This window comes from Crotalus tigris, unplaced genomic scaffold, assembly GCF_016545835.1.
Source record: "Crotalus tigris isolate CLP2741 ecotype Arizona unplaced genomic scaffold, ASM1654583v1 scf7180000018436.2726382, whole genome shotgun sequence".
Classification (NCBI taxonomy): Eukaryota; Metazoa; Chordata; class Lepidosauria; order Squamata; family Viperidae; genus Crotalus; species Crotalus tigris.
The window spans coordinates 1,901,555-2,478,270 of NW_024097002.1; the positions used below are offsets into that span (position 1 = coordinate 1,901,555).

Below are 576,716 nucleotides of genomic sequence, written 5' to 3' on the forward strand. Positions count from 1 at the left end.
ACTTGGAACAGCTTACATCCTGCAATGATACTTCTAACACTAACATCAACATCATCCCAGGAAGGACTGGATAGATGGGAAAAAAAGTACTAAATCCAATCTGAACATCTGGCTGATTGAACCATAATTTATTAAACTTGTATGCTGTTGTGTCATAGTGTTTCCCTGCCTCCTCTTAACATTTTGAGGTCAGTAGGAGCGAAGATGAGTACCTGGCCAATTCAAAACATTGTTAAAGATTGAAAATGAAAGCCCATGTAATAAGGAAAATATGCTTTTAAAAATAAAATGTTATAAACACAGCCCAGACTGAATTTTGCTCATAAGGTTTGTGTCTTTTTCCCTTCAACCAAGTCACCTCATCTTATTATAACTCAAAATCAAAGCATCTGATTATCAAAGAATTAAGAAAAAAATCATTGTACCCTGTATCGGCAAAGCCAAAAATGTTTCAAGGTTTAAAATGGCAAAATGTGAAAACATGTCACCTTTTAGATGCACTATACAGCATTAATGGTGTCAGGCTTATTTTTACAACTCATTCACTGCTGATTATTTTTTTTTTCACTGTTAATTCTTGCACCTCAGAGGGAGACCAATATCTCAATGTATGATAGCTCTTTCTTATAAGCTGTTACTGCCATTTGATAGTACCTGCAGGATTATTCAATTAAAGCTAATGAAATCTGGGTCAAAATCTCTCTCTTCCAAGTTCATTTTTATTTTTGCATTTGATTGTCCTCTTCTTATCTATTATGAATGTCATTGTTAAACCCTTTCAGAGAAAATAATGCTCTCAGGGAAATCCTTTTTCCACAAATGTTGTATTATTTTCTTAAGCCTCTCTGTTTTGAGTCTCAGTCAATGTCACTTGCTACCCAAGTCTGCATAAAGGGACTCAGAATGGCCAATATTAATCTCCATATTGCAGGAACAGTGAGCCCTCCAAGTCTTGGTAAACACATCTCTTTGTCTTGTGTCAAATCAATTATGTGAGAAAGTGGGCATGTAGTTTGAATACAGGAATATGTCTGTTTTGGTTTTCCATTTTGATAAATCTTTTAACTAAACCCCTTTAGCAAAAAAAAAAAAAATCCATATTAATATTTTTGCTAATTTTGTTCTGCAGTTTTCTAAACGCAAACACTTTATTGTTCATTGTGGCTAAAGCACAGGTTTTGTAAATAAGATTCCCCCAATTTGTATATGTTATTTTAATGAATGTGGCATAGATTTTCCTATATATTATTTATACAGATATAAATTTGGTGGTGGTGAGGTTGAGTTGGGGAAAATCCATTGCACTTGGATCTGTACCTTTACACACTTCAGATGATTATACTATATTTTAAATGATTTGTAGGTGTGACATTAGATACATTTCTATTAAAAATAAACCTAATTAATTTTGCCCTATCTCTAATTCATAGTGAATTGTAAGCAGAGTCACCATGTGTATTTCAGGAACACACTGAATAAGACATACTTTCAAAGGGATCCAAACAAAAGTTTCAGAAGCATTGAAGCTATGGAGAAAAGATCTCAGTATGTTTAGAAGCTGAAGTGGAATTAGAACAGGGGTGGGCAACTATGGCAACTTTATGACCTTTGGACTTCAGCTTCCAGGATTCCTGAGCCAGCATGGTTCTGAATTAGAGGTTTCTTTTGAATTTCCTCATCTCAGAGCTTTGAATTGTGATTGAAAATGAATCGAGAATTAATACTTCTTCAATCTTTGTCAGATATATTCCTGATAGCTTATTTCAGTCATCACCAATTACACCTTAGACCAGTGATGGCGAATCTTTTAGAGACCCAAACTGCAACCCAAAACCCACTTATGTATTGTCGGGTGCAGGGTGGGTGTGGCCTATTGGGTGGGCATGGCCTATTGGGTGGCCGTGGCCCATTGGGTGGGTGCGGCCCATTGGGTGGGCATGGCTGCAATGGTAATGGCAGACTGGGTGGGACTAAAAAGTTCAATCAATCAATTCCAACTTTGCGAGATCTTTTTTTTTTCCCGCGAGAAGTTGAAATTGATTGATTGATTGAACCGGGGGTTTTTTTGCACACGGCGGAGGCCTAAAGTGAAAAGGTTTTATAAAACCCAGCTGAAGACCTAGGACTGGGGCAACGACACGCGTGCCCACAGAGAGGGCTCTGCGTGCCACCTGTGGCATGCATGCCATAGGTTCGCCAACACAGCCTTAGACTAATCGCAAACCTATATAAGATATTGTAGATATTGTAGCATTGCAGCATACTTGCTATAGAATGCAAACAGCGATGACTTGGTTTGCTTAGAGATTTAGATGCACATAGAGAGTTACTGGTAAGCCAGCTTGATGTAATGGTGAAGGGACCAGTCTAGAAACTTGGAAGACTGTAAGTTCTAGTCATGCACAATGGCAGCTGGATGACCTTGAGCAGGTCATTCTCAATTCTAAGAGGGAAGCAATGACAAATAACTTCTGAAATCTTTCCCAAAAAATTTTCTCAGGGAGTTGACTGTAGTCAACAGAAAGAAAAAGAAAGAAGGTAGGAAGGACATTATATTTAATTATTTATAATATAATTAAATACTATAAATGATATAACAATTTAAATATTACAATATAATATTTACTGGTATTTTATATTTCCCAAAAGTAGCCTATTTCTTTTTTTATCCTTCTAGGACTATGTGATAGCAATGTTTGCTTTCCAGTGATAATGAGTAGCAGCTGGCATCACAACTGAAAATCAGGTTTTGCCTTTAGATAATTGGGTAATAGTTCATTGAGACAGTGTGAAATATTGTATGATTTACACATTCTAGTCCAGGGGTCTTCAAACTTGGCCCTTTTATGACTTGTGGACTTCAACTCCCAGAATTCCTCAGCCAGGCACGCTGGCTGAGGAATTCTGGGAGTTGAAGTCCACAAGTCATAAAAGGGCCAAGTTTGAAGATCCCTGTTCTAGTCAAACCACAGCCGACATGATGTTTGTCTTTGAAATCTAGATACAGCTAGTCCTCGACTTATAGCAGTTCATTTAGTGACCGTTCAAAGTTACAACAGCACTGAAAAAAGTGACTTATGACCATTTTTCACATTTACCTCAGCATCCCCATGGTCATGTGACTGAAATTCAGATGCTTGGCAGCTGACTCATGTTTATGACAGTTGCCGTGTTCTGGGGTTCATGTGATCCCCTTTTGTGAACTTCTAACAAGCAAAGTCAATGGGGGAAGTCAGATTCACTTAACAGCCACGTTACTAATTTAACAACTGCAGTGATTCACTTAACAGCTGTGGCAAGAAAGGTTGTAAAATGGGGTAAAACTCACTTAACAAATGTTTCACTTAGTGACAGAAATTCTGGGCTCAGTTGTGGCTGTAAGTCGAGGATTACCTGTAGTTTAAATACTCAACACTTTCTCCTTCCTATTACAGTCCATTTTTTCCTTCTGTCATTACTGATACACTCTCAAAAGCATCGTCACGTGCATTTGAAAAAGATACTCACATGCTTAGCCCAAGCCTTGATGTAGTCTAGAGACATTTTTTTCCTTGTTTAAATTAGCTCTTAGCAACTTTTGTTTTGAATGTTTAACTATGCTACTTGCAATTGTATTTATACTGCAGTTGTAATTTCTCTCTCTGTGTGGCACCTGGGGTCTTTGAAGTAAAAGAATTAAACCATTAAAGAACAATGTGAGAAATGCCAAGCACATATAAACAGAATTAATTGTTTGTGTATTGAAATGAAGCAGCCTGAAAATGATTAATGAGGCTGGAATATGCCTATAAGTAAAATAAGTATAAATATAAAATATAAGAAAAATATTCAAAGCACAGAATGAGAAAAGTAATTTGTGACAACCTACATATCTAGCATTGGGATAACCAATGTTGCCTTTATTGGTCTTTAATCAAGCATTTAATCAGATGTATGGAGCTCAACTTAAACAAGGCAGCAAAGGTCATGCATGCTGGCCTCCCTATCACAGTACCTGCCAGCCCTACCTATTCGGATTCCCAACTTTATTATATTAGATTGACAGGCTTGGGGGTCCTTCGGAGCTTCCAGGACCCCCAAGCCTGTCAAAAGGGCATTTCTGAGAAGACCAGAGATGATACTTATGGAAATGGAGAGAACATTAACATGTTCTCTCCATTTCTATATGTACGTATGTAATCTGTGCCTCATGCTGAGCACTTGTATGTTCGTGCAAATGGAAATAGATATCATTAATTTACAGTTGAACACATGTGTACACATCCCATTAAAAGTTTACAAGGTCTTCATGCAAGAATTGAGCTTATGCTGGCTGCAAGATATACAATTCCCAAACATTGGAAATTAAAGTAAGTCTTTCTTTGCATCAATAATATTGTGGGAAATAGCACTGAAGATCTGATTCAGTTAAGGATTGCTGTATTAAAATTTGGTCTCAATTGTTAATCCATAATAACACAGGGTTTCCTTTCCTTTCCTTTCCCCTCCCTCCCTCCCTCCCTTCTTCTGCATGTTCCATTCAAAATATTGTTCAAATGTTTGGGCAAAGTTGATCAATTTCATAAAGCAAATGATACCAACCAATAACCCCAAAGCATTATTTGGATGGATATATAAATATTGCTATCAGTGATATCTGAAGGATTTCCCACTGTTTGACCATAGCTGTGACTCCTAAATGAATCTTACTTAAATGGAATTAATCCAGATATACTGATTGATGTAATCACATTTGCAATATATACTCGAGAGCTGATAAAACTTTTGATGTGAGAATTTCTCTAAAGATCATAATAGAACAAATATAATTGGTGTATAAAAGTACTATGATTAGAGATACAAAACGTATAAAATTACAGAATCTGGTATGAGAAGAAGCACCAACTTCAGACTATCACTGGGTTACTGGCATTCTGGTTGTTTGAAAAATGTCATTAGGGAAACTAAATGGGTATGTTTGGTTTCTCATCTTTACTAATAATGGCCATCCCTGCCATGCAGCAGAATGAAATGAGCTGCTTCAGGTGGGCCCATGAAAAGAGAGGAAAGACAAAGGCAATAATTTGCATCTGAATGGTGCAACAGGAGTTTTCATGCTGTTAAACCAAAAGAGGATGCTGGTCAGGGCAGCCACTGAATGGGTTTGGTATGGCTCAGCTGTGCCAGGCATTATGTGGGTTGGAAGGAAATCTATCTGAAAGTTGGCAATCACAATTGAACTAGACAGGGGGAGAAAACCTAGCATCAATGTATTTATATTACAATGGGCACATTGTTTTTCAACACTGGAATGTATCTCTTGCAAAGGATCAATGGCTTGGTGATCCCAATTGTTACCTATTGGTTTGCAAGGCATTGCTTTGCCTATGTATCCATTCCAGGGCCCTTTGTGCAATTGGGCATTCTGAATGGGCACACAATAATTCCTCAAGTCTTTTTATCTTTCAGATGGTGGCAGGGGTGAAAGGCAAATTATCCTCTTTTACCACAGGGATCTATATAGTGGAAGACATTGCATGTCCCTTACAACACTGTAATTGGATGATTTTATTGTTCTGTTGTTTTGTTTTTCAGAAGTAAAGTCATTAAGTGCATCTATGAGCACCAGTCACCATGGCAAACTGGCAGCACCAATGCGTTCAAAATGGAAACAACCTGACCAGCTTTGAAAACATCAAAAATTACCTTCATTATTTCATTGATGTTTTTTCTTTTTTTGAAAAAAAGACTGATCTTTTTTAGAAGGGGCAAAACATTAGAAACAGTCTTATGAAATTAGCTGAGCAATTTTGCACTTCTATGCATTTAGGACCTCTGAGAGGAAAATGCAAGTGACTTGTTTTTTTTCCCTGAAGAATAATCCCAAAGGTGCTTTTTCAGGAGGCAACTGGACTTTCTTGTTTTTCTTTAAAGATGTTTCACTTCTCGTCCAAGAAGCTTCTTCAGCTCTGATTAGATGGTGAGGAATGGAAGGATTTATATCCCTTGCAGACAGCTGGTCATTTGCATTCTTTTAGAGAATGTTGAAGCCATTTGTAGGTTTACCTATGTCCTCAGGGTCCCCTGAGGAGTGCAAATGTGTCTGTACTTGTCTTCAACAGTGAAGGGACATAGGGCAGAAAACATCCTGCAACCAAGAAGGCTCCACACACATTTGCACTATTCATGTGGCCCTCACCATCTAGTCAGAGCTGAAGAAGCTTCTTGGATGAGAAGCAAAATGTCTTTAAAGAAAAACAAGAAAGTCCAATTGCCTCCCGAAAAAGCACTTTTGGGACAACCATGACCTGGATGACTGAGAATCTCCATAGACACTTGAAGAATAATCTTTCCAGTTACACTCAGGCTCCCCAGCTTCCCATGTTTCAGAAAAACCTTAAGAGAAGATAGCACAAGTGCTTTTGTGTAGGAGGAGGAGAGGCAGAACCTAGGGATGGAGTTAAAAGAGGGATCAGCCTGGAATTCCTACGTAGCCACAAGTAGTCTAAGTTCACACAGCCCCTTGAATTCTGTTGACCCTTAATCTTAACTCAAAGCTGGTGCCAACTGTTAGTTAGAAGATTCCTGTACATAGGCTTTTTACCAATAAATCAGTTTAACAGACCTTCACTTGTGTACCTAGTCATTTGCACCTGACATTTTATGATTATTTTTCAAATCAGGAAGTAGCAAGTAACAAGATATGTAAGTAACATCACACTTCAGTTAGGAAGTAAACTATACACACACATACAAACCAAAATTTTTCCATTGAAATTCTGAGGCATTGGAAGAATAACTTAGAATCTTTTTTTAAAAATCAGGAAAGGAATTGGAACACAGTGTTATAATATTTGTTTCAGATATCCATGGATATCTGGAATAAATTTAATGAAGAACTACTCTGCATTCATTAAATGTAGTGTTAATAATTAGTTTCTGCTTATTTAATCATTCTCCATTCCCAATATATTAAAATTTTAGACTCAGGAAACAAGTTCTAGAGAATTGCAGAAGTCAGTAATTGAGGCTGACAGTGTTGCAGATTTTAGTGGTCAGTGCTTCAGTGTTTTTTGATGAGTATAATGGATCTGCAGAACAGAAGATTATGTTGGTGATGATCAACAATCAAATAGTGGTTAAATAAACTGTGGGGGGAAGCGGGAGGGGGGAAATCCTATCTGGTGAGCCTTAAGAGAATCTTTGTGCCTCAAGGTGACATTCACTTGACCAAACACAGGTGAAAGCCACTATTAAGGTCTACCTTCTGGCATAAGATTCGGACAGCCTATTACTCTTTAGCAGTGAGTCTGAATTTATGAAAAGGAACCAAACTCATCCTAAAATGTCCTGTGAATTCCTATGAATAGAAGGAAAGAAGAAGCCTTCAGAAAAGTGACAAACCTGTTCACCTTCATTTAAAATAAATGGGTTTCATTTTGATTTTTCACAAGCAGACAGTTTCTCTAAAAATGGCGCAAACATGTATAGCTTCATATTCCTTTCAGCAAACATGATGAGCGTCCTTGGTTAGTAGCTAATATAAGAATGGTCCAAAAGAAAAAGGATTGACACATAGTGCCAGGATATACTTTTAATTATGGTTGCATGTTTCAGGCCTTGTTTTAAATAAGTGTAGTAATTGTGTTTGGTTTGTCTTAGTTAATATTTGTTTACTATTTTTCTGTTGTTATTGTTAAGCTGCGAACTAATTTTATTGGATGGAATTGCATAATTAATGTGTTTTCTGATTTGTAAAGATGAGTAATAAACCAGAATAATATAACATTGTGCTACTGATGTGCACTAAACGTATGATTTACTACATGTGGGTAATCGTCCATGTTACATAAAATGAATAAAACAGCTCTTAAATAAATGATTCACTTCTCTGAGTTTTAATAATCATTACTAGAAAATGCACTGACAATTTAAAATGTTTTTTCCGTCTCATATAATATATTCAGTTTTTACTTAATTTCTCCTTCCTTCTCTACTGCCAAAATTCTATACCACATCTGTAAAGCACAAGAATGCATTTTCAGGATCAGTCAATCTTTATAATATGTTTTTCCTATTATCAACATTATAAAGGCATGAGGGATCTAACCATAATCATTAACCTGATTTAGTCAAATTATAGTTAATTTGCTCTTGACTTGCTTCCTGTACAAATGAATTCATCAATCATATTAATGTGTTTATAGCAACCTGAGATTACAGGCAATTCTCTTCTACAGTGTGAATATTTGTTAATGCAATCAGCCATCATGGTATCTATGGTATATGTGTGCCTATACAGAAATAAGAGGTTATGTTATTTTTACAACATCACAGTGTGTTATGAAAATTATACCCCAAACTGATACATTATAAAATTTGGCTACTAATTCATATGATTTAAAAAAGAAAAAAAAATAGATAAACCTTGCCTGGACTGAAATTTGTAGAATTCTCCGGTAGGGATTTCCATGAGCTTCATTAGTTTGGTGTAGTCTTCATAACTCTAGACACCTGTTTTCCTAACAGATTGTTTCCTTGTGTTTCAGAACTCAGTCAAAGCTGATGCTTTCAGGGAGACCCCAGCTCCTCCCTCCCTATCTTCCCCCCTCTGTTCCATAATAATAATAATAATAATAATAATAATAATAATAATAATACCCCCAGTGAGGCACTACCTTGACGTGGTTGTGGGGCTTGTGTACTCTGAGGAAGACGAGAGCTATGCCAGAGGTTCAACCATACTGGACAGGTCTCATCAGAGGAGTCAGACAAAGAGTGTCTCTCCCATAAAAAATATGGTGAGACGTAAATTTCAGAATGCCATACCGGCTCGGATGTCGCCCGGGTTAACAAGGTCCGCGCTAGATATTGGAGTTCCTGGATATCTGGTGAAAAATGGGTTACGGGACTCAGGACTGTTGGCTAAGCAACCAGGGCCAGCAGTTGCAGAACTACTGGAAGAAAAGGTGTTTACTCGTCGCAGATACACAGTGATTGAAAACAAAGAAATAATGATCTGTTACTACAGATCAAGTCCAACAAGAAGAGGATATCTAAAACAAATGCACCAGTTCTGGAAGAACAACATCCAGAATCAGAAATAACAGAACAGAGACTAGCAGATCAATGCCGATTTATAATACGAAATAAAGTATTCACATAAACAGAATTGGACGAACTGCAAAGGTTTACCCAGGGCAAGGAAATCAAAGCCTTACCAGAAGTAATTCAGAATGTAGAGGCAAACCAGGGGGAGTTGGCAGTGAAGGAATCCAGTAGAGATATACAACTGTTCTCATTTGGAAACCAGGCACCTCTTCCTCAGGAAGAACAAAATCCTCTAACTAAAGAAATAAAAGAATTGAAACAAAGAATAACTGAGCATCTAGAACAGCACAAAAACAACAGAATAAGGCTGCCTGCATTGAAGCTTGTTCCAAAGAAACAGCTAGCACAAGCATTAAAAGATGCAAATACTGCAATATCAAGTATAAGCACCAATTCACTGCAAGAAACAAACCAACTAATGTACAGCACAGCTGCAGTTATAACTAAATACCTGGGATGCAAAATCAACAAAGAAGAAAAACAAACAAACAGTGCACCACAAAAATGGAAGATTAGACTAGAAAATAAGATCAGCAAGTTAAGATCACATGCAAGCAAGCTAGAACAGATGAAAGAAAAGAAGCTGAAGAACAAGAAGACCAAAGAATACCTAATCAAGAAATACCACTTAGAAACAAGGAAGATCAAGGAAGCACTGGAAATAATAAAGCAACAAATAACAGCTATAGCCGGGAAAATCAGTAGATATGAAGCTCGAATTGCAAACTATAGGCAGAACCTCCAATTTCAATCCAACCAGAAACGTTTCTAACAATCCATCAATGGAGAAACTGCAGGGAATCAGTCAGTACCTGACAAGGAAGAAACAGTGCAGTTCTGGAAGCAATATGGGATAGCCCAAAGAAATACAGCAAGGATGTGGCTTGGTTAAAAGAGGTGGATGCAAATAAAACAGAAGTTGAAATGAAAGAACTAATAATAACAGCAAAAATGGTAGAAAAAAGAGCAAGGAAAATCAAAAATTGGTCAGCACCAGGTGAAGATGAACTGCATGGGTTTTGGTTGAAACATCTAACTGTTATACACCCACTCATTGCCAAGCAATTCAACAATATACTACAAGGAGGAGAAATTGAAAAGTGGCTAACAACTGGGAAAACCTACCTAATAATGAAAAATCCAGCAAAAGGGGCACCACCAGGCAACTACAGGCCAATTACCTGCTTACCAACAACTTTCAAATTACTAACTGGTGTGGTAGCTGATGCAATACAACAGCATCTAGTTGAAAACAATCTCTTTCCACCTGAGCAGAAAGGCAACCGCCCCAATAGCAGAGGAACAAAAGATCAACTCCTAACAGACAAAATGATCTTGGAAAACTGCAAGAAAAGGAAGACCAACCTGAATATGGCATGGATTGACTACAAAAAGGCATTTGACTCTCTGCCAGATGACTGGATAATCAAGTGCCTAGAAATAACAGGAGTCAGTAGAAACATCAGAAAATTTGTGCAAAGATCGATGGCACAATGGAAGACACAGTTGCAGATCAATGGTGAGAGACTGGGAGAGGTAAATATCAAGAGAAGAATATTTCAAGGAGATTCATTGTCACCATTACTATTTGTTATTGCACTGTTTCCTCTGTCAACAATACTGAATAACTCAGGACATGGCTATCAAACATCAAAAACATCTACCAGACTATCCCATTTCCTTTACATGGATGATCTGAAGCTGTATGGAAAAACATCATCTAAATAGAATCGCTGCTCAACACTGTCTGTATATATAGCCAAGATATTGTTATGGAGTTTGGCTTGGACAAATGTACCACGCTTACTATCAAACAAGGAAAAATAGTGAAAACTGAAGGAATCAAGATGCCCCACGAAAATAACATTAAGAGTCTGGATGAGGAAGATTACTACAAATACTTGGGTATCCTTCAAGCTGACAACATCAAGCACAATGAAGTCAAAAAAAAAAGATTAGAGGTGAATACATCAAGAGAGTGAAGAAGATCTTAAAGTCCAAACTCAGTGGAGGAAATACCATAAAGGCAATCAACACCTGGGCAATCCCAGTCATTAGGTACACAGCTGGAATAGTGGACTGGACTCAAGCAGAAATAAAAGCAATGGATAGGCAGACCAGAAAAATAATGACAATGAATCATGCCCTTCATCCACGCAGTGACATTGATAGACTTTATCTACCAAGGCAAATAGTGGGCGTGGAATGCTACAAGTACATCAGATGGTTGAAGAAGAAAAAATGGCTTTGGAAGAATATATGAAGAACAATGATGAAGATGCACTGAAATTAGTATATCAGGAAGGCTTACTGACTACTGGAGAGACCAAACTGGCCTACAAGAAAGACCAAATGAAGAACAGAATAGAGGCATGGGAAGACAAAGCACTACATGGCCATTACATTAAAAAAATAGCTGGGAAAGCAGATAATAATAAAACCTGGCAATGGCTAAGAGCAGGAAAATTGAAGAAAGAGACCGAGGGACTAATTCTGGCTGCACAAGACCAAGCCTTAAGGACAAATGCATATAAAGTCAAAATTGAGAAGACAGCAACAGATAGTAAGTGCCGCCTATGCAAAGAAGCTGAAGAAACAGTGGACCACCTGGTAAGCTGTTGCAAGAAGATTGCACAGGCTGACTACAAGCAGCAGCATGACAAAGTAGCAACAATGGTGCATTGGAAGATCTGCAAAAAATATCATTTGCCTGTAAGCAAAAACTGGTGGGATCATAAAATAGAGAAAGTCATAGAAAATGATAAAATTAAACTGCTCTGGGACTTCAGAATTCAAACAGACAAGCACCTGCAACATAACACCCCAGACTTAACAATTGTCGATAAGAAAGACAAAAAAGTCTGGATAGTGGAGGTGGCAGTGCTGGAGACAGCAGAATAGAAGAGAAAGAACTGGAGAAGATAACAAAATACAAAGATCTACAAATAGAAATAGAAAGACTGTGGCAAAAGCAAGCAAGGGTAGTACCAATAGTAATAGGCTCCTTGGGTGCAATCCCAAAACAACTGGAGCACCACTTGAACACAATTGGCATTGACAAATTTGCTATTGGATAAGTGATTGGCTTAATTTAACAAATAAGGATATTCTTGTTCTTGAAGGGTGAGATTTAATGTATGGTTGGCATGCATATTTAATTTTTAATAAGAAAGTGGACCGGGCTTTCAAATCACATATTTGAGGAGTGCCTTACTTCGAGTTTGGAAAAAGTAATATTATAGGTTAAACTATAAAATACCCATCTGGGGGATTCCTAGACATGCAATTGAGGGGATTGTTAAGGGGATGAACTTTGATAAAATTTCGTATAAAGAATTATTAACTTGGTCAGGTTCGGATTGGCATTTAAAATCTCTAGATGTATTAAGACAAGAAAATATTCTACAGTCCTGGTTTCAATATTTACAAATAGTGGACAGGTGAACTGTAGATAAGAAAGAAGGAATAACACTAGAAGATGGAAATCTGGTTATTCAGATTAAAATCAGAGTCAGGCCCATATAAAAAAAATTTACAATGCTTTAATAGAATTAGACTCTGAAACAGAATTGGTTAAAGACTGTATGATTAAATGGGCTCAGAATATCCAGGATACGATCCCATTGGACTTATGGGAGACAATTTGGATTAGAAATGTTAAATTTACACAAGCTCAAAATTTGAGGGAAAATTTTTATAAAATGTTTTACAGATGGCATTTAGATCATAAAAAATTATCTTGTATGTATCCAAATTTACAACCCAAATGTTGGAGATGTGGTAATATGGATGCGACATATTTTCATGTTTGGTGGAATTGTAAAAAGGTAAAGGCTTTTTGGATTATGATTGGGTGGAACATTCAAAAGATTTTTAAAAGGAAGATAAAGTTCACCCCTCAATTATTCTTATTGGGTATCTTTGTGGATTTAAATGACAAAGAAACTACTGTAATGTTGAATTTATTAACTGCAGCAAGGTTATTAGTAGGCTCGTATTGGAAGAAGGACTCGTTGCCTACTTTAGAAGAATGGATATTTAAAGTTTCTAACTTTGCAAAAATGGCAAAAATTTCTGCTTATTTGAAGGATCATACACAAGAAAGATATATTATTGTATGGAGAAGATGGATAGATTATATTCAGAAAAAATATGGGACTATAAAGTTTCATTTATTTTATGAGTAAATTTTATAGTAACTGTTGTAGAGATTTATTTATATGACTTAATTTAAGGGAAGTTAAAGTTTAAGTATGATGTTTTGTTTTTCTTTGTTTTTCTTTTTTCTTTCTTTCTTTCTTTCTTTCTTTCTTTCTTTCTTTCTTTCTTTCTTTCTTTCTTTCTTTTTTTTATTATTGTTAACTTTCTTATTAAAAACCCTGTACTCTGCTCTGGGAAGCGAGGGGGGGAGGGTTGAGGGTGGGTGGGTGGGTGAGTGGGTAGGTAATAATAATATAGTCATTGTAAATGCTTGGGCATTTCCCCTATGCTGCGTTCATGTGTGTGAGAGGGATGAGATGGGAGGAAGGAGTAGGGAGGAAGTAGGATGGTTAGAGGAGAAGGGGAGGGGAAGAAAGTAGGAGGGGAGGAGAGAAAGAGGAGGGAAGTAGGGAAGGTTTAGAGAGGGTGGACGCAGCCTGGGGGGAATGGGCAGGCGGTACCAATGGTTAGGAATTTATTTTAATTGAATTGTATTTTGTGTGAATAAATGGAAAATAAAAACTTTTTAATAATAAAAGTTTGGATAAAGTAAATATGTAAATTATTAATAGGAATCAAGGAATTTTATATGCTATCAACAGGATATTTTGTATGTTTCTTTGGCCTAGGGTACACACAGAAAAAGGTTTTGTATTCAAGTTGATTAACACTAAGTTGTCTATGTACCATAATTCTGAGATCCACAATCATTGGTTCACATTTTAATGTTGCTTTTTAAGATATAATCTTGATAAACTGGTTAAGAAAAGCACCTTCTCTAGAATTATTTTTGGCAGACACATCTTTACCGTCCCAAGGAGATGAACAGTACTGTTACATATAAGCTCCTATTTTTTCACTGAAAAATGTAAGCATCTTCACAAGCATTCCGGCAATGTGAAATTATGGTTTGTTTGTTTGTTTTTGTTTGGCTCATAGCTATTCCCCCCAGAATTGGCTTTAATGGAAACCAAATGTAGCACTGTCTCTTTTGAGTATATTGAAATGTCTCTTTAGTGACAAATAATAGGAATTCTTAATCTACCTCTCTAACTCTAGTAGAGCTGTTATAAATTGAATAATGTAACAATCATTTTTCGCCATCGGTAACAGCATGAGTAAAAATCGCTCACAGTTTGCATAAGATTTCTATTTTTTAACAGACCTAATAATTAAAAGGAATTTGGAAGTTTGGACCAAATATAGTTCCTACCTGAATTGCACCCACCAAAAGAAAATGTTACTTGTAATGTGTTGCAGAAAAAGACAATCAGAGATTGCCTTCTTGGCGGGCTATGACAGGCAGTGGACGACATGCATTCCTACCGTGAGAAATAGCAATAGCATTTATATACCGCTTCACAGTGTTTTACAGTCCTCTTTAAGTGGTTTACAGAGTCATCATATTGCCCCCAACAATCTGGGTCCTCATTTTACTGACCTCAGAAGGATGGAAGCCTGAGTCAACCTTGAGCCAGTGAGAATCAAACTGCTGAACTGCTGGTAGCCGGAAGTCAGCAGAAGTAGCCTGCAGTATTGCATTCTAACCACTGCGCCACCACAGCTCATATTGATTGTTCAATGGTCTCTATCATAGAAGAATTTAGTTCTGGCCTTGAAAGGAAGGTGGGAGGAGTGAAAATGATTACTCAGCCTTGGGAAAGTAGAGAGTTTGAGAAAGAGACTCAGAATAGCCCTACCTCGGCCTTTTTGTCCTTAAGAAGAGGCAGTGAAGGTTAGGGCAGGCTTTCAAGCTTCTATAACTATATCCTACAACAAGGGTTTTCAAACTTGGCCCTTTTATGACTTGCGGACTTCACCTCCCAGAATTCCTCAGCTAGCGTGCCTGGCTGAGGAATTTTGGAAGTTGAAGTCCACAAGTCATAAAAGGGCCAAGTTTGAAGACCCCTGTCCTACAACAACAAAGTAGCATTCCTTTGTCGTACCTGTTTCTTGATTTGGCATGCCCTGAAGATCTGACAGATATTCATGTGTAGGCAAGCTGGTTCTGCAGATCATCTCAAAGAAGACATTGTAAGCTGGACTCTCATCCCCTTTGGATGAAAACAAGGGAAAAAGTGAGAAACAGAGTTTGTGCAGAGGATTATAAGAATCTTCTGAACATAAACAAAAGGGAAAGAGAACAGAAAGAGGGGTGGTTGCTCAGTTCTCTTGCTGACCAGTTGAGGGACATTTTTATATGTCCCTAGGAATTTAGCAAATAAAGAAAAAGAAAACCTCACCACATGATTTGGAGTACATATTAATAACTTGTAAACAGAAAATTTAAAACGGAAGAATCTGCTCTTCCTTTTCTTTTTGGGGGGCAAGGGAATAATGAGATTGTTTAGCATAATGAGCATTAGAGATTTGATATGTTCATTGTAATTCTAAACTTTGAACACTAGAATTATAGATGATTCCAATTCTCCAGACTATTTCTTTCACATTAAAAAAAACCCTCCTTTTTTTCAAGTTGAAAAAATAATTAGGAAAAATATGAAAGTTGGACATTCACTTATGTACTGTTCTTCTGTTTTACCTTAAATAAGAAGGTACAAATCAACATAAATTTGGCTTGTTAATTATTTTTGTGGCTGTGCCCTTAAGCAATATCTGAAATTTTACAAGTGTTAACAGATAAGAAGTATTAATATTGTACTCTAAGGGCTGCTTACAGAAGCTCTAAATACTGTCTGGGATATGCCTGAGCTTTAGAAGAGGCCTTTATATCCTAAGAAGTCACTATGGGCACCATCGATTCTAAAAAATCCATTCATTGTGTGAATCATGTTGAGCTGTGGAATGTACTCAAAAAATTGGGAATCTAAGAACATCTCATTATCCTCATGAAAAACTTATATACAGATCTGGAAACCACAGTACAGACAGAACATGGTGAAAAAAGTGCTCCAGGTTGGCAAAAGAGAACAATAAGGTTGCATACTCTCCCCTTATATATTCAACCTACCGTATATGTTGAATATTTGCTAAGGTAAGCTAGATTGGAAGACGATGAGCATGATTTTAAAACTGAAGGAAGGAACAGTAACCTGTGCTACCCTGATGATTCTACTCTAATAGCTGAAAATGCAAAGGATCTGCAAGGTCTAGTAATTAAAGTCAAGGGGCATAGTGAAATAATGAGACTAAAATTAAAATTAATGAAGACTAAACCAATGATAACAGGTGCAACAACCTGTCTTATGATTGATAATGGAGATATTGATGTGATAGATAACTTCTGCCTTGTAGAATCAACTATCAACAGTAAATGAACAAGTAGTTGCTGCAGATTAATGCTCAGTAGATCAGCCATGAAGACCTAGGAAAATATATTCAAATGGTGTAAAATATCTATACCTATATACACTAGACTTGTGTAAGCTATGGCATTCCCTATGACACTCTATGGGTCCTCTATTAAACATCAAAGAGGCAGAGTAGGAAAAGTATTGACACTGTTGAATTTTCATATTGGAAAAGAGTCCTGAGAGTACTGTGGACATCCGAAAAAACAAACTGATGGATCATTGAACAAATCAACTTAAATTCTCAGTAAAAATACACATAGTAGGGTTCAAATTGTCCTATTTGGGACACATTATGTGAACATCTAATTCCCTGGAAAAGGCTCTAAAGGCTCTAAAGCTGAGAAAGGTAGAAGGTGACCAGAGAAGAGAGTGACCAGCACTAAAGGACCAGGTTGAGGACAGATCATCATGGGGAAAATCTATATGGTCACCAGGAACTGAAAACACCTTGATGCCACATAATTAACAATTCTTTAATTTTATAACCTGTGAAGAAATGAGATATGGGTCTACCTTTGTGGCACCTTCATGATAGGAAGGTGAAAAGAATAATAAAAGTAGAAATTGTGATGCCACAGTGGAAATCCCACCTTTTGCAGCTTGTATCATGTCAATAAAAGGGTAGAGCCTGAGGCTTAATGCAGTGATGCTGTTTTAGTCTTTTGACAGGAACAAATGCAGCAAACTCCTTTAGATGTTCATGTTAGTGACCATTAAGGATTAGACTGTGTGTAATTGTCTCTAGTGCAGTGGTGGGATTTAAATACGTGAACAATCGGTTCTTTTATTGGATATAGGCCTGGGCCTCTGAGGCCCAGAACAGATTTCCAGATGTGGCATCCATGCACTTCTGGCAGGCTGTTCTAGGCTTGGAAGGCCTCCTCCAGGCCTCTGAGGCCTAGAACGGACTTCTGGAAGTAGCATCCACACACTTCTGATGGGTCATTCTAGGCCTGGGAGGCCTCCTCCAGACCTCCGAGGCCTAGACTGCACTTCCAAAAGCACTGTGCATTAAGCCGGTTCTCCGAACTCAGCAAAATTTAGCTACCAGTTCTACCGAACTGGAGTGAACCGGTTGAATCCCATCACTGCTCTAGTGTATATCTGTAGGCTTGTTAGCTACAATAAACTGGGTTAAAACCTTCTAACATCTGATACATGCATTTTTGCCCTGCTACTTAAAATGGTAGTTTCTTTTACTTTTTAATCTTGTTATAACTCATTTTATTTTTCCTCTCAAGTTGACCTATCACTACATTTATAGCTCATTATTTCCAATAGCTAAAATATTATTTAAGGACTAAAGTGATATAATCTTGGAAGCTCACTTGGAAGCTACTTTAGAGCAATAGATTAAAAATGAAATATAATTTACCATAGCAATTTCAATACTAACTGAATAAATGTTTTTGTTAGACCATAAACCATTAAGATCTTTTGAGATTATTGTAATCATGACTCATTCTGCAAAGGCACATACATGTTTTAGAAATTAAGTTAAGAATATCAAATGTGAAGGCCATCCACAACATTATTGTAATTCCCAATTACTTCATAGCCAGGATGTCCTCAAAGTGGGGTCCAAAAGTCAATATGGTGTAATTAAGAGTCTGTTGTTTTTTCATGTATGTTGCAGTTATTTTAACTTTTTTTTAACCATGCCTTGCGGACCTCCTGCTCATGGTCAAATCATATGTCAACCTATCTTACTTTCACAGAACATTGGAAGAGGGGTAATAACTTCTAAACAATAATAAGCAAGATGTGCATTAAACACAGATCCTTTGATTCAGGTCAGCCAGTCTCTAATTCACTGCCCAACCTAGATAGGTGAATATGAGAGTTATCATTTGAACTGCCCTATTCATTAAAGATATGAGAAGAAACTATTCTCTGACCCAAATGAGTATCAACAAGGATCTCATTTTCACTCTTCATCTCACTGAATAAGCAAATAGAGAATAAAAACAGAGGAATTGAGGGCTTCTTCTCTTCTCTTCTCTTCTCTTCTCTTCTCTTCTCTTCTCTTCTCTTCTCTTCTCTTCTCTTCTCTTCTCTTCTCTTCTCTTCTCTTCTCTCCAGGCTAGCTCTCACTCAAAGAGGCAAGTTCCAAGAGCTTGGGACCAGAGCAAGAATATAGACTTTGGGAACTATGTACAGGAGTTATTCAATAGGTGTGAGAATAGTTGGAAGCCATGGGAAGGAAATGTTTCCAAGAAACATCACTTTAATAGGCTTGCTGTATGTCTGCCTGTGAACTTACTGTTTACAGTTTTCAAGGTGATGTTTTCATTTGACTAGTATTAAATATGCTTTTTGAACACCTTGTGATTCCCACTTCTTGAGTTTGCCAGCTATGTGGGACTTGACTGTCCAAACATCCTAGTCTGAGAAAATCCACTGGGATATATTTCCTTATGATGGCTCCTCTACATATTTATTAAATGCATGGATATTAAAAAGGATAGCATCAAAAGACAGGAAAAAGCTCCCTTTGTCCAAAGAGAATGTGTGGAAGCATGTTGCTTAAAGGAACAAGGAAATCAGAGCTATTAATAAGGTGGAGCTCAACAACTAGTACTAGACTCAGACTCTAGAACATGTTTGACAGCCATGTGAAGAAACTGTGTGATGGGACATAGAAGAAACTGGGGGTCCTATGGATCAAAAAGGGAAAGAACAGGCATGTCACAGTGGTCACTGATTTTCTGCTCAAACGACACTAAGTGATTGTATCCAGATTCTATATAAGGTTGTAGAAGATGTGTGGTCTTCCAGATGCCCATACCTAGGATGTGAAGGAGAGGTTGACCAACCTACTAAAACTATCCTTTTCTCTTAATCCATGTGGGAAGAGTGACATGGCCAGAAGAGACTTTCAATGAATGTTGTTGAGACTCTGAGACTTTGTGCAGGAAGGTGAAATAACTGGAAGAAGTGTAGGGTTTTTTCATCCTTCCAGTTGAGCGTCATACACAAGAACAGAAAACAAGATACTAACAGTAAACAAGAGACTACAGTGAAAGTGGTAACAATGGTTTGGATTCTATGGCATAACGGGGATATAAAAATTGGGAAGGAAGTATTTGACAGGTGCTCACCTGTACCATATAGAGGCCAATAAAAGCCAGAACCAAACATACAGGTAAGTATTCAAACCAAGAAAACAAAATACAAAGAGAGAAACAGGAAGCCAGGAAGGGGACACTACAACAGACATCTGTTAAATTGGTACTCAAAACCTCCTATTTTTCTACATCTATGTACCACATGAGAAATTAATAGAACTAGATTTCCTAACTCTGAAATACAAATGTGATGTGAAAGACATCACCGGAATGTGTGCAATGATACTCATGATTGGCACACAGCCCCGAAAGATTGCAATTTATTTAAAAGGAGTAGACTCTAGATAGTGCATGTTACACTATAAGTAAAAGAAAAATATAATTACACAGAAATTCAGAATGAAAGCATAAAAACTTGCTGAAAACATTTAAATAAGAATAAAAGAAGAAACAGAAGTAATTTCACTGTAGATTTCTTTTATAAACCACTTGGGCAGGCAGAAGATACTGATGCCTTTCTATATCAGATGATCAGTCTTTCAAATAGAAATACAATAGTGTTAATGAGGATTTTCAGTTATTCTGACATCTGCTGGGAACCTACCTCTGCCAGTGGCTAGAATTCCAACACATTCTTGTTCTCTCTGGCTGGCAACATCATTTGTAAAAGATCTGAAGAATTTTTTTTGCTAACTTGGACCTAATTCTCACCAACAGGGAAGAATTGATTGAATTCATGAAGTTGACTGGTGGCTTGGATGGAAGTGATCATGTTATCCTTGAATTGATGATATCAAGAGGAAAAGCAATTGAGAAAAGTCAGGCTTTGGAAAAGCAAACTGATAAACTCAGAAGAAAGGTAGATCAAATTTAATAACTTGAACTTTTAAGAATAAATGTGTTCAGGAAAGGTGGGAAATGCTAGAAAATAAAAGGGCTGAAAACACAGCCACAAGGTATTCCCACAAGAAGGAAAAATTGGTAGCCATGGTGGTTGCAAGTATAACTTCCACAATGTTGAAGAGGGGAAAAAAAGGACATGTACAGGAAATGACAGGACAGGAATATAAGCAAAGAAGAAATCACTGTAGTCTCCAGAATTATCGGAATTATATCAGACAGGCTAAATCTTAGCATGAGCTGAGCTTTGCAAGCTACAGCACAAACAGTTAAAAAGGGTTTTTTGTATATTCAGGTAGTCATCAGTGATTATGGAATATGAAGCAAGTGGAATACTGCATGGAATATGGCATCCAGTTTTGATCATCACGATGTAAAAAAGATGTTGAGACTCTAGAAATAATGCAGAGAAGAGCAAGAAAGATGATTAGGGGACTGGAGGCTAAAAGATATAAAGAACGGTTGCTGGAATTGGGTATGTCTAGTTTAAAGCAAATCAGCTTTAGCCCTCTCTTCTTTCTCTTTCAGTTCAGAATTAAGATTTAAGTTTTCCCTTTTCCACCTAAGATCAACTTAAAGTTTACCTGCAATTTATTGAACTTTTGCATTCAGAAAAATGCCTATACACGAGCTGCTGAAGAAATACTACTTTGGCTGTGTAATTTTAAGATACCACTTTTATGAGCCTGTTGTGCAGTGGTTAGAATGCAGTATTGCAGGCCAACTCTGCCAATTGTCAGCAGTTCAATCATGATCGGTTCAAGATTGACTCAGCCTTCCATCCTTCCAAGACTGGTAAAATGAGGACCCAGATTGTTGAGGGTAATATGCTTAGTTTATAAACTGCTCACTGACTTTGTAAAGCACTATGGAGCAGTATATAAGTCTAAGTGCTATTGCTATTGCTATATTCCCACAATCCTATGATATCAGTAAAACATATGGTAAATATCAGATCTAAATGAAGAAAGACAGGGAATGTTTATGTAGATCAAAAATTATAAATTGGATATGTAGTGTAACTTGCAGAAGTACTAAATACAAATGCCTGGATGCATTTAAGCTAATTTAACCTTGTAGATACAGCTATATCATCTTGACTTAAGAAAAACAACTATTAATACTGAAAAAGTGACTGCTCCACCTGAACCCACTACTGTGACTTAAAATTGGAAACAGATTTTCTACAGAACTCCTTTACTTTTTGCTCAGCAAGCAGCTAGAAACAAAATTCCGTTTGGCAGACTTTGCATACAACCCTTACTGAAGTACAAATGACCTCCTAGCAAAGTGTTGAACTGCCTCACGGTTTATGTAGCTTTCAGCATTGTGATTTGATTTTGACGTACTTCTTAGGGGAGGCATATGCAGGCCAGTGGTATCCATGGAAACTAAAATGATAAAGATGCTTCTGGCTCTATCTGTTGCCTGTAGTCTGCTATAAACAATTTTATATATCCCCACAGATTTCTAGCCAGAGACCAATTGAGGCATTAACCATGTGTAATGATTTTCTGTCCTCTGCTGAAGTAAAGACACCTACTCTAGGAGGATAATAATGCTCAAGCTAATTGAGAAACCTTGACATTCTATCCTGTTACAGTCTGGGTGGATATAATTAGAATCTAAACTCAGCAAAGTATTTCTTTTTTACCTTAGAAGATAAAAAAGCAAAGAACTCCCGGACTAAAAGACCCTTCCTTGCATTCCAAAGGGCCATCAGTTTAAAGTACTTGAAACCTTGGTTCCCAAACACTTAAAAGAAGTGTAAAGAATACGTTCAAGATGAGTGGGGATGAATATACTTAATTGCACCTCCTTTTGCTAGTGTCCACTTGACAGCTACCTGCAATGGAAAACCTAATCTGTTCAAGAGGACTGTCCTCCCATCATGTGTGGAGTTCTCAATAGTTCTCCTGCTTAAAAAAATCAGGAATTATAGCCCCAAAATATCTAAAGGGCACCCATATATAAGATTGGCAGCTTACGTACCTGAAACATCTGCAGCCTCTTTAATGAATAAGGCTGGGGATGAAATATGGACTCTCTAGTTTAGAAATTCGCAATCTATAAGGCTTGTCCAAAGGCTAGAATAAGCATTCACTCACTCGCTCGCTCACTCACTCACTCACTCTCCATTTTGAATTGCAGATAAATTTGTCAGAATTTAGGCTAAGCTCATAAAGACCTTCACCATTATTAGTAGCTATCTTTCTGCTACTTCCACATCTTTCCTAGGCAAACTTTTAAATGCAGATAAATTATGGTGGCAAGGGTACAGGAAAGACTTGGCAGCCTCTTTTTTAATATTCTAGGTACATCAGTGGCTAGTGACCTTCATAGCAGTGTGTCTGTCTCTGTAGATCACCTCTGGGAAGAAGTGGCTGATTGACCCTATGGCCTTCCTGTGCAGTATAGATGCTGTGTGGTTTCTTGCCAAAAGTGGGCAACTTTTTGGGAGTGGCCACAATTCTTGGATTGTGAGAGTTGTGGTCAGTTCCAAAATGGCACCCACTTCTGGGATGGCCCACACAAACTCTGTGTAGGAAGAGCACATGGCATTGCTGAGCTGTAATGGGGGAGGATGTGGGACTAGTGGGTGAGATGAGGGGAAAATAGGTGGGAGAGAGCCTGCTGCAACTGAGATAGGTTGTAAGGGTGGGCAGATTGCCAAGCACCCAAATTTAGTTCATGTTATTATGGGGATGCTACAGCATCTGTAACTTTGGATACAGGTTGCAAGTCCCTTTGTTCAGCACTGTCATAATTGCAGACGGTCAACAAATGAACAATCATAGGTCAAGGACTACTTTTAGTCGCAATCATTCATAGGAAGTAAATACTTTACGATGCTGAAATAGTTTCATTTATGCCAGACCTACACCTGATTAAAAGACAAATGCATAAGAGTGAGCTAAGTTCTGTGACTGCTGACTTTATTCATAAAAACAGGATGGCAATGAGATACCCACTTATAGTGGACAAATAATGAAAACTGAACATTTTGACAAGACCCAAATGGCCTTTTCAATATCTTCTTGTGTGATATATTCATGCCCACTACATTAACTGTGAACTATTCTATTTAATAAGATGCCATATTTTTACTAAATGCTTTTCTGCATAAATAAGCTTAGGTATGGAAGCTATTAGAAATCTTACTTTTTCTCATATATCTTTTTGGTTTACATCTGATATTTTTTAAAACAAGCCTTTAAAAATGTGGCATGAAATACATATTTTAAAACCATCATATTGCAAGCTTTTAAAAAAAATCCAATTGAAAGTCAGGCAAATATTACATACTTCCCTCTTTTATCCCTTCATTATTATCTGACCAAATCTTTACAGTAAAATTATCAGATGAATTTAGTTAAAGTAGCTGGTAATATGAATTAATTGTTGCAAGGGACCTCTACATTTTAATTTTTTAAAAAAATTGTCTTATTGTCCTAGAATAATTAGGGGAAACAATTAAGAAGTTACATGCTTTCTTATGTCTTCATGGAACCAGGTTGATCCCTCAATTTTGGGGACTGTGCATATCATCCTGCCAATGAATTTCAACCAATCAAAGAACCCCTTTGAAGAGCTTTCCTGAACTGAAGTATTTTCCTTCATTCCTGTTGAGTCCTCAGCTTAATGGCGAATGAGCACAGAACATCTCGTGGTTCCAACAGGTCTTTTATTGCAGTCTTTTCCACTCCATCACAGCTCTGAGACTCACAGGCCTCTCTGCTCCTTTTAACAATGTTCCCCGGGCAGAATGGCAACAATTAGGGGCGCTCTGGGCCTCGTGCATGTGTGTGACGCTGGCGCCAGCCAGTCTGGTCCCGGGCAGCTTGCAACTGCCCGGGACCATTGCAACGTCCCAAGCCTGCCTTTGCAGGCTCCGGACACAACACCCCTTCCCCCCCCGGCTGAGACTTATAAACTATATTGGTAGTTATACGCGACCTCAACACGAGCGTGGTGTGCCAACCGACACCACAAATGGTACCAGGCTATTGTTCTATGATTAATACCCAATGCCGGTATTTCCAATTTCCACAACAACAGGCACCCTCTCACTGTTTCTGCTTTGCCAGTAGAGTTACAAAGTCCTCAAGATACTTGGGAGATCTTTTTATTCTCTGTGACCTCCTTAGATTCTGAGAATCCCCTATTTCCTCTTGTACAGAGGATGACATGGAGTTGCCCCCTCTTTCAAACCCTGGTGGTCCCCGTGAATTGTGCCCCATTGCCTGGTTTGCTTGCTTGCCCACCGGGCTCATCAGACCAGGACTTTGCTCCCCCAAGAACCTGATTGACCTGCCTAATTGTAGGCTCTCTGGCCCCTCTATAAGCCTGCCACTGTTTGGCATTTCTGCAGATCCTTCCAAGCCCACAATGGACCTATCAAGGGAATGCATCCCTTCACTCCCAAGCCCCGTAACGGGATTGTCTGGGGCTTCTGCAGTGCCCCAAAACTCAGTTGCCCCCCAATCTGTGCCGGAGGTGTCAGAATTGGGATTTGCCTCTCCCACCACCTCCCTGTGTGAAGGCTTCCTTCTGGAAACAGTAGCAGTACTGGGCCAACTTGACTGTTTGTGTGCCAGCTCTCTTGCAATGTTTGGGTTATTAGGATGCTCCCGGTTATTCTCCCTGACTGGAGTGCTGAATGGTAGTTGTGAATGATGAGTATGCCCCTTGGGTGACTCCCTGGCTGGAGTAGGCACTGATGCCTGTGTGATTTCTTGTTTCCTTGGATGCCTGTTTGGAACACTTGCGGAACCTTGGAATAGGCCGTCTGTGGCCTCTCTGTTTGGCCCCGGCTGCTGCCAATACCCTTCCCTTTGCCCATAGTGGTCCCCCTCCCCCCTGGAGAAAGCCCAGGAGTTCCAGAGGGTAAGTCCAGTCTCGTACCCAGCTGGTCGATATGCCACCGAAGGACACGACCGTCATCCAAAGAGACCTCGTATGACAAAGGGCCAGTAACCTTGCATACTACAGCAGGAACCCACAAGTGACTAGGCCCGTAGTTACGGGTCCATACCGGGGCACCCACTTGCAGATACCACGATGCCCTGGGTTGGGTGGCCTTAGGAGGCAGTCTGACCGGGTGCAACCTGTCAAGTTTGGTGATCAGTTTGCGCCCCCAGCAGAGTTCAGCTGGGCTCTTCCCAGTGGAAGTTGAAGGTGTGGTGCGGTAAGCAAGAAGAAAGTCTGCCAACTTGTGGTGCCAGTCCCCGTAGGTCAGTTTCTTTAAAGCATCCTTGGTGATGCGGACCATCCATTCAGCCATACTGTTGGTGGAGAGGTGGAATGGTGCAGAGGTGGCATGATGAATCATGTTGGCCTGTAAGAAAGCTTGAAACTTGAAAGAAGTGAATTGAGGGCCATTGTTGAGGACATCAGGAAGCTCATGTGCAGCAAAAATCCCCCTCAGTACTTGAATGGTCTTGGCAGCAGTGATTGAAGAGACAGATACAACCTCAAGTCACTTTGAATAGCTGTCAACAAGGACCATGAAGAATTGACCCTGAAAGGGCCCAGCATAATCAATGTGCACCCTAGACCAAGGTGACTGTGTTTCCTCCCATCTATGTACAGGAGCCTGGGGCATTTCTGGGCATGAGTGCTGACACAGGTGGCATCCGTGCACCTTAGCCTCTATTTCCCTGTCTAACCCTGGCCACCACAAATGGCTGTGCGCAAGCACCTTCATTCTGACAATGCCAGGATAGCCCTCATGAAGGGAAGCCAAGACCCTAGGCCTCATTGAGGTAGGAATAACAACTCTGCTGCTCCACAGCAGACAACCCTGAAAAGTGGATAACTCATGTTTCTTAAGCCAGAAACTCAGAAACTCAGTACCTGGACAACTCTCTGGCCATCCAGACAAAACCCAGGACAATACACGAGTGAGTGTGAGGTCCATGGCTGATTCAGCAGCCACATCCCTGGCATTTAAAGGCGACTCAGGTAACCCCTGAATAGAAAGGATGTTGATGGCAGGGGCAGAGTCAGCTTCTACCATTTATAAAGTTAATCTGCTAAGGGCATCAGCATGGCCTGTTTCCTTGCCAGGTTTGTGAACCAAAGAAAAGTCATAGGCTGACAGAAAGATGGACTATCTCAGCATTCTGGAGGAGATGATATGGGGGGTTTGTTTGTTTGTAGTAAACAACCCCAACAAAGGTTTATGGTCAGTGTAGACCGTGAAATGTCTGCCATATAGAAAATCATGGAATTTTTTAATCCCAGCAACAATGGCCAAGGCTTCTCTGTCTATCTGAGCGTAGTTTCGCTCAGCAGAAGACAAGGTTCTGGAGTTCCATCAGGTCTTAGATGGCTAAGTACTGCTCCTACCCCATAAGGGGAAGCATCACAAGCGATGCACACAGGAAGAGTTTCATTAAAATGTGCAAGCACATCATTGGATGTAAGTAAGGCCTTAACCTCATTGAAGCTTGCTTCATGTGCTTGTGACCACTGCCACACTGCCTGTTTGTCCAAGAGCCGATGAAGTGGCTTGTGTGTGCCTGTCCTATAAATGCTTCTACGTGATGCACAGAAACCCACCCTGTTTTGGCTGGGGACCCTGGTACCTTTCAGGCGCAATTCTTCTTGGGGTTGTACCTTCTGATGGCCCAGACACACAGCTGCTATGTGGCCTTGCTTTCCACATGCTCTACAGATTGCAGAAGGGAACCTGCAGTCAGTCCTCTTGTGGTGACCTCCACACCCGAAGCACTTGGGTACAGCTGAAGACTTTTCTTTGCCTTCCTTCTGCTTTCTTTCTTTGGCTGGGTAGAGATGATCCACCTCATCTTCAGGATTTTCTTTTGAGCTCTCCTGGACTCCCTCATGGTGCACGGAAACAGTTTCTGGGTTGTTCCTGATAGGCCTCATGTTCTTGACTGCCCCACCTGCTGCCTCTTCTGCAGTGACCTCTCTCAAGGCATCTTGGAATGATATGTCCTCCTTTGCAAAAAGCCTCTGCTGCAAGTCTCTGTTCCTAAGCCCACATACAAATCGGTCTCTCAACCTTTCTTCTAAGCCTTTAAAATCACAAGGCTTAGCTGCTCTTCTCAAGGCTGCAATGTATTCTTTAGCTGATTCACCAGCTCTTTGATCCCTCTGTTTAAAAGTGTATCTCCATAACAGACAACTTGGGCTGAAAATGTTCCTTCAATAATTTTTTTTAAATCTGTGTAAGTGACAGATTCAAGAGGAGCAGGGGCTGCTAAATTTTCAGCAATTTCAAATGCATCTTGACCACAGACACACAGCAAAGTAGCGGCCTTTAAGCCATCTTCTCTAACTTGATTTACTCTAAAATAATTTTCTACCCTGGCCACATAAGACTCCCATCTTTCTGGGTGCGTGACATCGAATTCAGACAGACTCCCTATCTTCGCCATTTTTCTTCTTTGTAAGGAAGGGGTCTATCAGCTAGCTTACCTCCAACGACGCTGTACTGGCAGGCCAGGTGCTGAGTTTAACACCGCCTTCCTCTCTTCAGGACTTCTGGATAAGCTTACACTTCTTCTTTATTTGTTGTAAGCCATCCCACCTTCGTCGTCAGTGTTAAGTCCTCGGCTTAATGGGGAATGAGCACAGAACATCTCGTGGTTCCAGCAGGTCTTTTATTGCAGTCTTTTCCACTCCGTCACAGCTCTGAGGCTCGCAAGCCTCTCTGCTCCTTTTAACAACGTTCCTCGGGCAGAATGGAAACAATTAGGCGTGCTCCGCGCCTCGCGCATGTGCGTGACGCCGGTGTCAGCCAGTCTGGTCCCAGGCAGCTTGCAACTGCCCAGGACCATTGCAACATCCCGAGCCTGCCTTTGCAGGCTCAGGACACAACAATTCCAGATGCTCAAACGAGATTCTATCCAGGCATGTTGTAGAATGTATGTTATTTTCAGTAGAATGAGAAATCTGTCCACATACATTTGATGCATACCTCTTAGTGATATTATATGCTGCTATAAATCAATGTGTATATAGATACTTATTAAGGTATCTATATAGAGAGTCATGAATTTCAGCTAAATATTACTGCCCCTTTTCCACTTCCAAGTTTTGGAGAGAAAAATAAAATTAGCTTAGAAAGCAGAGTGGAAGAGTAAGCAAATCCCAGTGCCAGGCCCAAAGAACTAAGAGCAACACAAGGAGTTACTTCTGAGTAGTGTCTTTATTGTTGTTCACCTACAAACAGAATCTTATCAGACTAAAACAATTATCTGCATAACTATCAATATACTCTGAATAGCTTGGACAGGTCCCTCCTTGCCCTCTTCCTACCCACCAGACATTCCAAGTTCCACTGTCTCTTTGCCCTCTGGGGAAGCACCCTTCCCTCCTGTGATTCCCGACTACATTCCATCACAACGTTTACTAATTGGGTCCATATTTGCAATAAATTTGAAAGTGAACATTCTTAGGGCGTTGATTGTATCACTGATTATATGCTTTTAGGTTGATGTCAGCTCTTAACAATCACAAGCTTCTCAGGATAATCTGACACCAACCTAGCTCTTTAAGTCCCCTAATGTTATACCCATTGCCACTGTAATTGAGTTCATTAACTTTGTTGATGGTCATCATCTTCTCTCCTTTCATTCTACCTTTATCTCTTTATGGATTTCTTTATGAATTTCTTAACAGAGCTATTTCATATACAGTAATATTGTCCAGAATATAATGATACAATTAAGCCTCGTCATTTGAACTCTAGTTTAATTTGTTTACCAACCACATATTTATTTGCTGGGCTATCCATGGTTTTCTCAAGAGCAGGGATCTTCAAACTTGGCCCTTTTATGACTTGTGGACCTCACTCCCAGAATTCCTCAGCCAGGCACGCTGGCTGAGGAATTCTGGGAGTTGAGGTCCACAAGTCATAAAAGGGCCATGTTTGAAGACCCCTCCTCAAGAGTCTTCACCAACATCAAAGCTCTAAAACATCAATTCACTTTCTATCCTGCTTATTCAACTTTCACTTCTTTTATTATTATTTTTAGTTTAACAAAATATAAAATACAAAAGTACAAAGAAAAAAGAAAATAAGGGGAAAATAAGGGAGGAAAAGGGGTAGGGAGAAAAGTGTAGAGTAAAGTGAGTGGGGGAGGGAGAGAAACATTCCAATTCCTTTTGGTACAGTAGAATAAGTTAGTAACATAAAACCTTCATCCAGGAGAGACTCTAAATACCGTGTTTTCCCAAAAATAAGACCCGGTCTTATTTGTTTTTTTTCTGCCTCCAAGCAGGCCCCAGGTCTTATTTTTTGGGTGTGTTTTTTCCACTCACCTTGCAGAGGTGGCACCGATAGCCCCACTCAGCTGGCCCACTTTTCTGAAGCCAAAGGAGCAGCCTTATTCTGCAGCTGAGAATGGACCCCAGCCTGCATTTTGCAATCAGAGGCCTTTCCGGAAGGCATCTGCAGCTGAGAACCAAGCTATGAATTCAATCTGTAGCTTGGTTCTTGGCTACACAAGCTTTCTGGAAAGGCCTCTGAGGGAGAAATGCAGGCCAAGCTCCATTTTCAGCTGCAGAATGAAGCTGCTCCTTCCATCAAGGCAAGTGTTGATCTATGGGAGGCCTTATAAATAAGGACTTATTTTGGGGTAGAGCTTATATTAGCCCCCCCCCAAAAAAAATCAAGCTAGGACTTATTTTGGGGGCAAGTCTTACTTTTGGGGGGAAATGGTAAATCCTTCTAACTTTTAGACATGCTCCTATCTCCACAACTTGTTCAAAATGAATCCTTTTTTGAGCAAGTCTGAGTTTTTCCCACTATGTGGGTTTCACACAAAGAGAGTTAGTCCATTAATAACTCATCTTGGCAATAAGAGTGCTTCCACTTTAAAGTTTAATTGTAGCAACATAAAAGTAGGCAGCTCCAAGGACATTCTATCACCACTGTCCTTGAGAAGAAATAGCCTGAGTAAACAATCTGTACCTCCCACAGGAAGTCAGGTTTTTTTTGAAGAATCCTTAAGACCCTCAAATTAACTTGATTAACTCTTTCAGTGCCTTGCCAGTTATTGAATACATGAGTATTATAAAAAGGCTAGATGATCTGAGAGAATTATTATCAATAACCTGGCCACCTTCAATGCCCAAGAAAATATTACTCATCTTGAGAAAGTAATATTTAGCTATGCACTTTGGGATCAACACTTAATATGGAAGTTAAGCAGTCCAAGGACTTAGATACTGCTGACCAAACAGTCATGGATTTATTGGCAAAAAAAAAAATACATCTTTAAATTGGTTGGTTAAGGACAAAACCATTTTCCAATTTGAAAAATATCTGCCAACGAGTTTGACACAATTCTTATGGGCACTTCCATCATCTGACATATCATGAGAGAAAGTGTTTATGTGATTTCCCAGCTGTCAAAGATATTGCTTATCTTATGCTTTTGTTTGATCCTTTTAGGGTTAGGTATTTAACACCCCTACTTGAAACAACAGTCTACTGGGACCTGTACTGCAGACAGTCCTTTTTCCTCCTAGGCTCTAACATATACATTGTGAGAAGAACTGCTAAGTTTATAGACAAGATAGTTCAGATAAGAACCTGTTATACTGAACAAATTGGGGTATCAAGTAAAGGTGATGTATTCGTCTGAATTCTGATTTTTTTGTATTTAACACATATGTATTTTACTGTTGTATTTTCTTTTTATTTGTTTTACCTTGGAATTAGATCCTCTATGCTACCTTTATTTTATTTTATTTGATATGTTTTTAAGACTAATCAATTAAGAAACAACTACTACTGCCATCCTATCAATGACTAATCTATGCTGTATTTCTTGACTCCTGGTTCTTTTGCTGTTGATTGTTGATTCTAAAAGGCAGACATTATTTACCAGTTTGCTATCTTTATTCTCAGGCTGATTGCTGTATCTATTGTCATTTATTTGGTCTTCTTTATATTTAAACTTTTTTCTTTGTACTCTTTTTCATTGTTCATTACTATAGCTTCCAGATCATTTGCATTTTTAAACCATCAGAGTAGTATCATTAGCACAGTGAAGATTAATGTGTATTCCTGCAGTTTTCAAACAACACTCAAATATTCATCATAGAGGGTAAACAACTGAGGTTATAATGCTATTATTCTGTATCATCATCACCATTATTATCATCTTTGCTTTTGATATTTCTATTGCCTTTTAAACTTATATTTGCTACCAAGAACCACAAGATGGGGGTTTGTATAATCAATATAAAAAATGAATGTATTCATGCCTAAATGTGTGTCCTGGGATTCCTATTTTCCAAAAAACAGTTTGATATGGTTGAGACAACTGAAAAATTTTGTATAGTCAAATGAAACATATACTGATTTATTTTTGGAATTCTTTGGCTGTCTGCCTCCACAGAAGCAGATTGGGTTTTAGAAAAAATGAGCTACAAAATTCATTGTGAGTTGAAATACACAGGAGAAGTGACAGAGGAAAGACTTGGCTATAGGAAGCATTGGGGAAAAGACTGCCTGTAAGGACCTACCTCATGTAGGCCTTCCAAGAAAGCAGAACTCTTGAAACAGGCATTGTCTCAAAAAGAACTTTTATTAAGGGCTAGTGACAGCAGGAAAACAAGGCGAGGTCAGAGGAAAAACCTGCACAAGCAGTATATTAAAAGCAGCATTCAATACTCCTTCTCCCAGGGTCCCAGTGTTCGTTTGAATCTCAGCCAATTCACAAGTGGCATCGTGTTTTGGTAACAGGCTCCGTTGGGGGCTCTTCAAGGTCTCTCTGTTTTCTTTTCTCTCTGGCTCCAAGCACAAACCGTTTCCTAGATAAGGGCGATGCATTCCTTCTCCCAGGGGAAGGGCATAGTGGCAAGACAGCGCAAAGCATCCCCAAAGCATCCCCCCTGCCAACAGAATGGCAGGCCCCAAAAAATGGTTACAAAAGCAAGCATACAATAAGGAGAGAAACAATACATTTCTTTGGGGATCTGACACTGACAAAGTTTCTTCACTTAAGGACAACTATAGACAGACCTGGTGCCTATCACAACAACAGATGTATTCAGCTTCACTTTAAAAAGACTAATTATTTAAGTGCACTTTCTAAATGCTTTTAAAATTATCCCTCTCTCTTTTAATTTAATTTTTTTTCTGACAAACATACATAAACTAAAAATGAAGAATCTCTCTCAAAAAGAAAAGATTACACAAAAAACGCATTAAGAAAAAATAAGCACAAAACTCTATAATTATTACTAAATCCCAAGTTCACCTGATTTTGTAAATCTTTAAAAGGGAAAACTAAACTTTCAAAATTCAATAAGAGTTGGGGTTTTTTTCCTCAAAGGGAGAGATTACTTTTTCTGAGCGCTAACATATAACAAAAAATTTCCAAGTAATTTTTTTTTAGATTCTGTGCTAGATCTAGAATTGTTGCTGTGAAAAGTCTATACAGCTTTCAGACTCTTAGAAAAGCAAGTTGAGAGATGCTTGAATACTTCTGACAAGAGTTAAGACATAAAACCTTGTGATCCTGCAAACTACATTGTACACCATCAAACTATATGATATTATTGACATAAAACTGACAGTTTTGGTTGTTAGGGAACTGAACAGGATAACTTGGAAAGTTTTCGCATCCACTGAATAAGCATGATTATCCTGCTTCTAAGTATTTTGTTTATTTTTTTTCCTTAGAAAGTAAAATGTCATTTTTCAAAAAGCTCAGATGTAATATCTTCATTTAACAGCTGATTAATTCTGCCTTCCAGCCTTCCAGCAATTGAAAATACCTTGAGAAATAAGGGTTGAGTGAGGCTCCTTTCTTCGTTTACTCATTCATTCTCTTTTTACTCAAACACAAACTGTGATGCCTATTAATGAAGCTGCAGTGATGTAATATTCTTGTCAATAGTAGACTTTGCTCTGTTAATTCTGTAGAAGAATTTCTTTCTGCATGACTTGGGATCTTATTTTACAACTATCCTCCAGAACTTGCTGCTCATGAAAGTATGCATTATATAATCTGAAGTAGCTTCCCTTAATCTGGCTAAAACCCAGATGTGTCAATCAACTTCAGCATTCTCACCTATGGCCATGATCACAGAGAATTCTGGAGGAGAACTCCATTTATTTGGAGTTGAGGAAATCTGCCTGAGATATATGACATGAAAGGAAAAAAGCTTGGGGGGAAAAACACAACAGGTTCTTAAGAAAGATTCCAGATTAAATTGTAATTTATAATTCTGTGTTACATAGCTGTTCTCTGTTCTTTTCTTCACTCTTCTCCTAAACAATTTTTTCCTCCTTCTATCTATTATAATGTATTTTGAGACGTTTAATACCACTGTCAAGTTTTCAAGAATCTGTTACTATATTCTATAATCTAAAGCAGAGTTCAAGTTGTTCACATGGCTTCTGTTTCCTGATCTGGTGTGCTTCAAAGAGCTGACAATATACTATGTTTATAATAGCCAACCTGAATGAAAACAGATGAGAGAAATGAGGGGGTTGAGCTCTGCCAGTGCAAGCCCCAAATACATTTCATCCTGGCAATCTTAGCATTCTTTCAATGGTGCAGGTGTTAATGAGAGAAATTCAGATGTGTTAATAATAATAATCTTTATTGTCATTGTATGTGTATACACAGTATACACATACGACGAAATTTACGTGACACTCAAAGACCAGGTCCCACACACATAATCCCCAAACACACTCCCACCCACCACAATTCCCCACCCCTAAAACCGCCCAAACATCCTCCCAACAGACCAAGTAATACTGTCCAACAGTTCACTGATGGTGGCCCTTTAGTTCATTATTAAATGCAATTATAACTCTGGGATAAAAACTATTCAGAAAACGTGTGGTCCGAGTTTTAAATGTTCTATATCTTCTGCCAGAAGGCAACAGTCCAAAGAGATTGTAAGCAGGATGGGAAGAGTCTCTGAGAATGTTACGCAACTTGCTCAAACAGCGAGATTCGAAGATGTTATCCAGGGCTGGTAGCTGGAGTCCGATAATATTCTGGACAGTTTTAATAATTCTCTGTAGAGCTTTTTTGTCCACTACAGAGCTGCTCCTATACCATGCAAGAATGCCGTGTGTTAGGACACTCTCAATGGTGCTGTGATAGTAGGACAGAAGTAGATGCTGAGATAGATTTATCTTCCTGAGCATTCTCAGGAAGTACAGCCTCTTCTGTGCCTTCTTCACAAGCATGTTAACATTCATAGTCCATGAGAGGTCCTCCGAGATATAAGTGCCCAGAAATTTAAAACTACCCATCCTCTCCACCTCCTCACCATTTATGTACAATGGTAGACGTACATCTCTCTTCCTCCTGAAGTCAATTATAAGTACTTTAGTTTTTGTGGTGTTAAGTGTGAGATTATTTTCATTACACCACAATGTCAGCCCTTATACCTCCTTCCTGTAAGCAGACTCATTGTTCTTATTAATGAGCCCTACCACTGTTGTGTCATCTGCAAATTTAATAATTGCATTGGTGTTATACAGTGGGATGTAGTCATGCATATACAAGGAATAAAGGAAAGGGCTTAGCACACAACCCTGGGGGGCTCCTGAGCTTAATATCAGAGTAGAGGAATGATGAGATCTCATCCTTACTGACTGTGGCCTACCTGTCAGAAAGTCCCTTATCCACAAGCAAATCCTCTGATTTATACCCAAATTGGACATTTTAAAAAACAACCTGTTGGGTAAAATGGTGTTAAAGGCAGAGCTATAATCCACAAATAACAGCCTTGCATATGTCCCCTGTTGTTCCAAATGATTCAATACAATATGGACAACAAGAGACATAGCATCATCAGTTGATCTATTACCCCTATATGCAAATTGGTATGGGTCCAAAGTAGATGGAAGACTAGCCTTAATATAGTTCAACACCAGCCTCTCAAAACATTTCATGACAACAGATGTTAAAGCTACTGGTCTATAATCATTAAGAGACACCACTACTGTCTGCTTAGGAACTGGCACTATAATAGATATCTTCCAGGAGGTAGGGATAGAGCACTGCAACAGAGATAGATTGAAAATATCCGTGAACACTTCAGCTAGCTCTGCAGCGCAGTCCCTGACAACTCGTCCCAGAATTCCATCTGGCCCAGCTGCCTTCTGGATATTAACATTCTGGAAAGTGCGTCTCACATCAGAGATCTGCAGTAGAAGTGATTGTCTATCGAAGGTAGATGTTAATGATGCACCATCGGTGGTAAATGCTGGAATGATGGTTGTTCCTGTGTCCACCTCAAAATGGCTGAAGAATTGATTTAGCTGCTCAGCCAAAGAGTCACTACTCCCAGGCAAACTATTTTTATTGCTTTGTCCTGTGATTTGTCGCAGACCTTGCCATATACGACCAGAGTCTGAGTTCTCAAAAAGATGTTCAATCCTCTGTCTATATGTAGCTTTAGCGTCCTTGATACCCCTTTTCAATTTAGCTCTTGCCTCGCTATACTGTAGCGCATCACCAGAATGAAAAGCAGCATTTCTTGCTCTTAATAAAAGACACACTTTTCTATTTATCCAGGGCTTGTTGTTAGAAAACACCCGTACTTGTCTGGTAGTAGTGACAAGTTAGTCAACTTTTCCAAATGGGAATTCTGCTTATGAATATTGCTTCTTTCCAATTTTAAAATGTCTCCCTCCTGAGTTCCTTACATCATTCATTGTCCATATCACTTAGAAAAGTGGCTGGACTTTTGGAGGCATTGGGGAACAACTGAAGTGGCTGAGGAGGTAGGGAAGGCAGCTATCACCAACCACATTATAGGCTCGAGATAAAGGCTGCCTGGAAACTTTTCTCAAAATAGTGCTTCCATTGTCAATAATTATACAGTCAAAGGGAACAAGTAGTTTAAAAGAGAAATGATAGTTGAAGGAGGATAAATGGATATTTCCATCATATTTAAGCAGCTGTCATATTTTGCAATTTCTAATGAATAATTGGGCACAAGTGGTACTTTCAATAAAATTGCATGTTAGAGAGCGGGTATCCAACATCTATCTTTCTGTTTATCCTCCATCTCTTCAGGCTAGTTCCATGGATGAGGCAGCACTTATATAAAACCAGAAAACTCATCTTGGTAGCAAGGCTGACATGCTTTTCTGGTTATGATCAGGATGGTGGTGACAATCAATGTGATGGTAAGGTTTATGGTTTCAGGCTTGGAACAGGAAAATCTGGCTGTAAATCTGAATATTTACCATGCTACTCTCATTAGCATGGTAAATTATAAGATATCGTTAACTCTTCAATAAGCATTGCATGACTCATTTAACCACTGTTCTGTGTAGCAATGGAGATTCTGGTCCCAATTGGCTTTATAAGTTGAGGACTATTTGTATTTAGAATTCTCTTCTGGATGTACGGTTCTTTAAAAATTGTTGTAAATAACATGATAGAAGATGTGATCATCACGTTTACAGGCAAGACAAAGTTGAGGTGGTGGTGGGGAAAATTGCTAATACCTCTGTAGACAAGCTCAGGATTGAAGGAATTCTTCAAACTGAGTAAATATATTTTTTATGGGACTATTGCTATCTCAGACTTTAGCTATTCACTTGTGGGATCTGAGTTGGCAGTGACTGACCAGAAAGAGATTTATGATGGACAGGTTGATAAAAATATCAGCACAGTGTATATGTAGCTGTTATTAAAAAGGACAAATTTGACATTTGGTTTTATTAAGAAAGAAATTGAAAAAGGAATTGTTGACAAAATAAAGCCCTTATAGGAATCTATAATCAGATTGTATTTGCTTCTGATAGTCACACCTTTAGAATGATATTTTAGAACAGACATGCAAAACTCATAACGCCATGTGATGTCGTGCAATGTATCAGGACAGTTTTGCCTTTGCCGGGGTGGGTGCGGCTTCCATGTGATGCATCCAACCTGTGGGCCAGCAGTTTGATATCCTTGTTTTAGAAATAAAAAAAAATCTATAAAAATAGGCAACTCCCTTATGAAGAAAGATTACAGCTTTCTGGATTCTTTAACACTGAATGAAGCAGAATAAAGGGAAGCACTTCATTTATTTATTTGTTTGTTTGTTTATTTGTTTGTCCAATTTATATGCTGCCCATCTCACTGTATAAGTGTCTCTGAGCAGCTCCCAAGTAAAAAAGAAAACCATAAACATTCTTACTAAAATATACAAAGTTAAAAAGATGGAAAGAGCACTCAAACCACTGACCACCCCCAGGGATGCGTTCCACTGTTGGATCCCCATACTAGTTGGCAGAACCAGGTCATTAATGTTTTCTGGAAGGCCAGAAGAGTGGGGGCAAACCTCAACTTCAAGGGCAAGATGTTCCATAAGGCAGGAGCAATGACAGAAAAGACTCCAAGAGTTAAAATTCTTTAACCAATGGGGACCATAAGAAGCTCTTTTTCCTGGACCGGTGGGAGAGGTCACTTTTAGGTAACGAACAAAGATTTAACTTTACGCAGCTGCTTGCTTCTTTCATCCCAATTCAGAAATAAACCTGATAAGAAACAAAATTCTAACACAATACTGTGGGACACACAGGGACTTTCTTACGATGAGTTCCTTTTATTTTTCACTGCTGCTTTTGTAACCTATTAAAACAGAGATTAACATTTTTCACAGACTTTATTTCTAATGATCCCCCCCCCATGGATTACTCTGCAAGCTAAGTAAGATGCAGACTTGTGGCAGAATTGAATGAAGGCATCTAATTGGAGCTGTGTGACAGTTACCATATTGCATACATATCACATAGGTATAGAATAAATGGTACCTGGCTCAACAGTTGTAACTATGAGAGAGATCTAGGTGTCCTAGTGGACCCCCACTTAAGTATGAGTTATCAGTATGCTGCAGCTGCGAAAAAAGGTCAATGAAGTCTTAGGTTGCATCAACAGAGAGATAACATCAAGACCATAAGAAGTGATAGTACCACTTTACACTGTGCCGATGAGACCATACTTAGAATACTGGTCACCATGATATAAAACACTATATTGAGACCTTGGAAAATGTGCAGAGAAGAGCAACAAAGATGATAAAGGGTCTAGAAGATAAATGGTATGACAAATGGTTGCAGGAACTAGGTATGTCTAGCCAATTGAAGATTAAGGGGGACATGATAGCTGTCTTCCAATACTTGATGGGCTGTCACAAAGAAGGGGGTTGACTTATTCTCTAGGGCACCAGAGAGCAGGAGAGGAAGAAATGGGTGGAAGCTTGTCAAAGAGAGAAGTAAGGAAAAAGTGAGAGCAATTAATCAATGGAATAGCTTGCTTCTTGGGATTGCAGATGCTCCATCACTGGTGGTTTTCAAGAATAGACTGGACAACCATTTGACTGGGATGGTATAAGACTCCTGCCTTGAGCAGGGGATTGGAGTATGATGTTATATTAGTATAGTTGTTGAAAGAAAAAAGGAAAATAAACCTTTCCTGGGCAGAGAAACTGATTGGATTGCAATTTGACATGTTTTGTAGTTAATCCCTATACTTAAAATGTATATTCACATATCTTTGTTTACATGACACAGTCTGTTGTCATATTCTTTTATTGCCATGTGCCAACTCTTCTTTGTCCTAGGAATGCTCTATTACTGTGATCCTTTCTGTATGTGGATAATCACACAAGGATCTAAGACTTCAGACATATCCTGTACCAGAGAAAATATTCAATCAGAAAATGCAGAAATCAAAAATAAAATTTCCACATCACTTTGATTTTACTATGTCTCACTATAATCATGCCATAAGCTCTTAAAATATTTATGATGGGAATTTGAATAAATAAAAATGTGTGGGTGATGAGTGTGATGTTTGGTGAATAAAAAATATGTTAGTAGCGGTTGCTGTGAACATACGTGTTCCAAACTATTTAAGCTGTGAATTGGAACAAGAAAGGTTTCATGAATGAAAACCTTAAAAATTCTTTCAAATGACATTTATGGTTGCATAGTATTATACTTGAAGATGTGTTACTATGGAAACAATTTTAAAAACTCAGAGGTCATTCTTTTGATTTGCTGTATAATATTCAGGTTTTTTTTTTTTTAAAAAAAAATACAATTGGTACTTCTCAATTTCCCAGAGAGTTTTATAGCAAATTTTGGGACTATCTTCTTAATTTCTGGGGAGAAGTTAGATCTTTTCTTATATGACTTCATGCAATCTTCTAGCATAAATATACATCACATGGTAAGATCTCCAAAAATCTGATGTCAACAATGCTAACATCGGATGTTTTTGCATTGACAACAGATAGAAATGTAACCATTTTTCCCCTTTTGCTCTTAGAGTTAGATGATGTTGGGTGGGAGGATGTGAATGAGAGTCCAGCTAGACATAACAACAGTAAACAAGTATGAGAATCAAGGTTATTGAACTCAGAGCTGATAAAGAATTGGCAGGCTGGAGAGAAAGCTGGTGCTTCAAGCTAATTGGGGAATGTGATTTATGACAGTTAATTGGAGGAGGGAATTGTGCTTTGATACTATGTGCGGGGGTGGTGGTTCAGTTTTTGGCTTTGATTATGTAAGTGCCGATGCTATGCTACTCGAATAAAAAATCCTTTAAGGTAAACAATGCCTCGAAGTTCTTTTGAAGAGTTTCATCTATTGGAACCATGACATTTGAAGCATCTCTCATTCATTCTGTTGGGAAACAAATGAAAATGCATGTATAACACAACACTATTTCGGTATGATTGCACTAGAGAGATCTTTTCCTTAAACATTGACACAGCTTTAAGCATGTGAAGTATTCTGAAGCATCTTATATAAACTTTTTAGCTCAGCAAGAGAGGTTGCTTTCCTTTCCATGGGTGACAGCACTGCAGTGCAGATAATAAAAAGTAACAATTGTAAGAATGGGTAGACTTGGTTTTGAAAAAAATGAAAAGTCAATTCTGAATGAATTAAATCAGTAGCCCCCAACTTTTTGTGTGCCAGGAACTGCTACTATAGACAGTGTTTTTTGCCTGGAGAAAATGGGATGTGGTTTCATGCATTGCCTGATCTTGTACATGGCCCAGGGAAACCCTGAAATAAACAACAACAGAATATATAGTAGCTGGCTGCTCTAGATAAAAACTTGCGATTTATTTCATTTTAATCAATTGTTAGTAAGTTTCATGAGTCAAGCTATTTTATCCCTTCTAGGTAATGATGCTGATTAGGATTTCATTGCTGATTTGGTCATGGAAAACATTGCTAACAAGATGCAAAATTTCCCATAATAATGTTTTTTTTGTACATATACAATATAAAACAGTATCTTCAAATGGGAAATTTGAATTTGAAAGCAATTAGGTAAGAATCATTATTTCAGTTTGCAGTTGAAAGGAACAAGTAGTGTACACTCTCATGAATACACCTGCTTGTGTGTAAAAGTACTAAATTAAAAAAAATGAAACATTGCTATAAATATGTCTCATGTAAGAAATTTACAACAGAACAAGCTAAATATTAGCAGTTGAGGTTTCTGAACTCCCAGAAAGCCATTCTGGGTCCAACCTTCTACTTGTTAGGTTCCATAGGAGTAGTACTATCAACTTCCTCTTCCTTGGGATAACATGATGACTTATTCAGTTCAGCACTACAGTCTTTTGCTAGGGACTTTGGAACAATGCAATGCTCAATAAAAATAGCCCAGTTACCAGCTCATTGATTACACTACCACAATTAATTATTGTAAGGCAAGCTGCCACCACAGAGTACTGCAGTTTGGATCAATCAATTGTAGGGGAAAGAAGCAATGATGTTGGAAATAATAAAGGAGATGTGGCATGGGGGTCAATTAGAGTTGAGTTATTGCAGCAATATGCCTATACAAGCCTGAAAACATACTTAATATAGAGCTAAATCCCTATCTGTATTTAAATTATGGAATCCTGGTTTTAAATTTTGGGAAACAATGAATGAAATTCTCATTGATTACAACAGATTCTCATTCTTACATTAATAAACATTTTGAGATGGGCTTTGTATACAGCTATGTAAGTAGTCCTTAACTTTAGAGCAACATTCTAGCTCTTCCTTTTCTAATATGTTATGCACAACTAAGCACTGATTGGTTAGTGTTCTGTTTCTAGCCATTACTCCTCTATAACCTCCTCCATTTCCTCACTCCCTCAAGCCCAGCTTCTAGTAGCTTTCCCTTTTTTATTCTCTAAATATGACAGTCATTGTCATTAGATGGGAGTGATATTTTTTTCTTACTAATAGGTAGGTCTGTGCTAACTTGGGAGTAAAGATTAGTAGATCAAAGTAAACCTACTCCTTTTAACAGTTTCTTTTGGATATAATTTCATAATCCTGCAGTTTCTAAAATCAGTAAATTTAAAATCCATAGAAAAATGTGCCAGAGTAGACCACAATGGAAATCAAAATGACTTTTTAAACTTTGTAAGGTTGCAAAGAGATCTCATTTATTTTTCCTTGATTCTAACACAGTGATGGCAAACCTTTTAGAGACCAAGTGCCCAAACTGCAACCCAAAACCACTTATGTATCGCTGGGTGCTGGGTGGATGTGGCCCATTTGGCGGGCGCAGCTACAGTGGGCTTGGCAGACTGGGTGGGCGTGGCCACTGGATGGGTGTGGCTGCAATAGTCATGGCAGAATGGGTGGGCATGGCCACCTTGATGTTGCTTATGGGGAGAGACACCTGTGGGAGCCAGGCAGGGTTGGGGGAGATCCAGGGGGTCTCTGGCAGGTGGGATGGTGAGCTCTCCAATGGTGGCTCCAGGCTGGCTGGCCTTTGGCCAGTGATGGCAAACTTTTAGAGACCATGTTTACTGGGGCGATGGCGCGTGCCTACAGAGGGGGCCCCATGTGCTGCCTCTGGCATACCATAGGTTCGCCATCACTGTCCTAACACATTTCTCCTTCTTAAAACAATGTAAAAAGGGGCGTTGTCTTACCTGAACGCCTTTTCTCAGCATGATGATGGAGAATCCACGGATGGGTTGTCTTAATCTATCTGCTCCAATTAGACTAAGTCTGAAATTTAGTACCGCCCCCTCTGTGCCAACTGCACCCCAGTTTTAGGCTAAGGTGATAGACTTTAGTCCGACACGTCTGAACAATATGGGAACCAGGCCAACTGACCTAATGGGAGGGAGTGGATTCTCCATCATCATGCTGAGAAAAGGCGTTCAGGTAAGACAACGCCCCTTTCTCCAGCATGATTGGATGGAGAACCCACGGATGGGACATACCAAAGCCCTGTGTCCCTAGGGTGGGGAATTAGATTGGGCCTGGGTCCCATCCAACGTTAATGCGTGTTCTAGAACCTTGCAGCCAAATGAAGCCGTAGAAGATGCATATATATCCCTCTTGTAGTGACAGACAAAGGAAGAGGGCGATGCCCATGTTGCTGCTCTACAAATTCCCTCTACAGAGGCCTGAGTAGACCAGGCAGCTGTAGTAGCTGCGCCCCAGTGGAATGGGCTGTGATATGCCTGGGATCTCGCAGTGACTGAGACTGGTATGCCAGAGAAATACAAACTCTAATCCACCTGCCTATTGTGGTTGAAGAAACCTTCTGACCTAGTGATGAAAGTGATAGGACACAAACAGAGCCTCTGTTCTGTGGAAAGATGAGGTTCTCTGTATATAACAATATAAGCCCTGCGCACATCCAATTTGTTCCACTGAACCTCTATGTCATTAGATGGGTTAGGACAGAAGTCCAGCAAAACTATTTCCTGAGATCTAGGATACAAGGACTTGACCTTAGGCACGAAGGAGGGGCCTAGCCTAAGGGTTACCCTGTCCTTATGGAACGTACACAAGTCCTTCCTCACTGAATAGTAGCCAGTTCAGATATCCTTCTCGCTGAAGTTACAGCAACAAGAAATTCCACCTTCATCGATAACTGTTTAAACAAACCAGTGTCAATAGTTCAAAGGGTGCGAAACAAGAGCCTATAAACCTGATGAAGATCCCACGAGGGGTATCTATGTACAGTTGATGGTCTGACGTTGTTAGCTCCTTTTAGGAAGGAGCGTATCATAGGGTAATGTGTTAAGGATTCATTGCCACAGGAAATAACTGTGGCAAGTGCTGCTACCTGCCTGCGGATGGTGCTTGTGGAAAGCCTTTGTCTAGACCATCCCTCAGGAACTCCAAGATAACTGGCATTGAAACCGCCAAAAGGTCAATTTTTTTGAATTGAACACCAATTACAGGAGTCTCTCCATGTGGCATCGTATATTCTATTTGTCCAGGGTCGCCTGGATTGCTGAATCATAGCTATGACCCTTGACGAATATGAGTCTCAGCTAAGGCCTGCCTCTCAAGTGCCAGATGGTTAACTGGAGTCATTGAGGGTCTGGATGGTGTAGTTCCCCCTGAATGTGGGAGATGCAATTTGCTGGGATCCTCCATGGAGATGATGCGGAGAGCTCCATCAGGTCGGCGACCAAGAGCGTCTCGGCCAATGCGGCGCAACCAGGAGGACCTCTGCTCATTCGGCAGAGGAGGGAAGGCATAGAGCAGTTCCCTGGGCCAGGGACTGTGGAGCGCATCTGTTCCCTCCGCTGATGGAGGTGGGAACCTGGAAACGAATCTGGGAAGTTGTGAGTTGGTGGGGGAGGCAAAAGGTCTAAGGTTGGGGAACCAAACCTGTCCGCGATCTCTCTGAACACCTTCGTATCCAGCTGCCATTCGGAATGGTCCATGGTTGCTCTGCTCAGTGAGTCCACCTGCTGGTTGGTCACTCCGGATATGTGCTCCGCCCTGATGGAGGCAAGATTCAGTTCCGCCCAGGACCCCAGCAATTTGGCCTCCTGCATGAGAGGCCTGGACCTTGTCCTCCCTTGTCTGTTGACGTGGGACTTGGCTGTAATGTTGTTGGTTAAAATCAGGACATGTTGGCCCTGTACTATATCGGTGAATCCCTTTAGGGCCATATGTATGGCTCTGAGTTCCAGCCAGTTTATATTGTTCTTTAGGTCCTGTTTGGACCACCGACCTTGAGCCCAGTGCGTGTGGAGGTGTGCCCCCCACCCAAACAGGCTTGCATCTGTGGTAATGGTAATCCTGTCTGGTTCTAATACTGCTCCCCGTGACAGCGCCGGGGAGTCCCACCATTGAAGGGAGTTCAAGTCTCTGAAATGGAAGGAGAAGCCATGTAATTCTCTGGCATGGAGGCATGCCCATGGCACAATTTGCACGCAGGACACCGTCTTCCCCAGTAGCTGTGATAGGGAGGCCAATGTGACTACTCTGGCCCTTTGGATCCGACGTACAAGAGTCTGAATAGAATTCCTTCGGTCCTGAAATAGGTAGACCATACAATTGTCCGTGTCTATAACAGCGCCCAAATGGAGGAGCCGGGTTGTTGTATGACTTTTCTGGAAATTAACAGAAAACCCGTGCTCCTGAAAGACCTTGATGGCTAGAGCGAGGTCTGACTGAGCGTTTCGGAATGATGATGACTGAATTAGTATGTCATCTAAATAGCATTGAATTCTGATTGGAATTTGTCTAAGGTGGGCTGCGAGCACTGCCAGTACTTTGTAAATACCCTCGGTGTCGATGAGAGGCCAAATGGTAGGGCTCTGTACTGGTAGTGGGCATAGCTGAATCTGAGGAATTTGCGGTGGTTAGGAAACATGTCTCAGTTAGGTCTACTGAGGTAAGAAAGTCACCTTGCCAGATGCTGGCCAGGATTGATTGAAGTGGTTGCATCTTAAACTTCTTATACCTCCAGTAAGGTTTAGACCTTTCAAGTCTAAGATTGCCCTCCAGCCCTCCAAGTCTTAGGGATGACGAAGAGGTTTGAGTAAAACCTTCGTCCTTCTTGGTCTTGTGTACTGGTTCAATTGCTCGTATTTGTAATAAATGAGCTATGGCCTCTGACATAAAGTCAGCCCTGGACCTGCTCGTTGGGATAGGGCAAGAGCGGAATTTGTCAGGTGGTTGAGAACAAAATTCTAGTCTCAAACCTTGTGTGACAGTGTCTAACACCCATGCATCTGTAGTGATGGCTGTCCAAGTACTGGAATAAGGGGCCAGACGGCATCTGTAGTGGTGACTGCCCAAGTGCTGGAATAAGGGGCCAGCTGGCTTCCTATGGGAAGTGAGACTGTGAGATCACTTGCCTTGTTTAGAGGAACGGCCTCTCGGCCTTGAAGGGGCCACTTGGCCTGGATCTGTAGTCTGCTTCTGCATGCTGAACGATCCTGCTGTCGTTCTTGTCTCTGAAAGAAATAGAGGGATGCCTGGGCCCAGTCCCAGGATGGAGCTGGTCGAAAGGCAGCCTCCTGTAACTGCTCTGTGACATGAGTTAACCAGAGTTTTACGTTTGTCCTTACCTTCAGTTAAGTATGGTTCTAGTGCCTTACCAAAGAGATGTCCACCTGTGTAAGGTTTAGAGGCCAGACGCCACTTGGTCTTGGTGTCTGCTCGCCAATTCCTGGGCCAAAGGAGCCTTCGTGCTGAGATGTCTGCAGCGATGGTCTGGCAGTGTATCTAGCCATGTGCAGAGAAGCGTCGGCTAGGTACTGGGATGTAGCCACTAACTTACCCAGATTTTGGTGAGCTCTGAGCTGGTCCGGAGGGATCCTGTCCTGGAGCTCACGTAACCCAAGGGCTGAAGCCCTGGTGAAGAAGGCCATGGACGTTGCCGCCTTTGTTGCCCAGGCTGATGCCAGATGGGAACTACGCAATGCGGAGTCAATCTTTTTATCCTCCGCCCTAAGTGCCTCATTTATGTCCCCAGGGATGTTAGCATTGGGAAACAATGAGTTCAAGGCTCATCAATCTCAGGAATCTCCAATAGGGAGGCCAGAGAACGGGCAACATTGAATAATGTTCCCTCTACTGCACCGGGGCTTAAGAAGGATCCTAAGTTCTCCCATTGTTCTTGAACTATATTCAGAAAAAGGGGAGGGCAGGGAATATTGTTCTGCGAGACTGAGGGCTCGGTGTATATGGCTTGGGGACCCTTGGATGTTGTAGGTGGGGTCTCTTGTTCTTGGGGGAGGTTTGCAGTAGTGCAGGCCCTGAGTAGCAGGGAATTAAAGAATGAATGGTCAAAGAGACCGACAGGAGGGGTGGGGTCAGAGGGAGTGATGCCCTTGTCCTCAAACAAAATCAGGCCAGATTGTTCAGCCCCTGTAGATTCCAAATCCGATGAGGGATCCTCCATCAAATCTGGAGATTGTGGATGATATGTGGCCTGGGGGGGTGGCTGTGGGGTGTTGGAGGCCATAAACTGAGCCACAGCCTGGGCTATCATGGACTGAAGGAGGTCCGGGTTCAAGGCCTGGTTCTCAGGAGGGCGAAGCCCTGCTGCAGTGGGGGTGAACGTGGCCTGGGGTCCTGGGGTGTCCTGGTTGGTTATGCCCCTCCCTGGGTCCACTCTTGTGGTTAAATCTAATTGGGGAATTCCCCTGGGGGGAGACCAGGCCCCTGGGGCTGAGGCACAATGTGAGGAAAGGGGTTCAAAAATGGACCTTCCCATCATGCCTGCCAGATCCGGGGAGGCTGCTCTCAGTCTTTGGGACTCCTCCTCCCTCTGTGGCTCCCTGCTTGGCCGGGCTCGCTTGGTGGTGTTCTTTCCACTTGCCTCTGTTTGGCGTTTCCTCTTGGCCGGCTCGCTGATTTTCTCTGCCATGATGAGTTGCTCTGGGCTCAACCTTGGCAAAACGCCCCCCCTCGGCGCTGTAACTCACCAAGGGAGCCTGCAGAGATGATTCAGCCCGTGAGGGGGGTGGGCGGGGAATTAATGGGCACCGCGTCCCTTGGGAGCGAACAGGCCCTCCCCGGTTCAACGCTGTAGTCTCGAAGCCTCTGCCACCGGTGATGAACACTGCCTTCAGGAGAAATTCCAGGCAGTCTGGGCCTCAGTCACACACAAAATGGCCGCCGTGAGTCAATTCAAAATGGCGGCCACAGAATTCACGCCAAAAAAAGGGCAGTTAGAAGAAGGCCTTGAGGCCTGAGGCCTAAGCTGCGATGAGCCCTCGTTCCGAGGAATCGCTTGGGCTCCTAACACAGCGAATGGATTCAAAAAAAAAGGCCATTAGAAGGAGAAGGCCTTGAGGCTTGTGGCCTAAGCTGCAATGAGCCCTCGTTCCGAGGAATCGCTTGGGCTCCTAACGCAGCGAATGGATTACAATTAGGTGAGGCTGAGGCAGGCCGAGGCCTAGTAAGGCCTCCAGGCTCTGAAAATTGGATCGGTGCCAAAAACCTTCTCCTGCTGCTGGGGTGGTCTGCTGAGGCCGAGGGACCTAGAAAAGGCTCCCTCCAGGCCTGATGAGCCTCGTCGTCCCTTGCGGAGCCCCCCAGTCAATTGGCAAGCTTACCCCTGCCTCTAAGGCCTCCAGGCTCTGGTTAGAAGAATGGAGCCTCTGATGCAGAGGAACGGCCCCTGGTAGGAGATTTCTCTTGCTTCTGGGAATCCAATTTTCAAGCTGATTGTGAAGCTGAAAGGCTCTCAAAGGGAGAAAGGGAAAGTTCCCCCCCCCCCAAAGGGAGGTTTTGTCAGCCTGTCAGCCTGCTAGGCTACAGGTTGGGATGAAATAAAATAGGAATACAGAATCTTCTGCTCCAGGAGCGAAGAAAAAACACATCTTAGAGCAAAGAGACTAAGTCTAAAACTGGGGTGCAGTTGGCACAGAGGGGGCGGTACTAAATTTTAGACTTAGTCTAATTGGAGCAGATAGATTAAGACAACCCATCCATGGGTTCTCCATCCAATCATGCTGGAGAATAAAGTTACCTTTCCTGTCAATTCTTCGGATAGGATGCAACCCTGCTATTTTTTCAAATATTTGAGAAGCCTCTCCTCTCCAAAGAGCCTAACAGAACTAAAGTATCCCTGACTTTTAATTTTTTAAAAATATATATATATAGAGAGAGACCTCTTACCTACTTTATAAAGTCTATGAAGAAAGTGTAATCCCCATCTATTCTCTGGGTTCCCTAGCCGACCCTTCCGAGGAAAAATAAATTCTATCCACATTATGTTCCAGCTAACACTTGCCTTGTCCTGGATCCATCAACAATGAAATACCAAATTCACTCTCTACAGGATCCATAGTGGAATAGTTTTTAATCCCTACTGGGAAATCAATCTCACTTAAATCAATGAGATTTACTTCTGGGAACACATACCGAGACTGCACCATGCAATCCAATTTATGCATGACAAATTGTACTTCTATAACTCCCTTTTTGTAACCATGAAACAGCCAAGCACTTATTATCCTTATTTCTTATATAAGAACACTGCTTTGGTGCTCTTTTTTCCAGCAAGAGAGAAAAACAACACTTAGTACTCTTCTATTCAAGGAGCTTATCCTCTTTGCCTCCTAAACTGTACAATACTCACACCACTGTCTTTGAATATGAATAGATTGCAATATAATTCTGGCACTATCAGTTAGAATTGAGGCCACTGTTTCTGAAAACATTTTCTTAAACATGATCATACATTAACACTGTTGTGAACAATGAAGGGCATAAATGAATTTATGTAAAGAATTATATAGGATTTCTGAAATAATATTATCCTCCTATTGTGCAGCAACATGAACAATTTGAAAGTGAATTTCTTTAGACAAATTGCAAAAAAATTCGAAACAAAGTTTGCAACCACAAAGCACAATATGGCAGCTGATGAAAGTAATTAAAGCTTTTGTCCATCTTTCGAAATACTAAGTCAATGAAAATAAAACTAATAACAAGGTATTTAACTTCCAGAGGTTTAAAAAAAGTGCTTTGTAAAAAGCAGACTGGTTGGGAGATGACAAAAGATTCAGTGAACCCACCAGAACTCTTATCTGAGAGCGTGCAATAGTGATATATTTCAAAACAATTATAATAAATTAGAGGAAAAAATAAATAAAAGAAGACTTTTATTGGAAGGGGGAAAAATTGAAAAAAATGAGCTAGGGTTCATTACAACAATAAAAATGAAATGAAGAAAAATGTTTCATTCCAAAGGGCACCAATTTTTCAAACAAAAATTTTATCACTGGCAAAGAACAATTAGACTTACAAGATTCAAAAGAAAGGGACAGAGGCAAGCTAAGACCTTTAGAATATGGTTTTTAAAGAAAAAAGAAAATGATTAAAAACAATAGACAAAATAAATAGATATGAACAAAACTGGAAAGTTTTGGGCAAAATATTAATTAGTGGTTGGAGAAAACAAAATGAAGAAGAGGAATGCTTCTTTTTTCAGTGTATTTTATTTACAATCCCACCACCACCCTGCACAGATCAGTTCCATAGCCAAGACCCTCATCTCCAGAACCGACAAAGACCACCTGAAAACTGAATTACACACTCTCACAAACGTATTAATCTCCAACGGATTCCAAAGAAATACTATTACCAACCTAATCCAAAGGGAAACACCCCCCAAGGACCAAGACATAGAACAGTACAATGATATCGTCCTCCTCCCCTACATCAAAGGCACCACAGATAAAATCAGCAAAATTCTCCATAAACACAATATCAAGACAGCCTTCGGCACCGACCAAAAAATAGCCAACATCTTAAGAAACCCCAAAGACACGATCCAGCTAGAAAACCAAGGAGTCTATGAAATACCATGCAAAATCTGCCCAGCCACATACATTGGACAAACTAATAGGAGAATAAATGCACGCATCGCAGAACATAAGAATGCAGTCAGAAAAGAAGAAAAAACTTCCTCCTTCTTCCAGCACCTTAAAGCTACAGGACATGAAATTGATTTTGAAGGAACCAAACTAATCTCCAAAACTGAACACCACAACAAGAGAATAATTATGGAAGCCATTGAAATAGAAAAACACCCCCACAACATGAATAAACGTGACAATACCTCCCACCTACCAGACATCTGGAAACTAGCCCTAATAAACAAACAAATCCTAGCCACGAAAACTGACACCGGACCCAGAACAACACGGTATGCCACCACCCTCATCAAACCCAAACCCAAGCCCAAACCCATCCCTCAGATGAAATGCAACCACCATCCAGAAGCCAAACCACGATGACATCACCAGCTGCTGCACCTCCCTCCGACTCCCACACAAAGCAAATGGACACACACCATGAACACAGAGCTAGACCGCAAATTCAGAGCCAAACCAAAGCCTGGTATGTTACTTCACAGCCGTCAGCCCTGGACATCACATCACAGAACTCAGGAGGCTACAACACCAAAGCTCAGGATGTTACAACACAGGCAACCACACAGGATGGTGCAACACAGAATTCAGGATATCACTACACTAGATCTCAGGATGTCATCACACAACCCATTACCCAGGTCGTTACAACACAAAAGACTAATGGGCACACAGCCAGCACCTCATCTGCTCAGGAAGTTACGAAACAGCCAAACAATCCACAAACAATAGTTCTTACACAGCCAACCAATCCACCTACAGCAACTAAGCCAGCACTCTACACACCCCCACCAATATATATAGAGAGATCACACTTTGCTCGCACAAGCACGAAGCTGAAGACCCCAGCCTGAAGACGACTAGTGGGACCTCGTTGAAACGTCGCCAAGATACTCTCAATCTTACACGGGAAGATACATACATCGGACAAACCAACAGAAGAATAAGTGCATGCATTGAAGAACATAAGAACTCAGTCAAAAAAGAGGAACCAACTTCTTCCCTGGTCCAACACCTTAAAATCACAGGACATGAAATTGACTTTAAAAAGACCAGAACTATCGCCAAAACTGAACACTTTAATAACAGAATAATCAGAGAAGCCATCGAGATAGAAAAACGCCCACACAGCATGAACAAACGAGATGATACCTCCCGCCTACCAGCCATTTGGAAACCCGCCCTTATTGACAAACGAGTCCCTAACACAAAGAATGACACCAGACCCACACTCACAAAAGCCACACAGGATGTCACCACCACACGTCCACGCAAAAAGCAAACCCAAAGCCACACCCATGATGAGGCACGACCACAAACCAGAAGCCAGACCACAGCTGCATCATTAGCCACTTTAAATCCCTCCAATCCATACATGAAGCAAACCCACCATGAAGATGAGGCACAACCACGAACATGAAGCCAAACAATAGCAATGCAGCTCACCATCTCACAACCCCATGCAACTCAGACTAACCTGAGCACAACAAAGCCCCCACCCAAAGAGAACACTCCCCCAACCAATCAGAGCACAGCCAACCCCCCATCCAATCAGAGCACAGCCAACCCCCCATCCAATCAGAGCACAGCCAAACCCCTAACCAATCAGAACACACCTCCAGCCAAGCTCCCACCCAATCAGTTCATACCCCCACTGGCAGTTAAAAGGAAGAAACAGCTAAGACCACACATTGCTCCTCGAAGCACGAAGCTGAAAACACCAGCCTGAAGATGATGAATGGGACTTCGTCGAAATGTCGCCAAGACACTTCCAATTTGACGTGGGAGAAAACCCGAATAACCAAAGACCTACATATATCACTGAATACTTTTGTTTGGGTTTTGAAAAAGAAATGTAGAAATGCAATGTAGCTAAAATAGCTACCTCAGATTGTGCTACGCCTCCTGGTATCTAGCTAACATATTTGCTGAACATTTGGATAAAATGTTCCCCAGTGTTTGAAATGCTGGAGTTGAAATATTTCAGGTGTGACTGGGGAAAAGGATAAATTTGGGAACTTATACTGTTCCAAAATATATTTCATGGTTTGCTCTGCTGAGTCGGCAGTAGTGGTGGTAACCATTTAGATTCAGCTAAAAAATAAAAACCACAAAATGTCTTCAGGTAAGTGGTTCTATGGAGCTAAACTGTCCAACATTTATTTTCCTACATTTTTATTTTAGGGAGAAAATGCTATTTTTTTTTAAAAGGAGATACTGTCTTTGAAGCCTATCTTGATACACAAGACAAAATGTAATCAGTAATTTCAAAATTTGCTGTATATTTGACTTCTGAGCTCTAAAAGAAACTGACAGATGGCCACACACATCAGGAGAATAAATTGGCATTAAATGTGACTAAAAATAAGCTTCAATACCTTGAGATTCATCTCCAACTTACAAACTGAACTGTAATTTTACATTGTGAAGATCTTTCTTAGTACATATTAATTTTCAGTTCCAGACTTGACAACAGACTAAATATCCTCTAAATAATAAAAATATTGTAATACTAATTTTATTACTAATTAGACGAATCCTGTGTCACCCTCAGGAGGAATCCACTGTAATCTGTATTTCTTAATAACTCTAACCCAACAGAGGTTTAATTTAGGTTTAGCTGTCTTAAATGGAAATAAACTATTCATTTAAAATGTATTGTGTTATAAAAATACACCATAGCTGCAATTCAAGGTAATCAACTTGCTTTGAGGATAGGAAACTAGGGGCAATGTATTAACTTGAATTGCACATACTCAAGGTTAGCTATAATGCAGGAGGCCTTCCTACAGTCATGAAAGCAATCTTATAAGCTTTCAGAAGAGGCTATCAAATACTCCTACCTCCTAAACAGATCTGTTGAAATAATACTATCATTTCTATGTATGCCTGTTTGTAACAGACCACATCCAACCAGAGAGCAAGAGAAACGTTAACTCAATATTCCTATGCTCTCTAACATACTTTAACACAATTTATTTTCTGGGTGATAAAATTATCATTATTCACAAGCAAAATCACTGATGCCAAAAGTTGAAAAGTTGGGCTTTGGCTCTCAGTTTCACATGAAAGGGCCAAGAAAGCAGGAGTACCAGGACAGGTAGAGTATTAGAAAAGCTAGGTTTGTTTAGCTGATTTCTGAGCAATCCAAAGGAAGGTTTGTAAGATAGGAAATCCACGACAGAAATGAGTGACTGACTTGTCCTTGAAGGAAGCATGATGCAGCAGTTGGGGGTTGCAAGCTGGATACAATAGCAATAATCATGAGACCTGGGCTTTCCTTCCAATTTTCTTTCAACTCTCCCTTTTCAATTTTTCTGTAATAAACATACACATACACACACACACAGAGAGAGAGAGAGAGAGACAGAGAGAGAGAGAGAGAGAGACAGAGACAGACAGAAAGACAGACAGAGAGGAGAGAGAGAGAGAAAGAGAGAGAGAGAGAGAGAGAGAGATATTCTCCCATTCACTTTTACACACTTTCCAACAAACAATTATTCTCACTCCCACACAGTCATTTGCTTTTCTTTTACATGCTTACAAAAACATGGCCTTCCATTCTCTGTCTTTTAATGTTTATGGAGGAAATAGGAAAGAATATTTCCCACTTTCTCACATGCACATACACATGTACATGCACATGCACATGGACACATACAGATTCAGGATCTTCCCCTCCACTGCTGTTTGCAGAATAAAGGTAAAGTGTCTGACTGTAGTGGATGGTGCTCATCTGCTTCTTAGCCAAGGGAGCCAGTGTTGTCCGAAGACACTGCCATAGTCACATGGAATGCCATTACCATCCTCCCAAAGTGGTACCTATTTATCTACTCACATTTGCATGCTTTCGAAATGCTAGTTGGGCAGGAGCTGGGGCAGCTGACAAGCTCAGTGTCTTTAAGCACTGAGCCATCGTATTCTCTGAATGCTGAATAAGAAAACTTAAATCTTGTTACTGGCGCTTTGAGAAAGAGTCCACTTTCTGTCCTAGTGTATTCTGTTTCCAGTGCTAATCAGCTAGTTTCTGCTCCTCAAGCTATTTCTTCTCATTCAGTCACATTTTGGAAGAGATGAATGTTCTGTAGTGGATTTATGTTCTGAGAACCAGTCTCACCACAGTGTACCATAGCTGCTTTAGCTTGTTGCTCCTTGTTACAAGATTGTGACTCTCTAGCCCAGGGGTGTCAAACTGCCAACCTGTTTCATCATACCAAAGCGGCGCCCATTGCCGGCAATGCAAAAAGAGTCACAATACGTCGTGACACGTCATGTGACATGGCGAGTTTGACACCTGTGCTCTAGCCAATTGGAATGACATAAATTTAAACCTGGGTTCTCTCAGCTGTGTCATATCTTCACTGTATTTTATTCAAACTAGCTTTAGTTTTGAATAATGGGAATGTTGGGGTGGTTGTTGATTATGTTGATATATCAATTATTCTCTTGCTACCCTTCAGCTATCAAATTAGTTGCCCTTGCCAAAACCCAAAACCTAAGTACGTAGGCACAATTGTCAACCAACAGGTTTTGGTTAAACATAGCAGGTTAGCACCTTCATTCATGCTAAGACCATGAACAAAAGCAGCACACTAAGCTATCATTCAATAGCTACTGGAACCCAGAATCACCCACACGATAGCCAGATATTGAAACTGAGAGCCAGACAATAGTACTTTTTCAAACAGCAGACCTCAGCACTACCAACAACCAGAGAAATGTTGTGAAATGGATGGATGGTCCTATAATGCTATTAATACGAGTTTCTGAAGAAATGTTGCGGGATTTTTTCATGCTAAGACATGGGAGGAAACTAGACCACAATAGAGAGATTTCCTATGTGGTGTAGACATTATCTATATAATCAGGAGATAGGACACTGGTAAAATATTTGTGTATAAATTATCATGGTATTTCATGTGCTGCCTAGTTAGGTTCATTTTCTAGTTCCCAGGAGACTTATTAGAGGATAACAATTTATCACCGATTTAGCTTTCTGTCTAAAGAGGGCATCTAATTTTAGTTGGATCACACAGTGTTACAGCTTATTACTTCATCTTTCTATACTTAGTATGGTCTGTTGTCTTTAATAACAGTATTTTTCTACACTTTGGTGCATGCTGTTATATTGAGCTTGTGTATTTAGGCTTGCTAAGAATAAATCACATTTTAATAAGGCACAAACCAATTAGGAATAGAGGCAAAAGGAAATTTAATGCTGCAAATTGGATGGTATTCTACTAAACGAGGAAGATGCCAAAACTGTTTTTTTTATCCTTCGTTTCTTATGTCACAAATAACCTGATACTATGTTATACAGAGCTAGAGCCCAGTAGATTTGTTCAAGGAGATCACACTTGAACTTATGGAAATACTTTCTGCTTTGCACAGCTATTTGGCATCTCCCTCATTATGTATGGTTCTAATCTATGTTAGATGATCCTAAACATGTTCCTGCTAACTCATGAATTAAGTATATTGTATGAGTTTGCATACTCTGCTGAGCCTCCTTTCCTTGATATTGGTATGTAAATTGACGTCTTCCACTCTGTTAATCTGTACATAAATGTACAGAGAATTTGAGAGAGGCTCTTGGAAATAACTTCTGGCAGGAAATTTGCACTCAGACATACATTTATAATAGTGAATCAAATGATTAAATGTAATTCCAATGTTCATGATTTGGGTTTGTCATGGTAGAAATCTATCATAGTCCATGATTTGCTGTGTTTTTGTGACCCTCTCTGTTTAACGCTAACTTTAAGATCAGCAGATTTACCTCCCTAAAATAATAAGTATGAAGTGTTGTATGAAGTGATATGAGACCCTTCTATCAAACTGAGGGTTTATGTTATGCATGTTAATTTGACTGCTCATCTGACTCACTGAACAGCATATAACATTAAAACAATGTTTAACCATCTAGATCACAATGCCCAAGGTCAAAACAGTAAAGCCAATTCACAAAAACAGCATTATCACCAGAACTTGCCTAATCTCCTGGCCCAAACACTTGGGGCAACAGCCAGGTCAACTGCAGTCAATCAAAGCCTATCAAGATTGGGGCCATTTGGATTTCCAAATGGATGCCATTTTACAGGACAGGCACTGCCATAAGAAAAGGAGGATTCTGCATCCAACAAGATGACACTCTTTGATGAAAGGGACCTGAAGCATTACCATTCTTTCTTCCACTGGTGGGATTCAGCTGGTTTGCACCTGTTCAGCAGAACCGGTAGGTAATTTTTTGTTGACTTTGGCAAACCAGCTGAAGCCTAGCCCTTTTTCACAAGGCCCAGAATGGTCCTTTGGAAGTGCATAATGCTGCTTCCAAAAGTCTGTTCTGGGCCTCAGAGGCCCAGAAGAATCCTCCCAGGCCCAGAACGGACTGCCAAAATTGTGTGGACACCACTTCTGGAAGTCCGTTCTAGGTCTGGGAGGCCCAAAGGAGGGCTTCTAGACCCAGAATGGCTCACTGGAAGTGCATGGACACCACTTCTGGAAATCCGTTCTGGGCCTCGGAGGCCCAGGCCCAGAACAGACTTCCGGAAGCAGCGTCCACACAAAGAACCGGTTGTTCACATATTTGAATCCCACCACTGCTTTCTACCAAGCAAAAACAACAAGTGATCCCACAAATAGCTTGGCTCTATGCCACGTAGGGCTTTATTGGTGCTAAACAACAAATCATACCAAGAGGCTTACTGGAAGTTAGTACAATTCACTGACAGTGATATTATATGGGTATAATGGGAAATGCCAAAAACTGCCTATGCAATGATTTCTGGATGACCTGCCACTTCAGAATGTTCTTCACAGCCGTGTGTCAAGTGTGTTGCTATAAGATGAACAAGACATGACTCACTGATGGCAAAGCATCCTTTTCCTGGAATGGGTGAAATTGGAACACAGGATAGAACATAGAATAATAAGGTTGGAAGGGACCTTGGAGATCTTGCCAAAATATTATTGTTTTCCTGCTTTTTTTTTTAACTTCAGCTGATTCTTTCTTACTGGAAAAAAAAGACATTGATTTAAAGTGTTTTACTTTGACTGGATCTTACTTAGATTATACGGATGGTTGGTGTTGTGTCCTGAGCCTGCAAGAGCTGAAACCAGGCTCAGAATTGTTGCAAATGGTCCCGGGCAATCCAAAAGCTGCCCGGGACCAGACAGAGTGGCGCCAGCCTTGTGCGCATGCGCAAGGCACAAAAATGGTCAATTCCTATTGGTTCACACTGTCTGGGTTTCAGGCACTATAAAAGGCCTGTGTTACTTTTGCTGTTTGCTTAATTGTAGGAGAGAGAAATAAAGAGCTTGTTGTTTTCACCATGTGTCTTTGTCAATTGCCAACGAACCAAAAACACAACAGTTGGTAATGTGAGAAGTCTTAAAAAAGCAATATCTTTCTTGAAGAGAGGAGTTCTGCTGTATAGGTATAATGTCAAAAGGTCACAATAGAATGAGAGCAATCAATAATGCATAAGTTATCTATTGGAGGTGAGCATCTCTGAGGATAAGAATCTGACTTGAACAATGATTAGTAAAACAGATTTTATCAATATAATGATAATGAAAATAACTTTTACTTACAGGAAATTCATTACAGGACTAGGCAAACCTAGCACTAGCTAGCTACATCATTTCAGGAAAAGAGTTCAAGTAGTTGAGTTCTCTCTTTTCTTCTCTTCTCTCTCTGTATGAATACCTTGAAATGGAGGCAGAAACAAAATGACCTCATAATGACCTCTTGTCTCTTCGACAGAGAGAACCACATTGATAGAGTAAGATAGACATAGCATAAATTCTTTACTCTCTCCACTATACTCTACTGCTTCCTTTGTGGTTAGTAAGTTAGTAAGTCATGCAACACTGAGGAGTCATTGGATATGGACTTCCAACATTGCCCACATCTCCTTCCTAAAAAACAACCATGTTTTTATCCTGTATTTGCTAATAAATTATAAGTAACATTTCACGGGAGAAACCAAATCTCACAGCATCATCCCCAACCTGTTATTGCTTTGATTGATATTACCTTTAAAAATACAGTACCAAAACAAAGGCATAAAACATCTGTCCCCTTTCATGTTCTCTTTGTTTGCCACTCAAAAGTAGAGCATATGAGTGAGTGTTATGGATGGTTATATTTAGCACATTAGCAATTTGACTGCTGTAATGAGTGGGAAAATGTATGCCTCGCTCTGACAAGTGGGAGGAAGGAAAAAGGTAAGCTGGAGTGGCAGGGAGCATCCTGGGAGAAAGAGGATTCAAGGAGCCTCTGGTACTCTAAAAGGAATACGAGTGGCCACATCCTGCAAGGTAGCTTTTAGTAAATAGTCTGAAGGTTTGCTTATCTTTCTTCCAAAAAAATTTGCTCTTTGTGCTATGTGAGGGCCAACTGCTCCTCTGCCACTCCAATCCAGTTTTTAAATCTTTCAGCATCTTGTTTTGCCTTCTTTTTCTTACCTTGAACATTTTTAAAAAAAACAACCAGTCTGTCCTTTTCCTGCTGCAGACTCCTTTAAGTCATTGAATACCAAAGAGAATTTCCTTCATGACTGCTGCTTTAAAGATGAGCCAATTAATTCCACTAGATGCTTATTAACCTATGCCTTAATTTTCCAGTCTGTGCAGAACATTCCCATTCAGGCTTGTGCTCTTTTCCTAAGTAGGACAGGCACCTCTTATTTCTGTTGTTCCATTTTCCTCCCAGCTGCACTTCTTTGTCTCCATGGCAGCAACTTCTTACACATTGGGCTTCGCTTAAAGAGTGTGATCTCAAAGACAGGTAGTGAGTCAGGCAGGTGATGGACAGAGGGGGACAGCAGTTTCTGAAACCAATAGTATTACCATTTTTGTTGTCCCAGGAAGAATGAATGTTTAGTGTATTTTGTAATGAGGAGAAATGGGCCAGGAAGTAGACACTTGATAGAGAGATAATTAATGCCCAGTGAAAAATAAAACAAATGTAAAAAAGAAAGAAGGTAAATGAATAATTCAGGTCTTACCAGAAGCCTGGGTGTTTGAGGATTCTACACAATATCTTAGCTTTTCTTAGCACCACACTTTTCTGAAGAGAGAACTCTGATGTTTTTCCTGGAATTTGTTGAGGCTAATCTCCCAGCTTAGAAATCACTGCATGCTCCTACCCTCATTGGCCTTTACTTTCCACATCCTATCTTGTTCCTCCTTCAGGCCCTGGTACTTCTGCATTATGAAGAAGTAACTTCTTTCTTCCTGATGTTACTATCACTACATCTATCACCTCTGCTCTCTTCTGTTTCTTTAATACTACCATGATGTCTGATTGATTGGCTAGTACCTGCCTTTCTGGATGTGGAGGTTGCACAAGATCTTAGCTCTGTTGTAGTCCATGACCTTCTGTGGGATCTCTGATCTAGACTTGGGAAGCTGTAGCCCATATGCTGCACAGATGTTCCTGTCCACAATGCCAGTTACTTGGTTGTGCCATTCAGTGTATGCTGCTCATTTAACCTTTAAAGGATATGAATAAGAGGCAATTATCCTGACATTCATTTGCTATGCACCTGGTTAGGAGGGACACAGAACAACTTCCATGGCTACTTCAGGAAAATGTGACTTTTATTTAATCATTTGCACATAGGGAAAGAGAAGGAACACAGAGTCCTTGAAGCAGGAATGTGATACCAAGATCTTAGACCAATGTTTCTCAACCTGAACAACTTCCAGATGTATGGACTTCAGCTCCCACATTGGCTGGTGAATTCTGGGAGTTGAAGTCCACATGCTTGAAAGTTGCTCAGGTTCAGAAACATTGTCTTATACATATGAGAAATGTAATGCATATACACATTATTCAGATTCTAGCAAGGCATCTGTTGTTGAAATGCAGAAATGGATAACATCTCTCTCCTTTAAGTATTCAACTCCCACCCTGAGAAACCTCAGGGTTATTTCTCCAATTCCCATCCAAATTCCATTTTTGCTTGTTGGTTGCCTCCAGGCTTTTGGTTACTTTTGGTTGGAGCGCTTCAGTTTGTCGCAGACTAATCTTAGCAGTCCATTGGCTGTTTTGCACAGAAAAGCTCACCTTTTTCCATGAGTCCATGCCTGTCATGAATTCTAGAACTTTTCAGACTTTTGCTTTACCTTGGAATACCAGTTAGTGTAAGTCTTATACGGCAAATGTTACTGCTTCAAAACATGACAGAATGATAATAATTCTAATTTACAAGCTCCCGGGTTCTCTCTGTATTTTATCTTACTTCTTAAAATTCAGTTGCAATATTTCACCAATTGTTCAATCTCCCAAAATTGAAGGTTTCAGTCCTAGCTCCTAAATAGTCCATCTGGTGTAATTTCAAATTATTAGGTAAATAATGAAACTGCACTTATTTAAAAAAGGGGGAAAAAAGGAAAAAGAGAAGTTGCTGGTTTTGAAAGAATAATAATAGGGTCTTTTGCACTCCTTCAAAAGCCACTTCACATCATTGTTCTCATGACATCAAATCATTTCCAGCTGAACTGTAGCATCAACCATACTGTGGAGGAAAAGTAAAGGGTTTTTTTTTTTTGTTCGTTTGCAAGATTTAGTTGCAAAATGGTTGACATCATGGCAGCTTGCAAAGGTTTTTTAAAAAATAAAAAGATGGTATGATTCATGATATCGTGTTTTTTTTTCTTGTAACAGCTATTCAGATCTCTTTTTATAAACAGCAAAAAAAGTACATAATACATATTGGAAATATGGTAGGGGGAGGGGAAAAGACAGTGATTTTGCTTTTTCCTATTTTGTATGAAATTGGAGTAAGGTAAGTTTATTGTTCAGAGGTTGGGTTAGGCACTGAGGAACTGACTTTTTTTTTTTTTTTACACATCCCTATTGGAAAGCTGGAAGGAGAATGCCAAGTGGCTGATGAGGCAGACCACTGCAAATTGGTTTGTGAGGGATTTGGGAATGGAAACAGTACTGTGAAGAAGTGCCTTTAGTTATGCTTTTTAACTTCATTATTAATTTTATCTGCTGTCACATTCAACAACATGGCAGCTTTCAATAAAATATATTGATCGCAACAGGATATAGCAATGCATATTAAAGTTCCTTATTACCTGAACCCAAATTACTGACTGCAAAAATAAGCTAAAGTTGCAAAGGACACAACCTGTATAATATACAGGCAGAGAGGCTTTAAACAAGCTGACATAACTAAACTCAGGGAACACATTATTGCAGATAGAGTGCTACTAATACAACTTTTACTGCTATGGACTTTTTTGTTCGTCCCTGGAATTATTCATTATCACAGAGTAAGGGGTATGTCATTCCGGACTTACAGTTCTCAGGACTTCCACCAAGGCAGAAAGGTTACCTGCTGAAACCTGACTGACAGATGTGAGACTTGCTATCTTTCAAGAAGGGTGCAACAGTTGATCTGATAGAGGTTTCCTTCTCCAGTGCAAGGCAATGAAATTATTGCTTAATTCACTTGTTCCTAAGTGCATGACGGTTGATCCAAGAAAAAGAGCACTGCCCAAAATGAATGTCAAGCTAACTTCAGTTAGATTTATTGAGGAATAAATAGAAGCGTTCCTCTTGATGGAACATAAAACTTGAAAAGTGGCTTCTTAATTGGCTTCCAAAATGCCAGTTCAAAAGATCTAGTTCAAAGGACTGAATTCAAACGATGAAATGGCTAGGATATTGAAAAAAACTGCCTCTTTCTGTGCAAAAAAATAACAGTCCCCTGCTTGTTTACATCCACAGAAGTCATTCAGGAACTCAATCACTCAGATACAGATGATTCTGGGGGGGCGGGGGGGATGGGAGATGTCATTTGCTATTCAATATAAACTGCTGCATTTGGGATTGGCTTGGGAGGATGGTTGATTTGTCTGCTGGGTTTTTTTTAGTCATTCTGTTTGTTTTTGTTTTCTTCTACTTTGGTAAATATTTTTATTTTATTGCAATCCTCTTGGTTTTTGTATGTTCGCTTTCTTTCCTATTAGCTTCCTCAGATGTTACTTTGAGAAGAAAAGGTTCTTTTAATTGGATGTATTTTTTAAAAAAAAATAGTTTCTGAAAACAGGTGTTTGAAAGTAAGTTAATTATATTTTCTTCCAGAAATGTCACCAATCATTTATCTTCAGTAAGAATTATGTAAGAGAGGCAGTTAAGCTTAACTGCTCATTGCTTCACTGCTTTTCTTTCCTCACAAACAGAAATATATCAGCCCATGTAACTTTGGGCTTGGGGAGTAGAACGGAGACATGAACTTACAGAAGAGATACTTTCTAGAACAGGGGGTGTCAAACTGCCAGCCCATGAGCTGGATGCGTCATGCCGAAACCACGCCCACTTCAGCTCCGGCAATGAGGAAAAAGTCATGATACGTTGCAACATGTCACGTGACATTGCGACTTTGACACCACTGTTCTAGAACATTTTTAAAGCATGCATAACTATTAATGTATGTTTCGATATGTAAAATTCAGCTGTATAGATCAGGGCTTATAATATTCAGATACAAAATGAGACATTGTCAGCCGCACAAGGCAGACCAACTTAGAATTTAATGCCAAATAGGTCTAAAACTACTTTTATTGGAATACCTCTAGTAACAGTATTGTGCATGTCTTAAATGTACTCCCCCCTCTCCCTTTATCTTCATATTAACCAGAAAGGGACTTTTCTGAAATATCTTCTTAGTTTTATGGAATGGGGTCAAGCCCTATTTTTCTGATCTTTATTTATAAAATTTATATTTGCCTTGGTAGTGGATCCTTCTCCTTTTCCTTGGCAGCAGATTCTCCTCCTTTCCCACGGGGGAGGAGGCATGTCCCACATGCTTATACTTAATTTAAGGGAGAATATTACAAACAATAGTCAACTATTAATAAGGCAGAGACTTTTATAATATTCAGATCCACTAGAAAGTAATTCTTGAGCAGTTGTACCTTATGATCATCTTGGTTCATATTACATGTTTATCCAAGATAAAAGTAATCATACATTATTGTTTAAACTACTTGAACTCACACGATACACATACATTCTGGTTGATATGCCACAATTCTGGAGACTACCCAACACACTAATTGGAAGTAAAAGGCAGGCCTTTTCTGACATAGCACCTGAACTCTGGAACACTCCAGAGTTCAGGTGGTATGTCAAAAAGGTCCTGACCCTGCTGGCTTTTTGCAAAGCATTCAAAACCTGGATGTGCTCCTGAGCATGGTAATTGGGATGTTAGATTTCCCATAAATTGTTCATTGTCCTGTTGATTGCTTTGGGTTTATCCTTAGCATTCATGGAAGATTCTTTATGTTCTATAGTTTTTTTAAAATTGGTTTTAATGTGTTGTGAGCTAAGTTGAATCTGGACAGCCATAAACATTGATTAAATAAGTGAATAAACAAATAAGATTAAGTCAAAACTAGCACATTATAGATTGGTATGTTGAATGAACCAGGTTTATCAAGTAAGGAAATATTCTGATTGGTTCACATTTGTGGATTTTTTTTTTTTTTGGCTATGAAAATAGTTCTTCTAATATGCTCCTAAACTCAGGAGTATAATCCAAATTTTAGAGTCATTGTTCTGAGATGGGTGGCATATGAATTAGTTAAATGAATAAATCAATATTTTCTGTTTTGAGTAGCCATGGACTTATTTTTGCAGGAAAGCAAAGTTCCTGTTTAAGGAACTTTGGGAACTTTTTAGGCAAAATAGTACTTGAGAGAATTTTCAGTACTTTTACCAAGACAATTTCAACAGTTTACAGGCATAATGGTTTGCCAGATTGTATTTTCCATTTGTCAAATTTGTCTTTTATTCTATCAAGAATGAAAGAAAATTCTTGGCAAGGCAACCAATATTCAGGACTTTCATCAATAATGGAAATTATTATTTTTATTGTTTTGTTTCATTATTCACAATAATTACTGGCTGCTATTCTGTCAAGATCTGGACAATCAAGCTATTTTATGATCCACTGAGTTTTAGGCACACTTTCTGAGAATTGATTTCCACCAGAGTCAAGGGTTTTTTTTCTGTGTAGAAATGTATGCAATTTAGTTAATACTAAAACTCGTGTCTTTCTGTCTGCTTGTTACCTTCAATTAGGTGAAATGGTGCATCAGAGGACAACATATTTTTAGCCAAATTACCTCAAATGGGCTAACTTACAGAATACAATCAAAATCCATGACCCATTGTTCCTGTGGGATTGAAATTTTGAAAAGTTACAGCTGTTTCAATACTGCTATGGTCAGTTATGGTCACATGATTATAATTTCCAACACTTCCTTCAGCTTCCCATAAATCAGTGGTGAAGCCAGCAAAAGCCTAAACTCAATTGTGGCTTCCATTGCTTCCTGCTAGCAAAGGGTGGGCCCAAAGGATGTGGCAAGGGTTGGGGAAGGTGCAGAAGGGTGCAACACAGGTCAGGAGATGCACAAGGATGCAGCACAGGTGAAGGAGAGTTCACAAGGATATAGTGTGGATCAGGGAGGGGGAACAAGGATCTGTAATTGGCTGGCACAATATGAGTACAGAGGAATGGGAGAGGATGGAAATTTCCAATTGATTTTCTCTCTGCAAGCTTCCCACAAGCAAAGTCAGTAGGGAAACCAGCAGGAAGTCTGCAAGTCCAAAGCCAGCAGTCAGGAAAGTGGCTGCTGCTGCCAAGTGAGGGAAGGGAGTAAAGGCATGTGTGTGTGGCAAGAGGTGGTGAGGTTGCACGCAGGTGTGGGAGAAGTGCAAGCAAGTCATGGAGGGTGTGCAGGGCAGTGTAAGAGGCACAGCACGAGTTAGGGAGGATGCACAATGGTGCAATGCAGGGTTCATGGGGATGTGCTTGCATGACAAACTTGCAAGGCAAGACTACCGAGGGACAGAGGGAGAATACCCAATATTGATACAACTGAAATGATGACCTGAGACATGACAGGTTATGTAGGCCAACCTTTTCAATAGAATGATGGAAGATTCTATTCTTTGAATAGCAAAATCTGAACAATTGGAGAGTGGCAGAGATGGTAATATCAGTGCCTTTTGTCTCCAAAAGAAGTCCTCTGTTAGGGGACAACTTATTTTAGGACTAATAAATCATCCTTTTGGTACTTGTCATTTCGTCCCACCGTGATTATAGTAACTGGCAAATGGATGACAACAGTATGAATAGCGGGCAGGACAAAGGTTTATACAGTTGTCTGGGTTCTGTAATTGGTTAGCTGAAAAAAGTACTGGGAGGGATCGTGGCAGTTAAAGATCAACTAAGATGAGAACAAATATGGGTCACCTTCAAACCTTCTTTGTGGTTTTCGGATCTTCAAAATTTTTGTAGATTTAAGGGTAATTATAGTAATGTCAGTGTAAAAATGCTCCAAAAATCGCATTAGTAATAAAAAGAAAGAAAGAAAAATATTTTGCACTAGTTTGAAGGTTATGTATACGAGAGAAGCTCAACCAGCTTGTACAACATGGAATATATTGAAAAAACCAAAAATATTTCTTAAATGCTGATAGTATGTCTGTTTCCATTTTGGTTCATTTAAAATCTAATATATACTAATCTCTGTCTCTCTGTCTCTCTCTGTCTGTCTGTCTCTCTCCCTCTCTCTCTATCTGTCTCTGTCTCTCTCTGTGTGTGTCTGTCTGTCTCTGTCTCTCTCTCTGTCTCCATCTATCTATCTATCTATCTATCTATCTATCTATCTATCTATCTATCTATCATGCTACCTACATACTAAGATATATATAGTTACAACAATCTGCTTACTTCCCTTCTGTTTTCTATAGTCTTTTTTGCCTGCTGTTTTTTCTAGAAAATGAAATAAACAAAATATTTTTAGAACAACAACATAGTATAACAAACATAGATGTTATACCTTTCTGTTAGATTCTGTACTATTTATCTATCATTATGCAATTAATGGAGCAGAACATATTTGTTCATATTTGATAACTGTGACAGTGAAGCTTGGGGAAGTAGAGGAAAAAACAAACTTCTAAGCAGATGATCTAATGTTCGATCATCAGTCAACATAAGCATTACTTGAAAGAAATGATCCCAGTGAATGCAGAACTGTATGTAAAATTCTTTGATATTTATATAAAATCAACTCATAAATATTACTTATTTAGAAATGCACTGTCCATTAGTAACAGAATATTTGCTAAGTTTGACATTTTAAGAGTTTGAGTAATAGTGACATTACTATTTATTTACACTTTTTTATTTATACTTATCTTGACATGTAACTATTTTACAAACTTAATAAATCTGCATCACCCATAGAGAATACCAGGCTAGTAACATACCCATGTGAGGAATTGAATGAATGGTAGTGTATAACAGAGATCCCCAACCTTTTGGGCACCAGGGAGCAGTTCCATGGAGAGAAGTTTTTCCATAGACCAGAGGGGGTGGGGCTTTGCTTGTTTGTATGGACTAGTTGCTGGCATGCCGCTGCCCGGTACTGATCCACGAACCGGGGGTTGGGGACCCCTGAAGTATAACATTGCAGTATGAGGCAAGTAATGCCAGTCTTTCAAAAGAGATGGTTTGGAATGTGTAAGGTAGCAAAACCTCATCTCTGAATCAGCAGAAAGGCTGACTCGCAAAGCTTGTTTGTAAGTCATCATCAACTTCCTCCATATGTATATGTATGCATAGCCACTCCATAGGTTTTGTTGCTTATGTTTATCATTTCAAGGCAGAAGAACTGGAGACAATCCCAAATTGCCTTTTAACTGTGTCTGGGATAGATTGGGTTTTGAGTGCTGTTCCCACACTGATGTCTCATCCTGTTAAATCTCTTAAAAACAATCTCTTCTCACATAAGCAGAAATGAAGACAATAAATTTCTGAAGCTAAGTTCTCCTAGGTTTCAAATTATGAAATGACTATTGGATGACAGCATGTCACAGTTCATGAAACATATTATTATTAACATTTTAAAATAATTCCAGTATTACAAATGGCACTTTTTAAAAAGGTCCTGTTGCAAAGATCTCATTTGTCCATTTATTGTATTAGCCATTCCTAATATGACCCCATAACAGAACTAAAATGACAATTCACTAAACTCGTGGAACAATATTAAAATATTCTTTATTCTGCATATGTACTCTTTTCTGAATTATCATATTAAGGGAGAACAGATAGAGAACTGTAGAAAGCAATCCATAGAGGAAATTAATTCAGCACAGGCAGCACCACAAGGATGATTTATTAGGACTGAAATGAGTTGTCCCCTAAAACAGGAGTCCCCACCTCCAGTCCATGGACTGGCACCAGGCTGCGGCATGCCAGAACCCAGGTCACACAAACAAGCAAAGTCCCATCTGAGGGACGCAGGCAGCACACAAAACCACACCCCCTCCAGTCCACGGAAAAACTTTTTCTATGGAACCAGTCCCTGGTGTGCAAACATTTGGGGGCTGCTGCCCTAACAGAGGGCTTTTCTGCAGACAAAGGGCACTGACAATGCCTTCTCTGCCATTCTCCAATCCTTTAGTTTTTGCTATGAAAAGGAAAAATTGGGGTTTTGATATATGTGAGTTCTGCTTAATCTTTGGCTTATTTATTCTCCGTAGAAACTAGAGAGACATTGCTGGCAGATGATGGTAGATAACACAGCAGATTCTCACGAGGAATAAGAAATAATGCAACTAAGAGGGGAACCAAACCCTGAGACAAACACAGATGTCTACTTTGCCCCCACAAAGTGTGCTCTGCAGGCACTGATGTGCATAGGTTTTAAACATATTTTTAATAAGGTTAAAAACTAGAAAGCATATTTCTCATGGCCTTCAAAAATATGGAGAATATTAAGCTCAGTTGGCAACACCAGTTTCTGCTTGGTTAATTCCACTGGAATGATGGATTCCAGCAAGGCCTTTATCCTCCTGAGGCTGATGGCAACCCTGTCCAAGTCTCTCAGCTGAAAGGAAACAGAAAGCCAGGAGCAGCAGCTCTGCTCAATCAGTGTCCTTTGAAGCCAGATTTAAGAAGAGCAGCAGGAAGCATCCTGTCTGAACTCCTTTGGAGCTGACAGGCTCCAAGCATCATGCTGTGTGCTCTACATTTTTTTCCCATGTTTCTGGGACAAAGATGCAGCTACGAAATGGCTATGAAGGACCAATAGAACATCAGGCTGGTTGCAAATCTTGATGTAATCATGGCAGACCTGTGTGGTCCTTTCTAGATTTCTGTTTCAGGTTTATGTGTTTTGTTTTGTTTTTTCTCTTTCTGAAGTAGGCCATCACTGCTAGTCTGTTTCCCTCTCTGTCCCAGAGAGTTGCCATATTAGAGGAAAAAACTGGGAAATTGCCACAATTTGGTGAATTGGAGTTGTTAAGAAATAGGAGGTTATTGGACTCAGAAGGTCATAATCTGAGATTTAGGTAGCATAGATATCTATGGTATGACAAAGGTAAGGTGAATATGGATTTTAAATATCATTATGTCAGACAGGCTATTCTTAGAATATGGAATAACTATAAATTTAGGTTTTGCCTGACAATACCTTTGCGGCTTTTAGTTAAAAAAATGATAAATAAACATAAATGGTTTACTGAAATTTTCTCAAGGGAAAAAATAGAATTTAGCAAAAATTTAACAAAGATTTTCTTATATACAATTGTCAGACAGATTTAAAGTGGATAAAAAATTGTATGGTTTTGAACAATGCAAGGCTGAATTTGAAACAGAATTATGTACTGATGATGAAGAACAAGTGAATGTTAAAATGGGCTAAAGCTTTGGTTATACTATAAAACTGGATCAATGGGAAAATAAGTGTCTGAAATTTTATTTGTTCTAATTTAAAGAGAATTTTTATAAAATGATGTTATCACTGGAATTTGTCACCAGAGAAATTGCCTAGAATGTATAAAAGTACTTTGAATATTTGCTGGAAATGTGAGCAAAATGATAAGGGACACTTTATCAAAACAAAGAAAGAGGGGGTCAATTTATTTTCCAAAGCACCAGAAGGCAAGACAAGAAACAACGGATGGAAACTAATCAAGGAGAGAAGCAACCTAGAACAATGTTTCTCAACCTTGACAATTTTAAGGTATGTGGACTTCAGCTCCCAGAATTCCACAGCCAGCAATGCTGACTGTGGAATTCTGGGAGCTGAAGTCCACATGCCTTAAAATTGTCAAGGTTGAGAAACACTGACCTAGAATTAAGGAGAAACTTTCTAACAGCGAGAACAATTAACCAGTGGAACAGCTTGCCTTCAGAAGTTGTAAGTGCTTCTTCATCACTGGAGGTTTTTAAGAAAAGCCTGAGCAGCCACCTGTTTTTTTTTTTTTTAAAAAAAACCAACAAAGTTGAAAAAAAAATCTATGAACTATGAAGGAAACTGGATGAACCTAATGAGAAAAATGAATACAAATACAATAAACTTCTAATTCCCAGTGCATGAGCTCAGTTTTCATTAAGTGCTAATTGTTATTCTTACTATATTGGCACTAATTATTCTATTGAGGGGGAAAGGAACTTCTGTGTGTTTTATTCTCATTAATTTTCCCTTTCTTTTCTACTTTGTGTAGAAAAAAAATTGTCAGTGCAATCCAAAAGCAACACTAAAACAAATTCTGAAATCCCAATCCACCTGCCAATGAAGCAGTACATTTGTATGTTGTGCAATATTTTGCTAAACAAAAGCATCAGTATATATTAAAAATAATCACAATGTTCCACTACAGGCAGACCTGGCTGAGGAATTCTGGGAGTTGAAGTCCACAAGTCATAAAAGGGCCATGTTTGAAGACCCCTGAGTGAGACTGATAACCCCTAACTAATTTCAGAGAAATTGAATCTAATAAGAGCTTGAAAAATATGCATGCCATTCTGGGATGAAAAGATTAATTCAGCCTCACAGGTAATTAGGATTTGGCTGAAATTCTACCATTAGGTTTTTGTGAAAACTGTTTTGTATTTATGTTGCTTTTAGCCAGTGCTTTTTTTTTTTTGTTAAAAAAAAAAGGTGCTGGAACTCACACACATCATACAACCCGCCTTGCTTACTCTACAAGGTTCCATCCAAAAAAGGTGCCGGAACTCCGTTCTGGGCATTCTATGACAAAACAAAAACAAAAAAACCCCCCTGCTTTTAGCATTGCTTTCTTCAATATTCACACGTAAAGATGATTCTTGCAATACTTTGAACAGGTGTAAGTTCATTACTTACATTGTGCCCATTAAATTAATGACATCATGCTTTCTTTTAATCCAAGCAGGACATCTATTTCCTGAGCTAAATAAAAACTGTGAATTGTTTTTCTCCTATGTAGGCTATTCTGAAGATCCAAGTCATCTCCCTACTTCTACTGAGGAACAACATTATGACCTTGGACAAATTATTTTACTTCTTTGCATACTGAAATGAGTTCTAAAATGAGAATAATGGAATATTACCTCATCATTGCTTAGTAAAGTGCTCCAAGTGGATGAAAATCAATATATAAGGGCAATTTATTCTTCTTTATAACTTAGAACTGTCTTCAAATGACTATATGCATTTTTTTTCAGGCTAAAATCCTTCTTCAGAGGATTTTGGTTGCTTGAAAAATGTAGTGTAAAGAACCCACTGGATGCAAAACCAGCAGATGGGCTGTATTTATAGATTTGGCATAAGCCCATACTTAGTGGTGCTACCTTGAAAAGGGAGTTTTGTGTTTCTGAGACCAATAGCATCTAGAAGGTGTGTGTGTGTGTGTGTGTGTGTGTGTGTGTGTGTGTGTGTGAACATCTGCAAGATAGCAGATTTGGTTGATGATAAAAGCCCCACATGGATGATATGCACATAGGACAAGTATGAAAGGAGCACCGTTTTGATCATGATGATGCACCTGTCATCCTGCATATTCGCATTGATCCTTCTGGATGCCCTTGTATAGGATTGTTTCAGAACTGTCATAGGACAGTACACAGTCAATATGAAGGTGAAGGTTCGTTCTCCAAGCTTGTGGGTTGGTTTCCGAAATTTCATTACCAAGCTAGATATTATCAGGCTAGATAACATCTTCAGTGGAGTTTACGAGATGTCAATGTCAGTGCCCTTCTGTTTATAAAGGGCTTCAGGTGTGGGTGTGTAAAGTTAGGGTCATGTGATGGGTCGGTGTGAGTCATCAGAGAGAGGCTTGTGATGGGTTTTATGATAGGGAGGTTACTGCAGGTCAGGGTCCTTGGAGAGTGTGAAATATCAGTGGGTCAGGCGTGAGTCATCAATGAGAGGCTAGTGATGGGTCTTATGATGGGGAGATTACATTAGGTCAGGGTCATTGCAAGGTGAACTGCTGAGGGGGGGGAAGAGTGGGCTTGCTTGGGTTTGTGGTGGGTTGGTGCTGTTTCCTGTTGGCTGTGTGATTGATTTGGATTCTGAGGGGTTGTACACAGTTTATATTTTGGTAGGAAAAGTCACGTTTACTGACCAATTTCTCACCAAACTGTAATTTAAGATCTAGGCCTTTCAGATTCTGCTCCCCCCCCCCTTCCAGCCATCACAGTATCTTCCTTAACTAAATTCTGGTAAATTGAACCACATGGCTATTGGGCTCATTGTTGATGGTTTCCTCTCCCATTCACCTTGAGTGCTCTCTCTTTTAGTAGGCAGGTGGCCCTAAAGCAGTGTTTCTCAACCTTGACAATTTTAAGGCATGTGGACTTCAACTCCCAGAATTCCACAGCCAGCATTGCTGGCTGTGGAATTCTGGGAGTTGAAGTCCACATGCCTTAAAATTGTCAAGGTTGAGAAACACTGCCCTAAAGGCTCCGACAGATAATACTGATCCAGTTTAAAGTTGCTCACAATGTTCTTCATTGAAAAATTAGACAAAAGGATTCTCTTCTATATCTGCCTTCATGATAATTTTCATCTTTTCATTATTTAATTGTAAAAACCCACTTTATGTTTTTTTATATTTTCCTCTGTATTTCCTTTATATTTCCTAATCTTATTCAAGACTCACTCTTTATAACTGAATTTTCTAAAAGAAATAGCCAGAGTAGAAATAAATATATCTTTTCTTGCAACCATTTAAGTTACTTGTAAAAATGGGCACTGGCTATATTTGGATGAAATGTAAAACCAAAATCTTCTTTATTTGTTCCTTCAAATTCACAGTGAGATAATAATAGTGTACATGTCTTTGAATCTCCAGGCAAGGTGTAATTTATGAATATTTCTAATTTACAGTGTCATCTTCACACCTTAATCCTTTAATTTTCCATAACAAACATTACTAAGGGTTTTAATCACTGTTTCAGTACTAGTTTACCCTATTTTTCCATTTGGCTTCTATTTTTATTATAGATGTCATCACCTCTCGCTGAGATCTGTCAACTGCTTCTCATTTGAACAAAATATAGTAAAACCCTCCACTACATTAAAAATCTGTTTATCCATAAACAAATCAATCAAATACAAAATCTGCCACCACCTAATATATCCATCTTTTTTTAAACCAAATTTTCTATGCATTTTAAAGTAGATTAATAGAGGCTCAAAGTCTGTCTGTCTGTCTGTCTGTCTCCATCCATCCATCCATCCATTTATCCATCTACCTACCCACTGTCATTGGCAATGGCAATACATGTGAGATATAAAAAGTTGTTGTGAGTCACGACTTTCTTAAGTTCTAGTCATTTCTCAGTAATGCAAGAAACAAATCCTGTGGAATAATGTAGGAGACAATTAGCTTCTACCTTAATTTATACCATAGTTGTTAATTTTTGTACAAGTACTGGGAAGTGTTAATAGGTGTGCAGAATCAATCTAGTCTTTTCTTTCATTAAAAGTCCTGCTGCTAAACAGTCTTGTTGCAGTGTATCACACAATAATATTTTTTTTCTAAAAGCAATGATAAGCATGGGTGACTTACAATGCTGCTTGATAAATTTAGTTGAAACAAAGTTTTCAGTCCAGGTTCCAGAATGCTGCTATTTCACAGGAGCCATGACATGAATTTAGCTCTGCTGAGGAGCAGGAACTGGGATCTGGAACCAGAAATGTTACTTTTCAATTCTCTGAATACTGGAGTTCTGTCAAAACATAGAACGATACAGAACATTGCCCTGATTTCAGCTCTTCTAACTAAGATTGATTTTCCACAAAGTGATTTGTTGGATCATGCATATTTAATTTTATTACAGTTATTTTGTGCCTTGTTCTGTGGCAATAAATAATATATACCAGGTGTATTTACAATGCAAATTGTAATTCGGTCAGTGAACTATTCATATAGTATCAATCAGAAATCATGCACAAGACTGATCTTCTAATAAGCAAAGTTACTCTTAAGTGTTGGGAGAAAGGGTGAATCAATTTTGACTAGCAGTTTTGTTTTAAATTAAGCAAATGCTAAACAGATGTAGAAACAGATGTAGGAGCCATAGCGGCGCAGTGGTTAAAATGCAGTATTGCAGGCTAACTTTGCCTTCCACTGCCAGGAGTTTGATTCTGACCAGCTCAAGGTTGACTTGGCCTTCCATCCATCCAAGATTGGTAAAATGAGGACCCAGATTGTTGTGGGCTATATGCTGCCTCTGTAAACTGCTTAGAGAGTGCTGTAAGGCACTATTAAATGGTATGCAAGTCTAAGTGCTATTGCTAGTGCTAATTGTGGGTTATACTATAAAATCTTGCAATGAGTAGAGAGATCAAAATAGCAGGTATTGGGTAGTGGTCATTTCTTCTTTCCTGTTGACTATTTTACTGATCATGAAATCAGTAGCTACTGTCACCATTTTTGACACAAAAGCTCTCTTCTTTCATGTTAAGGACAAGCAAGCAACTGTTGTTCCTGCAGCCATCATCCCTAAGAAACAATAGACATTTCCTTGTTCTAGGTCAGACCATCTAGGTCAATATTACTTGCTTTGAATGGCAATGGGAAGTTTCAGGAATGTTCACACTGGATCTGTTTCAGGGGCTTCCATCTCAGTTCACCGATCTATTCCAAACAGATAAATCAAGTAAATTTGTTTATTTATTCAATTTGTATATTATCTAATTAATTAACACACCTTACTAAGCAACAATTGGAAGGCCTAATAGCACTTTCATTTGGAATGGATGAATATGTATATACAGGAAATTCCACTTTATTATCTCACATCCAACCTGCCACTATGCTAATTTTGAAGATTTTTTTTTTTTTGTTATTCCAATTGTATATCTAAGAACACCAGTTTGATGCAGAGGGTAAGGCACCAGGTTTCAGCCTGGCAGTTCTGAATTCACCTTGGACATAAAGCTAGCTGGGTGACCTTAGGCCAGTCCCTTTCTCTTAGCCTCAGGAAAGAGGCAATGGCAAACCACTTGTGAAAAACCTTGCCAAGAAAACTGCAAGGACAAGTCCATTCACTAGGAGTTAAAAACTGACTTGAAGGCAAAAAAAAAAAAAAAAGGCTAACGATTGCTTCTTAAGTATTATTCTGCCTGTGTTAAATTTTTCTAAAACAAATTACGATAGCACAGTTTTTAGAAAGCAAGCATTCTCAGTCGCAGACAGGTTTTAATACCTGTAACTTAGTTCTGCAATTATCATAAGAAATTACTTGAACGTGAAATCGTAGTAGGAGTACTGTGCTAAAAGAGAAGGAAATATTTTTTTCTTGTATGCATATAATATTACGTATGTACTTTGTATTGTGCAATAGACTTTCTTTCTAGTAGCTTTCAGTTTTCCTTTCTCACCACATTCCTCATACATTTGCCTTCGAGGTTTGACTACTACAAGCTTGTTTGACTCTACTGAATATAAACAAAATCTGCTAGGTAATTTAGATCAATATTTTAACAGCTCCCTGCTTGGTTTGATTGCTTATTTATCTTATTCTCATAAGTTATTCACAATATGTAATATTTTAATTTCCGCAGCTGTTTCTCTATTACAGTTGCCAACTCTTTCATCAAACCCTCCATATTTGAGTGGGGTTGGAAGTGGAGTCTGATTGTATCTTATGGCTCTTTGGACAGAGTTTCATAGGTATCTTAAAATCTTAAAAAAGAAACCAGTAGAATTAGAACTAACTTTGTCTCTTATATTCCTGATGGCTGGCCTGAAGATTCATTTGTATTGGCTCTCATTGAGTGGCAAATTTGTCCTTCACAGGTGTGTTTTGAACAGAGTGAAAAACTTTCTGCCTATACTTTTGATTTATGATTGGGGAACCATACACTAAAATTCTCAGTGTAGTTCAGCAGTTCTCAATCTTTGTGTGACGGCGACCCCCGTCACATGGACGCGCCGCGCATGTGCGCCGCTGCCCCATGCACGCTGCGCATGTGCGCCGCCACCCCCATTCATGGCGCGCATGCGCGCCGCCGTCCCCATGCGTGGCGCGCATGCGCGCTGGTGCCCCCTGAGGGGGAAAAATGGCAGATTGCGTTGTTTCGCGACCCCCGTAAAATGGTTGTTCGACCCCAAATGGGGTCGCGACCCATAGGTTGAGAACCGCTGGTGTAGTTGGATATCAGAAGACAAGCTTTAGAATAACTTCTGGGAACCAGTTTCAGATTTATAAAAGCCCTAGTTCAGGGGTAGACAACCTTGGCTCTTTTATGACTCATGGACTTCAACTCCCAGAATTCCTGAGCCGGCCTGGTTCAGGAATTCTGGGAGTTGAAGTCCACGAGTCATAAAAGAGCCAAGGTTGCCTACTCCTGCCCTAGTTCATCATAAAGTAGGAGAAAGAAACATCCAATTTGTTCGGTATTGTAACTCTCAGAAACTCAGCCCAGATAACGTATCTTACCATTTCAAAATTGTCATGGGCAGTGTTTGAGGTTTATTAATATCTTCTTTCTCCATTATCTTGGCAATCAAACTTTCTTTACATTTTCTTATCTTATCTAGTATGTTCAGTACTCTGTAACTTCTCTTTAGGATTTTGTGTTCCCTTTTAGATATTTCTTCTTCTTGTAAGTGCAGTTATACCCCCCTTAACGATACATTTAATTTTCCGCCTCCCTCCAGTTAATTCTGGTCAAGTCTTATTTATTTCATTTATTTATTAAATTTATACATTGCCCACTTCCCCGATAAGATTACTCTAAATGGCTTACAAAGAGCAAAAAGATAAATATGAAAACAATTAAATTTTTAAAAGCTATTTAAAAACTAGAACCAAGGAAATGGATGGGACGGAATGAGATCTTCTTAGCCCATCAGTGAAGATACCTCCACTGCTGAGTGCTCCCCTCAGGGGCCCAGGCCAAAAGGGTGAGACAACAGTTCTCAACTCCAGTGGTAGAGTATTCCACAGGACAAAGGCCACAGCAGAAAAGGCTCTTCTCCTTAACCCTACCCACCAGAATTCCTTAGCAGATGGGATCCATAGCAGACCCCCTCCCACTGGAGTGGGATGGGCTAGTCCCATTGAGATAAGATGGCTCCTCAAATACCCAGATACCCTTAAAAAAAGGTCCCCAACCTTTTGGGCACCAGGGATAGGTTTCCATTGAGAGAGGTTTTCTGTGGACCGGAGGCTGCATGGTTTTGTGTGTTACTTGTATCCTGCAGATGGGGCTTTGCTTGTTTGTGCAGCCTGGTTGCTGGCATGCCGCAGACTTGTACTGGTCTATGGACTGGGGGTTGGGGACCCCTGCCATAAGAGCCTTCAATAGAAAACCAACAGACATTAAACTCTCTTTTAGATTTATGTCAATTAGAATAGGAGTTTGTATTCCTTTTAGTGCTCATGCAGTAACATTACGTGTGGTGATATAAAGCAACAACATCTAGAAAACAACTAATGCAATAAAAAAGAGATAAATTTCTCAGATAAAACAAGAACTCTGGATATAAGATTATCTGTCTGATTTAAAAAATTGCTTTTATTTGTTTATTTGGATAGAACTTCAAAAACTGGAAATAATAATAATATATTTTAAAATCCCAGAATACTTTAGTTTCTTCAGTTCAGTTTGCATTGATCAGATTCTTCCCTCTCCTCTATGGAAGATAGAGAAGTATGGTATGTTTGTGTGTGAATTGAATGAGCTGCATCCACAAAGAATTTCTGGGCTGCAGTATAGGCTTTGAATCATTTGACCTCTGAAGTCTCCTTTCTTATCTACTGTAAATTACACTATGATCAAGATATGTCTGACCAGCACCTCTTTTTCCCAATTTTTTATAATAATGATTAGAAATTATACCTTTTCATGGATGGATAACATCTTCATCTCCTTTTCATGTATGTCATGTACCTCTTGTAATGATATTACTGTTCCTACAATCATCTTGTCCTTCTGTTATATAAAAACAGTCTTCCATTTTCAAAAAAACAAAATCAAAACCAAGTGGACTACTTTTAATCAAGCCTAATATCAAACCCATCCATTTGCTAATTATGTCATCAAGAATATTTATTCCAGCACACCTTGATTAAAATAATGAAATTCCAAAAAGATGAACTCATAATATCATTATGTTGCCTAAATGTGCAGCCCACATTATCCTATCATTCTGGAAAAGGAACTCTCATTTATTTTTAATGTGATCCTATCAGGAAGGTTGCATTCATTGAGATGAATGTATTATCAGTGCTTTAATTACTATCTTAATTCTACTTATAGCTGTGCCCAAAGAGGATGCACCATTACTGATGAACTATTCAGGAGTCTCTCTGGATATTTGCACACTAGCAGCCAGGTTTGCAATTGAGGCTGGCTTATGAAGAATAGAATTTTTCCTCTTGTTTTTAGGTCCTTCAGGACAGGGAAACTATTAACAACATCCAAGAATAGGAATTTAGATAGGGCATTGTAAACAAGTGACTTCAAGACTGACCAATCTTGCAGTTGTCTATCCTTAAATAAGGTAAATTTGGGGAGCAGCACTAGGTTAACTCAACCCTTCCCTTGTTGTCATGAGACCTCAGTATGCCTCAATCAAGCAGAATTTCTAAGTCACATTTGAACCAAAGGTGAATACTGAACCGATCAGTTTTGAGTTCATATTCAGAGAGCTGAGATTAATTCCCATTTGTGTTGTAATGACCAGCAGAAAAGTGCAATATAGTTCATTAACATAAAACAGATAAAGCAAACTGAGAAAATGAAGGAAGTTCAAGACAAGGTGTTAACTCTTTAAGATGGACCAAATGAGAAGCCCAATCATGAGAATATTTATTGTATTTTATTATATTTATTGCAAGGTTGCATTAAATAGAATCTTGCAAAATTGATAGTATTTCTCCCGTCCTCTCTTTTTAGTCTCTGGAAAACTATGAAATGTTCCTTCTGAAATGCTTGTTATCCCCCACCTGCAGATTGAGCTGCCTCTTATCAGACTGATGCCTAGGCTGCAGGTCTTGGTCCTGACATTGCCACATACCATCAGATAATGTTAAGCTTGCCATATCAAGAGAAGTTGTAAGTATTATTAACCACTTTTTGAAGAATCTTGTCAAGGATTTCATCAGTGATTTAGTGTGTTCAATAGCGCTAGGCAAAACAGATTCTTTTCCAGACATTTCCAATTAATATGCTTTCCCCCAAGCTTTGCCTGTGAGGGAAAGGATGAAAAGAAGAGAAAGGAAAAGGAAGATGCTATTTATTACTGACAACTCTTCTATTTATAATGTATAATTTTGCAATAGATCACAAGAATATTTTAGGCTTCAGTGTTGTTTGCTTAGATTTTGTTTCCCTCTGAAGGAAAGGCAGCCAAAATATTTTGGTATCTTAGATCTATTTGGGATCTAAGGTAGTGTAACAGTGACAGTTTCTGTGGGAAGCAAAGATTCAAAATCTCTGTCATTGGTTGCTACAACCCTATTATCCAGTCCTATTCTTTGGCACATTTTGGTTCTAAGAGCTGTGGTGATGCAGTGGTTAGAATGTAGTATTGCAGGCTAATTCAGTTCACTGCCAGGAGTTCGATCTTGACCAGCTCAAAACTGACTTTGCCTTCCATCCTTCCAAGGTCGGTAAAATGAAGATCCAGATTGTTGGAGGCAATATGCTGACTCGGTAAAATGTTTAGAGAGTGTTCTAAAGCACTATGGAGCAGTATATAAGTCTAAGTCCTATTACTGTTGCTCTCTTGGGGAAGTAGCGTTTTATTACAGTGATCAAATTTTAGGGGTCATTTGGCAAGATTATGTGATCACGCTGGCTTAATGGATTGTGCTGAATAAGAAAGGTAACATGATTACAAAATTGTTTAATGGTAGTGACATACATCAGCATTTTGGGGATAAAAGTCTGGCCAAGCATGAGATGAAAGTTTTTTGTATCTCTTTGCTGTCATCTAGTGTTTCCCTATCTTGACAACATTAAGATGCTGGCTAGTGAATTCTGTGAATTGAAGTCTCCATATTTAAAGTGGTCAAGGTTGGAAACACTGGTCTAGATTAAACGAGAAAAATCATTATCTTCCCCATTTATTCCAAATGCCAGCAATTTTTTTTTAGTTTGAAAGCCAAATTTATTCTGAATGTGATCTTTTATGAACAACACTATAAGGCAGATGTGTAAATAATTTGCACAGCTATGCCAATATAAAAAGATTTGATAAGGAAAAAAATAGCATACCAAGTATTATAGTTAGTTATGCAACAAAAACCAAAACAAAATGCAATTTAAAATGGATGCTGTTTTTTCAATATTTGCTTTATGTCAGAAATATTGGAGAAATAGCAGCTGAATAAAAGGTAATGCAGATCTCTCTCTCCATTTATGCAAAATGATAAATATCTAGCATTTGGATGGGAAAAGCTAACATAGATTAAAACTGTGCTTGGAGGGAAAAAAAGATGTCACTGACTCTTTTTTTATGATTTTCAGATATACAGTATGTATATATATTCTTTCAACTTCTCTAAATAATCTCTCATAAATGCCCAAACATTTTAACTCTTTTTCCAATTACTGAGACTAAAATCTGAAACAAACTTGCTTGCAGAAGGAACAGCAGGAACTGAATATTTTCAGTTTTTTTCATTTCCACATCATTTCATCATTTTATGAAAACACAAAATACTTTTAGACCCAGTTTATTGACATTCAGATTTGTATATATCTATTAGATAACATTATTTTTTTAAAATCCCTTCTGGCTCTAGACATATCAAATACACACACACATATAAACACACACACACACACACACACACACACACACACATATATATATACACACACACACACACACACACACACACACACACACACACACATATATCGTATATAAAATAGGTTATTTGTCTCAACTGGAAATCCAAAATATCAATTCATGGCACAGTTTAATAGACAAAGGTCAATTGGCTCTACAGGATTTGGCATCAGAAACCAATATAAGCAGAAAAGAGGTGCTTATACTGTAATTATTCTTAATCAAAAGGATACAGGAATGAGATCACCCACAGTGAAAAGATTTGGTTGGTAAAGATGATGGAACTTGCAAAGATAGCTAAACTTATTTATTTGATTAGAGAAAAGACAACATCTACATTTTTCTGCTAACTTGAAACTCCTTATAGACTTCTTGCATGAAATTGAAAATATGAAATTTTGATTTATGTTTTAATGATCAATAAACATTAATAAAAAAGAGCCTTTTTGTAACCATAGAGCAAGAGATAATTTTGTAATCATTCTTGCATTAGCTACAAAGGAAAATTGAAAGCATTTTCTTTCTATTTCTTTTTTTTACTTTTGTTTTTTTCTTCCTCCCGTTTTTTTTCTTCCTTTTTTTTACTTCATATTGATTTTTGTTAGTTTTTCCTTTTTTAAAAAAGTTTTATACAAAAAAAAAGGAATGAGGTCACCCATCAATTAGAAGATAATTTACCTTATGGAATCAATCCAGAAAAACCCATTAAACACATCAAAGCACAGAATACAGGAATTAAGGAGTTTGTGGGGCCCGTCCTTCTTTCCTGCAGGTTCTCAGTAGTATACAATCTTCAGGGAATTAAATCAAAGGAATAAAATTGCTATAAAATTGCTACTATAAAATTGCTTGCCTTTTAAAGAAGTATTTTTACTTAAGATTCATTAAAATGTTGATTCCTCCATCTGATCAGCTTGCTGTTTCAGGAAATAATTGTTTTGGATCCTTTATCCTAGTATGTCACAAACACAAGGAGCTGAAGTTTTTAGAAATTTACATTGCATCAGACTTGTTCAGAATACTGTACTGTGATGCAAACTAAGAAGGGTGGGTGAGGGAATGCTCAGTAAGAAACAAAGTGGAGACAAGGATTCCACCAATTCTTCACACTCCATGGGAATTAGACAATTGAATCTGGGCATATCTTTTACCTTCACTATCAAGGTATCTCTGATACATGTTAATATCTGCAGTATTTCTACTCATCTGCATAGATTGGTCATTGCTGGTAAAACTCAAGTCTCCATTGTTCTTTTAATACCTTTAGTTTTATATTCAACATTAGCAGTGTTGAGCATCTACTTCTCTTTGATCTTCCAATTTTGTACGTGTGAAGATTTTACTAGATAGAGGGGATAATACTTGCCAAGTTAAAAAAAAAATGTAATGGGCTGTTTGTACAAGTGGGGCCTCCAGTTATAAGACTCTCTCTTTTCTTTTTTTCTTTTTAGCTAAGAAAAGCTTTTCTGGGTTGAGAAATTGGCCTTGGCTCATTATGACTCATTATAGTATCAGTCTTTTTTTCTCCTGCTATTCATGATCATTAGGATGATTGTTAATTTACTTAAATAAGGATCTGAATTCAGATCAAGATTTTGATTTCCAAATGGTGATTATATTCATCATGGAGAACAGGACCACCTAAAATGATGAAACAATTCACTGTTTTTAATAAAGGAAAATGCTGCCAGAAGACAATACCTGCTTTCAGAAAACTTTGGATTTAATCCTTTCACCTAACTTTGGATTTAGCTTTGCTCAGATAATAATTTCTCAGCAATACAGGTAGTCCTCCACCTATAACCGTTTGTTTAGTGACCGTTCAAAGTTACAACAGCACTGAAAAATGTGACTTATGACTATTTTTCACAGTTACGACCTTTGCAGCATCCCCATGATCATGTGATCAAAATTCAGATGCTTGGCAACTGGTTTATATTTATGACCATTGCTGTGTCCCAGGGTCATGTGATCCCCTTTTCCAACCTTCTGACAAGCAAGAACTAAGATGGTGTTTAATATATAATAAATCAATCGATAGTAATGTATTTATTTTAGTAATGTATTTATTTTTTATTTATCTGTTTGTTTGTTTGTTTGTTTAGATGCATTCCTTATTCCAAATTCTGAACAGCTCCCAGTCAAGAATTAAAACAATATCAGTAATAAAAGAACATGAAAAATATATTAAGGTATTTAAACCATTTTTTTTTAAAAAAAACCCAAAGTTAAACATCTGACATGCTGCCACTGTCAAGCTACGAAACCTACTGGCTTTAGGACCACTGCATGCTTCTAGTTTGCCAACAGGACGGGAAGGGGAGGGGGAGAGGTTTGAATCCACAGGTGCCCTTATCAACGTGAGAGCCAAAGCAATTGAAGACTTGTTTTGGCAACTGGAGTTTCTTCTCATAATAATTGCTGGAAGATGTATTGGACAATGTGACCTGAACTGTCAGAGAGGGAGAGTTTTGTTCTTTTAATTAACTGCTTCCCACCATTTCTTCAGAGCTAGCTTCACTTTCATCCTACCGGTTTATTATTGTTCAATATGTTATACATTAGAGAATGCTATGGTTCTGGTGTTTTGCTTGGTTGGGCTTTTCAGCTGGAGGTTGACAGTCAACTTACCCTGTCCCAGCACTTGAAGAAAAGCCAGGTCTTTAGTGCTTTTCAGAAGGCCAGGAGAGGAGAATCCTGTCAGACCTCAGGGGGAAGAGTGTTCCATAGGGTAGGGACTGCCATGGAAAAGGCAGGCTTTCGAGCTCCCATAAAGTAGCAATACTTAAGGGAAGGGACTAGGAGCGTGCCAATCCTATTTAATCTGTTAGGATGGGCAGAAAGGTGGTCTCGCATATAGAACTTTAAAGGTAATAACCAGCACCTCGAACTGCACCTAGAAGGAAACTGGAAGCCAGTGCAGCTTGTGCATCAGAAGTGTTACATGGGTAAACCAAGCAGTGCTGTATGCACTGCTACATTCTGAACAAGTTGTATCTTCTGAGTGGTCTTCAAGGGCATCGGGATATAGTGCATTTACTGTCCTGTAACTGGGAGGTAACCAAGACATGAATGATGTGACATCCTGGTCCAGGAAAGAGAATAATTGACATACTAGACAAATCTGTGCAAAGCTCCACCCACCAGCCACAGCTGACACCTGCTCCTTGAATAGGAACTATGAGTCTAGGAGGATCCCCCAAATTGCACACCAGCTCAAACTGGGGTGTGTGCCACCCCATCCAGAATCAAGTGGGGTCACTTCTTGGTACAGTTGAGTAGAAGTTGATTCCTCCTCATCTAGATCCTTACTTGTGATGTCTTTAAATGTAGGGCCATAAATCACGCACCCTTTTCCTTGTAGGCTTAATTTAATATTTTGTACCAGGAAATACCTTAATCATACAACATGCCTTTTTTTTTGGTAAGGCAATCAGATTTATCGTTATCACCAATCAGGAGGCATTATTCTAGCTGCCTTCCTCTGAAAGAGTGAAAGAAACCGTGTGAAATAATAATGTAATATAATATATAATAAAATAGATGGCTGTTGACTTAAAACAAGAGTATGACTGTTGCTATGTGTAAGTAAACCGCAAGAGTTACCATCCCCAGGAAGAGATATTGGCAAACAGAAGCTATGCATTATATTCAATGAGCCTGAGATGATTCTGATTAGAGTAAATTCTCAAGCAGATAGAAACAGAAAGGGTGAAAAGCTGCTCAAAGATTACCTCCAGAAAGAGAAGTTAATCAAAAATCAAATAACTGCATATTCAAGAAGAAATTTAAAGGAAAGAAATGCAGTCATCCTTACAACTTTTTTTTTTTTTTGGCCTGGAGCCCAAAGAATTTGTCATTACAAGTAGCTGCTCACATAGTTAAGAACTCTGCATTCAGAATGAATGGATTTTCTTAATGGGAGATGTGCTTAGAGCCTGCTCATTAACCCAGCCAACAAACAGATATGCTGATTTTAAAATGTAATTTACCAGCATTACATCCTGTAAATTATTGAACAAACTTCCAATCAGTAGCATAATTATTAGATACATTTCCCAAAGCAATCTGCATATTGACTCCAGCAAATGCCTTCTGTGAGTTTGGAAAACATGCAATTTTGTTGTAGACTCAGAGGTAAATATTAGTATTTGAACAGTACTCAGAAGACATAATTAAGCTCAACATTTTGATGTTTCTGGGCTTCATTTATAAAAACTCTACAACTGCAATTTAAACTTGATAATGGAAATGAATATGGAGTCCCCCTTCTACCATCCTGTATGCCATCACACTGGGATAGCGCTTGTAGTTTAAAAGTGATTCCAAATAATGGGTTGATGTTTCACTGTTTCAGACGGATAGGCTCTCTCGCTTTTTCATTTATAGCCAAGATCCATTATTTTAAATTATTACATTCTGATGAAAATTTGACAATCCAATTCATCCACTTTAAATCCTGAGAGAGCCCCTCTGTTGAGTCATACATGAGAGTTAATATATCAAAGGAACAAAGCACCAGACATTATCATTATTCAAATCCTAGAATTTGTGGCTTAATCAAGGCTAGTAGTTCTGAGCCTAGTTTCCATGGCAAACTAGTTTGATTGGACTATTACCATATGCGAACTCTTTGGACTTTGCTGATTGAATGAATTAAATAAATAATATTTAATTCATTCAATAATTGTTCAATAAAGTCCAAAGAGTTCGCATATGGTAATAGTCCAATCAAACTTAAATTATTTAATATTATTTAAATATTAAATATGACTTCATCTTATTTTATTGCAGATTTGGACAAGTTACTAAGAGAAGGAAAGAGAGTGAGAGAACTCTGAAAACATAATGTATAGAATTCCTTAAAGAACATTTAACATTATCTCAGGTTGATCATTTGAATTACGGCAAGCTTTGTTTTTCAGAATAGGATTTAGAAAGTGTAAATGGGGAAATGCTTCAGTTGTCTTTGGAGAAGACCTATGGTTAGTTTTGTATCAGTTCAAGGCTACATCAGGCTCTGACGCCATCAACCTCAGAAATTAATTCTTTTCCCAAGCACAAATTACTGTATACAGAATTTTCTTAACAAGATTTACTGAAGAGAAAGGGACCATACACTAAGACCCACAGCAATAATAAGATTAAGAATCTTTAATTATTTGGTAATTGACAGAAAGCCACAGAATTCCTAATCATTTTCTCCACATTTTAAAAACAAGCATGAATTATACAAAAAGTACAAGGTGTCTCAAGCAAACATATCAATTTCATTGCTTTCTTAAACTAGGGAATTTGTGATTTTATGTACAGTTGAAGATGGAGTATTTGCAAAAGGAACCATCACCCAGCGAATCATCTCACTTTGAAGTTACAGGGAAATATTATTTGTAGTCCTGCCCATAATGGTTGATGTATTCCACAAAGCCAGGGCTATTAGTTCACGAAGTGCACTCATTGATTTTTTAAAAAAAAATCTCTCAGGGAGAGAGAGCTGAAATAAATAAAAGAGGAATTTAGCTTCTAAACGAATACATTTCTGAAAACTAATCTGCTTATCAGATTGCTCTTCTAGGACATTAGAAAGTTATTGTTACATTTTTCAGCTCAGTGGGAAAATAATGATCTGTTCCTGAAAACTGCAAGAAGCATTATTCCTTGTTTATGATTACAGCTCCTTACATTGATGCAAAGTGGGGCACTCCATCAAGCACATTTTAAGAGAATAAATGGTGGTATACAATTGCAGGATGCACAATTTGACTGGCATCAACCTTGGTGATTCCCAGTTCAAGCAAATTGGACCATTTGCTTGCTGCTTCTGTTCTTTTTGGTTCTGGGTTTTAATGCTTTACAAACCCCCAGAAATCCATCATTTTAAATAGCCTTGTTTTCTGTTCTTATGAAGAATTTTACAATATACAGTAGTTTTCTCTGAAGCTGCAATGAGAATAAGAACAGGAGGGATCTGTGTTTTGGGTAGGGATGGACAGAAATAGTTTTGACCCAGGATCATCTATGGGGTAAGTATCTATGTGTGTTTATGTGTGCATGAAAAGTTAAAACGATGGTTATAAATGCATAGTGATTTTTTTAAAATGTGTTGCAATGCACAATAAAAAGTCATGTAGGCTTTGGTCATGTAGTCACAGAAGCCATCTTGACTTTGGGGATGCTCTTGGTGGATACCCTTATTTCAAACCATGTCAGTTTCACAACTGAAAAGGATAGATTTTTTTAAAGAACATATTTACTCCATTATTTATGGCACTGTTTTCATTGTTGTAAAAAATCACAAAGCTTATAGTAAAAAAATGAATACAGTTTAAAAACATATAATTCAGAAAATATATCCTTTTAAATATATGTGCCCACAAATATGAACTTCTTAAATGCATATGGTCCCCACCTTCCAATAAACAACTTTATACCTTGAATATAGCATCTCTAAATTTGGAGAACAAGAAAATTGAAGGGATGACTGCATTCTGGTCAACTGGTAGTTTGAGATTTGTGGATTTGGTGACTTCATTTTTGATTCATAAATTGTACATTTCTTGGGCATTCTAAATTAAAAAAAAAGTTAAATGGCCCAGAAGCAATGTTGGGATTGAATGAGTTCAAATATTACATATATATCTCTTATGTCTTGTTTTTGGGTTGAAATGAGATCATTTAGAAATATCCTATCGACAATAAGTACTTAGAAGTTTTTGCTTTTATGACAGGCCTTTACTGTGGGAGAACTTCTATTCTGCATTCTTCCTACCTGAATGTTTCCTGATTATTCATTTAAAAGAAACATGTCCTATTTTTCTTCTAAAGAGCTCAAGTTAACTATCAATAGGTCAAAAATCAGAATAATTTAAGCAGCAAAATAGAGATAAAAAGACAGACATTAAAGCCAACAGATATCCTCCACTGATCTGTAACCTTTTGTGGTTTGAAATTCTCTATTGTAGTAATCTCTAAAATATCCTATTTCATAATAACATCCTTCAGCCCTCAGTGCAAATCAAGAAGTGTAATGTTGCTTTGCGCTGTGTTATTGCAGTGATGGATTTACAAAATTCAGCTGTGTGGTGTGTAAGATCGATTGGTTTCTACAATTCGGCTAATGGAGAAACCCATCACACAGAAAATCAGCTCTGACAAGGTATTACAAGATTGCTGAAAATTACACAGTATACGTTAGATGATAATGCCTCTAACCACACTTTGGACCAGTGGAAGCAATGGAGACCTATTTCTTCCTCTTAAATATGGTTATAGTATCAAAAAAGGTTATAATCTTCTCTACAACTCTTTTTGAAAGGACTCTGATGACTTCACAGTCTTTTCTTATGCCCATAATTTTGATCCCTTATTAGGTGTGGACAAAAATTCAGCAAGAAAGAGAAAGAAAGAGCTAGGCCTCAACATCACAGATGAACTTTAATAAAAATGTCAATTTCTTTGACACATTTCAGAATAATTTTTTTTCAGAAAAAGATATCAAAACATAAAATATAAAAGACAGTTCTTTCATCAGTTACAATAGACTGATTGTAGGAGAAAATACCTTACAAAATAATAAGGTGACCAACTTTTTTACAATGAAAAGGAGGACACAAATAAATTGAAGAAAAAATATCGTAAATAAAAGAAACATTTTATTCATTGCAACAATAATACAGACAACTTGCATGTGCAAAGCTTGCCAGCCGGGTGTTTTGGCGTGCTCAGCAGCAATTCCTATTGGCCTTTGAAAGCCAATAGCAGGAGTAGCACAGCTCATGCAAAAGGTGAAAAAAAACCATCAAAACAAGTGCTGGAATGCCATTCTGAGCGTTCTATGAGAAAAAAAAGCCCTGCAGATTAATCTTCAAATATTGAAAAGGAGGACATGTAGGAGGACACTTTTCGAGGGAGGACAGAACTTACAAAAGGAGGACTATCCTCCCTAAAGGAGGACGGTTGGTCACCTTAAAAATAGGGAACATCATCTGTAATTCAGTTGCACTGTTTTGATGCTACTCTCCAATCCTAATATCATTTTATACTCAAGTTTTAATAGAAAGCAAGCTAGAAATATGGAGCTAAGCAGTATGTGGGGGTTCATTCTGACTAGTGTATGGTTCATAAATTGAACATACCTTCTAATGCAAGGAATCTGCATCTGATATGCAGGGAAAAGTGTAGCTGTGGGGTGGTTAAGCACACTGATTCCTGCTGAATTTTTCACGTTTTCATTAAACATGATCAAAACATCTAAAAATATGCACCTTTTGACTGCTTATTGAGTCCAAATTGGCCAATGAACTAGACATGGGGCATGGGTTTTTTCCCCTTACTGGTTATAATCCATATTCTAAAACATATAAAAGCTATCAAAATTTAGATAAAGAATCCATGTTTTGTATTTTCTTTTCGTAAAAATACCCTACCAGGAACAATTAATGTAAAACAAAGCTTTTCTGTGCAATCTATTTCTATGTATTTCCATGTGGAATAATGGGCTCACAGCAATGCTGCGGGGGGGGGGGACACAGTACTTTATTGTTTTTCAATTTCTTTTTGGAACACAATAGAGTAGATACACCCCTGGAGTGCATTTGCTGAAACTAGAGGGAAAATGTTAAACATGAATTTGGCAAAATAACAACTTCAGCTTCCCATGATACTGAATACATAGCGACAAAGAAATACAATTTTAACCCAGAAAATTAAATCCCAAATAAAGACACTATAGAAGGGGGAGAGGAATAAACCAATTTTAAAGAGGAGAAGATTCAACCACTGTTATAATCAGATTTATGTTAATTTTGCGAAGGCATAATAAATAAACATTAAAGGAGGATCTTCAGAAGAAGTTACTCAGTTCTGAGGAAGAAGAACTTTGAGAAAGAAACTTGAAATCTTCCTGCCTTGATTTTCTTTGATATTAGAAGGGGTAGAGAGAAACTCTGACACGCTTTCTGTTATTCTGAAACACAATGTTCTTTTATTCTATCTACAACAATAAAAACATTCCTGAATTCTTGACTTTCCCTATTACACAAGGCTGAAACAACATGGTTTGCATTCAGTGGTTTTGCTCCATGTCAGTGGACCCTTTCTGCGATTGAAAATGGGAGGTGATTTTTATAGATTCCATTCGTGTATACATGGAAATAAGAGGATGCACAGAAAAAGGTCTCAGCTGTGGCTCTATAGTGGAGTTCTCTCCGAGCTTGAACATTTGCTTGTCAGTATTTCCTTACCTGACTAGGTAACATCATCAGTGCAAGCAAGTGTGGGATTTGCTTCTTGTTTTCATATAGTGGCTTGTCATACCAACATTAGTGGGGGTATGGTTTTTTCCATGGTACTTCCTCAATTAGGGTATTATTTTCACTGTTTGCCTGGTGTTAATCCTTACTTACCTGGGTTCTGAAGAGGATGTGTTCTGGTCTTTTTGTTTCCTTCTTAGCTTTTTTATTGTCTCTTTTGAATAGTATGTAATTGTGGTTTATATGTACATATCTGTTGATGGCTGATTTATCACTCACACTGATGAAGTTACCTAGTTTGTTAATGGAACTTATTTGAAAGTTCTTCCTTTCTTTTGATTTAGATATTTGGTTGTGCCCCTCACTATGGAATATATTTAGGTTTAGTAGGTATAATGATCAATAGATTTGCTCCTATTGAAGAGATGCCCAACATGCTTCTAGAAATTTGCTAGATTTTTGAGCAGCTTTCTGGATACATGAGAGAAAACATTTATAATGGCAGCAGAAATTCTGAGAAAGGTGGAAACTTAATTCACCCAGCTTTAGCTGAGGACATGTTCTCCTATGCCTTTAAACAAAAATACTTTAAAAATGATCTATTTGCTGCCACCTAATGAGAAATAAAGTTTCAACAGCCAGATGTTCCAGGTGTTCCAACCCTGGAGCAATAGTACATGGTGGTACAGGTATGATTGTCACAGACATAACCCAGGAAATGAGCCCAGAAGTGTGTTCATACTTCATTGTTCTTCAAAAATACATTTTTAAATTATACCCTACTCTAGCAACTATTGACTGTCTCATCTTATTCTAATTAAAGTAGATTCAACCTACCTCTTGTAAAATTTGCCTATTGTATCAACTCCCCTGGAGTTTATATATCTGTTCAGATACCTGTCCAGATGCTAGTTCTGAGGAGGGTGAACTGATCCTGAGCACATCAGGAGGGGAGGCAGGTGAGGGCTATGAGAGAGAGAGGGGGGGGAGGGCACATCTATATTCTCAAATATCTTCCCTTTCATATGAGGAAAGTGTTGCCTGTGTAGCTAGAAATCTCCAGTCATTTGAAGAAACACATCCTTCAGTTGAATAGAGAATTCCATTGGGCAGGAGTGAAAGTTGGAAAATACATCTAGTTCAGATAAATACATACTTTTCAAAATAAGATTCTGTTCAGTCTGCTATATTATTATTTTTGTCCCAATATTAATAAATATAATTAATATCTATGTGAGGGTTTTCTCTATTTTTTTAAATAATCACATGGTTTATGGGCCAAGAAAATGAAAATAGAGTTTGCAGTAATAGGGATCATGTCTTGAACATTTCATTAAGAACCCCCTACTTTTATCTAAGGGGCTGCCACAAAGAACAGGCAGGTCAACCTATTCTCCAAAGCACCTGAAGACAGGACAAGAAGCAATGAATGGAAACTAATCAAGGAGATAAGTAACCTAGAATTAAGGAGAAATTTCCTGATAGTTAGAACAATTTATCAGTGGAACGACTTACCTCCAAAAGTTGTGGGTGCCCCAACACTGGTGGCTTTTAAGAAGAAATTGAATGATTTGTCTGAAATGGTATGGGGTCTCCTGCTTGTGCAGGGAGTTGGACTAGAAGACCTCCAACATCTTTTCCAACTCTGTTATTCTCATATTTGGTTACAACAGTTTTGCACATAAAACATCCTGGACAAGTTTCAAAAAATAATGTCTGTAGAAGGCTCAGAAGGGAAATGCCTCAATCTGTTCTTAGTTGACATATAAATTGTCAACTAAGCTCAGAGGGACGCTATAATGTGGAATACAGACGTTTTGATATAACAGACTATCTGTGATTAAAGTGCTAAAATCTTTTTTTGTCCAAATAGATTAGCATGAGTACCACTCTTGATATTTGTCCATTACTATTACTTACTCTTTCTTCTGAGAATAGAGTGGTACTGATGGGATCCTATTTAGCTTTGCTCCTTATCTAACAGTCTTTAAGAATATATAACTTTTTTGTTCTAGACAAGTGTTTAATTCCATATTCATGAAGACAATTAGCAGTTATGATTCACAGGCAAGATGCTAAGAATTACTGTATCTCTGCTTAATCATGGTGGTGAAGATTCTGAAAACCATTACAGATTACAAATTTTCCCCAGTGGCTAAACCATTCTTTATATCTTGTTAATTTCTTCAAAGCACTGTACATGGAATGATCCTTGAAGGGACCATAGAAACTGGAGACGCATACTCTTGATTACTGTTGGGTCATGTCACAACTACTAGTCAGTGTTTAGCTTGATTTCTATGGAGATTCTCAATTTTCCAAAACTGAAGAAGCTTCTTGGATGAGAAGCAAAATATTTTTATGGAATAAAACAAGAAAGTCCAGTAGCCTTTTGGAAAAGCACCTTTGGGTCATGTTTGACTTGATGTTTCTGAGATCCAGATTTTACAACATGGAAGCAGAATCTGAACTTTGGGATTGTAATGGTATGTGAAAATGATCTTGAAGGATAAGGGGAAGAGATGTTGCCTAGGAAACAATCAGGGAAGAGAAGGGAGAACCTGTGGCTTAACAGCCAGAGGAAGAAACCTAGGAAGGGCTCACATTAATTGATCAGGCAGTTAAAAATGGAGATGAGAGATTTGTACTTTCAGTCTTGCAAGAATCTGCTAATGTATCCTTACAGTAAGGTAGAATTAATTCTACTTTATGCTTTCTGTCTGGTTTCCTGTGAGGGCTGGCAGGACTGCATTTATCCCTCTTCTAAAGTCCCTTTAAATTGAAACTAAATGAAAATTAGTTTTGGTTCTGGATTGGATCATTTTTTTTGGCTCTCAGCATGCCTCTCAAAGTCTAACTATCTCTTGCTCTACAAAAGAGTCTAGGAGTATAAAATCTGTAACAAGTTTGAATAATGAAAATAAATCATTGGGGTTGAACTTGTCATTTCCCCTCTGGCATCTGTTATCAGGAAAGAAAAATGCTATTGGTTCTAGATCATGCAATATAAAATGTCTGCCTGCCCCTACAACCTCCTCCCCAATCAACCAGCCTGCCAGAGTACAGAAGGTGAGATACTCAACCATTAATCAAAAAACAGAAGACCTTTGCTTGAGTGCAAAGGGCACGATCTGCCAGTTGGCTTGTTCCAGATTGCTTCATAGAGATAGTGGAAATGATCAAAGAGTTTTGATTTTTGAATTGATCTGACCTGATCTCTGTCTGCCAGGGCTAATTGTTAATTTAACTGTCCTATTACAGGTTGGATGATTTAAAGCATACGCCATTAATAATGGAACTTTATGCACTTTGCCAACTCCCAAGGAAATGCACAATGAGAACTACTGTTTCAGCCTTGCATTTTAAAAAGAACATGATTATGCAAAGCATATATTTATTTAAAATAAAAAAAATCATAATAGTAGAACTAGCATATGGGACATATAGTTGATAGATACTGTAATTTGGCTTCTCATGGGGGTATTTTATTCAGAAACTGGCTACTATTTATGCTGCCCATAAGAACTAAAAAAACAGAGAACATTTATGTATAGGGAAAGGAATGTGGTGAGTTGCGAATTGTGTGAATATATCACAATCAAATGTTCATAAGTTAGTCTTAGTCAGGTTAAACTTACACAACATTTTTTTTCTTTTTAGCCCCCCTTTTTCATGTTGCTGAACCCACAACAAACGTTTGGAGCCCAAGAGCTATGGAGAAAGGAGGGGGAACAGCTTCTCCTTCAGCAGGAGGGGGGGGGGAAGCAAGAAAAAAAAGTAGTTGGATATATTGGACTGTCACAAATAGTCCATGATTATTTTTTTTAATGCACTTACATGTCTTCAGGAAGAATTCAGAAATGTCAGGTGGTCTAGAATGTGAGTACAATGAAGCTTGCTGGAACTACACGTTTTGAGCAAGTCACTTCTACTCTGCACAGAATCCAATTTATGTTCAGGTCATGACATCAAGCTGGGCTTGACTGCAGAACAATTCTTCTTCTTCTTCTTCTTCTTCTTCTTCTTCTTCTTCTTCTTCTTCTTCTTCTTCTTCTTCTTCTTCTTCTTCTTCTCCTCCTCCTCTTCCTCCTCCTCCTCCTCCTCCTCCTCCTCCTCTTTTTCTTCTTCTTCTTCTCCTTCTCCTTCTCCTTCTCCTTCTCCTTCTCCTTCTCCTTCTCCTTCTTCTTCTTCTTCTTCTTCTTCTTCTTCTTCTTCTTCTTCTTCTTCTTCTTCTTCTTCTTCTTCTTCTTTCTCCAGTAAGTCTGTATAGCTCTTTCAAGAGCAATGCTATAATTTCTTTGATTTCCTGACTCATTTGTTGTCTTTATTTCCATCAAATGTGTCAATTATTATTTTTGCAGTCTGTCCTAAGTTCATACTAATGTCTTAAGAAGGAGAGTTTCTGTGCTTGCTGATCGTTACCTCAATGGAGCCATCAGCTTTTATTTGGTCCAGGGTTGATTTATTAGTTATTCCTGTATTCTCTGGAACTTTTAATAACCATGTCCATGTCTATAAAGCAAAAATGTCTGTCTTCTCTTTTTTTCTCTTTCTCAAGTCACATTTTTACAGCCATAGAACATCAGTGTAAAGACCCTGACTATTGTGATCTTTGTTGACATAGAAATCTCCTTACCCTAGATTAATCTCTTTGGTGAAAAACAACATCATCATTTATCAGTTTTGCTTCTTTGCTGGTAACCTTAACTTTACTAAACATGCTGGTTGATACTATTTAGTCTTCTTAATTTTTAACATTAAGTTTTTCACTTTCTGTTTTTTTTATTTCTTATTTTTAGCATTAGTTCTCTTAGATCTTATTTACTATTAGCCAACAGATTGATGTTATCTGCCTGTTCAGACTGCTGGGTTTTCGTCTCTTACTTTGATTCCAGAGATCATTTTTTTGATATGATGGTATTGACCATTAAAGCAAGATTATTTGAAAGATCAATTCCAAATTGGTTTTGGAGATCTTATGTGGGACTCAGCCCTACTCCTATTGAACATGCTTCAGAATGATGTGGACCTTTCCTCTCAGTTTTTACACATGCCTTGAAAATCCTTTTGTTCTTCTCTCCTTTTAGTTAAAAGTATTGTATGAACCTTTTTAACATTGCATAGCCTAACAAACACCCTAAATTAGAAGAATGGTTTCTCCTTCTCCTTTTCCTCCTTACAGGTACAAAGATATTACAGATTCTGCAATAGCTTTATATCATATAGTATCAACTTTGTTAACTCTCAAGACATATATATTGTCAAAATAATGATCACCAAGAGAATATCTATCTAAAAATAGAATTTAATCCACCAAGTTTTCGTCAAATATATTTGACATCATCAGGGTTAAAAGGCAAATGCCGGGGGAAGTCTTATATACAGTTGTTTAATGCCTGTTTCCGGCTCCTGGAGCGTGTCATCGGCCCCAGCTGATCAAATTGAGTCCCAAGTACACCCCCCACATCAGCACCTATCCTCTTTCCATTGCTAATTTGTATTCTGTCATACGTTACTCCGTTAGCTGTTTCAGGGTTGTCAGGTTGGGGGTCAGGATCTTTTCTCCTCCCCTGCTCATAATTCCCCCACCATCCCACACACGACTTCCCTTAGGGAGCGGGGGTGGGCAATTATTTAAATCGCTTCCAATATCCCTGCAAACTCCAAGACCACTTTGATCTTGTTTATCTATCCCTTGGGGTTGTAACGCAGGCTTATAGTCACAGCCCATGCTATTCCTCCTCCCCTCCTCCTTCCCATGAGTTCTCCTGAATGAGCTTAAAAAGGCAGAAAATTATATTTCCCCAAAGGAATAATAGAAAAATCTTAGGCAGAAACCCCACCCCTGTGAGGCTTTCTGCCCCATGCAGAAACCAGCTTTTAGAAATGTAGATTTGATAATTCATTCAGGAAGACTGGGGCCAGGAAGCTTGAAGCTGATGGGATTAGAAAGACAAAGACCCCTAAAATCTATATTCCCCACCCAAAATCTAAAGACATGACCTTTAGAACATAATAGGGTTAACCCACCACCATCAGAATTCCAAAAGGGCATACTCAATGCTCAGGTCAAAGTACATGCCACAGGAACTGGAAGAACCTCAAATACAAAGCCCAAAGAAGGTATAAAAACCCACCACTCCCAGCTCCATTTTGTCAGCCACCCCAGAAACATGCTGTGTCACTGAAGTTTCTGGCAACTAAATAAACAACAACCTCCTTTCCCAAGTAGTCTCCATTTTATTTCCAGCGTCTTACCCTCCATTTTGTTTACTCCCAGCTTGGATTGGACCTGAAGATTTTTCTTTCAACATGGTCATTTTGTATAACTTGGCACTTTAGGCTGCTCTTGGTCTTATTACATTGTTATCCTTGGGATGGTGACATTATTTGCTAAGTGGTGCTTTTTCTTTCAAGAGTGGGCATCAGAATTTCATTTTAATGTATGCCATTGTGAATACAGAAAAAATGGCAATAAAGGTCATCTCTTCTCCTCCTTCTCCTTCTCCTTCTCCTTCTTTCTCCTTCCCTTTCTTTCTCCTTTCCCCCCTGCTCCTTCAGCTGTGTATTTCTAAGACTTCTCATTTTCTTTTTGTGGCCATTTTACCAAGAGGTTGAATTAAAAGAGGACCTACACTTCACAAGACAATATTCAGGTGCACCCTGCTTTGTATTATCACACTTTTGTAGGATCTTCATGTGTCTTTATCACTCCCCTTTGATATAAATTTGCCCAATGAGCTGCAGGATTGAACCCTGTTATTTACCCTATGGTGAATTTGGCTTTGGATAGTGTAAAATAGATTTGGCATGGTAAAACTTAGGATGTTTAGAAACTCCTGCTTTAATTTCAACATCGTTGTTATTTAATTTTGTCTTTACATTTTAATTTTACATGTACCCTCTTTTGAGAGAGATTTGACCTTGAAATATGATTTTGAAACACTGATTATATTATTGTTATTGTTAATAGTATAGTATAATAATATAACATAATATAATGTAATATAATATAAATATAAGCAAATAAATAATACGGTGTCTTTGCCTTCTTTCCATAGTTACCATGGCATAAAGAAAGAAAGAAAGAAAGAAAGAAAGGAAGGAAGGAAGGAAGGAAGGAAGGAAGGAAGAAAGAAAGAAAGAAAGAAAGAAAGAAAGAAAGAAAGAAAGAAAGAAAGAAAGAAAGAAAGAAAGAAAGATGTTATAATTATGTAAACTTATTATAGCTGTGCAGCTCCAGTGGACACTGGGTGGCAGAGCCTCCCAGACTACTAACACAAATCAAACAAAACAAAACAGCCCCCCCCCCCCCGAACTTCCTAAAAAACAACAATATATTAATCACAGGCCTGGAATTAAAACCCAGTTTCAAGAGTTATACTTATTTCTGGAGGGGGAAGGAATGCTGAACCAAAGGTCATATGGGCAGGTCCCTGGATGCCTATTACAGCTTGCATTACTTATTTTGAATCAGAATTATCCTTTGGGTTTCATATGTGTCCATGCAGGTTTTTTTCCACTTATTTGTTAGATTTAGGTCTCAGTTTTCATCCAAAAGCTCAAGGAAGCATATATAACATGACTTCCCCTCCTTTTTTTAAACAGAGCTTTTATGACTGGGCATGAACTGAATTTGAGTCTCCATATACCAGTCCAATATTTCAATGACATAGATCAAAATTATCATTAAAATGTAGATTCAATTTGTCTGGCCTTAATTTATTTTTAAAAAGGATGATACATGTGAAATAGGTCAGTTCATCCATTCTTATTACTCTGTGATGCTCTTAATACAACAATAAAGGTTCCCTTAAAATAAATGCTAGTTCTAAATTAAAATTATAGAGGTGATGAATACAAAAATTGATTGGATGCCACTATGTATGGTAACATAGTTGAATCTTTAAAGGGGAAGTTAAGGACTCAGGATTAAATACAAAATAGCTATTTGGTTCCCTCTAGCAACACAAAGCAAGAATAATGTAACAAAATGTTGGTATTGAATTATGGAAAATTACTTTCCATAATTTTGTCACCCCTGTTCAATTTTTTTTTCTTGGACTTTTACACAAAACAAAGTCTGGGAGCAACCTCATTGTGGAGTGAGGGTTACGGAAACTCTCTTTCCTAAATTCAACTAATTGAAACACTGTTCACTTTTGGACCCTGTTTTATAGGATTTAAAAATCTTAAGAAACGTCTGTATCATGGATGATGTCCAGATCCTGAGGAGCTTTTGACTATGCATGCTAGGACTGCTGAGAAATTTAGTTTTAGAGTATCTAGAGCAGTGGTTCTCAATCTTTTTAGACCGGCGACCCTGGTCATAAGCAGGTGGTGCGCATGCACGGCACCGCCCCGTGCACGGCGCGCATGTGCGGTGGCGCCCCCATGTGCCGGCCCCTGCATGGCGCCGTCCCCTGCACCGGCTGAGAAAAAAATGGGGGATCGTGTTGTTTGGCGACCCCCGTGAAATGGTCGTTCGACCCCAAATGGGGTCGCGACCCACAGGTTGAAAACCGCTGATCTAGAGGGTCATTGGATCATTATCACACACACACGCACACACACACACACACACACACACACACACAGAGAGAGAGAGAGAGAGAGACAGAGACAGAGACAGAGACAGACAGACAGACAGACAGACAGACAGACAGACAGACAGACAGAGAGAAAGAGAGAGACAGAGAGAAAGAGACAGAGACTTTGAAGGACTTTGCTACAATAATTTATGTCTTTATCATTATTAGATAAGACTACTACTACAACACACCTACATAGGACTGTTTCTGAAGGAAGCAATAGCCTCTATGATAAGTGGTATACAACAGTGTGTGAATTCAATGTGCAGCTAAGATCAGCCACATTAGGTAGATCAGATCAGGAAACTGACTCCACACTAGTATTATATTTACTGAGATAAACTATAGTAGCAGGATCTTGCAAACTTGCCTATGTTTTCCTTTCCCTCCTTTTTACATCCCAGTGTGTCAGATGGGTGCCAGTCTGAGTCTCTTTTGAATACTCTCCCACCAATGTGGATTCAACTTTTGACATTTCTTTATTGTTATTTTTCTAACCACCTCTGACTACTTTCTCTAAGGTAATCTCCATGGCTTCCAACAACTAGAGAATTTCAGAACTGCACCGTCCAACCAGAATTGACTGTCCAATACATACTGTAATTTGTCTAGAGAAACTACTGGTAGTACCCTATGTCTGGGGAATGGGAAAACTGAAGTTTGGAGATGCTACATCTTAATAGCAATGCCTGCCCTTTGGGACACCCTCGCTGTTGGGATGCATCGTACTCTTGGTCTTCTTTTCAAAAGCGGCTAAAACCTAAGTTGTTCTGAAGAGCATTTGTTATTGAGAGAATGCCATCCAAATGTGAATGTCATTGGCGGATTTAAAAAATATTTGTTTTGCCAATAATTGGTGTTCATTTAATTTCCATAATTCTTTTCTTAAGTTATGCTTACCATGGATATTTTAATACTGTGTCTCCTTCATTGTTAATTTTTGTGAATCCTAACAGAATAATGTAAAGCACAATTAAAATAATATATGTGTGTGTTTGCGTGTCTCTCTGTGTGTGTGTCTCTGTGTGTCTCTCTGTGTGTCTGTCTGTCTGTGTCTGTGTAAATTTATTGCTCATTTGCCAAAGAACACCTCAGTATTGGTGGAGTTTCACTCTCCCCTGTTGGGACCTATTAAGGACAAGAGGCAGATGATAATATTTGAAGGGAGTAAAATAAGTAAAGAAAAATTATGTTTACTAGCAATGGAGTGCTCAAAATAAAGGTTCCAAACAGAATTGGTATCAACAGGGAATAATTTTTTATACTACTGGAAATTTGAAGAAGAGAAGCACGAGGAACACTGTTAATAAAAACAGGTTATAGGAGGAAGAAGAAATGATTTTGCTAATATTAAACCATTTTTAAAAGTTTGCTTATAATGCCCAGGAGACCTGTGCCTTTTCTCATCACTGGCTGGAGTTATATTATATGTTAGATTGAAAGTAACAGGTGAGCCACCTCCAGACAGAAGTTAAGTTATTAGAATTATTGAATTTCTAGAAAATCAAGACTTGGGATTGGGAGAAAGGAAACCTAGATGAAAGAAATCATTAAGGAGTCATATTTTTCTAAAACAAGATTCTTTTTGAAAGAATTGTTACATTGGACCACTAGGAGGTAGGCATTATGTCACAGTTTCCTCTAAATTAGGATTTGTCAGTCATAAATAGCTAACAACATGTTATTCTATGGGGTTAAAACCTTCTCCCAAGAACTGAACTCATGGACCTTTTAATTTTAGATGAAGCTATATAACGTATTGGTTTGAGGAGCTAGCAATGTTTTCATGCTTAGCAGTTGCAGGAAAAGATATACAGAATCCTCAAAATGTAGTTTTTCTAAGCAGATTTCTAAAAATGTTATTTCTTTTAGAATAGATAACGTTAGAATTGAATAATGTGATAATTTCTCTGGGTGCTTTTTATTATTGCAACATAATAGGCTACATATTATACATAAAAGAGTAAGATGCTCTATTTCTTACTAACAAACATTTTTTATCTTTATTTTTATGTTGTATTGGCTTTATTGTAATGTTTTGCCCAGAGCCATTGGGAAATAGGAAGCATACAGGTTGTGAATTCAGTGTTGCCAGTTCTTTAGCATATGCATCTTCTTTGTAAGAATCTAGGATGTTGTAATGAATTGGTGTAGTATATGTCCCAATCCAAACAGTGTGGCCTTTTGTAATTGACAGATAGAAATAAAGAATGGTAGATTTTCTAAGTGCATTCAAAAATTTTACTATGGACTCAGGGCGTTCATAACTACTGGAACTAATTCTGGCTGGTTCAGGACAAAGTCTTTTAATTTGGATTTTCAGATCTTGGTACTTTGTGATAGTCTCCAATAGTTTGTGTTCTATTCTACTGTTTCTTGGTATTGCTACATCAATTATCCATATTTTCTTCTTTTCAACTACAGTTAAATCTGCTGTGTTATGCCAAAACTTTATCAGTTTCTATTTGAAAATCCCATATTATTTTAATACACTTATTTTGAACTACCTTTTCAAATCTGTGATCCCTTCAATTTTTCAAGTTCCTGGAACTTGTCAAAGCTGAACGGCTTATAGTACTATGACAGTTGCACAAAATATATAATGCTATATTTCTCTGTTAGATATATGTTCTGCCTTTCCTCTAGGAGCTCCAGACAGTGTTCATAGTACAATTGTACAGGTAGCACTTGACTTATGACCAAAATTGAGCCCAAAGTTTTTGTTGCTAAGCGAAACATTTAAGTGAATTTTGTCCCATTTTACAACCTTTTGTGCCACAGTTGGTAAGTGAATCATTGCAGTTGTTAAGTTGGCATCACGGTTGTTAAGTGACATAGGGTCTCCTGTTTGAGCAGAGGGTTGGACTAGAAAACCTCCAAGGTCCCTTCCAGCTTGATTCTGATTTTGATTCTGGCTTGCCGATTGACTTTGCTTGTAAGGTGATGAAAGGGACACACTGCAACCTTCATAAATATGAGTCAGTTGCCAAGCATCCAATTTTTGATCACATGACTACTGCAAGGATCATAAGTGTGAAAAATGGTCATAAGTCACTTTTTTTCAATGCTGTTGTAACTTTGAACATCATTAAATGAACTGTTATAAGTCGAGGACTACCTGTATCCAAATTCCCCCCCCCCCAGTTAGATAGGCTGGGCTGAAAGAGAGTGGCTGACCTTGGCTATGAGTAGATTGGAATTTGAGTCTTTTCACTGCTGGTGCAACACTAACTTATGCTCACCTGATACTAATAGCGGTTAATTCAGAAATAGCTTTATTTTGAAGATGTGAAAGCTTGGGTTTCAGACAGAAAGACAGCTTTTGGGAAAAAAGTAGTTCATTAATAGTTCACTGACACAATTTTTTAACAGATTATATTACTCAGCTTAGTCCACACTCCTAAATTGAAATGTGCATTTTTCTTGTTTTAATAGTCATTTTTTTAAGCTGAGAGAATGCACGAACTGCATAAGTAATTGGTGGGCCTGTGGCTCCATCTAGTGGATGGCAGCTACCATGTCAGCATCCTCATTTATTATGGATAACTTAAGATAATTTTTCCATGCTACCAATACCAACTTTTCCAATATTTCCAGATTTCTTTTTAGATTTCTTTTCCCTGCTCTTTTTAAAATTATTTTTATACACATTTCCCAATAAATCAAATTAATAAGGTAGCTGTGCCATGGTTTAAATATAGAGTTCAGGTGAAGCCAAATTCCTAATGGTAAATCTATTTTTTTTTTAAAGACGTGTGTTCTGAAAATGCGTCCATCCAACTACTGTTCACAGTCAACCCCCACATGTGCATCTCACTGAGTAGACTGCAATGGACAAACATTTAGGTCACAACAAATATTACCAGGTGAGCAGTCTACAAGGTGCTACAGAGCTCCTTTTTTATATAGTAGCAGCTTTTGCAATTGCTGTGTGAAATCAATCATTAAAAGCCCTTATTATTAAAATCCATTACTAAAAGTAATGAAACTACAGGTAGTTCTTGTTTAACAACTGCCTTGGACAGCAAGCAGTTGCAGTTATGATGGTAATGAAAGTAATTTTGGATCGGTGCCTGCATTTATGACCTTCACAGCTTCTCTTTCTTAGTCACACATTCATCATTATAGTCACTTAGCACACATTGTCCTGTGTTTGACCCATTTTTTCCCCACCCATCCCTGCCCCAGGAGAGAAATTGCCCCAACAAGCTATCTCTTATTGAACTGTTTTTCTCCAAGGAGCAGCCTGTCCCTAAAAAGTGCTAACCACAAGTTAAAAGGCCCAGTTCTGTGACCTTAATTAGTTGATCAGAATTCTCCAGCTGGCAGCTGCTGCCTGAAATTAACCAAACCTTAAGCTATTTCACACTAAAGGCTTTTTATTTTTGCTTCCTAAGCAATTGGCTAGGCAGATAGCAGGCCCTAGCTAGCACATTCCTTTTGATGTGTATTTCCCATTGTGTGCCTGCTTATTCTCTTCTAATCCCTTCCTCTCCAATGAAGGTAAATACAATGCAATCCTGAAATACTCATTCTGGGTCAGACCATCTTTTTAATCTTGTCAAGTGAGCTCAAAGAGTGGAGACTCTGAGGAACCCAGAGCCAATAACAAACCAACAGAGTAGAAATGAGAGCAGAGAATATTTGGTCTTTCTTTCTGCACTGATTACCTAGTTTGGGTAATGAAATGTCTGCAAGAAAACAACCAAACTCAAAGAGCATCAAGCACCCCTATTTCAACTCTGAGCTCTAGAATTAGAATAACAGAGTTGGAAGGGTCCTTGTAGGTCATCTAGTCCAACCCCCCCCCAAGCAAGAGACTCTACACCATTTCTGAAAGATGGCAGTCCAGTCTCTTCTTGAAAGCTCCCACTGATGAAGCTCCCACAACATATTCTCTGTTATTGGTATCTTTCTTCTCACCCAGCATTTTAATTTATTTGAAAGATGTTGTATATAATTATTTTGATCAATTTAGGGTCCAAATTAATTTCCACTCAGGATTAGGGGCAGTGTAGAAGCCTGAGTTTCTGGACACCAGACTCTTTTGGCCTGCTTATGATGTGAGGTCTGAGGTTTTATTTAATTGACTGCAATGAGTAAAGGTACTAGAAAGGCTCCAGTACAAAAATTCCCTGTCTAAGATCAGCGTTCATTCTCCAGACTTCGCAGCTGAAATCTGCTCTTACATATGGGTCTTGGAAGAGTGATGTATTTTATTGCTTCTAGGATAACATTTCACTATCTCTCTGTAATGTGTGTCTCTCTGTCAATGTTTATATATTTATAGCACCACCTTTCCTATCCTTGGACCCTCAGATCTATTGGACTTGGCTGGGGGAATTAAGAGAGATGAAGCCTAAGCTAGGTTGAGAAAGATCAATTTGACTAATCTATTTTTCTATGGTAATTGTGTATTAATTACATGGCTTCCCAATGTTTTAGTTTCTACCTGAGTTTGCAGCCTGAGTGAACACCTTTGTATGGAAAGGTGGAGATACAAATTAAGTAAAAATAAATTATTATTATTATTATTATTATTATTATTATTATTATTAATAATAATAATAATAATAATAATAATAATAGTAAAGTTGGAAGGAACCTCATTTAGTCCAACCGCCTGCTCAGGCAGGAAACCCTATACTATTTCAGCCAAATGGCTGTCCAGTCTCTTCTTAAAAACTTCCAGCGTTGGAGCATTCACCACTTCTGGAGGCAGGTTGTTCTACTGGTTAATTGTTCTCACTGTCAGGAAGTTTCTCCTTAGTTCTAGGTTGCTCTCTCCTTGATTAGTTTCCACCTGTTGCTTCTTGTCCTGCCTTCAGGTACTTTGGAGAATAGCTTGACTCCCTCTTCTTTCTGGTAGCCCCTGAGATATTGGAACACTGCTATCATGTCCCCCCTCGTCCTTCTCTTCATTAAACTAGACATACCCAATTCCAGCAGCTTTTCCTTATATGCTTTAGCCTCCAGTCCCCTAGTTTAAGTACTTTGGTTTTCCTAATTAATTCTAACCAAATGAGTGTTGATCTTCTGAAGCATTATTAGTCACCAGGCATGAAAGCTGGCTGGGTGACTTTGGGCCAGTCATTCTCTCTCTCTCAGCCCAAGAGGTCAGGTTTGGGCCATAAGATGGTCCAACACGAGTACTGGCAATGAAAATTGATGCAAGGAGCCTTGCACAGATTAAAGTTTTGTCTTAAACTGTCTGCAAAAAAAAAAAAAAAGAATGCAGCAGAGATGAAAGCAGAGGGGATCCATTAGAAATACAACCCTGGTTAAGGTAATAAGACACGCATGCATAACGGAAGGAAAGGGAGTATTAAATGCCTTATGGATTTTTTTTCCTAGGTATACAGAGACAGAACACCCCAATACTCTCCATGTCCATTCAAAAGGAAATAAAGGTGCCCATGTGAGTTGTACCCAAGTCTGAGAAGGAATAATATTTGTTTCTCAAGGAATCATAAATTTAATAGGGACTATTTAGATCAACAGGTCCAACCTCTGCTTCATGCAGGTATTCAAATTAAAGAGCTGCTAACCAAGATCTGTCCAGCTTCTGCTTGAAGATACACATTCATAGGAATTACAACATCTCCTACCTAGATAATTATTTCCATAGTCAGACTCTTAGGGCATTTCTTTCCTTTAACCAGAATCTGGCTTTGGTTACTTAAGACCTTTCTGGGACAGTGCTGTGCTTGAGGTTGTGAGATTCTGGGGAGGTAACACAGCAAAGTCTTAAAAGTCTGCCATAACATCGCTTAAGCCCTGCTTCACTTCAATGGCATCCTGCTATCAAAGGGGGGAGGGAGGAGTAAGGAGATAGAGGGAGAAGGGAGATGAGAGGAATCAGAGGTGCTAGCCTGGAACAGAACCTGGCAGATCCAAGGACCCAAGCATGAGAATGGAATGTGAATACTCAGCAAAGAGGCACCAAACTTTAGGACTGTTACTAAAACACCTAGTTTGAACACCATTGGACAATTATGAAAGGATCAAGTGGAGAGAGCCCAGGAGATAGGAAAAGCACTGCATTTACCTGGGAATATTCAGATCTGGCTTTGCTATGGTTTTCCCAGTTGCAATGTATGGCTGTGAAAGTTGGACCATAAGAAAGGCTGAGCGCAAAATAATTGAGCCCTTTGAATTATGGTGCTGGAGAAGACTCCTGCGAGTCCCCTGGACTGCAAGGTGATCAAACTGGTCAGTCCTAGAGGAGATCAACCCTGACTGCTCTTTAGAAGGCCAGATCCTAAAGTTGAAACTCAAATACTTTGGCCACCTAATGAGAAGGAAGGACTCACTGGAAAAGAGTCTAATGCTGGGAAAGATTGAGGGCAATAGAAGAAGGGGACGACAGAGAATGAGGTGGCTGGATGGAGTCACTGAAGCAGTAGGCATGAACTTAAACGGACTCCAGAAGATGGCAGAGGACAGGAAGGCCTGGAGGAACATTGTCCATGGGGTCATGATGGGTCGGACGTGACTTCGCAACCAACAACAACAACAATGCAGTAACTACTTCGCTTCAGTGAAAGTTATACCTTTCACTACAAATGGAGTTGCGGGTCTTTCTTTCCTGAACATCCAAGCTGGGACAGGCCTGACAGTTATTGTATCCCCCTCAGCCATATTTTCTGAACATTAAATCTACCTTACTTTGCTCATAGGGCTTAGTTTCCAGTCCCCTGATAATCCTTCCTTGCATTTGTTTCTGGTGTTTTTGAATCTTTATTGGATTCTGGTGCCCAGAATTGGAACAGCATTTAAAAAAGGGGTTTGGTAGAGTGGAACTATTATGTCCCATGAGTTAAAAACAATATATCATTAATGTAATATAAAATTCTGTTGGTTATTTTTGCAGCCATATAATACTATTGGTTCCTAGCCAGATTGTGATATTTACAATTCTAAAATCTGCTTTATTTACTCTATTATTATGCTTTGTGGTGCATATGAAATAAAATTTGCATATTGTATATAATTTTGTGTTTCATTTTTCCAAATACTTCTTTGTATATATAATTTTTCTAGTTAATTTTCTTAGTATTTCATTTGTGCATATGTGTAATTAAATTCTGAAAAATGTGGATTGCAGAATACACACCCTTCTTTGTTTATAGGTTTCAAAAATTTTAAATGGCGAAACTCATATGAAAATGAAAATTAAATGTATCTGCCACCAGTAATAAAAAACATGTTGCACAGCTTTCTTAAAAATAATAATTCAGGGAAAAAATTGCTTTAATTTACAACTCTAAGCCGATTATTTTCCCATGGTTGAAATAATAATAATAATAATAATAATAATAATAATAATAATAATAATAATACATTGACAAATTTGCTATTAGTCAATTGCAAAAGACGGCCTTATTAGGAACTGCTTCCATCCTGCGACGATATCTGTAATACCATCAAACATCCACATCTACCTATCCCAGGTCCTGGGTAAGGACTCAATAGGTAGACAAAATGCCAAATCCAGTCTGAACATCTGGCTGACTGTGCGATGATTGATAGTAATAATAGTAGTAGTAGTAATAGTAATAATAATAATAATAATAATAATAATAATAATAATAATAATAATAATAATAATAACTGCTTCCATCCTGCGCCGATATCTGTAATACCATCAAACATCCACATCTGCCTATCCCAGGTCCTGGGTAAGGACTCGATAGGTAGACAAAATGCCAAATCCAGTCTGAACATCTGGCTGACTGTGCGATGATCCAAAATAATAATAATAATAATAATAATAATAATAGTAATAATAAAGTTGGAAGGGATCTTGGAGGTCATCTAGTCCAACCCCTGCTCAGGCAGGAAACCCTATACCATTTCGGACAAATGGCTGTCCATCTCTTCTTAAAAACTTCCAGTGTTGGAGCATTCACTGCTTCTGGAAGCAGGTTGTTCCACTGGTTAATTGTTCTCACTGTCAGGAAGTTTCTCCTTAGTTCTAGGTTGCTTCTCTTCTTGATTAGTTTCCACTTGTTGCTTCTTGTACTGCCTTCAGGTACTTTGGAGAATAGCTTGACTCCCTCTTCTTTGTGGCAGCCCCTGAGATATTGGAACACTGCTATCATGTCCCCCCTTGTCCTTCTCTTCATTAGACTAGACATACCCAATTCCAGCAACCGTTTCTTATATGTTCTAGCCTCCAGTCCCCTAATTATCTTTGCTCTTCTCTGTACTCTCAACATTTTTTTTACATCATGGTGACCAAAACTGGATGCAGTATTCCAAATGTGGCCTGACCAAGGCATTGTAAAGTGGTATTAACACTTCACGTGATCTTGATTCTATCCCTCTGTTAATGCAGCCTAGCACTGTGTTGGCTTTTTTGCAGCTGCAGCACACTGCTGGCTCATATTTAAGTGATTGTCCACTGGGACTACTATTGAGCAAGATACCACCTATCCTATACCTTTGCATTAGGTTTTTCTTGTCTAAATGTAGAACCTTGCTTTTTTCACCATTGAATTTCATTTTGTTAGAAATGGAGACTATTGTGTTAGTTATAACTGATATGCAACTGGGAATATTCTTGCTAATTTCAGTGTTGCATAAAATGTTTTAATTGGCTCGATTTCCCAAGGAGAATTCTAAATCTCAGTGTTGAAAAAGCCTCATGAGCACTTTCCATGGTGACATTTTGTACTTACTGTGGCTGTTATAATGCATCTCTGCCAGAAACATGTACTTTCTAATATTTGCTGCTACTGAGTGTTTAAATGGTTACCTTGCAGAGTGGACAGTATTAGTTCAGGGAAGTACAATAGTGGCAGTGTGCATGTCTATTATGCAGAAGAAGATCCCATATTCAATCCACAATGTCTACAAAGGTGTCAGGTAGCATATAACACAAAATATCCCCAACTCGAATTCTTGAAAATGGCTACCAATCCAAACAGAAATAATGGGATAGGGCAGTGATGGCAAACCTTTTAGAGATCGGGTGCCCAAAAACCACCCTCCTGCCCCTGCTCCACCTCCTGCCCTGCCTGCTCCACCCCCGCCCATCCCCTGCCCCACCCACCTGCAGGGCCATGCACCGCCTCCATGGCCTGCTGCAGATCACCAGGCAGCCCTGCAGCACCTTGGCAACCATGCCATTTGCCCACACCCCGCAGCATCATCTGCGCACTATGCGGTACAAGGGCGGAGTCTTGTCCCTGTTGCCCAGGGGTGACTCTCCTCCTGGAGGGCTGCTGGTGAGGAGGGGGCTGTGGGTGGAAGTGGGGCTGGGGCAACAGCGTGCGTGCCACAGAGAGGCCTCCGAGTGCCGCCTCTGGCATCCGTGCCATAGGTTCACCACCACTGGGATAGGGAGAAATATTCCTATGGATATCAATTTGTACTAGTTTAATAATCAGAGCATGTACTCAGCAGCACTGTGTCAAAGATTCTTTTTTTTCCCTTGCAGGATCCAATCTGGGTCAGTCACTGGGACCAAAATGTTTTGTCTTCCAAGCTTTTGTACTTACGCTGTAGCCCATCCTCAGGAGTGTACACAATTCACTGAGGATGGGCTCCAGCATGAATCCAAAAGTTGGGAAGACTAAATCTCTGGTCCCAGTGACCAACCCAGATTGGATCCTGCAAGCCGGTTTATTCTTGACAGTAAATCAGTTGTTATGTATCTTCACATAGCGAATGATGGAACTCTGTTATTTCTACAGAAAAGCTTTGGTTTCTGCAACATTATCCTGGACACATATATTTGCCTTCATTTGTGTCCCCCCCCCCAAGGCAACTGAATTGTTCTTTTGCTTGAGGAAGAATAAGAAAACGTTTTGCTTCTTATCCAAGAAGCTTCCTCAGTTCTGAGGGCAGAGGAATGGAAGGATAGAGACTCAGCAGCAGTTTTTAAATGGAAAATTGGGAGTTCCAGGTAAGAAATATGGTGGAGGGCATGTGTGCTGTGGGAAGGAGGGCAATAGGGAGTTTGGGCAGGTTGTTGGGGACCATGGGAAGGCCACCAGAGATTATTAGAGGGTTGGGTGAATGGGAGAGTGATTGCTTTGGAGTGTGGGCACGTGGAAGTTGCTAAGGAGTATGAGATCTCTTAGTTTCAGGCATTGTAGTGGGCTCCTTGGGAGAAGAAGTGGAAGGTGCAACTTACTTGGGGCAACTTCTAACCTTCCCTGCCAGCTTCATGGCCTTTACTTGTTGGAAGCTGGCAGGGAAGGTTGCAAATGTCAATCACTGTAACATTGTAATCAAGAGCTGGGCACCTGAAGGTACATTTGCAATCACAGGGATGCTGTGATGGCTGCAACTCTGAGGACGGGTCATACATATATTTTTTCAGCGCCACTGTAATTTTGAATAATTGCTGAATGAGCAGACACAACTCAAGGACTATCTGTGAGGAGGCACACTGGCACACCTATTTAAGATTCATATGTCAAAGTTGCACAGGGCTAACATATTTCAGGAAGAGTTGGCTGAGGCCTGAAGACCTGCATTTTCAGCGAGTTTTGGCAGTCCCTTCTAATCTGATGCTGTACTATTAAACTAAAGTAATTGCGTGTTTTTTGTTTTCATAGTAAAGATGTCTTTATTCCAAAATAATAATGTGTTAGCCAGACAACGACATACAAAACATCTACACAAGACTTTGGTAGGAAATATATCCATAACAGTTTTCTCAAAAATCCTATTGCGAACCCAAAATAACAAGAAAACTTCAAAGAGGGTCTTTTCTGATTTTTTTTTTTAAAAAACCAAGTAGCTTTTATTAAAACCTATTGTACATATAATCCCCCCAGCATTTCTGTTCATTGCTTGTAAAGTTTCTACAGATTTTTTTTTTTAAAAAAAACAACAACAAAGAGGAACAAGAAGATATACCAATGTTAATAAATGGTCAGTGAGGTGTATAAAATTCTTATAGCTACTATATACCTGTGTTTTGGTTCTGAAGTGTGCAAGAGACATGAATTATTGTAAAAAAAAAAATCATCCATACTTTTTTGTTGGTTGCCGTGAAGCCAACATTATATAAGATTTGTAGCAATTCAGAAATATGCATTTTATATCACACTGGGTTTGTTTCTTAACAAAGAAAGCAATCTTAAAAGCTTCAATACAGTTCAAATTAGATATAATTAAATTCTTTTAAATTCAGTGGTACAAGGTAATCTTAATTAAAGTTCATAATTAAAATAAGGGAGTAACTTTAATTGGATTAGATTTATTCTGTTTTTTTCCTTCATTTTCTTCTGATATTTTTAATGTATTATTTTGTGAAAAGTCACAAGCTTAAAGACACAACCCCCTTTGAAACAAATTAGAATATTCTTTTTTTTCAGTATGAACTGGGACGACTACTGATATAAGATGGAAATTATATTCATCTGCAAGCTTTGTCATGCTTTCTGATAGCAATCCTTTGAAAAGCTAGCCAGCCATTCATAATATTATTAGACATTAAAGAAATTAAAGGCAACTGTGTAACCATTCTGTCAGTCAAATATTGTCCCCAGTGAAATACCAATTTTGAATTCCTCTGAAATCAGGCGCAGTGTTTGTACTTAGTTCACTAGAGCCAACACTCTTCTAAGAGAGTCACCAGTATTTAAGACATCATAGCATAAAAGGAACTGTTTGTTGCAGTTAAATTCATCAGGAGTGTACACATTTCATGCATGTTTTGATTGTATGGATGACTAATTTATCATCATAAAACAACAGAACCTTTAATAGCTGAAGACTGAGGATCCCAACACAGATAGCAACTTGGAAAAGTGTTTGCTGTTTCAAGATATTTCTGCTCTATACTCACCCATATGCTGGATCTATAGAACTCCTGTGTTTATTCTGTGTCTTGGACTCCAGTGCTTTTGGGTGAGTTACACTAAAAATGACTGACTGTTCAGAATGAAAAAGTGCAATAATTGTAATATAATTTATGAGGGTGCATTTTCTAGTTGAGCCATAGCCTTATCTAGTTTTAGATGGAGAAACTTTGGAAACTTCATAAAAAGGAAAATTGTGCGGTAAAATGGAAGTGGTAAATGAAAGTATATGTACCTGTACATATAAATCTTTGGGGGAAAAGAGCATTGCTAATCTTTGGAAATAAAAATCCTTCCCCAAGGCTACCCTTATGTCCCTAAGATGCCAAGAATTTCTGCTATCTAAAAAGGCCAAGCCACTTAATTCTGTAAATAAATTGACCCAATTCCTGCCTAACATAATCGCGCTTCATGCTTTTAAGTTAAAATTCTCTGGTTTTGGATCTAATTTGTACTGGCGTTTGGCATTTATTAATTCAAGTCATCTTGTTTTTCTTTTGCAAGACATTCACGTAGTTATGTGTTAAATTGCAGACAGACAATCTGATTTTTTTGATGGTGGTCTTTTCAACCATCTGTGTTCACTAGGGATTATGGAAGCTGAAATCTAAAAGTTCAAGTTATATGCCTGTAATAATATTTTATAATACAAATATAGGAGCTTTCATCTTCATTCCCAAGATGTCCCTAAGGAACCTGTCAGTGGTACTGGCATTTATCTAATCTTTCAACTTCATGACATTTTTCAAATAGCTATGCTTTTTCCTTTGCTCTTTGTGAGCACGCTTGAAAATTAGTAACACCGTGTTCCTGCAAAGCAGCTATTTTCTGCACATGCTTTGTTCACTATGACCACTGACACTGTATGAGTAGAAGAATAAAGCAAAAAGATGATGGATGCAGTGACATTTATGTAAAAAGAACAGAAGCCAAATTAAGTTGTTGTGCCACACAGAAGCAAAAGCAAATTCGGAAGCAAACAAAACAAAACTCTCCTTAATTCTTTCTAGACTTGGTGGATAGAATAACGTCAGCTATTCTAGAGCTGGGTTGATTCACCTCTTTTGTGAGTATTTATATTGTTTATTTATACTGGTTAACTCTGAAAAGTCTGCAATTTCCTTTCATCTTTCTGAAATATATTTGCCTAGCTATGTTGCACACAAGGAGAATCCTTAAGGGAGAATATTTTACTGTACCTTATCATCTAGCATATGATTTTGTGAGAGAGTGTGGAAGATATTTTTAAATGCAGCTTACTGGCTAATTGACATATGGTTTACAGATGGAAAATGTGTTCCTCCTTACTTTTCATGTCTGGGCAGCTTATGTTTGCTTTCCTTTCTTAATGGAAACAATCATAAGGTGATTTATTTAATAGGGGTCCAAGCAATTGCATGAAGAAAAAAAGGTATATTGTCAAAGGATTGCTATAAATACCATTTTTACATTGCTGATGGTTAAAGATCAATATGCACCTGTAGTATTATTAAAGTAATTCCTTGGCACAGCTGTATAAACACAGAGGCACTGCTTTGATATTTTGAAAACAGTTTTTCAAATATTTAAGTTTGCAGTATCATTTTTGCATGCATCCCACATATTTACAGGGACTATTTTTATGATTATAGTTTGTTCACACAGATATGTCTATAATTTCAGTGTTATAAGATTTCACAATGACTTCACTAGTTTTATGCGTTAAGGGCTAGCTGGAGCATTAAGGAGCTACTCTCAGCAGATATTTGTAAGGAAGTATTTATAAAATAGATTTCTTGCACCAGCAAGACTAATTAAGCAAACACCACTGCAAAAATGAAGACTAATATACACAATTTATATATTTTCTCTTTTTTTAAAAAAAAAAATCAAACCAAGGTTGATTTTTTACATTTAGCTTAGGAGTGCATTATCCAAAAGACTTCGGTTTGCTAACAAGGATGAACATTGCAGGCTCTTAATTCCTTCTTGTCTTTGCAGCTAGTGAACTGACTGCTTTTGAAACGCTTCTTGACAGTCATAAACCTCTCCTGGATTCCACCCCCACACAGTTTGGTGCATTCTGACCAAGCAGTCCATGGCTTCATTTTACAACCTAAAATAAAAATAACAGACAACCAACACAAGAATCAGTTTAGTGCTTGAATCCTTTGAAATGACTCTTCTCTTCACAAGCGGTGGTTCTATTGCTACTCCTATTTCAAAAATGGAAAGATAAGATCTATAAACCATGAGATTCTACAGATTACTCCAGGGGATGAAGTTTGTATTTGCTGAAAAAGTCCTAATTGGTCTGAATCATCTAACATTTTCATATGGTCTGTTTGTGATTATAGTATCTAATATAGTAATATTCTGAGTCATGTAGTGGATTATTTTGGAACTTAACAGCAGCCTACCTAAGGATATCCTTCTTTCCTTTCCTTTCCTTTCCTTTCCTTTCCTTTCCTTTCCTTTCCTTTCCTTTCCTTTCCTTTCCTTTCCTTTCCTTTCCTTTCCTTTCCTTTCCTTTCCTTTCCACCTTTGGGTCAGTCTTGACCCCTAGGAAGGAAGGAAGGAAGGAAGGAAGGAAGGAAGGAAGGAAGGAAGGAAGGAAGGAAGGATTTCCTTGATTTGGTTATCTATAGTTGTTCAGTGATCTAAACCCAAGCACGATGAAAAACATTAAGGATCATTGAAAGAAGCTGTACCAATAAGAATATAAATCAGTAATGTACTTCTATGTTGCACAGCTCACTTTCTTAATTTAAGGATTGCTCTGTGAGGTTCACTACACTTACCTGGGAATTGCCCGCCGTCTACATCTTCTTTCGCTTGTTCACTCCTCCTTTTCTCCCGAGATTCTTTCCAGCGCCTTTTCTCAATATTGGGGTTTCTCAAGCATTTCCTTATTCGACATTTTTTACGCTGTACAGTTTCTGGGCATGGAGCTCCTCCAAACTGAGGTTCCATTTTGATCATTCTTGTCCTGATCATATGGCCTTTCCCACAAGATTTATTGCATTCAGACCACTGAGACCATTCTGTCAGATCACAGTCAATTGCTAAAGAAGAGAGGATGAAAAAAAATAAGACGCTTAGCCTTAACTTACTTAGGCAGAACAATCTGGTTTGGCAGAGCAATAATTTACTTCTTTTTAATCTCACTATGAAAAAAATGAACATTTAGACTGATGATAACACGGAATGAATTTTAAACAAGCTTACACTGAAAATGCATTTGCAAGACCACCTTTTCACTAAGCTCTGACAGCAGTACATTCACACCATCCTATTAAAAATTATCACCCACCAGAAATTAACTCTGGAGCAGATTTATAGAAAGGATATGGAGGGGAAAATGCAGGAGATTGGAGGAAAAAGACTAGAGTCGGGTGGGGGCAAACCTTGATTCCAATGATTGACAGATGGTGCTCTTTATAAAAATTACTGTGAAAATATGTGTGAAATAACATTCAATTATTCATCAGACTTTTTCAATCTGGAATGGCACCAATTTAGTCATTTTGCATTGCTACTTTAAAATGCTACTTTGTCATGTTCCTGAATTTTTCCATAGAAACTTAATTTGAAGGTAAGGAAAAATGTTTATAATATATAACAGAGTTATGCTAATATGGCATGACTCATTTTAGCAATGATTAGGTCCTTTTGCACACTTTCTTGAAAAAGAGGCCATTTTTTTCTATATATGTACTACCTGGGAAAATGTTAGGAATTGGTTTCTGGCGTGCAAATGGTGCTTTACAGCAGTGCTTTTCAATCCATGGTACGTGTACCACTGGTGGTACTTCAGTACCTGGCAGGTAGTACGCATACGATGGGTTGAAAAGCACTGTAAAAAAAGTGTGAAAGTGTAGTGGGGGGATGAGCTAAAGGGGCGGCAGCGCTGCACAGGCCTGTGGGAGAGTCAGCTGAAACTGCGGTGTTGCTGATCAACGCATGGCTCCAGCTGATTGGTACTTCTGGTAGCAGCCAGGGGAAGAGGAATCAGCTGAAGTTGCACCGAAGAGAAAAGGAGGGGGGGAGAGAGGAAAGGATATAAAAGGAGGCAATTTTGGCGGGAAAGGGAGAGAAAAAAAGACGGGGAAAGAGAAGAGATGGAGAAAGAGAGATGGAGAAGCGCACAGCCTGGGAGAGAGGAGTCAGGTGGAGTTGCACCGAACAGAAGAAGAGGAAGAGGGTGGGGAGGAGAGGATATAAAAGGAGGAGGTTTTGGAGGGAAAGGGAAAGATATAAAAGATAACTGGGAAAGAGAAGGGAAGGAGAAAGAGAGACAGAGAAGAGGAGAGGCTTCTTTGAGACAAGCAGAGGGAGAGAAAGGGATAGAACAGTGCAAAGATTAATTTCAGAGAAACAGGCACAAGTTTCCCATTAAAAGTGTGGTAAGTCCCCGTAAGATTAGCTAAAATGTGTTTCAATGTCTCCTCAAAATGTTGGAAATGTAATCTGACAATTGGAACATACTATCATATGTGGTGGGAGTGCACGCGAGCTCGTGATTTTTGGAATAGGATCAAAGAATGGTTGGAAGAAATATTAGAGTGAGCGATAGAGCCAAAACCAGAACTTTTCCTATTAGGTATAACCACACAAAAGTACGACAAAGGCGTACTTTATTTAATGTTACACATTCTAACACAGAGGTTCTCAACCTGTGGGTCGTGACCCCATTTGGGGTCGAACGACCATTTTACGGGGGTCGCCAAACAATGCAATCTGCCATTTTTTTCCCTCAGGGGGCAGCGCCGCGCATGCGCGGCGCGTCCTTATGACTGGGGTCACCATATAAAAAGGTTGAGAACCACTGTTCTAACGGCTTCCAGACTGGTTTTTGCTCAAAATTGGAGGAATAAAGGAATTCCAACGGTAGAAGAGATCCTGTATAAAATCCTTTCATGTGCTGAGATGGACAGGGTTACAATGATTATGAAGGACAAGACAGAACTTGAATATTTCGAAATCTGGGACAAATTTTACCGTTGGTATGAATTAAGAAGAACTGCTCGGATTTCAAGTTAATGATAGGATTGAAATATATATATAACTGTACATATAATTGTATATTTAATTGTATTACATAGAAGGATGAGGCTTCTATGTATTACATAGAAGGATGAGGTTAAGAATGATGTATTAAGTTTTTGTACCATGAGAAACAAACTATTAGGAATACTTACTCTGGAATGTCATGCTTGTCCATTTTTGTTTTAATTGTATTATAAATAAAAAACATTAAAAAAAAGTGTGGTAAGTGCGTGTACAGATAGTCCTCAACCTACAGCCACAATTGAGCCCAAGTGAGAAATTTGTTAAATGGGTTTTGTCCCATTTTACAACTTTTCTTGCCACATTTCTTAAGTGAATCATTCCAGTTGTTAAATTAGTAACCTGGTTGTTAAGTGAATCTGGTTTCCCCATTGACTTTGCTTGTCAGAAGGTTGCAAAAGGGGATCACATGACCCTGGGACACTGCGACCGTCATAAATATGAATCAGTTGCCAAGCATCCGAATGTAAATCACATGACCCTGGGGAATGCTGCAATGGTCATAAGTGTGAAAAAAGTGATTTTTTTCAGTGTTGTTGTAACAGTCACTAAGCAAACTACCTGTACTTTATCACTTTTTTCCTTTTTTTGGGGGGTCAAGTTTTTGACACCTTGCTAGGCGACTGGAACTCGAATATTGCTGTATCCTAAAAGTGGTACAATCTGTGAAAAGGTTGAAAAGCCCTGCTTTACAGTAACAAAACAATGTGTCATGCTTGCCGATACATGGCTATCATATAGGAAGAGTAATGTACATAATACATTTCTGCCTGTCTGTTGTGTGGAATAGAAGGAATAAACCAACCATATACTTACGACACTCTGGCAGCATGCATTTCTCTACTTGTTCTAGTTCTTCATTGCAATCTCCAAGCTCCGCAGCAGATTTTAGCATCCTTTGCCTGGTCCTCATCCCTTTTCCACAAGTGACACTGCAGTCGCTCCATTCAGACCAAGGAGAAAGCAGGCAGGGAATGGTATCTAGTGCAGGTTGGGATGGGAAAGAGGATGAGATCATTCCACTTCAACAGCTAATCTACAAGTGGTGATCAATCTGATGATCAACTGATCCATCCACCCACTCATCACGGGAAAGGATAGCTACTTGATAAAGACTGAAATGAAACTGGATTGAAATGTGTACTGGTCTTCCAGCATCTAATGCAGTGGTTCTCAACCTTTTTAATGCCGCGACCCCCAACCGGTCGTAAGTCGAGGACTACTCAACCAGTTGTAAGTCGAGGACTATTCAACTGGTGCAGCACCATTGGCAGAATGGGACTTTTGGTGGGCTCAACAGGGCAGAGACAGCCTGGACAATTCCTATTGGCTTTTGAAAGCCAATAGAATAAAAGGGAGTAGCACAGCTAAGGAAAAGGGGAAAAAATGGCGGACTGCATTGTTTGGCGACCCCCGTGAAATGGTCGTTCGACCCCAAATGGGGTCCCGACCCGCAGGTTGAGAACCACTGATCTAATGATTCCAGGCTATATTTTGCTGCAGATTGCTGGCAGATCTGCTTTAACAACAAAGTGGGTGCTTTAAGAATTTCTTCAATCTGAGACTGTCACCTCTCATTTCCAATATTCATAATTTATTCCTAAAAGAGACTGGTCTAAGATATTCTTCTTGCAAATCACTCTATCTCATACAATGCTGGATATCTCTGATTAGATTTCCTGATGTATTCTCCTGGGTTGGATCAGTGGTAAAGGGTTGACATTAATAAAGCCTTTTCCCTGGTTTCAATGGCTCCTGTAGGTACTGTTAATTGCTGATTGGAGTGTGGTGGTAATATTTGTCATCCAACAAAGATTAGACATAAAAATATTTGCTCACATGTAACAATCTTCCTTCTCTGTTAATAGAAATGTCACCACTCACTGAAACCCGTCCTGGGGATTATTCCCCCCCCCAGCAAATATGCATACTTATGAACGTGTATAAATATGCATACACATATATTAAAAGGCATACTCCCAGGGGGGGTGGGATGGGGGGTAGAATTAATGGCTATTGATCAAAATTAATTGCCTGTAGAATAAGACTCCCTCTTTCCAAAATTAATTGATGTCCTACCAGGATATATGCAGAGACCATTCTGTCTCTTACAAATTACTTTCTTGCACATATTACCCATTCAACCAGAGAAAGAAACTGCATAAAACTGAGCATAACAATCATAAAGCTAGGCTTCTTATGTAAGTAAGTCCTATTGAATTTGATGGCTCTTGTTTCCAATTAAATGTGCCGCCTATCAGTAAGTTGGTCACAGATCTTTTCAGTTCTGGTTATTCCTTGTAAATAATGATGGAAGCTAGGAAACAGATCCTTGAAGGATTGAGCTGAAGTTTTCCTTTAGTTCTCAACAAGAAAACAGTGAATGGGGGCCTTTGTGCTGCAAATGTTCATTCTGTAGCAAGTCTCACTGCACTGAATGTGTGTCTTCTTATTCAGTTAATTAGAATGCTCACTCCAATTCTTCCATCTGCATATTATGAAGGAGTATTTTTCTCATTCAATTGTAATTGGCTATAAGTGGGAACCCTTTCTATCTAGCTGCTGCACCAAGGATTCTCATTTTCCTGAAACCTCATCCATATGAAAAGCCTTCATGGGTAAAAGAAACTCTCCAGTGCATACATTATGGATGATGAGAGGCAAGCAGGGAATTTCAGCCTTCCTCCTTCACGTGATGGCAGTGGCTTGTTCTCTACTCCAGCCATTTGCTTTCATTATTTGCACCTCACGCACAGATTCCTACTTTCACAATGGCATCTTCCTCCACCACCAAATTTGCAGTGAGTATATAAGCTTTGACCCCTAGATTGTAGGCAATTAATTAGTCAATCTTGAGCCCAGTCAGGATTGAACTGTGGTGGTGCAGTAGTTAGAATGCAGTATTTGCAGGCAAACTCTGCCGGCACTCTGGAGTTCGATCCTGATAGGGCTCCAGTCTTCTGCCCTTCTGAGGCTGGTAAAATGAGGACCCAGATTGTTGGGGGCAATATGTTGATGTTGTAAACCACTTGGAGAGTGCTGTAAAGCACAATGGGGTGGTATATAAGCCTAAATGCTATTGCTATTTCTAAAATTTACTCATTGTCCCTTCAGGTAACATTTTCTTCCTTTTTGTGACTAAATACACACTTTTGGAAAAAAGGTTTGTACTGAAGGACTTCTTGGAATACATAAATTAATCTCCCTCCTTCAGCATGATGATCTTGATGGAGTTCATGGCCCTGATGCTTTTTTTTTTTTTTTAAGAAGAGAAAATGATGGTGAGGGAACTGGCACTTGCCTCTGACATTATATTTTTTCCCCTCAACAACAAGTTATATTTACAATAACATGTATGTATGAAAATGTTATGTTATGATCTTACTCTGCTAAGAAAAGCAAATCGGGAGTGTGTATATGCGACTGCATAATGTGTGGTGTAGGGATGTACATATATGTGGGTTGTGTATGTGTACAAAAAGTAGCATATTTAAATAAAACTGAAAAAAAAACAGGAAAGCACTTCTCACTTCTCGTTGTCTTAAAAGCTACAGGGCTTATGATTTGCTAGAATATTCTGACGTCAACTATTTAGGCTGATTGCTCCCTTGCATCTTGCGGTCAATACAATTGTACACTTTTATATGCTTTTGGTTTGAAATGGCTACTTCGTTATGGAAAATTTTTAGAAGTCTACATTGTGAAGAAACCTATTAGAAAGTATACAAATGATGAACTGTGTTACTTGTTGCATGTATCATTTGCACATAGCATTGTTCATTTTATATAAACACATGATGTGTGCACAAGAACGTTAACATGGTTGCTAAATTGACCAGTTACTTACGGCATTCGGGATTCATGCATTTCTCAGCTTCTGTGGTTTCTGCTTTGCACATGGATCCATCTGCCGGGGTCATCTTGATCATTCTGTGTCTCTTCTTCATTCCCATCCCACAGCTGGCACTGCATTCATCCCATTCTCCCCATTCGGTTACCAGGCAACTGCTAGGAGCTGTCCATAATATATTAGCAAAAGATCAGTCTAGTGGCACTTATTTAACACAGGATTCACATTCTGCTTTTAGGTTGATTAAGTGTGGCAGGATGCATCAAATACTTACAACATTCTTCATTTACAATGCATTTCTCAGTTTCCTCTGTAGGCACTTTGCACATGGAGCCATCCTCCGGGAACTGCTTCACATATCGCTCTCTCGATCGCATTCCCATGCCACAAGATACACTACAAGGGGACCATGTTATCCACTCTGACATCATGCATGTAGAGCCATCTAAAAAGCAACAATAGATAGTTTCCATTTATTCCCAAACCTCACCTACATTTGATCAACAAAATGTTGATTCTCATGTCCAAAGTCTTCTCACCTACCTTCATCACTACAGCCTGGACCCATACAAGGCTGGAAGTCCTGAGTTTCTGGACAAGGCACGCTGAGGTCAAGCTGGGCTTTGAGCATTCTCTGCCTCATCCGTTTGCCCTTTTCACATGTGGAAGAGCTACAGGCTGACCAGGGAGACCAATTCGAATAGATGCAAGTTTCAGGAGTATCATCTGAAAACAATGACAAATATTATATATATATATATATATATGTGTGTGTGTGTGTGTGTGTGTGTGTGTGTGTGTGTGTGTGTGTATATATATATATAAAACAGCTGTTTATTGTTGAAACAACAAAAACAATAAAAACAACTATTTACAAACCTAAAATAACCTTAGCTTTCGCTGGTCCACTGCCAGTGTTATCAGAGTGAGTGTTTGGTGTCATCACTCTGATGACGCTGGCAGTGGACCAGTGAAAGCTAAGGTTATTTTAGATTTGTAAATAGTTGTTTTTATTGTTTTTGTTGTTTCAACAATAAACAGCTGTTTTATATTCATCCCAGAGTTCGAGGATTTGATACTATTGTACAGATATGCCTGGGATTCGTATTTTTATAATTATTAGGTATATATATATATATATATATGTGTGTGTGTGTGTGTGTGTGTGTGTGTGTGTGTGTGTGTGTGTGTATGTGTATATGTATATATATATATATGTTTTCTGAGGTTTTCGCAGGTGTTTGTATGTAGGTCTTTGGTTGTTCGGGTTTTCTCCCGCATAATATATATATGTATGTATGTATGTATGTATGTATGCATGTATATGTATGTATGCATGTTTGTAAATGTATGTATGTATGTATGTGTGAATGATATATGTGTGGTGTAAAGATCACCACACAGTAGAGGTATACATATACGTATATGTATACGGTAAATGCCGGCGTACAAGGCGACCCGGTGTATAAGACGACCCCCGTCTGTATAGCCGGGCTGCATTCCTAGAACGTATTTCCGGTGTATAAGACGACTCGGCGTATAAGACGACCCCCGTCTTTGGCGCCGATTTCAGCACTCGCGGAAGTCGTCTTATACGCTGGCATTTACGGTACAATACGGAGACATAATAGATTTCATAGTTTAATTGTACACTGTGATCACACACACACACACACACACATACATAAATCTGATTACTGTACAATTAAGCTATGAAATCTACTGTCCACATTTAATAGGCTGGACAACAAATTAGGTTTTGACTTATTGTTGACCTTGCATGCCTTGTGCTTACTTTGTTTTTCACAACTCTTTTCTTAATGATGCTATGTTGCTTACCTAAAATCTTTACTTGCACTCTTTTGTATGCATATGAACATTTTCAGTTCAAAAGTATTGACCGTGTTTAAACCCAATTAGAATAATCCTGCCAAACAATTAAACTTAGCTTTTTAAAGATTACTTCTCTACTCAATATAATTTAATGGACACACTAGGTACTGTACCGGAGACTTTCTGCCTGCAGAAGAGGTACTCTACTCTAGCCTTACTTTTGCCCTTCCTAGAGCAGTCTCCAGTTGACTGCTAGATGTATAAATATATTTTTTAACAAACTAAAGTTTGAAAGAAAGATTGGAATGGAAAACTAAAAAGATATGAGGGATGGTGCCTACAGAGGGAGAGCTGGGATGATGGACTACAGTGAAGCAGCAGTTTCCCAGAAAGAAGGGAGCATATTCCAAGAAGGAGGAGTGGGAACAAGAAGCAGCACAGCTTGGAGCTGGGTAGGAGACAGAGGAAGAGGGTTAGGATAGCTAGAATCTCCCAGGGTATATATGTTGGGTTGAAAGCAATAAGGGTTCAATTTGGCAAAATTCTATTTATTGAGGGTGGAGGTTCATTTTCTAAGCTTGTGTGGTCAGTAGGTCTTGTGATGGGTCTTGTGATGGGTCAGGTATGGGTCACATCAAATAAGGGTCATACATGGGCCTTATGATGGGGAATCACATCAGATGAGGGTCATTGGGAGATGAAGTTCTGGTTGGGGGGATTGCCTCACCTGAGGTTGGGGAGGGGGTGACCCTCACCTGACATGACCTCCCCATCACAAAACCTACTGACCATAAGAAGCCCTTATAAGCAGAAGAACACCAACACTGACATCCCCTAAACTCCACTGAAGATGTTACCTAACCTGGTAACAAAATGTTTGGAAACCAACCCAACAAGCACAGAGAATGCACCTCCACCCTCATCCTATATCCGAGTTACAGACATTTGTCACCATTGCGTTCTATCTATTGTGTGTAAGCATATAAAGAACTGAACTTTGGTTGGATTGTTCAATGTCGTTCTTGGGCTAAGCCCAATAATAAGTAAGAAAGAGGAGCAGTTAGATAAGGAAAATAGTACAGCTGGGATGAAGATCAACCCAGTGCGAGATAATAAAGTATGTGAGATTCGTCTTCTGCTAAATTAGCATGGTGCCATTTCCAAACTTTCTGCCTGCTGACACTATCACTGTGGGTGTTTATTAAGTAATGATGCAGACTCCAACCATAAATGGCTAAGCAAGTGATTTTTTTTCCCTTCCTATTTTTAATACTGTCCTAATAATGTGGCAAACAGCATGAAATACAGAGCAGCAGCAGCACTGGAGAGTGAAGTGAAACACAAACTCATAAAGGTAGGACATAATTAAAGAGTACCTTCATCTTCTGGAGTTTCTGCAGCAAGATCTGCAACAATGTCGTCGATGCTATCAGGAACGATATTGCACTGTTCCCCCTGCAAAGAAACATTCGCAAAGGGCTGAATTGGCAGAGGAAAGAATGCAGTGCTGGGCACTGGCCTGGAAAATCAATTGCCAGAAGTTATTCAAATGGCATCTACAAGCATTCATGCTTATAAAGCCTGCAGCTGTCATCAGGCCCATGGAAAACGCAGATCCTAAAGAAAATCCTATGAGGGTATTGCGTTTCTAATTGGCAAGAGAAGGTTTTATTCCCTTGCAAAACAAGCTAAGATGCAAACAGCATTTTGTTGAAAAAAAAAGTGCCGGGGGAGGACTGGGGAGGTGGGGAGAGATAATGTCACATCTAAAAGCTTGTTGTTGCTAGAAAGTAACGTTTAAGGAGAAGTGGCTAGGGGGCCCACTTGTTTTCTATCATGCCTAGGGAGCCCTAAAATTCTGCATATAACTAATGAAGGAATATGCTCCAGATTTCTGCTGCAAGTAAGATCTGTCTGTGACACATAGCATCATTATACCATTAACTTGCTAGAAAATGTTCTTATTAAGTAATGAGCCTTGATCTTGCTTTACAGGGCTTTTTTCTTTCCTTTTTGAATGCTATGCTGCAGAATCTTTTCCAGCCTCAGAGCTGGAGTTAGCTTTTGATGAAGTACAATCAAGGCAGGAACTAAATTTAATTTAATTTCACTTATCCTTAAATTTAATTAAAATGAAATAAAATGAATTTGATTAGTCTTGCTTTTCAGAAGTTCACCTTTGCTATCTTGGTAAAATTCCACTTTGGAAACAACTTCTGCAGCTCTGAGGAACTCTCCTCTTGTGCTTCTGAGGGCCTTAAACTTTTGATTTGTGCTTCTTTGCATTCCTTGGGGTTTGAGTGGAAAGGAAGCGAATTCCTCAGCCAGCACTGAGGAAGAACTGGCTGAGGAATTCTGGAAGTTGAAGTCCACGAGTAGTATGGTTGCCAAGATTGGAGACACCTGCTCTAAGGAATGAGGTCCCTTACATCTCTACTGACCCAGCATGCACAGCCAGTTAACTCCACTCCCATTATGAAAACAAGTTGAACTACATTTGTCATTTTATTACCAGATTTCAGGTTTCTTGCTATTTCATCCCACTCTATGCTCAAATATTCCATATCAGTTGCTAAGTGAACTTTCATACTAATACCTTTCGTGCAATCCTCTCAATGACAACTCTGGCTACTGATTTAATGGAACCTCCTTCAGGGTCATAAAAAGGACTTTGGGGGTGGTCTAGACTTGTGAGCGGTCTTATCTTCTCCTGAGGTACTGTTGGCTTGTTGGAGGACTGCAGTCAAAAAAGAAGCATAGGCAGACATAGAAGAAACACAACAATGAAAAATATAGTATACAAAAAATTTGCAGGTAAACTTTCATGAACGTTGTTTGGACCCAGAGTTTACACACCTCCCCACCCTCACACAGAAAGAGAGGGAGAGGGAGAGAGAGAAGTTGGCAAATGGAAAAAATGGGATAACTTAAATATGCATGACTAACTTAATGCTCAATGATTTCAATGTAATCTAATATATATTACGCTATCATAATTAATGGAATTACATTGATTAACACATTGATATTAACATGCTATAAAGAATAGGCTGAGAAAAGAGAAGCTAGATTTTCATCCTCTCTTATTTTTGATGAGTCAATCCTATGATTTAATTTCTACAGTCAGAGTTTGTGAGAAATTTTTCAGCTCAGAAGAATGGCTGCCGTGATGAGTCTCTCTCAACCACTGCATCTCACTGGCAAGGCATATCCATGTATCCATGCAGACGAGGCAGTTTCTAGTCACTGCCAACAAACAGAGCTTAGAATCTCATAACAAAGTTTTCCTTGGAACTCAGCTGGGGTTAGCAATGAAGTTAAATATCATCAGAGAAGATTTTGGGAAGGAAAAACCTGTAAAGAGAGGTAATGACTGGCAGCTAAGATGGCTGAAATACACAGCAACTGGCTCTGAACCTGATTCCAGTAAAATCCAATATGGATTGGTAAATTTGATTTGGATTATTTTGTGGACAAGTGGGGCCCTACCTGAAGAACTGTGCTGAAATGTGTCGTAGGATCTTTCTATTCATTGCAGAAAGCTATCAATGACCTTGAAAATAACAGAAGTTAATAAGATCAAAGTTATTGAGAACAAAGATCCAAAAAAGTCAGCAAACAATGAGCCTGCCAATCGGATTAATGTAGAAATGCTGGCCAGTGTATAAGGGTTTTTTTTTTTTTTTCACAGAGATCAGTGTATATATAATTTTTATTTTTTTCTATTCAATTGTGTCTGATTCTCAGAAATTGCTTGGACAAGTTCCTGCAGTTTTCTTGGCAAGATTTTTCAGAAGTGATTTGCCATTGCCTCCTTCTTAGGGCTGAGAGAAAGTGATTGGCCTGAGGTCACCCAACTGGCTTAGTACCTGAGCAGGGACTAAAGATCACAGTCTCCTGGTTTCTAGCCTGATGCCTTAACTACTACCCCAGTGTTTGCTGTTTGCATATGTTCAGTGAACAGATATGTTGAACTTACTATAGGTCCATAAGATGCATATATTTATAGGCATAGACTGACTGAATCAGAAAGCTAGACTTTGAAGAGAAAAAAAAAACATTCTTGAAACAATACTCTAAGAGACAGGGTGCTGATGATAGTAATGGTGTGGATTTACCAATTTTGATGGGTGACACATTTAGAGAGGCCCAAAGCCAGAGAAGTAAAACTGCTGATAAAGCTTGGCTGAAATTGCTTCATGCTGTCTTTAACTGAATAAGAGGATTTATAAAAAGGACAGCTCTATGTCCCTATCTTTTAAAATCAGACCCCCCCCCCCTGAACCATATACATATCCCATCACAGCTGTCTGTATTCCTGCTTTGGCAAATATCCAAGCTAAAAAAGAAATCTACCTCAAAACTGAAGATGTTTTTTCAGAAGATAGTTTTTAATCTATTTACCCCTTTTAATCTAGGGGTAAATAGAATTGCATGACTAATCTTGTTAAGCTTGGATGAGAAATTCCCAAGAAATCCTAGAAAAAGGTAATGGCAAACTTCTGTACTATTATTACCTATAAAATTCCATGGATGTGTCTATGAAGTCATTAAAAGATGAACTTAACCCAAGGGAGACTTTACTTTTAACTTAAGGGTAAATAAAAATTCATGCAACATTCCTATGCTGTTATATTATCATACACCTAATAAGTTAAAACAAAACATCTATATTTAAATGTGTCACTTATAATAAAATAATATAAATAAAAAGGAAATGTTTTCATGTCTAGTGCCCATTGCACAGGATGACACATTCATTAGACATGAGTATTCTTCTCCAGATACCAATTACTTACATAAGATGAAAAGACATAGTTAGCCTGTGAATAAATGAAATATATTCATTTTGTTTTCAACTCTGCTAACGCCATCCAGGAGGCAATAAAACACAAAGACATCGTATTACAGAAAACTAACCAACCAACTAGCAAACAAAGGCTCCAATAAAAATAATTCAATAGCACTTATGTCTGATCAATAAGAAAAAAGACTCTTCATATAATAGAAGCTCCTGGAATTAGCTTAATAGGTCTTACTTTAGAATCACAGAAAATTAAGACAAAAACAACCACATTCCCTAAATCAATTGCGTCTTTTTCTCCAATTTTGGGCAATTTTTTTTAATTCCCTATCTATATAGCAAGGAGAAAATCATACAGGGGTATCCAAATATTCATTTCCTCTATTCTTTTCTCATTAACTGTTTTGATACTCACACAGGAAAATAAATATTGATACAAAAACTAAATATCAGAAAAGATGTACTGAAATCATAGCTTCTATGATTTTTGTGTGCAGGTATTCATAAGCAATTTCAAATTTACTGAATAATTTCAAGTTGAATGATTGAAAGACCAAAAAAAGTTCTCATGCTGTGTATATTTATTACCAATTTTGCTTATTCTATCTTTCAGTTTGAAAATAAAGAAGTAAAGTTCAAATGGAATGGCAGTGGCTTTCATTTGCTAAGCCAACTTCAGCTTCTACCTTCTCTTGGGATTTTTATTTTCCTTTGTGGCGATGAAGAACAAGGAAGATGCTATGAATGATACATATTTTCAAGGTGCTACTAAAGACAAAGCACTTTCAGTCCTGTAAAAATGCAGATTTTTCAGATGCATTTTAATGGCTCAGCGTAGTTTAATCTTAACTAAACAGGAGGTACAGGTATCTACTTATTATTTCTAGGCACCATTTACTAGCTTTTTTTCATCAAAGCTATCTTGCCCAAAAGTCTTCTCAGTCTTAATTGGTAGGACTAGTTTATAGATTTTATTGTTTATATAGGCACAACAGTATTTGGGGATGGGTGGGAGAGATCAAAATAGATAAGATGGAGATGAAGTTCCATGAACATGGACATTAACCTCCCACTTAAATTACCGTAATGCACACTGCATGGGGCTGTCCTTGAAGAAAATGTGGAAAATTCAACTGGTACAAAATGTGCTTGTACAAGTAATAAATGGTGCTGGCTATATGCCACATGTAATACCACTACTCTGTGGGCTGCACTGTCTGCGGGTGTGTTTCTGAGTGCAATTTAAGGTGCTGGTTAAACATGGCCTTTAAACATGGCTTAGGACTGGGTTACCTGAGAGACCATCTTTTTCGAAGCGTCTCTACCCATACAATAACCCTGTATGGTAAATTGGGCTGAAAGTCACTAAGTGAGTTGCTGTGACTATAGATGGAATGGAAATTGGCTCACTCTGGTGCCAGTCAAATACATTATCCACCGTACCTTATCCCTTGCCCATTCTGTTTCATTTTTCAACTGTTAAGCAGTCTTATAAAAAAAGTGTTTCTTCAGTATATCTTACATTAGCTATTTCCCCCCTCACTAATGCCATTAAGGCAGCAAACAGATGCGGTGGAAGTGTCACTTGCAATTTGTCCCTATGGCTAAATGAATGACTAGTGTGTTGGTTTGTTGAAGTGTAGGAACTTCACTTTCAAGTCCAGATCATTTGGCTTTGGAGAGTGACTGTCACTGGATCCTGTATTATCAGAATTTAATTTCAGCTGCATATCTGTGATGCAGTGATGAGGCAGGTTCCCAGGAGGGAGGGGGTGCATTCCAGAGGAATAAGAGGCAATTCAGCCCAGATATTATGTATGAGAAACAGAGAGTGAAGACAGTCCCTCCCTAATAGTTCACAAAATATATTGTAGATGAGGACATTAGAGTCTTCAGTCTGACAAGACTTTGTCTATAAGTATGAAACAATAAAGAACTCATCTTGGAATAATTATCATGTGTTATTCTTACTTTTGGGCCTGACCTAGTTGAATGTTTCATGTTCTTCAGTGATTGGTAGCATTTTTATTTATTTCTTCAATTATTTAAAAAAGTGCGTTATTGCAAATGCTTATTTAATTATAAGCCTATTTAAGGCAGTTCAATTCTGTTAGTTCACAGGGGACTGCTAAATGCTAATCAATCATAATTGAAAGAAACTAAGAAATATAATCAGTAAATTTTTAGTTCAATGGGTGCCCTGCTGCAAAGAAACTTATCCCAAAGGATCAGGCCAGGAAACTCAGTCATAGTATCTTCCTTTTAGTGGAAGTTGTCAATGCAAGAAAATACTTTTCCTCTGTTCAGAAAGCTTCAAATGCCACCACGCTTGTATAGTGTACGACACGGTATGGAAAGGAAAGACAGGAAAATGCTTCCGTTTATTAATTTTTAAGTGAATTTTTGAATTTATTCATCCTTATTATTTTTGACCACTTTCAAAGCTTAACAACAAATGTTATTGTAGTTAACAAGCAGTCTTAATCTCAATTTCTACTGAGATTTATTACTGACTGAGAGAGGAAGTAAGTAATACATTATAGCACCTTAAATTGGGAACTGTTGACCTAAAGTAAGACATGACTTAATATTACATAGTAAACCCTGAGATTAAAAAAAAATGAAATGATGAGAGTGGGAAAAATCCTTCAAATAATATCCAGGAGAAAGGCAATAAAGCACTTGAAAACAATAATTTTGCTAAATAGCAGAAAATGATGGTAGTCAGGAAGTTTGATAAGGTCACACAGAGCAATACAATGACAGAAGAGTAAGATATCAACTTTCCTGTTGTGAACCAGGGAAATCTCTGCATTGTTCCAAAGAAACTCTGAGTAGAAAATGGCATATGGCACTGGTTATCTCAGCATGAATGTTCGTAAATGGGGAGAAAGTATTTTCAGTCTATGCTCATCAGATGGCCTTCAAAATCGCTTGCTTTTGCCAACCGAACATTAGAAACGTATTTGTTTGAACATATTCTTCTGCGCTCTAGCAGATGAAAATAGTTCCTAATTTGGCTAGTTAAGAAAGATAAAGAGGGAAGTAATTATTTTATCATGAGTGGGACACTACAAATGTTACATATATAAAATTTCCCATTCAGATCTGAAATATCTGATGTCTGGAGAGAAGAGTATTTTTTGTTTTTAACTATGTTTTTTTTTAATAGATTGTTGTGAGCTGCCTAGAATCATTGCATGGCATTATGTCAGCGATCTCCTTCCCTTCCTCCTTTTGTCCCCCCCCCAAAAAAACCCACTGTTTCCTCTGTCTGGATAATGCAATAGAGGATGAAGTCCAGATATCCTAGCTTGATTTGTTTTTCTATAATACAGATAACTTTTTGTTTTCTGAAATTCTCCTAAACAACCCCAAAGGAGAAAGTACAGTCTTGAGAGTTCAGTTCAGCAAAGTGTAACTCCATTTGCAATACTTTCAAACAAATTCAATACACATATTGTATTGCTTGAATAAGCTACATTTTCAATCTCATTCACCAAACATACCTTTATTAACCAATTATTCTGTACTGTATATAAGTCATGAGTTTATCAATAAAATCAAGTCATTTTATAGTTCAACAAATAGATTTATATCTGAAATACACATTCAATTCTCCCAACATGTGCGTTTTTACTTTCTATATAAAAAAGAATTTTGTATTTCTATTCCTAGATATATTACATCTTGTTCCTTAAGCATACACAGTGACAGCAAGGCATTCTGGATGTTAGAAGTAGTTATTGTCTATTGATCTACAGTCAGCAGAATTTATTGACTTTTCAGAATTCACTGCAGTGTGAAGTTGGACCAAGGAGATGGACCAAATAAAGGTAGTCCTCAATTTACAACAGTTCATTTAGTGACCGTTCAAAGTTAAAAAAAAAACCTATGATCATTGTGGTCAAAATTCAGATGCTTGGCAACTGGTTCTTGGATGAGAAGTGAAACATCTTCAAAGGAAAACAAGAACGTCCAGTTGCCTCATGGAAAAGCATCTTTGGGATATCCCTTACACCTGTTGCAAACATCAACCTGTTTCCTTGATGGAACGATGAAAATACTAGTAGTCAAACTTAAATAAAAAAGTCTCTTCAAGAAAGGTCAGGGTCATACATAAAGCTAATAAGAAATATATACACATGCTGATATCCAAAGAAAGCTCTTAATGAAGGTCAGCAGAATGATTTTGGGTCCTATATGATATCTAATTCTGGGAACTATTTAATAAATCGGAAAAGAAAAAGCTTGACAGGGTTCAGAGGAAAGGCACCAGAATGTTATACAGTTTGGAGGCTAAGCTCTATGTGGAATGGTTAAAAGAGAAGACAGAGATATGATAACTGTATATACTAACAAGGCTGACATGTTTCTGTTGAAAGTAAGAGTAGGACAAGAATCGAATTAAAAGAAAGAAGATTCTGACTGAATATTAAGAGGAATTTCTTCAAGGTGAAGAACTGCTAAGTAGTGGGAAAGTCTGTAGAACTGTAGTGGGATCGCTTCCCCTGGAGGTCTTCAAAGAAGGACCAGAGGGCCATTATTTAGAGATAGCTTCTTGATGCATGCACGGGCAAACACTCCTATTCCATGTTCATGATACAAAGCCCAAAATATATAGAGAGAGGTTCAAAGGCAACAAGAGGAGAGGCAGAATAACAGTAGAGACAAGTGGAAAAAAGTTGCAAATAATAGATGTTATCCTAAGACAACATCACTAAATTTGTGTCAAGGTTTTAGCCTTGGTAAGCATTTGGGATATACTATTATATCCTTTAAGCAGTCCTGATTTAGTCTATTAGCTTTACTGAAGTTTAGACTCAAATGAACATTCAAAATGGAAAAGTCTAAAACTGAAGGGGAAGAGTGGGCAGGAAAGAAAAGGACAGTTGTATTCCCATTCCTCCTACTGAATTTGCAGCCCTCACTAAGTGGGATGAATGCATATTTTTAACCTTAGATGAAATTCAAGGCAGCTTTAATAACAGTTTTCAGTTAATATCATTGCAAAAGCTTATACTTATAACATCATTAATCTCTCATGATAATATCTAATGTCAGCAAGAAGTTGAATAGGTCTTAACCTATAATTTATGCCATTTTTTTAAAAAAAACCTAGCACCTAGGTTATCTTTCTTGAAGTATCATTCCAGTAGTATTAATTTGATTGGTTTAGTGTCCCTGAAACTGCTTCAGGAAAATCCTGCTAATTTGCCTTACAGATCCTTCTAGGCAAAAAGTTGGTCATAACTGCATGCATAAAACTATTATATTCCTTTAATTTTATGCATCAAAGCTACAGATAAAAAGACATTTTTCAACCTTGCCAATAAAATCAATGAGTAAGTAGCATAAGATCAATAAACAAAACTCAGTCTGCAATGTTCAGTGTATCAGCTCTCAAAATTATGTTGATTCCCTCCACTTCTAACTAAATGCTTAGGAACAGAAGACATGACATTTTAGCTGTTTATTAGGGATATATGATTCACCCTTCAAGTATGTTTCCTAGAGAACATCTTCCATGAGTTTTTTTATGATTCAGTCATAAAAGCAGCACAGACTTTAGGAAGAGGTAAGTATTCCTGATACCTCATAGGTGACTCCACTGTCAGTGCCAGCATCCCATGGGATCAGATCCTGAATCACCTTCTGTACCCATCCACAGTCCTTAGTGCACAGATCTTCAGCAGAAAGCCCTACATTCCAGTCAGGGCTGGGGCCTAGCATGGTAAGGAAAGACATAAGGTGGCGTGTTCTGTCCACAGAAAATTCAGCAGAGGGAGCTGCTCTCCTAAAAGTAAAGACAAAAAAAAAAGACTAAAGTAAAGATTGCAATTTGAGAAATCACAAGCGTGCCTACAGAATAAAATGAGGATAGGAAAACTCAGACGCAGCTGTAAACTACTGAAGCACTGCTGTGAGAGAATCAAACCTCAATTAACATAGTGGTTCCTATAGAATGCATTTAGGAACTTGGCTTTATAAAACAGATTTAATGTAAGAAAATGTTTTATAGAGCACTATATTTTTTACATTGATGACTTTGTTCAGGCCTTAACAAGAGTCAGGGAAAGGTGTCTGGGATATACTCTCATATCCCTACCTTTCCATTTTGACAGGCAGCTTTAGAAGAGAAGTAATAATTATATATGGCTTAACATATGAGTTACAACTATGTGGTTACGATACTTCACGCATATTTCTTGTGCCTATTGGTGTAAGGCTCCTGATGACACAAATCATAGTGTGGGACGAGTATTCTTGCAGATCTTGAAGGGAGCTTAGAAATGGAGAGCATGTTCCCTTTCATTCTTCCATAAATAACTTTTGGTTAAAAAAAATGACTAGAATGTGAAGCATTTATGTTTAATGAAATGACTTTTACTCCTTTGCTGGATTTCTTTCACAATTTTATTCTGACTTTACTTGCAGATGAACTATAAGAAATTATTATCTAATGCTTACGGCAAAACACTGTTTTAAAATTCAGGCAATGCTGTTGAAGCATTCTTAAGGCATAGCATCTGGATGAACTTATCTGGGCTTCATCTTAAAACAGTGAAGCTGGCAGAATAGTCAAAACAACTGTTAGTTGGATTTTAATGCTCAAGCATGTGTGAGATTTATAGCGAAAGGCAAAAAATGCAGCCAAGCATTGTGCAAATTTCTGCCAAAATAAATTCACGGTGATAAGCAGTAAGCCCTGATTTTTGGGATCTTGCCAAAGATCTCTTTAATGGAGGATATGTTGCCATATGAAACCAATGATGTTCTTTCAATAAATCTACAAAGGTCTTCAGTGATTGACAGACCATTTATCTGAGGATGAGGCATCCGTGCTGTGAACAAAACTAGCGCATTAGAAATTTGCTGCCTGTGCTAAATTATGCACACACAGAGCTTGATGCTACCGAAGCATCCTATTCTTGGCAACCATGTCAGTGACATCTGGCATCTGTTCTACTTTCCAGGAAGCCCAGATGGGTTGTTCCAATCTGACAACAAAAATGAAGGCCAAAAAGATAGGGTTTAAGAATGACCAGAGCTTTACAAACTGTTGCAGCTTTACCATTATATGATATAGGGAGCTTGATGGGCAATTTTCATTTCTCAGGGTGGAGAACTTACGGAAAATAACAAACTTTCCAGGGCTTCTGATGCTGCAACTTCTGGTAAATAATGAGAAATTTTCCAGGCTGTAGTTTCAAACTGATGCCTGCCGTGTCTGCTTACAGCAGTGTTTCCCAAACTTGACAATTTTAAGGCATGTGGACTTCAACTCCCAGAATTCCATTGCTGGCTGTGGAATTCTGGGAGTTGAAGTCCACATGCCTTAAAATTGTCAAGTTTGGGAAACACTGCTGTAAGCAGACACGGCAGGCATCAGTTTGAAACTACAGCCTGGAAAATTTCTCATTATTTACCAGAAGTTGCAGCATCAGAAGCCCTGGAAAGTTTGTTATTTTCCGTAAGTTCTCCACCCTGAGAAATGAAAATTGCCCATCAAGCTCCCTATATCATTGTATGGGCCTTGTAGGTCATTCTCAGAATGGAAAGGAACTGCAGGGAGCAGAACAGTTACTCTCACATTCTTTACAAACAGTGCAGGTGTGTTTCTTAATGTGAGAAACAGAAGAGTGCACTTGGATCAGAAAAAAACCATGTCAAATCCTCTTTATTTTGCCATTGCAATTCTTGATCTGGGGAAGACACCCTGATAAGATTTCTGGAGAGATGTGTCCTCCTTTTTCAGCTTTTATTGAAATAAACTATTCTTCTTTTAAAGCCTAGACAAACCTTTCAGTGTTCTACCCTAGTTAATGAAGTTAAAGTCATTTTAGATGCCTTCTCCATTTTGTCCCCCATCTCAAGATAACCGTAATATTATCCCTAAGGGAGATAATACTTTCCCACAACTAAAATAGAGCTGGGGCCATCCATAATGATTCTGTGCAGGAGTTTGCTTCACAAGAGATTTCTTTTTCGGATTGTTTCCATGCCTTCTTTTGTATACAAGCTGACTTCATCTTTAATATATCCTTCCTAATCTTCTTACAGCCCCCTTTCTGGAGAGCAACAAAAAAGAGAAAAAGAGGATAGAATGATATGAACTTTTCTGAAGAGCGAAGGTAAATGAATGTGGGTACAAATGTATATCAAATAACTCGGTATACGAAGATCCAGATAGTAAATCCTATTATTATTCTGTATCTGATGGCTTACAATTAAATGCAGCAAAATCTGAAAACTAGTTCGTCCAGCTGTAATGCTGCATTGGCTAGCTTGCGGTTTTATAGATTTATAAATAACACTGATAAGCCATCCTATAGCTGGTCATTCTCAGGGTGATATATGATAAAATACTTATATCAAATAAGCATAGTTCTTTTTCCCTGCTTGTGTGGGTTGGTCAAATACCTGAACAGAAATACTAGAAAGAAATAAAAATCCTGGAACTCGCATTCTGTCTTTGTTAGGCCTACCAATATCAATTTTGTCTTTTGTTTTCATCTGAGACTTCCTAGGTGAGAATTTGTTAACACTGTGAATCCAGGCTTGCAAGATAGATAGGGCATCATAAATGCTGCCGATGGAAAGACTTCTTCTGTCATCTCATATGTCACCTGCCTCCCTGTGATAAGATTGCTCTTTGCTTTGTAGTGGTGCAGCAGTCTAATTCTAATATCTCAAGCCATTAGTGTTCATTTCTGTGCTTTCCTTGAACAAACATCTTGCTCCACGAAGAATATCTTGACAGATTGAAGAGCACCAAGCGAACTAAATGCTAAAGCTTTCAACATTTAGCAGGCTGAGGGTTTCGAAGGCAGAGATCAATTTTAGGAAGGCTGCAAATGAGCAAATGCCAACTGAAATCAATCATGTTTGCTATGGAGTCATCACACCACCACAATATCTGCAATATTTCTGCAATATGTTTCTGAAACTAATGGACAATTTTTCAGGTGCAATGTTGAAGAGAGTACAACTGTTAATGGTTTTGCTTCAGAGTACAATCAACTTTGTCAATCCTTCTCTATATATAGTTTAAATTAGAATGGTCACTTATAGCCTATGTCTTTTTTGTGGCTTTTAGAACCCCTCAATTCTGTACTGCCAAATTCAAGAATTAACAGCAATAACAATAACAAACAGCAATGGTGCACATTTTCACTGATTTGCAGCTCCACTAGTGACTTGATTATAAGTAATAGTAGTAAAGTTGGAAGGGACCTTGGAGGTCATCTAGTCCAACCCCCTGCTCAGGTAGGAAACCCTACACCATTTCAGACAAATGGCTGTCCAGTCTCTTCTTAAAAACTTCCAGTGTTGGAGCATTTACTGCTTCTGGAGGCAGGCTGTTCCACTGATTAATTGTTCTCACTGTCAGGAAGTTTCTCCTTAGTTCTAGGTTGCTTCTCTCCTTGATTAGTTTCCACCCTGCCTTCAGATGCTTTGGAAAACAGCTTGATTCCCTCTTCTTTATGGCAACCCCTGAGATATTGGAATACTGCTATCATGTCCCCCCTTGTCCTTCTCTTTGTTAAACTAGACATACCCAATTCCAGCAGCCTTTCCTTATATGCTTTGGCCTCCAGTCCCCTAATCATCTTTGTTGCTCTTCTCTGTACTCTTTCTAGAGTCTCAACATCTTTTTTACATCTAATTCTATTTTTTATGTTATTGCTCTGCCCATTGCAGGTTTAAAATGTCAAAAAATAAAGTTCAACCCCTTTTATCATAACTTAGAAGGTGCTCAAAAAAATGAAGATAAATTTACAGGAGAAACTGACACCAGCAAATGCTAAGAACCAAGGTCTAATACAGTAGGAAGGAAGGAATAAGAATTGCTCCAGTTGAAAAGGCCTACTTTGAATTCCATGTGCCAAAAAGTTTTGGCTGGCAGAATTCAAGAGAGGAGATTTTTCTGTTGTGGCTTCTTTGTAATATTCTCCTGCCAGAGGTGAGGTTGGCCCCCATACTCCTGGCCTTCCTAAAGGGCCTGAAACTTGGCTCTGCCAGCTAGCCTGGGGCCCTGATAGGGATGCTTTATGCTGGGGGTAACTAACAGGGTAGAAAAAAGATCCCTACCCCATCTCACCTTTCCTCTTTGTATTATCTTTTTAAAAAACTTTTTATTGTTTTGTAAGCCACCTAGAATAGCTGCAACAGTGAAGTGGGCACCATATACATTTAATAAATAAAAAGCCTTTTGTAAGTGTAATGCCTCCAGTTTAAGCTCCTTATTAATCAATCTTTAAGCCCACACGACACCAGCATTGCCAAGTGAATAATGAAGACAGTGAGAGGCATAAAATTTGCACATCTACAACAAAGACATCCTTAGAAATAAACTTCTGTTCAGGAATCAGAATTGCTTCTGAGTAGATATGGCTTCTGAGTAGACCTGAGAACCTTTTAATTGGAAAGTTAATTTGGATCATGGAAGAACGTCTTCACTATAAATTTTTGTACTTGGCTTCTTGAACTCCGACCTAAATCATATCCTCAATCCAAATTCTTGGATATAAGCCAGTTTGGATATTTGGAACTTTATTTTTACTGATTCTCGGGCTCTTTTTTTTAACCTTAGTTCTCTATTCCATCTCTGGCTGCTTTTTGTTTAGTGGAAGGAAATATTTAAGCTTGGGAAATCTCATCTGTTGCTATCATTCAGGTTCCTCTGAATACCCAGTATGTGAAATATTATATAGCCATCTTCCTATTTATTACTTTTCAGTTTGACTGCTTGCGTTTCCACCTGGTTTCTCAGGCACAGATCTTACCAGGAAGCAAAATGAACCAATCATGCCACATAGCAATTGTGGATATGGTGCCATTTTCCTCCCCTGCTCATTCATCTCTGTGCTACTATTAAATTAAGGGACACAAGGTCTAATTTTAAAATTGCAGAAATATAAAAACCACACCTTTTTCTATAATTTGCAACGTGCCTTTGAAAAAAAAAGTTATTTACAAAATTGTTTCTATCAATGTCTACGGGGCTCATAAATAAATCCTACCAAATTTAATGAAGCATAGTCACAGCTATTGCAAATAGGATTGCAAAATTAAACTAAATAAGGCAGAGAAGAGATATTAGCTTTTAGAAAAGAATAAAACCCTCCATATATTATTGTTAAGAAATACCATTCAAAGCAGAAGTGAGTTCCATGGACACAAGATGCAACAAGCGCTTTAAGAAGCCATATTTAATGGTGATATATTAAAAGCAATTAAATAATATAGAAGTAGTGTGTATTTTAGTAAGGATGGGGAAGCCTCTGACACGATTTCTAGTGACATAAGCTAAAAAAATGTTTGAACAGACTTATGGACAACTTAACTTCATCAGCTTCTTCTCCCAGATTGGGACAATGGCTCTTTCACATTGTATTAGGGCCAACAATAAAATCATAACCAGTTGAATACATATTGTCTAGTTCAGAGGTCTTCAAACTTGGCCCTTTTATGACTTTTGGACTTCAACTCCCAGAATTCCTCAGCCAGGCATGCTGGCTAAGGAATTCTGGGAGTTGAAGTCCACAAGTCATAAAAGGGCCAAGTTTGAAGACCCCTGGTCTAGTTCTTTGTCATTAAATTCCATGTGTTATATTTATATATTTACTATTTATTTCTTGGATTTGCTTTTTGTAGGTGGCAAACAAAATCTCTAGGACAAGATCTTATTCTATCCTGTAGTATAATCTAAGTGTATCATTGACAGTAAAAAAATAATCAAGCTTTCATAGATTAACACTTTTTAAAAAACATCCATTAATTATATTGTTCTGAAAGTGGCTGAGGAACCAAAATGTATACCTTGAGAACAAGCAACTAAATTTCATTTTTAATGTGTGCCAATATGCCCACAATAAAATTAATCTAATCTAATCTAATTTAATCTTAAAAAATGGGACCAGAATTATACTTTTCAATTTGATGTGGGTTTTACTCAATAAATATAAATGAATTGTTTCAGGAGAAAGTCTCCCAATTGCTCTAACCCTCTTTATGTATGCCTTTTTTGTTATTGGAGATGTGAGGTGTGAAGAACTCTCCTTATTCTTTTGGTTTTGCTTAACCATTGCTAAACCTCTTAGAAATAGCTTAAGGCTCCATGGTACCGGAAGAGGATAGGATATGGGAAAGATACAGGATAGCATAAACACTTGGTTAAAACACTGGAATAAAGGAACAAATGGACTTGCATTAAACTACTGAAAAGTGAGTTTTAAAACAGTCCTCCTTGTTTCTATAAATTCTAGACTCCACCAATAGTAGCCTATATGGCCCTAAATCACCCTTAACGTTGTCTCCCTTAGAAGCTTGGGTTCTGAGTCTCCCTTAGCCTTGTCCTTCTACATGTTCTTTCTTAGCTCCCTCCTTCTGCTGAAACATAACTTGGGAGGAGATGCCATCATTTGTTTGGTAGTTTCGTCCCCTAATCATCCCAAACCTCGAGTAGGAATTCACTTTCATGAAGTGTATGTATTATACCCACCATTTATACAGCAACTACAGATCTTATTGGAAGAGCCTTGAAATGTGGCAAAGTAACAGGTTAAAAAATTAAATAGCTCTGTTGTTCAAGGACAGAAAGAGAAAAAAAAATAAAAAGATATTCACAGGATCTGAGGATGACACATTTGAACAGTTGACCAACAACTGTGGTTAAGGTTGGTTAATGAGCTTTGGGTGGTGGAGTGGCTAGAATGCAGTACTGCAGGCTAGCTCGCTGCTTACTCCAGGATTCTGATTCTGAACAGCTCAAGGTTGACTCAGCCTCCCATCCTTCTGAAATCAGTAAGAGGAGGACCCAGATTGTTGGGGGTAATAGGCTGACTCTGTAAACCTTTTAGAGAGGGCTGTAAAGCATTGTGAAGTGGTATATAAGTCTAAGTGCTATTGCTATTGCCAGGGGTCTTCAAACTTGGCCCTTTTATGACCTGTGGACTTCAACTCCCAGAATTCCTCAGCCAGACTACCTGGCTGAGGAATTCTGGGAGTTGAAGTACACAAATCATAAAAAGGGCCAAGTTTGAAGACCCCTGCTATTGCTATTAAGTTGAGACCTCAAGGTTCATGTGATTTTAAAATCCCACTTTTGGCCCATTTTTGCCAAAAAATGGTGGCAGTCTCTTTAGCTCGGAAAGATACAAAACTGTATTGTAATTTAGCATTATTATTTTTTTTAAAAAAAACAAATCTCCAAAGACTCAACCTTCTGTCTCTAGCCACTTTACACTCCCATCGTGCCTTAGTATGATCAGCACCTACAAATTGTTAAATGCAACCCACTGGCCAGCTGTTCTTATGTTAGCCGAATAAAAAAAACTTTATATTTTAAAGAATCACTTTGGGCAGCGAGATGGGTGGCACATAAATGTAATAAATAAATATTTTGCTTTAGCATAATAGAGACATAGATACCTAAGAGTTAATCCCAAACAACTCAGCAATTTTAGCTGGCCAACTGGGTGACCATTCTGACTATATGTGGAAGTGCCTAAATGATTGTAGTGGGTTTGTTTCCTGCTTTAATAGCTTAATTATTCACTAAAATATACAGATGTTGTAAAATAGATGGTGAACATTCTGTTCCTTATCATGTTTACTGTGGCAACAAAACTAAGAACAGCCCTCTCCATCTGGTGCACTTCAGATAAATGTGGACTCCAATTTGCAAAAGTTCAAATCAAGAAAGGCACAATATTACATTTGAATCAATACCATCCACTGTCTTATAAATGTAGAGTAGGGGGTCTTCAAACCTGGCCCTTTTATGACTTGTGGATTTCAACTCCCAGAATTCCTCAGCCAGGCATGCTGGCTGAGGAATTCTGGGAGTTGAAGTCCACATGTCATAAAAGGACCAAGTTTGAAGACGCCTGATGTAGAGCCTTTCCATGTCTTTTTTATGAAATGTAGGCAGGTGTTTTTCCCTACGATTTCCCAGTGTTTCCATATAGCCTGAGATAAAAGAAACACCTGCTCCCGAATGATTTCAGATTGTTCTGCTGGGGACAAGAAATAGCAAAGTCTGTGACAGGACAAAGCTTTTCAGGTCAGTGATATGGACAGAGCACTGGTGAGAACAGCAGGAGGAAAATGATCATGTGCTAAAAGAAACATACTGAGTGCAAACAGGGGTGTTGAAAGAAATCCTGCAGGGTGCAGTAGTAAATCTGGGAGCAAAAGGTTTCTCCATGCAGATAGGCACGTATACGCATAGGCACACATACATAAATAGCCATTGTTCAGCTTGCATTTGACAGGAAGGAAGCAAAAGAAAAAAAAAGTAAGCTTAGGGATGATTGAATATGATGAAAAGAGAGGATTTATAATTTGCCTCCAGAGTAATGTTACCGAATGCCAGCAGTATGTTCGGATGCCTTCCATCCTCATACTCATTCCACACAAATTCAGTGCCCTTTAACAGAAGCTCTCTACATAGATAACTTAGGTGTTGAGCTAATCCTTGGGATATTTGGAAAGTCTGTTAGACTTTCTCCTGACCTACTGTGCTTTTTCTGCAGCAGAAATATAAGATCCAGGAACTGTGGTAAGAAATGATTTTGTTCTTCCCTTTTTCTTTTCATTGTGCAAAACAGAGGTCAAGGAAAAAGTTAAAGCGCTGGAATTCTTTTGCCAAGGAGAACAGATTTCACTCTCCACATCATTTATAGCATACAAAAGAAAATACAGTGTTTTCCAATCAGGCTGAGCCAGACTGGCATGGGCAGTAGAGAGGAGGAAAACATTTCACTAAGGCCTATAGAAGTGCTTTGAAATATGGTCAAGGGTAAAGGGCAAAAATAAGAGCCTTTTGTTGTGTTTATTGTAAAAATAGTTTGTAACAGCCCAGGGGAAACAAATGAGAGCTAGTTCTTAGATTGGTTAAAAAAAAAACTTTTAGTTTTTCTAAAAAGATCAACAGGTGCAATCTATGTCTCCTTCACAAAAAAAAAAAAAACCTAGTCCCCTCCTTGCTTAAAAAGAAAGAAAGAAAGGAACCGCAACCTTTATACCCAAATTTGCCCATATATAGGTTGGTTTCTCATTTGAAAGTAGAACTCTTGGCAAATTATGTAGCTACCTCTTAAGAAATCTTGCTGATCAGATCTCTAAGAGACTTGTTTCTTGAATTAATTGCTTCTTGTCCAGGTAACTGGACAAGAGAAGTAACTGTGTTATCTGTGTTCTTTCAGGGATTATATTCTCCCAGGAGTCATCCAGATATCAACTTGAGGATCAAAAATGTTCCCTCTTGCAGGCACAGATCATCCTTTTTTTAAAAAATGTTATTTTGTTGGCAGAACTTTCTGTTATGAAGTCAATGTGCCTAGGCAAAATGTAACAAGGACAAGGGGTAACATGATAGTAGTGTTCTAATATCTCAGGGGCTTCCACAAAGAAGAGGGAGTCAAGTTGTTCTCCAAAGTGCCTGAAGACAGAACAAGAAGCAACAGATGGAAACTAACTAAAGAAAGAAGCAACCTAGAACTAAGGAGAAATTTTCTTACAGTTAGAACAATTAATCAGTGGAACAACCTGCCTCCAGAAGCTGTGAATGCTCCAACACTGGAAGTTTTTAAGAAGAGACTGGACAGCCATTTGTCCGAAATGGTACAGGGTTCCCTGCCTGAGCAGGGGATTGGACTAGATGACCTCCAAAGTCCCTTCCAACTGTGTTGTTGTAGTAATAATAATAATAATAATAATAATAATAATAATAATAATATAATAATTTTAAATCTTAATTAATGAATGTTTGGATAAGCAATTTGCTTTACTTTGATTTTCCTTTACAAGGATATAAAATCTTTAAGGCATAAATAAGAATTGCTTTGGGTGCTATTGTTGATCATCTGTATTATATTGATTTAAGTTTGCATATGGAACAAATACCTAAAGAGGAAATAATGAAACTAAACTGTGTTGCCTCAGACACCAGGACAATGTTGGAGGACAGTTTTACATTGTGATTTTCTGAGTCAGGCTTTTACAAATCTCTGTTGTGAACCTGGAAGTCATTGTGAGTACAGTCCTTGAGACATAAGTCATCTACATGTATCAAAATGACTCTGGTCCAAAATATGGAATGATAATCCCCCATAGCCGCATACTTCTTACCTTCCTTCTGTTTTCTTGTACCCTTTCCTCCAGGGAGTCAGAAAGAGTGCACAAATTGTTTCTCTGGAAACCTTGTGCTATTCTCTAAATGTCCAAGATGCCTTAAAGCAAGAGACAAATCTTTCCAAAGTTCACGAGACATATTTTGCTTCCTTAACCAGCTCGATATTATAGACAATTATTGTGACTTGTTTTAATTTTTAAAAAATGTGAATGGAAAGTCTATGAGTAACACACTATATCTGTGCCCATTTCTACTCTGAAAAATCTTCAATTTCCCATCAAAATGACTAAAAAATTGTGTCACCAAATGGGGCAGAAAGATCTTAGAAGCAAACTATTCAGTCCTGAGTGTGCGCGTGTGAAGAGTGTAATGCCCATGTCAATCTTTATTATTTTTAACAAAACAAAAATCATGCCATCAACTGTTGGCAAGAAAATCTTGGAGCTGCCATTAGAGTGATGATGCTACATGTGGATTGGGATCAAAGCTGCTCCTTCTTTAAAGGGCAAAGCTGTATTATTTTATCATAAGCCTTTTACTTTCAGCAATTATAAACTTTTATATTTATACTCGAGTCTGTTATTCACCCCAGGGAATGACTGCATCTAAGTTACTAAAACAATATAGGCATTTTATCTGAATAATTTTGAGTATCCTAATTTTGTGTACTGTAACATGTAGTGTAATGGAAGCAGAAGTAGCCTTTTCATTGTAGCCTTAATCTGCCTGATTGCATAACAAAGCTGGCACAAAATATCTGAGGAGAAAGAGAGCAAACTGTAGGTCTGTAACTGAGCTCAAAACCCTGCCATAACAAAGTAGAGTTTATTGTTGTAAACTAAACAAAGCAAATTAAGAAAAAGAATTCAGAAAGGCATTAAAAATAAAGGCAACAGAGATAAAAGCACAATATATGATATCCACAAGATTTACATTGTTTATGATTATTACAATAAATCAATTCAGAGAAAAATAATTAGCTCTGGCCACAATCACTAAGTCAATATATAGTATGAAACTTATGAAATATATTTGAAGAAGAAATCAAGAAATAGTGCAATGGTCTTAAGATCTTGAAATATCTCAGTATAATGACTACCTGACTAAACTTTAAAGAGAATGAAGCCTTCATTGTTTCACTCTCTACATGTTGTCACCAAGCTCCACAGCCATATTAATGGGACAAAACAGAGACCATTTCCTACATTTCTAATAACAGGAAAGTGGGCTTTCAATGTTGATGATCAGCATTACTTTGCTAACTTGGACACATAAAGGAAAATCTATCAAGATGTCCAAGACAGCAAAGTAGCATGAGCAAGCAGAAAGAAGTTTCAGTTCTAGAACTATAGGTTAGAAATCAGAGAACAGGAAAATTACACTTGATGAATGAGTTGCAATCCAAGAAAATGCAAGATGGATTGTGGGATTATGTGACCAAGGGTGGATCTGCAATGATAAAATATGGTTCTTAGGAACTTCTGAGATGAATTTGGGGTTCAGTGGTTCCATTTTTACAGACACACATTTTACAAGCATGTAACTTTATAACTGGTTCATATTTTCCATCAAAGTTTTAAGTCAGCAAACTTACTGTTGCCCTCATGAATCTTTGACTAAAAAATTATGGAAGACAGAAAACATCTATATTTATTTGGAATAAAATACAATTTATTTAATGCTTGTATTCAGTTAAGATAAAGAACATACTGTCCATGTGTAGCAAATTATTTCAAGATTCATTTGTATTGATTGTTATGAGACTGTTAGCCATGAAGTCTTTTTCAGAGGAAGATGCATTAGTGCATCTAGGAAATGCCAAAACAGATATACGTATTCATTCTACAAGTGTACAGAATCCAACATGGCTCAGAAGAAGGAATATTTATTCTGCCAGTGTTTAACCCATGGAATTCTTTCCACTGAACGTTGTTCTAGAGAGTTAAAGCCTGTTTCAATCTGACCCTTAAGTGACTTCACAGAATATCTCTTGAGACTTAAATGTTGAGCATTTTGTGAATAAAATAGCTCACATTCAAACTGATTAAGCTGATTGAACTAATTCAACTGTTCAAGTAATGTGCTATAAGATCCTAAGCAAAGCTCTGCTGGATCAGCCTTAGGCCTATCTGGCCCAATATGTTATGGCCTCACAGGGCCCACGTGTAAAAAGACACATCCACCTCCCACCACTACTTCTTGGACCTGGAGTTTAGAACCATGTTACCACAAAAGGAGAAGTAATAGTGAGTCTTGGCCTTCACATCTTGTAATAGATTGCACCAGTTAATTATGCCCTAAAAGAAGTACTTTCCTTTTTTCTGTTCTGTCATCTGTTATTTTGCCAGTCTGGTTTTTATATATTTGTCAAGGCCCATGTTAGCTAACTGTAGGAGTGTATCTGAAGGAGTGTGATCTATAACACATTTATTAATCACTTTTCTTCACCTCTATTCTATGACCTTATGGATCAGAATGACTAGCTGGGTACAGAAAATGATTAATGGCTCCTTGGTGGATTAGTCCAGATTGTATTGACGACAATGATGAAATTGGTTCAGAAGTCCTTTCTGAATTTGAATGATTATACTAATTATATACTTCCCCCCTTTAGAGACATGATACTTGAATAGATGGTGACCATGTAACTCTAAACATTCCTCAATAATATGATCAGATTTTCCTGTGTTTTGCACTGTAACAGATTTTGGATATTATTAATGACCTGCCTCAATATTCTTCAGAAGTTGTTGTCTGGCTAAAGGTAAAATGGGAAAAATGAGCAGGAAAGGGATCTTTTAAGTTATTGCTATGAGAGGTAACTTGGCATCACACTATTTGTCTTTTCTGCCATAAGGCAGACCTTATTTTAACCAGTTAAACCTTTCAGTTTTTTTTAATTGGGGCCTTCTGTTGCAGAACCTAAACACAGGATGTTATTTTCTACTTATAATTTACATTAAACAAGAATGCAGGCTCACAGTTTAATGAATACTTTTTTGATAATGTTCTCATCCTCATCCATCATTAAATTTAACGCAGCATCCATGAATGTGTAGAACTTCACATCATAAGTTCCTGAAATTAGCAGTGAAATGTGTGATTCTTTGTCCCTTAAAATATGGAAATTCATCACTCAGCATGCAAAATCAGACAGCTAATTAATTTCTAGGACAATTATGCCATGGTGTAGATATAATAATTAGCTACAAGATAATACCATTCAGAAAGAATGTTCTCTTTTTCATAGCACACTTGCACTGTCACCAGCAATGGAAACTAGACTACTTGTGGGAGAATCAAGACTGATAAAAGGGAATTAGGTCGCAAATCTGGATTTCACAGATAACAAACATTGAAATGGTCTGCCTGGTCAACAAGTGCACAAAATGTTATTTTCTGATTGCTATACTACTTGCTACAATATATAAGAAAAGTGAGAGATAATAGAAGTTATGCCTGAAGCACTTCTTGGCACTTTCAGGCAGTTTGCAAACTAAAGTGCAATATATTTTATAAACAGCAACAAGCCTACAATTGTATTTGCAGTCTTGTGTAAAGTCTCTAAAGTTGCCAGGCATCAGAGTGTTTCCTTGAAAACTTAAAACACATCACTTCCTTTAACAATTGTTTTAAATGCTCATCAATACTTCCGATGTGCAATGTTTAAAACTGGATAGAGGCCTAGTTGCATTTTAGGAGATCAATTTAAATCTTAACAAGATGCATTATGTTTTGCGAAACTGGCACCGCAAGGGTCTAAAAAAAATATTGACAATTACAGGTAGTCCTCGACTTAGGACTAGTCTAGTCACTTAGTTCAAAGTTACAACAGACCTAATTTTGATCTACTTAAAACTCAGAGTCAAAGTTCTAATGGTCAGGGCTCTTCTGCAATCACACGATCAAACTTTGGCAACTTGGCTGCATTTATGGCCAATGGCAGCCACCTGCAGTCATGTGACTACAGTTTACGGCATTTCCAGTCTTCAATATAACCACACCATAGCAAACAACAACAACAATAATAATAAAGTTGGAAGGGACCTTGGAGGTCATCTAGTCCAACCCCCTGCTCAGGCAGGAAACCCTATACCATTTCGGACAAATGGCTCTCCAGTCTCTTCTTAAAAACTTCCAGTGTTGGAGCATTCACCACTTCTGGAGGCAGGCTGTTCCACTGATTAATTGTTCTCACTGTCAGGAATTTTCTCCTTAGTTCTAGGTTGCTTCTCTCCTTGATTAGTTTCCATCCATTGCTTCTTGCCCTGCCTTCAGGTACTTTGGAAAATAGCTTGACTCCCTCTTCTTTGTGGCAGCCCCTGAGATATTGGAACACTGCTATCATGTCCCCCCTCGTCCTTCTCTTCATTAAACTAGACATACCCAATTCCAGTAACCGTTCCTTATATGTTTTAGCTTCCAGTCCCCTAATCATATTTGTTGCTCTTTGCTGTACTCTTTCTAGAGTCTCAACATCTTTTTTACATCGTGGTGACCAAAACTGGTGACAGTATTCCAAGTGTGGCCTTACCAAGGCATTGTAAAGTGGTATTAATACTTCACGTGATCTTGATTCTATCTCTCTGTTAATGCAGCCTAGTTGTAAAGTTTTCCAACTTATTTATTTCTGGGCGGATTGGACAGACCAAATTCAAAACCTTTGGAGGGACTAACAGGCCACATTGTTTTAAAATGTCCTTTCATATGCTCAAATTAAAAAAAAAGCCTGCATATAATTCTTCATCCATCTGCCCTTGTATAGCAAGAACATCTGTAAGCCTATTAATAATATCCAAGTCCACAGACCCTTCTCTTGGCCAAGGTTGTTGCCCAGGGCCCATAAAATAAGTTGGCCGCACATCAACACAAAGCACCACCAGACGTTATCTGACAGGGTTCAATTAACAGCCGCTTGAGGTTTCAAAACATCCCAATTTTTCAAAACACATTTTGAGGTAATTTGTTTGTTTAAATTACTCTGACGATTCCCCATATTTTTCTTCTTCTTTTTTTCTTTTTTCTTTTTTTTTTACTTCAAGATAGTTTCTTGGCTTCCTCCCTTTTCACTTAATTAATTTGGAATTTTGTATTTAATTTTTCCTTTGGAGGACTAGTCGGGGAGATCATCCCCCTATCTTATTCCAAAATTACCAAAACCTCTGCAAAAAAAATTACATACCAGTTCAATTATTTTTCTTAAATCACTCTATCCTGTATTAGAAGACAGTTGCTTGGCTTTCTCTTTTCTTACATTTATTCATTTATTTTTATGCTTATCTATAGAGGACTAGTCAGAGAGATCAACCTCCTGCCTTATTCCAGGATTTCCAAAGCTTTTTTTATTTCTTTTACTTACCAAGGCGCCTATTGCAATTTCTCCCATCAGTAGAGAAGTATGAAACCTCGTTGAATTTGGGCGTTCAGGTTCATCAGACATGGATCTCACCAGCGACGATGAAGCATAGAATCTTCCAAGTCAAACACCTGAGAGCGCTCTAAGACTCACAATTCAGTCATCACTGGTTTCGTCCTGCTGAGAATTGAAGGCTTGCTGGGACCTTAACAGGGGTCTCCAGATGTTGGGGGGGGGAGCCATTGTGGCTACCACCACATTTAGGCGCCAGGATGTAGGATTTTCCACTTAGCCTCACAATTACTCCAGCATTATTCAGGAATTTAAAAGAGCCAAAGAAACTTCTGAGCCGAGGTTTCAGCAAGCAAACAACTTTTATTTTGATCAAAATAGAGTTGGGTGACCCCATCTCTCTTCGTGGCTGGTAGAGAGATGAAGGCAACAACCAGAAAAGATGTCTTCCACCTTTTATACCTTTTCAGAACAAAGAGATCAGGTCTTGGTAGTAGGCATAAGACGGCACAAAAAAATAATTCCTAGATGATGACTCATACACAGCAACCCAGGCTCCATCCGTAACTCCTTCCCCCCCTCCCCTTACTGTGCTCTTTTCATATAAGCAATCACCTATACCTAAAGCACGAAGCCCTTACTTTTCCAATATATATATATATATATATATATATATATATATATATATATATATATATATATATATATAGCATCTGATCAAGCAATTAACTACAAAATAATGATTACAAAATAACAAAACAATGATTACATGATAACACTATAAGTATCAGTATAAAATGGTTACTATATATAAAATAAATGCTAATGTCAAATTTAAACATACTAAAATCATAAGCACAATAAAATTCCTTCATAGTAATAGATTTACTTAGCAACTGCTCTGTTCATTTTACAACTGCCCAAAAAAGGGGACAAAATTGGGTCAGTTTTTAGGCTCCAGTGCAGTGGTAACTCAAGGACAACCTGTATCCATCTACCTGTATCGATATCAACTATATCTATGTACATCTGTACTGTTTATCTAGATGTGAAGGAGGAAAAGCATTTGGATCCACAGAGAGATTGTCATAGCTCTTGCTGGCCATTTTTTAAAGCTGCTGTGTCACTTTCTGAAACTATGGCTATAACTCAATCCTGGGAAAGCACACTTAGATTTTAAAAGTTGCCAACAGCTGCTCCAAATCATTTTTTTCCCCCTCTTTGAAACTGAAGATGTGCACAGTGATTAAGGATGTTAGGAGAGTTAGTTTTCGCAGTCGCAACACAATCACAATCTGGTAGTTGGGAGAAAAAAAGGATAGATGGAAACAAGACGTTCAAAAGATGAGGCTGTTTAAAGGTTTGAATGCAGTACTGCTTCTGTAGATGGGACCTCCTCTTGAAACATGGACGTTGCTCCAATTCTTTGGTTATGACTTCTTTTTAATAAATGCTATCTGAAACCCTTAGATTTTTTGTAAGCTTGCCTAAATGATTCCCTGCTGACTGTGAGATAGAGCAGATTGTAGGATTTGGATATGACATGGAGTTATTTATTGATTATATAGATATTTCTGAATCTCTTCACAAACCATACTATTTCAAAGACATCTAACAAAACATTCAATATTGTATTTCAAATTGGCAATCAGTTCAGAAAGGCATTTCAATAGAAACTTAATTACAGGGAATGGATTGCTTCATAACTTTGCTGTTAAACTTTTTTTTTCTTTGCCATGGCAAGAAATATCTTTTAATAAATCTTTTCCGATTAAAACTTTTTATTTATTTTATTTCTGAAACACTGAAGCATCAGAGCAAACAATCACCTAGTTCAGGGGTAGGCATCTGTGGTTCTTTTATGACTCGTGCTGGCTCAGGAATTCTGGGAATTGAAGTCCACAAGTCATAAAAGAGCCAAGGTTGCCTACCCCTGAACTAGTTCTTCCATTAATCCCATGGGTTTTAAAAGAAAAATGAAATAAGCAGGTCTCCCACATTCTGGTGAGAAAGAAGTTTCTTGGGAATGGGCTCCAGCATGAATCCGAAAGCTGGGAAGACTAAATCTCTGGTCTCAGTGACCAACCCAGGTTGGATCTTGCAAGCAGGTTTGTTCTTGACAGCAATTCAGTTGTATGTACGTTCACATTGCAAATGATGGATCTCTGTTATTTCTACAGAAAATCTTTTGTTCTAGCATCTTAGCAACTGGAGTGGAAATTATAATGCTAAGATGGGAACTCACCTGAAAAGAATATCCACTGTCTATTCTACATAATAGTAGTGATATTGAAACCATCATCTCTCACCATTACCTTAGCCCACACAAAAACCTAGATTGGGCTAGCATGAAAAACTAGTTTCGTCTACATGAAAGAATTGATAATTGGGGCAACTGTGTCTTTCCATAAGTTTAGATAATGGAAAATTACAAACTATGAGGAGAGAGGAGAGAATGTATAAGTCTTCCTTATTTTAAAGAGGAGAAGTTGCCTTCAAATAAATAAGTCCTTCGTGCTCCCAATTGAAAATCTCTTTCTCCCCCCCCCCCGCATGTGTGTTTGAAAGTACATATGTAGTTTATCCTTGTTGGCTTTGACCCCCAGATACTAATATCTTTGTTATAATAGTTGTCTGACATATCAAAGCAAGGCAGAATCAGCAAAGTGATGAAGTTCTTCAGAAGAACAATCATTTGAGCGACTTCTTTTATTGGTTTAAGTTGGGGGTAGGCAACCTTGGCTCTTTTATGACTTGTGGACTTCAACTCCCAGAATTCCTGAGCATGGCTGGCTCAGGAATTCTGGAAGTTGAAGTCCACGAGTCATAAAAGATCCAAGGTTGCCTACCCCTGGTTTAGGTTCTTCTGTAGAAGAACTGTTAAACAATGAGATGGCTAAAATTGTCAATTGTCTTGACAGGCCTGTACAAATAGTTGTACAAATAGAGCAGCCCAGAACTGTTTCAAGACGGGCAGCAATTGAGCTTCCTGTGACGGCGGCGGCGATGGCGGCTGTTTTCAGCCGTCCGCCCTGGAATGTGTCAAAGCCAGCTGAGACAGCGAGCAACAGCCGTCTCGCGGCTTGGAATCTCTCTCCCTGGGTGAAGGGGAGGAGATGAGTTTCCCTCGGATAGTGGCAGGGCTCCCCGAGAGACCCCAAAGTTTTTTTTTTCTTTGGAGGTCGGAGGGTGAGAGGTCCCACGGAGTCTGAGGCATTCTCCACATTCCAGGATGCCTTTGCTCTAATTTTTTTTGGGGGGGCAAAGCTAGACGCTGCTTACACATCTGCTTTCAAAATGAACTTGTGAGTAAAATTTAAAGCAGACAGAGCTGACCAGGGAGATTATATCTGTGATTATTTTGAGACTTTAACTCTGGAAAAGATTTCATCTTCTCTCTTTTCTTATTTGAGAGGGGTGAAAAATGGCGCTGAGATGTTGTTTTTAAGAGTGAAAGGACCGGAACTTTAATTTGAAACAATGTAACAGCTTTTTTTTTCTTCTTTTTTTTATTTACACAGGGGGCTTTTGTTTTTGTTTTTTTCCCTCCTTTTGTCTTCTTTTTTTTCTCTCTCTCTCTCTCTCGTTGTTAAAGGTTTTATAAGATTTTAAGAGGTTTTTTTTTTCCAAGATGGCTTCAAAGCATTTTGGAGCTTTTGTTTCTAAAGCCTCAATCTCCTCTTTGGCAATGCAGACAGCTCAGCAAGTTGAGTCTAAATTTCCACCACTTTTCTCAGCTTTACCAGCAGTTTTACCTAAAGACTTACAGGACGCTTTGGAAGATAGTGTACGAAGGATTGAAAAAGAGATAAGTGAAATTATTGAAAATAAATTTAGGAAATTGAGAGAAGATATAGCTTCTGTGCTTCAGAAGTTTGCTGATCACATAGATCGTTTGGATCAGCGTATTGATGTTGCTGTAGAAAATTCTGAAAAATTGGAAGATAAAATAGAAAATAAGGTGGAAATAATTCAGGATGAAATTACTATGTTACAATACAGAAGTATGGAGTTTGCTTTAAGAATAAGAGGAATGCAGGAAAATAATCAAGAAGATTTGAGACAAGTGGTTGCAAAGGATATAGCTCTTATTTTGGAATCCGAGCCTGAAGAAATATTGAGAGAGACAGAAAAAGTTTTTAGGGTTAATTCAAGGGTTGCAAGACAGAGGAATCTGCCACGAGATGTGGTTATTTATTTTTTTAGTAGATTACTTCGTAATAAAATTTTACAAGCCTTTTACAAGCAGAGATTTCAAATTGCAGCCCAGGATGTTATACTTCTGAAAGAACTACCTTCAAGAATTCTTAAAGTAAGAAAGCATTTTGCTTTTTTGGCTGATGAGCTTAAGAGGCGACAGATTCGTTTCAGATGGGAGATACCGGCTGGAATGGTGGTGAATTGTGCAGGGACACGCTATAGACTTGATACAATTTTGAAAGCGAAGGATTTTTATACTTCTGTTTTGAAGGCGGGCTCTTTATTACCTACAGCTGAGATATTAGAAGAAAAGTTGGAAGAGCAATTGATAGAAGATATGCAGGTTAAACCTTTGCAACAATCTCTCTTGACAGAAGATTCATTAATAAAATTGAGTACTTGTGGAGCTTTTAGAAGTAAAATAAAGGTGGAAGAAAAGCTGGAAGAGCAGCTGACTGGAAAAAATATGCAGGTTGAACCTTTGCACCAGTCCTCCTTAACAGAAGATTCATCAAAGAAATTGGGCATGACTCGCGCAGCTTTTAGAACTGAGGTATTAGAAGAAAAGTTGGAACAGCAACTGATAGAAGATTCGCAGGTTAAACCTTTGCAACAATCTTTTTTGACAGAAGATTCATTAATGAAATTGAGTACTTGTGGACCTTTTAGAAGTAAGATAAAGGTGGAAGAAAAGCCGGAAGAGCAGCTGATTGAAGAAGATATGGAGGTTGTACCTTTGCAGCAGTCCTCTTCAACAGAAGATTTATCAAAGAAATTGGGCATGACTCGTGCAGTTTTTAGAAGTAAAATAATGGAACAGCAGAAGGTTTTTCGTCATCTTCTAAGTAACAGATAATAGAAGGAGAAGTTGGAATATCAGCCGGCTGTTATAAGGAGTTTTGTTAAATTTTTGTTATTTATGATTTTTGCCTGGGAGAAGACTTGATAGGCTTTAATCTAGGGATTTAATATCTGAGAGTATCTACTATGATTTCTGTTCGAGAGAATAGTTGATAGGTTTTAATCTGGTGATTTAATATTTGAGAGTACTTAAGATATATTAAAAGTGGATAAGAATGTTATAAGGTTTTGATTTGGGAGAAAAGGGTATTACATTCATTTGGGTCTGGGGGGAAAGAGTTAAGAGCTAAGTTTATATTGTTTAAAAGAAATACACATCTCGGTGTGGAGAAGGTGGATAAATTATATGAAGAACAAATATGGGATTTAATGGGTAAATTATGATTAGAGTAGATATGATTAAAAGTATTGTTTGGATGATGAATAAATTCCGTTTTACTTATTGTGATTTAGTTTGTATTAGTTAAAGTTAAAATAAATATGGGATTTAATGGGTAAACTTTGATTAGAGTAGAGATGATTAAAAGTATTGTTTTGATTATGAACAATTTTTGTTTTAAATTTGGCATTATTTGATTTTGATAATTGATTTTCTTTAATTTGTTTAAATTTGTTTTGTATTTGAGTTGAAGTAATGTATTGATTTTGTTATTTGTATAGTTGGATAAGTTTAGATAGATTTAGTTTGCATTAGTTAAAGTTAAGTAGATTTTGTTTAATATGTTTGAAAAAAAATGGGTAAACTTTGATTAGAGTAGATATCATTAAAAGTATTGTCTTGATTATGAATAATTTTTGTTTTAAATTTGGCATTATTTGATTTTGATAGTTGATTTTTTTTAATTTGTTTAAATTTGTTTTGTATTTGAGTTAAAGTAACTTATTGATTTTCCTATTTGTATAGTTGGATAGGTTTAGTTAGATTTAGTTTGCATTAGTTAAAGTTAAGTAGATTTTGTTTAATATGTTTGAAAACCCTGTGCCAAGCTCTGGGAAGTGGGGGGGAGGGGAGGTTGGAGTGGGTGGGTTTTTTGGGACTGGGAGGGAGGGGGGTTGGGGTGGGGGGGTAGGTAGGTTAGATGATAGGATTAAAGTAAGATAATAAGGGATAACTTATGAGAGAGATGTTGCTTGGGCATTTCCCTGGTACTGTATCTGAAGAGGGATGAGAGAGGAGAAAGGTTAGGGAGGAAGTAGGATGGTGAGAGGAGAGGGGGAGGGGAGAGAGAGAGGAGGAGAAAGGTTAGGGAGGAAGTAGGATGGTGAGAGGAGAGGGGGAAGGGAGAGAGAGAGGAGGAGAAAGGTTTGGGAGGAAGTAGGATGGTGAGAGGAGAGGGGAAAGGGAGAGAGAGGTGAGGGGAGGGAGAAGGAGGAGAGAAGTAAGGGAGAGTACAAGAGAGGGCAGATGCAGTTTCGGGGGGGGAGGGCAGGCGACATCTAGGTGTATTTACTTTATCTTGTTAAATGTGAAATTTCTTCTTTTTTGTTTATGTAATTGATAATTGGAAAATAAAAACTTTTTTGAAAAAAAAAGACGGGCAGCTGTACAAATCTTTTAAAGAAACAAATAAAAGTACATATAAATATAGTCAAAACTACAAAACATACTATGGAATCTTAAATACACTTTTATTATGGATAATGTTCATATCCTGGCCTTTATTTAAGGATCTCAAATCCAAGATACACACTTTAAGATGTCACAAGATACTTCTGTGTGTTTTCTGACACAAGCTAACATTAGTTAAATCTTCTAGAACAGCGGTTCTCAACCTGTGGGTCGCAACCCCGTTTGGGGTCGAACAACCATTTCACGGGGGTCACCAAAAAACGTAGTCTGCCATTTTTTTTGTCCTTTTCCTTAGCTGTGCTACTCCCTCTTATTCTATTGGCTTTTGAAAGCCAATAGAATAGACTCTATTCAAGAGACTCTATTCTATTGGCATTCGAAAGCCAATAGAATCTATTGGCTTTCGAAAGCCAATAGAATAGACTCTCTTGAATAGAGTCTAATACTATTGGCTTTCAAAAGCCAGTAGGAATTGTCCAGGCTGTCTCTGCCCTGCTGAGCCCGCCAAAAGTCCCAGTCTGCAAACAGTGTTGCAAGTTGTCTGCAGCTAAGGCGAGCTTTCTGGACATTTCCACCCCTCCCTGCTGAGCAACTACTAAATGTAAGTAAAAGAGGGCCAGGGGTGGGAGGTGGGAGGCCGGCAGGTGCAGGGAGGATTGCTGGCATGTGTGGGGCCCGGCGGGTGGCTTACCTCCCTTGGGCTGGGCCAGCTGGTGGCCCAGCCGGTGGTCGCCCTGCACCCTCGCTGCCATGTGCCATAGCCACCCAGGAGTGCCTGGGCCTGCCTGCCGCCGCGCCGAATGTGCGGTGGCCAAGGTAAGGCTAGCGGGGCAGCGGCAGGTGCAGGGAGGGTTGTTGGCCTGGTGGGTGCCTTACCTCCCTTGGGCTGGGCCAAGCCAGTGGTTGGCCTGCCGCTTGCCAGCTACGCCTCGGCTGGCGCAGGGGGCAGCATCACGCATGCGCAGCACTCCTGGGCTGAGACGGTTGCTGGGCGATGGCCCACGTGCAACTGCAGGAGAGGAGGCAGAGCGTGCGTGCCTCCTCCTGCCCCGCCCGCAGGGAAATACAGGTAGTCCTCGACTTATGACCACATGGTTGGGGTCGTGGCATTAGGAAGGTTGAGAACCACTGCTCTAGAAACTGTTATACTAGACAGAAGACCAGATGGGCATAATATGTTGAAACCACACAAATCATAGGAATTTCTTCTTGACCACCAAGCCAACGCTGGCACTGCATGAGTACCATTTGACTGAGATGAGCAGGATCAATTTTCCCATCTGGTCCACACAATAAATTCAGCCAAGATGGCACTCTTATCAACCATCAATCATTGCAAACAAAAGCAAGTTAGTTCCACAGATGCCAAATTGTAAATTAATTAGAATTTCTCCACTCAAGCTGGTAGACAGCTAAAGAATGATAACTCACAGTTGAGGAAAACACTATAACTCATTTTTGTTCCTCTTAGCCAAACTTAAAAAAAAAAAAAAGCTTCACTAAATTGTCTTTTTGTAGTCATAAAGTAGATAATTTTGTTCTCACTCTCCTTTCATGCCTGAGACGTGCCTTTTGTTATGTATCACTGTTTCATATTCTATTGTTGATCACATTAAAGGAATCTTTCCATGCTAGACGTATCCCAGTTATCTTTAGAATGATGTTAAAAGGGGTGGAAAGAGCTGAGCATGACACACCATACTATTACCATAGAGACAAGAAATTGTCTTATCTTCCTCTTTCTTTTCTATAATTCCCAAACTACACATTTTTTGTTTAATGTAATACCATACAGTTTGTAAAAAGTTAGCAGACTCAAATGTATCTGGCAGCACTGATTTCCTAATAAAGTTAGCTATAATATCCAATGTAAAAATCTGGTGGCAGGGGGCAAAGAGCACAGGAAGTAAAATGAGAATATTTGCCAACTATTTTATTTTGAAAGTCTTAAAAATATATTGCATCATCTCGGGTTACTATGCTATCCAGAGCACTATGCCATTATCATTTAAAAGCTTTCATATGGCATTTATGTTACTTTTTAATTTTTGATCAAAGCCTCCCAGAGTTTTTGATAAGATGGGTGGCTATATAAATGTTCTAAACTAGTTAATAAATAAATGATGTATAAAACCTGTAACTTGACCATTTTAAACAGCCGTTAACTCATTTCAAATTAATTAAATTCTGATAAAAGTCAATATAGGCAATATTTATAAGAAATAACAATGATAGTAGAAGTCTAGAAAAAAAACCAGCTTCCTCAAACCACAGATCAGAACCAATCAGCTTGCTGTCTAAACCAGGGGTCCCCAACCCCCAGTCTGTGGACCAGTCCTGGGCCGCAACATGCCAGCAACTGGTCCGTACAAACAAGCAAAGCCCCATCTGTGACATGCAGGCAACAGACAAAACCACACACCCTCTGGTCCATGGAAAAACTTCTCTCCACGGAACCGGACCCTGGTGCCCCAAAGGTTGGTCTAAACCATCCCATCAGCCATAAATGAACCAGAATTTTATACAGCAACTAAAAGAATGGGTCAGGACAGTGCTATGAGTTAATGATGATCTAATTTGCAACCAGTGTAACATCCTACCCTCCACTCCTAGCTGTTATTAAAGACATTCCACAGGAACTTTTTAGGGTTTAAAACAAAATTGTGGGAGAAAGGGCAAATGAGGTCCTCCCTCTGGTTTGGTCTTCCAGAAACTTTTGAAAATAGAATTACACTGAAGTCCCTATGCTGACTCGAATGTCAGATTAATTTACTTATGGATTTATGCATTGAATTTTATTTACTTTATTGTTAATCATATCCTAAATGCTTTATTGTATCATTATTGTAACCTGCTGAGAGTGGTTTTGATAACTTAACAGCTTGTGGCAGGGATCGCAACTCTTCTCCGTATCATGCTCCAGAACTAGTTTGCATTTGACAACAGCATTTTATTTATTTCAAATGAGCTACATTTGTGTAATTGCTGGTTTAATTATCAAAAGACATCTATAAAGCACAGCAGCTCTCTGCTTGTATCTTACTGCTGACTGCCTGTGATGCAATCATACATTTGAGCAACGCATTGAGTTGATTATTGCAGAGTTCATTTGACGATGTGGATGGTTGAGATTGCTTTCCAGATCATTTATCCCAATCCTTCCATCAGCGGAATATGTAGCCTGGGAAATTATAGCTATCACATAAAAAGAGATCAGGAAACACATCCTTGCTCAGCCATGAACTACTGACCTTTTTGGACTACAGGAGTCCTCAACTTACAACCATTTGTTCAGCAATTGTTCAAAGTTACAATGGGCACTGAAAAAAGTGATTTACAACTGGCCCTTGCACCTAGAATAGTTGCAGCAAAGACAACGGAGGAAGACAGATTCACTTACAATCACATAATTCACTGCAATTTCTCTTGAAACTTGTACCGGCCCTTCCAGGGAAGTTATGACATCACAGACATTGAGTAGCCCTCCCCCCACCCCAAATAATAATGAAAGAAAGTAAGAAAAAGGGTCCTGGAAGAGGAATTTATATTTATTGTTGCTTGTGAGATACCGGTAGTTGTATTGAGCTCCCACCAATTTATTTCTGAGCAGCTATGTATAAAATTATACTCCTTGTTGCCTTAAATGGTTAGATTGGAGTTTAATTACTTCAAGATTTAAGGGATCAACCTTCCATGGAACAATATTTTTAAAGTTCATTTAAATTTTAAATGTTCATTTGGCATTCTGGAATTTGAAAGAGTAAATGTGTTAAAATATAGCAATACAATTTCTGTGTTCTTGCCAGTAAGATTGTGTCTCTTTCTGAACTAGTCTGAAATTTCCAAATTGAAAATGCTTGGCAAACTGTAGCAAGCCTATATTTTTGATATTCTTACCTTATACAATTAAGATAAATGAATATTAATTCAGTTTGAAGGTGTATTAAAATTCCAGGACAATACTGGAGAGCAAATGCCAAAGTATTCAGTGACTCTGTGTATAGAATGGCAGCATTAATCCCTCTCTTTTTCTTTGCATGATTATTGCCGATACCAGTTCTATATATCTCAGTGCAACCTTGCCTGTGATAATTAAAATAATTGTCAGAGGAAAACGGTTTGCAATTCAAGTGGACTTGAGATGCAAAGATCTGGAGGGTCATTAGATGGCAACAAAGAGTTTTTGACCACCTTTTTTCCTTCTTTGTCACCTCCAAAGGATCATGTGGATCTCTGTAAGCCAGGTATGCTATTCCACTAATGCTCTGACAAAAACTATAATGATCTTTGGCTTTTACAAATATATGACATTCAAGAAGGAGAAATTAATAGTCCAACTTTAGGGCTGCATTTCACTCTTTTTTTTTTAGCTAAAAGATAGCTGTGGTAGTAAACATTCCCCCTAATATCTACCTGTATGGGATTATTATTTTTCAAACTTCACAGTATTAGGGCTACCAGATCTGAATAGATTTTTTACAGCCCCCCAGTTCTGGTAGTCCTATTACCACTATTCATTTTCTTTCTTCAAGGTCTGGTTTGGAATTCACTTTTTTTTCCTGAGAACGCTTTTTAAAGATCATTCTTGCCAATCAAGAATGCTGTGCCATACCGCTAACATGTTTATTTATGAGAGACTTATATACCGCTTTAAGTGCAAGCACTCTCTAAGCGGTGTACACCAGTAAGCAATGTATATATATTTACATTGCCCCCAACAATCTGGGTCCTCATTTTACCTACCTCGGAAGGATGGAAGGCTGAGTCAACCTTGAGCCGGTGAGATTTGAACCGCTGACCTGCTGAACACAGTCAGCTAAAGTGGCCTGCAGTACTGCACTTTAACTGCTGTGCCACCTTACTTTTCTAATCACTATAAACTACATTTCTGGCGCATGTACTATATAGGTGTGTGTGAATGCCTTGAGTAGATTTTGATTTCTGGTGACAGCCTGGATAAGTCTCTGCAATTTTCTTGACAAGATTTTAGAAGTGGTTTGTCACTGCCTTCTTCACTGAGCCCAAGTTCACCCAGCTGGCTTTGTTTCTAAAACAAGAGTAGAACTACTGGTATAAGTAGCCTGGCACTTATACCACTGCACCAAATTGGCTTTCTGTTACACTAGACTAGCCATAGTTACAAGCCACAATTGCATCAAATTGATCACATGTGCATCATGATGTCCTCATACAAATAATGCAAGAGTGGAAGGCTATATAAATTAGATAAATTAATTAAATGAATAAAATAAGTTGAGTTGAATGCTGATGCCTAACACATGTGCAAGTTGCATAATTTATACCATGATATCATGACACACAAGCCATCACTGATGCATGAAGACATCGATTCTTTGGTTATTAAGCTGTGTCAGAATGTGCCTTCTAATTTCCCCAGAATATTCTTTTTCTTGGAAAGAAACCTCTGCATTAATTCTTCATTGTCAGGGAATGGTTGAAACAGCTGTTGAAGAAATGTTCATTGCTTCTTTTTGTGGAATGGCCAGTTTCCCTATCTCATAGACCACATCCACATAGCTGCTTAGCAATGCTCTCTTCCCTTCCAGAGCTGCACCCCTTGAAAATATGGTTTCCTGGTTGACAGTTATGTGTAACCACTGAATATGTGCTGGAAGCTGAGAAAGGAGTTTAGCAATGGAGATTGGTATGGAAGTTGTAAACTACCTAAGAAGGCCAAGCACATTACATCAGGAGAGGAAGTGAACACCTCAGAGTAGCTGCCACTGTGTTGTCTAGGAAATTGTGGGAGTTGAAGTCCACACATCTTAAAGTTGCCAAGTGTGAAAAACAAAGTAAAAAGTGGCTGCTTTTGATCTGTCTCACAACCAAAGGAAAAGTTAGAGGAAGGAGAACAAGAACTTATGGAATGGAGTAATCCGCCTGGAAACCATCTGAACCAATTTGTACCACAAATTTACCAAGGATATCACATTTCAGGAGGTCTTCTCCATGTGAATCAATCCAGAATACATTGCCTAAATGCAACATCTGGAGGTGGAATAAAAGCAAAAACACACTTACAGAGTAGAGCACTTGGCCCCCTCAACAGTGGGGAGAAAATGAGGCCTTTTCAGTGGCATACAGATATGACTGCTAAAAAATAGATGTCCTCATGCCAGGCAAAGAGACTGCGTGGATTCACACAGAGCTAGCATAGGCTAAAGTGAATCTACTTACAAGCCTAATCTCTAGATACTTTCCCCCATTCCTGACTTCAAAGAGATAAATTAAAGATGAGGAAGCTCTGTGGGACAGCTGTTTTAGGATGTGTCAGTAAAGTTATCAATTATCAACTACAGATCTTCCAATTAATATTTTGTTTAAAAATCTACATGTTGCTATAACTCTTGGCTGATCCCTATAGGTAAAAGTATGCATGCCTGATTTCACTTTCATATTATGAAAGAGAATAATTTTTCTAAGAAATGAGTGTAATAAAATGCTAATGAAATACAATGGCTGTTTTGTTAAAAGTCTATGACATCCATTTTCCTTTCCAGTTTAAAGGAAATAAAAAAATCCAAAATATGAACATAATTGTTAGTTAATTCAAGTTCAGAATAAAGGTGCATTTTACCATTCAAAATTGAGAGCAAACATTCTGAAGATTTCGGCTTTCTATGTTCAAATACATTTTTTGCCTTAATTGTTCTTTTCAGCTGGATAAATGAAGGACATGCTTAACACGAACAAAACAACAATTGTGCTGCCAATTTGTTCAGTCTTGATTTACACATTTAGACGTTGATATTGTGAAGATATTAAAGGCAGAACATGAAATCTTTACTAATGGACTGCAATGGATTGTAGAACAAAAGGTGAAGTAAGCAATTGAATTAAACAAAATAGTTAACTCTAAATAGAGTCAGTGTCTTGTTGGATTCCACAGAGTTATACTTAAACTGAAAGTATTATTATGTTTCAAGAGGTAGTATTCTCATATTTATGAAACATTAATAATAGTAAATGAATTACTGTACTAGCAGAGAAAGAAAATGAAAGCATAGTTATCTTATACATTGTAAATACTCTGAGATTCACATCATGTGCATTAGAAATCATAATGTATCATAAAAATGTCTTAATGCATTTTCATTATGGATGTTTTTCAAAGACTTTGATAACAATATCTTAGACATGTTGCTAGTCCTCTAGGATCAGTGCTACAAGGATGTCATTAATATTTGTCTTCATACTCATTTTTCAGAACTGATATGCTCATTGATTTGAACCATCTTGTAAATGCTGATTAATGCATGCTTGGTATAGAATTAGTAGAAATTCTCATCCAGGTAACAAACTATAATGAAATAAATGATTGCTTATATCACTGTTATTCAACTTTGGCAACTTTAAGTTTCATGGATATCAACTCCCAGAATTCCTCAGCCAGCATGCTACTAAGGTTGAGAAACAGTGTCTTATCCATTCCCGAAATGTTTATTAACTCTTCTCTCCCTAGGAGGGATTTAGGATAATGTGAAAGTTTAACTGCATTGCTTAATGCTAACTTAACTTAACTTACCACCCATAATATATTATACCTATCTGAAATGGTATAGGGTTTTCTGCCTGAGCAGGGGGTTGGACTAGATGACCTCCAAGGTACCTTCCAACTTCACTACTACTACTACTACTACTACTACTACTACTACTACTACTACTACTATTATATTCTCTAATTCATCTTCTATTTTGTAGATAAAATAGAAACAAGTCATATGAAAGGAAAAACTACATTCAGTATTCTGATTTTTAAATTCATCTTTATATATTAAAGATGATGATTGTTCATTAGCACAGTAAAGATAACAGGATGAGTTCTAGACGCAGCTTCCAAACCTCCTTTGGATTTTGAAGTTCTCATGATCTATGACAATATGATATCTATCATTTTCTCTGCTTTTTAAGTGATTGCTAACCTGAGATAACATATTCCCAGGAGAGTCTAATGGCAACAGTAGAACAACCAGCTTTAAAATTGCCAATGTTGTTGGTGAATAGATTCTGCCCTTTAACATCAACCTTCAATAATAAAGGAACGAGTAGTTAAGAAATATGCTGCATAGTAGCACCCTTCTCTAAAACATTCAAAATCATTTCCATCATTAGCCACCAGTTCTCAAATTAAAATTAGCTTATACATATGTTTAATCATCATCTTTTTCAACTCAATGCTAACAGGATTTTGTTTCCTAACTTCCTCCTTTAGTGATACAAATAAGAACTTCATCCTTTCAAATATTTAATAGACCTTGCAAGTTATTATAAACTCCACCAACTGAGAATTGAAGTTGTAACATCAATTGTTGTGAAGGGAATGTTAAAATTACATGAGGTGGAGATGTTATTTCTAGACCAATAGTTCGGCACGTCAATGACAACCCAGCAGAAATAATCCACTGAGAGGCAATCCGTTTATTTCAAAATGGTTCATTTACTTTCTTGTTAGTTCTGTATTCCCCATAGATCCCAGTAGATTAAAAAAGCAAAAAAAAAAAAAAAAAAGGAAAGCAAAAAACCCACCAGTTTTAATGCAACTTATAGTGAAGGAGGAGGAGGAAAAAAATGGCCGACTAAAGACAGCTCTGCTAAAACCAGAGCTGATTAGAATGGTTCTTCCCAATTCCTCTTTGGACAAGGGGAGAATTTCAGATTGCCCTCAAATGCTCCATACTGTTGCTCCTTGAAGCAGTCTGCAGCACATTTAGATTCTGGGATGTCTTGTCTTGTTGAAACTGCAGTTATTGCGTTCAAAGAAGACACTGGGTTCACATACTTAGTTTTCTAATCACTTTTGGATAATCAAGAACTAGAACAAATCAAGAAGATATACAAAAGCAAAAACAAAAATGCAGAAATGAAAAAAAAGGGAGAGGGAAAGAAGATATATATATATATAAAAGTAAAAAGATATATAAGGAAATGACTATTTGCTTCATTAAAATAAGTACAGTTTTAGTAACTTATCACCTTCTCTAACATTTCAGCCAAAAAATCATATAAATCCTTCCAAAACCTAATCTTCAGTTAGAACTGAAGAAGCTTCTTGGATGAGAAAAAAACTCCCAAGAAAGTCCAGTTGCCTTTTAGGATAACCATGACCTGGATGATTAAAAATATCCATAGACATGTTAGCCAAAAATATCTTTCTCCCATATCTCAGTTTTTATCTATTAACAAATAATAAAAGCCTTGCTATTCAATCATAATCAGCAAAAAGTCCATTAAGAGTTATCAGAAATAACAATGTATATATTTTAATCTTAAACAAGTAAACTGATCTCATATTCCCTTCTTTTATGTAGCACTTTATCATGGTCTCTAAAAATACAACCCAAAATTGCAGTTTTCTTATATCTTAACTCATATCTCCAAACAAATCTTTAGAGGCTCATTAATCAAGAAAAATTACATTTAAGAGCTATCAGAAACAACATATTGAAAATCTTGATCATTAATCCCTTTAAATAATGACCCAGAATTTAATTTCTTATCATTTTCTCTGTCTCCTCCCAGAAAGTCCTTTGCAACTTAAGCACTTTCTTTCAGTTTTAACACCGTAGTTTATCATTTTTTAAACATACTGTACACCACCACCAACAAAATATCTTCTTCTTACCATATCTTAACTATTTAAAAAATCTAGAAAGCTTCATCATCAAAGCCTGGTCAAGAAAAACCCATTAAAAAGTACTATATCTATTTTAATCTTGATCAAATAAACTAATTTTATAATTTTGTTTTGCTTTTAAAAGTCATGATGCTTATTCCTTTGAATTAGTCTTCTCTCTTTTTTCTTTTTTTAGGAATACCTTCATAAGTAAAATAGATCTCTTTTGTAAGTCTAAAATAAGAAAGTTGTCCAGATCCACACATCTAAGTCACTCTTCTGATTTATTACTTTTAATTATTAACATCATATAAATGTGATACGCAAGACTTAATTTGTAAGTTCTGTGTATTATATTTGTCAATATCATTCTTGTAGCCTGTCATTTTTAAAGCAATACCCCAAAAATACTCTAATTCTCCAGTTGTATCCTCTTCTATATCCTCTTTTAAACCCGTTTTTATAGAAGCAGACAAACTTAAGAGAAAGTTCAGAGTACCCTGCTGTCAAAAATCCTTGAATTCTTCCAGAATTAAAGTATTTTGCTTCATTCTATATTAGTGGATCTTATCCTTTAATTATAAACTATAATGCTTTCTGATTGCCTATAGTAACTAGCCTTTAAGGCAGTGGTTCTCAACCTGTGGGTCGGGACTCCATTTGGGGTCGAATGACCATTTCATGGGGGTCGCCAAACAATGCAGTCCGCCATTTTTTTTCCCTTTTCCTTAGCTGTGCTACTCCCTTTTATTCTATTGGCTTTTGAAAGCCAATAGGAATTGTCCAGGCTGTCTCTGCCCTGCTGAGCCCGCCAAAAGTCCCAGTCTGCAAACGGTGCTGCACCAGTTAAGTAGTCCTCGACTTACGACCGGTTGAGTAGTCCTCGACTTACGACTGGTTGGGGGTCGCGGCATTAAAAAGGTTGAAAACCACTGCTTTAAGGACTCCTCTTATCATGTTTTTTTTTCCTAATTCACAATATTAAATTTAGATTTTAAATAAGCCACAGGAAGGATTCTTATAATTAGCTTCAAAATTTTATTTCCAGTCAGTCTGAACCCTTAGTCTATTTATAACTTTCCAAAATCAATGTCCTAATCACACTTTTGCTGGTTATTTCTGAATTAAAAAAAATCTTTAAATTTATTTATTGTATTTATTTTTCAATAAATAAATATTTTTTTTCTGAACTACCTAATTTTCTCAATTGTTGGTGGACAATAAAACATCAAAAAAATAAAAGCTATATAAAAATTAAAACATTAGAATTAAAATGTTTGAATTAAGAAGTAAGAATTAAGAATTCTTAAACTTACATGAAACTTCTTTTCCTGAGGATTAAGAGAATCACGCAGTGTGTTGCAATTTGTCCTCCTGAAGTTTCCAAATTTCCAAAAAGCAACTTACAAGTCATTTCCAAAATTGATTAAGAAAGGAAGCTGGAGAACCCAGTGTCTTTTTAAATCTCTGAACTGTGACTTGGGCAAAACAGACCCTTCTGGTTCCCAATCTCTAAAACCCACCGAAAGCTGCTGCTTTATGCCCTTGTTTCTGGGACTGTCTAGACCAGGGGTCTCCAAACTTGGCAACTTGAAGACTTGTGGACTTCAACTCCCAGAATTCCTCAGCCAGCCTCAGCCATGGCTGGCTGAGGAATTCTGGGAGTTGAAGTCCACAAGTCTTCAAGTTGCCAAGTTTGGAGACCCCTGGTCTAGACTCTATATGGAGCACTACAGATGATCCCACCTCCTCTTCTTTATTTTAAGAGGCATTTTGAATCACCCATCTGTTCATTGGCTCCTCCTTCTGCCATGGTCAACTGGCTCTGCTGAAACTATTTTCACTCGGCCACAGAAGCATAACTTTCAGATATTTCTTGTTAATTGCTTTTCAACTAATTATAAAACTTTGGATCAATAGATGTGATAGTACTGGATGAATTTCGTTCAATTCTTAGCAAAAAAACAAAATACAAATTTAAGATTTTTTTTTTTAAATTAAGAGCAAAACCACGCTGCCATGTTCTTTTTAGAGAATTTCTCCTGGCAACCCTTCCAAACAAACCATACTTGTTCAGCCTTTTTCTAATTGTACTGTCATGAACTTTAACATTTAGGAGGCCTGTAGAGTCTGAGATAAAACTCTTGAATTGTTTGCAATTTCTCTGAGCATTGCATGGTCTGACCTTGGGGTGAATCCACTCCTGGGAAGATTGGCAATTGTTTTGAATGTTTTCTATTTGCGAATAATCTTCCTCACTGTAGAATGATGGAGTTTAAATTGTTTGGAAGTGGCTTTATAATCCCGCCCAGATTGATGGGCAGCAACAATTGCTTCTCTAAGATCATTGTTGATGTCTTACTCTTTGGCATTGTGGTAACACACATCTCAATGAGACCAGCAAACTCCTCTAACTTCGACCTTTATAGAGGTAATTATACATGCTAATGATCAGTTATCAAAGGTACTTGATTAGCAGCGCCTGTCTGCTACTTAACCTCTTCCTACCTATGAAAGCGGTAAGGGTGTACTTACTTTTTCACACATGGCTTCTCCATTTTAGGGAAAAAAAAATTTTTTTTCACACATTGACTTTCTTTTTGTAAAATAAATAATGACATGGTGTAATATGTCATGTGTTGTTTATCTGAGATTGTATTTACCTACCTTTAAGAATTGCTAAGGACCAAATAATTTTTACTATGTCCTGATATGTAAAATCATGGAACTCAAAGAGGATGTACTCACTTTTCCACAGGACTGTATATTTGAATCTCTTACTCTGAGGAACCCTATGATTCCAGCTCTTTTTTATCTCATTCCTTCTAATGGACTTTGATTCCAAACATATTCTGCCATATGCAATTGTTTTTATAACAACACCAATGCAAAATAATTGCTAGCTTCACTAATAGGAAGAAACTTTCATTTGAGACCTTTTTAAGCCTACATATATGCTGAGAGTCTTTAACAGTTGCCACTATGTCAACTCCCATCATCATTACCATGATCATCATCATGTAAATAATAAGAAAATGTCAAGTCAAAGTGAAGGAAGAAAAAAAGTACAATCCTCTTGAGTGACAAGATATGAGAGTACAACTATATCCCAAACAGGCAATTTAAATATGTCTAGTCTCTACACTCTGTAGATAGGAAATGGTTTAGTGACATTATTGAAGAGGCTAGAATTGAAAGCTTTAGCCATTGGGGGGGGCTCTTTTATTTATTTTTGGGTAGATGGAGTCAATGGGTTTTAAAAAAAGAAAATAGACTTGTTAAGCCTAATGATACACATATTATTTTGCTATATATATTAAAAAACAGTCCAAAAGTCACTGTTATGACTTCAACATAGAATTTGTATATGTATATCCTGTTATTGTTGTCTAACCTGTATTGACCTCCATCTAGTGGCCAAAGACAAAACCTTTCATTGTATAGAAAGTTACTTTTAATAGTGTTTTGACCCTACAGAGTGCCCATCTTCCCATCCTCCCTCATTTGGGGGGGGGGTACAACAGGTACATCCTAAGAAGCCAGACTCCATTTTCTAACATTCTGAGGAAACAGAAGCACGTGGAGCAGTGTTTCTCAACCTTGACAATTTTAAGGCATGTGGACTTCAACTCCCAGAATTCTGGCTGTGGAATTCTGGGAGTTGAAGTCCACATGCCTTAAAATTGTCAAGGTTGAGAAACACTGACCTGGAGGAATCCAGCGTAATATGTGATGCATGTTCATCAGAGAATAAACAGCATCATTGGTAAGCCTTGGATTTTATCAGTATTTGCTAATTGTTATGCTCACCAGAAACTCAACACTGTTTATTTTATATTCGGGTTCTTACTGTATGTATTTCTATTTTCCCCCAGTTTTACATCCTGTTCCTTTAATAAAGTGTCAAGATCTACGTACATGGTCTGATTTATTGAAGGATAGGTGGGTTTAGCTGCATGTCAAACTGTACACATGGTAACATGTAGTGAAGACAGAACAGTCATGATGCTAGATATTGAACTGCCATTGAATTTTGTAAATTGAGCAACTCTAGGAGTCACAAAAAAGGCAGCAGATGCCATAAGTTGCTTTCCCATTCTAGAGAGATGTTACCCTCCCCTCCCAAAAAAAGACAACTGAATCAGAAATATAGTAATAAATTTAGCTATCATAAGTAGCTCTTGATTTATAGCTTCATTTGGGAAACCTGCCCCTGGATTTTAGATGGTAACATTCTAAACCAAAATTAAACTTGGCAAATAATGTTTCCTGCTCAGTGTAAGTGTGAGATGTAAGGGGAACAGCATGGGGGGGTTCTGTTAATTGCCTCAGCTGGACATGTGTTGATTAATTAAGCTTCTTTTGGAAATGTTCTTCATTTTTCTGCTGAGGCTATCAAGCTGCTCAGTTATTAAATCTCAGTGCCTCCCTCAGGATGTCCCTTAGGAATGGCCAGAGATGCTTGCATAGTTTGGAATACAAAAACAGGTGCCTCAAGTTGGGGTTATTGTTATTAACTACAGTGAATAGGGAATTGCAAATTATTTTATTCATTTTTTTTGCATACATCCTGAATGGCAAGCCAAAAAACTGGAAAACTTAAATAGCACTGGTGCCTCTCACAAGAGCTCAGATGGTCTTTGTGTGTCTGTGTGCATTTCAGAATTTTTAGAAACAGATGGGGCAATTTTCACCAATTTAATTTTGACTATCAAAACCATATTTATAAATTTCTTCTCCCTCCCTCAACTAAGAGATAAAAAACTAAGATCAGAAAATATGTAGCAATTCTAAAAATGATCAGTAAATAACACCTCTATATTTATGTTGTTTTTTTCTTCTTCTTGATCATACAGAAGAACTGGATGGATATCTTCAAAGTAAAACAGATTTGGCGTGAACAGGTGTGTGTTTAATTAAACATTTTAAATGTCATTTTAATTAAGTGATTTAAATTTTAACATTAACATTTATTATGTGGAAATAAAGGCCCTTTTGCAGATACAAGGAATATGTTTTCTTTATGTTCTTCTCCCCCAAAGAAAAAAGATTGCATTATGCTTTATAATACAAAATTCTGTCTCGATTTTCACCTTCTACTCATGGTTGGTCAGAATGCCAGACACTATTAATGCACAGATGTACTTATTTTATAGGCAAAAAAAGTTGTTATCAGTTTTGCGTAAAGCAAACCTGAAAGTTCAAGGGAAGTCAGTTTCATCTATTATGGGAAAACTGCTCATAGAGAACTCTAAATGTTTTATTATATTCAAGTGTGGCATGAAGAATTGTGCCACACTATATGCACATATATGTCAGGATCTCTATGTGTGCATGCCTGCCTACTAGCATATAAGTATGGGAGGCATGCATGATGTGTTTTGTCATCTCAGAAGAGTTTCCATGAAAAAAGTAAAATCATTTGTGCTCCTCCTCAGCAGATTAATTGCTAATAGGATTGTAACTTCACCACAATTTGAAGGAAAAAAAAATGTTAGGAATGACAGGATCAACTGTTTTGTCAGTTGGATGGCAAGTCTAATAACAGTCAATGCTTAATCTTTTAAACAACAAATAAAGCAAAGTCATGTCAGGAACCAATGTCGTATTTTAATTTTCAAAAAATATTGAAATTTCAAAAATAACAACTAGAATAATTATTATTTGTTCATTGCATTGTGAAAATATTCCCTTATTTCTTATAGTGGTATCCTTAAAACTGAAAGATTAGGGTATAAAACTTTTATAACAACTATGGTCTAATTTCATGAAGATTGGGGGCTATAACTGGAGATGAAAATATTTCCTGTATCACCATCAGTGGTAGGATTCAGCCAGTTCGCACTACTTCAGCAGAACTGGTAGCTAATTTTTTGTTGCCCAGGCCCAGAATGGACTTCCGGAAGTGGCATCCACACAGAACAACCACATAGGTTGTTCACATATTTGAATCCCACCACTGATCACAATCCCAGCATGACTACTATGTGTACACACAGATACACAGACAAGTGCATGCACCCCCACGCAAACACATTTATATTTCTGTTTTATGCAATATAGTTTTAGCAAATCAGTTTCCTGGTGCACATTAGGAGATTATGTTTAAGAATTTATCCACCATCATTAGTCAATAAAATTAGCAAATTATCCTTGCCACAACTAGGCTGCTACATTATGCATAATAATGTGCTAATTTTGTTTTATCCCGAGGCAATATTATAATCATTGATAAATCACAGTTTAATTAACTAAAGGAAAATGGAGAACTTAAAGAGAAAAATAGCACTAGCTTATAAAAATTCCTTTTCTTAGACATCGAGGCATCATCTACTGAAATACATTACCCTGACTGATTTCAAGTCTATAGAATCTAGATTTCAACAGGTAGGTTGATCTATTGCACTTGAGGCATAAATGCTTACAACATGCACAATTTTGAAGGGTTAGGGTTTTATTTCAACAAAGCAAAGCGACTTTTAAAAGTTGATTCACAAAATAACATGATCCTCCTGCTTCTAAAAAACAGGGCAAAAAGGAGCAAGCTACTTCTCTTTTGTTTCTGAAGCTTCTCTTGCACTTGGCAGTTCCTTAATGGTCCCTGGTCATGTTGACTATTATATCAACACATCACGACCTCAATTAAACCAACTGCATCCTTACAAGGAAGCAAACAGTGAAGACTCTATAGTGTAAAGAGCCCGATAAGCAGGGCTATCCTGAATAGGCCTAACATGGAGAGAGAGAAGACACTGCATCTAAAAAGGGGATGGTAAATGTGTAGCTCCATACCCTGTCATGAAGCAGCAGCAAGCAACTTTCAAGGCCTATCTCTGAGGCCTTGAAAGGTCTGTCAAGTTGCACTTAAATGATATAGAAAGGGGGCTAGAAAAAAATGATTCAAGCTTCATTATTATATAGGGATGATTACCATCCTGTTCTGAATTTGTTAATTCCCTCTTCTTGTCACATTAAAAATGTGATATTTGAGAGATCTCTGAGGGCATTCTCAATCCTTCATGGAACTGTTATGGCCTTCCCTGACATACTTTAAACAACACTGATTTTCTTTAGATCTCTAGCAGAATGTATAGCAATAGCACTTCGACTTACACACCATTTCATAATGCTTTACATCCCTCTCTGAGTGGTTTACAGCATATTGCCCCCAACAATCTGAGTCCTCATTTTACTGACCTCAGAAGGATGGAAGACTGAGTCAACCTCAGACTGATCAGGATCAAACTCCTGGCAGTGAGAATACAGAGTCGGCCTGCAATACTGCATTCTAACTACTGTGCCACTACATCTATACAAATCTTTGTCATCCACATAAAGATCAAGCCAATGAAAGTTTTTTAAAAAAGAACACAGAAATATTTTATAAAAACCTTTTGACAAGTATGAATCAGTAAACAACACCACTCCCTTTTTTTGGAGATTCTGGAGATGATTATTATTTGGGGGGGAGTGTTCATTCTCACCAAGTCCTGGGAAATAACTGTCCTGAATGGATATTTCTAGAGAGATATCAGCAGCTGCTAGCAGGGCACATTTACAGTTTTCTCCCATTTACAATCCCATCTGTGTCTATATTCACTTGTGTATTACTGTGAACAAATGGCTTGATAAAGAGTTTATTCAAATATTGCTATGATATTCCAGGGGCAAAATCAGAAAGAAGGTTTTGTTCGAGCAGATTGAGCCTGTTCTGAAATTAGTTGCAAATGAAAACTGCAGGGAACTGAATTTTTTATGAGCAAATCCAGTTCTTAAAAAACAGCATACAGATGTACCCTGACAGTGGTATGAAATTTGAATAACTGAATGTTGGATCTTTTATTTTCTTCAATTAGATGAAATTTAATTTAACAGCAGTTCTACAAATATCATGGGCATTTTGGAAGCACCAATTAACATGCTTAATTAATTATTATTAACATTAATTGATATTGAAGTATATTATTATTTTTTTGAGGAGTGTATATGGATTCTTTTTAAAGATTCACTGATAAAAACAACCTGGTAAATAAGGTCAGAGAAAGTAAATGTGAAAATGTGTATGAGTTTTCAAACCCTATTTTACAAAGATGTAGGAATGACACTCTTGAAAAAAGACAATTTCCACAGAGGCACAGTATGGACAGATCAATTTACAAAAAAGTGCTGTGTAGCATAAATAAAATCACGAGATAGCATGAAATAACCAAAGAACATACACTATATGCTTGACCAAATCACACATTGCCTTGAAATGTTGAAAGTGTTGGCACAAATATGTTATAAATGCCTATTTTGAAAAGAATTTTGAACAAAAGATTCAGTCAAGCAACTCTAGAGAAAGGAAAGAGAAAATATGCAGTATAGTATAAAGCAATACATATTATAATAAAAGTATCAGATAAAAAGACAGTGCAAAAAGTTTCAACCAAGCAGAAATTCTAGGCTAGAGATAAATTTATTGGAAATCCTCAAATAAAATGTTGGTGTATTCTACATAGCAGACATGTCAAACTCACGACATGATGTCACGCAACGTTATCGGAGTTTTTTTGCCATTGCCGGCAATGGGGTGGGCGCAGCTCCGGTATGATGAAACCAGCCCGCGGGCCCGCAGTTTGACACCCCTGCTATATAGACTTATACTCTAGAAAGTTTGCATATTATTTTTTTTAAAAGAAAACTTTCACAGAAAGTGATCCTTAAGAGAAAAAAGTAGAGTTCCAAAATAGGACAAGTGACTGAAATGTTTTAATTGGTGGTCTCATTTAACTGTAAATTATGGGTCTCAGATTCTCCTGGACAGAGCTGCAATTTATAAGGCTCTAAAGCTCCAGAGGTGGTGGAACAGATATAGAACTTAGACAAGCAATAAAAATCTTGAGAGATACAGCCAGTAATGCATTCAGGTAAGTCTAGGACAGGGGTCTGCAATCTTGATAACTTTAAGACTTGTGGATTTCAGCTCCCAGAATTCCTCAGCCAGCTATGTTGGCTGAGGAATTCTGGGAGCTAAAGTCCACAAGTCATAAAGTTGTCAAGGTTGCAGACCCCTGGTCTAGGCAATAATTCTTTGGAGTTATAAGAAAAGAATAATATTGTTGCTTTCCTGTTGTAAGAAATTGTTGTATTTTAACAACCTGCTTGCCTTATTTAAATGGAAGGTGCCATGTCATATGTTAATATAGGTGTAGCTTTCTAAGGAATAGGAGAATCCTATTTTGGTGGAGTCCTTGATGCTCTCTGACCTTGGTTGTTTGCTTGCAGACAATGCATTTCCTTTTTAGCTTTTTATTGCCTCTTTTGAATGGTGTGTAACTATGGTTTGTTTCTATGTGTCTGTTGATGGCTGATTCATCTAAATTCCAAGCTTCCAGGAATCCCCTAGCAGCTTTGAATTAGAAGAAAACAAAAAGATTAGAACATCCCTAAATCAGGAACTACCAAAGACAAAACACTCTTACCAACACTGGCAGGTCAAGCTAGGGGGCAACCACACCCTCACTCACACTGATGATGTAACCTAGTTGGATAATAAAAGATCTGGAAGCAAACAGCCACGTTCAGAAAGCATCAAAGACTTCACAGTACAATTCTGAGCTACATCTATTCTCTTCCATTGGAGTCCCATTTCTTCTCACAACTGGAGTTTCCAAGGCAGCCCTGATTCAAACTAGCTTACTTTTTCATTTTCCATCAAATTAAATTTGGCTTACTTGTAAGCAAGCAGGAACTGTATTAGCTATTAGATATATCCCTGGTCCTCAAGAAAAGTTCAAGACAATGGGAAATATATACCTAGATTTATTGCTGCATCACTAACACCTAACCCAGTGCCCTCCCATAACTTGGTCTCCTGCAAATATTGTTAGACAGAAATATGAATTGGAAGATGCATTTATCCACACATTTTTATCTGAGAAAGAGAGACACTTTTGTGGATGGCATGAAGTTTACAGCAACCCGTCAGAGGACAATGATCAAAAAGTCTTTTGGGAGGTTGGCTCCCTTCCTACTTACACGTTTAGTGGTTGCCAGGCAGGCCACTGTGCTTTTGCTTTGATGACAGTCAAAACTTCATCACTCTGTAAAAGAGAAGCAACGCACATTAATAAAGAAAGTGATGTTTGAACAGTATTATAGTGAATAACATTCTGCAGTGACTTGTAGCCAGCAGAAAAGGTACTTAATTTCAAATGTCTCCTCATAATTTAAATAAAGAGAGATACAGCTCTTGCCTTTTCCTTTTGAGGAAGTGAATTTATGCATTGCTCAGAGTCACCTTTGAGGAAATGGGCAGCTATATAAATTTGATCAATCAATCAATCAATCAATCTTCCTGTTTATCCTGACAGCAAACAATAATTCTGACATAAGGTTTCTTAATTGCCAAGTCATGTTTGGAATTAATCTCACGATGTGCAGGTGTACAAAGAGAGATTACATTGGAATTGTCTTCCTATGGTAATTTCCCCAAGGATTATTTCACAGTCAGCAGAATCTGAATCTCCCACTGAGAAAATGTTTGCCAGGACAATGAAATACATGGCAACACATTTGTAATCTGTAAATGTATTTTGTGAGACTGTGTTTTAGGCAAAAGCAGTGAAACTTTGGAATCAACACACTGTACACTCTGCTCTGAAGGTAGTAATTTTTTTCAGGCATTCTTGTGTAATGTTGCATTTTGGCACAGGGTTTTTTTTTTTCAACTAAAAGTGGAAAAATGTGGACATCTCATTTCTGACAGCTCCTCTCCCTAACATATTACAACAATATTGATCTGCTCACTGCAAATCTTGAGAGCTGGTGAGCTTTAGTTATTTTAAGTTAAATACGTTAATATAAATTGTATTTAATTTGTGGGGTTGGCAAAAAACAGCTATTAGTATCACAGAACTTTGGAGTCCATTGGTGCCATATTGCTGATTGCAAATTAGCCTACAACTTTCAAATGTTTGCCAAGGAGAGACACAAAACATAATTATGCAGCATATGAAGGCAACAGAGCATCATAAATATAGGAGTTTCCTATTGGCTAGTCCCCATGCTTTCAACTCTGATGTACAACAATTGTGACATTGTGCACAATAGGTTAGTTTTGGGATTCTCCTTAAGGCTGGAATGAAATTGAGAGTTGCATATAATTGCAATATTGTGAAGAGGCTTTTCTTTCCTAAATAACATTGTTTTCCCTTACAAAATATCATCTTCATGGTGCCTCTGTAAAGATCTCCATAATTCTTATTTACACAGTAATATATTTTTATCTTTTTAGGTTTTCTAGAGATGGGAGATAAATGAGTTTAGCTTGAAATTTCACATGATTTTTCATCAATTCATATTTTTTAAGTAGGCACAATCAAAGCCCAGTCATGCTTCCAAACCTATATTTGCCCAAATTTTACAGTGCAGTGCACAAAAATGCATATGTTAGGATATATACAAATGTTCATATTGATGAAAAACATTGCACAGAAAAAAAGTTGCATTAGGAAAGATTGCCTGCAAAAATGTATACTTCAGGGAAAAAATGCATCTCAAAATGAACATATTAGGAAAAAAATCATATAAAAATTCACAAGTTTCTGCTTATATTAAAAAAAATAACAGCTCACAAACTGATGCATAATTGGTTGAAACCATACTGGCATTTATAAGAAGGAAAACTGGATGTTTGAAATGTATAAGTTAATCTATTTGCCAAATTCATGGGGTTTTTTTTTTTCTAAATAATTTGGGTTGCCACTTGAAGAGACAATTGAGCAGTATTCTCGGAAAGACGGAGTAGTTACAGAGAAACCTGCCCTAGTTCTCTGATTCAACATAAAAGCAACACTATAGAAAGCAGTGGGGGGGGGGATGTCATTTGGTACAGATTGGTTTGATATATTCTTCATTTGGAGAGTTAGTTGTTTACTAATTTAGAATTGGCACAGGACTTCCTTATGTGCCAGTATAGAAACAAGGCCAATGTTCTTGAGCATATTAGATCTGAGCATATTAGAATATTTATAGATTAAATGCTACATTAAATCCATCCATTAATGCAGCATTTAATCTATAAATATTTTAATATGCTCAGATCTAATATGCTAATCAAATCTACTCTAATCTAATCTAATATACATACATACATACTAATCTAATATATATACATACATACATACATACATACATACATACATATAAAAATCTTTTTAGTCTAGACAAGCTCCAATGGAGATTCATTCCATTCCCACCACAACTTTGATTGATATGTTATTACTAGATTATAAACACAAGGTTTTATAGTATGCAGAGACTCTCTGTCTCTACGTAGGGGGTACCAGGGACACTGTATAATTATGAAAAGGCCATCCTTTTATTTTTTTATTATTTTATTCTATTTACGAAAATTTATAGGGCTGCCTAACTCACAGTGAATCCAGGTGGCTTACAAAGATATAAGCCCAATAAAAGATATAAACCCAATAAAAACCCAGTAAAAAGTAACAACCCCACCCCCATCCCGGTGAGAAGAATCAGTCAATCAAATAAGTTCTTTCGCTTTGACCACAATATCAGCAGCACTGGTTGAACTTTAAGCTTTTAATGGAGGAGGCCACAACCATGCAGAGGTCTTTCCACAACTTTTGGATCTCTGAGCAAACAGGAGGTTAGGGCATCCCACATAAAATATACCAATACATACACAACACACACACGCACACACACACACACACACACACACACACACACATCAAAAGCGTGCATGTGTGCTTGGGTATGAATGAAACAGAGAGAGGGAGCAAAGCAAAAAATCTAAAAAGCTTTCTTGTAAGGATTTTTGGAAACAATCTAATATGTGCCAATACTATTACTAATATTTTTGCCAGTAGAATTAAGAGCGGTATGAAAAGTTCTGGCTTTTTACACGAAACCATTCTTAAGAAAGAATAATAAATAACAGACATATGGCTGTTTCTCTTAGCTGTAAAAGTAGAGAGAAATCTCTGCTCCTTCCCAGATCCCTGTATCAGCAGTTCTGAAGTTATATGTAATGTAATGAAGCTCAAACAAAGCCACCAGACAAGAGGTTTTTTTTAGCAAAAAATTCCAATGAACTGAAACATATATCAAATATTTCTTAGAGTTATTCTCTCCCGAAGGATTCTTTCTGAGTAAATTGTTGAGGAGGATATGCTGCTCATAACCTACTCCCAAGATTTCTGCCACTTTAAAACAAAACATTTCTCTGATTAGATGAATACCCAGAACATTTGTTACATGTAACTGACAGCTCCAACTGAGCTACTCTTCCAGGCGAGCCATATTCTTGACTATAATGATTCTAATACATCTCTAATCAGCATATGCTCCAGTTTAGGGAAATCCATTTCTACAAGAGGCTGCCCTGGTTTTGTCGTTATTTCTTTCACCAAGGAATGCTCCTGAAGAGGTGGGAGAGAAAGTAAAATGTACAGCACTGGTGACTCAGGAAGCATACTTAGTTCTTCCTGGTATTCAGATTTGTTTTATATATTCTGAGCTATCAGCCTCAAACAATTAATTGTAATGAAAATAGAGTGCCCATACTTTGAAGAATATTATTTGAATCACATCAGTTTCCACTGTTAGGCATCATAAGTAGACAGGAAGAGGAAGGCAAAGTAAGTTCTTATACTGTCAGAGAAACCTGCCTGCTCCTGCAAGGAATCAAATTGCAGAAAGCTTAAATGGTCAGTTTAAGTAAGAATGTAGGAGAATGTCCCACCTTCTTAGGCTTTCCAAAATTGTATGTGAGCTGGCCACTTTCTTCCTAAAGTGCTCAACTTGGCAAAGTAATTGTTGGCTTGGCTGTCAAATTCTCAGTAAATCCTCCCTTGGCTGTGTTGGAGGATGCACAGGTATAGGCTTTCATTTTGTCCCTAATGGCATCCAGGTGTATTGGCTCACTGGTACATAGTGTAAGAGGGCATTCAGGTCTACAGACCAATGCACTGCAGGAGTTGTCAAGAGACCTCCAGCTCTCATAGATGAATGGATTTGGGTATGGCAACATTATGTATTAGTATTAGTGAGACAGATGAGAGTCCAAAGAGTAAACACTTCCTTCCTTTCTTCTCACCATTTGTATTACCATTATCTGTCATCTCTGTTTTGCCAGGCACAATCATAAGGAAACAGAAGCAGAGTAGGAAGTATATCATCATAAAAGGAAATGGTTTTCTGACCCCCAGAATAAGACAAATTATTTCAGATGTATTTAGAAATTATTTGGACTACCTATGGCTAAATGTGAAATTAGAAAGAACAAGCTTATTTTTTCCAGTGAACAGCTACTTCAGTGGAATACACAAACACCAATGTATATGTACATGTATACAAATGTTACTGTATATATAAAATTTGCTCAGTAACTTGTAAAATTTGTATACAAGACAAACGTAATCTCTAGATGTCTTCTGGGAGATACCAGAGGCTTAGTAATCCAAGGAGGATCCTATTAATGATTAGCTTTAGTTCCACTCCCATTTTCCCCCCAAAAAATAAATATGTAAATCACATTTTCACTTTGGGTACTACTTTGATTGATGTCTTCCCACCACTATAGGAGTAAGGTCATCCTGGATTCATAGATTCACTCAGGTGAGTGAAGAGACTCTGGCCAGCTTTGGATGATATCCCAGTTGCAATCCTGCCTGGAATGCAAGGACTCTGTGACCATAATTCATGTTCTTATTGTCACCCACTTGGACTTTGAAGCTTCAGTATGGTATACACTGGCATGGGCATTTAATATTTGTACTCCAGACTCTGCCCTGAGTTCCTATTTGCTTCCAAGTGCAATTCAAAGTGATAGTTTTGGTCTTTAAAAACTCTACCTGTGGTCTCCAGCTGGTCTTAGTCCATCCAATAATCTGCTGGTGGCCTCTCATTCTTTGAAGTAAGAGAGTAGAGACTGTCAGGAACTATTTTGCCATTGATGTACCCAGAGTTTGGAACAGCCTTCCCTCAGGAAGCTGATCTGCCTCTATGTTGTTGCCTTTCCATTAGCTACTAAAAATTAAGCTTTTCTGGAAAGCTTTCAAGTTATGAGATGACAGTTTGCCCATGTTAGCACTGATTTATTATGTCCTCTTTGTTTTTAGAGTAGATATTTTATTATTTTATCCAATAAATAAATATGCGAGAAAGTGAAAGGACTTTGGTTGCATTGAAAATAGCGTTGGCTACTAATATCCACAAGAGGGGGTAAATAGAAAATATGCATTATAATGTAAACCCCACTCTTCTTATACCTGTATTAAATCAAATATAAGGAATGTCTGGCTACTACTATGATCTGGTCACCACTATTAGGTAACTTCCCCTCCTTAATAAATAATAACATACAAATGTGTCAAGGGCATCACTTGGGAGAAAGTGAGGTGCTTGCTGCAATTCTTCTGTTATAATTTTTAATCTTTCTTCCAGTACACACCACTATTCAAGAACTAGCCAACATTCTTGAATTCTCATTTTTGGATTAACACATTGTATCCAGGCGGACTACTAAGGATGCTAAAGTATCCTTGTAAGTTGCAATAAACATTTTAGAAGAAATCATAGCAAACCACTTCCATACTGATGAGAAGAAAATGATAGGGACATGTGCAAGTACTGTGGTTACTGATAATAAAGACTATTTGTAGTTTAGGATTGAACTGTGGGCCCTTAGAGCTCTCCAAGCTTGGTGGTTTTCTTGCAAATGTTTCATTACCAAACTAGGCAACATAATTAGTGCTAGAAGGGAGTATGGTTTTGTTCTTATTTTTATATACTGATGGCTTTTGCCCTGTGGTGGTCTTGGTAGTTCCTTGAATAGGATGTTTACTGTTAGCTTGTTTGCCAACTTTGGCAGTTTCAAAATTGCCATGATCTTGACTGCACTTGCTGGAGCTAATGAGATTTGAAGTAGTTGTGGGTTCCTTGCTGTTGCTGTTAGTTCACTTTTAATTCTGAACTAGATGAATTCAAGTTCTACCACTTCATTCTGAAAGTTCAGTTTCAGCCAAAATCTCCTGTATTTCTTGCATGGCTATACTATTCTAGACTATGTGGATGAATGTGGATGTTTGAAAGTCATACCTGTTCAAGATAGAAGGAGGCCCTTATAAGATATCCTCCTGACCTTCTCCAGATGTTGGAAAGTGTTTTATTTTGCTCTGATGTGGTAGAGATGAAGTTATTTGCATCTCTAATGGTACGTTAAAACAGAGACATATCATCCAAGTCTTCTCCCTATCTTGTTTTAACTTTCATAAAGTGTAATATCCAAATGTTACTTCTATGCATGTGTCAGATGCTTACCTTTCATAGAGTTCAGACCTCAATTTTTGTTGACTACAAAGACATGTCCAACTTATTTCCTCACCCTCTTTTAGGATTCTTTTTACTTCTTACTTTAATCTGCTAACCTGAAATTAGTACTTGATGGTATCTCAACCTAGTCTGACACTGCTTAGCTCTGAGCCTGACAAAGTTAGACAAGTGCTACTGCTTGCAGTGAGTGGGAAAGAACAGATTATTTTAAATTAATGTGTGATTCAGCTTCTTACAATTTGCAAAACAATAACATGTTCCCTGCACAACTTTATTTATATAACAATGATTTTCTCAGACAGGTTAGAGATGCTCTTATAACCTGATATTTTAAAAACAGTGGCATTTGAGAAAACCATCCTTCATCATAACTAGTGATTATAGATCTGTTTGGGCAGAAATCAATATTTATATAGTGATATATATTTCTTCAGGAACTGAACTACTCTTATGGGAACTCAATCATTCAGAATATACACCTTTTGCATGTTAAAAAATCCGGGTAATAAGGAACCCCTTTTTTCTTTCATAGATATCACTTACATCTGGGGTGTCAAACTCAATTTCATTGAGGGCCGCATTAGCATTGCGGTTGCCCTCGGTGGGGACAGGTAGGTTTGGCCAGGGTGGGTGCAGCCTGCTTGGTGGGTGTGGATGGAATGGGTGTGGCCTACTGGGTGGGCATGGCCAGCTCTACATCATTCGCGTCAAGGGTGCTTGTGGGGGCCTGGGCAGGAGTGGGACAGATCTGAGGGTCTCTGGCAGAAGGTGGTGGGACCGGGGCAAGTGCCAAGGCATGGTGTATTTCTTCATTCCTCACAAAGGATGACATCTCCCCAACATGCACTCAGGGGGCGGAGCCGACACAGCAGGGGCTGGTTCCTCGTTGTTTCTAGACGGCCTTGTGGAGCTAAGACTGAATGTGTTTCAGCATAGATGGCCACCACAAAATTGTACATTGGCTCCCGGCCGGCCTGGGCCAGGGCCAAGGCAGTGGGGGCCGTTCCCTCACTGTTTCCAGGATGGCTTCGCAGGCCACATGAAACCACTTTGCGGGCCGCATCCAGCCCCCAGGCCTTGTGTTTGACATTTCTGACTTACATTAATTTTTCATCTTATCAAGGTCCCCATAGAAGTCTGTTTCTGACTTTTATCAAAAGTACAAAAAGTTTGTTAGGGACTGCCCAGAAAATTAGGAATCACTCAAAAAAGTAAAACAAACAACATATGACAAGCATATGAAACATCTTTAAGTGGCTTTGATTGAGTCTGTCTGTAGGAAGAGTTATATTAAAACAAGGCCTGGGTTCCAAGCTGTAGACAATAAGCAATAAGTCTGTAGGACAACAACATTAATCCATAATCTAGATATGGATGAATGATCAAACCTGGCATGTAATACAGTTTTGGATGGTGGTGATATATTTGGTTTACTAAGGATCTCCAAGAGAAGTAATGAGTGGAGCAGAGTTGAAGAAAGACAAAAAGTAAATCTGATTGTCTTGCAGCATTAGCTGGACCTACTCTCAGCTTGTGAATGCCAAAGTGGTAAATGGCAGTTTCTAATATGACTTCTATCCTTGCTGGGTTGGAGCCATGCCCCTCTTGTCTCTTTTGGGTTGCTGGGAGGATGTGATTATTGAATTTAGGAGATTATTGATGCTTTGAGGAAGAGAGTGATGCCAGAAATGGTGATACATTCTACCCTTAGGAAGCTTTTCCTGGATCTATATATAAGGAATTCTCAGTGTCTGGTAAAGAAAGGAAGATTTCAAAACATGACAGCTGAGAAATATATGGACTTTTAAACTTTATTTCTTAAATAAAGTATCAGTCTGTTAAGGGATCTGTGAAGAATTTCAAACATCTCAGAGACCCCATCTTAACCTACTTGCTAATAAAGGTCACCCCAAAGCTGCAATAGCTACAGAATGTAGTAGCCCAAAGTATTAAACATTTACTACATAACATTACTTTCTTGATATTGAATTAAAGTGTCATGTGAATGGGGATAGGGTTCCTGACAAAATCTCTTAATTGTTTTTCATTATCAGGAATTTAAAGGGAGAAGGGTTTCTAGACAATGTTTTACTGTAGTGGACCTCACATTAAGGAACAGCTTCCCGCAGAATCGAAGTAGCATCCACTCCATAGTCTTGGAAGCTAATAATGACAGAACTTTCCCAGGGAAGATTGGAGATGATGAGTTTGCATCTTCTGTAACATTGTAACGTATTAGTATTCTAGTATGGTCTTGTTTAAATACTGTTTTCTTCTTTTGCCTATTGTACAACATTAATTACAGAGATGTATATGACAAAAAATAATGCATAATACATGAAAAATAGTATATTTTAGAATCTTAAACTATTTCTGGTGTAGAGAGGCTGATCTGTTATCATATGTATAATCTTAGTATCAGAAAAATATGTTTTTATTTCCCAAAGTCTTATAAGAAGTATGGCACAATCTAGGGCAAAACAAAACCCTTGAAATTTGAAATATTTGGGGCCTGAAACCCCCATTTCAGATTCAAAACAGTTGTTTTAAATGAGTAGTTCAGACCTTGTTGAAAAAGTTCCAAAACTTTTCACATTCAAAACATTTCTATTTCAAGCTCAGGGACAGAGATATTGTGGTCAAAATTGCCGCTTTGAGTTCAGAATACCTCAGCTGTGGAAAGGTGTTTGTGCTTTGAATTCAGAATTGGGTGCGTCAAAGCACTTCAAATGTGAAACATTATGCATACAAGTAATAAAATCCTGAACCTGTCTGTTCTGATTTGTAAGTTTCCTTGAATACATTTGATGAAATGTATTCTCAGATAATCACGTACAAGAATACAGTTTTATATATACTAGGCCTTTCTGTTCAAAAATGTGTAAAACAATCTGAAGAACTGCATTTGGATCAATAAATTAATCCAGTTAATGTAAAAAAAAAATGATGGATGAATTCCTTGAGCACTCCGGCAATACACATTGATGGTCAACCTGTAAATATAATATCTCAACTAGAGCTGGAGAAGGAGGCATGATATCCTACCTTTCAAATATAATTTATCAGCAGAAATGCCAAGAAAATGCCTGGTGTTCCTGATTTTCTTACCCTGTCCCTCTGGAAGGGCTGTTTTGGGTACCAGGAGGTATCAAATCAATGGAGTCCTTCTGCTTATTCAACAGAGAAGAGGTAAATTTTGCCAATTCCCTTCCCCCATTGTAATCTCTTATCTTCTCTGAAAAATGTGTTCCAAAGAATTTGTGAAGCCTCCAAAACAACTATTCCTAACCTAGGAACTCTCAGCTCCTAGATTTTACAGACCCAGCTTTGCTGCTTGGGAGTTCTAGCAGTTCATTGTTAGTTATATTGGGAACTGATGTCTGGTTTGGGGAAGGGGATGCTTGGAGTTGCAAAGAGAAAGCATGAAAAGCATCTTGCCCATCTTACTCCCAATAAGAATCATTCTTGTTGTGGCATTATCCTATGCATGTGTCAAGGTTCCAATAGACAAAACCAAACAAATCAGAACTCCGAGGGTTGAAACTTCCTCAAAGAATGTGTTTATTGCTTACATAGTATCAGCACGGTCAAAAGTGAAACCAAGTCTGAAATCCCCTTCAAAGAGAGACAGTAGTACAAAGCTGAACTTCCCACCCCAAAGCTAGGCAATTGGCTACATTCCCCAATAGAAGAGTTTGGAGAGCTTTCTAACCAGATGCTCATGCCCCCCCCCATCTAACAGACAGAAATGACCTTAGACTAGTAGAAATCCTCCGCATTGCCTCCCATACTTGTGGCAACCTAGAACAAACAAAATGGCTGCAGCCAGGTTCATTGTAGAGTTGACAGTATGTTTGTTAAATACAGTAAAAAACAAACAAACAGTTGTTGCTTGTTATATGTCTCTATATGGCTACTGTTTTGCATAAATATCCTTGCAGATTCTAGCTTGGGAAAGCACCAGGGGAAAGCAACATTGCTATTTAAAGCTAGCAACTTTAATTAAGCTTACTTTACAGCTGTACATTTTGTGATCGGTTGGCCATTTTCCAACTTTTCATTGCTTTTTTGTGACAAATCAGCTTAACAGCATTATTTTCAAGCCAGAATTTATAGCAGAAATATTCTAAATGGGCGTCAGCAGCTGCGCGCAGGTAATTGCTACTAGTGCAGTTTTCCAAACCATAAAAACCATGTTTAAAATTGTCTTCCAGGGAAAATTACTTGGAACAACCATTTACAAAAATTAAAAACTGTATAAAAACATTCTGAACAAATATATTTTATAAGGAATAGGGTTAAAACCTCTCACATAAGTAGGTAAGTTATTCAGTGATTATAGTGTAACTAACTGGGAATTTGTTAAAATTTCTACCCCATAGATATTTCCCATAGCTTTAAAATTTCATGAGGCATGATTTTTATATACATTTAAAACCAGTGGAAAAGAGGAATTTCCTAACACATGCACTCTTGGGCCAATTTATTCAGTCATCAATTCTCTTACTTTTAATACCTCAGATTCATATAAAATGAGTTGAATGATCCGGAATAGTGGGCTTTGGCAAATGAATTTTTTAAAAATGGTTTATTGAAAAAAATCTATAGGCTAGCCAATAAACTTGACAGATGTCTCTAACTTTTAAAGGGCTTCTCTTATTTTATGACATGTATTATTTTGAAGATTTAATAAAGTATTCTACAGTATTCTAAACAATACATCTCAATTAATTAATCCTCAGATCTCTGCTACATAAAATATGTAACATGTAGCTGCTTCGTACTTTTTCATTATCTTAGAATAAGTGTACTTAAAGAGAAAAAAGTTACTTTTTTAAAAAAAATCTCTCTATGTAATGTATAGCTTTTATACCTAACAATAACATAAAGCACATTTCATCAAACGTAAATGAGAAAATTTAATTGTGAGAAAATCTGGCTAACATTAAAATAAATTTATGTTTAATGCCAACAGTGCATCAAAGCAACCTCACCCTAAATGTTCTCGAGAAGAGGCAAGATTTAAATGGCTTTCTGAAAAATTGGCAACACTTCTAGAGATAGCTTATTCTACAGAGATGGGGCTGACAATCTCTTTTCAGATTCCCATCCCTCTAATTTCTTTCATGGAAGAAAACTTAAGCATCTCATTTTGGCTCCTAGGTATGTTTCCAGTTGAAAGTGGTGGTCCATTACTAACCAGGACCCAAATCATATAAAGCTTTATAGGTTATAATCAGCACTTTGAATTGAAGTTGAAAGCCTACTGATACTCTATATAATGCCCATAATGTAGGTGCAATAGTTCAATTGTTTCACTGAGAAATTCCTCAAGCAGCTCTTGGGAACCAACTGGATCCATAAAGTGCCTGGGGTGGAACCATCATAATCAGTTCTTCACTTTTGTAGCGAATGGTTACATGAACAAGTCATAAACTAGTTTGGACAGTCAGTTTGGTGTAACACTTATGACAGCAGGCTAGAAGCTAGGAGACAATAAGCTCTACTCTATTCCCACCTTAGGCACAAAGCCAGATGGATCACTCTCTCAGTCCCAGGAAGAAGGCAAGGGCAAATCACATCTGAAATCCTGCTGATAAAATTGCAGGGATTTATCTAGGCGGTCATCAGACATCAACAAAGACTCAAAGAAAGACAGACAGATACGCATAAACACACTCACACACAGATGGCTACAAAACAATCTGACCACAACAAGGGACTGTGTTTTGATAGTGTCCTCCACCCTGAAGTCACATTCCAATTGTTCTAAGATAGAAACTGGATCTTCTATGTGCCCACCTATATAAAGTGGATCAGATGCCAACTGTTTCTCATAGAGGCTGTGAACTCTTGGGCTTCTCCAGGTTATGTGAATTCATAACTTCTGTTTTCAATAAACTCAGTATTAAGTCCCTAATTTACACAGTGAACTAATTGCTGTGCCCTATTTAAAAACATCAGGGTGATAACTGCAATTATAAGCATGCCAGAACAAAGATTTTTTCTGCCACTGCACAATACGAACAGATTAGTGGGGAGGAGATGCTTGTTCAAAGTAAGCCTTTAAAATTGAGGAAAACAAGATTGGGCACTAACCTCTCTAATCACAGTAAAACTATTTTTAAAATGTAGATATTCATTAGAAAACTAAAGGCTTAGTTTACAATTTACAACTGATGAATGTCAGGGTACGTATATGGGCAAGCAGATAAGCATTTAAATAATAAAGATAAAAGTAAACCAGACAAAAGGTATGGTGCCATTTCTACATTTTACAGTCTGTAGCAAATCTCAAATATTCTGCAACAAACAACTCAAGTTTACTCTCTCTCTCTCTCATATTCAGGCAAATGCTAGGATTTAATCCTATGTTAATTAGGAATATTTTTTTTTAACAGGGGATTCTCTTTTAGCATACAAACAATTGAACTCCATCATCGCCAAAAGATGAGGAAAAGATCTGTGACAGCCTCAAAACATTTCAGGTCTTAATAACATAACTGTCAGGGTCTGAAAAAGCCTTTTATCATGTCATAATATCATTCAATTCATCATTTACTTTTCTCTTAAAGCATGTATTCTTTGCTTTTCTGTGCTGCTTCATCCCTCATAACCTAAACACCTTCCTGAAAGATAATTGAGGAGAGAATGGGAATGTAATAATGGCTAAGCACAGCATTAATATTGTTAGAGAATTTTAATTTCTCTGTTGGTGAAAATAAATCAGAAGCTCTAACAGTTGACTGCATCCAGCTGATTCAAAATAACCTTTTTATATTCATATCAAAATATCTACAATACCATACATTCCTCTTTATAGCAACATAGCTCAATTGAAGACTTCTTACAGAGAGATACAGAGACAAACCTGAGACTGGAAATCCAGCTCCTAACTCAATACCCTTTTTGCACAGACTCCGTAGCACTTTCCTCACATTGGCTGACTGAGTTACCACATGACTCTTCCTGCTCATGAATATTCCAACAAATATAATTATTTTATCAAGCTCTAATTTTTTTGATATATTTTTATTAAAGATTTTTTAAAAAAAGAAAATAAAAGCTGAAACTAATATAAAGGTGAAAAAAGAAAAATCAAAACTACATGTGCAAGAAGGAAAAAAGTAAAAGTAAATTAGAAAAGAAAGAAAGAAAAGAAAAAAAGAAGCCTCTGATCTTTATACCAACTGGATCCATAAAGTGCCTGGGGTGGAACCATCATAATCAGTTCTTAACTTTTGTAGCGAATGGTTACATGAACAAGTCATAAACTAGTTTGGACAGTCAGTTTGGTGTAACACTTATGGCAGGAGGCTAGAAGCTAGGAGACTATGCGTTGTAAATAGAATTATGAAGCTCTAGATTAAAGGGATACATAGAGAAGTTTATATCATAAAGGGAATGATTTATCCTATTGCATTGATATGAGCCTATCACTACTTTTCATTCACACTGAGAAAAAAAATTATAATATTCTCTGGACAAGAAACAACATGTACTTTATTTTTAAGTTGTGAAAAGATATAGTAGCAGCCACTTAACAAGAACATGTGAAACATGATTTCTTGATTTTTGCTGTGTGAAAACATTCCTGTTGAGTGGCATTATCATCTGCTGTTTCCAAATATTAAATTTTTCAAGTGCATGCACAACCTTTTAGTTTGCTTCTGTAGCACAACCATTTGAACAATACTTTTAATGACAGTGAAACAGCATTAAAAAAGCTGTTAAGTAAAGCAGTTGTGAAGGTTGCTGCTTCTTTTCAAGCAGACAGTAGCTGAAGGCAGAGATATTCCCGATGCTATCCAAGATTTCCATGATTCCAGAGCCAAAATGTCCCATCCATTATGCTATTACAGCCTAGAAATGTTTGATCACTCAACCTGCAATTTTTGCAAGGAAAGAAATGTACCAAGATAAAAAGACTGATCAGTTTTGTAGTGAATGAATTTCAGTCTGTGCTTGACAGTCTCCATTCTATGCATCAGATTACAATTTATGAAAACCAAGAAATGGGGAAAGGGTTCTCTCTCTCTCTCTCTCATATAAACATAAATACATACATACATACATACATACAGAAGGTTTTTCAGACAGACCGCTCTGATTGATTACACCTTGGCATTTTGACTGCTATACTGCAGTTCTACTTTTTTTATAATCTCTTTTGCAGCCCCCCAACTAGAGTCATTAAGCAGGCTCAAGTCGCAACTGTGATACATTACAAATTCAGATTTCTTTTTGCTGACAAAGAGTTAAAGATTTAAGTGGGAGACTAGTATAGCTATTTTGGACTCATTAGTCCTAGCCACACCCTTTATGGGATTTGAACCTGGGCAGTCTATATGCTAGGCAGTTGTATTAACCACCAGGCCACTGGCTCTCCTCCCCTCTTTGTCAGCCGAGTCATATTCATATATATATATATATATATAGATATATATATATATATATATATATATTCAATAATGATGGTGAAAATGCGACTCCTGGGCATAATTATCAATGGAATGAATAAAGCGCGTTCACCAGGAGAGTTTAAAGTTAAAATACTTTAATTAAAGTATTTTACTATATTAAAAGGTTGCCAAGCTTTCGTTGGGAAAACTCCCCAACATCTTCAGGGCTGAGAGACCGTTTCTAACAAGGTGATTCAAATGGGTTCCATATGAGAGAAACAGCCAAACGCTTGAAAACTCGCCTCCACGAACACAAACTGGCCATAAAACGAGGCGAACCACACTCACAACTTTGGATGCATATGGCACAACAAGGCCATCAGTTTGACTTCAATAACACCCTTATCATAGCCAGTGATGCCACGAAGGGAGGTCGGCTGCTAAAAGAAGCCTGGTTCTCGAATAACAACTCAATCAATCGTCACATTGACTTGCACCCAGCACAACAAGCGCTACAAAAATGGAACTCAAACCATCATCCTTTATATCACAAACCTTACAATCAACATCCACAACATTCTAAACCAGGAGCTACACCTCCTCCCTACCAGAAACAATCTGATATAGACTACCCAGAAACCCCCCAACAATATCAAGGGGAAACCACACCCCCTTTAATTGGAGAAAACAACAATAATGACATTGGAGCGCTTAAGAAATTTGAGGATAGAACCACTAAATTTAGCACTACCCATAATAATAATAAAGGTGGATATCCCATACAGAGAGGGGAGAAAAAACATGTGATGACGACCCGTTCGCTTGATAAAAGGGAAAGTAACATGAGCGGGGAATCTGCCCAAATACCAACAGACTTTTGCTCACAGAAATGGGGGGGATTTAACTTGAATATTGACCTACGAGGGAAGATGAGCATGGGGGACACCATGATGGAGAAGGATGATTCAAACATTGAAAAATACCACATCCAGTTGATGCTTGTACATGCGAGCAAAGATAAATACGGGAGCACGCAGCAGAGGAAAGATGTTAAATTGCAGCCGATGAAGCCCCGCTTCCATGGTAGGATACACAATGACATCAAACTAAATCCCCCCACTGCCGGGAGAGGGCGGAACATAACTTTAACAATACCCCCTGAGGTCGACGGAAATGTGAACAAAAGTGCTCGAGAGAACGACAGAAGAAATCTTTACTCCGATTCCCCCCCCACCTATCAGCTGTTCAGCAGGGAATGCTAGCACAGTCTAGGAACCACGTGCAGACGTCTATGGAACCCGTTTGAATCACCTTGTTAGAAACGGTCTCTCAGCCCTGAAGATGTTGGGGAGTTTTCCCAACGAAAGCTTGGCAACCTTTTAATATAGTAAAATACTTTAATTAAAGTATTTTAACTTTAAACTCTCCTGGTGAACGCGCTTTATTCATTCCATTGATATATATATATATATATATACACATATATATATATATATATATATATATATATATATATATGGTGAGAATAAAATATGATCACCAGGAAAAGTTAAAACATTAAAAGTTTTAATATAAAACAGAAGTTTTAAATAAAAACATTAAAAGTTTTAAAAATTAGCAACCTAGCTTTCGTTGGCTCCTGCCAACTTCATCAGGGCGTACACAAATCAATGGGAGTAAATATTTATACGTAAGTTGACGCCTGCGCTCGACTCCTGGACCGTGTAATAGGTCCAGGTCGGCCAATCATAGCATTCTCTGTAATTGCTGCATGATTGAATGACTCATCTACTTGTATCACGCGTCCCTCATCAGAGTTTAAGCAAGCCTCCGACTCTCCACTCATCCATATCCGTGATTTAGGAGGATCCTCGAACTTATTCCAACTTGAGATGTCATATATATATGTGTATGTGTATATATGTGTATGTATGTGTATGTGTATGTGTATGTGTATGTATGTGTGTATATATATATATATATATATATATATATATATATATATGTAGGTCTTTGATTGTTCGGGTTTTCTCCCGCGTAAAATTGGAAGTGTCTTGGCGACGTTTCGACGAAGTCCCATTCGTCATCTTCAGGCTGGTTAAAAATGTGATTTAAAATCTTAATTATTGGGTCAAAAAGGCTTTAGAGATTTGGACTGATTTGACAATCTAATTGAGTAAATGAAAGCAGTAAGATAATAATTCGTGTAATAATATGTTTGTCTTAGATACAATAGTTAATTTCGTCGAGAGTTAAATTTTTCTTAACAGGTCAAAATGATTCTTTTTTTTACTCTGTTTATATAGAAAACTATTTTGTAATAGAAGAATTAGAGAGATCTATGATAAGAGAAGAAAGGTTATTAATTAATGATGTATTAAATTAAGAGATGGAATATATGTGAAAACATTAGAATGATATTCTTGGAATATTATGTGTGTTGTAGAAGGGATACCCAAAATTTTATTAATATGTTTGTTTAAGATTAATTAGAATATCTTAACTGAAATTAGTGGAGCTTAAAAGCAGGAGTGATTTATGTAGATGTAATAGTAGGGATGATTCTGTGGATTGATTGAATTTTAAGAAGAAATAGATTAAACTAAATTTGTTATATCATGTGAGGGAAATAGAGGGGGGAATTTTTAAGATATTAATTTTAGTTTTATATATATATATATATATATATATATATATATATATATATATATATATATATATATATATGACTTGTTTTGCTATGATTGATTATCCTTTCACCACGGTGTCTTCCTGAGCACTTTGATGTTAAAATTAAAAAAACTAATAAAATGTGTATATATATATAAAAAGATGTTCCACCTTTACCCCATTTTCTTAATCCATGCAGCATTCTGCTTTGGTCACAGTTCCTTTGTTTAGTTACACACATGCTGTCTTTAGGCTTTTGTTCCTTTATACTCATTCTATTGTGGGGAATGTCGATTTTTCTGTAATGATCTACTTAACAATACAACAATATAAGGTCATGAAAACATTGCACTGAGATGTCAGACTAGAAAGAATTCATACAGAATAATTTCTGCTGCTACAACATTATTTTGAGCATTTTTGCCTTAGAAGGTTGACATTTTGTTTGTGAGACTCCAATTGGGGAAGTGCAAAACAATTTTATCTCTAGAATCTATGGAAGATGACATATTCTTGGATTGCTTTTTTATTTGCACTCACTTTAATAACACACATCTTCCAGCTCTCAGCATTTCTACTCTCATTTCTTTGCCAGTATTGTTGATTTCCTGCTTTTCATAATACAATCATCCTGTATGAAACCAAATCAAAGTGGAAAGAATTGGTTGGAATTTAAAGGCTGAGTGATCAAAGCTTAAAGATTGGAGCCACAACATCCACAGGTACATATGCAATATTTCAACCTGCTGTTGGTGTTACCTTTCCTCCCTTCTGGAATCAGAGTGCAAGGCTTCATTTTGGACTGCTTGCTAATTCATAAAGCCATCTCATATTAATTCCTGGGAAAATACACTAGAAAGTACTAAAGTAGAAGAAAGGTACCCGATTTCTGGTTATAGCAGAGAAATGTTGCAATCTTACCTAAACTTACCTAAACTTATGTTCCAGTGAAATCAATAATATTTTGTGTCATATACAGATGAAAGCAACTAAACATTATCTCACTGAAGATCTACCCATTCACCATATTTGCTTCTTCCTCTCTCCCCTTATTTTTAAGAACAATAGCAGTGGCAGGTAGGCAACCTGACCCTTTTTTCTTCATTATTTTATTACATTAAAAACAAAAGAATAAATATGAAGCTCCAACAGCCACAGCCAGTAATATGGTTGTTGCTTGGCTTCCTTGCCATCTTATTTTATCAGAAGGCACCATCAGCTAAGAAAAGAAACTGAAGCCATTGATCAGATACAGGCTTTATTTCTTGCAATGGAGAAAGCTACAATTGGCCTTTTGAAACAAGAGAAAAGGTTAGAAAATTGGAGTTAAGTCTTTTAATAACTCTGGGATGGACAGTATCCAGATATCATCCAACTGTCAATATATTTTCACAATACATTTAAGACCTAAATGAAGGCTACATCAAAGTTCATGCTAAATGTGGTTAGTTTATTAATAGTTTCTTGGCACTGAAAGCTGCTTTGAAGCCTTTTCCCCTTTTTTCTCTTTCTCTACAGACAGATATACATGGTGTTTTTCTTTTTTTTCAAAACACAGGTTTATTGTAAGGAACTGTAATAAACCCACTTTAGTATTTTCTATCACTTATTGGGATTTTTCAGAGATGCCACCAAACTAATGCACTTTGCTAGATTAAACCTGCAAGGATAGTACATTTCTATAGAACTCTATTGAAGTTGGAAATTAGTTCCTGCATTGTACAATTCCAGAGGATTACTGTAAAAGATTATTAGTTTTGTTTTATTTGAAATTGAGTGGTCTATTATTTTGCTAATGACCGGTTTAAAGGCAGTTTTCCAACAAATGAAATTCAGCATGTGAGCAAGAGAATGTCTCATTTGCTGTTCATTGGCAGTTTCTAAGAGTGTCTTGTTCAATCTGTCTTCAAATCTGTTCCAAAAGGAAGAATCGGATGGCATTTTAGTTCAGGTAAACTGCATATATTCTATATTCTCTCTAGATATTTACCAAAAGGTGAAACCTTAAACAGAAAGATGAAAGCCATGATTGTGTAGATCACTTTAGGATTTTTTTCCCAAACGTTTCATGCTATATTGGATGATCTTAGATAGTTTAAAGTCTGTTCATGAACCTAATAAAAATTGACTTGGAAACTGAAACATTTAAATATTTAATGATAGATTACCTGTTGACGTAGCCTTGTGGTTCATGACATTTTTGATTCAACCCATTGGATGGAGCATACTCCATGTGTGGAGTCAAGGCAATTATTCATTTACCCCTTCTCACACAACACATCCCATCAAATGAGCTGTGTCTGAATACTCAACATCAGTATTCCCCATGAGCCCAAAGCTGTTTCCTTATGGCCTGAAGGAATGAAGACAGGTTGTATATTTGGCCCAATTCCTTCCTGTATTAAATTATATTTCAAAGAAACAATGAGAAAAATAAAGAATAGCTAAACCAACGTCCCCAAACTATCTAAACTGAAATACATTTTTTTTAAAAAAACAGTGCTCTTTTACAAGCCAAGCTGGACAGAATGGCAAAATTCACACTGAAGTCCTCTAGAAAAGAGAAATGGAACTGTAATCTTTGAAAACCATATTATCCATGCAGGTGTTTTTTTTTTAGGTTTTGAATTTAAAATTAAGTTTGAAATATAACTAATTCTGTCATCCCATTTATGAAGCCCACTTACGAGTACACAGTTCTGATTTAAGATTCCAGAATATCCTGATCCCAAAGGGAGGCTGATTTAATCAAATGCATCTTTTCCAATTAACATATTTTATTAAAAAGCTTAAGCTTTTCTAAGCTGCTGGAGTGGCTAAACTGAGGCAGTTTTAATATTTTCTTTTGATTATTTTCTTTATTCCAGGGGAATGAAATGAAAATTTCAGGCAAAGCAAAGCCAGATTTCACTGAAACTTCCTTTCTTTAAAATATGTCAAATACCTGTTGCTTTCGGATACGATGGGATGAAATTTACTACAGTATACTTTATGGAGGCAAACACCCAGGCCTAAATTCACAAATCGGTTTATTACTGATATATTTATTTATTCAGTTTGAATGGCTGCCCATCTCAAACAAAGTGACTCTTGTTTCTACAAAGAGAAAGGGATACTCAATAGGAATATCCCCTCAGTAGCCATCACAATGTTGATTTTGTATCTGTGATGCAGTTGATTGTTTCTGGCTGAAGTGGAAGAGATGATCCCGAACATTTGGTCTATAAAATATATTGGTCATTAGGCCAAGTTGGCTAGCTAATCTAGTTCACCTAATCAAGACTGCTACTTAACTGTTCAGGATAAGGACAGCTTGTCAATGAGTTGATACCAAATAACAAATGGTAAAAATGGTAAAATCTTGAAAAAAATCTGCCTATATATCTCAATGGGAGAGCAGATGCAGCGCTGAGAGGACCTGTCATAAAGCTGTTAGTAAGCAATGCAAAAGCTCACAGAAGCTTCAATTATATCTGGCTTTAATCTGCCTGAAATTTTCATTTCATTCCCCTCAAGAAAAAAAAAAGACTTAAAGAAAATATTAAAGCTACATCAGTTTAGCCACTCCACTATGCCTCTGATAAAATGAGTTGCAGCTCAGGAAAGCTTATGCTTTTTAATAAAATATGTTAAATTAAATACATTAAATTAAACCTGACTCTCTTTGGGGTAGTATACTGTATATGCATATTAGACTGTAATTTGACATACATGTAGTCCTTATTTAGTGACTGCCTTTTTTAAGTAACCGTTTACAGTTAAAATAGTGATGAAATGGTAACTTTGCAATTGATTTCCACATTTATCACCCTCCCAGATGTGTAAAGCAAAGGAAGTAAGCTGAAGTAAGAACATTAGCAACCTTAGAGGCAGTTTCACTTAGAAATTGCTTTGCTTAAAGATTGAATTGCCGGAGCCATTGTGGTCACTATATGAGGACTATCTTTATATATAATATTGCTCAATTGAAGTTTGTGTTTAAATTCAGTCACTTTAGAGTTAAACAATAGTGACAGAATCCATCAGTTGTTGTCTGAGATAAATGAAAAAAAGAATGCATTATTATGACAGCGTAGAGCTATCAAACTACTAGGCCTGCACAAATCATGCCCTTGTGGATTTGTTCCTTGAAAGCAGCTGCAGCCATTTCAAATTATGGTCCAGGGACCATATCAAACACTCCTAATAAACTCCACAAAATCTGCTGAACTATCTCCAAGGCTAAGAAGCAATATCCTTAATAAACCACAGGATCTGTGATTAATGACACTTTATCAGCCTCTCCCAACATTCCCCAATGATTTTTGACATTTATTAGCTAATCCGATGACAAGCAATAAGGGATATCAGAGGAGAACAATAAACAAATAAATGAACGAACGAAGGAACGAACAAATAAAATAGTGAATGAGTGAATCGATCCCCGGTCAAGGAACTTTGACAGTTGGGACATTTGTACTGATAGAATCAGAAATCTAGATGTAATATATAGAAGGTTGGTTTGAAGTTGGAGATGCTGACACGTTATTCAACCTTAAGGAGATAGTGATGATGGTAATCTAGAAAAGCAAAATTCAGCAGCCTGTGGAACAAGGTTAAAATTCCACTGGGAATTCTAGAACTAGTTGGAACTAGCCAACACTGAAAACTAAGCAAACATATTTTAAATGTGAATGCAATAGTGCAGCAATTATAAAACATATATGTACATATATGGTAATAACCTATAAAGTCCAACATGGCATGGGATGAGAATTTTTGAGAGACCACCCCCTCCTGCAGGAGAGGCATTTTATGGGTTCCTCCACTAAGGAATGTCATATGACAAGACCCAGAAAGAGAGACTTTTCTGCAACCACCCTTTGGAACATCATCTCTCCCCCCACCAGAACTTAGATTGGTCCCAATACTGATGGCCTTTAGGAACGGTATGAAGACAGGGCAGTGTCATCTATGCCTGGAGGTCTGATAGCAAAGGTGAATCTTTTCAGGGTTTGTACTGAGTGTGGTTGCATCCACCTCCTGACTGTGATTATATTTGTGTTTAACTGAGCTTTTAATTGTAGTTTAAATATGGTTGTATGTTACAGTTATTTATGATTTTATTATCACTGTTATTTTTAATTAATGTGGGCAACCCAGAGTCACATACCGGAGACAGGTGGCTATTCAAATCTAATAAATGAATGCATGCATAAATTAATAGGTATACAAGATTGCATGTTATCCTGAACCAATTGAAATTTCTGGATAGTTTTCAAGAGCAGCTCCATCAAGGGAGTGCTGCAGAAGTCCAAATGGGAAGTGACTATGACATGAGTGACGATAACCACGAGTGGTACATTTGGTAGACAAAAAGAATTTGTACAAAGGACCTCTGGCCATAGGTGCCACCTATTCTTCCTCCCCAAGTGTGTCTGAAGGAGTGTTACACTTTACGAGAATTAAAGACGTTAACTCCCCAGACTGAGTTCACTTTCTAATTGAGTTCAGGTCAAAAGAAACTTTACCATTATATGCTAAAATCAACATCTATGTCTTTATTTTTTTTTCTAAACCCAGCTGATCCATACACAAATGAGTTTATTTATTTATGGACTTTAAATAAATAAAATCTAAATACATTTATGCTGATTTTTCCGGCAGTACATTTACTGTAGCTTGGCGTGTTTCTGCATCTATTTTTATAGATGCAGAAATGCATCAAGCTAAATGTACTGCTGGAAAAAAAAAAAAAAAGTGGAACCAAAACTGACAGATTTGTCCATCCCTGATCACAGTATAGCACATGTTCAGAATAATCTTTGATAGCATTATTTTATAGTCATAAGATGCATATTTGTCTGAAATAATTTCATACTGCTATGTAACTAGTCATTCCAATTTTTCAGTTCCCTGAATAATTCTAATGGTTGTCATAAAGGCAAAGTAATTTTTCTGGAATCAAAACATTTCCAGGGCAATCATTTTATACAAAGCAAATCTTAAAGGCTTTTGATGTTTCATTGATGAGCAAAACCTAAATATGCCATTCCTCCCTCCTGCCCCCATTTCGACTGAGCGTTCCGGTAAACAAAATTTTCTTATTCACAAATTGCACTTGAACAGAACAGAACAGAATAGAAGAGTTGGAAGGGATCTTGTAGGTCATCTAGTCCAGCCCCCTGCCCAAGCAGGAGTCCCTACACCATTTCTGACAGATGGCAGTCCAGTCTCTTCTTGAAAGCCTCCAGTGATGAAGCACCAACAACATCTGAAGGCAGTCTGTTCCATTGGTTGATTGTTCTCACTGCCAGAAAATTTCTCCTTATTTCCAAGTTGAATCTCTCCTTGATCAGTTTCTATCTGTTATTTCTTGTCTGGCCTTCAGGTGCTTTGGAAAATAGGTTGACCCTCTTCTCTCTGTGACAGCCCCTCAGATATTGGAACGCTGCTCTCATGTCTCCCCTGGTCCTTCTCTTTACTAGACTAGCCATGCCCAGTTCCTGTAACCGTTCTTCATATGTTTTGGCCTCCAGTCCCCTAATCATCCTTGTTGCTCTTCTCTGTACTCTCTCCAGAGTCTCAACATCTTTTTTATAGTGTGGAGACCAAAACTGATTGCAGTATTCTAGGTGTGGTCTTACTAAGGCTTTATAGAGTGGTATTAGTATCTCACATGATCTTGATTGAATCCTTTTGTTAATGCAATTTAGGATTGCACTGGCTTTTTTGGCTGCCACCAGACAATTCCAGTGGCTTCCAGTTATAACTTTGTTTGTTTCTAGATATTTGCAGATCTGTTTTTGATTATCTTTTCCAATATCTTCCCAGATATCGATGTTAGGCTAATTGGTCTGTAATTTCCTGGGTCTGTTTTTTCCTCCTTTTTTGAAGATGGGAACCACGTCTGCTCTTTTCCAATCCTCTGGTAGTTCCCCCAGTGCTCTAGGGTTTTTGAAAGATATGGTACAGTAGTTCTGAGATGTCATCTGCCAGCTCCTTCAGCACTCTGGGGTATAGTCTATGAGGTCCCGGTGATTTATGTTCATCAAGATCAGACAGGTGTTCTCTTACCATTTTTTTGTTGTTTATTTTAGCTTTTATTTCTAGTCTGTCTTTTTCAGTTACAGTGAGCTGAATGTACAGAATAAGTGTGATGTCCCTAATCATGTAGGAAATCAACTGCAGTTTCATTGGCCACAAATAAGAGAGCATCAAATTATTCTCAAAAGCACCAGAGGGCAGGACAAGAAATAATGGTTCGAAACTGACCAAAGAGAGAAGCAACCTGGAATTAAGGAGAAACTTCCTAACAGTGAGGGCAATTAACCAGTGGAACAGCTTGCCTTCAGAAATCATGGGCGCTCCATCACTAGACATTTTTAAGAAGAGACTGGATAGTCACTTGTCTGCAATGGTATAGGCTCTCCTGCTTGAGCAGGGGGCTGGACTAGAAGACCTCCAAGGTCCCTTCCAACTCTATTCTATTCTACTTATTAGTACAAGAAACCACTTGTCTGAGATCTACCTGTCAATCAAAAGGGAGGGCATCTAAATCTGTGCTGAATTGATTAATTGTTCATCTTCAAGAGGTGGGTCGCTTTGAGAATAAAGCCAGATGGAATACAATTGCCTCTTGGTGTCACTTGACTAGGCAAAGTTCCATTATGTCATCTTCTGGCCATCCACAGCCTTGAAAAATAAAACTTAGGAAGAACTACCTGTCTAATGCAATATAAAGCATTTGGAATCCCATTGCCATTTTCTCCCACTTGTATCCTTGCATAAACTTTTGAACTACTACTCATCTTCCATTTAAAAGAGGAACTCTAAGCTATTTCTCAACTGCACAATATCTCAGGCTGATACCATGATGCTTTTGGAATTCTTATTTTTATGGCAAGTTGTAGTATATTGGATATGGAGAACCTCATCATAAGCTTTAGCACTAGGAAGAAACAAGAGACTGATCTCATTGATGCACTCCAAGAAACATGAATAATGGGGAAACAACACATTAATTCTTTCTGAGATTTGAGATTTTTTTTTTAAAAAAAATAGTATAACCTTCTTCTAAATTGCCAGATAAATCTGCTTAGGACAGCAACTCTGCAATATTAGTATAATGTTATCAATATATTTTTTTCCTATTAAGGGACTATATCAATAAACTAGTCATTGGGTTGAGAAAGGGAACTGCATTAAAGCAACACATTTTGAATTTATTGAGGTTTTGAGGCCTTCCATTCATCTTAAACTTTAAACAAAGTCAAATTAGTTGTGCTCATGTGTAAAATAGCTTATCAACTGACTTAATTAAACACCTCAAAGTGTAATTGATCATGTTGAGACATCAATACAAACAACAGTTTCAAGCAGGAATCCAAAGGGAGTAATTATTAGCCTAGCTCTTATTTAACATTTCTATAATTAGTGCCTGCTGATAAAATAAGTCTTATTAATAAGATTTAAGGGTAACCGAAATTGTATATAAATCATGAAAATGGATTGCAGTTGCACTGGGAGTAACTCCATGGGAAAAATTTCCAACAGCAGCAACTAGAGCAAAAATTATTTTAACTGAATCAAGTGCAAGGAAGCTTCTATTGGAAAAATTATATCTTAAGCAGGACTCCTGGATGTTTTTCCTGATCATTGACCATGTTTGTCAGAAACAAAATGTAGAATCTTGGCCTGATCCAGGATGACTATTCTTATATTCTTATATGTTGGTTGATGTGATTTTGGAGTCCAATAATATCTGAATTGTTTGATAATGCTTCACTATGCTATACAACAGTGGTTCTCAATCTTTTTAATGCTGTGACCCCAACCGCTAGTAAGTAGAGGACTACTCAACCGGTCGTAAATTGAGGACTACTCAACTGGTGCAGCACCGTTTGCAGAATGGGACTTTTGGCGGGCTCAGCCTGGACAATTCCTATTGGTTTTTGAAAGCCAATAGAATTAGACTCTATTCAAGAGAGTCTATTCTATTGGCTTTCAAAAGCCAATAGAATAAAAGGGAGTAGCACAGCTAAGGAAAAGGGGAAAAAATGGCAGACTGCGTTGTTTGGTGACCCCCATGAAATGGTCGTTCTACCCCAAATGGGGTCCCGACCCACAGGTTGAGAACCACTGCTATACAATAATGCAGAGTTTGTGGATTTTCTTATTAGTCTAAGGACACTGATTTGCTGCTCTATTTTTATGCTTTTAGTGGTGCTGTCTGGATCCTTCCTCCATAGAGATCCATGAATGAAACAAAGCCATAATATAAGTAAAAACCTCATTTGAAAATACTCCCTACAGTTTCTAAATTTTGAACAAATCATCTTGTTGTTCATGGCATTCTTAAATGAAAGCACTAAAGAATTTTTGGAAATATACTCATTACTCCCCTTTCACTAATTCTTTGAGCTCTGTATTTCCCACCTTTAACATCTACTGAAATAAAGATTCTAATGATCTACAAAAGCTACCATGCTCAGATGATGGATAGTCTTGAGGTCCATTTGAGAGAATGAATGAATTTGGTTTCTTTAGTTAATGGAAAAGATGAGAAAGTGAAGATGGGAATATGATGACATTCTTCAGTTATTTAAACGCAATTACAAGAAGAGGGACAGTACCAGTTCAAGATCATGGCTGATCTCATGGTTTTAAAAAAATCTGCTATTGCAGCTATGTAAAAACAATGAAATAACTAAATAGAAATGCCACTATACAAGCATTTCTCTTACATCACATGAATGACAGAATCTTGGGCTACCCTGGGGTGGGTCCCACCTTTGTGATGTTTAGAAAACTGCTCAAAACTTGGTGGTTATCCTGAAGTTTGCAATTGGGGAGGGCATGTGTGCCTTTATGTTTGCTATTTCTGTCTTGTTTCTTTTATATGACAGTGTTTATGTCCAGTGTAACATGTTTTTTTCAACATCAGTCTTGTAGCCTGTCATTTGTAAACCCACTTTGAACTTAGTCTCCATCTTTTCAGGAAAAAAAAAATGTTTCTTCTTCCAGATGCAATCTTTCCACAGAGGCAGAAGTCTGTGTTGATTCTATTAATATTAACCTCTTAGTTCATTAATCAAAAATATCGTTCAGTGTTTCCAACATTTGAGTATTTTTCTTTATCCTGCAATTGTAAATGGAATTTACAGTGTATATGCTCTCCTCCTTTAATTGTAATCCTTAGTTCACTTTAGTATTTAATATTTAAAATCTTACATTTTTTTTTCAATTCAAAATGAAACAATTTTTTTTCTACAGGAAAGAATATTTATAATTAATTATAGATTCTTATTTATAAATTTATCAGAATTCTAGTATTAATCACCCTTTTGCTGCTTATTCCAAAAAATGGTTTTTTTTAATCTTAAACTTGTAGTTAAAAATTTCTTCCACTAAGCACTGAAGGTAACTAACCTGGTGCCGTCGAGCTTGTCGATCCAATGATTTCTAATAGCCAAAAAGCAGTTAACAAGAAATTTCCAAAAGTGATTAGAAAAGGAAATATGCAAACTTAAGTGTCCTTTCAAAAGTACAACTGCAGTTTGAGCAAGATGGCTATTCCCTCATCTTCCAGAGCTCTAAACCCACTGGAGACCTCTGTACAGGAATCTCCTCAAGAGGAGCAAAGGTATGGAGAACTTGTGGGTGATCTCAAGTCCTCTTCTTATCTGGAAAACTTTTGAAGAGCTGGTCTGTTTCTTCATTATGCTATGGTCGTTGACCCCACTTTTCATGAAGTCATCTTCAGTTCAACATTTCTTCCTTCAGAAGTCCAGGTAATCCTTATTTAGTGACCTCTGTCAGACTGACAGCTTGTTAAGCAAAATGGTTGAAACTACAATTTTGCTTACAATCTTACTACAGTTTTCCTTTGCTTTACAGAGCTATGAAAGTTGTAAATATGAGGACTGGCTACAAACATTTAATGAATAGATAAATAATAAAGTTACTTTTTCATCACTATTATAGTTACAAATGATCGCTCACTGAGGACTACCTGTATTGCTTTCCTATGTTCGACAATAATATAAAAAAAATAGGCTCACATTTATATAGGTCCATACTGTTGATATATTAATATGTAATCAAAAGCAATTAATTTGTTCCCAATTTGCTAACAATTTAATGGTTTATAGGTTGCTCTCTTAAAAGTACAGACTGCCAGCAGATTTGGGCTGAATTCCAATAATCACTCAACCTTAAGTATATCTATTTTTGGAGTAAAATGCTTAAGCAATAATCTCATCAAGACTAAATTACTCAGTTATGCAAAACTAAATTGGCCCATAGACTTTAAATTTGCAAAATTTATTCAACCAAATAGTAAAAATAATCTGTAATTGTTAATGTTTTAGCACAAATAAGGGATAAATTTCCTCTATTTTTCAAAGAAAAATGCCACAATTTACAAACTCAGTAGATATGGACAAGAAACCTTGAGAGGCTGGAAAAATACAATGGTTATTCCAGATATAATTATATTTTAGATTCAACCAAGATCTCTTTCTCTCCATCACTCCTTCTCTTTCTTTCTCAAATTACACTGCATTGATTCCCAATGTCTCTTTCAGAGACAAGTGATAGACTTCCTAGTTTTGAATACATGCTGAGTTCCAGATTCAAGTCTGATTTCTTGCTTTAGAATTAAGAAAGGTTTCCTGATTCATATTAAAAATGCAATGTTTCATGATCATGCTTGGTGGAAATAAACATATTTTGGAATTGCCATGTAGTCCTGATGCTGTTTTTCCCAAGAGTCTAAATGATCTGAACAGTAACTGTGTTACAAATGAATGCAAATATACTTATCCCAGGATAATGTTGCAGAACAATATGAGAAAGAAGTTCCCTGGGGATGGGCTTCAGCACGAGACTGAAAACCTGGAAAACTAAACCTCTGGTCCCAGTGACCGACCCAGTTTGGATCCTGCAGTAACTATGTTGAAAACTATACCAGCTAGTGAGCAATGAAATAGTAGATGTGCTACAACTCTTTTTGTATGTTTTTCTTTTCTTCTCCATAATATTTCCTAGTTTTTCTACTATATGAAACTTTCCATATTTGATAGCAAAGAATATAGGGCAGAGGTCCCCAACCTTTTGGGCACCAGGGACCAGTTCTGTAGAGAAAGGTTTTTCCACAGCCAGAGAGTGCATGGTTTTGTGTGCTGCCTGCATCCCACAGATGGGACTTTGCTTGTTTGTGCGGACCAGTTGCCGGCATGCCACGGCCCAGTACCATTCCACAGACCGGGGGTTGGGGACCCCTGATATAGGGGATCATGTAGTTAAAAGACTGTTGTTAGAGGAGAACATTTATTTTAAATCAATTGATCATTATAATTTAGTTGCCAACATCTACAGCTCAATATAAGCATTTAAGAAATAACTGGCAGATAGTGGTATGATAGGAAGTGGCCAAAGTAGTTTCACTACCCTCCTATCTTTTCAGGAAACTGGATGGAATGTAAATTGTGCCATTGCTAGTTCTCCAGATTTTGAACATGGTGGCATTCTGGACTCTTTGGGAATGTGGCCTTGAGGCAACACTGAAAGCTGTTGATCTACCTTGTCCTGTGTGCTGTTTAATGTTAAACAGTAAGACTGTTTAGGAATTTAGGGTATCCGTAAAAACATATCATTCTCCAGTCTTTTAATTGTTAATGTCTGTATGTTTTTATATTAATTTGAATTAATGCTTTCAATTTTTAATTTTTGCTTTGCTTTCAGAATGTAGTTCGCTGCTTTGAATAAAATTATAAAAAAAGGTTTGAGTAGTCATTGAAGGAGCTCACAACATGAAGCCCAGAAGCAGACAATAGTGGATTAGGGACTCAATCATCTCAATTGTTTTGAGACAGCTTTCTATACAGCCTTGGTTAAAACTGCAGTTAACCCATTGAGATTTGTTCTGATCTTATAAGATTTGATACAGTGCTATTTGAATGCAATTTCTATAAGAAATATATATCAAGCATGCAAAATGGTATTTTCTACATGCATGGTTGACAGCTGACAGGTGTCAACAGCTGGTAGTTAGGAACACAAGAGATTCTTTCAGGTTGCATCCTTTGCTGTCATTAAACTCTCATTGATTCCTATGAAACCATTTGAAGCATGAAACAAGACGCTTTGTAGATGCATGCCCAAACGTTCTTTTAACTCCGCAAAACACCTATTGATTTCTATGAACTATCTGACCGGACTCTCACACCCAATAATCTTTCATTTGATGAACATCTTATCTATGTAGGACAAGTCTTCCTGTTGTTTCCTATAAACTTTTAAATACATTTTTCATTCTCTGATCAAACTTAAAATTTTTCTTCTTTTAAGATATGTTTTCTCTATAAAGGATGTGATTATTAACTTTTCCAGTATAGGTCAGAGAGTTAGATTTATAGTGCTTTAATGAAGCATATGAAACAGCTTGTACCAATGGACTAACATTATCATCCTGGAAAGAATTCTAAAAAAGGGAAAAACATGTCCTTGAAAACAGTGGAAAAGTTACTAATTCAGAAGTGGATTCTGAATTGAATTGGAATCATTACAAAGGGCTTAATAATATTAAATATCCTATATAATAACCAACTTATTGACCAAGATGAAACTGCTCTTGATGGTGTCTAGTACTGCATTGAGAGGCATGGTCCCTCCAAAGTTAATAAAATAACTACTTCAACAGATGGACTGTATTTGGCTCCCCAAACTTTGTTACAAAAAATCTAAACTGTCCCAAACCTTTAGCTCAATGGTTCCCAAACTTTTCTATACCCCGCACCCCTAGAACACTTCTGATATATTCTCGTACCCCTTACAAAAGTTCAAAATAACGGCAACGAATTATACATATACAGTATAATTTTGAAAACCCAAGTTTTTGCACCCCCTGGAATATTGTCTCACACCCCCAGGGGGTGTGAGCACCCCTTGTTGGGAACCCCTGCTTTAGCTCTTCAGTAAGACTTTAATTTTGCTTCTTCATAGCATAGCTCTTATTTTTGGAAATAACTTCCTTTGCAATTGTAATAAAGAGACATCTTAAAACATTTTTATTTAGGCTATATAAACATTTTTCCCAAAGTAAATATAATACAAATTTTAAGCTAAAATATGAAAAGTAATAGAAAATAAAAAAAATAATAAAAAGAAATAGAAGAAAGAAAAGAAGAAAGTATAATAAACTTGGTTCCTGATTTTTCTTTCATTCCGGGTTTGCTTATTTCTTAAAGTCACCAAAGAATATAAGGCAATAGGCTAGAACCTATGCATAAGGCTGGACATTGGGGAGGAGTTGCTATAACACCACCCCACTCATACTGATGCTTAAAAGTCACGGACTTGATTAGAAGTTGCTGTTTTGTTGCTGTTGTTTCTGGTCTTCCTTATTGGGTATCTGTCTGATCAAGCCCTAAGCCCAGTCATCTGTATTAATTTCTTGTATATGTTGTTTATATATAAGCGCCAAAGAATTGAGGCCTTTGAACCACGTGCTGGAGAAGACTCCTGCGAGTCCCTGGATTGCAAGGAGATCAAACCGGTTAGTCCTAGACGAGATCAACCCTGACTACTCTTTAGAAGGCCAGATCCTGAAGTTGAAACTCAAGTACTTTGGCCACCTAATGAAAAGGAAGGACTCACTGGAAAAGAGCCTAATGCTGGGAAAGATTGAGGGCAATAGAAGAAGGTGACGACAGAGAATGAGGTGGCTGGATGAAATCACTGAAGCAGTAGGCGTGAGCTTAAATAGACTCCAGAAGATGGTAGAGAACAGGAAGGCCTGGAGGAATGTTGTCCATGCAGTCACGATGGGTCAGACATGACTTCGCAACTAACAACAATAATATGTTGGAGACTTTACCAAAAGGCTACACAGAGCTGGTCATAATCATAACCACCTAATTGGTTGCTGATCCCAGACTATTTCTGTCTCTTCAGTTCCTGTCCAGTTCCAAGGTGGGTTTTAAAAAAAAAGACAAAAAACGTAAACTTAAATACTGTACTGATAAGGAGAAGCTATCTGTTTCTCATACCATTCTTTAATTTTAGCTGCCCTTCTACTAAGAATAATTTGATATGGATTGTGCTTTTATAGCTTTGTTCGCTTCACGCTCCCATGTCATTTGGGGGAAAATGACTTTCGTGTACTCTTTTCCGAAGCCCTGTTATTTTCATTTTAATTCCTCAAGAGATATATTAAGAATGTTCAAAAAGGGAGAGAACTCAGCAGTTTTTGCCATGAAATTATTCACTATTCTGATTTAGGTCAGTAAATGAATCTCAGGGAAAATAAGATCAAGTATATGATGCAATTGTTGTTGTTTTTTGTATGGCCACTAACGTAAATGCCAATGGGGAATTTTAGCTAAGACAAGGTCAGCACAAGATTGAAAGAGTTGCCAGCTGCCCAAATAGCTTGAACAGAACTCACAATATCATTACTTAAACCATTAGACATTTTATTTCTGTAACTGGAGTGCCTCATTTTTAACCATTTGTCCACATAACTGCCTGCTTAGATGTATAGTTGATATCATTCCTAAAAACAGTCATATTTTTTCTTCTATTAGACCCTCACTTACAGAGCATCTTATGGTTTAATTTCTCTCCTTTAATTGTGGCCTCATATACAGTGGTGCGTAAAGATTTATGAGTCCTTTTGAATTTTCAATATTTCTCCATAAATACAATCTAAAACATGATCTGTTCTCCACATAAGTCCTAAAACTAGATAATGAGAACCCAGTTAAACAAATGACTCAAAAACATTATATTTGTTCATTCATTTATTGAGGAAAATCATCCACATGTACATATTTAAGGTGTCTTTAAGGAAAAGATGGAAGAGACAGGATCAGAAAAAGGAAAGGAGGCGAGGTTGTCATGCAGGAATACAAACTAATTTGAGGGCTAATCCACAAGGAGCTCCATTTCCATCTCTCCTGTTTGCCATCATTCGCTCCCTAGAGACTAAAATGGAAACTCTGTAAGTTGAGCTGGCCACAAACAAAGAGCATATATCAGAGGTGGTGACCCTTTGAGAGCTGTATGCAAGAAAATTTCATTTTGATGTATGCCGATTGGTGTACATTCAAAGTGACAATAAAGTTGTTGTTGTTGTTATTTGTATGTTGCAAAAATAACTGCACTTTTGCTTCTGGTATCTGGTGTATGTGTGTTCTGAGGCAGCAATAGCTTCAACTAAACATTTCTGATAACTGTTGGACAGTCTTACATATTGACTTGGAGGAATTTTAGTTGATTCCTCCTTGCAAAACAGCTGCAACTGAGAGATATTGGGGGACTTCCTCACATGAAAAATGGAAGATGGAAGAGAGAGGATCAGAAAAAGGAGAGAAGCAACCTAGAACTAAGGAGAAACTTCCTGACAGTGAGAACAATTAATCAGTGGAACAGCCTGCCTCCAGAAGCAGTAAATGCTCCAACACTGGAAGTTTTTAAGAAGAGACTGGACAGCCATTTGTCCAAAATGGTGTAGGGTTTCCTGCCTGAGCAGGGGGTTGGACTAGATGATCTCCAAGGTCCCTTCCAACTTTACTACTATTACTATTATTATTATTATGAACTGCCTGATTCAGGTCCTTCCACAACATTTCTGTAGGATTAAGGTCAGGACTTTGACTTGGCTATTCCAAAGCATTACCTTTCTTTTGTTTTAACCATCATGTAGTCATACAGCTTGTTTTGGGTCCTGCAGTATGACCTACTTTTTTCTTGAGCTTCAGTTCACAGAGAGATACCCTGACACCTTCCTGTAGAATTTGCTGGTACCATTCAGAACCCTTAATTCTGTCAATGATGGCAAACAGTCCTGGTCCAGAAGGAGCAAAGCAAGTCCCAGTCATGTTTGGTGTTCGCTCTGGATCAGCTGTCCTGATCTAGAAGCAGCAAAGCAAATTCAGATCATGCCACCACTACCACGTTTCACACATGGGATAAGGGTCTTATTCTGGAATGCAAAGTTTGCCTTTCCCCAAACATAATGCATGCCAAAAAGTTTTATTTTGATCTCATCCATCCCTAGAACATTCTTCTAATAACCTTAGTGAGCACACAGGGCACAAATTATGGTTCATCCATACTGTACCTCTTAAGATCTGTCTCTTGCACCCTTTAGCATTTTGCACAAAGACTTACTAATAGAAATACAGACAATATAGTTAGTTAATAATGCAAAGTGATACAGTTCCTGGAGAAACCCATGCCTGGGTCTTGATTCTAAAAGGATGTGCATTCAAAATTCATATATTTGTTGAAGATACACACTGATTTTTAAACTGTGATAAGTTCTATGTGTGAGAATTTGTGTGTAGCCCCATTTATGTAGATTGTTCTGCTTAAGAAGTCCTATACTTATACATAAATCTTTGTGATATGTTACAAAAGAAGTTCAAAGAATTAAAGCAGAAGGCCTATCAATCAGTTCATTACTGACACTAATATCTCTTTCATTGAAAGTGACCACACTATTATGGAAATGAAAATCAAGGACCACAATAAAACAAATGTCACTAAGGCTAAATATGCACAGCAAATTAATGACAGCAGCTACAGCAAGCAGAATTGATATGAAAATGTTGAAGTCATAAATAGCCTCTCACTCTTAGGACTGATTATCAATGTTAAAGGACAAAAAATATTTTTGTAAGGTAGCAATGAAAGCCTTAGAAAAGATATCAAAAGCTGTGGCATATGTACACTTATGAAGATCAAAACCATGCAGACAATGTTTTTCTTTATGTCACTTTGTGGAAGTAAACGTTTGACTTAGAAAGCTTATTGATGCTTTTGAACACTGATATTGCAGAAATCCCTGAGAATGCTACAGATAGCCAAAAAAAAAAAAAAAAAATCAAAATCAAAGAAGTGGATCACTGAACAAATTAATTCAGAGTTCTCAGCTGAAATACAAATGCCCAAACTAAAATTATCATGTTTTGGACATATTAGGCAAAGATTTAGCTCTCAAAAGTCTATAATTGTCTTAATGACACAGAATAAATCACAGTTTTAATTAGAAAAAAAGAATCCTGAAAATGATTATTTTAATTCAGTCCTAGAATCAGAATTACAGTTACATCTTTTACAGTGCTCCTTACATGCACACTCAGAAACATAGATGATTTTATTAAACAGGGTTATGTGTGTGGAAGTAGATAGCATTCTCCCCCATGCATACATCAGCTGTATTGACTACCAAACCTATGGGATGCCTCACTCTCTGCCCTGGCCTCATCAGCTAAGAAACACATACAGCAAGCTAAATTGTCCCTGAGTGACGGACAGGGAGAAGAATCAGTGGCCCAGTAAACCATCTTGTTTCTATTCACTCACCATATCGCAAAGATACAACAGCTAGCCCTGCTGAACTAATGGAAAGGGACCAATAATAATAAGATCACACAAATGGGTTTATTTAAAACATTCCAATATTAGGCTGTGTCTGTTTTTTTTTTCTCTTCGTTGTCTTGTCTTTGCAATGTTATAGGCCAGGGGTAGGCAACCTTGGCTCTTTTATGACTCGTGGACTTCAACTTCTGCTGGCTCAGGAATTCTGGGAGTTGAAGTCCACGAGTCATAAAAGAGCCAAGGTTGCCTACCCCTGTTATAGGCCAATATTATAGTTGTGGATTTATGACCACAACTGAGCCCAACATTTCCGTTGCTAAGCAAGACAGCTGTTAAGTGAGTTTTGCCCCATTTTACAACCTTCCTTGCCACAGTTGTGAAGTGAATCGCTACAGTTGTTAAGTTAGTAACACAGTTGTTAAGTGAATCTGGCTTCCCCTTTGACTTTGCTTGTCAGAAAATCGCAAAAGCTGACACACATGACTCCAGGACACTTCAACCATCATAAATACATGCTGGTTGCCCAGCATTTGAACTTTGATCATGTGACCATGGGGATGCTGCAATGGTCGTAAGTGTGAAAAACAGACAGAAATCACTTTTTCAGTGCCGTTGTAATTTTGAACAGTCACTAAACAAATGGTTATAAGTCAAGGCTACCTGTATAAGTTCTGATCTGATCAAGGATGCTTAGCAAAGTGTCAAACCAGCATATTAGTGTGTTATTGTTTGCATGCAAATACAATTAAGATGTATCTTCAAAGTAATTTGGTTGTTTGGGGTGAGCCAGGGTTTGGTCACAACACATTTTAATTTTTTTTATTCCCAGTTTTTTTTCCCCTCTGCAAGTGCAGAATCAGCTTTTTCCAAAGGACCCATTGGTTGCATCAGGAAATTGACCAGTCGGCTTGTCACCCAAGCCTGACATCATGGGCTGAAAGAGTGACTAGCCCAAGACACCCAAGCTGGCTTTCACGCCTAAATGCTGGTCAATATTTTGTTCAGATTTGTATTGTCCTATTTATTTATTTATTTATTTATTTATGAGACTTATATACCGCTTTAAGTGCATGCACTCTCTAAGCGGTGTACACCAGTATATATACATTGCCCCCAACAATCTGGGTCCTCATTTTACCTACCTCGGAAGGATGGAAGGCTGAGTCAACCTTGAGCCGGTGAGATTTGAACCACTGACCTGCTGAACACAGTCAGCTAAAGTGGCCTGCAGTACTGCACTCTAACTGCACTACTGTGGCCTGTACTACTGCACTCCACCTCGGCTCTTTCTATCACTAGCTTACTTTTACATAAACCAATAATCTCCAGTTTATAGGTATATTTAAAAGTGCAGCCTTTTAGCCTATGGCTGTTTCTAAAAAAAAAAAAGTTCCTTCATTAGCTACATCAAAGACCAACATTTATCAGGAGAAAAGGATAAACTTTTTTTCCCCTTTTTTTAATCAAAGGTATCACTCCTGAATCACTTCTGAACTCCCGTAATTACATGCTGTCTTCTGAGTTTGGCAACTAAATCACTTTATTTTCAACACAAGTAGCATTGTATTTGAAAAGGCAGTAAAGCTCCTTGAAGCATGGAAGGCTGTGAGGCTTGTGGATGTTTCCCCCATTTACACAAGCCCTTAAATTATCACATTTCCCAGTTGTCACCCTAGCAGGTCTTTCAAACAGAAATGTGGCTTGCTGGCTTTTTCCACTCCTCCTCACAGAAATTGCCTATATTTTGTTGCACGCACCAGCAGAGTAATGCACCTATAAGAATGGGAAAGGGAGACTGTATGCAAGCAATTTATTTTCCTTCTCTCTCTGTGTGAAAGAGGGGTGAAAGGGTTTTATTATATACCAGGATATGTGGTAGCTTGGGGTTAAGAGTAATTTCATTATGGTATTTGCCTGCTGTTTTCAGCCTTCCAAGTTCAGCGGAAATGGAAGCAAATGCCATCCCCTCCACATGAGGTCCATATAGTGTATGTGTTTCACTTTGAGAGTGGGCAACTAAATTTCATTTTTGATGTGTGCCGTTGTGCCCACAGTAAAAAAATGACAATAAAGGTTATCTTATCTTATCTTATCTTATCTTATCTTATCTTATCTTATCTTATCTTATCTTATCTTATCTTACTTGTTCTAGGGAACAATGTCCTTTTAAAAACTGTTCTTTAACTTTTGTTCCTTAGTGGTGGTTGTACCTCCCCAAATGACCTCATGAAATGGTTCAGGAAAAACAGCAAATGCATATAAGTTCCACATCATCATCTCATTACGGGGAGTCCTTGATTTACAACCATTCATTTAGTGATTGTTCAAAATTACAGTGGCACTGAAAGAAGTGACTTAATAATCATTTTTCACAGTTATGACCGTAACAGCATCCCATGATCAAATGGTCAATATTTGGACACTTGGCAACTGGCATGTATTTATGATGGTTGCAGTGTCCCGGGGTCATGTGATCACCTTTTGCGAACTTCCGACGGGCAAAGTCAATGGGGAAGCCAGATTCACTTATCAACTCTGCTACTAATTTAACAACAACAGCGATTCACTTAACAGCAATCGCAAGACAGGTCTAAAATGGGGCAAAGCTCACTTAACGTGCTTAGCAAAAGAAATTTGGGGCTCAATTGGAGTCATAAGTCGAGGACTATGTGTGTCCGTCTGTATAATATTCTCAGGATATTACTAAAATAGTGTGAAAAGAAATTTAGTTTTTTTTCAGAATTAGCCTTTTCTATATCTCTTTGCTGCCCTCTAGTGGCCATCCAGATTTTTATAGCTTGGATCTAATAGCATTAATCTCATGAAGCCTGTCAAGCCCTTAAAAATAAACTTGCCAGTAATTAGGACTCCAAAAATGACCAGTGGCTTTCATTTCCTCCAGCATTTGCTTCCCTGTTGGGCATTCAGTTCAGAAAAATGAACCACCCTTCTTTCCTTGTGCACATAAAAAAACAAACAAAAGCAGCCTCTGTGCTTAGATTAAGGGAATGGATAAAGACAAACAGCAATAGAAGGCAGTGAACTGCTGAAATAACTCAACATTTTAAGGGAGAGAAAAAATCTGCAGCCCGGAAAACATAAAAAAACTAGAGCAACCCAGTAATGTCTCCAGACAGCCATGGAGGCAAAAGGGATGCAGGTCTTATGCCAAGTGTCTTGGCAAAAAGTCAAGGGTTGTCAAAACAATATCCATAAAACCCAAACTTTCAAGCACTCTTAGTCACTCTGTATGTGCTATAGAATTGGAGGGCAGAAAGCATTAATGGAAGATGGAAAGCAAATCCCAAGTATTGGTATGACAGTATGTCAGTTCTAAGAATCTTTAGATATTGCTTAAAAAGAAAATCAGATGACAAAGCACATCAAAGATGTAACTATTCGCACTTTAGGAAATGTTGTGAGGAAATGCTACTGAGAGAGAGATAAAGGTTTAATTTTCATTTATGGCCAATCCACTATCTTTCTTTATTAGTTTTCTCACCTCCTGGGATTTACCTGGGAACACGTATTTGAAATCAAAATGATTGCAAACACACGTCCAGGACAGAAATTAAAGAACAACCTAACCAAGCTAAAAAGTCAATGGAGGAAGCTCATGGAACCATGGACCCTGGCTAGAACTGTATCTAGGGAAATAAATGTTTTTTTTGTAACATGAGGATAAACTAAATAAAAAAATAAAGATTCCTGCAAGTTTAATTTGACTCTTGATCCATATAAATCTTTTGCACCAATAATTTTTGTGCCAGATTTTTTTTATCAAAGTCTTGCCTATTGTCCTGAGACTTTTTTTAGTAATCTCTCACCCAAGTAATAATCAAATCTGATTCTGTTTACTCCTTTTGCCCTCAGCCTATTTATTTCTATCTTATTTACATATTTATTCCTATCTTATAAATTGGCCTTCAAGTAATTTGTTACATTTGCTAATTTAAAAAAAAATACAAGTTGGTAAAATGTCTGCTCTGTTTAATCAGTCACCACCTTTTTAAAAGTACTAAAATAAATTTCATCTCACATATTCTGTTGGTCAGCACCAGAAGAAATATCTCTTAAAAAGAAAACCTGCTGTGTCACATGGCTGTGCTGTTTATAATTCAACAAAAAAAAATATCTTTCTCTCCCAAACTGTTTTATTATTTATGTATGTATGTAGAAATCAATCAATTAATTAACAAACAGATTAAAACACAATTTCTAAATTGTGAGTGGTTTAACTAGGTTACAAACCTACATTAAATGTTTGTCTTTAAAACGGATTTCTTATTTCAATACTTAAAAGCAACTTCTGACAAAAGTTTTCATGTGGTTCTGTTTAGCTCAGCAATGCTCTATAGCAGAGCCTGATAAACTCCAAGTTGCCCTGATTTATGATTTACTCATGATTTAGGTGTTAAATCTTACTGAAAGGCACAGAATCTCAATGATTACAGCCAGCCTCAAGCAGGATGGGAGTTATAAAAAAGAGCCGAGGTGGCGCAGCAGTTAGAGTGCAGTACTGCAGGCCACTTTAGCTGACTGTGTTCAGCAGGTCGCAGTTCAAATCTCACTGGCTCAAGGTTGACTCAGCCTTCCATCCTTCCGGGGTAGGTAAAATGAGGACCCAGATTGTTGGGGGCAATGTAAATATACATATACATTGCTTACTGGTGTACACCGCTTAGAGAGTGCTTGCACTTAAAGCGGTATATAAGTCTCATAAATAAATAAACAAATAAGACTATCAGGCTATTGCCAGCATTTTCAAGGTCTCATTGTCATGATTCATAGACAATGTCGAAACAATTCCTCTAATGAAAGATAGTAGAACCAGCCCTGTATTATGCAATCCAAAGTTCTGGCCATCTTCCCAAGACCCAGAACTTGCTTACTAACCTAACTTTCTTTGAAAATCTTTCTCAACTTTGGCAACTGTCAGGATCCAAGTTTAAATTCAGGAGGAATTTCCAGACATTCAATATAATAAGATATGATAAACATCTATTGCATGCTAGGATGAAAACAACAGAGTGTCTTTTGACAACACGAAGGTGTAAATCTAGCATATCTTCTTTCTGTTTGTCACCTTAACAAATTGTTTTGCTTTATATATTTCAGTCCTAGAACTAGGCTACTGGTAGTTACTGACTTAACTGATATATTTGCTCTGAAAAACTCTGGCTTCCCAGGAAAGTCCCAGATCAGTTGCCAAATACATAGACTTGACATCCTTGAATTCTCAGCAATTTTCACACTGGCTAGGTAATTTAAGGGGTTAAAATTTACATGTCTAGAAGCTACAAGGCTGGAAAACATTACTATCTTTCTAAGAACTTCAGCCAGGATAGGATATATACCTATAAACTAAAGTCATAAAGCTGTCTCATGTATATTTATCAATGTGGAAAGCAATTTCAATGATTCCAATGCTGTTCTAAACTTTTGTCCTATTTCTTGGCTGAAATAAAATCTCTACCATATGTATATTCTTCTTTAGTAACCTATCTATAGTGAGTTGGCAGAAGAGTCCAAAGAAGGCTGTTATAAAGCCAATTATAATTTCTGGTGTGTCATCTGGATTGCAAATGAGTTGAGTGACTTCCAAATTTTGTGGATTACATCCTGCTTCTACTGAATTGTTGCAAGACATTGTGCTGATGTGAATCAAGCAGCAAATTTTGATCTCTCTAGATACTTGCTGGATAACATGTTTAGGAACATGTTTAGGAACATAGGGGACTCTCACAGCCTTTCAGATTTTTCTGTTTTGAAATAAGCAATCCAAATAATTCCTTAATGGAACCAGAAACCCACTGATCTACACAGTTCGGATTTAACCCACCAATAAACAAACCAGTGAGATTTTCCTCCTCTTTTATTTTTTTATTGTTCATTGGCTTTATAGTTTCTAGGATGTCAAGGTGATGTACATAGCATTCCCTCTTCCAATGTGTCCCATATCAATAATATAGAACCTGCTGGGCTGAGAGAAAGTGACTGAACAAAGTCATCAAGTGAGGTTCAATGGCTGAAGATGGATTTGAACAAAGGTCTTTGTAATCCTAGTCTAATACTTTAGTCATTATACCACACTTGCATCAAGTCTATCAAAAATAAAAGTAGAAAACTTACGGTACTCCAGATGTTGCAAAAATATAAATACCAGCATCCCTTACTACTGACTCTGCTTCTCAAGGATACTGTTCAGTGACATTTAATTCTATCTAATCTAACTTTACAATATCAAATCTGAAACCAGTAGCCATTAGCAGCAGAGTATTTATAAGGGATGAAACTAAATAGGATATCTTGAGAGTGCATCTACTGTCAGTACAAGAAGCTTTTTGATTGGCTTAATGGCTTACACTTAAAAATAACTCCTGGTGCTAAAAAAAGGAAAACCAAAAACACCTTATTTTCTTTACTTTCTCACATGCAAACATCAGCTGGGATAATTCTTCTGCTTTGCATATTTTAAAGGCAGTATGCATTTTGAATTGAACATCTGCCATGAATTCTCAATGGACATTTTTGATGGATAATTTACCAGACGGAATGTCTTGTACAATGCATTCTCTAGATAAGAACAGCTTGCCATATGCCAATTTATATCCCGCTCCATACCCATGCACACTAGAAAAGCATCTAAATTGGAAATATATTCTTCTCAATAGAACAAGTGACTTTTTCTGAGATGATACAGCTATGTGAACATTATGCGCTTGAGAAGATGCAGCTCTGTGAAAGCTGCTGGCAAATCTGTGTATTCTGTGATTCTTGGCCAAAAGTAAACTATAACTTAATTATCCTGTCATCATGTCAATTAGGTAATATTAGTATGTAAATACCTCAATTAATTTTCCAGGCTGAACATACTGACAACTGCCTTCAGATTTTGATTGTAAGTGTGAACGGAATGGATTCTGCTCTGTATGTGATTTAGCTGGCATTTTGTACAGGAACATCTCCACAGTGTACAACCTAGATTTTCCCAAGTCCAGATGAGAGATTTTATAGAAGGTTGTGGAGAATAAAAGAGCTAAGATGCTGTAGAACTTCCAGATTCAGACAGACAGATACTAGCCAATCAATGAGGCATCATGAAAGTAGACAAGGACCAGAAGATAAGGATGGTGATTGATGTAGCAATGCCGAGTGACAACCACACTTACACAATAGTATAAAAAGAAGAAGGAGTATGAGAAGCTAGAGAAGTATTGGGGCCTGAAGGAGGAACTAGAAAGCATGTGGAAAGTTAAAGCCAAAGTGTTCCCAGTCATGACAGGAGCATTCAATGAGTCCCAAAACTAGGAGAGTGGCTCAAACAGATCCCAAAAACAAAATCAGAGCTCTTTTTCCAGAATAATGCAATGATAGGAACAGCTAAAATATTGTGCAGAATTCTCAAATTCCTAGGCCTCAGGTAGAGAACCCCCAAATGAGGAAAACACATACCACCCATGGGGGTGAGAAGGAGATTTTTTTTAAAATAATATTTATAGTCTTTATTTCACTCAAGAGTTGGAGGCACCCTACAAATTGTTCTCTCCTTCTTCTTGTCCCAGACAGCAACCTTGTGAGATTGGTTGGGCTGAGAGAAAGTGACTGGTCCATGGTCCATAGTCCATAGTTGATGATAGAGCAGAAGGTGGCTCTCCCTGCTTCTGCTCCAAGACTTCAATCAGTATAACATCCAGATGCAGTGATTTCTTCTAAAGGTTGAGAAAAGTGTGCCTTCTTCCAATAAGTGCACCAAAGATTTAATGCAAAAATATGAAACAATTTTAATCCTCCATTTAAATGGATCTTGCTGCTAACAGGTAATGAATCCAATTTAAAACATGAGTTAGCTCAGAGAAATCATTTTCCTCTTAGAGCTAAAAAATATATTATTGATGTGAAATTTCAATATATAGCATCCCCATAATGGAAAACCAGTAAGCTTTATTATTGCTATTAATTTCAAAATCTTTGAAGCTAATATTTCTGAGTGACGTTCAACTAAAAGCTAGAACTGCTAGAGGCTGAAAACAAAAGATTAATAAAATGAGTATTCTGACCCTAGTTTTTCCTCCACATCCATTAAAAAAAAAGGTCCATCAGGCATAAATGTTTAGACCTGGCTGTAGGGAATTTTCAAATCTTTGATTAAAAAAAAATTCAAAACAGCAGTTGAATTTATTTATAATGATGAACTCAATGAGTTGCATATTATACTTATACTTATATATACTTATTTATAATTATAATTATATTTTATAGAACACACCTAGCTTTATTTATATGAAATTCATGCAGTAAATATCTGCAAGATAAATAACTTGGGGTGGGAAGGTAAGACAATGACATGCGGTTACAGAATATACTTCTGTATATTCTGTATATACTCATAACATCTCTGGACCAGTATATGAACCCTCTCTGTTGATTTATAGGATGGTTTCAAATTTTAGTAATCCTTCCCTGTATATTTGTAGGCAAATCTAATACATCAGCAAGCTCAGGTTAATTGATTGAGAAAAAGGGAATGCCCTTTTAAGCAGTAATTCTTGCATTCAATAGGGCATGGTGGCATTGAGGCCATTTTTTCATCTTCTTATAGTCAGCCCACTAGCCAATTGTGTTGCCTTGATCCAAATAGACCAGGGGTCTTCAAATGTGACCCTTTTATGACTTGTGGACTGAGGAATTCTGGGAGTTGAAGTCCACAAGTCATAAAAGGGCCAAGTTTGAAGATCCCTGAAGTAGACCATATAATGCCATTGCCTGCCTAGAAGGTAGAGACTTACAGATTTACACATAAAGAGGAAGAGTACTCATGTATGTAGCAAAGCAGGGTTTATAAGATAAAAGAGTTTTATTTACTGGGATAAAGCCTAATATTAGTATCTACATCCTACCAGAAGACTCAAAACGGACATCCTCTCATGTACCTTGGAAGAAAGGCAGAAAGAAGTGACCTCAGTTTAGCAATTTTATAGAAAAAGAGCAGGCAGAGTGACAACGAAGAGGGGGCACAAACACAATTCCTTAATTCTCAATGTATACTCTACTCTACTGTTCCCTTGTGTGAACAGGCCATCTAGCAATGAGGTGTCAGTGACATTAGTTTTTGGACCTCCCAAAAAAGAGGGTCTTGCTCATGCCAAATGCTGCAGTTTGGAGATCCTTTTGCAGCATCACATAGGGTAGGCAAAGACTCAAGCTGTTGTTTTCCCTCAAGTCTACTTCCAGACCATTGCTGAGTCAATTAAACTACACCACAGTTCATGTGTTTTGGGAATTAATTTTTATGATGCTTGTGATTTGAAAAACCTATGCTAAACAACTTTAAATGAAAATAAATTAAATAAATTTTTGATCAGAGCGTTTATGCTGCTTGTTCTTAAATATATTCGCAGACTACCGGATTTGAGCTTTGCAAATCCAGAGAACTGTACAGGGCAGGAGTCTTTGCTTTATCTGTGCTATCATGTGGGGGCTATTCAGAGGGTTGCTGCTTGTCATAATAGGAAACAAACTAATCAAACATCTAACATTTCTAAGAAAGGGCATTTTTAAAAAAATCTATGGGCTCTAAAAATTCTTGCTAAAATAGATACAGATACAGTATCTATTTTGTAATCCAAAAATGTTCTATAAAATACTTTTCTTTCATTTTCATAAATTTAAATGTAAAAAAAAAAGAAACCATCTCAGTGTCTATTTTATTTCAAAACTCACTTCCCTTGGCTTTAAAAGTTTTCTAAGTATCATAAAATGTACTTCTTAATAAAATATGTTACAGATTCAGGAGATAAAAGGCTGTGTGCCTGCTTGTCTGTCTGTTCCTCCTTCCTTCCTCCCTCCCTCCCTCCCTCCCTCCCTCCCTCCTTCCTTCCTTCCTTCCTTCCTTCCTTCCTTCCTTCCTTCCTTCCTTCCTTCCTTCCTTCCTTCCTAACAGGATTCTGTTAACACTTATGATTGGTTAAAAGGTTATTATGTTGAAATGGCAGAAATAAAGTTCAGGCCTTAGTAGGCCCTTGGCATTGTGGAAAGTTCCATAAGAAGCCACAATCTTGTGGAGCTAAACACATGATAAAACCACAAGATGCATGCATGAATATTTTTGTAACTTCTTGTGGAGGAATTTGCACGTGTAGCAAACTGCCATGCATTGCCCCCCACAAACCTCATAACCTTTTGATACCCCTTGTCCCAAAGAAGCAGCCAAAAGAACACCCCCTTTTGACTTAATATCTTACCTACCTAAATAATAAGTTCCCCCTTATCTCTTCCTGTCTTTATCTCTTCTTGTCTTTATCAGTTCTTTCTCCTTTTCTAATTTACCTGTATTTGTTTTACCTGCTCTCAACAGGTAATGTGTTACTAGAAAATAATTGCTTATATGAAGGAATTTTTCAATTACTTTATGTCAACAACTAAAGGTTAAACTTCTAAATGTAAAATGTCAGCAGTTAATGGTAAAGCCTATGTATGTAAAAATATATAAAAAACAATAAACTCAGAGTTGGAGAGGCTGTGTGAAGATGTGTCATGCAGCTTCAAACCTCTGCCCAAGACATGCCTGAGTCTTTTTCTTAGCATCGTTACACTTCTATACTTTATCTGTTGTATGCTGGCTTCCTCTTATGTAACAAAGTAAAAACAAGAAATTTATAGATACTTGCTTCAAACTGCATTCAGGGTTCTTCCAATCTTATAGGAGGACCCACCTTTCTTCAGCTGAATAAATGGATATCTTTAAGAGAGATAACTTGGAATCTGTCTCTTTGGTTGCACCTGATCTCTGCCTGACACCGCCTTCCTTCCTTCCTTCCTCCCCTTCCCCCAAGTTACCTTTCCAAATGCAATAAAGTAGTGAACAATTCTCCATCCAGAGTACAGATTTATTGCTTTTCACAAATCCCTCTGAGAACTCAGAATGACAGAAATTGTGTGTCTCTTGTTTTGATTTCTGATTTTATTTGCTCAACTGTAAGCAGGGGGCTGATCTGGATTTATACTAGGTATGGAAAGAGAAGTCTGTCTATTATTCCAATTTCTATATTTTTAAAAATTCACCTTTGGTACTGAGGTCTACAAAATATTCTATTTGAGGAGATAGCAATTAGTTAGGAACAATTCAAACTCTCATCCCTGCCCCCCCCCCAATGATCTTGATTCAAACTGGGCCATTCCGAGTTTACAATTAAGTGAAGAAAAATTGAGATGGAAGCAGTATAGTGTACTATTTTTTATCAGCTTGGTTTAGCTCTGAGTAAATATTAAAGTTTCCAGGAACTTGAATTCCAAATGTTCTACTATTTGTTTTTTAAATGTCTCACGAATACAGTATAATTGTAGCAGAATGAAACTATCTATAATATTGGATCATGGGCTTTAGATCCTAGTTGGGGTTTCAAAAAATTCTCCACAGAGCTGGATTTCTACATAATACTGAATAAAAAGAAAGTAAAACTTAAAATCTTATTAGACATAACCACTTGCAATGGTCAACAGTTATGTCGTTCATTCCAAGCTTTGGTCAGCAGTAGGGATACATTTTGCAGGCTTCACCATGGATTCATTAAACCTCAAGAACTAATTCAGTTTTTTATCATTTTGTCAGCTGAAGGGAAGTCCTTCCCTTGTTACAAGAAAATGAAAACATATTTTTTGTATCCAAAAATCTTAAACATTTAGTGTTTAATTATTAATTATTAAGTTATATATTCAAGATGGACAGTATTTAATATTTATTTGCTACATATATGTATGGGTGTGGGTCTATACATATGTTGTTCATAGTATATTTAGGTGTGTGTCATGTATGTGTTTCACTTTGCGAGCGGGCAACTAAATTTCATTTTTGATGCGTGCCATTGTGCCCGCAGTAAAAAAATGACAATAAATCTTATCTCATCTTATCTTATCTTATCTTATCTTATCTTATCTTATCTTATCTTATCTCCTATATCCTATATCTTATATCTCATCTTATCTTATATCTTATATCATCATCTTATCTTATCTTATCTTATCTTATCTTATCATCTTATCTTATCTTACCTTATCTTATCGTATCTTATCTTATATCCTATATCCTATATTCTATATCTTATATCTCATCTTATATCTTATATCTTATCTTATCTTATCTTATCTCTTATATCCTATATCTTATATCTCATCTTATCTTATATCTTATATCTTATATCTTATATCTTATCTCTTATCTCTTATCTCTTATCTTATCTTATCTTATCTTATCTTTGTAAGTGGTGTATGTATTTGTGTATGTCTGGTGTGTTTTTCCTGATTGTTTTTGCAGTATTTCTATGAGCTGCTGATTGCTGTAATGGGAGTGTCCTGGTCTCCTAACAACTCATGAAAGCCAAGTGAAAAATATGGTGAATGAGATACAGAAATGTCAAACCCTTTGCTGCCATCCAGAAAATGCCTGGAATTTTGCAACCCAGTTATGGCATGCATATAGATAAAGATACAATCATAAGCTTCTTCACTATCTTTATTGGCATAAAAACCTATCAGGCTTTGATTCATTGCCTGAGAGTCCTGCATTATTATGCATTATGCCTTGTGTGTGCCTTCAAGTCAGTTTTTGATTCCTAGTGATTCCCTAGATAAGTCCCTGCAGTTTTCTTGGCAGCATTTTTGGAATTTGTCATTGCCTTCTTTTTGTAGGTAGAGATGAGGGAGAGAGAGAGGGAGGGAGGGAGGGAGGGAGGGAGGGAGGGAGGGAGGGATGACAAACAGAAAGACAGACAGACAGACAGACATTGACCCAAGGTCTCCCAGCTGACTTTGTGCCTAAGGTGGGACTAGAACTCATGGTCTCCCAATTTCTGATGCCTTAAGCTCAACACCAAATTGGCTCTCTCATTGTAGAAAGGAGATGAATGGTTTTGTTATTGTTGTTGCTGTCCCATCTTGAAAATTGAATCCCTTGCTTCTCTGACATCTAAATTGTGAGAAAGGAATATGAGGAGTATTTTTGTTTTGGTTTTTTTAGTAGCTAAGTAAAGTGAGTCCCAGATTAGTGACTCTCTGGTAAAAAAATTATATTTTTGTTAAGAGTTCAACTGCAACTCTATATACGTTTTGCTAATTTCTCACCTTCACACTGGATTAAATTTCAAGCTACTTAAGTAGTTTCTTTTTTTTCCTTTTATGTCACTGCCATAGACATATGTTTTAGAACTGCAATACAAGTTCTACAAGAGTATTATGCTACACTTCATGAAATGGGATGTCATATACTGCCTTTATGGACACCTTTCAACAAATTCTACCAATTGTTCATCAACAGTAATGTTCTCATAAAACCAGAAGCATGCAGGAGAGATTTGTGATTGGAGTCAAAGTGATCTCAAACCAAAATTAATAACTACTGCTGGGCATAATCCCTACAAATAGCTATGATAAAAAGTATGAAAAAAACAAGTTTGTAATGGGATTTGCTAAACCTGTTGGGTACAATTGACCTCTAAAACAGTTTCTAATGCCATTAAGTGAGTAATTTGCTTTTGATGAAAATAAATCCTCTTTTTCCTTCTCCATACACACATACATTGCCTGTTTTCCATACAGACTTTATAGAATAAACTCACTAGATTATAATTAGAAGAATAAGCTGTGTCAACTCATGACAACTCTGATTTTATCATCACTGGTTGAGAATTTGAACATGGAGCTAGGATAATCTTGCATTAAAAAGAATATTTGTTATTCCAGCTACTGATGTCCATTATATGTCTGGGCAAACATATATATGAGTGTGAATACTGCATATCATGAACAAAAATATATGGATGGATGCTCATGGATGGAATCTGTGCTCCACTTTTTCTCACCACTGTCATAGTTATTAAACTAGACAGATAGTCAACTCAGTCTCAGAAATGTGAATGAGCTGTGAAGTGAAGTCAGGAAGAAGTGAGTCAGACAGTGAATGGTGGGTAGAATGAGAGACACTGTAGTGCAAACATAAGAATGTACCAGTTGTTGGAGAAACGTTTTCCTCGTCTACTAATTTTCATTATCTGTCACTTTGTCATACCTCACAGAGTAGCTGTGATGATAAAATAGGAGGTTGACACCATACTGTACTATGTTGACAAAGTTTCTAGAGATGAACTGTCTTGATCATAATGGGAAAAGATGTGCTTTCTAACACTTCATCTGAATAAAAAAAAATGTGCCTAACTGGAGTTTTCACTAACGAAGAAGAAAGTATGGATTTACTTAGCTTCCATCTCTAGTCTGCCACTGTGATTTCCTTAGCTGGAATAATGAAAATTCATGTCCTTTGTGACCATCCATGCTAATTATCTATTATTCCCAATGACTTTAGAAACGTTTGTAATTTTTTAAGAGAGATATAGATAATATAAATTCTTGCCTCCAAATCAAGAAGAGATCATCATGCAGAAAATCTATATTTATAGAACTTCTATAGGAGTCAAAAACGACTTGATACCGTAACATCAATCAATCAAAATTCTTGCCTTATGTTCATGTCATTTCCCATCTTTTCTTTTACCTCCTTTTATCCAGCTTTTTCCAGGTAACTGTTCCACTGCTTACTAAATAAACATCAAGTTATAGAGAGGTTTTGTTTTGCTAGCTAGACTGAGTGGCATGTATGCTTGCTGTGATCTGGATATATGGATGGACTTGGAATCTGCTAGTTGTAAACTGAAGTCAAAATCACTCAAAGTCATTTTCCAACATAATGGTTAAACAACTTAGATATATCTCACACTGCCTCATTAGTTTTCACAGTGGAATTAGTCATTCGATACAGTATCATTTTTCTCTAAGAAAAAAAACCTCAATTCTTTGTGAAATAGAGTTTCAGAGAAGGACAGCTACTGGGTGTATTGCTTTGGGCTTTTTCTCCCTTTCATGATGGGATATTAAATTACCCCATGTGTGTAGCAGTATCAGATGTAATGGCATGTCAGTACTATTCATTTTTACTATGATTATTCTCCAATGGTAGAGATAGGGAGACAAATAAGGAATCGTGCTTTTACTGAGGTAATCAGAAGTTCTACCCCTGCTGTCCTGCATGTATGCAAATCTTTGATCTGTTGTATCTTGAGCATAACAACTATTTAATTTTAGGTAGAATTTCTGGTAAAAGTTAAAGACAAGTCACTTTTACTGTTGCAGTGAGGTTTTATTTAATAGTTTAGATGTTCAGTTAGAAGTACGGTTGAAAGTTATGTGATATTTGTTTATCTTAAAAAAAGCTTTTAGAAAATAAACATGAAGTAAAAAGGAGAAATAATCCCAGAACACATACTGCAACTTTCTAATAATCCAACAAGTCTTCCAAACTGGTGTAAAACTCTTCTCTTATGGTTATACATCTGTACTTTGTTTGAAAAATAATACATATTATTTAAAAATCACTACTATTTGCTCACTGAGTATGTATGGCCAGATGCCATACACAGAAATCAGACTGGTACTGTACTTTGTATTACTAGTACAAAGAAGTGGAACAGCTCAATAATAAATGGTGCTGACTATGGAAGAGAACGTTGATGGGTCTTGTGCAAGTAAACAAGAAAAGACTTTCACAAGATCTCTGAACTCAGAAGGAAGCTCCAACCTTGAAGTGGTATACTAAAGCAATGTTCCCCAACCTTTTTGGTACCACAGATTGGTTTCGTTGAAGACAATTTTTCCACAAAGTGTGGGAAAAGAGCCCACACATTTGCTTTCCTGTGCGGCCTGGTCAGTGGTGGGATTCAAATACCTGAACATCCAATTCTCTGTGTGGATGCAGGCCTGGGCCTCCGAGACCTAGAATGGACTTCCGGAAGTGACATTCATGCACTTCTGGTGGGCTGTTCTAGGCCTGGGAGACCTCCTCCAGGCCCCCGAGGCCTAGAACGGACTTCCAGAAGCAGCATGGGTTCAGCCGGTTCTCCAAACTCAACAAAATTTAGCTATCAGTTCTACCAAACCAATGCAAACCAGCTGAATCCCACCACTGGGCCTGGTTTCTAACAGACCATGGACCAGTACCAGTCTGTGGTCTAGGGGTGAGAACCCTTGTACTAAAGGATACCAATGTGCATCTAATAACTGAATGAAAGAAGATAAACAAAAATGGAAGGAATATACTGAAACACTCTATAGAAGATATATCAATATCCAAGTTATTTTATAAAGTATTCCTTATTTACAAGAACCTCTAATACTGGAAAATAAAATTAGATCAGCACTCTGGTTGTTACCAAGTAAGAGGACTACAGTACTTGATGGAATATCCACAAAATATGGCAAGTTGCAAACAAGAATCAGTATAGTTTCTAACTAATCTATGCTGACAAATCTGAAGAATGATACAATGGCCAACCAATATGATGAGAAGATATCAGTCTATGTGCCAATACCAAAGAAAGAAGATTTAGCAGGATGTGGAAATTACAGTACAATACAAATTCAATAGTTTCATGTGCTAGCAAATAATGCTTATGATTATCCAATGCAGTTTAGATTTCTACATGAAAAAAGATACCAGATATTCAAGCTAGTTTTAGAAAAGGGTGAGTACATCATTTAGTTAGTCACAAATTGTAACAGTACATGGTAGCTACAGTTGTTTTTATTTAGGTCCCGCAATTCAGTATCTCACTAGTTAAAGAAAATACTCAATATTCCATTTTCTGAAGCAACACCTCCTGAAAACCAAATCTAAATCCATCAGTTTTGATGCAGAACATTCCTGTCTTCTTTAGCAGAGTGGTGTCTCATCCTCCTGCTCTTTTTACATAAACCACATGCCCAATGTATGTAAAAAGGAAATGGAGGATTTGATCGCGACTGTCCTTTTTAACTGCTCTGTTAGGACATCCTTGTAAATTTAAGTAGATCTTTTTAAGTACATACTCTTCTAATCTTAGGCCTTCGGAGGTTGTTGTTTCCCCACTTTTCTTCTTGATATTTGCTTTTATTTTCGATGATCTGCTATCCATTTTCACCTAGGGTTCTATTTCTTAATCTGTTTATAAATACAAAAGTTAGAAAAGATATAAAGAAGCAATCGGGCATGGATTAAGCCTCAGAAAAAAGAAAACAGAGAATTTAATCTGAGCCCACTATGCAATTTAAGGAAGAAGGCAATGGAAGCGTTTGAAACTCAATTTATCATCTCAGATTGAAGAGTAATTTAAATTTGTAAATAATGATACTTTATCATGATTTAGGGCAACCTTTTATCATTTTCCTTAACATTTCCTAAGAAATCATGAATGATAAAAAATGTAAAAAATAAACCCCTCTCCATTCTTGGAATGTGATATCAACATGATAGCTTGAATGTGAATGGCCTTTCATATGTGCAAACAAATATATTTCATTAATTGAACTTATATAAAATCTTTATTTCTTACACATTCAATCATTTTCCTTCTTTCATATTATCATTATGATATGACAGCATTTTTCAAGGGTTAACCCCCCCCCAAAGGTTTGGGGGGAGCTTTAGGCAGCCTTGGAACATTACCTCATTCACTAAATCAGACTTTTCCAGCCTAACCTGGAATTCCACAAATTACAAGCTATACATTGTGCTATTTAAATTCTGGAAGTTGTGGTCCCAACATATCTGGGAAAAAATAAGATTTTGGAAGGCTGATCCCCAGTTCATTTTATATAGTAGTTCTATAAGTGTACATCTGAAGTTCTAAAACAATGCTCTGAACAAACTTTACTTAATTTCACCTAGCATCTACTTAGGTAAGTCTAAATAATGCTATTGTTTACCAACTCTTTGCATAACTCTGCTTGTTTGGGTCAGAAACTCACTAATGCAGGCACCACAACTTTGTACATATATCAACGTGCCACACAGGTATGAGAATGGTTGAACTTGCACTGTTTGTATTATTTCTCATTATGTAATAGTTATGTAATAAATTATATACAAATGTTTATTACAAACTAGATATAAGCAGCATGTATTATGTATATATTGCAAGTCTGTCTATGGTGAAACTGTCCAGGTACAACTCAAGAGAAAAAAAAACAATAAAAATAGTTCCAGATCAGTTTAAATTTACTTACAGATAAATGGAGTTGTTTATAAATAAAGACAAATATACACCTATTCCATAGAATCATGTAGCAATAAACCTATAAATCAGTTTTCTAAGTCTCCAAAGAAGCACTTGATTTGTGGCCTAATATACCAATATCTCAAATTCTCCAATTAAAAATGTAGAAATATGATATTGGGTAAAGTATCCAAATTTGAATTAAGCTTGTCTTTCAGTCATATTTTAAAAGTCTTTAACAGATTTAATGCATTTTTTATTTTTTTAAATCTTCTGTATAAAAATACATCCAAACAGTTGAATTATAAACAAAATTCAAATGGTGGGAGCTGGGAGAAATGTAATTTTAAACTTTCATGTTATGCTAATTTCAAATACATTTTTGGAAACAATTAAATTAAGGTTAAAAATAGTTTATCTCCAAAGATAAAATGGAACACTTAAACAACAACAGATGAATATGTAAAGCAAAAATTTCAAAGCCGACATTTGGGGGGGGGGGAATTTCTACTGAGGCAATCCTGGATTTTGGTTTTGCTTGAAATGTCTATAAATGTGAAATACAGAATTATGTGAAGGTTCTATTAAAGACACAATCCTAATTTGTATTTGTTGATTTTTGTCATAATTGCACACATATTATTTATGGAAAAGAGTATAAAGATACATCTCTTCTTTTTAATAGCTTATCACTTTCACAGCCAGCTGATATTTTTTTTGTTGTAAAGAAAGGAAAACAATGTTATTTCTCACTATAAAGATCTTTATGCAATAGCAGCTGCTAACATATTCACTTGTGCTTTGAAACGGTAAGCAGTTATGGATTATGTCAGCCTCCCAAAGCAGAGGTCCCCAACCTTTTGGGCACCAGGGACCAATTACGTGGAGAGAGGTTTTTCCGTGGACTGGAGGGGGCGTGGTTTTGTGTGCTGCCTGCATCCTGCAGATGGGGCTTTGTTTGTTTGTGTGGACCGCTTGCTGGCATGCTGCAGCCCAGTACTGGTCCATGGACCAGGGGTTAGGGACCCCTGTCCTAAAACGATTGATCCAAATGTACCATAACAATTTATATTACAGTCTGGATTCTTTTCCAAGCTGAAAGCTAACAAGTAAGGATGCATCCCAGCATCATCCTGTTCTTTTCCTTGTTTTATTTTTCTTCTGGAAAGAAGGAAGGGAGAGAGTGTGTATCTTTGTGTGCATATGCATGTGTGACATTCTATGACCCTGGTTTATCTGCAAGACAGAAAGAAAGGCTAGTTAACTGCAGAGGGTAGAATCAATTAATTTTGTAAATGGAGTACAGGTAGTCCTTGACTTACAACAGTTCTTTTAGTGACTGTTTGAAGTTACATCAGCATTGAAAAAAGTGAGTTATGACAGTTTTTCACACTAATGACTTTTGCAGCGTTCCCGTGGTCCACAAGATCAAAGTTCAGTTGCTTGGTAATTGACTCACATTTATGATGGTTGTCGTGTCCTGGGGTCATGTGATCACGTCTCACAATCTACTGACAAGCAAAGTCAATGGGGGAAGCCACTTAACAAATGGTGTTACTAACTTAACAACGGCAGTGTTTCACTTAACAATGGTTGAGGACTGCCTGTGTTTTATTTTACAGAAGATTAATGTTAGTGGCTCTTAATTTGATCCATCTGTATCTGTCTGTCTGTCTATCTCCTGACCTTGCAATTTTTTTAAAGATATGGATTTGACTGATATATAGATGTAGGTAAAGCTAAAGATTCAAAGATATAGATATAGATAGGGGCAACTGCAGAAGCAGAAATTTGGGGGGAGGGGGAATAGGTGTGTAAAGAAAATCTTTCCAGGATTGGTTTCAAACGGTATTGGCAATCTTAGGTTGGCAAGATGAGAAAATGGGATGGAAGTTTTGTCAGTGTTGGTATTTTCCCTCGCTTTATACTATTTTTTTTAAGGGGTAACAGGTTACAAACAATGCATGTCACCTTCCTTTCAGGTAAACACTTTAGTTATTTTTACCTTTATTTCCATCATTACAGTCCAACGTATCTGAAAGCGGTTTGGTTTATCTAAAGAAGATGTGACTGCTCCAGCACTGGAAGTTTTTAAGAAGAGACTGGACAACTGTTTGTCTGAAATGGTATAGGGTTTCCTGCCTTAGCAGGGGGTTGCACTAGATGACCTCTAAGCTCTCTTCCAACATGATGATGATGATGATGATGAAATCCGTTAGATATGGTGTTTATAAAAGAAACTCATACTTTGCTTGTTTGGTAAAAAAATCAGAATGATGCATAAATTTGTTCATTAAAATTTAGAATTATGTATCTCATTTTCTTAATGGAAAGAATAAATGATCCACTTTCCCTAATGTACAAAAAACAATTGCATTTTGTTTTTATGTATTTTGGATTAGCAATGCCAGCATTTTTTTAAAGTGTGAGCAAACAAAAAAAATGGAATGCTTCTAAAACTTTTTTCTTAGATTACTGAGGTTTGATTTAGCTGATCTTCATAAGGAAATCTATGTATTTGGAATTGTCAATCATTCCATTATCCTAAAAACATATAATATGCAATGGATAGTGGGAAACTACTTAGAGGTAGGCAATCTTTGGAAGAGCTCCTCTTCTATGGAATGTCCAAACATTAGATATAAGATCTGGCCTCCCATTATTGATATTTAGAAGAACTGGACTTAAAAAATCCATTTAGAGACTCAGGAGTGACTAGTGGGATTTATCTGGGATGGGTGACCTGTTATCATTAGGAAAAAATATGCCTGGGATGAATTTATGACGGCAGGATTTGGTAGTATATGTCATATATTATATATTTGCTGTCCTTTGCTCAAAAGCTGCTTAAGGATTGAGGTGGCATAATAGCCCTTATAATAAATAAGTTATGGTTTTCAGGGCACATGTATCTTTTTATATGCGTCTCCTCCCATTCCTGATACACTTATTGGTAAAAACCTACTAAGAAATCTGTTTCCGGGAGATAAAATTCATGATTTCACTAAGTTTTTGTTTTCCATTTAATCATAGTTCTTTTTGTACTGAGTCTTACTAATGCATTTCGCACTATAAAAATATTAGTTATAATTAAATTAGAAATGTACACTATACACATGCCATCTCAGCAGTAAACAAAATCTCCAGCCTGCTGCCCTTCAGACATGTCAGAGCCATAGCTCCATCATTGGCACAGCACAATGTTTTCAGATTATCAACTTCTACCATGAACATTCTACCAACTTTCCAAAATTGTTATCATGCTGGCTTTTATTCTCTCCTACTGCATTTCTAGAATCAAGAGCCACCAGCATCTTGATCCTGTATTCCCTAATATTTGCCTCAATATTTATGGAATAGCAACACTTTCCGAGCACTGATAGAAGGTACAAACTGAGAATAATCCATTAAAGAAAGCAAATCCTTCACTTCCCATCTTAATGGTATAAAGAGAAGGTTTTTCCCCCTTTCATGGTGGCAGTTCAGCCAGGGTTAATCCATTTCTTTTAGCCACACATATTTTATGTCTTACTGCCTTTCGCATATTTTGCAAAGGTATATCAAAATGAATGGAATCTCAAAGCCTTAAAAGCCAAAGGATATAGGAGGGAGCATCAGATCTCTGTATCAAGCAGAAGACCTGACTGTCCTGGCAAAGAAAAATGGGAATTATAGTTTTTTTCCCCTCATTTTACTTTATAAAGTCTTTTGTATGACTTTTCATAGTTCGTTATTCTATTAAGGGATCCTTCTTTCCTTATAGCCTAATTTTCTTCTTTCTCTGAAAACACTTCAAAATGTTCATTCTTCTTTAATCTATTTAATAGACATTTCTTTCTGCCTGACCTTGACTCTCTTCCTCATTTTTCTCTGTGTCACTATTGCTTAATCTTGTCGTAACTACTAAATTCTCTCCCCTTGCTGTCAATTAAATCATCTACATTTCAAATGCAAATTAAAAACCTTTTCTCCATTAATTTTGATCAAGGAGCCACATTTCAGGATTGCCAATGTTGAATAACCAATTGTCGATGTGTGGAGATGGTTCAATGTTTCCTCATTCTGTGACTTTTACCTAACTTTGTCCACTGAGAGGTATCCCTGTTTAGGATAGCCAGAGGATATGAAATATCTGCCAGAAGTGATCTATGAATAAACAAATCACTGCTAAATGATCCAAAAGCAAATTATGAACTCTTTCTAAGTGATCCTTTGGAATATTACCTTTCTCAATGAACTACAGAATATCATCAGCGATGTTGTACCTTGTCCATCACTTGATTTACATTTTTATTACTGCAGAAAACTATAGCAGTCTGTGACCACCTTAGCCACAAATCATATTTATTTGAATCACACAAATGCCATGACAAGACTTTTTTGACTGAATTTTAGAGCTACTATACGTACTCTCTGCCATGGTTTCTAGTGTGCCAAATCTGATTATAGCGACCCAGCCTTTTTCTGTTCTTGCATAATTAGAGCCAGTATTATAGTTAAATAGATTGTGTTTACTTCACTTCATCTTCTTCAAAAGGTTGCTCTTCTACTCTAAGTGTCTGCATTTATTTTTCTTTGAAAGGTCAGAAAAGATCTAGATTATTAGCATAGCCAACATTTATTTATTGATGATAGACAAAATGTCACAAATACAAAAGGGGAAGCTTTTTTTTCTCTCCCTAGAAAGACAAGCAAACTTGTACCTAAAGTAGATCTCAATCTCCTGTTTCTGTGCATGAAATATAGGTAGCCACCATATTCCCAGTTTGTTGTATTGGGGTTATCTTGAGGAAGCATCACCAAAACTTTTAACAGCACAATTGCCCTGGAAATTCTTTTTAAAAGAATTCTTTTCACTCCTAAATTCAGTTTGTAATTAAATCTTGTTGAGTAGCTTATTTTTTGTTCATTTTTAATTGATGCAAAACTTTTAATATGGGGTTTTTAAATGCTTTGATTTTTTTTCATATGTAGAGCAAAGGTAGCATTCAGTTACTGCTATAATTATTTTTTGTTATTGCTACTTTTATTGTTATTATTATTAATGCTGTATTGTTATTGCTGTTTTTGTTATTACTGTTAATACCAATAAACAGCCATATGTCTTTAAACTTTGCAACATCTCCCTAGTGAGCTCCACTGGAATATTCAACAGGGAATGTTTGTTTTAAGCAAACTGGATTACTGTAATATATGTCAGAACATAGTTGCCCTTGAAATATGCACTTCTTCAAAAATTGTGATGAAAAGCGTGACTCAAAATATTTCCACATCATTACAAAGAACTGAAGCAATGGAAAAGAGTTTTGAAGGAGGGGAGGCAAACAAATTTGAAAAATAAAATATGTGCTTGAAAAAAATTGGATGTTAAAGTAATGACAAATTGGTGTGTGATATCTTGATTTTAGAAAACTATACACCAAAATACATGTGAACCTGGGACTTAGTTGTCTTATTTCCAGGTAAATATGTATATGCTAGTTCCATAAATATAAACTCATATATTAATTGATTGCACATATAAAAACCTAAATACCTTGGCAATTTTATTGCTATTTCCATATTTATGTGGAACATCTGAATATTTATCTTTCAAAAATGCTGCATCATTCTAGGGAAAGATTTGCGGTGGCCCTATGTCAACTATCAATTAGACTAAAAACTACTTTTACAAAAGCTCCTAATTTTGGCCAGTTAAAACTGCAGCCCTACATGTTCTTACTTGGACATTGGTCTTCCTGAATGCCATGAGGGATTTTCCTCTAAACATTCAGTTTGCCTGCTAATTATAGAAAAATACCTTGTGAATTCATTCATTTAATGTGTTCGGGAGCTCAAAATGGCATGCATGATGCTGTCTCCTTCTAATGTTTCTACAAGAGCATCCCTGCTATATAGATTGAACTGATAGAAGAGAATATTGTATTTCAGGGGTGAGCTGTAGGGTTCTTGGTGCTCTCTGAGCTTGATTGTTTTTTAGCAGAGTGCATCCATGAATACAACCAGCAACCGCAAGACACGATGAAAACTCCTTAATTTCACAACACTTAAACATAGTTTCAACTTGTGAAGTTGTGACCATCCTGGACCAAATCAAGTCCTAGAACAATAGAGAATTCCTGAAAGCTTGGCACTCAGACAAATCAGCCATCAACAGGTACATAGAGATAAGCAACATCATTCAAAAGAGACAATCAAAAAGTCAAAAATGAAACAAAAAGATCAAAACGCCTCCTCACCTGTAATCAAAACCCAGATGAGCAGAGATTAACACCAAGATTAACATTAGACCAACAATCAAGAAGTAAACAATACCCCAGTCAAGGAGCTAACAACAGAATGGCTGCAAATAGACTAGAAACTAGGTTTTCCCAGTCCCCATCCAACACCTGAATTACTAAACCATGCTACTTCTTACACTAGTTCCAGACACTTACATTTAGCTAATGTGCTCCTGCAAATCAACACTGTCATGAATATCTGTGTTGTGGTATTGAAAACCAGTGATTAGAAAAGTGAGCCTTGCAGAATTAGATGTTAAACGTATTATCCTTTTGCTTGTTCTCCCTTTGCACCCATAAACACAATTAACACGCCTAGTGTCTCTCCAAAATTGAATTCAAATTCAAATAATGCTGTCAAAAGCTTGAACATGAGACAAGAAAGCAATTTCAGATGACTGAACTATCTTACACCAATACCCTCATGGATATTTAGTTGCTTTTAAAAGTGAATAGTAAAGTTGCAGTATACCTAAAGTCATAATTCTCAAAATCAAAAGAGTGCTAATAATATTTAAATGAATATTTTGAAGATTTATTATGGGTAAGAAGGAAGTTCTTTAAGGCGATTGGTGCCCAGAATACTATCCTCCATTCTTCTTCTTCTTCTTCTTCTTCTTCTTCTTCTTCTTCTTCTTCTTCTTCTTCTTCTTCTTCTTCTTCTTCTTCTTCTTCTTCTTCTTCTTCTTCTTCTTCTTCTTCTTCTTCTTCTTCTTCTTCTTCTTATTCTTCTTCTTCTTCTTCTTCTTCTTCTTCTTCTTCTTCTTCTTCTTCTTCTTCTTCTTCTTCTTCTTCGTCTTCTTCTTCTTCTTCTTCTTCTTCTTCTTCTTCTTCTTCTAGAAATTCAGGTTAATGAGGGCAGATACGATATTGTTGCCATTACGGAAACATGGTGGGATGAAACTCACACATGGAACACACAGCTAGAGGGATTTAAATTATTTAAAAGAAGCAGACCAAATAAAAGAGGAGGTGGAGTTGCTCTCTATATAAGAAATAACTACATCTCCACAGAAATAGAGTACAACAATGATAAAAACTGTCTTGAATGCATTTGGGTCAATATAAAAGGGGGGGGGAAATGACATTGCCATAGGTGTATACTACAGACCACCCAACCAAACAGAGGAAATAGATGAACTTTTTGCTAGTCAGCTAACTAAGGTATGTAGGAAGCACATCACAATAGTAATGGGGGACTTTAACTACCCTGACATCAACTGGGAGACAAACTCCGCACCAAGTGGAAGATCAAACAGGTTCCTGGCAAACCTAGCAGACAACTTTGTCTCCCAAAAAGTAGAGAAGGGAACTAGGGGATTAGCCATTTTGGATCTAATTCTCACTAACAGAGATGAAATGATAGACGGTGTTGAAGCCATAGGAACCCTGGGAGGAAGTGATCATGCAATATTAGAATTCAACATTATAGAAGCACAACCAATAGAACACAGTCAAACTAGAGTCTTGGACTTCAAGAGAGCTAATTTCAATAAACTTAGAGAGGGCTTGGGAAGGATTCCATGGATGAGAATCCTCAAGGGGAAAACAACTCAAGAAGCTTGGGAAATTTTGAAAAATGAGATAATAAAAGCACAGTCTAGCACAATACCAACAAAGAGGAAAAATAACAGCTCTCAAAAGAAACCAGCATGGCTGCATAAAGAACTCTCTGACAAATTGAAAGATAAAAAGGACAAGTACAGAAAGTGGAAAGAGGGGAACATAACTAAGTCAGAATATCAGCAAATAGCCCGAGCCTGCAAAGATGAAGTGAAGACAGCCAAGGCTCAAAATGAACTAAGGCTTGCGACCAAAGTCAAAAATAACAAAAAAAGCTTCTTTCAACATGTAAAAAACAAGAAAAAAGTGAAGGAAATGATTGGTCCATTAGTGGGTGGAAGTGGCAAGAAGGTGACAAGCAACAGGGAGAAAGCAGAACTATTTAACTCATTTTTTGCATCTGTCTTTACACAAAGGGAAAAAACAGACCAACCTATCAAAAATAGTGCCATAAAAAACAAAACAGAAACACAAGTTAAGATAGGCAAGAAAATGGTTAGGGAGCACCTGTCCAGCCTAGATGAGTTCAAATCGCCAGGACCAGATGGATTACACCCCAGAGTTCTCAAGGAACTGGCAGATGTGATATCGGAGCCACTGAACTATATTTTTCAAAGATCCTGGAACACAGGGGAACTACCAGAGGACTGGAAAAGAGCTGATGTAGTTCCCATCCTCAAAAAAGGAAAAAAAATGGATCCAGGAAATTACAGACCTATCAGCCTGACCTCAATACCTGGGAAGATCCTGGAAAAGATAATCAAACAACGAATCAACGAACACCTAGAGGCAAACAAAGTCATTACTAAAAGCCAACATGGGTTTGTCAAAAATAGATCATGCCAGACAAATCTTATTGCATTCTTTGACCAAGTGACAAAATTAGTGGATCAGAGGAATGCTGTGGACATAATTTACTTGGACTTCAGTAAGGCATTTGATAAAGTAGATCACAACCTACTACTTGACAAGATAGAAAAATGTGGGGTAGACAGAACCACCACCAGATGGATCCGTAGCTGGCTGACCGGCCGTACTCAGCGAGTGGTCCTCAATGGAACTGCATCTATATGGAGGGAAGTGTGTAGTGGGGTGCCCCAGGGCTCTGTTCTGGGCCCAGTACTCTTCAACATCTTCATCAACGATTTGGATGAAGGGATAGATGGGGAACTCATCAAATTTGCAGATGACACCAAGCTGGCAGGAATAGCCAACACTCCAGAAGACAGGCTTCAGATACAGAAGGATCTGGACAGACTTGAACACTGGGCACTAACTAACAAAATGAAATTCAATGGTGAAAAAAGCAAGGTTCTACATTTAGGCAAGAAAAACCAAATGCACAAGTACAGCATAGGTGGCACCATGCTCAATAGTAGTAACTGTGAGAGGGACCTCGGAGTCCTAGTAGACAATCACTTAAATATGAGCCAGCAGTGTGCGCAGCTGCCAAAAAGGCCAACACAGTGCTAGGCTGCATTAACAGAGGGATAGAATCAAGATCACGTGAAGTATTAATACCACTCTTCAATGCCTTGGTAAGGCCACACTTGGAATACTGCATCCAGTTTTGGTCACCACGATGTAAAAAAGATGTTGAGACTCTAGAAAGAGTACAGAGAAGAGCAACAAAGATGATTAGGGGACTGGAGGCTAAAACATATAAGGAACGGTTGCGAGAATTGGGTATGTCTAGTTTAACGAAGAGAAGGACAAGGGGGGACATGATAGCAGTATTCCAATATCTCAGGGGCTGCCATAAAGAAGAGGGAATTAAGCTATTTTCCAAAGCACCTGAAGGCAGGACAAGAAGCAACGGGTGGAAACTAATCAAGGAGAGAAGCAACCTAGAACTAAGGAGAAACTTCCTGACAGTGAGAACAATTAATCAGTGGAACAGCTTGCCTCCAGAAGCAGTAAATGCTCCAACACTGGAAGTTTTTAAGAAGAGACTGGACAGCCATTTGTCCGAAATGGTGTAGGGTTTCCTGCCCGAGCAGGGGGTTGGACTAGATGACCTCCAAGGTCCCTTCCAACTTTACTACTACTACTACTACTATTATTATTATTATTATTATTACTATTATTATTATTATTATTATTATTATTATTATTTGCATTTTTATTCAAATTGTTACATTTTTATTGAATCCCAGAAATGTATATATAATATTGTAGGGCAAAAGAAAAAAAATCCCCAAACTTCCACTGTTTAGAAAGGATTCTGTTCTGGTTAAATAAAAGGAGGCAAAAATGTTTTTGAAAGGACACCAAGCAATCTTAGGCCCATTTTTAGTCCTCTCTTTTTTTCACCACAGAAAACCTCTGCAATTTGCCATCGTTAGAAATGGTAAGACTCCCTGAAACAACAGGCTTCATCGATATTCATTACAGGTTTAAGTGATATGACTTTCACTAAATATGCTATGGCAAAGTGCTACAATACAGAGAAAAAGATGTGGCCAATAAGCTACTATTCCTTTAAGAATCCTCAGCTTATGCATGAAAGGCATGATCATCCTGCGGGTTTCCTGGCACTGTAAAATTATCTTGTTTTGAGCATATTAAGGCAATGCTGATCAGAGGGAAGAGGTTTGTTTATTTATTTCCAGCCTAGATTTCAAAGACAGGTTCTTCAAACACACACATGCGCCTGCGCGCGCGCGCGCACACACACACACACACACACACACACACACATAGGCAGACACAGAGTAAGATTGAGAAATAGTCTCATCAAAGGTTTTAACAGTCATATTTTTTCAAGGGTGACTTTTTTGGCAACATAATAGAAGAATCTGAATTTGAATATCCATGTGTAAAAAGGAAGTTTCAGGACCATGTCTTAAACAAAAAGAGGAATGTCTTGGTAGTACATATAGACAGGATATTTCTTTCAGGACTTTTCACATATGGTATGTAAAACTGGTAAACTTGGTCTACTAGTTCAGCGATCCCCAACCTTTGCAGCTTGGCAGCCCAGCTGGGGGGGGGAAGAGGGGAACCGAGGCTGTGTGAGCAATGGGCCAGCAAGCATAGCCCAGTTCCGAATAGGCCACAGCCCAGTAGTGGGCCATGGGCCAGGGTTGGGGACCCCTATACTAGTATGAAGAAAATTGGTCTACTGGTATGAAGAACTGGTAAACTCTCCTTTAATAGTCAGCTGTTGGTGTATATTTTAAAAAACATATCCAGTTTTCATAATATATTTGATAATTTTAATAAGAGTTTAGGTATAGCTCAATCATTTTCAATGAAGTAGCTACTGGGCAGGACATAGGTAGATTAGAAAGGAGCGATTTTATCAAATTTGGTATTTGTTTTGGGTATCACTTGAGCAAAAGAGCGTACCCAGATTTATAGAGGAAACATATTTCCATTTTTTTTAGTTTCTCAAGTTTCCAGTAATTTCTTTCCCTTTCATTTCCACATGATCTTTTCTGAAAAATTGGACAAACTAGAGTGCAACGTTTGAAAAACTACAAATATCAAAAGATTTTTTTATATTGGTTTTGCAGGTTATGACTGAATATTAATAAGAAAACTTTTATTGACAAAATGATGGAACATAGAGTACATTATAATGTAACAATGTGAATTCCTGCTTCTCATACTTGCATCTTGATATTGGATTCAGTCATGGGATTGACATGATGATGTCATGAAGCAAATTTGTTACTTCTCCCATTTGATCTTTCCCCTATCCCTGTTGATAACTCTGGCTCCATACAAATGACCCTTACAAAGTTAGCTTCTGTGCAAGTACAAATCTGTCTAGGACTCTAGGCCAGCCATGCTGGCTGGGGAATTCTGGAAATTGAAGTCCATAGGTCTTTTTTTAATTACTTTTATTCATTTATAACATAAAATGTGAAAATACAAAAGCAAATGATAGGGGACAAAATAGAAAAAGGGAAAACAAAAAAGGTGTGAAGAGATGGAGGGGAAGAAACAAAAGGCATTGACTTCCGACTCTTTCTGTTGCAGTAAAATCAGACATTAAAATCCAATGTCAACTTTTTACATTTCTATAGTAGTATGTGCTAGCCATTTCTGTATCGGCAAATCAGTCTAATTGGTAAAACCCAAAATCATAATATCATTTTTTTTCCACCTCAAGCATAAAGTCCAGAAGCGATTTCCAAGCAGAAACAAAAGTACTTATATTCTTTTCTTTTATCAGCACAGTCAATTTGTCCATCTCTGCTGATTCCATCAGTTTTTGTAACCATTCATCCATGGTAGGAATAGAGGCATCCTTCCACTTTTATGCATAGAGCAATCTTTCTGCCTTTACCATGTATAAAATCAGAGTTCCAAATTTTTTTCCAGTTCTCTTTCCATTAGACCCAGAAGGAAAGTTTCTGGTTTAATCTTTATGTTCACTTTAAGAATTTTCTGCATTAATATATGAATCTTACTCCAATATTTCTTTGCCTTATGTCCATCATAAATGATAAAAAGTCCCTTCTTTACATTTACAATCTCCAACATTCATTTGAAATACCTTTATACATTCTAGATAACTTATCTGGTGTTAAATAACAGTGATACATCATTTTGTAAACATTTTCTTTAGGTTATAATTTAATGTGAATCTTAAGCCTTTTATCCACATATTCTCCCATTGTTCAATTTTATACCCAAAATTCCTTGCCCACTGGATCATACAGTGTTTTACACATTCATTTTCCAAATTAAATTTTAATAATGTTTTATGGACCTTGGCAATTATATGATCATGACTACTTACATAGAAGGATTTCCAATTCATTTTTAGCAAATTCAAAACCATGGCCTTTTTTGTCTAGTTTAAATCATTCCTTCATTTGTTGATATGTAAACCAGTGACAAGTGTGACCTTCTAATTCTAATTCTTCCCTAGACTTGAGGATGGGGTCTCCAGAATTGAAAGATACTATTTTACCATACGAAGTCCACAGGTCTTAAACTTGTCAAGTTTGGACATACCTGGTCTAGGCTCTGGAAATAAGGGTATATGCATCAACTTCTCATCACACATAAAAAATAATGAATTTATACATCATTACATAAGTAATCTAAATGATTACAGCCCGTGGGGAATGTTAAGACACTGAATAGCATGGATTTTCTTTAGCTATTTATTCCATTTGACGAAAACATGCTTACTGCAATCATTTTCTCATCAAATTATTAGACATGTCATTTGGAAGATGGAATAAGTTCATATTAAAGAATTATATACACATCTCTTTGAGATACTAACAAGGTAATCACTTTCAAATTAAGCTTGAATTTTCATGTGCCATGAATGTCTCCCAACCAAGTATTGATCAAGTCCAAATCTGCTTAGATTGCCACCCCAGACAAGGTCAGCCAGGTGCATCCGTCTGCAGAGACATGTTGTCTCTCCTATTTTTTATTCTAGCTATGTAGTATCTAAGAGGCAACACTGACTTGACAGCACACAACCAATCAATCAAACAAACAATCAAGGAAGAACATACATTGCTTTTTACAATAATTTGTATACTAGCTATTCATGAGTTTCGGACTTTTATTCTCAAGCTTTTGCAAACAATTTGTAAACATCATTTACTATCTCCAGTTACTTAAAAGGAAGGGGATACACTGAGCAATTTGTTGTTCCAGTAAGAGATTTAGGTAGGAGGAGAGGGAGGGTTGACTGTGTTATATTTTGAAAAATAACTCTTTAAATGCTTTGTTGATTATTCTCCTTTAATTCAAAGCAAACATATCCTCAGAAAATGGACTGTTAGAATCATACCAAAGATCTTTCTTTTATTTTTATTAAAACTTTTTGTACTGCTAATGTATAAGCTTGGATGAATACAATGCACGGATTGTTACTGGACCTCAAATAAATATCCAAATAATACTGGCAGTGGGAAAACTATGGGGCTCCTTTCTTCTTTAGGAGCAAATTAAGTACATCCACAGATACTAAGGCAATTTTCTTCAGTCAAAAGCAAATTTCATTTGAATTCAATTTGACTTATTCTTATGTCAAATTATGAATAGGACTGCCTGGTAATTTTATGATGAACAGGACAGTAACAATGATTTAAAAAAAACCCACCTCCTCATAACATTTTAAGTCCTCCATGACTAGAGTTCTCAATTGTGACACATTTCCCCCACAAGATAGATGTAACAGGAAGCAAAATTGATTGATTGTAACACAGTGAAGGAGCAAATCCATTATATGTAGCCCTACTATTTCCTTCCTAAATGCAGTTGCAAAACTGGTGAATGTCCACACTGGCTTAAAATATTTCAAATTGCAGCTATTGCTTTGCCTGAGAACCAAGTTCCTTCAGGTCATTTTCATCTTTTCTTCTCTTTCAGTTATCTATACAGATGGTGATACTGATAAACACTGGAGAAAATAAACTTACACTATGCTTTTATATTTCCGTTAGTGCCATTTGTCAATTGTCCTCTGTTCACTTTTACTCTCTGCTACTATTTGTGTGTTATTTTAGATAGGTTGCCTTGATTGTCTTTGAAGGCTGATATGCTGTTTTTCACACAGCACAATGATGAATATGAGTTTGCAATTGAATATGTTCTCAGTAATATAGCTTTCTATATCACACCTAACTTTATCAGATTCATACTTTAGATGTTGAGGAGTATTTCTCTAGATTTCTAAATGTTTATTAACCATCCTCATCCCCATAAGTGCATATATACGCTAATAACAAACATATTTCTGAGCACAGAAAATATCACTAATACAACAAAATCTTATGCTGTAGGGTTAATTCTTTTTTAATTTTTTATCAATATTCAAGAGAATAAAAATGGGAAAAAATGTACCTAATTCACATCTTATCCAATTCAGGGTATCTTTATGAGAAACCTTTTGTTGTAGAGAGTACAAGGGTGTTCATTAGAAAACACAGGTATGTGTGGCCACATAGACAAATGTACATATACAATTTCAGTTTCCAGACTCAAAGTACCTAAAGAAATATACAGAACTTTTATTCTGCAGGCTTCCACAGTACCCCATCCCAAATATTTCTTTGCTTGTTATTTTGAGCATATAAAAGAACAGTGTCACAGTTGAAACTACTATAATTTTTCTTGGTTATCAATCCCAAGAACTGGTGCCTTCAGTTAAAAGCCTGTGAGACCAAGGAATTGAGACTTCTCTGTCATAGGCCTGTCCCCTGGAATAGCAGCCCCCCAGATACATGGAAGATACAGATGGTTAATGATTTAACAGCTAACCAGCTTATATAATGTAAGATGTAAGATGTAATGATGGGAATGACTCAGCAGGGTCTGTGTCTCTTTAAGAGCATTTGTATAAAGGGAAGACTCTGCTGATGTGTTCTTCTTTCTTCCGTTTCCTGCTGTAACTGTGGTTTGTTGGATCCTGTTATATTAGCCCATGTATGTATATTGTTCCTGGTGTATGATATTGTAGATAGTGTAAGAAAAACTACCATTTAATACAAACCACTGTTTATTGTGTTTACTCCTGGGTTATCCCACACAATAAGACTGTGCACACTCTGACAGTCCTCATCTCACAACCACAACTGGGACCAGAAAGTATCTTGCTAAACAAGGCAGTTGTTAACTGAATTGTGCTCGATATTATGACCTTTTTTGCCATGGTTATTAAGTGAATCAGTGCAGGTATCAAGTGAATCATGCAGTTGTTAAGCAAGCCTGTCTCCTCCCCATTGACTTTGCTTGTTGTAAGCTGGCTAGGAAAGTTACAAATAGCAATCACACGATCTCAGAACACTGGTCGCCGGTTGCCAAGATTCTGGATTTTGCTCATGTGATCCAGGGGATGCTGCAACGGTTGTAAGTGTGAGGACTAGTTGTAAGCCATATTTTTTAGTGTGATTAGAACTTCAAATGTTCGTGAAATGAATGGTTATAAGTCAAGGGCTATCTGTAGCCAGTCATCTGGGATTTCAGAGAGCCTTAAGACCTCACTCTCTTCCTGGATCTGAGGTTAGTGTGCCTGTGAAGCCCCTGTTGTGATTTATATATTGTTTTTAATAGTATGGTTGCTTTTAGTCTGGGCTGCCATGTCTGGTCATATTTTTTTAAAAAAACCCACACAACTGTTTTAATTGTATATTTGGTTACTACAGAGTCTTCCAGAGTGGGAAGCCAAAAACAAGATACAGAAGGATGAAAGAAACAATGTCATCTACAAAGACAACTGTAACCATTGCAATCAATTCTACGTGGGACAAACATCATGTCAATTAAAAAACGGATCCACGAACACTACCTGGCAGTCAAACACCACGATCCCAAATCCTTAATGTCTACCCACACCTACACCAAACAGCACCAGTTTGATTGGAGCAACACAAAACTCATTGGTCACACTACCACCCCGCCATGCTCATGAGTTCATCGAAGCCTGGCACTCCACAAGCAACTCCATCAAGAGACACATTGACCTACAAGCAGCCTACAAACCCCTCAGAATCCAAATCAACCGCAGAGCCAACCAGAGACAGCAGCGACCCTCAACCAACCCATGCAAGCCCCCTTCCCCACCAGCAGCTCACCTCCCAATGACCCTGACCTCCCCACCACAAGACCCACCACAAGCCTCTCTCTGATGACTCATATCTGACCCATCATAGAGCCTCACTTGACACACCCACATCTGAAGCCCTTATAAACAGAAGAACATTGACTTCCCCTAAACTCTGCTGAAGATGTTACCTAGCCTGGCAATGAAACGTTCAGAAACCAACCCACAAGCTCAGAAAACAAATCTTCACCCTCAGCATAGTAAATGTAATTAATTAAAAAATAAAAATAAAAACCTTGTGGGGAAAAAGATTACAGATGTGTAAAGTTTACATTTGTTTGAGCTGTATAGCAGCCCTAGAATGAAAATAAACTGAGCAGTATTCAAGCAAGGGAAATCAATATCCTGTCATACCTTGAAACTCGAATCCTATCATTCCAGTCAGTCCCACAAACAGTCTGTGTACCCAGGCTACTTCAAACTACAAGTGAACTCCTGGGCTGAAGAAACATATTTCCATGTTGATCATGTGAAGAGGTTTTCTTACAGGAAAATGCTTGAATTACACCTTCACTTTTTTTTTTCATGGCTTAAAATAATTTCTTCGAAATGAGATGGGTGGCAAACAAATTTAATATATAAAATAAATAATTTTGCTGAGCCTCCTCCATATATTTGCATAAAAAGGGTAAGACAGAGACACACTCAAATTATGAAAATAATCCCAATCACCCACTCTTTTCAAACATTTAGCTAAGAAAGAAGGCTGCATTGAGGAGACAATTTCAATTTTCACCTTCCTTTCATATTAGTATTCATCTGTAAGTCAGATTCAATCTGCTAAGTGGCCAATACTAGGTTTCCATGCTTTCCCTCCTATTTACATTTTATCAAGATTTCCTAACAGCAAAGTTTGGTGGTAGAAAAAAAAAACTGATGAGAAATTGGGTCAATGCATTGCAGCCAACTAAATCTTACATAGCCTGAGCAAATTTGTTTTCCCAGAACTGCTGGTTTTTTTTGGGGGGGGAGCTGCGGGGGCCTGAGGCTGCTTCTGTTACAAAACAGAAAGCAAAAGGTAGGGAGGCTCCAAACATCTTGCATTTTTCATCAGCCTCTTGAGAATAAGTGGATTCACTTAGAAAATAAACAAGTAAACAAGTCACTCCAGCTGAACCATTTTCTCCTTTTCCTGCCAAACTTTCGAGTTTTCTTTTGGTTTAGGGAGGCACCATAATATTTTTTATCAAACCCCCTGGAATATCTGACCTCAATAGGACAAGCCTGAAAATGTACTCTATGTCCTTTTTATTTATTAATTAATTTTTAAGCCACCCATCTCCCCTTTAAGATGACTCTGGGAGACTCTTCTGCATAATGCTGCCAACATTTAGCATTTTGAGCCATATTTTGTCTTATACCTGCACCAGCAAAGCTTTGGATGGATATCTATAAAACCTTAATTAGCTTTATATCAAATTGGAATATGTTTAATGGGAGCTAAGTGCTCTTTTAGAGCAGCTCCTCTTTCATGCAATTATCGCCTTGATTCCTGCTTAGTTATGCAAGTCTCTATTCTCTGTACCAAATATTTTTCGCAGCATCACGCTTCTCCGATTTAAATGATGCTTGGAATAGTATTTCTCCAGAAGAAATAGTGGGAGAAGATGGATAAGTTGGTTCCTTTCTCTCGACCTACACTTGCAACTTGAAAACTTTTTCAAAGATCATCGCTGGGATGAATTTGACAGGAGTGCCATTCTGAAAACAATTTTTTTTTAAAGAACCAAACAAAGTGAGACATTGAAGGGGGAAAGTAAGGGAAAGAATGGAAAAGGCCTTTCATCTGTTTTGAAGGTGCTGAAGAGTTTCACAAATTGTGCTTGCTTATCAAGATATTGTAGTTTAAAGAGGAGCCTCCTTCTGACTGAACGGTTTCCCTCACAGTAGGCTCAAGTTTCAAATATTTATAATGGATGCATGCTCCCTTTCTGTATAATGGCATGAGAAAGGAGGCCAAATCCTGCTGGGCTGGTACAAAAAGCTGCATTCATCTTTGGCGTGAGAAAATATCCTGCTGGTGCAGTTACAGGTAAAACCCACAGAGTAGTACATGAAGCCAGAGACAAGCACAAAAGCATGTACCCGTTTCAAAGACTTATAACCAGGCAAGCTGTGGTTTGAACTCCTCAATTATAGCTAATGCATGGTGAAGTCATTGTGCCAAATCAATGGGGTTACTTATTTCCACCTTGTAGAACCATGTCCCTAGCTCAGCTTTTATTATTTTATAATGTTAGCTTTTGCTATTTTTTTTTAAAAAAAACAAAAGACAAAAGAAACCCCTATCAAGCAGAGCTATGATTTTCTTTGCATTTGGCACACTTACAAATGATTTCTTAAGAACCTGTCTGTTTATTCTATTTAAAGCACTAATGTACCTCTTATCTTAAATGATGTTGAAAAAAAACAGGTTGGTTTTTTTAAAGCAAGTTCCATGTACTCTTTTTCTCACTGTTCCTCCAAAGCAAATCCCTGCCATTATTAAACCTTTACAATCTAGAGCGTGACATTCAATCCTATGCATTGTGGACTGAGATGCAAAACCCATTCAGGGCTCATTTTCAGATAAGCTTGAAAAGAATGGAAAAAGCACAACTTGGGGAAAAAGGTGCCAGGGAATCTTTAACCATCTAGTTATATACATATACATATACATATATATTGCTCCTCGAAGCACGAAGCTGAAAACACCAGCCTGAAGATGACGAATGGGACTTCGTCGAAACGTCGCCAAGACACTTCCAATTTTATGCGGGAGAAAACTTGAATAACCAAAGACCTACATACAAACACCCGCGAAAACCTTTATATATATATATATAAAACAATCATATCTCTGAGTTTTTCAAAAATGATGGGAAGCTGATGAGGCTGAGCTTCTTTGTAAACCAGAAATAGATTATATAGGCTAGCATTTTCCACTGCTGTAGAAACTGCCCAAACTGGCCCATGTTTTTTGAATAAAACTTCCAGGAATTTGGACGGGATTAGTGTAGAGGGAGAAGAAAACAGATTATTCCAACCTTCATCCAATATGGCATCCTCCAGATCCCTTTTTTAAAATCATGGCATACCACTTCTCTGGTTTGTCTTGAGTGATCCACATTTGGCATCATTTGCTAAGCATGGACAGTTTCATGGGTGGAATTCAAAGTTGTATGAGCTATTAATAAACATCTTTATTTTCTTCCAGATCCCAGTCATGGCTCTTCCTAGACCTGTTCCTGGGAATTTTAAAACACTAAGTTTGAGAAACCCAAATTTCCAAACCCTAATCACATAGGGATGGAACTCTGCAAAAAAAAGGATATTTCCCTTGCAAATAATAACTGTTTTATTGACAGATGGATAAAATTGGCTGCAATTTTATGAACCTTCATCCTGGAATTTTGGTTTCTTGTAAGGGAAAAACAGAGATTAGTGAGCACTGATTCATTCATTTCCTTCTGTTCAAAATAATCTTTCAATCTGCTTTGTTTCCGGAGGTTTGATGGAGAGAGGGCAAAGTTATAGAATGCCTTTTATGTCACTTGGAATAATTTCTTGAGTTATGGAAGAGTAAATCTAGCTTGGCATCCCTGCAGAACTTTCTCAATTCAAACATTATTTTTTAATAGTTAATAGATATTAAATTTTGGAAAAGAAAGTGAGAATAATTCATTGTATTAGAATTCATTCTACTCCTTTGACTTCAAGAAACAAATTACTTTTACTTTATTTGGATGAATCTATGACTTCGCATCATTATGCAGATGAAAAAAAAATATTACTAATATAAGGAGAGTGGGATGGCTTTTGTTTTGCTTTGCAAACTTTAATGATCCCCGAAAAGTGAAGTGGGCCATAACACTAGATTCCCTTGTGCATATTTTTGCTATTTTTTTTCAATATATCTAACGGCCATTATTGTTTTTTTGTTACATTCGTCATTTTGTATACAGCTATTCAATTGAATATGGAAATAAATAAAATGAGCTCCTTAGTAGTTTCAGCTGGAGGCCTAAATATATTAATTTTATGTTGCTAGACTTAATATAATGCAGTATCTACTTCATACACAATGTCAAGAAACATTCTAAACATTTTCCAATGAAAAATTCTGTTTCGGTAAAGGCAAGGTCTATTTTACATGTACAAAATTTAATCAATAAAAGTTTGTTTAGAGGATTGGGTAGGAAAAATCAATGCTTACATTCTCCACACATCACATTCAGTAAACTTGCATTGATTCCTTGCATACCGCATAACAATGATATCAAAGGTAGGGCATGTCATGGCTAGGGATATATGTAATTGAATTTTATATAAGCACTTTCATTTATGTTCTAAAATCATATCAGCTTAATATAATATGACAATAACAGGTTGAGTCATTTACCACTATAAATGAAACACTTACAAATCCTGAGTTGTTCATAAATAAATACATTTGCTTAAGAAGAGATGCCTATAGTTCTTTAATGATCTTTGATTTGCTTTTCATCTAGAGCCATTAAACTGCAAAAATTAACACTTTTATGTGTGTGAATTTTACAGCAAACAATATTCCCAGTCAATTAGTATTTTTACTGATATTCTGAAATGGCTAATTTCTACTTGCTCTTTACAACATGTTTTCTCACCTTGTTCCAGCTTTGAATTGTTATCACCTATGTTATAACTATGCCTTAATAAACTGATTTAGAGATATTTTGTGCAACAAATGGTAGGAAAATGAATCGGCAGCGTGGGATGCTCAAAATCATATGGCATTCCAAACTGTCTTGTTTATGCTTTAATTTCTCACTGGAGTTCCAATAATACTTCTTAATACTTCACTGATAAAAGACAATGTTTCATTGCTAATATACAGCATATTTGGTAGCATAGCCCTTTTCTTTAGTTTTCTGTTTAAAATGTTGAAATCAATCCTTATTTAGACCTGCAAGAGTTTTCCAAAAAAGAGCCCATGGTTATATGTGAGCTTGAAAATGAAGGTTTCTGAAGGTGACTCCAGTACTGTGTGATAACTCATCACATTTTCCACATTATAATGCCTCACTGATTTCATTTCTCATTCATTAATGTTTTATTTGTCTTTTGTTTTATTGCTTTTTGTTTCTATTTTAATTATAATGGAATTTTGTCTCACTTCTGACACATAACTTTGGTTGCAGATTTTTCCATTCAACCTATTTATTATAGTAGATCTTTCAAACTTCCCATTGTTATGTTCTTCTTACTGGACATTTCACATGTCTTCTCTCTCTGTATCATCCTTATTAAATGAAAGCACTCTGAGAGGGTCAATAAATATCAAGTCACTAATCAGGGTGGAATAATTCTTGTAATTTTTAAAGGAAAACAAGCATTTCATTTTCATTCATTATCTCTATTTCTTTGTTTCACACAGTCATGCATTGGTAATACAAACTTTCATTTTTTTTTAATTCTGTGTAGAAATGATTGCATGTCACTAGCATTCCTACAACTACAATACACCTGATGTACATCCCCCAAAAGAGACTTGAGAAAGGTCCTAAGTGATGATCTTGAGATATTAATATTTATGTAATAAATAATAACTCAGCCACAAATATTGCCTCTTGCTGCAGAATGGCAACTATATAATAGGGAATAAAGAGTTGAACTTAATGACTTGGTTTCAAACCAAATATTCACAGTGCTATCATGTTCCTTTATTATCACCATTAAGAGCTGTTTCACGTAAACCACAGCACAAGAAAAAGAATTGAAGGTGATGAGAACACAATGGATTCAAATGCAGTTATTCAAGATGACATGGTTGAAATAAAGGATCTGCTACCCAAGCTTTGCAAGAGCAAATTCAGATTTCAATCTGCTGTTTCTTTCAAAGCAATCATAGATAATCACTCAACAACCTTTTTGAATCCTTGATGAAGTGATTCCCAAACTGGGTTCCATCTAGAAATAAACTAACATATTATGCTAGTTAACATTATGAGAGAGAGAGGAGAGAAGAGAGAGAATGAAGAGAGAGAAGAGAGGAGAGAGAGAGAGAGGAGAGAAAGAGAGGGACAAAAGGAAGAGAGAGGAGAGGAGAGAGGGAGAGGAGAAGATTTGCACAAATTCTTGCAAATGTCATACAGTATGTATTTTCTTATATCAGTCATACTGGATGGTACCACATGACTTTATCCTAAGAAAGAAGCTTTTACAAAAGAAGTGTTATCAAGCTGCAGTCTAAAGGCATGGTTATTGTTACTATATGAACATAGAAAAACAAACGTGCTTTAATAGACTAATGGTATGGACAGTACCTTATTCTCAACTGTCCATTAAAGCAGGGCTTTTCAACCAGTGGTACGGGTACCACCTGTGGTACATTGGCACCTAGGAGGTGGTACGTGACCATCCTAGAAAAGTGTTAGCGGGGAGGAGAATGAGCTGAACCGGTGGCAGCACTGCAAAGCCTGGGTGAAAGATGGCTGGAGCTGCAGGGGTGTCCAGGCTCAGCGGAAGCGCCAGGATCAGCGCAGGCTCCAGCTGGAGCTCGGCACTGATCCTGGTGCTTCTGCTAAGCCCTGAAGAAGTACCAATCAGCTGCAAAGCAGCACTGATCCTGGCGCTTCTGCTGAGCCCAGAAGAAGCACCGATCAGCTGGAATGTTGCAGCATCTCCAGGGTCTTGTGATTTACATTCAGATGCTTGGCAACTTATTCATATTTATGATGGTCACAGTGTCCCAGGGTCATGTGAAGTGACCAAAACTTGCTGCAACCACCCAGCAGCCTGGGAGTTAAAAACCAAACACCCCCACCCCACCCCCCACTGCCAATCCTCAACAGAAATGCTCACAACAATGAAAACCTCGGACAGGAGGAAGAGCACCGCTGGACAGGCAGGCAGGTGTCTTGCTCAGCTGTTGCTTGGGGGGCACTTTTTTCAGTGCCATTGTAACTTTGAACAGTCACTAAGTGAACTGTTGTAAGTCGAGGACTACCTGTACTTTATCACTTTTGGGGGGGGAGGTCATCAAGGTTTTGACACCTTGCTAGGCGACTGGTGGTACTCAGATGTTGCCATATCCTAAAGTGGTACAATGGGTGAAAAGGTTGAAAAGCCCTGCATTAAAGAAGAAAGTAATACTTTCTGTCAATATATATCATTTTCACAATGATACTCACATTATATAATTGGTATAATTTGCATAATGTCACCATTATACATTGTATACAAAGCCCTGCTACTGTTGTCAAATGAAGTTCCAAATTAATGCAAACTCAATCATCTCATCTGTACTTCTTCAGGTGCCACAAATTTGCCCACTATTTGCCCACAAATTTGCCCACTATTTCAGTAGACAGAAAAGTTGTTTGTTGAACTGGAGATCTGCTAAAGGAGATCCATTAATGTGAGGGTAAAAAAATATATTACAAAACAGAGCTATTAAAAATATGTAAATGGTATAATATGCAGCAGCATGTGGCAGAATTTTTTTACAGGAAATGGCTGTATTGAAGGGTTAAGGGTTAAAACCTCTCAATTTGAGCTTATCTGGTGAGCAAGTGGGCACACTGATGCCATTCTCTTGAGATTTCTGGCATTCTTCTGCCCAAACCTAACCTTGCTTAGTTTGTCTGAGATTAGCCAAAACCAACGGAGTGTTGCCACCTACCTGGGCTCAATGGTTGCTGCTTGTAGACATAAAGCAATAATTATCATAATGCTATATTTTATTGTACATGTAACAATCAGCCTTAAAACAAAGAAATAGGAGAGATGAGGAGCATCAAAAGTGAAGAAGCTGCTGTATGAAAACAAATCCAGAGAAATTTAAAAAAAAAAAAACCCTCCAAAATATTTTTGTAGGAACATGTGTTTAGCTTGGATTACTTCTGTTAGCCAAAAGCAAAAGTTTCATCGTTTTACAGATTCAGAGATTTACTTTAGGATACCTATCTGATTTACAAAAGTAATATGCAATTGATGTAGATAGAAATTGTCACATAGGATTGCAACCATCAAGTATTTGTATAAATTCTAATGATGCCAGTACTGATAAATCCACTTGAGCCAATACCTCTAGCCATATCCCTCAAAATATGATTAATGTTTAAAACTACTAAATGCTTAATAATGGCAAAGCTGGCAAAATTACCTTATAATCAATTTCAAGTTTCCCCCCTATTTTCTGTAGCTTTTCCTATTATTAAATCCCCCATCATTTGAACTTTTTTAGACTTCACAGTTCTCCAAAATTGTAACCCTTCAGTTGCATATTTTTCCTTTTTTTAATTCCATGTATTATGCAAAAACAGTTATGAATAAAATAGTGACAAACACAGCAAAATAGATAAACAGTAACTTTGATCAGGCAATACTAGAAAACAGATAAGATTTCAATACTTGTTCTTCACTTTAATGTTAATATTGCATTGCTACACAAGACATATAAGAATTTTTAAAACAGATGGGATAGTAAAGTGGTCTCTTGAACCTACACATAATGCACGTAATAACTGTTGCAGCATCCATTTTAAAGAGTTTACTGATTTTTAGAAAGTATATTTCTTCCATGTATCACATGCTATCAACAATTCCGCCTTATCTCTCACAATCCAATTCACAGAGCACAGATTCTATCTATTATGAATAGATTGAAAACACAAAAGTGATGGAATTACTGAAGTGAGGAAAGAGAAAGGAATTCTCACGAATGAATTCTACAAGATCCTATTTCTTATTACACTCATAGTAGTCTACCTAGTGACTGAAATGTTAGAAATCAATGAACAAAAATAAAAATGCAATTAATAATGATCAAACTTAGCCAAACTGTGTACATTATATCTTTCTATGTACAACACATTACTCAGACCACACTATTAAATCTACTGTATATAGCCACTTGTCAGAGATGCTCAACTGTTAGAACTAAACTAAGCATGTAGGAGATTGAACTACCCACTCTACAAGATCAATAGACAAATCAATAGAGCAAGATCAATCCCCAGGGAGGACCTATTTTAAAAACAGACAACAAAAATACTGATGATTGTCACCTATAGCTCACAGCTCCGACTACTCAAATGCATTATTAAAAACCTACAATCCATGCTGGACAATTACACTGGCTGCATACAAACAACCACAGGAGCTGAACAGAAGTTGAAGAGCTACATCAAGAAGAAAACTGTGTTTTTAATCAATTACAATTGCTAATTTATAAGATACTTGTAATTACTCTTTCATGGAACTTGCATCAGTATAACCAAGCTGTCTGCCTCTCCTTCCCCCTCACTGCCTCGCCTCAATTTAAATTCACATTAATCTATCCACAACACACACAAGTGAGCTGCAACTCATGAAAACATATACATTTCAATAAAATTTATTAGTCAGAAAAGGTGATACCTAGTTCCATTTTGCCACCATAGTCTAACATGCTTCTTCTCCAGCATTCCTGGAAAACTGGGAATATCGGCCAAGAGGTATTGACATTAGGCAATTTAGGAGCCACTGAAATACAAGAGCCCTACTAAACACACAGCATTTATTTACTTTTGGTACAAGAAAGGTTTAGAAATGTGAGGCCTCCAACCCAGAGTCAAAGAGTTTTGTAAGATAAGATAGAGGAAGAGAAGGAAGGTATAGTGGAAATAACTTTTTGCATTTAGAGATGATCCAAGGACAGAATAGTACCATATAGAGCATGGGTGTCAAATTTGTCGTGTCATGTGATGTGTCGCGACGTATTGCAAGTTTTTTTGTATTGCCGGAGCTGGAGTGGGCATGGCCTCCGTATGATGCAACTGGCCCAACCAGCTGGCAGTTTGACACCCCTGATAGAGAGCATGCCACAGAGGAAAAACTTGTTTAAGAGAATGACCCAACCAGCCCAATAGTGATAACTTGTGGGTAAACTTCTTTGCTTCCATGCCCACAATTTCCACTTGCTTCCATTTATTCATAACCTGCATATACTTGTCACCCTGCTTAGGGTCTCTCTGTTTGCAGCTACATTCCTTTAAACCAGTTCTGCAATGGAAGATCAACTAGGGGTAATCTAAGCAACTCTAAGAAGCCTCATTTATTGTAAAGTTGGTTAAGGGTTGATTTATAATGCTAGTGTTTGAAAAAAATATAGTGATAAGAAAATGGAACAGGAAAAAGGTTGCAATCCAATGACCGTTAGATGGGAATAAGCCTGAATGGACACAGGAGAGGAGGTTCCTACTTAAACACACATTTGTATTACAGATATGGCTCTTTCCCTCTTGTATGTTTGATACTGAACTATTATCTCTATGTAATTCAAATGGATGGATGCAATGTAAAGTGGGATGCCACATTTCATCTACAACATGGTTTATGGCATGAGTCCAAGCTTTAGTTCCAATACACAAATGTTTCCTGTAATATCAGCTGCTTTGAGATAAATACCGGGACAGGCACAGCACGGGAACAAGCAAAAACAAAAATATTTCAATAATAATTAAACATTTTGTAAATATGTTTTTCCTTGGCTACACGCTGTTAAAAAAGAAAAAAAGAAATGGAGAGAGAGAGCAATTATATTGGGGCTGAACAGAAATGAAGACAGATGATTGATAAAGGTTTTGGCAATGTTCTGTTGGCTCTGAATTATGACATAAAAAATCTAACAAGATAATGGCATAAAGCAGGCAACAGTGAGTAAAAACAGCTGCAAGAAGTGTCAACAAAATTATTTAAGCTGATCTTTATTTGAGTCATTTAAAAAAAACAGAGGGCTGTTTTAAATTGTGGGTGGTAACAGGGAGTTTGCAGCTGAGAATAGATGGCTGAGAATTTTCAGTAATTAAGCAAATTTATGGTGACCATCTGGGCTGAAAGAAATAAAATGTGATTGCTGTTGGTGGCTATTATGATTTTGAAAGTTAGCTTTTGATATTAAGACCAATGTAATGAAATGCAGCAAATAAAACATCACTATTTACTCCATTTAATATTTTCTTTGTGGAAATGGAGAATACAAATGGGAGAATGACCAAGACAGTTGCACTTGTGACAGATTAAGACAGAGAGAATGAGGGCAAATATTGATCTGTCTATAGTGCTACAAAGAGTAAAACAAGCTGCAATATCTACAAAACTACAGAACCGTGCAATTCAATTTAAAAAGATATTTTATATTTTCACATGAAATTGTGCAAGATTTATAAAGTATGTACACAGCAAGAAAGCGAGAGGGAGAAAGTACAGGTTGAACAGCAGCTGTTCCCTCTTCCAGTGCATCATATAAACAGTGACATACTATATATAAGATGGATTTAAATATCTTAAGTCAATCATAGAAGCTGCTTATAGCCTCTGCTTATAATGCTGCTAGTAGGGTGAATTAGATTAGTGAGCATGAGAGACAGGGTCCTGCTATCGCAGTCTGATAAATATGAAACTCTGTTCAAACAAAACTGTGGTATTTCTAGTGCAAGGTTTCAAATAGATCTTTTATAGTTGATCTGCTTAAGTTGCTTTTCTCTAACAGTATTTTTGATGCTGTTATTGGCATGTGTCATATGGAATTTTTAATAGTACAGTTTAATCCAAACTTTTGTTTGAGTCTGAAGTTGCTATCATTTTTCAGTGTTTGATCTCTTTTTAGTCAAGGTTGCATTTTCAACAAAGTAGGCCCTTTAGAGTCTGGGGTATTCAGTTATTAGAATATCTGAAGATATATCCAAAAGCACTACATAAAAGAAAAAAAATCTGATGTCTATTTCTGTCTATTATGCATCAACCCTCTTTTTCCAATCCTCCAGTTCAATTCACTTCAGGATAAAGACTTTAAGAAAAAATATGTACTGGAAAAAAATTCATAGTGTTGCAATGGGGAATAAAAAAATGTCTTTATTGTTAGTTCTTCTGTAAGCCTCTTATCAAAGAGATTTATTATGATCCTCATACTTGGATGAAGGGCCTATTCCAATTCTGGATCTTGTTCTTGTGACTATTGGAAAGAATACATTTGTCTGATGATGATCTCTTCTCTTTGGGAAAAAGAAAATCTTTCTTGCAAAAAGTTTTTTTTTATTGATACTCATCTCCATCATCATTTAAACTGCTCCTGTATGGTCTACTTTTTTTGTTTCGAAAAGGGGTCAACTACAGTACATTTCAGATGTTCATGAAAATTATGGAGGACAAAAGGATTGTGGCAGCTTTTGCATAAGTGCAAATCTTTCAAAATAGATAAGCTTTTTCTAATAATTATTTCTGGAAGCTCATATATGCCAAACCAGTTCTTAATTGAGTTGAGAATAATTCACCCATCACTAATCATACATTCAGTAAGTAGCATCCATTTTAGTGTTAGTTTTATCACCAAATTTGAAAGCTGTTTTAATGCTTTTTATGTCTTTTCCTAAGCTTTACGTCTGCTTCTTATTAAGTTTTTAAGCATAAAAATACTTGACTGCAACACAAAGGAATGTTAACAGTGTGTCAGAAATTAATTTTATTCTGTGACATTAAAATATGGAAAGAACCTGGGTCTTTACCAAAGAAAAAATTCTAAGCTCAGAAAAAAGCAATCCTACTTTTATTCTGGAAAAAATAAAAAATCATTTGATTTTTGAGGGACATTTAATTTGGGGGTTATAGAAGCAAGAAGAGAATTCCAGTGCAATTTTTTCAAGGATAAATTGTTGTTCTGGTTCTCATCCCATCCGTTTTTTTTACAAAACTCAGATTATTAGGAATCTGATTTGATTCCTGCCATCATATTAGCCTGTATCTCTAGAATCTTTATCTGATACTTGAATTCATCTTTATATGGTGCTGGTATGCATATACACATATGCATAATATCTATGCATATAAAAAGAGGGGGAGAATGAGAGATATACAGGCATTTATTATGTTACATTAGAACATTAGTACATTATTTTCTTTATGGCTACTACTGTAACAAGAAATCCCAAATGATATGTTCAGTGATGCATAATCAGGAAAATGTCATAATTACATACTTTTATATCCCAGCATCTGACACAAATGCATAAGTAATGACACTTGCATGATAACACAATCATATCTATTCCATTATTTGCTGCTTCTCTTCCATGGGTGCTCATGTATGACCTCTGCCATTCCCAGAATAAACCAACAGTCAATTACTCAAGAGATTCTTCAGATCTTGGATGAAATGGAGACCAAATATCTTTTGCACTGTTGAATTTTCTCCACCTACATGTGCCTAAAAGCTTTGGAGGAAGGCTGATCCTTTTTCTAAGGATCCCACACCATATTTTTAAATCATTGTCTTCTCTAGTTCCCACTGCTCTGAAGCAAGGAGAAATTGCATGTTCCTGAAGGAAGGAGGAAAAAAAGGAGACTCTACTTTACAAATATTGCTCAGGAGGCAAGCAGTTAAAGTGAAGAAAAGCAGGCATGGAAAAGGAAACCATGCCAAGAAAGACTAATTAAAAAGCCCACCCATTCTCATCCAGATGGAGCTTAATGAGATTGCAATGAAGACATGGCACTTTATTTGACATAATGTCACAGTTTTACTTCTGTTCCTGGTTTATCGTACAAAATCAACCTCTCAATAGATTCATAGGTTTTAGCTTAGCAGAATCCACTAATCTTTTCCCATCCTCTAAGCCAGTGTTTCCCAAACTTGACAATTTTAAGGCATGTGGACTTTAACTCCCAGAATTCCACAGCCAGCGTTGCTGGCTGTGGAATTCTGGGAGTTGAAGTCCTCATGCCTTAAAATTGTCAAGTTTGGGAAACACTGCTCTAAGCTCAGCACAGTAAAACAATGGGACAAATATAAATCATTTATTATTGTATGATGAAATGTGAGATGGAGTTATTATACTACAAGCACTACACATGTGGGATTTCTTTCCTGCTTTAAATTCCATGTTTGAGGAGCCTTTAAGCAGGTAAATATGTGGGATTTTTTTTTTAAAAAAAAGAAAACAGTGGGTGTTCCCTTCTGAATTGCCCAAAAGTTGCCTTTTTTTAATTATAAAAAGCATGGGGGTCCTAGGTTGAAACACTGTGTACTACATTTTGTACTTATAGTGAACCATAACAACAATGTTTTTAACCTCTTGAAAATAAAGTTTAATGATAGAAAAGCTGCCTGAATTTAATTCTAGCCACACCAGGAAAGCAAGCTGTAATGATGTAAGCAGTTGGAAAAATGCTTTGGAAGGCAGTCAGAATTATTTCCCTAAAGTGTTCACGGCATTTAATGTTTCGTCCATAAGCATTCAATGTAATTTGTAGTACTGGGTTAGCAGCTTAAATACTATTAAGTGCAAGCCCAAGAGAAAAACCCCAATTCCCAAGTGCCTATTTGCACTATCACCTTGCAAATGGATTTTGGAATGACTCTGATACATAGCAGAATTTTGTTCCCATGGGGTCAATGTATCCTGAACAATTTGTCCTATCGATTTCAACAAAACTCAAGAACAACTGTCTTAACTTGGATCTCAAAAAGTAGGAGAGTTATTTATAAAATATGGAAAGTACATACTTTCTTTCAGAAAATAATATGCAATTTATCAGAAGTCACTCTGTATTGAAACATCTCTAGTTGATATCATTTCTTCTACTAAAATATATGAAAAAGAATCAGAAAAAAATAGTAGCATAGGTACCCTCCACTTGATAATGTAGATTCAATTATTCTCTTATTTCTCTTTTTTATCTCTTTCATCTCTGCACAGCACTACAATGGCTACAAAGATTTATACAAAACAACAATCAATTCATATGATGAGTGTTTACATGTTTGCTTTTCCAGATATGCATCTTTTAAAGTATTGTTAAAAAAAACATTCACTTGAAACAGCTTGTCGCAATTGTAGAAATCTTGTAAATTGGCTGTAAACATAAGCAGGAATCAAGTCAGTTCCAACTCTTTTTAGTTTGTTCAAGAGCCTATATTTCTTTATCTTCTGCAATTATTTTTTCTTATACTTAATTACAAACCATCTTCAAACAGTCAATAATATTTCTGCAAGTTGATTGTTGCTTTTGGAACTAGAAAGCGTAAGAATAGTTGATGGTTTGCTCTTTGATGCTTGCAGAGTAAATAAGCTTTTTGGCATCCTTTTATATATTGGAATATTTTATCAAATTGGAAACACCAATAACTGCATTGTCATCATTTCCATCACATCTTGCATAGTGACATTCATCACTTTTGATTAAGACTACAAGTCAGTGGTGGGATTCAGCCAGTTCACACCACTTCAGCAGAACCAGTAGCTAATTTTTTGTTGCCTAGGCCCAGAATGGACTTCCAGAAGTGGCATCCACACAGAGAACCGGTTGTTCACATAGTTGAATCCCATCACTGCTACAAGTGTATAGGCAGGTACTTAGGAAAAAGTCCCCAATGAATTTAGTGAGTTACTTATGATTACACACATTGATATTTGCAACCCACTATGATAAGAACATAGAGCCAATATGACATGGGGTTAAATTGCTGTACTAGGAATGGGGAAATCATGGAAGCCAACTTAACTCACTGTCAGCCCTAGGCTGAGAAGTTAAAAACCATCTATCTACCGTAAACTACGCTGGTCTAGCACTTTAATTTATGTTCCATGATCTTCAGTGAAAAAGCCATCATCTGCAGTGGATTGAGCTGATAATAATAATGGTACAATCTATTGAGTAAGAAAGGAAATTATATGATTGTATCACAGAAGTATGATGTACAGATATTGATTAATCTATTTGTTTTAATAAATTAGACATATTTCAAAGTAAGCAAAATATAAGAGAAATAAGACTTTCTTAATGTATAAATACTTATTTCCCCCCCCCATTCTTTTAATGATGGTGGCACCAAAATTGCAGTAAGGCATCCATCAATGTTTTTTCCTCTCTTTGTCTACTTCTTGATATGCCTTCAGATCTGCTCCAGAGAACTGGGGGTTCTCCAAGACAGCATGAGCAGGAGAGAGTAGAGAAGGCAGGGGGAAAAATGACAGAATTATAACTGAATTCTGCCACTTTCCTATCCTTCAAAGCTATTGAGTCTCCTCCCTCTTTCCAGTGTCCAAACTCAAATGCAATCTACATATTTTGTGTAGATTTCAGCTCTGAAATTTTTTGAAAATTTCAAGCTTAATTCAAAACAAGCTTCAAAGCTTGTACTTGTCTCACCTGACAATCCTGTATAATTTCTATAAAGTTTTCTTGTGTGAGTAAAAACACACTAATATATCTTTAGATGCAATTGCCCTTCTACAGGGGTGATAACATATGACAATTATTTTCCAGTTGCTGGGAGTACAGGATATACATATCTTGTATTATATATGATACAGTATATATGATGTATATGATTTTACAACTATTTTTATATTGCACATTCATTAGTGTCAGAGAAAAAAAAGAAATTACAAGCAGGAGTTGATGGTCATAAAAATGATATATTTCAATGTGTTCCTTGTTCAATACAACTGAATTTGTCACTGATATTCATTCAGAACAAACACCTTAACGCATAAGCAGGTTTCAACAAACTAATTTGGTTCCAAGGAACTATTAAGCCTATTAAATGTTTCCACTCTATTGACAAGATATTGGATTTGAAACCAGCATCTTTTTCGTAATACTAGATCCAAAGAAATTAAACGATTTAAAGTATATTAAAATACCATCAAAAGCCTAATTTCTAATATGACTTAGAATAAGAAAGTAGATTTAGATGGAATTTTTTTTAAGTTGAGCAGCTTATATTTGGAATTATAGCCATGAGCAAAATCGAGCTTCACACTTTCTAACCTGGATGTATATCCAATATCACTGACTTCATTAGAATAGAATAGAATAGAATAGAATAGAATAGAATAGAATAGAATAGAATAGAATAGAAGCTGGAAGGGACCTTGGAGGTCTTCTAGTCCAGCCCCCTGCTCAAGCAGGAGAACCTATACAATCTTAGGCAAGTGTCTATCTAGTCTCTTAAAAATCTCCAGTGATGGAGTGCCCACGATTTCTGGAGGCAAGGCATTCCACTGGTTAATTCTCCTCACTGTCAGGAAGTTTCTCCTTAATTCCAGGTTGCTTCTCTCTTTGATCAGTTTCCAACCATTGTTTCTCATCCTTCCCTCTGGTGCTTTGGTGAATAACGTGACCCCCTCTTCTTTTTGGCAACCCCTCAAATATTGGAATACTGCTATCATGTCTCTCCTATTTCTTCTTTTCTTTAGACTAGCCAAACCCAAGTCCCGCAGCTGCTCTTCATATGTTTTAGTCCCCAGGCCTTTGCTCATCTTAGTTGCTCTTCTCTGAATTTTTTCTGAACTCTCAACATTTTTTTGTGATATGGTGACCAAAATTGGCTGCAGTATTCCAGCTGTCTACATCTACCTCTGCTTCATTGACTATGCTAAAGCCTTTGATTGTGTGGATCACAACAAATTGTGGCAAGTTCTTAAAGAGATGGGAGTACCAGACCATCTCATTTGTCTCTTGAGAAACCTATATGTGGGTCAAGAAGCAACAGTGAGAACTAGACACAGAACCACTGATTGGTTCAAAATTGGGAAAGGAGTCTGGCAAAGCTGTATACTGTCGCCCTGACTATTTAGCTTATATGCAGAGCACATCATGAGAAAGGCAGAACTAGATGAATCAAAAGTTGGAATTAAGATTGCTGGGAGAAATATCAACAACCTAAGATATGCAGATGATACCACTCTAATGGCAGAAAGTGCAGGGGAACTAAAGAGCCTCTTGATGCGGGTGAAGAAGGAGAGTGCAAAAGTTGGCTTGAAACTCAACATTAAGAAAACCAAAATCATGGCATCCGGCCTCTCAATTCCTGGCAAATAGATGGGGAAGAAATGGAGGTAGTGACAGATTTTATTTTCCTGGGCTCCAAGATCACCTCAGATGGGGACTGCAGCCAAGAAATTAAAAGATGCTTGCTCCTGGGGAGGAAAGCTATGGCAAATCTATAAAGCATACTAAAAAGCAGAGACATCACCCTGCCAACAAAAGTGTGTATAGTCAAGGGCATGGTTTTCCCAGTTGTAATGTATGGATGTGAAAGTTGGACCATAAGAAAGGCTGACCAACAAAGAATTAAGGCCTTTGAACTATGGTGCTGGAGAAGACTCATGCGAGTCCCTTGGACTGCAAGGCGTTCAAACTGGTCTGTCCTAGAAGAGATCAACCCCGACTGCTCTTTAGAAGGCCAGATCCTGAAGTTGAACCTCAAATACTTTGGCCACCTAATAAGAAGGAAGGACTCACTGGAGAAGGGCCTAATGTTGGGAAAGATTGAGGGCAATAGAAGAAGGGGATGACAGAGAATGAGGCCTTCAGTGGCTGGATGGAGTCACTGAAGCAGTAGGAGTGAACTTAAATGGACTCCAGAAGATGGTAGAGGACAGAAAGACCTGGAGGAATGTTGTCCATAGGGTCGCGATGGGTCGGACACGACTTTACAATTAACAACAACAACAACATTTCAGCTGTGGTCTTACAAGGGTTTTATAAAGCGGTACTAATACTTTGCGTGATCTTGATTTTATGCCTCTGTTTATACAATCCAGGATTGTATTAGCTTTTTTGACTGCTGCTGCACACTGCTGGCTCATAGTCAAGTGATCGTCCACTAGGACTGCAAGGTCCCTCTCACAGTTATTGTTTTTGAGCCAGGTCTTGCCCAATCTGTACTTGTACCTTTGATTTTTCCTGCCTAAATGTAAAACTTTGCTTTTCTCCACATTGAAACTCATTTTTTTGGATAGGGCCCATTGTTCAAGTTTGTTAAGATTGTTTTGGATCTTGAGTTTATCTTCTGGGGTGTTGGCTACTCCTGCCAGTTTAGTATCATCTGTAAATTTCATGAGTTCCCCTTCAATCCCCTCATCTAAGTCATTTATGAAGATATTGATGAGTACTGGGCCTAAGACGGAACCTTCTGGTACCCCACTGCTTACTTCTCTCCATGTGGATGTGGTGCCATTGAGGATTACTTGTTGAGTACAGTTTGCCAGCCAGCTACAGATCCATCTGGTGGTGATGTTGTCTATTCCACCTTTTTCTAGCTTACCAAGGAGTAGGTCTACTTTATCAAATGCCTTACTGAAATCTAAATATACTACGTCCACAGCATTTTGCAGGTCTACTAGTTTAATCACTTTATTGAATAATGAAATAAGACTGGTTTGGCATGATCTGTTTTTAACGAACCTGTGCTGGCTGCTAGTTATAAATTTGTTTGTTTCTAGTTGTTCGCACATCTGTTTTTCATTATCTTTTTCTAGGATCTTTCCAGGTATTGATGTGAAACTAATTGGTCTGTAGTTTCCTGGGTCCGTTTTTTCCACTTCTTGAAGATGGGAACCACATCAGCCCTTTCCAATCCTCAGGTACTTCTCTGGTGCTCCAGGATTTATGAAAGATGTGGTGCAATGGTTCTGAGATAACATCTGCCAGCTCCTTCAGAACTCTGGGATATAATCTGTTGGGTTCCGGTGATTTATACTTGTCAAAGTTGGATAGGTGTTCTCTTACCATTTTCTTGCTTATTTTAATTTTTGTTTCTAGTTTGTCTTTTTTGCAGTAGTCTTTTTGGTACGTTGGGCTATAGTTTCTTTTTGTGTGAAGACTGATACAAAGTATGAGAAAGCAGTTCTGCTTTCTCCCTGTTGCCTGTTATTACCTTGCCATCTTCTCTCTTTAGTAGATCTATAGTTTCCTTGACTTTTTTCTTGTTGTCAATGTGTTTTTTATTATCCTTGATTTCTGTTGCAAGTCTTTGTTCATTCTGATCCTTTGCTTTCCTGATTTCATTTTTGCATGTTCTGGCTGTCTGCTGATAATTGGCCTTAGTTATGTGCCCCTCTTTCCATTTTTTGTATTTGTTCTTTTGTCTTTCAGCTTGTTAGAAAGATCTTTGTGCGGCCATGCTGGTTTCTTCTTGAATTTCTTGGTTTTTTTCAGTGTTATTGTGCTGGTCTGGGCTTTTATAATTGCATTTTTCAGAGTTTCCCAAGCTTCTTGGGTTGTTTTCCCCTTTAGGATTTTCGTATATGGGATCTTTCCTAGGTTCTCTCTGAGTTTGTTAAAGTCAGCTCTTTTGAAATTTAAGACACTGGTTGGATTGTTTTCTATTGCTAGTGTTTGCATTATGTTAAATTCCAGTATGACGTGGTCACTTTCACCCAAGATTCCAGCAATTTCAATTCCCTCTATCACTTCTTCTCCAGGTGGCGCAGCAGTTAGAGTGCAGTACTGCAGGCCACTTTAGCTGACTGTGTTCAGCAAGTCAGCGGTTCAAATCTCACCGGCTCAAGGTTGACTCAGCCTTCCACCCTTCCGGGGTAGGTAAAATGAGGACCCAGATTGTTGGGGGCAATGTAAATATATATACATTGCTTACTGGTGTACACCACTTAGAGAGTGCTTGCACTTAAAGCGATATATAAGTCAAATAAATAAATAAATAAATAAATAAGTAAATAAGTAAGTAAGTAAGTAAGTAAGGATTAAGTCCAGTATAGCTTTATGTCTAGTTCCCACCTCCACCTTTTGGATGACAAAATTGTCAGCTTGGTTGGTTAGGAATCTGATATCCCGCTCACTGCAGAGTTTGTCTCCCAGTTGATATCTGGATAGTTGAAGTCTCCCGTTACTACTGTGGTATGCTTCCTACATACATTTGTTAACTGGTTGGCAAAAAGTTCATCAGTTTCTTCTCACTGGTTTGGTGGCCTGTAATATACACCTATGGCAATGTCACTTTTTTTCTCTTTTATATTGACCCATATACATTCTGGAGAGATTTTTATCTTGGATCATGTGCATTTCTGTAGATATGTAGCATTCTCTTTCATATAGAGCAACTCTCCCTCCTCTTTTTGTAGACCTGTTTCTTTTGAACAATTTTTTATCCATTCATCAGTTCATTCCATTCATGGGTTTTGTCCCACCAGGTTTTTGTAATGTCAACTATGTCATACCCTCCCTTGTGTACTATGCTATATGAAAACTCTGTCCCATTTAGAAAGCAGCAGACATTTCAGCGGTCATTGTCAAGTTTGTTTGAAGAAGGACTTATTCTAATTGCAGATACTGATCAGATTCTGTTGATCAAGGCTCAGAAGCAATGCCAGAACTATTGCCCAAGTAAATATCCCATAACATCTCTTAATTTAACTTATTATTAAACAAAGTAATGGGGTAATGGAAAGAAGGTGGGGGTTGGAAAATACCCTCTGTTGCCTCCATTGCTAGAAAGTTCAAATATATTCACTCTCTGCCCATAATCATGTTTTCTATTTTTATTGATATTATGAGAATATTTTAATTTCAGCATTCATTTCGCAGAACACTAAGGCATTTTTCCCCATCCCAATTTTTATTTTAGTCATAGTATATTGGCCTATGTGCTGGAAGGAACTTAAACAAATCATGTTTTTTTCCTTATTTGGGAGTGTGCATATTTTTGCATATGCATGTATAACAATGTATGGAAATTAAAGCTCAAGTATGTATGCTTTAATAACAAATGAAGTCTGTAGTTCCTGCTTGGGATGTTTATTTGAACTATCCTGCATATTTTAGAATAGTTATTTCCCATTAAAATGGAACATACCAATTAATTGTGTGTGCACACATCATAAGGAAGCCATCTCTTTGTTCTAGCATCTGGTTGGACATTTATATAGATGCAATATAATGCAAGAACTGTCCCTGACTGAATATATCTCAGAAGAAGAGGTATGGGGGATTTACATATTAATGCTATATTTTGATGATGCTTCTAGTAAGGTACCTCTAGCAAGTTGCTTTCATAAGATACACCATTCCTTGTTTCACACAGCTGGAGTTAAACAGCTGCAATTCTTCACTCTTCTTTGATACAAAGTGCAGGAAGAGGCCAATAGAGTGAGGGAAACTTATCTATGGGGCACATTATGAAAATGCAAAGACCCAGCTAGGCAAATAAAGTTACTTATGTAATTCAAAGCTCCTTATCAAGGAGAAATGTGGCCATTGTGGGCAGGCCTAGTTCATATTCTGCATCCAGTTTTGGACACCACGATGTAAAAAAAATGTTGAGATTCTAGAAAGAGTACAGAGAAGAGCAACAAAGATGATCAGGGGACTGAAGGCTAAAACATATAAGGAACATTTGGATATGTCTAGTTTAATGAAGAGAAGGATGAAGGGTGACATGAGAGCAGTGTTCCAATATTTCAGGGGCTGCCACAAAGAAGAGGGAGTCAAGCTATTCTCCAAAGCACCTGAAGGCAGGACAAGAAGCAACGGATGGAAACTAACCGAAGAGAGAATCAACCTAGAACTAAGGAGAAATTTGCTGACAGTTAGAATAATTAATCAGTGGAACAATCTGCCTCCAGAAGCTGTGAATGCTCCAACACTGGAAGTTTTTAAGAAGAGTCTGGACAGCCATTTGTCTGAAATGGGATAGGGTTTTCTGTCTGAGCAGGGTGTTGGACTAGATGACCTTCAAGGTCCCTTCCAATGTTGTTGTTGTTGTTGTTATTGTTGTTGTTGTTATTATTATTATTATTTATATATATGAGGAATTTGGAAATACTGTGCATTGTTCCTGCCAGCAACAAAAGGGATGGTGACAAGCATCTAATATTTTTCTAAACTCTTGGGTTTGCAGAAATTCTGCAGAAAGGTCCATGTCCATTCAAAACAGGTTTAAATGCTCATATCTATTTCTTGTCCATGTGCCATTTAAACCTGTTCATCAAAAGTCCATTGTCACTCATGGTAGTTCTACATTATCAAAATATTGTCCTCCCCCAAATACAGGTAAATCATCCCACATTTTATTTCCTTTTATGTGTATGCCCTATGCTTCTCCCTCCAAAATATATTCAGTCAGGGATGGCTTGATTTATAATAGTGGAGACACATCCACATCAGATGTAAAACTGGCCACTTTGATCTGCCCAGGTATCCAGAGCTTGAAACCACTAAGAGATTTTGCACAAAAAAGCAGTGACAATGGATGAAAGATGGGTACAAGGCTTTGTAGAGTACTACGGCTGAGTGCAGTAATGCAATGTCAACATGGGAAATCAAAATGCTTTTATATTGCATGAGCAACGGCAATTGGGCTGAAAATCCCAGCCATTTGTGGCTCAAACAAAAAAGAAACGTGAAGAGTTTCTGCTGCTTTAATTTAAAGGAGGGAATGACAGTGGGAAAGATATTTAGCATGGCCCAAAGTAGATCAACTGCATTTTGGAATAACTTGGGTGACATAACTGGTGCTGGGTTGCCCCCGCTTTTATGAAATTCATTCTGTATTGTTTTCTCTATTGGATTGGTCACATGGTCCTAAAGAGAGGGAAAATGACAAAGAGAAAGGATACCACTGGCGAAGAAAGAAAAATGATTTTCCATTAACTTTGGGAAAGCTAATATCCCAAAAGAACATGATTCACTATAATTCAAAAGGCTTGCTTGGGGAACACCCACTATAAAAATAAAAATGAGTTCGGGGGGGGGGGGTTTAAATAAATTGTTGGATATGTCAACTTGCTTTTTCCAACTAAATCCCTGTAGTAAGTAGCTGCAAGGACCAGAGTCCATCATCCATTTTAATATACAGAATTTGTTTATTCGCTCCCTTGGTTTCTCTACCCGCCCCCCCCCAACACCAACCCCTCTTATCTATAAATCACTGCCTCCCTGGAAAGCGTGAGGTTATCATATATATTTAACTTATTTGTAATTCAGCATTTTGCAAGATTTCTCAAAATTAGCTACCAGCACATGCGACAGTAAAAGAAGCTGTCAAGAAGCTGCCTGAAAGATTATGTGAATTGAAGTCCAGGGGATGCACATTGGGAATGCAGCAATAAAAAATAAACTCTATGTAAAAAAGGATAATATGAAGGTTTACTACAATAAATTGTTATGGAAAGCTTATCCAACGAAGGGGCATTTAAAAGCCCTGTTACAGAGGCATTTAAAAAGGCCTATGGTAAGGCTACTATGGCTACAAAATCCAGACTACTCTTGACAATAAGTCGATAGCACTCAACTGAATTGTTAACTTCCAGCTTCATATACAAGATGACATCCTTTTAAAGTCTGCTAGTCATTTTTCGAATAAAGTACTTATTGAATTCAGCTCCCCTACTAAGTCTTTGTTATAATGACAGCTTGTTAAACATACCAGAATGTTTGGCTACTGAAATTTATGATACTTCTTTATTTTGTTTCTATGTCATCCATCTCACTATCAAGTGAGTCTATGTTAAGTATTCCAGTATAATTCTCAAGTCAAAATATTGAAATCAAACTTTGTGGGATGTCCAAACTGGAGCAACATTATGGCTTTGAGTAATGTATAGATATTTTTAATATCTTTGATTTTGTGGCTCTCTTTCTGTTATCTTTCTAATATCTTTTTGCTGATACATAGATATGATATATGAAACATCTCTTTTCAGAAAGATCATTGTCCTTTCAAGTAGGTATGTGTAGAAAGCAGTGATTCTCCAAGCTTTGTGCATACCGTACTTGAGTAGCTTAAGTGTAAGTATGTTATTACACTCAAGCATTAGATATAAAAAGGAGGATATTACAAATTAAAATAGCACTATTGGATTTTTCCACTGCATTGGACAATATTACAGATATCTATAATCTGATGAAAAATAGCTTGGGAAGAACTTCTTGACTGTTCTGTCATTACATAAAGATTGATTTGTACTAACAGACAATTTATTACATTGGGCATAAGAGCCAACACATCTCAAAAATAACAATACATTATGCTGACTACAGATGATGGATTCAGGCAAAAAAAATAATAACAACTTAATTTATATCAAATCTGAAGTATCTACCCAATACTATAGAAGCCAATTTGCTTTTCCCCTCCCCAGGCATATGACAAAGATTTAATTAAGTCAATATATTGCTTTTCAAAGCTTTTATTTTGTCATCTTGATATACTCTTCCTGACCATTATTGCACTTCATATTTCATTTCAAATAAATGTCATTTGTAACACACCCATGTAATTAATGAGGTGATTATGTCAAAGAGTTTTTATTATATCCTTAAACTAGAAACTTGTGAAATATAATATTCATTCAACTCCAGACATGCTAAAGATGGTTTGTTTCAATGATTACAGCAAATAAAAACTTATTAAAAAACAGGAACAGGTAACAAAAACTATATTGAATTTTGATTCTATCCCTCTGTTAATGCAGCCTAGCAGTGTGTTGGCTTTTTGGGTAGCTGCAGCACACTGCTGGCTCCTATTTAAGTGATTGTCCACTAGGACTCCGAGATCCCTCTCACAGTTACTATTATTGAGCAAGGTACCACCTATACTGTACCTGTGCATTTGGTTTTTCTTGCCTAAATGTAGAACCTTACTTTTTTCACCATTGAATTTCATTTTGTTAGATAGTGCCCAGTGTTCAAGTCTGTCCAGATCCTCCTGTATCCTAAGCCTGTCTTCTGGAGTTTTGGCTATTCCTGCCAGCTTGGTGCCGTGTGCAAATTTGATGAGTTCCCCATCTATCCCCTCATCCAAATCATTGATGAAGATGTTGAAGAGCACTGGGTCCAGAACAGTGCCCTGGGGCACCCCACTACATGCTTCCCTCCATGTAGATGCAGTTCCATTGAGGACCACATGCTGAGTATGGCCAGCCAGCCAGCTACGAATCCAACTGGTGGTGATGCTGTTTAACCCACAAGTTGGAACATGAACACTTCCAAATTGTTATTGTTAAAGTTATCTTGAAGGAATCTGTATCCTGACTGGCATACTGTAGATAAAAGTCATACTAAGAGGATATTATGAACTTTTTCCTTAGAACAGGAACCTAAAGCAAAAACATACTTCAAACTGCAAGAATATTAGAACCAGGCTCTCACATGGAGCCAGGATCAATTAACTGTTACCTTTTTGTGCTCATGACCCTTAACTGGAATTCTGGAATTGGCACTTTATTTACTCCAAATGAAAAATAGACATGTTGGAGAAGAAAATTCATACATCATTCAATCAATCTGCATACCAGTATTCAAACTTAGCAAGCTTTAACTCTGTGAACTCAACTCCCAGATTTCCCCAGTCAGTATGGAAGTTGAAGTACACAAGTTTTAAACTTGCTAAGTTTGAAAAATACACATTAGACAAATGTTTTATGGACAACAATGAGCTGTTATACCTGAGACCTGTATCATTAAATGGCAAGCATGATTAAGCAGCCAGTCTTCCTATGAAGTGGAAGATCAAACAAAAGAAGGCATTATTAGAAATGCTTTGTCAGGGATCCAGAGTAGAATTTTTCACTTTTTGTTTCTATTTTTAAAAAGCTGCCTTCCTTCTTCAGCGCTGCCATACTGTAGAACATCCCAAGTAGTAGATTAAAACAGCCCAGCTGCCATTACAAATTATATAACCGATCATCTCTTTAGGATGAACCTCAAGGTATTTCAAATATTCTATTTAAAAGACAAAACAAAATGTTTATAATTCAAGGTGATCCCCTAGGACAGTGATGGCGAACCTTTTAGAGACCGAGTGCCCAAACTGCAACCCAAAACCCACTTATGCATCCTCGGGTGCTGGTTGGGTGTGGCCCATTGGGTGGGCGTAGCTGCGGTGGTAACGGCAGACTGGGTGGGACTAAAAAGTTCAATCAATCAATTCCAACTTTGCAAGATCTTTTTTTCCCCATGAGAAATTGAAATTGACTGATTGATTGAACCTTTTTTTTTTTGCACATGGCAGCGGAGGCCTAAAGTGAAAAGGTTTTATGAAAACCAGCTGAAGGCCTAGGACTGGGGCAACAGCACGCGTGACCACAGAGAGGGCTCTGAGTGCTGCCTTTGGTATCCGTGGCATAGGTGCACCACCACTGCCGTAGGATATCTGAAATGGGAAACAATTAAACTGTTATTATGTATATCATTTTTTTCCTTTTTAAAGAGTTTGGAATGGGAGAAAAGAGAAGTAATTTTGTCCATGTTTTCAGAGATGAGATAAATTAAGAAAGAGTGGGGGGGACTTATTTAGCAACATTGTAAAATGCTATCTTTCTCCTAGCAGACTTTGGCATGTCTGATAAAAATAAGATTGGAAATGCTACGTGAATATAAACATGAAGCACAATGGATAAATTAATGTTACAATATTTTAATTATAATGATTCAAAAATATAAATTATAATGGGCACAATTTAGTTTTGTGAAAACTCATTACAGATTTTGAGATTAACCTAGATATTAGTAGGACACCTGTTCTTTTTGCGGCACCCAGAGTTGGGTATGTATAAACAATTACTGCACTATTACATAAGATTGGCAAGTTCATGTCAGCCTTGTGTCAAAGCAGACTTCCATCTTTCCAAATTAAGAGCTTCTCTTTGGAAAATATTATGGGCTGGATGTAGACATGGTGAATGGACATTTCTGGTAAATGCAATGGTTTTTCCATACAAGGCTAATAAATGAAAGAGAGAAACACTATTCCAGCCCTACCACATGCATAAAGCTGCAATGTGATGGAATATACATACTATTTTCTGTTTACTTATCATGTATTCAGTTTCTGTTTGACATGACACACAGGGCTAAACATTAGTGCTTTGGTAAATATTTCTCTTGCAATAGTCTCTCCTTTGACATTCAACTTAAAAGATTTATATAGGCAACCTTGTTAGGTATCATAACTCTTGTTTATATCAAAATGCCATCCACAGGGTTTCTTAAAGTAGTAGTAGTAGTAGTAGTAGTAGTAGTAGTAGTAGTAGTAATAGTAGTAATAATAATAATAATATCAGAACATTTGTTCAAAGATCGATGGCACAATGGAAGACACAGTTGCAGATCAATGGTGAGAGACTGAGAGAGGTTAATATCAAAAGAGGAATATTTCAAGGAGATTCATTATCACCATTACTATTTGTTATTGCACTGTTTCATCTGTCAACAATACTGAATAACTCAGGACATGGCTATCAAACATCAAAAACATCTGCCAGACTATCCCACCTCCTTTACATGGATGATCTGAAGCTGTATGAAAAAACATCATCTAAAATAGAATCGCTGCTCAACACTGTCTGTATATATAGCCAAGATACTGCAATGGAGTTTGGCTTGGACAAATGTGCCACACTTACTATCAAACAAGGAAAAATAGTGAAAACTGAAGGAATCAAGATGCCCCATGAAAATAACATTAAAAGTCTGCATGAGGAAGATTACTACAAATACTTGGGTATCCTTCAAGCTGACAACATCAAGCCCACTGAAGTCAAGAAAAAGATTAGAGGTGAATACATCAAGAGAGTGAAGAATATCTTAAAGTCCAAACTCAGTGGAGGAAATACCATAAAGGCAATCAACACCTGGGCAATTCCAGTCATTAAATACACAACTGAAATAATGGACTGGACTCAAGCAGAACTAAAAGCAATGGATAGGAAGACCAGAAAAATTATGACAATGAATCATGCCCTTCATCCACGCATGACAAAGTAGCAACAATGGTGCATTGGAAGATCTGCAAGAAATATCATTTGCCTGTAAGCAAGAACTGGTGGGATCATAAAATAGAGATAAATGATAAAATTAAACTGCTCTAGGACTTCAGAATTCAAACAGATAAGCACCTGCAACATAACACCCCGGACTTAACAATTGTCGATAAGAAAGACAAAAAAATCTGGATAATGGACATGGCAGTGCCTGGAGACAGCAGAATAGATGAGAAAGAACTGGAGAAGATAACAAAATACAAAGACCTACAAATAGAAATAGAAAGACTGTGGCAAAAGCAAGCAAGGGTAGTACCAAGAGTAATAGGCGCCTTGGGTGCAATCCTAAAACAACTGGAGCACCACTTGAATACCATTGGCATTGACAAATTTGCCATTAGTCAATTGCAAAAGGCAGCCTTACTAGGAACTGCTTCCATCCTGTGACGATATCTGTAATAACATCAAACATCCACATCTGCCTATCCCAGGTCCTTGGTAAGGACTCGATAGGTAGACAAAATGTCAAATCCAGTCTGAACATCTGGCTGACTGTGTGATGATCCATAATAATAAAGTTGGAAGGGACCTTGGTGGTCATCTAGTCCAACCCCCTGCTCAGGCAGGAAACCCTATACTATTTCAGTATCTTCTTTGCGTGCACCATCTTAATGCAAATGAGTTTTTAATTGCGAGAGTATGCATAATTGATCCATGCTATCTCAAAATGGGGGTAAGGTTGGTTACAATCAGAATTATGGATAAGGATATCCTGCTGAATTTCTTCTGTGTTCAGAACCTTCTCAGATTCTTTAGTCTTATCTGAATCTAGACAGGTAGTTTCAAGATGGAAGGCTCTGCAGCAACGGTAATATTACGAAATTCCCATTTTAAGAAAGCCTACTTGGCATCTACAACAATATAGTTTCAGGATGAGATAAACTATTTGCCCCTGACAATATCTAGCTGCTATCATTATTTATACAAATATGATGCTATTCCAACAACAATTATTAGTTTTATCATGTACTGTTTTAGCCTACAGAACTTTTATTACAGGATTTATTATAAATATATTAAAAATCTAACCATGCAAATAATGAATACATATTCTTTTGCTAAAAGCATGATCTCTTAGAGTCCACACATAATTTTCTATCATAAAGAAAATATATGCCCTGTTTTGCACGTTGCACCGCTTCTACATTAGATTTAAAAGGCCACACAATTCTTACCTGAAGGCAAAGCTGATTTGTATACTTGTCAGATAATAGCTACACATTTTTGCAGTGAGTTGAGAAATGATTTTTAAAGGAATATAATTACATTCTGTTTAATCTTAATGGATAAAACCTGAAAGTATTTCACAAAAACGCTGCAGAGAAATGGGGCTACATGATTTACTGACAGTAAGAAAAGTATTTAAAAATATCAGCAATCTACTCTATACAAGAAGTTCAATAGGCACCTGATAGCCAAAGGGAAAATTTAAAAGAGATTTGTTTCCTTTTTGAAAAAGGTCATCATATTTAGAGCCTCTTCATTATGCATTTTCTTACTCCATCTACAAAATAATACTGCAAATCACTTCATTAACTTTTCAAAGGGAAGCATTTAAAACTGGTGCACAGCTATGCAACACAACAGATACCAATTTCTTTCGGATACTTTTCATACCTAATTGCAATAGCGTCAAGACTGAAAATTATTGTTTTCAAACGGATTGCATGTAGACATTTTGCATCCATGATACTATTGCTGGCTTTTTTTTCCAGGGATAGATACAAAAGATGATATTGGGAGCTGAAATAATTCATGTCAAACACAGAAGAGCCTCTCTGTAGCTGGAGAGCTCCAAATTCTATTTTGCCCACAATCTTCTGAATGTAGTTAGCACTGGGGAGACCAGTGTGATGGTAAAAGAGAACAGAGAGGCTATTTATGTTCTTATTCCGTTTTGGTTTGCACCAGTCTGGCAGCAGTAAGAAAAGCTGATTATTTGTTCTGTTTGTAGCCATAAAAACCCCCCCAAACCTCCCATTTCTTTGAATTAGGAATGGGAAAGAAAACAATGCTAGGAATTATAATTTTATTTCTGGCTGAGAAGCATTTTAGGAGAACAAGGTGACTTTGATTACCAATTAACTGGTAAATACCTGGTCTGAACCCTAACTGGAAGGACCAAGATAATCTCTTTCTTCTAGGATCCTCTGTAGGTGGTTGCCCACAACATTTTTAACTACCTTTCTCAAAATGGAAAGTTTGGAAATACTAATATGGTTGGATTGAGAGATGCCCTCTTTTCTTCTTGGGAGAGCATGCACCATTATCTGGCAGAAGATACAGAACAATTAAAACTCGGGCCACACGTTTTCTGAATAGTTTTTTTCCTAGAGCTGTAATTGCACTCAATAATGAACTAAAGGGCCACCATCAGTGAACTGTTGGACAGTATTACTTGGTCTGTTGGGTGGATGTTTGGGTGGTTTTAGGGGTGGGAGTGTGTTTGAGATTATGTGTGTGGGACCTGGTCTTTGGGTGTCATGTAAATTTCATTGTATGTGTACACTGTGTATACACATACAATGACAATAAAGTTTATTATTATTATTATCTCCTCTACAATATGGGTATCATGGTTACTGCAGGACCTGAAATCCAGGACTGCTTAATAGTTAGGGGGGGGGGAAGTTATTGATTCTACTTGATCGGATGGTTAAAAGTGGCAGCCAGATGTTTATACCTTCAGAATTGCAAGATTCTTTTAGTGTACCTTTACAATAAAATATAATTAGTTGTGTTTCCTGTCTGGTTTACCTGGGAGGGCTGATATGTACCCTGCAAAACTTCTTTGATATCTTTATGTCAAGCATCTTCGCCCAGCCCGCTCACTTTGAAATCCTAACTGGCATCTGCCACTGAAAGAGATCTTAGAATAGAGTGGATTGAAAACTGAATGTGAGGCAACAATGTGGTTGCTAAGAAGGCAAATAGAATTTTAGGTGGCATCAAAACAAGTAAAATTTACAGATCACAGGATGTAATTATTCTGCTCTATTCTGCTTAGGTCAAATTCCAGTTCTGGGCATTACACTTTCAAAAAGATTAATAAAAATTGGAACAGGTTCAGAGAAGATCAATAAAGATTATTACAGAACAAGAAACTAAGTCCTATGAAGAGAAATTTGTTTGGCCTTCAGGCAGATTAGAGAATGAAAATATAAACCCCTCAAATTCCTGAAAGGTATCAGGTAGATGGGCCAAAACCTGTTCTCTCTCATTCCAGAGTATAAGACACTGAATAATGGATTTAAGTTACATAAACGCAGTCTGATTCAATATTGGGAGAAGTGGGGGAAGTTCCTAAGAAGTAACAGCATTCTTGTAGTGGAATCAAATCCTCAAAGAAAAAAATGGCTCCCTACCTGGATAGGCTCAAATGGAGGCTAGGGAGCCAATTTGGGTTCCTGCCCTAAGCAGGGTATTAGAGTCAATGTCTAAAAGTCAGTGTGTATGTGAGTTTCTGTGTGTGTCTCTCTGTGTATATGGGTGTGTTGAGATGTAGTAAGACACCAAATCTCAGGAAAAATTGATATACAGGAAATGTTAGTGTAGACAAGACAATACTGTGGGACAAAATTGCTCTAAGGTAGTACATTTGAACATACCACCCATATTGGGCGGCATATAAATACTGTAAATAAATAAATTTCTTCCTAATTTTCTCTGCTGGGGATGCTACAGCAGCAACATTGTTCCAGTCACACCCCGGTATTGACTCAGCATGTGTTTTATTCTAAAATCCACAAAAAAATGGAATTTTGTGGAATGTTCTCCGTGCATATGTTCATTTCACATGGATCCAATGGATGGAATTTGATCTTGTGGAAGCAAAGGTCTACTTGGAAAAAAGCACTTGCCATTTTCTCTTTTTCTTCAAATTTTCACATCGTTGCCACATTAAAAAGCCACCCAATTTTCTGAAAGAGATCCTTTGAGTACTCAGGATGGCGCAAGAGGAGTGGGAATGACCTCTCCCTGTTGCATCGACAGGATCCCCTGCATTAAATTTGAGTATTACATTTTGCATTACAATTTTTATATCTATCAGCTTATAGGTAGTCCTTGTATACTGAGTGCCTTGGACAATGACCATTCACAGTGATAATGGTAATAGAAAAGTAACTTTATGACCAACCTTACATTTACAACTTTCGCAGGTCTATAAAGCAAAGGAAAGCTGAAGTATGATCATAAGCATAGCCATAGTTCTGCTTAGTGGCTGCTTCACTTAATGTCCAAGGTGTTGGTCCCAATTAAAATTGCTAGATGAGGAATACTTGTATAAAACTTAAGACCAATATATTCTGTTTGTTTGCTTCTTTTATTTGAAAGTCTAATGCTTTCCCATTGTATTTGTTTCTGTTGCATTATTTTTGTCATATACAGCTTTAACTAGCTTCTAAATTCTGATCCAAAGGATGGGTATTTCAGCGTTAGCACTAGCTACAACTGTAGAAGTATTTCATTATGACTGGCACAAGCTGAAGATCAAGCTAGCAAATAGGGTATGTTAATATGATTTCGATATACAGTTTTTAGACTAAAAGATACTAATGATATATTGTTGACTATTATTCATCCAATTTCACTTTTTCTTAGGAAAAGTTTCATGTAAGATCATTATACTGTCACGAATAAACTATTTATGCTACATGCAAGAAGTAGCCAGATAGTTAATCAGCAAATAGTCTGCTAGCCACAATTTTACTTTTCTATTGTATATACCGTATAGCTAGCTGGTATTCAGATTTTTTTTTAAAAAAATGAAAACAATAATAGGAAAAAAACCCAAATCATTTACAGAGTCTAATTGCAGAAGAATATATGAACATACAGAACACACACATGCATACATACATACAGACATGGATCCATAAGAATTGCTAAAAGCAGAAATCCATAAGAATTGCTAAAAGCAGAAATGCTCGAAATAGAGTTTGACTAACCTTATTTTTGTGTCAAGGAGTAATTATTTCAAGATCATGTATCAGAAAAAAAAAGCAACAACTGGTAGGTGAAATGAGAGAAACCTCTCTTAGATATGCAACCTTCAGCCATGAAAAGAATCAGAGTCTAATTAACAAGCGAGAACAAGTTATCTTGTGATGTTAAAATTGACTCACTTATTGTTCTTGTCTCTCATTTCTCTTTAGAAGTGAATTGATGTTAAATCAATATAGTTTTTAAATTCCTCTCACAAAAGAATGTTTGTTCCAATTGTGGTCAATAGGAGCAGAGTGTGAGAGCAATAAAACCACATACAGATTCACTCTGATGAGACCTCACAGTGTTTGCTATGGTATAGGCCAATGATCCAGCAGGCTGATACATGATACATGTCTTTATAGAAGTGATAGGAATGTTGAGTGTATCACACCAAAAACCCGTGGAAGATAATCTTCCAAATTTTGTCTAGGACCAAAGAATGATGGAAAGATATTTTCTATCAAACATCCACAGTAACATTATACCTAGAAACCTGATGTCATCCAATTTGGAGCACCCAAAATTTGAACAAATGTGCCCATTAAATTAAAATAGTGTTAGTCCTTTCCCTCTTCCTGTACTTTCTTTCTATGGAAAGGATCCATTGAAACTCAGAAAAAAAGACAATAAACATATCTAAGGTATATAGGGGCACTTTTCACTCATTTATGTTATAGTTTGTTTGAAACCTGGAGCTGTTACTCAAGGCTTTATTTATCCCTCCCCTCCCCCACTGTGTTCCCTCCAGAATATAGAACTGATATATAGTATACTGCAAACCACTAAAGCAGAAGAAAAGAAAACTGTGAACAAATATAGTGGCTTAAAAAACAATCTGAAAACTTTTGTGTCATGATGTATGTTTTCTGTTCAGCCCTTTTCAGTTCCCAGAACAAGGTAACTTAGGCATAATAAAAATTTACCTGTCAACATGCTACATGGTCTGGTGAAATGTGTCCCAAGTTATTTACAACTGTGCCTTCTAACTGTGGTAGGTCTAATTTCATGCCTAAAACAAGATTTGAGGCCTGATGTAAGAAACATTTATTTATTCAACACTTTTCTTTTACTATATGCTTCTATCATTCAGGAATCCAAAGCTACTTCTTTTCCCTTTTTTGTTTCCTCTCTCCCTCCCTTTCTTTACCATGACAGACACACAGCAACAATTATACTCCCTTCAGCTCTTAATAAATTCTCAACACTGACAGTAACCTAAGGATGGAAAGTTCAGCCACAGACAGTCCAAAATGCATTGTATTTACAGAATAACAATTATTTTTCTACTATTCCTTATATCCTTTTCTTCAGCAGACTGCACGGCAGCACACCTTTAAAATAAAACTGTTAAATGCACACATTAAAACAAAACACAAAACATTAAAATGCACCATGAAAAAGCAACACTAAAGCAATCAACATGATTAAAACTAACAGCAAAGTCCCACTGAGCCTTTGTGAAATAGCATTCTATAGGCCCTTTGCTCTCCTCTCTCCTTACCAAATATATCTTTGACCATAAGCAGATTATTCCAAGCAAGCATCCCTTAGTCAGGGCATTAAAGACCAAAGCTTCTGTTTTGAATTCAACCTGAACACAAACAAGATACTGTTGGCAAAACAGTAGCTTTGGTATGATATGTTATGATGACCTAACTCTTAGAAGACAATGTTATCTTTGTCAGGGCTTTTTCTCCAGCTTTCTTGGAAACTAGATAAGGTAATCCCACAGGTATTAACGCCTGGCTTGTAGGAAAGAACTTGTGTTTTCACACCATGGGTGGGTTGACTTAACCTTAGTTCATACCACATATTTTTAAGAGAGCTATGAAAAATCTCAGCTCCAGTCAGTGGTTGATATGATTATGGAAATGATAATCATGATATACCACAAACCACAAAGATAGTGATGTTGGACAGAGGGAGAGAGTAAGAAAAAAAGAATCTCTAGTTTTGCAAGCATAAAAGCCAACATTTTTCTCTTTACTTTTGCTGATATGTTCTTAAGCACTTCTTAACTCCCTTGGCAGGAAAGAGACTTGAGGTAAGTATTTTGTTTTGTTTTCATAAAATGAGCCTTATGCAAGACTATTATGGAGAGGGTTGCAAAGCTGCCACACAGTAGAATATAATCCTAAATAATTTCAAGGAGTTGCTGTCAATGGGAGCATCTTCTCCTGAATATCCTCCCCGTTATTTGGAGCACTTGGATTTAACACTGATTCAGTCACATAATGTCTGTTTATCTAAAACTTGGCTATTTTAGCAACTTGGAACTGGATTGCCAATAAAAACATGTACTTAGCCATAAAACATGTTGGAATACCTGGATACTTTGTTTAAAAATGTGTATTTTTTGTATATTGTCCTTTATCTCTTTTGATAAAATTTTGAAATTAATTCTCTTTCTCCCTGAAACATTTGTATAAATTAATATTTTCTAGTTAGCACTGAACAATTTGTTCAAATAAATGTGATGGGATTGTTCTTACTGACATACAAGTGGAAGAATTTTCAGGAAATCCCAAATGATCACTTTTAATAATAGGATTAATTAATGCTACAATGACTTTTTACAAAATTCCGTTTTTGCCCCAAACTTTCCATTTGGAAGAGTATCGAGGTGTTTATAAACCTGGCTGCTTATAGGGTATCAAAGTGTTTATAAATCCACCCAAGTTTCTGTTGCTTTTTAAATGTTAAGTCATCATGTATTCAATGCACGTTAATGAGCTAATCTTTTTATTTCAAAGGCATTCCAATTTGACATGTTTTTCTCCATAATTGTGTTCCATTTTGTTTCTCCAGCAATCATCAGTTTGAAAGGGGGAAAAATCCCCAAAGAATGCTAATTTAAACATGTAATTTAATGAGTATAAAATTTGTACTTTTGTATTTAAATTATTATTTTTCTTTCCAAACATACAAATATTGATATGCTTAGACTTCTAACAATAGACCAATAAAATTATTGCAGTGTTCAGAGAAATGAGAAATCTGGCAGAGAGATAAATCCTGATTGGCACATTCCTCCAAGATCAGACTATTTGTAATTTGCATAATATTCTTCAACACACACAGGTAGAGATAACATTATTCAGACTTTAAGTCTGTAGCCTTGAGATTAGAAAGCAACTACAGTTCTACCTCGCCATTAAATAGTACTTCTTGGGAAACTTTCATGAAACATAAAGAATCTGTTCAGGAGGGGGAAAAGTTGTTTTGAATGTTTGTATTGCGGTTGGGGGCAGTGGCAACCACATGGTAGATTAAAGCAGGAAAGATGAATTCAAAGTGCAATTAAAACCCCTGAACCTTTATACATACGTGAAATGTCAAACCAAACCCAAATGGGACTTGGACAGTCCCACCATGATTGCCTTCTTAATTTTTTAAATCTCCCCAGCTCCCCTTCTCCAAAGAAATGTCTGGTAGAAAGGCTTATGATTAAAACTAGGTGTGCTGCATGTTACTGCATTGTATTTCTTTTAAAAACTTTTATTAAGTTTTTGATTTGTTTTATACTTCTCCTAGTGCACTCTAGGACAACTTTCTCTTGGGATGAAGAATATTGCAGAGGGGAAAAAAAAGGAGGATGCCTCTAATAGACAGCAAGTTTAAGAGGTTAACATTTTGAATTCAAAATATTATCCCTGGAGTATTTTCATTTTTTTTCCTGTCTTCATAAACTCACTGGAAAACTATTTGGGCAGGTAACTTGGTTCAGCTCTAATAAAAATTATAATTAATTAAGTGTGGTTATAGTACAAATACTTTCTGCACTGAACTACAAGCAATTGGATAAAATTGTTCAAAAGAGGCTCAGTGAAGGAAAATTCTGAGAGTCCTATCATTTCTTACTATATTTCATCAATTGTAGGTATTCAAAATGGTCTGATCCTAAAATCTAGCATTAAACTAATTGTGGGGAAGAAATTATACAAGATCGTTTCCCTGCTTCTGGCTTCTCAGAGCAATGTATGATTTGCATAGTTCAAAAACTATTGAATACCTAACAACTGTCTCAGGGCTGCTGGGACAATAATGTTATCAAAGGCAGAAGGAATCATGCACAGGTAGTCCTCAATTTGCAACCTGTTGATTAACAATCATATGAAGTTATGACAGCCTCCCAGAGTTACTTACAATGCATTTTTGGAGTTAAGATGGCTGCATACACCCTCGCGGTTACGTGATTGCAGCTGTTTGCAGCATCGCACAGTCACATGACTGTTATTTGTAATTTTATTTTCCTGGCCTTCAGCATTTACTTCCAGTTTCCATAAAAAAAAAAAAACACCCATTGGGAAAATGGAGTCACTTAATGACCATGGTGTTTGCTTAAAGATTGCTGTAAAAAAAATGGTCGTAATTTTAAAACTGGTCACTCGACTAAGGAACACAAAAATTACAACTGTAATTGTGGACTCAGTTACCATTGTAAATCCAGGAGTGCATGCATAGCCTTGCTCAGGGAATTCTGTTTTTCTGGGAGGATAGCAGCCCAAGAGGACTAAGCAGCATAAAAAAACAGGCTGGTTATGTGAGCTTGGCGGCCACTAAGAATAAAAACAGGTCAGAGAGTTAGCAGAGGAGAGGTGGTAGAAGAAGTCAGGAGTTACGTGACAGGAAAGCATACTGCACTTTGGAATTTTGTGATTGTTGCTTGACCTGGTCCAATCAAGAGCTATTTAAGAAAAAAAAAGGTAATATTTTAATTCAAAGTTTTCTTCAGTTCTCAAAAGCCCTTTTGACCTAAAACAGTAATTTATCTCAAAATATTATTATTTCACTATGCCGAAGTAGAAATCTGGGCAAAAAGATTGTGAAACTACATTCAGATCCTTACATTCCATAAAAAGCAGAAGTATAAATCTGAAAAAAAATAGCATAAGGATGTGTATGTTTGTGAGATCTCTCTCTCTCTCTCTCTCTCTCTCCCTCTCCCCATCCATTCATCCATCCATCCATCTTCTAATTTATTTATCTGCCACTCAGCAAGTGACTAGTTTCATAAACAGAAAGTTGCAACATAATATTAAAAAACCACACATTGCTGCTCAAAGCAAGAAGCTAAAAACACCAGCCTGAAGATGACGAATGTGACTTCGTCGAAACGTTGCCAAGACACTTCCAATTTTACGCGGGAGAAAACCCGAACAACCAAAGACCTATATACAAATACCCGCGAAAACCTCAGAAAACCTCAGAAAACAAATAATATTAAAAGTACATACACCCTGATGACAATATCCCAATACCCCATGAGACAAAAAATATATAGCTAGAGTCAAGCATAGACACATGCAAAAAAAATAATAATCAAGAGTTAAAATTCTTCTAAGCTCAGAAGAGTTCTTGGTTCAATTCACACAACCTTCTGACTAGCAGAGCAGTGAAGACGGCATTACTTACAACAAAACAAAACATTCTGCAGATTACTTCTTGCTTCCATTTTATTGCTCCCACAACACCCAACACTGTTTCAGCTCCAGTTGTTAACTCCTAATTTTTGGAACTTAGAGCCTGATTGTAATCTCCTGGGGAAAGAAAGAGAGCCTGTTCCACATCCAGTAGCCAGAAAGTTTTTTGGTCCACATTCTCAGTTTGGGTTTCAAAAAAAACTATTCCTAAAGTGCCCGATGTGCCTTATTCTCATGAAGAGAAATAACAATAGCAAAAGATCACTACACTGTGCACTATACAAACCATATCGTTATTTTTGAACCTGCCATATTGCCAGAGCTGCTTTAGCTTAGGTTAGCTGGATCCTAGAACTTTGATATTGCAAACTCTGCTGTAAATATAAATATATACAAGTAAAAATATGACTCTTGGGTATATCCATATCAAAATCAATAATAAGTCGATCACCAAGAGAATAAAATATAGAAAATTTATTAACTGAACCTAGCTTTCGTCAAGAGCTCTTGACATCATCAGGGTGTAAAAGGCAGTTGTTGGGAAAGCTTATATGCAACCACTAATCATCTGCACTTGGCTCCTAGACAGCGTCACGGGTCCCAGCTGAGCGCGCTGTAATCTGAGTGTGTGTCCTACATCAGGGAGTAAGAAAGAACTACACCTGCATTCTACATTCTGCACAAACTACATTCTGCACAAACAGAAAAATATCCACCATCCTTAGAAACCCCAAAGATAAAATTGAATTAGAAAATCAAGGAGTATACGAAATCCCATGCACCACTTGTCCCACCACATACATCGGACAAACCAACAGAAGAATAAGTGCACGCATTGAAGAACATAAGAACTCAGTCAAAAAAGAGGAACCAACATCTTCCCTGGTCCAACACCTTAAAGACACAGGACATGAAATTGACTTTAAAAATACCAGAACCATTGCCAAAAGTGAACATTTTAATAACAGAATAATCAGAGAAGCCATCGAGATAGAAAAACGCCCACACAGCATGAACAAGCGAGATGATACCTCCCGCCTACCAGCCATTTGGAAACCCGCCCTTATTGACAAACGACTCCCTAACACAAAAAATGATACCAGACCCACACTCACAAAAACCACACAGGATGTCACCACCACACATCCACGCAAAAAACAAACCCAAAGCCACACCGATGATGAGGCACGACCACAAACCAGAAGCCAGACCACAGCTGCATCATTAGCCACTTTAAACCCCTCCAATCCATACATGAAGCAAACTGACACCCTCCATGAAGAGGAGGCATGACCACGAACGCGAAGCCAAAAAATAGCAAGGCAGCCCAAAATCTCAAACCCCTCTGCAACTCAGACTAACCTGAGCACAACCAAACAGAACACTCCCCCAGCCAATCAGAGCACAGCCAACCCCCCAGCCAATCAGAGCACAGCCAACCCCCCAGCCAATCAGAGCACAGCCAAGCCCCTAACCAATCAGAACACACCTCCACCCAATCAGAACACAGCCAAGCTCCCACCCAATCAGTTCATACCCCCACTGGCAGTTAAAAGGAAGAAACAGCTAAACCACACATTGCTGCTCAAAGCAAGAAGCTAAAAACACCAGCCTGAAGATGACGAATGGGACTTCGTCGAAACGTTGCCAAGACACTTCCAATTTTACGCGGGAGAAAACCCGAACAACCAAAGACCTATATACAAATACCCGCGAAAACCTCAGAAAACATATATATATATATACATATACATATACACACACACACACACACACACACACACACACACACACACACACACTGCGCAAACCAGTTACTACTTAATTCCAAAGATTTACAGTGAAAAAATTAAGCAACTTGTGATTTGCAACTTTAATTGTGTGAGAAACAGAAACTAGAGTTTCTGGAAGAGGACCAGCCAGGTGTGAACAGGATAGCCTACAGATAAAACTGCCTTTATTGTCTTTCAAAAGGAATCCAATGGGATTATATTCAGAAGTTAATGAAAATGCTTCATCCATTTATATTACAATATCCTCTATTCATTCTTATATCTGTTTTAATCCTTCAGGCAAATAACTTCTCAATATATTTGCACTTTATATTTCAGTGTCACAGCATCATTTCCTTTCCTTTTTTGAAAACCTGCAAGGGCATCAGTTTTTTGGAAATTATCTTTATTCAACAAGTTTAAAACTGCTTTGCAAATGAAATTATTGCGCTCCATCAATGTCACACTGCAGACTTTGCCCTTAAAGACTAGAAAACCATTCTTGGACAATTAAATTAAAAATGAAATGGAACAATAATAAAACCTCTGTTCAAATAATGTTAAAATATGTATCCAGGGGTTCATGAAGCAAACTCTACAAAGTTAGGAGTTTGAAGACTTAAATTGAGGACTTTAAAAAGAAAAATCCCTTATGCTAATCTAGTATCTTTTCAATTTCTATTTATTTATAATTACAGATATTTCAAGAAAAAATATTTTACTGTAGCTTTATAGTTCAGGCAAATTTCCCTTTTTATAGCATATATTGGATGCACATTAGAACTGACCGTACCAGGTTTTTATTGATTTTTTAAAAAAATTTAATTCACTGTATTTTATAGTTTTAAGTGATTTGGTGATATGTGGGTTGTTGTTTTTTTTTTTAATTGGGAGTTTCCCAGAATTGGTTGAAGGATGGGCAGCTATATAAATGTTTTAAATAAATAATAAAATAAATAGATGCCCAATAAAATGCTCTAGTACAGTTTTAACCTTACACTTTGGGTGATTGAAACTTGGGTTATTCATGTGATCATTGTCCATCCAGCTTGGAGTCATTCTCCATTCACATATATTTCCCATCTCCGCCTGACTTATTCCCTATTAGATGGTGCTTTTAAAAGAATGGATTATTGAAGTCATATCTTTTATGAAATTCTGTTTCACAACATCCCGAGTGCAGTGCATGATTCTTATTTTTTTTCTACCTGCTCATCTCTAGGGTACTGTCTCTGCTTTTCAATTAGTTTAAGGGAAAGAGGTCTTATATTCTGCTTGAGGCATTAAGTTTTTCATTCAGTGTTGTAATTTAGCTTATAATGTGAATGTGAAACTTTTATTGGTTCAGAATTTCAAAATGTTTTGTCTTCTTGATTCTTTTAAGCATTGCAAACCGGTGTCAGAAAAGTAAATGTATTCTGGCATCTTTTAAGACTAAGATTTCAGCTTTCATACGAAATAATGCAAGGAAGTTATGCAATAAGGGGGGGAAAAGGAACTTCTCTTCTTTTAGAATTTGATATTTGGTTCCATTATTTTTCACTTAACAGTTTAATATTCCTGCATATATGCAACATTGCAGATTGTTGGGTGTATAAATGTAGCCACACTCTCTCAACAAGACAATTTCAGAGGCCTTTCTTTCAAAACTGAACTCTCAATACATGTTGAAAAAAAAACACCCTTTCCTTTTTATTTGCTGTTGACTCCATTATATTACACTGAGGAACAGAGGCCATACTGTATATTTTACAGGCTGTTAAGTACCCATTGCAAGGTAAGGGGGTTGTCTTTAAAAGATGAACGAAGAACACGGAAGAGAGTCTTTCATTTATTGGTTCCTTTTTGTTTCACTGTGGCTAATGTTTGCAGGCATTCATATAAAGTTAATATCTACTGTTTTTGCTCTTATTGATTTCTGGCTGATGTGTCCAAGAACAGGAGCAAGAACATTTTTCTATTTATGTAATAAAGCAGCACAGGAACAGGACACGAAACTGGTTGAGGGATATATTAACACTGGACTTAGAGCAGTGGTTCTCAACCTGTGGGTCGGGACCCCATTTGGGGTCGAACGACCATTTCACGGGGGTCGCCAAACAAGGATGTCTGCCATTTTTTCCCCCTTTTCTTTGGCCACGCCCCTGGCACCTGGTGATGTATAAGTGGTTGGGGGTCACCACAACATGGGGAACTGTATTATGGGGTCGCGGCATTAGAAAGGTTGAGAACCACTGACTTAGAGTTAAAACCTGAACTCTTCTTGTTGGGAATAACCACAGAAAAATAGGACAAGGGAACAATCTACCTGCTGCTACACATCCTGACTGCAGCTAGGCTTGCTTTTGTGCAAAAATGGAAGAGCAAGGAAATTCCCGCAGAGGAAGAGTTAATACATAAAATATTAGCATGTGCGGAAATGGACAGGCTCACAGTGATATTAAAAAACAAATGTGGATCAATTTATTATGAAACCTGGGATAAATTTTACCACTGGAGGAATTCGAAGAGGACGGTTGGGATTAAAGATGAATGTTAAGATAGAAATATATGTTATTTTAGAATAAGTATTGTATATAAAACTTAGATGAATATGTAGAGATGAAGAATTGATTGTAAAAAGTGGAATAATCTGATAAGAATGTATATACTGGAATGTCACGTTAAATCCAATGTTTGTTTCTTTTTAACTGTATTATAAATAAAATTTGTAAAAAAAAAAAAAAAACAAGTTGCAAGACATTTACAGTTCCAGATTCTAAATGCCAAATGAAATGTGCTATTATATACTGTATATAGTATATACTCTTTAGCAAGAATAAGAATTAAGTCCCTCAGTTTACTTCTGTGATGACAAATGTATATGTATAACGAATGATTATTATTCTATCTATGCTTCTAATTTGGCTATTCTAACTTATCTTCACAGTCATTCCAAACCACAAGCTTTGAAGTATTAGGACAGTGTTTCTCAACCTTGACAATTTTAAGGCATGTGGACTTCAATTCCCAGAATTCCACAGCCAGCATTGCTGGCTATGGAATTCTGGGAGTTGAAGTCCACATGCCTTAAAATTGTCAAGGTTGAGAAACACTGTATTAGGAGATACTTCACCTCACAACAGTTCATTTAGTGACATTCGTAGTTACACTGAAAAAGTGACTTATGATCATTTCCCACACTTATGGCCATAGTAGCATCCTCATGGTCATGTGATCAAAATTCAGACAGTTGGCAACTGACTCGTATTTATGACAGTTGCAGTGTCCTAGGGGCATGAGAACACTTTTCACAACCTTCTGACAAGCAAAGCCAGATTCACTTACCAACCATATTACTAATTTAATAACTGCAGTGATTCACTTAACAACTATGGCAAGGAAAGTCATAAAATGGGTCACAACTCAACAAATGTCTCACTTGGGCTCAATTGTGGTTGTAAATCGAGGACTATCTGTAATTTTAAATTTAGAATTTCAAAAAATATTTGAGATGTCTCTTTCTCATTGCAGGGAATCTACTGCAATGTGGGTAAATTTGGCAAACTATCTCAAGCACAAGAAACAGTGATGGAAGAAGAAAACATAAAATCAAGCATTGTGTAAATAAAGCATATCTTTAATTCCATTCATACTGTTTGGTTAAGTGTGTTTGTGTTTATGGCTCAGAGTTCTATCAGAGTGCAAGTTTTTAGTATCCTGTTTACAAAATGAAGACAAAGGACAACACAGAATCATCAACATGACTCTGTCATTTTTAATTACAAGGTAGCCATTCTCACTTCAAAACAGTTTAGTTGCTGTAACTTTTGCAGAATTTTGCAAACAATTATGCAAGGAAGTTTATTGGCTGCAATCATCCTTATGCAGAATGGCAAAATAAAAAATACTGGTGTTTTTTATGTCAGGGCTTTTCAACCAGTGGTACGGGTACCACCTGTAGTACATTGGCACTTGGCAGGTGGTACGTGACCATCCTAGAAAACTGGTAGCGGGGGAGGGGAATGAGCTGAACCGGTGGCAGCACCGCACAAGCCTGAGCGAGAGATGGCTGGAGCTGCAGGGCTGTCAGGGCTCAGCGGAAGCGCCAGGATCAGTGCCACTTTCCAGCTGATTGGCGCTTCTTTGGGGCTGTCAGGGCTCAGTGGAAGCTCCAGGATCAGCATCAGGCTCCAGCTGGAGCTCGGCGCTGATCCTGGTGCTTCTGCTGAGCCCTGAAGAAGCACCAATCAGCTGGAAAGCAGCACTGATCCTGGCACTTCTGCTGAGCCCAGAAGAAGCATCGATCAGCTGGAATGTTGCACCATCTCCAGGATCTTGTAATTTACATTCAGATGCTTGGCAACTGATTTATATTTATGACAGTCACAGTGTCCCAGGGTCATATGAAGTGACCAAAACCTGCTGCAACCACCCAGCAGACGGGGAATAAAAACTAAACACCCCTCATCCCACCCCCACTGCCAATCCTCAATAGAAATGCTCACAACAATGAAAACCTCGGACAGGAGGAAGAGTGCCGCCGGGTGGGCAGGCAGGTATCTTGCTTGGCTGTGGCTTGGGGGGCACTTTTCTCAGTGCCATTGTAACTTCAAACAGTCACTAAGTGAACTGTTGTAAGTCGAGGACTACCTGTTACTTTATCACTTTTTTCCTTTTTTTTTTAGTCATCAAGTTTTTGACATCTTGCTAGGGGACTGATGGTACTCGGATATTACCATATCCTAAATGGGTGAAAAGATTGAAAAGCCCTATTTTATGGGATAATTCAACAGGCACCAAACTGCAATCTTTTAAACATTGTTTGAATGATTATCTTGTCCCAACACTTCAAATTACTTAGTTTTCATTATGCTTGTGCTTCAGACTTTAGTATGCCAGATACATATATAAATATGGTCCCCAAAATCTTTTTGAACTGAAAAATGAATACAAATATTTCAAGCAAATAAGAATTCAATTAAAAATAAGTATATACCCATATTAGTAAAATGTATGTGACTGGTCTTTAGATGACATTTAAATTAAATTTTTAGTTTTGGAGAACTGTCAGATAAATTTTTAGATTATAATTCACTACCACTTCCTATTTTTTATTTTTTTATTATTATTGGAGTATTACTATTTAACTCATCTTAGCCCAACATTAATATTTTTGGCGACTTCCACAAAAGTCACGTTAACTGGCTATGCACCAGTTGCCTGAAGTAAACCGAATTCATTCTTCGTTTCAGTTTACATCCAGTGTAAAATGTGATTGTATTAGTTTAGTTTCTATGTGATGCATCAAACGTTTGATCTTTACATTAAAAATTATTTCCTGCATACAGAAATATTTTTTATCAGAGAGGTTATCCTTAGAGCCTTTTACCTGACATGCTCTTTTCCTCTATGAAAGATGCTTTATGTACAACAGAACACAAAATCATTGGTGCTTTGTAATGAGAACTGATGTGTGAAACTGTTGCTATTTTGTTATACTCTACAGTAATTGCATTGTCACAAGTACCTAACCTTATTTTTTTTTAAAAAAAAATAGAATTAAAGGATATTCTCTTCACAAACCTACTGGGAGAATCTGATTCCCTAGCAGGCATTAGGTTCCGTAAGAATAACTCCAATGGCTTATATAATCCTCTACAGTCAATGTTGCAGAAGCATTTCTGTTCTCATGGAAGATAACAAACAAATCTCTTCTGAAAGAAAAATTAGCAGTTAGAAGAAGTTTAGCTTCCCTTTGTAAAGCTGTCCAGGAAAAGACAAAGTCAATTCTTGAAGCCAACTTTCAGGCAGCTGATTTGATCAAATACATCACTGACTAACTGGACCAAAAAGAGCTAGGAAAAGAGAGTTCCTTCAGAAGAATATCCAGCTGAAATGCATGCTGCATGAATGGACAGCATTTGCTTTCAGTATGATATGCATCAGAGATACAGATGAGGCAAGTGACATGGAAGAAACAGAAGTTGTTACCCATGTTGCTAGGTGGAAGCAGATCCAAATGGTGCTGGAATAGCAAATAGTTAGCAAATTATACAAAAAGGACACAATGGATATTGGGAAAATGTTTTGAGTTTTTCACATTACTACTTTGATTCCCCCCCCCCCTGAATTTTACACATTCTCTGCAGGCCCATTTAACACCTGATCACCACGAGGAAGGGACATATTGCAGACTTCTAGATTAGGGGTCTTCAAACTTGGCCATTTTATGACTTGTGGACATCAACTCCCAGAATTCCTCAGCCAGGCACACTGGCTGAGGAATTCTGGGAGTTGAAGTCCACAAGTCATAAAAGGGCCAGGTTTGAAGACCCCTACTCTAGATCACATGCTCCATCTCCAAGAGAGAAACATGTGTTCATTACATATCCATCAAAGCAAAGCCTGACATGGCTGGCAGCAGAGCAAAGTCCTGTTCAGTACTCTTCCAGAGTTACAAATGACAGCAATGTACTTAGCATATGAAAGAAACTGATTTCAATATTTGTGTTACATCCAGAAGAGCTGTGTGAGTGCCAAGTGCTTATTAAGGTTTACAAATATTTTGACAAAAGTCAGGCTTTGCTTCCAAACAGTCTAGACAACTTTATGTTCTCAGGAACTAATTTGCAGAGCACTGCTAAATGTGAGCCACTCAGATAGCATAATTGCCAGGTTACACTTGGTTTCAACAACCAACACATATCAGACATAATACATTATAATAAGAGTAGCATATGGAAGTACTTTTATAAGAAGAAAGATCAGTGCAAATTGTACTTCGAATTCTCAAATTCTCATGCTTCCAAGGTCTTGTGTATACATGTACAAACTAATGCAAGGAAGCAAATCTTTGGTTACCTTTAAATTTGTACATGTCATAGTTTTGTACAGCATTTTAATGGCTGTTTTCCAAAAGACAATTCTGGTATTGTTATTGGGAGTGGGAAGGGGAGTCTGCGACCTTAAGCAGTGAGATTGGTAATTAGTGATTTAAGCACAAAACCTTCATAATAATTCATTTTGTTCCTTAAATACATTCCCACAAACCTCCCAATGGTTAGGGGAAGAAGGCTGAAAGTCTGAAAATTTTGCTTCCACCTATTCCACAAAACTAATGATAGATGATCATAATTTTTACTCCTCTAGTCTAAATTATCTGGGCTAGAGCAGTGAGGTTCAAATATGTCTTGCAGCAATATAGCCAGATGGATTAAAGGTTCAGTTTATCCTGCAGAAGGGTATACCCCCATGCAGAATGGCAAAGCATATGCTCTTTTATTTCTGAATGGAAAGTTTAGCATTTAAATGTATGAAAACAACTGCAGTATACAATTCCTTGTAGATTAGGTTCCACAGTTAGATTATGAAGATTACCACTTACACCTAAATTTTTGAATAGAGTTCTATTGTATAAAAACCAGAATGTAAGTAACCTTCCCTGGTTGAGGAAAGAAAAAAGTTCCTAGCTGTCTTTAAATCATAGTCCATTATTTAGTTCTTGTTTGACCTATATCTTCCAAGCTTTCCTTCTTGTTGAATTTCTCCTGAACTCATTAAAAATAACATTTTACCAAAATATATTCCTCATTCTTCACTGGTTCCAAGATATTCCTGACCATCAGGGTTGAGGTTAACGGCTTACTTTTGTCTCTTTATTTTCCTGTCCAGGGCCACACATGCTATCTGTCTTGAAATAAATATGGACACATCCTCAGCAGAGGGAGAATATAACTGATCTAAACTTTTCTTTCTACGCAAATAAAACTGCAAAGTGACATTCCGTCAGATTAGGATTTGACAGCAATTCCAAGGTTGATTGGCAAGCATTTCCAGTGCTTAATCCTGCAACAATAGAAACCAGAAAAACAACAAATGGAATTTTGTGTTTTTGTGAGCAAAGCCACTTGTGAAGAACTGCTTCTGCTACTGAACCCAAATTCTTGAGCTCAGCATCTTTTGAGAGGCACCTTATTCCTTAACTCCTTCATTTTCATCAGCCCCCCAGACATATCTTAAAAGTCTTGAAAGCAAGACACTGTCTCATAAATGGATTGCAAAACAGATCTTGTAAACCTAACCTCTACTTGCCAATGTATTAGCTTAAACTCTTACACCTGAAATTAAAGGTTAAAGATTAAAGCACTTAAAATAGTTAAGTCTCCAGCAATAAACTTTTAAATTTATATTTATTTATATAGATAGTTTATCCTATGGCCAAAAAGAAAATTCCACTTTCTTTTTTTACGAAGTTTAAAACATTCCTCAATTATTCCTGATTTTAAGGGGGGGGGCTGCAACTTTTTTAATTCTTTGTGTGATTTCCATATGCCACAATTTGTACTGTAAAAAAAACTATTTCTCCAACCAAATAGAACATATATCATGTAAAAAACCTGGTCTAACCTATTTTTACAATTTGCTGTTTGATTTGAGACTACAGTGAAAAACTAATTAAAAAAACAGTTTGTGTGTGTGTTATTTCCAGACATTTAGTTGTTTTACTAGCCTGAACATGAGTTTTCTCTGGCTGAGAAATTTATTCAGACCTATTGTGCTCCCCCCCTACCAATTATAGACTATACTAACCACTGAACCAATTTTAAGTTTATCGATTGGAAGATGCAATTGCTCTGGCTGACAAAGTAAAACCCACAGCACAAAGGTTACGCTCTGTGAAGAAGAGAAGTTTGCCAGGAATATAATTAGGCTCCTTCTATTACTGGAATCACAATAATAAAAGAAAAATATAGCTTCTTGTTCTTTTGAAAAAAAATTGCACACATATATAAATAAGCAACAACAGAAAATGCCACATGATATGGCAACGAAGAAACTATTCTGTTTTAGAACTTAGATTGTCAGTTAGACAACCAGTAGGGGTGGTTCCAATTTGCAGACTCTCTAGCCCACACAATCTTTTATACATAAAATAATGGTGGTTGTCATGCTGATAAGCAAAGCACCAGCCTCTACAATTATCCTTATACCCAAGTATGTGCTGGATCCCAAAGGCTTTCTTAGAAATAAATTTGATAGATGGCTGAAGCCCAAAGCTTTTGTCTTGAAAGGGCCCCTCAGCAACAGAAGCAAGATGAACCCATAGGCACAGTGTGGAGTATTCTGTAAACAAAATAGCATTTTGCTGAGTTGATGCTTGGAAACTCATTATGCCCTTCAGTGGCAATAACTTGGTAAAAGGAGCAGCCTACCCAGCAGCAACATTTTCAAAAACCCACATCACATTTACTGAAATTCCCACCAGCTCCACAAAGTTAGGAAATCTCTCCTTTTTTTTTTTAAGGGAGGCAGATCTTTTCAAAAATAAATGAATTGATTTTATCTTACAAGGCACAATATTTCCTGATAACCAAAGAATGCCTCATACACCTATGTTTATTTAGTATCAGTATTTAAATCAGTCAAACTCTCAAAAACAGGAACATTTAGAGGGCTGAGTATAAGAAAAACATCAGGAATCCATAAGATAAGGTAGCCTTTATTGTCATTTTTTTACTGTGAGCACACTGGCTCACACATTAAAAATAAAATTCTGTTGCCTGCTCTAAAAAGAATATATATACTGTATCTATCCATACCCATATATAACATATACCGTATATTCCGGCGTATAAGGCGACCCAGGGTATAAGATGACCCTCAACTTCGGTGCTGAGCCGCATGCCTAGAAAGTCATCTTATATGCCGGAAACTACTGTTATTTCCAGTGTATAAGACGACTCGGCGTATAAGACGACCCCCGACTTCGGCGCCGATTTCAACACTTTCAAAAGTCGTCTTATACGCCGGAAAGTACAGTATATACACATGCTATAAACATACTTACATATATACCTACACCTACACCTATACATATATCGCTGACCATTTTGAATACATAGCAGAAAGAGAAAACTTGAGAGTTCACATGACTGATGCTATATGGAACAAAACTATGACTGAATCTGGATGTTCCGCTTTGGATACCATGAAGCCTCCTCCCAGAAGGTAACAAAGAAAACAGGCCATGAAGAGGATGTGTAGCATCCCAGACAATATTGTGGACATGGCTAAAGTAGTTCTTCCACTGAGCCATGCTGGCACAGTGGTGGGAATGCAGTATTGAAGGCTGATTCTTCATTCCACTGCATTCAATCCTGACCGGCATTCAATCCTGACCGGTTCAAGGTTGACCCAGCCTTCCATCCTTCCAAGGTTGGTAAAATGAAGACCCAGATTGTTGGGGGCAATATGCTGACTCTGAAAACCACTTAGAGAGGACTGTAAAGTACTATGAAGCAGTATATAAGTGTACGTCCTATTGCTATTCCTAAATAAACAACAATTGATGCTGTCTTCACCCATGCCAACAAGCAAGGGGAATATAGAGGCTTTGAAAATCAGAATAGCTTCATACCTCATGAGACTTTATTTATTTGTTAAACTGATTTGCCATCTATCTCACCATGGGGCTACTCTAGGTGGCTTACAACAATAAAAAGCAAGAAATGAAAAGTAAGTGTAAACAAAATAGAAGTAAAATAATAGAACAATAAAATAAACAATGAGAAAGAGAACAATGAGAAAACATTAATATGATAGATGGATGGGTGGAGTAGAGAATGAGGGGGGAAAGGGAGTCAATCCAGCAGCCATCTCCAGCTGGAACTTCCCCATTGAGTCCCTCATGAGCCTTTTGGCAACTAAAAACTTGTACACAAACAGAGTGTATTAGGGAAAAGTTATTAGCAATATGCACATGACTTTTTATTTGGATTTTAAAAGGCATTATAAAGAAACTAACAGCATTACTTTTGAGATCTTACCAAGGGTACTTACATGATTATTTCTTTCTGATTCTTACTATGAATTTGGGATATACATGTGTCTCCTTCACTTCTATCATGTAAAATATTTCAATACATAACTAGTTGTATCTACAAATTTTGACAGGGAAAAAAATGTATGCTGATTTGAAATGCCATGAACATTGTACTTGGTTTATAACATAAATGTTATCGGTTTTCTTCAGAAATTGGGAATAATTGCAGTCATGGTCATATAGAAGGGCAATAACAAGTTGCTTGCCTCATTAATTATTGTTTCATACAACAGCTATGAATGAAGGTTTTCTTCCCTCGGCTCATGACATTCTGATTATTGCCAGGAATGACTGAGGAATGGCCAAGAGAATTTCCACACTCTGTGCTAATTAAATCATTTTCAATCATTTGGTAAATTTTTCAAACATATCAGTGCTGCAAAGTCACATGGGATATGGAATGTGAGTACAGAAAAAGAAAGGGAAAGGAAACAATTGATAAGGAAAATAAAATACAGTTTCACTGATTGTCTATAAGATGTTCCATGGATCGGGTGCAAACTTTGCTTGTGATATACATCAAGCACAGCTTGAATGATAGACATTTATTTATATCCTGCCTTCATTAACTTTTATAATAACTCAAGAAAGTGAACACACCTAATGCTCCTTCCACCTATTTTCCACACAACAACAACAACACTGCAAGATGGGTTGGGCTGAGAGTGACTGGCCTAAAGTCACCCAGCTGGCTTTCACATCATTCATTTGCTTTTATATTAGGACTATGGAGATGTAACTGATTAATCAGTTAATTAATCAATTATGTACATCAGAATTAGTTTAAGCTTTCTCAGTGCTTCTACATCCTACTTCCATCCTCCAGGGAAAAGAAATTTGGACTTGTATTTGGAGTCCTTGTAAAAGAATATTGTTTGTTGCCTTAATTCATAGTGAATATTAATAGCCAGTTTAGTATAGTAGTTACAGCATCAGTCAAAAAACTGGAAGATTGAGAATTCTAATCCTGCCTTAGGGATAAAGCTAGCTGGGGAACTTTGAGATAGTCATTTTCTCTTGGCCCTAGGAAGAAGGCAAGGACAAACCACTTCTGAAAAACCTTGTCAAGAAAACTTGGGACTAGTTCAGGCAGTCACCAGGTGTCAACACTGACTCAGAGGCATGCACAGAAACAAACAAACAAACAAAAAAAATCACAGTGCATAGAAACATCCATATAAAAAGATCACATTTTTAAAAAATTGATGATAGTCAAATCTGAGTGAGAGTAACTAAGGACCAGCATTTCAGTTTCAAAGCTGTTCATCTCACAACATAATCATTATAGCTTTGTAGCCCTTCAGATTCATTTCTAAAAAACAGAATCAACATGATTCCAGAAAAAGAAAGGCCCGCCTGCTTTAAGAAGTTGCAAAACAGATACTGTTAGGATTCTACACATTCTTATTAAAGTCCCACTACATTGATTAAAAAGTTGATTGGAATCAAGGGTAACTGCTTTCACACTTTTACAAGATGGATTTTTATAATCTCTAATCCAAAATTGCACAATACTGTATGTAATTTCATTCACAGAGCCACTATAGTTTGCAATATATGAAGACTGTCGATGCTTCCCTGAATGAGAATATAAATAGATTGAATTGCACCAGGCTTACAACTTTACTGAGCACTTAAGAAAATTTGCTGTAGAATACAAAATGAATAACCAGCTCAACCCTTTCTACTTCAACATTCTCTGAACTGGGCATGCCCAGATACATGATCGTCACCAAGGAGTCTATATTCCCAAAAGATCCAGTTGCATGAAAGGCCCTAATATATTACTTTACAAGCTGATCAGATTTTTTGAGAAATATAGCAATATTAGATAGATAGATAGATAGATAGATAGATAGATAGGTAGGTAGGTAGGTAGGTAGGTAGGTAGGTAGGTAGGTAGGTAGGTAGGTAGGTAGGTAGGTAGATAGATAGATAGATAGATAGATAGATAGATAGATAGATAGATAGATAGATAGATAGATAACATTTGTCATTTTTTACTGTGGACACATTGGCACACATCAAAAATGAAATTTTGTTGCTTGCTCTTAAACATGTGATGTACAACATATGTATAAACCTACACCCTTACATATAAATAACATATAACTATTAATCACTGTCCATTTTGAAGACATAGCAGAAAGAAAAGCTTTAGAGTTCACAAGGTTAATACTGTATGGAACAAAACTGACTGAATCTGGATTAGAAGATACCACACAAAGTTTTGCTTAACTCTCACCATATATTGGCAACTTTTAGTAGAAAAATCTGAAATTTCATCTGCCAGTCTTGGGTTCATTGCATCAAAATGAAATACAGTATTTTAAAAGATAACAATTTTTAATAATGACAAATATTTTAGTGCAAATTGGTGGACACCTTCCATGAAAACCAGAAAAATTATGAAGGCTTTGATTCCTGTCCAACTGTATTCCAAGTTCCCAGTCTTCTATCTAGCACACTCATGTACACTACTTGAACCAATAAAGTCCATTTGCTTCTCTACAACAATGCTCAACATAATTTTTTCATTCCATCAACAGTCACTGTACATCCTAAAATGGGATTGGGGAACCTCCCTTCATTTCAACCTGGTTGAATGCTATGCGTACTTTTCTGAGAGTAAACCCCACTGAAATCAGTGGGACTTTTAAATTAACATACTTGCCTTTCTTTCAATCATATCTCTTGATTAGCAGAACCTCTCTTGAGTATGGTACTGTTTCTGCACCAGTGCTTCCCTTTGGCATATATTGTCCCAGGGCAATCTGAAATTTATGTTCATATAGCAAGGTATGTTCAAGTGGTTTTCCTGCTGCCACCACCTTCCCTCCACATCATCCCAGAAAGTATAAAAGTATTTGAATTATTTGCACGATATATTCCTGATCCAAATCATCATTTTTTTAAAAGTAAGACAATTTTATGGAGGCTAAACACAATATACAGTAATTACCGAGAGCTATTTTCCTTAAGGGACTAGAAAGAGCTAAGATGAGCTTGGGCAAATGCAACATATTCAGGAAGTCTCTAATTTTAAAATATTTGTCCCCTTCAAGCTGCAGCTGGATTTAAATTCTTATAAGTTTTGTGCAACAACACAATACTTCCTGTCTTAACTATATCCAGGCTGTAATCAGTGAAGTTACACAAGTGAAACCAAATATCAGGAGAACACCTGTTACTTGAGAATAAAAAATTAAAATAGAACAAGCATTTTGGAAAAAGATTAAAAAGAATTGCAGCATCTCTCCTATTATTCTACTATTCAGCCTGTTTCAGAATTGAATGTGACAACAAGTATTCATGTCCTAAAACTTGCTGCAATATCCTATTAAGGACCAGTTCAAGCACTATGTAGTTGTTCCATATACATAATTTTAAAACTAGAAGAAAAATGAAGTAATCATATGGATAATGTGATTGCTAAAGCCAGCTAAATGTTCTTAATTGAGGATAGAGGAATAGATAGCAAATCTTGTTTATCAACAGCTAACGTTCATCATTCTCCATTAGAGGGCATTATATTAATGAATCATTTGGTAAAATCTTCAAGTAAAATTTACTTCTTGGTGACTTCATGAACATAATAATGTAGCTTTCTTGATAGTAATATGGAAGTGATTTTACTGATTTTCCTTCCCTCAAATGTTTGAGTCTAGCCTATAATCTTACAATAGTTTTCCCTGGAGGTTTTACATCTAAGTATTTATGGGTTGTTCTGCTTTCTATCTACAATCAATTTCTTAGGACTCAGTACTATGTGGGATAGTAGTGTTTTAGGGCACTTAAAAAAAGGTAGATGGACTAATGGAAAAAAAAGGGTTCATCTTCCTCAAGAGGAAGCATTTTCTGCCAAGTCAAGCCATCATTGGACATCACCCATTTTCACAATATAAACAATGAAATCCCAACCATTCTTTGTTTCCTAGTATATGTACAAGCAAAACAAAAATAAAAAATGTGTGACAACTACACATGGCAGGATTTACAAATAAAACATTTACTACATTTTAAGCAGCTCAATGTTTTCTGTTCAAGTAAGCTAAATACAGGTTTGTGGGTTCATTTCAATTCAATTCATTGTTGGTATGCTTTGAAATACATAAGCTAATTCCATCTAATAATTTCAGAATTTATAGTAAGGGAATACCTTTATGAAGCTAACACAAGAGATCCCAAATAGTCTCTATGTGCTTGATTTCTCAAGTATTCATCATGTGCCAATATGGAAATGAAGTAAATAAGGAATGAATAAGTGTCTAATGTTCAGATTCTGCATTGGAAAAAGAGAATTATTACTTGATTTATTTATTTTCTGAACCTCCACAATCATGTTACTCTCAGCTGTGTATGTACACTTAAAATATCTCCAATAAAATGCATTTAAAATTAAAAAGAATTTAACCAATTTTAAACTAAATGAGGCAAAACATACTTATATAAAATATCAATGGTGTGATCCAGCTAAATAAAGGAGCTCCATTTTAATCTGTTTCCAACATTAACAAGGTTGGGCAATGTTTTGTTGAAAGAAAAATCTTCATCAGGGTCCAGTCTAAGCCGGGAATAAACAACATAGAGACTGCTTTAGAAAGAAGGTTGTAGTTTATTCAAGAGGAGAGCCAGACAGAAAGATGCAGGGCTTTTTTTGTCACAGAATGCCCAGAATGGCACCTTTTTTGGATGGAACTTTATAGGGTAGGCAAGGTGGGTTGTATAATGTGTGTGAGTTCTGGCACCTTTTTTTTTTACAAAAAAAAAAAAAAACACTGGAAAGATGGCTCTGGGGAAAACTGACCATGTGTAGCAGAGTGGTGGGCTTTTATAACTTCTGGGGCTCTTGAGATTGTTTCCTGTTCCTGTTTGAGGCTTTGTATTTCCTATGTCATGTACTTTGACCTGCGTCTGAGTGTGCCCTTTTGACATTGGTGGGTCCTTAGAATTTGGGTGGGGTATGTAGATTTTAAGGGTCTTTGTCTTCCTAATCTCTTCAGCTTCTAGATGGAAGGCTCCAACCTTCCTGAATGTATTATTACATCTGCATTTCTAAATGCTGATTTCTGCTGAGTTGTCTGACTTGTGTGGGGGAGAAGTTTCTGTCTTTTTAAAGATCTTCTCCATTGTCCCTTTGGGGAAATATATTCTGCTTTTTTGATATTCCCCCTGACATCAACTGGGCGACAAACTCTGCACCAAGTGGAAGATCAAACAGATTCCTGACAAACCTAGCAGACAACTTTGTCTCCCAAAAAGTAGAGAAGGGAACTAGGGGATTAGTCATTTTGGATCTAATTCTCACTAACAGAGATGAAATGATAGAAGGTGTTGAAGTCATAGGAACCTTTGGAGGAAGTGATCATGCAATATTGGAATTCAACATTATGGAAGCACAAGCACTAGAACACAGCCAAACTAGAGTCTTGGACTTCAAGATAACTAATTTCAATAAACTTAGAGAGGGTTTGGGAAGGATTCCACGGATGAGGGGAAAACAACTCAAGATGCTTGGGAAATTTTGAAAAGTGAGATAATAAAAGCCCAGTCTAGCACAATACCAACAAAGAGGAAAAATAACAGCTCTCAAAAGAAACCAGCATGGCTGCACAAAGAACTCTCTGATCAATTGAAAGATAAAAAGGACAAGTATAGAAAGTGGAAAGAGGGACACATAACTAAGTCAGAATATCAGCAAATAGCCCGAGCCTGCAAAGATGAAGTGAGGAAAGCTAAGGCTCAAAATGAACTAAGGCTTGCGACCAAAGTCAAAAGTAACAAAAAAAGCTTCTTTCAACATGTAAAAAACAAGAAAAAAGTGAAGAAAACGATTGGTCCATTAGTGGGTGAAAGTGGCAAGAAGGTGACAAGCAACAGGGAGAAAGCAGAACTATTTAACTCATTTTTTGCATCTGTCTTTACACAAAGGGAAAAAGCAGACCAACCTATCAAAAATAGTGCCACAAAAAACAGAATAGAAACAAAAGTTAAGATAGACAAAAAAATGCTAAGTGAGCACCTGTCCAGCTTAGACGAGTTCAAATCACCAGGACCAGATGGATTACATCCCAAGGTTCTCAAGGAACTGGCAGACATGATCTCAGAACTACTGAACTATATTTTTCAAAGATCCTGGAGCACTGGGGAACTACCAGAGGACTGGAAAAGAGCTGATGTAGTTCCCATCTTCAAAAAAGAGGAAAAAAATGGATCCAGGAAATTACAGACCTATCAGCCTGCCCTCAATACCTGGGAAGATTCTGGAAAAGATAATCAAACAACCAATCAGTGAACACTTACAGGCAAACCAAGTCATTACTAAAAGCCAACACGGGTTTGTCAAAAACAGATCATGCCAGACAAACCTTATTGCATTCTTTGACCAAGTGACAAAATTACTGGACCAGAGGAATGCTGTGGATATAATTTACTTGGACTTCAGTAAGGCATTTGACAAAGTAGATCAAAACCTACTACTTGATAATATAGAAAAATGTGGATTAGACAGCATCACCACCAGATGGATCCGTAGCTGGCTACCAGCTTACTCAGCGTGTGGTCCTCAATGGAACCACATCTACATGGAGGGAAGTGTGTAGTGGGGTGCCCCAGGGCTCTGTTCTGGGCCCAGTGCTCTTCAACATCTTCATCAATGATTTGGACGAGGGATAGATGGGGAACTCATCAAATTTGCAGATGACACCAAGCTGGCAGGAATAGCCAACACTCCAGAAGGCAGGCTTAGGATACAGAAGGATCTGGACAGACTTGAACACTGGGCGCTATCTAACAAAATGAAATTCAATAGTGAAAAAAGTAAGGTTCTACATTTAGGCAAGAAAAACCAAATGTATAGGTATAGTATAAGGGGTACCTTGCTTAATAATAGTAACTGTAAGAGGGATCTCGGAATCCTAGTGGACAATCATTTAAATATGAGCTAGCAGTGTGCTGCAGCTGCCAAAAAAGCCAACACAGTGCTAGGCTGCATTAACAGAGGGATAGAATCAAGATCCCGTGAAGTATTAATACCACTCTACAATACCTTGGTACGGCCACACTTGAAATACTGCATCCAGTTTTGGTCACCACGATGTAAAAAAGATGTTGAGACTCTAGAAAGAGTACAGAGATGAGCAACAAAGATGATTAGGGCACTGGAGGTTAAAACATATAAGGAAAGGTTGATGGAATTGGGTATGTCTAGTTTAATGAAGAGAAGGATGAGAAGGGACATGATAGCAATGTTCCAATATCTCAGGGGCTGCCACAGAGAAGAGGGAATCAAACTATTTTCCAAAGCACCTGAAGGCAGGACAAGAAGCAACGGATGGAAACTAATCAAGGAGAGAAGCAACTGTCAGGAGAAACTTCCTGACAGTTAGAACAATTAACCAGTGGAACAACCTGCCTCCAGAAGCGGTGAATGCGCCAACACTGGAAGTTTTTAAGAAGAAACTGGACAGCCATTTGTCCGAAATGGTACAGGGTTACCTGCCTGAGTAGGGGGTTGGACTTGATGATCTCCAAGGTCCCTTCCATCATCATCATCATCATCATCATCATCATCATCATCATTATTTTTTCTGGATTCTTCCCACAGTTTAATGGCCAGGAGGATGCCATTTCATAATAAAGGGGTCATACAGAGAAGCTTCTTCTCTATTTTATACTCTTTTCATACTAGGATGTGCCAAAACACATTATTGCCTCTGGTGCATTCATTTTAAAACAGTAACTAATACCATTGTCAACAACGTTTTCCTCTTTTTACCCCCTAGTCTATTTTATCATTACACCTCATGAAGATTTCTTTGTAAAAAAAAAAAACTAATATGCATTTTGGCTTAATTCTGGAATTAATTTATCTAGTTGACCTAACTACTGGAACCAATCTGAGATTTTATCCTACTAGAATTCTAGCTTTTTAGCCATGATTTTATTTTTGCAACGTGTGTTCCATTATTTTTGATATTGACAAGTGATGTTTTGAGGAAAAAGTGATTAAATGACTAAGTATAGAACTTATTGCAGAGTTTATCCCAAAGCAGCTAGAAGACAGAGATATACAGAATATGCAATATGCAGAATATGAAATGAATTTTCAATAATTTGTTAGTTTTTTAAATACTGCTGAAAAGCAAAGAGATCTTTCTCTTTTAAGTTAATTTATTGAAATAAAGATAGATTTGGGAAAAACCAGAATGGGAAGAGTGATTAGATATTTGAATAGAACTTTCCTTCCTTCCTTCCTTCCTATAAACCAGCATCTGGCAACTATCTTTGGATTATAGTCCAGGGTTGCCTCATACTGCAAAATGGGCAGCAAGTAAATTTAATAATAATAACTTGTAGGTTTCTATCAATAAATTTAAAACATCCTATAATCCTGATGTCTGTTCATCCCAAATTAGTTTTAGCAGACTTAAAATGTATATTTGGAAAGTATAATTACTCAACAGTACAGATGCGTGTCAGAAGAGAAAGGGCATGAAACTTTCCATAGTTACTAATTGTGATGTTACAGTATATAACCAGACATAATGTGTTACAGTCACTAAATTTTCAAGGAAAAGTTCAATTATGTAGCTAGTTATAAGTCATATACACACAGAATACAAATTTTAAAAACTTGTATTCTCATAGTTTACAAATCAAAACTGATACAACAGACAATGGCTGTTGCAATCAAAGTTAAAAAAACTTTAATTAATGTTGCAAGGCATTAATCTTCAATCAATAACAAGCAGTCTAATTAATCATGCAAGCCCTTTTTCCAAGAAAATAAAATTAAAATGTCTCAAAAATCTATATTCATACCTTAGGTTTCTGCGTGAAACAAAATAAGCAGAAAGTTATATTTACTTTTCCAACAATATCATTATCAGAAGCAGAGATTAAAAACAAACAAACCACCAAATGTGTTAATGTTGATAAAAAGAAAATATCAAACTATACACAGAAAAGAATTACTCAAGAATTTTTAAAACATAAGTGGAGAAATAAACTGTAAATGATACTACAGGAAGTTATTTAAACTTGTGATTTAAACAATTCAATCTTAAATAAGTTTACTCAAATCAAAAACAAAAAATTCATTCTTCAGTGGACCTTACTTCCAGGAAAGTGTGTACAAACTTCTCACAACATCCAATTGTCTTATATGTTATTTACATTCAAAAGTTGTTTTCAAAGAAATCTAAATCTAAACTTTTCATTTTCAACCTTCTACATAAAAAGAATAATTTGGAATGATAAATTGGTGGAGAGATAGTTGACGTATCCTTTCCCACATAGTGCATAAAGTGCATAATTAGCAAACAATTTCCATAACAAGACTGTCTAGATCAGGGGTAGGCAACCTTGGCTCTTTTGTGACTCGTGGACTTCAACTCCCAGAATTCTTGAGCCAGCTGGCTCAGGAATTCTGGGAGTTGAAGTCCATGAGTCATAAAAGAGCCAAGGTTGCCTACCTCTGGTCTAGACTTTCCTGTAGCTGAAACTTGAAAAAGGTATTTTTATATCCCCACTGCACCTTAAAAATGTTTTGATAAGGTACAGTATAATTCAAAGATATCAATGAAGAAACTTATAGGTGTCTTTTAAAAATACAATAAATTAATAATAAATTTTAACCTCTAATTGCAGATGACAAGACTGAGAAATGAGTATAACGTTCAAAGTTGGGTTTATACAGCAGAAAAAGAATCTGTTGTTCTCACTTCATTTATTTGCTTGTCTGCTTATATTTATCTTTATGTGATTACATTCCATATGGATTGATAGAAGCATAGAAATGAAAAGTTACATTTCCATAACAGAAAAATAGAATAATACAGAAATAATAATCCTTTAAGCTGTCATCATATTTTATAAATTATGCTAATCAGAAATAGTGATCACAATATGCTTTATAACATATAGCATACCAGTAGTCCTCAACGTAAGACTGCAATTGAGCCCAAAACGTTTGTTGCTAAGCAAGATAATTATTAAGTGAATTCTACCTCATTTTACAACCTTTCTTGCCACAGTTATTAAGTGAATCACTGCAGTTGTTAACTCAATAACACGGTTGTTAAGTGAATCTGGCTTCCCCATTGACTTTGCTTGTCGGAAGGTCACAAAAGCTGATCACAGGACCCCCAGACACTGCAACCATCATAAATATGAGTCAGTTGCTAAGCATCTCAATTTTGGTCATGTGACCATGAGGATGATGCAATGGTCGTAAGTATGAAAAGCAGTCATAGGTCACTTTTTTGCAGTATTGTTTGTAACTTTAAACAGTCACTAAATGAACTGTTGGAAGTCAAGGATTATCTGTACTTTTTTGTATCTAGCAACTGCTTTTCTCTATCAGACAAATGATGTGTCTAGTTCAGCTTTCTCTTTCACAATACTCAGTGCAAAAGAGAAAGAGGGAGTTGGACCTTTCTCTTCCACTTATTCTCTAACCACCATAGGGATTAACTGAAGTATATTTTCCTATTTACAGCTCATCAGCTGCAATCCTGACAGAAATCCCAATTTAGAAGATAGCTGGGAATGTAATATATATGTGCTAAACATTGATTTGTCCATATATTTCCATGCTGGTGATACAAGTGTAGATTGGCTTTATTGATTACTGAGGTACAGTTATAAATATAAACTCTCTCTCTCTCTCTCTAAACTTATTCCTAATCTAAAATCTAATCTATTTTACCAAGTTTATTCATCTTCTATGTTAAAAAGACTCAGAAAGAGAGAGAGAGAGAGAGAGAGAGAGAGAGAGAGAGAGAGAAGATTTCATGTGTTGAATGTAACCTTTCCAAGTGGATGACAAAAGAAGAAAACTCAAACTCTGGCTAAGGGGATTATATATTCAGCAATTGCTCATCCAAAATGTAAAATAATGTCAGTTTATAGAAATTGAATGAAGGGCATATTTCAGTTCTAGGTCACTAACTTCATCACACACAAATATCTTGTGGCAATGCTTATGATTGAAGCAAAATGAAAAATATACAACAAAGGTGTATTTTTCTCTGATAAACCCAAAAATAAGCTGATGAAATGAAAGTTACTTGAAGATTCCACCTTTCTATCTAAATAACTATGAATATTTTATAAGAAAGATGAAAACTTAGTAATAAAGTACAAAATTTAATACAATTAGTTAAAAAATGAAAAGGTATTAAAAAATATAACAATTATCTTAAACCAAATAAAACAAAACCTGCATATTTTGATAAGACCCATTTAAAACTAAAAGCACACATTTACCAAACAAGTAGATTCTGGAAACATAATAAAATAATGGTTCAAAACTGATCCCCAAGCCCACTAGAATATATTTTGGGTATGAATTTTTACCACAAAAACTATCTGCTGTATTGGTTAAACCAAACAGGAAACATGATTAGATGAGCTAAATCTACTTTATTGTAAAGCTATATTAATAGAACCTTACAAGTCTGAAGGCACAAACCTCTCGCTGCCATTTTTAACCATCTGATCAATTAGGATGAGCCCTTCCTAAGTTTCTTTTTCTGACTGTTAAGTGACTGTAGGGTTCTCCTGCAGCTTCTTTGTTCCTAAGCAGCATCTTTTTCCTTTGCCCTCCAAGATCCTCCATACACTCCATTACAAAAACACATGAGAATTGATAAAGAAAGACTGTGTGGCTTTATAGCCAAACTGTAGGCAATCAATTTGAGGGACCTCTTTCCCCATTTGTTTCTACCCATCCACTTTGGTTGGGCAGGGGGACATGTTTCAGGTCCCATCAGATAAGGAGCGCCAGTTTCTGCTGAAGTGGACAATTGAGCAAAGATCTCCCAGAATGGGCTTGACCTTGCTGGCCTTTCATAAAGTCCTAAAGACTTGGGCTCATAACTGTGTGCAGACACCCGTTTCATAGTTGTATCAGTGATGATGGGATATTAAATATTTCTGGCCAGATATTTTAATTTTTATGTTATGGATGTTGTTTGGATTTTATTTTAATTTTCTTGGCTGCCCAAAGTCACGTGTTGAGATAAGCAGACATACAAATGGTTCTCCTCCTACCTCTCTGACAGGTCGCAGTCGGTGTTGGCGGGCGGACAGAGATCGACCCCTAGGCGCCTCGATCATGGGGTGCCTCAGGGCTCGATCCTGTCCCCCCTCCTTTTTAACATCTACATGAAACCGCTGGGTGAGATCATTCGGCGACACGGGGTGAGGTATCATCAGTACGCGGATTGATACCCAATTATATATTTCCACCCCGTGTCCTTTCAGTGAAGCAGTCGACGTGATGTGCCGGTGCCTGGAAGATGTGAGGGTCTGGATGGGGGTGAACAGGCTTAGACTCAACCCTGACAAGACTGAGTGGCTCTGGGTCTTGCCTCCCAAAGGCCAACTGGATGGTCCATCTTTAGTCCTGGGGGGGGGGCAAATTTACCTCCCTCAGTGCAGGCACGCAACTTGGGCGTCCTCCTGGACTCACAGCTAAATCTGGAACAACATCTATCGGCTGTGGCCAGGGGACCTTTGCACAGGTTCGCCTAGTGCACCAGTTGCGGCCTTATTTGGACCGGGAGGCTTTACTCACAGTCACTCATGCCCTTGTCACCTCAAGACTGGATTACTGTAATGCGCACTACATGGGGCTACCCTTGAAGAGCGTTCGGAGGCTGCAGTTGGTTCAGAACGCAGCTGCGAGAGCGATTGTGGGCGCGCCAAGGTACGTCCACGTGTCACCTATCCTCCGCGAGCTGCACTGGCTTCCTGTGGGTCTCTGGACGCAATTCAAGGTGTTGGTTATCACCTTTAAAGCCCTTCATGGCATAGGGCCAGGTTACTTACAGGACCGCATTCTGCCGCACAGCTCCCAGAGACCGGTGAGGTCCCATAGATTGGGCCTCCTTTCAGGTCCCGTCGGCCAGACAATGTCGGCTGGCGGGCCCTCGGGGAAGGGCCTTTTCTGTGGTGGCTCCGACCTGGTGGAATCAACTTCCCCCCGAGGTTCGAACTACTCCCACCCTGCCGGCCTTTAAGAAGGCCGTTAAAACTCTCCTGTTCCGGCAGGCCTGGGGCTGATGTCCCCGGGGGGCCGGGATATGATTGGACTCGCGGTATGACTGTTTTATTTTATTGTTTTATCATTGTTTTAACTTTGTACGCCGCCCTGAGTCCTTTGAGATTGGGCGGCATATAAATATTTGAAAATAAATAAATAAATAAAATAAAATAAATTGAATAAACAAATATACAAACTAACCAACCACAAATCCCTCCCGCCACTAGTTTTGCAGTTCCTAAATTAAAATGAAATGCCTTCCAAGATATCAAGACAAATAGGCAAAAGTAAAGTAAAACCACAGAGCCAAAAGATCATTGCCAATACGAGGAGAACAAAAGATAAAAGGGGATAATTATAAAGAAAAGAGAAGCAAGAGTCATCTAACTGAAATGGCGTTCTTTCAGCAGAATAGAAAAATCAAATAAAAGCCATGGTCTCTGCAGTTATATCAAATTGACTAGCTATAGATTCAAAATGAGTCTCCAGTGCCAAGACAGTAAGCCACTATAATATTGCTCACATGAAGTATCTCATAAATCAGGATTCTGAAGCAAGGATTTTTTTACCATTTTATTTATTTATTTATTTATTTATTTCTAAAATTTATATGCTGCCCAATCCCAAGGGACTCAGGGCGGCGTATAAAATTAAAACAATAATTTGACAATAAAACAATAAAATAAATACATTCATACAGCGTGTCCGATCATATCCCGCCCCCCCCCGGGGACATCAGCCCCAGGCCTGCCGGAACAGGAGAGTTTTAATGGCTTTCTTAAAGGCTGGCAGGGTGGGAGTAGTTCGAACCTCGGGGGGAAGTTGATTCCACCAGGTCGGAGCCACCACCGAAAAGGCCCTTCCCCGAGGGCCCACCAGCTGACATTGTCTGGCCGACGGGACCTGAAGGAGGCCCAATCTATGGGACCTCACCGGTCTCTGAGAACTGTGCGGCAGTATGCGGTCCTGTAAGTCCTTATATCCAAAGGCAGGCTGCCCTGGGTCCTGGTGACACCCTCCTCCCCCATGACTAGTAGTAATTGCTGCAGAGATGTCATTGAAATACCTAGTACAGGTAGTCTTCAACTTACAACCACAATTGAGCCCAAAATTTCTGTTGCTAAGTGAGACATTTCTTAAATGAATTTTGCCCCATTTTGCCACAGTTGTTAAGTAAATCACTGCAGTTGTTAACTTAGTAACACGGTTGTTAAATGAATCTGGCTTCCCCATTGACTTTGCTTGTCGGAAGGTCACAAAAGCTGATCACATGACCCCTGGACACCGCAACCGTCATAAATATGAGTCAGTTGCCAAGCATCTGAATTTTGATCATGTGACCGTGGGGATGCTGCAATGGTCGTAAGTGTGAAAAACGGTCATAAGTCACTTTTTTCAGTGCTGTTGTAACTTTGAATGGTCACTAAATGAACTGTTATGTCAAGGACTACCTGAATCTAATAATTAATGAAATATGATCCTACTCCATGCTTTCTTCTTCTGTCAAACGATTGCCAGCAGAATGAAGCAAGGACAAGAGACCTCAGATTCTGATATTATTAAATTATGTAGTCCTCAATACTGGACAAATGGAAGTAGAAACACATCCTACTCATCCTTGTTTTTCTTTGAAGACATTTGGCTTCTCATCCAAGAAGCTTCTTCAGCTCTGAGAGAAAAACAAGGAAGTCCACTTGCCTCGTGAAAAAAGCACCTTTGCGATCACTATGACCTAAATGACTGAGAATCTCCATAGACATCCTATACATCCTCTTTATTTTCAGGTTATGGCCTAAGCAGTATACATGTTATGTACCTGGGGGACAATGAAAAAAAATCACAATAGAAGTACTGTATCTCACTTTAATGAGAAGTACCATCTCAGCACTGACATTTTTCCTGCTTAGCTAAGCTGGCTTGGACGAGACCAAGAACATTCAATTATTCATTCATTTCACATTTGATACATAAAATGAATGCTTATTTAAATTCACACCAGAGAGTTTTAGTTCAGGATGCATTTACCAATAAAACCTTTGTATAGCCTGAGGGAATACTGCAGTCTCTGCTCCCTGAAACACAGGGACATACACATACATAAAATGCCACAAATGCATCTCAAATATAAGAATTTAGCCTTTGGGGGAAGTTTGCCTTCAACTGCCATGCAAATTCCACTACTGTACTATTTTCTAATCACCCATCTTTATTTTTATTTTTACTACAATCGAACAAATTATTTTCATGATATCTTCTTATTTTTTGAAATATTTTATTGATTTTCTAATTTTACATTTAAGTATTTAAAAAGCAGCGTGGCAGCTGGATTAATCAATAATTCAATAACATACAAAAATCTTTAGTACAAGTCTCAAACTACCACATCAAATATTTCCTCTCCTTTTCCCTCAATATCTGCTGTCTCATATTTAAACTAATACAATTCTTATTATATCCATTAAGTAAAGATAGCATTGTTACATTTATTAATAATTTTTAGCATATCCTAGTTACTTTAACATTCAATCTTTATAAACAGTCAATGTCCTGTAGTTAGTTTTTCCCATTTTTTAGTTTCCCATCAATATTTAAATTTAACATTTGATATTTATAATTTCCAAATTTTTGGTAACCAAAGTTTCCTTTATCACAATTCTTAACAAAGTCTATTATTGAAAATACACATCTTATCTATTTGAGTATATTCTATTTCCCACCATCATACATCATCTAATTAATAATATAATATAACATTTTTTATCTTCAACTAGTTTCCAAATGTCTTAAATTTAATGACCAAAATTTCCCCTATTTCAACGTCAAATATTTCCTCTCTTTTTCTCTTGATATCTGTTATCTCATATTTAAGCTAATACAGTTATTATCTCAATTAAATAAAACATATTTATTACATTTACCAATAAATTTTAGCTTATTATGTATCTTAATTACTTCTACATTCAATCTTTATAAACAATCAATATCCTATTTATTTGTTTTCCCTAATTTTTAATTTCCAATCAATATTCAAATTCAACTTTTAGTATTTATACTTCCAAGTTTTTAATGACCAAAGTTTTCTTTTCTCAATTCATAACAAAATCTCGTATTCAAAGTACACATCTTATCTATTTTAATTAGTAATATAAAATCCTCACTGATATATCAAAACCCCAATTTTCTTCAGCTTTATTCTAACTTTCTTCCTTTGCCATCTCGCCCTCCATGTCAGTGCTTTTAGGTCATCAAATAGATCTCCCTTTGTTATTATATATATTATTTGAAATAAAAGAGACCATCCAGTCATCATTTTTTTGAAAGGGCTAATAAATTGTCTCTCTATTATTCCAGATCCCCATAATTGTCCTAGTATGTTTATCTTCCCTTTGTCTGTTCTTCTTCTTGCTCCTCAAGTTTCTTCTGGTTCATATAGAAAATCTTTTTCCATTTTCAATGTTGTTAGTCCCTTTTCTGGACTTTCCATTGACTGTATTTGTTTGTCAGTTGAGTCCTCTGTCATAGTATTTAATTGTTCCACTTCTTCTGTTATGTTTTGTGTAGTTGATTCCTTACTTGTAGTCAAAATTTAAGTTTGTATATCTAGGCTAACATCTTGTTCTTTTCTGTAGCATCTTATTTCATCACAAGCTGAAAGAATGGTTTCATATATTGCTTTTAACATAAGGAGAATCTGTTCCTGATTTTCATCCGTACTCTTTTAGTAGTGTGTTAAATTAAGAGCTTTAAAGTCAGAGAATGAAAATAATTTTATAACTGAGTATAGAATACAGCTGAGCTTTTCACAGTTGATAATTGTCAAGGTTGAAAAAGTCTTATCTATAGTCTGAACTTCCGGTCAAGTCTCCTTTAGACAATAACAAGTTGTAATATCAAACTTAGCTACAAGATGTCACCAATGCCATTTAAGGTTTTTTAAGTCCAAAATTTTTATAATCCTTTTTCTAATTTTATTTCTTTTTTGTAAATAAAAACCAAGGTCTTTGATAAGGGTAAGAAATCTTTTGGTCCCTCAATTCTAGAAGCATATAAATCCAGTTAGATTAAGGTTATTCTTTCAGTGTTTTAACTCCCCTGGATAGTCAGTCGCTGCTATTCTTAGAGGGTGGGATAAAAGTTCCCTTCCCTCTCTCCTCACAGGGAGAAAGATACTTTGGGCAGCTTTTGCAGGAGAAAAAAATATTTGGGATTAAAGAGAGGTTCAGATCTCATCCAGTCTCATCAGTGCTGCTTTGGAGTGCCTGGTAGTAAGTTTGACTTTGGCTGTCTGCAGCCTAGTGACGAGCCATATTTCTATGGCCGGTCTTTCGTCCGCTGGTTTGGAAGGCTGCCCTAGATCAAGCAGAAGGGCTACTGCCCTCCCACGATCATGCAGGGATCCCCTCCTTGCTGGTTGCCCCTACAGGGTGACTTTCGACCTTTTCCAGGGTCCCCCAGTGATGCGAAATCGAATGCGGAAGATGGAGCTCGCCTTCCAGCAGCCGCGGTGGCCGTGATGGCAAACCAGAAGTCCTATTTCCTTGATATCTTCTTTCGCTGTTGTCAAAACATCACATTCAGAATGAAGCCATTATAATTTATAAACTTATTTACAGATATAAAAAATGTATATCTTCTTTTCCTTATAGCCTTTAATAGACTTTATTTTTATTTTATTTTTTTTGTTGGCCCCTTAGCCTATGGGATAAAAACCAATTGATGTGACCTCTTTCCCAACACTGCTTTTTAGGAAAATAATTTCAAAAATGTGGTAACCACACCTAAAAGATAGGAGAGAAAGTGTATGTGTGCTCTAGGATATTTTCCCCAGCATATGCATTCTCAAAATATAAAGTTCAAATAAGGCCTGCAGTTTAAATATATTTTTTTAATTACTATTGCTGTATCCTTGAAATAGGAAACACAATGAATATATGCAAAGGGTATATATGCCACTTCCAACCATGTTAATGTTAAAAATACTGTAACATTAATATTTGGAGCTTGAGGAAAAACTGACTAAAGTCAAGTCTGTAAATTTCATGCAAACAACTGAAGCAACCAGTTCAGCCTTGATGGAGATTATTAGCAACAATAAAGTTTGGCAAAGAAACACTGTATTATTTTTTTCCTAGAATGACTTTTTTCATGAAAGGATGCTCTATATCAGGGGTCTTCAAACTTGTCCGTTTTAAGACTTGTGGACTTGAACTCCCGGAATTCCTCAGCCAGGCATGCTGGCTGAAGAATTTTGGGAGTTGAAATTCACAAATCATAAAAGGGACAAGTCTGAAGACCCCTGCTCTATATCTTAAAGGCAGAATTAATTGCTCAACAGAAAGCAGTTTGAGATCTTTTTTCAAGCTAAATGGAACTGAAATCATAGATAAAATGTAGAAAAGATCTGGTCATTTAGATAAAATCTGATGCTTCAATGAGTTCAGCCTGTAACAATTCTTGAATTGTTGCTATTAATTCATTTCAGATGTGATAGTAGAAAATAATATGAGAATTTAAGATTACAGTACTGATTGCAAACTTCTCCCATGCCCCTCACACCATCTGCTATCACATTTATTTTGTTTCCCTACAGCACCTCCCTTCAATATGAGATGGTATGGTCACTCACTTTTGATGATTCCCCCCCCCCCCCGTGCACTTTGTAAATGCTTAAGTTAATTCACACATTGATGTCAGGAAAATAAAAGCTAAAGATGTTATACAGAAACTCCTAACTTAAACTTACAAATAAATTCTATGATTCAATATTGCATTATGAATAAACTGCAACATGGCCTAAAGAGAATATTTAATTACATGTTAAAATCCTCACCCTGGAAAAATATAATTAACTTAGTTAAAATTTCTTAGAACAGAAACTGACAATCTTCATGACAAAATATCTCAACTCATCTTTAATTACTTTTATCATGTGTCCAGTCTATTTTTAACAGCTTTTCTTGTTTTAATACATCATATTACACACATACACACACACACAAACATATTTATATATATATATTACCTGTTGCCTAATTTCTTCTTCCATTTTAACTGGGGATCCCAGCTCTGCAACTTGCTTTACCCCTTCACTTGCATATCCTCCATATTCCCAAAGAACATAGTTTTTGGAATGAGATCCACCAATAATTGCAGACCAGTGGTTGGCTCGTCCTTTAAAAAGAGAAAGAATCTTTTAAGCATTTATGAAAAAGTGTGCAGTACATTGATAAAAGCTATTGCTTCACCTACATTTGCAGGACTCCTTCCTAAAGACACTTCTTGGGAAATGGTTCATAGTTTTTATTAATATTGTATAAACTTAAGGCTTTAGAAAAACTGTTCTTAAATTTCTATCTGTATTGTTAACATTGATAATTGTGTACAGTGTAAAGCTTCCAAAATGCCACCCTTTTGAAACTATCAAAGGAGCAAAGCAGGTATTTTTTTTTTTTTAAATCTGAAGGCATTTTATTATTTAATAATAAGACATTTTTTTTCATTGTTACAATCAGGTTACATTTTTTTAAAAAAATCAAATGTGAAAAAGTGAATTTAAAAGTGTAAGAAATACTAGTCACAATAGCAATTTCAAAGTTTCTCATATGTAAGACATTCTTCATTTTACTGGCTTAGCTGTGAACCCCAAGGAAGGCAGTGTATATAGGTCTGGGCTAACATGCAATTCCTGGTACTGGGAAAGACAAAAGAAAAGTCAGCACCTTGGACAGCATAATACATTGTTCACTGATGCGGTCTTTCAACTAGAAGACTTATTGCACTAACAAATGTCTGGCAAATGAGGCTGTAAGGAACATAATCAAATCCTTAAAGAATCTTCAGTCATTTCTAAATCTTCACGGTGTTGCTTCTTCAGAGTGAAGAAGACACATCAGGTTTATCCTCTGAGATTTTAATCAGACTATACCCTAAGGTTGGAAAACTGTAGATTCAGATAAGGAGCAATCCTCCTTGAGTAGGATGACATGCTAGTTCTTGGATTTCAAGGGTTTTTTTTAAAGACTTTTCTTAAATTAAGGAAACAAGAGATTACAAGACCTTGAATTAAGGGTGTTAATTAATTTCATAGACTAATGTGAAAGAAAGCAAAATATATCAGAACAGGACAGCCCTGATCTGAACAGGATAGTCATGTTCAGTTAGCTGGGTCCCTATTTTGAGCACCTTGAATTTAAATTATCACATTAGTTCCATTTAGGAAGCACTTCTTGAATTTGACTGCAATCTTTGTACAAAGCTCAGAGGAAATTAGAACATTGAGGAGAACTTTGAATCTGACTCAACGTATCAGTTTTCCAATTGAAGAAATTCAACATTTGTGAAAAGTCTACAATAATCAGCTATGGTTCTTTAGCCAGTCTGTCTAAACAGCCCAGACTGTCATTTGAGTGTCAGTCAAGGCTAAAAAACCCCAGTATCATCTAAATATAGTCTATAATGGTGATATGAAGTATTATAATACCTTTTTTCATATAGAAATGAAAGTTAAAACTAAAACTAAAATAAGAATAATTAATTCTGGTGGGAAAATGCCCATTTAAATAAAAACTAAGACATTTGGGAGATAGATGCTGCAAAGTTGTTGTTTTTTTTGGCATGCACAATTGCTGGTAGTTCTCAACTTATGGCTGTTTGGTTAATGACAATTTGAATTAACAACAGCCATGGAAAGATTGCTTTATGCCCTGAAAAAATGCACTTTTGACAATCACAGAACATCGGACCTCTCCTCTGGTCATGTGATAGTGATATGGGTTCTTGGCTGTCCATTTGAATTTATGATTGGTTGCCAAGTGTCTCACAATCATGTGATCACCATTTGCAATCTTTTCCATCAGTTTCTTCAGAAAGTCCATGGGGAAGCCAACAGGGAAGGTTGCAAACTACTACTGCCAGCCACTATTCTGTCTTGTCTCTAGGGGCTGGCTGAAAGAGCTTCTTGCTAAAGGATTTAACTCCATGCCAGTTTGCCTGGAGGGAGGGAGGGAGGGAGGGAGGGAGCTGGTTGGCTAGCTGGCTGACTGACTTTGGTACATAAGCAGACACATCTTCATCAACAATTTAGACGATAGATGGGGAACTCATCAAATTTGCAGACGACACCAAGCTGGCAGGAATAGCCAACACTCTAGAAGACAGGCTTAGGATACAGGAGGATCTGGACAGACTTGAACACTGGGCGCTATCTAACAAAATGAAATTCAATGGTGAAAAAAGTAAGGTTCTACATTTAGGCAAGAAAAACCAAATGTACAGGTATAGTATAGGGGGTACCTTGCTCAATAGTAGTAACTGTGAGAGGGATCTCAGAGTCCTAGTGGACAATCATTTAAATATGAGCCAGCAGTGTGCTGCAGCTGCCAAAAAAGCCAACACAGTGCTAGGCTGCATTAACAGAGGGATAGAATCAAGATCACGTGAAGTATTAATACCACTTTACAATGCCTTGGTAAGGCCACACTTGGAATACTGCATCCAGTTTTGGTCACCATGATGTAAAAAAGATGTTGAGACTCTAGAAAGAGTACAGAGAAGAGCAACAAAGAGGATTAGGGGACTGGAGGCTAAAACATATAAGGAACGGTTGCTGGAATTGGGTATGTCTAGTTTAACGAAGAGAAGGACGAGTGGGGACATGACAGCAGTGTTCCAATATCTCAGGGGCTGCCACAAAGAAGAGGGAGGCAAGCTATTTTCCAAAGCACCTGAAGGCAGGACAAGAAGCAACAGGTGGAAACTAACCAAAGAGAGAAGCAACCTAGAACTAAGGAGAAACTTCCTGACAGTTAGAACAATTAACCAATGGAACAACCTGCCTCCAGAAGCGGTGAATACACCAACGCTGGAAGTTTTTAAGAAGAAAATGGACAGCCATTTGTCCGAAATGGTATAAGGTTTTCTGCCTGAGCAGGGAGTTGGACTAGATGACCTCCAAGGTCCCTTCCAACTTTATTATTATTGTTGTTGTTGTTGTTGTTGTTGTTGTCTTCCTGCTTCCTTCTCTCCCTGATATTATTTTTGACATAGTAATGTGGAGGTAACCAAGAATTTCAGTCTTATATTGCTTTGATGCTTATGTCTTCAACTTGAAACCAGCAGGTATAAAGCAACGACCTGCTATTAGTGTTCAGCAGTTGTCTTATTATCTCTGAAGGCTTGGAACCAGAAAGAAATATGCTGTTTACAAAAAAAAAAACAGACAAAAATTATTTTTATAAGGCAAAGAAGGTATTCCAGATAATCTAAAATGAATTATTAAAAAATTATTTTAAAAACACATATGTTCCTCTCTTTTGTGATAATAAAGAAACAGAAAGAATAAGTTGAGGAAAAAGTAAATGGATAAAATTCTAATTAGAGATTGGGGGGAGGCAAATTGAAAAATCCACCCATATGCATCTAGAAAGCAAACAATAGAAATGAAGAATGAAATAGATGAAGGGGAAACATTGGAACTCCAAAATGTAGATGTGAAAAAAAATGACTTGCTCAGAGAGATCAGAACTGTAATGATCCGTTTGTAGATATCATTAGGAAAAATATGGATAAAGATATAACAAGGGACAGGCTACTGGCAAGCAAATGTGTCCAAAGACAAAGAATATAAGTGGAAGTGTAAGACTGCTGCAGAGATTCTAATTGCCACCTATGGTTTTATGACTATTTTTATCTATAAAAGCGCTTTAGAGATACTTTTTGGGATACCCCCATGCCGATGAGTTAGAATATAATTGTTCTAATTTCCTATCATGGTTCTTGTTATCTATGAAAGCTGTAGACCTAAAATTCTGGAGAACATTATTATGAGTATTTTTATGCAGAGTATACTGTAAAAGCAGGGATTTGAACTTGACAAATCATAAGTTGAATGCATTCAATCTGTTATAATGTGAAAGGTTTTGAATTTTAGTATTTGTTCCCAGATGAAATCTGGGAAAAATTATAATGGCATATTTCAGTGGCCTGCTAAATAAATTGTATTCCAAGGATGCAAACTGCAAACCATCAGTTCCTTTAAAATACTATGGGAGAGGGAATAAATTAATATTCTGTACATTTATGCGTGTAATCTATAAACATGCATGTACATTTATGCATGCGGTTTATAAGCATGCAGTCTATCTGTCAATGTGGAATCACTAAAATCATGCAAACTAGTTTCTATTAAATTTGCTTAGGATTCAGTCATTGTCTTTCTTGCAAGTGCTTCCTAGTTATTTCAGTGGGAAGTACTGCCAAATCAGTATGTGAAATGTTAGAGCCTCAAGCAAGCAAAATGCTGTTTTATGATGAAAAGTCTATGCAATCTACTCAAAGGCTCAGAAAGTACAGATTGGAGTATATCTCAAATTGCCATGGACAACTTGTAATAAATGTTTCAACTGTATTTACCGTATTTTGTCAGAGGCATTGAGACGTGTGTGTGTGTGTGTGTGTGTGTGTGTGTGTGTGTGTGTGTTTTATAAATATATTTCAGACTTTGCCAAAACCAGAATTAAAAAAGGTTTATCTGTATTAAAATGCACTTTCAACAAGGACTAGGAAATAAAAAGTTTGTAAGTAATTTAGAGAAAGACATCAGCAGTGTCAGTGCTTATATCTTATTTATAAACTAGTTACATTAATACTACCAAAGGGAGGAAATAATAAGCAAAATTCTCTTTAAAGCTTTTTGTTTTTCATAGAAATCTAATAAAGTCAGCATTTTTGATCAATCTATATTCTCAATAAGAGAAAATTTGTTCCTTACAAAATACCAGGCCTAGTTTTATCAATAGTTCTACAAAATGCTGTGTTTGAAATGTCTCCTGAAATTAAAACAGCAAATTAAATATCATTTGATAAATAACATCATGAAATAGATTTATAGAAGCTATCCAAGTGAAATCCTATTAGGATGTTTCCGAAAAATTCTGTTGATGAACATTCCACAACACTCCACAGTCCAAAGTGAATATGGTTTTGCTTCACTCAATGTTTTCATATCCTCTATGCAACAAACAGCCATTTTGACAGGTACATTTCATTTTTAAAATAAAGTATCTTGATAAGGAAAAAAAAGCTTTCTGGCCTCCCAGGAATTTATAGTTACAAATTGCAGTTTGTTGTTCTGTGGGAGTTAGTGCTTCTCCATTAGTGTCAACATTTTTGGCAAAACTCCTATGTCTGGATGATTGTAAAGCAAAGAGAATAATTCTTGCTATGGCAGTGCCATGATTCAAAAATCCCAAAGGTGCTTTTTTAGGAGGCAAGTGAACTTTCTTGTTTTAATTTGGAGATGTTTCACTTCTCATCCAAGAAACTTCTTCAGCTCTGACCGGATGGTGGGGAATGGAAGGATTTATATTCCTTGCGGACAGCTGGTCATTTGCATTCTTTTAGAGAGTCATTGGGGCCATTTGGAGATTTACCTGTGTCCTCAGAGTCACCTGAGTAGTGCAAATGTCTGTGGAGACTTCTTGGCTCAGGATGTTTTCTGCCCTGTGTCCCTTCGCTGTTGAAGACAGGCTCAGGCTGTTGGGGATGAGTCTGTGTTATCTACATTTCAAACTGAAGCGCAAATGGTTCCTGTAGTCTGTAATGTTTTGTTATACAAATGACCAGCTGTCTGCAAGGAATATAAATCCTTCTGTTCCCCACCATCTGGTCAGAGCTGAAGAAGCTTCTTGGATGAGAAGCAAAATGTCTTCAAAGAAAGACAAGAAAGTCCAGTTGCTTCCTGAAAAAGCACCTTTGGGTCAACCATGACCTGGATGACTAAGAACCTCCATAGATGATTCAAAAATGTTCATATTTATGAGGTGAACCTGCATAGGAATGCAGATAAATAAAAAATAATAGTTGCATTTTCTGGCATGTTTAATATCACTACTGTAAACTTTAAGAATATTTAATCATTTCTTACAGCCTGACAACTGCGTAAAAATTATTATAACCTCTACATGATTATTTATCACTTCTGTAATTCTCAAGTGCACAAAGGGCTTTCGAAAGGATATTTCTTTCATCTTGTGATGTAGTTGTACATCATTTCATTATCAAGATGGAAAGATTCCAGAAAATAATTCTCTGATACTTCTATAAAAGAATCAAGATTTTATCCCTCGCTTTCTACAGGTTCTTTATATGTCTCAAAAAGCCAATATTCCTACTATTTTTCAAACATTTAATCAATACATGCGTTTCAAAATCAGTCCTATTTAATTTAGCAATTGGGCCTGAGGGAATACCACAAAGTCATATTATAGCAGTGGTTCTCAACCTGTGGGTCAGGACCCCATTTGGGGTCGAACGACCATTTCATGGGGGTCGCCAAACAAGGCTGTCCGCCATTTTTTCCCCTTTTCTTTGGCCACGCCCCTGGCACCCGGTGATGTATAAGTGGTTGGGGGTCACCACAACATGGGGAACTGTATTATGGGGTCGCGGCATTAGAAAGGTTGAGAACCACTGTATTATAGTTTAGCAAGGAATGACATGTTTGTGTCCATTTGCCTCCTTTCAAAAACAAAGTAACACAGGAGATAAAGCTCTATGCTTTGATTTTTTATTTTTAATGTGGTGACCTAAGTATTTTGGTTATTGGGCACATTTGGAATTTTGAGACACTTGTGTGCCTTCTCAAAAATGGCTGTCATGGTAGAATGAGATATTATAATTCAGTGTTACTGTTTGTTCTGTTATGATTATTTAAGACCTGAGAATATTATATAATGATAACTTTTTCTTCATGAGAATAAATAGCATAATTTAAATACAATACAGCTTTATTCACAATGTTACTATTTATAGCAATTCAGCTTTTAAGATCCACTCCCAGCCAATAAATGTTGTTCTCTGAGTGAGATAGATGGTCTCTACATTTGATATATAAATAAACTATATTTTAATTTATTCCGTCCTTTCTCAATGTTCCAAGTTCTAAAAGACAGTAATCCATGTATCACAACTTCCCTTTTTGCAAAAAAAAAAAAAAAACCCAACAAGCTAATAAAACCAAAAGCACATAAAAATAAACAATACACTTAATCATAATGAATAACCACTAAGAATTTATTAAACCAATATCTTGTTTTTCCAACACGTCATAATACCTCCCATGTCCAATCACCATGCTACTGATAAACAATCTGGATTTTTCAAACATACTGTATATGATATCAGTTCAAAGCCTGAAGCAGGGAGCCTCTCTAAAGTTTAACAGCAGTGAGTAGACCAAACAGTAGTAGCAACAACTCCAGACTAGTTACTAGTTATTAAAAGATCTTCTTATAAGGCCACTTGGAACAAGACAGTGAAAGACACAGGCATTGTGGCTGGAATTTCAACAAAACATTACTCCACATACCCACACACCCACACACACCCACAAACACTTCCAGCAAAATTTGAATTGCATGAACAGCTGAGAATTTAGGAACTATATTTGAAATATTTTATATTTATTTTGTGTCTTCAAGTCAGCATTGACTCCTGGCAATTGCCTGGACTGTTCTGATTGCCTGCAATCTTTTGATAAAATTTTGGAAATTGTTGGCATTATCTCCTTTCTAGAGCTGAGAGGAAGAGAGTAGCTCAAAGTTATCCAAAGTTACCCAGCTATCTTTGTGTCTATGGCAAAACTAGTACTCACAGTCTCCCACTTTCTAGTCTGGTGCCTTAACCAATAACCAACTGGCTCTCTATATTTGAAATATTTTTACTTATTCAAGGCCAAAATCTATTTTTATGTATATTATAGTACTCAAATTCTCTCTTCTGGATATTGATTTGTACTTATATAGGGCTTCTATAGCATGGTGTTTGCCTAGGACTAAGAAACTTGAAGACTACCTTATTTTCTTCCACTTATAGCCCCTCTTGTGTTTTGGTGGTGATTGTTAGAGGCAGGATGGGAATTTTCAGTCTATAGTTTATTATTTATCAGTAGATTTTATGGTCTATCAATATCACTGGATATGGAGGAAACTGAGACATGTTGGAGGGGGAAAAAGGCACTGATTTAAGAAACTCTGATTTTTCTATGACCACTGCCAGTATTATTACTGGCACTATTAGCAGAGGGAGAAATAGGGCGATTGGAAAAATGGACTGGAGGGTGTTCAGAACTCTTGGAGAGATTTAAGAACCTTATATATTCACTGGGATGGGCCTATCTTAACAGTTGCCTGTTGTTACGACTTCCGTATTTTGGAGACAGCATCTTGGCTAAGCTTGACAAAAAGAGCTCCCTGCTAAGTAATAGACTATTTAGCATAAAGTCAGATTCCCCTGCATTAGAAACATTATAAATATGTTTCCTTGTAGCTGTGTTCTATGGCATCCACACTCACTAAGCAGGTAAGCTAATTTCCTATCTAATGTCTAATTGACAATTCTATTGTGTTATAAACATTAATTGAAACCTGGCTAAATTGTGAAGATATCATGGCAATTGCTTTGTCTACTGCTTATTATTGCATAGTACAAGTTAGGCTCTTTTGATAAAACTGACTTTTCCCTTTGTATTTTTTTTTTATATTATTGATCATTCACTTAAATTTTTCCTTAAATGTCAAGTTGGGTTGATTTATCTGCACCTGAGGTAAATAATTATTTTGATTAAGAGCCGTGGTGGTGCAGTGGTTAGAATGCAGTATTGCAGGCTAATTCTGCTGACTGCTGACTGCTTGCAGTTTGGCAGTTCTATTCTCACCGGTTCAAGGTTGACTCAGCCTTCCATCCTTCTGAGGTCAGTAAAATGAGGACTCAGATTGTTGGGGGCAATACACTGACTCTGTAAACTGCTTAGAGAAGGCTATAAAGCACTGTGAAACGGTATATAAGTTTAAGTGCTATTGCTATTGATTATCATAATCACAAGTCTTTCCCATTTAGGTTGTACCCACTATGATTGGAGAAACTTTAAAAGCCTAAACATGGGACTACAAGTCATGTTAAGATCTGAAATTTCCTCTCTTTTGGCACCTTTTCACTTAATTCTTCTTGAATACCCAAATTGAGAAAAAACCTTGTCTGTCTTTATGATTTTGTAATTTTTCCCAATAATGCCATCTGGACTACTTTATTATCCAGTTTTCTTTGCGGGATGTATCAGCACACCGTCTGGTGCTTTGTAATGTCATCTCCCAGCCAGAAAATCAAATTTCTCCAACATCCTTTTCCCAGCTTGTGTCTTCTTGCTGTCAGATATTTAAAACTGGAACGATACTAAAACTGGCAGAAGCCCTGAACATTTCCTTTAGCACTACCATCAAATCTTGACTTTCTGGCTCCTGTTGTAGCCAGGTGCTACCCCCTAAGAATCTTTGTTCCTGACTTAATCAGTATGTGCAATGCAAATCCAGGTACAGAAAAAGTATTGGAAGAGTCCCAGTGGATGAAATAAAACTAAAACTAACTTTTAATAGTCAAACAGTTGTATATTAAACAATCTATTATCAATCAATAGCTTACCAATAAAGGAGAATATTTGTACCTCAGGATTGAAATCAGGGGTCCTTGGTGCTCGCTGACCTTGGTTGCTTTCTTGCAGACCTTTCATTACCTAAACTAGGTAACTAGGTATTATTCTTGGTTGTAAGTTTTCACTTGATTAGAATGGTTTCTTCTTCTTTTCTGTTATTCTTATGGTTCCTTAGGATATTTCTTTACTGTTTACTATATCATCAGTATAATTTTTTTTTGGATCCTTAATTTCACATTGCCAGATTCAGTATTACATTTATATAAATTCCACTCAGGTATAGGCCTCCATATCTCTTTTAGATGAGGCAGTGTAACCCAATCTCAATCAATCAATTATATATATTTTTAAATCACCAGTCATTACAAATAACAGTATAACATATTTTGTTAGATTGCCTCTCAGGTGTTTTGGCTTGGATGTCATTGCATACCTTAAACATGGGTAAGACATGTTGCTGCTGCTGATGTTATTGTTTTCCTGATCATCCTGTAGCCATGAGACTAGAAAGCTGATTATTTTCATTTCTGGGCTAAGGTAGCAGTTTATCAATTATATACTACTTTCAGCCTTTATTCAATCCCAAGATTTCTTTTAGGACACCTTGTGATGTCTCCTCCTTCTGTCAAATTCCTCTTTTGGTAATATTTTTCTATAGACTTCAAATCTAGTCCCATTATCATTTTCCAAGCTCTCCCTATAGATACTGTATTCTTCATTGTCCTCATTATCCTCCATTCTCATTACATGCTTCGGCAAGTAACCTGATCTAGTTTGTTTCATTTACTAGAATAACATTTTGTCTTTGGGTGTTTATGTCCCTTAGTTCTTGTTTTGTGAAGTCAACTTCCTTTAACTCTTCAATTAAAGTCTAAATTAATAGAATTTATAAAGGAGCTAAAATACATAGCTTTAGGCCTTGCTTTATTTGTTTTTTTTTGGGGGGGGTCTGATGAATTAAGGACATCACCAAGTTATACTTTGTTAGTTCATGGAAGCTAGTGGAAAATGAACATTTTAAAATGATGTCCATATGTATGTATATGTATAATTAAGATTTAAGATTCTTATATTACTTATTACCTTAATTACCTTATTGTCTAGTTGAATTGATTGTTCCAGATTTTATATTTTGAAAGTAGATTTATTGTTTTATTGAGAATTAATTGCATTTTAATTTTTTAATATTCTATTACTTTGTATATTATATATTCATTTTACAGAATTTTAACATAATTATTTGCATGCAATAGTACTAATACAATGACAAAAGATTAAGCAGAATGTCACTCTTCATATCAATACCAAACTGGAAAACATTATTTTTTCCTATGTTAGTTAAAAAAGGGAATAAAAATTTCAGTGCATTGTTTTGGTTTATATCCCCAAATTAACTCCATAGATTTAATTATGTAAGAAATCAGTAATTTTGGAACAATATCACTTTCCCATGGAGCTGTTTTTCAAAAGTGAAGTTTTACTAGACTGCATATAATTAGCAATGATTGTGGCTAGCAGTGTTGCACCTCATATTCCAATAAACAAAGAAATAGCAGGTAAGAAGAAAATGTATTATAACTGAAGGGCAAAACTGTTATTATAATTGAATGCAATGACAGAATGAGAATGCATAATGGTAACTGCTGGAATAATGAAGCAACAATAGTTGTTCCACATTCTTTTGTTAATGGTGACAACAGAGTTTTGTTTAGAAAAAAAGAAGGTAGTTGCAAATGATATAAATTACAGAGCAATCAAAGAGTTTGTCTCAGTAGCACTGCCGTGAATATGTAGCATATTGTTAAGAGCAATAGTATGTACTAGTCAAACAAGACATTGGTTTTAAAAGATCAATCATAAAAGATTATTATTGAAGTAAATGGATGATTATTACAGTCAAGTGTTTTTTTGTGGATATGTACTTCTTGTTTAAAAAAAGGGAAAGATGACTTAAAAGTGATTATTTCTTTAAGAACTTGGTATGATGAGTGAGGACAGAATCAGGTAAAACAGAATTGTTGAATGGAACTTGGATTGGGTCTTTAAAGAATTACAGTAACAGGACTTCGCTGTAGCTTTTGTTTTGTGCCTTGGAGCCAGATTTTTGATTCCTGGCAACTGTCTGAATTAATCCCTGCAGTTTTTCTGGCAAGGTTTTTGGATATGACACTGCCTTCTTCCTAGGGATGAGAGAGAAAGAGAGAGAGTGATTGGGCTATAGTCACCCAGCTGACTTTGTGCCTAAGGCAGGACTAAAACTCCCAGTTTCTAGGCTGATGCCTTAACAGCTGCACCAAATTTTGCTATGATACTTAAACAATATTTATATATCAATATACAAATATCAGAGGAAAGCTGTTCCAGAATAATACTCTCCTCCACAGAATTTGCTAAAGCCTTGAAAAAGCTTTGAGATGGGAAAAATTAAAATTGAAGAGGGTATTGTATACTGAACAGAAATAACATACAGCATAACAGCAATTGAATAGAGATAGTATACACTGCAGTATAATAGAGAAAGCAACAGAATATAGAAAGCACCCACATAACACTTTTATATATTTGTTTTTACACAATAAAATATCTCCCCAACTCTCACAGGAAGATCTAAATAAAATACTTGTCTGGGGTCCAAGGCTTTTGTGTCTCTGAGAACCTGGGTCAAACTAATTGGGTAAGATTTAAAAAGAAACCCATGACAATATCCCCCTGAGATAAAAATGGGCTATAAAATACTACTCTAGTGCAGGAATTCTCAATTAGTGCACCCTGGATTTAAATTCACCATCATTCTTTTAACTGTGTAATATTAGCCCCAGCTATTGAATAAAAATATTCCTGTAATCTGCATGCTTCTCAATAAATGTGCCTGATATCTTCTCTTCTCCATGCCCCCCCCCCTTTTTTTGTCTTTGGCTGACCAATAACCCACTTTTCCATGTACACTAAAACTGAGCTGCAAACATTTGGGGGGTCATATTAAGTAACAGATACTAGATTTATAGGTCATTTTATAGTATTTAATCTATATTTTAATACATTATCCCAGTGATAGTCCTATGGCCAGGTTGAAATAATAACTGAAAAGGAGATTTATGTTTGTTTTTTTACTCATTTACTAAATTTATTTACTGCCCATCTTACCACAAGGTGAGATAAGAATCTCATTTAAGCTAAAAAGATTACTCATAAATATTCATTAGCTGAAGAAGCAACAAACAGAACTTGGAACCCACATTATTCAGAAAAAATGTTTACAAATAACAAAAGAACTTTATTTTTAGTCTACCAGTTGAAGTATATCAAATACTTTTCCTATCAACAATCACTACCGCAGAGTTCTCCAATCATTTTAGCTTTGCGGACGGGGGGGGAGAGGGGATGGTTCCCTACATGCAACAGGCAAGTGGGTGCAGGCACAACTCCATTTCTGTGAGAGGCAGGCACGTGTCCTACCGCTCACATAAATGGAGTGAGCTCAGCCGCTGCTTGTGCAAGTGGGGATGTGCACACTCATCCTTCTACCACTTCTGCAGCCCTGTTACAAAAGGCTCAGGGCCCAAAAGCAGACTGGAGTTGGGGACCCCTGCACTATAGAATCTCAGCTGTAGGAAAAGTTAATTATTGCATTTGGTCTATGGTTTTCAACTTCAGTCACAAATTCAAAGCACAAATTTTAATGTGTCAATATAAACTCCTTTATTAACATATCCAGCTCTATATCTGAATCAGTGGCAGTCTTCAACTTAATAAAGCTTAGGCAAAAATCTATGAAGCTGATATCAATAACACTTGATATACAGACAAAATTTCTGGCTGCATGAACTTTAGCTTTGTTGCTTGGGAACAAAGCAATATTAAAGAATAAAATACGCACAAAGCCTCTCATAATACATTGCCCATTGTATAATCTTTATTAAAGCAAAATTGAAAATGATTCAAAATTTCGGTTCATTTGGTTGGTTTCACTGCCACTGATATGAAGGTATTATTTAAAGATCTAAAAGTAAAGTCCAACAATAGAACTAGAAAAAAAAAAAGGTAAAACCCTAGGACCTCTAATACAGGGAGCTGCAATCAAATAATGGCTGAGTTTTTTCCCCCACTAAGTATCAGGATTATATTAAATTAAATGTATATATAAAATCCTGATCAGCACTGAAAATAATAGCCCAGAGCATGAATGCAATTAGGGTGCCATGTTTTTAAATAAGCATCCAATTAGATCTGTAATCCTACATGTTCAATGCTTTGAAATGCTATTTTGTCTCAGTATTTTCCCTGTAGGGTGGTAATAGAGGGCTGTTGAAATCTCATGATCCATAAAATAACTGAAAAATCTTTACATTTGGTTATGAAAGCTCGGCTGCTTTTCTACGCATGTGTAAAATCTGAATACAAAATAATTAAAGTCCTTTGAAAGACCATGTAGGGTCTTCTAATGCATGAAAAAAAAATAGAATACTCACGTGGATAATCTTTTGGATGTGATTTCTCTGACCAGTTTCCATAAAAGGTAAGCCTATATTTAGCAGTTCCACAGGCACAGCAGTCTAAGATTGGCTTATCTGTCACACCCTCCATGGCTGAATCTAATAAGAAATAATAATATAAAACATTGTTTTGGGTAATACATAATTGTAAAAGGGTTGTGTTATGTACTATAACAAGGAAACAAATTTTGTTCCAATTCAAAGACAATAGGCATATCAGTAAAGGGATTTCATTAAATGAAACATAACTATCGTCATACATAGCACAAAGATTGCCTTATGTCCCTTTTGCCTGTCAAAAATCCTCAAGAATGATAGTGGATGGACCCTGGAACAGGCATGTGCACAGCAACATCCCAGGATCCAGATATTTCATATGTTTCTTCTTTGCAAGAGTACCTAGGACTTGTATACTAGGATAGTTTCTATGTCTGTGTGCTTACTTACACCTGTTATTTACATCTTCTTGTCAACACAAAATGAGGCAAGAATATTTCTGTATCACATAACTCTATACTGTTGTTATGACTTCCATATTTTGGAGACAGCATCTTGGCTAAGCTTGACAAAAAGAGCTCCCTGCTAGTAATAGACTATTTAGCATAAAGTCAGATTCCCCTGCATTAGAAACATTATAAATATGTTTCCTTGTAGCTGTGTTCTATGGCATCCACACTCACTAAGCAGAAAAGCTAATTTCCTATCTAATGTCTAATTGACAATTCTATTGTGTTATAAACAATAATTGAAACCTGGCTAAATTGTGAAGATATCATGGCAATTGCTTTGTCTACTGCTTATTATTACATAGTACAAGTTAAGCTCTTTTGATAAAATTGACTTTTCCCTTTGTATTTTTTGTATTGTATTGTATTGTATTGTGTTATTATATTAACTCTATTCTTTATATACATATTCAGTATATGCAGGTGTAATGGCTCAGTGGTTAAAGACGCTGAGCTTGTCAGATGGAAAGCTAACAGCCTGGGTTCAAGATCTGAGTGTTGCATGATGGGTTGAGCTCCCGTTACTTGCCCCAGCTCCTGCCCCCTAGGAGTTTGAAAGCATGCAAATGCAAGTAGATAAATAGGTACCACTTTGGTGGGAAGAAAATAGTGTTCCGTGTGCCACAGCATATAATCATGCTGGCCACATGACCACTGAAGTGTTTTTGGACATCACCAGCTTCCTCAGCTAAGAAACAAAGATGCCCCTTAGAGTTGGACATGACTAGACAAGGAAAACCTTTACCTTTTTATTTTCAGAATATATTGGAAGCTATTTGTTGGCTCACAAAGAACTGACATATGTACTGCATGGTGGAAAACACAGAACTGATTCATTGAAACCTTCAGCCGAGACCCAATTTGAATTTGAGATGTAAAGGTGATGTAATTCAATTTGAGTTTGTAAATAAATCACTGAATACTAAATATCAGTATTTGATATTTATCGTTTCAAAATGGGAATCAACAAAATACTTTTTCATAGGTCATAATATGAAAGCATTCAAATGCCTTCAGCTTCTGTATTTTCCTAACAGAATGGGTTGAAAAGAGCTAGTTTGGTAAACCAGAGGACATTAATTCTGTTTCAGCTGTATAGCATCAAGGTTTTCAACAAAGTAAACTTCTTAAATATTCTTCTATACTTCTGTTAAGGTAGAGATAGCAGGTATAAGGAAAGGATTACATAGAAACTTTCAATTTGTCCAACAAAGAACATTATGCTGAGCCAGAGCATAAGCCTCCGATGACAGCTTAAAAATTAAGATGCCATTTTTAAATAAAACAAGCTCCTATTAAAATTGAGGATTCAATTACTCTGAGGCTGCTTGCTTCTTCAAGGGAGCAAGTTGGCTCACTAGCAAGGTTCTTTTTTAATATAAAACTGCAGAGAAGAAATAATACAAAAACTTGACTCTATGAATATTGGGGAGTTAGGACCCAGGGTCCATACTCCTCTTTGTCATTTCACAGTACTCTTCTGCATAATATCCCTGTATCTGTTGGTCCTTCTCCTTGCTTAGTTACAATAAATACTCTTGAGTCAAGCCAGGCACAAGATTCTATGTGACCTCCTGGTAGCCGTGTCTTTCTTTTTCTTTGGAATAGCTTGCTTGTTTGGTGATATAAGTTACCTTACTCATGCCCATATAGTCCATGCTGGCTTCTCTATTTTGCCAGGATCTTTCACAATTTATGTGGCTGGGGCTCTCAAACTCACTATCAGATTCAAGAGTTGCTCACAGAATGCTCATGGCAAGGAACAGGCAGCCCACAGGTCAGGGGCATGTCCACCTCATCAGATCTCTTAAATTGGGTAGAAATAATTGGAGGCAGACAGACAGTCCTATAAATAACTCAGCCTTTTACCATGAAGGGCTTTGTGGTGGCAGCCATTATTCTGAATTACATACAAAGAGTTAGTGGAAGCCCCTGGAGCTTATAAACAAGTGACATTACATAGGCATACCAAAGTGTATCCATGCCTATGGATGCTACCACATTCAGGACCAATCCAATAATCCAAATAGGAAGTAACCAAGGTATGAGTGTTCATTTGGCTCTTATACTGAATCAACTTCCCTAGGAGATAATTTCACATTTCTTTACAGGAAGGTTAAACATTCAGCAATGGCTATAATCATACTGGATAGGCTCCATATTGAAATAAAACAGTGTATTTTAAGAAAGTGTATTTCATTGGCAAAAGCAAGGCTACATGCTTATATAATATAGTTTATCACATAGTTTAATTCTCCAATTTCAATTTTGCTCAGAAAAAAAATCTAGTTTAACACAAATCTCTCATAATCACCTAGGAAAAAGAAGTGTTACATATTCTACTTCAACTTTATTAAGTCACCAAACTTCAATGGTCTGCAAAACGTAGAATTACTAGGCTTGGCAAATACATTTTTGAAACCCAATATATCCTTCTCTTTCTGCGTAAAGTACAGCTCTAGATATTTGTAAATCTCAGCTGACTGCACATGTAACACTGAGTGCCAGAGTACATTTGTGATCTTGAACTAAGCTGGACCTAGAGATGGTCTTTTATTTATAAATGACTTCAGTTCAGCTGAAATTCTGCCTGATGAGAGTCAGAAGCAACAAAGGTTACCTGTCATTTTTCAAAGGTTATCTGCATTCTTCATTTGTTGCTTCTCTCTCAACCTTGTGATTCCCTCTCCCCTTTTTGAAATAACCCTACCTCCTGTGAAAGGGCCTGAAACAGAGTTTCATAGTTCCATAAAATACCATATGTACTGCATGTACCAATGGGGAGATATTGACAAGAGAAGTATTAAATTGTAGAATTCTAGGCTATCTCTAATATTGATGGTCCTTCTTTGCTCTCCCACATTCTGGTGGTCCCACCTTAAAATATTAGAGAACATTGAAAGACATAATTTAGAGGAAAGATGTTTCTCAAATCTCTTCTCCGATGGGTGTTTATGTTTGGATAGTACAGATAAATTTTCTTGGCTATGCTTCTAAACAACAATTCTTCATATAGGAATAGAAACCCCAAAGGGAGGCAATATCATGTCCAACTCTCATTTTATGAAAATTCTGCTCACTGCCATAGCAGTCTAGATTAGTGATATTACAGGTAGAACACGGTGACATATAATGTAAGCAAATGTTTTGTACATACACTAATACTAAACTTTGAAATAAAAATAAAGACATGCCGTTAAGAAAAGGAGAGTTTCAAAATATGTTGAGATGCAGAATGGGATGCAATTCAAATTCTTAACAAGTTGTTCTGGCTTTTAATGCTTCCTTTGACTTTTCTGCATTCAGGACCACAAAACAGACATCTCCATTTCATTTATGTAACTTGCTCCACTGACTTCCCTGAGCACATTCACCCTTTATGACATAAAGAGCTGTTTCAAAATGAAAGCAATCTGCATTACTAAATAGACACAGAAAGTGAGATAGCCTGGCCAGTGTCAGATATGTCATGTTCTATTAAATTCAGTTAAGCATCTTAGAGCACATGCTTTGGGATATTTCAGAAAGAGTATAAAAGTCAAGGCCAGATTATGCTAATCCAGGATTCTTGGGACAAAGGGGAAAAGACGAAGGTCATCTGCCCTGGAATCCCTTTTAAAATGACTATGATTAACAGAATAAACAGCCACAAGTAAAATGAATTGCAGTGGCAATTACCTCTGCAGTTCTGCACAAAGGAATTACTTTGTCTTGCACAAAAAGATCCAGAAAGCATTCTCTGGAATGCTTCAGCATAGAAATTATGCATTTTGAATGTAATCTCAAAAGAAATTAAATATCTGCAGAACATGCAATCTTTCTACGTAAACTGTTCAGGCAAATGAAAATATGGGAGATACTATATGACCAGCGGTGTTGTAAAGTTGAACGGCCTATCCAGTGTGCTTCTGCTAAGGAAAATAGAAAAAAAATACATCTTCTCTTTTGACAAAATATTTTAGGTTAGCTGTGTGAAAGTGGCATGATGGGTCTGTGTGAAGCAACTTTCAGTTTATGGTGGCAATTGCAAAAAAAAAGCTACTTTGCATTATTTCTGCACTTGAGAGATGAAGGGAAGATGAGTAGATGCCACTTGCTTCTTTGAGTAGAGATGTTACTCTGGCAGGAGTAGCTTCTTCTAAGAATGCAGTTTTATTGTTTAAAGTCTGAGGTGGGTCCCACCCCTATAAGGTAGACTAGACTATAGTACTTTCATTGTAACAGCTCTAGTAACAGAAACTTGCAAGTCCTCCCCTTTTTAGTTTTATGAGAATTAGGGCTCTGTGTGTGTGTGTGTGCGTGTGTGTGTGCATGCGTGCGCACATGCTGTTAGAGACATTTTTGCGAACAAGTTTTTTGGCCTGGGTTCAAGTTTTATTTACTTGATCATTGCCTCAGTAGTGGATCTTCCTTATCACACACATTTGAGTTACTTGGGGAGGGAATTTCCGTATAACCTTTATTGCTACAATTTGAGAATTTAATCCTTTCCCAAATATATAAATTAGCAGTTCTACATATGCTCTTCACTAGTATGTGGAAAAAGTCAAATGTTCAGAACATCAGTTTTGTTTGCAACAATGCAACATTGTTTCAGCAGGCATAAACATATATTGTTCTTTTCTATACTTCTATCCAATAAATAAACAAACTTCAGTACTCATATGTGTGGCTTGGGTGTTTTTGTTGTTCCATTCTAAATCCATAAAATTCTTTCTGTTGCTACATATTTTTCCAAAGCTGCAATCCTAGTCAGATTTCCCAGTGTATAGAGCAAAGATTATATAGTCTGGGGAAATTTCAGAATGAATTTAAGAATGAATATTATCAATAGCAAGGGAGACCTGGAGCTTCCAGTGACGGCGGCGCCGATGGCGGCTGTTTTCAGCTGTCCGCCCTGGAATGTGTCAAAGCCAGCTGAGACAGCGAGCAACAGCCGTCTCGCGGCTTGGAATCTCTCTCCCTGGGTGAAGGGGAGGAGATGAGTTTCCCTCGGATAGTGGCAGGGCTCCCTGAGAGAGCCCAAAGTTTTTTTTTCTTTGGTGGTTGGAGGGTGAGAGCTCCCACGGAGTCTGAGGTGTTCTCCACATTCCAGGATGCCTTTGCTCTAATTTTTTTGGGGGGGCAAAGCTAGACACTGCTTACATATCTGCTTTTAAAATGAACTTGTGAGTAAAATTTAAAGCAGACAGAGCTGACCAGGGAGATTATATCTGTGATTACTTTGAGACTTTAACTCTGGAAAAGATTTCATCTTCTCTCTTTTTTTATTTGAGAGGGGTGAAAAATGGCGCTGAGATGTTGTTTTTAAGAGTGAAAGGACCGGAACTTCAATTTGAAACAATGTAACAGCTTTCTTTCTTTCTTTCTTTTTTCATATATATAGGGGGCTTTTGTCTTTTTTCCCCTCCTTTTGTTTCCTTTTTCTCTCTCTCTCTTTCTTAAAGGTTTTATAAGATTTTAAGAGTTTTTTCTTTTTTAAGATGGCTTCAACACATTTTGGAGCTTTTGTTTCTAAAGCCTCAATCTCCTCTTCGGTAATGCAGACAGCTCAGCAAGTTGAGTCTAAATTTCCATCATTTTTCTCAGCTTTACCAGCAGTTTTACCTAAAGACTTACAGGACGCTTTGGAAGATAGTGTACGACGGATTGAAAAAGAGATAAGTGAAATTATTGAAAATAAATTTAGGAAATTGAGAGAAGATATAGCATCTGTGTTTCAGAAGTTTGCTGATCACATAGATCGTTTGGATCAGCGTATTGATGTTGCTGTAGAAAATTCTGAAAAATTGGAAGATAAAATAGAAAATAAGGTGGAAATAATTCAGGATGAAATTATTATGTTACAATACAGAAGTATGGAGTTTGCTTTAAGAATAAGGGGAATGCAGGAAAATAATCAAGAAGATTTGAGACAAGTGGTTGCAAAGGATATAGCTCTTATTTTGGAATCCAAGCCTGAAGAAATATTGAGAGAGACAGAAAAAGTTTTTAGGGTTAATTCAAGGGTTGCAAGACAGAGGAATCTGCCACGAGATGTGGTTATTTATTTTTTTAGTAGATCACTTCGTAATAAAATTTTACAAGCCTTTTACAAGCAGAGATTTCAAATTGCAGCCCAGGATGTCATACTTCTGAAAGAACTACCTTCAAGAATTCTCAAAGTAAGAAAGCATTTTGCTTTTCTGGCTGATGAGCTTAAGAGGCGACAGATTCGTTTCAGATGGGAGATACCGGCTGGAATAGTGGTGAATTATGCGGGGATACGTTATAGACTTGATACAATTTTAAAAGCGAAAGATTTTTACACTTCTGTTTTGAAGGCAGGCCCTTTATTACCTACAGCTGAGATATTAGAAGAAAAGTTGGAAGAGCAACCGATAGAAGATATGCAGGTTAAACCTTTGCAACAATCTCTCTTGACAGAAGATTCATTAATGAAATTGAGTACTTGTGGAGCTTTTAGAAGTAAAATAAAGGTGGAAGAAAAGCTGGAAGAGCAGCTGATTGAAGAAAATATGCAAGTTGAACCTTTGCAGCAGTCCTCCTTAACAGAAGATTTATCAAAGAAATTGGGCATGACTTGTGCAGCTTTTAGAAGTAAAATGAAGGAACAGCAGAAGGTTCTTCATCATTTTCTAAGCAATAGATAATAGAAGGAGAAGTTGGAATACCAGCCGGCTAGTTATAAAGAGTTTTGTTAAATCTTTGTTATTTAGGAGAAAGTTTAAAATTATGATCTCTGCTTGGGAGAAGACTTGATAGGTTTTAATTTAGTGATTTAATATCTGAGAGTACTTATTATAATTTTTAATAAATGTATAAAGTTAAATTTTTGTTGTTTAGGGGAAAGTTTAAAAGTTTAAAATTATGATTTCCGTTCGAGAGAAGAGTTGATAGGTTTTAATTTGGTGATTTAATATTTGAGAGTACCTATGATACATTATGATATATTAAAAGTGGATTTTAATTTGGGAGAAAAGGTTATTAACAAAATTTATTTGGGTTTGGGGGGGAAAGAGTTAAGAGCCAAATTTATATTGTTTAAAAGAAATACACATCTCGGTGTGGAGGAGGTGGATAAATTATAAAGAATAAATATGGGATTTAACGGGTAAATTATGATTAGAGCAGATATGATTAAAAGTATTGTTTGGATTATGAATAATTTTTGTTTTAAATTTGGAATTGTTTATTTGATTTTTATAGTTGATTTTCTTTAATTTGTTTAAATTTGTTTTTTTTAAAAAATTGTTTTGTATTTGAGTTAAAGTACTTATTGAGATTTAGTTTGTATTAGTTAAAGTTAAAATAAATATGGGATTTAATGGGTAAATTATGATTAGAGTAGATATGATTAAAAGTATTGTCTTGATCATGAATAATTTTTGTTTTAAATTTGGAATTATTTGATTTTGATAGTTGATTTTCTTTAATTTGTTTAAATTTGTTTTGTATCTGAGTTAAAGTAACTTACTGATTTTATTATTTGTATAGTTGGATAGGTTTAGTTAGATTTAGTTTGCATTAGTTAAAGTTAAGTAGATTTTGTTTAATATGTTTGAAAACCCTGTGCCAAGCTCTGGGAAGTGGGGGGGAGGGGAGGTTGAGGGTGGGTGGGTTTTTGGGAGTGGGAGGGAGGGGGGTTGGGGTGGGCGGGTAAGTAGGTTAGACGATAGGATTAAAGTAAGATAATAAGGGATAACTTATGAGAGAGATGTTGCTTGGGCATTTCCCCGGTACTGTATCCGAAGAGGGATGAGAGAGGAGGAGAAAGGTTAGGGAGGAAGTAGGATGGTGAGAGGAGAGGGGGAGGGGAGAGAGAGGGGAGGGGAGGGAGAACGAGGAGGGAAGTAAGGGAGAGTGTAAGAGAGGGTGAATGCAGTTTGGGGGGGGTGGGCAAGCGACATCTAGGTGTATTTATTTTACTTTGTCAAATGTGAATTTTTTTTTGTTTATGTAATTGATAATTGAAAAATAAAAACTTTTCTAAAAAAAAAAAAAAATAGCAAGGGAGACCTACATAGAAAAGTGCCGAAATTTACTTGTAATTAAGTTTCAACATAAATGAAGTCCAAGTAGAGATCACTATTCTGAAAGAACATTCATTTGTAACATACTAGCAAAAAAACCAAGTTTAAAAGGTAACTTTGAGGATGCAGTTAATTTAGGAAGTAGTAGAAACTAGTCAAATCATAAAATCTGCCAGATTTCTTGCACGGAAATAAATACAATTTTGAAAATTATTTAAATTCAGCTGGCATATGCTCCCAACTAAAAGAGAGAAAAGTTGTGGACAAATCATATTCAATAGAGAGCAAGAAGAATGGAAACAGAAAAGGAATGCTTTCCACCATACCTTGCTCACACAACCTCTTGGTGAGAGATCCTTCATCTTGAAAATAAATAATTCGCTTTTGTACAATACTTGCTCTGTTGGAAAGAGAAAAATATAGCTTTTACAAAAAAAACATTCAATAAATAAGATGTTAAAAGTAAACTTAGTTCAGGAAATAACATTGTTTTTACTATATCCTATCAATAGCTTAAATCTGAGTAAGCTTATTTGGAGATAAGAATCAAAATAAGGGTTTTTTTAAACTATTCCCGTCTCAATGTATACATGTTATACTTTGATAATAAAGGTTCATTCATTCATTCAGTAAATCAAACTGTACATGGATGATTGAAAACCTTATGGACTATGAAGGCGTGAAACCAATGTTCTCCTTCCTTTCTCCTCCTTGTTGATATGCCATAACATTCCATATATTTCTCAAGGAAGAGCATATTTCATCTTATTTAGCATCCCCTACCTCATTTATAAGAAAGACAAATATCAAACAATATTATAATAAGTCACAAGTGAGACAAGCAAATAATTAGACCATAGTAATTCCCAGTCCATTATAAAGGGGGAAAAGGGAATTGTAGTCCCAACTCAAATATCATTTTCTCCTCTTGTTTCTCCTGAATAAATGTTACTAACATGTAGATTTTAGAAGGAGATGGCATAGTCATACTCCACTCAGTATCAAGGATGCAACTGTAGAGGTGGTCAACAGTAAATGCAGATAACTAACAATCTGAATTGGTCTCTCCACACAATATCCTTAGTGAAGCATGCAAACCAGCGTTTGCATTTCCTACGTCGGATGAGGAGAGCACATCTTTCTCCTTCTGTCCTGACCACTTTTTACAGAGGCACGATTGTGAGCATTTTAACAAACGGAATCACTGTCTGGCTTGGTGGCAGCAGTGCCTCAGATAGAAAGTCAGAGAATGGTAAGGACAGCCAAGAAGACCATAGGAAGCTCACTTCCTGGTATTCGCAATGTGTAAGCGCAATGTGCTTAGAGCTCAAAGCATTGTAAGAGACCCCATACACCCACTTTATGGTCTGTTTCTGTTGCTCTCCTCTGGGAAGCGGTTTCAAATTATTTCTAGCAGGACTATCCGATTCTGTAATAGCTTTGTTCCCTATGCCATCCGTCTGGTAAACTCTCAAGATTCGTTTTTCTCGCCACAAACATGTATAGATAATCTGAACTAGACTGTGTTATTTCTCTGTGTCATATAATATATGTGGGTCTATGCATAATTCTGTATTTATTTATTTATGTATGTCATATTTATGTAGTGTTTATTGGAAGTGGTGATCCTTTGAGAGCTGTATGCAATGAAATTTCATTTTAATGTATACTGATTAGTGTACATTCAAAGTGACAATGAAGTTATTATTCTATTCTTATTCTATTCTAACTCTGTAAGGGTATATACCAAATCCCCTTGGTGGTATGGTATTCACTTTATTGGACACATTTCACTCTGAATCCAATGATAAAAAGGAAATATAAAGATTTGAATACCCGAGTGATAAATAATCAAAATTCTACAATGTCTTCCATCATATGAATAAAGTTGATATACAACCTAGTTATAGAGCAGCAAGTTCTTACCTTAAATCTCTTCTCTGGCATGAATACTCAGTGTGTGTGTGTGTGTATGTCTTATTAAAGCTACCCTATTGTCTTTCTATATTTATGCATCTGCTTATTTCCATTCTGATTACAATTTGCACCTGCCTCTGTTAAAGTCTGCCATCATTCCAAGAGCAGTGACATCATTTATTTAAGTTATAGAATGTATACAGTTTCAAGCATACTTTTAAGTAGGATTTAAGATTACCATCTTACCAGCACAGTCGTGAAAGAACTAAAGAAATACTATAAATTCAAGAGTATTTCTGTCCGCTTAAAGAATGACTTCCCTGAGCATATCTGTGGTGGAATTCTTCCAGCTCCAAAAGGGATTGAAGGACCCTCCACAGAAGGCTCTCGGGAATTAAGGAGACCCACAGTGAGGAGAAGAAAAAGACCATGTGAATGGACATTTGCTCACAAAAGTGGTTGTTTTCATTCTCAGAAGCTGCTTCTTTGTAAAGCCCAGTTAGTTTTGAAACTATGCATCCAGTATTTTTGAAATATCAGACATTCTTTTGTAAAGTTCACAAAGTCTTGAGCAGCCACAAAAATGGAACAGACAAAGTTAAATACAAAGACTGATTTTTGAAAGCCTCTTCTTCTTGGTCTTTGATTTTTAGAGTTTTCATTGACATCAATGCACTTTGTTCTGTATTGGAAATTCCAAAGTCCCTCTTTTGATTTAGCAACCACCAAAAATACAATAATACATCTTTTCTTAAAAAATATACTCCCAGAGCAAATAAGATAGAGTTTCCTTTAAATGATATTTAAATGTTAAACACTAATATTTCTTTTAAAGCTGTCATGATAAATGTCCATTTTTATCAGTGAGTATCTGTGGGTGTCATGGGAATATATCTACACTCCTGTAATTGTCTTATTTTAAAAAGTTTTGTTTTGTTCTAATTAGACAAAAATTGCATTAGACAAAAATTGGTTCTCAGGGGCTGTTCTGTTCCTCAAGTAAATATGCCCCTTATATCATTATAATAAAACATAAATGATAAAATACCATTTATCTGGAAACTAGAAAAAGGAACCTCCTTATTTCTGCTTTATCATTTTGCTGCATTTGTGAATTTCATAGGCCAGGAGATACTGACATCTTCCTATAAATCTCAAACCTGTGAAGAACACTCCATATGATAGTGTAGAAACTGTCACTGCTATTGTGCTTTCTTTTTCATTTTTTGTGTGCTTTCATTTGCCTCTCTCTTGCTTTTTTTCAGTATCTCAAATCTTCAAATTTACAATTACAAATGACAACAAGAACGATCATAATAGTACAAAAAATGGGAAAAGAATAATAAATATTTAGGACATACAAGGGTATATTTGTGCTGTGTAACAGGTGTAATATGTGCTAACTTGGGTGTAATGGCCCAAGAACACAAAAATGAGCTTGGAAGATCAACAGAGGCATCACTTTGCAAGGTAAACGTAAGAAATCCTAACATTTTTTTATGTAGTTTGTAAAATGGTAGAACTGTGGATCCAGATATACCTAAAAACAAGCCTGTAGGACTAACAGTTCTGGGTTGTAAAAGCTTAGATGAACCATAGATGATAACAGAGAGTGTTCTATATGCTTCTACTTCTATCTAAAGGTCATTGGATTTTTGCAGTCCAGATCTAGCAGCCCTAATGAAAGAGCTTACTAGATGTGACCCATTATTTTGACTACATGGTTTTATAAGTCTATGCTTAATATACTGAATAATTAATTCTTTGCTATAACTATTTAAAGACATCCAAATACAAGTAAAATATCTTGTTATACACATATTTAAGCTTATACCCACATGAGAAATAACCTCATTAATTCTGCATATTTGTTTGTAATTGGGTGGTTAGTTTTTATATTTTAGGCTTTTGACTAAAAAAAAACAAAACATTGGAAAGTAGGGAAGAATATAGCCGAATAAAGAACACATTTTCCTGACAAAAAACATCAAACCAAAAGCTGTTGTTTTACAGTTTTCCATTATTTTAATGGATACAGAAAGATCAGGAGTTCACTCACCTGGAATTAATCAGATGTTGTCAGCAGAAGAAATTAAGGACAAAAGCTATGGAATTTGGGATATGATTCTCATAGGGGTCAACATTCACCGCCATGTTTGTCAGAAAATGTTGCTGTTTACAATTCATGGGATCCAAAACATGACATGAAAGATGAAAATCCTGTCATATTATTTACCCTTTGGCCTCTTCAGCATAATAGTTACTGTAGGGTACTGCACCACAGAATTCCTGGTTCAAATGATATTTTCTCATAAGCTTGCCTAGTCATCCTTAGGCAAGTTAGCCTCTTTCAGCCACTCTAGATGGCTAGAGGGATGGTTACAAATATACAGGGAAATTGAATCACACTATAGGAACAGTGGTGGGATTCAAATATGTGAACAACCGGTTCTCTGTGTGGATGCCTCTTCTGGAAGTCGGTTCTGGTCTGGGCAACAAAAAATTAGCTACCGATTCTACCAAAGTGGTGAAAACCGGCTGAATCCCACCACTGTATAGGAAGTACTGAAACTCTCAAGCACTATATAAATTCCAGGAATTATTAATACTGGAAAGTGTTGCTTTCATTTGTTAGGATAATAATCCCAAGTGGCCAAACATGAAGTGTTTAGTATGCTTCTGTGACACAATTTAGTATTAGATGTCCCCAATGCACCATCACTATCATAAAATGATAACATTAATAAGCCACTTAAAGTAATTATGAACATTCCAAACAGTTTTTTTCCCTAAGCAATTTGATTAAGGGTTTGAATATTTATAAGATTTCTGTTCCTTTTGTGCTAACAAGATTTCAATTCTTGCTGTATTAAGTTGGCTTGGATCCCCCCCCCGCAGTTCATTTAACTTCAACATGATAAGCCATCTCACCTCATATATATGTGTCATTTGACAAATCAGTTTGGTTTCTTTTAGCTATCATTGTCAGCAGTGCTTTTTTTGTAAAAAAAAAAAAAAAAAAAAAAGGTGCCGGAACTCACATACTTCATACAACCCGCCTTGCCTACCCTACAAGATTCCATCCAAAAAAGGTGCCGGAACTCTGTTCTGGGCATTCTATGAGGAAAAAAAAGCCCTGATTGTCAGGGGGTACTGCAGTTGGTGGACTTAGGCTTTGATACACACAGAAGTAATTTTAAGGGCTGAAGTTAGCAACTATAAATCTTGGCCTTTAGATCTCTTAACCATTGTCAGATAATATTCTTGAGAATTACATATGAATCCAAGACAGGGCAGAATATATTTCAGTAGGATGTATTCTGCACTTTCTTTGATCCATATGTAATTTTCAAGAATATTGTCTGACAATGTTGAGGATCTAAAGGCCTGTCCCTTTTTACACTTGTGTGATACATGCAATAGATATTAAAAAGGAAAGAGGCTTCAACTGCCTGTTTGCTCCTGTTATTAGATCCCACTGCAAATGCCTTTAAGTTATCAGCCCCAGAGTAGTCTTTCCCTCCCACTCTTTTGACTCAATTGAGAATTAGTTATTCATTTCTCCGTGTCTGGATTGCACCTGCTATACAGTATGTTTCTACAATAATTAGAGTCTAGACCAGGGGTAGGCAACCTCGGCTCTTTTATGACTCATGGACTTCAACTCCCAGAATTCCCGAGTCAGCCTGACTCGGGAATTCTGGGAGTTGAAGTCCATGAGTCATAAAAGAGCCGAGGTTGCCTACCCCTGGTCTAGACCGAGTAGTGCTGACTGCTAGCTTCAGCCCTTAAAATTACTACCAACTGCAGTGACACATTCACTCTGTTTAGTATCTTCACAGTAGAACATATGATTGCCATGCTACTAGCACTGAATTTCTACAGGTTCCTTCACACCCTCTAAGGTATATATATCTATAAGGCAAACTATTTTTTCAATATCTCCACATTCACTATCTATAGAAGGTTAACATCTGTTATGACATAATTCTAGGTTGAATGATAACTTCTTTGGAGGACTCCTGTGAGCCATTACTACCAATAGGCTCTTTAATTAAAACTTTGATGAAGTACTACCTAGCATTCTTCCAAGCATATTCAACTGCCTCTCATTGCCAAGCTCGAGAAATTAAAAGCAATTTCTTAATTAAGGCATGAAAAGGTTGGGAAAAATGTATGCAGGATTTAAAATACAAAGGATATAAAAAAGGAGCTCATGTTTACAGAGAACAATCAACTGCTTGAAGTGGCTTCATTCCACTATACAGTACTATAATAGTTTTATTTTGTAGCTTGTCTAGGTAGCATTTGCCAATTTAGAATCAGGAAGCCTGACATACTAAGCCAGTGGTTCTCAACCTTTTTAATGCCGCGACCCCCAACCGATCGTAAGTCGAGGACTATTCAACCGGTCGTAAGTCAAGGACTACTCAACTGGTGCAGCACCATTTGCAGAATGGGACTTTTGGCGGGCTCAGCATTGGCTTTTGAAAACCAATAGAATTAGACTCTATTCAAGAGAGCCTATTCTATTGGCTTTCAAAAGCCAATAGAATAAAAGGGAGTAGCACAGCTAAGGAAAACGGCAAAAAAATGGCGGACTGCGTTGTTTGAAATGGTCATTTGACCCCAATTGGGGTCCCGACCCACAGGTTGAGAACCACTGTACTAAGCAGTTAAAACAAGGGCTTTTCCTTTCCTTTCCTTTCCTTTCCCTCTTTCTCCCTTTCCTTTGCTTTTCCAGTTCTAAACATGCATAACAGGTATAATCCCTCTGGAACATGCTTGTGATTTTGTTGCTGTTACCATTTGTATTTTAAATTTTATTTCCAAATAAAAATCCATAGGAAAAAAGCCAAAATGAAAACTGAACTTCATAATTTTATACTTCCTAACTAGAGCAGTGCCAGAGTTGCGGGCTATGAGTCTGAATTCAAAGTATTCACAAATATATTTTGCAAAACCTTTTTTTTCATTTCTCTAATATCATAAGCTCAAAGTAATACATTTCACTTGTAGAGGTTACAGTGATCAATGCTTTATGTATGTTGATATAGGTTGATATCAAAGTAACAGGACTGCATCAATCACCTTAAATCAGTCCATTTTATAGCAGTGAATCAATTATCGTAACACATTGTTCAAATATATGAAGAGGAGTTTCCCCTTAAATTCTTTATTCCAAATTCTTTATATCTTTTCCTTTGAAATACTTGTAGGAGATAGGAAAGTGACAGAGGAATTTAGGAAAAAGGGAAGAGTGAGAAAGAAACTCAAAGTAACTCTGCTGATATCCCCTTGAGAATGATCAGGTTAAGCAACAGGCACGGCAAGGATTTCAGAAATGCTTTTTATTTCAGTAAGATTGAGACATGAAAGCCTGTTCAACTTTCTCTATTATATTGAAATCAAAATGGGGTTGTTTTGAGAGTTTCTTTTCCATAGTTCCCTCTTTCCCAGGTCTGTGTAATCTTTCCTACAAGCATTCCTCCTATGAATGATTGATTCATTCATTCATTCTGTCCATTTCCAAGACTAGCTCCAAATTCCTTTACAAAACTAGAGAATATCTTTTCAGGAAATCAAAGTATATATTTTGAAATCTTGGGCCCCAGGGGATCTAATGTTCTTATATCAACTATACTTATTGAGTATTCATTCACTACGTATGAAAATTTCCATGGAAGAAAAAAGAACATAAAGCAGTGGTGGTGAACCTATGGCACAGGTGCCAGAGGCGGCACTCAGAGCCCTCTCTGTGGGCACACGTGCCGTTGCCCCAGTCCTAGGCCTTCAGCTGGGTTTTATAAAACCTTTTCGCTTTAGGCCTCTGCTGCCATGTGCAAAAAAAAAAGGTTCAATCAATCAGTCAATTTCAACTTCTCGTGGGGAAAAAAAGATCTTGCAAAGTTGGAATTGATTGATTGAACTTTTTAGTCCCACCCAGTCTGCCATTACCATGCCCACCCAATGGACCACACCCATGCAATTGGCCACACCCATCCAATGGGCCACACCCACCCGGCACCCGACAATGCATAAGTGGGTTTTGGGTTGCAGTTTGGGCACTCGGTCTCTAAAAGGTCCGCCATCACTGACATAAAGGAAGTAGGATTTTTAATTATTTTTAATACCACAATTTATTACAATATTAGCCCATTATTTATTTTGTAAAAGGAATGCAGTTGCATTGAAAATAACTTGAAAGAAAAGTTTCACACTACATGTGAGTGAATTATTTCTCTAGTATTCATTAACACAGACTTTATTATAGCTTTTATGAGAGCTTTAAAAAAGAAGTTCCTATTTCGGAAGTTGCATAAACTTACTCCATACTCTTTCTTTCAAGACCCACAGTCTTGCACTTGCCCTCCAGAATAATTTTACAACTTTCCACTATCCTCTTATCTTTAATATATTTGCAAGGAGAGAGTGTCTTTAAGTCAATGTGGACTCCTGGTGACTCCCTGGACAAATGCTTGAAGGTTATTGGCAAGATTTTTGAATTTCCATTGTCTCCTTTCAAGGCCTGAGAGAGGATGAATGCTCCAAGGTCACTCAACTGGTTTTATGCATATTGCAAGACTATAACTCACAGTCTCCATGTTTCTAGCCTGGTGTCTTAACCACTACACCAAATTGGCTTTTCCTTAATATGTTTTATTAAACCTGTAATGTACTATTAAAGAAATGAGAAGGCATTACACTTGTTCCACACATACAGCCACATTTTCTTTTGTCATTATTTATATACCACTACTTGCGTGTCTGTGTGTAAACCTTACGTTCCTGCTATAATTTGACCTGCAGATATGCTAGCAACATTTACTTTTATTTATTGCTCAGCTACCCACTTGCTATCAGAATAATAAATAATTCCCTCTTCTGTTCATTTCCATATTACTTTATTCTATACTACTTTATTCAGGACTCTGACATAATGCTCAGCCTTTCCTGTCTTGAACCACCAGCCCTGGCCCTCCTTATTCTGAATTTTATTTTTTTCCATTGCAGCAAATTTTGCCATAAGACCCAAATAAGCACTTTTAGCATGAATTACAAATCATGTGCCAAAGAACAAATTGCAAAGGAAAAGATAATAGCTCCATTCTTTGATATATATATATACTATATCATTTATGGCAAATGATTGAATAAAAGACAGCAGAGACATATTATATGCTTGGAAATTAGTTTCTGAGAAGCAGTTTTCTTGGCAATAAATGATCATCTTCTCTCTCTGGTGAAGAATGAAATTCATACTCGCTTTTCAAATACTTCACCTTGATTCTTCAAGTGAGCTAGGGATAACAAATCCCAAGAAGGCTGAAACACTTTCCTAAACCATCTTCTCCATCTGAATCATTTATTTCAGTTTTGGATAAGCCTGGCCTTAATGTTATGTGAATCAAGTAATGCTTCTTTAATGGAAGTTCTTCTCGTCACTGCCTCCCTCTGTTCCTCCAAAACTGCCTTAGTGATTTCCTAACTTAAAGAGATTAGGAGGGCATGGTGTGGGAGTTATTTCTCACACTGATTGAAGGACTCCCAGTTACCCAAACTAAACAGAAGAAGGAAACTGCCTCCCTTTCATAAAAGAGAAGCCCATCCAATCTTTGCACAAAAAGAGGAAAAAATGGGCATGTGTTTTGCTGCCTTAATTGCCTGTACAATACTGGCATTCCCATAGTATAATTTTTATTTTCTTTGCAATAAAGACTAATAATCAGAGTTCTTAGATTGTTGGATTAACTGTTTCTAGTATTAAATGTTACACATGTTTCTCAATCAGCACATGTTAAATCTCTGGTCTGTGAGTTGCACTGGCTACGGATATGCTTCCAGGCATAGTTCAAGTTGCTGATTGTATAAAGCCTTCATAACAAGGGTTTGGGCTGTTGATAAATTTCTCCCTGGTTGCTCCACCTGATTATGGCTGTCCATCCCACAAAGTCCCATAAAGCCGGCTCTGGGCACCATCTATTCTGTAATGCACCTGCCCTTTGAAATATTCCCCCCAAAGTGAAATTGGTCCAGACCCTACTGGCTTTTTACATGACTTTAAAGATGTGGTTCTGCCTCTGGGCTTGGGGACCAATAGAGGCTCTTGCTGATTCTTTCCCCAATTCTCTGTTAATAATAATAATAATAGTAGTAGTAGTAGTAGTAGTAAAGTTGAAAGGGACATTGGAGGTCATCTAGTCCAACCCCCTGCTCAGGCAGGAAACCCTACACCATTTTGGACAAATGGCTGTCCAGTCTCTTCTTAAAAACTTCCAGTGTTGGAGAATTTACTACTTCTGGAGGCAGGCTGTTGCACTGATTAATTGTTCTCACTGTCAGGAAGTTTCTCCTTAGTTCTAGGTTGCTTCTCTCCTTGATTAGTTTCCACCCATTGCTTCTTGTCCTGCCTTCAGGTGCTTTGGAAAATAGCTTGATTCCCTCTTCTTTATGGCAGCCCCTGAGATATTGGAATGCTGCTATCATGTCTCCCCTCATCCTTCTCTTCATTAAACTAGACATACCCAATTCCAGCAGTTGTTCCTTATATGCTTTAGCCTCCAGTCCCCTAATCATCTTTGTTGCTCTTCTCTGTACTCTTTCTAGAGTCTCAACATCTTTTTTACATCGTGGTGACCAAACTGGATGCAGTATTCCAAGTGTGGCCTTACCAAGGCATTGAAGAGTGGTATTAATACTTCATGTGATCTTGATTCTATCCCTCTGTTAATGCAGCCTAGCACTGTGTTGGCCTTTTTGGCAGCTGCAGCACACTGCTGGCTCATATTTAGGTGATTGTCTACTAGGACTCCGAGGTCCCTCTCACAGTTACTACTATTGAGCATGGTGCCACCTATGCTGTACTTGTGCATTTGGTTTTTCTTGCCTAAATGTAGAACCTTGCTTTTTTCACCATTGAATTTCATTTTGTTAGTTAGTGCCCAGTGTTCAAGTCTGTCCAGATCCTTCTGTATCTTAAGCCTGTCTTCTGGAGTGTTGGCTATTCCTGCCAGCTTGGTGTCGTCTGCAAACTTGATGACTTCCCCATCTATCCCTTCGTCCAAATCGTTGATGAAGATGTTGAAGAGCACTGGGCCAAGAACAGAGCCCTGGGGCACCCCACTACACACTTCCCTCCATATAGTGCAGTTCCATTGAGGACCACTCGCTGAGTACGGCCGGTCAGCCAGCTACGGATCCATCTGATGGTGATTCTGTCTACCCCACATTTTTCTATCTTATCAGGTAGTAGGTTGTGGTCTACTTTATCAAATGCCTTACTGAAGTCCAAGTAAATTATGTCCACAGCATTCCTCTGATCCACTAATTTTGTCACTTGGTCAAAGAATGCAATAAGATTTGTCTGGCATGATCTATTTCTGACAAACCCATGTTGGCTTTTAGTAATGACTTTGTTTGCCTCTAGGTGTTCGTTGATTCGTTGTTTGATTATCTTTTCCAGGATCTTCCCAGGTATTGAGGTCAGGCTGATAGGTCTGTAATTTCCTGGATCCATTTTTTTTCCTTTTTTGAGGATGGGAACTACATCAGCTCTTTTCCAGTCCTCTGGTAGTTCCCCAGATAGCTTCTGGTCAAGATGATGTTATAGTCAGACAGCTATTGGCAGTCTCTTCCATCTTCCTAGAGTTTTTATCCAGATAATTCTTTAGAACAGTGCTTCTCAACGTTTGTGTGACGGCGACCCCCGTCACACAAACGTGCCGCGCATGTGCGGTGCCGCCCCCATGCATGGAGCCGCCCCCAAGCACGGTGTGGCGCTGCCCGCATGCACGGCGCTGCCCACATGCGCGGCGTGCATGCGCGGCGCTGCCCCCCGAGGGGGAAAAATGGCAGATCGCCTTGTTTGGCGACCTCCGAGAAATGGTCGATCAACCCCAAATGGGGTCGCGACCCATAGGTTGAGAACCGCTGCTTTAGAATGTTACAGTTGTCATTAGAGTGAGACCCAGGTGATTATGTCTATTTTGATTATCTGAGGTATTTTTTATTATTTACATAGATGGCACCAAATAAAGTTCCATTGTCCTTTCAGTAACAATATCAGCAGCTGCTAAGAAAGATATCACAGCTGTTTTCCCCCTTCTTTTTAATGTTTTGCTATTACATTTTGACCTCTTTTACACGTGTGCTCTTTTTCTTTCTTTTCCATCCCGTGTCTGTGTCCTCTTTTTTAAACTGATCTTTTTAAAAGATAAAGAGAGTAATAAAGAGAGTAAAGTGTTCTGTTAATAAAGAGAGTAAACTTTATTTCCCTTTCTTTTTCCATGGGGATGATATAATATTAACAATTCCCTGCTGATGTAGCCCATTCATATCAATCTGACCTCCAGTAATACTGAAGGACAGAGGCAAAACCCATCTGTAGACCAAAGCTAAAAATATAAATAGAGTCCTTGGAAGATTACCTGGGTCAAATAACCCAAACAAAGGAGGACACTAGATTACCAGCTTAAGTAAGCTGACATTATGTGTTCTGCAGGTTTCTAGGGTGGCACCAATGCTTTCTTCTTCTGTTTTGATTCCTCAGTTGGCACAATACACTTTCGCAGACCAGCCTGGCAAATCCAAGCTAAGCAGCCAAGGTATTTGCCTTTATTCGTTCCATGGAATGACTTCTGAGCTCTCAGTTTTCTAAATTTCTAATAAAATTTTAGGAAGGTACCAATTTGTTTCAGGTTATTTTTAACTCAAAAAGCCAACACATTTCTTCAAAGCAACAGGAGCTGAATTGGTCCCTGCATTTTCAAAACAATTTTCAGTTTAATGGAAAAGAATTTGATTTCAAAGAAGAAAATGTTGGTGTACAGTTCTTGCATGCACCTTATTTTGGAGGGGGCGGGTGGGTGGCTGGCTGAAGGTGTATAGCATGTGCATGGCCTATCTTTCAATGTTTTAATAGGGCTTCTATGGGTTAAGAAGTGTGAAGGGCCAGGATGGTTGATGAGTGGTAATAGTATAAAAAAACCTCACTTGCCCTCTTCACTATCTTGCAATAAGGAAATAAACTTGAACAGACTACCCTAAAACCTTAATTTTACAGATGCAACCATCCGAATCTGACTTTGAAATTGTATGTACGTATGTATGTATGTATGTATGTATGTATGTATGTATGTATGTATGTATATAACAGTAACCTGTAGAAAAACAAGACATTTTTGTTTCTGGAGATATGTTGATTCCCATGCCTATTAAACTACTATATATACTGGACAAGTAAAATTGCTTCTTTCTTAAAGAAAATAATGTTATGTCTTGCTTGTAAGAAATATGTTATTAAAAAATCTACTACAATCTTGATATTGCTGAAGTATCATGTATCAGAAGAATGCTTTCAAGATATGGAAGCACAGCTTTTTCCCTGTTCAGCAAACACAAGTCATCTGCCTTATAGTATTCTCTGAGACAATCTTCTGAACCACTCTATAAGTCTTGACATTCTTATAGATATACTTGAAATGAAATGCAGAATATCTGTCACATTTTGAAGACTTTTTTTTCCTTTGGCATTGGTACGGCTGACCAGCATCAGAAGGCTCTCTTCTAGATTATAAGAAGGCACTATATGCCTCTTTTAAGTATCTAAGCAAATTGGCACACTCTTCAGCAAACTGTCAGAGAACATTATTTCAATTAGTCCTACAAGAATTTGTTCCTAAAGGTTGATGGAGACCTCTGTTGCTTCGGCCTGCAACCACTCATTTTTTTTCTTGGGAATATAAACACCTTAAAATAATGTTTCTAACAGTACTGAACATTTAGAGAATGGTTGGTACCTTATAATGAAAAATATCATTAACAATTACTTTTAGATCCTAGATAATTAATTTGCAGCAGAAATTTTCTGAGTTGGTCCTGTACTATGACTTCTTTTTCAGTATGTAATAAGAACATCATCTTCCCTTCCCTTCCCTTCCTACTTTTTCTCTTCCACAAACAAGAGAAATCTGATTATAGGGTATGTAAGTAGAAGTTTTGGCTGATGGGAAAAATATAACTTTATAAGTGCAGAAGGAGTAATATTAATTGCATGAACCTGTTTAAATAAATGTAATTTATTTGTAACTAAATGTAAATTAAGATTGTTTTTTATCTCCCCCCCCTTTATTACTTTATAAGTAATTTAAGGTGGCGAACATCCATCATACTCCTTCCTCCTTCCATTTTCCCCACAATAATCCTATGATGAAGGTTGGGCTGAGACAGAATGAGTGGCCCAAAGTCATCCAGCTAGCTTTCATGACCAAGGCAGAACTAGAACTCACAGACTCCTGGTTTTTAAGAAAGCCCTGGGAAACCATGAGGTCTTGTCCTGGCTAGGGCACAAAACCAGCTGAGCCCTTGGAGGAAAGCAACAGCAAACCACTTCTAAAATATTGCCAAGAAAATTGCAGCAACTTGTTCAGGCAGCCACCAGGAGACAACACTGACTCCAAGGGTCAAAATAATAATAATAAAAAAGTTAAATTAAATTTTTTACTTGGTCACAGCTGAGGACTTGGAGCTTATTCATCTAGTATCACACTTAATATGAGTAGACTGTTATCTAACTTGAATTGTTACCACTATGACTATTACCTTTCCAGACCACCTTTCTGGTTAATGACAATCTTTTAAGTGGCTCTGTTTTCATTTTAAATTAAAACAAAGTCTCATATTCAAGAGAGATGTATGTGTTGATACTTTTCTATAGGACATGGATTACATATTTGATTTCAATGGAAAACATGGAAAAATTAAATAAACCTTCCTTCAGTGAAGTCACCCAGCAAGTGCTTTATTTAGTATTTCAGTTTCTATGTGTTTCTTTCTTCTATTGAGAATATTATTGAACTAGATGCTTTGTTATGCAAGCAAAGCCTTTCAAATTTTGGGAAAGGGGTACAATTTAAAGTGTTGGATTTAACCTATAAAATCCTATATGTTTTGGGTCCCAGCCCTCTTCAAAACTACTTCTTCCGTGTAGAACTTCCGTGACCAATAACATCTTCATGTGAAAAGATATTAGAAACCTCTCATTTTAGAAAATGAGGGAGGGAATGGGGAAGCTGGGAAGCTGGGAGGAAATCAGAATTACTATGTTTCCTAGTAATTGTCACTGCTTTTTGAAATGGTCCCCTTCCAGAAGCAAGGATGGCACCAATCCTAAAGGTTTTAAAGAAAGTAATAAAGATGACTTATTGTTTACATAGGCTTTTATGCTAATTATTTTGTTTTACTATCCTTTGTATTTATCTTGTTATCTGCTCAGAGTCCATTATATGATTTTAGTAATATAGAAAATTGTTAAATAAACAAAAAAGCCACTTCCCAAGATTTCAAGGGAGGATCGTTTCACATATAGGCTGATTTAGTAAGTGAGATGACTTTCAGTGCTCCTGAGAAAAGTAGTACTTTTAACTGTGCCCACATGAAGGAGTTGCTACCCTTTGTTTCTATGGAATGAAAAAAAGTACAGTTCTTAAATCTATATGCAATTAAAACTCTCATTGTCATTAACTGGGTGAAACAATACATCATCGGTAACAAATTCTGAACCAAGGTACCCCAAATGGACTAGTTATACAATATGTCCAAAATACAGGACTCATGACACTCAAGGAAATGAAATTTGGGAAAGTTATGGCTGCATCAGTATTTCTTGCTGCTGCTGCACTGTTGCTGTGGCCACATGATCTTCATTTTCAATTTTCCATGACAGTTTTCCAGCCACCCTCACAATCCATCACTCCATCCCCCGCCCAGCAGCAGCCACTTACTTGCTTGCTGATCTTGGGCTTGCAATTTCCTGCCAGCTTCCCCAGTGTCTTTCTCCCTGCAAGCCTCCCATAATCAAAGTAAATGGGAAAGCTGGCAGGGGAGGAAGGGAATGAAGGAAATGACAGAATGACAAGGAGGGAGGGAGGGAAGAAAGAGGAACAATGAGGGAGTGAGGGAGGGTGGAATGGAGGAAGGAAGGGAGGAAGCAAGCAAGGGAGGGAGGAAGGAAGGAAGGAAGGGAGGGAGGGAGGGAGGGAGGGAAGAGAGGGAGGTAATGAAGATTTCTTATGCTCCCTGCCAGCTTCCAAAGGTAAAGTTAATGAGGAACTGGGAGGAAATCAGAAGCTGTTTCCACTGCTTTTTTGTCCATTTGTCACCATTCTGTTTCTCTGTTTAGATCATAAAATCTCTCTGAAACAATGACTCAGTGGAGCAGGGGTTTTATAGTATATTATTATGAGGACAATCTGCCTTAAACTCTTGATACTGCCTGGTCTTATTCTTTCACAGGGACATTCAAAGTATGAATCACCAAATGGTATACTATCCACCAAAAGCTGCATAATATACAAATTGTTATATTTTTAGGTACAGTTCACTCTTCATAACTTCACAACAGAATGAAAATTGTAAGTTATCCATAACAAAAAATAGTAGAATCACTTTCTGTAACCTGGCATTCCCAAAATTATACTCCCAACCTCATTATGATGATGTGAGTTATGGTCTAACACAGGGGTTCACAACCCCCAGGACGTGACCCACTACTGGGGCTACTACTGGGCCATGAGCCGTTCAGGCTGTGGAAGTGATAGGCAAGTGCGTGCACATCCCCATTTTTACAAGCAGTGGGCGTGCACATGCACATGCGCTCCGTCTATGCATGTGCCCACTGCTCATGTAAATGGAGCTGTGCATGCACTTGTGGGCCACTCACAAGGAACTACTCCTCCCCTGCCTACTGCTCTGTGAAGCTGGAAAGGTTGGGGAACTCTAGTCTAACACATCTGGAGGGCAATAATTGAGAGAACACTATTGTATATTCATAATGAAGGTCCCAAATGTAGGACTAATACTCCATTGAAATTATTAGAGGATTGAGTTCTATATTACAAATCTATCAATAATTCCATAAATAATATTGATCTCCCCACTCAGAATTAAAAATATTAGTAACACCGATTATATGGAGAAAATAAATACTATCTGTCGGTTGTCCTTGAAACAGTGTTCCACTGAACTAGAGAATATTTTATTGACATCCCTTCTGTGATAATAAACACGGGATTGCAGGTTTTTAAAGGAAAAAAAATGGGTTCAATCATTCTCCAGCAAAGACATCTTAAAGGTTTCTGATGTTATCATTAATTATCCTGAGTTTTGCTTTGTAAAGACACAAACCAATAAGTATCCTATTTATTACACTTTCTTTTCTCATCACTTCTCCTCAAATAGAAGCGGAAGAAAACCATCACCATCACCGATAAGCAGACTGAAGTAAAATTAAACATCTGTTTATAAAACAAACCAGAGGACCACTGACAGCTGTAGCGGAATGGTAAATGTTCCACAGCTGCCAGGTTCCTAAATTAACCATGATATTCATTTACAAGCAGCAAATAACTAGGAAATGATGGAGCTCTGCCTTTTTACTGCTTGCAATGCAGATGAATAAAGGATTCATTTCAAGAGGGGATCGAAAAGGACAGATCTGTAAAGGCCAGAGCTTGTTCCCATTAAAATCAACTTAAAACTCCTTTTGGTGTGACTGAGCTTATAAATCAGATCTTAGCCCTTGATAATTCAGAGAATTTATCTTACTCTTTTACAATGACTCCCTGTGTTATTTACCTTCTAAGTATTTCAGAGCTAACCTAGATATAATGCTGAAAATGACAATTTGTGAAAAACAAAGACCACTAGTTAAGAAATATGAATATACATGAGCTGTGCTTTTACTTTTCTTTTATTACTTTCCAGTTATTTATGTATATTTATCTAGCAGAGCTCCTAAATCCTTCCTAGTAAGCTCTTATGCTTCAGTAATAAATGGGAGAGCCTGACAATATGCTTGAGTTGTTCAGCACTGTAATTAATTAAAGAGGGGCAACTTATATAATCAGGTACTCAACATTTTTAGAACAGTTCCAATTTTAAAAGAAAACATGATTAAATTTTGAAATTTAGTAAATAGGTGTATGATGGACCTTGCAAACTATACTTACTTATCAAGTTATTTAAATACTTGTGTTTTGATAGATAGATAGATAGATAGATAGATAGATAGATAGATAGATAGATAGATAGATAGATAGATAGATGGATGAAGATTAATTGGGTCAATAATATCTTTATATTATCAAAAAAGTATTTATTTTTCTTCAGTGTAAGTTTTCATATCTGCTTAGACAGAGTTAGGGTCTCACTTACTCTTCTACCCTACAAAGTTACTACAAACCTCAAAGTAAGCCAAGAATAAACTTAGAAACCTAACTTGTTTTCTTAATTAACTTTGCTTGTTAGGTTTTAGAAATGTTCATCAAATCCCCATCTGGAACTGTCATGTGAACTTCATGGACAGTTCTTCCAACTTTATTGCAAGTGTTTCAACTAGTTGAAAGAAGAAATCTATAATAATCACCTGGTTAAATCAAATGAATCAAACTAATGAATATATCAAGCTTTTGCTAGTAAATATATTTGTTGGGTCACTATAAGAAGTTGTTAATGAAGTGTTTACTGCATTTATCTCCATTTGGAAGCCATTAAATAAAATAAGGAGAGTACGAGTTTTTTTCCCCCTGAATGACTTCTTGCAACTACTCTGTATTTTACAAGAAGTAGAATTGCTAAAAATGCATATTAAATCAAAATGCTTCCAAAACAAGTCAACAATTAATAGCAATAACAGAAGTGGTATAAGCAATGGACCAATTTCCATTTACCTCTACTGTCAAGCTACCTAACTCACCCCAGTTAGCTGTCATCAAATAGAATTAAGGGGATATATGATGCTGGAGATATAGTGAAAACCAAAACAAAGGAACCCATCTTTCTCATTCGTCATTCTTCTTCCTATATTGTACAGTTTTTAAGAGGAGACTGGATAGCCATTTGTCCGAAATGGTATAGGGTTTCCTGCCTGAGCAGGGAGTTGGACTAGATGACCTCCAAGGTCCCTTCCAACTATTATTATTATTATTATTATTATTATTATTATTATTATTATTATTATTATTGATCATTGCACAGTCAGCCAGATGTTCAGACTGGATTTGGCATCTTTGTCTACCTATCGAGTCCTTACCAAGGACCTGGGATAGGCAGATGTGGATGTTTGATGGTATTACAGATATCGTCGCAGGATGGAAGCAGTTCCTAGTAAGGCTGCCTTTTGCAATTGACTAATGGTGAATTTGTCAATGCCAATGGTGTTCAAGTGGTGATCCAATTGTTTTGGGATTGCACCCAAGGCGCCTGTTACTATTGGTACTACCCTTGCTTGCCTTTGCCACAGACTTTCTATTTCTATTTGTAGGTCTTTGTATTTTCTCTCCAGTTACTTCTTGTCTATTCTGCTGTCTCTAGGCACTGCCATGTTCACTATCCAGATATTATTATTATTATTATTATTACTATTATTATTATTATGGATCATCGCACAGTCAGCCAGATGTTCAGACTGGATTTGGCATTTTGTCTAATAATAATAATAATAATAATAATAATAATAATAATAATAATAATAATAATAATAATTATTATCAATCATCGCACAGTCAGCCAGATGTTCAGACTGGATTTGGCATTTTGTCTACCTATCGAGTCCTTACCCAGGACCTGGGATAGGCAGATGTGGATGTTTGATGGTATTACAGGTATCGTCGCAGGATGGAAGCAGTTCCTAATAAGGCCGCCTTTTGCGGCCTTATTATTATTATTATTATTATTATTATTATTATTATTATTATTATTATTATTATTATTATAGTGATGATAAAAAATGCTGCTGTCTTTAGCCTTTAGCCTTCCTACCCTCATTGAATATGGAGGGAACCTTCACAAACTTTCCATTGCAAACTTTAGCCTTTCTGTTCGGAAGGCAGTAAAGTCAGAACTTCAGATAAGGGCTGGAAGAGGGAGGTCAGTGTGTCCTTTCATAAAGGTAATCATTGAACCTCAAGCTTTTACAATATCTTTTCATCACCAGCTGGTTCATCTTCTCCATCCAAACTCTCAGGGGAGGAACAATTAACAATTTAATACTGAAGGAAATACTATTTGGGGAGCTGACAAAGCAAAGCTCTGAAAGATCTTCATGGTATTGACTTCTGAAGCCTGCATATATTTTGTTTTGCAAACATTCAAATTGGTGCTCCAGCTGCACAATTTCCCAGAGGATTGTGACTTTTAAAAATGCATGTAAATGATGTTCTAAATCTGCCAAATCTCTAATTTGGCAGATTTTATGTCCTTTTCAAGTTTTTCAACCATCACATCCAAAAAGAGACACATGAATAAAACAGAAAAGAAATACTTATGCTGAAAGAAGCAATTTCTGTACTTTGCCTTTAAAAAAGAATGAAATATGTCCTTTTCCAGTTTTACATGTGCATAACTTCTACCAAGACCAGTCTTCCAAATTACATTGTGCCAAGTATAATTTGACTTTTTAGAATACATTATTGGAAGCAACTCAACAAACACAAATACAGGTTTCCTATATGATGGGAAACTGGAATTAATTAGGAAATAAGTGTGTAATAATTTAAAAGATCATGCTATACAAACATCAGTTTGGATGAAACTGAAATCTCGTGCTTTTAATTTAAATACCTCATTTTTAAAGCATATATATATATATATATATATATATATATATATATATATATGACTATAACTACTTTCAATATTTATTTAAGAACTCAATTTAAAATATAAAAATAAATTATAAAAATCTGGTGAATTGAATTCAACAGTATTGTTTTGCTGATGGAAGCATTTTCTCCTGAATCAGAAGAGGCAAAGCCATTCTCTGAAGACTTCTGATGCCTCAAATGCTTACTGTGGGAAGATCTCTCAAGCCAGCTAAGAAGATTTTGAAGAAAACTAGAAACTGGAAAAGAAAGTTCCAGTTTGCTGGGACAAATTTTGTGCAATGCTGTGCTAATAGAGAGAAGTCAATAGCCGCCAACATGACCCACCAGTGTCTTATTATAATAGTCACAAACTTAGATGCCCCCATCAAAGTGCTGAATTCTTGGTTGAAGTATGCTACCTCTGAGTTACCTAATCCTACAAAATGGATTGATGCTTATCAAAGAGTTATACTGATTATAACATCATGACTGTGTCCCAACTACTCGTGAGCCAGCCTTTGATCTCAAGAAACCCTATGCTTATTCTTTCAGGATGGGTGCATCTTTATTTATTCTTCAGAAATGTGTGGTTATTTCTTTCCCATCACTGTACAAGTTTTCTTCATTTTATCTAGAGTCCTTTCAGTTGGGGTTCAAGCTAGGGTTTGGGACTGAAGCAGCATTGATCACATTCATGAATGTCCTCTAGTGATGTTAAACCTCTCCTATTTAATATCAACATGATGATCCATTGGTTTGGGGTGAGGTATCATCAATATGAGGATGATGCCCAGCTTTATATTAGTACTCCATGCCTCTTGAGTGATGCTATGGATGTCCTATCCCAGTGTTTGGAGGCAGTTTGGGTCTGGATAAGGCAAAAAGGGCTCCAATTCAACCCTAGCAAGACAGAGTGGCTATGGGTATTTGGATATTTGAGAGACAAGATTCTTCCACCTCTACTTCTGACAGACCTGGGGGCCCTCCTAGACCAGGGGTGGGAACTATGATGTGATGTGGACTTCAACTCCCAGAATTTCTGAGCCAACCATGGTGGTTCAAGAATTCTGGGAGTTGAAGTCCACAATTCATAAAGGGGCCTCTGTCCTAGACTCATAGTTCCTGCTTGAAGAGCAGTTGGCAGCTGTAGGCTGCTCTTGAAGAGCATTCAGAAATGTAGCTGTAAGGGTAATAAATGGTGCTTGGTACATATTCCATGTAACAATACTATTCGGTGAACTGCACTGGTTGCCAGTATGTTTCTGTGTGCAATTTAAGGTGTTGATAATCACCTTTAAAACCCAAAATGGAATGGGACTGGGTCTCTTTCTAAGAGTTTCTCCTCATCCAATTCAATCCAACAGACTAGGCATCCTGCAGATTCCATCAGCCAAAGTATACCAACTGGGATTTTTCTGCTGTAGCCCCTGCCTTAGGAACATTCTCTCCTCAAAAATTAGAATGTTCACAACTCTGTTGGTTTTTTGCAAAGCTTTAAAAACTTGATTATGTACCCAGGCCTGGGGCTCAGAATGTGCTATGGGATCCATTTCTTCGCTTTACTATTAGTTGATTAATCACCACAGCTGCTGCTTGTACTTATTTATTTTGTGGTTGTTTTTATTGTTTTTTTTTATTATTATTATAATTTTTTACAATTTTACAATGAAAACCCCTTTCCCAATCCCTCCCAACCCTCCCAAAACCCTCCCCCATTCTTCCCAGAGCTAGATACAGAGTTAACTAAAACTTAGTAGAAAAAGCTTATAAACTCAAATAAACCACAAACAAATATGATTATATCCAATGAGCAAATTGTTAAATACATTAACTCTATTATGTATAAAAAAAAAGCAGAAAGAGAAAAAGAAGAAAAGAAAGAAAATAAGAAAAATAATAAAAGGGAAAAAAGAGAAAAACTAAACTATTCTACACTTCTAAATAATATCTTAAACTTTAAATATAAATTATTCAAAAGCTAAATGATATTTTCTAATATCATACCTATATTGTATAAAATTTATCCATCTTTTCCACATCAAGAGATGCTTCTCTTGCGATTGATCTTTCAAAAAAGCCGAAATTTTTGCCATTTCAGATAGGTAAGAAACTTTAAGAAACCATTCCTGCAAAGTAGGCAAAAATTCCTTCTTCCAATACTGTCCTATTAACAACCTTGCCGCTGTGATTAAGTTTAACATTAAAATAACTTCTTTGTTGTCACAATCAGAGACAATACCCAACTAAAACAATTGTGGAGTAAATTTTATCCTTCTTTTGAAAATTCTTTGTATATTCCACCCTATCTTAATCCAAAAAGCGTTTATGCTTTTACATGACCACCAGATATGATAATAAGTAGCATCCAAGCAACCATATCTCCAACATTTAGGCTGCCCTTCATCCACGCAGTGACATTGATAGACTTTATCTACCAAGGCAAATAGGTGGGCGTGGAATGCTACAAGTACATCAGATGGTTGAAGAAGAAAAAATGGCTTTGGAAGAATATCTGAAGAACAATGATGAAGATGCACTGAAATTAGTATATCAGGAAGGCTTACTAACTACTGGAGAGACCAAACTGGCCTACAAGAAAGACCAAATGAAGAACAGAATAGAGGCATGGGAAGACAAAGCACTACATGGCCAATACATTGAAAAAAATAGCTGGGAAAGCAGATAATAATAAAACCTGGCAATGGCTAAGAGCAGGAAAATTGAAGAAAGAGACCGAGGGACTAATTCTGGCTGCACAAGACCAAGCCTTAAGGACAAATGCATACAAAGTCAAAATTGAGAAGACAGCAACAGACAGTAAGTGCCGCCTATGCAAAGAAGCTGAAGAAACAGTGGACCACTTGGTAAGCTGTTGCAAGAAGATTGCACAAACTGATTACAAGCAGCGGCATGACAAAGTAGCAACAATGGTGCATTGGAAGATCTGCAAAAAATATCATTTGCCTGTAAGCAAAAACTGGTGGGATCATAAAATAGAGAAAGTCATAGAAAATGATAAAATTAAACTGCTCTGGGACTTCAGAATTCAAACAGACAAGCACCTGCAACATAACACCCCAGACTTAACAATTGTCGATAAGAAAGACAAAAAAGTCTGGATAGTGGACGTGGCAGTGCCTGGAGATAGCAGAATAGAAGAGAAAGAACTGGAGAAGATAACAAAATACAAAGACCTACAAATAGAAATAGAAAGACTGTGGCAAAAGCAAGCAAGGGTAGTACCAATAGTCATAGGCTCCTTGGGTGCAATCCCAAAACAACTGGAGCACCACTTGAACACCATTGGCATTGACAAATTCGCTATTAGTCAATTGCAAAAGGCGGCCTTATTAGGAACTGCTTCCATCCTGCGACGATATCTGTAATACCATCAAACATCCACATCTGCCTATCCCAGGTCCTGGGTAAGGACTCGATAGGTAGACAAAATGCCAAATCCAGTCTGAACATCTGGCTGACTGTGCGATGATCGACAATAATAATAACAACAACAACTTTGGAAGGGATCTTGGAGGTCATCGAGTCCAACCCCCTTCTCAGGCAGGAAACCCTACACCATTTCGGACAAATGGCTGTCCAGTCTCTTCTGAAAAACTTCCAGTGTTGGAGCATTCACCGCTTCTGGAGGCAGGTTGTTCCACTGGTTAATTGTTCTAACTGTCAGGAAGTTTCTCCTTAGTTCTAAGTTGCTTCTCTCTTTGGTTAGTTTCCATCCGTTGCTTCTTTTCCTGCCTTGAGGCATTTTGGAAAATAGCTTGACTCCCTCTTCTTTGTGGCAGCCCCTGAGATATTGGAACACTGCTGTCATGTCCCCCTTAGTCCTTCTTTTCATTAAACTAGACATACCCAATTCCTGCAATGTTTCTTCATATGTTTTAGCCTCCAGTCCCCTAATCATCTTTGTTGCTCTTCTGTACGTCTTTATGTGAATACAAGGCCAATGTCAAACTTGAACCACTTCACATGATTTACTAAGATTTGGATTGCAACATTGGATTTGCCATCATGCAGATTTTGACCAGCCGTATAAATGCCCCTGCAGCCAGGCATTTTCTGAAATGTCAGCTACCTGCCAATGGAGAAATGGACCACCCCATATTCCGTGGGCCTGCAGCATTTAAAGTAAAAGACTAATTTCAGACACATATCTGTTGAGTCAAAACTAAATCTATTCCATTCTTGATTTTTTTTTCTTTTTAGTAAAATTACAGAGGTCCTGATCTGGTTTCAAAGCAGTGCAAATTGCCTGCATAAAAATCCCTCATTTTCTCCCAGTGTTTACAGGTATTCAGAGCATTAGACCTGGAGAATGGCTGTTTCTGAGGATCTCATAGTACAGCAAAGGTCAGGCTAAAGATCAGTGCAAAGTCATAAAGTACAGTACATGCTGTAAGCTATGCTTTCTATCATACATTTAAACCATAAATTTACTTACTTCAAAATTACACAGCCTGTGCCCAAAGAAGGAGCTGTCCAAAACACCTGAATGCGAGTCCTTCTCCTTGGTGTACTCTCTGTCACAGCCACAGGACAATTACTCATGAACTGTGTTTCTTCTTCATCTATAATCTATACATGAAAAAGCAAAAGTTTATTAGAAACAACAACAAAGTGAAGAAAGGTCCTTGACATTGTACTATATAGTGTTCTGTATGTTATCAAATAGCTGATCATTTTTCTTAATGTAATCTGCTTGTTTGGTTGAAATGCTAGAAGTGGCACTCATCAGAACTGACAAAGGCCTATTAGCAGGTCTTGCAAGGAATCGAATATTTGAGTTTCTGGACTCTGTGAAAGTTAACTTTGATGTAAGCAAGCTGTATTCTTGAGCCTGTTATTAGGGTCTAGCTTTGGGCTGCTCTATGGTTCTGGACATTATGAATTATTTTTGAGTTTGCTCACCAACCCACCCAAGGAAACTATTTTTTAAAAGAGAACCAGCCTTTTAGAAAATATGCTAAATAAGTCCGTTCCTTCAAACTACATGACATCCTACCAGAAAAGTTATCAGATCCCTAGTTAGTATTTTAGTTTTTGAACTAAATTTCCTCATAAAACCCATAGACATTTTTTTAATTTGAAAAGCAAATAAAAAATGGTTTTTTTTCCTACCTTGATATATATTTTCACATACTTCAGAAATAAATTAAGGAGAAATGAAAGAAAGAAAAAAGTGCAATAAAGAAAAAGGGGAAATGGAGAAAAAAAACCTCAAAAGAAAGCTGTTTTTTTTTCAAAGAAAAGAAAAGGCAGATTTACAGAAATCTAATCTGTAATGAGCCATTAAAAGTTAAATTCATTTTAGTAATTACAAGAAGAAAATAATGCAGTATTCATCATTTTTTCTTACTTGTAAGAACTGGCAGCTGTGGCTAGAATATACAAGCCACAGAGCATAATATCAAAAGGCACCCTATAATTCTGCTGAATTCAAGGTTGTGTAACAGCCCCTCAATCAGATATAAATTATATTTTCATCAGTCTATGACACCAGTCTTTTTTTTTTACTAGTGTTTGAGCCAAGATGTATAAATCCTCCATTTATAGAACTTGCAACTGGTAAATAAAAAGAGAAGAGGGAGAACATTAAGCTTATCTCCTTGAAGTAAAAAAAACAATACCAGCATCCATGTCTGTATGAATAAAGAATCTAATAGAAAGCTTGATTTTTCAGTTTTACAGAATTATTCAGTCGGAGGGCTATTGGGGCCACTAAAACCAACTCTCCACTTAGCTCAGAAATCCAAACTGAAGCATCTCCAACAGATGCTGAGCCAACTTCTGAAATATATGTATCTGGAGAAAGAGGAACTTATCATTCTCTTGGCACCTGAGGAAAAGAGTTTTGTTTTTAACCTTGTTTTTATTGCTGGTTGTGAGCTGCCCAGAATCTTTCCATGAAATGGGTGGCTATGTAAGTTTTTTTTAAAAAAAAAAAATAAATAAAATAATAAAATAAAATAAATAAAATAATCAAATAAAATAATCAAATAAAATAATAAAAAAATAAAAAATAATAAATTAAATTAAAATTAGATAAACTGCTCATACTTTTAGTATGTTTCTCCTAATATTAAATGCCTTCCTGGAACTTAAAGCCATCATTCCATCTCCTGTGGTCGGGGATGGCAACAAATGTGATCTGACTATCCATCTGGTCCTGCTTCTGATTCTTGAATTATGCAATTATCTCTGCCCCCAGCCATCTTCTCTCCTGGTTAAGCATATCTAATTTATTCCTACTGGGTATGCCAATCAGGCTGAAAGTTTGTTTAGTCTTTCCTTTCTGTTTTAACATTGCCATTTTACCTTTTGCACAGGTTTCAAGGTGATGAGTATTTAACAAAGCATTATCAACTCTAAAATAACAACCGTAAAAAAGGTATAAGACTAATAAACAACAAACCATAAATAGTACACTGATCCCCAAGGATAAGAAACATATATACTAGAAACAAACAGCAAAATTCAGCTGGAAGGTTCAGATTAACAGACTCTGTATGTATGTATTAGATTTCTATTAGATTCTGTATTCATATGACATGGAAGCTGGTATTATTTTTTACTTCAAGGAGATATGTCATGATTTGGATACCACCACAGAGAAGGAGTTCTCTTCTCTAGCCATATATCTCAAGTCATAAGGTGGGGACAATCTCGAAAGTTGTTTTTAAAGAGGTACAAACTGCCTCAAGGTAGTCTCATGTTTTAAAAAGCAAAGATTTAATTGATTTAGAAATGTAAAAGACAGTCTGACTGCATTTGTATTTCTGCATTTGAAATGCAGTCATTACTTTATGCTCATGCTGAGGATGAGCATAAAGTAATGACTGCATTTGGTTTAAACACCAAAAATACACTATGAAGTTATAAAATGTAGAAACAATACAATATAAAACCTAGTGATAAAAGTACATTATTATAAGAAGCTAAGATGACCGTGTATCTGCTCGGTGTTATGAATTGAAAGAGCAATTTTAAGATAATGCATTCAGAAGAAGAATTAGATGGAGACTCAAAGCTGCTTCAGAAAATCATAATAAATATCATGTTAATGTTAACGCATATTAATGTTTAAAAGTTACTACTGAAGTTAATAAATATTAACACATAAATGCTAATAAATATTAAACATTATGGGAACAATCCTGTTTCCTCTAAGTCTGGATTACAGCTCCTGTATGAATGAGCATTAAGGTGAGAGTCAGGGGGTTTCACAAAAGGCAATTATGTAAATATTCAAGAAACACTCAGCTTTAGATTCACCAAGCATCTCCTGAACTGTGAGAAGAGCAAGAAGAAAAAACGAGTATAAGAGAGAATCTGCATCCTTATGCTGGAAATGAGCAATCAGTTCTTTCATTTGGTTTCATTCTGGTTTACAATAAAGATTCTTATCTAGCCTAGCCACATCTATGAGACTCTTCCAAAGTCTTAACATAGGAAGTATGCGGAGTATGGTGAGGATGTCTGTAGAATAGTAAATTCTATAATGTACAGATAGTCTTTATTTAATGACCACTCATTCAGCAAAGTTCAAGCTTACAACAATGCTGAACTAGTGGCTGTTACAACTAGTTCTCATATGCACTATTATTGCAGTGTCCCTGCAATCAGAATAACAGAGTTGGAAGGGACATTGGAGGTCTTCTAGTCCAACCCCCTGCTCAGGTAGGAAACCCTATACCATTTCGGACAAATGGTTGTCCCATCTCTTCTTAAAAACTTCCAGTGATGGAGAATCCACAACTTCTGGAGGGAAGTCATTCCACTGATTAATTTTTCTGTCAGGAAATTTCTCCTTAGTTCTAGGTGCCTCTCTCCTTGATCATATGATTGTGAACCAGGTGCTTGGTGCCTGAATTGCGAATACGATCTCATATCATCCTATGGTCAGGTGATTGTAATTTGTAATCTTCATTGTCAACTTCTAACAAACAAATTCATTGGGGAAGCTGGCATGAAGTCACATGTAGTAGTCATGTGAAGTCCTCCCTTAACAATCCATACAGTGCTTGTTTAACAATGGCAATGCTGGAATTAAGAGACATAGACATGTGGTGTTTTTTTTTAATTTATAACTAGGTCTCTTAACAATGGCATTTTGTGTCTCATTTAGTGTAGTTAAGTGAGAATTATCTGTAGGATAGTATGTTTATGACATACTAAGATATTCAGTTAGTGGGACAAGATGCCTTAGGTCAGTGGTGGCAAACTTATAGCACAGGTGCCAGAGGCGGCACTTGGAGCCCTCTCTGTGGGCACACATACCATTGCCCCAGCCTCGCCTCCCCCCATGATTCCCTCCTCTCCAGCAGCCTCCCTGAAGGAGAGTTGCCCCTGAGCGTGACCTACCCGGAGCAGTGCAGCCAAGGACATGGCAGCCAGGCAGCATAGAAAGACTCTCCCCTCACACCCCATCGTGCACAGTTGATGCTGCAGGGCGCGGGAAGAGGGCATGACTGCCATAGCACTGCTGGGCTACCTGGGCGATCTGCGGTGGGTCCTGGAGGTGGTAAGTGGCCCTGCGGGCAGGTGGGGCAAGGGATGGGGGGCAGAGTGGAGGTGGGGCAGGGGGTGGAGCAGGGGCAGGGCCAGTTTTTGGGCACTCGGTCTCTAAAAGGTTCACCATCACTGCCTTAGGTTATCGATGCAGGAGTTGTAATTGAACAGTATGTGAAAAATACCAAGTTTCTTTATCATTTCACTCCTACAGTTTGTAGACCCATTAATCTTAACAGAAGCATAGACAAAAACTTCAGTGGTTTCAGATGTTGATTCATAGATATATGAATTAAATAAGATTTCCTGTATCCAAAGTAGATTATCCTCAGAAAGTGAGTCTCTTAGGTTACCATGGTGTGCTAAGTAATTCTCATTTTTTTGAAAAAAAAATTCAATAATGTTGTTTCCATACTCATCCTTTTATTTGGAATTGCCCTTCTTGGTTCACTCAGTTATTTTTGTAGGGAAACTACACAATATTCTTGGTAAATGGCTACATTCTAATGTTTTCTGTATTCCTCCTCTGTTTTCACATAGAGTCTCAGACAATTATTATTGTAAGAAACACAACCACACTCATTAATACAATAAAGTCAGTCTATATGACTTTAAATGACACAGTTTCTTTAAGATGAAAGTTTTCAATTTCTGGTTAGTCAATGTTATTTTTTCTGTGTACAAGACTGCTGGAATTAATACTGAATTGCATCTTAATTGCTTCCTATTTCATCTGTGACTGTCACCCATGAAGAAAAGGGCATCAAATTACTCCTTTTTTCTTCTATATATAGTAAAGTAGCACTATTTTTTAATATTGAAAAGGAAGAAAAGGAGGAAATGATGAGTAAATTTAATATCCTTTTTTTTTTTTTTTTTTGCTAGGGCACTGAAACTAAACAAAGGACAATTAAGAGACAATTCAGCACTAATTTGTCTCCTGCCCATTGCAGTGCTATCCAGGAAAGCAATACAGCTGGTCAGATCTGCAAAGTGAAAGCTTTTGATTAGTATAGAAGAAAAAGTACTTCCTAAATAGAATTCACTTCCGAGTTGAAAATAGAGAAAAACTTTGGCAAAGGGAAGTATGATGCTAGTTAATATAATGCCATCTTGGGTGTTGAGTGGTGTTTTTGTTTACATTACATTTTCAACAAGTTGGGGAAAAAGCCATGCCTGATATTGTGAAAAAGCTCTCATATAAAAACAGTTTAGTTGGTATTCAACAAATCACAATCCTGAACTCAGTTTCCATCTACAAAACAAAGTTGTCTACCTTAGAGAGTTGTGGTAAAAAGCACTAAGAACTCACCTGAATAGCCTAAAATGCTATAATGCCATTACTGCACTTGGCACTGCTGATAATACACAACCCTGTTGCCTGAATTCTAAGCAATTCTTTTAGATTCTATATAAAACAGATGAAATATTTCATATATTTATAGCTCTCTTTTTATGACATAGCCCCAGCAAAGTGGCTCACTAAATAATAAAATGTTAAGTTTATTAAGAAAAAAATAGCATAAAAGCAAAAATGGAAATGACATAACTCAAATATTAATGAAGCAGCTGTTGAGATTCCAATAAGTAAGGTACAAGCCTAAAATAGTTTAAAAATTGCTGAATAATTTATACTGGTTACATTAAAAGACTTTCAGGAAGCCAAATAAATTAATAGCTTTTTAACACTATTGGAAGACCATGCCCAGCTCAATAAGAAGGGAATTTTATACTCTGGAGTTATTACAAAAAATAATTTCATACTTATCATCTAAATTAATCTTGTGAGTTTATAGCGATCTTAATATTTGGGCAGGGCATTATTTATTTATGAGACTTATATACTGCTTATGGCTTAATTATGGCTTAATAATACCCTTCCTTAAGCTGGCATCCTCCAGGTTTGTTGGACCTACAATTCTCCAAATTCCTACTTATCAATTATTAAAGATGTTGTCATTAACATTTAGAGAGCCATTCACTTCTATTATCTGAACTTTATTAAGTTATGGACACTATTTTAAATGATTTGAATATGCTGATTAAAGCCTTACATTACAGTAAATGGCTTGACTCTTTTACTGGAGAAGACGAAACCAACATATGAGTTCAATATTGATACTCCTTCTTTGTAGTAATTGGTATTTTACTGCTTTCATTGACCAACTGATATTCTTTTCTTGTCTTTTTAAATACATCTTTTAAAAAGCCATTGTTACTGTCTATGATATTCTTCTCTAACTTTAGACAACATCAAGCTTTAAACTTTTCTGATAACATCTCAACAATTCCAGGTTACCTATATCTTTTCTGCCCTTTACCCACCCCTCTCTCTATATCCTTTCTTACTTAAATATGTTTTTGTGCAAACTAACATTTTGAATGGTCTTCTACCTTTTCCCTCATTAGAATTCTTTGTTTGCACTCATCTTTTAGTATTTCTTACTTTTAGGAACCCAGATGCTTCTTGGGTTCCTTTTTTCCTTTAGCTTTCCTGCCATATTTCATACTATTGCTTAGAGGTTATTAAAAAGAGGTTCAGCATTACATATTCTAAGTTATTTCTATTTCCTTGCCTATATTTGTCCTTATGGGTCAGTATCAAATCAATAAGAGCTATGTCTTCTTCTACTCTTTGAAGTAGATGGTAATGGATTTTCTAGAAAGGCCATATTCAATGTTATTTCCACCAATTTAATTTAATTTAATCCAATCCATTGTATTCTATTTAAGTGCCACCTGATTCCAAATGATTCCAGGCAGCTCAAAATGCAACAAAATAATAAATACAATAGAAAAATAAACTAGCAATAATTCTGGAAAACAGGTAAGAAAACAATATTGCAGATCTGGTCTACAACAAAACTCACAGGGGGATAAAACCAAGACCTGGAAAAACTTCCAGTTTTTTTTAAAGAGGTCTGGAATATTATTAGAATGGGAGCCATTATCCATATCAGGATAATCATAGTCCTCCATCATTATTACTTCATGATTCTTTTTCTTCATTTTGCTTTTGGCAAACATCACTCACATCCTCTCCTTGATTGGGTAGGCATAGTAGACATCAACAATAGTACTGCTTTTTCATGTACTGTATATTTCCATATACACTAATCCAAATTATTCCTTCACCATGCAAATTCATTCATCTAGAATTCTCAGCAGGTTTATATATTATTTAACTTACAATATAACTCTTATCTTAAAAATATTTTTATTGCTGTTATTATTACTAACATCTTTTGAATAAATAGTTTTCTTTGGTTGTACCCTTGTGAGAAAACAGTTCTGGCATTGTTATATAAGAATCTCTTCAAGCTTATAACTTTTAGCTTTCTGCATATACATGTTACCTTGTTTAAATATATTCCATTGTCTTGGGCACCATCAAGATTTTATTTCCCAATAGGTTTTCTTATTATGTAATCATGTTAAAATATAAACTTCACGCCTACTTAGCACAATATCTAATTATCCAATTTGGAAAGTCCTATTTTCCTTCCTAAACTTACCATTAGAGGATTTTTTTTCATCTGAACTTCACCCCTGAAATCATTATAAAACAATGTGATTTATATATATAATATAATTGAGAGGTCAACAATTCCCAGCTCCAGTAACTGTCATCGGTTTTATCAATTTTTATTGAATATGTTTGGTAAAGCCATTTGCAGATTTTATTTTATTTTTAATTCAGAGAAGCCAGTTTTGAAGAATTTTTTATTTTTTTTATTTTGTGGTCACAGACCAAAATACAAGTGCAACAAAAGAAAACACAAGAAAAATATAATCACAAACAATTAACACCAGAAGCCTTAGCTAAGGGGAGTTACAATGTTCTCTTCTAATAGCTCTTAAAAGAAATTTAGAAACCTGAGAAGTAATATAGGAGGCGCCATCCCCTAGACAATATAAAACCAAATTACTAACATTAGAACCAGAGGGATCAATTCTAAGAAGAGACAATAATTTAATTCTGGCTGTGTTATACATAGGGCAGTATGATAAGACATGCTCCACAGTTTCAACTTCAGCCCTATCACAGGGGCATAGTCGCTCACTAAACAGGAGCCTCTTGAATCGCCCGTTGAGTAGTGCTGAGGGCAAGACATTGAAACGGGCTAGGGAAAAGACTCTTCTATACTTGGGGATGGTTAGAGTATAGAAATAAGAAGCCATCCTCAACCCATAATTATTAGAATGGCTAAAGATCAAAGGGGAGCAAGTTTTATTGGCTCTGGCTCTTAAGTATTGCAAGTCTATATCCACAAGCCGTTGGACTACCCTAAACTGGGCGTCCTTGAGACCATAATCTCCCAGAGCATCCCCTGTAAAACCTAGCAAGTGGAGTTTCTTCATCAGCTCCTTCTCCCAACGAGAAGTATGAGAGTCAGCAAACACCAGGGAAAGGTAGCTACCAGGGGCTGCCGAAAAGAGCACCCGAAACCACCATTTAAAGGTGTTAATCCATGCCATGCATTCGACTGAATGAATGCCCAGTTCCAGGTACATCAAAGCAAATCCAACACAGGGAGAAAGACCCGGAAGTTTCCTAAGAAAAACAGCCTGGGTACTTTCAATACAGTCCTTGAAGCCTTGTATTCATATGGGAATTCCATAAAGAGTTTGGGCCAGGGTTTTGGCTTGATATATACGCAGAGCAGAAGGAAAAAACTGGCCTCTTGGGTAAAAAAATATTTTATAATCTGCTGATGGCTACAGGAGACTGAATTCAGCACCTGGGTTCGATGATTAGTCCAAGCACCAGTATTCTGAAACTGAATACATAAATACTAATTCATTTCATTTAAATAAATCTCTTTTCTATTATAATTATGAAACCTGATTCACTAATCATTACTCAGGTCAAAATAGTTCATTGCTCACAATTAATATTAATAAGATGATGCTAACACTTCATTTAAATCAGGGATATACGCGGAAAAAGGAACAAAAAAACAGAGGAAGGCAAGTTTGCAGTGGGGGACATGTATGAGTTTCTATGTGGATATATATGATGGTTGAAACAACTATAGGAACAGTAAGCTATGAGATGCAAACAGTAAGATGAGATCCTAAATTTTATAGGATCCTAGCAAAATGAAGACTATTTCTTCAAACAGAATATTTTGTTATTTAAGACTGCCTCAATAGGCAGATTACTCACCAGTTCAACTTTGGTGATAATTTTACCTTGAAGTTGTGTGTTTTGTACCTGTCTATGTACATTCTTTGCTCTCTGATCAGACCCTGACAACTATGACTGTTTTGCCTCACCCCTTGAACCTTAATTTTGGATGCAGTTAACTTGCTGAAACCTTGACTACTGCCACCGTTAAATCCCTTACAACTCTAATGAAAAACTGAAGACTGATTTATAGCTTTACTACCAAGCATAACAGTAAGTAGACTGATTTATGACTATACTGTTGATTCTTTACTGGAGTCTTGAACCAGCCGTAATTCTTCCTAATCCAGGTGGTTATTTTCAATGAAGTCTACATAAGGCTATCCTTGAACAATATCTGGATGTTGCAATCAGTACAAAATGTGACACTTAAGCTGTTAAGCAGTGCAAGGTGTAAAGATTATATAAAATATATCAATTGAACACTTTTATGGACAAAACTTTAAAGTATTTATATTATGGACACAACTTGAAGTACTGATGTTAACCTTTAAAGCCATTAGTGGTTTCAGATGTGACTGTCTAAGAAATGTGGTCATAAGATCTGCAGGTTAGGCCTTTTTGAATAAAACCTTGTTGTCTGAGTCTCTCTCACTTGAAGGCAAGAGATGAGTCACTCCCAACACCTTCCCTTTAGAATTACTCTTAGTGTCAACATCCAGCTCTGAGAATCCAGATAAAACTCCAGATTCATTCCATCTCCAAAAATCTTACTGTTTATTAAATACATCTTACATAGTTCATATAAACAATTTCACTTTATGGGAGACATCTGCTTCAAATCCACACCTGTTATGGTGTCCTTGAAAAGGATTCAGGCTCTCATGGTCTTCAGTGGAATCATAGAAGTTTCATTTCTCCATCTTACCCACCTCCTTACTCTAAAGGCAAGTTGAAAAGCAAAAGCATGTAGCTGCCAAAGTTTTGTCCTTGATACTTAGCTTATATTCTTCTAATATCCACTACTTGTGATATATATGGAAACACAGTCCTTCGCTTTTCCAGATAGGATAGTAGTTCCCAGATTTGGGTCATAAGACAAATAGTACCTATTTTATTATTAAAGTTAGTAAGTTAAAACACTTAGTTGCCACACTATTGGTATACTCTCCCCATAACATCACAGCTGCAGTCTCCATGTCATTTGAGTACCAACAATTTTTGGCCTCTTCAAATGTACTCTGAATTTAATTGTAAGTATGCTGATGGAATTTTTTTAATCACCATTTTCCTCCTCAAGTTTAATTAATTTTGATTGTTTTTTTCTATTTTAATCAGTTTTATAGTGAGCTGCCCAGAAGCTATTAGTACCTGAAGGACAGGAAAAATACACAGTAAAATTAAGCTAACAATGCTTCTTGGTTGATCATTCCATTCTGCATATTATGCAAAGCATAGATGAAAAAGAACTGGATAGACTTCAGTATCTTTCTCAGAAGCTTGCTCACTCTGTTGAGCTTATGTTAGAATCCTTTTTTTTGGGGGGGGGGTGGTTCTCTTTCCAACCACGTGCAAAAGTTCTTGTAGTGTTTCCAGTTCACATCTTTTCTTCTCTCAAATTGACAGTAATAGTAAATTACTGCTTTTAGAATCAGAGTCTTATATTATGGGACTGAGAAATTTATCAGATTTTTGCTAAATTTCTTTGGACATTTTTATTGTTTTTAATTGTTTTAACTGTTTTATAGTTTTAGAGTGTTAAATTGCACAGAATCCCCTGGCTGAGATAGGTGGCTGTAAGATTGAAGAATGAATGAGTGAATGGTTCCTTGTTTACCAAGATCATTTATTTGGGTCATTTAGGATAGAGAGAATGTATATTCTCCTGCCAATAACAACAGCGGCAACAACAAACAATGTCAAACAGTTGAATCAGTTGCTTATTCAAATGGGACAGAGAACATTGTATACCGTATTTAATTAAGATATATGATATGACAAGCAGTTTTAGCTTCTTCTTGAATCTCTCACTGGTTCGGTCAGAAAAATGTACTTTGCTAGTGTTCTTTTTGTCTGCAAAGCATCCTCTATAAGGAACCACGACCGAGTTCTTTTATACTGATATCCTCCACTCTTGGCAATCTTAATCTGCATCAGGCTTTATAGGCAGTATATCTCCCTGTGTATGCTGAGATGAAATTGAAGAAATATGTTTTCTAGGATGCACACACAGACACAAAGAAGGCTGAGTTGCATTTGTCCTAGATATGTCAGTGGCAAAGCATTCAGAAGCAAAAAGATGGCATAAAAGCCAGCATCTTTTCTCTCTCATCCTCTCAGAATTAACTTGGTACTTGTCAACCCTTCTCTTAGTATGGAAACAATTTGCTGGCTTTAACAAGTGCCTTCTCAGCCATACCTGGATATCTTTCCTCCTACACAGGTTGTGCTCTCTCCTCCACGTGAACTGAAATTTATTTCCTTTCTGCAGTCATAACTGCCCTATTTTGGCTCACTAGATTTCTAGCACCACATATCCATAGTCATTCGTTTTATTTATCTGGCAGCCTAATGAAATATTGTAATTTTGTGCATTGTGCAATAAGTCCAAAATAAAACAAATAATTTCAAACAAAATGTAATCAGCCACCAATAGGCTATTGGGTACCATATTTGTATCCACCCAACCCCCTTTCACATAGGGATTCCAAATCTCTCAGCATGAACACTAAAAAAAAAAAGGCATTTTTAAACTCCCTTACTGAAGACAAGGAAGGTAAGGCCAACGGTATCTTGGAAGAGGCAAGTGGTCATTCCAGAAGGAAGGAACCACCATGGAATAGGCATATCTGCTATTGGAGAGTGTGAGATGGGCAGATACCATTGGAAAAGGCAGTCCCACAAACAACCCACCTTTGTGCCATATAGTGCTTTATAATGTATGTGATAACCAGACCTTGATTTGTACTGCTACAATTTGTGCAATTTTTGCCAACAGAAAGCTAACGCAGCTCGTGAAATAATACTGTCACACTCTTGGGTCATAACTACCCACAATTTTGCATTCTGGACCTAGTGTAACTTGTGGACGGTCTTCAAGATTAGCCCTACATAAAGTATTTTGCAGTAGTTGAACTAGAAGGTGACTAGAGTATGAGGGACTAGTGAAATGCTTCCAACAAGCAAAGTCAATTGGGGAAGCTGGATTCACTTAATGATCATGCGAATCAGAATAACAGAATAACAGAGGGACCTTGTTAGGGATCTTGGAGTTCTTCTAGTCCAACCCCCTGCTCAAGCAGGAGACTCTATACCTTTTCAGACCAATAGCTGTACAATCTCTTCTTCAACAACCACACAATTCATTAATAACTGTGGTAAAAGTGGTCATAATATCAGGTCCAGTTACATGATGATTTGCTTAATTACTATATCACTTAGCAACCAGACTTCTGATCCCAACTGTGGTTGTAAGTCAAGGACTACCTATATATCCAAATTAAGATTATGCACATAAAATATTGCTGATCTCAGAATGACAGACATCCAGCACAAGCTACAATTATGTCACATGCCTCATGCATATTATGCAATTTGTGCTAGTTGCATTGGATGGATCAAGACATGACTAATACAAATTTTATAATGCATATAATTTGCACAATGATATCATAATACCCATGACGTCATTTGTCATCCTTGCCTTCCTAGACTCTTGTGTCCAGAACTAATGATGATATGTTAGTGCCACATTTTAAAGGGATCTGTAATGTATTTATTCTAAAGATTTCTTATTTTGATTCACTCTAAATTCATTTCTGTAATCCCAATTGCATTTTATCATGCAAATTCAGAATAACCCCTCCATTTAAATCAGGAAGATGTACAGAATTTGTGGAGACCTCTTTCTAGCAAATGTTACAATTAAATATTTCTTGTAATAACTTATGAAATACTAAAGAGTCAAAGCAAAGAGCAAACAGTTACATCATCTAGAAACAGAGGAAGAAACTGCCCAGTTATGTGGCTATGATGAAATAAATCAGAATGAGTGCTATTGCTTTAAATATACATGACTGATATTCATTCCTGAGGTAACATAATACTGCGGCTGGCTTTATAAATCACCAGAGAACTGAAGTGACATATTGTGCAAGATAAGATCTCTTTAGGCAAAGAGGTGCCTGAGTTACCTCAATATCCCAGAGCCATAATTCTTGGTTCAGTCCTTAGGCAAAACTAATCCAACCCCCTGAATTTCTTTTCTTTTGGAACTGTATGAATTTTAAAGTGTGTAGGCCATCAAGTCAGGTTCTGACTTGGAATGATTGCACAAATGGGTTCCATGCCATCAGTGGATGCCCCTTGAGAAATGGAAGGGTAAGAAGTAGTAAAGCAGCTGACAATTTTGGTAACAAAAAGGGAGAAGAAGCACTGGGAGAAGCAAATACCAGAATAAGGAATGACACAAATAACTATGGTCAGACACTTATGCTATGAATACTTAGTGCCCTGAGTTGCATGCAAACTATAACTTTTTTAAAAAAAAAAAATCAAACTTGGTATCAGCTCATTATAACTATCAGCTCATTATTTACATTTTCTGAGTTAAGTAAGAAAAGCGTAGATTTTCAGTTCAACAAGCCAGAATGGAAATACAATACAAAGTATTAGTATTTACCTATCCCCCAATTTCCAGTGACTGTGAGTTGTTCACAGTAATGAGAACAAAGAAATTACAATAAAAGCAATAAAAGGGGGAAAGAGAAAAGACACCGAGGATAAAACTGTAAGTAGTGATGAACTGAGCCAGAAATATGTTAAGCTATAAAAGCCATGTCTTTAGAAAATATTATCAAGACCATAGCCTGATTACAGTCAGTTTATATTCAGTTTCAGTCTGGCTAAATGGATGTCAATGGATAATCTTCAACCATAGGAGAAGAGATGGAACAACACCTTTCCAGTCAACCTTAGAGGCATATTACCTTGAATATGAATATGTCAGTGAAATAAGACAACAATTCAGGACTAACAGCCACTGGTGGTCTTTTTCTGCATCAGTGACTCTGTACTCACATTGGTCATCACTGCTACTTACTGCTGCTGTTAAACCCATAATTTAAGTAGGCATGACATCCTTTAAGCTAATCTGTTCATTTCACTGAATAACGTCTTAGTTTTAGAACTATTAGAAAAGGAGAAAAATGTATCTTTTCCTGTTTCATATATAATCTGATGCACCTCTACCATGCCCCACATCTTTTCTTTATAAACTAAATGACCAGACTCAAATTATCCTATTTAAGACACCTTATGTCAGTGATGGTGAACCTTTTAGAGACCGAGTGCCCAAACTCAACCCCAAACCCACTTATTTATTGCTGGGTGCCAGGTGGGTGTGGCCCACTGGGTGGGCTTGGTTGTGGTAGTCATGGCAGACTGGGTGGATGTGGCCAAGATGGGTGTGGTCACCTCGATGTTGCTTGTGGGGAGGGATGCCTGTGGGGGCCAGGCAGGGTTGGGGGAGATCCAGGGGATCTTGGCAGGTGGGGTGGTGGGTAGGAGGCTCGTCCTGCAGGGTGAGGCGAGGCAGGGTGGGGGTGCCATTATCTCAGGGCAAGGCAAGGCAGGGGCTGGGACAGCTGCTGCCTGACATCATTGGCCCCTGCACACGGGCCAGCGAGCACATGGGGGCCGACAGTGTCTGTCAGCAGCCACAGCCTGCCGGCCCCTCGACCGGCGCACTCTAGGGCTCCACAGCCCGCCACCAGCAGTTCAGAGAAGTGCCCACACAGAGGGCTCTGAGTGCCGCCTCTGGCACGTGTGCCATAGGTTCGCCACCACTGCCTTATGTGAAGACTCAGCTCTCTGGAGAAGGCTGTAATGCTGGGAATGCACTATTGAAAGACCTGAAAGACTAGATTAGAGGCAGATCTTAATGGAGAAAATCTATCTATGTAGTCATTAGGAGTCAGCAATAACTTAATGGCATGCAATTGATCAAACAGTCAACTGATCTTAAAGTAAAGGCTGTTTTTTTAGAGTGATTATTTATTGAACTGACAATTCAATATTAGAACTTCCCAGAGTTCCTTTCCTGGATACTCACTGTTAGCTCAAACCCCCTCAGAGCAAATAGGAAGTTAAACTCTCTGTTCCACTGTGTTCCATTTTGCCTTACCATTTTAATGGCCAATCCCAAAATTTCTTGATATGATCAAATAATTATAAAAGACCTGCAAAATAAGACATGTCTTTGCAAAAAACCTGGTTGAGTCTCATTCAGCATGATGTGTGACACATAACCTGACTAGCTAATTTGGATCTGAATTCCTAGTCAAAAGCTGGGATCACTTTGCCCACTTCTAGCACAGAAACTTGATCTTAAATATGCTTGCTTGCAAATCAAACAAATTTGCATTTGAAATGTTTAAGAATGGGTAGGTCCACTTTGAATTTAGTGATTTTCTATGCTTCCAGATTGTCAATAAAATCTAAAAAAAAATATCCTTTCCCTGCTGTTTGCCTCAGCTCTTGGCACAAGTATATTCTCTACTTTCAAAATTGGAATTCTGTAGTTCTTTCTAGGTAATAAAGCAAGTTGTGTGAATGGAAGAAAATACTGAAAAAGTAGTTTTTGAATCTTTTGTTACATTAAACAAAACATTAAAGACAAAGCAGTATTTTAATCCTTATCATGTCATTAAGAAAATGATATGGAGATAAATAGCACTCCTCTATGTGTTTTGCATTATTTAACAGAACTTTGGCATCACTTAGTATTTATTAAATGACAGCATTTGTAATATGTTTTTTTCCAGTTAAAAAAAGATTCTGTATTTACAAATAGCAGACATAAAACAATTTCAGCTTGGCATTTGATCACCAGCAAAACACAGCTAAGGAAGGGTAAAGAAATAAGTAAGCTCAGGCACTTCTATCAGGCACTAGATAGTTTCTACAACAATTTTGTTCTTTTTATTCTCTGTATTACTTGTGCAATGGATAAGACTTCTTTGGAAAAAGAACACAAAAATAACACATTCCACATTTAAATAAAGAAATGTGCGAGCATTATTTCTAAGGTTTTTTTTATACTATAAAAAAACTAGAGATGACTATAAATCATATTTTAAAAAAGAAGAATATGCACACTAACATACAGGAAATCCTTGACTAACAATGGCATTTGGACTGGAATTTCTATCACTAAGCAATGAGGTAGTAAAATGAAACATGATGTGATTGCATAGCTCAGAGAAAACAATTTGAAGACAAAACAAGAAGCAATGGATGGAAAATAATCAAGGAGAAATTTCCTGACAGAACAAGGAGAAAGTTCCTGACAGTTAGAACAATTAATTAGTGGAACAACTTGCCTCCAGAAGTAGTTGATCCTCTAACACTGGAGGTTTTGAAGAAGAGATTGGACAACCTTTTTTAAAAAAATGGTGTAGGGCAGTGATGGCGAACCTTTTAGAGACCGAGTGCCCCAAAACTGCCCTGGGCCTGCCTCCGCTCCATCCCCCCAGCCCACCCCCTGCTCCACCCACCCGCAGGGCCACCCACCACCTCCACGGCCCACCGCACATCGCCCAGGTGACCCTGCAGTGCCATGTTGCCCATGCCCACACACCACAGCATCATCTGCACCCAATGGGGCATGAGAGTGGAGTCTTGCCCCTGCTGCCTGGCTGCCATGTCCTTGGCTGCGCTGCTTCGCATGGGCTGCACCCAGGGGCGACTCTGTTCTGGGGGGGCTGCTGGTGATGAGGGGACCATGGGAGAGGTGGAGCTGGGGTGATGGCATGTGTGCCCACAGAGAGGGCTCTGAATGCTGTCTCTGGCACGCGCGCCATAGGTTCACCACCACTGGTGTAGGGTTTCTTGCTTGAGCAGGGGGTTGGACTAGAAGACCTCATCCAATTTATTCAACTCTGTTATTTTATTATTCGGATCTGTTATTCAATCCTGGCACTCCTCACTGCTGTCATTAACCAAATTCAATTAGTCATTAGTCCATCCCAATCCAAACCATTTCCGGCTTGGTCCTTCCTAATCCTGAGTATTGGTTCTTCCAAGGCAAGGGACTTCCTCCCCTTTGACTCCTCTCTATTTCCATCTGTGCCCTAATGGTTGCTTTGCACATTGCCTTGTGGGATGGAAGGAAGCCCCAAAACCATTTGGCTCTGGAGCTGTTTGTCACACTGTGCCTCAGGGGCTTGTTGGCAGGTCATAGACCTGGTATCGTAAAAAGCCTTTGAGCTGTAGTGCAGTGAAAAGCTGCAGTCTCCTCAGGCTCCCCAGTACCACAGCATGAAGCCAACCATTGTGGCATAAAGCTGCATCTGCACCAGGAAGCCTCATCTCCCCATCCCACCCAATCACTGTGGTGTGAAGCCACAGCTACCCCAGCCCAGCAGCATGGCATGAAACTGCTGGAAATCCTAGTAGCTCTAGCCCACCAGCACAAAGCCCATCAAGCCCAGCCTAGCCCAGAAGCATGGCATGAAGTCTCAGCTGCAGCTGTCCTCACTACCCTGCACTTTGAGAATGTTGCTGCCCTGTGCTCCACAAAAACAAAGTTTTACACTTAGGCAGGAAAAACCAAAGGTACAAGTACAGATTAGGTGAAACCTGGCTCAAAAACAATAGCTGTGAGAGGGACCTTGGAGTCCTAATGGACAATCACTTAAATATGAGCCAGCAGTGTGTGGTAGCTGCTCCAAAAAGCTAATACAATCCTTGGTTGTATCAACAGAAGGACAGAATCAAAATCACGTGAAGTATTAGTACTGCTTTATAAAGCCTTAGTAAGATCACACCTGAAATACTGCATCCAGTTTTAGTCATCACATTACATAAAGGATGTTGAGACTTTGAAAAAAAAGTGCAAAGAACAACAACTAAGATTATTAAAGGCCTGGAGACTCAAACATATGAAGAACAGTTGCAGGATTTTGGTTTGGCTGGCCTAGAGAATGGAAGGACTAGGCGTGACACAATAGCAGTATTCCAGTATTTGAGAGATTGCCACAAAAAAGAGGGGGTCAACTTATTTACCAAAGCTCCTTTAGGCAGGACAAGAAACAATGGATGGAAACTAATCAGGGAAGGAAGCATCCTGGAACTAAGGAAAAAATTCCTAACAGTGAGGACAATTAACCAGTGGAACAGCTTGCCTTCAGACATTGTGGGTACTTCATCACTGGAGGTTTTCAAGAAGAGACTGGACAGTCACTTGTCTGAAATGGTATAGGATCTCCTACTTGAGCAGGGGGCTGGACTAGAAGATCTCCAAGGTCCCTTCCAACTTTATTCTGATTGATTGATTGATTGATTGACCTTTGTTATCTTCTTGCTCCCATGGCTGATGAGGTGTGCCTGGCCTTGCCTTTGTGAGGTAACTGTGGGCCACACAATGTCTTCTTCCTGAAGTCTCTTGAGGAAACTGCCACATGCAACCTCAGGGGAAAAAAAAAACTCACATGGTCAGCAGCTGCCTTGCAAAGGGACAGACCAGGCCTGCTTGGTCAGCAGCATGAGCAAGAAGATGGTGAACGTCAGCCTGAGGGCAGAGAAGCATAAGGTAGGGTACCAAAAGGATAGAGATGGGAGAGTTCGGGGTGTTGAAGCACCCAGGCTATCAAGCTCCAAAATTTTGATCATATCATTCTAGGCAATGGCTATAACTTTGGGGACAAGATGAAAGAACAATTCATTCAGTACCAACATAACTTTGAATGGTTGCTGAACAAATAGTTGTAAATCAAAGACTACTTGTACTTGGGAAATTATTCTCCTGTATTTTATAATTATAAGAGCCGAGGTGGCGCAGCAGTTAGAGTGCAGTACTGCAGGCCACTTTAGCTGATTGTGTTCAGCAGGTCAGCGGTTCAAATCTCACCGGCTCAAGGTTGACTCAGCCTTCCATCCTTCCGGGGTAGGTAAAATGAGGACCCAGATTGTTGGGGGCAATGTAAATATATATATACATTGCTTACTGGTGTACACCGCTTAGAGAGTGCTTGCACTTAAAAGCGGTATATAAGTCTCATAAATAAATAAATAAATAAATAATTGGAATCAAATCAGATCAAATATCTTCATTATAGTTTTTGACCAGCTTTCACAGTTAAAAAAAGAAAAAAGAAAAAGAAATAGTTTCATACAACAATTCATTTTGGGGGGGAAAAACCAATAGGGCAATAAAATAACATATCTAATTAAAAGTTTTGTGTAATTGTATAACTTGGTGAATATATTTTGCCATCTGATATTTGAATGTGGACTTAGCATAAGGTGACCAACCATCCTCCTTTAGGAAGGACAGTCCTCCTTTTTAAAGTTCTGTCCTCCCTCAAAAAGCATCCTCCTTCATGTCCTCTTTTTCGATATTTGAAGACTAATCTGCAGGGCTTTTTTTTTCCCCTCATAGAACACTCAGAATGGCGTTCCGGCACCTTTTTTGATGGTTTTTTTTTTTCAACTTTTGCATGAGCTGTGCTACTCCCACTATTGGCTTTCAAAAGCCAATAGAAATTGCTGCTGAGCACGCCAAAACACCTGGCTAGCGAACTTTGCACATGCAGAATGTTTCTTTTATTTATGATATTTTTTCTTCAATTTATTTGTGTCCTCCTTTTCATTGTAAAAATGTTGGTCACCTTAACTTAGCATACCTTAACAGGAATAGCATAAAACATGTGTGTGTATGCGTGTGTGGAGGAGAATGTGTGTGTATGCATGTGTGGAGGAGAATCATGAATTTATCAAGGCCAAAAAAGTGGATATTTGGAAATAATACCACGTTTGATCATTTTAGTCAACATTAATTACTGCAGATACTTAAATCAGCTATGACTTTGGACATTCTCTGCTCCTTGAACTCCTAAGGTTAGTTAAAATTCCTAGTCATTGACAAATCCTGTTCCAGCTCATGATACCCGACGTTAATTTACATACTACATGAAAGAAATTCTCTAATCCACTGAATATATTATGAAAAAAGTTGGAAAAATATCTACAAATAAAGAATTCTTTCTAATTCTGAAAAATACTAACCTACTGGGTCAACTGTGCTGAAACATTATTTTATCTAAAAAGCACTCCAAATCTTCAGCTTTTACTGACATTTCAAATCCACGATAATTTTGTTATTTTTCTTTACCTTTTCCAGGTCTTTGGCATCTTTTTTTTATAATGGGTCCAAACTTAGTTATACTTAGAGCAGGTCTACTGAAATCAGCAGATTTTCCATTAGCACAAATAATTATTGAATTAAATGCATTACTTTAATCTATTCTCCAGAGAGCTTGGTATTTGATAAGAGTTTCTGTATTTACTTCAAATCCCACTCTAGCAACATGTGAAATGAAATTGCCTGTCTTTACTGTAGAAAAAGGTACATGGCTTTTTAAATTTTGCTTGATATTACGAAACAGCATTCTTTGTCCTTCTTCTCAATGTCCTGGTAGAACAGTCTTGGCTCTGGAATACAGCCCTGACACCAAGTTATTATAAAAACAATAGTTGGATTAAGAGTGTTAAAACATGCAGTGGGTGACAGCAGCCACTATTAAACTGCAGTTTGATAGTACTAGTGGTGGGATATTTGGCTACTGTTGAGAGCTTAATCCTATAATCTAAAGTGATTTATTCAATTAATTTCTCAGTATAGCAAATCATTTGTTCTGCTTTATGTCGAGATTTGTATATAATCCATATCTCTTGAGCAGTCATAAAAGGCTTGAACTGGAGTGAATTGAATCCCTGCAGACACATAAAAAGAAGCACTGACGTTAATTCCTGCTTGCACCATGGGCACCTGTCCTAGTTTGTCTTCTTTTCTCTTATCAGGTTTATCTGATTCTGTCTAATCATCCAGGCACAATAGTGCACAATTTGTGCAATGTACACTTCTGTTTCACACTTTAGCTGAAAGACATCTGGGTGGTCTCTCTGAGGCTGACACAGGAAAACTCAGAGCACCCCAAAGATCCCAGTGTTGAAAATAATAAATAAATAAATAATATTGAAAAATCCAAGGCAAGATGCTTCTGAACAGGGCTCCAAATTCAAGCAAGACTAGGTGAGCTGATGGCCACAAGAACTTGCAAGCTTCTCTCCATTGAATGAAAGCTGTTGTTCTCTTCAGCTCTATGATGCTGATTCCGAACACAATTCTCACAGCACTTAATGACTACCTGCCTGTCAAAACTGAGCAGCAAACAGCTAGTCTTTCATTCTTGTGAATGGGAAAAACAACTGTCTGTTATGTGTCTGTTAATGTTTTGTTTTAACTGACTTACAGCAGATTATGATCATGATTGTGATTATAATCACATATGTCCAATCACACTTGGCCAATAAACAATTCCATTCTATTCCATTCCATTCTATCCCATTCCATTCCCTCCCTCCTTTCCCCAGTTTTGACTCCTGGCAATTGCATGGACAAGCCCCTGCAGTTTCCTTGAGAAGGTTTTTCAGAAGTTTTTTTGTCACTGCCTTCTTCCTAGTTGAAAGAAATCTCAAAGGTGCTTTTTCAAAAGGCAACTGGACTGGTTTTTTTCCTTGAGGAGAAAGAAGAAAACATTTTGCTTCTCATCCAAGAAGCTTTGTCAATTTGGATAGCGGAGAGATGGAAGGTTAGGTGTTGATAGTTGAAACTGGATTAGCTTCTGATAGAATGGGGGTGGGGGAATGTAAGGATTATATTTCTTTGCAGTCATCCGGTCATTAGCACTCTCTCTGAGAGCCACTCAGGGGTTTATCTGTGCCCTCAGGACAACTGTGCTCTGGATGACTGAGAATCTCCACAGACATTTAGCTGAGAGGAAGTGACTAGCCCAGCTGGTTTTGTGCCTAAGGCAGAATTAGAACTCATGGTCACCCTGTTTCTAGCCCAATGCCTTAACCACTACACCAAACTGGTTCTTCTTACTCTCATATGCACATAGTTTTGCCTATGAGCCATCTATCTGAGCAGGAGATAACTACTTCCAAGATTAATCTACTTTGGCTACTCTTCTGCTTTGAAATCTAATCTCCCATCTACAATCAGTGCAGTTTTCTCTTCGGTGGTTCATGAAAGCAAGATCTGAGTGCTAGCTTAAAGCCAAGCAATTTGCAAGGCAATCCTTTGTTTTGTAAATCAGAAAAAATGACCATGTAGTATATCCTATCAATATTTTTAAGTTTGGGAACTCCATTTTGTTCCGCAGAATTTACCTTCAATTAGCAGCATGCTCAGTTTGAGAACAAAATTGAACAATTTTTTAAGGGATTATTCTTAAGGTTGCTCACTGATTAATCAAGGGAAAGTTCTTTAATCAGTTACCATTCCCACTAAAACAGGGGTCTTCAAAACTTGTCCCTTTTCAGCGTGCCTGGCTGAGGAATTCTGGGAGCTGAAGTCCACAAGTCATAAAAGGGCCAACTTTGAAGACCCCTGCACTAAAACAATACACTTAAAGCACCATAAGTTACTAGATGAAAGACAACCTGCTTGAGAACCCCAGCTTCTTTGAAGCTTAAAATAACCTTGCATGTCAGTCAGCAGAATAATAAAGATATAAATCTATTCTCTAGCATTAATAATTATGATATACACTTCTTGTAATATCTATTTACATTGTTCATTGCATAAAAGTAAGAGTAAGGAGCAAATGAATGCATACATTAAAAGGAGAGGGAATGACAAAGATGAATATAGCTTTAAGTAAGCCCTCAAAAGGCTTTCAGCCATAACTTGTAATAGAATTTCCGCTTTCATATTTTATTGCTCAGGATACAGAAATATCCAAACCATCTATCTCCCATGTTCCTCAACCTGACAACTCTAAGATGTGTGGACTTCAAATACCAGCCCCATGCTGGCTGAGAAAATCTAGAAGTTGTAGTCCACACAGCTTAAGAGTTCCTAAGGTGAACTGATTTACTGGAAAGGTAACACAGAATTAGAAAGACCAGAGCTTTACAGTAAAGCTGTAGGAGATGATCAAGCTGAACCTGAGGAAGGGGTCAAGCGTGTTATCATTTTGGAATCCCTTTGCACCCACAAGAGATCTAAGTCCAGCCCTCCTTGAATTCTGTTCACTCCTATCTACTGCCAATTTGCCTTGACCATTAGTAGTTCAGATTCTTGTTTAGGGAACCCATGAAATAAACTTGCACTCTTTTGAACAAGTTGCTGATTTCTTGCACCTGTCAAAGACTCATACTTTGTATGCAGAAAGTGACAAGCTCAATTCCAAATGTCTCCTGGTAAGACTTAGAAAAACTTGCAGGAATCACTAAAGATCGACTGGCAGAAAGCACAAGCCAGCTTTTTACAATCTTGGCACCTCTGAATTTATGGGCTAATGCTTCCCAGAATCTTAGCAATAATTATGCTCAATAAAATCATTTGGGGGAGGTGAAGAAATGGGTTCACTAATGATTTGATTCCAATAAGATAAAAAATGTTTTTCTGCAATTTTGCCATAGCTAATCTTTTATTCCTCACTCTCTCTATTAAGTATTAGGCTATAAAATATTGCTTGGCAATATAAGCTTTGATGTCAAAGTAGCAATGAATAAATAGCCCTTGTAGCATTTACTTTTGCCATCAAAGACTGAATTTACAAAATCACCACCCATAGGTGAAAGCAGATCAATTTCACTTGTGTTGATTGTTTACAAAAACAGAAACAATTAATCCATGCCTGAAGCCTTGACCTTGAATTGCAAACTTTGTAGAATTGAGAATTTTATTTATCTATTAGTAGGAACTTGCAAGACATCAACATTACTGCTTTTATCAGCCTCAGCTGACAATATCAAAAACAAAGCCAATAAGTATTCTATAAACAAGTTCAAGAATTTGGAGGACTGGAAACTTAAAATTATAATATGTATAGTTGTATCAAAATATATTAAGTAATTTGGGCATTCTGTACCTGCAAATTCTTCTGTAATGAATAAAAAGAATGAGAACCTGAAGGCAGAACTAGAAGTAATGAATGGAAACTAATCAAGGAGACATTCAATCTAGAAATAAGCAGAAATTTCCTGACCATTACAACAATTAATCAGTAGAACGCCTTGCCTTCAGAAGCTACGGGTGCTCCATCACTGGAGGTTTTTAAGAAGAGATTGGATAGCCAATTGTGTGGAATAGTATAAGGTCTCCTATTTTAGCAGGGGGTTGAACTAGAAGACCTGCAAGGTCCCTTACAACTCTGCTATTCTGGAGTCATAATCCTAAATCTGAACCAAACTCAAACAGTGTACCATGCAAGAATCTAAAAGACTATGTAAGTCTATTCATAAATTAACATATTCAGCCAAGACTATAGTAAACTTTAAGAAAGAAATATATCAAGAGATCTCTCACAAATTATGCTACAAATAAGGAATCGGGGAATAAATGTACAGATTATCATTTCCTATAGTATTCTAATTATAGGTACAGATAGCTGGGTAAGATAGATCTTGGTCTGATCCAGCATGTTTCTTCTTATGATTTCATGATCTTTAATGGGAAGTTCCAGTTAAGAATGATAATTTGCATTCACAGATATTATGTACATTTATTTATGACTTAGCATCCAGCTGACTCTTTCCAGCTGATCCTGAAAAAAGAATTTGCTGGCTTGATTAGTGTAATGAGGCAGCAAAAATAGAGAAATTGAGTATTGCCCTGACTGAATTGCCTATCCTTCTAAGTCCATTTAGATTCTAGATGCAAGACAAAACAGTGAAACTGGAACTTCCCCTGAATGAGAGAGTAACAAAAGCAAAACAATCAATTTATGAGACAGATAAAGCATCACCGGCCAGCCACGACTGAAAGAAGGGAAGAGAAGGTAGAATTGCTGTTCTCCACTGGCTTCCAGTTTAATCCCATATCATCTAAACACCAACATGGTGCAGATAACATAGCAAGGTAATGATAGTTCTGTGAGATTATTGAATTTTCCATCTCTCCTGGTCAGGTTGGCACCCAAACAAGAATAGGACTTCTTGATAAGAAAGGCAGCAAAGACTTGTAATGTATAAAAGTAAATTGCCAAAACTGAGCAATATGCTGGAATATGTGGAAACACTATGACATTGCCATCCCTGAAAAGGGACCTACCTGGAAGTAGAGCTTCCTTACAAGAAACTAATTAAATACTATAGATTTCAGTACAGCAGTCCTATAAAAACTTTGGCTTAGTTGCACTGGCTTAGACTGACATCACATTGCCTCTTAAATCTTACAAAAACCTTCCTAAATTGCACCATGCAGCATAATATTCCCTAAGCACCATTGCTGAACAACCAACATTTTATTAATTGGCTTACTTCTATATTCCTTTCATTTCATTATGTACTCCTCTTCTGTTCCTATGGATACCGCAATATGTTCTATTCTAAGCAACCTGCATTGGTATTCAATGTGATAAAAGCATGAATACTTATGGCATCCATGTAGCTTAGTCTAGTCAGTAATTCACACCACAAATACCTGAATTGAGCTTGTCTATTAAGTCTTTCAATATTTCAATTCATTATTTGTTTATTAACTTTTTATGCTGCCCATTTTCCCTACAAGGTAACTCTGGGCAGCTTTCAGGTTATAAAACATAAATACATGAAGGGATACCACAGAGCAGAAACCATGGATTTGTCTTTCATAGGACCTGGAGGTAAGACAAAACCAATGGGTGGAAGCTTAACACAAACTTGAAATAAAGAGGAATTTTGTGAATGCAAGATCTATGAAGCAATGGAAAAGCCTGCTTTTTGAACTCATGGGTGCTTCATCACTGGGGGTTTTCAAGAAAAGAATGGACTACCATCTATCTCAGATATTATGAGGATTCTTGCACTGGGTAGGGGGTTAGACTAAATGATTTTCAAGATCTCTTTCAACCCTTAGGTTTTCAACTTCACTGTTTCCTGTTTGGGCTTGCACTTTTTTTTTTTTTTGAGATCAGCCAATATTGCACAGGTTCTACCATCTGCCATAAATGCTGATGGTGCATAGTGTTAAACCATGCAGAAAGTCTACATTAGGGCCACAAGATCTGGGCTGAAAAATTCCAGTTGGCCACTAGATAGCTGTTGATCATTTGAATAGTGCTAACCAGGAGCACCAATGAAAGGTTCTAACACTCCCTGTGTTGCAGGTTTACAGTAACAGATTCGTGCAAGTCTGAAAGTCCATCTCTTCCCCTCCTTCCAGTGGTGGGATTCAAATAACTGAACAACCAGTTCTCTCACTGGATGCAGGCCTGGGCCTCCGATGCCTAGAACGGCTTCTGGAAGTGGCATCCATGCACTTCCAGCAGGCCATTCTAGGCCTGGGAGGCCCCCTCCAGGCCTCCCAGGCTTAGACTGGACTTCCGGAAGCATGTACATTCAGCCGGTTCTCCGAACTCAGCAAAATTTAGCTACCGGTTCTACCGAACCAATGTGAACCAGCTGAATTTCACCACCGTCTCCTTCCCCTTTACAGTCCAAAAACTAGTGATGTTTGCTATGCTGCATTGCTTTTGCAGGCTAAGCTGCCTCTTATCTGACAGTTGCCAAGATGGTTGCTCCAGCTCCTCCTCCAGTCTCTCAAGGACATTGTCATAGACCATTACAATACATCAAAATGATAAAACCAACTACTTCCTTTACTGCCATCTAATAGACATCTGGATTTTTGCAATCCAAATATATAAATCTCAGTCTCATCCATGCAATAGTTCCCTTGGCTGCAAATTTGGAGCACCGAGGGTTGGTGAAGGAACTGAGCTTATCAAGATGGACCCACTCTCATGTTGCTGGAAGTATACAAAGGAAAACTGTTAAATTTATCAGTTGATTGACATGTTTCAACATTATCTGTTTCAGTGAATAGAGCAGCCACCATTCCCCCCCCCCAGGACATTCCCGTAAAAAAATTGTTTTAATTTAAAGAAATTCAAATTGGTCTTCATTAAGAAAATGCTGCTTTCTTGCGTGCTCACCATGGGCTGCTTATATAATAGATCACAGCTGAATAGCTACACAAAACAAATTGTGTTATAAAGTTCACTCTTTAGCTCATTTATTTGAGAGCTGTGTTGCCGAACACCTTAACCCCTCCCAAAAATGGCAATTATAGAAGCAAGCTTGTTAAAAATCACAGTATGGCCCATTTTAAAACCTGAATTACTAGAGAGGAGGGAATTACATTTAAATTACTTCATTCTTTTTTTAAAAAAAAAAGTAGGACTATTTTGCAATCAAACTAGAAACTAAGTATGGTGAGCTTGAAACAAGGCCTGGACATTTAAAAGTATTCCAGGATGTGAGGTTTTTGGGGAGGGGGGAACTAGGACAAAGAAAATAATTAGAAATTAGCAGTAGAATCCTATTCAGAAAGAAGGCAATTATGGTCAATGGAAGGAAGGTCCAAAGTCATTTAGCTAAGGCTTCTCATTCATGAAATAATGTGGTGGTGCTGGGGGAGGGGAGAGGGGGGAGAGAGAATTTTATGGAATAATGTTGCCTCAAATTATTAAACATTTTCCACAAACCTATGCTCATTTTTTTTCTTCAAGCCATAACCAAATGGCTTGATTATGATAATATGTTCCTGACATTACTTAAACATAAATTAAAGTCTCGCAGTAAGTAGTCACTCAGAGTCCAATTCTCCACTTCATCTTACAGATCTGCTAAAGCACTGACTTCTGGAAACACTCTACTATGAACACACATTAAAGGGAACGTGTTAAAAATACCTCTTCATCTGAATGTATTAGCGTTACTATAGGCTTGCGAGAAAGTTCTATAGATTGCAGAAGACAGGCTGAATGGCTTGTTCCTTAAAAGCTAGAGTTGCTTAGCTTAAATTAAAAGGCAACAAGGGATTAGACAAACTGTAAGGGACACCCACAGTTGCTGCCACATGGATTTATATATTTTATAATTTTCAAGCCATCATGGAGAAAATCTATGTGGTTGCTAGGAGTCTAATAGCAACTTGATGACACATAATCAATCAAATAAACAAACCATTGTTTCTCTATTGAAAAGATTCTAAAGTACAGCAAGTGTAGTTCTCACACATTTCAGAATCTCCTTTAATAGAGGACTAATTTGAAACAAGTTGGGAGTAATGTATATAGAAATTTATATGGTAGCAGTATTTTTTGGTTTTGCTACAGAATATAAGCCAAGTATAAACCTTCCCAGATATTTGGTCCAGTGGGAAAAATCCCAAGCACTTTTCCTATAGCTCCCTTGAGGAAATATTGGAGATAAAAAGGACAGATTAGAGGTAGAGGCAACATGCCTCTCCAAGAGAGAAGCTATGAGCAGATAAGACAGCTTCACTGAGAGAAAAAAAGATGTTATTGAAGTGTAGAAGGAACTTCCATGGATGAACTGAAAGCACATGGAGACACAGATTATGAGGAAAAGCTGCAAGATGAGAAACAAGAGATGAAGCATGAGATCAAACATGCTTGTCTCCCTGGAATAAGCAGCCCATACTCTGCTCCCTGAGTGAGCTGTACAACCCTGGTAAATCCTGCCCATTTCATACACATCTTGTTTTCTGAGAAGACACAAAAAATTCAGATGTAAGTTTGTACACTTTAAGACTCTCACTCTACCAACAAAATTGGATCTTCAGGACATCTGTGTCATTCCACTGAAAGAGCCAGTTTGATGCAATGGTTAAGGCATTAGGCTGAAAACTGAGAGACTGTGAGTTATTATTATTATTATTTTATTTTATGAGACTTATATACCGCTTTAAGTGCAAGCACTCTCTAAGCAGTGTACACCAGTAAGCAATGTATATATATATTTACATTGCTCCCAACACTCTGGGTCCTCATTTTACCTACCTCGGAAGGATGGAAGGCTGAGTCAACCTTGAGCCGGTGAGATTTGAACCGCTGACCTGCTGAACACAGTCAGCTAAAGTGGCCTGCAGTACTGCACTCTAACTGCTACGCCACCTCGGCTCTTACTAGTCTAGTCCCATCTAGCCAGCTGGATGACCTTGGGACAGTCACTTTCTCTCAGTCTAGGAAAGAGGTAACGGCAAACCATTTCTGAAATAAATGCCAAGAAAACTTCAGGGAGTTGTCCAGGAAGTCTCCAAGAATCTGCCTAATCTTAATTCAAAATCCTAACCATTATACTACAGTACACTGGCCCTTTACAATTTAATGTTGTTATCTAATTCTCTGAGTAATTAAAAAAAAAATCTACAACTGCCTAGGGGCGGATAAACTTGTAAAAACTGAGGCACAGGAGATTATCTTGAAGTTGAGAATTCTTTCCAACGTTCTCTCAACGGCATACAAAAACTAGCTGCTTTTAAGTTCCTCCACTTAGATCAGGGGTCTTCAAACTTGGCCCTTTTATGACTCGTGGACTTCAACTCCCAGAATTCCTCAGCTGAGGAATTATGGGAGTTGAAGTCCACGTGTCATAAAAGGGCCAAGTTTGAAGATCCCTGACTTAGATGTTTTGGACAATGTGACTTGGAATACCACATGCATATATATGTATATGTACATTCACCATTTGTTTCAAGTGACCAGTTTATCCCACAAGAACATAAAATGCTGAAATAAAAACAGCAAAAAAGCAGCTCTGTTGAGAGACTGTTTCAGATCATTAGTTAGGCTATCTACAAGTGCTGTCAATCAAGGATTTTGAGGAGATAATGATTTGGATAATTTCAGGCAAAACGCAGAGAAATATAATTCCTGCAGATGAAATATTAATGATAGCAAATAGAAATTAGACACTGATAAGTGGGGGGGAAATGCTGCAGATCACAGTAACAAGGGAACATCTGGGTCTTTTAAAACCCTGCTTCATTTCAGAAGTAAGCTGTGAGTATACTAAAGAGTTCCATTCAGACAGCAATTCTGCTATTATTAAGGTTGTGAATTATCCCATAGACCTGGAGTTACAGTATTTACTAACATGCATATTAACTCCATGATACTTAGTCATGCATCTGACTCTTTTGTCAGAGATGTCTTGTTAGTCCATCCTGGTGACTGACATATAGGTCCTTTTTACATTCATGAGCATCACAGATTGGAAGAATAGACTGTTACATCAAGGCGCATCTTGGACAATTTACTGTGGTACCTGCTTCAACTCTTTCTAAGAGGCTAATTCCGGAGTTGATCAGCCCTCCTCCATACAAAAGATCAGGACTTGTTGATCAGGACTGGCTGACTACATTTTTTTTTTGGGGGGGAGTCCCTACAGTAAGAACAGTTTCATAGTAAACTCAATTACCCCGAGAAGTGATAAGTTCCCCTTCACTGAATGTGTTTAAAAGAAAGCTGAAAAGCCACCTTGGAGAATATTTAAATTTTAATTCCTGTATGCAGCAGGGGAGTCAGACTTGATGGCCTCTTCAACATTTATAATTCTATGTGTGTCAAAATGCAATTATTGAGGCATATGTAGATTAGGACAAGTTGCAGTGAAAGGTAAGTGCAAATAGTCAGGAAGTTACCTGAAGTTCCTTATTATGGAAAGATTACCCAGGTGTCCTCCATGGGTTCTGTCCAGTCTGTATGATCAGACAGAATTGGCATGCGATAGAGCCATTGTTTAAGCAGGGTCAACTGACAGGATCTAAGAAGCTAGCCTTCTTTTATCACTGGATTACCATCCCTTTCAAGATGTAGGCAATCTTGGCTCTTTTATGACTCGTGGACTTCCACCACTTTACAATGCCTTGGTAAGGCCACACTTGGAATACTGCATCCAGTTTTGGTCACCGCGATGTAAAAAAGATGTTGAAACTCTAGAAAGAGTACAGAGAAGAGCAACAAAGATGATTAGGGGCCTGGAGGCTAAAGCATATAAGGAACAACTGCTGGAATTGGGTATGTCTAGTTTAATGAAGAGAAGGATGAGGGGAGACATGATAGCAGCATTCCAATATCTCAGGGGCTGCCATAAAGAAGAGGGAATCAAGCTATTTTCCAAGGAGCCTAAATGCAGGACAAGAAGCAATGGGTGGAAACTAAGCAAGAAGAGAAACAACCTAGAACTAAGGAGAAACTTCCTGACAGTTAGAACAATTAACCAGTGGAACAACCTGCCTCCAGAAGCGGTGAATGCTCCAACACTGGAAGTTTTTAAGAAGAGACTGGATAGCCATTTGTCCGAAATGGCATAGGGTTTCCTGCCTGAGCAAGGGGTTGGACTAGGTGACCTCCAAGGTCCCTTCCAACTTTACTACTACTACTACTACTACTACTACTACTACTACTATTATTATTATTATTACTCCCAGAATTCCTGAGCCAGCCATGCTGGAATTCTGGGAGTTGAAATCCACGAGTCATAAAAGAGCCGAGGTTGCCTACCTCTGAATTCTAGCCCACATCCTGGACATATTCAAAAACTGAAAAACTGGTTTGCTCCCAGGCTTTGAGGTTAGAATGAATAGTAGGTCCTGCTTGTCTGAGTGTCTTTAATTGGCAACTGACTCAGACCTATGACGGCTGCAGTATCCGCAGGTCATGTGATCACCTTTTGTGAACTTCTGACCAGCAAAGTCAGTGGAGAAGCCAGATTCACGTGAACAATCCTGCTACTAACTTAACCCTTGCCTTGATTCACTTAACTGGGGCAAGAAAGGTCATAAAATGGAGCAAAACTCACTTAACAAACATTTTGCTTAACAACAATTTGTTAAGCTCGACTGAGGTCCTAAGTTGAAGACTACCCATATATAGTCCCCAGAGTCACTGTAGAACTGTCTGGCCTTATATATTTCTAAAACACAGTAAATAAATAAAAAAGGCTGGGTGGAGTTTGGATGGATGAAACAGATGTATGGTTGTTTATCAAACTGACATGCACTAGAGTTTTTCTGGACTATTTGAGGAGCATATCCTGTATGCTTTTTATACACTGGACAGGATATAGCATGAGTTGCCTTCATATATACATTATAGAAGCAATAGAAGAATGGGACGACAGAGAACGAGATGGCTGGATGGAGTCACTGAAGCAGTAGGTGTGAACTTAAATGGACTCCAGAAGATGGTAGAGGACAGGAAGACCTGGAGGAACGTTGTCCATGGGGTCGCGATGGTCGGACACGACTTCGCAATTAACAACAACAACAACAACATACATTACTGGTTGAGATCTTATTGAGGTTGTCCAGTAATACAATAGGGAAAAAAAATATAAGGGCTCTTGGGCAGCTGCCTAAAAGCCAAAGTGGTTCTTTTCCAGGGAAGACTCTTACTGAGTTCTCACTAGCAAACGTTATTAAGATGAAAAGGATGGAGTTACACGTATTCCAGCAACTGAACTATTCTCAGTTTATGCATCTTAATTGCTGTACACATTTTCTAATTTCTGAAGAGATGAATATCTTCAAGTATAAGAGGGAAGCTTGCAGCTGGTTCTTTATGTAACTATCTCCAGAATCTATATCAGTTTGAGAATCAGTTTTATACCTTATAGCAGCCTCTCATAAACCTTTACATATCCATGTAGAACAGTGGTTCTCAACCTTCCTAATGCCGTGACCCTTTAATACAGTTCCTAATGTTGTGGTGAACCCCAACCCCCCATCCAACTGGCTGGGGAGGGGGGGAAGGACGGCCGCTCCGCTGGCTCCGCTGGCTCCGCCCAGCCTGGTTGGAGAAGCACCATTCCTCTCCCTCTTTCTCTCTCTTCTCTCTCTCTTTCCTCCCTCTTTCTCTCTTTCCTCTCTCTTTCTCTTTCCTTTCTTTCCTGTCTCTTTCTCTCTTTCCTCTCTTTCTCTTTCCCCTCTCTCTTCTCTTTCTCTCTCCCTCTTTCCTCTCTCTTTTCTCTCTCCCTCTTTCCTCTCTCTTTCCCTCTTTCCTCTTTTTCTCTTTCCTCTCCCCATTTCTCTCTCTCTCTTTCCTCTCTCTTTCTCTCTCTCTCTTTCCTCTCTTTCTTTCTGTTTCCTCCCTCTTTCTCTTTCTCTCTCTTTCCTCTCTCTTTCTTTCCTCTCTCTTTCCTCTCTCTCTCTTCTCTCTTTCCCCTTTCTTTCTGTCTCTTTCCTCCCTCTTTCTTTCTCTTTCCTCTCTTTTCCTGTTTCTCTCTCTTTCCTCTCTCTCTTTCTCTCTCTCTCTCTTATGGCAGCATTAACGGGGGTCCCCACCACCCCTGGCCCAGCCTCCGCTTTCTCCTTAGCCAAATGGGCAGGGAGGGGGAGCAGGACGGGAGGCAGTGGCTCCGGTGTCGGCGACGGCACGGCTGCATCATCAGGGGTCCCCGCTGCCCCCGGCCCGGCCCCCACCCCCACTGGGACTCCGCATTACCGGCCTTGCCCTCCGCCCATCGATGGAGCCACGGTGGGGATAGACCCTGCTCGAGCCGCCTGGGGGGCAGCAGGAGGAAGAAGGAGAGGAGGAGAGTGAGGAAGCAGCTGCCCCAACCAGGACTCCGTGCTGCCCGGCCTCGCCCTCCACCCATCGATGGAGCCGTAGTGGGGGCTGGTGCCGCACAGCCACTGCCAGTCCCTCTGTAAACCTGGCTGCTCCCCCCAGGCACCCCTCTTGTCCCAGCGCCTCTCCCGAGCCACCTGGGGGGCAGAAGGAGGAAGAAGGGGAGGAAGAGGAGGGAAGGAAGCCACCACCAGCGCCGGACCCCAGGAGGAGGTTCTCCTCTCCTACCATTGCTGCATCTCCTTCTTCCTTCCCGGCAGCCTGGACTCCAGCGCACCTTCCCAGCCAGTGGGGCCAATGATTGGGCTGGCTGGGGATTGCAGGGGCTGGTCTCCCTTGGGCTGTGTCTTGCGGGAGGGCTGGCCCACTCAGCAGAGCCTCCAGTGGGCCACTCCCAGCAGGGATCCCGGGGCTTCCCCGGGCGGCTCCAAGGCCATGAGGCCCTGGCTGTGCTTCTTCCAGGGGGTAGGGCACCCGGGTGCAGGGCCAATCAGGAGCTCTGCAGGAGGTAAGTCCGCCTGAGAGAGAGAGAAGGGAAGCGAAAGTGCCTCTCTCTCTCTCTCTCTCTCTCTCTCTCTCTCTCTCTCTCTGCAAATGGCAGAGGAGGCCATGTGGAGACAGATGCGGAGCGGTGTCTCGGTTCCTAAGACCATCGGAAATATATGTTTTCTGATGGTCTTAGGCAATCCCTGTGAAAGGGTCATTCGACCCCCAAAGGGGTCGCGACCCACAGGTTGAGAACCACTGTATTAAAACATGCAGAATTTATATCATACATAATTAAAGCCACCACATTTTAATTACACTATGCAGTCATCAGATATGAAAATCATAGTGGTAATTTCTTTCAGACAATTGTCTATATTTAACTATGTTTAAACATTGCACTAAGCTTATATTTTAAAGGCTGATAACTGGCTAATTCTCTCAGTTTGAATATCCTGAACATTTGTGCTTGTTGATATCAAACAGACTGTGCTGTAATTAAGCATACTTAAATAATTTTAAGTTAAACAAGGTGGGCATCAGAAAATAAACAAATGTTTTATCTTAAACACAATTGCAAGATATTCCAAATAAACTGGAGACCTATTTTCCATGAAGCTAATGAATGGTTAGTCTCTTTACTATTTTAATACACAACTTCAACAAAGAATCCAACTTATCCCACAGAAGCATAAAATGTACAAAATGTACACGTTGTATAAAGAATTAGCATGTAGCAAGAAAAAATAGATTCCAATATTCTAATAAAAATCAGCAAACGTGCCAGATTGTTATATTAGATGTTTGGGTTTACAGAAGAATTAAACCATTTTGACATTCAAATTATGTTCCCAGATGATAGGCAAAATAAGACTGAGCTATGGCAAGTAAGGTAATGTCAAATACAAAAGATCAGGTCCACACATAAAGGTTCAATTAAACTGATTTATTACTAAACAATCTACACACAGGATTTTCCTCAACTAATAGTTAGCACCTACCAGGCATTATATAGGAGTCAAATGAATTCAAGAGAGTTAGACTTAGTTCACCTATAGCAGTGGTGGCGAACCTATGGCACACATGTCAGAGGCGGCACTCAGAGCCCTCTCTGTGGGCACACACGCCATTGCTCCAGCCTGCCTCCTCCCATGGCCCCCTCCTTACCAGCAGCCCCCCAGAGGAGAGTCAACCCCGGGCGCGGCCCACGCAAAGCAGCACAGCCAAGGACATAGTAGCTGGGCAGTGGGGACAAGACTCTGTCCTTGCACCCTGTCATGTGCAGATGATGCTGCAGGGCACGGGCAGAGGGTGTAGCCATCATAGTGCTCCTGGGCCACTTGGGTGATATGTGATGGGCCTTGGAGGTGGTGGGCAGCCCAGCGGGCAGAGCAGAGTGGATGGGGGTGGTTTTTGGGCACTCAGTCTCTAAAAGGTTCACCATCACTGACCTATAGCTACAAAAGGATTCTACGCTGATTCCTCCTTTTAACTCCACCCCCAGGTTTTGCCACTCCTTCTCCTATAGGTAGGAATACAGTTAGTCCTTGATGTACAACAATCGGGACAAGAGTGTCCATTGTTAAGCAAAGTGTTCGTTAAGTGAGTTCTACCCAATTTTATGACCTTTTTGCCATGGTTGTTAAGTGAATCACTCAGTTGTTAAGCAAGTCCAGCTTTCCCCATTGACTTTGCTTGATGGAAGCCAGCTGGGAAGGTCACAAATGGTGATCACATGTCCCTGGGTGTTGCAACCAATGTAAACACATGCCGGTTGTCAAGCACCTGAATTTTGATCATGTGATTTTGGGGGATGCTGCAACAGTCATAAGTTACTTTTTTCAGTGCCAAATGATTGTGAGTTGAGGATTATTTGTACTTAACATAGACCAATTTCATAAGTTCTTTATATCGCACTGAGAGCTTCACAGGGGGTCCAAAAAGTGAAGGTGGCAGTCATAATTGTGTGATCAAAGCCCTATCCCCTTTAACATGAGTTTCATGTTCATATTGAAAAGAGACATATTTTTAAACAGTACACGTAGTCCTCGACTTACAACCATTTGTTTAGTGGCCATTCAAAGCACTGAAAAAAGAGTAACTCATACTATTTTTCATATTTACAACCATTGCGGCATCCCTGTGATCACATAATCAAAATTTTGACAACAATAGTAATAAAGTTGGAAGGGACCTTGGAGGTTATCTAGTTCAACCCCCTGCTCAGGTAGGAAACCCTATAACCATTTCAGAGAAATAGCTGTCCAGTCTCTTCTTAAAAACTTCCAGTGTTGGAGCATTCACTGCTTCTGGAGGCAGGTTGTTCCACTGGTTAATTGTTCTAACTGTCAGGAAGTTTCTTCTTAGTTCTAGGTTGCTTCTTTCTTTATTAGTTTCCATCCGTTGCTTCTTGTCCTGCCTTCAGGCGCTTTGGAAAATAGCTTGACTCCCTCTTCTTTGTGGTAGCCCCTGAGATATTGGAACACTGCTATCATGCCCCCATCGTCCTTCTCTTCATTAGACTAGACATACCCAATTCCAACAACTGTTCCTTATATGCTTTGGCCTCTTTGGCCTCTTCTCTGTACTTTTTCTAAAGTCTCAACATCTTTTTTACATCGTGGTGACCAAAACTGGATGCAGTATTCCAAGTGTGGCCTTACCAAGGCATTGTACAGCGGTATTAACACTTCACGTGATCTTGATTCTATCCCTCTGTTAATGCAGCCTAGCACTGTGTTGGCCTTTTTGGCAGCTGCAGCACACTGCTGGCTCATATTTAGGTGATTGTCCACTAGGACTCCAAGATCCCTTTCACAGTTGCTACTATTGAGCAAGGTACCCCCTATACTGTACCTGAATGGTAACTTGGTAACTAGCATGTATTTATAACAATTGCAGTGTCCCGAGGTCACGTGATCACCTTTTGCAACCTTTGGACAAGCAAAGTCCATGGGGAAACCAGATTCGCTTAACAACCATGGTATTAACTTAACCACTGCAGTGATTCACTTAACAACTGTGGCAAGAAAGTTCATAAAATGGGACAAAACCTCACTTAACAACTATCTTGCTTAGCAATGGAAATATTGGGCTCCGTTGTGATCATAAGTCGAGATGTGTGCAAATTTCACCCACCCCCAATACCCCTGAATAATGCTTTCTAGACCTAATTAGTTTAGATCTAATCTCAGAGAAAACTGACTTTCATTACGGTGTGCCCCAACAAGAAATCAGAAATATATTTCTGAACTAGGTTTTTCTTTCCTGCTGTGAGATTTTCAGAGACATAGCAGTCTTTTTCAGGTCAGAAAAACTTAAAAATCTCTAGTAATAATTCCCAAATGGGCAAAAAGCATTTTCATTTATTTCTTCATCCAAACTGATAGATCTGTTGTTATAATTCAAAGAAAATTGATTTTTTTTAAAAAAAAAAATTTGAATTAAATAAAAATAATGTGAATTGACATGTGTCTGTATGTTTTAAAAAGAGCTCTGGCAAACATGCTGAGATTTATTATTGTTGCACACACAAAAAAATGTTCCATTGCACAAGCCCTAAACTTGCCCCAGAAATGCTGAATTTTTGGATCTGCACTGACAGTGGCATTTACAGGTTAGAAACACTCTCATTTCTAATGACCTTGCAATGAAACACTTGCAAATTGACAAAAATAAAGGGTGATGTTGCGCTGATTTCTTTTTCAGGTTGTTTGGAACATGGGTGATCATTTCTAATTCATGTACCTGACTTGTGTAAAAGGCCTACTGTTGTCTTTTTAAAAGAACTAATTATCCTGGCATCCTATAGATAGAAATTAGTTTTCCCTACTTGTCACATTATTTGTGCGAGTCGGATGCTGGTTTTTTTCCCTTTTTTCTCACACAGATTAAAACCAGTGGATGCTGTTGGAACGGGCTGGATGGCACGAAAGGGTCCTTAGTCAGCCCTATTCAGAAAATTATGCAGAAAACAAAAGGAGTTATAGTAAGGGAGTGGTTTAAATTATACTTTTAATAAGCATCAGTTTTTATTTAAAACAGGGTGAGTCTATCATCAAAGAGACCGACGGATTTCTTATTGCTGCTTTTCCTGGTTCTATGAGTGATTCTGTCAGATCACCAGTGAAAACAGAATTATCAGTTGAAAAGATTTACAAATATATAAGCAAAGCACAGGACTTCTACAGAAGCTTGAAAAAGGACATTCGTTTGATATCCTCTTCAGTATTTAAACTAGAGAATTTTATGTAGGGACACTTGGAATTTTAATTGTATATCACAGTGGTGGCAAACCTATGGCACGCGTGCCAGAGGCAGCACTCAGAGACCTCTCTGTTGGCACATGCGCCACTGCCGCCAGAAGCAGGTGCATCAGGCCACCACTGCCGCCCAGAGCAGGAGCCCTGCCCAGCACAAAGGAGGCGAAGCAACTGACTAGCAAGCTCAAGTAGAGGTGGTAGAGCAGAGGTCACCAACCATTGTTGATTGGTGGACTGGAAGAAAAGGGAAGGGGAAGCATTATGCATGCATGCGTGCATGGGGCCACAAGCACGCACATGCTGCGTGATACTCACTAGCCCTGCCCTGTTCTTGCATGGTGCAGCGCCTTGTATCTGCACCCCATGGCACGGCTGTTTTTGCGCCTTGGAGCACGGTGGCCCATTTTTGCGCCCCCGGGTTTTGCGTGCCAGAGGCAGCACTCAGAGACGCCTCCCTGCCCCCCCCCCAAGGGCACCACAATGCTGATGCGGCCCTGGCACTTTGTGATAAATAAGTGGGTTTTGGGTTGCAGTTTGGGCACTCAGTCTCTAAAAGGTTCACCATCACTAGTATATCTCTTTCACAAATTCAAAGCATGAAAGCAAAGAGCTTATCCACAAAGCAGCTAGTGCTTTGCTTTATGGCTATCCAGTTAGCCATTTAATTTATTTTTTTCTTTAGAAATCTAAAACAATTGAAGAATTGAAGGATGCTGATCATGGCAAGAGGCAAGGGAGGCTCCCATAGGAATTCTACCACTGAGAATCACTGAATAGCCTCCTACAAATTTAGGCCTTCCATTCCTGCTCAGCCACAGACTAGATCAGGGTAGGCAACCTTGGCTCTTTTATGACTCGTGGACTTCAACTCCCAGCTATGCCATTTTGAGAGGCCTGGGACAATTTTGCCTCTGAAAGAGTAGGATTCCATCTGAAATTGCTGTAAAATTGAGTGTCGGCCTTCTCACCTCCCACCATCATTTCCCAAATTTTTGACCAAGAGGAACTGCTGAACATCTTCGAATGGACTTCCTTCTTTGAAAATAGCTGTGGCCAGTAAAACAAGGCAGTCCCATGTGTGATGTAGTATTCACCTCAGAGGCAGTTTGTCTTATTGTTGAACAGCTATTACTGCTAGGATTTCTTTCTTCAATTGAAATCTACTTCCTTGTAATTTAAACACACCGTTTCTTTTCTGGTCTTCTCAAAACATTCTGAACATGACAGACTTCTGCTTAGTAGTCTTTCAGATAAAGAGGCTACTGTGCCTCTCTGGATTCTGCTTTTCTTCAGGAAAATTATACTTAGTGTCACCAATCATTTCTCTTTAAGTTTTTTTTTTCTTTCCAGGCCCCTTACCAACTTCTTTTAATTTGTCTCTTTCATGATCCCAGGGCATGATGGACTGAATAGAGGAGAATACTACATCACACATGGGACAGGCAGAAAGGATCTTGGTGCTTTCTTGGATCAGGCAGCTTCAAAGAAAGCAAATGTAGTCTTTGGATGGATCAACAGAAGTAACAAGATCAAGAGAAGCCATTTTATTGGCCAGTCAGCATCTCAAACATCATGTGAAATTCTGGGCATGGTACTTTGGGAAGAAATGAAAGAGACAAATTAAAAGAAGTTGGTAAGGGGCCTGGAAAGAAAAAAAAAACTTAAAGAGAAATGATTGGTGACACTAAGTATAATTTTCCTGAAGAAAAGCAGAATCCAGAGAGGCACAGTAGCCTCTTTATCTGAAAGACTACTAAGCAGAAATCTGTCATGTTCAGAATTTTATTCCGTATATTGAATTATTTTAGTTAAAATGTACTTGCATTTAACTTAATAGATCAATTTCATTCATCCAGACTGTTTTAGAATGTTGCTCTGGTATCGACCCTAAAAAGAGATAGATAAAACTAGTTCCATTTGCGAATGTCTAGGAGAATAGCATGAGATGCTAAAGGAGATAATCCAGGTAATGAATGGAACAAAAGTTTGTCCTGCTTGGGCCGAATTCTCATCGTGTTCAAAATTACTTTGATATGTTTTCAGTTCAATAGTTAATAAAATGTTCCTACAATGCTCAGGTCCTACTGCACATTAAAATTAATCATAGTTGGGGGCGTTTCAACAGATGGAAAGCTACAGAGCTGCTGCGGTACTTATTTAAAAGGATACATATTCCTTTTCATTTCTTAGCAAAACACTTGCTAAGAAATGAAAAGGAATATGTATCCTTTTAAATAAGTACCAGGGAATCATCCATAAACATTGTCACTTTATAAAAGAAACCAAAAGCTCATTCTGTTTTATTCTTAAATATTTACTGATCAGGCAGTAATCACATTTAAGTCAATGAGATTTACTTTTGAGTAAACATGTTTAAGAATGTTCTTGACTTCTTCTGCTTGTTTTCTCCCTATTTTATTGCTATGAGATATAAAAAAGGGCAATATATTTTTGAGATTAAATTTGGTTTCGTAGCAGATGGTACCTTCAAGCAATTTTCCTCCTGTCAGAGTACCTGGCAACATACAGGATATTCCAACCCTTTTATCTCAAACAGCTTTTACTAATTAGAATGGTTGGATCCTGGATATAATAGGTATAGACAATCAGTTTAGATTGATTTATCCCCTGCTGGTTGTGGAAACTGCTGATGGTGCCTTTACTAAATGAAAATCCTTTTCTCTCTGATTGGGATACATTGCAACTGTCTTTGAATTCATGAAGTGTTTGTCTCACTTTGAAGATCATCTTCAAAATGATGCAATTTCTATTCCAGGTAATAAATGCATATAAATGTTAGAGAGGTGACAACCATACAAACTCTAGTTTTGAAAATCTTAGCATATCAATGCAATTGTTGTATAGTTTAAATTCCATGGATGATGGGACGTTACATTTTCGATTATATTGTATATAAAACTTCTCAGCTTTTTTCAAAGAAATGTCATTCAACAAAATGTGGTGTTGAAAATCTTCCAGCTATAGCCCAAGTTAATAGAATTATGTTCATCCAGGATTCCTTTGTTGCAATAAAAATACCATCTTATCTTCACAGTCAATATTATGAGCATTCACACTGAATCTATTCTGTTCTTACTTTCCTCAAAGGAAAGTAACCATTTCTTGATAACAATATATTTTCTTGAACCTCAAGAGTTTGGAAATGATATAACAATAAATCTCACTATGCAAGCTGATAATCACAGTTGTTTATTAGTGCCATAAATAAGGAATTGCTTTGAGAGATAAGCTTCAAAAGGGAAAATGACAACTGGAGACAAAATCTGTTGCACAGTTGAACCAATTGTGCTTGCCATCTGCAACAATGATTCAGATTGGAATTATAAATCATGCAAAAGGTGTCTGTGTATTTCATGGACATTTAAACCAGCTGGAGATAATAACAGGCTTGCATACACTATGCATGTTCTTAGAATTATATTGTACATCTATCATTCTGGATCAGCTTTTATTAGCATATGGTCGTGGCACGTAAAGATTTACAGACATATTCTTAAAATATAACCTTCATAAATTTAATATGAAAAATAACAAACTGGTATTTATATATATATATATATATATATATATATATATATATATATATACCCATAGGACTAATATAGACTTATCAAAAAACTTATGTAAGCATACATCAGCTACTTCCCAACATTGTTTAAACCCTAAATTTTGTTACATACGAACATATACACATGCATGCCAGTGTAGTATAGTCATTAAGAAGCTAGTCTAGGAGCAGGGAGATCTAGTCCTGTCCTACGTATGAAAGCCAGCTGGGTGACTTTGAGCCCTTCACTCTTTCTCAGTTCTAGACTTTACCTACTAATATATATTGAACCAGGATGGTAGATTGCAGTCCATGCTGTTCATCTTGCACTGAACTGATTCAGGCAGATAACAAGAGAAGGGGGGGGGGAGAGAAGAGAGAAAGATATATATATGCATATTTGTGCATATCCACATATAATGGTTTTGATTTATTTATATTGCAACAAGCAATCAACAGTGATCTTGATTCTTGTGTGTGATCACTTCTAATGTAACTAAGTTTCCTGCCATAGCCAATAAAGGGCATAAGTATCTGATGAGCTCTGATTTACCAACAAGGCTTGAGTGTGAAGCCCGGCAATGGTCATCCATTGTCTGACATTACAATCCATGGCAGTTCCTAGGAAAACTCTAGCAAACGGCCTCAATCCATCTTACCTAGCATTTTTTCTTATTTACAAACATGGGTTCTCTAGCTTTTCAGGTAAAGGTTTTTCCAGCCCTTTCTGCAGATAGTAAGAACTGAACTTGGAAGCCTTTGCATATAAACTCTTTGCTTGGTCATTAGGCACATCCTCAGAAAAGGGAGAAAGGAAGTAAATGATGAATGTGTCATGATGCAAATTCTGCCACTTACATTCTTGTGTGTAGCGTTGTGATAAAAGTACAAAAGGCAGAGATTGCATTGACATCTCAACAGAGTTTTCATCCTTCTGGCATCATTAGTGTATGGGTAGCTTCGGATACCAGTGTTTACCACCAAGTTACAATGCCTAGTCACTTACTGTTCTTGGTTGTTTTACACTGACGTTTCTACAATGATGAATCTGAGCTGTAACCACTATTATGCCTTTTTTTCTCATCTAAAAATACTTGTCTGACATATCCAAGCTAGAGAGGGTCACAAAACATGTGTAAGCACTTTATCTGCTTTGGCTGCAATCCAGTAGACATCTTTAGTTCTACTGAAATGCTTGCCTACATGCTATGGTGAGACTTGTAACTTTCAGTTTATAAATTGCCACCTCCAGTGTACATTACATTACAAGCCATTAAAAAGGACAGAAAATGTTCCTGGATTTCAAAAGCATTCTGTCAAGTCAAATAAGAAGAAAAGTTGTTTTTTAAAGAACAAACAAGAGCTTTCTGTTTTTTTCTGGCTGTTGACTTTGTTATGAAATACACTAAAAGTTTTGCAAAGGTCAACAGAGCAGTTTTCTTTGTTGTTGTTGTTGTTAATTGTGAAGTCGTGTCCAACTCATCGCGACCCCATGGACAACGTTCCTCCAGGTCTTCCTGTCCTCTACCATCTTCTGGAGTCCATTTAAGTTCACACCTACTGCTTCAGTGACTCCATCTAGCCACTTCATTCTCTGTCGTCCCCTTCTTTTATTCCCCTCAAGCTTTCCCAGCATTAGGCCCTTCTCCAGTGAGTCCTTCCTTCTCATTAGGTGGCCAAAGTATTTGAGTTTCAACTTCAGGATCTGGCCTTCTAAAGAGCAGTCGGGGTTGATCTCTTCTAGGACTGACCGGTTTGAACGCCTTGCAGTCCAAGGGACTCGCAGGAGTCTTCTCCAGCACCATAGTTCAAAGGCCTCAATTCTTTGGCGCTCAGCCTTTCTTATGGTCCAACTTTTACAGCCATACATTGCAATTGGGAAAACCATGGCCTGGACTATACGCACTTTTGTTGACAGGGTGATGTCTCTGCTTTTTAGTACCGTATATGCCGGCGTACAAGGCAACCCGGCGTATAAGACGACCCCCTTCTTTGTCGCCAAGCCGCATTCCTAGAACATCATCTTATACGCTGGAAACTACCAGTATTTCCAGCGTATAAGACGACTCGGCGTATAAGATGACCCCCGCCTTTGGCACCGATTTAGCGCTTGCGGAAGTCGCCTTATACGCCGGCATATACGGTATGCTGACTAGATTTGCCATAGCTTTCCTCCCCAGGAGCAAGCGTCTTTTAATTTCTTGGCTGCAGTCCCCATCTGAGGTGATCTTTGAGCCCAGAAAAATAAAATCTGTCACTACCTCCATTTCTTCCCCATCTATTTGCCAGGAATTGAGAGGGCCAGATGCCATGATTTTGCAGTTTTCTTTAAACAGTATCAAAGTTCTTTAAACAGTATGCATCTCCATCACGGCATAATTTTCAAATATCCAGTCATTGTCAACTATTTGTTTTTATATTTCTGTATACTGCCTTTTAAAAAAAAAAAAAACTCCCTTGGGAAGGTTTTCCAAAGCTGGGGGAAGTAGAAGGAAGGGAATGGGAAGGGAAGAGAAACAAAAAAGAAATGTAAAAGGCAGGCTACTGGATCCAAGTTTGTTATGGACTTGAAAAATCCAGAATCTGTGTTCTGAATTTTATGTTAATATGTTAAAACTCAGACTCATATAATCTAATGGTTTGGAGACACTTTGGAGATCATCCAATACAATACAAGAATCCATCATTAAAGTACCCTGAACAGATGACTATCCAGTCTGTGTTTAAATATATTTTACAAAGGAAAAAAAAAAACCATCTCAGAGGCAGCTTGTCTTATTGTTGAACAGCTACTACTGTTAGGATTACTTTCTTAAGGTTCAACTGAAATCTATTTCCTTGTAATTTAAACACACTGTTTCTTTTCTGGCCTTCTTAAAACATTCTGAATATAGTAGCCCTTCAGATAAAGAGGCTATTGTGTCTCTGGATTCTGCTTTTCTTTAGAAAAACTATACCAATTGTTACCAATCATCTGTCTTAAGTTTTTTTTCTTTCCAGACCCCTTACCAACTTCTTTTAATTTGTCTCTTTCATTTCTTCCCAAAGTACCATGCCCAGAATTTCACATGATATTTGAGCTGCTGACTGGCCAATAAAATGGCTTTTCTTGATCTTGTTACTTCTGTTGATCCATCCAAAGACTACATTTGCTTTCTTTGAAGCTGCCTGATCCAGAAAAGCACCAATATCCTTTCTGCATGTCTGAACAGTATGAACCCCATTCTCTCTACCCCATGTCTTTGATTTATCCTATTCTAATCTAGGAATTTGCAGTTATCTGAGTCATCTGTGTTGATATTCTTCTTCCTGATTGCTGACCATGGCAGAACTCGTTAATATGATGGATTATTTTATAAATATGTTGAACAACACAGGCTTAGAACTATTATTTCAGGTTAAGCCAAACACCAGCTACATAATCCATTGCCTACCTGCTCAAAAATAAAAGTTATTCAATTCAGTAGCTTTATTTCCGGGCAAGTGGGTAGGTGTCTAGAAATTGCAACTTAAATGTATCTGATAGCTGAAGTTGCATGAACTTTTCTGAAAACAGGCAGCATCCCTGGACTGCAGAGTTACTGCACTAATATTAATTGCTATCAATCAGTCTCTGCTTCTGGAGTTCAGGTATAAATTTCTATCAAATCACTTAGTTCTTGTGGAAAACAATTTGCCTACTGTTTCAAAACATCCCAAATCAGATAAGTGTATTTGCCTTTGTGACAGCAGTAAGACATCTAACCACTAAAGCGACAAGACTGTGGAGCATTGCCGTCTAAGCTAATATACAACACAAATGTTTGGACTTAGCCATTTCTTTAAAAAAAATATTAATTGCTAGGCTTTATATTTTATGATTATATTTTAATCTGACTCTTAAGCTGATATATAACAAAACAAAATAACCAGTTAAAGAGAACACAGGATTGTCTATGTGGTCCGTTTTTTGCTTACTCTTTAGGTATAAATGGAGAAACAGCTCACATAATGTACATCATAGTTTCCCAACCTTTCCGGCTTTGTGGACCAACGGGGGGGAGGGGGGCAGAAGGGATGGTTCCATGTGACTGGCAGGCAAGTGGACGTGGAGCTCCACTTGCACAAGTGGTGGGCATGCCACCAGCTGCTCACACAAATGAAGCACAGGTGCGCACATGTGTTTGCTTGCTGCTCATGCAAGTAGGGATGCATTGCTTGCCCACCACTTCCTTGGCCCATTTCTGAACAGCTCAAGGCCCTGTAGTGGGAAATATGTGTATCAGGGGCAGGGGACCCCTGATATACATATTTCAAAAAGGAATATTGATTATATTTGCTAATTTAACCAGTGGACATCTAATCTTTGGTATAAATATGGTTGCAGAGAACAAAATATAAGAAATAATGGATTTATCAGATATTGGATAGGTTCTCACATTGTACTTAGTTACACCATAGTTTGGCATATTTTGTGAGCCCAGCATTCTTTATGGCTTATCATTATATGCAGCCTGGCCATGCAACTATTGTGTCTGAAAGTATAGCTTAGTATAATGTCTGAACCCAGCCAATAGCTGCTTTTATGGTTTGTCAATACAAGGCTGAGGAAACATATTCCAATCTTCTCTTTTGTATTATTTTATGAACCAGGAGATCAAAAGTCTGTTTCTAATAAGTGCCATCTGTGATTTGTTTCAATGTCCATGTGTAGCAAATGGTGTTATGTTCAATTCACTGTCCACCCATAAAGAATGAGGATCTTAATAAACCATTTGACAGTTTTCTAAGTAACATATAGTTTCAACAATCCTAACTCTGATAGGTTGCTTTACATATAAAAGAGGAAAAAGAAAAACTGAACTTTGCAGCCTTGTTGACATATTCTCATACCTCAATCTTATTCTTATATTTCATACTTATTCTCACATCTCACATCTCTCATCCTTAACATGCCTGTGAGAAACTTTTTGGGATTATTAGCTTCCTTTCAGTCCCTCAAGCAGTACATCATTCCACTGAGGTGGTTCCTCTGACCTATAGGGCAGGTGTGAATTATGGAACAAATAACACACTGCTCATGTGCAAACTTCAAATTAACGCAAAGAACCAGTTTCCATAATATGATCTTAAGCATATATCCATCATTTTCAAAGACCACATTACCACTTTGAAGTCCCAAACCTCATCGATAGATAATCAAAAGAACTGTGGAATGAATTTAAAAACATCAGGATGAATGTAAAAAGAAACTGCCAAAGAGTAAGAAACAGAAAAAAGCAAATTGGATATCAGAACAAACTGAACTTTGATGTTGGAGAAAACTCCTAAGAATATTATAGGGAGTCAAGAAAACAAATGGATCAACAAATAAATCAATCCAAAGTTTTCATTCAAGACGCAAATGACAGGCTTAAATTGTATACTTTGAATGTATTGTCAAAAACCTAGGTCTCTGAAGAAGGTTCTTAATGCTGGGAAACACAGAAAGACAAATGGAAGACCAGCAGCACAGTGGATGGATTCAGTCATAGTTTGATGGATACACTATTGGAAGACTTGAAGGATCCAGTTAGGGAGAGATTTCATAGAGAAATATCTATTTCTCTGTTACTACTGTTAGTAACTGTACAATTAGTCATTGGGAGTGGCCTTGAACATCATCCACAATATAGAAATTTTAAACTATCTCTTCTATCTACTCCATTTAGATATTCACTCTTTTCCCAGATGCAAGGATTTTTATAAGGAAAAAAACCAACTTCCATGGCTGTCAGTAGCTTTCTTTCTTCCACCGACTATTCTAGAGTAGGAAACTATTGGCTTCCAGGACATCTCCTTCTTGTGCCACTGTGTTTTAATAATGTGCAATAATATGTGAGAATGACTTTGAGACACAGGAGAAAGCACTGCAGGTTAGTCCACCATCATGCAAAAGAATCTCAGTCCACAGAGGCAGAGGGGATGTGGAAAGGGCAGTAGAAGGGACCCTCTCTAATTTTCTGAAGGAGGGGATGAAAACTATTAGAGTTTCAAGACTGATGTTAGCCCTTTGAGGTAGTCCACACAAGAAGCACAACAAGGAATACTAGCTCTGCTATTACGGTAAAGTTACATTAACAGAATCTTTCAAGTTCTTTCTCCTCTCTCCCAGGGTCATTCCCATGTACCATTACTCAGTGAGAGGAACACCAGAATTTGGAGTGCACTTTACAGGTAAAAACTAGAAGCATAAGGCTATCTTAAGACTACAGTTTTCTTTATTCATAGATTTATATTCCATTCAGTATTCAGGGCAAAAAAACAACATAAAAATGCAAACGATTAAAAACTAAATACTGCTAATTCTAAAAATCAATTAATAATTAAAAGCCTGGCAAGCTTAAAGATCGACCTTTTTGTTTGTTTGCTTTTAATTTTTTGCCCTTGCCTCAGTTATATTAAGATTCTATTTTATGCTATGGCCTTATCCATTTTACACTGTAACCTTACCCGTAGATTGACTGCAACCTTTTAGAAAAAGATGAAGTGAGGTTCTTGGCACAACTGGTTTTACAGTCTATAGCCTGAAGTCAAATGTAGCAACAAATGAAAATGCTCAAAGAAGGCACATGGGGTTGCATGTATCTGAGTTATAAAATATGTGCCTTATTTTCAATTTTCACTATCTGTAATGTATCAGAAAGAGCATGCTGTCCAATACATCTCCATAAGAAAGCATAGAAGTATGAAATATTGAAAACAGGCAATTATGGAAAACCATTTCAGATATTGACTAGAAATTAGTTTCCCATGTAAACTTAAAGTATATTCCAAGAAGGATTTATATGGTCAATTACAAATTGTTAGGAAGGGTTTATTTAACAAAATACTTTGCAAAACTACTGTAATTTCAGATCTTGGGATCTTTCTCTTGTCAATTGAAAATAGCAAGTTATTTTTTGGCTACATTATTATTTTTTTTGTTTATTAAATTTCTATGCTACCCATCTCTCCTACAAGATGATTCTGGGCTAGTAAGATTCTAGTATTCAATCACATTAATACATTTCTCCCACTTTCACCTTTAGAATAGTACCCAAAAAAGCATCTCTCATTTTTCATGCAACTTTTAATTGTCCCAAGATGTTTTTTGCATTAGCATTACGGATCCTTTTTTACACAGCTTGATGGTTTCCTATGGAGGCATTTGCAGGATTCAGCACTTTCATCAAAATAATGAAAGTGAGTAGTCCAACTCTTTTGTAATTTCTCTCTGAAAGGAATTCAGAGGATTCTGAAAAGCAGAGTAATTGAGACTGCTCACAAGTACTCCAGACCCTTGGTCCCCATTAGGAAACTGCAAAATAATAGTTATCAGCTGATTTAGAGTTCTGAGAAGATGAAGGAATAACAATGCTGCTCAAACCATCCTCAGCCTTTCAAATGGCCACTGGGTTTGCTTAGTTCTTTTTGTAGTCACTTTTGGAAATTACTTGTTAATTGCTTTTCAGCTATTTAGGGACCTGTGGATCAATAAGTCTGAAAATACTGAGAGAGTTTCCTTCAATCCTTAGTAAGGGAGATGTTTAACTAAAGTTTATAGATTAATTTTTTAAAAAATAAACAACAAAAAGGTGATTAAAATGTTGATTTTTAAAATCCAGATGGATTTGAAATAAGATGTTGAAATTAATTATAGAGAAACTCTTCCATGGGAAAATGCTGTTGTTTTAAATTTTTAGGGGAAAACATGATAGGATAAAGACTTTGAAGACTGGACACTAGAGAGAACCAAAAGGAACTAAATGTTACAATTAAAAGAGAAGAACACTTAAATTTGATTTATTAATGCTGAATGGAACAAAATATTTAAGATTGGCCATACTGAAAGATATTTGTGTACAATGGTCCCAGAAGTTAATTTTAAGAGTATCTGCCTCTATAGATTCATTAAAAGATGTTATGGAAGAAGAATAAATGTTACTGACCAAGACTGAGATTGATCTGAAAGTGGATGTAAAAGATACAGATTACAAGAATGTTATGGGGGAAAAAATGGCACACTGGATATATAAATGAAACTGGCTGATGTCTTGATAGTAGAGATACACAAATAACAAACCAAGAGAGTGATTTTGATACCCTCTCTGTATTAGATTTACAAAAGAGAGTTGTTAAAATTGTACGGAAGATGAAAAGAAATAAAATGAAAAGAAACCAAGTATTAGAACACTATTTGAAAGGATTAGAGTACAAGATTGTTAAAAGGAAAGGAATATAAAAGAATGACTGTGGTTTATATAGCTATGTAGATTGGATAACCCTTGATGGAGTTTTGCTGAATGATGAGACTTTAAGGATTTGTTTATAGGTAAGAGATGAAATATGGGAAGAAGAGATCATTGGTTGTATTTTAAGAGAAGTTAAGATTAGTGAAATTATTTATACTTGTGATAAAGAGGGGAAAACATTTCAATATATTTTTTTTTTATTTTTCTTTCTTTATCTTTCTTTTCTTATTTTTTCCATCTTCTCTATTTTCTACTTTTTTTCTTTTTTGCACTTTCTATTTTTTTCCTTTTTTAACTTACAGTGTTTAACTTTTTAATTGTAACTTAATTGAATACAATTACTCTAAAAAGCAATGAAAGCACCATTATTCTCAGGCTCCATTTATTTGTATGTGAAGGTATATCAATGGCATATACCTTGCATTGTATCAGTGCAAACAATGTTTTCAGTATTTTCCCCCTCTTGACCAAGCTTCTTTCTTTCTGTGAGTATGAGGATTATTTCAAGGGAAAACAGCACCATTTCTGTGTTTATTATTTTACATAGTCTCATTAGTCCAGAGTGGGCTTCTTCTGCAAAACCAGCTTCATAATTTCATTCTCTGGAAAAAAAAAGGGCATCTCTGGATATGTTATATAATGGGTTAGGAATCAGTTACAGAGGAAAAAAACATTAAAGCTTTACATTGTAAGACAACAAGGGAATAGGCAGTACAGTTCCTCAAAGATCAGCCATAGGACACATACCAATCAATATTTCATTAGAGACACAGGGGAGTGAAATAGAAGCATGCTGCTGACATCTCCTGATTACATCAAGAGAGGAAACACCGTTGATACAGAGAAGAATTAGGATTCTGTGTAGCATAAACTGAATAACCAAATCATCTAGAAAAACAGGAAATGGAAATCAGCCATTAAGAATATGACATCAGTGGGCCACAAAGTTTTTTTCAGAACTTATTTTATAGAGCTAAATAAGTGCAAGAAATTTAAATCTTAAATTGATCCTGCAGGAGAACGAGTTGTAATGGAAAGGCTAAAATTGAAAAACAGCCATCAAAATTTGCCAGAAAGATCACAATGCCTCTAAATGTATGAGTGATAATGGTGAAATCTTTCTATTCAGACTTCCCAATAGAATGATCTCCATCCAATATCCATCTATCCCAGTGGTTCTCAACCTTTTCTTCACCAAGGACCCTTTTTTACCTTTCGTGGTCATGTACCATGGCACGGACCCCAAGACATAACTCAAGATTCAGATCATAACATTTCTTCAAGCCCTGTTATGACAACACGGACCCCCAGAGATCCACAGACCACAAGTTGAGAACCACTATATTTAGGATTTTGCTTGATATTTTGTTACTATATTGTTGTGGTTTAGATGAGCCACTTATATGAATACAGTAGATAACTACATTTTGGGGAAAAAATGTCCCAGCTGCTGAGGTTTGAAATTTGTTAAAATTTACCTGGAGATCTTCAGGACTAAAGGAGGCAGGAAAAGGACCAAAAGCTATTTTCTATATATTTTGCTGATTTGGGAAGATTTACAATTGAATATTTATTTTAAAATGTAACTATAATGAAAAAAAAAATCAAGAACACAGGAACAAAAGGAACTGCATTATACCAAATCAAGCTACTATTCCATCTAGCTAAATATTGTCAATACTGTCAGGCAGTGGTTCTCCTGGTGATCAAGTGAACATTTTTCTACAATTCCTTGGAATTTAAGAATTTAGCCTGGGACATCTTGTATATGAAGTATGTGCTCTCTCATTGAATTATTATTATTCTCTAGAGATCCAGAATGCCAGATGGCATTGGCTAATCCTGTTTTATTTAAAAGACCATCACTGCAATTTCTCCATGTTTCTGGAGATCTGTTTTCAGAGTAATTCTTATAAAGCTGCTTGTTTCCACAATTATGTTACTAAGATAACATTCTCCATTTTCAGCTCTTTTTGACCAATTAACAAGCAAAGAACTTTTAATCCCATGAAAAATGGGGCAGCAAAACTGAGCATGCTAAAAAAGGAATAAAAATGCTTTTCAGCTTTTGTACACAGATGCATGAACAGCTGGGCTTTTTAAAAGATCAAGACCTCTTTGATTTATGATTAATGATGGATGACCAGATCCCCTAACCTCCAGAATATCTAAAAGTAAATCACACTGCAAAAAAAGGCCGTTAAATGTTCCTATAGATTGTAGATCAGGTCTCAAGCATTATCACCTAGCTCAGATGGATATGCCAACTTTGTGAAGTTCTAAAACAATTACTTTTTTGAGGCTATAACTCAAAAAGCTTTAGTATGTCTCTCTTTGGACTATTAGTTGGAAATCTAAATTTTGACAGTGTTTATTAAGAACATTCTATTAATAACAGTGCACCCTATCACGTAAATCTCTTCAAGCACATATTTTTATATTCTCTGACTAGGACCAGATACCGTATATGCCGGCGTATTAGGCGACCCGGCATATAAGACGACCCCCGTCTTTATAGCTGGGCCACATTCCTAGAACGTCGTCTTATACGCCGGAAATTACCAGTATTTCCGGCATATAAGACGACTCGGCATATAAGACGACCCCCGTCTTTGGCGCAGATTTCAGCGCTCGCGGAAGTTGTCTTATACGCCAGCATTTACGGTATTCTCAAGTCACTATAGTACATGGGGGAAATTTAAACTCAATGTATTTAATTTCATTTTACAATATATATATATATATATATATATATATATATATATATATATATATATATATATATATATATATATATTTCGCTTCAGGGTTTCTCCAGAGTGAAAAAGCATTATGGAGTTCTAAAAATAGAACTTATTTTTTTTAATTGTCTAAAACAACAATTAAAATATATAACAGCATAGCCAGCAGATTGCTTATAAAGCTCAGTTGTGGCATTTTTTTAAAAAAAAAATCATTAATTTATTGATTGATTGTATTTCTGGAATGCTCTATTTCAACACTGCAAAAGGCCTGGATGATAAAACATCCTTGCCTGCCACTGGAAATGTAATAAAATTGGTGCTAGTTGTGTCTCATTGAGAATGAAGGTACCAATGAGAAGAGTAATTCCTGGCTGCCACTTGCTACAAATCAACATAAGAGAGCACATTTGGCAGGGTTCCTGGGTCAATCTTAAGATATGGGAGGAAACATTCTTTCTGATACTGTGGAACCAGCCCATAAAGATCTCTATAGTTTAATAGCCATGCAGTTGAATGAATGGATTAATCAATCAATGATCATAAAAACTTGAAAATGAGTTGGAAGCCAGTAAGATATGACATTAAAGTGGCACCATTTTGTCATTTTACCTGTTGTCAAATTAATATCCTACTTTAACATATTTTTTAAAAAAAATAATTCAATAATACATTATATTATTATTGTGTGTGTGTGTGTGTGTTTATATTTGTAGAAAATGGTAAGATTTTTAATTTAATATACTCTGAGTTTAATGTAAACATTTACATTTTTTCTGAATTCTACTGTACAGTATACATAAGCTTCCTATGACCAAGTCCAAACATGAAGCGATGGACTCTTCATGGACAATACAGTGAGGAGTTCCAGAGTAACTTTAGCTAATGCAGTTTGGGAAATAAGGATGGAAGAAGGAGCTCAATCAAAACACAAGTGGAACACCTTCTTGGTAAAGGACAGGGGAGTAGGAGGGCCTTCCTCTTTCTGAAGCTGGGTTCAGATGACTTCATGTACTTGGAAAGGGGAACTTAAGAGATATGAATCCTACGCATTCTTCCACTTCTATTTCAGCTGAAAAGCCATTTTTGTCCATCCTCATCACGGTTTGTAAAATGCTTGCAAAGTACAGCAGAATGAAAAGATTGTACAAAATTCAATTCTAATTTTTAGAAAATAAAATTAAGCGGCATGCTTACATTTCATCCCAATTCTACTACTACCTATCCCTTCCCCATATCTTGTCCCAAATGTCATCAATTTTCTCAGGAGAATGGAAAGAGATCTTAGCATTAGATGAATGCTGGGATAATCAGTGATGCTATTAGGGTAAGACAATCTATGAGAATCCCAAACAAGTTGTCTTATCACATTGAAGGAGATAATTAATTTACATTATCCTCTACAAGGTGGTGGTGGTGGTGGTGTGTGGAATCAGACCATTACGAACTTTACACTTTGAGGAAGGCTGTATCAATGCTGTGGTAGCTATACCAGTATTGAGACAGCTGCTTTGAAATGCCATCTCCCAGTTGCATGGTTGCAATTATATATGCCCAAGCCTACCAGTTCCTTAAAAAAAGAAAAAGCTTACTATAAGAAACTGCTTGCAAAATAATGACAACCTATCATAGCTTAAGCTTAATGCATCATTTATAGACACTCACTTTTCATCTAGTGAATAGAGCAACAGGGCAATGGCTATGCAAGACTATATAGCAGAGAAGTGGGCACTTAAATCTTTAATGAATGCAGGGATTAGAGCCAGGTGTTAATTCCAGGAAGAGCCCTTACCAGAGTGTTTGCAGGTTTTATGCCAAAAAGGTATGAATTTAGCTATTCAAAAACTTTTAAAATGCCAATTAAAATGCTGATTTCAGCTTCTTACCAAAATAATAAAACTAATTAAATGGCTTAATAATTATGCCTCCACTGAGATCCATGCGGCATTTGACGATATTTTAAAAAATGGCCTTTTCTGCCAACTCTCATCTAGGTTCTATGGTTGTAAAGTCAACTGAATTGAATTGAGTGGGATTCAGAAAATAGACTTGGGCCTGAAGGCCAGGTCCTTGTGAAAATGTCCTTTTCTTGCCATTGCTGGGAACTTAATTGGATATTACCACCAATAGGATATTAATGGTAGAAATGCACCCAACTGTGGCAAGAAAGAAATAAACCAATTTTATTACAATGGAGAAATTATCATTAAGTTACTTAGAAAATGAACCCCGTTGCTTTGTGCTTGCTAACAATCATGCGATGAGTTAGTTCAAAACTTTTCCTCGACTTCCGGTTCCGAATCGCGGCGCTTGCAGCTGTGCGAAGAGACCGTTCTCGTCAGCTGATTCTCCACTGCCGGTAGACCCTTAATCGGGTCGAAAAGCCACCTTGGAGGGGTGGCTACCGGTGAGGAGGTCCTTGTCATCCTGGAAAGAAGCAGCTTCTTCCAAAGACTGAGATAGCTCCTTTGGGCCGACGGTGGAAAGAATGGCCAGTAAAATGACCGTTCACCTAGCCGCTGCAACCAGAAGTCAGAAGAACATCTAAGCACAGGAACCACTGTGGCTGAGCCAGGTGAGACTTTTTTTCCTCCTTCTCTTGGGTTTCTTTTTTCTTTTTTGCCTATAATGAGCACTTTTGAAATGATTTCCCTACTCTAAGAAGGTGGCGTTTGTGAGTGTGGGGAAAAGAAGCTTAAATGGACTGAATTAATTTAAAGTGATTTTTTTTCTATTTTTATTTTTTTTCTTTCACTTTGGGGTCTTGGAAAATTTTGTGAATATTGAATCTGCTATTGGACTTGAATTCTTTTTTCTGTGTTTCCTGATCTTGTTTATGAGATTCCTGGTCTTTGGGAGAAGATTTTACATTGTACTGAGGACACCTTGTGGAAAAAGTTAAAATTGCAACTTTCTCTTTTGAGGATTGGATTGACCTTGATTTTCAGATTACCATAAAAGGGAAAATACAAAGAAAATTAACAGCTGTACTGGTGGGAGTGGCCACTGATTAAATGTTCTCTGAATACAGCCTCTATTAAATGATACAGACTGTTTTTAATTATCTTTGAAATGGAGCAACCCTTGGTTCAACTTGACTATAAACCTATACTGGAAAAACTTTATGAAGCTACTGATGAAATACGTTTGCAAATAAAAGAATTCACGATGGAAATAAAAAACAGAAATTCTGCTTTGAACTTACAAACTGACTCCCAGTCTTTGTCTGAGCACTTTATGGACCAAGAAACAACAGAAGCGGGATTAACTAAAGGTAAAGAAGATTCCATTTTACTTCATACACAGGCTCAAGAGATCTCCGAGGAATTAAAAAGGACTGTAATTAAACCACTTACCACCCTAAAACTAACAGAAATGGACAGACAAGCCCAACGAACTGAGAACTATGGTAGCTTGGATAAACAACTATTAGCTACAAAGCTGAACATAATTGAGCCGGTCATTCAACAGTTTCAAACATGGAGATTTGACTTTTCCAAACAAGAAGGGATTATTTACAAAGGAGCTAGATCTCTAAAACAGAAAAGAAGACATCTATGTTGGATTCAAAGGATACTAAAAGACATAAAAAATGACTTGTTTATTGATATAGTGGCATTGTTATGGAAACCTGTTTGGCATAAAAGGAAAGCTAGAATAAGATTTAAGAATGTGATTTAAGGTTTTATGTAATGAGTTTAAAAGGCTTACTAGATATGGATTGATTTATGGCTCAAGACAGTTAAATAAGATGTTAGATTGAATAAAAATTAATTAAAGGTCTGAACTTAATAATGTGTTTGTCTATGTATTAATATGTTTTGGATATAGTAACTTTGAGGAGGTTAAAGAAATGTGATATAGATATTGAGGGATTGATTGTTAGATTATAAAGTATAATAGAAATAGAAAAGTATTTTTTCATTTTTTTCTGTTTTTGTTTTTTCTTCTTTGTTCTTTTTCTTTTCTGATATGAACTAATATATTTTTATATGTATTAGAACTGATAGTCACTTTGTAATGGAAGAAGAATAGGGAAAAAGAAGAAATGATATTAATAAATGTTTATTGAATATGTTAAGGAAAAAGGTAATGGGGAGACTCCCTAAGTGTTAACTATGTACTTAGATTAGAAATATGGAATATAGTAATTGAAATAGTAAACTTCATACAGGATCTGGATTTGTGGATCTATCTAGATGAAAAGTTATTGAGGATTGATATGATTGATCTAGTTGTATTGAAATATATTAATTTGAAAATAATATGTTATTAGAGGGAAAAGAGAGGGTTTTTTTACTGATTTAATCTGAACTTTATGAGTATGACTTTGTTGTGTGGATAACTGATTGCCCTGCCACCACGTTGTTTCTTAAGCACTTGTCTGTAAAATGAAAAAAACAATAAAACTTGTTTAAAAAAAAACAAAAAACTTTTCCTCCTCTTCTCATCCCATCAGAGCATACTGAATTCAATGGACTGAATTCACAGAGCATACTTTTCAAATGTGGCCGTCTCCTATCTCTATATTCTTTTACAGCTGTTTCATGTCTTCTTAAGCTTAAATCACTCCATATTTAATAATGGTATCGGTTAACTTTCTCCATAGTTCCCTATCACTCGTTCAAGGGGCATAATGCAATTTCCACTTATCTATACTACAACCTAAGCTTTTATCCTGTTAGAAATCTTGCAGCAAAATAGATACAATTTTGCTTCAGATCTAATCTCAACGTGCTTGGCATGTTCCAATTTCTGTTAAGCTATCTCCTCAGCTAGGGAATCCCTTCCTTTTTTTTTCCCCTGGGGCACTTCTATAGGAAGAAAGAATGGGAATTTAAGAACCATGCCCACTTTGAAAAAAAAACCAAGGGGAATAAAACAAGGGCCGCACAGCTGGTTTTGGCTTAAGCATCACAGCTGGATTTCAGAGCTAGCCACCTTAAGCTCCAGGTGAAAGATACGGCCATATTTTGTGAGATCCTTGGTCTAATTTGCAAACAAGCCATTCAAATTGTTAGCAAGAATGAAGTACCCTTCTGTATGGTGGGGGTGGGGGGGGAGAGAGGAAAGTATTATAAAAAGAAGAGGGGGAAAGAGAAAGAATAGTGCTGTGGATTGGTTGCCCATTTGATCTTGCCTCTAGCTCATCAATCAATTGGGGGGCCACCTATCATGTCGGGGGAAAAACAGCAGGACTTGAATGCTGGTCTCCTTGGGAAAGCAAAAGCATCCTCTCTGTTTTGCTTAAAGGGCAGCTCTCTTTTGGAAGGATTCAAGGCAGGTTTAAAGAAAACATGGGAATCAGAAAAGAATATTTGCAGTTCAGGGTTGAACAATGCAGTTCTTAATAATTTCTGCACTTGGTTGTTTGCTTGAGGAAGTTGTATTACTCAACTAGGTAACACCCTCATTGCAAGGCAATCGTCTGCAGGCAAACAACTAAGCTCAGAGATCAGCAAGACTCCACAAGTATAAAAAAAGTTTCCAGGTCTTTTTGCCATGGCCAATCAATCATTAGGATACTAACAGCATTTGTAAAAGACACCAAAATCTCCTGGTCTCAGTTTTTCTCGCAAATGACAAAAGTTAGCCAGTTTGGTCTAGTGGTTAATGCAACCAAGCTAGTAACCAGGAGACTATGAGTTCTAGTCCCACCTTGGACATGAAAACCTGCTGGGTGACTTTGGTTCAGTCACTCTCATTCACCCCAACTCACTTCACCGGGAAAAATAGGAGGATGAAGGAGTAAAAATGTTTGTTTGCTGCCTTGAGTTATTTATAAAAATAACAAAGTCACGATAAAAAAATTCTTTAAAATGTAGATTTCAATTTTATATATTATTATTATTCCTTTACTTCCTTTTATACACTGATTTCTATGCCACATGCCCTACATATAAATCTTATTCTACATTATTTAAAAGTGACAGATTTGCACCTATCAATTAACATATAAAATAATGCACATTATTTCTCTCGTTTTCTTTTTTTATAACGTGTTTCTTGATGCAACACATATATAATGCCATTTTCTCCCCAGACACATTTGTTTGGTAAATTTAAACACTGCAGAGCAAATTTTAGCACCATATTAAGTAACTTTCAGTAATGGGCTGATATTAGTTATTCTATAATCCTGAAGAACTCTCTTGAGTAGCTTGAATATGCAGTGCTCAGAAGGCATTCTTCATCCTAATTATCAATATTAATGTTTTTTCCAGTATTTCCCTAACTTTAGAAAAGGAAAGTGAAAAAGGGAACTTATTATCATTTCTTCATATATTCCTATCATGAAATACAAAGCCAGGCTCCTGCCAAAAATTACAGCTGAGGTTATCTTTGATGTTAAATGATAGGCAGAATAATTTGTCTCCCTCTGATGTCTAGGATAAGCAGTTTATCGTCTACCAAAACCTCCGTGGCAGTGATTGTGGGAGACCAAATGTGTAATTATTTAATAATACTAGTACAGGACAAGAAGGACAATATGTTTGAAAAAGCAAGAAGGGGGTGATAACAAGAAGTTTGTAACGTAAGATATATTAACTGCATGTCTAATATGCTCAGAATACATTTATATTCTGTCCTACCTGGAAAAAAAAATTATGAATAGGAGACAACGAAATTTTTTTTCTGTCATCTGTTCCTCTAGTGGCTCTCCAGAAATAGTCAGTGATATATATCCTCTAAAGTACTTAAGAACATGTCACAGAATTGTTTGTAATGATAAATCTGTAAGAATAATAATCTTTTTCCAATTTTCCCAACCCCACATTATTAACTGTGGATAATATTGCTATCATCAACAACACATCTATTTTTCACAGAAGCAGGCTATGGTGAAAATTCCAGCAAACATTACATGCCACCACAATTTGTGAAATGCTGAGATGATCCAGGTTTTTGAAAAAACATCACAGGCATAATAAAAGTTACAGTGATATATTTCATAGGATCATGTCTGGTGGACTGATTGCTATCTTCACTGTGCAAAAAGAAAAAAGAAAAGAGACAAAAAAGGAATTTTATTTTATTCCTAATAGTCTTTTATGTGATTGAGTTAATCATTAGCACATCTTATCAGCCTCAGGCAACATTAAAATACAGGAAAAAATATTGGGTGTTTGTAGGAAGGGGACATTAAGGAAACCAGGATGATAAAAAAAGGGGGTCAACATCCTTTTTGTGTGTGTGTGTGTGTGTGTGTGTGTGTCTAGATTAAAACTTCCACTAACAGAAGTGTTATCTCCAGTTTTGCACTCCACTAAGAAGTAGCAAGAGAGAACCAGGTCACATACAGTATATAGCAAAATGAAAATAATAGGTAATTTTACACAGACTGCAGACTATCCCCCATTGGACTCAACTATGAAGCTTGAATTTTAAAAAATCCAAAGGGCAGTCAAAAGATGAAAAGGTCATTCTGACTGAATCAAGAGATATGCTTTGTTAATCTTATATATATATATAATTGAATCTGTAAAATTGCTGGATGTTTGGGCATGATAAGCAGACCTGGATAAAACTTTGACAATCTGTTTTATTATTACTTTTTGGTCATATACTAATTCAATCAACATTGGTTTTTTCCAGCTAATGGGTCAAATAAGATTAAGTCATTTTTTTTCTTCTTCTTCCATAGTGACATCATCCTTCCAGGATATTTTGTTTTTGCTTTCTATTGGCTAAATCCAGTCAAAATGTGCTCCAGCCATTTTTCCTTCTATTTCTAGCTCTGTAACTACAATAGACAGATTATCAGATTCTCATTTAACAAGCTACATCATTTGAACAAGCCCACATTCTTAGCCAAGCAAAATGAATATCCCAGAATCTCAATACTCTGTCTTTCCTTCACGTTTGTCAGAAAAAAAGGAATTCATAAAATTCTTCATTTGAGGAAAACTTGATGCTCCCAGTGAGACATGATCAAGACTAATGTTTTTTTTTTTTTTTCTAGATAGGGCTGTAACTTATTCCTATTCCAAAAGGTCACACGCCTCACCTTCATCCTTTATTCTGATTAAACAGAATAAAATAGAAAGTTTCTCAAGGAATATACTATAAAGCAAAGGCAAGTTATTAGCAGTACAGTCTCAGTCAATGTAGTATAGGAAAATGAATGGCAGAGTTTTGTGGTACTAGTAGAGTAATTCCTTAATGAACCTGTCTATCTTTGCTTTCCAGCTCTTTTCTAAAACACTCAAAAGAAACTTTATGGAGAAAAAAAATATTCTTTGAATTCTATCTTTTACCTCCAGGGGAAATTTTTATCTCTAATTTCCACTCTACCCCCAATGTGTTTTTTTTCCTGCTAAATTAACATGCATAATTAATTAATTAATAACCCATTAATTATAATTAATAGTTAATGTGTTAGCTAATTATAATAATTAATTAATGATAAAAAGAAGAATGTAAATCAGGTAGAAAGGGAGGAAGGAATGAACAGTAGAAAATAGTGTATCCTTTTTTTAGGATTCCTTTCTAATTTTCAACAATGAACTTGCCCATCTCCCATTTTTATTTTTACCTCAAATGTCTTTCTAAAGAAAATTCTGTTCCCTATTCTTAATGAAACCAGACAGACCAAAAGGCTATTAACACCAGAGTCACAGAGCTAACATGATCTGAGAAGTTAATTTACTTTGCATTTTATCTCTTTCTTTGTATTTTGAATAGAATTACTAATTTCCATCTAGCTGAAATGATTAGGATCTTCCTGTATTCCTGGTACTTCCCAAAGGAGTAACATGAATACTTTGATCCTATGTGTTTTATGTCTGTCAACAAAGACTATTTTAATGGAAGATATGGTAAGGTGTGGATTGAATTCACCCAAATATACTTTTGGCCTTTAAGGATTAATTAGTGATCATATTGTATATTAAGAGATTATCTATGCATCAAGTTCTTGTCCCTAAGTAGTAATATTAAGGTCAATAATTAATATTATATTCTTTAATGCTTTTATTTGCAACTTCAGATAAGTACACATTGTTTTTAGTCAGTGACTAAAAACATTCCTAAATATTAATTTGATCAAAGCTTTGTGAGAACAGCTGTAATGATTCAATTTTCTACTTCCTGCACCCTTAATCCACTAGAAGTGAGATATGCAGAGTATCCTCACTTACTCTGTCACTGAAAGAAATCATTTTTACTGCTATGCAAGCTCTTTTCTGGGTTCTTGCTTAGACTTGGCATCATTAGGATATCTAGCACAGTATCACAATTATTTTCTCAGAAATCTCTTAAGATTTGTAAAAGCAATTATATCTGAGTTCATAAGTACAGATCTTGTGCACTTACTTGGAAGGAAGCCACACTGAAATAATTCAGATTTACTTCCCAAAGATGATAGTTGGGTATCTCCTGCAGAGATTTTGTTAACCTCATTATGATCAAATGAGAGTTAATAGTCTAGATATTGGAACGTGCAGGGAAAAAAGACAATGGTGTCAAGAAAAATAAAGGTCAACAAATATTTGAACTGAACTTGGAATTGCTGAGTACCAAGGACAACCTCCAAATTCTTTGTTTGACAAAATAGTTAAGGCTGAAAAATGTATACTTTACTTGGATTCAAAAATCCCACTAATTTCAGTGAGAACGATTTCAAAGCAAACAGGCAAATTTAAGAATATAACAGCATCCTGTTGAATTCTACAGCCTACTTACAGTTATTTTCTCATATTAATCTGACTTGACTAAAGCTATAATATCTATTTCATTGTTATAATGACAATTTAAGATATTGATAATGTATATAAAGATATGTATGGCTCTTGTTTCCAGCCCAGAAGCCATCTTCTAATTCATATTTCTAAATCAATAGTTCAAAAGACTGTTCCTCACCTGGAAAGTACCAGCATGGTCTTCTTCTTTGTCTCCTTCTTTGCCCTCTTTCAAAGCAATCAATGTGAATCCACGAAAATAGGCTGGTGTAGCTGCAGATAGTGTTACTGTAGGAGGGAAGGAAGAAAAATACCACATTTGAAATCCATAAATTTGTTTCCTCTTTTTTTAAAAAAAAAAAAAAATCCAAATCTTGGTTACTGATCATTCCCAGAATCTGGGTGCCTTCAAGCATAGAGTCTTCAGTGGAGTCTTCTAAAATTGAAAAAAGGGAAATACCTGAGAATACCTTTAGTCTAAATAGAAGATGTAAAGATGGACTCTTTGCAAATATTGTGGCCCTGGAAAATGCTTCATGTTGTCTCTTTTTATAAACTGAAAAAAGAATAGTAGTGTTATATTTGGAGAAAGCAAGTCTCATCTTTTAGCAATAGCACTTAGACTTACATACTGCTTCACAATGCTTTATAGCTCTCTCTAAGCGGTTTACAAAGTCATCATATTGCCCCCAACAATCTGGGTCCTCATTTTACAGAACTCAGAAGGATGGAAGGATGAGTCAACCTTGAACGAGTGAGATTCGAGCTGCCGAACTGCTGGCAGCCATCAACAGAATTAGCCTGCAATACTGCATTCTAACCACTGCACCATCACGGCTTTTTTTTAAAGGAAACTTCAAATATAAATAGAACAGATTGCTTCTTTCCCAACTGAATTTCCCTTCAAATATGCTCCCCTAATTCTCCTAAGTAAATTTGATGAGATGCAAGGAACAACTGGACACTGTTTAATTAACAGTATTACTTCTGATAACATTCCGATATTTGAGTGCACCCCTTTTCACGTAAGTACATTTCTAGACATGACACGTTATTAAGATTGCTTCCATAGGCATATTTTCAAACTTTCTAACATTCTTCCTCATTAAGGCCTAGTTATTCTCTCTAGTGGAAAATACACTGAAATAGAAAGCGAACAGAAATATGGTGAACATTTAAGCTTTCTTATGAGACCCCAAAGATGCTTTTTCACAAGTCAACTGTATTCTCTTGTTTTTCTTTAAAGACATTTCACTTCTCATCCAAGAAGCTTCTTCAGCTCTGGCTGGATGGTGGGAATGAAAAGATTTATACTTCTGCACACAGCTTTTCATTTACATTCTTTTAGCGAGTCATTAAAGCTACCTGGAGGCTTATCAAAATGTGGACAGAGAGGACTGCTAGTTTGAAAGAAGGGTCAAAAACGCTACCTATGTCAAAACTGAACAACCCTCTTTCAACAGAGGGGGGGGATCCAACATCATCTACCTCCAGTCTACAACACAGTCCTTTCAGCAGTTCCAAGAAGCTCTATACCCATTTGCACTACTCAGGTGACCCTGAAGACACAGATAAGCCTCCAGATAGCTTTAATGACTCGCTAAAAGAATGCAAATGAACAGTTGTCTCCAGAAGTATAGATCTTTTCATTCCCACCATCCAGTCAGAGTTGAAGAAGCTTCTTGGATGAGAAGTGAAATGTTTTCAAAGAAAAACAAGAAAGTCCAGTTGCCTCTTGAAAAAGCATCTTCGGGATAACTATGACCTGGATGACTGAGAATCTCCATAGACTTTCTTATGAGAGAGCTCAAAATGGCCATTATCAACAAAATCATTGCCAAGAAACAAAAGACATTAGAGATGAGCAGAGCTTCAGATTTGATCTCAAAAATTTTTCCTGGAGCCCATGGAAGGAAGGAAGGAAGTAGCATCTGTCTTTGCAACAGCCAGAATGCTGATAGGTGCTACAGTTCATACGCTACACTCCAGAATACTTTGGGAGACTAAGGCTAAATATATGAGACAAAATGTTCATAACAAAGATTGAGAAAAGTTTCATTGAGAACCCAGTGCCAGTTCTCCCATTTTAGCCTAGGTACCCAGAGATAAGCCCCATTAAGTTCAATAGAAGTATTTCCCAGGAAAATGGGCGTAAAACTATAATCTTAGTGGCATCCTCTGCCACATACTTTATCAGTCAAGTTTTTTTTTTAAAACAGTGCTTATTGAAAGTAAACATTCTCTTAATTGCCTTGTACTTCCTGCTGCCAGCAGTTCTGGCAGCTGAAGAAATAGGCTGCCACCTTCAAGCTCTTAGACTGAATTAAAATTAGTATACATGAATCATCTAACCAAATATGGATAAAGATATCACAGAATATCAAAGTAAAATGCATTAAGTTAGAATTAACTTCTGATTTTAGTTATGAAAAGGTGCCGACATTTCACTTGCACCATTTTCTCAAAGAATGCTCAGTTCACATCACACTATGACATGCTGTAACTTGTTTGGTTTTGGCTTAGCTTGTTCTACAAATCTATACAATTTGCCTTAATGTATTGGATTAAAAACTATTGAATCTGTAATTTTAAAAGAACCGTGATTTATGCATTTACCCATAGCCAAATAAGGAATTGAACCTGAATACATTCAGTTCTAGTTCAACATTACAACTATTACACCTCAATGACCCAACCACAATAACTCCAACACACTCAATGACAATCTGAGGTGCTAAAATTCACAATCTTATCTTCTGCTTCTTTAAGAACTTTGTCAGAAGTACAAGAAGTTTCATATATTAATAATAGTCAAGGACTCCTGCCTGAAGGTTGAGAATTCCGCTTTGCTTAGCATTACACTAATTTGGGAATCAACTGTCCTGGGAATGTAGCATCAGATATGTCCTAGTTGGCTAGGTTGCACATGAGTTGATGAAAAGCCTGAAAGAGGATGGATTTTCCTAGCTTTAATACAACTGGTATTGCCACAATCAGAAGCAATCTGTTGTGCATTTTCATTGCTGGGCTTGCTGCTGTAGCAGTAACTATAAGTTGTTGCAGGATGGAGCCTTCCTTCCTTCCTTCCTTGACTCATATGACTGTCTATGCCAGGGGTCTTCATACTTGGCCCTTTTATGACTTGTGGACTTCAACTCCCAGAATTCCTCAGCCATGATGCCTGGCTGAGGAATTCTGGGAGTTGAAGTCCACAAGTCATAAAAGGGCCAAGTTTGAAGACCCCTGGTCTATTCTATATACAATAATCCTGGGCAGTTCACAGAAAGATCAATAAAATATAAAAAAATAAAAACTGCACTACACTGTGTATGTATATATGTATAGTGTAGCACTGTACTACACTACACCATCTGAGCAATAGTAAAATGTTCTAATTCACTGTACCACTTCAAATTTTTATATTCAAACGATGATGATGATGATGCCTTGGTGGAAGACTTCTACTCCTTAGTATTTTGCCAACTCCGATAAATGTATCAGAAAAGATTTTGTTTTTCAGACAATATGAAGATTTTTGTCCCTGCAGCATAATTCTGGTTTAAAGCTTATTCAATATTTTTCCCTGATGTTGCTTTTTGTGTTTTTTTTTTTAAATAAGTGATTTTATCTAGGTGTGGATGAAACATTTCTATAGTTGCCTATATGACTTTTCCAAAGACAATGTTGCTAATCTGTAAATCACAGGTGTCAAACTCGCCACGTCATGTGACGTGTCGCAACATATCGCAACTCTTTTTGCATTGCCGGCAATGGGGTGGGCGCGGCTTTGGTATGATGAAACCAGCCCGCGGGCCAGCAGTTTGACCCCCCTGCTCTAAATACTAAAGTTTGACCTCAACCTCATTTAACTATGCAATATAATACATCTGCAATTTTCACAAATGACAATGGCTTGAGTCCAGCATCTTCCATCTAAGGACACAAGTTTCCTCCTGTCTATGAAAGATGTTTAATCCAGCAAGTAATTATTAATAATTGAAAGAAGAGAACATTTGTTCCTCTAACTGTACCTTTTTCAGTTTCCATGACACCTGAAACTCTGGGCATCACAACTAAGAAGACCCTTCCTTGGATAATTCTCTATCCACAGATGCTGTCCATTGGCAATACTTCAAGCACAGATTTTCCAAAGATCTCAAGCAATCTTTCGCTTATTCATGTGACAAATTAGAGAAAGTAACAGATGATTTTCAGATTATCTCATTGTTAAGAAATGCCTTTGAATGAGTAAGTGGATTTTTTAAAAAAAAATGTTCATAGGATGGGTACTTGTTTACATATCCAGTAAATGAAACCCCTCTACATGAATTATTCAAGTAAATAGAGCTGATCAGCTGGAGAGAGGCTAACTTTCAATGCTTAGCTTTAAATTTTATTTTCAACCAATCTAAAACCATCTAATATGGGATCTTTTGTGCTCTCTGAGTTTGGTTGTTTTCTTGCATACATTTCATTACCTAATTAGGTAACATGATCAGTGTGTCTGCAAGAAAACAACCAAGCTCAAAAAGTAGTCCTAACCCTAACCTCACAGTTCAATCCTGAATTATAAATATTTCTATTTTATCCATGTAATATATCCTGGGAAAAGGCACTGAATATAATTTGATTTAATATTTGCTGAACTGCCCTAACCTAAGTGCTATTCCTTCTAAATATAAAAAATAAGAATGAAGTCTGAAAGTTTAAATTTATAAATATAAACAAATAGTAATACTAAGAACTAGATAATAATAATAAAAAAAAAACTAAACCTAAGTACAAATAGGATTTTAATGTTATACCGAGAATCCATTTAGGTTAATATTTTCCATTCCTATCACTTCTTGTATAAATCCTATTTTACTTATCAGAAATACACAGATATTTCCCTTACAGATGAAAGTGATAGTAGCATCACAGCAAAAAACAAAAACAAAAACAAAACACTTTTCTTCCTGACTACAGAGCTACAAAGCATCAATTAAGCAGAGTAAGACAAAATGTTAAGAGTGCATTTCAGCAGGGACTAGATCTCTGTCCCCTGTACTTTTATACTTTCACTGATTTATGAACCTTTATATTTTTGGTCAATAGAAACCCAAATGCCACATCAAATTGTTACAAAAACGGGTTCACAAGGGAATTTTTAAAAAATCTTTTGACATAGAATGGGCAGCATTTTCCAATGCTAATGAAGCTGGTGGTAAAAAGCTATTTCTTTAAGAAGGCAAGAGATTTATAATGGCACGTACTGGGTGTTCCAACATTGTGCTGGAAAAATCACTCAGAATGTGTATTCCAGCCTAATTTTTAATACAAATTTTATTTAGCATGATTCATTGTTTCTACTTACAAGAATCATGTTACCTGTCTTTGTTCTAATATTTTTTCTGTGAATAAAAGCAATTCTAAGTATTCTTGAGTGATGTGACTTATTTCTCAATGTTACCATCTTGCTGAAAGCATAACCTCCCAGACATATTAGATTACATGAGTCTAATGTTGTTAGAAACCTTTTCAGCCCTTCTTGTTATAAAGAAAAATCCGAATATATGAATATTAAAGGTCCAGATCCAGTCACAGCATTTCACTATCAAAATGTCTCTGCATTTTAAAGTCATAATATATTCTTTGTAAAAGTCTGACTTATAGTTATGAAATAGAATGTAGTTAGAACTTAATCTTTCCATTCCCTTAATATGTCAGCTTGTGATAGAGCAGAAATTTTGTATATCGCATTCTTTCCCTCTACTTCATTATAACTTTGAAGAACCTAAGTCCTCTTTAGCTTCTTCCAGTGGAAAGTCAGTTGAAAGTTTCATACTAATCACTTCAAGAACTTAGACTGCAACCCTAACTAAAAATAAATTAATAATGTATTAGCTGGAACATGTCAAGAAAAAGAAATTAATGAATTACTGGTGTTCATGTGACATGGTAAACTAATCTCACCTGACATGCTGGGTTCCTGTGAACACATGATTAAATCTAAATGATGCAGACATTTGCTAATTCTCACTTTCTGTGTCTACTCTTTTAGCAGCAACTATTACCATATTTTCCGGCGTATAAGGTGACCTGGCATATAAGACAACTCCCGACTTCGGCACCGAGTTGCATGCCTAGAAAGTCATCTTATACGCCGGAAACTACTGTAATTTCCGGCGTATAAGATGACTCGGTGTATAAGACGACCCCTGACATCGGCGCAGATTTCAACGCTTTAGAAAGTTGTCTTATACACCGGAAAGTACGGTACATTCATTTGAATTCCTGATTGCCGATTTGAAATTTCCAATAAGTTATCCCAAAGGTGGTTTTTTCCAGTTGCCTTTTGAAAAAAACCACCTTTGGGATAACCATGACCTGGATGACTGAGAATCTCCATAGACATTCCAGTGAGTTAATTCCATCCAGCATAATTAACAGATTGTTGAGGATTTACCTCTTGATCTTAGAGATTTTAGTATCTCAGATAAATAATATTTCTTTGCCAAATAAGTATATTTTCTGTGGGCCTCTCATATCTTCATATTACTGAAGACTCCATTGGCTCATTGTCAAGATAACATGGTCTGAAGCAAACATATGTCTGTGGTACTTATTTATTTAACTTTTATTAATTGAATAAAACCAAACAAGTAGAAAAATATTAGCCATATTTTTGCAGAAATCCAGTCTGATTACTTTCACTCTTCATGGTAAACTTAGTTCTCCTGTTACTTTTTTGAAAGTTAAAATGGGGCCAATTCATATCATTTCCAGCAATTTCCTCTGTACTTTTTTCTAATGGTTCAAATTTATTTAACTCAGAAGCATCAGAGAAATGGATAACATTTAATAAAATCTGACCTGCCAAACAGCATGTGTTGTACTAGTTTTGACCATAGGAAAAGTAACTGCTATTAGAAACTTCTGTTCCTGGTTTAATTCCACAATGGCATCAAATTCATACTTAAGTTTGGAAACCAAAGCAAGGTGATAGGGAGAAAATATTTCAGATAAGTGGGAATCTTACCAACATGATTTCTCTCTATACTTTAATGTAGAACAGTCAAAACAACCTAACATCAGTATTCAGTATCTACTACGTTAAATCTTCTAAGTAGCGGATTGTTCTACAGTCTTTATAAGGAGCTTTCCTGTTAACATATGCCTAATGACTTTTGCAACTACTTTGTATTGAAAATTGAGTCAATTCAAGTCTTAATTCCAATCCTGTGTGTTTTAATGTTCCTAAATTAAGTAAGTTCCAGTTGCAAATTTCACCATACCTGAAATTTTCTTCTTTCCAGTTACAGGGAAGGTGGTAGCCAAAATAATCACTGAAGCTGCTTACATTGTCAGTCCTTCTGATCCTTTTTCTTCTCTTCTTCATTCATCTCTCCTCCCTTCTTTCCTACTTATTTTATTTTTAAAAGTTGGTGAACTGGTCTGCCATCACTGCTTTTTTTTCCCTGAGTCTTGGAAACTTGCCTGTTTATGTTCTTTGTTGGAAAAAGTCTTCCTTGATTTTTCTCTTTGTCCTAACTTCTAATGTCTACTCTTTTTCTTTACAGCTAAGATTTTGAGAGAATAGTCCTCCCCAGGGCTGTTTTTCTCATAGAATGCCCAGAACAGAGTTCCAGCACCTTTTTTGGATGGAACCTTATAGGGTAGACAAGGCGGGTTGTATGACGTTGTGAGTTCCGGCACCTTTTTTTTTTTTTTTTAAGAAAAAAAGCACTGGTCCTCCCTCAATTCTCCTTTCACCCTGCTGCTAGTTAACTTTAGGTATTCATTTTAGCTAGGTTTTTGTGTATGATACCCTATAGAATCTCTATTGGCTCATGTTGCTAATTTTGTTATTGGGGAGATATTGTCAGTACTGGTGCTAGTAGACTTATTTACTGTATCACATTGGACATTATATATTTAAGTTCCCTTGGTATTGTTGATGCAGCATTTCACGGTTTTAATCTAATCTATTCACCAGATGTTCTCAGTTTTGTGGAACATCTTCCAATCTTTTCTATTTTCTAGTAGGGATTCCTCATGGTTCCGTGATGGGCCCCTTATTATTTTATTTATAGTCGCTTCCAACAAGCTCCTCGATTTCATTTTACCAGTTCAATTATCACATCTATGCTGAGGACTTCTAGGTTCATTTGTCTATCCCTGTTTTTTTTTCCTTTGGTTTTCAAGGCTGCCAGCTGTGGTTCTCACCAGGCAGGAGGAAGAGTCTAAATCACAGGTGTCAAACTTGCAATGTCATGTGACGTGTTGAGACGTATCGTGACTTTTTTCCCATTGCCGGCAATGGGGTATGCACGGTTTTGGCATGATGCGTCTGGCCCACGGGCCAGCAGTTTGACATCTTTGGTCTAAATCAATGTTGATCTTAAAAAAAACAACTGTTAAAAGTTGTAATTTTCATTTAATGTTAGTAACATCCATCAATTCTACATTACAGAGATGACTAAGCAGGTGGCACATTCTTTGGGTCTCACATGAGTTACTGTATCAATCTGTTTCTTGGGTTGCCTCATTTAACCCCTTAATTTGTATCTGGAACACTGATACTCATAGTACTTTGGACCTTTCTTATTATGCTCCCATATTTTTTATCACCAGTATAATCAGTGATTTGAATGTTCGTGCCAGTATAAATTGCTGATGCTGATACTGTACATCAAGCCCTGTGTCTGGTCATCACCTGGTGATGATTCAGGACTTATGTATTTGATCCAACTACTTGGTGAAGATTAATACTTTTTCCTGTGATGAAAGATTTTTCTCGCTTTGCTCCAGTTCTGTAAAACTGTGTCTCCCCTCCCATAATTACATTTGGAATCAGACCTCTCAACATTTAGAAAAGCGTTAAGTCTACTTTTTCTTGAGCCCCTGTGAAAGCTAGTTTATTGTGAAAGTTAATATGTTTTTAAATTTTATATTAAAAGTAAAATGTAAAAATACATTAATTTGAATGTACAAATGTTGGCTTTATTATACCAAAAATTATATCAACATCTGTGCTTAGTTACAAGTCCATGTTAAATAGATACGTTGCTACTACTACTATTCTTATTAACTGACTCAGGTAAATTGTTGTGCAAATACAGCCACTAAATTCAGTAGGAGCTCCCTAAAATCTCCACCTCTTAATCAAGCAGCAAAATATTTTAGATTTAAAATAAATAGAATAAAACTAATTTTGCTAAACCTTGGCCCTTTGGGCTACTTATTTATTGGTTTTATACATCCAGCCATTTTAAATATGTATTCTGACAATAAGCTACAAACATTTTATATCTATCTGTCTGTCTGTCTGTCTATCTACATCTATCTTTAAATACAAAGTTAAAAATAATCATAATACAGTAGCTGAGGCACCCTAATAATCTCACAACATAGCTGCACCTCTACTGGGCTCAACAACCCAGTCCAGTGCCTGGGGAAGACCAGGTTTTCACAGCCTTGTAAAGGACTGGAGCCCTCTGAATCTCAGGGGAGAAGCTGTTCTATAGGGCAGATGCCATGACAATTAATGTTAGGATTAAGAGCCACTAAAAGCAAAAAGAAATCTGTAATGATTAGATCAGAAAGATGCACTTGTAGCATCATCCACTGAGGGATGGCTGTATGTATTCTTCAGAGAGGAATGGAGTATACTTTCCAGTTAGTTGTAGTTGCTGATATTGTAGAAAACAATCCCACAAACGCAAACAAACAAGTTTGCCAAAATGTGATATCCCACATTTCTTACCATTATGTAGAGAACAGTAAGCTGCAATAAAGCAAATCTTATATATCTCCACAGCTACCCACGCTGATGTTTGCTGTGCTTAATAACCCTCCTGTTTTCCCAGTCTACGGTAGATTTATCAAGCCTGCAGGGAAATGCAACTATCTTTTTCCATTTGGTTTTGCTCATTTTTACCTACGCTCAAATAGTTGTGGGGTAGAGGTGGAAAACAGCCATAGTGGCTTCATTTCCACTTGGCTCCTCTGCAATGTCAATGTCATCTTGTACAGTATCAGTACAGAAAACTGATTAATTAACCCTATGGTCAAGAGTCCTCTTGATGCAGCTAACTAAGGGAATTGTTTTAACCCTATGAAAACTGTGTCTGCTTATGGATAAATCTTACCCAGGGTCCAGCTGGGTCAACAGATTCCTTTTGGAATCCACTCATCCCACTGACCAATCAAACCAGTCACAAGGACAATTGCTTAAAGTTACATCCAACAGATTGCAGGGGGGAATCTATTACTCTTCTCCTTCTACATCCTGCCTGCAATGACCATATATATATGCACTACTGGTCCTTTAAGTGAACCAAGAAAGACATTCCCACTGTGGAGGGAACTAGTCACAAGCTTGCTTTTCAATGGAGTTGATATTCCTCCTACCATTTGCCTAGGAAGGATCCATAATACTATATCCACATTTGCTGTCAGAGTGGATTATACAAGGTTCCACTCAATACTGGTGTACAGTAAGAGAAAGTTTGGACAAAATCCCAAATTTTATAGTAGAAGGAGTCAAGCTAAAATATAATTGATTCTTCTTTTTTCTCCCATTGTAGTATTCCTTCTCCTCATTTCAAAATATCAGAAATCTTACAATATTCTGCCATATACTGTTACTGATATGTCAGCCTATGAGAAAGTTTAACAATGGGAACCACATTTAAGAAATAGAAATAATTTGCATTATTGTATATAAATAGACACTATTTGTTTTCTGAGGTTTTCGCGGGTGTTTGTATGTAGGTCTTTGGTTATTCGGGTTTTCAAATAACCAAAGACCTATAGACACTATTATATAAACCCATGCATTTTAAGGTGCTTTTGCTCAACCTGTATCCATATCTTAATAGTTTTATTTGCAGCACAATTATAAGCTATTGTGAAGAGTGTTATATTTTAGCCTCAGTAATATTAGAACATATACACGCATGATGCTAACAAAGGTAAGTAAAAAAAAACTAACATTCACCTATTTTGGTTCTTAAGAGACTGAGGAATGATATAGGTGCTTTGCCTCAAGAGGCAACAGGAAAATGAAGACTCAGCTATAAAAACATAATCACATACATGTCTAAGCCAGCAAAATGTATCTGGTGAAGCTCATATATAGATAGGATTGCAGCCTCAAATTAGCTTTATTTGAAGGGATGTCCCCAACTACATTGGACTCCTCCTTCATCTATTGCCAGTGGTGTTTCCTACCTTATATTATATTTGCAAGGTGAGAGAATGTGCTGTTGTTATTATTTACTGAAAGACACCTCTCTGTCATATTGTAACCTTTCTCATTTTTATGATAGCTTCTATTTGGATTTAATGGAAGCCAAGGACACCAGAAGCAATGGAGAGTCTATTGCCTAATAAAAGGCAGGACACTGAGATTCTTTCAATCACCTAGGAACTAAGCCTTAAAGTCAAATACAGTACTTCCCTAGCCAATTACAGATTGTAATGTTTACCCTTCCTGGCCAATTCTGGGGCATCAAGAAAGAAAAGCTTGGGTACATGTATGCATCTCCATAGATGGATAAACAGTATGTTTTGTCACTCTTTCTCCACCATTGGGGACCAAAATCAAAAATATTTGTGGGCATAGAAATTAAAGGCAAAATTATACTCGATGTTTCCAGAAAGTCCTTCAACTTAATTGGAAGCTAGGTTTCTTGTTAGCTTCTCTTCCCCCTCTCTCAACTCTTTCTTCAAAGGTTCTTTGTATGCACTGTCCAAAAACCTAAGATTTAGAGTAATTTCTGGAGCATTCAGGAAGGAAGAGGAAGGGGAGGGTCGGCAATATTCCAAGGATCTCCTATAAAATGATCTTTTATTGTAAAAAGAAAGTAACCACATACAATTTCCAAGAAAAACCCGGTTATGACAACTTAAGTCTGTATATCCTTCTCAAATCTTGAGAAATGTAATGTGGCGAACTGCTAACAATTTCTGTTGGCTGGCTCTTTTAAACTGACATTCTTTCGGAAAAAGAAATTACTCTTAAACTTGGATAAAACTAAGACTCGGGTGGAGAGGACTCTAATTTTAGACAGGAAGGAGCCTATCTTCATCCACACCATTATTTTTCCATTCTCTACCACAGACTAATGAATAATGTTAGATGATGAGTGTATGGTAGTTTCTCTCATTGCTATGAAATATTCTTGGTGAATTAAACTGACCACCATTATTAAAGGTTCCAGAATACTTCCTGTTATTGTGAGCAGTATCAAAAACTCTGGGTGTGAGCATGTATTTATCTGCACCAATGTCTTTGAAGGCTGAGAGCCTTAAAGTTCCTTCTGAGCTTTTCAAAAGAGTCCATAAATGGATTTAATTAATAAGGCACCATTGGTGAATGTAAAGAGTTTTATGGCATACTTCTGTTGAATGGGCTTCTTTCTTTTCAACCCAAAATTGTGTTCTAAGTGGACACAGCTCTTTAACAAAAATTGATCTCCATTTTCAATGCAGGTCAATGTCTTCTTATAGGCCTTTCTTCACAAAACTGTGTACCACCTGTCTCCTAGTAACTGGGGGGAAAAACAGCACAGGGTTGAAGTTGTAGGAGATATGCTAATGATCTGTTTGGCAAATGAAAGTAACCCATGGATAGACTCAAAATCATAAGAGGTATGGATTCACTTGAGAATGGCTTATATCCTTCTTATCCCAAAACAAGTGGCTGTCAGCTAAGCAAAACAGCATTGCCATAAGCAGTGAACTTCTTCATTCTTATTCTTTCTGTTTGAAGAATAGCTTCAGGCTCCCAATCATGATTTATTTTTCTTAAAAACCCACAGGATGACAAAAACACCTGGACTACTTCTTGGCATCAGAATTTTCCACTCATTTCCTCAGCCCCTGTTGCCTATATGTCACCTTTCCCATCTTATTCTAAAGAACATTCCCTTGCTTCCTGATAATTTATAAGCTGTGTAACCTCAGTTTGCCCTTAATTTAATCAGCTTTTCTTATTGCGTTCTTTGCATTTTGATAAGACAATTTCTGGGAGAATCATATTTTAAAAAGTAGTACAGGGAGAAAAATCTGTTTCCATACAGTATTTAGTGTGATGTCATTCCATACTGCATGAGAGAGACTTGTTAAATTCTTGTGACAGTTAATAAAAATAAAACAAGGTGACAATACTAAATTGCTATATAAGAAACAAAGTTGCACTGAACAGTATTTTTCTCTTGCTTGATCCATCTGACTTAAGTTTTAGGAGATTTTTTTGGGGGGTGGAGGATTTTAGCTTTGATTGTCATAAGTTATGTTTGCTAAATTTTTGATACCACATTCTTTAAAGTGCCAGCAGTTACAACCACAACCTCTAACTGCTAGCAAACATGTAAAAAGTCTTTGATTGCATTTTGTTGGGATTTTTTTTTTCAACTTTGCTTTAGGAGTTTGACAGATGTTTTCCTCCCATCCCACAACTTTTCAGATAAACCAAATCTTTATATTTTACACCCTAACAGCTACAAAAAAAATATCCCCTCTAAAAACCTGGAATCAAGCTGAGATACAGCAGAAAAAGAGTTGCATATTTAAAGTTGCAAAAGAGAATATTTAACTTTTCCCTATGTTTTGCTTCAACTACTTTGATTCAGCATTTCCCCACTAACCATAACATAGTCCTCTCATCACAAGTGGTTTATTGCCGATAAGAATCTGCTTTTATAAGAATGTGTTTTAAGAGAGAGCAATTCAGCTCTCAGTTTAGTAATGTCTCATAGCAGATTGATGTGTTATTGTGGTTGCTGTTTTATCTATCTAAGCTATAGGTTAAAAAAAAAAAAAAGTAGGAAATGTAACTGCCCCCAAGATCATTTCAACCATCAGCACTTTCTAAAAGAAGAAGTGATGACTTTAGGTTTAGGATGTGCTAATTCTTCCAAAGAATGTTTTAAAAGATCTAAACAAATGAAATGTTGGATCGGGGAAGTTAAATCTGCTTATCTCGGAATGAATCTGCTATGCTGGCTGAACAAAAAGTGATTTCTCCATCGTTTCATGTTTAATGGAAAATCCCTTATTCCCTTATTGTAGTTATTTAGATTGTTCTTATGACTCCCACCCTCAGGAGGGGAAAACCCAGGCTTTATTCCATTTCCTGAACCCCAGGCAAGTTGATCTTGAGAGAGGAGAGGGCAGGAGAAGATTTAATTTCTATATTTGCACTGCATGCTCCTGAGTACAAACAGAGTGCCCTGTCTTCATGCTAAACAGCCACCCCCAGGGATATCTAAGCAATAAACAGCCTTGACCCCTTTTACGAAGGGAAGGGGGGGGGGAAAGGAACCAGATTTTAAAGCAGAAAACGCAAGAAAACTGGCGGTGGCTTCCAGCAGCCTTCTTGGCCGGTATGCAAACTTTTACTATTCCCCTTATTTCCCAGCGAGATCATGGCAAACCGAGGAGGGAATCTCCCTGGCCAAATGTGAAATAAGAGACGGCTGACATGGAAGCGTGCAAAGGGCGATTAAGGTAATAATAATAATAATACTGGCGCAGGTAGTAGTAGAGGACCTGGCTTCCCTTAAACCACGAAAGGCGAGGGGGCACGGAGGGAAATGAGTAGTAGCCACGACCACGGGAAGAATCAGAAAGAAAGCACAAGTGTTCTGGATTCTGCAACCGAAGAGGGGGGGGGGGCGAGCAGTCCCGAGAAACCTCGCCAGTTACCCCGGCGTTTACTCTCCCCACGATCCGGCTCTGGGATCTTCCCAAAGCGCCCAAGGTGGACTTACCCCGGTAACTGTTTCCGGGCTTGTAGAATTCCGGATCGCCTTCCACGCGGAGGCTAAATTCATTATATCCTTCCCTCCTCGTGCCTTGGGCTCGCAGGATCCGGCTGCAGTAGCCTTCGGATTTCGAGGCTCTCTCTAAGGTTTCGTCCACCAAGGAAGCCAATGTCAGCAGCGGGAAAGTCCAGGCGAGCAACTGCAAGGCTCGCAAAGCGCCCGAATAATAGCGGCAGCGTCCCATCCTTGCGGGTGCCTCAACAACTTCACAAATAAAAGCAGAAAGCGGGCTACGGCTGCCGAAATCACAACATGGGCAGGTTGAAAGAGATGGCTGGGGAAAGCCTCCACCACCACCACCACCCTCCCGCCTCTCCTTTCTCGGCTCTGGAGAAAGCGAAGCAAGCCAGAAAAACTAACCACCGCAGCCTTTAATCAGTTGCAGCTCAAGGAGTCTTTCTCCTCTCCTCTCCACCACCTCCCAAGCCTGGGGAGAGAGCGAAAGGCAAAAAGGGACCCTTCTTTTTTTTTTTTACAGCTTTCTTCTGCTCGATCGGAAGGATCCGTTTAGCCTTGGCCAAGGCAACACGGAGGAGGGAAGAGAAGGGCTGATCTCGCCCAGCTTCGAAAGTGAAGTGCGGTTCTGTTTTTTTTCCAGACCTTGTAATTATCAGCTCGCTGATGTTTACTTAAGTCCAAGCTCAGTTCGCGGGGGTCATCCAAATAGCAGCGCTGGGTGGTTTGGTTACGGGGTACGGCGCTGTCGTCTCCAAGACGCGAGTGTGTGTGTGTGTGTGTGTGTGTGTGTGTGTGTGTGTGCGGGGTGTTTCTCTCTCTCTCTCTCTCTCTCTCTCTCTCTCTGTATGTATGTATGCGGGCGCTTGGATCGAACGGCAGTGCCTCGAAATTAATCACCTACATTCCTGCCTTAGTCTATATAGAAACTCTGGAGAAAAGAGCGAGCAGGCATGTTCTCATTGGCCGCTCTCTATTTCTCCTGGGCCACCACCAGACTCTGCAAACATTTGTTGCCCGCCGATTGCTCGGAGCAGATTGACCCCGAGAGAGTCGCCTCCGTGACATTAGCCCTCCCTTCCCCGTTTCTAGGGTCTGGCTGGCGTAAAGTTTCTGAAGAGCAAACTTTAATTGCCTCGAGAAGGAACGGGAGGGGGGCTGCACACACCGAGAGGGCGTGCTGGATAGTGTCTGCGTGCTACGTCTTCGCCTGGAAGTCAGCTCCACTGAAGGATTAAGGAGACTTGCTGTAAATACGCTTGGGACTGTCGCAAATTGGAAATTTAAACTCCGATCGCTGTGCCGTGACCTAGTTCCAAATTGGGGTGGGGGTGTGGAGGGGAGAAGGGGACTTCGGTTTGATTTCACCAGGATTGCCAATTTGTGATTCCCCCCTCCTCCCCCCAAAAAAACGCTTCTGGAGCAATTAATGGTCAGCTATGCCAAGCCTGAAGACTTAGGGTGAATAAATGGGGGTCTAGGTGATTTTTGTCTCTTTGTGTAGACAGTGAGCTGTGTTAGGCTAAGATCTGTTAAAGAGTATCCCCAGTTTCTTCTGACGCAAAATATACCTGGTGCAATTGTTTTGTAACAAGAGGCTGGATGGTGAATTGGGAATAATAAAATAGCACACCTGGAGGAAACACAGGTGGGCAGAAACATAGAACAGGATCAGTGTGCAATACACATTAAACTGGGGGTTTTGACCAGGTTATCATGGCTGCCATCTTCTGCCTTTTTTGACTATACCCTCTGTGCACAAACCAATCCTGTTTATGTCCCTCAGGAAGTAGTAGTACAGGTAGCCCTTAACTTACAACAATTCATTTAGTGACTGTTCAAAATTTAAAAAAGCAACTTATGACAGTTTTTTCACACTTACTACTGTTGCCACATCCCCATGACAACTAGATCAAAATTGAGATGCTTGGTAACTGGTTCATATTTATGATGGTTGCAGTGTCCTGCGGTCATGTGATCATCTTTTGCAAACTTTTGACAAGCAAAGTCAATGGGGAAGCAGGTTCACTAAACAACCAAGTTACTAACTTAACAACTGCAGTGATTCACTTAACAACTGTGGAAAGAAAGGTCGTAAAATGGGGCAAAACTCACTTAACAATATTTTGCTTAGCAACAGAAATTTTGGGCTCCATTGTGGTTGTAAGTTGAGGACAACCTGCATTAAGAAGTGTTTTATTTTCAGTGTTGGAGAGGTTATTTAGTCATTGATACTAGTAACCTCATCTTAAGTTAAAAAAAAAAAGAACTTTTCACCAACTATAGTAGGATGAGGGATTTCAGATACCCCAGGGATCTTTTCACATAGTTTAAAAAGAACTGCTGTTGCTGCTGTAATACACAAACAAACAAGCTCTCTCTCTCTCTCTCTCTCTCTCTCTCTCTCTCTCTCTCTCTCACACACACACACACACACACACACACACACACACACACACACAGAGAGAGAGAGAGACACACACACACATACTTCCAATAAGCCTTTTTTAGATCAGGAGCATGGGCAACCAGGAAGGCCACAGAGTGATTGAGAAAAGTATACTTAAGAATGACAAGTGAAGCACATCAAAAAAGCAAGGTCAAAACCACCATTGTATCATTTTTTTCTGAGAATGAGATAGAAAAATTAGAATCCCTTTTGCAGGATGAAACTCTCAGGAAATCTGAGGTCACATTTGATGTTAATATTAAACCACAAACATTAGAAAAGGGGATTTGATAAAAGGGATAATTACCCAAAACAACGTATGTGTTATAATCATACACATACATACATACACACACACACACACACACAGAGAGAGAGAGAGAGAGAACTATTTATTTCATTGCTATATTCTTCTTCTGCTCAATAAAACATGGGAGGACAAAAAGTAATCACAAAAAAATCCCTCCCACAAAAAACCCCCACAAAAAATAAAAATAATAAAAATCAGTCTCTTAATTGCTAATCATAAGTCACTTCTATTCATAATTAGGATGATGACGGTTTTCAAGAAATAAGCGGGGCCTTTCAATAAAATGTGTTTATGACAGAACAGTAGGGGTTTTGTATATATAGTAGAGTATTTCTCATAGAGTGTCAACTGTGGGTGGGATGTTAGTTAACCTGAATCAGCTAAAGAGGAAAAAAAGCAACAGAATGTGAACATGACAATATTTTTCAAGTTATAACTCAATGAATTCTGGGGTTCCTTAATAAGATCAGAAAAACATTCTGCTATCGTAGTTGAAGCCCCATACACTGGTTTTGTTGTCTTTGGTAAGTGTGGCAACTCACCACATGCTGTTCTTTCAGCAGCAAAGAATAGTAATTGGACAAACGGATTTGCTGGAGTTTCTGTTCAGTTATTAATGGCTCTGACTACCTCACAGTTTGGGCCTGGTAAATCAACCAGCCTGCTTAGATTGATTGAGACAAGACTGAGATGGCTCAGACTTTCTGGTGAAACTGAATCATGGTTTTTAGAAGTTAGTGATCAAGCCTTGATAGACTGGGCTTCCTGAAGCCTCACAGAGTTTACCTGTCAGAAAAGGAAAGATCTGACAGGCTGGTGTGGTCAAATTTCTTCATTTTCCTCCTTTTAGATCCCCAAGAACTGTGTGCATGAATAAACATCAGGGTATCTGGTAGAGATGAAAAAGAAACCCATTATGGATGTCTTTAATGCTGAAAACACAGTAGTCCTGTCAGCTAAAGCAGAACCCACTACAGCAGAATTGACAGGAATGAACATAGTCTTGCTGATGGTCATTCTTCTTTCCTTGAAATGTTCATCAAGCTAGCCTATGAGATTACATTTTGTAGCAAAAAGCATATATTAGAAACATTAAAAAAAAAGTTTGCTTCAGCACTCATGGCCTTCTCAAGAATTAGCCAAACCACTGCAGTTTTCCATATTTTGTATTTGTGGCAACTGTTATACAGGCTTAATCTTTAGCAAACAATAATTGAGGCTTTTTGTGGTTAAAGGATAAAGTTGCATTTGAATTGAACTCAACTCCTGGCAATTATGTGAATGTTTTCGTGCGTTGTAGTTTTCCTCATAATAATAGAGAACCAGTAGACTGCTGCATTCTTCCTATATATTTTTCCAATTTTCCAGTCTAGCTCTCAGTTTTCTAATTGAGTTTTCCTGGTGGTCACCAGTCCACTTTTTCAAGTAACCCAAAAAAGCATAGCTTTTTCCAGAGCAGCCATTGAATTAATAGTTTCTTGTTCCTCTGTTGCAAGAGGTTCCTGCCTATAATTATTTCATAGCTATGGCAGTTCTGAATGGCCTCTAATTTGATAGTTCCTATTGCTGCAAAGCTTTAATAGTTCTTCCTCTTTCTGATACCAAAGTGGCAGATCATCACTATATCCTTTTATTATTACTCTTTACTAAACGGATTCAAAATAAACATTTCCTCCAATTAACAAGAGATTTCTCAGATCAAACTGAATGGCTAAGCAGTTTTTACAATAAGGCGTGACTGTCTCCTCTTTTCCTTCATTCTGAGTCATGGGAAGAATGCAGATTTACAAACTTAGACTTAACCTATAAAATATGCTTTAGGGAATTGTAATTTCAAGAGTCACAAATATGAAAAGTTCAGAGAGACAAGTGTTTCAGCTGGGTTAGCTGCTTCAACAGAATGACTTCTGATCAGATGCTTTCTTATCAAAAAAGGAGGATAAAAAACTGATCAGTCTCCTATATTAACCCTTATAAGAAATGATTGATGGTGGGTATTTTATTACTCGATGTTCCCTCCCAAGCCTTCATAAGGGATTGAGTCACAACTTGGGCTTCAGAGCAGGCTGTCCCAGCATATCATGCTGTATTAATAACAAATCTTCATCCTGTATGAGATCCTGATAGCATAACTTAATTACATTGTTGTCACTTCCAGCAGCAACCTGAGTAGAACAACACATGAATCAATTTCAGCCCAGAATTTGTGTAGTACCTGATCTATTTCATCACATGTATAAGTTTCAATAGCACCTTTAATCAGACCATAGCAGTTGAAGAGCTCGTAACCAATTATACAGCTCTGGGTCATCAGACAGTGTAAAAACCACAAAGTTAAATTCTTGCATTTTTTTTTTTACATGAATACCATTTTATGCATCTGCCATCATTGACCGCTCCTTGGACACCTTTTGATACAATTATCTCCAGTCTTGGAGAGTTGGCTTCTGTTTCAAAATTTCTCCACTGACTAAGAAACTTCTAAAAAGTCAACAGTTCAAGGAAACACCTAAAGGGTTTGTGATGTCCAGTCAAGAAGAGGAGGATGAACAACTATCTGAAGGAAAGTGCATTTCACCAGGATTAATCTGTGTATTGGGATCAATGCAATTTAATTTACTATTAATTAAATGAAACCTAGGATGAATAACTGCAGATGGTAACCAAATGACTCAATATGCTGACATTCCCAAAATCCCCACTGTGGAAAGCTTTAGGAAGATCATTTTAAAAAAGAAAATAAAAATGGCAAATGTGGTTTAATATAAGTAAGAATAAAGTGACACATACTGAGGCAAATAAATTGTACTAATTGGATGTGAAGTGCAGAAAAGGGATATTGAAATTGTACTGCATAGCTCATTAGAGCCATTCAGTGTGAGGCAAAAAGTAAAGGGCATGTTTTTTATGTTAGGAAACACTGATAAATCAACTTTATCTAAAAGCAATTTTAGATAAGAGAGTCAGTTTAGCGTAAAACCATGATTTCTAGTTTTTCCTTTAGCACGAAACCAGCTGGATGACTTTGGCCAGTCCCTTTCTTTCAGACATAGGAAGAAGGTAGTGGAAACCCATTTCTGAAAATATTCGAAGGAAACCAGAGCTTGTCCAGACAGTCACCAGGAATCAACACTGACTTGAAGAAACCAAATAAAGAACTATATAAACAATGGATTCTACTTCTCTGAAATAGTGTGCTATTCTGTTAAGTTGATTTCAAAGCCGATACTGAGGCCACATAGCTAGGTAGCCATGTATCTTTGACAGTGAACATGAGATAATTTGCTCACTTTTAGCCTTAATCGTGAGTAATAAAGGAAAAGCAATCCTACTCTTTTTTTTAGAAGGACTTGTCTTAGTTGGCAAGAATGTGTACTGAGTGATTAAATAGCTATCCTTCCAGGACAGCTATTACATTTCCATTCATCAGTTCAATTTTAATACCTGGTTGATCCTTATTTTTTAGCTAAGATATGGTTGACGATGATGCTATACTGTACCTATGCTTATGGGGAAGCAAGGTACATATATAAAATAATCATTTTTTACCATGAACTCAGTACCAATTCTTCTATATCATGGGTGTCAAACTCACCACGTCACGTGATGTATCGCGATGTATCACAACTCTTTTTGCATTGCCGGCAATGGGGTGGGTGCGGCTTCGGTATGATGAAACCAGCCCATGGGCCGGCAGTTTGACACCCCTGTTTTATATCATACTACCTTCTGTTTCATAGTTTGAGTCATGTTGATGAAGAAGGCTTTAGAAGAATCTTCTATTTTGATCTATGACTTCCATTACATAGTCCATAGCTAGAATTTAGGAAGCATTTTTGACACTAGTGTTCTGTTCTCCCTGGGATTAATTTATTTTAGTACAAGAACTAAAACTAATTAAAAATGAATTAATTTACTACACTCCATCTCATCATGCATACAGTAATACATGGAATATAAAAATATGATCCCTTCTGAGTGGATTGGAGAATATCTGAAAAATTCTGATTTTCCATAACCTAGAATAAATAGTTACATTCAGTTCAGTGATAAGGAGCTACCAGGAGACCAAACACTGACCATGGATAATTTGGTTACCTAAGATTGGGTAAACAAATTTCAAATTACAGTTACACAATGTATACTTCGCAAAAAAAAATGAAATCAACATGAATTCCTCTGAAGGATGCTTGACTAAGAGGATTGGTGTGTTTGTAATTATTATTAAATTTGCTTCTTATCAGCCTGTCTTCCATCCTCCTCCTGCCTTGCTCTCTCTTGTTTAAAAGCTGAATTGCCGGAAACATTCATAGATGGGCAAAAGACAGTATATCTTCTTAGAAGTGCATGTTTAACTTAGCAACTAATATAAATAAATTAACTTGCATTGCCTGGAGCCATGAAATGAGTAATTTTGGTAGTAGAGACATTACAGAATACTGGCAATGTCATTAGGCATAGCCATCCTTAGGGTTTTCTATTTGTTCTACCAATTAGAGTTTGTTTGCCTAAAGTGGCTGCCTTGATACATGAGCCTAAGACACATGCAAACTAATAAATTTACCATGAATTGCTAGATTTAATAGAGAAAGACTGGTGTTTTAAAGGCTGTGATACTGCTTTTCTCATGCCTGTATTTCATTAAGATGCAAAACATCTGTGCCTATTAGACAGACCAATGCTTTATAGAGAAATCATTCCATGCTTATGAGGTGGATGCAATTATGTGGGTGTAGCTTTTTATTTGCTTTGCTTTTGTTTGTTTTTTAAATAATAGCCTGACATACTGGTGAAGCTGGTTTTGGCATGACATATTTATCAGATTGTGGCATATTCATCTGCTACATTTTTTAAAGTCAAACTAAAAGATGCTAAACTCAGAAATTCTGCTCTGCAATTGAGATTGTTTCAGAAAAGCCGAAAGACTCAATGATTGTCCTTATGCATCTATGACTAAGAAGAATAAATCAAACAGGTTGTTCTTTAAGATAACTTAGCTGAAAAAGTGAGTATATTAATATTAAATTATCATTCTGATACTAAAAAGACTTTGAGGGACTGCTGACTCTCTTATCTTCCCAATGTATGTTATTGATTTGTATGCCATGCATGTGATTGTATGATCTTTTCATTCAAAAGAACGCATTTGCTTTCTGGTATTAAGCAAATAGAAAACAAATGCACTGCTGATATTTAGACATGTCAACATCTTTGGACCAGCTGTTTATGCTTTTTGCAGCAGTGGGATGAATACTGGTGGGAATACCCTAGTCCTTGAAGACGTTCACAATGGCAAGAGGATGATGATAAAAATCTTAAGCATATTTCTATAGGCATACATAGTCATGAAGAAATTGAGTTCCAGGCTTTTTCCTATGGTTGTTTAGAAAATTTTCTATAGGGATTTTCTATTCTAGATGCCTTTGATGCCTTAGTCTTCAAGCATTTCTGGATTCCAGGTCTTTTGAAAGAGGCCAGCAGTCACTGGCGGTGCAGCAGCCGAGCTGCTGGGGGGGAGTTGGCTGCAGCTCCCGAATGTGCAGCAGCAGATGGCCTTGCAACAACTAGGGGTGATGCAGCCGCCAGGGGGTCAGCAACTGCTGGGAGTACAGCAGCAGCAGTGGGGCTGGCTGCCACCTCCAAATGTGCAGCAACCGCTGAGGGGCCCGCTACCAATGGGGATCCAGCAACAACCACCTCCAGGGCTGCAGGGGGGCCTACAGCAACTGGGGATACCACAACCCCCACAGGCCAGCAGCACTGGGGATAGCAGCAGCCCTGCCCATGCAGCAATCACTGGGAGACCCACAGCAAATGGGGGTGCCATTACACCAGCTGCTGAGACCAAGCAGCAGTAAGACTAGATGTTCAGCTTGCCTGGTATAAGAAGCCACTCCCACAAGAAGCCAAGTCAAGGCCAAATCAACCCAAATGACAGCCACCCACCCGAAAGCCTCCAACTGCTGCAGCTACTGAAAATCCCAGGCTATCTAGAGGCCCACTGATCAAGTGTTTCAGATGTGGACAACAGGGACATCAAGCAGTGAGTTGCCCAGTCCCTTAACCTCAGCAGCAGAACAGACTGGGACCACCAGCAAGAAAGAAGCCAGCCCAGCAGCCGATGAAAGAGAAATCCAACTGGATTAATGCAGGAACCATTGCCCAAGTCACATCCCCCATACACAAGAGTGCTGAGCCCAGACTGGACCTGCCGCTGCTCTACCCTCCTACAACAGAAACAATGAAGGAGACAATGACCCGATGGTGAGTCAACACATCCCACCTTTCTCACTACCTGCCAAACTCATAATCCCTAAGATGGGGGCACAGGTAGATTTAAAGTACTAGTCGACTCTGGATGCTCCCAGTGTGTTATTAGCTTGTCACAAGCCCTGAAAATGGGCATATGAGCAAAGCTGTTCTCCAAACCTGTGAGATTTGAGCAAGCCAATGGCTCCCTAGTGGGAGGAACATTAGTCACGCAATTGACTGAACCCCTATGCTTAGAAATAGGTGAGCACTGGGAGTTCATTCGTTTCATGGTGGCTCTGAAAATGACTTGAGGCTGTGATCCTAGGACTAGCCTAGTTGAACAAATGGAAGCCATTTATCTGGTGGGAGAAGGGAATGAGGACTGTGAGGTTACCTATAGGACCCAAGCCCCCCCTTAACTTGACAGATGTTACTGGAGACTTTAGGCCACCCAATGAGCTAGTGCACATGGCTGCCTTGTCTCAACCAGGTGAGCCACTCATCCCCAATGAATACCGGAACCTAGCGGAGGTGTTTAGTGAGAAAGAATGTGACACTCTGCCTCCCCACCGACCCAATGATTACTCTATCAAACTGTTACTGGGAGCCAAACTCCCACGACCGAGAATGTACACTATGTCCCCCCTTGAGATGGAGGAGATGCAGCAATATGTGGACAAAAACCTAGCAAGGGGATTTATCGAATCTCCCAAGTCTGTTGTTATTTAAAGAAAAAAAAATCTCTGCGTGGATTATAAAGGTCTGAACACAGTGAGCATGGAAAATAAATACCCCCTCCCCCTTCTGAAGGACTTACTAACCCACCTGGCAAAGGGGAGTGTCTTCGCTAAGTTGGACCTGAGAGAGGCATATTACCAGATGAGGATAAAGGAGGGATATGAGTGGAAGACTGCTTTTAACTGTCCCATGGGGAGCTATCAATTTAAAGTCATTCCGTTTGGACTATAGGGGGCTCCAGCTGTCTTCATGCAGCTGATTAATCAGATCCTACATACCATTTATACAAAAGGATTCTGGTATATCTTGATGATATCCTGATATACAGCACAAATATGACTGACCATGTAAAACTAGTGAGAGAAGTGTTAAAGAAACTGTTGAATGCTAAACTTTATGTCAGACTATTGAAGTGTGAGTTTCACCAGCCCTGACTAGATTATCTTGGCTATAGAATTTCCAGTGAGGGCACTGAATGGACCCAACCAAAATGAAAGCTGTAATTGAGCAATAGCCCCCAAAGACTCACACACATTTCCAGATCTTCCTAGGATTAGCCAACTTCTACCGTCAATTCATCCCCTCCTTTGCCAAAATTGCCCTATCCCTTATGGAATTATTAAAAACAGGCGAAGAGGGAGGAAAGCCGCATCCGGGCCCACTAGCATGGACTATGAGCTGTCAGACCGCTTTTGAAAACTTAAAAAGACTATTTGCGGTTGAATTGGTCTTAAAGCATCCCTGCCCAGGGAAGCCCTTTGTAATTCAAGCTGATGTGGCCGTTGGAGCTGCACCTACCTGAGTGTGGGAGGAGGTGGGCTGTGTGGGAAAAGGAAACCTTCGTGATCCACTGGGGTCTATTAAACTGGAGACACTATCTAGAAGGGAGCAAGGTGCCTTTCGAGGTATGGACTGATCACAAAAAGCTAGAAGCACTGAAAATTCCCCACAAATTGTCCCCAAAACAAGTACAATGGGTGCAGTATTTTAACCATTTTAATTTCAACCTAAAGTACATATCGGGAGGAAAAAAGCTTCTTAGTTGACGCTTTATCCAGACTGCCCCAGTACAAGAGCCAGCATGAAGAGGTTAATGAGGCAATTATTTCCAATGCACAAACTGCTTCTCAACTCATGCCACACAGAGTCCCACCATCAAGAGCCACAAACCCTGACCCTGGGACAAAGAAAATAAAGTGAGAGCTCCTCACCGACCAATGGTTCAAGGACAATCAAACCTCCCTAACATGCAGGGATGGTTTGGCTTACACAGAGGAAAAACTATACTTGCCAGAGACCCTCCGCCTTAACACTCTCTGACATGGCCATGACGTAAAACAGGCTGGGCACTTTTGGATATTTAAAAACTCTACACCTCTCCACCAGCAATTCTGGTGGCCGGGATTGAAACAGGACATGGAAAACTATGTCTGGAGTTGTGCTGTATGTGCCACCCTGAAAAAAATTCCGGGGAAAACCCCTGGGTTGTTGCAGCCATTGGCGGACCCTTCCCAACCATGGGAAGAAATTACTATGGATTTTATAGTAGATCTACCTGAAAGTAGAGGAAATATGGTCAGCTGGACTGTGATAGATCTGTTTTCAAAGCAGGCTCACTTTATTGCCTGCAAAGGACTCCTGACCACCCAACGACTAACCAAGATGTTCCTGAAACACATCTACAGACTGCATGGCGCACCAAAACGAATAATCTCTGACGGGGGTGCAGTTTACAGCTAAGTTTTGGAGGAGTTTTCTCAAACTAATTGGCTCATCTCAAGGACTATCATTGGCCTTTCACCCATCTACCAATAGGGCGGCTGAATCTGCGAACTCAATGGTGGAGGAATATCTCCAATGCTATGTGGATTATCAACAAACGAACTGGACTGATCTCCTTCCTTTCGCAGAGGTACCTTACAATAACTCTGTTTACAGCAGCACCGGCCTCATGCCTTTTAAAGTGGCCACAGGAAAAGAATTCAGCCCAATACCTGAATATCCCCAAGGACCCTCCGCATCCCAGACTCTTGATCAATGGGTGAAGAGGTGGGAGGAAGTCTGGAAAACCACAAAAACTGCTTTGAAAAAGTCTTCTGAGACATACAAAAAACAGGCAGATAGGAAAAGGGCTCCTCAAAGGACATTTCAAGTTGGAGAAAAGGTTTATCTGTCGACCAAATATTTACGACTTAGAAGTTAGGACCGAAGTACTTAGGATCCTTCCCCATTGTAAAGATCATTAACCCAGTCACAGTAGAATTAAAACTTCTCAGGCTCTTAGGGAAAGTTCACCCTGTTTTCCATTGTAGTCTGTTGAAACCTTTTCGATATTCCACCTTAAGACCTCCCCCTAAGAAGGCACCTGGACCTCTCCTAGTGGCAGGACAAACTCATTATGAAGTAAAGTGTATTCTTGATTCAAGAATTTTTAAAGGGAAGTTGCAGTATTTAATGCAATGGAAGGGATATCCATTGTCTGAGGCCACCTGGGTGAAATGTAGTGATATAAAAGCTGACAGACTCATTAGTAGATTCTATAAGAAACACCCTAACAAACCAAGAGGCAACCCCTAACCTGTACTTTTGTTTGCATTACAGGATTTGCCCTTTTTGTAACAGGGTGGATGTCAATGCTGCTAACATTGGATGTTCTTGCTTTACAACAGATGGAAATGCAGCCATTTTTCTCTTTCATTTTTTAGAGTTAGTTGATGCTGAAAGGGGGATGTGGATGAAAGTCCAGTTAGTCATAACAATAATAACTCAGCCATGGGAATCCAAGGTTATTGCGCTCAGAGTTGATAAAGATTTGGCAGGTTGGATAGCTGGGAAGAAAGCCAATTGGGGAATGTGATTTATGACTGTTAATTGGAGGAGAAAATTGTGCTTTGTTACTTTGTGCCCAGGGGAGGGGAATTCAGTTTTTGACTTTAACTATATAATGCCAATACTCTGTTTTTCGAATAAAAGATTGGATGAGAATAATGCCTCGAAGTACCCGACTATTTTGGCAAATTGTTGCCAGCTCTCTCCCTGGTTACCAAGAAATCCCTCTCTGCTGTATTTCTAACAGAGATTGGGAAAATCATTTTTTTGTCAATTTTTCAGGCTTCAATAATTTCGACGGAGCTTGGATCACAATTGCCTCTTGCAATTCCTATATGGCAACCCGTGACTCATGCTGAAATCGCTGAGCTTATTTCAGAACTTAAGTCAGGCAAAGTCCCTGGCCCCGATGCTATACCCCCCATTTTGTTAAAATCTAATCCCCGAGTGGTGGATTCCTCTTTTGGCAAAACTTTTCACCCATATTAATTCCTCTGGTAGGATTCCTATCTCTTGGAGTCTAACAATTATTACTCCAGTTTTTAAATGAGGAAACAGGAACAACCCAGCCAATTATTGCCCTATAAGCCTGCTTTCCATCACTGGGAATTTGTATGCTAAATATCTTCAATGTAGACTCCTCATTTGGATTGAGGAGTCTAACATTATTGGTGCAGAGCAGACTGGGTTTAAAGCGGGTTGTGCCAATTGGGCCACTGTTTTGTCTTAGCACACCTGGTTGACAAATACGCTATTACACCAGGTGGCAAACTCTTTATTGCTTTTATCGATTTAAAGGCAGCATTTGATTCAGTCCCTAGGGAACTGTTGTGGTCAAAATTGCACAAAAGTTCTATTGACAGAGGTCTTTTGTTCCTAATTAGATCTTTGTATAATCAGACCTCTAGCCAGGTTAGGTGCGGCTTGTAGGGAGAACTTTCAAATCCTATCCCGATTGAGAGTGGAGTTAGGCAGGGTTGTGTCCTGGCCCCTCTTCTGTTTAATTTATTCTTATCCAACCTGGCCTCTTACATTGCACTCATTGAGTCCCATGCCCCAAAGTTGTCAAATATGAAGATTCCGGTTCTTCTTTATGCTGACGATGCGGTCCTTCTATCAAGGCTCAGTCTAAAAAGATTACTTTCTGCATTTGGGTCCTACTATGCTGAGAACCATTTGTCTATTAATTATGACAAATCCAAAGTATTGGTATTCTCTAGAGCCCGGAAATTATACAACTGGGCTATCAATGGTAATGTTGTTAGGCAGGTTTTCCATTTTAAGTATTTGGGTATTCAATTTCAGAATACTGGTGCTTGGACTAAACATCGAACCCAGGTGCTGAATTCGGCCTCCTGTAGCCACCAGCAGATTATAAGATTCTATTTTACCCAAGGAGGCTAGTTTACTCCTTCTGCTCTGCGTATATATAAAGTCAAAACCCTGGCCCAAACTCTTTATGGAATTCCCATATGGATACGAGGCTTCAAGGATTGTATTGAAAGAACCTAGGCTGTTTTTCTTAGGAAACTTCTGGGTTTTCCTCCCTGTGTTGGATTTGCTTCGATGTACCTGGAACTGGGCATTCATTCAGTCAAATGCATGGCGTGGATTAACACCTTTAAATGATGGTTTCAGATGTTCTTTTCAGCAGTCCCTGGTAGCTACCTCTCCCTGGTGTTTGCTGACTCTCATACTTCTCGTTGGGAGAGGGAGTTGATGAAGAAATTCCACTTGCTAGGTTTTACGGGGGATGCTCTGGGAGATTATGGTCTCAAGGACGCCCAGTTTAGGGTAGTCCAATGGCTTGTGGACATAGATTTGCAATACTTAACAGCCAGAGCCAACAAAACCTGCTCCCCTTCGATCTTCAGCCATTCTAATAATTATGGATTGAGGATAGCTTCATATTTCTATACTCTAACCATCCCCAAGTATGGAAGAGTCTTTTCCCTGGCCCATTTTAATGTCTTGCCCTCAGCACTACTCGATGGGCAATTCAAGAGGCTCCTGTTTAGTGAGCGACTATGCCCCTGTGATAGGACTGAAGTCTTATCATACTGCCCTATGTATAACACAGCCAGAATTAAATTATTGTCTCTCCTTGGAATTGATCCCTCTGGTTCTAATGTTAGTAATTTGGTCTTCTATTGTCTAGGGGATGGTACTCCTATATTACTTTTCAGGTTTCTAAATTTCTTTTAAGAGCTGTAACTATTAGAGGAGAACGTGGTAATTCCCTTTAGCCAAGGCTTCTAGTGTTAATTGTTTGTGATTATATTTTTCTTGTGTTTTCTTTTGTTGCACTTGCATTTTGGTCTGTGACCACAAAATAAAAAAATATTATTATTATAATGCCTCGAAGTTCTTTTGAAGAGTTTCATCTATCGGAACCATGACACATGTACTGCATTCAAGTAAAACCTGGGTGGTCACACCCACCATTTTGCAGCCAGTTACCAATGTTGCATTTGGTCTTAGACCTAGCATCTGCCACACACACACACACACACACACACACACACACACACACACGAAAAAGAAGAGAAAAAAAAGAAAAAGAAAGAAAAAAAGAAAAAGATGATGGGAACACCTAAGGGGACAGGGAGGGCACTCCATCTAACCCAAAATCCAACAAAGGGAAGATTAATAACATCACACAGATGGATAAGAAAAAGATCACCGGAGCACAATCTACTCAATCAGGTCCGGTGACGAGATCGAAGAGCCGGACGCAGACCCTGGCTGACCTGTAAAGGGACTTCCTCACTTCCTAGCATTCTAAGCCCTGATGATGCCGGCAGGTGCCGGCGAAAGCTTGGCGTTTTTAATTAAACTTTTAAAACTTTTTATAGTTTTAACTTCCCTGGTGCTCACTTTTATTTCGAATATATATATATATATTAAAAATTACATTAAAAATTGAAGAATAGCGATTCCTGGGTACATACATTTCAGTAAAAAAGGAAGCGATCACCAGAAAATAAAACACCAAGGTTTTAATAAATAAAATCAAGCTTTCGATGGCTAACATCTGCCATCATCGTCAGGATACAAGCCAGCTAGTGAGGAAACCTGCTTATAAGCATAGCCACACCTAAACTCTACGCATGTACCTTGTAACAGTTCTAAGCCGACTAATCCTTGCTTCACTTACAGCCTTCAGTGATTCTTTCTTATAACTCTTACTTACATCCACACAACCACCCACTTTCCCCCTCCCTTTAGTTCCTGAGTCATATAGGCTTATAAGCAGGTTTCCTCACTAGCTGGCTTGTATATATATATATATATATATGTGTTTTCTGAGGTTTTCACGGGTGTTTGTATGTAGGTCTTTGGTTGTTCGGGTTTTCTCCCGCGTAAAATTGGAAGTGTCTTGGCGACGTTTCGACGAAGTCCCATTCGTCATCTTCAGGCTGGTGTTTTCAGCTTCGTGCTGCTCGAAGCACGAAGCTGAAAACACCAGCCTGAAGATGACGAATGGGACTTCGTCGAAACGTCGCCAAGACACTTCCAATTTTACGCGGGAGAAAACCCGAACAAACAAAGACCTACATATATATATATATATATATATATATATATATATATATATATATATATATATATGGAATGAATAAAGCGCGTTCACCAGGAGAGTTTAAAGTTAAAATACTTCAATTAAAGTATTTTACTATATTAAAAGGTTGCCAAGCTTTCGTTGGGAAAACTCCCCAACATCTTCAGGGCTGAGAGACCGTTTCTAACAAGGTGATTCAAACGGGTTCCATAGACGTCTGCGCGTGGTTCCTAGACTGTGCTAGCATTCCCTGCTGAACAGCTGATAGGTGGGGGGGGAATCGGAGTAAAGATTTCTTCTGTCGTTCTCTCGAGCACTTTTGTTCACATTTCCGTTGACCTCAGGGGGTATTGTTAAAGTTATGTTCTGCCCTCTCCCGGCAGTATTGGCTCTTGTTGCAGTGGGGGGGTTTAGTTTGATGTCATTGTGTATCCTACCATGGAGGCGGGGCTTCATCGGCTGCAATTTAACATCTTTCCTCTGCTGCGTGCTCCCATATTTATCTTCGCTCGCATGTACAAGCATCAACTGGATGTGGTATTTTTCAATGTTTGAATCATCCTCCTCCATCATGGTGTCCCCCATGCTCATCTTCCCTCGTAGGTCAATATTCAGGTTAAATCCCCCCCATTTCTGTGAGCAAAAGTCTGTTGGTATTTGGGCAGATTCCCCGCTCATGTTACTTTCCCTTTTATCAAGCGAACGGGTCGTCATCACATGTTTTTTCTCCCCTCTCTGTATGGGATATCCACCTTTATTATTATTATGGGTAGTGCTAAATTTAGTGGTTCTATCCTCAAATTTCTTAAGCGCTCCAATGTCATTATTGTTGTTTTCTCCAATTAAAGGGGGTGTGGTTTCCCCTTGATATTGTTGGGGGGTTTCTGGGTAGTCTATATCAGATTGTTTCTGGTAGGGAGGAGGTGTAGCTCCTGGTTTAGAATGTTGTGGATGTTGATTGTAAGGTTTGTGATATAAAGGATGATGGTTTGAGTTCCATTTTCGTAGCGCTTGTTGTGCTGGGTGCAAGTTAATGTGACGATTGATTGAGTTGTTATTCGAGAACCAGGCTTCTTTTAGCAGCCGACCTCCCTTCGTGGCATCACTGGCTATGATAAGGGTGTTATTGAAGTCAAACTGATGGCCTTGTTGTGCCATATGCATCCAAAGTTGTGAGTGTGGTTCGCCTCGTTTTATGGCCAGTTTGTGTTCGTGGAGGCGAGTTTTCAAGCGTTTGGCTGTTTCTCCCACATAGTTGCCGTCGCAGTTTTTGCAGTTGATCTTATAAACAATAGCAGATTTCTCCATGGTAGGTAGGGGGTCCTTTGGACGCATAATTTTTGATCGTAAGGTTTGGTTAGGTTTGTGAGCTACTTCTATACCATGGGGTGCTAGTAGTCTGGCTGTGGCCTCTGAGATGTTACTTATGTATGGGAGGGAGATGCGTGTTTTTTGTAGGGGGGAATCCCTTCTTCGTTGGGTGGTCTGGTGCTGGAAAGTTGTACAATGTCGTTTGATAAATTTTAATGGATAACCGTTATATATGCACGTACGGAAGAGGTGTCTCCTCTCTTCTTTCTTATATTCATCCGTGCTGCAGTGGGAGTCAACGCGTTTAAATAACGTTTTTATGCAGCTGATTTTATGGGAAACAGGATGATTACTCTGGTAATGGAGGATTCTATCCGTGTGGGTTGGTTTACGGAATACCTTCGTATGTAGGTATCCATCTGGTTGACGGTGGATGGAAACATCTAAGAAGGCAAGAGAATTGTGTCTTTCTTCCTCTACAGTAAACTTTATGTCAGAGTAGATGGAATTTAATATTCCCATAAATGTAGTTACATGTTGTCTTTTGACAATGGCAAATGTATCGTCCACGTATCGAACCCAAAATTTGGGTTGGTATAAAGTCATAGCCTTATGTTCAAGCTGTTGAAGGACTACCTCAGCTATAATACTGGAGATGGGGGAGCCCATCGGGGTTCCTTTTATTTGTTCATAGATGGTACCTTGGAATGTGAAATAAGTCTGGAGACATATTTCTATCAATTTCACGAGGTCTTCCGTCTGAAGGGAATCTTGGTGATGACTTTCATTCATAGATGTCAAACGTTCTTTCAGGACAGAGATGGCTAAGTCCTGGGGAATGGAGGTGAAGAGAGAGGTGACGTCGAACGACACCATCATCTCATCATCCTCCACCCTAAGGGTCTTAATTCTAGTTAAAAATTCTTCTGCAGATCTGACCATGGTGTTACTGCCATCTACAAGGTGGTTGATGCGGGTACTAAGCCATTTAGCTAGTCCTGAGATGGGGGTGCCCCTGAATGATACAATGGGGCGAAGGGGGGTACCTTCTTTGTGGATCTTTGGTAGACCGTAAAAACGGGCAAGGGCCGTGTCACAGGGACGTATCCTCTTTAGGGTGTCATCTCCGATCTTCTTACAACGCTTAAAGTTGTCTAGCAGTTTGTTGATTTTATTTTTGAGCGTTATTGAGGGGTCTTTTTTAATTACTCTATAGGCCAACTTATCATTCAAGAGTTCAAGTGCTTTAGCTGTATACAGTGTTCTATCCATAATAACAGTCACCCTACCTTTGTCTGCAGGAAGTATGACAATAGTATCATCTCTTTTAAGTTGTGTAAGAGCTCCAGTTTCTTCTCTAGATAGGGTGTGATGGTACCTGTGGTTAGTAAGTAGCCCTGTGATCTGTTGTCTAATGGAATTTCTGGTGTCTTCATCTGTCCCCATATGATGCATAGCAGGCTCCAGTGCAGATATAAAATCTAAAGGGTAGGCATCCATAAGGTTATGATTAGTATCACGTTGCAGTAGGGTGAGTTGTGAGTTGGTCAGAGGTTTGGAAGAGAGGTTACAAACTACTCTATTGGTAAAATTACTATATTGGGACTTACGTATGGCATTCATCTTACGTTGGAGGTGTGCTGTTGTTTCTTGGTTCGTTTTTCTAGCTACCATTTGGATGTGATGACTCACTGCTTGGAAGTGGTGTTCTGATAAAGTCGAGTTACAATGTCTTTGAAGTTCAAGAGCCCATTTTTTTAAATTTTCTACACGTCTGTGCTGGTCGTTAATAAGGGCTTTAACCGTCTGGCGTTGAAACCGATGGAGGGCTTGTATGCATTCATTTGTATCAATAACAGGTTTCCTTCTTAACATCTTGGGTGGGAGGTCCTCTCGAGCGCAGGTGTGTAGGAACGCTATTCTGCGGTAAGCTGCTGAGATGCGTCTTGTCAATTTCTCCCATTTTCTGGCTGTGAGCAGTACTGCTCGATCATAAAATTCAATAATGATGGTGAAAATGCGACTCCCGGGCATAATTATAAATGGAATGAATAAAGCGCGTTCACCAGGAGAGTTTAAAGTTAAAATACTTCAATTAAAGTATTTTACTATATTAAAAGGTTGCCAAGCTTTCGTTGGGAAAACTCCCCAACATCTTCAGGGCTGAGAGACCGTTTCTAACAAGGTGATTCAAACGGGTTCCATAGACGTCTGCACGTGGTTCCTAGACTGTGCTAGCATTCCCTGCTGAACAGCTGATAGGTGGGGGGGGAATCGGAGTAAAGATTTCTTCTGTCGTTCTCTCGAGCACTTTTGTTCACATTTCCGTCGACCTCAGGGGGTATTGTTAAAGTTATGTTCCGCCCTCTCCCGGCAGTATTGGCTCTCGTTGCAGTGGGGGGGTTTAGTTTGATGTCATTGTGTATCCTACCATGGAGGCGGGGCTTCATCGGCTGCAATTTAACATCTTTCCTCTGCTGCGTGCTCCCATATTTATCTTCGCTCGCATGTACAAGCATCAACTGGATGTGGTATTTTTCAATGTTTGAATCATCCTCCTCCATCATGGTGTCCCCCATGCTCATCTTCCCTCGTAGGTCAATATTCAGGTTAAATCCCCCCCATTTCTGTGAGCAAAAGTCTGTTGGTATTTGGGCAGATTCCCCGCTCATGTTACTTTCCCTTTTATCAAGCGAACGGGTCGTCATCACATGTTTTTTCTCCCCTCTCTGTATGGGATATCCACCTTTATTATTATTATGGGTAGTGCTAAATTTAGTGGTTCTATCCTCAAATTTCTTAAGCGCTCCAATGTCATTATTGTTGTTTTCTCCAATTAAAGGGGGTGTGGTTTCCCCTTGATATTGTTGGGGGGTTTCTGGGTAGTCTATATCAGATTGTTTCTGGTAGGGAGGAGGTGTAGCTCCTGGTTTAGAATGTTGTGGATGTTGATTGTAAGGTTTGTGATATAAAGGATGATGGTTTGAGTTCCATTTTCGTAGCGCTTGTTGTGCTGGGTGCAAGTCAATGTGACGATTGATTGAGTTGTTATTCGAGAACCAGGCTTCTTTTAGCAGCCGACCTCCCTTCGTGGCATCACTGGCTATGATAAGGGTGTTATTGAAGTCAAACTGATGGCCTTGTTGTGCCATATGCATCCAAAGTTGTGAGTGTGGTTCGCCTCGTTTTATGGCCAGTTTGTGTTCGTGGAGGCGAGTTTTCAAGCGTTTGGCTGTTTCTCCCACATAGTTGCCGTCGCAGTTTTTGCAGTTGATCTTATAAACAATAGCAGATTTCTCCATGGTAGGTAGGGGGTCCTTTGGACGCATAATTTTTGATCGTAAGGTTTGGTTAGGTTTGTGAGCTACTTCTATACCATGGGGTGCTAGTAGTCTGGCTGTGGCCTCTGAGATGTTACTTATGTATGGGAGGGAGATGCGTGTTTTTTGTAGGGGGGAATCCCTTCTTCGTTGGGTGGTCTGGTGCTGGAAAGTTGTACAATGTCGTTTGATAAATTTTAATGGATAACCGTTATATATGCACGTACGGAAGAGGTGTCTCCTCTCTTCTTTCTTATATTCATCCGTGCTGCAGTGGGAGTCAACGCGTTTAAATAACGTTTTTATGCAGCTGATTTTATGGGAAACAGGATGATTACTCTGGTAATGGAGGATTCTATCCGTGTGGGTTGGTTTACGGAATACCTTCGTATGTAGGTATCCATCTGGTTGACGGTGGATGGAAACATCTAAGAAGGCAAGAGAATTGTGTCTTTCTTCCTCTACAGTAAACTTTATGTCAGAGTAGATGGAATTTAATATTCCCATAAATGTAGTTACATGTTGTCTTTTGACAATGGCAAATGTATCGTCCACGTATCGAACCCAAAATTTGGGTTGGTATAAAGTCATAGCCTTATGTTCAAGCTGTTGAAGGACTACCTCAGCTATAATACTGGAGATGGGGGAGCCCATCGGGGTTCCTTTTATTTGTTCATAGATGGTACCTTGGAATGTGAAATAAGTCTGGAGACATATTTCTATCAATTTCACGAGGTCTTCCGTCTGAAGGGAATCTTGGTGATGACTTTCATTCATAGATGTCAAACGTTCTTTCAGGACAGAGATGGCTAAGTCCTGGGGAATGGAGGTGAAGAGAGAGGTGACGTCGAACGACACCATCATCTCATCATCCTCCACCCTAAGGGTCTTAATTCTAGTTAAAAATTCTTCTGCAGATCTGACCATGGTGTTACTGCCATCTACAAGGTGGTTGATGCGGGTACTAAGCCATTTAGCTAGTCCTGAGATGGGGGTGCCCCTGAATGATACAATGGGGCGAAGGGGGGTACCTTCTTAAAAAAACTGCGACGGCAACTATGTGGGAGAAACAGCCAAACGCTTGAAAACTCGCCTCCACGAACACAAACTGAAAATGGGAGAAATTGACAAGACGCATCTCAGCAGCTTACCGCAGAATAGCGTTCCTACACACCTGCGCTCGAGAGGACCTCCCACCCAAGATGTTAAGAAGGAAACCTGTTATTGATACAAATGAATGCATACAAGCCCTCCATCGGTTTCAACGCCAGACGGTTAAAGCCCTTATTAACGACCAGCACAGACGTGTAGAAAATTTAAAAAAATGGGCTCTTGAACTTCAAAGACATTGTAACTCGACTTTATCAGAACACCACTTCCAAGCACTGAGTCATCACATCCAAATGGTAGCTAGAAAAACGAACCAAGAAACAACAGCACACCTCCAACGTAAGATGAATGCCATACGTAAGTCCCAATATAGTAATTTTACCAATAGAGTAGTTTGTAACCTCTCTTCCAAACCTCTGACCAACTCACAACTCACCCTACTGCAACGTGATACTAATCATAACCTTATGGATGCCTACCCTTTAGATTTTATATCTGCACTGGAGCCTGCTATGCATCATATGGGGACAGATGAAGACACCAGAAATTCCATTAGACAACAGATCACAGGGCTACTTACTAACCACAGGTACCATCACACCCTATCTAGAGAAGAAACTGGAGCTCTTACACAACTTAAAAGAGATGATACTATTGTCATACTTCCTGCAGACAAAGGTAGGGTGACTGTTATTATGGATAGAACACTGTATACAGCTAAAGCACTTGAACTCTTGAATGATAAGTTGGCCTATAGAGTAATTAAAAAAGACCCCTCAATAACGCTCAAAAATAAAATCAACAAACTGCTAGACAACTTTAAGCGTTGTAAGAAGATCGGAGATGACACCCTAAAGAGGATACGTCCCTGTGACACGGCCCTTGCCCGTTTTTACGGTCTACCAAAGATCCACAAAGAAGGTACCCCCCTTCGCCCCATTGTATCATTCAGGGGCACCCCCATCTCAGGACTAGCTAAATGGCTTAGTACCCGCATCAACCACCTTGTAGATGGCAGTAACACCATGGTCAGATCTGCAGAAGAATTTTTAACTAGAATTAAGACCCTTAGGGTGGAGGATGATGAGATGATGGTGTCGTTCGACGTCACCTCTCTCTTCACCTCCATTCCCCAGGACTTAGCCATCTCTGTCCTGAAAGAACGTTTGACATCTATGAATGAAAGTCATCACCAAGATTCCCTTCAGACGGAAGACCTCGTGAAATTGATAGAAATATGTCTCCAGACTTATTTCACATTCCAAGGTACCATCTATGAACAAATAAAAGGAACCCCGATGGGCTCCCCCATCTCCAGTATTATAGCTGAGGTAGTCCTTCAACAGCTTGAACATAAGGCTATGACTTTATACCAACCCAAATTTTGGGTTCGATACGTGGACGATACATTTGCCATTGTCAAAAGACAACATGTAACTACATTTATGGGAATATTAAATTCCATCTACTCTGACATAAAGTTTACTGTAGAGGAAGAAAGACACAATTCTCTTGCCTTCTTAGATGTTTCCATCCACCGTCAACCAGATGGATACCTACATACGAAGGTATTCCGTAAACCAACCACACGGATAGAATCCTCCATTACCAGAGTAATCATCCTGTTTCCCATAAAATCAGCTGCATAAAAACGTTATTTAAACGCGTTGACTCCCACTGCAGCACGGATGAATATAAGAAAGAAGAGAGGAGACACCTCTTCCGTACGTGCATATATAACGGTTATCCATTAAAATTTATCAAACGACATTGTACAACTTTCCAGCACCAGACCACCCAACGAAGAAGGGATTCCCCCCTACAAAAAACACGCATCTCCCTCCCATACATAAGTAACATCTCAGAGGCCACAGCCAGACTACTAGCACCCCATGGTATAGAAGTAGCTCACAAACCTAACCAAACCTTACGATCAAAAATTATGCGTCCAAAGGACCCCCTACCTACCATGGAGAAATCTGCTATTGTTTATAAGATCAACTGCAAAAACTGCGACGGCAACTATGTGGGAGAAACAGCCAAACGCTTGAAAACTCGCCTCCACGAACACAAACTGGCCATAAAACGAGGCGAACCACACTCACAACTTTGGATGCATATGGCACAACAAGGCCATCAGTTTGACTTCAATAACACCCTTATCATAGCCAGTGATGCCACGAAGGGAGGTCGGCTGCTAAAAGAAGCCTGGTTCTCGAATAACAACTCAATCAATCGTCACATTGACTTGCACCCAGCACAACAAGCGCTACGAAAATGGAACTCAAACCATCATCCTTTATATCACAAACCTTACAATCAACATCCACAACATTCTAAACCAGGAGCTACACCTCCTCCCTACCAGAAACAATCTGATATAGACTACCCAGAAACCCCCCAACAATATCAAGGGGAAACCACACCCCCTTTAATTGGAGAAAACAACAATAATGACATTGGAGCGCTTAAGAAATTTGAGGATAGAACCACTAAATTTAGCACTACCCATAATAATAATAAAGGTGGATATCCCATACAGAGAGGGGAGAAAAAACATGTGATGACGACCCGTTCGCTTGATAAAAGGGAAAGTAACATGAGCGGGGAATCTGCCCAAATACCAACAGACTTTCGCTCACAGAAATGGGGGGGATTTAACCTGAATATTGCCCTACGAGGGAAGATGAGCATGGGGGACACCATGATGGAGGAGGATGATTCAAACATTGAAAAATACCACATCCAGTTGATGCTTGTACATGCGAGCGAAGATAAATATGGGAGCACGCAGCAGAGGAAAGATGTTAAATTGCAGCCGATGAAGCCCCGCCTCCATGGTAGGATACACAATGACATCAAACTAAACCCCCCCACTGCAACGAGAGCCAATACTGCCGGGAGAGGGCGGAACATAACTTTAACAATACCCCCTGAGGTCGACGGAAATGTGAACAAAAGTGCTCGAGAGAACGACAGAAGAAATCTTTACTCCGATTCCCCCCCCCACCTATCAGCTGTTCAGCAGGGAATGCTAGCACAGTCTAGGAACCACGTGCAGACGTCTATGGAACCCGTTTGAATCACCTTGTTAGAAACGGTCTCTCAGCCCTGAAGATGTTGGGGAGTTTTCCCAACGAAAGCTTGGCAACCTTTTAATATAGTAAAATACTTTAATTGAAGTATTTTAACTTTAAACTCTCCTGGTGAACGCGCTTTATTCATTCCATTTATAATTATGCCCGGGAGTCGCATTTTCACCATCATTATTGAATATATATATATATACACTTATATATATATATATATATATATATAGATATATATATATATATATATATATATATATATATATATATATATATATATATATATATATATATATATATATATATATATATATATATATGTTTTCTTTGGTTGTTCGGGTTTTCTCCCATGTCAAATTGGAAGTGTCTTGGTCACGTTTTGACGAAGTCTCATTTGTCATCTTCAGGTTGGTGTTTTCGGCTTCATGCTTCTAGAAGCAATGTGTGATCGTAGCTGTTTCTTCCTTTTAACAGAAAAATATCCACCATCCTAAGAAACCCCAAAGACAAAATAGAATTAGAAAATCAAGGAGTATACGAAATCCCATGCACCGCTTAGTCCCACCACAGACATCGGACAAACCAACAGAAGAATAAGTGCACGCATTGAAGAACATAAGAACTCAGTCAAAAAAGAGGAACCAATTTCTTCCCTGGTCCAACACCATAAAATCACAGGACATGAAATTGACTTTAAAAAGACCAGAACTATCGCCAAAACTGAACACTTTAATAATAGAATAATCAGAGAAGCCATCAAGATAGAAAAACGCCCACACAGCATGAACAAACGAGATGATACCTCCCGCCTACCAGCCATTTGGAAACCCGCCCTCATTGACAAACGAGTCCCTAACACAAAGAATGACACCAGACTCACACTCACGAAAGCAACACAGGATGTCACCACCACACATCCATGCAAAAAGCAAACCCAAACCCACACCGATGATGAGGCACGATCACAAACCAGAAGCCAGACCACAGGCTAATGGCTGCATCATTAGCCACTTTAAGCCCTTCCAGTCCATACATGAAGCAAACTGACACCCACCATGAAGATGAGGCACAACCATGAATGCAAAGCCAAACAATAGCAATGCTCACCATCTCACATCCTCCTGCAACTCAGATTAACCTGAGCACAACAAAGCCCCCACCCAAACAGAACACTCCCCCAACCAATCAGAGCACAGCCAACCCCTCATCCAATCAGAGCACAGCCAAGCTCCTAACCAATCAGAACACACCTCCATCCAATCACAACACAGCCAAGCTCTCATCCAATCAGTTCATACCCCCACTGACAGTTAAAAGGAAGAAACAGTTACGATCACACATTGCTCCTAGAAGCACGAAGCCGAAAACACCAGCCTGAAGATGACGAATGAGACTTTGTCGAAATGTCGCCAAGACACTTCCAATTTGACATGGGAGAAAACCCGAATAACCAAAGACCTCCTGATTTTGCTGAGAGGGAATCAGAAATTATGCACCAAAGCCTTGCTTTGATAGAGTTGCTGGTAACTCCTATGCAGTCAAGTGTGAAAATGAATACAAGTTTTTAAAAAACCTGATCCCTAATCCAAATAAAGATGGGCTTTTGCAAGGATAAGGACAGAAAAGAGGGACAACTGGAAAACTTGGCTCCAGATTCTAAAGCCTTGCCTAGTTGCATAAGAAAATAATAAATAAATAACTTCATGCAATTTCACAATTGGAATATGGCATTATTGTAATCAAAGGCTCTGTTTTCCCAACATGGCTAACCCTGTCAAATATGCTTACTGTCAGAATCATTATTTGGGGAATAGGTGTTCCTCACCTCATCTCTAGGGGTGGTATCCTGTTCTTCCTGAATTTCTGCACCAAGAGACTCTTGACAAGTATTCCTTAAGCCACATAAAGATATTTGGGGGGTGTATTTGGGACTACCCAGCCTTAGTAATGAGGTCTGCAATGGAGAGGCATTTTTAGACATTCTTCTCAGGAATTTTTCTTGGAGAGTATGGAGGAATATACTAGGATTAGGATAGTGATGGCGAACCTTTTAGAGACCGAGTGCCCAAACTACAACCCAAAATCCACTTATGCATTGCCAGGTGCGGGGTGAGTGTGGCCCATTGGCTGGATGTGGCCAAATGGGTGTGGCCCATAGGCTGGGCGTGGCTGTGGTGGTAACAGCAGACTGGGTGGGACTAAAAAGTTCAATCAATCAATTCCAACTCTGCAAGATCTTTTTTTTTCCTTGTGAGAAGTTAATATGACTGATTGACTGAACCTTTTTTTTTTTTTTTTTTTTGCACATGGCAGTGGAGGCCTAAAGCGAAAAGATTTTATAAAACCCAGCTGAAGGCCTAGGATTGGGGCGACGGCACACATGCCCACAGAGAGGGCTCTGAGTGCCGCCTCTGGCACCTGTGCCATAGGTTCGCCACCACTGGTTTAGGGGTTCCACAATATGACTCATTCTTCTTCTTCTTCTGCCATATCCATTATCGGACATTGGTGATCATGTTGGCGATCATGTTTTTATCAGCAGCCGCACGAAAAAGTGCTGCTGAGTTTTGTTCAAACCAGTCCCTTAGATTTTGAAGCCATGATGTTCTTCTTCTATCTGGACCTCATTTGCCTTCAATCTTTCCCTGAAGGATTAAAAGGAGTATGCTGTATTTTTCTGGGTGTCATATCACATGGCCAAAATATTCTAATTTTTTGTTTTTAAATTGTTTTGATGATTTCCCTTGGCTTTCCCAGGCGGCATTATCACCTCCTCATTTCTGATCTTGTCAACCCAGCTTATACGTAACAGCCGCCTGTAAATCCACATTTCAAATGCTTCTAATCTCTTCAGGTGGCCTTCTGTCAGAGACCAACTCTCTACTCCATATGACTCATTGGAAAAGTTAATTTAACACTGTGCATGATTGGCTCTATTTGAGGTTAAATTTAACCTCCCAGAGGTTATCAATCAATTAACCTTTGTTTAATTAAGCATTGAGGAAATAGGGACAAAGAATGATTGCATTCAGTAATGTAGTTTTGTAGAACAGATATAAAAATAGTGTTATAATCCTAATACGTCATTCTGTGCTAGCAATACATGAGTTAAAAAAACAGTAGAAATATATGAGTTAAAAGCCACCTTATACTGTAAATTGACCAAATATTTTATAGGCTAAAAAATAGTGGCTTTTTCTTCTCCATGTTTTTACTTATACTGAATTTTGTAAATAAAATTCAGGTAACCCCATTTTTTCAACATTTATGACAGGCGCAGCTGATGGAAATTTAACAATCTTACTGCTGAGGCACAAAGTAAAAGCTAATCCCTCATTCAGTTGTTTCTCACTGTGGTTAACATACTTTGGGTATAATAAGCACAACCAAAAGGACTCATCTTTGGATCAACAAAAATGAAAACTATCTGTGAATAAAATGTGAAGCATTTCACCAATTTGGTCTACTCTCTGAAGGTTTTTTTTTTTTTTGCTTTACTTGGAAAACATTAGATGCAAATAGGCTAATAAAATAGTTGGAATTGCTAATATAATCACTTTTCAAGAGCTTTCTCTGGTATAGTGTCTTTCAGATGTATTAGGAATAGGCTATAAAAGCTGGACTCAACATATCCTGGCATCTGCATATTGTGACTCATATAAAGTAGCCATAGCTGAATCTTCAAACATTTGTACATTTGAAGTTTATCTTCTCTTCCAAGTTGACCATAGGGTCCTTGTGTTCAAATTTGGACTTTCCTCTACTGAATTCCTCTTCAGGACCTTGTGGAGCTGTCTCTTGGTCTGGTGGTTTAAGCTCATCTTCAGATGACAAGTGCTTTCATGAGACACATGATAGGTGGCTTTCCTCCCAAAGGCAATGTACGTGCCTTCGTTGAGACTACTGAAAATATTCAAGAGACAACTACTATTGCTATTTTATAGCATGGTTGTCTATATGTTTAATAAACATAGAGACAGAAATTTGACAGCTGTCAATCATTTATTCATTTAGGATCTAGTTAAACAGACACTAAATGAATAAAGGCTTACAAAAAAAATCAAACTTTATGTCTGTGTGATTAATACATTAATAGATAAATTACGAAAAGGTTGACTGTAGTGGCTTAAACTGTGTCTTCCAAGTCCCTCATATAATTATTATCCCCATGTTTGTGATGTGCTGTCTTCAAACAGATAACATGGAAGTCATCAATAAACATTTTTTTATTCCTTTAACTGTTTAGTTCTCCTTGCCACATAGCCATAAAAACATGGTCTTCTAGTTAATTATTTTAAAAAGTCACCTCTCACTTGAGCCTATGAAATAGATTCCTCTCACAAAAATCATAATTATAATTTTGTTTGTTTTCTAACATCTGTTTGAAGACTGATTGAATATGCAACAATTTGAATACCAGACCGTTTATAATTAAGCTGCGCAATCAATATCAATCTGACTCACTAGCATCTAAATTAACAGCTTTCTTGCCTCTACTCTTTGCCTTTAACAGCAGCCAGTCATATGCAGATTTTAATTAGCTAAAAAACTTTTTTCCTTCACTTCCGTGCCTTACTTTGCTAAATTTTTGGGGAAGATTACTGTCAGAAAACCAATAAGAGTAAATTTGGATTTGGGAAAAATGAGAATAAATGCCTCTTTTACTGGCAAAAGAATTCTTCCATAGGTAGGATGGAGAATATCTTCTTGTCTGTTTAAGGAGGATCTCACAAAATTTCCCGCAATTTTCACTTGCATGTAGGGATTCTGAAAGTAAAAGACTGAATTGGACATCTCTCTCTCTCTCTCTCTCTCTCTCTCTCTCTCTCTCTCTCTCTCTCTCTGTATGTGTGTGTGTGTGTGTTTGTGTGTGTGTGATCAATTTCACCCATTCCATTCAGGATTCTAACTTGAAGCATCCATAATACTTCACATTTGAACACTTTCAGTGAAGAGAAACTTAGCTTCTCATGGGGTGATTGTTTCCATTTTGTACTGCTTTTACTGTTAAAATATTTTCTTTTACATTCAACCAGAATATGTTTTTTTTTTTTTACATAAACTATTATTCTACACTCAGCTTTCTGGGATGATAAAGAACAGGTCCTGGTTTTCTTTGCGTACCTGAAGCACAGATGAAAGCCAAGTAGGTGACTTGGGCTCAGTCACTCTGCCTCAGTCCAATTCACCTCACATATTTGGTTTTTTTTTTTTTTTTTGGGAAAAATACGAGGAAGAAGAGATTACATTTGGATGTCTGGTTTTAACTTATGACTATAAGATGCCCAGAGAGTTACCCTGTGGTAAGATTAGCAGCCAATATTTTTTATAAAACCATACCTATTTCTTTCAACTATTCTCTTCTCAGGACCAAACTTTCTCTGTTTCTTTCATTTTACTTCAAAGGACTCATTTTATAATCTCTCCAAATATCCTACTCTGAACTTGTTTCTCAATCCATTTGAAAGGGTTAAAGACCAAAACTGGAAACAATACTCTAGCTGGGAACTGACCAACAGAGACTAAACTGGAAGTATTGCTTGCCATGATTTGGAAACTGTAATCCTGCTGATGCAGTCCTAAAACCACAATTGTCTCTTCTGAAGTCATGTCATGCTGTTGAATCACATTCAGTTTGTATTCAACTGTTATTCCAAATGCCATTATCAAGCCAAATATTTTTCATTCTCTACATGCATTTGCTTTTGGTTTTCTTAGTTAATAACTTTGCAGTTGTCTTGTTAAAAGTTATTTTCAGATTGTTTTGAACATTATTTCAGTCTTCCAAAGTATTAACTCTCTTACTCATTTTTGTGTCTCCTTCAATTTTGAAAAGCTCTCTCTCAACACCTTTCCAAGTCGTAAACACCAATATTGAACAATATAAACCTGGTGGAACCTCAATATTCCTCTCTAATGTTATGAGGAGTCATTGATAAGCAAAGTTTGAGTAGTATTTTTAAGCCAACTCTGGAATCACTTAATTCTTCTACGTTCTATTATCCACCTCACTAATCAGAATGTCATGAGATCCTTCATAAAGTCTTTGCTGAAATATTGATATGTGTATTGCATTCCCATAATGTACTTAAGTAGTTACCCAATCAAAAAAATGAGACAAAATTAGTCTGGCAAGGCTTATTCTGTTAAATTTATGTTGACTTCTGGCAAGCCTCCTACTATGATTACAATAGTAGAATCTATAAGTATTCTCTTGCCAGTTTTCTAATGCTTGAAGAAGAGTCATGTTACATCTTATTCACAGTATAGAATAATCTGCTGACTAAAATAATAACCAAAGCAAATGAAATAAGACATTCTTTTATGAAAATCAATACTTGCATATATTTGTCTTCTGCTGATATAGAGAAAAGTCACTTTTTTTTTTTTTTTTGCATAAAGAGATAGCAAGAGCAATGACTGTTTTATTAGGACTAAATGTTCCAGACATGTTTTTTGGAATATGCAACTACTTCTGTCCCAAAATGTCACTCCTTCCTTAAAAACAAACTACTTGGGATTTTAAAATTTAAACTAATGAAGGATCAGCATGCCAAAAGGAGCATTATATAAGGGTACATTTCAATGTAGGAAAAAATAATCTTAAAAAAATGAGCCCCAGTCTACAGCCTTCTTTTAAAACTCCCACTGAAGTAAAAGGGCAACACATGATCTTGTCTTAGTAATTAAAAATTCAGTATCCAGAAGCTGAGCAAAGGAGAAGAAATAAAAGATTCAGCCATCTGTGTAGCTTTTTGCAGAAACTCTATGAAAATCAAGGAAGATGGAAATAGGAAGGATAAAATGAAAGGTAAAAAAAATGGATGCATCTCCTGAACAAGGAGGCTCCCTGAGGGATTTACGGAAATTCACCTCAGCCAACTCACCACAGCCAGTTCGCTGCAACCAACTCACCATGGGACAATTCACCATAGCCAAGTTGTTACACTAATATTGAAGAAATAGTGGAATAAAATCATTAAAGAAAGGATGCCAAAGGAGAGATAAAATGAAATGTGGATGACAAAAATTAAAATATTTTTTTAACTATTTTAAATTATTAAATTGAATTGTTGAAGTATCCTGCAGTGAGTTCTCCTGTCACAAACTGGCCATGTTAAGTTGACTGTGGCAAGCTGGCTGTGGTGAGTGGTCCCGTTCCATCCCTGAGTGGATAGGTCTATAATAAATTTTCTACCATTCGCCTTTAGGGATATTTCAGTCTATGTGTAGTAGACCAGTAGTTCTTAACCTTTTTGAACAAATCACCCCCTTGAGCCAATGAGGAAGTTGTCATTGCCCCCCTCCCCCAACATAACCTCTCAATCACAACATAGGAAATAATTCTTCAATTTATGCAAACACTTTTTTGTTTTCTTTAAAATTGTCAACAGGACATATGATGCAAATAATTTATTTCCAGTCTTTTTCCCATATCTCAACTATGTGAAAAATTTTGGTGCCACCCGTCACTTTATTCCCAAACTTCGTGATACATGAATTTCATTATTATCTTATTTATTCAAGACACTTAAATGTAATGACCACTGAAAACAAAATTCAGTTGCAAGAAAGTGAAATGCCTGAAAAGAAAAACAGTAACATTTAATGATTGAATTACAAGTGAAATTTAAGATGCAAGAAGAAATATAAAAAGGGCACAAGAACAAACCGCAATGCAGGAATTAAGAATTTCAAGACGAAAACTCTGAAACTAAATTAAGATTCGAGGAAAGTATATATAGTCACACACACTGTAAAAAGGATTAAAAAGACACAAAGAAAATATAATATTGAACTGGAATGCACGCTAAAAAAGTACAATACAGAGACACACAAAACAGCATGCGATGCTTCGAAAGAAGTGCTCTCCCCTCCATCACTGCCCATTCTGGCCAATGGCGCGCCACTGTATGGGTAGACCAGGGGTAGGCAACCCAAAACATCCAAAGAGCCACTTGGACCCGTTTCCCACCGAAAACAAAACACTGAGAGCCGCAAAACCCTTTTGACATCTAAAATGAAGATAACACTGCATGTATCCTTTTTTACCTTTATTATATACTGTATATATATCTTCAGTGTTATCTTCATTTTAGATGTTAAAAGGGTCTCTCTCTCTTCCTCCCTCCCTCCCCCTCTCTCTCTCTCTCCATCTTTCTGGCCTTGGTCTGCCAGTCCTCTTCCCCCACTCAGTTTGTGTGTGTGTGTGTGTGTGTGTGTGTGTGTGTCTGAAAGAGAAAGAGGCACTTGTGCTTCCTCTCTCACTCTTTCCTCTCTCTTTCTCTCTTTTTCTCTTTCCCCTCTCCCTCTCTCTTTCTCTCTTTTTCTCTTTCCCCTCTCCCTCTCTCTTTCCCCTCCCTCCTTCTTTCTCCAGGTGAGGAGAGAGAGAGAGAGAATGAAAGGCAGAGGGTGCTGAAGGGGCAGGGAGGGGGGCAGGAGGCAGCAGAAGACCCCATCGCTGCTGGAGGCACCCAGCTCCACTGCCTGCTGGACCTGCAGGGACACCCTGGCTCACGGTCATGTTGGCAGGCCATCCCATGTGCCACTGGCATCCCTGGGCTCAAGTCGAGGCCACGGGGCATCTGCAGAATGCCCCACCCATCGGCTGCATCACCAAGCCTCCCGCGCCACCAGCGTCCCCAGGCTTAAGTCACGGGGCATCCGCGGAAAGCCCCCTGTCAGCTGTGTCACCAAACCTTCTCCCGTGCTGCCAGCATCCTCAGTTGGAACCAGGGCAATGATCCGCCTCCCGCCATCATGCTGGAGGAGCTGGGGCTGCTCCACACTACGTGGTTCTCCTGGCGATCAGCGACCCACCAGCCTCGCCCAGGGAGTGATGCCCCCGCTGGCCATCAGCCCAGCCAGGACTGCCTCCTAGGGGGCAGCAGGAGGAAGAAGAGGAGGAGGAGGAGGGCAAGGAAGCCAACGCCAGGCCCCAGGAGGAGGCGCTCCCGCAGGTCCGGCCAGGACTCTTCTGCTGCTGGTTGGAAAATGCCTCCCCTTCCCTCTCTCTCCTCCCCATCTTCTCCTCACCTCACATTCTTTGCTAACAAAGCAGCTGGGACTCCGCCATGCCTGCCCAGCCAGCTGGGCCAACGGTCCCGTGGCTGGGGATCACAGGGGCTGCTCTGCTTCAGGGCTGCGGCTTGTGGGAAGGCTGGAAGAAATAGGGAGGAAACAGAGAAAGAGAGAGAGGAAAGAGAAAGAGAGAGAGAGAGGGGAAAGAGAGAGAAAGAGAGAAATGGGGAGAGGAAAGAGAAAAAGAGGAAAGAGGGAAAGAGAGAGGAAAGAGGGAGAGATAGAAGAGAGGAAAGAGAAAGAGAAAGAGAGAGGAAAGAGAGAAACAGGAAAAGAGAGAGGAAAGAGAGAAAGAGAAAGAGGGAGGAAAGAGAGAGAGAAAAAGAAAGAGGAAAGAGAGAGAGAAGAGAGAGAAAGAGGGAGAGGAATGGCACTTCTCCAACCAGGCTGGGCGGAGCTGGCGGAGCGGCCCTCCTGCCCCCCCTCCCCGGCCAGCTGGATGGGGGGTTGGGGTCACCACAACATTAGGAACTGTATTAAAGGGTCGTGGCATTAGGAAGGTTGAGAACCACTGATTTAGACCCTATTTTTTTTGTTGTTCTATTTTGAACTTTTTACCAATGTAATTAAGACAACACTCTATCTACATCCTGGTACCATATTCCTGTGCAATAAACCAAATCCCACTGTGTTTTACATCATGTTCCTAGAGCTGTCATTTTGAAAATGAGGTAAATTTGCACAACTGATGTAATTTAAATGTTGACACCATCAAGCAAATGGTCTAATTATGGTGATGATGTAATCTCCATTTATCAAAAAATTCAAGGGTAATAAATATTGGTCTCCTGCAAGTCGGCATGAAAGCAAGGCTTAATTGTATGCTGAATTTTTCAAATAAAGAATGTTTTTTTTTTAAAAAAATATCCTCTGTGTTCAAAAGTGTGTATTTTAATTTGTATTTTAGCCTATCAGATTACATGACAGCATACAAAAGAAATAGAATTCTTCATAATTCTTATTCATATCATAAAAGATCAGACTAGCGAATAAAAACTATTCTGAAAAGCTGAGGAATCAGTCCCCAGCTAATGAACCAGCAACTGTGTGGAGAAGACTGAAACATATCATTGGCCACAGCAAATCTGCCATCTTTATTGAAGAGAATTGTCAATTGGTGGATGACCTGAATATAGTCTATTCTCGGTGTGAGAGGAAATCACTGTGACTGTTGCTAACTTCCCCACCTCAGATATACCAAATCTTCCCCACCTCAGCCAAATCTCCTACACCTATTTTCATCCCTCTGGGCCCCCCACCAATGGTGATCTTAGAAAATGATGTGCAAGGTCTATTTCATAGACAAAAGATTGGGAAAGCACCAGGCCCAGATAGAGTAACTTTTTCTTGCTTGAAAACCTATGCTGAGCAACTGGTCTCCATCTTCACCCACATCTTTAATAAATCACTGGAGATGCACTATGTCCCTTCTTGCTTCAAATGCTCTACTATCATCCTGGTTCCCAAGAAACCCCCCATCAGGGAGCTGAATGGCTTTAGACTAGTTGCACTGACTTCTGTAATTACACAGATCTTTGAGAGGTTAATGCTGGCCCACTGAAAACCATCACAAATCCATTATTAGACCCTTTGCAGTTTGCCTACTGAGCAAATAAATTGGCAGATGATGCTGTCAATATAGCACTATATCCTATAACATCTTGTATCCCTAGGGATCTATGCACAGGTCCTCTGTGTAGACTTCTATTTGGTATTCAATACTATCATTCGAGAAACACTTCACTTTAAACTGATTCAGCTAGCTGTGCCTGTCCATACTTGTAGGTGGATTACTAGCTTTTTGACAGATAGGAAGCAAGTGATGCTAGGGAAAATCATATTGATTACCTGGACTATTAACATAGGCACCCCTCAGGGCTGTGTGGTCTTTCTATTGCTCTTCTCTTCTATAACAATGTCTGCATGTCTAAGGATCCTTCTGCTAAAGTGCTGAAGTTTGCAGATGATACAACAGTCAATGGTCTCATTTGAGATGGAGATGAATCTGCATATAGATAGGAGGTTGAACAACTGGCACTGTGGTGCAGTTGGAACAATCTGGAACTGAACATGCTTAAAACTGTAGAGATGGAGTGGATTTTAGGAGGAGCCCTTCTATTCTACCACCTCTTACTGTATTCGACAATATAGTATCAGCAGTAGAATTCTTCAGGTTTTGGGGTTCTATAATCTCCCAGGATTTAAAATGGTCATCTAACATTAGGACCAACATCAAAAAGGCATAACAAAGAATGTCCTTCCTGTGTCAATTTAAGAAGTTCAGGCTGCCCCAGGAGTTGTTGATGAAGTTCTATAGAGGAATTATTGAATCTGTCATTTGTACTTCTATAACTGTCTGGTTCGGTAACTAAACAGGACAGATACAGATTCCAACTGATAGTTAGGACTGCAGAAAAACAATTGCAACCAGCCTGCCTTCTATAGAACATCTGCATATTGTGCAGATCAAAGGAGAGCTGAGAAAATAACTACAGACCCCCTGGACATAAACAGTTTCAACTCCTCCCCTCAGGATGCTGCTACAGGATATTACATGCCAAAACAACCAGAAACAGAGACAATTTTTCCCCCATGTTGTCATTCTGCTGAACACCTAATCCTCATAATAGTCATGTCTTAGTATATATTCACCCACATTGTGTGGCTGTATTATTATTATTATTATTATCCTTCTCGTCTTCTCCACTACCCCCTTTTATTGGTATCATTATTATGATAATTATTACTCTATCACTTTGCACGTACACTAAGAGATTCTGCACCAGAAACAAATTCTATTCTATTATATATTAGGTCTATAGATCAGAAATGAGTGGAACACAAGCAATGCAATTCATACAAAACACTTCACTTCCATTATATATAATCACTTTATATTCCAACCAATGGGACTTTGGACCAGATATCATGTGCTTTCTCTTTCTATCTCATCCCAGATTTTCATTTAAGACAAAATGTTAATTTTGCAAGTGCTGATGGCATTGACACAACATATACTGAGAAAGACCTCGATCACTGGCACCACTTGGCAACCTTTTTTTATTTCAAAAGCTAAACAAGATCAAGTTGGGTTAATACTTTTATGTGAAATACCAGTGCTATAGTCCTGCACTGGAAAATCAGAAAGGTATCCCAGAAGTTGTTTCAGTAATTTTGCCAAGAACACAACACGGGTGTGTCCATTTAGTTAGTAGAAATTCAGCTCAACTTGAAGAAGTCTTCATAGAATGAGTATTTCTACTTGGCATATTATGGAGTTGCAGGTAGAAAAGATCCTCATTTTGCTCACACATGAAGCCACAGGGTCGTTCATTTTTTTTTGTTGTTGTTGTTGAATGGCCAAAGACAACAACCAATAAACATACATTATTAAAGAGTCAGTTTGGTCTGGTGATTAAAGCATCAGCCTAGAAAGTAGGAGATCATGAATTCAAGTCCTGCCTTAGCCATGAAAGCCATTTAAGTGATTTTGAGTAAGTCTCTCACCTCACCTCACAAGGTTGTTGTTGTGGGAAAAACAAGAGGAGGAAGGTGCTGAATTTGTTTGATGTCTTGAATTAGTTGTAGAAATAATAACAGCAGGATACAAATAAAAAAAAGAAAAAATATCTGAAATAATGAAATGCTGCATAATTTGTCATTAATTTGTAAAGGCTATTTATCACCTGAAAACTGCCTTTTTTTGTTCTGGCTATCTTTTTGGGGTTAAGGGGGCAAATTCATTTCAGAGAAAGAGAATCAAAAGACTGCCACTTTGTTTTGATGAGGAAATTTTTGCTGAAGCACCTTCTGAATTCTGAGAAAATCAGAGTAACAGCTGCCATTTTAAAAAATTGCTGCCTTTTCTGCTGCAAACAGGCAGCTGCCATTATAGAAGCCTACAACTAAAAAAAAACATCATGCCTTACCAGATTATGTGGAAATAGCCGCTGTTTTATTCCAGGGTACAGGGTATCTAACCCTCCAAAGATGGGGCAATGATTGTATCAGATTGGCTAATCTTGATTATGAGGGATCATCCTTTTTTATACATAAAAAGGATGATTCCTTATAACCAAGAGTTTTGTTTTCGTTTTGCTTTTAAACATAATTCACATGTTTAAACACCACTATTTTGGGAAATGAAAGGGCAGATAGCTATAGTGGAATCCACATAGAGTTTTTGCAGGAGTTCAGAAACATAATAAGATCTTTGAAACCTCATAATGTTGGCTCTGTTTGAGAGATGTGGAGGCTGGTTATTTCACACAACACAATGCCATGATGCCATCACTGCACATATACATGTGATGCCACCATGCAAGTCACTTGCAAAGTAACATAACATAATATGCACTTTTCAGTACCATGATGCATTGGCATAATTATAGTTAAGTACTCATGCTTCAGCCTGAGTTTCACTTGTCTACTATTATAATTATTTAATATATCTACTAATGCAAAGCTTGGAAGCTCTACCGTTGCCCCTCATATTGTAATAGTTATTTAATTTCTTTCTCACTACTTGGTTAGGGTGAGGAGGTGAAATAAGGAAGTAGTTCAGTAGGGTACTATTTTCTTTTTGTTGTTGTTGTGAAACAAATAAAATGGGGGAAGGGAGCACTTCTGTGCTCACAGGACAATGTAACTTGAGATATGACCCTGGCTGAAACCCTGCCTTTATACTCCTTCTGATAATTTCAGCATTGACAAAAGTGAAGGTAATCTTCTGGCTGCTTTTCGGGATTGAGGGGTGGAAACATTGATAGGGTTGAAGTATCTTAAGTGGGATTTTCTCATAGTTAAACATATTGAAGTATCTATGAAATAATTTGGAGAAGTGAGAAGCCAGTCAGTGAAATTATTTTTGCTCAGAATTCATGAAGTGCATGTTTTAATATTGAATCATTTCCCCCAAACCCTAATTCAAATTAATTTCTATTCAACCCTGTCATCTAATTCCACATGAAGTAGATGGATGATTGAATTAATCAAATAATATGACTAAACTGAGTAATATTTCCAACTAAATTGTGAGAAGCATCAGCTAACAAAACTGATTCCTTTACCTTCCCCATCACTGCCCACATTTCTACCAAACCTACTCTAGTTCAATGGGAGCAATAACAGAAAGAAAAAAAAATTAAGGGGAGCACCTGGTATATGTTCACATGATGGAGGGAGCTATACAAACTCATAACTGAAAACATTTTCTTGAAATCAAGAGATTTTGCCAGGAGCTTTCTAATCCTATGTTAGACAACCCGTGACCTTTTGGGTCATGGGTTTCAGAAATATTTTCTTAGTTAAACAGAGAAATAGAATTACCACAGGTGGGTGAAAAAATCAGTGGAAGTGGGAAAGAATTCTAACTTCACGTTGGCTTCTCCCCTGAATTACCTTGGAGGTAATTGAGCATCAGAAATAACAGAATAACAGAATTGGAAGGGACCTTGGAGGTCTTTTTAGTCCAAACCTCTGCTCAAGCAGGAAACCCTATACCATTTCAGATAAATCTCCCTCCCGGTCTCTCCTTCACTCCTTCTTATTTTCCTTGCTTTCTCCTTCCTTCCTTCCTTCCTTCCTTCCTTCCTTCCTTCCTTCCTTCCTTCCTTCCTTCCTTCCTTCCTTCCTTCCTTAGTGACTCTTAAGCAGCAAAAAAAAAAAAAAAAAACCAAAACAAAATATTCCCTCCAGAGTAATGTGCCCAGCATTCTGTAATTTATCTCATTTGAGGTACCTCTGTTAAAAAAAGTTTTGCCTTATAATGCAGCATTTCACCCAATTGAAGGTTACAAAGTATCAGACACAAAAATTTTACTAGCAGAGGTAAATTAGCAGTCAAATTTAAGCAACCAAACTGCTTACTCCCATGTTTTCATTTGGGTTCTTGATTTTTATTACTAGAATTTGCAGATCCTTTGTATTTTCAAGCCATTTTACAGGTATCATCAGAATAATGCAGGTTATCAATTTATTTTTAAAACCAAATCTAACTTCTTCCAATTCAGCTTCTCTTAATGTATAGTTGAATAAAAAGGGGGAAAGTATTCAGCTTTTTCTCTGTCTCTTTCCAACCTAAAGAACTAGTCTGTTACACTATCTTCTGTCCATACTATGGCTTCCTGACCTGTATATAGGTTTCAAATGAAGATAATGAGAACTTCTAGGATTCCACATTTCTTACGTTGTTCACATTTCCAGTAAGCATATTCCACAGCTTGAGATGATTGACACAATCAAAAGCTTTTCTATGATCCATAAGTATATTCTGACTAATTTTTGTTATTTTTTGTTGTTATAATATTTCAGGTTCTTTGGACTTTTCTAAAGCCAGCTTAGACACCTGGCATCTCCTTTTCCACGTAGGACAGTAATTTGTTAGCATTATTCTGCCAGTACTGTATGTGAAATTAAGGATATAATAGTTTGCACACACTGTTGATGGACTGGCTACTTTATACTGAACCAGAATGTAGGAAATTTTCCTATATTCTCATTAAGCACTCCTCCACTTTCTTTCTATGCAATCAGGTTAGCAGCACCTGTTCAGGTAGAAGAAGTTGCCACTTTGTTCCTTACTTTGACAGATCAAATATTATTTTTTTTCCCTGCAACTGAAATGTAAAAAAGAAAGCAAAGGACCAGGGAATATATATAATATCATGTCTATTGAGTAGTCTTAAATTGTTTTGGTACTCTGTTTTATATATTGGACTTAGGTAGAACAATCTAGTTACCTCTTCAGTGTGGAATTCCAAGCTTTAGAGAAATTCAATTGCAGACAGATAAAAGGGGGGGAAGGCAGGGCAAGATTTTTCCTATAACAATTGTATGGGACTGTAACATAAAATAACTATCTAGCTGATTTTTAATGATTATTTGGATTCTTTCATTTATATTCATAGATAGATGCACACATACATTCATGAGCAAATATATATTTTGAGTGAAAGTAAAGAGCTATGACTGTAGCCATATATTCCCAGAAAAGCCTTAAGCGTCACCCCCAATTTCTCACCAAAAGTTACCATTTTATCATCGTTGTGAGTTAACAGAAGTAGAAAACAATTAAGTGCACAGGGAGTAATCCTATCGGCTACAGTGAATCAACATGCTGCATTTTAATTTCATTTAAATGTATTAATTTTTCTCCTGGCTCTATCCACTTATTTAGAAAGGCCTATTATTCAAAGTCACATGTGGATTTCAGCCTATAAACACGATGTACTCTTAATATTTAAACTGCTTGGACATGCTATAATGTATGCTAAATAAATAATCTTTTCTCAAGCTAAACAAAATTTGATGATACAATAATTTACCGGAAACTGAGGATTCTGAAATGCATGATTCAGGAGAAAGATTACAGAAGCATCTTCAGATCTAAGGCATTTACCTTGAAAACACCCCAAAGGAAGATCAAGCATATCTTACATATTATTAGGAAAATACAAATGTTTCTTTCTAGTTCATCTGTGTTTTGCAACTCAGAACAATAATCCACTAACAAGAGCTTGATTTGTGTAGCCATGTTTGCTTCACAATGTTATTGGGTAATTATTTGCAAACAGAGCTCAAATTCAGCAGGAGAAACAGAAACTGAAAACAGATGTGTTTCTTCTGAGCCAAGATTTCCAAGCTCCCGTTGGCCTGTGAACGAGAGAAATGATTGTTCCCAAGTCTGAACTGGTGCCACAAGTGCTTGTTGGTTTTTCACAGCATTCTCCTGAAATCAAAATGCTGGAACATAAGTAACCAAATTCATAAGCTTCAGGTAATTTGTACTCAAGATTTTAATTGACTTTTAGGCAACACCAGGGAGCTTCCCGTAATCTAATGACTTGAATCGACTAAACGTTTAGCATCCCTGTGCAACCATGTGGACACGGTATAAGAAATGCCCATACCTGAAGTTTTCATTTTCACAATCACAGGCGGGGGAGTTACATACCATTTAAAATCTGCTTCTTGATCCTTTTAAGAGCAACAAAATTAAATGAGAAAGTAATTCCAAAACCACAAATTGTACATGTCAGCACAAATTTGCTGAAGTCAGTTCAGCCTCCAAACACAAACCTAACAAGTACATTATGGTGTAGAAAGATGCACGAGCCTGGTTAACTATTAGTCAGAAGTCCTGGGCTTAAACAAAAGCTGTATTTTTTTTTCTCAGATTAGGTGCAGTGAAGCAGCTGCTTCAAAGGGTGACCGAGATCAGTCACAAATGGAAATTTAAGGTTGTATTGGCTGTACTCCCAACTTCTGCATGAAATACTCACTTCAGTGTGGTTGAGCTGCGTGAGTCTCTGGAATGTCTTGTTGTCTAGCAAGATTGTCTGTCTTGTCTAGCCACACTTTCTGTGTATGTATGTGTGATTTCTGCAATGCATCATGCAGTGGCTGCAACATCTGTCCTCAGGCAGAATGATACATGCATTCCCACCTAGCTAAGAAGATGATAGTTAGCAGTGTTGGTATCACCAGACAATGGATGCATAGGGAGGGGGCACATAAAAGAACTGGTGGCCTTTTCTGAGGCAATAGGTTTTCCTGTCACCTTGGGTCAGCACATGTGTCGTATGTTTGACATTAATGGAGATTTTCAATATCCACTGTGTCCTTGCTTCCTTTCGATCTCAGTCTGTTCTCAAAGAAAGTTTTTGGCATCAAGGTGCCAAACATGTATTTAAAATGTTACCCTTTTGATCACAACTAGTCAAAATCAGGACGTAATTTGTGATTTGCCACAATCATTCAATCAATGTTGCATTTTTGTAATGCAGTTTCTTCCTGTGAATACAGTACTTTCTTTAGTTATTTCTGTATCACCAATATTCCTTTGCAAGTTTAAACTTGCAACCAGTTTATCAGAAGTCAGCAGTCTGCTTCTTCTGCTTTACCTATTCAGTTTGGTTTATGTGTGAGAGCAAAAACACAATTAAATAATTAGCTTTGATGTGGACAGATGCTCATTTGCATTTAAGATCCTTTTTGCAAAAGGCCCTTTCCATCACTTTAATTGAGAGGAGTCTGTGAAAGGGTAGGGAAAACATTGCTGTACATGTGGATTTGTATATAACACTGTGTTTTTCAACCTTGGCAACTTTAAGAGTGTGGACTTCAACTCTCAGAATGGCTGGTTGGGGAATTCTGGGAATCCACAAATCCTAAAGTTGCTAAGGTTGCGAAACACTAACATAATATATCAAAAATTGGCTGGGACACTCATGATTTAGGAGGTAATCATCCTGCTTGAAAACAAACTATAAGAAATCTCTGGTCTGTAGCAGCTTCCAGGACATCTTAAGAAAAAACAAGCTGATTCTGGGTTATGGGAGGACCTCAGCAAACAAGAGAGCAGTGCTTACATCACCAAATGCTGGAAGTGTTTCTGTCATGTAGGAAAGGGCAGGATATGTGGCAGAAGAGAATAGAAGAACATTTCGTCTAGAAAAATAGAAGGTAGCATGGAAAAAGAAAGGAAAAAGTAGAACAGAAAAATAGAAGAATTTGTCTCAGTGGGACAGTCATTGAAGCCAACAAGATTTATCTATCACTTTTATAAAACTGGTTGTCAGGGGTGTTAAATTGCTGGCTCACGGGCCAGATATGTCACAAGGAAACCGCACCCACCCTATTGCCGGCAATGGGGGAAAAGCTCCAATATGTCACGCGACGTCACGTGACGTCGCGAGTTTGACATGTCTGGGTTAAGTACTCTAGTCAAGGGCTTTTTTTTTTCATAGAACATAGAATACCAGATTGGACATATAAAGGTACATAGATACATACACATAGTCCTCGACTTACAACCATTCATTTAGTGACTGCCCAAAGTTACAACAACATTGAAAAAAGTGGCTTATGACTGGTTTTCACACTTATGACTGTTGCAGCCAATCTCTTTATTTACTGTATTGAGAAAAAGTGCATAAATACAAAGTCAACTATCAAAATATTTGATTGATTAAAACATAAATATAGGTAGCAATATTTGGTGATTTGGGTTTGTGGGAAACTGCTTTGCTTATGCCAAATAATGTTTCCGTCCCAGTTAGTTGACTCATTATTTAGGCATATTTCTTGATTTTGGCTTAGCAAAAACTATCCCCTGTGCCCAATTATCTGAGTCTCAGTGCCTAATACTTGGTTGGATCTATCCTTTTAAAACTTAAGAGTGACAATACGAGTTTGGACAGAAGAGGCTGAAACAACAACAGAATTGTGTGCTTTATTATGTAGTATGCATTGAAAGAACCTGTTTCTGTTTTTGCTCTTTATCCCACTATGGTATCAATTACCACTCAGGGGGGGAGGGGGGAGGAACTGGCATCCTTGGCTAAATGACAGGGTTCCAGCTTTCTAAAGGGCCCAAAACAAACATATTATTCTAGTAATTCAGTGAACCATATTTGGTTTGTAACCATTATTTAAATTATTACATTGCTGTGGAATACTGCTATTGTAGCATTGTTTTCAGAATTAAAACATCCCCTCCGGGATGTTCTATAAGTTTAAACTGATAGTTTCAGGATATCCAACAATTAGTGGAGCACTGTATGGTGCCTAAATATCATCATATATTACATGGTTACTTATATTATAAAGTTCAAAACACAATATTCTTATCTTTGTGATAATATGCCAATTAGTATAGTCTTCCTCCTTGGTTAGTTTTCGTTCATTGCATTTATTATTGTACAGTATTCTTTTCTTTAAAAAGTTGGAGGAGGTAATCTCCCCAAAAAGTTTTTCCAACCTCTAATTTCACCTTTTAAGTTGAATTTTTGTGTAGTTGATTGTTTGCATGGAGCTCGTACCATTTCACATGAGAAAGGTCTTTTATGTAGAAGATGTTCAAATATACATTAGTGGAAACCTAAATCACATATGAATATAGAAATATCGATTAACAGGTGTTCGGTATTTATGGTGGAATCAGAAACAATGCTCTATAAAGGGGTGTGAAACTGCCAGCTCGTGGGCCAGATGCGTCATGGCGAAACCGTGCCCACCCCATTGCTGGCAATGGAAAAAAAGTCACGATACGTCACAACACGTCACGTGACATTGCAAGTTTGACACCCCAGCTCTAGAAGGATTTGTTTAAACATTGATTGTTCAGTTACTAAGTATATTACATTTAACATGTTCTATTTTCCTAATAAGCAATTCCATGTTATATTATATAGATGTTTTGAATATTTTTGGCTGTTTATTAGATTTGTTATAGACTGAGAAATAATTGTGTTTTATTCATGTTATTATATATAGTTTGTTTGCATTCATGTATTTTTTTTAAAAAAATGTTTTATTCATAGTGTTAAGAAAATTAATAAATATTACTATTTAAACAGGTGATCCAGAAGGGTTGCATATATTAATTGCTACAACTCTATTAGAGTCTATCCAGATGTTTTACATAGGTCTTTTGAGTACCATTTTAATACAGATAATTATCATTAAAGATCTGAACCAACTTTTAGATTTTTTTGTTAGAGGGCAGTGCTATTGTAGCTAAATTTAATTCTTGCATATGGAAAGTGCTGTTAGGATATATGCTTAATTTGATGTGATTTTTAAATCCTTCACAATAAGAAAACACTTGTTTTCAACTCCACCATAGATGTATTGCAAGATCAAATCATATTATAGCAATATTAACAATTTATATAAGAAAAAATATAATTTTTATAATGGTATTGAAATGTATCCATCATTAAATAATTTTTATTTCATTAAAGCACTTTTTTAATATAAAAGAGATTAAAGATTTTTAAATATTTTTACAATATATAAACAAAGATACAGCAAACTTAATGGTTTGGAAAAAAATTAAGGTATATATTTGTGATGATATTATTGCATATAATTTGCATAAGTCATCCAGAGTCACCTTATCAGTGAAATGAGTGGCATATAAATTTAATAAAAATAAAATAAAATATGCTTCATGGAAAAAGAACACTACATCTAAACAAGAAAATTGGGGAAATTAAGTTAAGGAACTTTTGGAAGCATATGCAAGCAATCTGTACTGGAAGTGTACCAAGTTATAGTCTGCTAAAAAGGTATTTAATTCCCTCTATGAACTTCATATAGAAGTCTCATAAATAGCATGAAACATTGGAAGAGAGGGAAAGGACCTGGTAAAATCCTGACTTTTCAACTCAAACAACAACAATGGCAACAGCAAAATAAATAATATTTCTCATCTAGAAAAATCAGCATTTAAAAAATGGAGAGTGTCCTGGATACCAAATCAAAGATTATTGAGGAAGAAATCCACCATTCTTTTAAACTTTCAAAGATTACACATCACCAACCAAGTGGCCTATCTGGCTACATTTTTGCCTGTTATATTAGACACCAGACTAGTAATCAGGAGACTGTGAATTCTAGTCCCACCTTAGCTATGAAAGCAGGTGGGTGACTTTGGGCCAGTCACTCTTGGCTCACCTCACCTCACCTCACAGAACTGTTGTTGTGAGAAAAATTGGAGGAAGAAGGTGTGTTGGATATGTTCGATGCCTTGAGTTACTTGTAAAAATAGAAAGAAAGAAAAGAAAAGAAAAGAAAAGAAAGCTACTGAGTAGTATACAACAAGTTTATAAAGATACATTTTTGAATAAAGTGATTCCAGTTCTTTTATTAAGCTCCTAGGTCTGTGATTTTTGAAGGCTGGTAAAGTTTGAGTTAATTTTGCAAGATCTTCTCTGGCAAAAGTTAGACTGCAACCCTTGCATAGAGATCATAGACAATATTATTTTAATTGACTATCTTTGGCCAGCAAGGACTGCAAAGGTCAACAAGTCTCAGATAACATTAAATTGCTAATGGACATTTTGAAAGACACATCAAAGAACAATGGAATCAGCTGTAGTGACTTCATTGGTTAGGGTGGAGAAGTCCACACCTTTGATGTGGAATTTGTAGAGTATGTTTTGGCCAAATATGAATTTCCTTTTTTTTATTATTATTTGGATTCAAATACAATATTCTAATCCTTTGGTCAAGATTATTATAAAGAGAATGACTTCTTCATCAAGTTGTATTATAGATTTCTTTAAGCATGCCTTTTATCTCTTACTTATAATTAGTTTGAAAGGCAGTGAGAGGCAGTAGTTAATTTGTTGGGTGAGGAACAAGAAGAACACTGGGTGAATATGGGCCAATGTCTTCCCTCCCAGTAAACCAGACAGTAATCCAAACTTGAACAACTGATTCTATTTTATTGTAAGACTACATTAACAACATCTTGTAAGTCTGAAGGTATGAACTTCTCACCTGCCACTTTTAACTGCCTGATCCATTAGGGCAGATCCTTTCTCGGTGTTGGGTGATTGCAGGCTCCTCTTGTCTGATTTTTTCCTAGGCAGCATCTCTCCTTCTTTTTCCTGAAGGCCAGTGATGCATTCCATTATAGCCAGTTACTTTCTCTTCACTGAAATGTTGTTGTTATGAGTAAAAAAAAGGATGGAACACTATTTACACTGCCTCGAGCTTTTCAATGACGGGTAGAAAACAAACAAATAAACAAGCAAACAAATAAGTAGGAACCATTGGCTTGTCTTTACCAAACAGTCAAAGGGCTTGCCAGGCATAAAAGCAGTACATGTTGGATACAAATTGTTGTCATATGCTGATGATATATTATGTCGTATTGATATTCTACATCAGAATAAATATAATATATCAGTTTGATAAATTCTCAGGCTATTCAGTGAATCAGTGTAAGTCTCCTGTATCATGTATAGGTTTCTATGGACATCTACCCCCCAAAAAAATGGGTTTTATTTGGTGTTAAATTCTTCTAAATATCTTGAAATAACCATCCTCCAAAATTCTCTCTCTCTTTTTGAGGTAAAGTTCCATATTATTTGTCAATATATTCTTCACATTCTTCCTATATTTTCTAATTGTGAATGCTTTATATAACACCAAAACTATGGTGGTGGTGATGTTGTTATGTAAAAACAGGCACAACTGGCTTTATTTTAAATTATAGCTAATGTTTTAAAAAATGTGGGTAATGCTCTTTGGAGGATGGATAATTATAGAGATGAAAAGAACACCAGTGACAAGTAGGAGTACCTAAATGCAGCCTATTATTGCAGTTACTATACGCTGAGGATAGGCAATTGAGACTCCCAAATGAAATCCAACCCCCAGATTCCTCTCAGTGGAACTTCTGGTCATAAATCCACCCTTCTTACTTTATTATTATTACTCCTCACTGCCACCTTTCTCTCTTTGCCAATGTGAACATTATCATATCAGAAATGTTACTTTCCATCTGCTGTTAATGTGTTGAAATTGCTTATGATATCTTCAGAAGGTTTTCATTCTGATGGGATTGAAAGAGTTGGATTCTGTTTAAATACAACTTAGTTGGAGGGATTTTTTTACTACTATAATTTGCTTTTACTGCAAATGGAAAAGACTTTAGATCTTCAGATTTTGATAAGGAAGAATGGAATGGAACGCAATAGATTTCCAAATAGTTGGAAACTGCTGATATTTAGCAAAGCACCCAGGCTTAGCAAAGTTGCTGGATATACTTGTTTACCAAAAACCAACCTACAAAAATATCTCTGGTCTTTGACGTATTTTTGTACTTTTAACTTTCTATTCTTTGACTCATACTCTCAATGACTTTGCTTGGGTGTGCTGAAATATGAAACATACACAACCACAAGGTTAGCTTAATGAATGTATTTTTGCATTTGATTTTCTATTCCTCATATTGTCTTTTCTACCAAACAGCAGCAAAAAGAGTTTTACAGAGTTATGGGTAAGTTATATACATGCTGGGTTGATGGAAGATCCACCCCTCCAGCTTACTCCAGCGTGATCACAAGCAATCCCTCATTGCTGGAGGGCAGGAGCATATGAGATCATCATCATTTCCTCCTCCTCCAGCTCATGGCTGATGGAGCCACCACCCTTTTTTCTGGCTCTGCATCAAAAGTAGCATTTTCTGTTCTGCCCTTGCTTAAGCTGTGCTCTCTGATTTACATGCTGGTCTTCAATTTCTTCTGTCAATCCCCTTGACTAAAAAGAACAACAAAGGAAGCAAGATTCACACGGATTTGCTTTAAAGAGCTCTGAATTAGCTAACTAATTAATTAAATGTTTATGGCTGCCCACCCACCATCACCTTTAATGCCAAGAATTAGGGGTTAAAGTATAGAATCTTGAGAACCAGAGAGCTCTTTTTTACTATTATAATTAGTGAAGTCATTAAGCTTTGAAGTTTTTCAATTTCTTTTACTCACATTGTTTGCATGACAGACTAAAAATTCATTTCTTTAATAAGCCTGTATTGACCTCTTTATCTGCTGATTCTTTTTACCTAGAGCAGGCATGTCAAATTCGCAATGTCACATGATGTCACACAACATGTCGTGACTTTTTCCCCATTGCCAGCAACGGGGTGGGCATGGTTTTGGCTTGACGCATCTGACCCGTGGGCCAGCAGTTTGACATGCTTGACCTAGAGACATTCCACCCTCTCATCCTCAAGCACCATCCCTTATACCTTGCAAGGAAACACCCCCATTTCATTATCCTACTGTGGTTTGTTGTGAGAACACAAACTTCCCCTTTGATCAGTGATCACTATCCTGCAATGACTCTCCTGTCCTCTCCTGTTGAACTTCTTTAAAAAATAGTTAATTGATAGCATAGTACTGATAGACCTGGTGTTTTTTTGGAGGTATATGTATTTGTGTGTGGTTAAACCAGGTAACATTTACCACAACTTCCTTCTTCCAGCCCAAGTACTAGGAAACAAATGGTAAAACTGGTATTTTCTTTCTTCCTTTCTCCTTTTGGGGAGAGGGGTTAAACAACTGGAGAATCCACCCATTAGAAGTTGTGGAGAACAGAATAGCTAAAAAAGGTTGGAAAGAAATTTTCTAAGCCAGAATATTTCAAGCTGGATGGGAGACACACAGCTGAACACTGCAGTGCAGAAAAATCCTGAATTAGGCTATAGAGTCCTGGATTAGATTCATTGGTCCCAGGCAGAACTCCTAAACGGAACATCAACATTGATTATAGAATATGACTAAACAATAAACCTGTATATATTGAGCAAAGTGTTGTTTTCATTCTTTAATAAAGGGATTGTGTCTTATCAAAGTACTGTGGACAAAATGTATCTCTGTGCATGATTCCCTTTCCACTAAGATTGGGAAAAATATATCAGGTTTATGTATCACTTGTTAGATTCACCAATCCCTTAGAAAGTGATATGGGTAAGTTTAGATTAGGGGTCTTCAAACTTGGCCCTTTTATGACTTGTGGATTTCAACTCCCAGAATTCCTCAGCCAGCGTGCCTGGCTGAGGAATCTGGGAGTTGAAGTCCACAAGTCATAAAAGGGCCAAGTCTGAAGACCCCAGGTTTAGATTATTTCCTGAGAAAGAAAAGCCATCCATGGGTAAGAAGTGGGAAGGAGAAATGAAGAATGCTCAAAGGAAAAAAACAGGAGATGATATACAAAAGAACCTCCAAAATATTGTTCTAATGCAGATGAAACTATTTTAATTCAGAATTAAAAATAATGTACAAAATAACATAGTATTGTTTTTCTGCTTGGCTGCTTTTGGATGATCACCACTCAACAATTCTGCTGTCTGCTATTTTATAAATAGAAAAATGGAGAATGTTCAATTCCCCACCTTCCCAATTACTAGGGAATAGACTGTCAGAAAAAAATGTACATGGCTTCAAAAGTTAGAGAATTCAAACATTTTTCCAATTAATAGCGCAGTTACTAATCCATGTGAAAAATTGTATCAGTTAAGAAATTAGCAGCATGTGGAATAATTGTTCTCACTCCAACATCTGTCTCTATCATTATAGCCCTCATCCTCATAAATCATCTCTGTGTATATCTGTAATTATGTGTTGGTCTAGGTTATGTAGTATTATAATTGAAGTTGGATTTAGAGGGAATAAATTTTAGTCTCCTCACTCTATATCTGTATTTATTTCATAATGCTTTGAAAATCTTCCTCTGCTTAGTATTCAACATATGCTGATTTTAACCCTTCCTGGTATTTAGATATCCTAAAATAGCAAAAACTGTTGGCACATGTGCAAAAATGGAGCATGCATAAGTATTTGTTTGTTCCTTTAAAATTGATATGCCACCCACACCCATGTGTGATTTCAGGTGGTTTACAAATATTGATGCATAAATTAAAATCTGGCTAAACATCACAAAAAATAAGCTAGCTGTGTTTATTTGCTTTCTTTAGAATGGGTTTTTGAACCAAAACAAAAGTTTTTTAAAATAAATTGTACTCCTTCTATGAAGTTAGAGCAGATCTGGATACAAATGAATTGAAACTACAATACGAAGAATTTTGTTGTTTGCAAGATTAAAGTGAAGGTCATGGAATACTATTGTGGCAAATAGATGCAGATATATTCAGATACTATGTATATGATTATTATAATTAAAAAAATTATCCTGAAGTCTTTGAAATCCCAAGGCACTTTTTTATATAAAACCGTCTTTTGTGCATGAGATGATTTTGTGAATATAAATATTGCTTAGGGTACTGGGCTTTGTAAGGAAATTAGTTTAAATTACAACCTTGTCAAGCAGTAAAACTGCTTAAAATGTTCTTTTGATGTTACTGATTAGAAAGATTCTATTTTTCACAGTCCATTTTAGGTACTGGGGTATGTAGGGAAGATACAGAAAATAGACTGTGAAATCAGAACTATTTAAACGTATCTTTTAGAGGGGAGAAGAACAATCAAATATTTCCAGTGTCAGACCCCAGATAAACTCACTGATATCTGAAGAAACACATATAATGAGCATTTCTATATTAGTTCACAGAAGTATTATGCTAGTAATAATCCTGTTGGCTGTAGGCTGTCATGCTTTTTTAAATGTCTTAATGATCTGGAAAGTGAGCTACAGATTCTGCAGTTAATTAATTTAGACTGAACCCAGGGATGCTGATGTGCTTTCAAGGCTACAGTCTACCCAAGTGCACTGTTTTCTCTCCCTTTTCTTTTGCACCCATCTTTGTATATAGCATCCAGATTTATCTTTTCTTGAGTTTTACGTGATGATCTTCAAAAAAGAAAATTAATATGAGAAGTTGTGATGTTCATAAAAATAAAAATAACCTTGCACTTATACCAATGCCTACGGAAGACTGAGTTCAACCTCGGAGGCCTTGCCGTCTATGGTTACAGAAGTTGTAATGATTTATTACAGTTGTTCTCAATTGTCTTTGAACTTACCAAATTGGGAAGTAAATTCTAGGTCTTTGCAAAGTGGGCTCTATTTGCTTTGGCACTTTGTTTTGAGCATCAGATCTGCCTTGGCATTTAAAGACTTGTGTCAGGGCCAAATAATTTCAACCAGCTGCTGCATTCAAACCAAATGGCTTTGACACCTGTATTATAAAAGGCATTCAATCTCATTTATCCTTATGGACAGAGCATTTATTGTTCACTGGAACAGTCCTGGAACTGATTTTCCACAGATATACTGTAGATTTGGGCAGACACAAGTAATCTGTCACCTAGATTGCATGATTTCCTAGGCATCATTACTGGCTACCTTTTCCTTCTGCCCTTTTTTTTGAGCCAGGAGAAGGCATCAGGGATATCAATTTAATTCTGCTATTCAATTTAGGAACCCCAATGACTGTTTGTCAAACTACTGATAAGGGCTTGGCCAATAAATGAAATGTTTACATATTTGTATTAGTATTTGATAATATGCAACCATATTTTAGCACATTTAATTATAGCTGTTTATGTCTTCTGTTGAATTGTATTATTTTTTTTAATGGGATGAAAAGGTGATGTGAAAAAGTGGGTCTGGCCATTTTTCCTTGATGTTTATATCTTTCTTGAAGTTTCTAACTGTTGCAGATCCTCACTTCAATGTGCATATGCTTACTAATTAGGCCAATGATGCTGTATGACAAGAGAGTAGGAGGTTTTGGAAGGTAACTTGAAGAAAAATATAGGCTAAAATGCTTTTTTCCCTGATGGTAGCTATTAATGTCAAAGATATCATTGATGCAAGAAATGAGAAGAAGTTGGAGGAGCTGCAAATAGATTGATCATATGTTATGTGCACTTGTTTCGCACCAGTTGGAAAAGCATGATCATTTTTGGTGAGCAATTTTAAAACTTCATTAAGTGAATCTGCCTTTCCGAATACTGATAAGTACCTGATTTAAAGGTATAGCACAACAGTTGTGGGGTATTCAAATTTTAGTGCTTTTTTGAGATACTGTCATTTTTTTACATCAAAAATGTGCTGCCTCTGGGGGTCATTTGTGAAAGAGAGAGAGAGTGAGAATGAGAGAACGTTTATTTGCATCTCTTTTTTTCAGCATAGATTTTTAAAAAACAAAGTGGAAGAAAAAAAACAATATTGAATTTCCTGGCTACTCAATGGAAAGACTATTTCTTTGGAAATTTGAGTCTTTATAATAAATAAGATGGGTAATAAAAACAATTCACCACAATCTAGGCATAACTGAGTTTGGTGTGCACATCCTTCGGGGTAGTAAAGAACATTTATGTCTCAGCAACACTTCTTGGATTTTTAAAAAAAGGTTTAAAGATTCACTATAAGGAAAATACTGAGGAAAAAAAACACCCCAGTGAATTTTTAGAATTATTACTAGTACAGTATTTTTAACCAACTCTACACCCTTGCTTTATAAAGATCAACAAATCATTTTAGATTACATATATCTATGATAAAATAATATAATTTCTGTTACAACTAAAATTTGAAATTGCATATTTTTAGAGCCATAGGCCATTACCACGAGGGGGAAGTCAAGACTGAGCCAATGAAAAGCTCCCAGTGACAAGTTTGAAAAGAGAATTTTAAGTTGTTTCCTGAGCTGATTGTAAGCCACATTTGGTAATGGTCATAATTATTGAAGGAAAAATTTCCCAAGGGGCATGTTTGAACCAAAGACTAGGACGAAATTATATAGATGCACAAGTTGGTCATGATGATTTCAGTATCAGAGGCAGGAAAATAGAAGTCTAAACTTTTGTTACAGACCTATGCAAATTATACTTTAATTTAATTGGGTACATTACAATGATAGATCTGTCTTAGTTGTTTAATAATACATAGCAGTCAATGGCACTGATAAAGTTAACCCTACTGATTGGGTTAATTCTTATGCGTGCTGGGAAATATAATGAAGGGTGTTACAAATAATGAAATTGTATTTTCTTACACAGTTATTTAAACAAAGGGGCTTTAAGATTCCATAACTAAATTGTTATTTTAACATAGTTGATATCTAAAAAATCCCAACCATAGTAGTTAATCCTCTGCAGCCAACTTGCATTCTTTTGGTTAACACTTTCACTTATCTTATAAGTCCTTTTCTTACTTTTTCTCCAGCTGAGAATTCCAAGTGTCAGATTGCTTTCTGCTAAATTTCCTTTATTTAATTTGCTGTTTATTTAAAGGGCACATATGAGTTTGGGTCCAAAAGTGTAGCCCTTAAATTTTCTCCTACATGACACTAAATTAAAAATAAACCCTTCAACCCAATTTAAGTAATTGCTAAGTATCCTGGAAAATATGGGCAAAATAATTAATAGTTAATTAAATAGTTATAAAAGCTTCATATTTTCTAGAGATTTACATTATTTAAAATTATATTTGGAAAAAGTAGTGAGATCTTGCATGAGTATGTAATACCCTTTCTACCTAGTAATCTGTCTTTTTACAGGTTTCTGGGAGAGACTGAAAAAAGATCTGTTTTAAGCTGGAAGTACAAGATAATACAACTTGTGATGCAGCCATATTTTTCAGGCGGGTACACAAACTAATCATCTGATAAATCACAGCAACAAAAGAGATTTCATAGCATCACTATTAAACAAAACCATTGTCAGTGACAATATAGAAATAAATATGATTGAAAGGGCAGGAGGAAAAAGCTCAAGGAGGAACAAGGGATATCCCACATCTTCAGGGGAAAAAAACTGATTTTTAAAATCGCTGAAATGTTTTGCAGGCCTTATAGTCCCTGCTCTGCTTTTATAATGCTGCAATCTATCTATCTATCTATCTATCTATCTATCTATCTATCTATCTATCTATCTATCTATCTATCTATCTATCTATCTATCATCTATCTATCTATCTATCTATCTGTGGAAGAGAGGTCTGATGGTTTTTATTTATTATAGATATCTTATCCTTAAATAAAGGTTTGGTTTTATATGCAGCCTTTATGAGTAATCAAGGACCAGCCCCATTTTTTTTTTTTTTTTTTTAGGAACAGCATTTAAAAAAATGATCTACTTCCCAAATTAGTTTCAGGTAAAAACCAAATGCATTGACATAGCAAATGCATTGACATGGGCAGTGGTGGGATTCAGCTGGTTCACACCAGTTTGCCAGAATCAGTAGCTATTTTTTTGTTGCCCAGGCCCAGAATGGACTTCCGGAAACGGCTTCCACACAGAGAACCGGTTGTTCACATATTTGAATCCCATCACTGCCCCTAGGTAGTGGGTTATAGCTATTTCTAGAGCCCATCATCTTATCAATGTTATGTCTAATACTAAACATGTAACATAAGTAGTGTCATTTCTTGTTGCCATCAGCTTCCTTCGGAAAGGGATGGCTTCCAGCTGTCGGAGTATGCGCTAAACAGTCTGCTCATTTCTCATGCCAGGCAGAACAGAACAGAAGTCAGCACTTTAGTTTATTTTTGTTTCATCCATGTAACATATGCTTGGCTCATGCACCTAACAAGTGTGCTCTCTATATGAAGCAATCAATTTGTCACCCTCAGCTTTTAAAAGAAGGTGATGTGACTCCCTCACAAAGCTGCTTTCCTAATGTATTCACATAAGAAGCTGCCTTTCACATGACCTTTGCAAGTTCCAATTTCTCCATTCCTTTTTATTAAATGAAAACAGTAATGTTGGTTGATCTATTAGCAGCATGCATCAGATCCGGACAATTTTATGCACTCAATATGGCTGATCTGTATAAAGATTTTATAGATGACCAAAGAATGTAAAGCTGTGCTAATAATTCAGAATTTAGAAGAATTCAGAGATAGAACTGCACATGTCTAACTACAATAGCTTCCTAATCACAGTAACTCTACCCATCCAATTCAATCTAACAGATTGGCATGCTGCAGATTATTCCCATTAGCCAAAGAGTGTTGGCTATAAGACTTTTCTGCAATAACTCCTGCTCTGTTGAATATTCTCTCCTCAGAGATTAGAATGGCCCCAAGCCTATAGGCCTTTTATAAAGGTTTAAAAATCTGCCTATGTTTTTATGGGGCACTGGGTGTGTTAAGGATTGTGTGTCTTGTCTTTACTATTAACTGGCTAAGCTATGGTGTATAGTTATTTTGAATGTCTTTTATTGTTTTCTTAAAATGTTTTTTATTGTTTTAATTGTTTTTATACTTTTGGAATTGTAAGCCGCCCAGAGTCATTGATTAAGATGGGTAGTGGAAGGAAGGGAGGGAGGGAGGGAGGGAGGGAGGAAGGAAGGAAGGAAGGAAGGAAGGAAGGAAGGAAGGAAGGAAGGAAGAAGGGAAGGAAAAGGGGAAGGTATCTTGTTTCTGCTCATCTTTCCAATCATAGTGCTTTGGGGAGAACATTGAAATTCTGGGCACAGAACTGTGTACTGAACTGCTTGTTCTCTTTTCCACAAATAAAAAAACTGAGAAGAGTTTTGGCAGAATCTGTGGGTCCTGTGATGGCATAGTACTGGATCGTTGCTTGGGCAATATTGATTCTTCCCATCTTTCTACTTCAATCACAATTTGTTCCACATCTGTTACACTGCTATCCCTTTTGCACTTTGGTGATTTTGGTGCCAATTAGCAGAAAGCTACACACACACAAATCGATTGTTTTTCATTTATCATGATTCGAGAACCCTTCCATTTTGAAAATGTTCTAGGCCTAAGGACATGTGTCAAATCCCTACGCAAAGAAAAACAAACAATACACAATGAACAAAAGGAGAAACAAATACTTCCCTGCCCTTGAAAAATCCTTTCCCACAAGTGTTGTTGGATAATTCTTCCTGCAATTACTTAGGTTTTTTTTACCAATGGCTACTGATAGTATTTATGACTTTTTAATAAAGTTCTAAAAATGTAAACAAATGGGTGTAACCTATGTAGCAAACCCTATGATTAGAAAGGTTGCTGTTGCATACATGTTCAAAGGAAGCTTAGTAGCATGTTCTCCTGAATAGGATTGACTGTTCCATCAAATATTATAGAATTCTTGCAAGGAATAAAATGGAGGTTTTTAAAAAATAAAATAAAATAAAATGTAAAGCAGCATATGCCAAAAGTCCCAAACTTATTGTTTGAAATTTCCTTTACAAAATTCCCTCATAAATGAATCAAACTTACATGGTCTGAAATAGTTAGATCCATTCATCTCTAGGACTTCTTATATACTCTGCTAATTCAAGTCTGAATTTGTATTTTGAATTGTCTATGTGTTTGCACGTGGACCAATGTCCATGTGCAAATGGCCAGTCAAATGTGCAAATGGACCAATCAACTACTTCTAATCAATATTAGATGATCATGTATTAATTCATAAAGCTATTCCACTTGTGCATTAGTCATAACTTTATTTTTAAATCTACAGAGTCCAAATTAAATGCAAATGTAAGCATTTGCATATCTATTTGCTAACAATCCCCTTCCTACCTTGATGTATTGCTTCTATCCTCTTGAGTGGCTGATCAATGTCTCAATAAGCTATATACAGAGGATGACTGGTAGTTTTTTGGGATTGCGCAATGTGGACTTTTGAATCTAGCCATTTTTGAGTCTAGAAGTGTCTCTGAGCACAGAAACATGTCTTGCTTGCAAGTATGTAACAAATAGAATAAATGATTTGTCTTAGAACCCTTGGGAGGCAATGGGGAAAACTACTCCGAGTTAACACAGGCTGCATAGTTTGGTACTACTATAGATAAGAAAATAGGACTAGACCTGGTATTGGTTTCTTACAGGGACCAATCACATCTCTCTGGGCAGCTTGTAAGCAGGAAATGGAAACATACCTCTCAACATTGTTGTCCTACATCTGATACCTTCAACAAGGTGTGAGTAACATGAAGGTAACACTGACTTGTCATCCATTGATATATCCAGTCTCCTTTTAAAGCAATCCAAATTAGCAGCCATCTCCACATCTTCTATATGAAGAACAGTTGCAGGAATTGTCAGGGCCAATCTAGAGAAAGGAAGGACTAGAGGTGACATGGTAGCAGTATTCCAGTATTTGAGGGGCTGCCACAAAGAAGAAGAGGGGGTCAACCTATTTTCCAAAGCACCAAAAGGCAAGATAAGAAACAATGGATGGAAGCTAATCAAGGAGAGAAACAACCTGGAATTAAGGAGAAGCCTCCTAACAATGAGGACAATTAACCAGTGGAACAGCTTCCTTTCAGAAGTTGTATGTGTTTCATCACAGGAGATTTTTAAGAAGAGACTGGACAGCCACCTGTCTGAAATGGTATAGGGGCTCCTGCTTGAGCTTGGACTAGAAGACCTCCAGAATCTCTTCCAGCTCTACTCTGATTGATTATAGAAATGTTAAGTGTTGGAAATGATTAAATTAAGAAAAAAGAAGTCAAGCAAATGAAATATAACCTCAAAAGTCGTTTTACTATTTACTATTATCTAGTAAAAATAATAAGCAGTGCAGTTTTAGTTGCATTATCATACAAGGAATCAATTGGTTACAATTTAAGATGGTTCTATGTAAATCTCCTCAGTAGCATACGTCAAATATAACTGATATCTTATTGATTATAATGGGAACTCTATTTAATTATCTAAACTGTGAGCCAGCCTAATCTCCTGATGTCCCCTTCAAGATAAAAGTGCACTCTTTCATTCCCTTTTTCCAAAATGAGTACAAATTTTGCATTTCTTATCAGTTTCACATTATGACATCCTGAATGAGGGCCTTCCTTTCCTAGCTCTTCTGGAGAGAAAAAATGGGACGTATTGAAAAAAGTACAATGACCCTAAATAAAAAGTAAATAAATTAAACCCTGGCTGTGCCTGTATGCAAATCCTACTAATGAGCTAGCTATACTGCCCATCTTTAGCACAGGTTATACCCCAAACCATGCTCTGGTGCTTTTCCATTGTTGGGCAGCTGTCCTCAGCCGATAACATTGCCTGTCTTTTCTGAATGCTAATAGATACTGAAGCATTCTTTCATCTTAATGTCGGTTCACTTGCCAGGTAATTCCAGTCGTTAAGATTTCTTCAGGGATAATTAAGGTTCTTCTCCAGCCAGTAATGAAATTCAAAAAGTCTTCACTGGACATGCAAGGGCTAGATGAATTTAATACTTCACTGAGATTGCTTGAACAGGATTGTCAGTGGGAATTCCATAACTGGGTTAGAAATATAAATGAAGCATGAAAACAGCAGCTTTTAAGCAATTGGCACCACCATACAAATGGATTTACTTAGTGTGGGTTAAATAAAGAGAGAATTTGGAGACATGAAAATTAGCATATTTAGATATTTTATTAGGTTTGTGTGCAGATACAAGCAAGCAAATGTGGTAGATGTTGTTACAGCTACTCTATTAACATGTTTTATAATGAAATCATTATGCTTCCATTTCTCTAAACAGTGATATTTTACTCCCAGAACAATCCTCAAACCACTTAAGGCAGCTTGATCTCATGAAATCAATTACTTCATTTGTTAATTGGAATGTTCTTTTTTTGTTCTTAACTTGGCTGATGAGCCTGACTTCTCTGTGACTGACAAAGGCATAGATATGCAAGGCTGACTGGAGGTTGGTGTCCACCCAAATGGAAGTCTCTTTCACCAATGCATTTAAAGATTCCCAATGTCCATAACCTCAGCTAGAGAAAAATTGCTTTGAGCTACATGTCTGAAAATAGCCATTGTACCCATTTCTTTTCTGGGTCTTCTGTTTTATAGTGTAAGTGGTGGCGGATGCATGTAAAATTATGTAAATAGTACTCATTGTAAGCTGTTTCCCCCACACACACAAAAAAGGTTACAGTCATGATGATATTTCTGTAAAAATTAAATCCAGTGTTTTCTCCAAAATTCACCAACTTTTTGAAGTGTATCTACCATATGGCATTTTCACTTGCAAGAAAAGGATATCTAAACCTTTAAAAATGCATCAGATAAAAATGTGGATAGATGTGGTTGATGGAAAATGCAAAAGAGACAGCAGATTAAAATTGTTCCCACATGTATAAATGCAGTATAGAATAGGGGTGTCAAACTCAATTTCATTGAGGGCCACATCAGCATTGCGGTTGCCCTCAGGGGGCTGGGTGGGTGTGGCCAGGGTGGGTGTGAGTGGGCGTGGATGGAGTGGGTGTGCATGGCCAGTTCTACATTGTTCGCGTCAAGGGTGCCTGAGGGGGCCTGGGCAGGAGTGGGACAGATCTAAGGGTCTCTGGCAGAAGGGGGTGGGACCAGGGTAAGTGACAAGGCATGGTCCACTGGAGGAGCCTCACTGTTCTCTCAGGCCATGTGGGGGGGGGCTGGATGGTGGTGTGGGCTGCCCGGAGCTCTGAGCACAGAGATCAAATGCCCAGCCTGGCCCTCGAGCATCCGCAGCACCAAGCCCAGCCCCACTTCCCCAAGGGGGTGCCCAGCTGCACTTACCTCCTCCTCAAGGCTGCTGCTGCTGTGCTTGCTCTCCTTAGGCAGGTTGCTCATGATGGGTACGAGGGAAAAGGGAGGGGTCTCCATGGGAGGACACTCGGCTTTGTATCCAAAGCTTCCTTAGTAATAGGATGGGAGACCCCCAGGATAGGCCAGGAGGAGGGGGCAAGGGGATGGTGAAAGGGCAGCAGGGCAGGACTAAGATAGGACTTCCCTCAGACCCCCCCCTCTCCTTCTTTCCTTCTTTCCTTCCTTCTTTCCTAAGTACAGATTGGTGGGAAAATATTTGAGATGAGGGAGGGAGAAAAACAGGCAAGAAACGCAGCTGGGGAGGTGTAACACTTCGTGAGGAATGAAGAAATGCACCATCGCCTGGAAGTGGCCAGCACATGGCCCTCACCTACTGCTTGGTGGGCTCTGGAGGAGGGGATGCCATGAGCAGTGTGAGAGTCAATGTTACCTGCACAATGCTGCCCAGCCCCCAGCCTACCCGGTTTCGGCAGGCAGTGGGGCGCTCTCCTCACAGCGCCAAGAGGCTGAGCCAGGTGGCACAAATCTGATGAAAACTGCAATGCTGCCTAGCCCCCATTCTGCCCAGTTTCACCAGGCAAGGTGTAAAGCTGACGAGCTTCACACACCCCAGCTCAGCCTCTTGGCATTGGGAGGAGAGCGCACCACTGCCTACTGAAACCCTTCCCCCAGAGCCCATCAAGCCAGATACATGAAGTAGGCGAGGGCCATTTGCTGGCCACTTCCAGGTGATGGGTGCATTTCTTCATTCCTCACAAAGATGACACCTCCCCAGCATACACCCAGGGGGTGGGGCCAATGCGGCAGGGGCTGGTCCCTCGCTGTTTCCATACAGCCTTGTGGAGCTAAGACTGAATACATTTCAGCATAGACGGCCACCACAAAATTGTACATTGGCTCCCGGCCAGTCTGGGCCAGGGCCAAGGCAGAGGGGGCCATTCCCTCACTGTTTCCAGGATGGCTTTGCGGGCCACATGAAACCACTTTGTGGGCTGCATCCAGCCCCCGGGCCTTGTGTTTGACATGTCTGGTATAGAAGAACTGATATTTATTATATTTTTACAGACTGGGAGGGAGTTTGTACTCCATATATACTGAAATGAAAAAAGCAAAAAAAAATAACAACCCTGTTGCTCTAGCAGTAATTGTTATTTCACTTTGGCAAGAAATAAGTATGTATACCTTTTAGTTAGTTTCAGTTAATTTCATGTGAATGAAAAGTTGAAGTTATGCTCAGTCACATTTCACAAATTGTTCTATAGGTATGGCAGCCATAACTTGGAAGACAAGTCATAAATAACTATTTTAATCCGTTGTAACTTCGAACATTGAGCAACCATCATAACCTGTATAACATTCCAAAATCAAAGTGCTGATGATCTTTTTTTCTGTTTATTCCAAAATCATTTTTAAACTTGTATTTAAAATCTCTTTTCTAAGGAATGAAGGAAATTCACTATATAATTTGTTGAGCCAAAGGTTCCTAATAGCTAAAAAGGAGTTAACAAGTAATATCCAAAGTGATTTAAAAAGGAAGTATATGAAGCCAAGGGTCCATTTTGAAGGTGCCAAGTGCAAATAATATTAGCCTTCTGTGTGAGAAACATCAAAGCAGCTTATAATCAAGACAAACTAACTCATCTTTTAAAATGGCATCATTTCAAGAAAGCTAAAAATATATTGAGCCATATCATAACAATGTGAGCTTTCTTCTTAGCTACAATGCGTGAATTAGTTGATGGACCAATTTTTCTAAATTGGACTGAGCCAGCTAAATGACATCCTTGGTTCAGATTCAATTTCATCTTTATTGTCAAAGTGCCCTGCAGATATTAGTGCATTTACATACAATGAATTAATGCATTTATGAGACTTGAGACAGATATTCTTGAAACTATTTGTCTGAGAATATTTTCTGATATTTTACTTTATTTAAAATTGTCCACCACATATTCCCAGCAAGTAATCTTCCATTTCACGAAAAGACATGTTACTTTAGAATTATACTTAGGTCTATAGTATTGTAGAAGGTGAAAAACCACGGCCAGGCTTCCAGTACAATTGTGGATACCATGGTCACTACAGAAAACAAGCCAAAGGGGGAAACTACTCTATTAAGAAACCATTATACTATGTTAGTTTCTTAAAACTGTATTTTTCTGTCCTTAAAAAATCAATAGGGGAAATTATCCATCTATTTTCATTGTCCCTCAAATAGTATGGAGGGATTCAAATTTTTGGAGGCTGCAGAGCTACGTGAAAGAGTCAGGCTCTCACATAGCTTCCAGACCCTCTGAAAATTGTATGAGAGGATGTGTTTTTGTGTGGTTTTTGGAGGCTGGAGAAGAGCATTCTCTGAAGCCACTTCAAAAGAAAGGCTTCATGTGAACTAGAGAAGCTTCAAGTATGCTGCAGGGTCTCATCAACAGTATGAAAACATTGCTTGAAGCAAGTAGTATGTGGCAGATCCTGGGCAGCATTAGGTTGTGGGAGCAATTGTGACATTCCCTTGGGGAACAGCACAAGGTCGCCATTTTGAATGGCAGTGGTGGTCCTTGGGCTGAAGTTGAAGCCCCCTTGAGACCCAGCCTTGTGGGCTGTTCAGGATGGCCTAGATTATTGGGGCAGGGAGGGAATAGAGAATCGCTTCTCTTTTGTTCGGGATGTTTGTGTGTATGTGACATGCTAGCAGAATCAAGTTTGGCATTTTCCAAATTTTAAACCAGCCGAGCCTTAAACATTCATCATCACTGACCCAACAGATTCTCCAGGAAAAATAGAATACTCTACAACATGTTTTAAAGCAATTTCAGATCAAATGAAGAATGTATGCATTATCTTTATTACGATGTTGCATATCTTCTTGTCTTCTGTCAATATGAGATCAATAATGCCACTTACTGAAATGAGTGGAATAACATGCTCAGAAAAAGTGGTCTGTGAACAGATTTCCTTGCATTTTAATGTCAGTATAAATCAGCTTGATTTGAGCTTCAAGTTGTAATAGACTCTTGCATGACTTGATAGATAGGCAACATTATAGACATTTTTAGAACTGAAGGGTGAGCATCCTTTCCCTTCTAAACTAAAATAATAAAACAAATGTTTAAAAATCTTGATGTTTTTTCTTATAAAGTGTTATAAAGTAGAAAGAGGTCTTCTCTATATTATAAAGACATTCTGGAACTCTCTGGGTCTGGATCTGGAATCTGTAAAGTTATCAGTGTTTTGGGGTTGTGGGGAGGGCTTCAGGAATGGAGACTGGTTGCAAATGTTTTGCACAGATGTGCCAACTTATTTTTGTTTTTCCAAAATACTGAAATGGAGAGTCGGGGAAATCACAAAGGAATGAGAAATCCACTGATGAATTTATTTTCTGATCATAGAGTATTACTTTACTAGCTTCAAACACAATGTTCCGGGGGGGGGGAGGGATAACACAATCCTTGGCTGCATTGACCTTGCTGTTCTCTCTTCTCAGTGGTAGGTCAATTTTGTCTCACTTGAACAGGGTGGCATTTCAACAGCTTTGATGAAATTAGCAAATGAGATAATCCTGTGTGTTCTGACTACCTCCCGATTTCTTAATTTCCTAATCAATCATTATTCTTCCAGACACTATTTTGCCTACTTTCCCTGTCCTTTCTTAAATCCCTATTTTTCATTTTGATTGATTAATTTAATCCTGGCTTTTCCTCTAGAAGTTAAGTTACTGGTCTGATTGTCTGCTACGTTGTCCTGCTGCTTTAACAACTCAAGCATATACTGTATATGGTACTATTGCCCTTCCTTCCTACTCTCTCCTCCAATTTTGATCTTAAGATTTTGATCAAATTTGGCGGTTGTTCCACATCTTTTATGTTATTGTTAGTACTTCCATCATTAAGAATTCTATAGTTTATATAATTTATTGATTAGCAAATGTTGCTTTTTTTTAGTGGAAACTGCTATTCTTTTCTCTTTTTGTGGCATGTTTATCTCCAAATTATGTTTCTTTGTTGTGGTGGTTATATGCTTTGCATTTAAATGGTATTTCACGTGCACAGATATACTGCTGTGTGTGTTCTGTTATGCATTTTTAACAGTTGTACTTTATTCTTTATCGCAACATAAAACTGACAAATGGCATCAGCAAATAGTGCAAGAAAAGGAGAAGTAGTAGAAGCAAGGTTGTTGGACAGACAGTCCACATCTCCATAAAAAACTTCCAGGATTTATAGAGAGAAGCAGTTTTTTGGAAGCAGCAACTTCCATTCAACTCACTAGCTGGTCATAGTGGGAGCCAGCCTGCTCTCACTGGAAGAGAAAGAAAGGAAAAAGAGAGAGAGAACACATGAAATGAGGAATTCCCTTCATCAGCAGAGGTTTTCTCTCTCTCTTAAGCCTTGTCTCCTTGGAATTCCAACATAAACTGAAACATTCAGTGATCACCTGGGCACTCTAGAAGGCTCCAATAAAAAGGAACCTCTGAAAGAAGAAGTTAGCCTAGAGGAAGATAATCAGCAGTATTTATAAAAAATGTCATCTTAGCCTGGAAGAAAGAAGGAGGCAAGAAACTCAAGACTGCTCCACTATAGCTGTCTCTGATACATGTAAAGAGAAGGAAACTGTCAGACTTTCAAGGTTATGTTATTATACCTTGTAATGATATTTTTTTAATGATATCTGTTTCCTGACCTGACCTGTCATGACACTTATTGATCATATCAATAGAGAAAGAAAGATAGATAGAGATAGATAGGTAAGTAGAGATAGATGATGATGACAGACAGACAGACAGACAGATACAGTGGTGGGATTCAGCTAGTTCACACCAGTTTGGCAGAACGGGTAGCTAATTTTTTGCTGCCCAAGTCCAGAATGGATTTCCGGAAGTGGCATCCACACAGAGAACCAGTTGTTCACATATTTGAACCCCACCACTGGATAGATGATAGATAGATAGATAGATAGATAGATAGATAGATAGATAGATAGATAGATAGATAGATAGATAGATAGATAGATAGACGAACCAGAATGCTGTCCATCATGGAACACATTTTATAGATTTGCATATTCCTGAAATGGATTTTCTAGCTAAGTGGAAAAGGCAGGAGAGGGCATCCTGCTAAACATTACAATTCATAAAGAGATCTATGAAAGGATAGATCCTCTGCCGGTTTCTCCAGAAGAATTAGTTGCAATTATTTCGCAACATTGGGAAGAAAGAGGCAGAGGAATCAATGCCAAAAAGTGCTCTTATGCACCCTGTTGGAGTTTGTGCTATTAAAGTTATCAGGCTATCAAACCTTAGCATTATCATTCAGAGCAGCAGAAATAATTGTATCAAGGCTAGGGGATATTAGGCAGACTTGACTCCTGAGGTAAAATTACATTATAAAGTAATGAAAAAACTAAAATAATAAGGTTTGGGTATTGATTTTCTTAAAAGATACTTCTTTATAGTAAACCTTAAGCAATAATACTTGGGAGTCCATGTCCTTGAATTAGCATCTGTAGTCTGAAGCTAAAAATTCCTCCCTTAGTTCTCCAAAATGTAGGATTTTGGACAGAGGAAGAGAGAGATAGAGAGGAGAGAGAAGGAGACGGAGAGGAAGAGGGAGAGAGGGAGAGAGAGCATTTTGTGACTCAGTTATTTAATATATGAATGCATTAAAATGGTTTACTTCAACTTCATGTTCATATTGCAGCTTTTGAATAAACAGAACTTGGTTTTTGTTGGGTTTTTTTCTGTATTTATTTTTTGTTGACCCTTGGATCCTTAGTATTTCCCATATTTTTGCAATGACTTAGCAAACAAAAGTGATCTAGTGGAGAAGATGTGGGAAGCTTTAGGACTGAATAACAAATTCACACAATGAGGTACAGTAGATCTCCACTTTGGGCCTTCATTTGCTTAGCCTTTCACTGCAGCTACACTATGAGAACTTAATGTGGATGGTAGTTATCATCTAGAAAGTGGAAGAACAAGTAAGTGAGTAAATCAGCCCAGTCCTTGAAATGATTGCTTTAGTGCAGCGGTTCTCAACCTATAGGTCGCGACCCCATTTGGGGTCGATCGACCATTTTTCAGGGGTCACCAAAGAAGGGGATCCGCCATTTCCCCCCCTCAGGGGGCGGTGCCGCGCATGCGCGCCGCGCATGGGGGCGCCGCTGCATATGGGGGCGGTGCCACGCATGCGTGCCGTGCATGGGGGCGGTGCCACGCATGCGTGCCACACATGGGGCGCCGCCACACATGCGCACCGCGCATGCGCACCACGCCACGCATGCGCAACACATTTGTGTGACGGGGTCGCCATCACACAAACGTTGAGAACCACTGCTTTAGTGCTATAGCAACATGCAACAAACACCCCACTTTTCATCTGTATGTGTACAACCCTGCTACTAATAATTCATTGTCCTTGTTAATATTGGCACAGATTTTAAGGAAGTTCTTATTTAAATATTCAGAAGCCTACAATGAATGAGCAAAAGTTGAGAAAGGGACATTGGCTAGCATGTGACATATCTAGAAGGTGATAGTTTTCATATTAAGACAAATATTCATAGCTCTTTCTACTCCCCGCCTGCCCTGCATCAAAATCTGCAGGTATAGCATGACTGCATTTCAGAAACAAAATCAGCCAAAGCAAGCATCCTGCTGTTTGTTTTGTCTTGCTGAAGTATATTTAGCTGCTAACTCTGAATAATCATAGAATATAGAATAGCACAGAAAGAAGACTTCCTAGCTCTAGTTCTCCATCAGAGCATTGCACTGCTTTCAACAACAGTCCCTTTCTGCAAGCATTTTTCTTCTCAAGCTGTTACCCTCCAGAAATACTAGACTGTAATTGGGGAAGTTGGCTGGGAGTAACAGGAACTGAAGCCCCAAATATCTGAAAGGGTGACAGGGAAGTTTGTTTTAAAAACAGACATATGGAGAGAGATTGTATCTATAGGGCTCTGAGCCGTTCTCTTCACTGCTCCTAGCATTAATTCCTAAATCATCTGGTAGGAGAAAAACAGCTAATGCATTTTTGCAAAATTCATAATCATACCACAAAATTCTCTGCTCCAAAAGGTGACAAGTTGCTCCTGAGGATTTGGTATTCTGCTGATGAACTGCTGAGGGAGAACTGTGTGTTGTAATCTTGACTGGACCGCTATTATTAAGAATCCTGATATGAGGATATTCTTTTAATTGGGATTGGCCATTTTCATTTCTCCCTTTCCTGAGAAGTGCTGTCCTGCCTTAATTTTAAATGAGATGTGATTGGATTGGATTGATATAGACTGGAGAGAGGGGGGGAGGGAGGGAGGGAGAGAGAGAGAGAGAGAGAGGATGAAAGCAATCAGTGAATGGGGTGGGAGGTGTGGAAAGAAAAGTCTTCATCCTGGTTCATCCAAGCCAGGAATAAATAAACAACACGGCGACTGCTTTAGAAAGAAGATTGCAGTTTATTGAAGAGCCAGACAGAAAGATGGTTCTGGCAGGAAAGAGAAGAGAAAAAGGGCTGAGCACCTGTGGGTAGTAGGTTTTTATACCCCTCTCGAGCCTTTTATTTGAAGTAATTTCCTGTTCCTATTTCAGGCTTTGTATTTCCTGTGTCACGTATTCTGACCTGAATCTGGGTGTGCCTTTCTGGTATTTTTGTTGGTGGTGGGTTAATCCTATTATATATCCTGCTTCCTGGTGCTGGGGCTAATGACTCCTAGAGTTGTGGGTGGGGTATGCAGATTTTAGGTGTCTTTGTCTTCCTAAGCTTCTAGCTCCAACTTTCCTGATGGTTTACATCTGCATTTGTATAGAGCTGGCTTCTGTTTGGGACAGAGACTTGGGGGCAGGGTTGGTTTCTGCTTTTAAAATCCTTTTGAGGAAATATATTTTTCTGCCTTTTTAATATTTCCTTCTCTGGGGGGCTGACTTCCCACAGAGGCATCTGATGCAGCATTACCCCCATATGCCTTGGGAGAGAAATGGCATCCATTCATTGATGGGCATTGACAGATACTTCAATAGGAAATGCATTCTCTCCTTTCATCTACCATCATACCATTATAAAATTGATGGATGCTCATCCTCATTTTGCTGATCCTCAGTAGAAGGAAGATGGAATTGTATTTACAAACTCTAAATGAAAATATGTTCAGATGTAACCTCAATTAATTCTAAAGAATTCTAAAGAAATTGAAACTCAGATCAAGTTTATAAAGGTGTGTAAATGCTATTAATAAAGGGGAATATTTGCAGCTCAAGGTTGAAATGAGAGGTCCTTGGTGCTCTCTGAGCCTGGCTTGCTTGAATGCATTTCATTACCCAAACTAGGTAACATGATCAGTGCAGTGATGACGTTACCTAGTTTGGATAATGAAATGTCTGCAAGAAAACAACCAAGCTCAAGAAGCACCAAGGGCCGCTCATAAATGCTACTCTTTGGCATCTAGAAATATGAAGGCTCAGAAAAAATATATATGGGGTGGGGAGGAAATTAAAATGTTTTCCCACCATAATTGAAAAACTGAAATAAGGAATTATGAAATATTTTATAATCTTTTCTTTTTAAAAATAATACCATGAAAAGTCAAGCTATGAAATAAATTGGTCCATGTTTAGTAATAAAAGTATAAAAAGATAAAGGACTCCCTGTGGATTTTACTCTGCTAGTTATTGCCAACTAGAGGGGAGGTGCTCATCTCCGTTTCAAGAGCCACTGAGCCAGTGCTGTCTGAAGACATTTCCAGGTTCATATGGCCAGCTTGACATCACAGAGCACTATTACCTTCCCGCCAAGTGGTACCTATTTATCTTCTCACGCTTGCATGCTTTTGAACTGCTAAGTGGGCAGGAGCTGGGGCAAGGAAGGCAGCTCATCCCATGGTTTGGGCTTGGGTCTCGAACCTGGGCTGCTGCCTTTCCAGCTGACAAGCCCAGGATCTTAACCTTTGAGCCATCGTGTTGTCCCATGTTTAGTAATACTGAATACTAAATTGAAAAATAAACTAACATGGGGAAGAATAGAAATGTTAAAATAATACAAATGAAAAGTCAAAACTGATGATAGCCTCAATATTTCAGATTAGGAAAATTCGAGTGAGTAGATGCTTCATAGGTTAAAATGTTTCTCATCTTTTTGCATGGGAGGAAACAGGAGGCTCTGGGATTGCTGTTGAAATTTCACAGATGAAACAGAGCATGGAGAGTCTGCCTTCAGGCTGTGGTCGGCCAGCCCGCATTAAACTGGATTAATCAATAAGAACACATCTTAAATCTTACAAACCACAATGCTATTACCATTAATTGAAAAATGAATGTATCCGTTATTTGCTTGGCAATAAGCAAAATGCAGTCCTCCCACAAATTAAAGGACAGATAACATTATAGCACAACTAACCAAGAAGCAATAAAAATAGATGGTGACATCTATAAAGCAAAGCCCCTTTTAAATTAGTTTGATTTTAATGATTTTCTGAAGCTTAACTTAGAAGGCAAGAGCCGATTATACTGCCTGGACAGGGCATACCAGAACATTGGCGCCATCACAGAATAACAAGGATTGTGAGGCCCCCTAATCTCATGGAAATGGGGGCTACTAATAGATTCGACCTCCAGGTAGGTCAAGTTTGAATGAAACAGACTGTCCTGGGGTATTTTTTAATGCTTTTGGGTAATTGTTATATTATATTAGAATAAAGGTTTTCATGCACATGTTCTTTTGGAGATCTGTAGGAAAATTCTAAAAAGTACTAATATCTAAGATTGATTGTCCTCTTCTTTTTTTTCATCACAGCCAAATTTATTTCAGCAAAATAGTTATATCTAGCATTACTAATGCCAGCCATTACAGGAGATCCATGACAATATCACTAATAGATGCCCATTCTTCTTCTATTTACCCTGAATCTACCCCCCTGCTTATATTAAGTATATGATTGTTGAGAGGTTACCGCTAAATCTCCTCCCTGATTAGTGTATAAAAAGAAGATCCTTTTTCTGTCTAGCTGTCAGCCAGTTGAGCCATTCTGCTGTTCCATGGTTATATGCCCATTTTGGAAGACCTTAAGAACTGTTCCTATGTGGTTTAGAGACTAAAAGACAATTGAGCTAAGCTGATGTCATGAGTTATGTATGATATTCCCAGACTGATTGATGTTTCCCTCTCAAATTGAATGTTAACCCACTGATGCAGAAACAATTGACAGGTTGTCTACAATTATCTCAGAAAATTAATCTTCTCCAGTTATAATGAATAGCTCAAACAGATCTAAATTGCAAACAAACCATTTTTGATCTTGGATTCAGTCTCATTTACCAAAATAGATTCCAAGGACATGATAAATTCTGTTGTTTGTCATTTTATATTTTCCCTTTCAAACAAACAGTTCAGTCACACATATTCACTTTTTAGTAATAAACTCACTAAGGCTGGATTCAGATAGCTCGGGCCCCTAAGATGGCCCATGTAACACCACTGTTGTGAGAGCTACATTGGTTGCCTGTTGCTTCCAAGTCCAATTCAAAGTGTTAGTTATTACCTTGAAAGCCCTTTATGGCATGGGTCCAGGTTACTTGAGGAACTGTCTCACCTAAATGGGATTGGCTCTCTCCACTCTTGCTGGTAGATGGGTCATGCTGCAGTTCCCATTGGTCAAGGAATTCTAGCTTGCGAAATTCAGGAAAAAAGCCTTTTTGGCCGATGCTCCTACCCTCTGGAAAATTGTGCCCCTCAAGTTGAGATCTGCACCCATCCTCCTGGGCCTTCTGTAGGGACCTTAAAATTTGGCTCTGCCAATTGGCCTGGAGCCCTGATGGGGATATGTCATACTGTATGTGATTAATGAACTTAAGAGAAGATTCTACCTCCACCCTGTTTATATCTTATTCCCTTCTTTAGCCACTTTTTAAAAATGTAATGTTAACATTTATTATAATATTTTAACAATACAAAACATACTGTTGTTTTTATTTTATTTTACCTGCTGCTAGGTGAGATGGGTGGCATATTTATTTAATAAATAAATAAATTCACACAACATATGAATTGTGGAATCCTTGGTGCTCTCTGAGCTTGATTGTTTGCTTGTAGACATTTCATTACTCAACCAGGTAACATCATATGAAGTGCTCATATGTATCATAAACTAGCCAGCTACATTTTAGAGTATCAGCTTGTGCAAACTTAATCTGTGAGATTAACGTGTTGTGCAAAGTTATGAAAATTGTTAATTCCATGAAACATGGTTAAGATAATCATGCCTAAGTGTGTTATACAAATAAACCCTAAATCTGCCCAAGGGTAATGAAGCAGCAGATGGCCTGCTGTTTAATCTAACATCATGCTGGCTTTAATCAGAGATGGGAAAAGCACCTTTGCTAGGTTTCAAGCCCACCTGATGTTTATGATTTGAAATTTTTTTCCTTTAAAATCAGAGCAAGAATTAGCTACATCATTTGCATGCTGGAGTAGTTAAAACATCTGATTCTGGAATGTCTTGGTGGAACAAAACTGGAAATACATTTGTACAAATGTAAATCTACTTTTATGCTTTTTTCTCTTTTTGCAACTAGGCAGGACATATCACCTCTGTGCTCTCATTATGAAAGAATAGCTTTACCTGATCTTTATCCTTTCTAGCTAGCAGATTTTAAAGTTAAGGTTGTAGATCTGACTGCATTCAGTAGGACTTATAAGATAGAGATTTTTTTAATAGCCTAAATTGAAAATCATGGAATATATAAGAAAATGCAGAATAAAGATCCAAACTATTAAGCTCATTTTTTGGGTTTGTGCTCCATTTTTATGTATTTATGTATTTTTTATACTTAGGATGTTTAGAGCACATTGAAAAAAATAAAAAATGTCGGAATTGGGATTTGCACGTAGAAGTTCATAGATTGGATTAAACCTCTAAAAGGCTAAATAAAAATCAGTGTTCATCAGACAAAAATGCTTTATCATTCTGATTTTCATAATGTAATTCAGTAATGCAAATAATCAAACAGCCCAAAGGCTAAATGAAGAAATTTTCTGTCATGTTCTACTTTGTTCTGGCTTCATGCTTCAATATGTTTTTTAAAAGTCAACCAACATTTTAACCTGTTTCGGGAAATTGCCAATATTTTTAAGATGTCATCTTACATACTGACACCTGACAGATGTGGCTCTTAACAGAACAATTGACCAGAGTCAGTTTAATGTATGAAGCTTTAAAAGGCTTCATGTGGCCTTTTGAAAATCTCAAGTCTTTTAGAAGTGGTAGCAGTTATCCATATTGAAAGTGGCCATTAAAAAGTGTTAACTTTAAGCCTGGTAGCCACATATTTTACAGAACATTCCTTTGATATCAATGATCCAATTATCTCTGTTCAGCAGAGCAGATCCTACTACACTTACCATTTGTTCACCCAATTAGAAGTAGGCTGCTTACAGACATAACACTGTGCTTGCATTCACATGACACTCTGATCCATAAATGAGCCAACCACATTTTTGCCTAGTATTTGTGTGAACCCCAATTTAGGTAATTAGTTTATGGTTCAGCATCTCAGGAGGTACCAGAATGTTGGGTTAAGTGAGTAAATGGTAACTTTGTTAAGCAAGAAGAAGTTTGTCAGGTGAAACCAACTAATGAAACCATTCTTTTTTTGATTAAGGAATTATTTCTAGGCCATTTCCCTCTAATGTTTATTAGTTTAATGAAGAGAAGGACGAGGGGGGACATGATAGCAGTGTTCTAATATCTCAGGGGCTGTCACAAAGAAGAGGGAGTCAAGCTATTCTCCAAAGTGCCTGAAGGCAGGACAAGAAGCAACCGATGGAAACTAATCAAGGAGAGAAGCAACCTAGAACTAAGGAGAAACTTCCTGACAGTTAGAACAATTAACCAGTGGAACAACCTGCCTCCAGAAGCGGTGAATGCTCCAACACTGGAAGTTTTTAAGAAGACTGGACAGCCATTTGTCCGAATTGTGGTATAGGGTTTCCTGCCTGAGCAGGGGGTTGGACTAGATGACCTCCAAGATCCCTTCCAACTTTATTATTATTTATTATTATGGATCATCGCACAGTCAGCCAGATGTTCAGACTGGATTTGGCATTTTGTCTACCTATCGAGTCCTTACCCAGGACCTGGGATAGGCAGATGTGGATGTTTGATGGTATTACAGATATCGTCGCAGGATGGAAGCAGTTCCTAATAAGGCCGCCTTTTGCAATTGACTAATAGCGAATTTGTCAATGCCAATGGTGTTCAAGTGGTGCTCCAGTTGTTTTGGGATTGCACCCAAGGAGCCTATCACTATTGGTACTACCCTTGCTTGCTTTTGCCACAGTCTTTCTATTTCTATTTGTAGGTCTTTGTATTTTGCTATCTTCTCCAGTTCTTTTTCTTCTATTCTGCTATCTTCAGGCACTGCCATGTCCACTATCCAGACTTTTTTTGTCTTTCTTATCAACAATTGTTAAGTCTTGGGTGTTATGTTGCAGGTGCTTGTCTGTTTGAATTCTGAAGTCCCAGAGCAGTTTAATTTTATCATTTTCTATGACTTTCTCTATTTTATGATCCCACCAGTTTTTGCTTACAGGCAAATGCTATTTTTTGCAGATCTTCCAATGCACCATTGTTGCTACTTTGTCATGCCGCTGCTTGTAATCTGTGCAATCTTCTTGCAACAGCTTACCAAATGGTCCACTGTTTCTTCAGCTTCTTTGCATAGGCGGCACTTACTGTCTGTTGCTGTCTTCTCAATTTTGACTTTGTATGCATTTGTCCTTAAGGCTTGGTCTTGTGCAGCCAGAATTAGTCCCTCGGTCTCTTTTTTCAATTTTCCTGCTCTTAGCCATTGCCAGGTCTTGTTATTATCTGCTTTCCCAGCTATTTTTTTAACGTATTGGCCATGTAGTGCTTTGTCTTCCCATGCCTCTATTCTGTTCTTCATTTGATCTTGTAGGCTGGTTTGGTCTCTCCAGTAGTCGGTAAGCCTTCCTGATATACTAATTTCAGTGCATCTTCATCACTGTCCTTCAGATATTCTTTCAAAGCCATTTTTTCTTCTTCAACCATCTGATGTATTTGTAGCATTCCACGCCCACCTATTTGCCTTGGTAGATAAAGTCTGTCAATGTCACTGCGTCATATTGATATTATTATTATTATTATTATTATTATTATTATTATTATTATTATTATTATTATCTAGCTCAGTCCTCTGATCTCAACATGGTTACTAGATGGCACATCCCTTTTGACAAGACAAAACAAATTTGCTGCAGGGTGAAGATGTGCAGTTTAAGGTGCATTCCAGGGAGGGCATCACAATTTCCCCCTCATCCAAGCCAATAGTTTTCTGTGCAGAAGGTAAAATTTGAACTAGGCTTGTCTGTCTTTTAGTTCTGAAACTTGGAATCCATACAGCGAATTTTCTAACTGGCCGAGATTCTTTTCTTTTTAATTCTATTTTGATTGCTTTTAAATCGTGTTAGTTGTTTTTCCTTTCCCCTCCCCTTTAGTAAACCAGTTTGAGGGCATGCTAGAACAATGAGAGAGCAATAATTTAAATAAATCATATATTTACATTACCTGTATTGCAGATACCTGATATTACTGCCAAAATAATTGTGTTTGCCATCAGCTTTAAAGGAAGATTTCTTATTTTTTTTTAAAAAAAGTATTTAATGATTTGAAAAGTATGCTGTTTATACACATTAAATGCAGTTTTAAGAGAATTTGTTTTTATGTAACTTTTATAGAATGCTACTGCAAGGATTAGTATACTAATCAAGCATACAACATTACTAGGTAGATAAATACATAGAATTAAATATAAAAATATAATATCACATCATTCTATTTATCATCTATCTATACTTTCCTTAGAATAAGCATAGATTACAGTTCAAAACATTAGGGCCTGTGTTTATTTAAAAAAGAAAAAGAACATTCAGTACATAACATTAATTGCTGTACTCTTAACAGGGTATGTTCTTTTAAAACCACTGAATAATGAAAATAAGAGTTGATGGCACTGATTACTGTAACTGCTTCAAGATTATTTTTTTAAAAAAATTTATTAATATTTTTATTCATAATACAATTAAAACAACAATGGACAAACATGACATTCCAGAATGAATTTTCCTATCAGTTCCTATCATGGTACAAAAACTTAATACATTGTTCTTAACCTCTATATAAGCCTCATCTTCTATACAATACAATTATATATACAATTATATGTACAGTTTTATATATATCTTTTAATTCTACCATTAACTTGAAGTCCGAGCAGTTCTCCTTAATTCATACCAACGGTAAAATTTGCCCCAGATTTCGAAGTATTCGTGTTCTGTCTTGTCTTTCATAATCATTGTAAGCCTGTCCATCTTAGCACATGATAAAATTTTATGCAGGATCTTTTCTTCCATTGGAGTTCCCTTATTCCTCCAATTTTGAGCAAAAACCAGTCTGAAAGCTGTTAAAATGTGTAGCATTAAATAAAGTACACCTTTGTCATGCTTTTGCGTAATTAAACCTAATAGAAAGAGTTCTGGTTTTGGTTCTACCACTTGCTCTAATATTTCTTCCAAACATATTTTAATCCTGTTCCAAAAATCACGAGCTCACGTGCATTTCCACCACATATGATAGTAAGTTCCACTTGTCAAATTACATTTCCAACATTTAGGGGAGACATTGGTACACATTTTAGCCAATCTTGTGGGTGGGAGATGCCATCTATAAAAATGTCTAGTACTCCAAATCTTACAAGGGCTGGAATAGGGAGAAAGCAGACACTTCAAACTACATTGCTGGAACCAGGTCCTGCTAGGCAAAGATCATTAGAAGCAATGGCACAAAAAGATAGGGCAAACCCACTTAAAGATTTGCAACAAATGCTGCAATCAACGCAAGAGTTAATGTGCAAAAACCATGAAGATCTGAAAAAAGAAATAGGTGAAATAAGGAATGATACAGGGGAACTTAAGGATAAAATTAAATCTATGGATGGGAAATTTGAATCCTTCCACCACCAACTTATGAAAAATGAACAAAAACTAGTAGAAATGGAGGAAAGGATGGATAAAGAAGAGCAGAGAGTGGATGAAATGAATGAAAGGCTAATTCAAGCCAATAAAGAATTAGAAACCACAGTTATTTCTTTGGAACTTGAGAAGGCTGCTCATTATCTACGGTTTCAAAATGTAGGAGAGATGAAAGGTGAAGACCTCCCAGTAATAATGTCAGATATTCTAGCAGGAGCATTGGGGTCTACCAGAGAGGAGATGGCCAACGAGATAGATGAGACCTATAGAATACATACAAATTATGCAAGACAACACAATCTTCCCAGAGAAGTGCACATTAGATTTATTAGGAAATCAATTAGGGATGAAGTTCTTTTCAGGTTCAGAGATGATACATTGGAATATCGAGGTAAACAGCTGATTGTACTTAAACAAGTACCCAAAAGAGTGAGAGACCTGAGAAGGTCTTACCAATACATAACTTCCAAACTGATAAGGAAAAATATCAATTTTAGATGGTTAACTCCGGAAGGGATTCTGGTAACATGGCAGGAGAAAAAGTTTCGCCTAGACTCAATAGAAAAAGCAGAGGAATTCTACAGGGAAAACTTTGGTAGCAAGGAAGATTTAGTTGAAAGAGGAGCGAGAGAGGAAGGAGAGACACTGGTGCAAGCCATTGAAGCCAGAGGTAAACGAGTTGAGCCTCGAGAGGATATTGATGAAGGGAAAAATGAAGGAAAGCAGGAGGAGAGTAGGTTTAAGGAAATTAAAGAGGCTAGACCGATAAGATCAACAGTGGAAAGAGGGAAGGATTTACAAACTCAAGAGTCTAGACCAGCAATAGTAACTAGATCTAAACATAGATAAGGAGGGGAAAAGATGTGTTGAATCTGTATCTATCAACGTCAATAGCCTCAACTCTCCAACAAAAAGAAAGAAGTTTTTCAATAGGCTTAATAAGATGAATTTAGATATAATAATGTTACAAGAAGTCCACATTAAAAAAACAACATCAATATTTATTAAATTGTCCTAAACTGGGGAATATGTTCGCAGCACTTTCGCAATATAAGAAAGGAGGAGTGGTAGTATATATTAAACAAGAAATTGTGGCTAAGCAAATTTATAAGGATGAAGATGGCAGAATCCTAATTGTGGAAGTAACTTTGAATAAAACCAAAATTCTGCTGGTTGGAATTTATGCCCCAAATGAGGGGCAAAAACGCTTCTATAAGAAACTCCATAACATTATTAACCAGTTGGAACATGATAGCTTTTGCATAATGGGTGACTATAAGGCTTTTGAAAAGGAATGGTGTGATTAAAATGGAGGAATACAATATAATTAAAGAGGGGAAAAAATTAGTGGACACCTGATCATATTCAAATGTCTAATGGACCCAAAAGTTAGAATGAAGAAACTCATCTTTTAAATTTCTGATTCAAAAATTATGTTTAAGGTACATACATACATACATACATACATACATACGGATTTAAACTTTCCCCACACAACTGGATTCAGATTTCTCTTGCTGAGGTCCTGAGAGAGGCTGTGATGGGGTTTTTTTTATATAAAAGTACAGAAAGAGCAAATCTAAGCATTTTTTAAAAAATAATTTGCTTAATACAAAAGTCCAGTAACCTTGACAATATTCTTTTCTAGAGAAGAGAGAAAATAAATCTGGAAGGGAGGAAAAAGGAATGTTCTGGCAAACACATGTTTGAACATCTTGTGTGTTACATAATCTGCTGTAAATGGCATTTTGTTTCTGGCAGGAAAAAGGAGGAAACTTATCGGAAGCAGATTTTATTGTATTTAAACTAGAGTTCATGATCTTCATTAGTTTTTGCTTCAAAGATGTTTTGCTTTGGGGGGGGGGAGGAATCTGCTTCCTGGTGGTAGTACAGTGCCTGATATGCATAAACCTAGAGCATGTGTGTCCAATCTTTTGGCTTGCCTGGGCTGCATTGAGTAAAGAAGAATGGTCTTGAGTCACATATAAAATATGTAATATAGTATTAGTCACATATAAATATAAATACATGTATATGTATAGGTAGATAAATCACATAATAATGTCAAACATTTGCAGTCTTGTGGAGCCATATTACTAGCTGTTCAGACCCTGCAGGCTATGGGTCTAGAATAATAGCTCATTCCTCTTTTAATTCCATCTGCCTGGTGACAGAAGTAGCAAGTTTGCACTCCCTTGTCAATGCTGTCCAACTATGTTGGGCCACAATAGCTGGAATTTCCTGCTAGTAAGTCATTCAGGGCATTGTGGTCCAACATTGGTCAATTATACATCAGATGTTTTCAAGCGAGTCAAGAGAGTGTTGAGCCCTCTATTGAAGTGTCACTGGCTTTCAGGAGAGACTCTCCCTAGTTAAAAGAAAAGAAGGGGAGAAATACTTTTAGTCCTGCAAGGTCCTATTATTGTAAACATACATTAAGTTAGTACTCATAGTTGTACTTGTTGTCCTGAGTATCTCAAAAGGCTAATGGACTGTGTTTGGAAAACTCTTTTCCAAACCTTTCAGCCCAAAATGCTCATATGGAACCTTTTGTCTTGCTTTCCTTTATGAAGAAGTTCATATTAAAGCAGAGCTAATTACTAAATGGAGAGCCAGTTTGGTACAGAGGTCAAATACAAATCCTAGAAACCCAAAGACTATGAGTTCTAGTCTTGTCTTAGGCATGAAGCCAACTTGGACCATTCACTGTTTGCCAACTCTAGGAAGAAAGCAGTGGTAAACTACTTTTGAAATCTTGCCAAGAAAACCTCAGAGACTTGTCCAGGCAATCACCAATAGTCAACATTGATTCAAAGGCAGAGAGAGAGAGAGAGAGAGAGAGAGAGAGAGAGAGAGAGAGAGAGAGAGAGAGATATTCAGACACACACACACACACACACACACACACACACACACACACAAAAGTATTGCTAAATATGATTACTCCCTTAAATCAGTCCTTATAATCCACTGAAAGTTTTAACATGCATTGATACCAATGAATATTTTCAAGTCAAAATAATTTGCTAAGAGTGTGCTTTCTAGTCTCTGTCTTGAATGTATTTCTGTGCTAGAGAGTTTGTTATCTGGATCTCCTGTCTATAATTGAGAATGAGGAAATGAATGAAAAGGGAATTACCATTGTGTAGTCAAACTGTGAGGCACTTCATATTCAATGTTTGTGCCAATGAATGATAAATGTATTTACCACTGAAATATGTTCACACACAAACATATTTTTGAAAATCAATGTCATCTAGTGATCAAGGAGCAGGAAGACCCAAGTTCTAGTTTCTCTTAAGCCTGGAAACCACATGGAGACCTTGGAACAATCCCTCTCTCAACCTAATCCACTTCAGATTCTATAGCCAGCTAGCTGAAAAACAAAATCCTTCACCTGCTCATGCAAAAAGAGAGTGGCTGTAAGAAGTAGTAAGCTCGGTGCAATCAGAAGCAGATTCTGCAATCTCACACATCAAGACAAATTTGGTGGCTCCCCAAGGTGGATGTTTCCACAGATATGCGTGTTTTTATTTACATCCTCTTAATTCCCAAGCATTGTCCTACCCAAAACAACACCTGTTTGGCAATCATTCAGAATCCACAACTCTCTCCTGCCTGGTTTCCAACTTTCTCAGTTGGCTAATCTGAGTGCAAAACTATTAATCACTGGTGCTTAAAAAAAAATCTTCACTGGAAAAACCAAAGGAAACATCACTTAGTTAATTAATATTTTAAAGAGGAGGTAAATTGTTTTGTTCACAGATTCATTTTGGGGCCTTAGTTAAAATAAGTAGATAGCCTACTGGAGATAAATAACAGGCATTTGCACATAATTAGTATACAGAGTAATTGCACTTATTTGTATTTTGCAAACAAAGCCATAAACTAAAGACCCTTTCCTTGCCATGAATCAGAAATAATCTTCTTCCTTGTAGCCTCCCAGCCGAGACAGGGAAATCAGATTCTTTACAGTTTTCATGCTGTTTTCATTCAGAATATGGGAAATGCAGTTTCTAATTATATTCTGAAGGGGGCAAAATTAAGTGCTGACATTGTAGGAAGCTTCTGCTTCTCCCTTCTTTGCCTCTGTACATCTTGTACTCTCTCAGTGTAATCACTGAAGTGTTGTGATTGCAATGAAATAGAATGCCTGTCTCTTATTGCTCTGGGGTTCATTCTCACTGAAAGATTTCATCTCATTTTGCCCTCCCTCTGTCTCCAAAGGCATAGTAGCTCTTTATGAATCCATTTTTTTTCCTAAAGAAGAAAATTGCAGTCCTTTGTAAAGGTGACCCTCATTATCATCCTGACCTCTTGCACGTCATCTAGCATGGAGTGTTTGCCTGTGGCAACAAAAAATAGTGACAATATTTGCAGGCATAATGCAAAAAACTTACACACAAAATCTCTTGCTGCATAAAATATGTCTTTGCTTCACTCTGATAAATATTTACCACATACAAGATGCCTCTTCCAATTGCAAAGGACTATTTATTTTCTTCTTATGCTGACAAAGTAGTTGACTTCTGCTGAAGGCTCACTATATTTATCTATTCCCGCTAAATGGAATGGGAATGTTAATGTATTTTATTATCTATAAACTCCCATTTTATACCACTATCTGCCTTGGTTTGAAAGACTAGCAGATGTTTTGAAGTTCTAACAATCAGGGAACTCCTCTGCCTGAGCTGTCTCATATTAAACTCGTTGGGCCTTAGGATTTGCCTCAGAACCCCAGCAAATGTGAATGATTAAGTGAGAAAGAATCGAAGAGAGAGTGACACTGATTGATTGTCTATTTTCTTGGTGATAGTGCCCGGGCAACTATATCTCTTCTTTCTCAGAGTCATAAGATTCCCTTTTGCTAGCCTTCTGGTGAAAATGGAAAATGGTTCCATTCAGACCTTTAGCTTTGTTGTTGTTTTTCATAACTGCTGCTTGTCACAATGATATGATTCCACCTGTAGTTCTGCTTTTATGTATGAAGTGTAGGGGTTTTTTTTCCAAGTGCTGCAAAGATGCTCACTGATTGGAAAAGCAAGGTATGGATATTATGCAGTAATCTTATTAAAGTATACTGTTCCTGGGTGGTAAGGAAGCTTATAAGACAGAAGTTAAAGCTGTTCTAGTTTCTATATCACACTGTAACCTTCCTTGACAGACAACACTACACTGAATGTAGGATAAAGCATAAGGATCACTGCTAATTTGAGACATGCCTGCCCAATTCATGATACTTTCAATTTCAAGGTATAGTGTATCCGTGAGATGCTAAGCAAATCCAAGCAGATTCTTTTATTATTATTTCAAATATTTGCTTAGTCCTACATTTACTTTAAGAATGATTTTATTATCTGTATTTTTGAATGTATCACAGCTTTCAATTGCTTCATGCTACCTATTTGTCTTGCTTCCCTGCTTATTTTTCTTTAATTCGTGTGTGCATAAAGATAAAATCCTGTAAAACACAAATTGTGATATAATTGCACCAGAGGATTGTATCATGATTCTTTCTATCGTGTGTGCTTTAGACTTGGAATGCATGGGTATTGAAAATTCAGAATACCTAGATGTAGTAAAGAGGGTGTTTGAACACATTTCATTTATTTAAACAATCTTAAGTAGCTCAAGATCATGCAAAACTGAAAAATCTAAAGAATAATGAACAGAACATAAAAACAATCCTGAATTCATATTAGTGGCCCAGCTATAATATTCCTTACCACATAATGGCCAATGAGATACCTTCAGAAACTTCACATACAAGGCCAGGAAACTCTCATGCAAAGCCTTCTTCTTCTTATGATTCCTAGCAGGTAGGAATCTGTTGTCTGTAATCCAGGAGGCAGCAGATCACTACAATTTATAGCTTAGTCCTCTATAAATGTGTTCTGTCTCCTTTTAAAACCTCTAAATAAATGGTTATGACCACAACTTAATTCTGCATTATATAAAGAATAATTTATTTCTCATGGCCAACTTTGACTTAAAGGAGTATGATGGGGAACCTTGGAGGAACAGCTGGACCTCAGCCTGAAAAAGCTACAAGCACTCAAATACCCGAGGATGATCCACCTGCAATCACTTGGAACAACTGTGTCCTCTCTGTAAAAATGAGGAATCATCTGGAAAGACCTCCCAAGCCTGATACATGCCATGGAAAGCAGAGTCATGAAATTTGACACATCTCCTTCAGTGGTGTGGACCCTGTCATTCAGGGAATTCCAACTGGTGGGTTCAGGAGAAGAGCATTTTCTGCTATGGCTATGGCCCTTTAGAACAGTTTGCCCCCTGAGGTAAAATTGGCTCCCACCCTCCTAACCTTCCCTAAGAGCCTGAAGACCTGGCTCTGCCTGTTGGCTTGGGGCCCCAATGACTGAATATCACACTGGAGGTGGTTGATAGATCAAAAGAAGATCTCACCTTCCCCCCCCCCCCAATACATTTATTGTTTTTAATGTTGTAAGTGCCTAAAGTCACCTTGCAGTGAGATGGATGGCAAACAAATTTAATAAATAATAATAGCTGGATTCATTGACATGGGCTCCATTTAAGAATCACTACTAGTCCGGATTCCAGCTGTGTGGGTCTGGATAAGGTAGAACAGACCCAGATTGAATTCCAACAGGATAATGGTACAGAGGCCTTCAGATCTTAGAAACCAGGAAGGTATTACCTTGTAGAAAACTGACACAGTCATTTATAGGTGATCCATTTTATTTATTTATTTATTTATTTATTTATTTATTTATTTAGCATTGTGGTACCCATCTTGTCTAGAGGTGATTTTCAACTTCCCCCACTCTTCTGTTGCTTATATTTCATTGAAGAATTACTGGTCTTATTCTGCTAAATCATTTCTCTAAACATTTTTTTCCTCAAGTATTTATTCAATAATCCTGTCCTCCCAAACACTCAAACTGCAACATAATTCTTTATGGTGTTTAGGAAAATAAATATGTAAAATTGATTGTGGGGAAATGTTTATTTTGAAAACCTCTTTGGCATTGTTCTTAAGATAACTGATTCCACAGAATCTAGTTTTTGTCCTGATTATGGTAGGAAGAATGTGTGACTAGAAGGCTTGATTTTTTGTCCCCACAGATTTTTAATCTTTGAAGGCACCCAGAATCACTGTTGTGAAATGGGCAACAGTATAAATAATTTAAATAACTCAAACAAATGGATAAAATAAATAAATAAAATCACATCACTGGAAACATTATTCATCACATTACTGGTATCACTTATAGAAAGAATTTAATCTGAGATTCATGAGTAGAGTCGGAACTTTTCAACTGATCAGTGATCAACATTTTGCAGATCTTTGACTCTGAGAACTAATCATGTGATAGAAAGTGACAATTTTTGGATCTGATTCAGTACGTTTGAGTTTGAGGCTTTTCTTTTTCTTTTTCTTTTATCCTATTCTGCATTTTCTATTTTTCCACAAAATCATTTGCAGAAGTTGAAAGATCAGGAACTAATCCCATAAAAAATGAGTTATCACTGAGGGTGCACCTTTGATGCAAAGGAAGCCTTCTGCCTCTGTTTTGTTATGATCTCTTTGTTTCCTGTCTAGTTTGCCAAAGGTTTTACTTCTTTGACACAGGACATTTCCGATGGCTTAAGGACTAGGGAATAATGATAGCCTTAGGCACAGCTTCAAGCTAGAGGATTTTTCTGTCCTAGAAGTGTTCCATGCTGCTATGTCTGCTATTAATTAGACCTCTAAGTTGCCTTGATAGCTGCAGGACAAGTCGTAGTCTACAGAAATGAATCACATATTGCAATACCCAACTTACCTGATCATGGTTTAGTAACATCTGGAATTAAACAAACAAACAAACAAACCCCTAAGTATATATTTTTTCAAATGGATTGTAAGGATTAGCTATAAAGAATGCAAAACCACAATGTGTTCCAATTTCTATTAATAGATATATAGCCATTGAACTTAATCAACATATTGGATTTCCCCAACACAAGATACACGCCACATATTAAAGAACACAACCATGTCCAAAGGTACTATGGCAGAACATATTTTCAATAAGCATGAGATTAGATTTTATTAATATCTCATCAGACCATTTTTACGCAACATCAAAAAACAAATACTAAAATTTACATTTCTGTTTTAGGTCAGTTCACCATGCACTTCCATAATGTGTTTTCTCACCATGGAATTATTTTGCACCACATTGGAGGACAGGCAAATAATATATAAACAAACTCTAGAAAAAAATCTTTGAATATGAAGATGTTGAACTGCTACAGAAAGTTGAATTGCCACAGCTGAATTGTAGCAGATTCATGACAACACAAATTATTGATTCTGCCCTTCAGACTATAAGATGAATGAAACTTGAGCTTATTTCATTATAAAGCCACATGCTCCAATCTAATGGCTGTGTCAAAGTTTATATAGCTAAAACATAACTGATTTGTTAGGGGTATTTTCATGAATTGAAATAGGTGCACAGGATTGGTCTTACTTGAAAAAAAAAAACCAACCATGTCTATTTGTGAGTTTTCCAAAGGTCAGTGAAGCTGTGGTTCAATTTGAGATCTAGGGTGTCTTAGAAGTAAGCCAAACAGGTCTGAAGATTTATATATTGTTTGTATCACATTTTAAATTTTTATTGGTTTGAAGAGGCTTGCAAAAGCAAAAGTTCTGAAATCATATCAACATAGATTTTATTGTTGAGAATAAACTATTATAATTGCTTTTTCCTCCCATCTGCTTGCTCTGTGTTTTAACCTGATATTTAATTCAAATATCTATAATCACATTAATAGCTGCAAAATCTAATATTGTCAGAAGCAGGGGCCTAATTTTATCATTTGTTGATATTAAAGACAGTGTTTCATGATGACCATTTTTGTGACCTGTGTCCTAGCAGAAGATTATTTTAAAACCTGGTTAAGATTCATCAGGAGAAATCTAGGAACAGTTCTGGAACATCTGTTTTTGGTTTTAGTCAATGGCTTTATTTCTTTGAGATTCTCCGCAATTCCTCCTATTACACTTCTAGAGATAGTAAAGTAACCAATATTTCAATGAGAGGTTTGTTGTTGCAGTTATTTTTTTACAGGTATTGCTATGGGAACCTGTATTTAAAATTTGAATATTGTTGACTTTCTCAATATGGTGAGAAATTCTGCATGCTCCTGGAAATGTCTCCCCACTATAAGTGGGGAGACATTTCCAGGAGCATGCAGAATTTCAGGTCATAAAACTGGTCATTAGTAGTAGAGTACTTATAGTACTCTATTACTAATGATCAGTTTTATGACCTGATATGCCAGACAATGAATTGTTCTCAGCTGTGGGATAATGATAGTAGGAATATTATTTACAATAGTAAACTATGTCAAGTGGAAGTTGAAAGATGACTTTTTACATGCACCCTTGCCTACTAAGTTTTGCTCACTGGTTTTTGAACTTCAAAAATGCACTTTACCCTTTTTAAATTGTGAAGAACCTCAAACTATTGTTCTCTTTTTCTCTTTTCATTGCATGATCTTTAACAAGAAATTTATCACTTCTCAATATAGTAATGGCTTAGACAAGGCCAATAGCGTGAAGCTGAATCCCAACTAAACTAAGAACTCTAGGCTGTTTGTTTGTTTGTTTTTATCCAAAAAGCTGATATATAAGCTATTCTAGGTGAGGCTTCGTATCTTCATTGTAGCTGCAATGTGGAAATGAGGTACAACTGAGACCAAACACTGTCTACATCAGGGGTGTCAAACTGCTGGCCCGCAGGCCAGATGCATCACACCAAAACCATGCCCACCCTATTGCCAGCAATGAGGAAAAAGTTGTGATACATCACAACATGTCAAATGATGTCATGAGTTTGACACCCATGGTCTACATCAAAGTAGTTTTATCGGTTCAGAGAAAATTCTACTAGGTTTTTTTTCCCCAATTCTAGTGCTATTGCTATATTTCTTTCTTTAGAAATTAGATCAAGTGTCTTATCATCTATCATAACACAGTACATGTTCTAATAACTGGCAGATTTAAATGTGGTAATTTATTCTATATAAAGCTCCCTTTGAAAACAGTTCCTCCCAAAATGGGTCATGGACCCACCTATTTTGAAGAGAAGTTCTCAAGATGGAATACCCAGCCAGTTGTACCCTTCAAACCTATCAAAGTTGGGCACTTCTAACTAGGATATCAAATATCTGATTAGAAAATTATGTATTTCCATCAGTATTGTTTCTGTCATTCCATGAACTGACAATATTACTCTTACATCAATAAAAGCATTCTTTTTTTAAAAAAAAATGGCACAATCCCCCAAAATTGCAAATGGAGAAAATTTTGGAGCTACATATTCTGTTGAACCAGGTTCACTATTACATACATTTACATACATAGACTGTGGGATGTTCTTTTTAAATAATAATAATAATAATCCTATCTGCTGTGCAAACTGATTAAACTTTGTTTATTTTTTGAAATGTTTTATTACATTTGTCTCTAGGGTCAACAAATCTATTAGAAGCTTACTTCTTTCTCCATAATATAAATACACTTTTCTAATATATTTTCCTTCTGCTCCATTCCTAGTGAAGTCAAATAATATGTTTAAGTATTCTCAAGAGTACATTTTATCTTGTACCCTTCATACATGCTATGTTAAACAAAATAAATGCAGCTTGATACTTCCATAACAATCTTCATTCATTCTTCTTTATAACAAGTATAGTATTTGTATGGGAATACCATAAATCCATAAGAAGTGGACTCTAATAATGCCAGTCCTAAAGAATACAATATATTAGACTACCAGGTATTTTCATTCAATGAAACAAAACAAAGTGTTATGCAAAAATCATAGTGATGATATTAAAGCTTCTGTAGTGTACCTCCCTGCTATATCTCTTAGGATTAAAGCATCAGTTGGCAAGATTCTCCATCACCAGCAGTTTTTTCATTAGAAATTTAATTACATTAGAAAAAAAATCACTATGCAATAAAATTTTGGAATTTCCATATTTTTTCTGTTTGATATATGTCTTGCATCATAAACTAATATTGTCATGCTCATTATATTCCATTTTTAATAAAAATATCAAGCAAAGAACACATTGGAATTAAATCTATGCATATGCTTCTGGGAAGCTCTTTTTACTAGCATATTTACAGATTGCCTTGAAAACCCACAAAATGTCATATTATTATTATGAAACTTCAATAATTTTCCCTACTTAAATTTAACTATCACTAAGCTGGATAGAACAAATAACATGAAACATGAATAGCATGGATGATGATGATGATGATGATGATGATGATGACAACGACGGTGGTGGTGTGTCCATTCAGTCATTCTGATTCTTGGTGATTCTATGGGCCAGATCTCTCCACACCTTCTGGTCTTGCATTACTTCTTTGAGTTGTTCTGTGCTTTGGCTGGTATCATTTTTGATGGTGGAAAAATACAGATATATACAACATACTGTACAATAAATGCAATATAATATTGTACTTCTGCTAATGGCAAACCTGGACAAGAATTTCATTTGTACTTGAAGAGAACTTACAGATATTTCAGTGAAATATGTCCCAATGGAGATTTTATTGTCAGAAGTCATTGGTGCTCTCTGAGCTTGTTTGTTTTCTTGCAGATGTTTTATTACCCTAATTAGGTAACATCATCAGTGCTAATAAGGAATGCTGTTTACTGTCAGTTTATATTCTGATACCTTGCCTGTCAGGGTGGGTGGGGGCGGTCTTAGGGATTCTTTGGTTGGGCTGTTTACTAATGGCTCTGAGGCAATTTCTTGGTTGGGGTACTGCTTACTTGATTGTTGGTCTGATGGTGACCTTGGAGTTAATCTATGCTGATCTGAATGCTGATTACTGGTGGGAAAGTGCTGGAGTCTTTTTCTCTTTTGGGCTGGTTGACTGTCTCTTTTGCATAATCTATAGATATTGTTAATGTCTATGTGTCTATTGATGGTTGATTTGTCAGAGCTCCAGGCTTCTAGAAATTCCCTGACATTTTTGGATTTGGCCTGGTCTGGGATTGCCACATTTTCCCAATTGAAACTTTGGATAAATCTGTCTATATGTTGTGAAATTAAAGAATTTTCACCATGCCTTTTGACTGCCAGTTGGTGTTCATGGATGCATTCTGCCAGTCTGCCTGTTTGTCCTACATAATGGTTGTTGCAGTTCTTACATTGTATGTTGTTAATGACTCCTATTTTTTCTTCTGGGTTACTAGGTCTTTGGGTTTATTTAGAAAGTTTTGAAGGGCTTTAGTTGGCTTATGTGCTACACTGATTCCATGTGGCTGAAGTAATCTATTTGTGGTTTCTGGGATATTCTTGATGTATGGCAGTGTAATTCTTTTTAGGGTTTGTGTTGGTTGTGCTGTATTAGGTTGAGTGGTCAGGGACTTTTTGATGAAGTTACATGTGTATCCATTTTGTTGGAATTTTATTGTCATTCAGAATAAAACACAGTGGTGTTGATTACAGTCAGTACAAACTTTGCTAGTTTAAGTGGTTACTACTGTCACTGTCCTGGGCTACCATCAATGTTTAGAATCCTATGTACTCTGTAGTATTTATGTAATTTGCATAAGCAATTATGTAAATTATGTAACCAGTTTTAGAATTGGTTATAGCTGTTTGACACCTAATAATACCACACAAAATCAATTTTTTTCCCTTGCTGGCTAAAAATGTGGTTCTTTAGTGCTTTAGGGAAAGTATGCAAATATGCATTTGCTACAGAGGAATAGCTGGCATACATGTTCATGTAATGGCAAATAAGAAAATAAATATCAGAGTATGCGCATGTGATATAATAGTTGAATTTTTCACATAATACTTAATACAAATTTCAACTTTCCTCACTATTCCTGAACGAAAGGAGAGAATGTAACTTGATGAATGTGTGTGTTTATCTATATATTTGTTTTCTGAGGTCTATCTATCTATCTATCTATCTATCTATCTATCTATCTAATTTTAACTGAAGATTTTTACATAGATAAAAGATAGACATGTATATGTGTGTGTGTGTTAGAAAAAAAAAAGAATAAAACATAAAGCAGTTAGAAAAAAAGAAGCAATTTTCAACCTTCTTTGCAGCAGCTATAAAATTATTATCCCTCCTCCCTATTTAAAATTACATTACAAAGATCCCTTCTGCCCCATATTCAATCCTTTATTCAATCAGCAAAACCAGAAATCACCATTTCACTTTTTATAGCAAGACATTTATACAAGTTTTCCAGTTTTTATAAAAGTACTTGCTGTTTTGTCCCTGATCACACATATCAGTTTTGCCATTTCTGCTCATTCTGCCATCTTTATAATCCATTCCTCCATTGTGAGTATTTTGGTGTTTCTCCATTGTTGTGCATACAGTAAGCTTGCTGCAGTTACCATATATAAAACCAATCTTCCATAAGCCCTTTCTAATTGATTATCCAAATGCCCCAGTAAAAAAAATTCAGATTTCATCTTAATATTATTTAAAATTCTTTGATTTCTACATATTTGTATCCAATTTTTTTTCATAAGCCCACCATGCGTGGTAAAATGTCCCTTCATCTTTTTCATATTTCCAGTATTGATATGATGTACTTTTATACATCTTAGATAATTTGTCTGGTGTCATGTACCAATGGTACATCATTTAATACAACATCTCTCTGAAATTAGAACACAATGTAAATTGCAATCCTTTTACCCACATTTCTTCCCATGGACCCATCTGTATGTTATAAACAATGTTCTTAGGCCATTTTCTCATGCAGTCTTTAACTTGTCCTTCTTCCATTTCAAATCTGTGCAACAGTTAATGCATTTTGCAATCATAAGTTCATCATTCATGTATAATTCAATTTCAAATTCTATCTTATGTTCAATTCTAGTAAACTCTTTATCTCTAGTAAATCGTTCTCTCAATTGTGCGTATGAAAACCATATCCTTCTGCGGTCAATTTTGGATCCTCTGGGTTTTGTTGCAAGAAGCTGCCTTCCAATGCTTCAGTGGGTAATTTGTGACTTTTTCCTTGTTCAGGGAAGCTCCATTAGCTTGGGATCACCTCCTGGCTGTAGGCTTTGCCTTGCAGCACATAGTCTGCCATTCTCACAGCATGCTATTGGAACTGTATCCAAATCAGGATTTCATCAGATTCATGGAATTGATATGGAATTCTAGAAAACACTACTGATAATAAATGCAAGTAATGTCTGCCAAATAATTCTGAAAACATAGTTCAGCTGAAATAGGGCATTCAATGGAGAATCCATCTGATCATCTAGGTCTTGAAACATCTGAAAATGAAAGTATTTCATTTTTTTCATACGGACATCACTAACTCTCATTTTAAAAATAATAAAGGTGAAGAAAAATACAGTTATATGCCAGAATCTGTAGCTTTAAAATGTTGTGATACAGTTTGCAATAGTAGAGATGGCCGCATATACCAAAATGCATACATTAGGTAAATTGTTATGTGATTTTGCCATGATTCATTCTTGATAAAAACACTCTGGCCCAGTGCTCACAAACTGACTGCTTAAAAGTCTGTTCCAGAGTTTTCCCCGACATCTACAACAAGATGAACAGTCTGCAATTACCTGGATCCCCCTTTTTTTTCCTCTCTCTCTTTTGAACATAAGCATATTTGCCTTTTTCCAGATCTCTGGAAAATGGTGGGTAATTGCCTGCTCCCAAGATTTTGAAAAGATCATACACAGGGGTACTACGATGACATCTGTAAAATTGTTCATGATTCTTGGATGTTCTCAGATCAGATGGAATGAGAACTTTCCATCTTCATGTGCAATGATCCTATGCAATATAGTTATCGTCATCATTAGTGAAGAAAAGAGGGTATAATTTATTATTAAAATATTTCACCTGATAAAAACATTACAACAATCTATACCTGCAGTAATTCAATGTGTTCAATATGGACATTATTTTCAGTTCAGCAATATAGGAGTTCCATTCCATTCATGTTTAGGCTAGGATGTTGCTATTCTTGTTCCTCCGCATTAGATTCTCTAAAGTATGTGTACTGCTGTTTACATTACGTATTTTATATATATACTGGAGATATATATGACATTTATTTAAAAGACAACCCGCAAGAAATGTAAATATAAATTAGGGCCACCATGATTACACAGGAGATTTTCTAATCCCCCACCAAAAATGTTTAGTTTTTCAAAAAATAAAAAAATAAAATCTCAGAGTATGGTTCTAGTTGTGATTTTAGAATATTCAAAGAAGGGGATGGAATTTATATAAATCAGAGGGCTGAAAGAAAGTTTTAAGATGTTTCTTCCCCAACCACAATGATCCTCATTGAAAATAGATCACTTTGCATGTGTTCTAGAACTTATCTATACAGAAAGAAAGCTTCACCATAAATATTTTACATGCTGGGAATGTAGCATTAAATTTTCATCGACAAACTTTTTAAAAGTTTGCTTGCAAACATTCAGACTTTTCAATGTAATGTTTACTTGAAGGAAAACTATTTAATTGTATAATTTTATCCTGTCAACAGAACAATTGGATATAAATCAATCACTAAATGAAAATTATACGAATCTAAATTGTTTTGCCAGAAAAACAAAAGGGCCAAGTATATTCAATTATTTTTTCTGAACTGAACTGAAATCCACACCTACAGTGTGATTTTGATTTTATTCTCTTGTGTGCTGTCCATTTTAATCGTATCTCTTACAAAAAAAAAAGAAAACTGATATTCCATCAATTTTTAAATGAAAATTTACTTATTTATAAGGATGCCCAATTCATAATTTATGACTGGGTAGTAAATATCAATCACCACCACCCCATCCTGAAACTGACCAATATCAATTCCATATAGCAGGCATAACATCAGAGGCTAAAAATAACAAATACTTCATCAGCCAATACAGGAGGTTTGATTATTATATTGGCCCCTTTCCTTCAGATGTTCAAGAGAGTATCCCAAGTATCTTTGCAGAATACTTTGATTTGGAATTTTAATCTGACAATGATTCTGTGACCTGGTCATTTTGCCTGTTCTGGGAAATCTGATCTATATGTCAGATTGCAAGGCAGACACACTTATCTTTTCTTCAAGGAAAATAAAGAAAAGTGTGTATTTTCAGATTTAGGGTTAAGAATTATTATTCTCATTGAGGGTGCTTGGGAGGAGGTCCACAGTCATGCAATCAAAGCCCTGTCTTTTTTTAATGTGTCCTTGTGTATGGTTGGGGGCTGTCATCTTCACTTTTTTAATCTTTCTTGGGATGTATGACCAGACAGCCATTAAACTATTAAGGCAAAAAGACATTCTTCACTAAGTGGAATAAGGTTGACATAACCTACTTTCCTCAGTTATTTTCAGTTCAGTTGCCCTTTTCTTGTCTTTCAATAGTTCATTTGCTTCCATATTTCCTTCATTGCTTTATTAACATTCTTTTTTTTTTACAAAAAGTCTACCTATATTGACAACACTTGCTGAGAAAAAAGTTGAGATGCCTTGCTGTGCTCTAATGATTAAAATCATTTAAAAAGCATCTATAGAGTAAAAGCTTCATCAAAAGCTCATCTTGGACATGACTGGAATGAGGGCACAGCAGGAGAGCACCCTTCATCCTGAGCATGAGACTCAATGGTGGTCACCTTGGGTTCTTCCTCTCCATCATGCTTATGCAGGCAACAAAGTTCTCTCTACATACTATAAATCTGTTTCAGCAACATAGAGATTCACAGGTGGATGACAAGGGTGATTCATCTTTCCTGATCCCCTGCAGACCACCTGTCAAATATCCAAACACCTTTTTTTTTGTTTTTAATTGTAACATTCTCAGTGTTACCAGAAAACTACTAAGAAAGGCTGAAAATGTGTTGGGGGAAAGATAAATTAATAATAAAACCATTATCTGAATGTTTATCCTTTTGAAGATGGAACTGCAGGTTTCAACAATAAAGAAATTGGATCTGAATTTTAGGGGAACTGAAAGATCTAAAGAAACACTAAAAATAAAGAGTCTTAAGGGCAGCAAAGCTAGAAAGGCCAGTGAGCAATGACTGTACTCAATACAGGTCATAGATCAGGAGTGTCAAACTGCTGGCCTGTAGGCTGGTTGCATCATACGGAAGCTGCGCCCACTCCAGCTCTGGCAATGCAAAAAAAGTCACGATACATTGCGACACATCATGTGACATGACAAGTTTTAAACCCATGTCATAGATCGTTGGAAGACATCTTTGGCTTCTTAAAAGAGAACTGAGAAAATTTCCTGTCTGAAACCTTAAGGAGATATTATCAGTCAGCGTAGGCTGTGCTGGGATACATAAAGCTTGCAGTTCAATTTCTAAGACATGACTTGTGGTTTAACAAGTTAAGTAACCACAGCAAACTATGCTGGTTCAATAATCCTTGGTTCAGCAAAAGGTGGCTTTATATGATACATAGATACCACATTACTATAAGTTAATAATTAGAAGACATGGGATTCTCATCAACTTATGCAAAAAGCATTGAAAGAAGAGGAACAGGATGGAGTATTTTTGCCAAAATTCTGACTGGGAACATTTCACACCAGCTTTCCATGCTCTATTTTTATTCTTTGTCTACCTATACTCAATTAAATCATTAATTTATAAGCAGTATTACAAATATGCATATTCTGACATTTTCTTGAGAATTTCCAGTCAGGAATAAATAAATAATTTTTAGATTTTCACTATATATGCTTTGAATTATACAGTGATTCCATTTCTGTAGTATAGTTCCATAAAGGCTGTCCCTTCCAATCATTTTGAAAAAATTCCCTTAAGATATTCAGATAGAGATTGTATTTTGGTTTCATTTAACTATCTTTCTTCTGTGTCACTATAATTTAGTTTTCAAGTCTAATTATATATGATAAACCAATATTCAGTTGCTCTTAACAAGTTATTGCTAAAGGCACACATTTTATACAGTATTAACTTTTCCTCCAGATCTGTAAAAAATGAGTAAGCAAAGGGAGAAACAAGCTACAGAGCAACATTACATATAGAATATTTTGTGAATATTCCAGGACTCAGAAGCTCATTATCTGAGTTCTGAAACTCAGTTTCTTTGTTGTAAATTCATACTGTCTCTCTCTCCATGTAAGACCATGTAAGGAGAACACTGCAATAAGGCCTAGAGCCATCAATTTTCATGTTCTCATAAGAGGATCTATGGGGAACAAATTATAGCCTATCCTTACATACGTGATTGCTGTGAGGGATTTTGCATTGTGTTACAAAGGAAACAGGTAAGCTAATGATTCTGACAAGGGAGGACACAGATAACAAAAACTAGCTTGTTGTCTTTTCCTTGGGAAAGGAGGAAGTTTGCAGCAGTATAGCAAGCTGCTGGTCCAGAAATGTAAAAGATTGTCAAGATCCTAAGGGAATCAGCAGAAAGCAATATTCATTATTTTATCATTGTTATGAAGAAGAGCTCTTGGTTTTGTTTCTTTTCAAAATAAAACATTTTCACTTAATTTCTTATAGGTGCAATGAAGCATTTTTTAAAAATTCATTTTAGTTATAAACTGACTGGGCAACAGGAGGGAGCATCTTGTCTTGGCAACAATTATGACCAGCAATCTGCAGCCTGCCTGGATTCCCAGACTTCAAGTCAGTCTCAAAGGAAGACACATCAGAAAGGTATTTCTATAGTGAGCCTTTTCCACAGCAGGATGGAGAGTGACATGAACAATAACAAGTCTACCACTTTGTAAATCAAATCAGTTAGAAACAGCAAAAATTAGAAACTTCCTCAAAATGAAACCAGAAACTTCTTTCTCCTGGGAGCAGGGGAGGGAACTTTAGGGCAACTAGAGGACATATCTCAGTGCAATATTAATTCTGGGTGGTGGTGTCAAGAAAATGCTAAGAGCTGTCATTGGTCAGCAGGATCTTTAACATTTTCAGTTGTTCAACATTTTCCCCCAAATGAGTCAAGAGGTACACCATCCTAAGGGTAGTGTAGTCAGTTTCTCCCAGTGGAGTTTACGGGAGAGGATAAATGTATAAAACAGGAATATTTTACAGTTCTGGGTGAAATTGTTGAGTCCGTTGTGAAATGGTAAGACACGAGAAGCAGTTGTAGTTCTCAGGAAACCTTTATTCTTCAGTTCAGCTTACACTGGAATATGGCGGCAAAAGCCCCAAACTCGCGGCCTCCTTTTATAGGACTTTCCCGGGTCAATGTGTTACTTTTCGCGCGCCAGTACTTGCGCATGCGTGCAAGCACTGGCGACAGCCTGTCTGGTCCCGGGCAGCTTGCACCTGCCCGGGACCGCCTGCAATGCCCCGAGCCTGCTTGCAAGGCTCAGGACATAACACCCCTTTCCCCCGGGCTAAAACTACGACCAATGCCATAATAATACACAACCCATTCTTAGTACAATGCTCTGCTCCCTCAATGTTCGGAGTTCCCCCCCGTTTCCATTGCCTTAGTGTTTCTACCCTTCTACTGGCTCTGTTTAGCCAATAGCGTTATGTAATCCTCTAAGTACTTAGGAGATTTCCTTGCTCTCTGTGACCTCCTAAGCTCTGGGTGTCTGACAGGTACCCCCTGACTGAGGGGTGATGTGTGCCTGTTCCCCTTGTTATGCCTTGGTGACTCCCAAGGACTGTGCTCCAATGCCTGGCCTGCTTGCTTGCCCACTGGGCTCATCAGGCCAGGGCTTCTTCTAATGTATGACCTGGTTGTCCCGCCTAGCTGTAGGCTCTTTGGCCCTTCTAAGTGACTGTCACTGTTGGGCATTTCTGTAGAACCTCCTAGGTCCGTCCAAGACCTGTCAGGAGGCTGTCTATCCCCTGAATCCCGTTCTGTGTCCGGGCTTGTGTGGGTTTCAGTACTGTCCCAAAACTCAGTTGTCCCCTGAGTGTAGTCAGAGGTGTTGTAGTCGGGATTTGGTTCCTCGACCACCTCCCTGTGTGTTTGCCCCCTTCTAGGGACAGGGTTGAAGTCAGGCCAACTAGGAGGAGTGTGTGCCAGCTCTCTTGCAGGGAATGGATTGTTGGGATGCTCCCGGGTATTCTCTCTGACTGGAGTACTGAGTGATACGGGTGAGAAGTGATCATGCCCCCGGGGTGACTCCCTGGCTGGAGTAGGCATTGATGCCTGGGTTCTAGTTGGGCTCCATGACTTCCTGTTGGGAGCAATTGCGGAATCTCGGGATGGGCTGATTGTGGCTTCCCCATTGATGATGGGCATCATTCCATGCCCCTCCCTTTGCCCAAAGGGCTCCCCCTCCCCCCCTGGAAAAGACCCAGGAGTCTCAGCGGGAAGGTCCCGTCTAGGGCGAAGTTGGTCAATGTGCCGACGCAGGACATGACCGTTGTCCAGGGATACCTCGTAGGATAGAGGACCTGTGACCCTGGATATAGATGCGGGGACCCATGTATGACCAGGCCCGTAATTACAAGTCCAAACCGGGGCACCCACAAGTAGTTGCCTAGGTGCCCTGGGGTATGAGACAGAAGGAGGCAGTCTGTCCAGATGCAACCGGTCAAGCTTAGTAGTCAGTTTGCACCCCCAACGAAGTTCAGCTGGGCTTCTCCCTGTAGAAGTGGATGGTGTGGTGCGATAAGAAAGGAGGAAGTCAGCCAACCTGTGATGCCAGTCCCCGTAGGTGAGCCTCTTCAAGGCGTCCTTGGTGATGCGAACCATGCGTTCAGCCATACCATTGGTGGACGGGTGGAAAGGTGCAGAAGTGGCATGACGAATCATGTTAGCCTGCAAGAAAGCTTGGAATTCAGAGGAAGTGAATTGAGGGCCATTGTCAGACACAATGACGTCTGGGAGCCCGTGTTCAGCAAAAATCCCCCTCAGTACCTGAATAGTCTTTGCAGTGGTGGTGGAAGAGACAGGTACAACCTCAAGCCATTTTGAATGGCTGTCAACGAGGACCAAGAAGAATTGACCCTGAAAGGGCCCAGCGTAGTCAATGTGCACCCTAGACCATGGAGACTGTGTTTCCTCCCATCTATGCACAGGAGCTTGGGGCATTTCAGGGCGTGAGCGTTGACAAAGGTGGCAAGCATGCACCTTAGCTTCTATGTCTTTGTCTACACCAGGCCACCACAAGTGGCTGCGTGCAAGAGCCTTCATTCGAACAATGCCAGGATGACCCTCGTGGAGGGAATCTAAGACCCTAGTCCTCATTGAGGTGGGGATGACAACTCTGCTTCCCCAAAGCAGACAACCCTGAGAGGTGGACAACTCGTTCCTTTTAGACCAGAAACTCTGAAACTCAGGACTAGGACAGTGCTCAGGCCATCCAGACTAAACCCAAGAAAGGACACGTGAAAGTGTGTGATCTGTACCTGATTCAGCGGCTACATCCCTGGCATTCAGAGGGGACTCGGGCAAGGCTTGAATGGAGAGAATATTGATGGCTGGCGCGGGGTCAGCCTCTATTACTTTCAGGGGTAATCTACTGAGGCCATCAGCATGGCCCATTTCCTTCCCAGGCTTGTGAATTAGGGAAAAATCATATGCAGACAAAAAGATAGACCACCTGAGCATCCTGGGGGAGATGATTTGGGGAGTTTGTTTACGTGTGGTAAACAGTCCCAGCAAAGGCTTATGGTCAGTGAAGACCGTGAAATGCCTACCATATAAAATATCATGGAATTTTTTAATTCCTGTAACAACAGCGAAGGCCTCCCTGTCTATTTGAGCATAGTTGCGCTCAGCTGAAGACAATGTTCTGGAGTAATATGCAACAGGAACCTGAGTTCCATCAGACCTGAGGTGGCTCAGAATAGCACCTACCCCATAAGGGGAAGCATCACAAGCGATGCACACAGGAAGGGACTCATTGAAGTGAGCAAGTACACTGTTAGAAGTGAGCAAGGCCTTGACCTCATTGAAACTTGCCTCATGTGTTTGTGACCACTGCCACGCTGCCTGTTTATCTAATAGCCTGTGAAGAGGCTCAGCTACACTAGCCTTGTGTGGAAGAAAGGAATTGTAGAAATTCAGAAGGCCCAGAAAAGCCTGTAGTTTGGCCTTAGACTTTGGCCTAGGGGCTTGCATAATGGCTTTTAGTTTGGATTCAGCAGGATGAATCCCAGCAGCATCAATTTTGAACCCCAGAAATTCAGTAGAAGGCACCCCAATTTTACATTTGTCATTCTTGAGTTTGAGTCCCGTTTTCCTGAACCTTAATAGGACAGCCCTTAGCCTTTCAGCTAGAATGTGTGTGGAGTCTCCTGCAATTAAGACATCATCAAAATAGGGGCAAACCCCTGGTATACCCCGTAGTGTGTTTTCCATTACGCTTTGGAAAATCCCAGGAGCGACATTTACTCCAAATTGAAGTCTCTTTACCTTGAAAGCCCCTCTGTGGGTCACAATAGTCTGAGCTATGGCAGCATCATCATCAACAGGCAGCTGTTGATATGCTTGAGCTAGGTCAAGCTTTGCAAAAACGCGCCCCCCCTTGAGGGAGGCCAGGATATGACTGACCACAGGAACAGGGTAGGCATGTTGCTGCAATGCCTTATTTAGAGTGCATTTGTAATCAGCACAGATGTGAATGTCCCCATTTGCCTTAAGAGGCGTGACAATGGGGGTCTCCCATGGACTGGAATCAACTGGTTCTAGAATTCCTTGTTGGATCAGTTTATCCAACTCACTGTCAATTTTACTCTTTAAAGCAAAAGGGACCCTTCTTGCTTTAATTCTAATGGGAGTGACTGTGGGGTCTAGCTTTAATGACACAGGGGGTCCTTTGAATGTGCCCAGCTGGGGGCTGAAAACGTCTGCAAATTCTTTGCAGACTTCCTGTAGGTCGAGTGTTTGTAGGCTGTTGAGCCCTATGATGTGTATCCCCAAGGCCTCAAACCACTCGAGTCCTATGAGACTCGTTCGTTCACCCTCTACTACTAGTAGGTCTAGTGGACCCTCAAAATCCTTATACTGTACGTTAAGGGTGGCCTCCCCCTTAACACACACTCTGGAGTTTTGAAAATCCGTTAGCACAATGTCAGAAGGCCTCAACTTGGCCTGGGTTCCGCTGCCGGAACAAATCTTCCTAAATGTGTGCATAGAAATGATCGAAAGTGCAGACCCCGTGTCCAGTTCCATAGTTAATGGAACCCCTTGTAGCTTCACCTTAAGTGACAGCTTTTTCTTAATGGGCTTGTGTGTGCCTGTCCTGTAGATGCTTCTTCGCGAAGCGCAAAACCCCACCCTATTCTGGCTGGGGACCCTGGTACCTTTCAGGCGCAATTCTTCCTGAGGTTGTACCTTCTGGCGGCCCAGGCACACAGCTGCAATGTGTCCTTGTTTTCCGCACGCCCGGCAGATAGCGGAGCGGAACTTGCAGTCGGCTCTCTTGTGGCGACCTCCACAACCGATGCACTTGGGGAGAGCTGAAGAGCTTCCTCTTGGTTTTCCTTCCTTTGTGGGGTGGAGACAGTCCACTTCCTCGTCCGGATCCTCCTCGGAGTTCCTTTGGACTTCTTCCGGGTGCACGGATGCAGCATCCGGGCTGTTTCTGATCGGCCGCATGTTCTTGATGGCGCCGCCCACTGCTTCTTCTGCGGTGACCTCTCTCAAGGCATCTTGGAAGGACAAGTCCTCCTTGGTGAAAAGTCTCTGTTGCAACTCTCGATGCCTTAGCCCGCATACAAACCGGTCCCTTAGTCGTTCCTCGAGGTCCTTGAACTCGCAATGTTTGGCGGCTTTCCTCAATGCGGCGATGTACTCTTTGGCCGATTCTCCGGGTCGTTGATCCCTCTGCTCGAAGGTGTGGCGCCACGCGATGACGGACATCTTCGGTTGGAAGTGCTCCTTCAGTAACTTCTTTAGATCTGCGTAGCTGACAGACTCTAAAGGAACAGGTGCTGCGAGGTTCTCGGCGATTTCGAATGCGTCTTGACCGCAAACGCACAGCAGGGTGGCAGCCTTCAAACTTTCTTCCCTCACTTGGTTCACTTTGAGGTAGTTTTCCACCCTGGCTACGTAGGACTCCCACCTCTCTGGATGTGAGACGTCGAACTCCGAAAGCCTTCCAATTTTTGCCATTTTTGTAGAAGGAAGGGTCTATCAGCCAGCCTACCCCTGAATGCGCACTGGATTGGCGGGTAGCTGCCGAGTCAACGCCATTCCTGCCGCTCCGGACTCACTCGGGTAAGCTTACACCTTTTCTTCTTTGATGCAAGGCAATCCCATCCTCGTCACCAATGTTGAATCCGTCGCAAAATGGTAAGACACGAGAAGCAGTTGTAGTTCTCAGGAAACCTTTATTCTTCAGTTCAGCTTACATTGGAATATGGCGGCAAAAGCCCAAAACTCGCGGCCTCCTTTTATAGGACTTTCCCTGGTCAATGTGTTACTTTTCGTGCGCCAGTACTTGCGCATACGCACAAGCACTGGCGACAGCCTGTCTGGTCCCGGGCAGCTTTCACCTGCCCGGGACCGCCTGCAATGCCCCGAGCCTGCTTGCAAGGCTCAGGACATAACAGAAATCATCTGCCAAGGCTTTGATTGTAACAGAGCAACTGCATTGATTCTCATTATTATTGTTTCTATACAATTGCTTTTTGAGTGAGATATTTTCTGTAGATTTTGTTTTCTTTTACACACTTGATTTTAATAGCAGCAACTAGTCTACTTCAGTGAGTCAAGGATAATACTACCAGTACTATATCTGATCATGCACCAGTACCCTTTCAATTAACGCTAACAGAAGAGCATCCCTTTCATTGAAAACAATCCATCTAAAAGCCAACACATTTAGATAATACGCAGTATGGAAGAAATACTTGCTGGTGCATGGAAACATGATGATTACACCTGCTAACCCCAAAGCATGAGAGAAAGATATTAAGAGTATCACATAGCACTTTAACTTTGTTCTTATTACAGAACTTCCAGCTTTGGAAATTGGATAATTGTGAACTTGGAACTGGACAACTTAGAACTGGAAGTTGACTTGACTCAGAATGATACAGCTATGATAGGCCACACTCTGGATTGCACATTTAATTTAATATGTTATATATTGGGAAGCAGGATAACACTATAATACCATCATCATTTTGGGATTAAAATAAATCCCAAAGCAGAAAATATCATACCTAGAACATCCATTTTATTCATAAATGATTCTGGCCCAAGTGATGAGGATGCTGCAGTGCTTTAGGTGTAGGTCAGTGGTTCTCAACCTTTTTAATGCCGCGACCCCAACCAGTCGTAAGTCGAGGACTACCCAACTGGTCGTAAGTCGAGGACTACCCAACCATTCGTAAGTCAAGGACTTTCCCTGCCCGGGAGCTCCGCGCATGCATGGTGCCGCCCCCTGCACCGGCCGAGGCGTAGCTGGCAAGCGGCAGAGACGGAGCAGGCCAACCACCAGCTGGGCCACCAGCTGGCCCAGCCCAAGGGAGTTAAGGCACCCGCTGGGCCCTACGCATGCCAGCAATCCTCCCTGCGCCTGCCGGCCTCCCACCTCCCACCCCTGGCCCTCTTTTACTTACATTTTTAGTAGTTGCTCAGCAGGGAGGGGTGGAAACTTCCAGACAGCTCGCCTTAGCTGCACACAACTTGCAGCACCGTTTGCAGAATGGGACTTTTGGCAGGCTCAGCAGAGCAGAGACAGCCTGGACAATTCCTATTGGCTTTTGAAAGACAATAGAATTAAACTCTATTCAAGAGAGTCTATTCTATTGGCTTTCAAAAGCCAATAGAATAAAAGGAATAACACAGCTAAGGAAAAGGGGGGAAAATGGCGGACTGCGTTGTTTGGCGACCCCCGTGAAATGGTCATTCGACTTTTAGCACCCATAGAGTGGTGTATGAATGCATATTTGTGTGTATGTGCATACACACATGCATGGAGATGCACAAGAAAATATTATTTTATTTCCCAGAATAAAAGCTTGGACTTAAAAGCTACATCTAGACATTCCAAGAAGTGAATGAAAACAGCAATGTGCTTGAGTTGCAAGGCAAAAGAAAACAAAAGAAAATGGAGATAAGTGAAATTATTTGTGGGGATCTAGAGGGAAAGATGGGGAACAACCTTACTAATTGGCAAATGAACACTTTGAGATTGGCCAGGACCACATTTGGCAATAAATAACACCTGCCATTCATAGGAACTGTTTTTATGAGAACATTGAAAGTTATCTACCAACTCAAAAGGTTTGCATCTCCCTGACCTAATGAGTTCAAGGCAGAAATTACTGGTTCTCCTACTATACTACTTATATTATTTATATTATATTATACTACTCAGATTAATGACTGATTCTGTCTTGTGCATATGATATGTGTCTGTGTAGGTGGAAGTTCTAATTCTCTAGATTTCTTTTCTTATAAATTGGTCTAATATCATAGTTTCCTACATAACTATCACACATCTCAATGATATTTAAAATGAATGCAGCAATGCAACTCAGGCTAACAATGGCACTGTTTTTCATACGTACACTATGTTATGTAGATTCATTAATTAAAGTTGGATTCCTTCAGTTCAAATAGGAATGTCAAAAGTGCATTTAACTGCACAATAACTAGCTTAATCAGTTCTGACAGGATGATTTAAACAGCACACCATCTTGATATTTCATATAAAAATTAAGCTGAGAATATTTAAAATTAGTTAAATTTTTATCACATAAACAACTTTTTAATGATGCATTGTTTGACACATCTTCTACTGTGATATATAAAACATTTCAGAAACAAACAGGAATAATTTCAGAAGATATTCCGATTTATTTCAACATCACTGCATTTAGGGAGTTGCGTGATAATAAGGAGAATTCAGAAAGATAGTTCAAGAAGCTATAAAAACCAGAAAATGAAATTCAGTAAAAACAAACCAGCAATAAAAGAGGAATTAACCAACTCAATTTAAAGCTATTTTTCTCTTTCATTCAAGAGTAAGACTAAAGTTAATGGAACCATGATACACTGTGAAAAGGGCTAAAATTAGGAATTTCCAAATTTTATAAACTCTAGGTTTCATCAACTCTGGACAACATGGAATTGTAATCCAACAGCTTTAGTCAGAATCCAAAGATCCCTGATCAAAGATCACACTGTTCTACAAATCTCTGCAATTTGCAAGCATTCAACTATAGGTACAGTAAACCCACAATCGCTTCCCATTAGCCAAGGGGGCATTGATAGAGCATAACACTTCAAATATGGATATATCACCAGTTTTTCTGCCACTACACCAAAGTAAGGTAAAATAAGTGAAGATTTAAACCCCATGCTTAAAAATTTTATGTACAATACTTATAGACTGTCCTAATTACTCGAGGGAACCAGTTTGGTAGTGGTTAAGGCATCAGGCTAGAAACCCAGTTTACTATGACTTCTACTCCCACTCTGGACACAAAGATGGCTGTGTGAACCTGTGCCTGTTATTTTCTCCCAGCCCTGAAAAGGAAGCAATAACAAATCATTTCTGAAAAACCTTTTCAAGAAAACTGCAGGGACTTGGCCGGGCAGTCTCCAAGAATTGGGCACAATTGAATAGAACAACAACAACAACAACAAAAAATTACCAGAGCTTCTAAGTGGATGATAATTGTCAAGTTAATAGAGTATTCCAGGCCATTGCCTCCTCCTTCTTCCTAGGGCTAAGAGAGTATAACTGATTCAAGATCACCCAGTTGGCTTTGTGCCTAAGATGTGATTAGAATTCACAATCCCCCACTTTCTAGCCTGGCGTCTTAATCACTACACCAACATAGATCTTGTAGATTGATTACAATAAAGCGTGTAACAATTTCCACAAAGTAGAATCATGAAAAATATGATAATTTTGATATCAGTCAAAATATCCTGTTTTATAAAAACAAAACAAAAACAATGGAAGCACTAGGACTGAGTTAATCTTTTATGCTGATAAATTAGGTGAAGTCAAAATAAAAAAGAGGGGGTTCAAGGTTTTCTGTTATTCAATTTGGTGATATTTCATTGACAACGGTGCTAAATAAGACAAAATATAAATACCAATTTTCAAAGGAAGGTAAAAAAAATCTATCTTTTTTCTATTTGCCAAATCAAGGTGAAACTGAAAACATGATATAGTTATGATGAAGGCAAGGAATTGGAAAAGGTTACAAAATACCAAGGTTTGTGAAAAATCCCCCCCAAAGGAAAATAAATTAAACCATGGTACCAGTTGTTAGTGGGGCACTAAGCACAAGACTAAAAGGGCTTACAATTTGGATGACTTAAACCTGGAAGAAATTATAACAGCCCAACCACAAACAACAGCACAGTTGAGTATCTTATACATAATTAGATGCTACCTTTACAATTCCCAAGCCATTGGGTAGGGTTCAAATCATGAAGAAGAAAGCCAAACAAGTTTGTGACATGATTAGTAGAATTGGAATAATAATAATGGAATATCACCAACTTCTTCCACGACAATGTTATAATAAAATAGGCTTAGAAATTCCACCATAAGAAATTCTATAGGACCCAAGAACAAATGTGAAGATCAGAAGTCCTTTTTTTCAGCAGAAAATAACTCTGGGTACACTATAAGTCAGAGTTTGGCATAATAGACAGTGCTGATGAATACCTGCCATGAGTATTTATATTGCTACCACTCCCTTTTCAAATATTACTTCTGACAACTGAGTTCCCAGGAGCCCACCAAAAAGCTCTTCAAAAGCTTGACAGGAGCATTGTTGAAAAACAGAAAAAACAGTGCAATCTTTGAGGAAGATACCCTTATTCATCAAAAATGTTTTTGATGAAAAAAGGAAAAATGAACATTTTTATCTTCACAACTCATATTGTAGTTTTTGCTAACAACTACAATTGTGACCAATAATTACTAAGCATTGCAACTACTAAGTAAAACAGGATGTGACTATGATGGGCTTATGACTTCACTTCTTCTTTGGTCATTAAGCGAAGCACAAAATATCTTCATTTTCATTTCAAAATGAACATTGCCCATTGTTAGCTGTCATTAAAGGCACTAAATTATGACAGGGCAAGAGTGGAGAATAAATCAAGCCTGGCTACCTAAATATATAGCATTGTAAAACAGTCCCAAGGTAAGTCCAGGGTTAAGATATTATATTTACTCAACACTATAAACATATTTAAAATATAAATTAAATCAGATAGCTGAAGCAAAATTGTAATATTTAGTTGCCTGTAGCCAATATGGATTATCTCTTTTCAAGAGCTTTGAAGATGTTCAAAAATTAATGTTGAGCCTGTCTTAATAATTATGTATGTTATTATTGCAATTATTTTGTAAAGTTGTATTTTTCAGCTGAGGGGATCCTGTGATTGAGAAGGAACAAAATAATAAAGACTAGTCTCCTTTCCCCAATCCCTGTGTAATATTCCCATGCACAGAATTCATGCACAATTCCCATTTACAGAATTCATGTATAGTCAGATCATTTTTAAAGAAATTTCTTAATTTACTGAAGAAATTTATCATAATAGTTTCCAGAGGTTTTGTTTTTACTTCCTATTCTATCTCACAACAAGATGGCTTCCTGGTGGTCTCCCATCCAAGTGTTAAACAAATCAAACTTGTTTTGATTTCTGGAGATTAGTCAAGGTTGTCTAGAACTTGCTTTCTACTGTGAACCCCACTATCAGACATAGTAGAAGAAAATAAATAAGAAGTGACAGGGCAATGTGTCGCAAGTTTTTCTTTTGGCAAAACTGATTTGTGGTTTTTGATATTTCATGTTGTATTTCTGAATGTACAATATTCAGGTCCTAACAAAAGTATCTATATATCTGTACACAACCACTGAAGTTTTCAAAGTTGGTCTAGCCTTAGAGATATTTGTGGATCTCCTTCTACTCAATTCAAATTCCTTCAAATTTTGTGCTGTCAAATAGATTAAATTTCATCAGTGCTCTTTTTAATTGTGTGTGGAAAATGTAAACTATCTAATGGAAGCGCATGGAAAAAGAAATGAGGATTTTAATGAAATACAAATCAATATATAGTTATGAAACATCCAATGTATACAGTATATTAATATTCCCTCATATCTGCATTATCAATATTCTGAGGACAGGCTCAGAAGTCATTATTAATGCTGGTATATTTATATGTTTTCTTTACCAGACATTATTTAGCAAATGGAATGCTTGCTTCCACTGTTCCTAATCAAAAATGGATCATCTATAAATCTAGAAATTCCACCAGTTGTTTGCAAAGATAAAAAGAATCCCATTTGAAATGAAAAAAATATATAATTCAGGAATAAATTAAATCTTTCCATCTTTTCAGACTCTCAGTGGCTAAACAAAATTAGCAGCAACAATAATAATAATAATTAATAATAATAATAATAATAATAATAACAACAACAACAACAACAATAATAATAGTGTTGGAAGGGACCATGCAGGTCTAGTCCAATCCCCTGCTCAGACAGGAAACCTTAAACCATTTCGGACAAATGGCTGTCCAGTCTCTTCTTAAAAACTTCCAGTGTTGGAGCATTCACCACTTCTGGAGGTAGGTTGTTCCACTGGTTAATTGTTCTAACAATCAGGAAGTTTCTCCTTAGTTCTAGTTCTATCTTAGGCTAGCATTTAGCAAATAAAGTTAAAGCTCCAATTGATGGTTGTCTCTCATTTTAGCCACTAGCCCACTTGCATTTATGGTGGATGAATTGTGAAGATTTCTTGAATTTTTACAGTTTTGTACAACATAATATTAAAAATCATATTGGCCAAAGAAGTGGCAGGGCTACTGCCAGCTGGAAGGAGAAAGGTTAAGCTTCCCCATCCACCTTCCATGACTTTCTTTCCTGAGGGAATAAAAAACATATCCAGAAGCATCAGTGATGTAGTTAGAGAGGATCCAGTTTGCACCAGCTCCTATTCTCATCTACAGGTTGTCCTTGATTTATGATATCCATTTAGCGACTGCTTAAAGTTAAAACAGTGTTGAAAAAAAGTGATTTATTATGGGTTATCACACTTACAACCATCACAGCGTCCCCATGGGCACATGGTCACAATTTAGTTACTTGGAAACTGTTTTGTACTTAACGACAGTTGCAGTGTCCTGTGGTTAAGACCATAGCCATTTGCAACTGTTCCACCCAGTTTCTGACAAGCAAAGTCAATGGAGAAGCCAGCAGGGAAGGTCACAAATGGTAATTACATGATATCTTGCTTAAGGACTACCGCAAAAATAGATTGTAAAATTGAGCGGAGTTACTTGATATCTCATTTAATGACTGCACCACTTAATAACAGATTTTCTATTCCTAACTGTGATCATAAGTCAAGCACTACCTGTATGAGACAGAGAATATCCTACCATCCAGTGGGGCAGTGTTGAGGGGAGTACAACTACCAGAAACCATCTTAATAAAGTGGTTATGATTTTCTGCTTAACCAAATTTTAACCCCTATTTTGGACTCTCGGGAAATATGCTAAGCTTGTATATGACTTATATTCCTATGGAAAGCCATATTTCTAAAGATTTATCTTGAACATTTTAAAGATAATTGAAATATATAACAAGGTTGGAAGGCAGTTGGGATGTGCCAAGTATGCAATCACTCAAACGTGGCAGTACTAATATGGTTTTATTCTGGAATTAGCAATATGGTGCCTCAGGCAACATTTTATCTAATGCATCTCTTTTACAATTTTTGAAATCTGCTATTAGTCTCAGTATCAGACAATAGGTTTATTTAATTGTTCTGATATAGTGCTAGCTTGAATGCCTATGAATATCTGCTTTTTAAATTTTATATTTTCTCAAGGCAATGCATTATTTTATCACCATCTCCCACCTTTCATTGCATATTTAAATTCATTAAATATGTATTATAAATAATAAGATGACACAAGATGAAAAGATCTAACTCTCTAATTGCCTTTCTACATATTTTATCATTAGATGTGAAGGGCAATTTATCTAAAAGCTGTATCATAAGCACAGAGCGTTGGATTGAGATTTAAGTCTTGATTTATTTAAGTGGTTCCTCTTAAGCATAAGTAAGGGCATTTCCTGTCATAACTTCAAATCCACTCTGAAAACAACTTAAAGGCATTTGCTGTCATAGCTTCAAATCCATTTTGGAAACAAGTTAAGTCCACTGCTGATCAAACAATGATGTTATTGGGCATTTTCCACCATGACAAATGGCAATGTTTTGTGCAGGAAAGAGACATTGCCTGGATTCACACATTACATTGATTGGGTTTCCACAAACCTAATCTTATCAGCAAAAGCAGGTTGGAACTCGACATGACACCATCAACTCATTGATGGAGGGCTTTGATCCTTAAGTGCTCTGATATCACGGAGTTCTACAAAATATTACAGTAGGTTTTTCCAAATAAGGAGTTCTGAGAATTCTACAAGTTGAGCTTGTTTCAAATGAGTCTTGGGATTTGTTAAATTAAATCAGGAGTCAGCAAACTTTTCCAGGCTTGTGCACTATTCAGGTTTTCTCATGATAACACCTCCTTCACATCCCTATCTCAGAAAAAAAAAAAAAGATTTTGCAGGAACAAGGATTTGTGTTGGGCGTACCTACTAACACCACATTGTTAATTCCTGAATAAAGCTAAATAATGTTGATAAATTGTAAAGGAAAGTTGACTGATTCCTTGTTGGCAATGTAATTTGGATTGTTTAAATGAAAATAGAGAGATTAATCAATTGATTGAAAAATCATAGTACGACTTTGCATTCTATTCAATATACTTCATTTACAAAAAGCTGACAGCAAAAGCAACAGCTTATATTGCCATTTCCAATGTGAATAATCCCTAACGCATGAGTACATGCAAATTATACATACAAACACACACACACACACACACACAAAAGTCACTCACAATTTATTATAATTATAATGATATAAATATAAATTTGAGACCACTATGTTTTGGTGATGGTAACGTATGACTTGATCATCACATAAAGGTATTACTATAATATGCTTACAGGGTGCAACCTTTAAAGATGGAATCAACCTTGCCATTTTATAATAGCAAATTCTGAAGTCATGACTACCAGTGGGCTTCTAGTGCTCATTATCACCCACAGAACTCTACCATGGTGTAGCAGAGAAATACATCAGTTACTGTCTTGCAAAAATTGAATCTTCCTGTCTAGTTAAATCATCTTGAGAGGACCTAAGAGTCCCTTCGCTGCATGAGGCCAGAGGGATGTGGACTGGCAGCCAATTTTTTCTGTTATGGTTCCACTGTCTCCTGTATATTACAAGTAGATCAAAACTTTATTCTGTCAAGCTTTTAATTCTAGCAGATTGTTTGGAGGCATTCATCTTGGGGTGGATTGATTAAACTTATATTCTGTTTTTGCATGTTCAGGGTATTTTATATTTCCCAAAGTCTTCAGATTAGGATGTGTTACAAAAATCTAAATAAATATATATGCACACTACACGTTTTCTGCTATCAAAAATCTGATTTCCTGGGGTAAACGCAATATCAAATAGGAATTGCTACAACTGGAGAAGAGCTCTTGTGGTATGCCAGCTATCAGTGCAACTGCTTCATTATCTATTGAGTTCACTGAGTCAAAAAGAGCAGGATAAAGTAGCACATTGATGTGTGCTTGATTTCATGAATCATAAACTGAAGTTATGTAAAAATTATCTCCAACCATTACAAACTGGAGATTTAAGATTCAAAGAGGGCAGGATTTCATTCATATTTGCAATTCAGGTGTTAACTAATTCAAAGTAACTTCAGGATTCCATTTGAAAAAAAATAAACATAGATTATAATTGTACCACAGGTTTTCATAGGAAAGCACCTAATAATTGCAGCTAAATGAAAGGACCAATGCAGGATACATCCATTATAGGACTTTAAGTTTGCATTGTTTCAATTAGATTATGGTATAAGTCCAGGTTACCTGAGGAACCATCTCATCCCAATAGGATTGGCCTATCTCATTCACTCCAGCAGAAGGGAAATTGGCCAAAAAATTGCAGCTGGTGGGGTCCAGGATCAGAGGCTCTTCTGCCATGGTTCCTACCCTTTGGAATGTCATCTCCCCCCTTCCATTCCCACCATCTTGGCCTTCCAAAAGAGCCTGAAAACCTGGCTTTGCCAACTAGCTTGGAGCCCCATTTTGGAGGTGGCTAGGGACTAGTAGACTAGTAGAAGATTTCCCCTTTACCCTGTCTACTCATTGGCTTTTAATCTGTTTTAATATTAATTTTAATGTTTTAGCTTTTAGTGTCTGGTGGTTTAATATTTTGATCCTATAACTATTTCATTTTGTTATTTATGGTATTATTAGTGTCCAAGAGTCACTTGGTAGAGATGTGTCTGGCATACAAATTAAATAAGTAAATTAATTAATAAATAACATTACTTCAGGGGCTTCACTTCTTTATATAACCCTTTTAAGGCAAAGAGGCAAAGACTAGGGAGTTTTTAAATGGTCCAGGAAAGAGTCAAATCTATGCCAAGCCACTGTAAAAAGTGTCCTATAACAACTTAAAGAATAAGTACTTTTCCACTGGGTCTTCTGTGGTGTCAGGTTGGTATGACTCTGAAGAATAATCACAGGCTTCCCCTGCAAGATGCTCTGCTTTGCTAGTTTTCCTGGAATGCCATGAGATTTGGCATAGCTAGCTGGCAAGACTGGTACCTCCTGGGAAAAATCCTTTCATCTTTGGCTTTGATGAGGCACTAGTCTGGCAATGATCACTGGCATAACCTTTTTCTTCTGGACAGGAATTGGAAGAATTAGTATTAACTTGTGCTTTGGAGGAGGGTAGGATGCATTCTAGCTTTCTTTGACTACAAATTTATTGTATTCCAAGATGGTTGGCAAGCTCTGGGGAAAAAAAAAACTCTTCTAATCATTGGCATTACTTGGCTATGACCAGGGTAGTAGATTGAGGAATATTCTGTGTTAGCCAACATCAGCAATCTAGCACAATGGAGATAAACAAGCCACTGAGAAAGAGGCAAATGCATAGACACAGACACACAAAAGTCCTGAGCCTTATATCCCCTACAATTAATATCTAGTCAGTCTGTGTGTCAATCTGTTATTCATTCATCAATTGTCAAGAAATGTAGGCCTTCCCAAATCACGTAAAATTTTAAAGTATGGTATTTTCAGAAGTAAGTCTTCATCCTGGTTCATCCAAGCCAGGGATAAATAAGCAACATGGTGACTGCTTTGGGAAGAAGGTTACAGTTTATTGAAGAAGCAGAAAGATGGTCCTTGCAAGAAAGAACAGAGGAGAGGAAAGAGGCATTGAGCACATGGGCAGTAGTTTTTTATACCCCCTCTAGCCTTGTTTGGAATAGTTTCCTGTTCCTGTGGCATGAACCTTGAGGTTATTTCTGAGTGTTTTTCTAGGCCTTGATATCTGTGGTTTAATCCTATTATCATATCCTGCTTCCCAGGTGATGGGGCTAATGACTCCTAGAGTTTGGGTGGGGCATGCAGATTTTCTCTTTGTCTTCTTGAGTGCTCTGGCTTCAATTTTCTGATGGTTTTACATCTGCATTTGTATGGGGCTAGCTCTTGCTTGGGGCAGAGAGATAGATTTGGAGCCAGGTTTGGTTTTAAAAAATCCTTTTGAGGAAAACTATATTTTTCTGTCCTTTTAATATTTCCTTCTCTGGGCTAACTTTCCTCAGTATGTAGACTGAAGATTGCATACCAGACTCAACTTATATTCAAAATACCAATAGCTGAGTTTGACTCCCTGTTGTGTGGAGTAGAGCAATGCAGAGGTGTAACTATCCATTAGTACAAGACAGAATAAAATAAAGGCTTGTACTTAGGGGGTTCAAGATGCTGAGAGCTGAGAAAGTGAATGAAGACTAAAGAAGTATTTCCCTTACCACCCTGAAAGATCCTTAATAGGCATGGAGATGGGCATATGGCAATCAGCCAGCTGCTCATATCAATGTCAGAAAATCCATCACAAATCTCAGCCCCAACCTTTGTATTTCCCAGATGGCAAAGTGAACTTCCCACATTCTATATTGTCTATAACCAGCCTAGAAACAATAAAAAAGCTATGTAATCTGCAAAATGTTTTAAAGGGCTACAAAGGGCTTTGAAGATAGCTGAATCAGTTTGCTGGTTTGTAGTTCATCCCTTCTTTGATTCATACATCTATTTCAGTGAGGTGATTTGATTGAAACTTTCTCAAATCAAAGCACTTCTTTGGAAATTTCCACTGTTCTAATAAATTATACCATCTGGCTCAATAGCACTCTTAATTTACACTGTGGGCTTCAGCAGTCCAAGAGTCAGTTGAATCACCTACAGTTGTATGTGTCTTTTTTTTTTCAACCCATCCATCCCCACCCCCCTCCCCCACCCCCCTCCCCCCCGACGTCCCAGAGCAAAATGCAGGATTATGCAAACATATTAAACATAATCTATTTAAGTTTACTAAATTATACAATGAACAAAATCATAAAAACCCTTAACTCTCTTCAAACTTTGACATCATAAGTTTATAAACAAAATTATTACTCATAGAATAAGTGAAACTTTGTAGTTCCATATTTCTTCTGAACATATTCTATCCATCTTCTCCATACATTAAAATATCTCTCTTGTGAATGGTCCTTTAAATAAGCAGAAATTTTAGCCATTTCTGCTAAATTAGAAACCTTAAATACCCATTCTTCTAAAGAAGGCAGAGTATCCTTCTTCCAATATTGACCCACCAGTAATCTTGCTGCTGTTATTAAATTCAACATTAAGATAGTTTCTTTAACATTAAAGTCCACGAAAATTCCCAAAAGAAACAGTTGGGGAGTAAACTTAATCTTCCTTTTAAAAACCTTTTGAATGTTCCACCAAATCATAATCCAGAAGGCTTTAATAACTTTACAGGTCCACCAAACATGAAAATAGGTTGCATCCAAGCAACCACATCTCCAACATTTAGGTTGCAGGTTCGGGTACATGCAAGACAACTTTTTAGGATCCAAATGCCATCTATAAAACATTTTGTAAAAATTTTCCCTCAAATTCTGGGCCTAGTTGCATGTGTCTTTTTAAAGAGCAATTAATTGAACCTATTTTTAAATGCACTAAACATGAATAAATGCACATCTTTAAAAAATATAATTAACTACAACCTAACAACAATGCTTTCATACTGAACCACTTTGGTGTAGTGGTTAAGACATGAGGCTAGAAACTGGGAGATGGGGAGTTCTAATCCCTCCTTGCACCACTCACTTTTTCTCAGCCCTAAGAAGAAGGCAATGGCAAACCATTCTTGAAAAACTTTGCTAAGAAAACTGCAAGAACATCTCCAGGCAGTTTCTAAGACTTCAACATAATGGAATGGAAGATTATTATTTTTTTTTTTTGTCATACTAGTTTGTACATACATGCAACCTGTTGGATCCTGTCCAAAGTATTTAGGATTTGACATAAATCTATTTTTCACAGATGACTATAATCTAGAACAATTGATTTAAAAAATTATACATCTTATTGATGAGGGAGGAGCCACATACTTCCAACATGCAGAAAAAAAAAACCAATATCATTCTTACTATTTTTTGTAACAGAAACATGAGTTTATTATGTTTGATGTACAGTATGTCCTGCTTTTCCTCTCAATTTGAACTTTTCTTTATAAGTTACTGAGTCATCGTTAGCCACCCACCCTGCCCTGAACTTTAGAGTTGTGTCTAGAAGCTATAGCATATATCTTTTCTCTTAAAGTTTACAACAGCAGGAATGGAAATTTTATTACTGATTGATCTGTAAAAAAATGTTGTGGGAATTTCTTGTCAGTTATATTACAGACAGACTGCTCCAGGAACTAATTATTGAAAGACTGCTTATTTATGCTCCAGATGTGAAAACTTTAATGAAATGAAATTTATAGTCAACCAGTAACCAAGGTGTTATAAAAGCTGCTTTACAATAAGGAACACATGGAAATATGTTAAGTTTTGTAGTCCAAGTTACTGGCAGCAAACTGTACCGAACAGATTGACAACTTTCTAGCTGCTTTCCTAAAATTAATGTTACTTTAAGAAAGATCAATGCTTTTTCAGACACCAGATTTTTTTTCATTGTTATTGCCAGATCATTACTTTATTTGCTATAGGTAAGGGAGAGTGTGCTTCTAAAATTGCTAGGCACATAAATCAACCATAGAACCAACAAGAGAACTGGAAGGGGAATTACTAAAAATGCTAGTTGCTAGTCTTTTGTTCAGACTTTTATGGGATTCATTACATACAGCAACATAATTCACAGCTCCCATAATTTCTTCATTCAGCTGTTCCCCTTAAGGCATAATTTCCCACCAGTTCACTCCCACCACACATATACTAGCGTTTATTAAAAAGTTGGATTTCATTTCCCATCTCTCTCATCTCCCAACATCAAATGGTTCCAGTAACCAACATAATTTATGCATTTTAGCAAGATTAATAGCTACAGTTGGAGACAGGAATTTACAATGTGAGGATTCTCTGTAGCCTTTAGTAAGACTTATGCCAAAATCCACCGTAAGTGTGGGCAACATGCAAAACTGGCCATTCTTTATGGCCTGTTCTTGCACACTTCTTAATATAGATATTCAAGAGAGATGGGTAAACCATTGGAAAACCAATATACCATGCCATCAAACAGATGTCAAAGAACTAAAACCTTTTTCTGCTCTTGCATGCCACACTTCTGTTCCCTCAGTTTTGATCTTATCAGGTTCAAATTTCCTTGTGTTCAATATCATAGACAGGCCTTTCAGAAGTTGCTGCTCAACACAGCAAGGCCTGAAACCTAGAGGGATAACACAGGCATGTGAAGCAAATCATCTGAACTCGCACAGTTTATCTCTTCTCTGATGTAATGTAACATGTATGTGAAGATTATTAGAGATTTAAGAGGCCTATACTGATATCATTATTTTATTATTGTCTTCTCACATGAAGTTTGCCTGAAAGGACACAACAGAATATAAACATGCAACGTTACTTGAGATATCCTTTGGGATATCAGCAATTTGTTACTTTTGCAAAAGTTCCATGTTGCAAAAGGTTATGTGGCACAGGCAGTCATTGACTTATAACCAAAATTATGACCAGAATTTCTGTTGTAAAGCAAGGTGGTTGTTAAGTGAGTTGTACCCAATTTTACAACTTTTTTTTACTACAATTATTAAGCCAATCGCTGCAGTTGTTAAATGAAACATGTGGTTAGAAAGCTAATCTCACTTTCCCCCTTCACTTTGCTTACTGAAAGTCGGCTGGGAAAGTTGCAAATGATGATCACATGATCCCTCCCCCCAGACATTGCAGCTATCACAAATACATATCAGTTGCTAAGCATCCAAATTTTGATCATGTGATCATGGAGATGCTGCAATGGTCGCAAGCATGAAGATTAGTAAGTCTGTCAACACTGCTAACATTGGATGTTCTTGCTCTGACAAAATATGCAGAGCTGTGTGGTATTTTTAGAGTTAACTCAGATGACGCTGGGAGGGGAGGAGAAAGAATGTATGTGGGTAATTATATTAGATAAAAATCCTGCTCTGCAAATGGAAGAGAACCTTTGGCCCTCAGATTGATAGGAGAACGTGATTTATGACAGCAAATTGGGGAAGGGAACATACTGGCAAAATATGTGCTCAGGGGAGAAGAGTTTAGATCTTGGTATCCCTCTTTCATACCGTGTTGATATTTTGTAAAATAAATAAAAGACTTTTTAGGATAAACAATGCCTGGAAGTTCTTTGAAGTGTTTCATTAGTCGGACCATGACAACACTTTTTTCAATGTTGTTATTACTTTGAAAGGTCACTAAGCAAATGGTTGTAAGTTAAGGACTATCTGTAGATCACTTGCACAAGACCATCAAGGGCCATTTCAGGGAGGCAAGCAATCTATTCTGTTTATAGTTATTCATTTATTTCTTTCCATCTAACTCAGAACTGTTCTTAAACATTGAGTATACTAACATTTTTTAAAATTATTTAGCTCTTCATGTTTTCCTTCAACAAATTTTAAAAGAAGCTTCTACTTAAAAACTTCTACATTTTTCATCATCAACTAGTATTCTTAGAAAGGGAACAGCTACATTACATTGTTAACATTTTAAATAGCCAAAAGTAGCTTTTGCTCCAAATAATTCCATGTACAAATTTATTTATTTGTATTTATTTATTTATTTATTTTAATACTTCACATTTCTAAACTGCCCATCTGCCTCAAAGAGGAGAGGATTCTCTTTCAATGCTTGCAGTCAGAGCTCAAAGGCAATGAAAAAATCTTCTGTACACGTATCTGCAAGAGGCATGAGAGATAAGAAGAGGATGTGAGGTGTGAAGCACCCTGATTAGGTGAATTACAGTTACTATTGAGAACAAAGTGCCATGTAGAAGTGAATTAAAGCCAGTTTATATAGTCCTAGTACTTAACACAATATCTGCCAAGAGTGGGAAGTAGATGCCAATGAGCCTATTAAAGCAATGATAAAATTTATAATTTGGCAAGATCTAGTCATTTAGATGCCCACCCTTGAGGATGCCATGGATTCATCAGCATGCCTGAAATATCAAATTGCAGGTACAGCTTGATGTGATTTCATACTTAAGTACTGTTATGCATTGCCAGAATAAATTCAGGACCAGATTTCTGATTGCTGGTTACAATGGATTTTCACAGATGGATAGTTGGACAGTTCCATGTCCATACATATGAAAAATATGTATCTTGAAACAGGTTTTCTTTACCATCTCAAGTTTTTATATGAATAGTAAAAAAATAATTTACTTCCAAAACTGATGACAAATTATGATGTTAAAGGCTAGAAGGCTAGAATATGATTGCCAGGTGATAGATCTATTCATTTACTGTGAAGTTTAATAGTGACATGCCTTAAAATATTTTACAGTGAAAAGATCTGTCTTTGCTCGGGAAAAGGAAGATGTACAATAACAAAATGCATGCCTGTGTAAGAAAATGTTAGATTGTAGATGTAGTGAGGAGCATGGCTCTGAAAATTAATGTATCAAAGATCAAAGTTTGACAAGGAAAATGGAGCGAATTATTATAAGTTATACATTAATGCCAAAAAATAAGATAAAGAAGACAAATTTCTGCACCATAGTAGAATGTTTACTAAAGATTGTGGAAATAGATAGAAAATTTTTAAGATGCTCAAATGCCAATAGCAGGATAGTGCTCTGTTGTGAAGAGTGAATGTTAATTGGAAGAAGCTAAAACAACTGTTTATAAGAACCTGCTTTTTGCTACTTTATTACATGGAAGTGAAAGTGGGGAGAAATATAAAAATAAGTTGATGCCACAGTGAAAATATATGAGTAAAATTGAAAGATATGCCAACTCCCACAGTGGAAAAAGAGATGGAAAAAGTAGAGGAGATAGTAAAGACAGCAAAGATAATTATTTTAAATAAAAAGAATTTGTTTGGAAATCATTTCTGGACTTTATACTTGAAACAGAAGGGGAAAAAATGAAACTGACTTTGGATTTTGATGACTGGATTAAATCTATAGTTATAGAAATGGCTTGTAATTACTAGAAATGTGAACCAAAACATCGAGGTTGTCACTGCATTAATATTCTGCTACACTGAAAAAAGTCAGAAGTCCCTGCTTTTCTTTTTCTTTTTACTTTGCATCCCCACCCCTTTCCCTTTTTCTGATTTTTATTTTCTTTTGTATTTTATAGAATAACAAACTCTATTTTTTATTTTTGCAGACATCTGGTAACACCATGTTTGGGTTACCATGTATGGGTGCATAAATCTGAACAACTACTACTGGATATACAGAAAACTCTGTTTGCTGCCATCTGGTGTTCAGATGTTTACACCCCCAAATAGGTGCATTATATGCCAGAAAGTAAGGTATTTGTTTCTCTTTTTGACTCATGTAAGAATCCACAATCCACAGTACCATTACTAATGTATTCAATAAAACAACACAACATTCTGTTTAGGTAATAGGACTGAGTTACTTCATGAAAAGATTCTTAACCGAACCAAGTAAGAGAAAGCTACTTATGGATTCATTTGAAAGATGAGATGTTCATTTAGATATCCAGTTCTACTCAGAGGTTATCCTGCTAGTTTAGTAAGAATTATTCTGAAGGAAATGTATATTGAATTGCAGCTTTTATGAGATTACACACATACACACACAGCTTCAAAGAAATAAAATATTCTGAATATTACAGGAATCTTTGGATATTACTAAAAAAAAAAAAAAACACAGCTGCCTTTGAATTTAGATGAGTTTGTTTCCTGTAAGTTCATTTGGTGTGGCAATCCTACTTGGGATGACCTTCCCACTGGACTGAGTATACAACCAACACAGGGGCCAAGTGTCAAGAGGCAGCAGGCTGGTCTACTGGTTTTCAGCAAATCATAAATTAAGGAGTCACCCTTGGTTGATATACAACAGGGGTGTCAAACTGCTGGCCCGCGGGCTGGATACATCATAGCGAAACTGCATCCACCCCATTGCCGGCAATAGCAAAAAGTCACGATACGTCGCAACACGTCATATGACTTTGCAAGTTTGAGACCCCTGATATACCAGGTGAGGCCATTCATACAGTTCAGGCCAAATCAAAATAGAGGTCATGGTGGAAAATTGAATTCAGGGCAAAGAGATTATCGGGACACACAGAAAATTAAAGATTCTAAGAGACAAAATAGCAGAACAACTAAGGCTCAAAGAGCAAAACAGAAACAGATCAAGGATTCAGGAATCAATGTAATCTGAAGCAGATGAAAGGCTAAGAGGAAGTTCTTCCAGTGCTAAGCACCAATTGAGTAAACCTTAAATAGACACATTTACAGTGACACTGCAAGGGCACCCAGTACTTACGAGTATTGCCATTTGTACTACAAGCTTTTGCCCCATAAATTTATTGCCTCCTTTTTCTTTCTTGCTCTCTCCCCAAATTATGTTCTTGTTGGCTAATCAGTCTATCTTCTAATTTAATATCTGAGGGGAACTAGGGTTGGAATAAGGAGCTTAGAAGTGATCAAGCTTAACTTCTCTGCATCAATTGGTAAGAAAAGCCTCACTCTGTCTGCCTTGCATGAAAACTCTCCCTGTTCCTTTTCAAAGGGGGAATCCTACACCAAAGGAGCATTTTTCTTCAGTACTTCTGTGAGCCAGCATCCCATTTAAGTCCCTTGAACTAACCCGTTACCTTCAAAATGGGTAAGACATCCCACAGTTAATACTGAAGTAGGATTCAATAGACCATCCACTGTTTCTTCTTTCACCCAAAGCAAATTCTGTTTTCCTTACCTAACATCAAATGGCCCTAGGGAACAGAAGGTTGATTAGTTAGAACACACAAATTCTTTTTCATGTAAAAAAAAAAGAAAAACATAAATAAATACGGAGTGAAGATATAGTCTTTAGCTCAAAGAAGATGAGCTAGAATATTGTTTCTTTTTTTAATAAAAAATATTGTGGTTTTTTTAAAAAAAAACAAATCAAAAATGTTCAGAGTTTTTTTTCAGTTGAGCAGTTCTGGCCTTACAGTTAAAATGCTTGAGGTAAAATATCTCCTAACTAAGGTTTCATGAAAGATAAATGGTGGCAACATTTCATTGTCTCAGCTTTCTTACATTTTTGCATTATTGAAATATACATTAATATATTATTGAAATAATTAGTGAAGGTAATATCAAAGCCAAGTACAAAACATTATAAAGCTAAATTTCCCTGCAGCAAGATGCTTAGGTTTGTTTTACAGTTTACATGAAATGTTATGGTTTGCCTTACACACCAAAGACTGAAATCATAGCAATGATATTGCTATGAGAATTTCAGACATTCAGAGGTGTATAGGTAGTCCTTTAAATATGACAAGCCCTTTAATGAACATTCAATTTATGACGGACCCCTCCCCCGCAAAAAAAGCTACATTTGACCCCAATCCAAAGTTTTGACAGCTGCAGTTGGCCTGCATCATATGCCTTACAACCCACCATTAGTTGCTGAAGCACCTCCCACCTCTCTGTCCCACCCTGCTGAAACTCTGCAGCCCTCCCCACATGCCCATCACACCCACACTTAGCTTGTGAAGCTCTACCGGTCTCATGTTATGGAAAGAGAGCAGGTAATGTGTCCCTGAGCTATGTGGTAATGATCCAAATGCAGCCACCATTTTGTCCCATTCATTTGTGTGTGGGGATAAAATGGCCATCACCAAACAAACTGATTCATCATGCTTACTTAGAGAGATCTACAGTGCTGCAGAAGCTTCTGAATGTGGAGATCTGTGGAGATTTCTCTAAGGCAGCAAAAAGAAACAGTTTGTCCCCAGGTCATGCAATGGCAACCTGAATATGGCTGCCATTTTGTGGGCTGGACAAAATGGTGGTTGCTTTTAAAATCATACCATGCAACCATGCAAAACCAGAAGATAGGTGAGGAGAAGAGTATTTGGCTAGTGGGGTGGGAATCAGGTCTAAAGCCTGGGAAGACCCAGTAGAAGTGAGAAAAGGCCTGTTGGGACCCAAAGTGGGGAAGTGGAGCATAGGGCATCTCGGGGGTAGGGAGACCTTGGACTGGGGGTTGCAAATGCTGAACTTTATCATACTTGCAATATGGTTTTTGTAGTACTGTTGCACTGGCTAATTAACATGTGTTTTCTTGTATTTTAAATTTGCTTTTATAGATGTAGTAAAATGTAGTACTAATAATTTGCTATAAGAAAAGCCTCCCTTTTAGAAACCAGGACTGGCAGAAGAGCGTTCTATACATATTTGCTACAATGTATTTTCAGCTGTTCTCAAAGCAAATATTCATGCCCAACCTTAGGAAGCACTAAGAATGTATCTTACTTATACCAATTCTGATGTTTTTCCTTTGTAAATTGTTAATGTGATGTAACCCTTAGGTAATCCGTCTCTAAGTACTTAAAAAGGCAATTCCCATATGCCTCCCTAATATCCAAGGGAGATATAGTCCAAGCTTTCTGGACAGCACCAAGTTGCCCATCCCTATCCAGACGTTTTCACTCTCCTTTTTGGTTTTATATAAATATTTGGTATTTGTTTTCCAATTGATAGGATCCCAGCAGTCCTAAGCTTTTCAAAAGATTATAAGTGACAGGAGATTTATGTTCTTTTCATGAAAGCAGATGGGTGAGCCAAACTCACCACATGGGAGACATTCTTGTTTTCCCATGTGATTTCCACCAATTAAATTGTCCGTAGAAGCTACAGCCTACATTTCCCATTAGAACAAATGTGTACCTGAACCCTATAGTATTCAACTTCAGTATTTGTTTGTTTGTTTAATTTATATACACATGTCACCTACAGGCAATTATAGGTGGCTTACAATCAATAAAAAAATAAAACATTAACATATTAAAACAATAAATATTAACCCTAAAAATATTGAAATGTAAAACCTACTAATTACGGAATACAACAATGGATTTCTTGGTCTATAAAAATCTATATGCTTAGCCATAAATATTCCCTGGGAAGAATCTTTCAAGCCATAGAACTTTTTTCTCTTTCATACAACAACAGACATAAAGAATTTAAAACAATTTCTAGAGGTAAAGCTTCAGATACAGCATGTGGGAAACACTTTGTTACCAAATGACAAACTGTAAAGGTAGCTCAACAAATTGCTTTCTCACAGTTTAGGCAATACCTTGTTTGTGAGGTCATATGAGATCACAACTGTGTTGATAAAATTTGCAAACATAATGAGAAGCTACTGTATATATATATTAAAAAAACACCTCAACTATTGATATTCCCAGGTTTTTTTTTTTCTCCAAAGTTTTATCAGAATAGAGGTCTTCTTAGTAGTCTACATTCATCCTGCAATTTATCTGCCTTTAAGATAAGGATTGGCAGCCAGAGTTTTACATACATCCATGAAAATCTCTGGACCCAATTTGGATACCAAAAATAAATACTGAAAGCAAAAATGTAATATAAACCTGGTGAGCTGCAGAGCAGAATGTCAGTCTCTGTAATCTTTATTTTCATGAATGCTTCTATGGTCTACAGGAGAGAATAACAGGTGGGTAATGACATCTCATTGCTTTATCCAGAAGTATGATTCCCACTTTCCTCCCCACCAAGAAAGCAAAGGACCAGTTATATAGGAGAAAACATTCTGAGCAAAGAGGGGTAGACTTGGATCTCTGCTATTGTTAAACTTAATTTTAAATGTCTAAGAGACAACTGTGACTAGACAGTTGTCTCTTTTTCCTTAACAGGATCCTCCGCACGTTCAACAAGGATGAAGTTCCCAATGTGATGCCTTCACTTGAAAAGCTGGGCATACACTCAGAGATAGCCCCTCTTGAGTAATACTATATAGCACAATGAAATGACACCATAGAAAATGATTCATGACATTTTGCATTATGTCATAATCTATTATCTAGTTGTGGATAATGTGGATATATGTGCACCCTCATATATCCCAGAGCAACTGTGTAGCTGTGAATATGAAGGGTTGTAAGCTTAAAAAAAAGATAGAGAGACCCTGAGAGGTCTCCAATGTCTCAGACAAAGTCTATTAAATAAAAGAAGAAAAAATGGGGAATGAAATATTCAGGGAAGATCTCAACTCTTCCAATGATAATTGACTATATATAATGTTCTTAAACTGCTAAATGAGTTGGGGAGGAAGAGAAAGAGAAAGAGAGAGAGGGAGGGAGGGGAGAAAGAAGGGGGAGGGAGAGAGAAATATGCTAAGGTTGATAAGGTACTATTGGGGAGGGGAATGAGTGTACTGATACTGACATCATCTGATTTTAGCGCTCGTTTATGAATTGTTTTTTTGTGTTTGAGGTTTAGTAGCTCAGATTTGTCCTTCTAGATCCCTGTTCATGCTCGTATGATTAGAATTGTACTTGTATGTACCAGGTAGTCCTCCACTTATGATCACAATTGAGACCAGAATTTCCATTGGTAAGCAAGGCAATTGTTAAATGAATTGCACCCAATTTTACAACCTCACATAGCTCTACAATTCCTTTACCCGCAACAAATGCCAGGTTTGAAGATATATTGTAGTACATGAGTGTTGTGAATGGCTGAGGAACATGATAACTAGGGAATTCTGGGAGTTGAAACCACAAAGATCTTAAAAATGGTAAGATTGACCAACACTGTCAATACAATCTTGTTCTATTCAGTTGGTCCCTACCTCTTGAGTGTGGCCCTTTAAACCTACCTCCAAAATGCAGACAGGGCCAGGAAGAAGAAATAGTCATGACTGTGTTAATCCAATCATATCATGATTAACCCCCCCCCCAGTTCCCAATTTTTCACTTCTGTGTCCATCAAATTTTCTAATAAGGTATAGAGAATTAGAATGGGGAGAAGATTTTTCCTTCCTTCATAATATTTGAACTTGGGGACCTGATTAATACTAATTTGAAGAGATCTGTGCCTGAACTAATTTTTTTTACAGAATACATAGTTGAATATTGGAAAGAGTTGCCATAAAATGAGATGATGGCCACCATTTTGAAAGGTGATTGGACAACTTCATGGAGCATTGCTCCATCAATAGCCATTAACCTTGATGGTTGTTTATTACCACTGAAATGAATGCTAATGTAACAAATAAAGGTCCTTGGGTATATGCAGAAGGAGAGAAAGAAGAAGCATTGTCTCAATTCCAATTTAGGTCTATCCAACTACAAAAAAATTTTTTTCCTACAGCAATGTAAATGTCAAGTGGGTTTACCTTAGAATCCAATTCATCCTGGCACTGATAGCAACTTGATCCAGCAAGAATTGAAAGAGGAAGGGGAAAGGTCTCTCTCTATTATTCTGCCTGTATTAATGCTTTCAGTTTTAGACAGGTTTTTGACATAATTTCAAGACTTGGAAGATGGTGTGTACAGCTGATTTTGAAATAGTAACATGAATGAAAATGAAGTGAAATATTGAAATACTTCTTAGAATCATAGGTCTGGAAGGGACTTTGGGGGTCTTCTAGTTCACCCCTTGCCTAAGGCAGGAGATCTTATTGCATCCCAGACAAATTGATATTCAATCTTTTCTTGAAGGGCTCCAGTGATGGAACACCCACAACTCCATGAAGCAAGCTGTTCCATTAACTGCTCTTACTGTCAGAAAACTCCTCCTTAATTCCAGTTTGGATCTCTCTTTAATTAGGTTCCACCCGTTGCTTCTTGTCCTGCCCTCTAGTGCATTGGAGAATAGGTTGTCCCTCTATTCCCTGTGACAACCAGAATTAACCAGTAGGATAATTGCACACTGTATCTGTTTGGGATAGTGCCACCCATTCCAGCACCAAAAATGGCAAATTCCTAGACCCAGAAGGCTCCAAACCCTAACTTAGTTGTTCCAGGGTTGAGCCAGAATCTATGTTGCCCATCCAATCTTCTGCAGCCTCCAGACATTGAGATATGGCTGGTTCAGGAATTCTGAGTATTGAAGTCCACAAGTCATAAAAGAGCCAAGGTTCCCTACCCCTGGTTAGTTCGTCAATGAAGATGTACAGCTGGTTATCATCAGCATATGGTGATGGACCAAAAATTAAATAGGAACAGAGAGAATACAGAACCTTGCAACATCCCACATAATTGGGCCAAGGGAAATACCTATTGCTCCCAATCAACACCAACTGGAACCAGCCTCAAGGAAGGAAGGGAACCAGCACAATAGAATGCCACTCATCCCCAACACTAGCAAGTCAATCCAAAAGGATACCATGGTTGATGATATTGAAAACCAATGAGATATCAAGTAGAGCACAAATAGATGTACCCATCCTGTTCCCATCATAGGCCATTCAAAGGTTTGACCAATGCTGATTCTATCCCATGGCCAGGCCAAGATAATCTGTTTCAAGATAATCTGTTTCATCCAGGTTGCTCTGACACTGTTGTGTGACCACCTTCTCAATTAACTTCTCTAAAAAAGGAAGATTGGATACTGGATGAAAGTTGTTCAGTATGGGGAGATCTGTCACCTCTTTAAGAGGCAGATGAACTCCTTTTCTCAAGAAGAATTTACCACCACCAGAATATAACCACACATCACCTCCTGAGCAGCTTTAGTCAGCCAGGAGGGTCATGGATGTAATAAGCAGGCGACCAAGCTTGCAGACATAAGGACCCAGTCTACTTCCTCAGGTCCAGTAGGCTCAAATTGTTCCTAGATAACAACCCAAGGCATCTCTACAGGAGCTGTACCATCTAACTGAGAGTAATCCAAAAGATTTTGCCTGACATATCCTCTGCAAATTCTTCCACGTGTCCTTGAAGACCTCAGAATCTCTACACAAATGTGTTGCCTGTCAGCTCTCAAGGAACACAAAAAGAGTGGAGAAGTACAGATACTTTGCTTCCTTTACTGCCATGAGATAGTTCCTAATAGCTTAATAGTTCTAACTTCAGTTGAGTTTATTCCTTGTTGACTTACAGTTCCACTCTAAATGTCAATCCTGTTTCTTCTCCTTCAGTGCTTTCATAACCCATGAAAAGTAGTGGGATCCATGGGAGGAGGGTTGTTACCTGAGCATGATCCAATCCAAAGTCTCAACCACCTTCTCATTCCAAGTGCAGCAGACCATCAGAAACAACCTCCAACATCCTTTGGAATTCCTCTGGGCCCATCAGTTGTTAGGGGCAAATGAAATGTTAATGGAAATATCATAAAGGACACTTTATCTAAATTGATTGAATTTAAACCCCATTGATATTGAGTCTCATTTATTTCAATTGTAATTAAGTAGAGCTAATTTGGTCTTTGAATCCAACCTAACAAATATTTGCAGTTGCCCTAGCTTTTGATGAATTATTTCCAAAGCATTTGAAAGGCAAGCATGCTTGGCACTAAATTTTGTTCATAAAATTTCATGTTCTGATTCATAAGGTTACTATGTTTGTTAATCTCCTTCACAGTATTATTTCCAATCCATTGGCTAGCAATCTGAAATCCTATCATGCTTGTGCAGCTGTTGGCCTTCCCATCTTAGAATCATTTTGCCAAAGGAAAAGAAATGGCTCACTTAAAACTCCATGGGAAATATTGATCAATAAGCCTAACTGAGGAAGTTGGATGTTGTTATCCATCATTAACATTATTCAGCTCCTTTTTATACACAAAAAAGGAACCTGAAAGATAATTAACAAAGTGGAGGACATTCTCATTAGTAAGCTGATGTCTCAGCACTATCTTGAAACTAATCAATATTGGTGTCTATAAATTCCTGAAATTCTTTATGAGCATTTAAAGGTTTTAATTGGTGTAATATTACCAGAGTTGTATTTCTTTCCCTTTGTCTATCAAAATTAATTCAATGAGAAAAATAAATAAAATTCACCCAGCTATTGGGCAAAATATCTTTTATAATATAAACAATTTATATCAAAGGCTTTGATATACAACTGATTCTTTCCATTAAACTATCCAAAATGAGTTTGTAATTACCGTATATTCTGGCGTATAAGGCAACCTGGCGTATAAGACGACCTCTGTCTTCAGCGCCAAGTCACATGCCTAGAAAGTCATCTTATATGCCGGAAACTACCTTATGATTTCACGTGAAAGGACAAGCTTATACAACATAAGCAGCTGAAGAACAAAAAATTAAAGAAAAGGCATTAATGCTCATGGATATTAAAGACAGGCTATTGTAATTCTTAAGAATGCTAAAAACAAAAAGGTGATTCCTGGGTAGACTCATGTTTAACTAGCAAAAATGCAAGAACACCAGGAAATATAAAACTATAAAAAGTTTTAATAAGTTAAAATACCAAGCTTTCACCGGCAACTGCCAGCATCGCAGGGTAGCTTCCAATCGATGGGAGAGGCTATTTATGGATATGGCGTTCTTTGCGCCCAGCTCCTGGACCTCGTTACAGGTCCCAGCCAATCCACTTGCACTCTGATCGTAGTTTCCGTGTTGCTGATTATTATTTTCTTGCTTTCCTTGTTTGTATCTATGTCCCCACCCCCCTCCTCATGGGGCCATGGATTGGGGGAGCCTGTACGTTTTCACTGTTTGTTTTCCTCATCCTTCTTCCTGATACTCCCCCTCCTCGTTCTCCTCCCACCTTCCCTCTTTCCATAGTGCTTTTTCACAGTTGCCATCGCATTGCTTTCTCCTACGTCACAAGATTTCATTGCAGTTATCTTATTGTAACCCCCGTTCAATGTTAGTGGGGCAACATTGGAGAATGGGGGTTATGATAAGATATAGTAAGTAATTATATATATATATATGTGTGTGTGTGTGTGTGTGTGTGTGTGTGTGTGTGTGTGTGTGTGTTTTCTGAGGTTTTCGCGGGTATTTGTATGTAGGTCTTTGGTTGTTCGGGTTTTCTCCCGCGTAAAATTGGAAGTGTCTTGGCAACGTTTCGATGAAGTCTCATTCGTCATCTTCAGGCTGGTGTTTTCAGCTTCGTGCTTTGAACAGCAATGTGTGGTCTTAGCTGTTTCTTCCTTTTAACTGCCAGTGGGGATATGAACTGATTGGGTGGGAGCTTGGCTGTGTTCTGATTGGGTGGAGGTGTGTTCTGAATGGTTAGGGGCTTGGCTGTGCTCTGATTGGCTGGGGGAGTGTTTTGTTTGGTTGTGCTCAGGTTAGTCTGAGTTGCAGAGGGGTTTAAGATTTTGGGCTGCCTTGCGAGAAGCCAAAAAATAGCAAGGCAGCCCAAAATCTTAAACCCCTCTGCAACTCAGACTAACCTGAGCACAACCAAACAGAACACTCCCCCAGCCAATCAGAGCACAGCCAAGCCCCTAACCATTCAGAACACACCTCCACCCAATCAAACACAGCCAAGCTCCCACCCAATCAGTTCATACCCCCACTGGTAGTTAAAAGGAAGAAACAGCTAAGACCACACATTGCTGCTCGAAGCACGAAGCTGAAAACACCAGCCTGAAGATGACGAATGGGACTTCGTCGAAACGTCGCCAAGACACTTCCAATTTTACGCGGGAGAAAACCCGAACAACCAAAGACATACATACATATATATATATATATATATATATATATATATATATATATATATATATGAATAGAGTAGCAATAGTTATATCCAATATTCTTCAATTACTTTTGAGCACTTGCAAATTATGTGTAGTTATGACTGTGCAACATTTATCCCTAATGGTACTTAGGATTCAACATATCTCCTGTTTTCCTTCAGAACCATCTGAAGCACCACCACCACATCAGTCAAACAAGTTTAAACTATTTTCTCAAATACATGACTTTAACCTAGCAATCACAAAGGGTTATTAGCATTTTATTTATGCTATTAGATTTACTGTATACACTGGCTTTCATTCAGAAACACAAGGTGGCATAAATGCATGTCCTTCTTCCAGATCCTCAATAAATGTGTTGACAGAACCTCAACAAATCTGTCAGAATGTTGGACTGAAGGAGTCCCAGGTTTATCCATTGATGTTATTATTCACGCTAAAATTAGCATGAATAAAATTTATCTGTTAATGGTACCAATGTAGATGATCATAATTACCACCTCATTCATACAAGACAGTACAGATCTCGTATCAAAAGGATAGCATCCAAGAAATACACCAGAACTGTAATTTCTGCAAGCAGAATATACTACTTAGACCACCACTTTGATCAGTTTTTATTCCATACACCTTCTACTCTCTATCTGCCCTCTTGTCTTGACATTATACTCCCTGAAAGTTGGCAGAATTTTTCTTTGTTGTTTGACCTACCCTCTCCATCACAGTAAGGAATGTAAGCTACTCCTCCCAGCTTTTTAGGTCTCCTATTGAACTGTTTCCTGGAAGAGATAGGAAGGATGGGGCAGAACCCAGCAATGGGCTCTGAAATCCTCCTCATCACAAAAAGAGAGAGAAAAAAAACATGTCCTACTGATATTGCTGGTAAGCCATTTGTTTTGGGATAAAGGGCATGACAATCTTCTCTGGAACATGTATACATATATATTGCAACTATGTGATTTATTTATTTATTTACAAATATTTATATGCCGCCCAATCCCAAAGGACTCAGGGCGGCGTACAAAGTTAAAAACAGTCATAAAACAATAAAATAATCCAGTCATACCACGGGTCCGATCATATCCCGGCCCCCCGGGGACATCAGCCCCAGGCCTGCCGGAACAGGAGAGTTTTAATGGCTTTCTTAAAGGCCGGCAGGGTGGGAGTAGTTCGAACCTCGGGGGGAAGTTGATTCCACCAGGTCGGAGCCACCACAGAAAAGGCCCTTTCCCGAGGGCCCGCCAGCCGACATTGTCTGGCCGACAGGACCTGAAGGAGGCCCAATCTATGAGACTTCACCGGTCTCTGGGAGCTGTGCGGCAGAATGCGGTCCTGTAAGTAACCTGGCCCTATGCCATGAAGGGCTTTGAAGGTGATAACCAACACCTTGAATTGCATCCAGAGACCCACAGGAAGCCAGTGCAGCTCGCGGAGGATAGGTGACACGTGGGTGTGCCTTGGCGTGCCCACAATCGCTCTCGCGGCTGCGTTTTGAACCAACTGCAGCCTCCGAACACCCTTCAAGGGTAGCCCCATGTAGAGCGTGTTACAGTAATCCAGTCTTGAGATGACAAGGGCATGAGTGACTGTGAGTAAAGCCTCCCGGTCCAAATAAGGCCGCAACTGGTGCACTAGGCAAACCTGTGCAAAGGTCCCCCTGGCCACAGCCGATAGATGTTGTTCCAAATTTAGCTGTGAGTCCAGGAGGACACCCAAATTGCGTGCCTGCACTGAGGGAGGTAAATTTGCCCCCCCCCCCAGGACTAAAGATGGACCATCCAGTTGGCCTTTGGGAGGCAAGACCCAGAGCCATTCGGTCTTGTCAGGGTTGAGTCTAAGTCTGTTCACCCCCATCCAGACCCTCACATCTTCCAGGCACCGGCACATCACGTCGACTGCTTCACTGAAAAGACACGGGGTGGAGATATACAATTGGGTATCATCCGCGTACTGATGATACCTCACCCTGTGTCGCCGAATGATCTCACCCAGCGGTTTCATGTAGATGTTAAAAAGGAGGGGGGACAGGACCGAGCCCTGAGGCACCCCATAATCGAGACGCCTAGGGGTCGATCTCTGTCTGCCCGCCAACACCGACTGCGACCTGTCAGAGAGGTAGGAGGAGAACCACCGCAATACGGTGCCGCCCACCCCCACCTCTCCGAGACAACGCAGAAGGATACCATGGTCGATGGTATCGAAAGCCACTGAGAGGTCAAGAAGCACCAGGATAGAGGAATAACCCCTATCCCGGGCTCGCCAGAGGTCATCGCTCAGTGCGACCAAAGCAGTCTCAGTGCTGTAGCCGGGCCTGAAACCAGATTGAAAAGGGTCCAGATAATTGGTTTCCTCCAAGGATCGCAAGAGTTGGGACGCCACCACCTTCTCTACAACCTTCCCCACAAAGGGGAGGTTGGAGACGGGACGAAAGTTCTTCAAAACAGCTGGGTCCAGGGAAGGCTTCTTGAGGAGGGGCCTCACCACCGCTTCCTTTAAAGGTTGCGGGAAAGACCCCTCCATCAAGGAGCCGTTGATTATCGCCTGGAGCCAGCCTCGTGTCCCCTCCCTACTGGCAGAAACCAGCCAGGAGGGGCACGGGTCCAATAAACAGGTGGTGGCATTCATTGCCCTCATGGCCTTGTCCACTTCATCAGGGGTCACAGGCTCAAACTCGCTCCAGATAACATGACTAAGACCAGCCCCTGGCAACTCGGCTGGCACTGCCCAGTCGGAGTCCAGGTCTTTCTGAATCTGAGCGATTTTGTCCGACAGAAACTGAACAAACTCCTCAGCTCTCCCCTGCAAGGGTTCCTCCGCCTCCTCCACTTTAAGAAGGGATCGGGTCACCCTAAACAAGGCGGCCAGGCGAGATTCTGCGGACGCAATAAGTGTAGAAAAGTGAACACGCTTTGCCGCCCTTATTGCTACTAAATAAGTCCTAAGATAGGCTCTTAATAGTGATTGGTCAGATTCAGAGTTACTGGCCCTCCAACGTCGCTCTAGACGTCTCTTGTGGCGCTTCATCTCCCGGAGCTCCTCAGTAAACCAAGGGGCCCTCCAGGGACCACCACAACAGAGAGGTCGCAAAGGCGCAATTCGATCCAGGGCCCCGGACACCGCCTCATTCCAGGCCGCAACCAGGGACTTGGACGAGTTGTGGACAAGGGAGTCAGGTATTTCCCCAAGCTCCTCCTGGAACCGATCTGGGTCCATTAGGTGCCTGGGGCGGAACCACCTAGTCGGCTCACTCTCCCTGCGATGGGGGAGTGATGCTCTGAAGTCCAGCCTTAATAGGAAATGATCTGTCCATGACAAGGGCGAGATCTCTATTCCCCTTAATTCCAGATCATGTCTCCATTGCCCCGAGAGAAACACAAGGTCGAGTGTGTGACCACCCCTATGAGTTGGATCCTGAATTACCTGGGTCAGGTCCATGGTTGCCATGGAAGCCATGAACTCCTGCGCCGCCTCTGAGCGATCGCCGAGTGATGGCAGGTTAAAGTCCCCCAGTACTATAAGTCTGGGGAACTCCACCGCCAACCCGGCTACTGACTCCAGCAACGCAGGCAGTGCTGTTGCAACGCAGCTGGGAGGTAGGTACGTCAGCAGCAAGCCCAACTGAACCCGTGAACCCAACTTCAATAGGAGGGACTCACACCCAACAACCTCTGGGGCAGGAATCCCACGAGGGCTCAAGGACTTCCGAGCGATGACTGCCACTCCCCCACCCCTGCCCTGATGTCGAAGCTGATGAAGCACCACAAACCCGTCCGGGCACATCTCCGAAAGGGAAACACCCCCCTCAGGGCCCAGCCAGGTTTCAGTTATATTATTCAGTGATTACAAATGTCAATAAGCTTTTGACAGTTCTTAGCCTGACAGTTTAGAGCCTATCCTGAAAACAGGCTTAAGTAATCGTACTGTCACTTGTAGATGATTGTTTTCCCATTTGGAACTCTGAAGAAATTTTTAATACAATAAGCCTTCTGGCAGTTTTTTTCTTAATAGAACAATTGATATGTTCTCTAAGCATAGGAAACATTTTCCTAAACCTAGGGGCTCTGGAGGATGGTAGGGTGAATTAGTGCACCCTTTTTACTCCAAAAGGAAGTTTTACAGGGTTCAATAACCTCCTTCTTCTGAAAAAAAAAAAGATTAGAATAAAACAGTGGTTCTCAACCTGTGGGTCGGGACCTCATTTGGGGTCGAATGACCATTTCACGGGGGTCACCAAACAACGCAGTCTGCCATTTATTTTCCCCCTTTTCCTTAGCTGTTCTACTCCCTTTTATTCTATTGGCTTTTGAAAGCCAATAGAATAGACTCTCTTGAATAGAGTCTAATTCTATTGGCTTTCAAAAGCCAATAAGAATTGTCCAGGCTGTCTCTGCCCTGCTGAGCCCGCAAAAAAATGTCCCATTCTGCAAACGGTGCTGCACCAGTTGAGTAGTCCTCGACTTACGACCGGTTGAGTCGTCCTCAAATTACAACCGGTTGGGGGTCGCAGCATTAAAAAGGTTGAGAACCACTGGAATAAAATGTGCAACCTTAATGGTATTGTGTAACAAGGCAGAACTTAGCAAATGAAAAGGAATATTTCTCTATATTCAGAGTTCTATAATAAAGGATTTTTTTTAGAAAAATATATAAGTGATTGAAATATGTCTGGATTTTCTGACTTGAATGCTAGCTATCAAGTTACAAATTTGGTCCAGACTTTGTTAAACATTTACAATATTGTTGTATCATTAAAAATGAGTCATCATATTTTCCTGTCCATTCCATATTTAGAAGGCAGACCTTCAGTGATGGTCTGTTAATGGAAATGTTCACAGATACATCTAATAATTTTTTAATTACAGCAATTTAAAAAAATTATGTTGAAAAGATCAGCCCTTCTTAGCCTCTCATTTCAGCACAACTGTTGATGTGTTTTCAAAGAATGTCTTTTACCTGGACATCAGTCAAAGCTGTGGGTCACTGAGCATGTCAGTAAATGAGATTGTACTTAACACAGGTCAAACTTTTACTATTAGAATGACAAATGTAGAATGTAAGGTTGCCTTATAATAAGTTCAGGCTTTCGCTAGCCCACTTGTCTTTGCTGCTCCAGATACATACAGTAGTAAAATTTTAGGATACACATGAACCGATTTTGTTAAGCAATAAACCTTGGTGTCTAAATAGATAAAGGTTTGTGTATCTGATATGTAAAATAATAAACAGATTAACTGCAGGATAAAAAAAAATCAAGCGAGCACCATTATTGGGATTTTCAGGATTGGAGGATTATTGAGGAACTACAGGCAGTTTTTGACTTATGGTGGTAATTAAGCCTAGAATTATGGTCATACGTCATGTTAGTTGTTAAGGGGGGTCACCACATGACCATGTCTGATTTTTATGGGCTTGTTTGCAGTAGTCGTTAAATAAACATTACAGTCATTAAGTGAATCCATTTTAGCCAATGGGTGTCTTTTTGCCAGAAAATAAAAATATAAGCCAGTTTATGACAAAAAATGTCATAAATTTTGTCAAGTGAACATAGGATGCTATAAATGGCTATAAATGTGGTCCAGTTGCCAAATGCCCAAAATGTGATCTCCTGACTGCAGGGGTATAGGGGCTGGCCAGTGGAACTTCAAATTGGTTAATAAGCAGCTCTGGGGAAGTACATCACAACTTTGAATGGCCAATAAGCTATTGGTCATAAGTTGAGGATACCTGTATTCAGAAGATTAAACTGATGGAGGTTTCTTAGCTTTCCATTTCTGTAGCAAAGCTCCGCTAGAGCCAAGACCCTTTTCTCCATTTATAAGATTGGTGCACATACATTTATGGGCCACCTATGTCTTTCTTATGATATGCCACTCTTAGAAATGGTCACATTGCTATAGTCATATACAAGTTACCAAAGAAAAGGCTGCTTGTTGGAACACTTCACTTTGGCCATTTTGCCCAAGAGTTTCAATAAGAAAAACTCAAGAGAGAAGAAACATTAAAGAGAATAAAGGAACACCATCCTGGTTAGTCTGGAGACAACCTGTGCATGTGCTCAATTCCATTCCATATTCTAACTCTTAGATTAGGTTCCCAGAGAAATTAAACTTTCACTTTACATCATCTTCCTATTACAAAAGGAGGGATTCATATTTCTGTAATAAGCAATTCCACCTGATGTTTATGAATTAGTGCAATATGTTGGGGTATATTCTTAAATGCTAGCAAGGTCTTCTTTGTTGAAGTTTCAATCAATATCACAAGAAAAGAATTGAAGATTTAGGAAGGGAAGCAAGAAAGAACAACTTTTCTTCTTGCCCATATTATTTTGCTAAATGGCACTAGAAGTCATAAGTTCAGTGGCTAAAAATTTATCTTGAACACCTTCTCTTGGAAATCTTCTTGTTCATGTGAGGAAAAACAGGCATTTTCCCCTCACCTGAATCTTTTCCCATCCAGGATTCTAAACTATTTGGGCAGGGCTTGGATCCTGGTATTCTCCAAACCTGCTTTATTGAATGTCTTGTTATCCCCATCCATTTCCCATAGTGATAGAGAATGATGGGATTTGCAGTCTAACACATTTAGAGCCTCTCCCATTTAGAAACTATAACATAGTCCAAGCTGGCCATGTTACTTTTGCTTTCACTTCCCTTTCTTTCCAAACAGGTAAGCAATAGTCTACTTTAATATTTAAACGAATCATCATAATCATGATGCTGAGTTTAAAATTACTAAGATTATTATTATGATTGCTATGTCCACATCCTCAAAATAAGTTTTTCTGAATATCTTGTAAAGAAAAAGGAAGTTGACCTGTTAAGCACCAGGGAAATCAGGAGATTCAGGCAGCTCAAATGAGCATAAAGATTTATTACAAGCTTAATCTCTCTACAAAAATCTGAGCTACTAACAGTCAAGGAAAATGAGCAGGAATTAAGTAGGCATTCAAGGTGGGCTGGACTTAGATCTCTTGCAGGTGCTCAGGGACTCATGACTTATGATGTGTTTGACCCCTCCCTTGGGCTCAGCCTGGTCACCTACATGACTTTGAGAGAAATATGCAAGAATGATTACATAAGTAAAGAGAACTGAAACATTCTTTAAGTCTTGAGCTGCATGATAGAGTTCAGAAGTGAACCAGGAAAGCTCCTCTCTGGCTACCAGGGGTATAAGGAGGAGGCAGGTTAAAACATAATCAAGCAATCAGATGCTATGAAGCTTGCCTATCCTAAAAGTTCTAGTTTTTCCTGTGAAGTTGATTTTCTGGAGTAGTTTATGGTGCTGACATACTATTTGACTTATTATAAGAAAATATGCATCATAGCATGATGAAAAAAAAATACTGAATCACAATTGTGAAGCCAAGTTGAAAATGACAATATTATTCCAAATATGAAAGTGATGTTCCTGCGTAGGAGATTCAAATATAATCCTTAGCCTATGTGTGTGAAGATAAATTCAGTTCCATGGAATTTTAAAGAATAAAATTTAAAAAACTTGTTATGATGCCTCAAACTAATATTTTCCTGGGTTCTTTAAAAAAAACAGTTTGGGGAAGGATTACAAAACAATGAGTTAGCCATAGGTATCCACTGAGAATGTTGAACAGTGATGTGTGACAAATTCTGTTGCAGATATTAATTAAAGTCAATC

General features: G+C 37.8%; 1 protein-coding gene across 1 annotated transcript; it reads right to left on the bottom strand.

Moving 5' to 3' along the window:
* Positions 1 to 109,732: 109,732 nt before the first annotated feature.
* SPON1 (spondin 1) lies at positions 109,733 to 440,719 on the bottom strand. Its single transcript, XM_039352543.1, has 16 exons — positions 440,186 to 440,719; positions 425,605 to 425,711; positions 362,803 to 362,936; positions 338,115 to 338,188; positions 329,226 to 329,348; positions 315,295 to 315,443; positions 174,333 to 174,397; positions 132,131 to 132,332; positions 124,328 to 124,468; positions 123,108 to 123,186; positions 120,442 to 120,624; positions 120,173 to 120,343; positions 119,896 to 120,063; positions 116,865 to 117,029; positions 113,780 to 114,043; positions 109,733 to 113,094 (listed from the first exon to the last, which is right to left on the bottom strand). The coding sequence occupies exons 1-16, from the start codon at positions 440,421 to 440,423 to the stop codon at positions 112,931 to 112,933; spliced, it is 2,427 nt and encodes an 808-aa protein (XP_039208477.1). The 5' UTR covers positions 440,424 to 440,719; the 3' UTR covers positions 109,733 to 112,930.
* Between the last annotated feature and the right edge of the window lie 135,997 nt (positions 440,720 to 576,716).

Bases quoted from the DNA above. Each gene is read 5' to 3' on its own strand.
- SPON1 (XM_039352543.1), bottom strand. From the start codon at position 440,423: ATGGGACGCTGCCGCTATTATTCGGGCGCTTTGCGAGCCTTGCAGTTG. The intron at 120,064-120,172 runs GTAAGTATTTGA...TATTATGGACAG, and splicing joins CATTGTAAATGAAGAATGTT to CTCCTAGCAGTTGCCTGGTA. The intron at 113,095-113,779 runs GTAAGTGTAGTG...TTTTTATTTTAG, and splicing joins AGACGGCGGGCAATTCCCAG to GTTGTAAAATGAAGCCATGG.